Source organism: Rissa tridactyla, chromosome 2, assembly GCF_028500815.1.
Source record: "Rissa tridactyla isolate bRisTri1 chromosome 2, bRisTri1.patW.cur.20221130, whole genome shotgun sequence".
In the NCBI taxonomy this organism is placed as follows: Eukaryota; Metazoa; Chordata; class Aves; order Charadriiformes; family Laridae; genus Rissa; species Rissa tridactyla.
In genome coordinates, this window is record NC_071467.1 from 129,299,440 (window position 1) to 129,763,855 (window position 464,416).

Sequence of the window (464,416 nt, forward strand, 5' to 3'; positions counted from 1 at the left end):
TGAACTTCTTTGTGTCCCCTCAGCTTGGCCTCCCTGATTGTAAGCTGGAAGAAGGCTCCATCCGAGCAGGCTGAAAACATCTGCTGCACAATAGAAGCTTTTCCCTGCACATCCACCCACCTCCGTTTTCCCGATTGCTGGGCTTATATGAACAAGCTGTCAGTGCAGCTCCTTTTCAGGCAGTCTCTGCCCATCAATACTTTATTGACAAAGCATCTGCATGTCCTACATGCCCAGACATTTGGGTGAATGTCACGTGGCAGGTATGACTCTAAGTCACCGAGTCTTTTGCCCATAGTACATCCTTCACACTCAAAAGCATTCTGCAAGTCAAAATAGGCAGTCCCAGAGACATGTCCCTTTTCATAATCTAAAAGTTCTGTAACATGCTTTTTTAATTAGACAGTAAAGAAAACTAAATGATTCCTTCCTTCCCACTCATATGGTTCTCCTTAGAGCCACCTTCTTCCCACCATTCCCCCTCCTCCTCCTCTTCCTCCAAAACAAAGAAATATTCCTTGTTTTGCTCATGACGCCATTTCCAGGAGTGCTGCCTGCTTCCAGAAAGCAGCACTGCCCCTCTATTCCCATATTTCAGACTCAAGAGATGGACTAGCTGTGTGAGACCTTTCAAACAGATTTTTTTTTCCAGGACAAAGAGCAGGATTTGCATTGTTCCTCATACTTTCTGCTGCCAGTGGGCTTTGCAGGGTCTCCAGGAGGTGCGATGGCAGGCCAGGGCACCTCAAAGAGCTTGTGGTTTCGTTTGCATCTTGCTACAAATGTGACGGTACCAATTCTGGGTCGCTTCCTATGCCCACCCTGCCATCTCAGCTGTGCTTCATAGAGATGTTATCATGGATTTTTCTGTCAACTACACAAAGAGTTTCCATAATTTGCTTTTCTTAGGGCAAAAGTACAGCTGAAGATCCTAGCTCAGAAATAAAATGTTTCTTGGTTACCTTAGGTGGGCCCAGTGGTTCAGAGTTGGTTCCCCAGTTGATGGTTTTTCTCAGTTAGATTTGTTTAAAAATGAATGGTGTAAGATCAGTTACCATCTGGCAACTAAAGCCCTTGGGGAAGTCCGCTCCTGTAATCAATGAGAAAGCAGAGCCCGAATTAAAAAATGGGAGTGGAACTGTACATGTAAATGTAAGAAAAGGGACAGGTAGATAAACAGAAAAGAAATACCACTTGTGAAAAGAGAAAAATTTTACTTCCTCCGAGAAAACCTTGAGAGGTGGGATAGATGTGCTTGGGCTCAGCCTCACACAGATGGATACGTGGCCTTTGGCACAGCTGGGAGCGGGGCAGGATGGCAGTGCCGTCCTTGCACCTCTGCAAGGATGCTGCTCTGCGCAACCTGGTAGGAGGAACCTCTTGCCAAATGATGAGTTATGGGCCTCTGTCTGGCCAGAGGTGTCACTCCTGACTTGGAGCACTTAGATCTGGAGGCATATGGTCCAAAAGCAGGCTGAAAGATGTTTAGATCTGTGAGTGGGTGGTTCAAAGCTTCCTGTGAGTAAGAAATTAGACTTTGAATATGTTTTATATAGAGTGAGTTACTCTGATGATGTCTCATTCCACCTCCAGTTCTCCTTCTGGCTGGAATAGACAAAATCCTGAATTTCAGTTGGTCAGATCAAAAGGGATAACTCCAGTCAGAGCACTGCAGCTGAGGACTGAGTCATGTGAAGACAGGAGGAAACATCAGAGCAAGAGCTGTGCCATGCCACGTTCTTTTCTTCATCTTGAAACACATTATTAGAGACTTGGATGATGATGTGGTCTCCATCTATAACTTCAGAAACTGCTATCATCTGCTATATACTGCTATAACCTCTTCTCCCCCAAAATCTGCACACCTTGTCAGGTGCAGCCATTCATCTTTAAACAGAAATGTTCCTCTGCTGCAGGATCTTTTGACCAGTTTTTGCTGCTAATGGGTCAGAAGTTAAGAAAACTTAGTTAAATGCTTGTATTTCACATATAAGGCCTGTTCCTACTAAAAAAATACCTGATTTGTACATAATAAAATATATGGAAATAAATGGTGATGGTGGTGGTGCAGGGAAATTCTTTGAGTCAGGAAAATAAATCATCCATTCAATTTTCAAGGGATCTATATGAAGATATGGTCTTTCCTGGAGACAAAGTGGTAATACAGAGCATTCATTCAAAATGAAAACGTCTAACTTGCCAAAAGATTTTGATTAGCCAAAATTTTATGCTTGGAAATTTACATCATTTCTTAATCCTGTTCCATAAAAATATACTGCCATACGTAAGTGTTTAACATCACATTTGTAGGAATTTGATCCAGTTTAACACATAGTAAATTAGTTACATAAAGGTTGCTTGCTTTATGCTACTCTGTCTGTTCCTAATACTCCGCCTGTCTGACATTCCACTCTGCCCATATGTTCCATCACTGACATATAAAAATATAAATTCAAGATGAGAAGATTAGGACCACCCTTGAATATTCTGCCTTTACTCTTTTTTTTTTTTAAACAAGAATCCTGTGTTTTGACTTCCAAATAAATCAAGAAAAAAGGAAGATGATAAGAATTCATTTGCAGATGATATGGAATATGTACCTGCATGGATTTACAACACGAGTCTATTCATTTGTGTGGAGTTACAAGGCTCATGTCATGTTTTCAGGGTCAGGTCAAAGAGAAGAGCAATGAGTTTGTTTTTAACACAGCAATCCTATCAGTCAGAAGTAGAGACAAGTTTCCCAGGTGATCAAAGTACATTTGAAACCAGCTGACTTAGGGAACTAATATTAATTTTGGGGGGATTTGGGTCAGATATGAAAGGATTTAATCCCCACATAGCTAATCCTCCCAGGAGCTAATTTAAATGCAGACTGATCTGTCAATTACAGTTCTACACAGTAGAACTTCTGAATTACTGAGGCTTAATTTAGCTTGAAAATTTGTTAAAGTACTCCGTTACTAGTTCAAATAAAATGGAAGCAAATGACTGAATTGAGAAAGGTGAAGTCTAGGTCTTTTCTCCCATCATTGAGGACGGATCCCTTTGACTTAAATTCTGTTTCGGGAGCTTTCTCAAGGGTGGGTCGTGGTGATGTTTTTGTATTTTTTGGTCAAATGTGACCAAAAATGCAGATTCAAGGCAAAGAAAATTTATCTTTGAATTTGTCAATTTATACAACCAGCTTTTTAAGCTGGTTGAGAAAGAAATCTAGATGTTTAGTGTCAGTATTTTCTCCTAATATCCATTTGTTATTTTGAAACAAAATTTAGTTTTTGTACCTGAAGAACATTTTGAAGAGCCTAACACCTCCTGCCCTTCCAAAACGAAACATCTCAGGTCAGGTCGATCAAAACAATCTGTTTGACCAAAGGCTAAGCAGTATGGCTATTAGTTTCTGTGTCAAAGCTTAACATGTTTCATTTCAGGTTACTCTAGAACAACACCTTTGATTTGAGGGTTCACCCATCAGCCCCAGGTGCCTCTTATTTGTGCAGCTCTTCTCCGGGAGTCTGACAAGTCAAACAGTGAGAACAGACCTTGGTAAGAGCTGAGCTATGGAACTGGCCCGACAGATCACAGAGAACATTCTAATTCAATCATTGAAAAAACGTTCTCCTTACGTCCAAATTTGGTTAAAATTAATGACTTTTGAGTCCTGTTCCACACAATAAATGTTTTGTCAGACTCCATAGTGATAACGTAGCAGTGTTTTAATAGCATTAGAGAAGACAATGACATAAGCAGCCTCCTTAAATTGCCAGAAGTTTTGCACTCACTAATAAATACAGCTCAGTCTTGGCTGATTAAATGTGGAAGTAATTTATGCAATTGAAATGCTCAGTCTTTTGCCAAGATTTCGTGTGTGTGTGTGTGTGCTGGATTGATCAAGAGTATAAGGCATGCTAAGATGGGAATCTCTCCTAGGTTTGGGATAATGTTTCTCTTTTCTGACCCCTACTTGCTCCCCTACTTAGCTGCCACTCAGCATAAGGACATTTTCAACAGAGAAGGGTAGGGTGCGGGGTTGCTTTTGCAACTTGTTGGTGTATTCGGCCTTATGGGTCCTTATTGTCTTCTGTTTCTGCATCACACTTTGTAGCATTCATTTTCTCTGAAAAAAACTGGCTGCCACACTTCATTTCTCCTTGGTCAGCTCCACCTTGGGCATTCATCAAATTCTCCTTCGAAGTGGTGTTAAGGTTCGTGTTGTTTTCAGTAAGTGCTGGAGCAGATCTTTGTGCTATACTACCCCCTTTGTTTTATGTTGGCAGGTTACTCACATTTGCTGCGTGCGTCCCTCAGCTGAATACACCCTTCCAGCCAGGTACTTGCTATTTGTGTGCAAGAACATAAAATTTGCTGTGTCAGTCCTTTTTTTCCCTCTTGCCCCTCCATATTTATTTGTCTTTTCTGAGGTTTAATGCACTGCAGCCAGTTTAATAAAATATGACAGTAAAGATCTAGGCTTGCCTATGTTATAATTCATTGCTTTTACTTAGCACTAGAAACTTCCTGTGGCTGCTAGACAGATAAATGATAGAGTGGCTCCGGAGCCAAAGGTGTCGTTCTGTATTATCCAGTTATTTTTTAAACTTTTTTGCTAGATATAATTGCCAAAAATAGCACTACTGGTAAAAGCAACCTTAACGTTTATACCAATGTAAAACACCGCTAATAAGGGACTTTGTTATACAGAAATAAACAAAGTTGATTTTCTTTATTTTGTTCCACTTCCTCCAAGAGCCTTTAGATGATTTGGGGACAGAGGTTAAGAAAAGCTTGGAACGTTACTTTCCCTTTAATCCTTAGATCCCTCAGCTGACTCTACACTTTGTTTTCATGCTGAAGGGGAAAAAATATTTTCCTGGCAGGTTGAGAATGATTTTTCCATTAATCTTTTCTTTTGGAGCCAAGATACATTTTTTCACAGAGATCTGATGTGACATAATACTGTACCTGGAATTTCACACTAAGGAGAGTGGAAAAACATTCTCACCGCAGCAAGCACTCACAACGGGGCTACAAACCCTCCAGCAAAACCGAGAAGCCAAAAAAGCAATTTAAAAAGGGGACAGGAAGGGACTATAGGGCATAGTCATCTCCCATAGGGAGGAAAGCTCTGAAATGTCATGCTATTTATTAAAGCCTTTCGTAGATAAACTGATGAATATGGTATGTAGTGGCACAGGCCAACAATTATTTTGCTTGAAAGTTATCTCAGCTGTTTGAAATCCTATTAATTAAAAAAAAAAGCACATCAGGGCAGAATCTCAAAGTGTAAATCCGAGGAGCAATAAAAATGTTTCAGATTAATGCAATTCAAAGCAGAACAGAAACTGCTTCTGCAATTAAATACATATGTACATGATCTTGGATTTATGAAAGTTGATAGAATCCACCCATCTCCCTATTTTTGGCTTATCAGTGTTTTCTTTCAACATTTAAAGTGTTTTCTTCAAAGCCCCGAGCTGGAGCATCTCCAGGCAGTTTAATTGTCCATATGTGGGGTGGATTTCCTAAACACTTGCAGCATGGGGAAGACATGATGGTTTTTGCTTGGAAGCCAATGAAAAGAAGAAAAATATTTTCAAATTCGGAGTTGGTTTTCAAAAGGACTTGCTGGAATGTGTCTTGAAAAATTCCCAGGCCTCAACAGACAAATACATCTGTCTCGATATATGTCTAATCATGGTTCTGTGCTGAATTTGTCTGTGGCTGCCTGTGCATTCACAAGACACAGCCATTCCTGAGTTGTTTTTGTACCCATGGTAAAACACAGTAAACTAACTACTCAAAGGACTTTCATTAGAGCAGTAGATGGCTGCATTTCTCCTTAAGCCTGATAGAGGTCTACATTGTATTGCTTGGTACTAGAAATCCCGAACCAATACTGGAACAGGAGATAGATTCAACAAAAAAGGTCCTTCTGTCAAATATTTTTCCACCACGAGGAAATTTCTTGGTTGCAATACGCCACAGCTAGTGCTTGCCTGAAGTGCAGTTACCCAAACTCTGCTTGTCCTCCGTGGCAGTCAAATTTGTTGTCTCCCAAGGGGAAGCAAGAGTGCTCCCAAGAGCACTTCATGCTCTTGTGCCACATTGCTATTGCAGTCTCCTTGCAGTATCACACCCCTGTAGGAGGGGACCAGAAAAGACAGGCATTTCTTATTTTTTTGGCAGTTCTCTGGTGGCATCCGTTCTACTAGCAAGACTTATTTTGTGGAGAGCAATATTGACTGAAATGACATTCCAGCAATCCTCTAATCACAGGATCTGATTTTTTTTAGATTGGTTTGAATTTTCAACTTTACATTAGTTCAGCTCCCAAAGAAAAACTAGACAGGTCTAGAAGCCGATTCCCTCCATTTAGCCCTGATACACGCATAGTATTTGCTCAATCCACTATCACACATTGCTTCAGTTAATGCTTTCAGGCCACAGGGCAAAACCAGCCTTGGTGTAAGCGAATACCACCCTCTGAAACTCTATTTCTGCCCGCATATAGCATACCTGAGCTTGGCATTTCTAGTGATTGTAGCTCATTTCCAGACGTTTAGTCCATCGAAGCAGTCAGGAGGGTGCTGGTGACTTCCCGGTGGGATGGCACTTAATGTACTGGAGATACTTGCTTACGTAGGGTGAAGCTGGAAGACTGGTTATATGGTAGACTCTTTCTATCATAACTAAATTTTTTGAGCTAGTCAGCCTTGACTATACCGTGGAAATAGAGAAATTATTGGTTTGTGCTCTGTTTTCACCTATACAGGCAGCATTTTATAGCGATGGCCTAGAGGAAAAGCTACCAGCCGTAACAGCTGCTCCTGTTTCAAAATTCCCACTGCTGGGTGAGATGTTTCAGACGTTGAAGGGCTGTGAGCTGTGTAACTGCAAGCAACCATTGCTGTTGTATGCAGCACCTTTGCATGAAGCTAGCCTACAGAGGATAGGCATTGAGTCATGCTCTTCATCTTACGCTGGTGTCCTACACGCTGCTTCCCTCTCCTGAGAAACTCATGCCCACCGTGGGGATGCTGCTGGAAATGCTCCATCCGTCTCACCCAACGCAGGGCCCAACTAAGCTCCCCTGTCCGCCCCAGCTGAGGGAAGCAGCCACTTCCTACATATGAGTAATGAAAATGTTTTTCTTACATTAAAAATGCTAATAAATCTCACCCCCTCTGCTGTACGCCCTGGGCTCCATGCAGGCTTACTGCGCTTTATCTGTATGACTCTCTGCTGAAGTATTTCTGCGAATTTTAAGCGTGAAATCAAATAGAAAAGTTATATGTGAGGGGAAACCTACTGCCTGTGTTTGAAATCAGTTCCCAAATCTGTGGCTGGCTAAACCTCACCCTGATGTTATTGTGTGGTTATGGATTTTGGATGTTCTTTTTGCTGGAAGCAGAGAAGCCAACATGCACCCGCTCTGCTAAGGGAAAAAACAACTGTGTACCAACGCTGAATGCAAAAGTCAAAACAGAGGTGGGAGCCTCTTTTGGCAAAATCCATCAGGCTCTCAGTGTTGTAGTGGGTAGGAAAAGGCTGGGAAACTTGTGTAAGAGTGCAGGCTGGGGAACTTGTGTAACAGTGAAGCCCAAAATAGGGCCATAACACACCAAAATAGTAGGAAGTGAGACAAATATTCCTCAGCAGTCATTTTCCTCTCTCCCCGTCCGTCTGTCCTCTCACCTTAAATCTTCAATTTTCCTTTCCCTTTTAGCTTTCTGTCTCTTTCACGTTAATTTTATTTTCCGTCTGGGGAGAAAGCAAGCTATTTTGCTTTGTGCACTGAAAGAGCTGGTGCTCTGCTGGGAGTGACTGGGGAGCAGCCTGAGCAACGTGCTTGCATTGCTAGGTATTGTTATAAAGTTAATTATAGGCTCTTCGGCTTCATAAGGATCTTTTAGCTAAGCTATAAAACAGAGGTTGTGTCTACTTACGATCGTTAAAAATCCTTCACCGTGACCCAGTATCCTGATCAAATGTCAATGCTTATTTTCCAGGATCTTGTTGTAAATCATTGCATACAGCTAATATGAGAGTGTTACAAGGTACATTTGACTTCAGGAATGCCAACATTGCAGTGGCAGGTGACAAAATGCCCAGTGCGTAAAATTGTTCTGTTAAGAAAATAGTGCTATGCCATCCTTGTCTGCATTAGCAGCCCTCCAGCAAAGGTACTCCTGTGGCTAGCAACAGGCACTCATGAAGTCAAGGCCTTTTTCTCCGATTTGCATTTCCCCTTCAACTCAGCTTCATAAAGGAGTTTTGATGTCATTCACTGCCTTCTCCAGCTACCTTCCTTTCAGTGTTTGGTCTACTTCCAGATTCTCTTTTTATTCATCCATCTTGGCTGGCACCTGAGGACCTGGGCCCTGCCCTACAAGCCTGTAACTTCACTGTGACCACAGCTGGATTTATCCAGCTGTAACAAACTGGTTTTTGTCCTCGGGAGCTGGGCAACATCTCCTCACTCCCCTGAAAGACCTCCATGCAGGCATTGGGTGTTGCAGGCCTGGCCCATCTTCCCTCACCCTCTGCAGGTCCAAGAGGCTGAAAAACCTCTTGCAGGTTTGTGCCTGACTTTCCCTGGGCTGAGGGACACCCATCAGAGTCCTGGACAGGGCACATGGATTCAGTATTTTCTCAACTTTCTCAGGCAGCAGAGACAGATGTCTCAGGACCGTTTCCACACCCGAATCCCTCCCTGTGTCATAGTTGTTGTAAGAGCCTTTGAAATAACATCTTTCTGCCCAGCGTGCATGCCCACCACACTTCGGCCATGAGCATATCCTCTTCCTTCTTCTTAGTTCTGACCATGTCCCTTGGCAGCCTCTATACATTTATCCTTCTGAGGTAAATTAATATAGATAATTACTATGGGGAAAATAGACAGTGAGCTATTAATTTAGTGGGTCATTTCTTTGTTCTATTGAATTTGTCTAGTTGATGGAATCTACTTTGGCACTCCCTTTCCACAACAAAAGCAACAGCCTTAATGCTCAGGCAGTTTGCACTGCCCTTGTTTCATAGCTACTGCTGCCAGAAGGTCTGGTGCTTTTAATATTTACTGACATGACACTTCACTGTGGCAAGAAGCATTTGTTTCTTCCAAAGTTCACAAGTGTATCTTGAAATCATGTATGCAGAGTTTTTAGACGACATTAATATTATCATTGCCCAGGAAGCCAGGCCAGCAAGACTGCAGGGGAAATATGGGAAGTCTGAATGAATGAAATCAGACCATGAAATAATACGGGATTATCTCACAATTTGGTGAGAAAACGTTGCCCACAATAGCAAGGCCAATGCAGTTTCTCTGATTGCTTTTCTTTTAAACTACTTTTTTATTTTAAATAAAATTTTGTGCTATTGTTTCCAGAATAGTATGTTTGAAGGGGTTGAAATACTAAAGGGTAATTTCAGGTAGGATGACCCGTCAGGTAACTTCTGCATTTTAATTCAGAAAATCACCGCAGAGATGAGAACTTCTCCAGCTTCTTACCCCAAAGACTTCTCAAACTTTGGGGCTGGGTTCCTCAACTTCAATTTAACACGTGCTGTTGGGTGAAGTCTCCAATCTGCCCTCTAATTCTACATTTCCCCCAAGTATTAATTGCACATTTATTGCAGCTAAGGCTGTTTCTCTGTTGTTGCTGAAGTGCTGTTGTTGCTCTCTGTTTTTACAGGTTTGTAGTATTTTTATACCCTTCTAATGGATGGGAATTTTTTTGCTTTAGTCTTTGTTGCTTAGGCTCAGTGTTTCCTTTCTTTACTAAAATGTGAATTTGTTTACTCTAGTAGACATGGTCGACATCTCAGCTACTAGTTGAGCTAGATACACAAACACGTACACATGTGTGCAGATGCGCACACACATGCCCATGTGCACACGTAATCTAGAATATGTGATCCAATGCCTGACTTTTGCCCCTCACATCTCACTGCCTATCCCTGCCCGCAGTTTGTGCCTGTTCCGCCAGTGGATTGTGCTCTGCTGGGAGAGTCGGAACAGCCTTTCCAACTACTGTCGTCCAACAAGTGCCCTAGTAGGACTTCCAAATTTGCTGTATCTTCGGTAACATGGCTTAACTCCAGGAGAACAGCTCTAAGACCCTCAGTTTCTTTGCTGTTACAGGGAATGCCATTCACTGTAGACCCTTTTCTTTCTGTATTCAGCTCTGTCTGTTTAAAATTAGACTTTTGGTTTAGAGTCTTCTACAAATGCATATCTGCTCCGTAGAGCACTTAACATCTGCAGGCTCTTTCCTGGCTCCCCAAAAAAACTTCAGTGCAGGGATGCCTTTCCTTAGGCACATGCCACCTCTACCCTTGCTCAGTATTTGCTTCTGAAGGAGCCCACCCCAAAGAAGTGCCATTCTGGGATAGTGCAGGCACCATGTCCTCTCTGGTCATGACTCCCCAAACTTTTTGACATGTGCTGTATCGCAAAGCTGGGTGCACCACGGTGCGCAGTGGATGTGATCTCGTGGCTAACCCTGCACTGGCTATAAGGAGCCTCACTTTTGGACAGCCTGCAAGGCTATTACGCTTTCTAGACTATCTGCTTACAAATCATACGTAGCTTGGTATCATGCCAAGGCTATTCAGCGGGCAGCTGAGAGATCTATGTGCTGGTCCATATGAAGACCAGGTGATTTTCAAGGAAAACTCTTTTCCAGGCTTTGCACATCACCTGGGAGGTAGCTGGTATTTGCAGTCTCCAGCCTTCTTAAAATGTCTCCCCATCCTTTGTTTCATGAATTTAAGACTTCCCATGAGCTTTTTCCAGGCTGAGTGCTTCCTAATACCTCTCATGCCTGGCTCACAACTCCAATCAGAAGCATTTCCAATGGCCTCTGCTCTCTTTTAGTGGGTCAGTGCCCACATCTCTCCTGGCATCAGCTCTGTGAAATATATAGGTGCTGCAGACGCAGCAAAGTGTGAATGTTCAAGTAATGATACTATGTAATTTCCTCAGTCTGAACTTATTTCTAGGGTCTCTTACATTCTGGCTTGGATTTGATTGAATATAATTGGCTGTGCCGTTCAGTCATACAGATTTGTCCAAGGGAAATACCAGCTGCTACACGTTCAAAGGGCTGTGGAGACCACTCCAGACCAGCGGGAGCTAGGGACTCGACGTCTCTGCGGATCTGGACCATAAAGGGTGTAATACAGACTTAATAGAAGGCAATCATGTAGCACCATTTTGAAGGCACGTGGTCTGTTGCCAAGGAGTTTCATTCACCTCACAGCCATTGAGGAAATATATTTAATGCTACATTTCAGCTCATGAGAGGACTGAGGGCCTCCCCAGTGTTGGGGAGCCAGCGCTGGGGGTTTCTCCGGTGGCTGGACTGCGCAGCCCTTGCGCAGCCGGACAGACTCCGTTCTGCTGCCCCCCTCTGCTGTTCAGCGCAGAAAACAGCACACTCCGAGCCGGGCATCCTCTCCCAATTTCCAGAATATTTTCTCTTTAGCAGTTTTTCTTCTTTCTTTGTCCAGGTCTGGGAGGGAGGTGGGAGGGGAAGGGAGCCTAGCTGCCACTGGATGTGTTTATTGTGCTTGGCAGCCGGCTGCAAATGCAAAAGGAAATAACACTGATTTCCTATGCACGGTAGTTCTCCTTTTTGACCTTTTTTTCATAGATAGGGAAGAAAAAAAGGTAATTTGCTGGAAGAGCAAAATAAATGGGACACAAAACCAGAATTGTGGCAGGAGAGATACTGGCTAAATATGCGGCGCGTGGAGATGGGCTGAGGCAAAGAAGCTTTGAAGGTTTAGAGTCAAGGTCAAATGAAGGCTGTGGTTCAAGTTCAGATTTTAAAATATTAACACATCTTGCTTTTTCAGGATGTCAGTTCCTTTTCAATGGGAATCTCAGAGTACGGCCTTTGTGGGTTTGGATTGGACTGCAAATAAAACAAATTCAGGTGCAACTCTTTTCCCCCCTCCTCCTAAAAATGCCTTTCAAATGGCTTAGCTTTGAAATTTTGGATTCCAGTTTAATTCAAACAGCAAGCAGAGTAAAGGAAAAGGCATTGCAACATTAGATAATTATAAATGATAAAGTGACACCCTCAGAATTTTTAAGCCTGCCAGTTTAAGCGACGGTTGCTTGTATAGAATTAATCAGCTAGATTGTATTGAATTGCATTTCTTTCTTCAACTCAAACCCTGTTGCCAAGACATTCTTTATGTGTAGAAAACAAACAAAATTTCCACCCATTTTGGTCAGTGGTCCTGATATGAATAGACAAAACACACAGCTTGGAGAGAAGACAGACTTTGCTTGCTATCTTCATCTTTTTCTCTCTTTTTGCTGGATCAGCCATAACTTACTGCATTTTTCTGAAGCCTGACTAGCATTTGCAAGTTCTGCACAATGGGCCAGTATTTCTGCAATTCCTGGCTTCCCCCGCTCCTCCTTTCCCTTTGTCCTGCTTTGTCAGGAATTATGCCAATAAGCTCAGGGGGGGCTCAAATGTGAAAAGTTGGTACATCCTCTGGATTAAACCCCTTCAGAAGGGCTGGAAATGGTGTGATGGCATTTGGACTCTGCCCACCCGTAAATGTCCAAGACCGTGCGGGTTGCAAAAGGTCTGTGCAGTCGGATGTTCCTGCATGACAAGCAGTGCATCCCTGTCTTGGGCAAATAAATACAGTGAACTGAAAGGTCTCCTTCTCCAGCTGCTGACTCAGCTGGTGAGGTGCAGGCAAGCGAGATGTTCATTTTATGTGTTCAAGTGCCATGTCTTTTGTGGCTACCTGGTTCACTTACTATTTTTCCCAGGACAGAGGGAAAAAAGGGGCCCTGAGATTGCAGGAGGAGCTGTGGAAGAACACAGATTTCCATGTGGATTGTCACACTGAGGGCCATTCTTCATAGAGAGAAAGAAGCAGATTTGAGCCTGCTCTAATCCCTGTGTTAGATTCCTATTCTCAACTAAAGTGGCTGCACCATGACTTACTTTAACTCTTCCAGAGACAAAGTGAACTTGGTCAAATTGAACCGGTTTAACTCCAGATAGGAGCATCCCTATGGGAGCTTAATGTTAAACGGATTCTCTGCATCTTCAAATCTTTGATAAATTTGGATGGATTTTCCCATATATATCCTGACATCCATAAACCCCAACTAACTATGGCAGATCTAGGGAAAATTTTGCTTCTTGAGGGCCCAGAAGGCCTTTCCAACACATTTAGTAGACCAAAAGTTTAATGTGAACAATCAGTAAAGCAAAAAATTAATAACAATATGACCTTACAGCTGTAAGAAGTGGGCTCATGTATTTCGTATTCCCAGGTTTCAGGTATCCTGTGATTCATGACTCAGAGCAAAGATCAGATTCGGATTTGTTCTTTGAAAATACAGATTGCTGGAAGCCATGTAAGTAGAGATTGCCAGGCCTCTATTAATTAATGTAGGCTGCATCATGTCTTTGTGACATGTATTGAAAATGGAGGGCGCAGCGTCCCCTTCCTTCTCAAATCATAACACTGCCTTAAAGTCAATATAGCAGGGGTTGTTTTCATTTGTTTCGAGCCTCTGAGTTTCCTGTGTTCCAGTTTTTCCAAATTGCAGATCAAAAGAGAGATATTTCCAGTATAAACTTTGTAATCCCATGATGTCAAGAGCAGAAGCTTTAAGGAAATCCTCAAATTTTCATGCGAAAATTGCAATTCTGTAGCTGCCTGCATTCCAAAAAAGCCTGCCCAAAGTATTTCATTTAGATAGGTTATCATTCCATATTATCTACACGGCCGGACAAATGGCTGTAAAACCCCTAGAAATAGTGGCATTTCAATTTATTTCCATGTACAGCTTGTAGAACATACTCATGACATGAAAATACCATAGAAATGCAAGGTAATTATTATCATTATATAACTCCTTAGCATCCAGGAGCAGAATTAACAATTTGAGTGGTGCCTGTAAGAAAACCAGAATATATTTCAGTAAGCCTGTCATTTTTGATCTCTTAAGTAATATTAAATTAAATTGCACTGGCTTAGTCAGTGTGAAAAAAAAAAAAGGCAACTTATAATCTTCACTGTGATGATAATACATGTATTCCTTCATTTAAATAAAATCTCTGAACAGCACCTGGAATTTTACAGAGAAATCCTGCACTAGGGATTTGTATGCAGCACGCCTGCATATGAAATGTCAGAATTGCATGGACAAGGACAGCAGTGAAATTTAAAAGGTGATGGATAAGACAGATGGCTGAGCAGAAGTGGTCTGCATTGCCATGGAGAAAAGCCTGATGCCATGCTCAGCGATCAGTGCTCGAGCTTGCAAGAGTCTGGCTGCTATGGAAGCATCTGAGCCAACCCTGGGTGTTGCAATATGCCAGTTTTCCAAGAAACAGATTGATGTACAGTGTGTACTATTTTTTATTTTCTTGAGGGAGGAGGGGAGAACTATCTATGGATTTGGGGGGATTTGGCTTTGCATTTTGTCTTATCAATGCATTTATTGACACCTAAGAAGGTTTCTTTGAAATAGAAACGATATTGTGAATACTGGCATATCCTCCTTGGAAATTACTTCTTTTTTCCCTCCACATTTGAGAGCAGGAAACAACTATTTGTACAGCATCTTCTAATTTCTACTCGCTGTTCTGTATTTAATCTGTGAGAAAAGTCTTGTGTTCCTCCCTTGAGACTGGTAACCGCTGGACTCTCTGCTTTTCCGGGGGTTTCGCTACCCTTTACGGGCTTGCCTTTGTGAGGGGACTGCACTCCCAAGCGTCCCACGCAACAGCCACTTAGAGCTGATACCCACGCGGTGAAGAGGTTCCCGTGGGGTCAGGCTTGAGGCTGCGTCTGATTATTACTGGCTTTGGGAAGGAAGCGGTCTGGGAGCCCAGACTCCAGGATTTGGAGTAATTGCTGAGCCATACAGGGAACTGTGATTGAAAGAAAGTGAGACTGTTCCCTGAAAGGAAGCATGAAAGCTTTCCGCCTTCCAGGGCTGAAATTCTCCAGAAATATAAAGACCTACCAGAGGCAGTTTAAACAGGGACTCAGTCAGTAACTAGAAGCAAGGGGTGCCAAAAGAAAGATAGTTAAGCTGAACTAGTCTAATTTCTGACTATTGCTTTTTCTAAAGCATTTGTCGATTGTGAAAGTTTCCATTTAATTTGTGAGAATGCATTTAATTTGTGTGAAACTGTATCACAGGAGTTTGAGTGGTACAGGCAGCTCATGAAATGTGAGCAATATGTTTTTAAGTGGCAAACCAAAAGCACGGCAAAAGCACAGAGAAGTACATGATTGGCCTGATGAGCCAACGCTGTAATTTTGGGAAAATGTTAAACTCTTGGTAGGAGAGTAGGCCGAGTCTAGAGTAGAGCAAAACACACAGTAAAGGCTAAACCCTTGACAAGATAATTAAAAAGTAGCCGGAGAGGAAAGTCCCCAGCTGCGGTGAAGCTCTCAGAGAGTGGGCAGTTGTCTGAGACCTCATGCCCGGTAGCAGACCTGAGGCAGAAAGTGGTGTGAACCTCCAACAGACAATATATGAAAAATGTGAGCTGCACAGACTGTGCAAACTTCCACCCCCAGCCAACACCATGCATTCGGGGACTGGTACTGCCATGGGTTGTGCTCTCTTGTGGCTTAAGAGACGGCAAGCCCGAGGGGGTGACAGCAGTGCCATCAGTGACAAAGGGGACCCAGCAGAGCAGCGCGTGGAGCAGATGCCAGCAGATGGGATGTGGATTCATTTTCAGTTTGGTGGGAGCATGCAAGCTAGCATGGTTTCAGAAGCAAGGATCTTACAGTACGGGATGAGCAGCTATTGGAGGGAAAACCCAACATTTACAATGGTAGGAAAAGCCCCTCTGAGAGTCTGATATAGCCAGTATCAGCCCTGATGACAGATAGAAGAGGGAAAGGCCATATGCTAGAGAGATGGGGGTGGAAATGACATAAACAGCAGCTCAGCAGTACTCCCTTATGTTGCTTGGGTCTAGACCATTATAGCTGAGGTCACTCCAGTCCAATTTCTGGACTGCAGGACATTGAATCTCTCCCCGACCCCAAATCTTAACCCATCTCCAGGAAGTAGATCCTGCAAAGGGAAGGTGCTGGGTTGGGGGATGTTTCTTTTCCCTTGTTTTAACAGAGGAGAGAAGATTTTGCCTAAGCGCAGTCCCCAGTCTTGGTTGTGGAGCCTGTTTTTAGGAGATCCTTATCGCAAAGAGAGATGAGGTGAAGGGTGTTCTTTCCTTTTCAGCCTCCTCTTTCCTGCACTAGAACCCCAGATAAATCCAGTGCAGGAGAAAGACAGAAGAGACTGGAGGAGGTGACGTCTCCTTTGCAGGAGAGGGGGATGCTGGCACAGAGAGACCTTCGGGGCCCAGATCTGGCCAGCGCCTGCGATTCTCCCATTGGGACTTCTAGAAAACATGCAGCTTCAACAGGGAAATTAATGCTCCGGATGAGGGTGTGGAAAAGAGAGCAGAGAGAAAAATTAATTACGAACAGAACATAATCATGCAATAGTACAACTTCAGTGTGTGCTTAAATTCTGTGTAAACAGAGCATGGTTTTGTGCTCATGGTTAGCAAGGGATGGACTCAGGAAGCTGTGTTAAATTCTTGGCGCTCTGTCTGATTCACTCCATGGCCTTCAGGAAATGACTTAATTGTGGGGTTCTGCGAGGTGCTGAGCTCATGCTGAGGAGCATTTCGTTCCTCTGAAGCAAAGGGGGGTTTCTGGAGCAGAACGAGAGCTCAGCACCTCAGAGGATCAGGATGGGCTCACTGAAAAAATAGGGTGCCCTTGCCTTTGTAGCTTGCATAAAAATTGAGTTCAGGAATCCGGGGGTGCTGGTATCCTTATCATCCGCAAAACAAAGAGAATGGTTGGCTGGGATCTGTGAGGACGCCAGCTAAAAGGGCTGTAATTGAATTAAAGGATGGACTGGCTTTATTGAAAGAGAGGGGAACAGAACTACTCAGGCATACGGGCTCACATCGTGAAACAAATTACAGGCTGACACATCGGCTAATAATCTGCACTTTGGTGCAATAGGCAGGAATAACTCAAAAACCTCTGTGTCTGGCAAAGGGGAACTGAGAGTAATGGGGGAAGCTTGTTTCCGATGAAGCCCATCCCACAACCCCTGACCGGGTCATCTCAACGCCAGCCCGGCTCGGGTGGAGGGGGACCTGCCAGCGGCACTTCCCCCGAGGGGAACCACCTTTTTTTCCTTAGAGACGAATGGAGGGACAAAGGGTTTTCTGGCTGGAGGCGAGGCAGATGCTGATAGCGCTGGCAGGATTGAATAAAGATACCTGCGTGTGGCTGGTAAATTGTGTGTGCAATCCAGCGCACACTGCATATTGCCTGAGCAGGAGTGTATTCTCCCCAGAAAAAAACAGTTTGTCCTAATAGATTCACTCAGATGAAAACGGAGAAGGCTTCTTCTGTGCGTGATGGTTACTTCTTCCCACCGCGCTGCAGGGAGACGCAGTTCCCACCGGCACTGCCCTGACACGGTCCTGTGAACATCCACGCTGCTGCTCCCAGTATGAGCGGCCCAGGGCAGTGCTCATCAGTGGAGGGGAGAGATGGTGCCGGCCATCGTGCAAAATGTGAGAGCTTTCCACAGTGTAAGATTAAAGTCTGCTCCTGTGGAGATCATGGGACTTTTCCTGTATTTTCACTGCAACTGGCTGCTTTATTTTTAGTGGTTTTCTTTTGCACCCTGGGAAGCCACCTGCCATACGTGCCCAGATAAAGCCCTGCTGGGCAGTATGGCTCCGAGTTACACATGCTGAGAGTCCTGTCAGGCAGAGCTGTGCTGCACTGCACCTCGCCATGTACGTGCGGGCTTGGTAATACGTGTTTTTTTCAGGCCAGAACAGTAGATATCCTCAATCCAGCAGATTTCCCTGGCTTTCCTGTGCCAAGCCTCTAAAATCCTTTGTGTTCTTCCTCTAACCCTGTGCCTTCGCTTTCCCCAGGTATCCTGTCCTTAGATACGGATAAGCCTGAAACATCCAACAGCCAAGAAGAACATCAAGAAAATACGTATATTCAGCTGTCTGTAAGTCATGCGTTCAGAAGATCAGCCACATAAACATTGCTATAATAAATGGATTTGTTTCATGACATTTAGCCATCAAGCAATATTTATGTTAAAACCCTAGTTATATTTTTAAGATGTGGTGCTAATTTCACATATGTATGTATATGTATATAGATACATACAAACACACACACACACATGTATGTTGGTAGAAATTCTGTGTTCATATTAAAGAGGCATAAGAAACTGCTTGCTATTTAAAACAAGGGAGTACATTCCAGCTGAACAAGAAGTATTCCTTGTCTGCGTGAGCTCTGTCGCTCTGTGATATTTCTGCTTCAGTTTGGTTGGTCTCTGTGGCTTCTTTCCTTGTTCACAGGGCTCGTCTTTGCACTACCCTCTGACTTATTTACTGTATTTGCCTGTTTTTTTACATTATCTATACCATCTTCATAGCGTGCTCGTGAGGACATGTTTTGTGAAAGTGACACCACCATATGCTGCCTAAATTGTTTCATTTTACTGGATGTTTAACCAAGGAGGTTTGAAAGCATTCATTTGCCTTTTTTGCTATTGAGCTGTGATGTTCCAGGAGCTCCAGAAAGAAACATCTATTATAACTCTGCTAGGAACTGCTGTCATTGAATTAAATTGAGTTAGGCTGATGCAAATGAGAGCAAAATTTGGGCCCATCTTTTCTACATAATCTAGTTCCTAAATCAGGAAAAACAGTCACTAAGAAATGACGCTCAGTTTTTTATTTTTGTGGGAATTTGATTTTTTTCACTTCTAAAAAAATACTCAAGCTAATTATGCAGACTAGCATGGTAAACAAGTTGTTTTCATCCTGGATGATATTTGAGTCTTTTTTTGTTACTTTTTTAGATAAGAATGATTCTAAGTATTAAAACGGTCATTAGTTTTATTTATTGGAAAAAAGAGACTGAGGGTAAGTATTCCTCAACACTCTGTTTTTTAGAGAGGATAATTAAAGATGAGCAAAAAAGATGTAGTGCTTAAGCACTAAAGAACACCTCACTGTCTTAAAGAAAGGAAGAGTGATGTATTTTACTGAAGAGCTGCAAATCTACTGGCCTTGAGGAGGCCACTTCCTACCTGTGGGTGGCTGTCCCTTCCCAGCGCCTGAATGGGCTCCTTGTTGGGGTCTGCTCTGGACGATAGGACAGAAATGTCCGTACATGTGAAATTGCTCTAGGAAGCAAAGGACATGTTAGTGGATTTATCAATAATCTGGTTTACAGCAGTGGACAATCAAGTGCTGTTACAGGCTGTGTTTCAAACACTGTTGCCTGGGAAGAAGGAACTCTCTTAAAAAATCACAGTCCATCTGTAGTTTAAAAAAACCCACAGATGGTATTAAAATGGCTTGCTGAGAGTGGTGGAATCCAGGTGTTTCCTCCTGTGGTTGTTCTTGCACAAACGTGTGCGGCTTGTGCAGTTGCACTCCTCCCTTATGGCACAGTCTTGCTGGTTGCATGAGATCAGGTACAGGTGAATAAAACGAAGTAAAGCACTCTGGCCAAAATTTTCAGGCCTACACATACGCATCGTATATGAGCAGACTGATTTTTCAGAAGATGCTCAGTATTTCCAACTCCCCTTGAAGTAAAGGGAGCTGCTGCAGTTTTCTGTGGCTGCTGCAGAACGAGCTCAGCCCTTGTGCAGACAAGGCCGTGCATTCGGGCCCTTCGTTCTGACCAAGGTGCCTGCTTACAGAAGACCAAGCATGGACCTCTCTGGTCTTACCATTTATCAAATGCCACGAACAAGATGGCAACCAGCACATCAAAGTTAGGAGGTTTTTTGGGGAGTGAAGATTTGAAATAGTTAGATTATTATCCGTCCCTGAATGTCCGCAGGCAGAGGAAGAGCTCTATTAACTTTAAAAAGGGGCTTATAAATTGGGCTTTAAATTATTTGCTATGCAAGCGATATATTCCTTATACTTTTGAAGCACAGGGCAAATTTAGGACCACTGCATTTGGATTTCAGATGACTCTACTCTAATGAAAGTCTCAGTTTCATGATATCAACATACGACTATTTACACTTCTCTTCAAAGAGAAGATCCTCTCAAAGTGCTCATCTTACTGGAAATTAGACTTTATGAAGTATCAAACCTGTAAGTGAAATTATTTATGAATAATTTATGTTTATAATACAAGAATGTGTTAAACTTCACAGATTCTGGAGGATATTTTCATATAAAAGGTACACGCTGTATCTTAATAAATCCATCACATCCCAGCACCTCTGTGGTTTACTTTTGATAATATTATTGGAATACATTTATTTCAATGCAAAATTAAAATGGAAGGACTGGCTCATTTCCTGATATTATGTGATGATATCCCCTGATGCATTTAGATGACAATAATCTGACTTTGGATTTATTTGCTAAGTTCCTGTGCATTTAGGAACTCAATTGTTGAAAAAATGTAAAATTTATCACCTTGTAAAATGTAAAAAGGGCCACAGAAATATTCTGGGTTATACGTCTTTGGGGAACAAGGGTTGGTTTATCTTAAAACAGTCTTTAATAAATTGTTGTTAGGTCACAACAACCCCATGCAATGTTACAAGCTTGGGAAGAGTGGCTGAAAAGTTGCCTAGAGGAAAAGGACCTGGGGATGATGGTCAACAGACAGCTGAATATGAGCCAGCTGTGTGCCCAGGTGGCCAAGAAGGCCAATAGTATCCTGGCTTGTGTCAGAAATTGTGCGTCTGGCAGGACTAGGGAACAGATAGTCCCCCTGTCCTCAGCACTGGTGAGGCCGTATCTTGAGTACTGTGTCCAGTTGTGGGCCCCTCACTACAAGAAAGACATTGAGGTGCTGGAGCGTGTCCAAAGAAGGGGAACAAAGCTGGTGAAGGGTCTAGAGAACAAGTCCTATGAAGAGGGGCTGAGGGCACTGGGATTGTTTAGCCTGGAGAAAAGGAAGCTGAGGGGAGACCTTACCGCTCTCTACAACTACCCGGAAGGAGGTTGTAGCGAGGTGGGGGTCGGTCTCTTCTTCCAAGTAACAAACAGTAGGACAAGAGGAAATAGCCTCAAGTTGTGCCAGGGGAGGTTTAGATTGGATATTAGGAAAAATTTCTTCAGTGAAATGCATTCTTCAGTTGTCAAGCATTGGAACAGGCTGCCCAGGGAAGTGGTGGAGTCACCGTCCCTGGAGGTATTTAAAAGACGTGTAGATGTGTCACTGAGGGACATGGTTTAGTGGTGGACTCAGCAGTGTTAGCTTTACGGTTGGACCCAATGATGTTAAAGGTCTTTTCCAGCCTAAATGATTCTATGGTTCTAAACAACACCCATCTGGAGTAGGAAGATCATTTTGCCCTTGATCTTGGAAAACTTCCACGCTCCCGCTTAATTTACCAGCATGACCAAGGGTGCACTATACAATAGGACTGAATCAGGGACCTGTGTATATCACAGAAAGAGCACAGAGGCGATTAAAAAAAACAGAAAGGAAGGGTTTTTATTAGAGGGTTGACAGTCGGTATAGAAAGCGTTGCTTAAAAAAAAGATTGACTCTCTGTTGGTGTTGAGAGGTGAAGAGAAAGAAACTGAGGCTCTGAAAGCAGAAACAAAGAATTTGGGTAGTGCCACAACAGAGGTGCAGTCGCTTGTTGACCCTGACTAGGCCAGAGCTCCTGTGTGGACTGAGATATTTCTTATTAGAGCATCCATAAGGCCCCTCATGCAAGCAAAATTTATTTGCAAGCACTCAGGATATATGCAGAATATACGCCTTATTTTGTTCCTCTGTCTTTGAACAGAAAGTAATCATTAAAAACCTTTCTGTTATAATTAGTACTCGATCAAATTTTCCAGGAGCTCTCATTGCTCTTAAGCACCCCAAGTAATTACTGTGCTGGGGACTTGCCATGCCCATGAGCTCACCTTGAAAGCAAATTATTAATAGTGGGACTGACGCTCATTCGAGGCAGTCTTTAGAAAACTGTGACTGATCACTTCAAAAGCTACCGATAAAAGAAAACCCACCCGCATCGGCCTGCCTTCTTACAGTAACCAGATTATCGGTTACAAAAAAAGATGTGTTGTTGCTGATTGTGTGTGAGAAGGAAGTGTATAGAAACTGCAGTACCTGTGTGGAACCCAGGGGAGCCTCCAGACACAAAGATTATGGAGATACTGGGAAAATAGTTAACATTACAGCTGGGTGCCTTCCTCTGACTAAGCCCTCTCAGTTGTGCCGTGTAACAAGTGCAGTCTTAAGTTGCCACCACCTCTTACCACCTAAATTACCTTAAAGGGCAGTTTCAGCTTCTCATCCAGGCAGTATGGGAATGCAGCCCTTTTCCTGGGAAAACCACTGCAGCTAGGGAAGTGTCCAAGTAGCAGTGTGTAAGATTTCCAGCCAGACATCAAGACTTGGTCATGCTGGGCAGTGCCACAAGTGGAGCAGAGGGTGGTCACTAACCCCAGATGCTAAAGGTCCAAATATTTGGATACTTAATAAGAGTGAGGAGAAAACATTTGGCTAAAAGCCATGGGACAAGCCTCTACATCTGTAAGCAATTCTGTAGGGTCTTTAGTGAGCTCAGATGGAAGATGGAAGGCAGAAACAGTCTTGTGGAAAACCTCAGATACCTCTAGGATCAAACCCATCTGGAGGCAGAAGGCTGATACAAACCTGCATCAGTGTGAAGCAGATGCCTCCGGCTGATTTGCCAAAAGCACAGACCTGCTTTAGTGCTCATCTTAGCAGTTAGTTTCTTAACCGAATCTATAGAGACTTAAGACACTTTGCTTTCTGGTTCATCAGTGCATGATACCTACTTTATCAAGCAAAATATTAGCTACAAACTAATGGGCCTTTTTTACCTCATTTGAGAATGAGACACACTTGGGGACATATGAAGGGTTACGTGCATATCCCTTGAGTCCTATTAAAAGCGATTTCACAGTTTAAGTACTGAATAGATCCAGGCAAATGATCAGGGCAGATTTTCTACAGAATTAATAAAACAAACAGCCTCTGGTGACTGGATCACCGAATAAGAAGCATTAATTGGACACCTACTATTAAACATGATTGTTAAAACGCTGTCTGACCAAAGTCAGAGAAGCAAAGACAACTTCTGGGGAACCCTCTAAATCCTGGGGGGGTAAAATGAGTGTGAAAAAGAGCAGGCCAAAACTATGGACAAAACCATACAGGCCACCTGCCAACCAAGTTTTCGGATCACCCAGCGTACTGAAGCTGGACATGTCCTGGCAGTCAGGGAGAAAAGTGGAGCCGACGCCAATTTTCCTCAGTATTTATCAACACCATTATAGCACGGTAGCAAGAAAAAACACAGTCAGATGAGTGACAGCTTTTTTTTACATCTTTCTTCCCCTGAAATATATGCCAGGGAAGTGTCAGCTGAGACATCTGGGAACTTCTGAAGGACAAACTGTGCAAAAGGTTTAGCCACAATCCATGAAAGCTAGAAAAATCCTCGTTTGAGTGATATCAAAACCCCAGCAAATGAAGCTGTACCTGAAGGAACAGGGTCCAGCTAGCTGGACCTTTTTTTTCAGGCTTGCGTGACCAAAACAAACCACTCTGAGAGGGAGAGAGAGGGAAGTATTTTCATAAAATGCTGTTTCCTTGGCATCAAAAATGCCTTTGGAGGGGCTGGGAGGTCCTGCACAGCCAGACAACAGCCGGCACTGTTGGTAAGAGCGAAAACAGCCTTCTGTGACCTGACATGTGTTTTATTTCTGGTGAGGGGATGAAAGCACTCGCGATGTGCTATGACATTTCTGTCAGTCCTCATAATGCACTTGACGTTTCCACGGAGAATATCGTGTTTGTGGCTTGCGGGGGGGCAGAGGCGGGTCTGTCCCCTCCTCTCTGTGCTACCCTTGCAGCAGAGCTGCAGCAGCATCGCATCCTTCGGGGATACCCGCGGGTGCCAGCGGGCTGGGGTGCCACAGGATAGCCAATTCCGCTGCTGTTGTTCCTCAGCGTCAGGTCCCCTCCACCTGAAGAGAGGAGGAATGGGATACAGCCTTCCGTGGGATAGAAATTCAGCACGCTTGCGAGTCTTTTGCAGCATTTTCTAATCTCAGTGAGAAAGCCTCATTACAGCAGTCATTTTGCAATCCCACGAGAGCCAAAAATGCATTCACAGAGGCCAGACCTGCCCAGTATCGGCGCTGCAGCAGAGACGATGGGAAACAGCGCAAGTGGTGAAAAGTGGGCAAAAAAGCTTATGCTCCTTTTGATTCCAGTAATCCCTTCTCCAGCATTGTTCAAACCCCAGATACACACTGTTTTTCCTAGATAGCCGGGGTCAGATCCTCGGCTCCTATCAGCTGGCGCCGCTCCACCAGCCGCAGTGCAGCTGACGCAGCCCTGCTAATTTGCTCTCACCAAGGATTTGACCCGCCGTTTTCTTCTTGACAGCATCCCTTAAAACATACATGATGTTCTGCAGGGGCCAGGCTAATCTGCTTGTGGAGGAGCATCCATTGTTCAGCCTGCCGGCCTTATCGCCCGGTCTCGCCAGAAAAGAAGCCTGGGCTGGATGCTGGTGACAGCCCTCTTCAGGCATGGGTCTTGCTGAGGCTGTGGGAAGCCTCATGCTGCAGAAAGCCCCCAGGAAGACGGGAAGCAGCCGTGGCTATGAATCACCCCAGAAACAAATGATTCGCTATGGGTAAATTCGTGGAAACGGCATGGTACTGTAAAGTGTGACTAAGGCTATTATCCCAGAGCAATGGAAAGTCTCCCAGCCCCCCGTGCTTTCTTGAGAGTATGTTAATTATTGCTCTGGGTGTGAATGCTCCACGTCTGGAATAAGTCACTTTAACCAAGCAAGTCCGTTGTCCTTTCCATGCGAAACAATGCTGGATTTTCTAGAAAAGACTGTTGAAAACATCCGACAAAACATCATTTTCGTGTTCAAACAGCAGTGATTTGGTAACAACTGATGGACTTGAAGGCGAGTGCTTATTTGATTAAAGGTGTTTCCCTGTTGTGTTTGCTGCAGCAGGGATCAATATGATGAAGACAGGGAGTCCTGCAGAGCTCTTCGGCTCTCCTAGCAATGAGTTAGGACAGGAGACATGTGAACTCTGCTGCTCTAAAAATCCTTGCTCCATCAACTGTGAAAAACGATTTCTTGGCTCCTTGTCAAAAAAAAATTGCAAGATTAGTACGCACTCCATCCCTACCATCATCCAGTATCTGTGTGGGCACCCAGGCCCTAGGAGTTAGCATAGTAACTTAATGCAAACCATTTAGGACCGACTGATAGCAATGCTGCTGATGGAAGTCCCACCTTGTGATGATCCAGTAATGCTTGGTAGCCTTCCCAGATCCTTCTGTATCCCCTCATGTTTCCCGTGGAAAAAAATTCTCTTCCTGAAGTTGATAGCTAGCAACATGATGGGAGTTTCACTGCTTGTTTCTGGGTGGTGCCATAGGTTTCCCAAACTTTAGTTAATACCGGCTCATCTTGCAGTTTGGGGTCCAAAGCATGAAAAAGTCTGACATAAGTAAATGAGTCCAGAACTGGACGGCTTCTGATCATGCTGGTTTTACTGTTCCCATTTTATGGCCCTGCACTTTCAAGGGCACCTTTGAATCAATCTTTTCATTTGTTTTAAGGCCTGAATTGTCCTAATGGGCTGAAAATTTATATAGAGAAGCCAAGATGATAACTTCAGAGGGAAAGGCAATGCATCACGTTATTGTGCAGGAAGCACAGAGGCACGCGCAGTTTTTTCTTTACAGAGACTAGATACCTTTTTATATAAATAACCTTGAAGCAAGAGCATTATCATAGCAAGACCTTCACCAATAGCTCCTTAAATGCCTATTAGCAGACTGTATATACGATATGAACTACAATAACATTGCTACAATTCTGCTCAGCTATTCCAAAATAGAATTCAGGCCAGAACTAACAATTACCCTAATGCACTGTGTTGGTTAATTGAAGGAATTTATGACATAAGGTAAATGTCAGAGTTCAAAGCCAAGTGTGTGCGTGTGAGAGAGAGAGAGAATGTATGCAGGTAGGGTTGTCGTCAGCTGGAGCACTAAATATAAGCCTCTGTGATTTTACAACTGGGAAAATATCCAGAAATCCTTTCTAAGCAATAAATTATATGCTTGTGGGACAGCAATGATATACAAGCAAAGTAGCACCTGTAATGAGCCTGCAACCATCACTGAGACCTGGGAACATTAATGCTAATTAATCTGGGAGGGAAGAGTAAGAATGTGGTGATAATGCTAGAAAGTCTCCCAGCGTACCCACCTTGTCTTCCACCTGAATAAGAGCACAGACTATTAATGAGAAGACTATTTTTTTCCCCACTAGCTTCCTGGGAAGTATGTGCTTGTCAAAAGTAGTTCACAGGGTCATGGTACAATAATTTTCACTAGTCATTACTGCTTCTGTCAGCTCGGTGACAACAACTACACTGTGAACTTGGAAGTGCGTTTAAAAAAAATAACGATGAAAGCGTGCCTTGATCAATGTTGACTCATCAGTTGCTTAGTATATGCAAAAAATATTATCATCCTTAATTGTCTCTGTGATACTGCACTCTGAGAGGAATATCCCTCAAAGGAAACCCTTGGGAGAAAATGCTGCTCTCAGCTTTTATGAGACTAATGTGGCTTGGACTGAATTGATCAAACTCACATTCCACAGAGCAGCTTAAAGTGCCCATTTAGCATTATTCCCAGTTGGCGGTTTGCTCTGTCTGGTTTATAGATATAGTATATAGTAAAATGTTTTCCTTGTTTTTTGTTTATCCTACATTTTAGCCTATATTAATATTTAAATGGACTTGGAAAAACCAACTTCCCTTTGATGACAACGGGGAAGTTTTATGGATCTAAAGTGAGGTAAAGGCAAACTTTGGGATTTATTCTTCCATCTTCTACCTGATACGTATTGGCTTTCTCATTATAGCTCCTGGCTATGCACAGGTTGGTGTAAAGTGCCACATGAGACAATGGCATTGTACGATTTGGTGAAGAACTCTCTAGTCCAAGGGCTTTAATCCAGCAAAGCACTTCAGTAAGTGCCTAACTTTCAACAGCAAAAGCAGTCTGCACGTCCTTTAGTGCTCTGTGCCTGCTCTGCACTTTAAGGTCCCAGGGTGGCTGGGTGGATGAGAAGAGCACAGAACCTTGCTCATGGTCAACAAGGTATGTCTTCATGGCAGAGATTGCCTGGCAAACCCCCCTCTCCTAGGTCACCTAGAAGATGCTCTCTGCCCAGCCTCTTCACAAGAGGCCTCTGTGCTCTCAGTGCATGCAGAGCTCAGTTTACAAGCCTCTGGCACATGAATTTCATGCCTTGGATTGCTTGGACAAGCGAGGCGATTGATGCAGGCTCTTCGGCTCATGTGGCGAATGGCTGTCCATGAGGTCAATCTGCTGGCTGGTCCCTCTATGCGCTCCTTGCATGCCATAGGAGTGGCACAAGGAATACGTCTGGTAGTAAAGCCCTGTTGGTATGGAGCAGGGGGCCAGTCTTGGCAACAGTTCCTCACTGAAAGGCTTCTCCAACAGTGAGACAGCTCAGGCAGGGCCAGCCCAGAGAGCAGCAAGAGCTGCAGTCCTGCACTCCAAAAATGCGAGGTCCTGGCACCTCCATGGAGCCTGGGGTGCAGGCAGACGGGAGCTCTGCTTGAGGGATTTCATGAGTATGGACAGCAGAGACTGTGATCTCAAAATATGGAAAAGAAGCTATACTAGCCTATATTAGGGTCTGTGTATAAACCTTTTCATAGCACGTATTGTTTTCACTCCTACACTAGATAAGTCCATTAGACGCTACATCTGCTACTGGAGGGTATATAATTTAAAGGGCTCCAATGCATATCCAATACCTAGGATGCTATTTTATACAGACTATAGCCAGGGAAATAGCTTTTACTATAAAAGGGTTTTGCTAGAAACTGGGGCATATGCAGTTAGCTTTCAGTTCACAAATTTCTTCTTATCGAGGGCAGGAGAGTTTGCTGTAGGGTAATCAACAGCTTAGGCCAGAAGGGACTAGTCTGGTCTCATGCGTAACACAAACCATAGAACGCCCCTCTCTTAATTCCTGTGCAAAATTCATTAGCAGTGTTTGGCGCTAGAAAAACAACCAGTTATAATGTTAAATTTTCCAATAGTGGAAAATCCACTACAGCCCTCGTTAATGTTTACTTACCTTCACTGATAAGCAAAAATGCCTTAGCCAATTTGTAGCCTGAACTCGTCTGGTTTCAACCTGCATCTACGGAGTCTTATTATACCTTTCTGTTCCAGAAGTGCGCTTATATATGAAACTGCAACATTAGCTAGAAAGAAAGAAAAAAGCGCAGGGGTCATATTCCATGGGAAATTAAGGTTCAGGCAGATAATGATGATGCTCCTTCGGTGAATACATGCAGCAATGCATGTCACCTTGCAGAACATAGCCAAGAGCTTTATTTTGGGGGGTAATATATGTCAATCTTCTGGGACAGGAATTACATCTCTACCCAGAGTCTAACGTCAATTATAGTCACTGTCTTTTAAGATGTTGAGACTACAAAAAGGGTCAACATATGAAATATTCATGCTGACATTTCCTTATAGCACATCCTTTCCTGGCTCAGCCTTTTCCTTAGCAATACACTCTGTATCGTACTGTGCTCCCCCGCTGCCCCTCTTCCCCTAAGCCCTGTCAATTCACCCGGCCTTGAGGCTCCTTTGGTCTCTTTCCAGGAGAAACTCTATGACATTTTTTATGCTACTGCTCTGCCTGGATTGCTCTCAGCCCGCGCGATCTGTAACCTCTCCGTGTTTCTAAGCCAGTGTGATTCTCTCTATCAGCCGCCGCCGCCCAGCACTATCCTGCCCCCCCGTTCTTCATATGGTTTCATACCTCACTGCATCCCATTATTAAAAAAAATTTAGCAATAAGCACTTTACAGAACATGTTGTACTCCAAAGTGGGGTGAAAAACAAAGATCCTTACAGTTTACAGTAAGAGAAGTTATCACAAAGCTTACTCGTGATCACTCCGCAACCTTTCATTGACTCTCTGTTAAAACTGATGCCGTGTTTTTAACATACATCAACTTACATGTAAGAGCAAAAGGTTAATTTCACATGCAAATGTTTTCATTTAGAGATGTCTAAAACATTTCCTTGTATGAACGTTTTCTTTCAACAAAGTTGCATGGGAAATTAATTTATGTAAATCTTTCTCTGCAAAATCTTTCCCTTTTAATAAATTGGCATTTTCCAACAAATATAACACAGCACATTACAACAAAAATAATTGACAAAGTATCTTCCAATCTGATTATGCCTAATTATGATTAACAAACTCATGCTGCAGGGTTTTTATTTTTTCCTTTGTCTGCTAAACACCATGTGTGCTTCTGGTGATAGATAAATAACAGCATGCTGAAAGAGATGTGATTGCCAGTTCAAATGGCAGTTCCTCATTTTAAAGTAGTTCATTTCCTAATGTAACCTTGGGTGTCTTATAATGCTGTCCGTCACTACGGTATTTTGAGCGCTTCCTTTAAAATCACAATATAAGGAGCATTTTCTGAGTGTCTCGCACTTCTCCGTTTTTGAGGTCGAAACTTTGCGGAAGAGGGTGGCAAAGACGTTGCTAGTGATAGTTGTTTCCTGCACCACACATTTCCTCTTCTCTCCCACTGGATTTTTCATAGAAGGAAATTACCCCAAATTCTTCTGAAGATAGAACTGTCATCTTTTTAGTTGCATTCACTCAAGCCCGGGATTTGGAGGGGTTGTAAATCAGGGCGTGTTTATCTGGGGAGGGTTATGGAGTCAGACCTGGCTTTAAAAGTTGCTCCTTCTCTTTGACGGTTGCTCTGGACTAGCTCTTACATGAGTATTTGCGAGGTGATATCCTGATAGCGAGAAGGGCTGATTTGATGTGTTTAAAAAAGCAGTACTTGGGCAGCCTGCCCAGCCTCAAAGGTCTGCCCTTCCTACACGCCGTGGGTGAGAGGACAAATTCCACGTTAATCACCAAAAGTGCAGATGTAATAATTGGGGTGACTGGAAAAGTGGGTGCGTGCCACAGAGCCAGGAAAACCCGGCTTCCAGTCTCCGCTCAGCCATTACACTGATGGATGCCTGTGAGCAAGAGCCTCGCTGCGTCGCACCTTTGCTTCCTCGCATCCTCCCTAAGCCTCCAAGACACACTGAGATCATCCCCTCCTCAGGGAAGGCGCTGCTTTACGTTCTCTATTGCTAGGAAGATGGTGCCCTGGTTGCGGTAGGGTCTTTGAGGTGCTGCTGAAATAAAAATAATTAAAAACAAAACAACAGCCTCGAGCACACCGAAGCGATAAAGCAAGTTTGTTCAGAACAAGTTGTCTCACAGAGGGATATAGGGATTGTTTGCATTACCCCCAGGTAAAGCACCAAGCGCTTGCATCCTCTGTGCAGAAAAACAAACTGACCCAAATTCTATAAAATTCCTTTCCTTCAAGTGGCCCCAGCTGACAGCAGAGCCATGTGCCACCACTGAAGGCAGCGGCATCAGCAGTCCCTTCTTCCCCAGCTTATGGGGCAGCCCCAGACCTGTCGCTCGCTCCCTTCCCAGCGCCATGGGGCTCTTGGCAGGAGAGCTGATGTGCAGCGGTGGGGCAGAAGGAGCCGGCCAGGCTCTCTGGCCAGCGGGCACTGCTGCTCTGCCCTCTGCCAGGAGCCCTGCCCCAGCTCAGGCACGTGCCACTGCTCTGATCTCGGCTCCGGCAATGCTGATTTACAGTTTTCCTCCTGAGCTGCTATGCCTCAGACAAACTTCGACGTGAACTTGGGACCTGAACACATCCTCGTTGAGCTTACTTCTTCTAGTTAGCTGTAGCAACGCCCCATGAGTCACCTGCGCTAGCTGTGTTTGCTCTCGCACACATCTGTGCCAGAGCAAAGCCAAATCACATATGTATACCGGGTATTTTGCATACAAGAGGTACACTGGAAGACGCAGCCAAATGGCCTATCACCGACAGGGCAAGGGGAACCCAAACAGCCTGCGTGAGTCATTCTTTATCAGGAAGCAGATTTGCTTTCCCTTCCAAGGTACTCACCGTAGTAAAAAGGGAAAGCTGCAGCCTGTGATGCTAGCTAGCCCTCTGGTAAAGCCTCTGAGCTGGTGGCACTTCAGTGGCTTTAGAAACAGTTGTAGGGCTCTTCCCATCACTGCAGAGGCTGCCTCCTGCCCAGGAGCAGAAGTGTGTTAATTAAGCCAGCAAAGCTGTGCAAGCCGGGCTGTCAGACTCTTATAAACTGCCTCGTCTGATCCTCTCAACAAAGGGATCGTCTCAGCACCGTCGGGCTTCAGTCGGTTCATGACGAAAAAAGTGCTCCTTCGCATTCAGAAGGCGCTCGACTCCACAGCTTTGCTGGTTCTGCAGACAGGTTTCTAACATTTCCGACTGAATTTGTCTCAGGATTACAAACAAGCAAGGGGCAGTTGCAAAGTCCGTAAATTCCCTTGCAATTTCTGGGGTTTATCTGTGTATTAGCTCCGGTTTTTAACTAGTGGCAATTCTCAAAATTGTCAGATCTCAATATCAGAAACCAGAAACGGAAAACCAGATAAACTACCTCTAGCAAATGACCTTAAGTGACCTTTCTTCTTATGACCAAAAATGAACAGTTTTTTCTTTCAAAATCTTCTCCAGTCCTTTCTGTTTTGTCACTATTGATGTGTAATCAACAGCTCTGTCACTCAAGCTTTTCACTTAGAGACACCTTTGAATCTTCATTTTTGCTTTCTCGGTACATCCAAGAACTACCTGAAAGTATTTAACGCTTGTAAGTACCCTCTTATAACAGAAAATTAAAATGCTATAAGGTGATCAGGCAGAGATCCAGCTGGCTCAGTGTCTCATTTCTGACTGTTGGCAATAATGCAAGCCAAGGGAGGAGCATAATAGGGCAACCATATAGCAGTGCTTCCCCAAAACACTCACATAGGTGCCAGCGATGCGCTGTGCAGGGACTTCTTGACCCACACACAGCGCCTTTGCAAAGACTAGCTCTTTATGGCTATTCTTCTGCATTTATTAAATTACTTGGGAACTCAGTGAACAAACGTTAGTGTCCTATTGTCCTGTGACAGAGAATTTTTTCTGGTTTGTGGCACACATCTGTGAAAGTAATTCTAATACAATTTTTATTTTTAAAGAGGACTCTTTTAACAGTTTATTAACATTGGTACCCAGACTAGAAGGTACTGCATTAGAGACCCGAATCCTTGAAAGGTAGCCACCTGATTCCCTTGCCATCCCCAGGCAGCGTGTGACCAGGAGTCGGGTAAAAAGTACGTGAATATGGGACTTTGGGTTCAGGAAGGCAGTAGTGCATGAACAGCTGCCAGCAACCAGATGTCAAAAGTTGTAAGGAAATTGTTGAAAGCCAGTCAAGAAGGAGAACTCAGGAGACATTTGAGTTGACTTTTAATGAAGATTGGGTCTTTGGAACACAAGGGTGGGAAAAGCAGATGGGCACAAGGCGAAATCTTGGGACTCACTAGCCTGACAGGGTGAGAGATTTGTCAATCTGCAGAAAACGGATCCTGCATAATATGAACCAACTTTGCTTTATTGAAACTGTTGAACTGTTGATATACTGAAACATTGAACTATCAGAGGCCACCATATTTGAATAATACACTGCTGCTTGCAAGGAAGACCTCCAGACAGTGATATTACAGTTGGCCTTCCCAACTGCACTTGCTTCCAAAGAAAAGTGCACGGAGAAATAAGTGGTATTACAGAAAAGGCAGGAGAAAATACAGCAGAGAAGCTGTGGTGGCAAATGTTTGGCCTGCACATAGAGTAACAGTGACCATGGTAGGGATTTCCAGGGGGCGGAGATACCAAGGAATAAAATGGCAGCAGAGTGAAGTGGCCTAGAAGCACTCACTGATGTGTTTGAAAGGACTGCCTCGCATCAAGGACAAGAAAGGTCTTGGTTAAAGTGACGCAGGTGGCACCCAGTATCCTAGATAGCTGTATGTGTTTGGACTACTCTGGTTGGAAGAGACAATATCAAAGATATTTGGAGGGAGCAGGAGGACAGGCTAGGTGGAAAACCAGCAGTACTGTCCAAGAAGTTGTGAAACTGAGAAATGGCTAATGTTAGATAAAGCCTTTGGGATGAGGAGGTACTTGAACCCCATGGATCAGGAGTGACTGAGAGAGAAGGAAAGGGACAGGGCAGCCAAATCCTGGACCCAGAGACCTCTGTGATATGAAAGCATTCACGCTTGAGAATCAGAGATGCTGTGTCAAAATAATGGACACCAACTTTGGGAAAGAGGTATAAACTGAGGGGACAGAGTTCACTATGAGGTGCCTCCTTGGAGGCTCAGCAATAGATCCTCAAATGAGGATAAAGGCAGAAGCAAAGGAGCAGGCATGAGGAGTCAGATTAAGTGCGCTGCTGTGCTTGCTGTTGCCCAGCTCCCTCCACAAGAGGAGGGAACAACCCTAGAAGGACATGCCCTTTCCCAGAAATAACCATTTCTCAGGAATTAGAGAATGGGGAAACTGGAAGGACCACAGCCCAGGTGGGAGGAGAAGCGTGGGGCCTCCAGGTGCAGGGAGAGCAGGGGGAGAGAGCCCACCCCAGCCCAAGCAGGAGGTAGGCTCCAGCCTCTGGCAACTGCCCTGTATAGAAGAATCAAAGTAAAGCATAAGCCCAGATCAGAGGTTGGCAGGGGAGTACCTCCGTGTGGTAAACAGTCATATGATGCAGCACAGAATCACACAGAATCACAGCACGTTTGAGTCGAGCAAATTCCTGATAGAAAAACTTGCCCTATACCTTACAGAAATCGGTTTAGACGGGGGACAAAATAATCAGATCTAAACCAGCCTGCTTTAGGGTACAGATAAAATCAACAGTTCTTGTTTCTTTGAGAAGCAGTTTTGCTAGTGGCTCTCCCAAAACGAGTTCATTATCTCGTACCTTCGTTGGTGTCGTAATCAGGTTGTGAAGCTGTTTGCTTTACCTCCATTTCAATTTCTTAGAATTAGTCTCTCAAATGTTTTATATACAAGTTCAAAGACTAGACGATGCTAGCAGCACACAGTTCACATCAAGTACAGTCTTGCTTGTTTTATTGCAACTGATAACAATCTCATTCCAAAGAGTGGAAACACTATTTCTGACTAATCAGGTCACACGAGATAACTTGCATGCTTCATTCAATATACAATGATTACAGTTAAGCATTACCCCATACAGAGAATATATCCAGCAAACTCATTCAATCCTTTTAATTGTGCCTATAAAAGTGTGTAATGTCCTCATATAGTTGACGCATTGTCATGACCATGGGGCTCTGAAGGAGAGAGATTCTATTCTTGCAAACTGCTAATTGCCACAATATACCATAGCTGTTGCCATAAGTGATAAATTCCTGAAACTACCTCCCTGGGATTTGCTCTTCTGTATGTTGCACTGTAAAAATCAACTGAATGGCACTGTATATATTTGGGGAAGGGGGCACGCTAAATGAGTCACATTTTACTTTTCTCCTCCAAAAAGAATTGCAGACAATACTACATAAGACTGCAATACTGTGTCAATACTGTCGCTGCCACTTGAGTAATGTATTTTTGCAGATAAAAGGAGTCTGTTTAGCAGGGTTTCAACATTTCTGGATGTGCGCTACAAGGACAAATCAAAAGGGCTGAGTCCTTCCAAAGTTCCTAGGTCATTTCCACTATGCTCTGCTTCTATGATTGCTTTAGCTCTTTGATGCCAAAAAATTTCACAATTCTTCCAAAACTTTCTGCCAGTCATGTTGTTTGTTCTTCTAACTCCAAGTTGATATAATAAATACTTTTCTTCATTTCTGCATAGAAAGAAAAAAAATGTATAAGACCTTGTTTATACCCAAGAATGGTAATTAGTCGCACTCTGCCAGACGTGTAAACCCATTGACTGGAAAGAGAAAAATACAGTCAGAAATAACTGACATATGAAGCAACAGCTTTGTCTTTGTGGAGGCGCATACAACCACCCCTCACAATTTTAAAGCTCACTTTTACATAGTTGACTGTTCAAAGCAGCTTGCACAGAATATTTTGGTTTTGCTCGTCTACTGAGCGGACTTGTGAAAACCGGTCCTGATTCTGGCATGGTGAAAACTCTTTATTGACCCAATAGAAATGCAGTTTATTGCTGATAAGACACCACGAAGTTGGACATATAAAAGAGTTTGTTGACTAGGACGGTCTCGTAATACTTGGCAGAAATGTAATTTCTTACCTGGCTATGGTAGTAATAAGCTTCACACTTCATAGCAACGCTAAATTATCTCTTTTTGTTAAAAGGAAATATTGTTAGAGGGAATACAGTCATTTTTGATAGATTTCATTTTTACGTGCTCCCTTCTCCTCACCTGATTTTCCCATTTTGCAGGTAAACACACACGCACAAAACCAAAATAGGAAGAAAGTATGACAAATTGATTGCACGATGACAGATTTATCTCTGGTGGGTTGCTTGTAATCATGTGAAAGTCATCTTAATGAGAAAACACACACATCCAGCCACACCTTGCATTTTGCATAATCACATGTTGGCGTTTTTATAAATTTGTGTGCTCATGCTTTTTTTTCCCTCTTCATATTGCTTTCCTCAGCATTCGAGCCCTGGTGAGGAAATACATGACACTGGCTGCTGGACTCCAGAGGCCCTTTCGGAACATGGTAAGTAGGTCCAAGCCGATGTGCAGCAGCCCCACACATCAACAGCACTGTCGTATAGCTGATTCCTCCATAGCATCTGTCAGTTCTACACATGCGTTGGCATCTTTGCTGCCAAAAACCTTTCAAGCGTGGATCACCCCCATTCCTTAATCACGGTTATGGTTTGCAGTTCAGGAGCTATGGATGGACAGTGAAACTCCACTAGGATGCCACAACATTCAGAGAAGGATATTGTGAGGATACTGTAAGAGGATAATTGTACTCTGCTTTGTCTCCCAGTTGAAGCCCTCTAGTCCTCTTATGTTGCAGAGAAGTGGCATAAAGAAGAATAGATGAGGTTGGTAAATGGCCTGGGACAATGCTTAAAAATGCCAGTCAAGGTGTGGGAGAAAAGGGTTTACCACCTTAGTGCTGTGCCTCTAATTTTCTTTAGGATTTCTACACACTAGATCTGCCGAGGAAAGGAGACACCTTCTCCAAGCAGGAACTGCCTGTGAGCCTTTTCTGCCCATTCTGGTTCAAGGAGACAGGATCAATGTGAATTTTTCAGGAAGAAAATACCCGAGTGTGCATCCCCAGTTGCTGGATTTTATTGCTTCTGCTGTGCTAAACATCCAATTCTCCACCAAAAAGGCGCGTCTTTTCTCATGAGAGGAATAAGCTTTAAACTACACTTCAGTATGGAAGCAAACAGTAGATTGGTAAAATAAAGCTACTGAAGACTTTTCCCAGTCCCTAAAACTGTATCATCAAACCCTACGGTGCTGGTCCTGCTTAATTTGACTCTACGTGTCAGTCTTAAGCACTAACAAGTTATTCTAATACTGCTATGGACCAAATATGAATGAGGCACCCTTGTACAAACAAGAAGTCATAGGCAGTCTCTGAACTGCACAGCTTGAAATAGAGGTAGATCAGACATAAATGGGGTAGGGAAAGTGGTATAATACTTAAGCAAAGAGGTTCACTGGAGTGATGGCAAAAAATGAGGATGTTTGCTCCACAGGTGTTCTTCCCCTCTCTTTTGTGATGGGTTGAATTAGGAGAAAATCAGATAAACAGCAAGAAAATTGTGAAATGAGGATGAGTCTAAACGGAAAGGGTGAAAGAAGGGAAAAGAACAGATCGATGAACGAGTGATATAGAGATGAAGCAATCACGAGAGAGGCAGCAACAGAAGGAGCCAGCACACAGCAGAGAAAGAGCGATACAAAAGTAAAATGTCTTCTGAGCACGCAGAAAGCATTGCTTTGGCTGCTCTCACTGGCTGGAGTCTCAGGCTGGCTTCTCCTGGCAGTTTTCCTCTAAGACTCAATGGTGCAGGGAGAAGAGGCACACCCAAGTCTCTCTGCCCTAGAAATTGTGTCCATACGTGCTGAGGAAAGGCAGAGGGTAGACTGAGGTGCCTCAGTTTTGGACCAGGGTATATAGATGTATAAAGCAAACAAAACTTTGAATCAGTTTCCTCTACGGAGTTGTGCTTAAAAGACAGCAAATTTAAAAATAAATAAAACCCTACTTCACACTACATAAAGGACAGATTTTTAAACTAAAAAAAAAAAAAAAGCATTGAATATTAATCAATTCACCAAAATTTGTGTGTTGGAAAGTAGGTAATAGACCCCTGGGGAGGTTAATAGTCTGACACAGAGGCTGGGACAACAGGCAGCCTGGAAAACTTTCTAGCTCTATTAGGTCCTCCGCCCCAGGCTACCCATGACTTTGAGCCCAGGGTATCCAGTTAAGCCAAAGAAATAACTTGACCAGTGAGCCAGAGAAAGGAACCAAGAAGCAACTGAGATGGCAAAAGCATATTTCTGCCTCTTCCTCCATTTTAATTTTTGTTTCCTGCTCCTTTTTTTTCCCCTCCTCATTTGGTACGTGCCTCTTGCTTGAAGAGTTTAGCCTTGCTGTCCAAGATTAAATCTTTTTCCAACAGAGATGGGAACCCATGAGAAGAAATGATAAACAAGAAAAAATAATCATTGCTTCAGCTGGATTAGTATATGTTATGCAATGGCTGATCTAACTATGTTATATCCTGGCCTTTCTTCAGCCCTGACACTGAAGGTAAATGCTAAATCTTTGAAAATCTGAAATGCTGAATCTTTGGAAATCTTTAAAATCTCTGGTACCAGATCAGTAAGGCTGTATGTACAGTCATGGTGCTCTCCAAAGCTGCTTGGTCTTCTTGAGAAAGGTTACACTGTGCAATGTCAACGTGGTTCAGAAGTTGTCAGCTCAAAGAAAAGATCCTTTTGCTACCTGCACTTTCCTTTTCTTTGCCTTTCTTCCAAGTGTTTTATCTCCTTTCCTTGTCAAGACTGAACATCAAAAATCTGAGTATTAAGAGCCACTTCCCACCTGCAAAATAATTCTTTTACCATCTCCATTACTATCTAAAAACTATTGCACATCCATTATTGAACGGAAAAAAATCCCATAAGGTTATAAGGAAAAGAGAGGTGTTGTTTAAGTGAAAGCTCAGTTCATAGTTCTTCCTTCAGAGACTTTAACACCTTTTTTTTTTCCCCTATATCTTCACTAAAAGTTTCAAAGGATTTGTAGTAGTGGTTGTTGACGATATGACTAAGCAGGTCTCTCCAGCCTGCCTGGAGAGCAACATGTCCAAAGCGTACAAAAGTCCTGCTGTCAAGCAGCCATCTGGACTGCGCTACCACCCTGACACCTGAGAAACACCCCAAAATCCAGACTATTTGCATCATATCCTGATGTCTGGCAAGTCTGCCCGCAAGACAGGGGAGCCTGCGAGTGTTTCAAACATTCACAACCATCCTCTTGTTGGATCAGGGCCTGGTGCCAAGATTTGTGCTATCTTCTGCTGGCATGGACCAACATTTGAATCCAACCCTTGATATTTAATTAAGAACGGTATTTGGAGCATCTGTTTGCAAAAGCAGTCAGAGTGTATTAGGATACCAAATAATGAGCACTTTGCAACATGTTGTGAGGCCATGCATTTTATTATTTAGAGCTTTCTTGTAACTAAATTCCTTGCAAATATGCACAGGATTGAATTAGAAGAGAGTCTAAATGTTCTTTCTTCTTCTGACCCCCAACACAGTAATGGCATTATGGAAACCACACTGAAGAATCACAGAAAGAAAATGTCTTGTAGGCCATATGATAAACCTAAAATTAGAGCACTAGTTTAGCTAAAGAATTGGCTTAGGAAGTCAAATCACTTAAGCTGAACAGAAAAGAGTAGAAGGAAGGATGCCAGGGTAGTAAGAAAGAAAAAGCGTAGCTTGAATTATCTTTCCTTATTCATTATTGTAGCTTTGATTTGGTGGGGTTTTTTTCTGAAAAGTGGATGATTCTGCTTTAAGCTACAAGAGTATAATTACTAATGCATCCAGTGAATATAATATGTTTTACATCTAGGCAAAGATATTAAAGCCCTATACAACTGAAATGAGAGTTATTTCAAAGTACAGAACATTAACCTTACACACTATAGAATAATAGAAATGGCCTAATCTAGATTTTGTTTGTGATTATAGCTTCTGGTGAGCAATAGGATCTGATGGACTTGTCATTTACCCAAGAATCAGAAAACGCTGATTAATTAAGTAACAGAATAAACCCTGCTTGCTCTCTTAAACAGCTGTAAGTGAATGCACTTTGACATCTAACTGATTCTTACGCTCCTTCTTTGGGAAATTGTGATGGGGACATTTTTCTTGTGCTGCAATGCATAACAGAATTGGATAGCTGGTGAATAAGGTAAAAAAAAATCTCAGAGATGAGCTGTAAAAACGCTAAATGCTTCCAGACAGGTCTTTCAAGAAGAGGGTGTGATGATAAACACGAGATGCAGAAACAACCTTATTAATGACAGAGGACAAACCACGATGGGAGTTTAATAGACTTCATAGTGCATTTTATCAGATGTTCTTATGTTCCCAGCTGATGTCTTCAACAAGGCTAGCAGCTCTTTCAACAAGCTGAGGGAAAAACAATCTGCAAATACCAACCATTTGCAGAAAAGAGTGCTGATGAGGCGCAGAATCAAAAAATGTAGAAAGACGGGATGTAATGGCTCCAGCCCCCTGGGTAGGTAGGAGCAGGGAGCGGCAGACAGTATCTAAACACAGTCCACGCCAAGGGACAGAATGGAAATGGTGGGCCAGACCTCTTGGGAAGGACAACCCAGGAAGGTACCCTCAGGCATGGGGTTATGGGCATGGGGGGGGGGGGGGGGGAGTTTTTGGGAACATTGAGAAGGGCTCTTTGTGCCCCGGTGTTTGAGCACCAAACTGTCCTCTACTGGGATTTCATACCGGGATTGCAGGGGACTGCCCAGGTGGCTGTATTGCATCCTCAGCCTCTCCTGTGAGCAGGGGGGAGGCTGATAAACTAGGTCAGTAGGAAGGAAGATGAGAAAACTTTATTTTCGATTATATGGAAATGCACACAGCTGTTTTCTTATTTAAAATGGGATATATGCAGGAAGGTGGAGGCACCTTGATGGTTCACACTTTGATGCTGGGGAAACATTCCCTTGCACACCATTTTCCAAAGTAACATAGATGTTTGGGAATATAACTGCATGCTCTTATCTCCTCTGGCTGGCATGAAAGTTGTATTCACTGTCCAGGTTAAACTGCTTTTTTTAAGTAAATCATCATCTGTGTTTCTAAAAATTAGCTTCATTATGATGCAATGTCAGTGTTAGACCTATTTATTACTATTAAAGTTATTTGCTTGCCATTTGTATTTTACTTACATGGACTATTAAAATATATCAGTTATTTAAGTTGTTTCTAATCAGTTTAATTTTATGATGTGACTAGCATAATGGCATGTTATTTATGAGGTACACATTGCAAAATAATGGAGGAAAGTTCCTTCATTATTTAAAGATTTATAAAAATTGTTCTCTTCATGTTATCTGAAGAAAAAATAATAAACCCTATTATTTTTTTTGGCATAAGGTACCCTCTCAGTCACCCTTTAGGCCACAGAAATGAAGCTACTGCTGAGCATCTAGCTTCTAACCTTCAAAACATTGAAATAAAACAGGGGTTTTCCAGTAACAAGACTCTTGATAACTCACAAATTTCTTGAGTTAGACCACAGCACTGTGTTATAACTCAGAAGCAAGTGATAATTAAATGATGGATGCAATGCTCAACTCCTCAGAGAACTTCTATCCACGTGTGCTCATGTATCCCATGAATAAAATGGCTTTGATATGGGAACTAATGTTGCTGGTTGACATAATTACAGAAAGGCTTTCCAGCATGATGAATCTCAGAATCACGGCAATGAGGGCTGGAAGGGAGTCCAAGAGCTCATCTAGTCCATCCTTTTGCCTTATGGCGGAGCCAGCCAGACCTTTCCCACATTTGGCAGACGTCATGAAGGCCGGTGTCTGGTGGCAAGTGCACAGCCCCTCCAGGCCTTCTAGCCCTGTCTTCAACTAGCCCTTACGGTTAAATATTTTGTCTCCTAATATCTAACCTAAATCTTCCTTGCTGCATTTGAAGCCCTTTAGTTCACATCCACTCCACAGGGGATATTCCAATAAATAGTAGTTCATTCCACTTTTCTAACCATTTACATATTTCAAGAGGTATCACATCCCACCATAGTTCTTCTCCTTGCTTGACAAGATAACTCCAGTTCTTTTAACCTGTGCTCATAAAACACAGTGTCTGGTAACACGGCATTAATTGTTGCTCTCGACCTGGCTTTCTCCACCAGATCCACGCTCTTCTCAGTCTGTGCTCACAGCACTCAAAAGTAATGTTTGACTTTTCACAGCTTTTGACGTTGTTGATATTTATTCAACTTGTGATATATTTTAATTGGAAATGGTGCGTGTTAATGAGTTTGACTGCAATTAGTAGCATGAAATTGGGACGGGTAAACTATGGAATAGAAGTTATTGTACACAACAGACGTCTATTTTTGGTTGACTTTCTAGTAGAATTCTCTGTCCAGTTTTTACTATTTACACTGAAAGAATTTGTTGTTACTTCAATACTTGAATTCCTGCAGCTTCTAATGCCTGCAAATTTTTGTTTTCTGTCTTCTATTATCAGGGTAGATAGTGCCATCATCTTCTGAGTGCAATATCCCAATGAGGGTCTGCTGTAACAGATCTGAAGATTCAAAGCCTATTCAAATTTGTATTTCTTACAATATCAAGAAGTATTTTCTCTCATTCATAAAAAATGAGATGAGAAAACAGATATTCGAGGTAAACCAGCCTGTAATATACTTGCTTTAAAGAGGTTCCCCATGCGTATTTTGCTGTATTGCATCTCACTGCAAGTGTTCAGGGTAAGAGAAAAGGGGCCAATTTGTTTCAGTAGATGTCTAAAAATAAAATGCATTTGGGTTCTTCCGGTAAAAGAATCTGAATCTTTGTACAACTGCTTAAATATCTCAAAGACTCTGGACCCTACTGGGATTTTCCAAATGCTGAACTGCCTAATTTCATGACAATCAAGAGGAGTTTGGTAGCTAAATACTTAGGCATTTTGGAAAGCCTTTTTAGCACCTGTCAGTAGTCAGAGCAGATGTCTAAGGCTATTCTTTGAGCAGTTAGACTGTTTTGGTTCTGCTCAGTGAGAGGAAGGGGCAAAGCATTGAAAGACTTTTCTTATTCATTTCTTATGCCTCGAAGGAGTGTTTGGCCCGGTGCTGCCTTTTTTCCAGAACTCAGCAATACACTGTACCGTACTTGGCAGATTCCAGAGAATTACTAAAAAATTCATAACCTAGAAACATAAAAACATAAACAGTAATGCTGGATGCTGCAGTATGTATGAAAATAATTGATGCCAATTCTAAATGTATAACGCTAATTACCATAACTAGATTTGTAGACGCTAAAATGACATTTGCGTCTTACTTTCAACATGGGAAAATGAAACAACGAGAGGCAAAACCATCTCACAGCAGAAAACAAACTCAGTGTTGAAATCGGTCAGTAGTGCTTTCAACAGTCGCTTGCTTAATTATTTCTTGCTTTCCTTGTGCTGCTGCCAAGAACAAAGGTCATATTTAATGACTGCCTAAATCATTTGCAATATTTTTTAGACTTGCCCTAGAGGTAGCTGATGTAGATCCTTTTGTACTTGGTAGGAAAGTCTCATATGGATTACCCTGTTAAAGAAACATTGCCTTTATTTATCCTTTTAAACTGATTTGAATCCCTTCACATCCTCCAAAATACACAATTTTTTTTCCCTTTCTGTTTTCCATCAAATGCTGTAGTGACAGCTCCAACAAGGCAACACTGGTTGTTTCAGGATTATAGAGCACCCAGGACACCCACATCAGCTTTGAAATAAATTAGTGGAGCTACAAGCACTTTCCTCTGCCAAACACAGAAGGATATATGGCATCATAGCTTCATAGTAATGACATACATACAACCTTAACCAAGGGTCAGAGACAACAGCACAAAACTGAGGAACTAATTCTCCTCTGTCTTGTGCCTCAGGTAGAAAATGTCATGACTCCCTAAGTTGGAAGTACTGGTTTACCATCACTGTTCTAGAACGTGAAATCAAATACAATCTCATTTTTTTTAATGACAGGACGCTCCTGGTGTTTGCATTCACTTCTCTTCTTGCTTCACTAAGGGCCAGTAGCTGGGCAGTAAGCAACAGGAAAGTATGTTATAATGAAACACTTCATGATGATGTGCTGGAAGTGGAAGAAAGAATGGAGGAAAATGCAATATTGATTATGTAATATTGGAGACAGTCTGAGACAGGCTGTTAGGTGTCTGCCATCAGGCCCCAAACTGGGGTACGTATGAAGAGTATGCCATGTCAAGGGGGGTTGGCAGTGGAAAGTATTGGGGCTCAAAATAATGTAATTCATTCCACCTGAAGGACCTAGGTCCTATTACAGGAGTGACCTTGTACTTTCTATATTTTTGAAAACACCTTGATAGGACACAAGGTGATCACAGAGGTGATGCCTACACTAGCTGACACCAAATCAAGTCAGAGTTTCCTTCCATTCTCTTCTCCCATTAATAAAGGTGCTCCTGCCCCACAGAATGAAATGTGGATCCCACATTTTTTAATGTTTCTTTGAAAACTGACCCTTGAAAACACAGACTAACTACTTTAATCTGTCCTGTTTATTAAAACATAGGCTTTAATGTTGGTTACTTTTCAACACTGCTGAAGACTGCTCTTGCTGGCATTTAAGCCCATAGTGTAACAGTGTCATGGAGTAACCCAAGTGGGAAGGGACCTCAGGAGGGCTCCTGTCCAGCCTCCTCACAAAGCAGGGTCAACTATGAGAGCAGACCAGAGTGCTCAGGGCTTTATCCAGTCAGGTCTTGAAAACCTCCAAGGACACAGACTGCACAACCTCTCTGGGTAGTGTCTTCCCATGCTCAACTGCTCTCACGATGTTTCCTTATATCCAGTCAGAGCACCTCCTCTTTCAAGATACAGCTTTTTTTCTCATGTGCCCTTGCAATGCATCACTGTGAAGAATCTGCTTCTCTTTTCTCAAAAAATGCTTTATAGGCACTGGAATTAAAAGTCCGGACAAAAGCAGGATTAGTTCCCAAATAGGCTACATTTTATGCAAAGCAAGATCAGACTCTCATATCTGTGTCTTTCCCATTTCCTCTTCTCTTCACCAAGTCCTGACCAAGCATTATCTCCCTATTGTTTCCCAGCCTGCTGGTCCAGCGAGGTCTATAAGCACAGGTTCAGCTGGAAGCACGTATGTGTAGAGGACCACTGACTTTAGACAAACTTTCAGCAGCGTCATATGCATAAGCAGTCTCTCAACATCACATGATTTAATACAAATCTTCAGCATCACTCTTGCTTTGGAGCCGGAATTACCCATCCATTCTCTCTCAGTCACAAAAGCTGGAAACTAAACTTGCTTTTGTGTTTTAAAGGAAAGCTGATATTCTGAAATCATTCCTTGGCCCAGGAGTATGTGCTGGTAACACATTAACCAACGTGAGAACTGGTAACACTGCATTTATACCTAGGCATGTGCTTTCAGACCTTGCGAGACAGAGGGAAGAGCTAAGCTGTGCATATGCTCCCTGTTTCCCAAAACAGGACCATCAACCAGCAAATTGTTACACAAACCTTAACTCTCATATTGAGATATTCCATTGAAATGATATGCGGTAAGCTTGTGATTAGCTATCAACAGATTGTCGCTTAAATGTCATCCTTTAAGAGTCATTTAGAATGAAATAAATATAGCAGAGAATCAAGCTGCACTGGGGGAAATTTAGATTGTAGGAATTTGCAGTCCTACCAGGTCTGAGCCTCATTCGTTTTTAATACAGTGTGTAATGACATAGGTAAAACTTACCCACATTTTGTACCGTGGAGACACAGCAAATGTCAAAAACCTTTTAATTAGTCATTTGTACTGATAGCAAAAATATCCACAATTACTCTTAATAAGCCCAAACTGTAATACTGGCTTTCATTCCTTAGGAAACAGGCACACTACCAGATCATGGGAATTAGGAAGAAACTGCTTTCCTGAGCACAGTCCACATTCATTCGTGCCTAACGCATTTGTCATTCCCAAAATGTGTGACAAAAGATCCAAGTGCAAGAGGAAGGCATGGGAGAGAGAGAGACTGTCAGTGTATGTCCTTGCAGTAGCCTGGCATTTCCTAACACACATCCATAAACTCCACTGGTATTAAATGGCATGAACCCCCAATTCAGAATTCGATGCTTTTGCTTATATGGGACCCTTCTGAAGTTTGTTATATGGTTCCCAGCACTGCCCCGTCTTCCAAGGAATGGCTAGCCCATTTCACATCTTTTCTCTTGAGTAGTGTCTTACCAATGTTCAGGTCCTTCTCGCCCACAGCAGTATACACGTTTCTATTTCAAGGGGCATTATTATTTCAGGAAAAAAAAATCGTGGTAACACGTGGTGGCAGCAGCGAGTAAGAAGCAAGGAATGATGAAATCGATACTCAAGCTTCGAATAGCTTAAGGTATGGGCAAATTCCATAAAATTGTTTGAGTTTTCCACATACCTTTATTCCCTCCTTCCATCTGTATATTTCTGCATTCTTTGTACGTGCCTTTGCAACTCTGGGTATGATGTATGACGTTCTTCTGAAGGCATTTTATCCAGTGTGCGTATCTCAACATTTCTAATGAGCAGTTCAGATCATACCCGGAAACATCATGACCCTCAGAAACACATGAGCAATGTAACGCTTCTTGGCTGCTTGCTGTTCAGCAAACTCCTCAAGCCCAGGTTGCACGAATATCTAGTGCCAGGTCAGGGCTGAGGGTGGGAAGCTGAAGCCTCCAGTGGAATGCAGAGGGAAGGGTCTGCCTTGCTAAAATGGGATGTCATTCCTTGCTCCTCTTCTTCAAACGAAGATGTTTCCTTCTGAGGATTCCTTTGGATACTGACAGCTGTTCGCCCCTTTGCTCTGGAGTCAAAGGCAAAGCTACCTGTGGTAGAGGAGGTAGTTCTATTCTTCTAAGCAAATCCTTTTATAGAGCACTGAGCAGATGGCAAACATAAATAAGTTAAAATAGAGCTGTATCTAAGACAGAAATAATAATATAGAACCAGGTACACAAATAATGTTTAATATTTTCAAAATGGATTTTTTTGGGAGATAAATAAATATTAGTTTTCTGAATTTTGTCAGCACTATGTGTTAATGTCAGTGCCTGGAAACTTAATTTTGAAAATTACTTTGTGTTTGGGGCATTTGAGCAGCCTCATGATCAAATATCATAGCACATCTCTGGGCTCTGTCTCAAGAAAAGGCATAGTAAATGTCACCTGACACCTGGGTGACACCTGACAAGATTAGTATTTCTACCTCATTTTGAAACTTGTGAAGATACATTTTTCAAATGACAGGCTGTAAATAACAAGGATTTAGGAACTGCTTCATGAACAGCTCTGCAGTCTGTGGAGTGGGGACAGAGCGGGTGACTTGGGGACTCAAGGACCCCCCACACACCGTAGGCTGCCTTTGGTCTTCAACCAACAGCCTGTGAAGTAAGGGAGGAACATCAGCCTTTGCAGGCATGACAGAGAATGAAGCCTATCCCTAAAAGGCTGCCAGCCTTTAACCGCAGTGGTAATTCCAAGCATCCCTTGCCCATCATGGAATCAGCATGATTAGTGAGATGTCCCTTCAAAGCTGAGAGAATGGGAAAACGTGACAACACATCTGTATGTTTCCATTGACTTTTACAAAAAGATTGTGGACTGCAATTTTCATGGTCTACAAAGCGATGACAGAATTGAAGGCAGATGCATTTGCAGCAATCTATAGAATCATAGATTCATAGAATGTGTTGGGTTGGAAGGGACCTTTAAAGGTCATCTAGTCCAACCCCCCCGCAGTAAGCAGGGACATCTTTAAGTAAGTCAGATTGCTCAGAGCCTCATCAGGCCTGGCCTTGAATGTCTCCAGACACGGGGCCTCCACCACCTCTCTGGGCAACCTGTTCCAGTGTCTCACCACCCTCATTGTAAAGAACTTCTTCCTAATGTCTAATCTAAACCTACCCTGCTCTAGTTTAAAACCATTGCCCCTCGTCCTATCGCTACATGCCCTTGCAAACAGCCCCTCCCCAGCTTTCTTATAGGCCCCCTTCAGGTACTGGAAGGCCGCTATAAGGTCTCCCTGGAGCCTTCTCTTCTCCAGGCTGAACAACCCCAACTCTCTCAGCCTGTCTTCATAGCAGAGGTGCTCCAGCCCTCTGATCATCTTTGTGGCCCTCCTGTGGACCTGCTCCAACAGGTCCAGGTCCTTCTTGCTGAGGGTTCCAGAGCTGGACACAGTATACTCCAGGTGGGGTCTCATGAGAGCAGAGTAGAGGGGCAGAATCACCTCTCTGGATCTGCTGGCCAAGGTTCTTTTGATGCAGCCGAGGATGCAATTGGCCTTCTGGGCTGCAAGTGCACATTGTTGGCTCATGTCCAGCTTTTCATCCACCAGTACCCCCAAGTCCTTTTCCGCAGGGCTGCTCTCTATCACATCATCTCCTGGCCTGTATTGATAATGAGGATTGTCCCAACCCAAGTGTAGGACCTTGCACTTGGCCTTGTTGAACTTCATAATGTTTGCTCAGGCCCATCTTTCTAGCTCGTCCAGGTCCCTCTGGGTGACATCCCGTCCCCCTGGCATGTCGACCGCACCACTCAGCTTAGTGTCATGCACATTTATTACTGATACTACAGTCTCATGGAAACTGTTTTGAGAGCAATGGTGATTTCAAAGCTATTTCTGTGAGACTGTAGCATCGGTAATAAGTGTGCATGAAGAATGGATGAAGGGCTGGTGAAACCATAATGATGTTGATAGGATTTAATGTGGAAAAAAAACTAGTGAGGAAGGACTTTCCACCCATGCAAGAAATAATAGCCAAATAATGTAAAGACCTGTCAGTCTTGCATTGCCATTTTCTCTTTTCCTGACTAATCATGTGTGAAAGCTTTTATTCGTGATGAGTCCATATTCCTGTCTGCGTCTTCTCATGATCCGTATTAATTACTCCCACCACACCCTAAAAGTGTCCTCAGTAGGATTTTATAGTAGCTTTAATAGTGTTGTTCACATAAGCTGATTTGTACCTTGACCCATGGTGTACTGCAGAGATGATTATAGCATTTCCAGGCTGTAAAGACATTTCTATAGGGTTGACAGAGAAACTAAATCCTAAGTATGCATAGGTGCGAGTGTCATTTATGCAAAAATGTTCATCTAATATGCAAATCTGAATTGAAATTACAGCCTGAGTTGATGCACTGAGATCATATACTACTACTCTGTCGAAATTTAAACCTTTAGATTAAGTTCCTTGGCCTCCTGATTGAGGCATTTGTTTTGGAGCAACGCCTGCAGAAAGTAGTGTAGCTTCTACTCAAAGGGTATTTTAAGGGCAGGGGGGGAACACATGTATTTTAATATGTAGTCTTTGAACCCATCACTTTTCACCTGGGAAGAAGAGTTATCCTTGCCACAGGAACTGCTGTGTGAGAGGATGTAAGAGCAGAAAAGAGAAACTGCACGTGACTGGTCCTGCCTGAGCCTAAAGCACTGCCTGGCCAAGGCATGAATGCCGCATTTCTGAAAGAGATCTTACCAGCCCAAAAGAGGAAATGGAGAGAAGATGTTAAAGATGTGCCTTTATTTTTCTCAGGGGCATCCTGATCTTTTGCTAGCCCACTATCGTTTGCCGGTGTCTCCTCCTCAGGATGGAGCATTGCCTTGGAGGGAAACACGGAGCAAGAAAGGAGAGTGATATAGATATTGTTTGCATGAGCCTTGCATCTTCTGGAGATGTGAAAGTAGGAAAAGTGGAAAGGTGAATATAGGAAAAAAAAACCCCCACATTTTCTACAGTTACCTGTTGCTTTCTTGGTCCTTTTTTCTTGGTCTTAGGTTTCAGGAACATCTGGCATCACCCCCACCATACAGTAAGTTTCAGTACTCTATATGGTCGTATGCTACACAAATTTAGTTGCTGAGTGTGACAATAGTTTTACAGCTCCGTTAGAGGATGGCTAGAAACGTGGTCCCATTGCAGTTTCATTAGCATAATTGGCATCCACACTTATATGGATTCAGCATTACTGAAGCTGTTTCAAAGAGACTGATTATGCGCTGCATCCCTTGGAGCAGTATTTCAGGCGGGGATCCCACTGGGATGGAGCAGACATGAAAAGAAGCCCTAAATTTTATAGTGCTGTGTTAGTATTACTACAAGAGAAGTGTAGTATCTAAAATGAGGTTATCACACATAGACAATTACCAGCTTAATGGATTTACACTGCTCTTTTAGATTTATCCCGATCAGTTCTCTGTTATAGCTTCCCTTGATCATCTAATAGGTTTGTTCTTTCACGAGAAACCGAACCTCAGCGTTTTCTGTTACTTGCACACAAAATGCAGTCACTTACTATGTGATCTTGGAAATAAGGCGTAGTAACACCCTAACAATATTGAACTACATGGATCTGTTAGTAGCAGCTTTCTTAGTTTATTTATTTCCCTTTTTGAAGCAAATGCCCGAATGCCACTGAGCAGCCAGCAGGGCAAAACCAGCAAGCAGGGTACCAGGTTTCGGTTGTCCCCAAGTCTGGGAATATAGACTAGAACAGACAAATAGTTTCTGACAATGGCAACAGCTTCTGAGAGCCCCAACCTGTACTTGGAGGTTGCTGGAGTTTCAAAGATGTCCTAACTGCCTCCTTACTCCAGCCAGCCTCTGCTCTGCAATGTAAACCCCTCAGGACTCCACACTTTTTTCTTTTACTTTTTTTTTTTTTGACCTGGGTACACCAAGGAGTAGGTGTACTGCTTTAGGATAATTTTGCACTGGAAGGGTAGTGCAAGGATGCTGAAGAGGGTGTCAGAACCTGACTTGTACTTTTTTTCTTTTTAGGAGCTATTTCAGTTGTTAGATAAATATAACAACTTTACATATATAGATATAGATATAGATTAATAGATATAGATATAGATATAGATATATAGTTGTTAGATAAATATAACAACTTTATAAATATATATATGTACACACTCACATATACACATTATATATATTTATACATGTGCTATGCAGATTTACCATCATATGGATATTTGTATATTATGCAATGAGGAACAGCGAAATTATGAAAAGTGGCATTTTTGCCAGCATCAGAGTATGTGTACCTGCAGCTGTGTACAACCTGTGAGACCTGACGGCTGCCAAGTTCCCCTGTCCGGGGGGGGACAATGACTACCTACTGACAATTTATGAGGACAAAAGCTAATCCAACACTGGCTTTTGCGTTCACAGGTAGAAACCCAGGTGCACATTCTGGAGGACAGCTGTGATTTCTTTCTGGAGAAAGGTCACCAACACTAGGTCCCTGCCATTCAGTTACCCAGAATTGTAGGGATCCACCCTCAGGTCACGGGGCTTAGCAGCTACAGCATTATACCCAGATTTCTCACATGCCACAAATTATGAGAGACATGATAGTAATGGAGAGCTAGTAGTTTTTCAGCTAGTCCTTTTTCCCTTGCCATCCCCAAGTTAATTTATCCCTTCCCAGACCTTGACCATGCAATTAAATGATTTGAATATATTCCGTGTTTTCAAATTAAGGGCTTTTGTTTTTTAACCCAAAGGGGACTAGAACACTGAGTGTAAATATAAAATATAATCTCAGAAAAGACCACAGGGTCCCTTAAACTGTCTTTGGGACACATACTGGAGGAGAAAATTGGTTTATTTGTTTTCTTTATTAGACTGCACGTCTAATAAAGTGTCCCGTATTTCGTTTGATATATCACAGAGAGTAAGCTACGGGGTACTGTAAAACACTGTTAAATGCAAATATATTTTTGGGAGGATGATTAGACCTAATAAGTGTATTTAAAAACAGCACTAAATATGTCAGTGTGAAAGCAAATAGAATACTTCTATTATTTCTAAATTAAACTGATATAAGAATAGGGATTTAAACTTCTCTTTTTTTTTTTTTTAGAAGAAAGGAAAGAAAATCTAAGTTTATGTTACAAAAGGGATAGTGGGGATTTCCTTGTTTGCTCTCCAGAGTTTTCTTAAGCCTGATGTTTTGAATCAATGAGTCGAAAAGAAGCGGGATAGCTCCAGATCAAAAATAAGGAACCAGATACACATGGAATTGGTGAGGTAATTAATATCACTTTCCTGTATGTTTCAGAGGAAATGTATTGTGTCCTGCACAAAAGTGTTTGTTTTGACACGAACAATCACCAGCTATCTCCCAGCTTCTTTATGTTGTTTCAGTAGGAAGAAAAATCGCAAAGTCTCTGCCTACCGTACTCATAAAAAAGCAAATTTAACAAGGACCGAAGGGCTCCAGTTCAAGCAGTGACCAACACGAGACACCCCAGCCTCGCTAACGGGATGTGCTTCCACGCACGTGCGTTTTGGCAGCAGTCAGCGGAAGCAGCCCCATGGCTCCCACCCCACTCTCCCAGCCCCGTCCTCTCCTTGACCGTTGCCAGTAGGATTATTTCTGTGGCTGCGCACCAAGCTGGCTCAGCGGACGGATCTGAGTTAAAGATCACTCAGGAAAAAGGAAAAAAAAAAAAAAAAAAAGAAAGAAACCAAGCAGAAGGAAAAAAGGTATTTTTCAGCCTGGCTGACCAGGTAGCAGAAGTGGGCCCTTGGCGGTAGCTCTGGGGATGCTCACATCCCCAGCAGTGGGGGGGGGGCAGCTTACGCCAGGTGATGTGAAACCACAGCCTCACCACAAGAATCCTCTGCTGAGGAATGGGAAAGAGTGAGGGGAGAGCTGGTAGCTCACTTCTCCCACCCTGGCATTTCTCGACGAGGAAGAGCACATCGCTGGCTCGGGGGAGCTGGACAAAGGGGCTGTGTGAGAATGGAAAGGAGGGTAGGGCCAACACCAAGCGTTCAGAAATACTGAGTCAGGCCTGCCAAAGTCATGAGGTCCTTACAAATAAGAAATGTGGTATTCTCTTTATCTCCTAGCTGCATTCTCAGACTTTAGGATACATGAAATACTGAATGTACACGTTCTTAGAATTTTTAAACACAGGGACTACACTCTTTCTTTGATACATCCATAAACTGAGATTTTCGTGCTGTTCAGAAAACATACCCAGCCTTATCTTGCTGACCGTTCATCTACCTATCATACCTACCTAGCACATCTGATACTTGTGTATCGGAAAAACGAAGCTGGAAGATAAACACTTTCCAGGCTGCTGTTGTGGGTGCCCGCTGCCCAAGGCTGGCCATGATTCCTCGCTGCCAGCCCTGGGTGAGCAGCGTGGTCCCCAGGCTGGAGGCACCTGCAGGCACACGATGCCAGTGGGTCCGCTGGTGTGCCCCCCCCCCACACACACACACGCACACACTGGTTTGGGTCATGTCCTGCTCTGGAGCCTGCCAACAGTCAGTCATCCTCGGGAAATACTGCTTCCCCCCACCCTGCTGATTTAATTTCACAAACCCTCTGAAGATCAAAACCTTCCATGAACTAGTGAAAGTTTTTGATTATGTATATCTCCTCTTGGCTTTATGGTTGATCAGAGTACGCCAATATGTATTATTTATTATGCCGTTGAAGCCTCTTGACAGAGTTGGAAAATTGGCTATGGGGAGGCAGTTCCAGCTCCACATAGCTGACGGTCCAAGAGAAATCACAAGAATAATTGCATAGGGGAAAATCTGCAGCTCAGCACACACAGACCTGCCAATATATACAGGCAGATCTATATCCTGCATTGAGATATGCAGCTTTTTACTACTGTAACTGAAGTGCCAACTTTCTTCTTCCCTCCTCTCCTCTCCTGTGTGTCCTCATACGGCTCAGCCTCATGTAAGCAGGTCCAAAAGCCTACTAAAAGAAAACAAACACTGATTTCAGGTGGACGAATACTTGATTCCCAGCCAAAATCACTTTGCCTTGCACAGTACTTCTGCTTTGCCTTGTGAGTTAATAACAGACTAAGCAGCTACGGCCTCTTTTACACAGGATCTGGCCACGTCAGTGCAGAGGGCATCGCTGGGCTCCCATGCTGAGAGGGCGGTGGTACAGTGTTTTCAGCCCTGAAAACGTAAATGTCAGTACCAGATGTCAGGTGAAGGGTTGTGTTGGGGTTTTTTGTGGGGGAGGAGCAAAGGTATTAGCCAGTAAAAGGACTTGGCAGCTATGTTTTATTTTGATTTGTTCAGCACAAGGAGAGGCTCACTTCTAGCTGGTCTCTGCAAGTGAAGTTGTTAATAATCTCTAACACCAGACGCGATCCTGCAGTACAGCTGGTCCATTTTCCAAGCAGCCGCAGTGCAAGAAGAACGTCTGGCTGTTCTGGGCGGCCAGGGAAGGTGCACCACAGGCTGAGGCACCGTGCAGCAAAACAGCTTGCTTTCCTCTGCCAAAAAGCTGCCAGGGAGCTGTGGATTCAGGGCTCTTTATGCCCTGTGATGCTCTGATGGACATATTTATTTTCTGGAGGTGTTGAAAGCATGGCCAGATTCACTCAGCCTGACCTCACTGGTTTATCGCTGTCATGAACGTTTCAGACTTTCGAAATCACCCCGAGCAGGTCAGCAGCCCTGACCTTCAGCTGGGCAGTGCTGTAGCCATCACCTCCTTGGTACAAACCTCCAGAAGAAGGGACCCCTATAAGCCTCATCTGCCACCATTCAGGCACTCCTGCCCCTTCGCCGCAGGCATCAACAGCCCGCAGCCGTGCCCGTGGTGGGGAGCCCACCGAAAGCTAATCCAGCCACAACCCCGACCAACCATCACACCCGTGAACACCAACACCGCTCAGGTTACCCGTTAGCTGACACCAGCCACCACTGCCACCTCATCTCCACGTCCTGCACCACTGCCTCTTGCCTCAGGCTTGCAGGGCATGATCTCTGGGAGGGAAACTGCCTTTTTGTTCTGTGCTCGTACAGTGCCCGGCACTGAAACGGGTTCTCTTCAGCTGGAAATTAGTTGCTCTGGTATTTATAGAAAGTTGCAAAAGAAACTCATGGTGGGAAACCTTAGCTATAGCACTAATGCAAATAATAGCAATAGAATGAAACCTTCCACGTATAGTCAAATGCCTGCTCTTAAACGACAGCAATAAGGAAATATATATATTTATATGGGTACAACATATATTTATGTGTGGGTGGGTGTGTCTGAGCCATATTTCAAATGCAAGGAGGAAGCTACTTAATATTGTACCTATGGCAGGTCTAATGGCAAGTGTCTTCCAAGATTCATATTTTGGAGGATGTTTAGCTTAAAACCTACTGTGGTAACACAGGGTGTTTTAAATTCCGCAGTATGATCGCATGACATAATTCTCAAAAACCTAATAAATTCATTTTAGAATATTTTATATACTTGGAAAACCTGTGGTTTAGAAACAAAAAGCCATTCTGCGTGCAGCGTTTTCAATACATGTTCACATTCTGCTTCACTTACTAATGGGCATATGTGCAAACGCAAAGACTTTCCCTAAATCAACACTGTATTGGACAGACCAGTAGCCGGTATAGAACCATTGCCAAATATGTTTCATGGAACTTTTCCAGTATTTCAATTTAATTATTCTATTTCTGTGTATATAAATTTAAATTTAGCAAATTCACCTCATGGCAATGTAGAACTCTACAGTCAGTACTTTAGGGAATATTTGGTGTTAATGTCTTCAGTAAAAGAGCTTTAATTACCTTCATTCCAGTGCTGGCTGATCTGGATGTTACTCTCTCCACTTCTCCAAGGAAAGCATGATACTTTGCTATTTAAAAAATGAAAATACAGGCTATGCAGCATGCCCTATGAGTTAAGAAACACAGGCTGTGGCAGAGACGGAGGGAGAGCGTGTTCATCAGTGCAGATCCTGAACAGAAAACACACCGCCTGCAGCTTGATCGCGTTCAGGGCTCAATCTTTGCACCTTCTACAAGAAAACAAACACCGATTTCAGCGCTGAAGTAGCAGACCCAGCTATCAAAGAGCTGAAACGCCTTTCTGATTTCATTTGTCATGGCATATGTTCTAGGAGAGGGCGGGAGGAGCAAGTTATCAAATCGTAATTAATAATAAAGTTGTAGGTGTTTTAATGCATTCTCTCTGTGCATGTCAACTGTCAGGTCCAAAGCAGCTCTAGAATTGTGACTAATGAAAAACCCCAGACTAAAATAACCATATATTAGGTTCTCTAACTACTGCGACTGACAAGAGTACTAATCCTTACCTGTACGACTCCATTGCTTTTTAATATTTTATACAAATGGAAATCCTTTAGCATGAGAATGAAGACAACATCATGGAAACAGAAATAAGGTTGTCTATTAAGATGCAAAGATAAATGCAAACTGTTTGCTTCATTTTCTCTTCTTTGAGTTACAAATTTCTTGCTGTCATGAAAAACCTTTTCATCTTCCCTGAAATTCATCACTATGGCACTCGGTTGACAAATATATTCATCACAGTAGTGTATTTCCCAGAGATTCCTGTCTTCTGCCTCGAGCACTTTATTCCTTTAGATGATAAAAGTATTTATCTGAGAAGAGTTTACATACATATCTGTGTGGCTGTAGGCTCACGTACACCATCAAAGTATTCAAAAAAATCATACTTCAAGAAAAAAACAGCTTTAAAGATGGATATTCTTTATGGCAGAATCTTTATTCTACAATGGATGTACAGCGATCATCCTTCCACAATGTTTGGGCAATGAAATGCTCTCTGCTGTAGCAATTAAGGAGCCTGTAAGTGTATTTTATGAACTTAAAAGTTTTATCTGAGGTTCTCGACGTGGCAATGCAGTTGCATTACTACATTTGTATGTGTAATGACCATTTACATAAAATGGCACCAGGCAATAAATTATTCCTAGGTGAGAATACATGTGTCTGGTTGCTGCATTTTGGGTTATATTTCAGTCTTGAGGGGAAGAAGATCTGAGAAAGCTGACCATTACTGCAGCAACTGTGGTATTGGTAAAACAAGCTTTTCTTCATCTTCAGCCTTCTTTACAGGACACGCTGTCCCCATTTTCATGGCACCTACTCCTACAGTATTGAGTGTGAAAGGGAACATGTGCAAGCAGAATCCCAAACCGTCCTTCTTTCTGAGCCCACCTTGTGTTACATGTAGCTGATTTGCAGAGGTCTCATTTCAGCTGGAATCTGGCTGTTTGAAGAAATGCCTTGTGCTTCCCTCCCCTACCCCAGCGACCACTTAAGTCTTTATAACCAAATATGTGAACTATACGCTGGAATCACTTTGCCCACAATTGAAACCAAACCGCTCTGAAAGCAAAAACACAGGGTACAGTCAATAAGGCATCGGGAGCTCATCGGGAGAGGAGATTTATGTATGCAGAAATCCTCTTGTCTAAATGAGCAGCTGGCTGGGATATTAGAATTACATCATCTGTCCTCAGAAAGTATGGGGTTCAGATGCTCAGAAACTTCTCGTTCAGAAGTCAGAACCTTTATTTTGCTTCTCACATGAAAATCAGCATTTCCACTTTAATACTTCCACTACTTCCACTTATTCTATTTAATACTTTGCTAGACCACTGCTGAAACGTATCTTTAACAAAATATCCCTGTGTAGCAGGTCACGTAAAACCTCCCAAGACTTTTATGGTGCATTAAGCTTTTGGCTAGCCAAGATGACTGACCAAAACTCATTCCCTTTTGTGCTTCAGTTTGGGTGTTACTCTTTGAAGAACTGGCCAAGCCTGAAAAAGTAATTTGCAAGATCACATCCCACTGGAGTTTCCAGTTAGTCAATACTGTCCATTCTGAGGTATAATAAGCATGGCAAAAGGACATTTTGAGGCATGTGTTTATTTATATAAACAAACCAGAATATTTGGTTAAATAAATAAAATATTAATAAAACATTCTATTTTGTTTATATAAAGAAAGGTATAACAAAATATTCTATTCTATAAACACTAATTCACGTTGATGTGAGAATGTATAAGAGAATGTATAATGTATAATATTCACAGTGTTTTAAGAAGGAGTCATCGTGGGATGTGCAAATGCTAGAAAATATGTTATGTCTTTTCTTTCTCTTTCCTTGTCTCAGTTAAGTTTAAAGGTACAATTTATTTCTTTAATTTTTATTAGATTCATTTTGGCTTTACAGCTACTCAGAATTAACAGTCTTTTATGATCTCATTCCCAAAGGTGTACAACTTATTTTCACTAACGTTTGGACAGTTTTGAGACTCATTAAAAAAAGAAATCATAAGAAGATTTGGGATAAAATTCTCCTCTGTGTAAACGTCAGCTAGAGCCTAGGGTCCTTTACACCTTTCTTATGCCTCTTTTAGACTCTGCTTTATCCTGCTGAAGGAGATAATCTTATGGGGGGAAAAAAGTTGCACATTATTGAAACTAAAAGAAATGTGAAGTGAACAAGATTTCTAATATGCAAGCTCAAACCCAAAATTGCTACCTTTGTAAAAGCCACCTCTGTATCCCCTTGTTGAATATTTTCTTTATCGGTAATACTGGCAATTAAGCAGCACAAGGACACACCAAACATCTTGCAAACACCCCACAACATTTTTCCCATCAAAACGCAACTGATATAATTTCTTACCATTGTTGCCTCACTCTATATATTCTTAATTTTATGTTTTCTCTCCCTTCTACTTGAATTTTCCTTAGAACACATGACTGACAGGAACTTAGAGCTGTTTGGCAGGCCCCTGCCGCTTGCTGATTTGTACGAGGGACGCTCACATTTGCCCTACCCTCCTCCGGATATTAAATGTGTTCTTTGAATAAGGAGGGCACACGAGTTCTCTCTCCTCCTGTCTGCACCAAACAAGGACAAAATTGGTCAAATGAGCATCCACAAGCATAATGGTGCTTTAGAAATGCCAATCGATGATATTTGATTGATGATGCCATTATGATATTCAATATGTTTCCATTACAATCAGTAACTATGAACGGCCAATGATCCAAAACGTAATCTCTGGGACAGAATTACAAAACCTTGACTGTTTTAGAATTTGATGGATAAAATGTGTCACAGCATGTGTAAAAACCTTTATGATGATGTTCCCAGCATACCATTATAAAATGAGTGTGGTTTCCATCGGAAGACTAGCTCCCGAGTAATGCTGATTCAGCGTCATAAAGATAAATGCATCCCTCCGTAGGAAGTTACAACATTATATTGATTTCAGACACCTTGTATTCTGTAAAAATAAAATTAGCCCTGCCTCCATTTAGGAGTACGGGGCAGTGTTTGGAGGAGGGCAGTGGCAATCAGGTCTCCTGGATTCTATTCCTAGCCACGGCAGTGACTCGTGCCATGACCTTGTGCAAGTCTGTCGACCTCTGTGCCTGTTTACCCACGTTAGAAGAATGAAAAAAGAATAAATACCTACTTCCCTGGGGTTGAAATCCTCGGTTAGAAAGAGCTAAATATACAGGCCTTCCTAGCAAACTAAATAAATCATAAGCGTGTTTCAGATGAGTTCACAAAACATCTCCAGTGTGAGGTTTCTACGGTCTCTTCAATTCGATCCCATTATGTATTTCAGCGCAGCACATATGGTCCTATCTTTAAAACACTGGGTAGTGTTACACACTGTGGGATAAGTTACAGCGTGAAGATTTAACATTAACATTAATGGGAGCCGTGCAGTTAAAGCCTATTGCACTCTGACGAAAGTGTGCCCTCAGGAGAGCTATGCTGCTAATAATTGACAAACCACCTGATTTAAAAGGTGTTGTGGAAATTTCTAACTTCTGCGGATGTATATTCTGAACATTATCAGAATGTCGTGGCTTCCAGTATGTTTGTACGTCAATACTCACAGACTTCTGTGAAACATTCTGTTAATGTTCCTAAGGGACGCCCGTGCAGTTACCTACTTTGTAACATGGCATTTAAAAATAACATAGGTGAAACTACCCTGAAATATACGGTAATAAATGAACAAGAAGTGCTCATTTCCTTACTGCACTGTTACATTTAACTTTTGAGGCTTCATTTCAATTGTTTCTATTGCTCTGCAGTCAAATACTGTATTTTGTGGGACACTGGCAGATCAGATAATACTGTTGGTGATATTATCATACTTTTGTTCCAGTTGTAATAACCATTTGGACTGTTTTACACAGAATAAGAATAGGACACTAGCTTATATTGTGACTTGAGACAAAGTATCCATATGCAGCTGATTGGTATCAGGGAAATAACACTTGGAAAATCCCCCACTTCTGCGTTATCCACCTTCATGTAAGTCATCTCAACAACCACTTGTGCTTAAACTGAAACAGTCGGGTATCTCCAGGATCAGTTTTGTAACTTCCATGTTTTACCACTTAAACTTTTTCATACTGTATTATCTTATAACTCACAGGGGAAAAAAAAGCAATAATCTGGGGTCAGACTTCAGTTAGTTGATGACATACTCAAGCACATATGATAAAACCAGCAGGCCTGGTCCCTGGCTGTAGCCTGAGTATTTGAGAAAGGAGCCGGGGAAGCAATAAAATAAAGATGCACCTGCCCCTGCTGAAATAGTGCCTGGCTCCAAGCTGCAAGAGGTGCCAGTGATTCCAGGTGCGACAATTTTACGTATGATGACTTGTCTACATACAGAAATTACTCTAAATAGCGGCTGAGCTGAAAGTTGATGTTTTTCTGAATAACTCCATAAACTGATAAGCTTCACAGGAGGAAGCAGAACTTTATCAGCTCCCAGACATTCTTTTCACTTTGAAAAGGAGCAGTCTAATTTGGGGACAGACAAAGGCAACGTTTCCTGATGTCATTTTCTCCTTCACTGACTGCATTGATAAAATTATCTCTCATTTCCACAACCATCAGTCTCTTTACCACGTTGTTATCCCAGTCCTCAACCATTTTGCATAGTGTCAAAATCTACCTGTTTCGTATTTGCATACAATGCGCTTTTATTCACAAACAAAAAAAGTAGGTAGAATACACAAGTACTGAAGTATGGGGCTATACGAAATTAAGTAAAACACTTACTATAATCAGCATTTACTATAATCAGCACCAACAAAAGGTGCTATGCTGGACCTCGTTCTCACCAACAGGGAAGGGCTGGTGACCAACGTGAGGCTCAGGGATAACCTTGGCTGCAGTGACCACGAAGCGATAGAATTTAAGATCCTCAGGGCAACTAGGAGGATGTATTCCAAGCTTACGTCCCTGGACTTTAGGCACACAGACTTTGATCGCTTCAGGGATCTGCTGGCCAAAGTGCCGTGGGACAAAGCTCTAGAGGGAAGGAGGGCCCAGGACAGCTGGTCAGTATTCAAGGATCACCTTCTCTGTGTCCAGGAGCAAACTATATGGACAAAGAGGAAGGCAGGGAAGAATGTTAGGAGACCTGCCTGGATGAACAGCGAGCTCCTGGACACACTGTCACACAAACAGAAACTTTATGAGGAGTGGAAGAAAGGGCAGCTAGGATGGAGGGCATATAAGGAAGCTGTCTGAACAGCAAGAGACCTGGTGAGAAATGCTAAAGCTCAGTTAGAATTACATCTAGCCAAGGAGATTAAGGGAAACAGCAAAAATTTCTATAGGTACATTAATGGTAAGAACAAGACTAGGGAGGGTGTGGGCCCCCTCAGAAAGGAAACAGGGGAGCTGGTGACAAGTGATATGGAGAAGGCTGAGGTTCTCAACGACGCCTTTTCCTCAGTCTTCACTGGCAAGGGCTCCAGCCACACTCCCGGAGTCACAGAAGACAATGGCAGGGGTTGGACAGAACTGCGCATCGTAAGTGAAGACCAGGTTCGTGACCATCTGATGAACCTGAAACTGAACAAGTCCATGGGACCCGATGGGATATACCCACAGGTACTGAGAGAACTGGTGGATGAGGTTGCTAAACCGCGCTCTATTATATTCCAAAAGTCACGGCAGTCTGGTGAAGTCTCCGCTGACTGGAAAAGGGGAAACATAATCCCCATTTTCAAAAAGGGAAAGAAGGATGAACCTGGGAACTATAGGCCAGTCAGTCTCACCTCTGTGCCTGGTAAGATTATGGAGCAGATCCTCCTGGAGGCACTGCTGAGGCAGAAGAATAACAAAGAGGTGATTTGGTACAATCAACACGGCTTCACCAAGGGCAAATCATGCCTGACAAACCTGGTGGCCTTCTATGAGAAGGTCACATCAATAGACAAGGGGAGAGCAACTGACGTCATTTACCTGGACCTGAGCAAAGCCTTTGACGCTGTCCCGCACGGCCTCCTGGTCTCCAAGCTGATAAAATATGGGTTTGATGGACTGACAATTCAGTGGATAAAGAACTGGCTTGACAGCTGCACCCAAAGAGTAGCTGTCAATCGGTCCATGTCCAAGTGGAGGCCAGTGACGAGTGGAGTCCCTCAAGGATCAGTACTGGGACTGGTCTTGCGTAACATCTTTGTCAGTGACATGGACAGTGGCATTGAGTGCACCCTCAGCAAGCTTGCCAACGACACCAAGCTGTGTGGGGCGGCTGACACGCTGGAGGGAAGGGATGCCATCCACAGGGACCTTGACAGGCTGGAGAGGTGGGCCCATGCCAGCCTCATTAAGTTCAACGAGACCAAGTGCAAGGTCCTCCATCTGGGTCGGGGCAATCCCAAGCACCAATATAGGCTGGGCAGTGACTGGCTTGAGAGCAGCCCTGAAGAAAAGGACTTGGGGTACTGGTAGAGAAGAGGCTCAACATGAGCTGCTGGTGTGCACTAGCAGCCCAGAAAGCCAATCATATCCTGGGCTGCATCAGGAGAAGCATGGACAGCAGGTCGAGGGAGGTGATTCTCCCCCTCTACTCCACTCCCGTGAGACCCCATCTGGAGTACTGTGTCCAATTCTGGAGCCCCTACTACAAGAAAGATATGGATGTGCTGAAAGGTGTCCAGAGAAGGGCCATGAGGATGATCAGAGGGCTGGAGCACTTCTCCTGTGAGGACAGACTGAGAGAGTTGGGGTTGTTCAGTCTGGAGAAAAGCAGGCTCCGAGGAGACCTTATAGTGGCCTACCAGTATCTTAAGGGGACCTACAAGAAAGTTGGTGAGGGACTTTTTAGGGTGTCGGGTAATGGTAGGACTAGAGGGAATGGATTAAAACTAGACATGGGACGATTCAGACTGGACGTTAGGAAGAAGTTCTTCACCATGAGGGTGGTGAGACACTGGAACAGGTTGCCCAGAGAGGTGGTGGAAGCCCCATCCCTGGAAGTGTTCAAGGCCAGGCTGGACGGGGCCCTGAACAACCTGATCTAGTGGGAGGTGTCCCTGCCCACGGCAGGGAGGTTGGAACTAAATGATCTTTAAGGTCCCTTCCAACCCTAACAATTCTATGATTCTACGAAAATTGATTTAAAAATTGTGACAATGTTTTCTTCCTTTGCCTGGTAAAATAAGATTGCAATCTTAACTGGTTAAAATAAAATAACATAAACAAGTGCACCCCATCAGGCCACTAGTACTCAAAGTCAACAAAAGATCTGCCTCAGCTAGCACCTATAGAAAATCCTTCTGTTCTTCTCATGTTGCTAGTCATCATGTGCCAGGCTCCTACTGGAATCAACAAGCACATGTGCAGGGGCAAAACCACACAACTGTGTTCATACAGAATACACTTAGTTGCTTTATTAAACTTTCTTTCTTCTTACTAAAGTCTAAGTAGATTTAGCTATATGTGGAGTGTTAAGAAGTCACAGCCTATTTTTCAAGCTACAGGAAAGTCAAGAAACTTGAAACATTCCTATCAGCGTTGTCTGTAGCAGTACGCAATTCCAAAAAATGCATTCTCCTCAGTCTGTTATTTTTTTGGGGGTGGGGGGAATCAGATTTCAGGAGAAAATAACCCTTCCAAATCATAGTTATCATGCTGGGCTGTCTGGCTGCAGTGTTATTTTATGGGAGAGCAACACTTCATCCAATTTCACTGTTCCTTTCACAAGAGGTTTTTAAAGTCCTATCTATGAAGATGTTCTTTGTGTTTGATGGAGAGACCCACCACCAAGCCTGTAAATATATAAGAATAACTCAGATGACATCTCTACCAATCTTCTGCCAAAAAAACCCCGAACATTTAATACATAGTTAAATAGTCCTTCTCTTTTCAGAATTCTTCTGTACTCTATTTGTATATGGCTGCTCCCTCACACCATTTGATAATGCATCAAAGTGTCTCTTTGTGCCTGTCTTCGGCCTGTTCACACCACCCACGACGATGCCAGTTCCACCACCGCTCCTCCTTCCTCATGCCGCGATGAGCACTGGAAGCCAGGCTCTGGCCACAGACACCCCTGCCAGGAGCCACCAGAGGAGCACAGTGTGGCCCCACAGCCGTACCCGCCTTGGGCCTGGGTGTAAAGCGTCCCCCTCCCCGTTAGCAGAGGAGGCTGCAATTCTGTGACACATTTCTGACGTAGAAAGGCAGGAGAGGGGAAACACCTTCTCCCCTCGGCGGCGAAGGTGCTCAAAGCAGCTCTGGGGTGGCGGGTGACTGCACCCCGCAGGGCCGCGGGCAGGTGCCAGACCCTTCCCCCGCCGGAACCGGGACCGAGTGCTGCCTGGGGCCGAGGGCTGGCGGAGTAACTCGCCTCAGCCCGAGCCCCGGCCTCGGCTATGCCGTAAACCTCGTCCCGGGGCTTGTCTCGCCGGGTCGCCGAGACCAGGCCTGAGTAAACCACAGCCGCTCCTCACAGATCCGCTACACCCCCCCGAGCCGGACCCACCTCACGTTATCTCCCCCTGCCAGCCCGCCTCGCCCGCCCTGCCAATCAGCGCCGCCCTTACTCCGCCCCGCCTCCCGCCGGCCAATCAGCGCCGCCCTTGGTGGTGCGGGCCGGGACCGCGGCCGGCGGCGCGGGCGGGCGTCTTTGATGCTGGCGGGCGGTTAATTCAGGAAGCTCCTCGGGAGCGCGAGGAGAGCGGCGGGGCGGGGCCGGGGCTGGTGGGGGGCGGGACCGGGAGGAAGCCCCGCCCCTGGCGGGCCCGCCGCGCGCCGCCGCACGCGAATTCGGCGCGAGGCCCCGGCGCGGGGTGGCGCCGGCGGGCGAGGAGGGGGGGCGTGGCCGGCGCGCGAGCGGGGCGGGGAGCGGAGCGGAGCCGAGCCGATCCGAGTCGCTGGTGGCCGGAGGCGGCGGCCGGTCGGTGGGTCGGTGCGGCGGCCTCGCCATGGTGTTCCTCAAACTCCGCGAGCAGGTGGGTGCGCGGCGGCGGCCGTCGCCTGCTTCTCCCCCGCCTTCCTTTCCCCTCCCGGTGCCGCTGGGCGCGGCGGCTGCGCGCCCTTCCCTGCCCCCTCCCCGCTGTGGTGTGTGACAGGCGGCGGGCAGGGGGAGGCAGCATGGCCGCTGCCGGGGCCGGGGCTGGGTGGCGCCCGCCCGGCGGCGGGAGGCGCCATGTGCTCCCGGTGCGGGCGCGCCGGTGGCCCCGCTGGGGCGGGGGCCGCCGCCCCGCGCAGGTATCGGGCCTAACAGGTGGCGGTGGGAGGGACGGACGGAGCGCGCCCGGCCAACGCGGGGCTGCCCCGGCCGTGCCCCCCGCCCCGGCAGCGGCGGAGCGGGGCGACGAGGGGGTCTGCGGGCTCCCCCGGGCCCGCGTCTGTGGAAGGGAGAGGTCTGTGGGCGCCGGGGGTCCGCCCGCCCGCTGTGAGGGTATGGGACCGGTCGTGCTGGGGAGGCGCGGCGGCAGGCGGCGTGTCCGGGAGCTGGAGGTGGCCCCGCTCCTCCTTCCCCTCCCCTCCCGGAGCCCGACCCGGGCAGTGCCGCCGCCGGTCGCCGTTTCACGTGCCCTGGCGCTGCCCGCTCGCCCTTTCGGGCCTTTAAAAAAAGACAAACCATCACCCTTTTGTTCGGCTGCTGCATCTTTCTCCTCCGTGGTCCTGGCGTACCTTCCCCCGGTCCCCGCTCCCCTGCTGGGAAGCAGGAGCTGGGTTTGGTTTTTTTTCGTGCCTTCGGTGGCTTGTTGCTTTTCAGCACATCACACCCTTCTTTGTTCGCCCGGCTCTCCGGCTGCCAGCCCGGCTCCTGAAAAAATACTTGTCTTCCCTGCTCTGTCCCTTTTTTTCCTGGTGTCTTCCCCTGTCCTACCTATTGTCTCCCGTGCGGTGGCAAGATACAAAGGTGGGAGGGTCTGCGCTGCCAGTTTGCCGCGTGTGAAAAAAGATGCCTCCTAGAAAATGTGCTTTTTCATGTGTGTTAGACCAAATTCCCTGTAATTCCCATACAGCCTGCTGTTGGTCTCCTTGACGCTCTTCCTTAAGATAACTGACTGTAATGCATGGAGACACACCCCCCCCTACGCCCCCCCCGCCCCCCCCAAAAAAAAAAAAAAACCAACAAAGGAAAAAAAACCCCAAACACTTAGAAACTTCGCAGTGGCTGGGCAACTGGTATCCTGTGTCTCTTTATTATGCTGATCGGTATCAGCTCGTCTTTACCTGCTCGACATTTCAGCAGTCTGCCTGTACCTCTGTCTCTTTACGCTTAGGTTGGAAAGTCCCTTGGGATTTTGTAGTTAAAAAAACGTTTAGCAATATGGGGCTGGGATCTTTATGTCTTGCTGTATTTTATGTAAACTTAGTGTTGTATTTTTTTTTTTTTTTCATAGTCCTGTCTGTGAGTGAGGAATGATTGTGGACCGGAAATTCACTTAGCATCTTTGAGTTTGGTTTCTTTTTAGGCTTCATTACAGTTCTTCTATGGGAGGCTCTCCACAGAAATGAACACTTGTTCATCTCTTCTGTTGGGAACAGAAGGGAATAGGCCCTTCTGTTAAAACCAAGAAATACAACTCTTCTTCTGTTTCACAGTCATTGTGAAATAACTAGCAAAACCCCATCATCAATATGTTAACATGAAAGTACTGTATTTCAGAACTTTTCCTTCTGGGAAGGATCCTGCTATTGACTGGTGCTGAGGTGAAATACTGGACTGTGTGGGACCACTGGTCTGACAGAGTAAGGCATGTGAGGCTTTCGGCTTCTATTGTGGTGGAGGTTTTAATCCGGAAGCATGAGGTGGATTTTTTTAGAGGCTTCGTGGATCTGTAAAGGTGCCCTGATGCACTGGGAATTGCAGTATTCTTTCACTTGAAAGAGGGGTGGTAGGGGCAGGGAAAGGAGGGAGGGAGGGGAGCGCTGGTTTTGAAGAGGCTTTTATAGGGGGAGTGATTTTTGCAGCAGCTGTATTTCTGATGGATAAGTGTCAGTTGCTTGATAAATCCGTTATTCCAAACTAAATTCTGTTAAAATTGCTTTCTTGAGGAATGCCAAGAATCATGAGGAATCATATTAACATGAAATATCTTGGTTTTGCTACTGACAGAGAATTCTTCCAGGTCAGCGTTCTCGTGCAGTGTGCTGCAAGAGGTCTTGACTTTAGGACTTGATGCTATGCTAAGATTATCACACCACCTGCTCGTTATAAAAACCAGCCTGTGGTACTGTAGGAAATTAGAGGTGTTTATCTGCAGTATTTCATGAAACATGCTTCTAGTTTGCTTAAACCGTATACTCTCCTATATAGTGATGCGTTCATTTAGGATAAAGTAAATTGTCGTGTGTGTCTGTGGTGAGTCTGTCTGTCTTCAGTGGTGGCTGCGTTTCACGGGGGAGCGCAAAGGCTGCTCTGTTGTTTGTACTGTATGAAGGAGGGAAGTGATTTGCTAACGTCCTCCTACAACAGTCAGACAGATTAATAACTTTCTGGAACAACAATTCTACTAAATAAAGTATTACTTTCGTGTATTTCTTAAGATTATTTTCCCTCCCAAATCAACAGAAACCTGTTGATTTTGTTCTTTGATAACGTAGAAGGGCTCTGTGTTACTAATTTCAGTGTCAGAATTAGGCTGGGGAGAGGCAGAATTGGGGCATAAAGGCAGCTTGCTATTTTCTTACACTTGGTTTAGTTTAGTTCTTGAAGTTACTGCACGCTAGCATAAAAGCAGCGCTCGAGAATTTACGGTGAGGTGAGGAATTCTGCTCTGAGGCTCTGAGTTGAGCTCAGAGGGTGAAATCCCAGTTGTGCTTGCAGATGATTTAATTTACTTAGTACACTGATAAACAAAACTTTGATCCTACAGATGCTTAATGTGTTTGTGAAGCTCAAATATTTGGTTGTCTTTGGAGGCTAGTTTGATACATTTAACTTTCAGAATAAAGGTTTTCCATGCACTGAGAAGAGCGGGCCTTTCCTTGGGTTCAGAGAGCAGCCAGCAGGTACATACTCTGCAAATTTGTGTTAATGCTGCTTGAGCTGTATTGCTTTGCAATCCTAAGAGGTAGGAATATCTTTCAAAGTTTTGATATAATTCAGGGTGTATGTTCCACTTTCAGAAGTGATTCACTTTTGCTTTCAAAGTATATTAGGTATCAGAAAAACCCAATGAGCCATGTTTGTAAAAATTGCGTTTGAAGCTGAATTGAACTGTATTGAGCAAAGTTGATAGCTGTAATGCTCAACAGCAAACTTTAACTCCGGGACAGAAAGAGCAATCAGTCAAGTGTCAAGTTAGAAGCTGCAGGTTGTTCTCGTTGCTCTTGGTTTGTTGTGCAGCATTAGACACACATGTTTAAAAACAGAGGAAGCGAATCTGCAAATTCTGTCACTGAAAGTTAAGCCATTCAAGGTAGAGATGAAAAATATAGTAAGTGTACCTTATGATTAAGGTATTCGCTCTTCATATTGTTTGCCTTCATGCTGTCTTCGTATACCAGGCTCTTCTGGGTGAGAAGCTGCTTTAACTACTAAAATGCCAAGTGAAAGGGAGGCTATAGAAGTTTGTTTCTTCCTGAAACACTGTGGTACTCTCCTGTAAGAAACCGCATTGAAAGCAAAGTTCAGGTCAATGTTCGCTGGTGTTTTATCAGACCTTTTTTGGGGGGGAGTAATGTTCTTGTGAGTCTCCATAATGGTATGCCTTGGTCTCCTGTATAAAAGCCCTCTCAGCTCTGCATAGCTAACTGTGAAAGGCGAAGCGTCTTCTGGTTTTTTGCTATTCAGTGATAGTTTCTAGGTATATTAACTGTTGCCCAGAACAGGTAAATTCTCGCTTTAAGGGGTTGCGAGTTAGCCTCTCTTGCACATATGGAGTGATTGACAGCCCAGTTTTTCTTAGTGGGTAGCTGAAATTTGGATTGCCTAACAACTGAGTTGCTTTTCTGTTACAAGCCTTACCTGTGTATGCGCCTACAGGTTGTCTTTTAGGCTAGCATAAGCCTGCTTTTAAGTAGAGTTCTGTTGAAATACATGAAGCTCTGATCAAAACTGGCTGAATTTTTTCTTTAATTTTGCAGCTATATAACTATTTGTGGCAAAGCTCATTGGATGCAGCATCGTTGTAGCTGGTAAAGCCTTATTTTTTTCCTTTCAGTACGTGATAGTTTTAATGACACATTTCCTGTTTTCCCTGAATCTTAAATATGTAATGGCTCATAATGGGCATTTGAAGGGAATTTGTATGGGATCTTTCTGTATGACTACTAGACTGTGCTTGAGGCAATGCATTTATTCCCAGGAGTCAGATGTGAGTGGAAAGGATCGGAGTATGAACTGCATGAGGATATTAGAGTGACCACTTATCTTGAAAGTCCTTGAACAGCGAGAGCACTGACTTCTTTATTGCCCATTTATATCTTTCTCTTAGCTAAGATGGATCTTGTTCAACTGGCAGTTAAACAAATGTTTGCAGTGTCATAGTGAACGCTCTGAATGCCTCTATGGTTGCTATTTTCATTACTGCCAGCGTTAGGCTTCATTCTTTTAGAATTCATGCCAAGAATAAATGTCCCAACTAGTTCCTTGTTACACTAAGAGGAGGAATGGTCTCCTGTGGTGATGAAAAGGAGCTGCTGCTGTTTGATGAGGGAGGGATATGGTGGGAATGGAATTACGTGGTATTGCTCTACAAATTCTGTTCAGACATAGACTAATGAGATATGTGTTTTAATATTTTTTTGTTGTATAGAAGCTACCTTAAAGTTACTGTTCTCTTAAAAACAACGCAAAAGACACACACACAGAAAACCGCCCAAAAAACCAACAAACCAAAACAAACCCAAAACTTTGGGGAGTCTTGTTGAACTTGAGAACTACTCTTTGCACTCTATTCTCTATCGCACATTCTTCCTAGAATTTGCATCTAATCTGTTTTAACTGTATAAAAGATAACTAAATTAGGAAGCTGTAATATTTATTGTACCTTAAGTCTTACTGTTAATTCTCGTGTTCCCAGGCTAAGAACTCACATGTACTGAAAAGATAAGTTTCTTTAATTGATGGAAAACTTTGAGTAACTTGAACTCCATTTATCTTGTTATACGAAGTAATTACCAGCCCTTCCATTAGAACATGTTGAGAGAACCTGGTTCTACCACGTGTTTGGTTTGGGGGATCAGATTCCCTGATGGTAACTCAGGAACTTCTAACTTGTGAGCAAGTAGTTCTTCTCAGTGAAGAAAATAAACTTCTTTTTAAAAAAAAAAAAAGGTGGGGGAGAAACAAAGCAGGCCTTGATTCTGCAGTCAGATACTCATGGCAGATCCTGTTAACTCAGTGGCCTTCTGTGAGGGTATAAAGGTCTATTCATGTGGATAGCATCGAAGGTTTGTGACCATTACTTGAAGGCAAATATCAGGCGGAAAAAAATTGAGGCAAATGTGTGCTTGCCTCTGAAGAAGGGACTTCCATAGCACCCACAAAAAAGTCAATGATTCCTGTAGAAAGCTAGTTAGTAACTGTTGAGACTCTGAATTAGCAATCTGCTGTCTGATGTGGGTTGTTACATTCCCAAATTTCTGTCCTTGTTTCCATTCACTGAAATTAAATCTCTCTGGTATTATACACTTCATATCCTCCACTTTATCTTTTAGCAGCTAGTTTGTTTCTCAGTTGCTGTACCTTTTATTTTTCTCTAGTCAGCTGGACCTTCCTGAGGTCAAACTAATATTTGATCATTTGCTTTCTTGCTCCTGCCAACTTTTTATTTTGTTCTTACCTCTATTCCTCTATTCCTATTTCTGGAAATTGAGTGGGAGACTCGTTGCCTTAGTTACAGTGACTAACCGTTTCAAAGTTATTTATAATGTTTGTGTTTAAATAACCTGTATCACAATACGAATCATAAAACATTTCACATCAATAAAAAAAATAAACAAAGCAGTCCATCGCTAAGTGCTGGGAGCATCCTTATATTGCTGATTCTTGGGGGTTTTGTTTTCCTTCATTGTTGGGGGTGGAGGACAATTCCTAATCTGGCATTTGAAGATGAATCTGAAATAAGGTGTCTTGGTGTTATCTTTTGTGCAAATGAGGATAGAATCATAATATTTAAGCTCTGAACTATCAGGGAATGTTATTCTTCCTCTCCTTCATAATGACACTAGCACTCTTGCCAAGGGGTGGAAATATACCAGTTTAACCATGTTAATTCAGTTGTGATTGCTCAGGTGTTGATGAATTATACAGCACTGACCCATTTCAGCACAAAAGCAACAGCTAATGCAAGAATGGTGGGACTGAGTAGTTGGAAGGAAGATGAGACTTGTAGCCAGCTGGGTGGGTGCAAAGAGTTAAAGAGGAAGAACCAGCAGTGATATGCAAATGAAAGGGGGCAAAAGAGTTGGTCTGTAGCATCCTTGTAGATTGAGGAACTACTAGTTAGCTGAAGCACCTAGTGACTTCTCTCCTGTTATAATGAGATGCTCTTTGCTGTGAATTGAATATAATCTTAGATTTTCATTGCCTGTTTCTACGCTAATGTGTGTATGTGAATTGACTGAAGAATACCATGTAAGTGGATTATTTACATGATTAAAGCCTACCTATTTAGGGCAGCCTGAACACTTAAATTTATTTTTCCTCACTAAATTATTGAAAATATATTTGAATTTGAGATGTGTAAAGCAAAGATCTGCGTATTCTAAACGGGGGTTTTTGGGTAAAACAAAAAAACAAACCACTTTGCTTGAGCTTATGTTGTTAAACTTCATAACTATGTTTACAGGGGTGAGGTAGGGAAAACTTTCCTGCCTCAGAGTAGGAATGAATGGCTCTTAATAGTAAACTGACTTATAATAGGAGAACTTAGTGAATGTTCAGGTTTTGTACATAACTTTGCCTGTTTGCGTGGGTTAGTCTGTTTCTGGCCGTGTCCTGAACTGTCCTAAAGCTATCCTAAATGTTTAATGTTTCCATACTTTCAACCAATGAACTGTCATTTAATGGCCTTCCTAATTCCAGCTGATGAGCAGTTGCTTGTAAGTTATTCTTGGTGGTTCTGCAATCATGCGGTCATACTTGAGGTTCACTCTCACTTTGTGCTGAAATCCTGTACTTCACTCCCAGCTTCACTCCCATCCGGTGCTGAGAAGAAAGCATGGGTACATCTGAATTTTTATTTTTTTTTTTTTGGCAAAGTGAAGATAGAATAGTACCTTAATGAAGGAAGAGAAGGGGACACAAAGATTCTAGTCAGCATGACAGAATGAGAATGAAATTGCAGTAGTTAAAGCATTGAGGCTAAAAATGAGCCTTTTTAGACCTTACTGAATTTCTAGCAGCTGTGAAGAACTCTGTGTTTTGTTTAAAGATTTTGCCGTTTGTCATCTATGCTTTGATAGCTCCATCTATACTGGTACCTCTAACAGGGAGGAAGTTGAGCCTTCCATTCAGGAACCTGGTCATCTCGCAGCAGGCAGCACAGGAGACCAAGGGTCTACCTACCTCATAGCTGAGGGACCTACTTGAATTGTAAGACTGCTGAACTGCAGCAGGGCAACGCTTTCAGGAAGTTCTGTAGTTATTTATGTACTAACATAATCCGTAACTAATGCATAATGTAATCATTTAAATCCATCGCTGCAGACTCAGTTTTGTATAATGTATGGGATAATCGGTATTCTCTCCTTCCTTGTCCCATCTTTAGGTCATCTGTTTCTTCTCTCCGTTGCTCATGGTGGTGGGCACGCAGTCTGTGCAAAGTCTTTCTTTTCATCCTGAGCACTTGACGTCTCTTTCCTGCCTCAGATCTCTTGTGTGGTGTCTGCTGCTTTTTCTCTACCTCTGCTACACTTCATTCTCTCACCATGCTTCACCACACAAAGTATTTTTCATGGGTTAAAATGAAGGAAAAGCACACATAAAATAAGCAGATGAAGAAAAACGGAATGCTAACATTGTTTTTTCTAGTTACATTATTACTTCTTGTTTTGAATTACAGAAATGTCCCAAGTTGTGGTACAAGGACACTTCAGAAAAAATGCATTAATGGAATTCCCTACCTCTTGCCTCTGATCCTTTGTAACTGCAGAGTTCTGTTCAGTTCTTGCTGTGTTTGCTAAAACATGAGGATCAATAGAGAGAGATCTTACGCTTAATATTGTGTTGTTGTGCAGTCTCTTTGCCAAATTAGAACCCTGCATTGGTACTGCCTGATAGCTTTCATTTCCTTTGCTTCTGCCTCAGTTCCAGGAACGGTATTTTGTTTTACAGCGGAGCTGCATCTGTTGCTTTTTTAAATAGCATTCTTTCATTCTGAGGGATAATTTTCAGTATTAAGGAGGATTTGTGGAAGAGTACTTTCTCTTCTTACTTCTCTGCCACCTGCAAGGTCGCAAATGCCATTACTGTCCTGCATCATTCCTGATCCTATAGTAACAACCCAGCTCATAATTTATTTCTTCCACTCGTGCCCCATGAAGTTACGTTTTCTGTTTCTTTCCATTCATAAGCACAGAGCCATTTAAAGATTATTATCTAACACTTAGATCTCAGACTGAGAAGTCTATTAAAATAGAACTTTTCAAGTAAAAAATAAGTAAGATTTTATGACTTGTCCGTAGAAATTCATCTATTCTTTTACCGTAAGTTTAACAAGTTATAATTACTGCAATCAGGGATGTAAATAGTCAATTTAATCTACTCCCAAAGAAATGGAGCTCAAGAGAGGAAAAGGTCTTCATAATGAGAGTAAAAGAAAGGTGAAGAAGGGATTTGTAAAGAGTGAGAACAGGAAGGACAAAAATGGTTAGGATGCCACAGATTGTCAGTATCAGTAATCAGCAAAGCTCTTCTTCTGATGAACTGCAGAGCTTCATAGTTAAGGGTCATCCAAAACCCAACAGGTATCCAGCTACTCTGTGGAGCTCTGTTTGCAATGACTTTCCTACCTTGCTGCACCTTTCTACGGCATGGGAAGGAGACTCTCCCAGCATCTACAGTCTTGAACTAACACTGTGAATAATATAGGGAAGAGAGCTTTCTACTGTTTTCCTAGACCCAGAGGTCTAGGACCCAAATGACTTTGGGTCAAGTATATCAAATTTGTCATCTTGGAAGGGCAAATATAGCTGCATGCAGCCACATCTTTTATTTTTGAAAGGGCTTTGACTTTGCATGTTGTGAATTGGCTCCTTTATTGTTTTTTTTAAGACTCAAAACATTTAACAAGCCATAAGTGCTTAAATAAAAAGTGCGATATTTTTCATAGTTAGCATTTGAACACATTAGTTGTGAGGTTTCCTCACCTGAAGGTTGGTAAAATTCCTGCTGCGTATGTGTTAAAACTGCTTTAGTAATCATTAAAGTATTAAGCTTATTGCATACATAATTAAAGGACAACTACTAGCATCCAAGCAGAAGTACCATGGTTTGTGACTCTGTGCCCACAAGTAGTAGAAGAATTTTGCTGAAAAATTAGCATGATTTGTTAAAAAGCTGTTGATTAAGGTTTTGCTTTTCAACCTAAGCTTTATCTGGAGGGCTCTCTTTTGCTGTTGCAATGGCTGTAGAAAATACCGTAAACATTTAGGGTGTTGCACTGGTTTCCTGTCTCGACATCCAACCCCTTACGTGGGGGAGCAGCGAGATACGTTTCCTTCTATAAAGTTGTTCACTGGAACTTACATAAGCCAAAGAAATAGTATCTGTTTGAATGACAGGAGGAATAGCAATGCCAGCGGTGTCTGTGGAGGCTGTCAGAGGAGAAGTTCAGCTCCCCTTCCCTGGAAGCTTGCCATACCAGTATTAGCAGCGCTCTCCTCCATGCTGGTTGGAGATGTTGCAAAGTCAGTTTGGAACTGTCGTTACGGAGTAAGTTCTTCAGAAAATTGTCTCTGCCTCCTGAATGACCACAGGCAGAAATGAATCTTCTAGGCCTGAAGCTCAGTCTTGTGGCAGCAGTCAGCCGCAGGTAACTGAACCCAAGGACAGAACGAATATATCTGCAGAAAAGATCTCAGAAATAACCTGCTGGAGTTCAGCCATCTGTGCTGTAGGAGCTTTTATTGCCTCTTCTGAAATACATGTGTGTTAGATGTGCACAAAAGGCCTCCCCCCCACTTTTTTTTTTTTTAAATGTATCATGACTACAGTGCCTACTAGTGCTTCCCTTACGTTGCCTGACACCACTTATTTTTGGGAAAAGTATCTTGTGAAAGTAAGATGGTTAATGGAAGAAAAGAGGAGGAATTGTTGGAATGATGTAATTTGACCTCAAGATTTCATGACCTGCTCTTGCGTGGAGTGAGTGCAGTGACACGTGGTGTGGCTGTGAAGCAAGGCATCATCACAGGATTTCTGTTTGGAATACTGTGTTTTTACTTTGTATAGTGCGTGGTGTGGCTGCAGAAGTGAGGTGGCAACTACTTTGGTTGGTGTGTATTTGCACTGTCTTGTTGGTTTTTTTTCCACTAGATAAGAAACAATGAAAACGACCCGTAACAAGCAAGGTTCAGAACAGGCAGAAGCATTACATGTTTTTCTTGTTACTCTGTTCTTCTTTTAACAGGTTAATTAACAGCCCAAACTGTGCTAATTATGTGACTTGGAAGTTATCTACCACAGTGAAGGCCAATGTTTTCATCTGGCAGATACGAGAAGGAAAAACAGATATAAGAACTACAGATAATATATTTCTGGTGTGGGGTTGGACTCTGTGTGTGTGTCCCCATGTGAGAGATGGGAGTACATTGCCTGAATGAACCCCATCTTTAAAGTCATGTGGATAGGTACATTTTCATGAAAGGGTAGGAGTTTCATAATTTTAGGATGGAGTTTAATGACATGCTTCTCCTCGGGTTGTTTTTTTCATTTGCAAAGTTTCTAACAATAATGATTGAAGCTCACTGGCTTCTAATCTCCTGCCTAAGGCCATGGTTTGATATTTGGTTGCAGCTGAGCTTAAGCAGTCACTTATTCCTTTTTTTTCTGCAAAGTGGTGAAAAGGGTAGGGAGAGACAAATTATTTTGGTTAGCATATGACTGTGAAGTTGTTCCTTGAAAGTTTTCCTAAATAGGAACTAGAAAGGAGTTTTTTGGCTCAGATAAACTTACTCTAATGTCCTCCTTGGTGACAAAACTCCTGTACTCACAGAAGAGGTGTCCTCTGTGGGTGTCCTTTGGTTTGAGGGCTGGGGAATCAGTGGAGGAACTTGAGTGTGGTCTGCCTTGGACCTCTCTCTCTCTGGGAAACTAAAGTTGTTGGCCTGAAACTTCTTAGAGTGTGTTTTGAAACTCAGAAACATGCTTAATTTTCTTGTCTGGTTCGTGATTGTTTTGGGGTTTGAGTGTGGTTGTGAATTCCTCTTTAATTGTGAGAGAACCTAGGGTCTTAAGGATGTATGCTTCTATTTGTAACATGCTGTGTTGACTTACACTGACTATGAAAACACTGAAACAAGAAAAGTACTTCTGTAACATACTTGTTTACCGCATGCACTGCCTTTCAGGACCCTCAGCTTTTTCCCATCTACCATATGACAACTGCGTGCCAATTTTCTTGCAGCATTTCTCGGGGTTCCGCCTCCTTTCGTGCCAATCACGTGCACTGTTACTCATGGTTCTCCAACTGGAGCTCTGAAAATGACATCAAAAAGATTTTCTCTTGCCTTCCATCTCTTCCCAGGAGGTTACAGTGAAAGTGTAAGATCATGTTCAGGTAGTCCTGTTACCTGAGAACTGTGATGCCAAAAGCAGTCTGAACTTGCTGCAGCCTTTTCCCTGATGGAAACGTGTATGGACAGAAAGCCCTTCAACTTCTCGACTCCCTCGTATGCTTCTGTGTGTGCAGCTCTAATTCTTGGACACCATCCAGTGACTGCTTGGAGTTGTGCCTGTTGTGACTACTGATCCCTCTATCTCCCTGCGCAGAGAGATACGCTTTGGCTAGGGAAATATCTAATAAGAAAATACGTTCATAGAAAAATGACCAAGTTAAAATAAACTAAAATAGTAACTGGTCACTTCTCTACAAATATAAAACTTAAATCTTCAGTAATGGAAGAAAATTTTTCATCTCAGCTCTGTAGGAAACTGCAATAGAAAATAATAGTTAAACTTGTTGGTTTATATTCCATATATCACCTAGTATAGTTGTATGGATACCACAACATAAGCGCATCGGTTGTGCAAATGTTTTTATCAGGCACTAGAAAAGATAGCATTTTGAATTGTCAGCACAGAAAACCTTATCAAGATGGACTATTCCTCACTTCATTCTGTTTCCCAGTTTGATCCTGCTGCAAAGCTGTTTAATTCAGTGGGTTATGGATGAGGCTTTTCATGTGTTTGACTCTGGTTTAATTTTCTGAAATAAACAATGATAAAACTACAAACCTTGTTTTTTTTTTTAAAAAAAAAAAGGGGGCATGTCTTTGGACTGTAAGAATGCCCTAGGAATAATTGCCTGGGAAAATAAGAGTATAATAAAATTGCACTTAACAGTCTCCAAACAAATAGTTGTTTACATATCACCTGTATGTGTGTTACACGATATCTTTGTTATAAGTATTTTGAGCTAAAAAGCAAAGAATATGGAAGATTTTGTCCCTCATCTTTGCTTTTGTTTTGGTTTTTTTTAGAAGCAATAGGGAAGACTCAGCGAAGGTCAGGTTACAGCTTTTTTTCATGCTTGTTCTTGAAACTGCTCATCAGTACCATTATTTTTTTTGGTTTTTTGGGTGTTTTTTTTTTTTTTTTTTACATTTGCCTAAAAATCTTAGGCAGTCTTCAGGGGCTGCTTCATGAGTAGGTCAGCTGTCTGCTGTGGGCTCTAGAGCAGGTGACTGGAGGAGACTGGAGGAATAGTATCAGTGCTGCAGTTATTAGGTGTCAAAACCCACATGGGTGACATATAAAAGTGTAAAATATAAACATATGAGCACTGGGATGCGGGGGGGGGGGGGGGGAACCCAGACTGATAAACACTTAATAAATAACTACTCTACAAAGTGTTAATAAGAAGAGTAGTTTGATATTTAAGAAAGCTTACCTAAGTATCTGATTCTGTGTTTTCTTTGGAAGAGGAGGGAACGTGAGAGGACAGCAGAATCCTATTTGCTATGCTGAAATAAATGAAAGTTATTAAAAGTATGCCAAGTTTTGAGAACACCTGTATTATGTGGCTATTAGTGTTTAAAAATCAGGTTCAAGGTTGTGAATTAAATGACACTTATGGTAATTTTTTTGCTATTCTGTACTTAATGTTCCCTATCTTACAAGAGATACGGAGTACTTTCTGTTGTGCTTTTTGGTATTATGTTGTACAAAGGTTCTCTGTGATAAGACTAGACAAAAGGTTAATCTATTTTCAGTGTGGTTTATTGGCGTGGAGTGTGGGAACTTTGAAGGAATGTTCAGCTTGAGGATGCAGAGAACAGGACAGGGAAATTTTTAATTTAAAAATTACATTAGGGAAAATATATGAATGTAACTTGTTAAGATCTAAGTATAACATCTACTTGCATTCAAAGAATTAAAAAAAAAATAAATGCTTAAGTAGTATATATTGGTTGCCAAAGGATTGAATTCAAACTGCTTCACGGGCGGAACTCATGAGCTAAGCACTTGGAACGAGTTTGTGAAAGTTCTCTGTGTGAAAGAGGCATTAGACAACAGTAGTCTCTTCTGGAACAAATGCTATTTTCTTTACAATTACTCCTCTTAACTTGGTTTGTTCAGTGTTGAAAACCAGAAGAAGCTGAGGAAAAGGAAAGCTTCTCTTATGAAGTGAAGTCTGACAGATTTGTACTAATCCTAAAATTTTGACAGGCTTTGACCAACTCCAAGTGGTTGATTCAGCTCAATAACTGTCCACAGTATTTCCTTCATACAACGCCTGCTTAACTTGAGACATTTTTGGAAGCTTTTTAATTAGTGACACATGCAATTAAAACAACTTAAAATATTTTTTTTATTTTCTGTTTTTATTAAATGTCCTGATAAAATCATAGATTACAAAGTATAGCAAAAGTAATAAAAGTGAAGTAATCAGCGCATCGTAAAGGTTATCGCATGCTATTTAAATGCATCTAAAAAGCAAAAGTACAAACCAAGATAATTGATTTGTCTGCATCTGCCCTTCATCTAAACACCGGTAGAAATTAGTTGAAAAAGTGTCAGTAAAGCAACCGAATGTCTATTCTGAAGAGCAGTAGGCCTGGTGAGGCGGTGTATTCTTCATGGGGATTTGGTGGTAGCTTGCTTGTCTTCTCTCTGTGGGGGGTTTTAAGCAGTTTAGGACTGAGGTCAGAGAAATTGCTGCAGCACTGATTTGGTGCTGTAGAGAGAGGTGGTGTGTTTGCTGGAATATTCATTTTATAGGGTGGTTCTTCTGCCTCCTCTGATTTTGGTTTGGAATCACACCTTGTTTAGTGCACATGACTTCTAGGTTCCATGTTCAGAGCTTCATCTTCTCCCAACCTTTTCCCATCTGACCCCTGTCCTTCTCGCCCCTGAAGAAATGAAAAACATTAAATTTTCATGTGGCACAATTCTCCTTGGGTTCCTCTTTGTCAAGGGAAGGTCTGACACTTTCTTTTTTTTCTCTTTTAGGGCACTGCAGCTAGGTATTTGGAGGTAACAATGTAATTTGGATGTGAATTCTGTTTAGTCAGTGTAAGGCTGCTTTAATTATAAATGAGTAAGGTCTTTGTTTGGTTCGAGTGATCTGCTTTAGAATGATGGCATTACTTAGTTTGGATTAGTTTTCCTGTGAATGTCTTGTGTCTACTATGCAGGCGGGTTTAGTTGTAACAGTTAGCCCATCTTTTTCACATCCCTTTCAGTATTCCATTGTCTGTGAAATGTAATAATATTTTTTTAAATAGTTTTTTACTCCTTAATTTGCCTTGCAAAAATCCTTCCCCCCCGCCCCGTAATGACCACATCATGCTGAACTTAAAAAATTGTGGTCTTATGCACGGCAGTCCTCTGACCAGATAGAGAAGATGAGCAGCTTCTGGCAGTCAGAGGAATCTGACTTTACTCCCTTTGCAGGCTGTATTGACGTAGCGGAATCAGCTCGGGCACTTGTGTGTGGCCGGTAACAACACCAGTTTTCCTCTCATGTTCACGTGGAAGTGACAGTCATGACCTAATCTTCAAGCAATTGGCAGGGTGCAGGTAAAGCAGTCGGACTGTGCATCCTGTCCAAGCAACTGGGTTCTACCCTGGAGGAAGAAAGTCCTGAAGTGTGTGGAAGTATCCTCTGCATTTCCCATGGAACCACACTGAAATGGAAAATGCAAATGTTGCTTTTTACTCAGATACCTGACCTGTCATTGACTGATGTGGGCCTCCTCTAAGGTGAGGTCCTGCTATATCCATATGCTGAAAATGTGCCTCTGAGTCTGCTGGCTATTCCTCTTCTACAGCGTGCATTTTGGGAAAATAAAAGCTATAGATAATTGAGCTGTGTCAAAAGCTAGTGTGGATACAATTAACACCTCTGTTCCAAGTGAAATAGTTGATTCTGACTCTTCTGGTGCCCCACCTTAACAATAGTCTCAAGGCTCTTAAGACACAAAAACGCATGTGCATTAGTAGTGCTGGAATTGTTTATATGAAATTGCAGACTCTTAAGTCTACTCAAAGAGCGGCATATTCCATGTATTTTGCTCTGTTTTTCTGCCTCTTTTTTAAAATGGCCTTTTGAAGACATAGTCAATATGATTAAGAAACATAGAATAGAATCATAGAATAGTTTAGGTTGGAAGGGACCTTCAAAGGTTATCTAGTCCAACCCCTGTGCAATAATCAGGGATGTTTTCAACTAGATCAGATTTCTCAGAGCCCTGTCCAACCTGACCTTGAATGTTTCCAGGGATGGGGCATCTACCACCTCTCTGGGCAACCCGTTCCAGTGTCTCACCACCCTCATTGTAAAAAAAAAAAAAAAATAATTCTTCCTTGTATCTAGTCTACATCTACCCTTTTTTAGTTTAAAACCATTACCTCTTGCCCTATTGCAGTGGGCCCTACTAAAGAGTTTGTCCCCATCTCTCTTATAAGCTCCCTTTAAGTTTTGAGAGGCTTCAAGAAGGACACCCCGGAGCCTTCTCTTCTTCAGGATGAACAACACCAACTCTCTCAGCCTTTCCTCATAGGAGAGGTGTTTGATCCCTCTGATTGTTTTTGTGGCCCTCCTCTGGACCTGCTCCAGCAAGTCCATCCACGTCTTTCCTGTGCTGAGGACTCCAGAACTGGATACAGTACTCCAGGTGAAGTCTCACGAGAGTGGAGTAGAAGGGCAGAATCGCCTTCCTTGACCTGCCGGTCACACTTCTTTTGGTGCAACCCAGGATACAGTTGGCTTTCTGGGCTGCAAGCACACATTGTTGGCTCATGTCCAGCTTTTCATCCACCAGTACCCCCAAGTCCTTCTCCGTGGAGCTGCTCTCATTCCCTTCATCCCCCAGCCTGTATTGATACTGAGGGTTGCCCTGACCCAAGTGCAGGACCCTGCCCTTGGCCTTGTTGAACCTCATGAGGTTCACATGGACCCACTTCTCGAGCCTGGCCAGGTCCCTCTGGATGGCATCCCATCCCTCAGGTGTGTCAACCACACCACTCAGCTTGGTGTCATCTGCAAACTTGCTGAGGGTGCACTGCGTCCAGCTCTGGAGTCCTTACCACAAGAAGGACATGGACCAGTTGGAATGGGTCCAGCAGAGGGCCATGAAGATGATCAGAGGGCTGGAGCACCTCTGCTATGAGGACATGCTGAGAGAGTTGGGGTTGTTCAGCCTGGAGAAGAGAAGACTCTGAGGAGACCTTACAGCAGCTTTCCAGTACCTAAACGGGGCCTAGAGGAAGGATGGGGAGGGACTCTTTATCAGGGAGTATAGTGATAGGACAAGGGGTAACGGTTTCAAACTGAAAGAGGGTAAATTTAGGTTGGATATTAAGAAGAAATTCTTTACTGTGAGGGTGGTGAGGCACTGGAACAGGTTGCCTAGGGAAGTTGTGGATGCGCCATCCCTGGAAGTGTTCAGGACTAGGCTGGATGAGGCTTTGAGCAGCCTGGTCTAGTGGGAGGTGTCCCAGCCCGTGGCAGGGGGGTTGTAATTAGATGGTCTTTAAAGTTCCTTCCAACACGAACCATTCTATGATTGATCCCCCTGTCTAAGTCATTGAGGAAGATATTGAACAGTAGTGGTCCCAGTACAGACACCTGAGGGACACCACTTGTCACTGATCTCCATCTGGACATTGAGCCGTTGACCACTACCCTCTGGATATGATCATCCAGTCAATTCCTCATCCACCGAATAGTCTACCCATCAAATCCATATTTCCAATTTAGAGTGAAGGATGTTGTGGGTAACTGTGTCAAAGGCCTTACAGAAGTCTAGATAGATGACATCCTTTCTCTTGTTCACTGCTCTTCCCTTGTTCACTGTTGTAGTCACTCTATCATAGAAGGCCACTAGTTTGCTCAGGCAGGAGTTGCCTTGGGTGAAGCCATGCTGGCTGTCCTGAATTACATCTCTGTCCTCCATGTGCCTTAGCATTGCTTCAAGGAGGATCTGTTCCACGATCTTACCAGGCACAGAGGTGAGGCTGACAGGTTGGTAGTTGCCGTGGTCCTCCTTTCTACCCTTTTTAAAAATGGGTGCAATGTTTCCTATTTTCCAGTCACCAGGGACTTCAGCTGACTGCCATGATTTTTCAAATATCGTGGACAGTGGCTTGGCAACTACATCAACCAATTCCCTCAGGACTCTCGTATGAATCTTATGAGGTCCCATAGACTTATGGGTATTCAGGTTCCTCAGGTGGTTACAAACCTGATACTCTCAGTGGGAGGGACTTTGCTCCCTCAGTCCCGTTCTCGCAATCCATCCACTCAAGAGGTGTGGGAAGAGAGGTTGCCAGTGAAGATTGAAGCAAAAAACTTGTTGAGTACCTCAGCCTTCTCCTCATCCATTGTTAACAGTTTGCCGGTCTTGTTCATCAGAGGAGGATACGCTTTCTTTGTCCGTTCTTTTCTGGTAGACATAGCTATAGAAGCCCTTCTTATTATTCTTTGTATCCTTGCAAAGTTCAGTTCTAGCTGCACCTTGGCCTTCCTGGCCCCGTCCCTAGACAAACAAGCAGTGTCCCTGTACTCTTCCCAGGATACCTGTCTCTGCTTTCATTGCCTGGGCATTTAAACTGAAAGAGGGGAGATTTAGATTAGATACCAGGAAGAAATTCTTCACTCTGAGGGTGGTGAGGCACTGGAACAGGCTGCCGAAGGAAGCTGTGGATGCCCCATCCCTGGAAGTGTTCAAGGCCAGGCTGGATGGGGCTTTGAGCAGCCTGGTCTAGTGGGTTGCTGGGCAGGGGGGTTGGAACTAGGTGATCTTTAAGGTCCCTTCCAACTTTAACCATTCTATGATTCTGTGGACAAAAGTGGACTTAAATAGCTCTGAACTTGTATTCTTTGATTTTAATATGTATGAACATCACTTCTTGAATTGTAATTTCTTCTTTGAATGTGACAAGCATCTGTTCAGATTGGAAAGCATTACTCTCTTCTAGTCTTATTAAAGTAGAGTGGTTTTGAAAAGTAGCTGTAGGTTCTAAAAAATATGTCCTGGTTGTGAACTTTCTTGATGGGTTGATTTATGTAGGAACTGCTGTGACTCATAGCACTCTACCTTATTTTTATCCAGATAATTACCTTGCTAAAAGATGTGCGAAATAGTATTCAAAGATTTGTTCCCTCAATTTAAGGAGCAATGCTATTGTATTCCTTCTTATCTGTCCTCTTAATGTTAATGTAGGATCAGAATTTATCTTCTGCTTGTTTTGTTTTCTTTCCAAATTTTTTGAATTGAAATTCATTCTGAAGTACTTAACAAAAAGAATTGTAAAAGTGAAATTGAGGACCAGAAAAATGGTATCTGAGCTGCAGTAGTTTGTTGGTTTTTTTAAAAAAAAAAAAAAAAAGCTGTGTTAATCCCAGGTATATTATAAGATATTTTATTGTTGATATGGTTTTTTGTATATGCAGTTATTGTTTGAAGAGATACATGGACACACACTTAAATAACATGTAGGTACAGGTTTCAGTTTCATAGATTCACGATTCTCCAGGCTGTTCAAGCTCAAAGCTTTTTTTTCTGAATAGGAAATCATTAAGTGGGATTCAGCAGCAGGAATGCTCTTAAATCTATTTCTTGAATCTACTTTTATTTTAAAATGGTGTAATACTTTTGCCGTGATCTCTGACGGTTCTGCTGGTTCGTAATGAAACAGCTTGAGTTACTGCTTCATTTGCCTGTGAAGCTCCTCCGAGCTGTGCTCCTTGGTAAATAGGTAGTCGCTGAGGAAATGGTATGGCATAGCATCCTCCTACCCTCTCATGTCCTCTGCTCCCCCCAGATCAGCTCGGCTCACAGCTGGACGTATATATTAATTATATTAGTTTTATGTTAATGTACCTACTTGTGAACTGTGATTAGTGGGGGCAGACATCCTTGTGAATATCTGCTGCTGTTAAACCTGCTGGGAATTGTCAATGCTATTAATATAACCTACAGAATGCTCTGAAATAACATGCCTGATTTTAACCAACGAAGGAGTCAGAGGATCAAGTAAATAAACCAGCATAAGTGGATCAGATACTACTTTTTTTTTTTAAGATAGTGAATGATTTTCTCATCTCTTAGTTATATGAAGGCATGAAAACTAGAAGGAGAAAGTGAGATATGATTTTAAATGAATTGTACGTTTAACGTTCCTCAAAGCTTGGTATAAATATAAACAATTTATCACAAAGATTTTGGAACAGCAGATGGATATCTCTTCTCCCCCTACCAGCCCCCGAGATATCCAGGAATATCTTTGGGAGAACTTGGTGTCCTTCCTGTGAGTACTCAAAATGTAACCATCGTAAATAAGCTATGTCTTGTGCTACGTTAAAATAATCTTTAGCATCACTTAGTACTACAAACTCTCATCTGATGTAAAAGATGGAGCATTAGGTGCCAAATATGTTGACTTGCACATCCTGAGATCCAAAGTAAAGCTTAGGTTTTTTTATTTTAAAATACATTTGTTTTATTACAACAAAAATAAGGATGGTAACTTCAGCCTTCCATGTACTTTAAGTTTCCAGGACTTTTTTAAAAGAAAAACAAAGAACCCTGAACTTTGCATGTTTTTCCAGTATTTGTAATTTGTTTCATGGTAAGCGTTTACCCCTTAGTTATGACTTCCCTGAATTTGTGTCCCCCTACCCACACAGCTGTGTTGGGAATAGCAGCCTTCTGTGGTACGTTGCTCCAGACGCTGCCACGAGTCATTGTTTTGGATGAGACTTCCACCCCCTTTGCTGGGATTACTGTCTCTCACTGCATCTTTGCGAGGTCCTTATTGTTTCTTCAGATGTGGTTATTGCATTTGCTCTGCTCAGCACAACTTGGTTTGGAAGGCTGCTCGCCAGCGTGCGTTCTGTTGCTTGGGTTTTTTTTCCTTTGTCAATGCATTTTGTCTTGTCTTTGTAACAAATGCTTATCTTAAATAGCTTCTCTCTGAATTATTGATGTTCTGGAATGACTTCTCGCTCCAGTGTATTTACTTTCTACTTTGATCATCTCTTGCATTATTCTGTGGGATAAATATATTCATATGAAATACAGCATTAATCAGCCTCTGCAATGTCTTTGTACATGAGTCTATAGGTATCTCTGTAGTACTATAGATTACTGGGTAGAATCCTACAGATAATTATAAATTCAGAAAGTAAGTCATTCAGTGTCTGTTACTGTAGGTAGTTTTTAATTTAACTGATGAGTCTTCCTCTACTCCCCAACTTAACTGCTTCCATAACATTAAGAGCAGAGCGTCATATTGCTTTGTGTTCTCCCTGCTATCTTGCCAGACTATCCTTTGAATGCCAGTACAGATGGTATGACTCATTTACACTTGTCCTAAGCAGGCGAAGTACTTAACACCAAGTATGTGCCTCCAGCTTTTGATTCCTGTGAAAAAGATAGTCGTCTCCCCTGCCCCCCCCCCCAAAAAAAAAAAAAAAAAAGAATTATTTTGCTACAATTCAAACAGATTTTAGTTGACCTTCCTTTTAAAATTGGGCATGCAGTTGTTTGGGTTGGGGTTTTTTGTTCGGTTTGTTGGGGTTTTTTGTTTGTTGGGTTTTTTTGGTTTTTTTTTCTCCCGAACTAAAATGCGATTGACTTAATTTTTGAAAGATGCCAGACTTCTGCTGATTTTGCTGAGGCCACTTTTAAATACGAAAAATGAAGATGACCTAAGAAAATTGCTGTACCAGTTGGATCTAGAAAATATCCTGAGGTACTGTAACCCTACTCTGCTACTTCTTCAGTGCCTCTGAAATATAGGTAACTATTTTTTTCCTAGTGTATTAGGAAGCTATTGTATTCTGCAACTTGGGACACGAGTAAATCAGCATTTTCCCTTCTCAAACAGGCTGAGCCTAATAGAGCATCAGTGTTGACTAGACCTTATCCAGTAGGTCTTAAATATGCTGAAAAATGGCTTCTCTTCCCTCTTTATCAGCAGGAATAGAAAAGGAGACTTAAGAACTTGTGTGTTTGGTTTGGGGTGGGTAGGTGTTATTTTCTTTTCAACAGGATCATTCTGCCCTCTTTTATCCACGCCTCAGCTGAGGATCTGCTGTTACAGGTAATGCTGAGGAGCGTCCAGTAGGTTGAAGTCACACTTGGCACTGAACAGCAGTAAAGGGGGGAAGTGAGAGCATGGGATAAAGTACAGGTTGGTGTATCGTCAAGTGCCTTATTTGTTCAGCTTCTCCCTTTTCACTTCAGTCAGACCCAAAATCAAGCTCCATGTTGTGATACAGTACCCTTTTTTTCCTTTTAAAAGCAGTAAGTTTACTGAAAAAAAGGATAAGGAGCACCTTTTTTCTAACCTTTATTTCTAATTTCTGTGGGCAGAACTTGGAAGTTTTTGTTCATTGTCCCATGGCCATGTCTGTCTATAAATAAAAAATGTATAGTAGCTGTGTTTTTTCAACAACAACTTTCTTTGTTTTCTTTCAGCTCTCTCCCTTATACGGTGTTTATCAACAAAAATTTGGGGGACCAGCCCTCCCTTAAACCTGTGTAGGTGTTTATAATCGCCCCAGAGCTGCAGGTCTGCTCTCACCTGGAAGCTGAACACTTTTGCTTAAGGCTTGTACTCCCTCTGATGGCGAACTGCTGCATTTCACTTGCTTTCTGTGTTTGCTTTCATCTCTCCCTCTTGGTCTCCATTTTATCTTTTTGCTGTTATGCTGGATTAGGCTAAGTCGTTTTTTGTGTGTGTGTGTGTCCCAGTGAAAACGTATTTTTAAAAAGCTGATCAAACTGAAGGGCCATACCGTACTGCTTATATACTAGACAACAATAAGCTATTTGGTCAGGTAGAGGGAAAGGAGGGAAAGCTTATTTTCTCTGCTTGAATTTATTTTGTATTTTTAAGTCCCACAGTCGCTCTTCTGTGATTCATGTGGAGTGTATTTCCTAATGTTTGGCTTAAAGCAATGACTCAGTCTCCATAAAGCTTGAATAAGAATAGTTTGTTCTCTTAAATTCTTTGTTCCAGAGGTCAAGCATTTGAATAATATCAACTTATGTACGGTACAAAAAAAAGCACTATAAAGACTTTTAGTTGCTTTTGCATGGGATCATTAAGAAATGACTGATTAAAATCTTGAAATTATACTAATCAAGATTTAATATGTAGAAAATAAATCTAGAAGAACTCTCATTGCAACTTGTGTGTTACTGATGTGATAGCATATGGTAACTTTTTATTACCCGTAGGTAAGTTTGGCATGTAGAGTACAGGTAGTGCAAAATAGAGCTGTTTATCATGGGGTTAGAGAAATAAAGCATGATAGTTTGTATGTCTTTATACACGCCTGCGTACAAGATCCGTTTGAGAGAAAAGATAGCTATTCTGTGTTACCCATGAGCAAATGAGCCTTTGCTACAACATTAATAAGAGGAGAAGGAAACCAGCAGATCTTTGTGTTCTTGTTACATCTCCTTCTCACTTCAGTAGTTTCAAACATTTCTTGGATGTGTTTGTTAAATTATTTAATCTGATACCTAACCTTTGCTTAATGTCAGTTATTTAAATGAGTGAAGACTCGGTTCTGGTTCTTTGTCACTGATTATAGTAGCACTGGTAGGTATTTGCTGCATGTCGTGCTGCCTTTCACGTGTAACACTGGCATCAGTTCCGGGTGGTGGAAGAGATGCTGGTAGGAGAAGTTTAAATTACTGTAATGAGTTTTCTGGTGTGTCAATAGGCCTTTTCTGAGAGCATGGGGAGAAGGTAAAATCCAAATTGATGAATCCGAATCAGAGTCCCCTATTTAGTTCTCTTTGAATGAAAAGTTAGCACCGTTGGGATGTCAGACTCTCAAGTGTTGATTCTGTTTGCTTGCCCATGCTTGCAACTGCTTGGGAATCCTATTTAGCACACATTTGGCAATTTTAGTGGAGGTAGGTGAACCTGTAAACATCAGTCAGAGAGGATGAAGTGTAGAGCACTTCTAGTTTTGAGCTTTTAATGTCTACTTGAATGTGAAGTCAGTAGCCTTAAAAATTTAGGTGCCTGTCTTAAATTTGTGAAGTTACTAGAGCCTTCCAGGAATTCTGGCACTTGTATGAGAGATATAAAGGAATATGTGCTAAGAATTTTTGTGGTCTTGCTCAAGCATTTTGGTTTTCTTTGGTGTGCTGCCACCGAGTGTCCAAACTTGATATTGCCGCTGCTCTTCAGAGTGATTTCCACCAATCATGCTCTTTCTTTTCATTCTTTCAAACTGAAAAAGTTAGAATGTTACTTTCCACTCTTTGTACATTTGCATATAGTATTCCAAATTATTATTCGGAGTAACATGGCTGCTTTGACAATCTGCAATTTCTAGGATAGAAGAATCATCAAAACAAAGCTTTTTTTCATCATTCTGCTGTTCAGTTTAGAGATTCTAGATTTCTGTCAGTTACTGGAAATAATCGTTTGAGAAAGTTGTAGGGTGAAGTGGAGAATTTCAAAACAATATAATATAAACAAATCCGAACATAAAGATCAAGTACAAAAATGCTGGGTTAGAAAACAGTATTTGTCAGATCAGAAGATGTGCAATGTATTATAGAAACCAAGTTTGAATCCTGTTAGATATTTCAGGGTATCTTGTGATGAACAATCTTATAAAAATAATCAGTATATTTAATACTCTGACCAGTACTCAAAGTGCTCGAAATACTTTGTGTGAATCTAGGCAAAAATTGCTTGGTAAGATGAAGGATATCGATGTGGGTAAAGGGAGAGTGTTGCAGGTGGAGTGGGGGTGGTCATGGGATGCTGAGGGTGACATCACGTCTGTGCAGCTCCGTATCCAACATGTGCCATCTACTGCACCTTCTGCTGAGCACTGTGTGTGGACAGTAGTGATGGGGGTGTGTATGTGCAGAAATTGCAGAAAAGATGATGCATTTCCCCTGGTTAAGTACCATTGATTACGGTACAGCATTTATCGTCTGGTCCTTACAGACTTGAGCTCTATAAAAGTTGCTGAGCAGTGAAATGATACTTTATTTCTAAGAACATAAAGTAAGACTTTAATCGTATTCACAAATAACGCTGTAACTAAAGTTCTGAATTGTAGACGAGATTAGCAGCCAAGATGCATCTGTATGGATTAGCAAAGTTACTTTAAATGCTGTTTAAAAACATAGTAACTTCAAGTCCCTGTTAGAAAAGGTAATCTCCCATTCATATCCCTCCCTTGGGAGTTTCCTAGCTGTATTCTTGCACTGCTGATCTTACAGTAGGCCAGTTTGGAGGCGGAATTAGCAAAAAAAAGTTTTAGCTTTCTGCCACTTGGTCTCTCTAGGTCAGCTTATGGGACAGCAAGATAACTGCGGTGTCAGCATAAAGAAAACTCTGGGGATATGTAACTACAGTGGTGGTCCCTCTTTGTCCTTGGCTATTTTGAGACTGAATACATCGCTGAATACATCGGTATTTAAAGGTTGACTACAAAGAAGATGGAGAATCCATTTTACAAGGAGTCACATGGAAAAGACAAAGAGTAATGGGTACAAGTTACTCCAGGAGAGATTCCAATTGGACACAAGAGGAAAAACTTTCACAATGAGAACAATCAGCCATTGGAATAATCTCCCCAGGGAAGCGGCGGCTTCACCAACATTGGATACTTCTAAGATTCAGCTGGACAGGGTGCTGGGCCACTTTGTCTAGACTGTGCTTTTGGCAAGAAAGGTTGGATCCTTGAGGTCCCTTCCAACCTGGTGTTCTATGATCGTATGCTACTCTGCCCAGTTTGGAAAGGTGCCCCAGGATTGTTTTTTGACCTGAGTAATTAATTTATCATTAAGATTCGTCTAAACAATGTTGTGATGATACAGTTATTATGAAAGATTCTGTATTTACTTACCACAACCGTTACCTTTCCATTTGCCTTAATTCTGTTTTGCCCTCTTAACTATGAAAGCTGAATTTTTGAGGTTTGTCCCTGTCCCCCACCCGCGCTCCTGGTGGAAATGAGGTATCCATGAAGGCTAGGCTTTCTTTGTAAACATAGCAGGTAAGAGGAAGAGGGAAAATTACCGATTCCTCTGTTCTGGTCCACAAAAAAGAAATCCATCAGTAAAACCCACTAGCAGTGAAGATTACAACTGTTTATATGAATACATCAAAATTTGCAGAGAGCTCCTCTCTGTCACAGGGAATCTCCCATGTTGTTGACCACACTGCCAGTTCTGTCTCAAGAAGTACTGGCATATCAATATGCCAGTTGTGCTGCTTATTTTGCAAAGAAAAAAATTAATAATAACCCAAGGTATGGTTTTGTTTGCCTCGGTAATCAATAGCAACAGTTTTAACATACTTAAAATCTTTACTTCTGAGGTCACAGTAGTCGTTCCTGTAAAATATATCCAGTTTGTGATCTATTGGGTTATATTTAATCCTAGTGAAAGAGAATTTAAGTTCTGAATTTTTTTCATGTAAACTGGGAGTTAATTTTTTCTATAGCCGTTTCAGCTCTGTTGTTAATCTTTCTCTCTCACGCCGCATAAATGCTAATGCACATAGTCACACAGCATTTTTCATGGTAAGAACTTTGTGTATAATTTCACTAAGTGCTGCGTGGCATTTCTGTTTTGTTTTTCCTTGTTCTCCTGATGTTCTTCAAGTGCTTGTGTTATTTATTGAAATAATACGATAACTAAATTTAATGAAATCCAGTGTGGGTTGTATGACATAAGTTTCGCTGGTCCCCCTTACAGAACTGATCTATAAAGGAAATATCCGAATTGTTGAGAGATCTTTGGGAACTGGAATCATAGATAGACTTCTTAATTGAAAAATACTTATTTTATGTCCCTGACTCACAAAGTAGTAGGGACATATAATTTAGCAGCGTCTTTATTCTGATTAATGTAAATGCATCAAGGTTGCACGTTACCTAAATTCTGCCATTTTCTAGCTTTAACCCAGGCATGCAGCTCAAGCTCACGCAACCGCTCGCTCAGCCCCCCACAGCGGGATGGGGGAGAGAATTGCATGGGTAAAAATGAGAAAACTTGTGGGTTGAGATAAAGACAGTTTAATAGGTAAACGAAAGGCTGTGCGCACAAGCAAAGCAAAATAAGGAATTCATTCACCACTTCCCGTTGGCTGGCAGGTGTTCAGCCATCTCCAGGACAGCAGGGCGTCATCATGTGTAACGATTCCTTGGGAAGATAAATGCCATCACTCCGAATATTCCCCCTTCCTTCTTCTTCCCCCTTAGCTTTTATCGCTAAGTGTGATGTCATGTGCTCTGGGGTATCCCTTTGCCCAGTGGGTTCAGCTGTCCCAGCTCTGTCCGCTCCAACTTCTTTTGTACCACCAGCCTACTTGCTGGTGGGGCAGTGTGAGAAGCAGAAAAGGCCTTGATGCCGTGCAAGTGCTGTTCAGCAATAACTAAAATATCTCTGTGTTATCAACACTGTTTTCATCACAAATCCAAAACATAGCCCTATCCAAGCTACTGTGAAGAAAATTAACTTTATCCTGGCCAAAACCAGTCCACTCAGTAACTTGAACTAGTGTTCTATATGCAGTATTTCTGTCTTGTGCGTGTTTGAAAAAAGATAACTACAATAACTAAGTATTTTGGCATGTAAATAAAATGGATAAACAAAACACAGAAAACTTACCAGGAAGCCATGTCTGTAATTTAAGTTTTATAGCATGAAAACAAGCAAACTATATGAGATCATCTAGTTTGTGGTGGCGCTTTTTTGTCAGCTGTATTTATTTTGATAGTTTCTGAATTGTATAAGGCCAGGAGAAAAATTGGTTTAGGCCCTGAGTTGATATAGCATGTGATTAGTGTTGGAAGTCCTTAGAGTACATAGGTAGACTTTCATTACTGCTTTAGTACCCTGTGTGTGGTTTAGCTTTCTACCTAAAGTTGCATATACTGTGATTTCTTTTTTTTTTTCCTTCAAATTCCTAACTCTGTTTTATATGTTCTAGTTTCAAGACTGAACATCGTTGTTTCATTGAAATGACAGGGTTTGTTTGGTTTTTTTTTAATTTTTTTTTCTTTATTTGGGATTTGTTTTCTTGTTTAATCGTGGCAGTGACTCCTGAATGGGCCGTTGCCTTCCAGTTTAGGCTCTGGTTCAGCTAGTTCCTTTTTCATTCTATCATGGGAAAATAGATCAAGACTGTTTATTTGTTTGCACTTAAAAGTAGTTCTGAAATTACAAACAGAGCATTAGTGGCAAGCCCTCCCCTAGGGGAGATTATCCATTGCTACTATGGTATCTAGTGATCCTCTGAACAAAGTAGACCGTGTTGACAAAAGTCTACATTAGAGTTTGCCTGCATAACTATTTCAGTCGTATAAATTCACAGTCCAACTTGCATAGGTCTGCTAGAAAGCTTTTTAGTATAGATCTTGGCTGAAGAACCAGCTTCTTGCTGTTGAGGAGTGCAAAACACTTCTAAGGTGTTACACTGGGTTTTGTTGATTCCTCTTAGTAGGCTGAAGCCCTTATGGAGGGAAGGATATATAGAACTGGCATAGTGGGGGAAAAAAAAATCATAAGAGCTTAAAGGAGATGTAAATGTCATCTTTTTTCATATCTATTTATTGAGGAAGAACAGGTTAGATGCAGACTATTCTTGATTTTTGGAAAAGTGATAATTGTTTTGATACTTGACTTCACTAGTAGATTTACCTGAGAAGCTAGTGTACATCACTTCAGACTCTTAATTTTCACTGAATGAAAGCTGAAGAAGCCAGTTTTAAAGACCAAGCTGCATGTTCATCAGTTCTCATTTTATTTTTTTTTAAATTGTACTGCTTCTGTACTGAAGGAGACCCCTACCCTGAAAGAAGCAGCACCTGCATGGTTATTTCTGTGTTGCTACCACCAGGTTAGAAAATTGGAGTCTGTTCTCGCTCAGCATAGTCTTACCCTGTTCCTCATACCTCCATAGTGCAGACTATTACAAATAAACCAACAGCAGTAATATGTATTACCAATAACAAAAAGATGCATTGTTTATACTACTTCTGGTTGAAAGCACTTGGTTTGGGGAGCAGTAACAATGGTATAGGACAATTTTGGTAGAACTTTCATTCTAGAAGTTCATGGTAGTCTGATAGATTTATTTTTTTTTTTTTTTTTTTTTTTTCTAAGCAGAGGAACTGTTGCTGTAGTTTTAGGACTTTCTGCCCAGTCAACAGTTTTCTCTTACTGCAAGAGGAAGGGGGGAAAGATTGTCATGAACAATAGTTACAGCTGCTGGAAGTTTTTGCTTTAAAGGTGTGGAGTATGAACTTTGGTTCACCAAGACATTTCTTGCTTGTAATCTAATCTTCCTTTTTCTATGCATTTCCACCTCCTAACCATGTGGCTTTCAAAATAAACAATTAAAAAAGCGACCTCAGAGCTCCATACGGGCAGGTCTGTTAATAAAATTGAAGTAATTTGTTTTTCGTAGCCCACCCAGAGCTGATCTAGCCCTGTTTGGGCTTCGTGCAGCCCCGCAGCCCGTGCCCCCCGCAGCTGGGATGCTCCTGGTGAAGTACCATGGACAGGGCCTGGGTCAGGCTGCTGGGGGCGTCTCCAGCTGGGATCTCCAGAGACCCTTTAATCGCAGAGCCTAACAGTGTCTTTGGTTGCTAAGTGTTGCTTGTGGGCGTTCCTGACTATATACTTGCAGCATTTGCAGCAAAATTGTAAAAAATGGTACTATTTGACTGAAGACCTCTTTTGCAAGACAGGCATTCCCGTCAAGACTAGTAGGGGCGTAAAATGGTTCCACTACAATCCTTTTGTTTTTTCCAAATGTTTCTGTAGCTGCTATGATTTGCACAGAGGTGTTTGGTTTATAGTAATTGTCATATGGTTAGTATGATTATATCTTTTTCAGGGTTTCAAGGTAAATTATATTCAGGATTTCAACTAAATAGATAGCTGAACTCATGCTCAGCGTCAGGAGAGAAATGGCACACAGGACTCTTTCAGATCTCTATTAGAACAACCTCCCCAAACTGTTCAGTTTGTGTATGTATTTATTATTGGCTGTGGCTGATATATTCAAAAACCTCCTCTACAAGGTATTCTTTGTTATATCTTTGTCTGCTACCAATGAGGAGATGTACCTTGCTGTTAAAACTTCTTGCATTTACTTGCCCCAAAAACGTGCTAATTTTAGACACAGTTAGGCCTAGTAACCTAAGGATTAAGTGTCAGGGTTTGTTGGTGGGGGTTTTTTTGTGTTGTTGTTTCTCCCCTCCTCAGCAAACCTTAATTTTCACTGAGAAGCTGTGCAACTGCTTTTTACTGCTGAAGCTCAAGGTGAACTGCTTACCAAGTATGGATAAGATCTGTATTGATATATACTTGAATATAGGTGGGATTCCTAAAATGCAGTTGAGTCAGTTTCCAGGTGAAAGCTAGCCTGAGTGATTTGGGTTTGTTTTTTTCTTGAATTGGAACCATTTTGTTGATATTTAAACAGTGTTGGTTTCCCTGAACTATTCCTTGTGTCTTTCTTGGTGATGGAATGGGAGTGGCTGTAAACGTAATGGTTTAATACTGGTTTAGTTAGGAAACCGAAAGTCATGGTTGTTGAAATACCTTGTCTTGCTTTTGTGCAAATACAAATGTGATGGACATCCTTATTTAAAGATACAATGCCAGCTAAAATATGTCCAGAAACTGCACTTGCTGAAGGATACGTAATTAGTTTCTGGACACAGTTTGCTAGTCTGCTTTTTACAGATTATGGGAATGGTTTATGATTGGAAATTGTTCTTTTTGGGTGAATTATTCTGAAAACTGGGTGGCCAGACAGCTACAAGCTAGCAGAAAACATTTGTAGGATACTGATAAGAGACTTTAGCTCAAGAAATTCGGGCTGATTTTGACAGCCCAATAATGATAAAAAAAAAAACTCCATAAATCCATTATTTGTATGTAATGGGTAATAGAATGATGCATGTTTCTTTGACCTTCCAAAATTTCATGTACTGGATACAAAACAGTGTGGTGCTGTAACTTGAATTGCTATAAGCAAGCATGGATTGAACTGATGAAGATAAAACTTATTTTTCTCCCAGTCCTGGTAATAGCTTTTTTTTATTTATTTATTTTTAAATTTTTAAATTTTTTTAAGCTAAGAATGTGTCTGTGGTCTTTAACTGATTCTGGCACCTGATGCAGAAAACCTGAGTCTGCAGTTGGCTGAGTTACAAAGCCAGATGCTTGTGGCAGTTAGTATTTCAGGTCTACCATTTCTGCAGATGTTGCTAGCCCCTCTTTTAATATTTATGTGTGGAGCAAAGTAAACTTATTTAAGTGCATTAAATGGGATTCTTTCTCAAGTACGTACTTGAAGGTGACCTAACTTTAATCTTTTATAAACGAGAATAGGTGTGACATTTCCTTTCTTGTTGACCAGATGGTGATAGTAATGACTGAAAACTATACTCTCTTCAAGGATGAATGGAATTTACCAGCTGCTGCTTTTTGGCCCGGGTGGGAAGGAATGTGTTGGGAAAATATGCTGACTGGCAGTTTACTTGTTCCATCTCTGTTAAAGCCAGGAGCCTTGTGGGACAAGGATTTGATGGGATGTTTCTCTGGGATGGAAAGTGAATCTTTTTGTCCTTCTTGGTTTGCTTTAAATGCTACAGGAATTCCCCTTCAAAAGAAATGTAAAACAAAGCTTATATTAAGTAAGGTGTAGATACGATTATGTTTTCCTCTTCCCTTAGGCATGGGAAAGGGATTTGGTTTTAATATTTTTATTTAAAAAACCCACAAAGCCTCACAGATTTTGCCCAAATATTTAAATATTGTGTTCAGGAATGCTATAAATACTTTCAAAAACAAAATTCAAGTGTTATTTTTTATAAGATTAAGAAATTTGCAGTAGCACCTCTAAAGAAATGACATAATGGAGCTTCTTTTCATTTGTAAGAGCTAACAATATCCTTTAAGTGGCTTTGTCTTCCATATTTAGGTAAAGATAAGTATTTCAAAAGAATTAGTCTTCCCTACCCCCCCGCATATTAGTATTTATATTGTTAATTAAATTAGATCTGCAGTATTTTAGAAGACTCTGCTAATACCTCTAGCAAATAAGCATTATAGACCTATTACATTTATATTACTCCCATATTTTTCACTGTTGAGGACTTTATAATTTTATTTTGCAGGGATTAATTTGTCAGTTTATCAGTCTTCAGATGTATGATGTATGACTTGGCTATTTACAGAGTGCTACAGACTTTCCTTGGTGTATGGGTTTTGTTTTTTTGGGGTGATTTTTTGTTCTCCTGCCTTAGTCAAGAAAGAAGAAATGTCAGAGGGTTTTTTTCATACATGTTAGACAGCCCGCTGGAAAAAGTGACAGGTAACACACTTCTACTCCAGAATGGGAATCTGGAAGGAACCTTGTCTTTTACCTTTGTTTTCTGTGGTACAACAGTGCTAAATAAAGCTTATTGCTACTTTGCCATAAATTGAAGTGGAAATTGTGACTTTTGGTAATACTCTTAAGTAATCATGTGTGTAACTATGAAGGCTTTCGTAGGCTTCAAAGAGTGAAGGGCTTCTACGTAGTCCCAGAAATTTGTTCAGTTTCTTGTATGGGGAAGAACACTTCCAGTCTCATTCTCCTCCAATATAACAAATTATTGTTATATTTTTCTTCCTGGTCTCTCTGTTCTGCAAGGAGTTACAGGCTCTGTGGTTGCTTCTCTGCAGTTTGGAGGGGCTGAAGCTGGAGAGAGGTACCTTGCCTTTCTCTGTTCCATGGTTCAGTGTTTGAGGGGGGATCCCCCACTGCTCATTCAAAACGAGTGATAAGTAATTTTTTATTAAAAGAAAATGACCAAGTAATGTCCTGTACATTTCTAAAGAGGACAACGTGACATTTACCAAAAAAAAGAAAAAAAAAAGTGATTGGAGTTTTAAAAACAAAGAGAAAAACAGAACTGAGAAAGAATAGACCTTAAAAATTTCTGAAATGTCCATGAGGTGTCAGTGTACATCCAAGAAGAAACCAGGGAGACGAACACTTCCTTCTGGAAAAAATAGTCAGTTGCCTTTATTTCCTAGGACCTGAAAGCATTTGCAGGAGAGAAAGACAACAGCTGAGTCAAGACTCCAAAAATTTATATCTGCATGACTTAAAGGTTGCATTTTCATAATAATGCGTGTGGCATTTTTTAAACAAGATGTGTAAGTTTATTGATGGGTTCCTTGATTTTGGTTTAGTTTACAAAACAATTTATGCGTTCAGTGGTGTTCTGTCTTGCTTGTCACACATTTTGAGTGGGCTGATTGCATTAGTAGAGTTTTCTGGGGAAGACTTTGCACAGCTTGGTATGTAAGATATAAACAAATAGGAATATTCTAAACAATTTTCTTGGCTTTTTATTACTAAATGATAAAGTATTCCTAACGTATTTATATGTCAGTATGTTTATATTTTATAGAAACCTGCTTTCTGTTTTTCATAATGATTTCATAAGAGAAAAGTTACCCTGCCAAAAAGAGGTAGAAAATCTGCATACTAGATATTTTGTGACCTCATTTCTGCAAAAACTTGAGCAGATACTTCCCCTTTTCATACCTGCATGTTTGCGGAATGGAATTTGGTTGTTTATAGATTCTAAGATACCTAAGCCTATGGATTTTTAGAGGCAAGGGTATACAGAAGTTAATTTTCTTAATGTTTTAAATAAATGATGTACTGCTCACATGTATTGTGTATTCTGTTTTTATATAATCTTGCTGATTCTGTATTATACATACTCTTTTATAAAGCATTTTGTTAGCTTTTAGGAATGCCAAAATTTACTTTGCAAGTTTTCCTCAAGGTGTCATCTTAATTAAATAAATCACTGATTAAAGCATGTGTTAGGAAGATTTTGGAAGAAATGAATCCCAAAATAATCCTGATGGTTGGAAAACAAATATGTGACGAGTTTAACTAACTTTTAAATCGTGTATGGATGACTGTATAAAGTTTTAACTATGCTGTTGTGCTTTTCTGATAATACATAAGTTGCTCACATGTGGATTCTGCATTCATAATTAGTTTTGTGTGCATTTTTGAAAACTGGGCCCTAAAATTCTCTAGCCTGTTCTTATTGCCATATGCTTTATAAATACTGTTAGTACTGTAGAGACAGTTTGAGTAACATAATCTGTGAAATTTCTGTCTTGTGAAATATTTTCCTTTTTTTTAAAGAAACTTACTAGGAGCGATTCATGTACTGAATCATGGGGGAAAAACTTGAGTTCTTTGCATAAGTAAGTTTTTGTGTAGTTGGAAAGAATTTCATGAGTAATACACTTGATTGTAGTAGTGTCCAAGTTTGGAAAAGTTCAGGCGTCAAGAAGGCTCTTTTGGGATATTTTAAGGAAAATATAAGGAATGAAGTAGTTCTGAGATATTGCTGATGAAGGGAGCTCAGCTTATGGGTGCGATTTTGCAAAGCAATTGAATTGCTTTCTGTCACAGTGAGCAGTTTGAATGGTCTCACTGCTTCTGTGTCAGCTGTCAGCCCCTGATGAGTTGGCTCAAATAATTCAGCAGCAAAAAAACAGGGGCAGTTGGATCACTGGGCTGGCACAGGAAGGGGATGTGAATGTGCAAGGATCGTGTGGGGAAGGGAGGAGTGAAGAGTCTCTCCCATGGCCAGCAGTTAAAATCGGACTCATCTACTTCCTCTGATGTCACTTTAAAAAAAAAAAAAAACAAAACAAAAAAAGACAACCAACCACCCAAAACCCCAAACAAACAAAGCCCAAACAAACAAATTTCTAGGCTGGTAAAACCTTAATTAATGTTCTAAATTAATACTTTGTTATGTTTTGTGAAATTTAATTCAGTAATGGACTGTTCAGCTTTTTAAGGAAAGCGCTTATTAATCTTCTAAATGACAGAATTGAAAAATTGATAGCAAAAGTAACTTCTAAGAATAAAAGTTGTTTACATGCTCCTATCCTAAAGTGATGGGGAAAAGCCCTCCTGGGAGCAATTTTCCTGCTGGGCACTGTGGGGAGGACCCTTGGCAAGGTTTGAAGCAGCTGGGTAAGATTCTTGGCTGTTGCTGTATTTCTGCCTGCTCAGTTTTGGGAAAAGCCACCCATGTTGGCAGCTGCCGAAGACTCAGATGAGCGCTCTCATCTTGTAGTAGTGTGCGTATGTGTGTGTGAATATGTGGATTTTATCCAGCTGTGTTTTCCAGAGTGTTTCCAGTTGCCAGAAAGGAGCTCTTTCTTGGACATGAAGGAGGTGTAAGGGATTCCTAAATACTTCCAGGAAACTTAACCTCCCACAAACAGCAAATGCTGGTACATGAGGCCACTATTGACCTGCACTATTTAAAGGGAATCTGAAGAATTAATGTACAGGGATGCTGAGTGTTTACATACTGAAAAGAGATAAAAGACATAAAAGCAGTGGTATCCATAGCAACTAGAATTTGTTTTGCTTGCTTGCGTATATATAGTATTTTGAGACCCTGGTATGTATGGAAAAAAAAAAACAACCACATGTGAGCAAGTCAGCTGAACTGTGGCTTCTGTGGTCGCAGTCTATTCATATCTACCCAAAACTGTATTAGAAGTATTGCACTGGTAGGAATGTTATATGTATTTTAGTATTACACTAGTTAAATATCATTTTGTTTCAACTCTTATAACTCTTCTGCAAGAGAATCTGATTTCAACTGAATTAGAGGAATTCTTTTAAATAAAACCAATCAATGTAAGCAGTACCCTTCCCTCCCAAGCCCCATCCTGGGGAAAAAAAAAGCCCTTCCCGCCCAACAGCACTCTTCCCTGGGTGGGACAGGGAGGGGGAGCCTGGACTGTTGGCAGATTGACTGTCACAAGGCTAATGAGTAGGAAAATCGGAACAGAAACTTTTAAAGGCAATAATTTTTATTTTTTCTTTCTTAAGGTTGAGAAATTTTGAGTCATTTAGTATTTCATCCTCTTCTTTCTACCCCCGGTATTACTGACTTCCAAAACTTTCTACTAGGAGAATTTCAGTAATGACAAAAATGGAGAACAGGTCTTTTGAAGGAGTAGATGTTGTTGTCTTTTTGTTGTTGATGAAGAAAATCAGAGCGCTATGCTTTGAATGGTAGAAATTGAGTGGTCTTCTGAGAAAATGTTTGCTGCTATCGCTCTGTCATTCTAAATATAGCATTTCCTCTTGATAATGCTTCTCGCTGCTTTTATTTATCAGAATGTTATGCTTATGCGTGAATAGCAGACAGACATTCAAAGCTAATTTCTCTTTCCTTCCCCAAGATGGCCAGACTTGAGAAGTGTTAGACAGGAATTACTTCCATGCAAAATGTCCTCTTCCCACTGCCCTTCTGGTAGAGGAAAAGCAGCCTGTCTTACGAAGCTGCTCCTACTCAGTTTTGTTTTTTTTTTTTTCCCTTCCTCAGTCCAACCCTTGTTAGTTCCCCTCATGGCCATTGAATTAACGGAGGCTGGTGAGGGCCATATAACACTTCTTTGGATGCATTGCTGTGCTCTGTTCTTAGCTTTTCACAGGCTGTTCGTTATTCCTCACTCTTAATTGGTTATGTCTTGTTGCCCCTGGGACTGGATTAATGTTTTGTTAGTACTGGCTGCTGAAATCACACAACTGTGTGAGTCCAAGCAAAACATAAGCTAAGCTAAAACCCTACTAATGTGGCTGAAACAAGACAGATAACAGACTTGCTGTAGCAAAATTTCCAAACTGATTTTTGCAAATACAGCTAAAATGAAACTTAGATAGGCATAATCATCAGTTGGGAGTCGGTGGGCTTTGTGACCTTGGCCTACAGAGATATGATCCACTGAGCTTCTTGGGTTTTGTGTCCTGTTTGGGGAGGGCAAGAAACCCCCCACCCTTCCCCTTTTATTTTTTTTTTTTCTTTGATAGTTGAATAGTTCTGTTAAAAGTGGGTCGATCTCATTTTTAATTTCTTGAATAGTCAACAACTTATTTTCTTCAATAATCAAAAGCAATTTTTTACTTCAGAAAAGCAGCCGATTCTGGAAATGTCCAAAGCTGATGTGAGTCATCGCTGAAGGTTTTAAATAGTTGAATGTGATGTTTGTTTCCTCCCTTCCATGGCTCAAAATGGTATGAATCACTTTTTTAGTGTTTCCCAGATAATAGTCTGAGCGGAAACAGTGTGTATTTCTGACTCAAGTTCTTAAATGTTGGTGGAGGACTCCCTGCCACTGCTGGTTTTGGCTGTGTGGGAATTCCATAGGAATTTCAGACAAACGTATGAAAACAAACATTTTGTCACTATGGCAACATACCCACAAGGATTCATGTGGTTGGTGACATAAAACTGTGAAATCCCTCTACTGACCGGCGTAACTGACTTGACTTTTCTGCCTAGATTCTGTAAATAGTACGGGATAAAAATTCAGTCATGAGAATCACTTTTCAAGTTTGTAGAAGGTCTTGTAGAACACTAGGATTTGTGTTATATCTCTATATGCCACTGTTCTTATCTGCTGAAATGAAAGTGTCTTTTATGAACTCTAATGTCTTCCATAGTTTCATATGCTCTTAGTCAAATCCGTGTCTCTCTGTTCTTTCTACATAACTTGGAGCACAACTCAAGACCAATACAAACTCCAGTGTAATCGAAGCGGTGCTGAAAAAAATCAGTTAATGAATTTTATAGGGAGAAGAGAAGGGGAAAAGGAGGAGAATGGCACATCTGTATTCAAGAGTGATATTGGGAGGAATAACCTTGATGTGACTTGGAAAGGAGTAGCTGATTTGTCTGTCATCCCAAGATCATCCAACATGCTGTAATGACAGCTTTTATACGTTACCACTTAGAGCGGAGTTAGTGGTAGAATCAGATTGGTCACTTGTCATAGGCGGCAGAGCAACTCTCATTTCTAGAAATCTGCCTGACTAGCATTTGCTTCTTCAGAAGCTCAGCGTTACGGTAATTCAGCAGAGTTTTAATGAGGAAATGATAAATTTTATTCCAGGTTTCTTGGCTCCAGCTAGAATGTCCTAATTTTCAATCTCAACACCAGCACTGTCCAGTGCTGAATCTGGGCACATTGCGTTGTGCTGCTTTTCCTTTAAGGGGGTTTCCAGCCTTCAGCAAAATAACCAAAGTTAAGAAAAAAGCAAAGTGAAGATACAGGTTATTGTCTCGTAGCGCATGCATCTAACTGAGCCTCAGTGGGGAAGCTGACTGGCCCTACAGACCAAATGTAATGCATTCCTAATCATCTGCTGGAGAGAAACGTGCAGGATTAAAAAACAAACCAAAAAAGCATCCAAATCCAGGGAAGGTGGAACTTGTTCTTTTCCCATGTAACAATGAAAGATCACACTCAGGGTTTTTTTTGATTAAGCAGCTGGTAGGTGAGAATTGTGCTGCTTTTTTTTTTTTTTTTTTTCCTTGTGAGACAGGCATAAGGAATTGGTCAGAAGAGGCTGTCAAGCCCACTGTGCCATACTTTAGAAAACCCCAAGGAGATCTACTGGTATTCAAGGATGCAGCCTCTGAGAGGCCTGTGGTGATTGTGCATTATAGTATCTGTCTCTGAAGCCCAGACCAAGCACTGTATTTGCAAGCCCCAGAACACCTACTGAAGAGGGGAAAGCAAGCCTGTTGTATGGTGAAAATGAGACAATGTTATGTTGACCTTTTGTGATGTGGGTTAGTCTTTTTTTGTAATAAATGATGAGCTTGATTCTGATTTCTCTGCAAAAGCAGTATTGCAGGAAGAAATTTTTTAGGGGGAAATAGATAAAATCAGCACTTCCTGTGCTCATCTTTAGAGCATGACTATAGATCAGTAGGAAAGTAGATCAAAGGAGATGTACTAATTCTTCTTGGTGTATGCGTGCGCCTGTGTGCCCAAAGGGAATTCTCTTTGTTTTACCAGGTGCCCGAATACAATTTAGTAGGATCATGTTTTAGTTAATTTATAAGATTGTGTGCAGTATTGGTATAAACACTTGCAAGGCAATGTGATAGATGATACGAAACTTAAGATTAGGAATTCTGCAGTCAGTCATTCATTTGCTCCAGCCAAGCTATCTTTATCTATTCCTTCTCCTTGGGAAGATGTAAGAGCATTGCTCTGAAGCATCAGGCTGTCAATGCCAGCTGTGACACTGGGTTGATGTCTTCTAATGTCTCTGGGTTGTTTGTTTTGTTTTTTGTTTTTTTTTTTGCTCGGCTGTTGTTGCGTTCCTGCCCAGTCTCACCTCCCAGCAACTGGCTGGGTAGTGGTGGGAGAGGGCAGTTGATGTGTGAAAGAGCAAACAGGGGCTGCTGAGACTGAGCTTTTGGGTTTTGTTTTGTTTGTCTCCTTCAACTCTCCTTTTTGAACTGGTGTGCACAGCTGAAATCGCTGCCTTCGGTAATTATTCCTGGAAGGATACTGTGGTTATTATTGTAATTGATGCCTTTTTCAGTGCCAGAAAACAGATTTGGCTGTGGGCATGGTCTGAGCTGGAAGGAACTAAGGAGGCCAGAAGTATTCTTGCTATCAGTGGCTCTTCTGCCTTTGCTCTGGCAACAGGTGTAAATAGCTGTAACTGATCTGTGGGCCTCGCTTTTCACGTTATGAAAATGTTTTTTTAAAACTGTCGTACTTGCAATACGAATGTAAGTGTACAGCTAATAGTTGTGGGTTTGTGTGGGTTTAACAAATGCTGAAGTGTTTTGCCTGCTTCTCTCTTTGACTGAACTGATATTTTGAGATAATATCTTCTCCATTTTCCAATAGAAGTTGTCTTCTGTCACTTATCTTCTCCACAAAAGAAAAGTTGCTTTAAAACCAACCCGTCTCCTGTCAAAAACCCACACCACACGATCTGAAGTAGTTTGTCTACATCTGTTTTTCTGTCTTCATGGATGCAGACTTATCTTAACTATCCATAAGAACATGTGTGGATAGATGCATCTTTTTGTGGACTCTTTTCCCTGAAACAGGAGTTGTTTTAACTTCTAGTTAATTTCATAAGGCTGACAACTCTGACTTGTCTGACTTGTATGGTTGTTATTTTGGAAGGCTGTTGGGTGTAATAGCTGCCTCCCATTTCTGTCAAAAGATGGAGAGGTGGGTGCTGTTAAATACAGCTGATGAATCAATAGGAGCCCCCAGCCAGAGCACATGCAGTCTTTTATAAAGTACCTTGAGAATCTGAAGTCAGACAGACAGGAGGACTTCTTTTACGTACTGTTTGTTAACGTAAGAATGGAGTATTGATTTTGATTACAGCGTTGTACACTAAAAGAGCACAAAAAGAAAGCTCCTGCCAGTGAAGTTAAATCTGGCCTAAATAAAAAGGGAAGTGTTGTGGGTGATATCCTAGCTAGCAAATCATGAGGGAAGATGCTGTTTCCTCAGATTTCCACTTTCTTTAAAGAGAAGTAGGACTTGTATTTGCTTTTCTGGTTTTTAGGAATGTCTGTGCTCGCTTCTCTTTTTTTTTTGTTTTTGTTTTTTTTGTTTTTTCTGATTGCTAGACTCCATATTTTGGATGTCAGAGATAATTTTTAAGGTTTGATTTATCTTGTAGTATGGTGATTGTAAGATGCTTCAGCTGAGAGTTTCTCTACCAGTGTGTTGTTCAGTTGTACAAAATACGCAAGAAGTCTCAAAAAGAAAATTGCCTAATAAGACTTTTAACACTTTTAAGATATTTTGTTGTTCTTTGATCAGATAATATTTCTGAAGTATTTTTAAAAGGTTACAGTTTGATTAAGTATATAATTTAAGTTTACATCTCAATCTCAAACAGGCATTTTGCATCATTAAGTTTTCTTATGCTGGTCCAATAGAGAACAGTTAGAGTGAATGCTGGATTGTTTTCCTTCTTTGTCATATTTGTGTGTCAATTTTTATTGAGATGACTTTTCTGTTACTGGTTTTTATTAATTGCAAAGTCTTAATTCAAAGAAAATGCATGACTACATAAAATAGTTCTGTAGATTAATAGAGGCTATATACTTGCTTGAGAGAAAGAATTTAAGAACTGCCTGTGATATCTGTCAGGTGCAAGTGAAGCTATTTTGCTTGTCCTTGGAAGCAGAAATGTGGAGTCCTGAGGTTTAACCTAGTCTCCTTTTTCTGCATCCCAGCTGTGCATATACTCTGGAATAAACAGAGCAAAACTGGGAAGAAAGGTATTAATTTCTTATTGCCTTAGACTGTTCTTTTTCCTGACTCCACCTCATTCCCTCAGGAGTGGGGAGGAAACAGCAGAGGAGTTCAGCTGAGTGACTCACAAGGCTTCTAGAAGTATTGCAGCTTATATTCATGGTGATGCTGAACACTCATCTCTGTCTGTATGTGGGCAAAACTTTAGTAAATATTCTAGCTAAATTATATAAAGATCTGCTTATACTGGGACATGCCTGTGTACTTAACAGCTGTAGCTATTATGAGCAATCTTTGTCTTCTGCAGAAATGCATAGTTTAGGTCTTTGTTTTGCAGAACTGAGACAGATTGTTTAAAAAATAATTCATAAGCCTTACTTGATTTTAATTTTTTACATTTTTTCTGGAACCTGACAGAAAAATTTCCTTCCTTTCCTAGATTCTTAATTATACATAATATTAAATGAAACTAGTTGAATTAATCTCAGCCCAAAAAAAAAGACTTGGTAGATGCTGATTGGCAAGAGAGAAATCTTTATTTCTCTCTTGGTAAGAGAGAACTGATATTTCATTGATATTGATTAATTGAATTGATACTGAATGTGCTTCAGTGAGGTTTCTGGTGTCGTCAGCAGTGCTGCTCATCCATTCCCAGAGAAAAGGGTAGATCTGTAGAAAAGGCTGCTATTTTTAGTTGATTCAGAGTTCAGGTTTTTTCTGTCTGGTGTGGACATGGCTGCTGTCATCCATGTTTTAGCCTTGCAGGTTGCATTCTTGTAATATATTCTCTTTATATGCACCCATGAAAGGCTCTTGGAATTTGATTTACTTAAGGGCAAGTGTAGTTTGAAAATGACAACATTTTGTTGGTTTTTGTTTTGTTTTTTTTAATTTGTAAAAAGCATTGTGTCAACGGTATGGAGATCTTACTTTGCTAACAATTAGATATCGTGGAGGCTATTGGGTAGATCACCCCTCAAGCCCTAGTAGACGCAGCATTCTTTTTTAAAGTTAGGCTATTTTTGACTCTTCTTTGCTACTACTCGTTTAATAAGGTTTCTTATAGGAAATGTGTGACATGTGGAGAAGATGGATGCTGATGACCTGCTGTCTTCAGTTATTTTGTGTTTTATTAGGTTTCTTATAGGAAATATGTGACATGTGGAGAAGATGGATGCTGATGACCTGCTGTCTTCAGTTATTTTGTGTTTTATTAAGATAAATTGAAAAGGATTTTTTTTGAGAGACGCAGTAGTCTTTCTTCATACCTTTGCAAAGATCCATTATAATTCCTAAATTAGTTTGGGGAGAGGAGGCTTAAATTAATCTCCTTGAATTTACTCTGACTTCATTCTCTGTTACTATTATCTCTTCTCCCTCACTGAAATTTATTAGTCTAGATAATCTGCTGAAAAACAAACCTCAGTTTGGTTTCTTTCAGTAGAATTGTGAACTTCAGCTTTTAGCTTTCAGAATAGCTGTTAGGCAGCATTGGAAACTTGTATTTTGCAAACCTGAGGATACCTTGAATTATTTTTTTTTTTTTTAAGTTGAAAAAAGAGATGGTTAGAGGCGGTTGCATAGAGCTGAAGGCAGTACTTTCAATTGAAGGGGAAGAGAGAAGGCAGGGGGGAAGATTTTTCTGTTCGGTAACTTCCGAGCCCTAGTTCACTGTGACCAAAAGTTAAATGTTGCTAGAATTGGGTTGTTCTTTGGTTATGGAAGTAATTTTGCACACACACATTCCTAGCATGAGTAAGTAGTAGGGTTGGTTTTTTTATCTGCTTACTTACACGGTTTAGATTGCTAACAAGATCAATATAATATTGACTCAGTTGTGTTGGTTCTCTTTCTAATGCAGACTGTGATGTATTACCTTTTAACTCTTTGACCATAGTAATGTCACCCTTCAAATATATGTAATGTTATGCAAGATGTAATATGTTAACTCACTTTTGGAAATAGTTTATATTAATTTTATTTTAATTATAGCGAAGATTTCTAGAATCTATCCGAGTAGATTCAAATATTTTTAATTTTCTGAATTTTAACCACAAAGTGTGAAGTCCTATATTTTTATTGTAACTGTTGAATTTCTAGCTGAATTTTTTAAGTGTACTTTGGAGCATTAACTGCAAAGATCAAAAAAACGGACCACTTCCAGATAATTTGAATTAAGCTGGACATTATCTGTATCTAGCAATTCCAAAGAAAATGTATGGAACTGTTAGCATTTGCTTACTATATAAACTTAGTGGCTCTCAAAAAATGTTCATTTACACTGAACATACGGTATTAGCTAGAATATCAGGTGTGCGTGTAGTATGAAACCCAAGTATATGTTTTTTCAGTGTACTTTGCTTGTAGACTGAAAATGTGATTTTTAATGATTTTTTTCCAAATGCATGTTTAGTTATGCAAGTGAACTACGGTGCCTATACCTTAGGGTATTTTTCACAAATAACACCCAAAGTATTTTCTAGGTTGTGGTTGCTGTGTTTCTTGGCAGACAGTAGGGTGTTGCAGTAGATGAGGCTTGAGGACATCCTTGATTTTATTTAATCTGGTTTTGCTGTGGCCAAGAAGAACATGAGTTTTCATATATATTCATATGAATCTGTGTTATTTCTTTTTAATAAATGGTTGAAATGCTAGAACAAAGCAGTGTAGTGTACAAACCATTGCTTTTTCATAATTAAGACCAAAAGCATGACATTCCAATACAACTGGACTCCATATAATGAACAGAATATTTTTATAAAGATGTTTGTTAGTCACATGCTGTAAATGAGAACACTTGGGAAATCTGAATCGTAGCTGAAATTTCACGGTGAATCAGAAAGTGGTGCAATATTCTGCCAAGCCAGCAGTCCCGCGCTCAGGGAGCCCTACCATAAGGTATTCTGTCGCGCTTATAAAAACCTTCACTTGCAGGAAGTGTCACTGGATGTGTGGTAAGCAGTTTATTACGTTGCAGTGAAGCTATCATAGACATTATTTCAAGAGCGCTGATGTGAGCTTTTCCTGCCTGTAGCCCCCAAAGGTGGGAATTCAATATGTCTATTAATATCCAGATCATTTAATTATACCACTTAAACCTGCCTGTCTTTCTGCCTGGATTCATGTGTGAAACCTGAGTGCAAATGTTTTATCAAAGAGCTAGAAACTCGTTTGCCATTGACAAATTCTGATCTTAACCAGCCAAGGGAGGACGTTAGAAGTGCCTTCATGCTGCACAGCAGGAGCAAAAACCCTCCCTCTGTTCCTGTAACACTGAAGCTTATCCAGCAACTTTGACAGAAGCCATTTACATAATACACCCACAAACCAGCACCATTTAGGCAGATTCAAGCTGAAATATTTATTCAGCAAGTTGTAGGGCTTTATACTATATTTTTATTATTACATGAATGTTGTTATAATATTAATATTATATTTAAATGATAGTGCAATTTTTTTTCAAGCTGAGGATATCTCTGTCAATACTAGCTGCAAAAAACCCCATACGTTTGGCCATTAATAGCTGGCTTTTTAACAGTCAACTGATGACTTCAAGAGAGATTTTATTTCCATTTCATTTTCAGAGTATTCATGTGGGGACTTTCTTGTCTTCGACGAGTTAAGGAAGGACTGTTTTGCTGCTCCGACTGGTGCCATATGAAAGCAGTTAAAATGCTGGAATTGTTTACTGCCTAAATTGTTGTTAGTCAGCAGAGCCAGTACACCAGATTTCTTTGCGGCTTTTAGTGGAAAATATTAAAACAGTCGCTCTTTTCTTCAGTTATAGGATTTTTACGTTTTTCAGCCACGTTAGTCACAGAACTGGCACAGAGGTAACTGCAAAGACTGCCCCCAAAAAAAGGAAGGGGGGAAAAAAAAAGAAAAAGGCGCTTTTTTTTTTTTTTTTTTTTTTTTTGGTGCCAGAGGAAGTTGCATTGGGAGCAGCGGCTGGGTTCTCTGGTAAGTGTGACATGTGAGCATTACTAGGCATTTCATCCTGCCAGGCTGCAGTCGCTGCTCGCCAGGCTGCTGCTCAGTGGGAACGCTGCCGTGGCGCTGGAGGCTTCTGCTCGGCTCCTACCGGCTTCTAATGACCCGCTCGGACAGCTAGGCTTTTTCATGCTTCGCAAGGCTAGCTGCTGATTGTATAATTTAACTCGCCAAAGGGGAAAAAAAAAAAGACAAACCCGATAAGCAGAAGCTCTAACTGAAGAGGAGAATCAGGTTGGCACAGTGACAGATGTTCGGATAAAGAAGTTGGCTCAGAGAAGATGTACGGAGTCTGATTTTTTTTTTTTTTTTTTTTTTTTTCCTCCCCCTCAATCTGAGTGAAGACTATCATGGGAACTGCATTCACACGGTGATCAAAAGAAACACTTGAGTGATGAACTGCTTTTGCAGAAGAAGTCTAGGGCAGTAATTTGAGCTTTTGTGTGCAGTAGCTAGCTTGTTTTGCTGAAGCATTCTTTTTTTCAACGGTATTTCTGCCTGACGCGTTCCCTGATGAAGAAGCCGGAGCTACGGCCCGGCGAAGGAAAAATGAATGGCTCCGCATTGCTTGTGTCCCTGACGGAGTAACGCCGTCTGCCTTGCTGCCGTTTTGGGGGGGAGGCTGGATTCAACCGGCAATATTATTCAAGGAGTTCATTGTCCCTGTGGTCTGACTCATCGCATGTAAATGTACTGCAGCCGCGCTGTACGTTGCAGATATTTTCCTTGCATGGGAAAGAATTATTCTCCTCTAAGCAGGTCCTGAATAACTGCTGGAAACGAGATGCTTTTTTCAGGCCGGACTGCTTTTTGACATTGGGAAAGGAAGCTGTAGGATGACGGGATGATCGGAAGGCGCGTTTATTTTCAGGCAGCAGAAAGGCTGCGCCGGCTGATTTAAAACTGACCTTGCAGGAGTTTGGGTATAGCTGCGGCCGTCGCTCTCGGGGTGATTGTTCCTTGTTCCGTCCTCGGCAGGACGGTGCCGTGTCTTCTGCAACAATGATTTCACTGTGGGGGTAGGAGGACACTGGTGGAAGTTGTGACATTAACAAAGACAAATTTGCTTCTGAAAGGACAGCTGTGTGGGACAGTGAGTGCTCTTCGGATGGAATTGGATCTTGGGATATTTTTATCAGCTGTTCCACAGTTTCACTATTGTTGTTTCGATGCCTATAGGGGGATTTTATTTTAAAAAAGAACAACTTTTTTTTTTTTTTTTTGTTCTTCAGCATTGTCCTGAACATCTCAGGGTATTTAAATCTGAAAAATGAAGTGTAAGGGGGGACTAAAATGTCCTTTTTCAAATGCTAATACACCAGCGGCAGCACTCACAAGTTTGTGAGGGTGTGTGAAACAGGTGAAAGTACTTCCTCTGCAGTTCCCGTTGCAATACCTGTGGTCTAGTTCCAAAAATACCGTTGCTGGCATTTTTTTGTTTGCTTTTGCTTCCGCAAACGGATCGAATGAGTCGAGTCTGTATTGTTGTTTTGGAGGAGGTGGAAGATGATTCTCCCACATTTATTTCCAAATTACCTCAGGAAAATGTATCTTTATGTCCGTCGCCCTCTGGAAATGTGCTGGTAAGGCATGTTGTTTGTTGGCGTATTTCCTGCTTATAATACTTTCACAAATACCAATAGTAATTTTCCTGAGATTAACATGAATATGCGTGGTGTTGAAACAAGACAAGGTGGTAAACGGTGCTTATACTTGAGAAGGGGAAAAAGCTGAAACTTTGTTGTACTATTAGTATTTGCAAGGGCTCATTCTTTTTCATGTAACTTTATTTATAGTGCAGCAATAACAGATCTCAACTCTTGCATGATAGCAGAGGATCTTTAGAGGGCTCAGTAAACTCTATTTGAAGTAAATGGGTTTTCCCTGCTCTACTTCTCATTCCTCAATGGTACATTTATGCAGTACCACTTTAGAGACTGATGTAATCGTCCTATTGCAATAATATGCTGTGTTTATTTTGAGAACAGACAGAGTATATAGTGTACATCAAGCAAGAGCAGTTCTAAGCTAAAATAAAAAAATAGCATAATTCATAATCTTGATGTAACTGTTAGATTCAAGTTACCACTTTCTGGAAATGATCAACACTGGGGACTGTGCTTTTACTGGTTTAAATTATTTTATTTTGTCAAGTGACTAACTAAAATCTTGCTAGCATACCTCAGCAGCTTTTCTTACTTACTAAGAAATCCTGCTATATTTAGTAATAGATGTGTGTGAGTGTGGATTTGTTACCATACTTATCTAATGCACTTTGCCTTCCCACTCTGTCTAAACAGGTGAAAAAGCGTCTAGTAACTTTAGTCACTTGCTAATGTAAAAGGGATTTATTTGCTTACACTGTGTAGAATTTGCAGTATGTAACAACAGCCCTAATTTTATTATGAGGAGTTCTCTTTTCAGCTGTTATAAGCTAGTCTTCTGGGCCTTTTTTTTTTTTTTTTCCAATATGTCATTGACTTAGAGTATGTTCCTGTGTTTGAGGTCTAAAAGTCTTGGAGTTTCTGCAATTCTAAATACCGTTGCGGATTTCTTTATTTCACTGCCTGGGGTGGTTTATTGTGTGTCATCATCTTGTGTTTGTGTTATTTATCAAAAAAAGTATGTGAATCACTAAAAGCTAAAGTGGGGTTATATGCTAAGATGTGTCTTTTCTTCATTTCAGCCACCATTGGTTCAAGCTATATTTAATGGAGATCCTGATGAAGTTCGAGCACTGATATTTAAGAAAGAAGATGTTAATTTTCAGGTAAAAACAAACATTATTAGCTTTGAATACATCTTAATTTTGTTTTGATATAGCTTTCTGCTGTACTAATCACTATAAAACGTAACTGATTCGTGAGCTATACATCTTACTGCTTTTATGTAACAGGAAAAGTAAAGCCTATACATACACTTAATACTGGGAAGAAGGAGGGTAGATTTGTAGATTTGTGTTGATAGTAAAGACCTACTTCAGTATTCCTTTTTAACGTTAGTTCTGCAGTGCTTGGGTAACAAAAGTTTGTTTGTACAATTGCATCAGAGTTTTTAGGAAGTTAGACTGGTTAAGTGTGGTGCTACGTAGACTTTCATTCTCTTTAAATACAGCATATAGTATACATAAGACAATTATAAGAAAATAGTCTGAGGTTTCAGAAGGTAGGTAAAATAGTGGCTTTTTAAAAGGGAAACCTAATGATTATATTAATAAGTAAAAATGAGAAATTATGTTTATATGTCCTGTTTGCGGTGCTGTGAACCCAGACACTGCAGACTTAAAAAATGTACTGAAATTAAACTGAGTTTGTTCTATTGGGTGAAATTCAGGTTGTGGACAGCAAGCAGTTACTGTATTTACTTTCTGTTAAAATTCTAATACGCATGTTTGGCACTAATCCAGGTAATATATCATACGCTCTTTACATTGATTAGAAATTGTTTTGATTATTAAAGCAGACAGACAAACTATTTAGGCTTAACGCTGTGGGAATGTATGTAGCTGTTTCTCCTACAAATGCACCAGAACAAGAGTGATGCTAAAAAGCAAAGGCTAACGTCTGGATGCTACATAGTGCCTAGTGTATGACCATGATAATTGCTTACACTTTCTTCTCGAAAGATGTAAACCAAAAGCAAGTATTTAGTTTGGTATGTGTAATTTGACATTTAAAAGAATTCTGCAGAATTTATATCTGACCAGTAACAGCTGAAGTATAAGGGAGCCCTCCTGTTGTCTTGAAGAGCTTGAGTAGGACCTTGTATAAGTAAACTTGCTGTCAAATCTAAAGTTTTGTTTGGTAAGGTTGGACTTCTTTTCCTCTTCTTTTTCAGTAGTTTTACATGTTCTTAAACAAGATGGTATGATGGATTATATAGTATCAAAAGGCTTAATCTGCTGTTTAGTTATGAGACCATTAGCTGTGTATCCTTCCAGTCTTTGCATGTGTACGCTCTGGTCGCGTTGCCATTTTTATTTTTAAAAGCTGATTAGTCTGTTTTGTTTCATTTATATTCCTCCATGTGTAAGTCAGGTTTAGCATTCCCAGCTACGGTGCCTGTAAACGAAGTTAGGTTAGTATCTTTCTGCTTTTTTGGTTATCTATTACAAAAGCCTCTGATAGGTTTCAGTACGTGGTAGTGGTTTGGTTTTGTTTTTTGTTCTATCTCAAATTTGTCAAAGAGTTGCCCATAAATATGAAGTCATCAGATGTGCTTAAAGAGGAAAACATCTAACTGTTTGATGTCTTCGAAGAGGGTTACTTCAAACTGGCCGGTAGTTACAGTGAAGAAAAACATTGTAGGCAGAATATTCAAAATCTGGGGTTTTTTACATTTTACATCTTAAATTTTTACTCCATTCTGTAGACATCTCCCTTTAACTGAACGTTTGTGCATTATAGGCTGGTAACACCCAAGGTGTATTTAGAATCCATCCAGAACAAATATAATGTTTTTTCACAGCCACCTTCTTCAGCATAGGCAGATGCTTATCACACATGGCCACTCCTTCCTCCCATGGCAGTCCTAGTCTTACTACAGTATTTATTATTACATTGGCATATATCCCTTAAAACACTGTTTGTTGAGACTAAGCAAGGATGTAAATTCTCCCATTGTTTGGCAGAAATGAATTAAACTGCCTAGTTGATTTTTCTTTGTGTGTGTGTGTGTTGTTCTTTTCCTTGGGTTTTTCATTTGCTCTATGTACTTGGCTGGAGATAATATATTCCTACATAGTCTAGATCCAAAGTTGTCCTCTTAGTTATGTGTTATAAATTGGTGTGGACAGGAGGGGGAAAAGTAAAGAAAATGAAATGGTTATGTATATTTCCTAATAAAGAGAAGGCTTGTGATAAACTGTTTTGACCGTTGTGGATTGTTTTAGACCAGTGTATGCGTTGGATTTTTTTTCCACTTCGCTATCCAAGTGCTTCAGTACAGTTGTTTGAATTCCGGAGTCATTCCCTCCAATGCCTCTGCAGAGTCCTTTCCCCCTCTCAAGAGCAACTAATTATTTTGCAGTTTGTGTTCTAATAGTTGAGATTCCTTCCTTCCTCCCTTCCCCAGAGCATGGGTTGGACTCTGTAATTGGAGACCTCGCAGGGTTCTGCAAGTAGTTTTGCCCAGAAGTGAACTGAAGATAGAGCTATTGTAAGTCTTTGTTGTGACAGTGACATTCATCTAGGAAAGCTGTTAGCGTCTTGATGAAATGTGGTTTGTGGGTTGGTTTTTTTTTTCCTTCTGTTATCATCCAGCTTTATTTACCTTTTTACTTTCAGGGTATGTTATCTTTAACATTAATCACAATTGGCTTAATACTCTTTTAAAGCTGAACGAGTTGAGTCTGCGTATTTGGCTTCCCAAAGCTAGGCTGTGATAACTGTTTGATGTTATGGTAACATCTAAAGATTGCACCCAGTTTGGGCTGTATTAGAGCATTATTCCTAAAACAGATGATGTCTTCTACCATAGTGTTATATTAAGAAAGATTCTGAGATGGCTGGCCTTTCATAACATGAGTTGCTGTGTGTGACTGTAAGATGATGTACTAATAGCAAAAGGGCTTTTTCAAGAAGAAGATTGTTCTCTGTTCATGCCATGCCAGCCTCCTTGAGTCACAGGCTCAGTCTAGATTTAGAAAGTATGTATTGTATTCTATTCTGCAGTTGTAATCTTTTGTGAAGAAAGAGCAAATTGAGTGTGTCCCTAGCTGCTTAAACTGTGGAAGGTGCACTCTCTTGAGGCTCTGACTAATGGAAAAAATGAAGGGGAAGGGGTTGCATCTCCCTCCCCTTCTCAAGCTTTCCTGGAGAAGCTGTAGCAGCTTGTTTCATCAATCAGGCTTAAATCACACATATCACATACATCAAGCCTGATGTAGTTTCTATTATATGATTGCTCTTGCTGTGTTCTCTGTGTGTGTGTATATATATATATATGTTTAAAAAAAATATTCTTTCTTGGTACCATCTTGAGCTTTTGAGACTTGGCAGCAAGGAAAGTCTTCTGTTATAAGTGACACATTTAATATCTCTTTATTAGTTAATGGGGATCCTCAACATTTCTTGCTCTTGCCGATTAGATTGGTATGGCTGGATTGAATTTTATATACTTTTCAGCCCTTAGTTTTAGCCAACATTCAGCGTTGCCTTTTCTAAATCAGGATTTGTTTGGTTTTTTTAAGATTTGGAGGCCTGTTACTGTTGCAAACTATGCTGTTGTTGTTTGTAACCAAAACTTTTATGATGTACGTTCAGTTTAAAAGATCATGAAAGTGGAATATTTAATTTCAGCTATTTGTTAAGAATATAATTTTGTGAAGGGAATACCAGCTCACTGTCAAAAATGATTGAAAAGTTGCAGATCTGACTATTGAAACAATTGTTCAAAATCAGAACAATTTTTCCTCCTCCTAGACTTATTGGGATAACATTTCTTGCCATGAAAAGTGATACTTCAGGTAACCCAATATGCAGTTTTTATAACCCGATTGCACTTGATCTTAGCCAAGGGGATAACATCTGATCCTCTCTGGAACTGGTGTCAGTGTGCCCCTTGCTCTTCTCACCCTAAAGCCAAACAAGCGCTCTTTTTGGAGGAATCCCAAAATCATACAGGTCTTTCCCAATGTTACAAAATGCTTACTGCTCCTATTTAAAATAGTGGTATTCACATATGTGATAAGTGACTTATACATGAAACGCCTGTATCTTGCTGCTCATTGTGCTTTGTGAGATTAAAATAGGTTTAAACTATGAAGCATATTTTAAAGCTTCTTTCTGTGTGAGTTGGTGGCGTTTTTTCCAATATATAAAAATGTAAGATGGGAAAATTGCACATACTGTACTGAGGACTGGAGCAGTTAGGGTTGTCTGTATGATTTCTATTCTGGACTGTTGGCCATCCAGCACAGCTCTTAATTAAGTGAACTTTTCTGTAGTAAGTAACCAAAATAAAATAAAAGCTCACCTGTGCTACTGTTTTGGGCAAAAGGGAAAACAAACCAAAACAAAACCATAGAACCAAACAATCTTGTCTGCCCTCTCTAGTCCCCACCTGTATTAGATAGCAATGAAGTGTTGCCCATAAATCCCAAGTTTTTTTCCTGGGACTGACGAGGGGTATGATCTGGTAGCACCAAAGTTCTAGATACAAATAGGAGAGCTGAGTGTATGTATTGAACTTCGTTATTTCGAGCAGTTGGGTTGCTGCGTGGATGACTACTGCAGTAAAGATGTGGGCTTCCTTCCCAGTCCTGCCAAGTGTGGGTTTGCATAACTTCTTTTTTGTGTTATTTGCGTATTAGGAGAATGTTGCTGGATGTCGTTATAGGGTAATATATGACATCTTATTTGATTTCCTGCTAATCTTTTTATTTATCTTACTTTGCAGGTCATTGCATATATTGAAAGAGAAGCAAAATTGGTTTGTTAGTCTAGTGACAAGTCTAGGACTTCTCATAGATCATGGCATCTGTGTACCAGGAGAATTAGATTATCAAGGGTCTCAAATACCCTAGTAATTTAGGAATTAATAATGGAAATTAAAACACAGTTCAAAAACCAGGAAAGATTCTTTGTAATGCTGGTCTTGGTCAGCAGTGTCCTTAAAGAGGTTAAATAGAAGAAATAGATAATGGTTGTATGGTTTCCTGCCTTTCATCTTTATACTTAACCCTGTGGGTTGAACTGTGGGGTAACTTTTTTCCTGCAGACTTGAGAGTGCAGCGTAGAACAGAAAAGCCTGAATTACTTGCCTGAAATATGGAACACTCTACAAAATTTAGTAGAGTTCAGTGTTCTGATACTACAAATAAATTCTGTGCCTATTTCATACAAGAATTTTTATATATGTCGTTATGTGGAAAACTGTAATTGCTCTAATTCAGCTGTTACATTGAAATATCTCTCAGTGTAAAGAAATTTACATAAGTGAATATCGTGGCCTTGCTTAAAAACAAATAAACAAAAAGCCATAATGTGTAATGAGGTAAAAATAGTCTTTAGGAATTTTTTTTACCTTTACGTTCATTATCTTTCTGGATATTTTACCAGTGACTAATGTGGATAAACTTTTTGTTTGTTTTTGATTAAAAAGTGTGCATGCATGCGACTACAGTAAATTCACTTTAGCTTGACGTATCTATGCCTCTAAAAGCCTCTTTCTACGTTAATTGCTACTCATCAAGTGTTTGAGTTATAGCTTTGGTTATGAGTACCTTTTCTAACTTGAGTCACATTAGTGTAAGAATTTGCTGGTTGGGACAGCTGGAAGAAGTTGCCCAGAGCAGGTTAATCCATGGTGCTTTTCAAATAGAGGTAGCTGATCTGCAATACCATGTTTTTATGCTTTTGTTGGGGTTTGGGGAGGCTCCTTCCCTGTCCCAGGAAATGGTTTTGAAAACAGTGGGGAAAACTTTGACAGCTTTACGCGGAAATTTGCATGGGCTTGATAAAAGCAATGGGAAGGCAGGCGTGTCCAAACTATGCTCCTTTCCACTTCAGGAGTACTGGGACCATTGGTCAGAGAAAAGGTTTGCGATGTTTTATAATGGTTTGTGATTTGCTCCACCCGAAGTATTCTTGCAGGGAAATAATTTTTCAGGCCAATTCATTTACAGCCCCTCTTGTTACTAGATGAAGTTGCTGTTACTAGATGAAGCTGCAGGCAATGAGAGCAAAGCTACCGTGTGGCTTTTGCATCTAAACTGGTGAGAATAAATAGTGTTTAAAAGCTAGCATCATGCAGCAAAGGCTTAGGCAGGAGTTGTGCACAGTTTTTAAGTCTTCAAGCTGTGTTTCTGTTTTCTGTGTGTCCCAGGCATGCATCAGAACCAGGGTCGGTAACTGTTTTGTCAGGTTCGTGCAGGCAACGTAGACTATTTGCATGAAGGACTTGTTTTGTTGGCAGCTGGAGTTGGCAACAAAAACTTGCACTAACTTATTTGGTGCTGTGGAGCAACATCTTATTGTATTCCCTGGCAGGACAGACTGTGCAGGGCTCTTAACTTTTGGTTTGATTTGAACGCGAGGGAGGAATTTAAAAAAAAAAATATCCAGAAAATGGTAAAATATTCTGAAGAGCAAAATTTATTTGTGTTTTAGTTCCTATCTTAATAGGTCAGGGTATGAACTTTTCCTTTCTTAGTTGCAGTCATCTGGCATATGTTTTCCTTTTTTTTTGAAAGTGTCAGTCACTTTTTTTAAATAGGGTCTTTTGCTAATTTCCAATTGCAGACGAGCATTTAATAAAGAGACGCTGTAATTATTGTAACTTGCACTATCTAGACTGACAATGTGAATGAGTAGCTGTAATAATCTCTTGGAGGAGCACACAATTTAGACGTATTAAAAACAATCTTAAGATTTTCTCTCAAAAAATGTACTATCTTGAGTTGCTAATCATAGCAAAGAAGTACTTAGTAAAAAAGTGTGACTTCTGGTGTATTAGTAAAATACATAGAAATATTTGCATGTTATCTTTTATGAAGAACACTTTTATTCTCAGAGTGATTTAGAATGAGGACAAATTGTAGTTTCCCATCTTTTATAATGTGCTAATTATAGCTAGTGTGATTCTCAAGCTTTATAGCTTCAGGTTTTATTCATCAGATCTATAGGAAAAAATGTTTAAAACTTCTTGCTAATTTTCCATATGATTTACCTATTTCAAATCCTTGGTTTGTTGTTTTTTTTTTTTCCCCACTAGGCAGGTTTCTGCTTGGTTGAACATTATTTGTAAACTGCTTTTATTTCCAATTTAGAGTGTAGCAAATTGGGGGGATAAAATTACAAGTATTTGAAAGTATGAAAGACTTTTCAGTATGATGAGAACATAGAATGAGTTACAACTTCGAGTTTCATACTAGTTACTTTAATTCAGTTTCATCGTTTGGATTATTAAGCATAGTGACTTGCTGTGAATTTTCCTGCAAATAAAAACTGTATATTGAAAAGACATATATGTACGTGTGTGTGCCTATATATATACACATGCAAGTTATATGTCGACTGTGAGTGTCTGTGTGTGTGTGTATATATATATTTAAAAATGTTAGCTTATCTAATGCTAATGACAGTAAGCATATAATGAATAGACAGTGAGAACAGTCCTTTGAAATCACTGTAGGAGGTCGGAGAGGAAATAAAAAGTTCCTGTATAAACAAATACTAACAATGAGGATCCCTCCAGTTAATAACCAATGCTGAGAAACACAGACCTTGACTCAGCGCAGCAGGACCTGCTGGGCAGCCTCTGCCTGGAACTTTTGGGTGCTGCAGCAGAGTCTGAGAAATCCTGTATTGGGCAAAAGGGAGACAGTTGGACCTCACAGAGAGCAGGTGAGGTCAGGATGGGCATAAATCATAAAACAAGTTGAGTACACCTTCAGATGCTCCCACTGCTAACTGTTTATTGAGGAATTTAGGTTGCCATCTAATAAGAATTGAGAGAGCTTTTGTCATTAGATGGAGGCATTTTAAATACTTAATGGCTTTATTTAATTTGGTAAGTTTTCATTTTGCATGAAGTATATGTAAATATATTTTTTGTACATATGGGAGACAAGAAAACATATATTTTATATATAATATGTGTTATCTCAGAGACTAATGGTAGAATTCATGTTCTCCATGCTGTTTGCCCTTGGACTTCTAATAAAATACGTCCGTAGAACGAGAGCAAGAGGTTTGCTTCAACTTAAGCATTTGCTTGGACTTTTGTCCAACGTGCGTGTCAATGTACTGGATTGCTTTCTGCTTCTAGATAGTCTCGATACTAAACTTTCTTAATGTTTCCACTGCAAACAGGAACCCCCGTTTCCTGTGTGACCAGCCTGATGAAATGATGAGTCGTGAGACTATCCTGCTTTATAAAATGTTCACTTCATTGAAATTTCCTTACATCTGAAGAACAGCAGGGAAATTCTGTGAAGAACCCTATTTATTGGGAGAGTGTTTGTGGTCCTGTGCAGACAGGAGCAGGTTCGGCCTGCTCAGAATTTACAGCCATGCAACGGGCTTAACGTGGTCCTGAAGTAGCTCATATGTGAGAAGATAACAGGAGCTGGGTTTTAGAAGGGCATTGTGTGAATAGCACATCTAAGTTTTTTTGTTTGTTTGTTTTTTTATTAACAAGGTAAAAAGTTAGCTTATAAAACATCTCACTAAACATGCTTGAGTTTAGTGAGGGTTTTTTAAGCGAGTAGATACAGTTCATCATTACCATATGGGAATGTCCAGAGGTTATTTTGGTAAAGAATTAAGTCAGTTCTTAAAAACATTAATATTAATGTTACGTTTCTGAAGGGATAAGAAGAAATTTTGCTGCAGGGAATGTAGGGAAGCTTTTCCTATAGGAAAGCTTCTTCCACTTCTAAAGGATCTGATATGAGATAGTTTGCTCCGTGGATCTGAAGTGTGATTGATTCCAGAACCTGGGAACTTTGGAGACCTAATTCTTCAGAGTGTTGTGGAAACTTGCAGCAAATTGTATACTGTAAAGTCTCTGCCAGCTACTAAAGACTTTAATTCATAATATAGCAGTTATTTACTATTACTTAACTTTAACAAAGTTGTTGATTTCCTGTTCGTTACTGTGGAATATTTTCCAAGCATGTCATCTGTAATGAATAATCAGATATCTTATTTCCTTTTTAGTGGTTAAGAAAGTGAATCATATTTTTCAGCCTCAATATAAAGTGCATCCAAATGGTGTTGAGTTCCTCTTCTGGTGTAGAAACAGATTCAGAATGTTTTAAGTACAAATCTGTATAATTAGGCATTTCTCTTCAGAATTTAAACTCTTAATGAGAGAAACTTGCCAGTCCAAAGAGGAATAATTCCTTGCTTCATATTGATAAGACTGTATTTGGCCTGTGCAAGTGAGATTTTTCAGATGTGTTGAGTTGTGGCTCTTATTAGAGTGATACAAGCAAACCTTCATCAGAGTTACGGGATAATCTGACAAACATCAGCAAATTGCTGCTTGGCACAGTGGATTCTGTGGATGGTAGCTCTCAAAAACTTACCATTGCAAAGGGTAGGACTCTCTGAGAAGAAGAATAGGCTTACATGGCATGGTGCTGCCTTGTACAGGTAATGAGAAATATTCTTTAGAGACATAATATTAGTGTGGTGTGTTACTCAGGCTAACATATGCTCCTTCTCATCATGTCTAGTAAGCTTGCCTAGTACTATGCTAATACGGTTATACTATTTGCTAAACTGGGCAAACAAGCTTGGATGTCTGCATGGCTGTGTTTTTACCATATGGGCTGTACACTGAATTTGTTTTACAGTAATTGGGGTTTTGACAGACAGGTTTTGTTTCAGTCATTGTTATTTCTTTAACATTGAAAAATTGGCATTGATGTAGAGAACCGTGAATAATTAGATCAAACTGAAATGTGTTTCAAGAACTTTGTGTTTGAGTCTCCAGCGCGATTCTTAGTGATAATGATTTTGTAGATCATGTCTGCTTTGCCGCCTTACTTTTAGTGATTATTACTTAAGATTTATAACCTTCAAAGCATAATTGAAGTTCTACATTTCCTGCTGCTTTTACAGGACAAGCTAGAGGCAAGGCCTTGAATACTTAGAGCTTACTGGGGTTACTCCTGGCAGTTGCTGTGCCTGTCACGCAAAGGGTTGGTATTTGAGAACAGAAGATCCCCTCTGAAAGAGCAGAGAGAAGATAAAAGCTCTGGAGACTTAATGTGCATTAAGCTCCAACATTGACACAGTCCTTAAAGAATGCATAGCTGGTAATAGCAAGATAGGGTTTGAATTTACTGAGTGTTTGCAATAACTTCTTGGGTGAAAACTCTTTGTGCATATGCAACATACCTTTGAACAAGACAATTTTCTCCACTTTCCAAGTGGTTAAAGCTGTCTTACATATCTACTGTGGAATATCTAATGCAATATCAGTAAACACCATCATTTCCTTCATATCATTTGGTCCTTGTACACAGGCTCTAGTCAAGGTAGATACACCTTTAAGTTCCTTTAATCTACTCTAATGTAGGATGGATGTATATTCAAAACTGGGAAAGCGTTTCTCATTTGTTTGCTACATATTGTAGGGAAGGCTATCCCATAAATGCCCAAGAAGCCAAGGAGAAGGGCTCTTGTGGACTTTTGGTAGGTAGCTGTGGGGTCTGGAAAGGCACATGTTGATGTCCCGTCTGAGGACAAATGAACTGGAAGTTCCTTTTGCAGTGAGGGATCTCTGTGTCCTTTCTCAAGAGTAGGTCCCAGAAGTTCAGGTACAGTGTCTGTCTGGAATATTAAGTTTGACATGAATTTTCTCAGGCCTGTTATATCAACCTATACCTTTCCGTCTCCAAAACCAGTGGAATTCTGTTCTCTCTTCAGTCTTTATTAAAGCCCTACTTTATTATCATCCTTCCTAATCATTAATTTCATTTCAGTTTTTATTTGCATGAAATAGTGGTTATATGCATATGGGTATATGTAATTATGGTAACTTATAAATAAATTACATGATGCTGACTTACTGTCTCAAAGGAGCGCAAATGTCTTGCTTTAGTCACTGCTAGCTCTTTCTATAATGACAGTTATCTTCTAAGCTTAGCCCCTATCCACTTAGCCTAAGGAATAGTGCAGATAAAATACTTTGATCCTAAGGTTACCAGCACTTGTGGAGGAGTTTTGATTCTTGCTAGCAGAGTCTTTCTGTTGGGTTTATTTTATGATAGATTTGGGGAGTTTTTTTTCCTGTTGCAGACACATATTGTTGGGTGGAAGGGTTTTTGACTCTCATCTTCCTTCTTCAGAATAGATATATTCTGCAGGATTTTTCTTGCCTAACAGTTTGTCTGTATTAGCGTGAATTGTGTTGTATGCTGCTTTGATTCAGGTGTTCAGAATAGTACAAGGGTCTCTTAACAGACGGACTTTGTGTATTGCAGCTAGATGAACTCACTTTATGAAACTATTTAACTTAATACGCACAAGCAAAATGTTTTCACTTGCTCCAAGAAAAGGTGCTAACATTAAACACACAACCTGAAAACCACATCTTTTCCTGTCACCAAGACAATGCAGTTAGTGAGACAAATACCTGATCTACAGCAGACGTGTATAGGGTTGTCATTCTAGCATGAGTCTTTGCAATGAAAAAGGCAGAAACCCCAGCTTTTCTCAACAAAAGTGTCATTGGCCCGAAAGTAATGTGGTGGATTTAAACTGGGATGGAGATGTGCATACCTTACCTAGTGTGGTGTGATCTTTCACTGGAGCATAAACAGAGCCTGTATTGTACTGTTTTCTCTCTTGGCATGTTTTCTTATTTGTGTCCTCAAATACTAGAGATAGATGACGGCATAGGATGAGGCAGTCACTGTCCCTCCTTCGTCGTGCTCTGCAGGCGCAGGCCAGGTTACGTAATGTGCTCCACATCCCTGTACTCCCATCATGGAAAATCCATCGTTTTTGCATCCTGATGTATTTTTTTTAAAAAATAGTTTCAGAATTATTTATCACTTTTCATATCAGCAACTGCATTGCAATTAAAAGCTGGGGTGTTTTCCTGCCATACGTGCCAGGTAAATGTTTACAAACCATATACTTGGCATTTGGGAAGGGTAAAACCAATGCAAAGTATTTTTTAATGCTATATTATTGTATGGGTTTTTTTAAATATAGCATAGTTTTGAATGCTACAGAGGTTTGCGGGGGGGAGTATTTTTTAATTTTAGTAATGGGATTTTTTAGTGTCTTTCCCCCTCCCCTCAATGATCTAGTATATTAACAAATAGTCTTGGCCCTAAAAGTTTTAATTCCTGAGTTAAAGGAAGGAAAATACATCCAAAATGTCTCAGCTGTACTGTGAGATCAAGTTGCTCTTATCAAAGGGGAAAGAATAGCTCTTTATTTGTTTCATGGATTAGGCAAGAATTCAGTAGCCTTTATTAGTGGTAAATGGGACCAAATTCTTGGTGTTGGAACACCAAGAATGGGAAAGGGAGCAGCTCAGAAAACCTGCTCAGTCATTCAGGTCTGTATCCGATACCCAGATGGATGCTTGAGTTCACTCAAGGAATTCTAGCCTTTATAATTTGGGCAAAAGAAGTTATGTAGACATTTTTATAGAATAGAGACCTAGATTCAGCTTTTCTTACAAGCTGTACTTGTTCTGTACATGAGTTTGATAAACCAACTAGCAAGAATTATTACAGTGACAGCAACATTACAAAACTTGCATGGAACATAAAGGTTAAAGGGTATGAGCTGTGTATTTCCAAAAAGCACCCTGGCTTAGTACTTTCAAAAAACAATAATTGAAGAGAGATGTTTTTGAGATTAATTACTTTGAAGTGGAAAAATACACAAATGTCTGGTTGTTTCAAAATAAGTCTCTTGAAATACTTGACTACAAGTCAAAAAGTCTTCTTGCTATGTGCCTCTTTAGTTGTGAGAAATAAGGATGCAACGTCTACCAGAATACCTCAAGCCCTCGTCTTTTTGTTACTGATAATTTTTGGCCTTTAGGAGTAACATAACTTCTAACAAGAGTAGGAAATTTAACTTCATTCTCTGTTGTCATTGACAGACAAAATGAAACCAATGAAAAAAGAAATACTCTGTATTCTACAAAGTTTTGTCTGTTTTCTTAGTAAAACAGCATATTTTTGAAGATTTTGTCCTTCAAAAAGGCCTTCTTGAAATCAAGCCATGCTCATGATCAGAATCTCAGTTTAAACATCGTAACTACATCAAATTAACTTGTTGTGGGTGTTTTTTTGAGTGTACATCTTTAAATAAGAAATTTTTACTCTTGTTCCCTGATTCAGAGTTTAGCTGACTGTGGGGTCCGGCCATCATAATCATAGATGGGGCTGAACCTCAATAGCTGTTCCTTGCACTAAATGTGACTCACTCACTTTTATTTTTGCATGTCTGTCTTTTGGTGTCACTGTTTTAAGGGGACAGGGTTTCACACCGTTACGCTTGAGTAGTGTTTTGTACCTAGTGCTTGTGACCCAAGACAGCCAGCATTTGAAGAGTTAAATTTATGAAAAAATGTCCAGAATAGTGTTATTTAACAGTATGAATTGTTCTGAACTTCAGTTTCCTTTTTTGCTAGTCTTTTTTGTAGCGTAGTACTAACTTGCATTCAAAATTACACTGCCCTAAATTCCTATGGACATTGAAGTTTGGGATTCAATAAAAGTTAAACCAGCAGATTTTCTCCCATCCCCTTCCTGTCAAGTTGTTCTATTGAGTGCCAGTATTAAAGACCAGGCAGCCTTTTGGACAAGGGCACTTTGGCATCTGATGTTTGCTCATGTAACTTGAATTCTTGATGTTACTTGTGCAATTTTTGTTAAAGATATTTCCAGCTGTTACTTAAAAAGAGAAATACTGGAAAGATACAACTGAGCTATGTTATTTGTTTTTTAAAATGAGGTTTTAGTAAGAGGTGATTGAATATAAGTGAATATTCCAATATAATATGTTGCTATAACATATATGAATGCTTGATGTTTTTTCTGTGCCAACTTAATGATTCCCACCAGATTGCTCCTACTCTTCAGGCATTTTAGAAAGGAACCAAACTTTCAATGTGCTTTTTATTTATACGATTTCATTTTGTGTATGAATTGTGTATGATGGTTCAGTAAGGATAGAGTTTTTTATCAGTTTTAGTTTTGTTATTTGAGTAGAATCAAATAATCATTAGCTGAATGGGAAGTAAACGATTTTCCATGGATTTTAGTACTGTTCTGTGAACTTGAACTTCAAATTCAATTGCAGAAATTCCATTTTAAAAATGCCTGGAGGCATCAGGTCAAATGAGGATGCTTTGGGGATAGCAAAGTATGTCCGGACAGCAAAGCCAGGCAATGTCAACTCTTCCCTGCCTCCTCCTTCGTGGGGATTCCTGTTTATCTTTGTGTCCCTGTAATGTGTATGCTACGGGCAGCGTCATTCTGCTCTCCTCTAGGTAAAGATAAAACTCAAATGACTGACCTGCTATTTTTCTGTAAGACCTAAATTACATTCCAGGTTTCATGTTAGGGAAGAAATATGATTGCCTGGGATGTTCCAACAGCCAGAAAAGGAAGGGACAGCTGCTCGATTATGAAGTGCATTACAGTTGGTCACCGTTGTTACAGACTCTAAAACTGCAATTTAGAATGTGTCTGCGATACTTCCCTATGCCTCCACGCCCCCCACCCCCCCCCCCCCAAAAAAAAAAAAACCAACCCCAAAACTCTCATCATGGCAGACACCATATTGTCCCAGGGAAGGAGGTTTCCTGACCAATGTTCATTCAGTTTTTCCTATTCATTCATTTCTCATGGTGGAAAAGTGGATATAGCTCAAAAGTTTTTGTGGCCAGATTTCTTAGCCTTTTATCACTGCTGTTAATGATGAAATCAGAATAGATCGCATTGCCCGTTTTTGTAGTTTTTAATGCCACTCAGTTACCGTGGGTTCCTCCCTCTTTTGCCCATTCACCCAGACCCAAGGTAAACTTCTGTCCAGTTTCTGAAATGCGCAAAACCTGAACAGCTCTGTGCATTGTCCGTTTGCAGTTGCTGAGCGTTTGATTTGGAAAATCAAATTTTGGAGAGGAGAGTTAGTGTCTCTTTTGCAATTGTATAGCTAATAGTCTTCTAATATTCTAAAAGTAACTGTGCTTGCCAGTTGCTTTGTGTGTCAGTGTAGATCCACTAAAAATTGCCTGGTTATGGGATTTATTAATTTTTTTTTTTTTTTGGTGGTAATTCAGAAAATTGTGAGGTTTTACTTTTGAGGAACATGCATGCTTAGAGTGACATTTATATGTTTATATAAACTCTTGGTCTTTCCTAAAATGGTGTTCTTGGGACCTTTTTCCAGGTCACTTTGTAGTTCTCTTCTGACTTACCTTTTATTTTCTTCTGTATACATATCTACTACTGCCATCTAATTTTTTTAGGGTCTCTGCAAGGTACAGTGGCACTCACAAGTAAATGATTTAGTGGTTTAATTCACAGTGTGACAGTTTTTATTATTGTTATCTAGAATCAAGTCAAAGAGCATGCACTATTAAATTGGTACTGAAGATCTTAACTAGAAACAACAGGGGGGGTTGGCAGATTACGTCTAAAATGACCCTCGTTGCTAAACCCACTTCTTGTCTCCTCCAAGGCAAGGTCTCTGGAGTCATTGGTTACTGCTGTCATAATGAGCAAGAGGGCAAAGATTCTTCTTCGGCCTTTTGTGATTGCTTGGAAGTCTAGATTTGCTCAGTCCTAATAGATGGCATGAAGAGGATATGTCCTGAAATGTAGTGTGTAGTGATAAAGTCTTATTAGTGAAGGGTCAGTACTGGGCTTTCAAAAAATGTTTCTTTCAAATGCAGTACAAGTGTTTATGCAAATAGTAGCATGAGCATTTGTTCAAGAAATTAATGAGTCAGCATGACAAATCTAGTCATTTCAACTATGATGTACCTATCATCTGGCTTCAAAGGGTACTTTGTGTTTAGCTATGAGGTATGTATTATTTTTGTGGTTAATGGCATGCTTTCCTCCTGTTCTTAAGCATGCAGAAGACCATTATTGTAGCTTGTTGGGCTTGCTCACTATATTGGAGCTGCATTTTAAATTTGAAATATGGTAAGAGAATAGAGGCCCGCTTCTAAAAATTACGTTAGCCAAAATTAGTTAGGAATATCTTAATTTTTTGACAATGAAGTTCTGAGAATTAAGTTGAGGAATACTGGGGAAAAAATCAAAAGAAATAGCAGATAATTGCACTTAAGATAGGGATATGAAAATAATTTGTCACAGATTTAGAGGTTTTGAAAGCCTAATAGTTGTTTTTTTTCTTCTACTTTCAGTTGACAATAATACAACTAATTTTAAAGTTCTGGTTAAGTTATATGTTTTTAAGAAGAATTATGTACCCAAACTAAAGTTTTATGAAGTTTGAAGCTGGAAAATAAAAGCCACATATTTAAATGTGTTCTTTTTTGTGTGGAGGAACAACAAAAAAAAATTGTTTAGAGTAGACAGTCATTCTGCCTTATAAAATGATAATTCTAAAAACTATAGCAAAGTCTGCAAATAAAACTCAGTGTTTTAGTGACTCTCAAGTGTAGCACTGGGACTTCGTACTGGGGAGAGACCTCGGTGGTATTGGACACTATAAAAGAATTCCAAGTATTTTGTTGCTGTGTTCTTATGCATTATCCATGAACCCAGGAGTTAGAAATCACACTGGTTGAATGGTCCACTCTCTCTAACCTAACTGGAAAATACAAGAAGTGTTATATTTAAAAATAGTTTCACTTACGAGAACTGTTTATTAAAGGTATTACAGGGTACATTGGAATTGAAACACTTTCAAGATTTATGATTGTGTGTTTAGGGTTGATTTCTGCCAGGAACAGATGGTATCGAAGCAGACAGCTGTCGAGTGATACAGCAGAAAACACCTATTAAATGATTTTGTAAGTGTGATCACAAAATAATGAGAGTATTTTAAAGTGTTATTGCAAAATTTGGTTTTGAAGAGCAGATAGGACAAAGAGGAGTTTATATGAAGGGGGAAGTTGCATTCATGCTTTTCCAAAAAATACTTTAATTCAAAGATTTCAGGTCAGTAGATGTTGAACTATTGGAAGGGCAAATTGAAGTTATATTGTAATATACTCTTGGGGAAGCCATAGTCAGGTTACGGCAGTCTTACTGGATATGTACGGGATAACAGAGATCTACCTTTAGGGCATCTAGCTTCTTGAAACTCTCTCTAGTTGTACGTAGTTATTCTAAATCAATTGCTGAGATAAAACCCAATCCAGGAATAAATTGTTATATCTCAAGGATACTTACTGCTTTAAAAAGAGGTAGATTTGAATGCTGCGTGTTTAAATTGGCCATAGATTTGTCCCTTGTAGAAGTTTTGATCCATGAAATAACCAGCAAAACAGTTAAAGCCCATATTTCAGGTAAAATGAAAAAAGTTGGCATTACCCTTGCTCTAGGTTAGAGGGGTTATGAAGGAGCCCGTAACACCACTGTCCCTGTCACTTTATTCCAAATTTGGTTTTAATGGGGTCATAAGGCTTTCTCCTATGCATTTCTCATGCCATAATCCTTATAGAAACTCCTGTGTAGACAAAATGTTTGGGAAACTTGAGAAATTAAAGTACTGTGAATGGAAGGATTGTATGTTTTTCATGCAATGCAATCCAAAGGTATGTATAAATATGATGTTTGGGGTTTCGTGACACAGACCCGTCATTCTGAAAACTTATTCTCTAAGGACTGAGCCCTTCTATTGCTTTTTAGTTTGTGGACAACATTGACCAATATCTGGAATTAAACTTTGGAGTTTCTTATTAGGAATATAAATTTGTTGTTCCTACTAGAATACCAACATTCTCTTTCAACTATGTAAAACCTGCCTAATGCAATTAGTGTGATGTGTTTCTTTACTAACATTACAGCTGATTTAGAGTTGTAATAGTCCCATTTGCCTGGCAGATTTTTGAATTGGAAAATGAAGATGGCACAAGACCTTGCTTTTCTGTGTGTCAAATACTGCAGTAATACTCTGATGTTTGAAATTAAGTAGTACCCACAGTGTTAGGTTTTCCATTCTGTGTAACAGTGATTTTTATGTACAAAGCCCCTCCTCTCTTGAAATGTTTCTTTTAGTGTCATTTAAGTTTATGAAACTAAAGGAGCAACACTAGGGGCAGGATTTATATTAGTATGATATATCTGTGCTGCAAGATGTCTGCTTCGAAAGTTGCTTGTTAAAACTGAAAGCTTGATTAGTGTTATTTACAGTAATGCTTTATATGCAGTAGTTTGTATTTGCAGATAAAATTTGTTCATCAAATGATTACTGTTTTTAATAAAAAGTAATTGATCTGTATAGCAATACTTTAGTAGAATTTAAAATACAGAATTTTCTTTAATCTTACTCAGATTTCATTTGTTAAAATTCACTAATAAAATGTATGACATCAGATGGAACAAAATTAGAATTTTCTTTTAATGGAAGCAAAGACTTCTGCATACTGATGAGAGCTTACTGAATACAGCATTTATGCTTTTGTAAGAAGTTCTGAAAAACAGGTTTTTTAATACGAAGCCAAAAACTTTCTCACAGAGAAGTTAAATAAAAAAAAAAAAATGTTTGGAAGCATCAAAAAGTGCTAGCTGTGAAACTGGGGGTGGGGTGGGGTGGGGGTGAAGGCAGGGCTTCTGCCAAAGCACCCTCAGCGTGCAGAATATTTGTGGTCGATAGAGACCCTGGGGCTTGGGATTGTTGAAATACCAAACTCTGGAGTTGACCCAGCAGATGAGAAGCCATGAGCATCCCAGCGGGGCTGTGCCCTGGTGCTGTAGAGCAGGGAAGTCTCCACCAGCCTCCTGCACATGTACCCTCCCAGTTTGTACTCCCTGCTGCAGAACTGGGCGTTGGGCTTTGAGTATTTTCAAGCTGCCAGCTTAAGAGCAGCAAAACTGAAATATTTGCATGACTGGAAACACACAGCTTGGAAACAGAGGAGTGCTGGAGTGGAAACGCTGCTTGTGGTCGAGATGCTTTCATGTGTCTGTCTTGGTGGTTTCAGGATGCTCAACAGTTTCTATTAGCAGAGGTTGCCTTTTTGGAGAAGCATGGCTTGAATTTATTGGAAATTTGTACCATGGATTTTTCAGGAAAATATGTTTGGGGTTCAGGGATGAGCATTTTTTTACACAAACAGCTTCTTTCTCTCCACCATTTTATTGGAAGATTTCTGATTGGCTGTATCAGATTGGTTACTTGCATGATTTTTGTTGTTGAGATATTAAAAAGAAAAAAATGGAACAAAAAAACCCACCCCGACCAAAACCATATGTGATGAAACTTTTGATAATGATGTGTTGCCCTTTAAATGGTGAATGCAGTTTTTACTCGTGTTCCTGAGTGAATACTGTCTCTACAGAAGGACATACTCATGACCCATCTTATTTTCTCTAATTCTACAATGAAATTGCAGACAGTACAATATCGTACTCATTTTTCTGTGTTGCTAAAGGGCCTATAACCTATTTAAGCATTATCAAAAGGCTTAAATGGGGTTGCAAAATGTTAGCTAGGTGTAGTACCTCTGCTCTCCGGACTGGAGGAATGAAAACTGATTTTCATTGCTGGCTGGTCTGCACTGCATTTGGGCTGGGGAAGCAAGTTTAAAATGTGTGTTACTTTTCCTCCTGTGCTTCCTGTCTATCTTTTTTTATATATATATTTTTTTTTTTCCCCCCCTAGATGGCAAGCCCTCAGTGGCAGGGGCTGTCTTTTTTGTCATCAATGCGTAATCCGCAATTGGTACATATTGGCAAGTAATTGGTACTGTGGTGTTAGTGATAGTATTAGTTAGTAGTATTGATTCCTTGTTCAAGGTGCGTCGATGTCAGGTTTGCACTGCTCAATTTTGAATTACTTGTTTGTAATTCAAAAAGTGATGTTAGGAAACACTGACAAGATGGCCCACGTGTAATTTTGATTTCTTTTGAGCAGGGACTAAACAAGGGAGTAGGTTGCTTGGAGCCAGAGGTTGTATGTGTGTGGTGGTGTCTGCGGGGAGGGCGTTGAATGTCCTACATTCTGAAATTGTCTTTTATATTTTAGAAGGGACTTCTTGGATCTCTGTTCTGGTCTTGCTATCAGATCTCTCCTGACATGAACTTTAATTTTCTTCTTGTGTGCTGTGAGCGCTCAAGTAGGGATTCACTAAGGTCATTTTGGCAAGGGAGAGGAATACTTTTCACAATAAATTATCAATTAAAATGTGCATTAATTTTACTGTAGTTGTGACACAACGGTTGAATTAATAGAAATGTCTTACCACTTAAAATTCCTTGCTGATTATTATCTTGATCCCCCACCCCTGGTGTATTTAAAACTGCTAAAAAGATCTAGACATCGAAGCAGAGCTTAGGCCAGAACCATGATGCCGGCTGATGATCCGTCTCTTCTTATTTCTCAGCAGCCTTCCCTCAGAGACCAAACTGTTTGATTCTTTTTCATTTCTGTCACTCACTATGATGTGAAAGTCATCTTATTTTTCCCCATTAAAAATTGGGAAGTAGGTACTGATCCTGAAAGTGCTAAAATTGTGCTAGTCTTACAAAACTGAGTCTTCACCTGTATATGTTGTGTATGGTTAAGTTCTCTTACTTCTACCTTCAAAAGGACACTGGATCGGCCTGAACTAATTGGAAGTGCTGAGTCTTACTTGCATCCTCCAGAACATTCTCTGCGAAATAAATTGCAGCTCTACCTTCTCTTTGCTTATCTACAGTAAACAAAACAGTGGAAATTTGGATTTCAGTTTTTTTGCCCCTACTCACTCCAGCTTATTTTCTACTTAAAAAATAACTGCTGAAAATAAACTTTCTAAAGAAAATGTTTCTCACTAATGGTTGCATGTGAAGGTGACACACCATTTTTAGCTATGTAGGACAGCCTCTAGTTCCTGTCGCTGGAGACAAGTGAATGCTGATTTCCAACTGATGGGTTAATCTTCAGAGATGATGAGCATCAGTCAGTCTGTGTATGTCAGGGATACACTAGTTGACTATGGAGGTATTAAGAGCTCCTTAGGGAGAAGCATGTTTGTCTTAGTAAATGTGGCTAACGTCTTTAGAGTAATTATATTTTTTTTTAAAATATAAAATGTACAGTATTTAGAAGATGCACTTTATGCAGTGTTTTTTTTCATAACTCATACAAAATGCTAAACCATACTTTTTTATTTTAAATAAAACCTTTTTTCCCCCCTCTTACCACAGGATAATGAGAAAAGGACCCCTTTACATGCTGCTGCCTATCTGGGAGATGCAGAAATTATTGAACTACTTATTTTATCTGGTATGTTCTGTTCCTGTTAATGGAAAAAAAATAACTCTATGCACATCCAAAGAACTATTCATGTACATCTTAGTTTGTGTAAATTTTATTGAGATATTTTATGTACTAGGAATTAAAGATGTTTGTACTGAAGTTTTGGTTTCCAGACTTATCAGTGTTACAATACTGTGTAGTTCTGCTCCAAAATATTTTTTGTAGAAAGCTTGCTCAGTTATAGCTATTTTTACTTGCAGCTTGATCAGCTTTGGGTAGTTTAGTGTAAAGAAGTAATAGTGTATATGTTATAGGTAGATGTTAGCAGCATTGCTTTGGTTCTGAAATGGCCTTCAGAAAAACAATTATAGTTGACATAGAAGACAGCATCCAGAGTTGGTTATATTATTTTTAAATATCCTTTCCTGCTGGCTTAAGTGTACAGAATATAATTAGGATCAGCTGAAAATTTTAAAATCTTATCTTTTTTTTCTATTTATTTGTACTAAGACAAAGTGCAAGTTCTGTATAACAGTGCACTTCAGTCTTTAAAAAGAAAAAAAAAATTACGTAGAAAGCCAAGAAACTAAACCAAAAACCCAAAAGCAAAACTTCATGACTGAGATACCGAACTGATTGTCTTTGATCTTGGATAAATCTACCCATCAGCTTGAGGCTGAATTGATGATATGGAACTGCTAAGGTTAAGTAGAAAGAGTAAAACTTGTAACAGTCCCATAGAACCACTTTAATTTTCAGTCTGCTTAATGGCACACCTTACCTATGCAAAGCTGGCTATTTCCACCTTCCCACCCCCCATCCAACCTTCATTAACAAATTTGGCTCTAAGGAAATGTCACTTTTAAGATTGTAGGAGTCACTACCAGACTTTCAGTTGAAATTGCCAGGCATGACTTAATTTGTTTATAATTTAGCAAGATAGAATCTTCTTGTTTTATATATATTATATGTACTCTGTCTATATAATTATATACATTTACAATTAATTAATTTCACATTGTTTGTTGGTTTTTTTTTCCTCATGGAAATACTTTATAGTGATAATTTGTCCAGAGAAGTTCACCTGATAAGGTGCTATTTTTCCCTGTCAAGAAAAATAACAAGTTGTGGTGACTTGAAAAATGGAATCATCCCTTTCTTCTGAAAAGCAGTCTTGGGTTTGGCAAGGATATTTCTTTCTGTTTGGGTTTTGACAGTGATTAAAACAAAACCAATCAAAAAACCCAAAGCAATTAAACATGCAATAAACTTTGCAAAGTTGTAGTCAGCTGCTTGTGGGAGTGAAGCTTCTGACTGTTCTGGTTACCAGAACTGTGATTGAAGAAAATCGCTCTCTCCGGTTAAGGGTTTAGGGAAAGAGTGAGATTCTAGTTCAGATATCAGTGAAACAAGATTCTGATTGGGGGATGGCAGTAGGGGAAGAAAGGTTAGCCATGCTGTTTGGGCACATAGCCTGGGGATAAGTGTAAAAAAAAAAAATAATTAGAAAAATAAAAAATAAAAAAAAAAATTGGAGAACGGAGGAGGGAAGTGAAGAACTAAGAATTAGGGCTGTACGAGTAGTCCCAAAGCGTCAGCTGTTGGGTGGAAGAGAGGTTGTGGGATGCTGCTGTGTCTGCAGATGGTTCAGGAAGACTGGGAGGCATTGATATGTCTCAGATGAAATTTATTTAATGAAAATCAGGGTTTACTTTATATGAAACAACTTATTAAATAGTTGTGAAATCAAAAGCTTTGTAAGCTGTGGAATGTGTAGGCGCTGTCAGCCTAACCTGGCTGTGCTGATGTGCTCTGGACTTCAATCCCATGTTTGTGCCTGGCTGTGGAAGCTCAGCCTCATCAATTCACAGGGAAGGGCTGCGCTGGGAATGAATCAGACTGGTACAGTGTAGGAGGCACAGATGACAGTTGTTAATGCATTTGTAAGTGAATGAAGAGGGGCATTAATTGCAGGATGAGAAACTGCTGTCTGCATGTTAATGCTGTTCTGTACTTGGGCACTGATCTGTGGATTACCTGCTTGCAAGCTGCGGTTTTAGGCAAGCAGCTTAAACCAGACTTTTTAAAAAGTAGTCGCCCGTTTAGTCTTCCTCATTTCTGAATACTGGATTTGAAATCTTTATGGTTTGGAAAGCGTGAGCGCTCACAGTTCTATCTGAACTGCTGCACCAGCTAATTCTCCGAGAAATTAGGTCTAGGTGTCTCAAAATGCAAAAGCCAAGATTTTTCTCTTAACTCTCTGAATTGGAAGATGGGGAGCAGAGGTTAAGTGTATTTATCCTCTCCGTTTCATAAAGATAGGGAAAACTCATCTATTGTGTTTCAGCTGGAGATTAAATCTCTCCTTTGAGACAGATGTATAATGTTACATTTTTGTCATAATAGATGAGCGTTAGGGAGCAAATAAAGAACATCTGTTACCACAGCAAGGTTTGAAGAACGCTTGCTGTGTTGCAAGACCCCTTTTTGAACAATGAGAAAATAGTTCGTTGTTCAGAAGTGGTACTTATTCAGCAATATCCTCTGTGCAGTAAATTTGCGTGTAAAAAATTTTGCATGTGGCTTTAATTGGCCTCTTGTAATGTATTTGCACAAGGGATTGAATTAAGTAGACTACTTTCATCCTAGCATTTCTCACCTTTTGAGAGCTTGACTTCGCAACATGCGTGTAATGTCCTCTAATGTAGTTTTGCTGTAATGTTACTAGGAACCACTTTACAGTTTTCCCACTGTGCAAACTATCCTACAAAGACTGTTTGCTTTGACTTTTTTATTCTTTCTTCAAACTGGACCTCAAAATTACTGAAGTTAGTATGAATCTTTCCACTACTCAGTGATTCTTACCCAACTCTTTCTCATTATTCTCTATTCTTAGTTAAAGGGTGTATCATTTGTTATCTAGACATGGTTTTGTTTGGTTTTTTTTTTTTAATTTGATTGGAACATCTTTTGCAACCCCCTCCAGGGGATCCATGCGTTGCTTTCAGGTGTGTCTTTTGGATCATATGTTGCTGTTGCAGTATCTTTATATTAATTTGCTGTAGGCCTAAGCAACCCATATTGCACATTCTGAAGATAGAACCAATTCAGCCTCTTTGCAGACTTTTGTGGAAGAAGTTTTCAGTCTTACAAGCATACTTATTTAGTTTTTGACTTCTTGAGATATTTTCCCACCAAACCTCAAGGTTTCTCTGTGACCTCTCCTGTTGTAGTCTTTCACTTGCGCAAGGGCCCTGAAGGTGATAGTTTGGATACAGACTCCGAACAGCAAAGAAAATTGCTTCAGTGACTCCAGTTTGGGGCTGGACATTTAGATTGCCTCTTGTTTTTTTTATCTTGAGACAGTGCTTCACTGAGCTTACTAATAAACTTGTCCCTTGGGGTTGTGAACATCTTGCCAGCAAATTCTCATACCACTATGTTCTATGGAAGTCTAAATATTCAAATCATCTCTCCCTGTTAGATGGTAGCTTGATAAGCAAATAGCGTTGCTAAATTTGTTAGGTAAGGAGGTGAACGATAAATGAGAGAGTCATAAAGATGGTTGTCTATAGTATAAAAAAATTATGGAACAAAAGATTATATTTTAGGCACTTGTCACTTGATAATTTTAGAAGCATTTTCTTTTTTATATTACTCTGTGAAGAGTCGTAACAGCCATTACAGTTGTATTTTTATTATGTATGTATAACTCTTCCTTCTGGTACACAAATACATCTGCCTACTTTGCATAATTGCATTGACTTTAATTGTGTAAATACTTGATGTCAAACTACTGAGAAAAGTAAAATAATTAAGTCTTAATTAATGGAATGTCCAGCTTTTTGTGTTCTTTCCAAGAAGTCCTGGCTAAAAAAATTAAACCCTTTCAGTTAAGTCCTGCATGTGAACTGTTCTGGGGAGGCTTCTTGCTTTATAAAAATCATTCTTTCCGTTTATCTGACACTTTCTTTAATGCCATCAGAGTCGATTCTGCAGGCAAGTGACATGGGAGGAGCAGGACAGATTAGTGTGATCCCAGAATGTGTTCTTTTGATTAGTAACTTTTTTCATGTGTTTTCTTTAAAATACCATGCTTTTCACTGAAATCAGTGTAATTCATGAAAATAAACATATGAATTATCTGTTGTTTTCTTTTGAATAGATTTAGTTATTATATTGCATTGATACTTAAATACTATCACAACACATTTCTGTTTGTTTAACCCAAAATTTTCACTGCATGGACCTCAGCGTACATGAGTGTGTGGTCAAACGCAATCTCATTAAGTTTTGGCAGCCTGTGAGTTTTTATTGTGCTTTCCTCTGGGTCAGCTGGAAAATGTAAGAATCACGTTGACACTGGAAAACTATCATTACAGTAACAACATAGATTTTGGAGGATAGAAAAGACCCTCCACTGTTACTCCACTCGAGCTGTGTTACTTTCATCTAATTCTGAAGTCATGCAAGTATTGGAAGTCCGTGCAATGACAGTCACACAGCTCAGCTGTTGAAAGGCTATCACTGCAAAAAATATCAGACGTATGATGCTCTCTGCTTGGGTTGCAGATGTACCCTCACTCCGAGGGCCGTTCACAGGGGCTCCTTTTACATTGGCTCTGTCTTTTGGCTCCTTCCTCTTCTTTTGGCAGTGATGTTGGACACCATTTTCTTTTTAGAGCTGTCTGAACTTCCCTCTGGCAGCGGTTAACAGTCAGTTGCTGTGAAGAAAGTAGCTCTAACGCTCTCTGAGACAGAAAATGAAGCTGAGTTCTGAAAAGATAGAAATGTTCAGTAGCTCGAAGAGTCTGAGAACCTCGTGTTGCTCTCCGAAGCTCAAGGAGGTGGTGGCTGAGGTGCGGCAAAACCTATAGAGTTCTGAACGGAAATGGACCTCTTATGTGACAAGGCAGTGAAGGTCTGGAAGATAACTTTGACTTGATTGTGGTTTTCTTCCCTTTTGTGGCCGGTGTATCTCCATGTGGGACTTTTAATGTTGTTTTCTTTTGGTTTTGTTTTTTAAACAATAAAAATAAAAACTGTTATTAAATCATCATTGTGGCTGGTTGAAAAGATATTCCAGTCCTGTACGTCTCAGATTTTCTTCACTAGTCTGTAGAACCTCTACTATGCATTTAGATTATAGATAGGAAGAAGCTTTCTCTTAATAAGGTACTATTTTTGTAGCAATAATTTTCCAACTATCCCATTTTTCTATAGGAAATTACCCTAGATTTTTATTACTGATTGCTCCAATTCATATCTCAGATTCTTCTTTTACTTTACAGACTTTTTCTGCATCTCCTCCTAAATGGTCTCATATTTTTCTATCTAGGGAGAAGTTTTCTTCTCCATCTGTTCGTTCCCCAGTATAGTCTCAGAATTTCTGCTTGCTACTTTAAGTACTTCCACGGTTGTCTTCTCTAAATAAAAGTGGCTCATCTAAAAAGGAAATACGTCTGAAGCTAATACTAGCTCTTAGGAAAACAATTAAATAGAATCTAATGAGAGTAGGACTGCTGGTTATTCTCAGTGATTTATACCTGGGATCTTCCTAATTTCTGCAAAGATCATTCCTAAAATTATTTCAGTATGCTCATTGGTAAGACAGAGTTTGTTAGCTTCTTTAAAAATGCAATCTAAAGACCTTATTTACATCTTTTAAATAAACATTTTAGAGCTTCAAATACTGAACATCAGGTCTCTGTATTGCATTTGTGAGTGAAAACACTTTTGCTTTATTTGCTTATATTATGATATTGTTCAATCGCTAGCACATCTTGTACAATAACAAAGGAAAATACCATCCTTGACAGACCAAAAATACAGACTACAAACAGAACAGTGGAGGGCAATTCAGGACTAAAGTTAGTACTGTGAGCGGAGATGAAGACGTCGTGTCAGTTCTGTTGTATTTCTTTTCTGAATTTATTTCCAAGTAGTGACACATAAGTAATGCAGCCACTGCATTCATTAGTCTTCTGAGGACACTTAGAAAGGGGAAGATTTCTGGTGCGGAGTAGCTCGGGAGGAGAGTCATGGCAAAAGCTCTTATGAGCGGAACACAGAGGTGATGTGCTGAGACACAGCTGTATGTAGTTATATGGCATTTTATGGGTAAAGGAGGTGGTGTGTGGCTGTTCCTTGCAGCATTTCTTGCCCAGTCATTTGTTGTCATTTGTCTCTGAGAGATGGTTGAGATGTTAACTCTTATTCCAACGTAAGGTTATTGACACCAATGAAGTATCAACTGGATTGAAGAAGCATATGTCCAGGTATTGGTGGCTAACAGCACATTTAAATGTGCAGTTGCCGGATATGGATTGATATTAAAGCTTCCAGGATCCCTCTGTAAATCAGTGCATGTATGGAATTGGAAAACATATTTCCTAGAACATAAATTTGCTAAAAGTAAACATAATTGAGTTTTTTCAGTAGCTTCTGTACTAGATTTATTAAATAAAGCATGTCTTTCTAATTGTCAGCCATGTGAATGCAACTTCGCAAAATGAAATGTAAGATTCAAGGAGGAGGGAAGAAAAACTTGTAATACTTTTCTCTCCCCGCCTCTCCCCCCCCCAGCCTTATCAGAGCAAAAGTCCTGCTTTCATATTTGCTTACGTGTGCAAACTTACTAGGCTGTACTAGCAAAGTTGATGATGAAAGGGAAGATCTTGTTTAATATTTCAGTTTTGAGCACCAACGTGGCAGAATAAGTTGGTTTGTTTGGAAGGTGCAGTTTTAGTGGAGTGTCATTTCTATAATCAGTTCTTAAGTTCAAGCAAAGATGGTGGGTATTTGGGTGCAGTATTGTATTTAACATCTCTGGTGAGCCACCAAATCCTTTTCCTGCAAGCTCTGTGGCATTAAAAGAATTGAAATAAAAGAAATTTTGCATTAACCAATTGAAGCATTTGAGCAGTTTTAATAAACATGTTAAGACCAGGCCCCTGAAGTCTGGAAGATCCAGTGTGGTAGGGGTGGTTTTGGTTTGGGTTTTTTGGTTGTTTTTTTTTTCTTTAATTATTATTATTTTTACAAACTGAGGATTGAGGTACGCCGCACTGTGTTTTGAAAGAGCAAACTGCTGCATAGCTGCCATCTGAAATGTGAGAAATGCCCTGGTTAACACATCAGCAGGTTGAGCTTCACAGAGATAAGGTTGCATCAGTGCTGTTGTACAGTAAATTGTATACCTATATGCGTTCAAAATGTGCAATAATAAGCAAACGGTGAAGCAAATAATCTTTAAGCAAAAGATGTTCAGTAAAGGTGTAATATATTTTCTAACATTCATTTGCAATGATCTGGAGTAGAGCTTTACTCCAGAGGGTGAAGATGGTAACCTTCCTCACCGTTGCATGGTAGGGGTATGGTGGGTTTGAGGGAGCTTTATGTCTCATGGAGAGCACCTGAAGGGGGTGGGAGAAACGGTAACATTTTCCCCAAGTCATGTGCTAGGGAGTAAAGAACAGCCTAGAGGGGGGTGATGTCCTCAGATACAAGGCTGTTTGGAGAGGCTGTTTTATGAAATTTATTCTTGGCAGCATGTCTTCTTGGAGCAATTTAAGGGGGAAGTATTTCTAGGTTAATTTAAAATATTATTTTGGTTTAACGTATCTAGAGCGATAAATCTCCCGATTTCCACATTAATAGTGCATATGCGTTTTTTGATAGTACGCTTATTCTGATTATCACTTTAAAAACTTTGTCTTTCAATCTAACAATTTTGGAACTCCTTTAAGAGTTGTTTGTTGTGGTGGGGAATAAAAGCTTGGTCGTCCTTTTTTTAAGTAAGTCCATCAGAGATTTAGATCTTTTGACAAAAGTCAGCTTTGTTTTTTCCTTTGTCAGAGAATCTACAAAGTTTTTGTGCATTTGAAAAGTTAATTTATTTTAATGCCTACATATTACACTAACTATGGGATGTCCTAGACCTAGGCTTTCTTGCTTCTTTGGGTGAGGATCATTTATGGGGGCAGGGGGCAGATATTGTAGTGTTGGTCTTGTTCTTTTGAGAGGACCATGTTGCTTTTAGGTATCACTTCAGATATCCTTAGGCTTTTCTTTGGTTAGTGCTGATTTTCTGCCTTACCAGAAACAACAAGCACTTTCAGATATTCTTCTCCTTTAGTCCTAGCAGTTTTGATGAACTTAACCACTGGGAAGACCTTTTGTACAGTATCTTTTTGTATTTATTCCTGCACTCTTCTGATGTGATTTTTAGGCCGTATGTTAAAGTACGAGAAATGTCAGTGAATGATTCAACTGAACCCATAAACAAGGCTTGGACTCTAAGCACGTTTTCACTAGCGCTCAGGTAACTGATGCCTCCTTGGAGTGGAAACGTGCATTTCTCCCCTTCTGCTGGGCATGGGGCTTCTCCTACCTCAGGCTTCATGACCTGAGGAAAATCAGGATGGTGCTTAGTGACCTAGGCACCCCCTTTAGTCCTTTAAAACACTTCAAAGGTACTTATATCCTAAAATTAGAAATAGAAATCAGTGAGGCTTTGAAAGTCATCATTCCACAGTTGTTGGCTGTAGATGTGAAGTCGGGTGGAGCTTGAAGTACAGTTTTGGCTATTATTTTAGTCTCATCTGCTAAAAACAAGGTGTGGTTAGCAATAACCTGGAAGATAATCAAGCTTTACAGATACATTTGAAATACAAGACACTTCTGGTGGTGTTTAGAATCCTCAAATTCTTTTTTTACTCAACTTCTGTACAGAATTTGATAGAATACATCGTTATGGTACATGATATGGTGCAATACACTTATGTCCTTATGATGGTTCACAAAGGCAGATAATTTATGATAAGATTAAGTCTCTTAAACTTTTGTTGGATTGTGGGGGTTTTCTTCAAATGGATTTGGACTTTCTTCCCATTCCTTCAAACTTATTTTTCAAAAACTTTTGAACTTGGAAAATGGGATGAAACAGCTTCTGAAATTTAGATAAGGAAAGAGTGAAATCCCTGAAATTGTAGCCAGCAATTAGACCTCAGGCTCTCTGTCTGGCACTTGGAAGACCTAGGGTCAAAGTGGGAGTTTGGATACAGCATCAGCTTCCATGTTGTGTTCTTAAGCCTGCAAGGGATGGATTAATTAGCAACTGATTAATTTCCGAGAACTGGCTTCAAATCTTTGATCTTTGGTTTGCTTAGTATAGACAACCATGTTTTTGTACAGACTGCTAAGCTTCTTGGCCAAATTGTTCAGCTGGACTGGGAGAGACTTTGCTGGTGCAGGGCTGGGAGACTTGAATCAAAATACCCTGTCTCTCAGATGAGTATCCTGACCAGCAGCCTGTTTCACATTTTATGTCTTACTGGCCTTCCATCCTTTTCTGTTCTTTGCATGGAAAAAATTGAAGTTGGTTCTGACGTAACAATATTATTTCTAACCTGAGAAGTTAATAAGCTCTGACTGTGTAGCATTAATGGTACCGTGTGATATCGTATATTGTTCTATGAACTCTTTCCAAAGGTGTTTCCAAACTATTTTTTTGAAAAACATAACATCTCGTCTAAGCTATCACATCTTTGTAAAAGCTCAGCAGTTTATTTTCAAATAGAGATGGCTAAATTTCCACTCAAGGTATAAAAGAACCTATAAGGTTATATGTGTGTGTATATATGCATACATGTATACGTGTCTGTATAAGTAAGAAATGAAATCATGAAGTTTAATCATTAAGTTTTCTCATTTGTTGAAGTTCACTAGAAGTTAGAAAGTAGTTCAGTTGCTTCCTTCAGGAAAAATTCCCCAAATTCTTCTTTCCTTTTGTTATTAAGAAAAAAATTAAGTTCCAGACCCAGGCTGTGTCCCTTACAGATGTTTGTGTCACCTTTTTTCCTGGGGGTGAGGACAGCTGTTTCTCAGGTGTGCTTTTGGAAGCAGAGAGGTGTGGTTGTTACAGTCTAGATCATGAAGGGGAGGTCCAGGAGGTCCTGAAGTGGGCTGGGTGACCTGGTGGAATAGAGAAGACTCATTCCCAAATTCCCAGTAGAAGAAGCATTATTCCATACATCTAGGCGTCAGACTCACCAACTACAAGGAAACTGGAGGCGTGGGGAATAAATGTAGCCTCTTTCTCTACTTTAATGGAGAATTTCAACTGTAGCGGGGACGTATGAGATTTTTGTTGCTGAGTGAAGGCAAGGAGTCAGTCTTTTGTATCCAGCAGTCTTTTGTGTACCTCTGGAAATGCAAAAGGTTGTAGAGGACTATCTAGTGTAAAAAGATCAGTACGCTTTGACGGAAGGGTATTTGGGTGCAATGTTAAAAGAATTTTCTCCAAGGGTAGGCTTCGGCTGGAGAAAAGACTCCCATTTTTGGCATCTTGCTGTGTTAATGAGCCTAGAATAAGTATCTTCCAATAGTTCTGTCTCTGTACTGGAAAATATTTAAGTCTTCCTGTAAATGCATTGTAAATTTCTGTTTTTCTTATTTTTTGTTACAGGAGCTAGAGTTAATGCCAAAGACAGCAAATGGTTGACTCCTTTACACAGAGCTGTGGCATCTTGTAGTGAGGTATGCTTTCTTTTTTTTTTTTTTTTTTTAAATTGCTTTGTGTTAAAATAAGGCATCTCAAATTACCTTCTGTTCTTGGTTCTGTTTTATAAAATGAAACGACTCCAAATGTTTGGAATTGCAGAACACTTGCAACAACGTGCGGAGAGTATATATATCATATGCCTGAGTAGGAAGAAAGGGGAAAACGATAAACTTCCAGTTCTCAGGTTTGCTCTCTGCTCAGATGCCGTTACCTTGGTAGAGAGGATTCTGCATGCAGTGTTTCAAGTCCAGGTTGCTTCTCTTAAGGTGACCAGAGCGGTTCAACATGAGGGAAGCAGAGATGAAATAAGATTCAGTACAGCATTTACAGCATAATCTTTGCATTTCTTCATTTCTTACACATTCATCCGTTCAGGCATTGAAGCAATAAATGGTTCTATAGGCTTGCAAACATATTTTTTTAAAAAAGCAATTAATGAGTAATGATAGTATTGAAAATCACTTTAAAAGGCATAAATGAAATATGTAGAAAGTTTTTTGAAGTCTACCAGTGACACAATTGTGAGAATATAGTAATGGAAGAAATGAATTTGTTATTGTTCCTCTATTGTTGATGTCCTAATAAAAATTTTAAATGCCTGTAGAAGATCAAAACAAACAGAGAAATGCCGAGCTTGTTAGTTTTGCATAAATTCGTCCATATATCTCCTTTGGGATACTGAGTCAAATCAACGTTCATTTCATGTCTCTAAAAGAAAGGGTTTTTAAAGATTCTGTGTAAATTTTTGTTTGAGAAGATTGCCAAAACCAAAATATTCAATTCAAGCATTGAGCTTCAAGTATTTGATCCACAAACTATCTAAACAAGCCTTGTTTCAGTTTTTGCTTTTGTATTCCCTGGATAAGTTGCATTATTTTGTCACTAGCATTAATACTGAAGTTATGTGGAGGTTGTGGTATTCAAAACAGCGTTTGAAAATTAATCTCCAAGGGCGCCTTTTTCCCAAATGCAATTTGTTCTTCTTGAGGTATTTTTAGGCTGCTCCTTTGGGAGCTGACCGAAGCACCAAACACTGCATTCTTCGGAGCTGAGGGACAATAAAAGCTCCTTAATCAGTAACACTTTTAGAGAGAATTGCTGCACTCAAACTGGACCTAAACGATAACGTCAAGAAATGCATTCATGGTAATTTTTTTTTTTCAAATGTGAAATATTTTAAACAAAATGCTAACCAAAGGCAAATGAAACACGTAAACCAATCAGTCTACCCTAAAAGCAATGATAGGTGCCTGTCCGAATTTTCTATTTATAAACACGGTAAGTCATATGAGCCCACATACGTTAGGTGGAGAGGTGGTTGGTACGTGTAGGCACTGTTTTCTAGCTGACAGACTTACATGGTTTCTTAGGTGTTAGGTCAAAAAAAGCTGTAATGAAAAAAAAATAACAAAACTCTTGCTAATAATTTCAGTAGAACATTTGGACTTACTCTTGAAGCAAGGACAGCTGCAATTAAATAAGGACACTGAAACATGCAAAATAGCTGGAATTACAGATCCGGCTGTTAATTGCACAAGTTCAAGCAACTTCATGTCAAGACTATCAGGCTCCAGACCTTTATATTGGTGTGCCTGGTGTACATATGTGCAGAAATTATATATAGGAAATTATCTTTATGCTAGAATTACAGTGCTTCCTTCTGCAAAAGGAGTAACAACTGTTCTAAAATTTCCTTGTTCTGATTATGGTTTTTCTTAATACTTCGTTCAAATAAGACGAAAGTTCAAAATATTGATTAGATTTTTAAATCACTAATTGTTTCTTAGAGAAGAGAAGCTGTTCCGTTTCTCATTAAAATTAGAAGCCTGTGATGCAGTGTTTTCACTTTTATGTTTGTTCCTATTTATTTTGTATTGACAGTAGAAGAAATTCGAGCATTGTAAATATAATTTATTGTAATAAATAGAATCAAGTGTTACTTAGCATTCTGCTTGTGACCGAGAATAATACCTAGCTGTTGTACCACGATGTAATTTGAAATTTCCAGTAACTAGTTGTAACATGTTTTAAGTTCAAAGTACCAGTGATTTATTTGTGTGCTCAGTGTTTGCGTCGGCAGTCACCGAAAGCAATTAGTGAATTGTGGGAAGGTCATGGAGTTGACATAAAATGCGGTATTCATTGTCATGTTCATATCACCAAGAGATTTTTTTTTTAATGCATTCCAATTGTGTGCACATATTTTAATGGGATTTGTTTATCTTGCTGTAAGAATTACAGTCTTATTTGTCAAATTTGCACAGCTTGTATGTTTAACAAAAGGAAATGAATAATCTTTTTGTGAGATGGAATTCAGTGCAACATTTTGAAACGGTTTTCAGGAGTTTTGCAACAGTGTATGTTGAAACTTTTTGTGATCGTGCTCTGTTTTATCTGCGCTAAACGTACCTTTGATAAGCTGCTCTTCTCTTTGCCGTTTCTTGACTTTAACAGTTGAAAACTTTTGCTTGGCAAATGCATGAAAATGCATTATAAGTTCACAGTAATCACACTAATCCTTAGCAATGGAAGAATTCCTAAGGAGGTTTACTGGGCTGTGGAAATTAGTTGTGTTGGCAGTTTGCCAGCCAGCTTAAGGAACTGGATAAAAGACCTGGAAATGGTTGATTCAGTTGAATCCTGTAGGGAGTATATTGCTCATGTTCATGAGAACATCCCCAGATCTGCATTTATGATAAAGTACAAATACCAAAGCATAAGATGATTTTTTATAAAAGAAAAAATTGTATATAGTTCTATTCCATTTTACTGACCTTGGATATAGGGCTGGCATTTCAAATCTTTACTAAGTGTGTTGGGTTTTTTTGTAAATGCTTTCAGGATGCTGTTCAGGTGTTGTTAAAGCACTCAGCGGATGTCAATGCTCGTGATAAAAACTGGCAGACACCCCTACATATAGCAGCTGCAAACAAAGCTGTGAAATGTGCTGAAGCTTTGGTGCCTCTCCTAAGCAACGTAAATGTGTCTGACCGAGCAGGCAGAACCGCATTGCATCATGCAGCCTTCAGTGGACACGTTGAGGTAAGAGTTATTATGCTTAGCTTGTTTCCTGCTTGTCCTTCTGTCCCTCACATTGCTGATGTTTAGTTTCTCAGTTTAAAATCTTGTTTCCCCCGTCCCCTCAGAAAAAAACCAACCCCTATTTTGTATTTGAATTTGTCGTTTGTATGCGTCTGTGTACAGAACAGTTGTGGAAAATATACGTTACATCATTTAGTTGGAAGGTTATTACAGTATTCACCTTTCTTAAGATAGAAGCAAATTTGCCTGAGTTAAGTAACAAATTTAAAATGGAAAAAAGAAGATATTTTTCTGTTTAGTAGATAGTGAACATATGGAATGTGTTGTCACTGAAATGTGGAGGAAATACATGTAATCAGCTCTAACTTGCTAGTTTTCGAGCCCAGAAAAATGACCACTGAGCAATTCGCATTGTAATTTTGCATAGGTAATTGAAGACAAAATGGCCATAGGCTTGCTTGTAATGATTACCTTTAGTGAATCCTGTAGTAATAACCTGTAGATTTCAAAGATTCCACATATTTCCATATGTCCACATTCCAGCCATATTTAACTGGGAAATCTTTTTGTTGGCATTGAGTTTTGTGTCCCTTACAGTCACTTCATTATTGCTGCCAAGGCAGGCAGCCAGATTTTTCAAGCTTATGGACTATTTAAAAAACAACACATTTACATCCTTTGAAAACACATATATTTTTGTTTTCTCCTATGATTTTCTTTGCCTAACTTTAAGCAGAGTTTTCCATTACGAACAGAGGATTTCTTTTCTTTCTGTTTATCTCAGATGGTCAGCTTACTGTTGTCTAGAGGGGCCAATATTAATGCATTTGACAAGAAAGACAGACGAGCTATACATTGGGCAGCATATATGGGTATGTACATATTTCACTTGATTACTGTTGTGGTAGTAAAAAAAAAAAAATCACCTTATGTTTAGTGGTTTTATATATTTCTAGGAAAAAATTTACATTGTAAGCATTGAGGTTATCTGTGTGTCTGCCAGAAAACCATTAATAACGTTGTTCGATTTGCCTTGTAACTATGTTTTTGTGTTGAGAAAAATCAATTTGTTGGAAAAAGAAAAATAAGGTAAGTACTTCTGTTCTTTAAAAAGGAACGATGTTCCTCAATCAGCAGGAGTCTAATTACAAGTGAAAACTTTTGCAATAATGCTAAATAGTAAGCAAGCAATTAATACAAGGGGCACCTGAAACATTACACCAACCTTGGGGATTGTATTTTAAAAGACGACTGTTTCATCTCTAAAACTCCAAATTCTTGCCTTGCCATTCTCATTCCAGGAATGGATAATTATTATTCTTACAGTATTGATCAACACACTGGCAGTACTGTCAAGAGTCATGTACTTCATTGCCTTCTATCACTTTACCCTGAGTTTTGCGGGTTGATAATAAGTTGTTTATTGTATGGAATGTGCTTTGGTCCAAGGACTGAGAATTCTGGTCTTTACAAAGGCAAGCCCACATATTTACAAAATTGGGCTTGTTTATAAGTTCTCAACAGGTTTTAAAAGTGATCTTCTCACAGACACCTGGATTCACACAAAAGTGGAATTATTAACTGTTGTCTTTGCACAACTCTGTGTTTCAGGCCAATTTCACGTTAGTTTCCCGTCCCTGACAATAGAGGTCTGAAATAATCTGATAGCAATGTAAAATAAGGCTGTGAAATCCACATGTGAAATGCTAAAAAGAGCAATGGGACCCTGTTGAGCTTCTCTGCAGAGGAAAAGGCTTGAACGTGCCGGTGAATTATGAAATGATCATTAGAGCATTAATGCTCTAACTTATAATTTGAATCTGTATGATATTGCACTTCTAAGGAGCATCAGTGAGAGGACAGAGATGTCTTCTGGCCTGTTCTCACCTAGATGGGAGAAAAGCCTTCTATTGTTCAGATAAGCTACATGTACTCCAATTGTAGTCAGTGCTATTTCATAGGCTATTAACAGGAGACTCTGTTAATGAACAGTGTTTGGGTGGGAAAAATGTAATTTATCCGATGCTGATCAACTTAAATATCCTTGCAGACAATCGAGTATAGAAAAAGCTTTTGAAAGTCTTCAAACAAGGAAAAAAACCTGTGATGTTCTCTCTCACATTTTAGAGCCATTTTATGTTGCTCCAATTGTTTGAAGAAAGCCTTAAAGCTTTTCCACTGTATAAAACTGACCACAGAATAGAAGTTATGCGTTTCGTCACTCTACTATAAATAATTTCTAGGGTTATATCCATTGTTTCCCTTCCTTCCTGCTTTTCACTCGGCTCCATTGCTGTCCAGCTGCAATGCTGCGACTAAAATGGACTTTCATTCGTGCACGTCTGCATCGCCCTTGTTAGTGTATCGGGATGTCTCCTCAGCGCTTCCCACTTCAAGTACCTTGCTCTTCTGTTTGAGTGTCTTCCACTGATTGCTGCTTGCGTTTTCAATGCAGGTCAGGGATTTTTTGTTTGGTTTTTTCCATCTCTTTAAAGTTTTTCTGCCACTGTTCTGTGCAGTGTCTTCCTTTCACTGCTTTCAGTATCTTCTGTGCTTCTTTCTCTTGTATAGGGCCTGTTTTCGTTCTTTTCCCCATTATATTTGGATCAGAAGATGAATATAATGTTTACATTTCTCTTTCTCTTCTTTCCTACAATACTGAAGTAATTCAGAAGTGAAATTGCACTGGTAAATTGTATGTTTCTGGTTGGTGTAGGTAGGTGAAGGATCATTTTGTATGTTGCTGGGCATGCAGCATAAAATACATATCATGGTGACTGAATGTTTATCGAAATAGCTTTGTCTGTATTCCTTTGTGAGACGCTTCCTATTCAAAGTTCTGCAAATCTTTTAGTCATTGAAAAAGCAAAGACCCTCACTTTTTATGAAGCACTTTTGATACTTTTTCTTACACGTCTGGTGGGATAAGCGTAAGTATTCAGTGTGCCCCTCGCCACTTTTTAAACTAAGGTAAGGGTGTCACTTGAAAGGTAAAATGAAGAATCCCACATCTGTGTATACGGGTCAGTTACAAAAGTAAAGCCCTACATACATTGTGGTCTGTTTAACTCAAATGTGCTCCTTTATTGTGCAGACTTTGTCATGATTATCCGTGTGTTTTCAGCGATTGACTTGTTTTGCGATTAAATTAACAACGCAGCAAGAAGAACAAATTTTTTTGTTACCCCATTTTCATCGCTTTTCTCTTAATGGGCAGTGTCATGACTGCGTGTTAAGTTCGTAGGGGAGCATGAGGGCACGGAGAAGGGAAAGCTGGTTGCCCTTCAGAGCAGTGGTGTGGTGTTGGGGCCCCTGTCCCAGCCACAAAGCTGGTGGTGCAGGCGGCTGCCCCCTGCTTCAGGGTGGGCTCCCCACCCTCCCCCTTACCTGGAGCTTTCCCCAGCTCATCCCTTCCCCACGATCGCGCTCAGACTTGTACTCTCCTCCCCATGTCTCAGGAGAATAGTTAATGCTTTCAAAAGGCTACCTTTCCCCAAAGGCCTGAGTCAGTTTTGAAAACAGAACTTTCCTAAATCCTGGATGATTTAGGTCAATGTCTTAAAGGCTTTGCAAGTAAAGGGAGTTAAATTTGGGGGAAGGATATATTTTTATTTAAAAATACAGTATTTTTGTTTTTTCATGTTTGTGTAATTTTTTTCTAAGTTTATGCTGAAGGCCTTAAAAAACCTTAACGGGCACGTTGGCAGTTGAGATGAAGGTGGAAGACTGACAGTCACGTTCTCTTTCAAGTTGTTCACAGAAATTTGCTGTAAATGTTTAATAATTACAAAGTTATGTCACCTCTCTAGTTCTCAAATCTTCCCAAGAAATCCTTCTATATAAGCAGAAGACAAGAATTTTTTTTTAACGTACAAGATTATTTTTGCAGTATAAATATTGTGATTATTGGAGGGGGTATGTGGAAATACTGTTTTCTGGATATGAACATTTAATGTTGCTTTTATAGTTCATGATACAATTAGAATACAAGAACAATTTTTTATTTTCCAGATGAGGTCCAAATGAATAATGTCTTGTTCATGTTATAACAATTATAAAGTTATTAAGCTTGTAAACTTGGGGTGGTTAATATAAAATGCACCTTCATTCTTTTTGTCTTTATTCTTTTAGGTCATATTGAAGTTGTGAAATTACTCGTGGCCCATGGAGCTGAAGTGACATGCAAAGATAAGAAATCGTATACACCCTTACATGCTGCAGCATCTAGTGGGATGATCAGCGTAGTCAAATATCTTCTAGATCTTGGAGTTGATGTAAGGAAGAATAAAACAAAGCGATACATTTTTTGTTGTTGTTTGAAATGCTCTTGTTAGTATTGTAGCACACTGTTCATTTAGGTGGGTTACGATATAGTGAAAATAGTATTTCCAAAGCTCTTCATTCACACGCCTTTTGTGTCATGAAGCCTTGTTCCCCCAAGTAATTTAAAAGCCTTGCAGATTTTGCAGAATTATTTGGAAATAAATTTGTATTTAGTAGGGTTTTTTTGTTCTTTTGGTATTTCTTAGTCTTAATTCATTGGGCTGGAACTCAGGAAATAGGAATTCCGTTCCTAGCTTTGCTAGACAACCCTCTTTGAACTGCAGGAAATTCAACTCTTATACTTCAGTTCTTTGTAAAATATAGATGTTGCTGACTTACAGCACGTAAGTTCTGGAAAATATTAAAAATTGTGAGAAACTTCAATACTACAGTAAGGAAGGCTATGTTAATATTAAAATGCAAAATAAATTAAAAGGCTGTACAGTACCTGCATGTAGAAAGTTTGTTAACAACAAACTGTGAAACTGTAAGAAATCTGTGGTTTGCGTCACATTTTAGTCTTACAAGGCTGGGGAATGCTGCCAAAGTTCTACTCCTTGCCCGCCTCCCCGTCACTTATATGTACTTTAGAGTCTTGTTTGGTTTAGAGATCGTCTGACGTTTTCTAACTTGAATATCTAAACAGCGGCACTCTTACAATTCATTAGCAAAGTGTAAGTGATTGTATTTTAGAAGTAGTTCATAACTAAAATTCTCGTTGCACTCCGAACCTACAGATCCTCAATATCACTGAAAAATCTGCCTGTGTGTGTATACACGCACTACATCTAGGAGTTCTAAATTTAAAAGCCCAAAACTTATTTTGGGGAAGCTCAGTCCCTTTGACCTCCGTTTTTAACGGAAACCCACAAATGCTGTTGAGAAATGATAGAGGTCCATGCTGTTCTTGGTCTGTAGTGTCTGTGCAAATTGCCACTGTTGACATTTTTTCCGTATGTGTGTTCTGTCAAGTCGCGTACCGCGCACAGGAAACTGGTGTGGAGACAATTGGAGGAGGTTGGCTCACTTGTAAAGCAATCGTACTCTTCCTCGGTACATGCTTCTTGATCAAAGTACTACATCCAGAACTTGCTTTTAATTTCTGCTTTTGAAGAGTTCCAAAACATAAGAAGTTGTCTCATGACAGGAGATTTTTCTTTGTGATAATTAAGTGCTGCGGTAATACAGGTTTTTGCCAATTAACTAATTTTGTTGGGTTTTTTTTTTTTTTTCTCTGACAGATGAACGAACCAAATGCCTATGGAAATACTCCTCTCCATGTAGCTTGCTACAATGGGCAAGATGTTGTAGTGAACGAACTCATAGACTGCGGTGCTAATGTAAATCAAATGAATGAGAAGGGTTTTACACCTTTGCACTTCGCTGCTGCGTCAACACATGGAGCATTGTGTTTAGAGCTTTTGGTCTGTAATGGAGCAGATGTAAATATGAAGGTAGGTGAATCCTACCATGCCATCTGTGCACTCTTAAAGATGCAGTACATCTTTATCAGAGGTAATTTTCCAAAATGATTGTTACAGTAATGTTCTGAAGTTCCCACTGATTGGTGAAGTACTTCTGTGAATAGTACCACAGAAAAAATGAAACAGTGCGTTGCTGCAAGGAATTTGAGCTGAATCTGAAGACCTCAATGGGATGTAGTAAATAGCTGAAAAGGATAAAGAAGAAAGATGACAACACTGTCTGGTCAATCTTAATTATGTTTAAATGTCAGAATTGCAGGTAATTTGTCTATCCGTATGAGTAAGAGCAAATAATGGAAAAATGCAAAAGAACATGGTGGGTTTTTTTTTTACAAATAAGCAGCATTAACAAAATCAAATATATTTCAGAGAAACGTGCATGAACAGGCTAATGCTGGAGCAGTTGAAGAGCTGATAGTGTTAAGATCCTAAAATCTAATTAACAAGGGAGAGTTGCAAAGGGTGTATTAAAAATACAAAAGTAAGCAGATTAGGCCAATGGAAAGTCTTAAATAGCTGGGTTTTTAATTACTCCAGCAAAACTTCACAAGCAGAGTCAGTATGCTTTTTACATCTCTACTTGGTCATAAGTCTTTGGCTGCAGAATATTCCTTAGAATCCAGTCTTATGTAGAATTTCTAATCCACGCAAACATAAAAGCAAACTGTAACCTGTATCTTTTATTAATTTATCGTGTGCGTAGGGTAAGGTCTTGACCTGTGAAAGAGAGTTGTGGAACCCTCTGTTTTGTATTAAGTTGATTTTTACTCTAGTAATGAAAACTTAATTGTTTTCAGAAATATTCAGTGGCAGCGTCTGGTGCCTTGACAGGTTTCAGGCTGGGGGAAGTGGGAAACTGGTATGTGGCATGAAGAGTACAAACATTCCTCTTACAAAACATCTAATTGCCTGTACGGTTACACACATGCGGCGGGAAGAGAATTATCCTTCTGTTTCTTAAAAAAAAAAAAAAAAAAAAAAAATTAAAATATCTGTTTAATCGAGTTATGCCTTAATTTCAGCACAATCTGGGTAAAAGGTAAATATTAGAATAGCTAACATTTCTGTTAAAAATCATGGGATTTGTGGCTTGCTTCATGTAAGATATTCACATTGATTTTCAGATGACTAATTCTAAAATAAATTTTATATCTACTGCTGGTACAAAATCCGTAGCCCACTGAAAATTTGGGAGTAGTTTAAAAATAAGCTATTTGATGTGGAAGAATCTTAGGTGTATGTTACTGCTCACTTTTACATATATGTAAACATGCAGCTCTTTTAATGGAAATGTATTTAAACTCAGTTCTGGAAAAATTCGTCACCAAACTGCCCTGGAGAAGTAAGGAGCTGTGCTACAGGGTTTATTGACAAATTGTCCTAAAATACACAGGTCACAGTCCATTTAATATTGTTGCCAGCTTTCTGCTCCGCATAATGTCCTGGACTGGATAGGACTGAGGGTTTAGCCTTACAGGGCTGACTTCTGTCCCACATTCTTGAAACAGCCTTTCTCAGTAACATGTTCTGTCACGAAAATAATCCCCCAATGTTAAATATACTGATTACGTAAATATGTTACTTACACAAATAAGAGCAAAAGAGCAAAAGAGAAACATAAATATTATTACCAAGCAAAGAATTACTGTTTCACTATATGCTGGCTTGCAAGGGTTCATGACTGTGTACGTCTTTTTGATGTAGAAGAAAGAAGTGGGAAGGGCTTAATTTCAGAAAGATGTGCAGCAAGTAACAGGGGTTGGGGTTTTTTGGCTATTCGTTTTCAATTCCACCCAATTTTAAGTTGGAAATGAAAATGAAAAACTTTCAACATTCTATGGTGATAATTAAACACTGTTGAAGATTATAGTAATCTTTATGTTTGAACTTAAAATAAGAATCTTTGTTTTACATATGGTATACACTTGTAGGTGCTGACTACATTTAGTCAGTTATAACACTAAGTAATCTTAGAAATTGTGCAAAGAACAGCTAATATCTTAAAGTGACTGGCAAAGTTCTTGAGTTCTTTGAAGTTTATAATGTGGATCAACTTTTGTTTGGAGGTGACAGAAGATGTTTTAACATAAGATGTATTGTTGCCTTCTTTCACATTCAATTTTAAGGTACAGCATCCAAAGTATGGATTTGTTGGTTTCTATAACTTTAAAAAAAAATCCTCAGAAGATTTAGTATGGGTAAACCCAAGTTTTCTCTTAAGCTTACTCTGAGATGACAGAATCATTTTTTCTGAACCATGATTGTGTTGGGGCTGGGAAATGCAGCCTGAAGCATATCAGAGAGCTGAGAATTTCAGCTGAAGTCTAAGAGCTTAGTAGAGATTTGGCTACTGAAGTTAGCCAGCTTCAGAAGAAAATGCCTTTACAGTGGAAAGGGTTAGTGGCTTTAGCTATAGGTTGGCTGTAATTAAAATGTGTTGATGTAGGACATACCAAAACTGTTAAGTGCAAAATTAAGCAAGTAGGGTTGTGTAAGGATTTTAAGCAATTATAGCTTGAGAACAGCATTTATCCCCTGTTTCTGCACCAACATGTCTCCATTGTAATTCTGTTAATAGCATTTCTGTGGATTTGTACCAGCATAACTGAATTTGGCCTGTGAATTTCCACCTGAAGCTGTGAACAGGCTGACTTTGTATTTGAAAACTTACCACTTGCACTGTTGAAAAGTGCAAGAACTGAGGGAAGAGAAAATTGTTTCCACGTCAGCTTCTGCTTCCCTGGAAAAGCTATAAGGTTAAATCTTCAATTTAATCAGAAGAACAATCCTGAAAATACAGCAAATGTAAATTGAATTAGAGTATGTTGTGTAGCTAAGAATAATTTGTAGAGTTAAAATGGGATGCTTTTAGAGCATTCTTACTAAGTATTTATTGAAACCAAGCCTGTTCAGTTTCCAAATAGTGAGGCTGAAGTTCAAAATAGTTGTTAAAATTGTCATAAGATTTCTTTTTCATCATAATTGTATTGCATGTGTAATCTGATCCGATTGTTCCCTCCCATGTGCAACTGCTGCTGTGTTTATGGAGGGAACAGAGCCGGTCTGGATGGTAATCCAGGTGCAGAGTAGACAGTAGTATTAGAGCACTTTCTGCTGTGCGTGACCTAGTGGGGAAAGCTAAAGGGAAACGCTCTTATTCTTGATGGCAGGTGGTGGGTAAGTGCTTGTGCGTATCTCTGGATGCTGGCCTCATCTCAAGAAGGGAAGATGTAGCAGAGGATAATGGAACAGTAAAAATTTTAAACCTCTAATATGCTTTTTATCACCTCTGTAGGTGGAGGACATAATTTCATGCTATTTTTGTAGTCTTGTCAGTGTCCATATAGTACTGTAGGACACTGAATCCTGGTAAGTGTTGCTCATTACTGCAGCACTCTCTCGCTATTCAGGATTTCCATGCATGAAAGAGCACGTTGAAATGAGTATGTAATGGAACAGTATTAATTGTTTTATGGGCCCCCTTGCTGCTTGAAAATTCAATGACCTAAATAGAAGTATTTTATTTCCGTTGGTGATACTAGAACATAGGAACTGTTGCTAGGGGGAAATTTCACTTGGAGGAGTGCTTGGCGGCATGGTAGCCCCACATTTCCCCCGACCCTCAGTAAAGCTCAGCGGTCTGAGAACGGTTAATGTCTGAGTAATCACTTGATAGAACACCTTGTGCTGTCTGTTAATTCTTTCTGCCTAACAGCAATTAGTGCTCGTAGCAAATTTCATATGATCTTAAGTATTTTGTGGTATGTTTTCTCTAGTGATAGAGGAGGTTTGGGTGATTCCTTTCCTATTACCACACTTAATTGAATTTCAGTGCAGACAGCAGAATTTATCATTAGCCCGTAGCTATGCCATCATGTGCTCTGATCCTGTCTGATCTCAAAAAATCAGACAGCTGTAGTTAATATTTAGATAAAAGACCTTAAAGGCATTTAAAAAAAAGGGAAAATGAAGCAAAAGTTTTGAAGATACCTCCTTGCTTATGCAGTCCAACCTCCTGGCATCTCAGGGAACACTGTTACAAAGACTTTGCTCAATAAATCGAGCCTCACTGTGTCATTGCTTAAAGAACTCTTTGGCTACTAGTTCTGATTGTGTATATCCTTCCCTCGTGGCAATGTCTAAGAAGGGAATTCTGAATGCAGTCCTATACCCAGCAGTTCAGCTTCAACACAGCAATTATCACCTTTGTTTAATTTTATACCTGTTCTGTGTTTGTATGTTGATAGATAGTTGTGTGTTATGTTATTTCTGGGTTTCAAAGGAACCCAGAGAGACTTTCAGACTGGAGAGAGGCATTGTGGATAATCAAATCCATTGTCTTAGAAATCTACATTATATATCTTTTTAGGTAAATTTTAGCAGGGTAAATTTAAAAATCCGTTATTGATTGTATTGTCATTTTTCATTTGCAACTGGAAAATGGTTTTGTAGCTTATTTTGCTGTCCTTTGCAAGATTTTACTTAAGCTGTCTTGTGAGGCTTCTTGCTTGACCATTGTGCCCCTTAGTTTCTAATACTGTCACCTTAGGTTATTCTTATGTCCTGGTAAAGTACTTTATTAATGTGCTGAGTGAGACTTGAACTACTTTTTTTTCCCTGCTCCATCTTCTTACTCTTCATTAACCTTCCTTTGAGATACAGATACAGCATACCTGACCCACTGATATTGGAGGCTTCTTTATTTGAACCCTTAAATTCTTCTGTCTGTTGACTTCATAAATTTCTTTCCTTACTTTCTCAAAGTTTTCCCTTCTAAAGTTTAGAACGTTAGTTACCAAAGCAGTTTTTGGTCACTCACTCCATCTAAGCTTGTTTTATATGATCATTTTTCTTTAAATTAATTGATTCTTTAGCTTAAATAAGAAGAAGAGTGAGGGAAAGAGACAGCAGGTGTGTACCGATTGTTTTAAAGGAGGAAAATAATTGGACACAGAGAATATTAATGGTTGGATAAAGAGAGTAGACTTAAACTGCAGGGAGGAAGGTGAAAGGTAGACATTAGGAGAAGATTCTTTAAGAAAATCAGAGCATAGAGATTGCTTGGGGAAGTTGTCACTCATGGTGTGTTCGTGTGGCATTTTCTTAAGGCCTCCAGTGACAGAAGTAAAATCGATTGTCCAATTCCAAAGTGGATTTCAACCTAATTTTCTGTGTTTCTTTGCATCTGCTATGGGTATGTGGATGTGTCTTTTGGATTATTTACAATCAAAGAAATCTGCTAGCTGAAACATCTGGAGATAACTTGGCTGTCATTATCAAGTGGTTTATCTCTTTCAATCTAGGTCTGAGAAGACAACGTTTCCCACAGTTGCATTGTTCTAGGTGGTGCGTGCTGTTCTGTGCAGTGACACAATGTAAAATTCCACATCCAACTCTGTCTACAAGGCTCTCCAGCAGACTTTCAGTAGCGCGTCATAGAATCATAGAATCATTTAGGTTGGAAAAGACCCTTGGGATCATTGAGTCCAACCATCAACTCCACTCTACAAAGTTCTCCCCTACACCATATCCCCTAACACCACATCTAAATGACTCTTAAACACATTTAGGGATGGTGACTCCACCACCTCCCTGGGCAGCCTATTCCAGTGTCTAACCACTCTTTCCGTGAAGAATTTTTTCCTAATGTCCAGTGTAAACCTACCCTGTTGCAGCTTGAAGCCATTCCCTCTTGTTCTATCACTAATTACCTGTGAGAAGAGACCAGCACCAACCTCTCTACAGTGTCCTTTCAAGTAGTTGTAGAGAGTGTTGAGGTCTCCCCTCAGCCTCCTCTTCCTCAAACTAAACAGTCCCAGCTCCTTCAATCGCTCCTCATAAGATTTATTCTCCAGGCCCTTCACCAGCTTCGTTGCCCTCCTCTGCCCTCGCTCCAGCACCTCGATATCTCTCTCATATTGAGGTGCCCAGAACTGGACACAATACTCAAGGTGTGGCCTCACCGGTGCTGAGTACAGGGGGACAATCACCTCCCTCCTTCTGCTGGTCACGCTATTTCTAATACAAGCCAGGATGCCATTGGCTTTCTTGGCCACCTGGGCACACTGCTGGCTCGTGTTCAGCCGCTTGTCAATTAGAACAGTTGCCAGGCAGCTCTCCAGCCACACTTCCCCAAGCCTGTAGCGATGCATGGGGTTGTTGTGGCCCAAGTGCAGGACCCGGCACTTGGCCTTGTTGAACCTCATTCCATTAGCATTGGCCCATCAATCCAATCTATCCAAGTCTCTCTGTAGAGCCTCCCTATCCTCATGTAGATCAACACTCCCACTTACCTTCGTGTCATCTGCAAACTTACTGATGATACACTCTCTGTCCTTATCAAGGTCATCAATAAAGATGTTAAACAGAAATGGTCCCAACACAGCCCTGAGGGACACCACTTGTGACCAGCCGCCAGCTGGATTTAGCTCCATTGACCATCACTCTTTGTGAGCGCCCATCCAGCCAGTGCTTGATCCAGCAGATCGTATGCTCATCCAGGCCATGAGCCGCCACTTTTTCCATGAGAATTCTATGGGAGACAGTGTCAAATGCTTTTCGAAAGTCTAGGTAGACAATGTCCACAGCCTTTCCCTCATCCAATAATCGGGTCATCTTGTCAGAGAAGGAGATCAGGTTCGTCAGGCAGGACCTGCCTTTCATAAACCCATGCTGACTAGGCCTGATCCCCTGCTTGTCCATTATATGACTTGTAGTGGCACTCAAGATGATCTGCTCCATGACCTTCCCTGCTACCGAGGTCAGACTGACAGGCCTATAGTTTCCTGGATCCTCGCTTTGCCATTTGTTTCCAAAGGAAGAGTAAAGATGGGAAGACACTTTTGTGCGTGACAGCAATTCATATTTCAATACATATGTTCATATCATATATTCCCCCTACCATCTTTGTCTTTTTTAACTTCATATTTTGTGAACATTTCATACTCTTCAAAGCCAACGTTTAAAATTTACAGATGTGGCACGTGCATCCAAGAGTGCTTTTATTTTCTGAGTGTCATGTTTGCAATTTTTTGTGTGCTTTTGTAGGATTGTTTTTCTGCAGTAGTGCTTTGCCATTCCCTATAAAAAAGTACAGGGGGAAAAAGACCATCCTAAAATAACAATAACAGAAAAAAACTGGTTTTGTAAGTGCATTGAGATTGTTCTGTTAAACACTGAAGTTCCCTTATGCATTACCATTGGCCTACATGAAGGACATCTTCGCAGGGTGAATGACTAAGTGCACATTTGATATGTGTGTCAAATATATAGTACCTATTATGGTTGATTAGTTCTACCCTAGGATTACTTGTGGTTTATGATAAATTGCTTAAAATATTTCTTTATGGAAATTTCCATGAAACGCACGAGCTTTTTAGTGTGTTGTCTTCTAATATAATGTGTAAACCTCTATAGTAAATATGGCTATTTTCTTTCAAGAAGCAACTTAATTTAAAGAAGCATTGTTCTGTTTTAGACTTGGGCAGGGGGAGAGTTGTTGCTAAAGTTGTGTGCTGTCATCATCCTCTTGAGTGATTATCCTAAAGGCATAATTGTGAGTGAGTGGGCGTCATTGAGTTGTCACTCACAGCTGGAAGAGTGATTAAGAGCAGTTCTTTTGAAAAGCTTGCCATGTCATGCTGACTTGTCACTGCCAGCATCCGTCTTGCAGAGATGCATAGAAACAATTTAAAGGAGGCAGTAGAGAGGAGAGAAGACAGTAAAAGAATGTCCTTTTTCTTTTTCTTTTTTTTTGTCAGTTCTGGTGCATTACTATTACTGTCCATACATAAACACTGGTTTTCTTTTTTTCTTTTCCAGAGTAAAGACGGGAAAACACCTTTGCACATGACAGCGATCCATGGTAGATTTTCAAGATCTCAAACCATCATTCAAAATGGTAAAAAGCAGGAGGGAGTAGTTTTGTCATCAGATTTCCAGTATTACGAACATTTTCCTCCTCTTGTATTGATAACAGTGTACTGAACTTTTTTTCATATCCAGTGTCCAGTAATAGTTCATTTAATGGTGGAGTCTGGCATATCTGTTTATACTGTTAGATAAGTTATGTTGAAAAACGGTTTATTTTTCACAATGCAGGAAAATACATTAATTTTTCTTCCATAACCCAGGTTGCAGAAAGTTTGTCCCATACGGTTACATAACAAAATGCTTCTCTCTATTTTGCTTATTATTAATACTAAATACCACTGAAAGCGGTATAGATTTTAAATCCAAAGGGAGTCATTCATAGGCAATTATTAATGTTGCTTAAATTATCATTAGTGCTGTTTTTCTAACAGAAGTATTTGTATGCCTACATATAGTCTTACTTAGTGTAATTACTTTTTATTATAGGAGCTGAAATAGACTGTGAAGACAAGAATGGAAATACTCCTTTGCACATAGCAGCTAGATACGGCCATGAGCTCTTAATCAACACTCTGATTACGAGTGGTGCTGACACTGCAAAGTAGGTAACTTTACTGACATGAATGCAAGCTGAGAAAATTTAGAAATGTATTTATTAGATTAACAAGACTAGTATGATTTCTTTTTTTAAATATCATCTTCAACTTGAAATAGGAAATACTTTGTGTATTATCCTGTACTGTTTATTAGCTACTCAGTACATCGCAATTTGTACAAAAAGAAAGAGAAATAGATTTTCCTCTATTGTATTTGGAATAAAAGCTCTGAAAGTTCTAATAGGCTGTTGCGCTGACTTAATGCATCCTGCTAGCTTGTAAGAAAGTGTTTAATGTGTGAAGTTTTCTAAGGCTCAGTATTCTAATTAGGTGGTTTGCTGAACCCACCATGAGTGTGCGCTTTGGCACACAATCATGTTTGTTTTATTGTAATTGTAATGAAACTGTGATACCTGATTATGATGTATCTTAGGCGGGGTATACATGGGATGTTTCCTCTCCATTTGGCAGCATTAAGTGGATTTTCAGACTGCTGCAGAAAGCTCCTCTCGTCAGGTAGGATACTCTTTAAAAATTTTATGTCTGCTTTGTATTTAGTTTTTTATTCCATAGAATAGTTTTTAATTAAGTCTTAATTTAGCAATACATAAAAAGCTTTATAGTTTACTGGTAGCTTGGAGGTAGTGCTTGTTTTTTTAATGGACAGTCCATAGTTAAAGTGAATGCAAACCTTTACAGAAGTAATTTTTTCCAGAAAAAAAAATTATCCAAATTGAAATAATGGGTCTATAACTTCTTAAATGTTGTGTTTATGCATTTGAAGTTGGCCATAGAGGTGGAGTGACTGCTTCAGACCATAATGCAACTTCAAGGACAAAGACTAATGTTGTCTTAAATCATTTCATCAAGCATCCTCCATTTCTCTTCCGTGTCTTTAGCTTAATAGAGATCAGTCTATTCCTGTAGTGCGCACCTAATAGCTCTGAAGATTCTGTGGAATGCTACATTAAGAAACTGTTGGTGGTTTATTGTTAATTAAATGCAACCCGAACCATGCTTTGCTTTGACTGTTTGATTCCTTCCTGAAGTTGGGGAGGGTCACAAGGTTATTACTTCCCTTGTTGTCCAGAGTCTGTTCTGGTGTGAATTCTGAGCTCTTTGAACCATTGCAATTCTGAGAAAGTAGATTTGTCTGAAGGATTGTGGAAGCTTCAGGAACAGAAGAAGAAGAAACTAAATGGTTCTACATTAATCTGAAGGCACTTCATGTTTTTTGAAAAAAGAAAATTAGGGGGCAGAGGGTTGGGGAAAGGGAGAGTAAGAAGTTGCTTCCCCAGCTTTATATTGTCTGTCTGGGAGAACAATTAAAGGATTATAACTAAAACTACCACTAGTAAGGCTTTTTATTTCACTGTCCTGTCGTGGACAAGCTTGCAAGGATTCGCTCCAGGAAAGAACTGCCCTGTAGTTGACTATATTTCAATTGGATGTGTTCGAAATGAGGAATACTCTGGCTCTTTCTCCTTTCTGCGCATGGTGCTGTGCTGGCTGTGCTCTTACTGGAGATTTAGTATGGCAAAAGAATCCCTGTGGAAGACTTGCAAGTCTTGCAAGACTTGTACATGAGTTGAGCAAACTTGGATGTAAATCTAGCCTGGAGCACATAAGGACTTGAAGAACGTTCAGCCTTCAGACTGGAAAGGCTATAGATGCTAATAAGCTAACAGCTTATTAGTACATGCTCTTGGTGTGGGGATTGGTATCTGCAGACTATGTGCCCTTTTGGTTTTGGGAAGAGTCTAATTTATGTAGATTAAGAATCTCTGATTTTTAAATTCATTAATATTCGTGTGTAGACCTCAAAAAAATTTAAAAAATCATCAATCTGCCTCATCCCAGTACTGAATGACGTATAAGTTGTCAGTGGTACTAGACAAGCAACCCAGGGATGTGGAAAGGCATTAAAGACTACGTTTCAAATCAGATTGGTAAACTATCTTAAATTGTTTGCTGTATTTCACTGCCTGTTGAAACAGGAGAACATAGTGGTGCTTACAAAACCTATCTTTTGGGGGATATGGAGCAGGAAAGCACTCCTGAATAGCAGTACTCCTGAATAACAAACACATCCTGTGTTGTTCACTATTTATCGTTCCTGAACAATTCATTAAAAAGGGAGGAGGGGATTGCATTCCCAGGCAAAAGTACCAAAAACTGGAAATTTAATGAATAAGTTTTGTTACATGAGAGCATGGCTCTTTGGAGAATATAGGAGTTTTCTCAAACCAAAACATGTAGCTTTGAAACCTGATCTAAATAGTAATTTTCATGTCGAAGGATATGGTTAGGTATGGAATTGCACAGTTCAAGTTTGTCATCTCAAATTTGAAGTTCCATAGTTAACACATTTTGGGAGAACTACAGTGTTGTCTAAAGGGCTCCTCTCTAAGTAACTGCTATTTAAAGCCTTCACTCCAGCTTAAAAAAGTTCTTTTTCTGGGACTAAGGAGCTAAACTCAAGGATGAAATTTAAGTAGCTTCTGGATTTAGCAATGCTGACATCCCCCTTTTTGTTAAAAACCCCATATATATATGTATATTTGCATAACACTGTTAAATTCTAGCATATTCTTAAATTTTCCTGCTACCTTCCTATATTTTATATTTGATACTAAACTACACAGATATATTAGCAGGCAAATAGGGTGGGAAAGAATATAGCCTCTTGCCTCAGTGCAGCTAATTGTCTTTTACCTTATCGCTTTCAGTTTTACTTGAACGCCTGTTTTTCAAAATGTTACAAATAGCAAGGATGTGTTTCAAATGAAGTAAATTTTCAGTGCTTAAGTGCCATTTTGCAAATATCTGTTAAGTTTGCTTAGCAAGCATTTCTCTTAAGAGTAGATGAGAGCAGTTTTGTGAGAGATGATGTTACATAATGACTTTACAAAATACTTGATTTGTAGGTTTTGATATTGACACACCAGATGACTTTGGCAGGACTTGTCTTCATGCAGCTGCAGCTGGAGGGTATGTAAAATTTATGCTTTCAAATTTACTCTTCTCAATTGCTGATCATTCCTCTTCTTTTTTATTATTTCCTCTCTGTGCTTTTCCTGCCCTCTCCCCTTGGAATTTATGTAAACACAAAAATAATTTCAAGATGGATTCTATCTACAAACAATAAAAATAAAATATTCAGCCTAATAAGTAATTATTGGAGTACAGTGTCCAGGTATTATCAGCCTTACTTTAGGTATATGCTTGGGGATGAACTGAATTTTATTTTTAATTCCCATGGATGATGATATAATTTTCAGAATTTACAGCATTCAAAGATGGCATGCCCAGCTAAGATCACTGTAGGACATGAGGTGGAGAACAGCAACTTTGGGAAATACATTTTTACCATATCCATAAACAAAAGAGCAATCTAACTAAATTATTTACTATAAGCCATAATTAAATTCCAGAGTTTAGGTGGATGAAGTAGTCAGAACTACTTGCTCATGATCCGTATTGATTATTGTTATTGTATTGTAGGTTTTCTATAGCAGCTACTCAAAATTGCCTGGAAGAATTGGGTAATAAATTTCATGATACACTTTGTGGGACACAAGAACTCCATGATATTGATATTTTCATTTTTCTGTTTCAATGTTGTTTAAGTAATACTGTTAAGTAATCATTCTAAGTCAAAAGATACTTGATAGATACATCCTTGTTGCAAATGATTATGCTTAAAATGCTATCTTTTCATATAAAACCACATAATTTGTGACACATTCCCTCATTCATCTCCAGTTTAGGAAAGTTACTAAGACGGTGTTTAAACTATAAGCGGTAGTGTACATCTATTATAATGATCATATCGTTTTGAAAATTAATTACGCTAAAAAGTAAAATATTTATGTTGCAACTTGTATTTGGCCTTAAAAAATATACATTAAAACTTGCCTCTGTGCTGGAATCCTGGTAGCAAAAAGCATGTGACATGCAGGTGTTATTGTTTGTTTGTTTTAAAAAATTTAAATTTCTATTAAATTAGGTTAAAGTTTATGTGCTTTTATGCATGCCATTTGATGTCAATAAAATTTCTATATATGGACTTGAAATAATTTGTATTCTTTCCTGGTCTTGGTCCTGCAATTATGAAATCTGTTTTACATATAAAAATATATTTATCAAAATTTTCATATGATAGTTCAGTTCAATTAAAAATAATGTATGAGATGTATATGTGTAGCAGTTCTGATATTTGCAGAGGCCGATATTAAGGAAGTAAAATTTGCAATCACAAATAATATTGCATTAATTTAATAGGAATTTGGAGTGCCTAAATCTTCTGCTAAATACCGGTGCAGACTTCAACAAAAAGGACAGATTTGGGAGGTAAGACATTCTAGATTTTTATATTGTAAAGGGCTGTTAAAAGTATTGCAGAAGTAGCATATTGCTCTGTGGGCAAATCTGTGTGTTCCAGCTTAAATGCTTTTTAAGATACAATGTCTCTAATAAACTATGCTTCAGCATATGTTATCAAAAGTTACAAACATATTTTGTTTATTGTGTTTTGTTAAGTAGGTGTTGAGTCTTGTTTTTAAAGACTGATTTCCATATTCAACTGTAATTTTTATGAGCCTCTTTTGCTTATAACATGGATCTAATGAGCTTAAATTGCTCTCATCCAAGGACATTAGTGATGCTCTTCAAATAATGTATTAGTCAAACCTATCAATCTGTTGCTATTTTTAAGCTTTTTTATTAAAAAAAATGTTATTTTATTTATAACTGCTTCACCTCTTTCCTTTCATTATATCCATCCTTTTCTGTTTCCTTGTTCGTGCTGTGAACTATTTTGGAATGACATTAATTTCTATTTTTAGTATAGAATTATTTAAATTTAGATGGCTTGGTCAGTACTTGTGTAAAATCTCACATTGCATCATGGAAAATATGGCTTTCCAGGATGTGAATGGCAGGAGCAGGGCTTGAGGAGAATGTTACGGATCCAAAGTTGTATTTTACTTTAAATTCCACTTCCACTCTTTCCTGAGAAAGGAATAACTAATTGTCACAACTTTTGTTATTGAAAGTTGTTTTTTTGTTGGGTTGGTTTGGTTTTTGGTTTAACGTGCATGTTATGTAGAGTGATTATTTCAGGAGAGGTAAAAGATTAAAATAGTTAAAAATAGGGAGAAATGGGGAAAAAAGAAATCTTAAGGGAGAGAGAAAAGATAGGAGACTTTAAAGTGCCTGACTGTCTCCTCAAAATTGAGATATTTATAGTAGCCATCTCTTTTTAAAAATAGAACATGGAATTCTGAGTCATCTCTATGCTTTTGAAATTTTATCCAAACTGGTTTATTTAGAGAATTGTTGATGTATTTGAAGTTGGAATAAGTTGCCTTGGAGATTACATGTTAGTACTAATATTTCACTGTTTTGTTGTAAGAAGACAAGATATATTTTTAAAAGTTTTCTTTAATAATACCTCTGCTATGTTAGTATAGTTAAAAATAAATAATTAAAGCTTGCCTCTCTTGGAAATTCTGATCTGTTTGTTGAAAACATCTACTTGTTAATTGTTGTATTTTATTTTGACCTTGTTTAGTTGTTCTGGGGTTCTTAGATTTGTCCATATTTTTCCATGTGTCTTGAAATTACTTAACTAAAAATAATATTTCTAAGGTAAACTTGATTTTCCTCTATATGTTTACACAAGAAAATTCATATAAAGCTTTGCTTAATACAAAGTCTGTGCATATTCTGGCTGGCAAATAGATCCCCTAGGTATTGTTCTGCGTTATTAAATAGCCCCTAGAAAATGGCCCCATTTTTAAATATTATAATGATGTATTCTTCACCACAAATACTTGTTAAAATTGTAAGGAGGATTTAAGTTTCATTTTATTTTGCTTTTTCTGTCTCTAGAATATTATTTTGCTGTTATTTACCATTGTACTTTTTATTTAAATGTGTACTAAAGAACTCCACTCCATTATGCTGCTGCCAATTGTAATTATCAGTGCCTGTTTGCCCTTGTGGGATCTGGAGCTAGTGTGAATGACCTTGATGAGAGGGGTTGTACACCTCTGCACTATGCAGCTGCATCAGACACAGACGGAAAGTAAGTGCCGTGCTTTCTACTAAAGCCTTTCTCCTTAGAAACACTTGAACTGTGAATTTGTGTCTGTTCTGCCTTCAGATTTGCCAAATGCTTTTTTTTTACATATATAGTTTTTTAATGATTAAACCTGACAGTGGATCGTTCATGGTATATAAAATATTTTATGTAACAAATATTTCTGAGAAGAATGAACAATAGTATAACATATTGTCATTTTTTGGTTATGTCCTATAGTGCAGATGTCCTAATTCAGGAATTCATTGGGAATAGAGTTTTTAATCCCACCTGCAGTGTAGGGGTTGCATAAATATCGTTTCTGGGGGTTATAATGACAGTTGTGAGCAGTGGTGTCATTTTGCTTTAAAATCAAATTCTGATGAAGGATGGTGTGTTTTAGGGAGGATTCTTAATGTTGCCCTAAAATCTGTGTAATTAGTCAGAAATACACGGTAAAACTAGACTGCAGGTTATGTACAGTAGGCCTGGAAATTAACTGCCTAGAAATTAACTTGACATTTCAATATAAGATGCTTTATCCATTTGGTGTTTGATTAATCTATTTTTGTTTGGCATTAGAACTCTATCTCGTTAGTGTAATTTTTTGTGAAGTAGTTCCACTTTTATTAATGAAACACATCCAGAAACTTTCATACATCCATCAATGTCTCTTGAGCATGTTTGTTTTGTAACTAATGGTTATATTTAACGTAGTTATTAATGACTTAAATGCAAAGCTTATGTCGATAGCACAAACCTGATGAGGTTACTTAAGCTCCAGGCATTGTCTGTATTGAGGAGACTCGAGACGCATGCCGCTTGCGTGTGCGCACACTCACAGACACAGGTCGAAAGAAGCTGGTGTGCAGCATCGCGTTTCGAATGCGTACAGTGACACTTTCACTGGAAAAGAGTGCTGCTCAGTGCCACATCATCTTGTTTTAATATAGCAGCTTTTAAAGGGTCAGGTAGCAATAGGAACGAGGTGGCACAGAACTTACAGGTTGGGTTTTGAAGGATAAATAAAGAATACTTTCACGGCCATTTAACTAGTAAAGTACACGCCTTTCTTATGTACAGCCAAATCGCGAACCAAAATTGTCTGCTGCTTTTTAGATACGCTTTCAATTCCTGCTGGAGTTTGCTGAGAGAATTTTCCTTTAATTGCCCTCTTACAAGTTGAGCTGGGGTTAATTTTAGCTTCACAGTTGCTCTGAAAACCTCCGAATTATAATGGTTCTTCAGATGACAACGTTTTGCCATCTGTCTTATAAAAGGCACGAGCAAGAATGATGATGGCAATGCTGCAGAGCTTTGGGAGGTAACTCAAAGAATCGTCTCTGGAACCCACGCGATATTGCCCTTCCGATTACAGTTGGCTCTCGGGCAGACAGGCTGCAAAGCCGAATGGCCCGAGGAGAAGCTTCTTACATTGATGCAGCAAGATGATTAACATCTCGGGTAACAGCTGGAAACCCAGTACTGCTCAGCTCGTATTCAAAATAGGAATGAAGCTAAAAATGATTACTGAGTTGGAATATAAAGCCTGGGGAAAAAAAGTCAGGAAACTATCTATATAGAAATTCCAAAGATATTTTTATGCATTTTTATAGTCTTTGTTCAGACATCTTTAAAGACAGGTTTTAGGGACAAGGATGTTTTTGTTGAAAATTATTTTCTGGTTTGTTCATGTTTGGAAGCGTTTCTTTTGCATCTTTAATAAATGCTTCTGATCTGGAACAAACACCAGTAAGCTTCATTGGGACAACACTAGAGAAAGAAGCATGATCACAGAATGAGATAAATTAAGCAGCGTCTTAGAGGAGAAATAAACCACGCGCTTTCAATGTTGTAATTATTTAATAGACAGTACCCCAATAAATAAATTGGAAATAAATTTAACTTAGCTGGCCTTTCAGAAAGTCTGATTATTCTCCTTTTAAAGAGGCCTGCTGAGGACAGTGAAGTATGCAAAAGATGCAAAGTTAATCTCTTTCCTGGATGAGAAGAAAAAGCAAAAATAATTATCTGGTTTGCATTGGAAAGGATGGGTATGCAAGGATTTTTAGCAGACTTTGCTTCCTGCAGAGTATTTAGTGTGTTGTGGTTTTTGCGAGCACATAAATATAGAAAGTACGCAAGTACAGAAATTAAGATAGCCAAGGCCAGTGATGTTTAACATTTATTAATGAGCCATGAATGTCAGTACAACATCATTGATTAAAATGAACAAAGAAAGTTAGATGATTGGACAAATAAAATGTAGGGACAGTAATTCTCACTCAATGGGACAAATTGACTTGTCTTTTGATTCTCAGAAATCTCATCCTGTTTCAATTCAAATAAAAATATACAAGCATGGTTGCCACTAATGAAATCCAGGCATTTGTTTACTGGACAAATAAAATTCAAATTAGTGGGTTAGGAAACATAGATATGCTTTACAGATAGCTTTTTATTAGATATATTGAACTTGTAACATAAATTATTCTTTAAAACTGGAGAAATTTTACCTTTTTCACTGCTTACCTGAGTTCTTTTCTCCTTTATGCTGGGCACAAAAAGATGAAAGTGAGAGTGCACCTTGGTATCGCTACTCTGCTTCTTGACTTTGTAATGAGACAAAGTACTTTGTAATTAGACAGTTCCTTGTTTATAGTTTTTCCTGCAGCTTTTTGACCCATTCATCTTCACTCATCTGGTTTTGTTACTTTCAACCTTTGTCTGGAAAAGCAAGTGTCAGGCCTTCTCTTCAGCAAAGGGCTGTTGTTGCACAGGAGGTTATTGGGCCCTTGACCCAGTAGAGCTGTCTCACTCCTGTTGAGATGTGCTCCTGTTTCCATCACAGCTGGTAGTGGATCATCATTTAGATGATGAACTTGCTGTGTTCCATCTGCTGGCTTGTTCCGTGTTCCTTGAAACAACTTAGGAAGAGTTCTGATGTTGCAGGGTCATGCCGTCTTCCCTCAGGAGACGGCTGCTTTTGTAGGATTTCTGCCCACATTTCTCCAAGGTTTGAATGTTCTCCGGGGTTTTGAATGGTAAAGTTTCTACTCTTAATGGCCTTCATCAGAGGTCGTGTTAGCATTCCTGCCTCTCAAATCTAAAACTGCCATATCCTGCTGCAAGTTTATCACAGCATAGTCATATCATACAACTACAAACACTGAAATTTCCTTTAACAATTTTCCATGAGATAAATGGGAACTAAAACCCTCACATTATCAGTGTATCTGTGAGATTACATTATCTGTGAGACCTTCAGATAAAGTGTTCTAAGGAAGAAAGATTCCAGGCTGGATTTAACAATATACTTTTCAGCTTCACATGCGTTTTATTTAACGGGTAAAGGAGAAGTATTTTGTAATCCCAGAGAGAGGAAGGGATGGTGAACTGTTGCACACTTCAGAAAACCAAATGGCTTCACCAGCAAGTTCAAGGTCATGCTAGTGACTTTGCAAAATGTTGCTGAAATGATAGACAACAGAAAATTATGAATAAGTAGGGTTATTGGAATGGTTCTGTGTGCATGCATGGAGTATCTCGGAAACAGAAAAATAAGGAGAGGGAGCTGACTTTAATACCCTGTTTTTCATCCTCTTGGCTCAATGTCTGTGGTTGAAACTACGCTGATCATGTTAGGCCTTATAACTTTGCGTAATGAAAGTTAGGAATGGTGGGATATAAGTATGCCAACAACTAAGTGTGTTTACTATATAAATAAATCAATAAATTAGTGTCTGGTAGTGGAAGTGTATGTGTGTGTGACTCTTGGATACATACCATGAAGAACTCAGCTGTTGGTTCTCTTCCTTTTGTATTTAGATTTAGGTAGGGTAGATTTAGATTGGATATTAAGAAGAAATTCTTTCCTGTGAGGGTGGTGAGGCACTGGAACAGGTTGCCCAGGGAAGCTGTGGATGCCCCATCCCTGGAAGTGTTCAAGGCCAGGCTGGATGGGGCTTTGAGCAGCCTGGTCTAGTGGGAGGTGTCCCTGCCCATGGCAGGGGGGTTGGAACTAGATGATCTTTAAGGTCCCTTCCAACCCGAACCATTCTATGATTAAGTACAGAAGAGTGTACTGATATAGAAAAACATACAAAAGTAGTAATCATTTATATTAACAAAGGTAACTGCAATTGTATTAGAGAGGAGGAAAATAGCTGTGAAATACTAGTTTAAACCAAGTCAGATAATTCAGAGGATGTGGGATGTCTGCAGAGAAGGATTCTTTCAAATTTTAGAAGCTTTGTGATTGACCTTAACACTTGATATTATGAGTTAGGTGTTCTCTAGTCCTAGCCAATATTGTATGTGTGCTGTATTCTATTTTCCAATTGAATTGGAACAATTTATCATTTAGCGTAAAGTTGAAATTCAACATTTAGATACATGGTTGCATATGTCAATTTGAATAGGTGCCTGGAATACTTGCTAAGAAACGATGCCAATCCGGGGATCCGAGACAAACAAGGATACAATGCAGTTCATTATTCAGCTGCTTACGGTCATCGCTTGTGTCTTGAATTGGTAAGAAAACATAACGCAGATGAAAGCTGTAACAGCTGCTCTTACGGAGTATGATGCAGAGGCCAGGGGAATCCTCCACCTTGGAATACACTGCTAAATTTTTTCCTGATGGCTGAAATGAAATAACCACAGGTTATCCCACTGTTTAAAAAATTTCACAAACGTCATTTGAAGGAGCAAATTAAAATGCAGGGAAAACATGTAAAGTAAGGGTGCCTTTTAAAGTAATTTCTGTAGTTGCAGTAACTAACAGCCACATAACAGAATTGTAGACAATAAAGCCTCAGGTAGTTTTTTATTAATCCCTTTGCAGCAATGTGTATGTTATTTGATATGCTAATTTTATCTTCTCTGTGTTTTACAACTTAGTATTTTTATACAAATTATACTTTTATATTCAAATGTATTCAAACATGAATTCTGAATGTTTTTAATTGCAGATTGCAAGCGAAACGCCTTTAGATGTTGTAAGTGTGTATTATTTCTCACTGTTAAAGTACTACTGTACAGCAAAAGGGAACATGTAATTTAAAATATACTGCTTATTTTTAGACTTATTCAAGCATTTCTTCAATGCATAGATGTATTATTTAATTTCAATTACAATTTAGATTTAATTGCAATTCAGAATTTTAAAATAGAAGATAATTTTTTAAACCTTTTGTTTTACTTAAACATTGGTATGACCAGGTCAAAAAAGTGTGATTATGAAGACTTAGTGATCTGAATGTATTTGGTGTTCTTCAAACACTTGAATGTTTTAATTCTACTAGTGTACTTAATTAATTATGGTCTTGAAAAAGACCCAGAATTAAAACTTTAGAACACATCTGAAAGTAACAAATAGAAATGTATACACATAGATATTTTAATGCTGTTTTAAAACATTTGTGCCTCTTTGGGTCTGTTTATTCTCTTTGGGAAATGCTTTTCTGTTCTGAAAAATCAATCCTGTCTTCTGGCTTTTCATATTGTTTTTTTGCTGACTTTTCACCTCATTTTATGCTTGCTTCTTCGGTTTGGCGGGGGCTCTTCCCTACTACAGCTGTTCTCACCTGCCCTTGTCTTCCCTTTGTATGCATTTCATCTATATTATTTTATATGGCTGCTTCAGGAAAAATAATAATTAGCTGCTGATTTAAATATTGCATTGTCATGCGGAATTAGACAACTCTGCCTGGGAGATGATTATGGGGGAGGGGCTGCAGTCATTGCAAGGAGATCTAGAATCCCTAAGGAAACTGTAATCCTATATTATTATTCCTGTTTTTCTTCCTTTATTTTTTGAACTCTGTATACCGAAAACTGTAGCAATTACTGATGAATGTTTTTTGAAGGTGATGAGGGGGTTTTGCACTCATGCTGACTTTCTTTCTCTGCTAAGCTAATGGAAACATCAGGTACTGACATGCTGAATGATTCAGACAACAGAGCACCTATAAGTCCACTGCATTTAGCTGTGAGTATTTCATTCTTTAGTGATGATAGCTCATCTAATTGCAAACAGTTGTTGACATAGGTTTATTCATTCTTGATTTTTTTAAAATAGATCAATAACAATAAATGAAACGCAAAAATACATACTAATATTTCTGAATGAGATATACGGGGTGACTTTTTCACTTGAAACTTGCTTCATGGAACAGCTTTCATTTGGAATCTTCTAATTAAGACTGGTGTTATGATATATACTAATGAAGCTTTTAGAAGACTTGTTTTATAAGGAACGATAACCTTTTTTTTTTATCACATCATTGTTTAGTATGAGAAATGCTTGTCCTTAATACTTCAAAAGAGAGTAGCAAAGTAGCACAGGAGAGGATCTGATGAAACTGTCTGTACAAATAGACTCAAAATACAGAGTAACCAGCTCAATATGTAGCCTTCATCTTTTCACTGGACTTCGAGCAATTGAAAAACCACAATGTACTTTCTGAAAATAGCCTAAGTCTCATGCAGTGTGTGTGTATATATGTATGGCCAAAGTAAAAAGTAATCTTTAATACTGGTAAATAAAAGCAGTTAGAAGAGACTGTTCCTGTAAATGAGTTTTTTCTGGGGGCAGAGGTTATGTATTCATGACTATACACTTAAAATTTATTATTGAAATTATAAAACCATAGTTACAGATGTTTCTTTTCTTTACCAACTTTGACACTTTGACTTGACACATACCTACAGAGTATTCTCCATGCTGGTTTTTTGTCCTTTTATATCCATTCTGATCTCTTAACTGTTTCATCCCCTAAGTCCCTTCTGTTTTACCAGTTATGTTAACTGTAGCTATTCGCAGTGTATTCTTTTTACTTATAAATTTTACTGGCTTTTTCTTTTTAAAATATTTTATTTAAGAAAACTAATAGGAATTAGTTAAGTTTGCATATATTCCTCACTTGAAATAATCTGAGGGTGATGTAACTATAACATAAAGCAATGAAACATGCAGTATTCAAAATACTGATAGTTATACAAACTGGGGAGGGAGGATTTTCCGAAAGTAGTTTCAGCTGCTGACTGAAAGGATAAAATGGAAAAAACCCACCAGCCTTCTTGCTGAAATTAGTTTTTTAAATTAGGGGGGTTTTAAATTAGTCATAAATATTGTAGCTACTTACATGTTGCATCAGGAGGTCTTCCACATGTTAAAACAAAAATACTACCTTCACAGTTTCATTTGTGTAATCCTGGTAAGAAAGGAAATGTGAAGGACGGGAAAACTGAAGAATTTTTTTATTCTTGTAGGCCTATCATGGCCACCATCAAGCTCTGGAAGTGCTGGTACAGTCGCTGCTGGACCTTGATGTGAGGAATAATAACGGAAGGACACCACTGGATCTTGCTGCCTTTAAGGGACATGTGGAATGTGTAGATGTGCTCATTAATCAGGGAGCATCAATCTTGGTGAAAGATTATGTTGTAAAGAGGACCCCAATCCATGCTGCAGGTATGTGTTGAGCACTAACCTCCTCTAAAACTTTGGCTTTTGACCTGGATCATCTTTGTGTTTAGAAGCCTCTATCATTAATGTTCTATGAAATGGTGTTTAGGAATAGACGATGACTCTTAAGGTATGTGCTGTGCTGAGAAAGGTGTAACAAAGTGGTTCCGGGTAGAAATCGATATTAACGAAATACTAAATTATTGTGGCTGGAGGGGTGTTGTTCCACAGTGCTCTGTAGGTGGGTGTGTTGTCCTTGTCCATTCAGCTGGTGAGGCTCCCTGTGCCGACAGCTGTCAGTGACATGTTCCTCTTCCTCTCCTCATCTTTCACACAGCCCAAACTATAGGCCCAAATTTAGATATGTGAATTGTGTTGCCTGTCTTGGCAGTAAAATACTTCTAAAAATGGCTGGAGTCTTGGAGAATTTTGTCAGTTGGAGAAGAGACATAAAAACTGTACTTTAGGTTTTTTTCCAAGGATTTAAACGACTCCCAAGTGTTTTCAAAATAACAGCAACTTCACTGCATTTCCTAGAAAACTTCTATCAACCTACCTTTCTCAAAGTCTAGCATTCATACTATATTCTTTTTTTTTCTCTCTTTGAAAATAGGCTTATTTAAATTGACATTTATAGTTAATGGTGTTACAGAAACGTTGCAGTAAAAAGAGCATTATGTACAAAACATCGTCATTCTAACCACTTAATTTGTTGTCCATGAGCACAAGCTGTATTCTTCTGTTTGATTTAGCTTCTCCTAACTTCTGTTAGCGCTTCTGTCGGCTGGAGAAGCATGAATCTTCACTGTTCTTATGTGGACTGAATGCAGCAGCTGTATGTCAGAAATAACTTCCCCTCCAACAAGCAATCATTTATCTTTCATGAGTTGCATTTAAATGCGATTTCTCAAATTTTTTTTTGTTTCTTTTCGTTTTTTTTTCAACTGCTTGGTTAATTACTTTGGTGCATTACATTCCTTCCTCTCTTTCTAAATGTGATTTTGGTTATTATTTCACAGCTATGCACATGCTACACTTGCTAACAAAATCTGTATGTGATTGGCTAGGTGTGAGTTTACCTGTGCCTTAAACAAGCAAAAGTTATGCTAATTACTATATTTAGTTATTCCTTCTTGTGGATGTTGTATAAGCATATATTCTAATTATGGTTAATGTGTGCAACCTCATTTATATGTAAAAAATTGATACCTGTTGGCAATTGACAGTTGGAATCAATTACTTCTAATACTATACAGTTGAGAATGCCTGATTTCTGAAATACTTTCTAGTGTTTATATTTTTGGTTTTTCATTTAAGTTATAACACTGGTAAAGCTGTACTGTGGGTTCTTAAGCTAACGGGCTTTAGTCTGAGCAGGTCACTGTTCTGTTTGAGATGTATACTCAAAGGCAATTCATGTAAAACTCATATTTTTATATGATGTTTTACAGCTACGAATGGTCACTCAGAATGTTTGCGGCTATTGATAGGAAATGCAGAACCGCAGAATGCAGTGGACATTCAAGATGGAAATGGACAGTGAGTTTAAACGATACATATTCTGTTCTTCACAAGTTATTGCATTTTATAAAAAGAAAAATAAGTTTTTACATGGGTGATTTTTAATTTATTACTTTAAAGGGAGATGATATTTGAACTAGGACAAATAGGACTGTATATTTTGCAATAAACGTAATGTTGGCAGTGAAAAATGTTCAGTTGGGAGGAAACTAAAATGTGTCTTATTGCCCAGGTGCTGAAAAAAATGGATTCTAGTAACTTAATCAGGACTTATGAATTGGGGGATATTATTTTATTTTATTGATCTAAAAAGCAAATACAAGTTATATTTCAGCTGAGTGCCAGTCTGTTAAATTTCCATGTAGATTACACTTTATTTCACTCTCTGCTTAGGACTCCTTTGATGTTGTCAGTTCTCAATGGGCACACCGACTGCGTTTATTCACTCCTTAACAAAGGAGCAAATGTAGATGCCAAAGATAAGTGGGGAAGGACAGCATTACATAGAGGGGTAAGAGAATATTCCTCTTCTGTTCTTTCCAGTTTTATACATATTAATTTCCAATACAGACTTAATATGTAGCGTTACTGAATTTCTCATTATTCTCATCTTGCCATTCTTAGTTTTTGTCATTTTAGTTCTTTCAATAAGCCAGCTTTTGCCTGTTTGCTATATGCTCTCAGAATTCTTTTGGACTTCCAGAGTCGCTTAATCTTGCTGTGAAGTGTTGACTGGAGACATCCCAGAGTACAACTTTTTGTTATGGGGTGGGGGTAGTGTTAATGGGAGGAAGAAAAGCATGATGCGTGCCATATACCAAATATTTTCTTACAGTCTCTGCCAGCAAAGACAATTGAACGAGCCCTAGAGATCAGCAGTTCATTCAGTGTTGTTCCAAGAAATTATTCTGTCATCAATATTATAACGTATTGCTATTTTTCCAACAGAATGGTTGTTTCCAGGAATAAAAATAATAACTGTGCTTATTTTGTTATCGCTTAAAAATGTACGAAATTGCTTGAAGTGTGCTTGCTTTAGTTATACACCTTGGCTTACATACATGAATATTTGCAAACGTACTCTTTCCTGTCTTTCTCTCCCAGGCAGTTACAGGGCACGAGGAATGTGTGGAAGCATTGCTTCAACATGGTGCTAAGTCCTTATTACGAGACTGTAGGGGAAGAACCCCTATACACTTGTCAGCTGCATGTGGACATATAGGTGTTCTAGGAGCTCTCCTGCAGTCAGCTACATCTGTGGATGCAGTACCTGCAATAGCAGACAATCACGGCTATACATCACTGCATTGGGCCTGCTATAATGGTAAAATACATTAAAGTTAAAATACAGGTCTAAATGTATTTGTTGATATCGAGGTAGAAGTTATTACTACTTATAAAAGCAACGTATAAAGTCTGTCCAGTTTCAATTCGTATTATTCAATGTGACAATACGGCTGATATCTTGAGGGGAAATGTGTTAACATCTAATACATAATATGAGGTGTTTATTTTTTGGTATTACATTTTTGTTATAAAGTGCCTTCTTAGTTTTATGCCTCAAGGAGCCTTTCAAGAAATTCAGCATAGTACCTGTGAATAGAAATGTGCCACACACAAAACTCACAGGGAGTTTTGGGAGGAATAGTTTCAGATTAAATCTTTTTTTAAACTTGCTTCAAATCAACCTTGATAGGCATAAGAAGCTAAAGTATATAAAAGTGATTCAATAAGAATTTTTTTTTTTCTTCACTGATACTTCTCTTGGGTTTGGGGGTGAGAGAGACCTTAAAAGGTAGGAAATTCATTCAGCTCCTTTGCTCAAGATTTTGTTCTGTGTGTTCATTTCCGACAGTGGAGGTTCTCAATTTCACCTTTGAGTCACATGACAGAGATCAAAAAGTAAGGGTTTAGAGCTTCATTTTCCCAATTTTTTTTAAGTAAAAAGCTAACTAGACTGTCTTCACAGCTGAAGCAACTGAGTAATACACTGATAATTTGAACTGGAATAACATCTCTTTATCACATTCATAAAATTAAACTCTTCCAGCTTGGTCCATTTTCAGAGTGACCACAGAGTTCGAATAAAACAGAACTGAAATATGTTTGATTTGTAGAATGAAAATTTGACAGGACTTGTGGAAATACAAATCTTCAGAGATTGGTAAATGTTGAACTAAGGTTCTCTGCATATACGCATCGAAGATGAAACAGATGCAGTCGTTAGCTACCTGTACAGCAGCAGCCTATAGAACTTTGAAAAGAATAATACCATAGGTTGAGCCTGTTCTTTTTAAGCTTTTGTTCTGACAGTCAACTTGGTTTTTTCTTTGGGTTTAGCAAGACGGTGGAATAAAAATAACCCTCAAATGGTGGAGACGTTTTCGTGTAGACTAAATGGTGAATGTACAGAAGAATTTGAAATGTGGAGGTGTAAAGAACTAAATTAAGTGTTCTGGATATTCTGCAGACAGCATGAGATCCCTTCGAGATTTCACAAAGTTTACAGTGTGAAATGTTAGTTTGATTTTCAGGATTCTAAAATTGTCTTAGTTCCTAAATGGAGCCCTATTAAATATAACCAGCGTGTCTTTGAAACGTTCAAATAAAATATTGCTTAATCTAGTTTAGATACATATTTTTGTTATAATCCATAAATAGACTTTTTCCATTTTTTTAATACCCAACTCTTACATTTGCCTTAGGTCATGACAGTTGTGTAGAGCTCCTCCTGGAACAGGAAGTTTTCCAGAAAATGGAAGGAAATTCTTTCAGTCCGTTGCATTGTGCAGTGTAAGGAAGTGCAAAATTATTCTTCATACATTTCATTGCTGTATTTAACAAAAGATTTATCATTCTGTAAATAACAGCCTGTTTAATTCGTTATAGGATAAATGACAATGAAGGTGCTGCAGAAATGTTAATTGACACACTAGGTGCTGGTATTGTAAATTCAACAGATTCAAAAGGAAGGTAAGTGTAAATGCACAGTGGAAGAATGTTGCTAATGTAATAGAGTGGCTCTGCTAAATTCTATGATCATTTGGGGTTTTTGTATTTGCTACTTATGTTAATTCCCCCTTCCCCTGCTTTTATTCTTTGAAAAAAAAAATTTTATTCTGTTCTAGAAATAAATTTTAGATTTCAAAAAATCCTGGTCTGATTCATTAAACTCGAATTGGCTTTTTATTCTGTAGGAAAGTTTGAGCATGTTTTAATTTGTATCACCTTGTGGGTAGTATTTTATGCATATTTTATTCTTTCTGAATCAAATTGTGTCTCTATTATACACTACATAGAGGGAATTCTTTGAAACTTGAAGGTGACTTTCTAAAGGCAGTGGCACAACTCCAGGCATACTGATTTCAAAGGATTCAGTGGGAGGGATTGCCCAGTCTTTTGTATCTGCAGGCTGACGGTCAGGATGCCCTTCTTGAATAAAGTAGAAGGCATGGCTGAATGTGGCCGTATTGTCTTTTGATCTGTTGCAGAACTCCTCTTCATGCAGCAGCTTTTACAGATCACATTGAGTGTCTACAGCTTCTGCTCAGTCACAATGCTCAAGTAAATGCTGTAGATTCTTCTGGGAAAACACCTTTAATGATGGCTGCAGAGAATGGACAGACAAATACAGTTGGTAAAGAGAAAGCTTTATATATTTCTGCTCTTAGGAGCTCATTATGGGTAAAGTTGTCTTGTAGTTAACGTTCCTGTGGATATATTTTCTCAAAATTATGTTTTCATTTTGCACAAACGTAAGCCATTAAGTCTTTAAGGAATATGCTTTTAGTTAATACAAATCTTTATTTCCCCAGAGGTGCTGGTTAGCAGTGCTAAAGCTGATCTGACTTTGCAAGACAGTTCTAAGAACACAGCACTCCATTTGGCTTGCAGCAAGGTGTGTGCGTAGTCGGATTTACCAGTGCGGAGCTTTGTGTTACCACGCACTGTTTGCAGATATTAACTTGTTATTTTGAAATGGCATTGAAAGCAATTTTTGAAGAGTTTGTTATATGACAGATGTTTGTTCTGTATTAAGGGTCATGAAACTAGTGCCTTGTTAATACTGGAGAAGATTACGGATAGAAACCTCATCAATGCCACCAACGCAGCCTTGCAAACGTACGTATCAGCAGTGAGTGTGCTTTATGAGTGAGTTTTTGGTGTGTATCTTGCTCATAAAGAGGAATATTTTTCTGAATTTTTTTACCAAATTGGTTGAATTTTAATTGCTTGATAGGAACCGAGACTTGAACCGACTTGAAGTGAAATGGTGTTTTGCTCATACTTAAAGTTCTGGTTTTAGATGGGTGAAAGGCATGATAAATAAATCTTCCGGTATTGTGGTTCAGGGAATCCTGTGTGGAATTACTGCAATCCACTGAGATTACCTGTAAACCAATATTCTTCTGTTTTGTAAATTATCTAATTTTTCAATTATAATTCACTTCAGTTAACAACTCATTCAAGGCAAACTAAGACTTGCTCTTCAAAGCTAGCTAATAAAAAAAAAAAACCCACCACCACAACCCTTGCTGAAGTATGCTTGCATTCTTCAGCATGCTTTCTGTTAGCGAAAGATACCTATTACTACCAGGATGAAAGACTGTCTTCTATTAAATATTATGGGGCATACAGTATTCTTAATGCTTCCTGAAGATCTTCTCTCAAGTAGAATTAAGCCTATTTTGTTGGCCCAGTTCTAAGGAAAACTTAAAAATGTAGTGGTATGTCATACTGGGGAATATATATCAGCATGGGCTACTAAAATGACTTGTGCATTTTTTTGCTTCTTAAAGAATATATTTGTGTTATGGGCAATATTTGACACCTGATATGTAGCTGAGTTATGTACGTGATTTGTTAGGCTGCTTTAATAACAGACCATTTAGCAAAAAACACCGGAACTTGTAACTAACTCGCCTATTTCTCTGGCCTTACATCCCTTCTGGAATCTGTCACGTTCAGACTCCGCCAGTTCTTCCAGCCATTCCAGAGATCTGCTTGAACCCAGGAGTTACGATAATAAAACTTCTTGCTCTGCTCTTGCTGCTCACCATGGTGCACCTTGGGCAGCACGAAGTAACCAGAAAGCAGGAGAGGGACTGATGGCCTCGTTTCTGGCTTGAAGTAGGGATGTCTTGAGAGAAGGAAAAGCAAAAATGAGATGGGAACAGAAGTAGGAAAGGATGCTACCACAGGCTCATGTAATTCCACCCACATGCCTTGGCTCATATAGTCTGATCAAGTTATGTCATGGGGGAAAATAGGTACATATTCGCACCTCCATGAAATGTTTATATAAATGGCGAGATTTTAAAAGTTGTTTAAAATATTACTGGTTTCGCAAATGTTTTTCAATAACTAAACTGACTTTCTAAACGGCTTAAACAATGTTCTCCTTTGTGGATAAAATCGTTGGCCTCTGTATTAAAATTATTTTAATTACAGTACACTTTTCAGTGTATCTGTGGTGTGCAGTAGTTCTTTAATACTTTAATATAAGGACCATATATACAGCTGCTTCTGTTTGTTCTGTTTTGCACTTCTGGTCTCTAAGGCAGGCACTTGTTCCCAAATCAAAATACAGTTCACAGTTAATTCAAACAATTTCAAGAATCTCAAAATAACTGAAGAGCAATATAAAGCACAAGGGAAGTAAGCTGATTATTCTGTTTCCCGCTGAGTGATGCTAGGGTTTTATTTAACTCAGTGGGAACCAATTTTGAAAAACTGTTGCATTTGAAAGAGATGTAATTAGAATATTTGATGTAAAGCTACACTTTCCTTCATAGATCAAGTCATCACAAAACGGAGATAGTTAATAGTTTGAGGTTTTGAAAAGTAACCTGCTTTTCTTGCTGCATGCGTTATAGTGTAAAATAATTTTTTTGAATCTCTAGTCACGATGGAATATAGTGATTTCTAAAAGGCAGATTGATTAAATGCTTCTGCATCTCTTAGAAGCCTTTACAAGCAATAAAATGTGACTACCATTCTGATGTTAGTATCCTAATGATTATTGCCAGTGATATATAGTAACTCAGATGCGATGATATCTGTTACAACAGTTCAGTGAAGGAGTTACCAACAGTAGGATACCAGGTGTTTCTAACTTTTTAACATGATAAAGTTCATAAGCAGCAGGTCTTTTCTGGTAGCTACTGCCTCACTGTGTGGTGCTGTAAAAGAAGAAGGTGCACAATGGTTATTGTACAGTTTCTTTGCAATAAGAAAAGAAATCCGCTGTTTTTCTCATCTTAGTTATTATATCTACAATATTTATACAATGTGTAAATAACATACAAGTACTTCAATAATCGTTTAACTAGATGCAGGCTACCTGTCTTACTTAGTATCTTGTCGTAAGGTTTATAAATGAGTTTGCGTCTCTTCACAGACCTCTGCATGTTGCTGCTCGGAATGGACTAACGGTTGTAGTTCAAGAGCTTTTAGGGAAAGGAGCAAGTGTACTTGCTGTAGATGAAAATGGTAAGAAAAATTTAACTTTGTTTCCCCATAAGGAACTGTGGTTTTAAACTCTGCTCACTGAAAAGTAATAAACCTTCGGAAATTTCATATGAGCCTTGCAGTAGGTTCCCCCTAGGAAAAAAAAAAGTGTTGGTGATGGGTCATTTTAGCAAAGCAGAAGTGTAAGGAGAGTGAAAACTTTCAGAACAGTGCAGGTCACGCCATAGAAGTGTTTGGTTTGCATTTGTAGGTTTATAACGTATACCCTATAAATATACTAGCTTTGGCATACTGAAAAGGGTCAGAAAAACATAATGCTGAAAGTAAAATATGACTTTCAGCTGTTAAGAAGCTGGATTGAATTGCTATTCATTTTGTCACCGTAGGTATATTGGTGTTAGCTTTTAAAAGCAAGTATAAATTACAGATCTCAGTTACTGGTCTCAAGCTTTTGGCTCTTCAGAGTATTTTGCACATAGAAATAAGAAAACGTAACTGCTTTATCATAGAGAATAAATCCTATAGCTTGTAAGAACAAAAGAAAATTAGATCTACTGACTTCTTACATGCATATTTTCATGTGAGACATCTGTGGTCCTCTGAAGCTGTGCTTTTAAAAGCGTAAGAGCTCCTGCTCTTATGCCGTATCCCACTGTGTCTTAAATGAAAGCAGTAGCCCGGGGGGTGTGGGGATGTGTGTTGTTCCGTCTCCACCCCACCCGAAGGGATGTGCCTAATTAATAGTTCTAATTATATTTCCAGTTTGGAAAGTTCTTCCTCTCTCAATGTTTGTGTGACTTCCTCTGGGTGTTTCTCAAATTACATTGGATAGAGTGACATGGGTGATTTGAAGATCATTCCTTGCCTAAAATAGGGGACAGGGGTAACTACTAAATGAAACTCCCTAAAACGAAAAGACTGGAAAACGTATCTTTTTGATTTCTGTTTCTCATCACAAGTATGCTAACTGGAGATGTTTGTATTTTTGTGGGCTTTCTGTGTGCAGCCAGCCAGTCCCTTGTTAGGGTGGATCTTTGGCTTAACAGAGGAAAACATTGTTTGTATAGAAGTCGCAGTTCTCTGGCAGCCTGGGGATCCAACTGCAACATGTTAAAACTTCTTTTTAATTCTGCGCGTGTTTTAAATTTTAAAGTAACTCTGAATTGCCACCTAGCCTTGTTCCTCACTGTGGATCTTTTCTTTCTAATAGCAATTGCTTTGTGTATAAAATTTTGAGCAGCCTTGAGAATACTTGAGTTCTTTTTCTGTTGGATGAAATGTGCCGGCTTAAGGTACAGCGTGTGCAAAGCAATGAATACCTCGAGCTGTGAAGAGAGCAAGGGAGACTTTCATGGGATTTATCAATTTGTTTCACCTGCCACTGTAATTTTTTCTTAATTCTTGGAATTATTAGTATGTCAGCAGGCTTGCTAAACCTGTTCAAAAGTCATCTTGATTTCCACAGTGTACCTTTTATATTAAATGGAAAAGCTAACAGTAGTGATAGCCAGGTTCTGCTTTAGGTCTGCTTGTCTTTGATTTTAGCATCGACTGCTAGAGTGAAGTGTTTCTAAAGGAAAAAAAATTACATATATTTATTTAATTCTAATAAAGTAAAAATATAGGAGAAACTTCAACTAATTTAATTTATTTTTTTATTAGAAAGGCTTAAAAGTATGATTCTTTTCAGGGGGTGAAAGCTATCTGTTTAGCAAAGCAGGCTGAAGAAACAGACAGTGGAATATTTTGCATCGCAACACTGACAGTCTCTTACTTTATCATCGTTCAGATATGATCTGCCACGCAAGCTTGGCATTTCAGATAGTCTTTGGAAAAAATGTAATTCACTTGGTTCTTAGAAGATTAAATGTAACTGAAACAGCAAATTAACTGTCTGGTATACTTTCCAAAAGGAGTCTTGTTGAGGGTTCTTTCTTAGTTCTGTATCAGTTCTCACTCAGATCTTTCAGTTTTTTACCCATGTTTCCACACCTGTCATGATGAAACTTTGCCATCACCCACATCTACAAGAACTATGTTGAATTTGACGTTAATTATGCAAGTTTACCTGTCTTAAAAGAAATTACTAGCTTTTTCTTTGATTTGACACCATCTGAAGTTTTATTTTTGGTCATTCAACCAGATTTTCAAACTTTTTTTTTGTTTTGGGTTTTTTTCCCCTCACTATTTAACTTACTAGGGTAAGACAAATTTCCTGGTACAGTCTGTCTTCTATTTGTCGTACTAATGTGCACCACAGTAGTCAGAGGAGGCATTTTCTAACTCTGGAGACTGACATAGCATGGAGATTTCTGTTATTTTCTAGATTCATCGTTACAGTGATCGTTGACCTTCCAAGTTTTTTTTAAAATTTATTTATTTATTTTGTCTAGTTCTTTTCCAAGCCTTCCTTTACTCGTATTCTAGTTTATATTGGAGATTCTGGACGGAATTTTTCTTGTAAATGCTTACAAGATGACTCATCCCTCAGATGACTTTCTTCTCTTTCCCAAGTGTAAGACTTCATTCAGTTTATCTTGAGAACCGTCTTTGCGCTGACCGCATTAATAAGCCTCTGATTTTCCTGTAGGCGCCTTCATGGAAACTTTAAAGCCCCAGAGGAGGGAGCAGCTCTGCATTTTGGTGGGGGGAGCCCTGGTCTTAAGTCAGTGTCCATTATGCAGCCTCTGTTTTCTGTTGTGCGAGGAAGTTGCTCCTATTTCCCCATCTACAAATGAAGATAGTAATTTTTTTGTTGTTGTTGTGTTAAGGCATATGCAGATACGAGTACAGATGATGGGGAACATTATAAAAGAACTGAGTAAGAGTATTTCAGTAGAGTCAGTACATTTACCAACATCTTAAAAGAAAATTTGAAGTATTTATGTCTATGAATGATCACTTTGCAGTTAAGGGACATAAAAATATAATTTGTTCTTATAGTTTTAAAATAACATGGACAAAAATAATATAGACAAATGCAGTTGCCAGTCGTTCATGGTGCAAGCAGTTACTTTATCTTGCTGTGTCTAAGGCAAGAATAAAACCGTGGTATTCCATTCCTACTTGTGAAAGTCAGGAGCTTAAGACCTATAATCGAATATTAGTTAATATAAAAACTATTTTTAGAGAACTTTTAACAGAAGAAAGTAATCTGTTTAATCTTTACGTTGGCCTTTAATTTTTTTATGATGCACTGGGATGCTCTGTTCCAGGAAGAGCATAAGTATGAGTATTCAAGATTTTTAGCAAGAAGCAGCCTTTTAAAAAAGGAGGGCGGGAGGGGGACAAAACCCAAACAACCTAAAAAGGATAGCGAGTTGACTGCTCATTTTCCTTTGAACTTTTATCAAGTCATGTTAATGAAAGAAATGTTGTTGAACGTGGCCAGCTTGCATAAACTTATTTCGTGTGTCATCTTACCGTCGTACAGTCCCCAGCAACTGTAGATATTAAGTTGTGTGCGTTTGAGTATCGATGTGGAGCCTTCTGTTCTGCCTTACGTGCCTGAAATGCCGTCTTCATCCCAGTGCCGCAAGCTCTGGCCTTTGCTTCTGAATCCTCTCAAAACGCATCTCTTCCGCAGACTGTCACCGTTAACTCTGAGCTCTTTTATGTGCTGTGATTCCTTACTAACAATGAAAACATCTGCTGCGCTGCACTTCTGTCCGGCCCTATCGCATGGTCAGCTGCTGCGTTTTGTGCTTGAATTCTCTGTGTGTTTCCTTGGATTGTGTGCTCCTTTGGGCAGGGCCTGTTGTCTTACTCTCTTCCAAGCATCAAGCACAAGGTCTGTCCTGAGCAAATAGTAGTTCAACTGCAAGATTGTCCCCTGCTTGCTGTTTTCTTAATTTCTAGCTACACTTATTTTCCATAACGTGCCTACTTGTTTAAAACCTCTGTGCAATTGTACAACGCAGAAACTAATCCTGAGCTCTACCCTAAGACTTGACCTGGATCTACTTCTACAGTAAAGGTGATTCCTTAGCAGTTGAAACAGTTGCTGGCTTTGTCTCATTTTCCATGCCTTCCTAAGGTCTGGATAGAAATCCACCGTGTGGTTTGCTTTAAAGCCATCTGTCATTTAAAATCATTTGCGTGCTTCTTACCTGGATGTTGTACACCTTTAAGTTGTGGACTGGGGGTAGTGCAGGACTTCGGACTCCCAAACATACCTGAACATGAGTCTTCCCCTTCAGCTCACTGTGGGCATATCTGTCACATGCGGTGAGATACCGCAAGGGTGTGACAAGGTGACGTGGCCACCCGCTTCTCTGTGGACCTGAGTACGAGGGAACTTACTTTGGTCTCGACAGCAGAATTAGCTGTTTTCTGTGGTTGTACTTATACGACTGCCATGCTTGGAGAGCTGCTATTGTCACCACCGATTGCAGTGCCTTGGTGATGTAGAGACCTGTGCCAAAACTCGTCCTCAGGTGCCTCGCTGAATGATTAAGCCGAAAGCCTGAGACAGGAGCAATATGCGGATCTCCACTCAGGAGAATTTGAAGTGTTTTTCTTGACATTTAATGAGTAGAGGCAAGTACGTAGGGAAGGGGGAAGCTGCCAGAGGAGAAATGTTGGAGGATTACTAGAGGCACAGTTACCCAGAGATTTCACAGCTACGCGACCTGACTGCAAATCATGCCACAGCCCGAGACCTCCTGCATTTTGGAGGTTGTCAGGGTAGCATTGCCTGGCAAGAGGAGTTTAGCCAGGCCAGTTGGGCAACCAAGCGGTGTAGTTTCTCTCTCCAAGTCCTACCCTGCTAATCCAGCTGGCATTTCCTCAAGCTTCTGTGGATTTCTTAATTGATATCCCTCAAATAGAAGTTAGACGTTGGCTTGATAGTTTATATTACTGTGTATTGTAATAAAGTATAGGTTGGTTGAAATTGTATACTCTGCCTTTCCAATTAACTGCCTCTGATGTTTTAGCCAGGCTGTCACTGAGATAGGACAGTCTTATTAAAATAACTGTCTGTGATGAACAGCTCTATGGAAGCTTCTGGATGCAGTTCTGCAGTGGCTCTCTAGTGAATGCCTTCACCCTTCACTGTTGGCTGCCATTAGTTGTCTCTCCTCGGCCAGGTGACTTCCTCACCATTTTCAAATCCAAGTTTTTCTCACTGGCCCAGAGAGTCTGACTGTGCCTAACAAAACAATTACATCTCTATTCCAAAGCCTAAAAACTTTTGGGTTGATTTTGTAACTGAAAGTTAAAAAAAACTCTAATTGGTAATGCATTTCATGTTATGTTGTTTGTTTGGGTTTTTGTAACAGTGCAGAACTAAGCAATATAAAATACTTTTGGAGCTGAAAGATGACGCGGTCTTGGATAAACTTTTACATTGTCTTTAATTTTAAATTAAAGTTTTGTGTTTTCCTGACTTTCTAGGTTACACGCCAGCTTTGGCCTGTGCGCCCAATAAGGATGTGGCTGACTGCCTAGCTCTCATTCTGGCCACGATGATGCCTGTTTCATCGAGCAGCACGTTACCTTCCCTTACGTTCAATGCCATTAATCATTACACCAACACCTCAAAAACTGTCACCTTCGATTCCTTGCCAATCATGAGGAGTGACCATAGCTCTTATTGTACTTTCAACAACATTGGCAGGGAAGGTGGCTACCCGTACACAGAAGAAGACGAACTCAACGACTCAGATTCTGAGACGTATTAGAAGCTACATTTTGTAGGTCTGAAGAGAGAACCCTCGCACTGGAAGGTCAGACTCGTGCTTTTGAAAAAAAGCTATCAGTGTTTGAATACAAAAAGAGGACAGACCTTTGAGAAGATGTTTTTTATTGTGGTTGCATATATAAAAAAAAAAATCTGTGAGACTCTAGGAGGATTTTTAAGAGCATATTTTGCAGAAGAAGCATAAATTCTTGAATAAGTACTTGGAATCCATGGCAAAAAAAGAAATAAAAAAAAGAATGTCAAAACTGTTTTATTTAACTGTATTATTCTACCATTCTGTTTCTGGTGCCGGGAGTAATTTCTGCAGACGGAGCACCCTACTTGATGTAAATGAACAACACTATTGTACAACACAAAGGATGCTAGATTTAAATATTATCAATAAAACTAAAACCATTTTGAAGGCAATAAATGAGTTTGGTACAGTAGGCATTGTTTGTGCTGCAAATTGCCAAAGGACCAAATAACTTAAAGATTTTTTTTTTTTTTTTAATTAAATACGTTTTTGTGAAAACTGGAATAGGTTATTTGAGAAGTTGTTTCAACCAAACCTTAATTACTTCTGGAAAAGAAGCTTAGATTTGGTTTTAAATGTTGATTTTTATTTTTTTTTAATCATCTGAAAGCCTTCCGACACTATTAAATGTACCGTGAAAGAAAGCAGACGTACTTTTAAGTTTTGTTTTCTTTTTCTTTTAGGTGAAATGCAAATGAACTTGTCATACTTTTATAATACTAAGATTAAACCAGCTAACAAGGTGAAGTCAGGGTGAAAAATGTACAGTGTAATAAACAAGGGAAGGGGTGGGAGATGTGGGAGGGAAGCAGTAATTGTTGCACAGGTTTAGATTATTTTTTTTTTAACTTTTGGGTTTGGGATTGAGATTTTTTTTAATTTAAAAATGCAGGAGAAACTATGAAACTGCATAAAAAATTGAAATGAAGAGTCATGATAACCCTGTTGTGACTGAGAGTTCTTTTCAATAATTTGTCCACTTCCTCACATCATAAATTTGTATGTAAGTTTAAAATTGTATATCCCCATCACTTTTTTTTTTTTTTTTTTTAAAATCCTGGAGTTAAAAGCGGGGGGGAGGTCAATTTAAAAGTCTATTTCCCTATTAGAGAAAACAGTACAGTGTCTGGTCTGTGGGAAGAGCTGTGTATCTTTGTTGTGCTCCATTTAGAAAATAAATGGCAGAAACAGGTCCCTGTAACGTAGTGCAAACTTGCCCGAATTATTATTATTTTTTTTTAATTTATAACAGACTACTGTGGTTTTCTAATTGCCTGAAGAATGAAAAACTGACATAAGTAAGCTGAAGTTTTGTCTGTTAAATATGAATATTTACTTCATTTGGCTCTGCTCTAACTATAACTGTTACTTTTCAAGTGAATTTGTTTATGTACATGCAAGGAATCCTTGCATGTCCTGGTAAAGTACAAATAAATTACTACAAACTGATTCCAATTTCCTTTTTATCCTTTTTGTATTGTGAAACTGGAAATCTTTATGATATTGTAAATTATCAGCTGGTTTTCTGAACATAGTGTGGAAACACGGGACAATATTTTGATCTATTTGATAATTTTGTGGGTTTTTTGAAGAATTAATGAGCATGTACATAGAAATAGTGACTGCTTGAATACTGTATTTACCTGCACTCTTTCAGTACTTCAACAAGATTCCTGTATATTTTACAGAGTATAATAAAACCCAAATGTGAGTTCTACTAATGAATAATTTATTTGTATCTACTAAGCATTAATGACGAAGTCTCTTTTGTTGAACTGTTAGAATTTGTAAAATCTACTCCACAAAGGCTTTGCCACCATTTTAATTCTAAAGTAAAGAGTGAAAGGGAGCTATTTAGATTAATTTTAAATGTTAAACTACTACGTTATTTCTTTAGGCTTCCTTTTAAGTATTACTTTCTTAACCATTTGTGCCTGCGTTCGTTGTTTATATATGCAACGTGTTTGTCTGTGAGCGGAGTTAGATGACTTCAGGGAGATCGTGATTTCTGTATTTTCTTCCATCTGAGTCTTTCAAGTGCGGGGCTGTGTGGGAGTGATGTACGGGCCTCGGCTGAGCACGCAGGCGGCGCTCAAAAGATCCATGTTGGCCTGTCTCGAGATTCACTGCAGCTATTTAAATACAAAGGTTGAACCAGCACAGACCTATTTTAAATCATACGCCCGTGGAAAACGTGAATCAGAACGCCAAGTAGCATGCCCGTTATTTAAAAGGTAACAATTGCCTATTTCCGTTGATAAAACTGATTTTTTTTTTTTTTTTTTTTCGTTGCTTCAGATGAACTGTGAGAAGATGGTATTAATAGGCCTTTATTATCTGTGCTAACTTACATTTGACTTCAGGGTGACCTCTTAGATCAGAGTGTGGTGTCTGTAGCCACAGGGCAGTTCATAGGAGGGGACGCTCCTGTCGTCTTTGACAAAGCAGCAGGGCAGTAGAGACCAGGAACTGCTCGTGTCCACTGTGTGCCTGGATGATGGAGGAGAAGAAGCTCAGAAGGTGGTGGTTTAAAAGTTAAAGATTTGGGTACGGAATACAGGCAAATGCAGAAAGCAGAGCTGTTGAACACCTTTGTTTCCTTCTGTCAATCAGAAATTGTGCCTCTCTTCCATTTCATTACTGCTCGCCTCTTGAGGAAGAAAGCTTTTTTGCTGCATTGAATTGGATTCATTATTTTTAAGTTTTGCAAACTTTTTGGAGCTAAATATCTGTCTTTTTTTTTTTATTACAAAAACAACCAAAAAACTCCATTACTACCTGGCAGTATGGGTAGGACAGTAATTGTGCCCTGTTAAGTGATAATTGGGACTATTATTAGAATATGGTCTTCCTCCAGAAACGGAACATGATTTGTTTAAAGAACATGCTGCTGTGGTCAGAGACCACTTTCTTAATGAGAGGTCAAGAAACTGAAGGTTCCTTGTTTCTGTAAAACAAATAATGCTGTCCGTGGCTGGTGGTTTTCTTTTTTTAATTTAAAAAACAAAACCAAAATGCGGTCATACCTCAGTGGAGGCCTGTTCGTTTCCAGAAAACGATACTGGAACCTCCATCTTTCTAAACGAAATCCTCCTCTCTCTGTACGGATGAATAGAGCAAGGTTACTGTTACAACCTTCATCTCCTGGATTTTCACTGAGAGCAGTGAGCCTCGGCTGGACCACTGAAGCAGTATGTTAGAATAAAAGAAACCCTTTTTATCCTGAAAAAAAAAAAAATCGAATGGACTTCAGGAACGAGGATAACCAGCTCTGCTTAGCTTTCTGTGTACTCTGACTTCTGGGATGTCTTACGGGTTTTTAAGTCCCCAGGATAAATATTCTACAGAAGAAAATGCCAAGTTAGTGTTAACCTTCTAGGTGGAGCTGTTACTTTTCGAGTGTAGTGTGGTACCATAAATGCTGGATGCTGTTAAAATGAAGAATCGGTCTGTCTCCACCCCTCAAGAGTGACCCTACTGTGATCAAAAAGATTTTTCTCATAATTTCTTACAAAATCTTGACCTCTCTGTGTCTCCTGCTTTGTATTTCCTCCTGTTACTCTCTGTTGCTTCCCCACGCTTAGATTATCTCCAAAGTAATCATATAAATTTATATTTGGAACATTCAGATGTAGAAATACGCACGTTTTAAACTTGGACCTTGGTTGCGGTTGGTTGTTGTGGGTTGGTTTTTTTCTGGTTGTATGTTGTTTAAAACTGACTTGTCTAGCAGGCTAAAGAATTAATAAATGTTTGGTTAAAAAAAGTTAGTATTTAAAAATTAATTACTTAAAAGTTTTTGTCCTTTTAACATCTACACAAAGGGCACTAAAGCTGTTACCTAAGCTATATGGAAGATGACTAAAAGGGAGCATGAGACAATATTTACAGATTCTTCAACCCAGTAATTCTGGTTTTGAAAGGAAGTAGCCTTCCTATCTTGCCCAGAGATTACGTCTATTTTAAAGGCAACAACTAGGTGAAGACGGAACTAGATGATCTTTAAGGCCCCTTCCAACCCAAACCATTCTGTGATTCTATGAACTACTGTAGTAATGCAGAATAACATATTCCAGTTTACAAAAAAACCCAGAATGTTCATTAAATCCAGTTAGTTTGAGATAATGGCAGTGTTGTTCTGGTAGTTCAGATTCTTTATTGGGGGGAAAAAAAGAAAAAAAGTTTGTGGTGACCTTTCTGTTAATCACGCAATAACTGGGTGAGAGGATAAGCCTGTAGAAAGGTTGTAAGCAAGTGTGAATACTGTACAAAGGACCGTTGTCTAGCATATACTTGTGAGAAGCTTTTTCATGTGCGTAATCATGGAACATTTCTAACAGGGAGCCCATCCTACTTAATTCCATGTTTGGATCAGTGAGGTTCACATCTTAAAAACTGAAACCTAACTGAAAAGGATAAGTGTTTATGGAAACAGCAGTTCTGCAGAACTGGAGCTCTTTGGCTCAGTGTACCGCGGGGCGGGTGAGGGAGCTCCGGGGGCTTCCCCGGCTGCAGCTGCGGGAGCAATGGGAGGAGCTGGCAGGAATACCCTCCTCACCTCCGACCACTTTGCTGGTGGGACCTACCCATGTCCCAGAAGAAATGCCATTGTGCTTTTGGTTAAAAAGCATTGATTCCTGCTAACAATACTTCCTGATAATCCAGTCCTGGTTGGATCAGACTAATAACCTTGGAGAGAAGGGCCTTTATAATCTCTTACTAAGCAGTTTAAACTTTTACCACCCACTTCCATAGGTCTAGATTTAAACTCGGCAAAATCCATTCTAATATCAGGAAAAAGTAAGTATTTAAGTTCTTGAAGTTGATCCATCAAATTAATATAAATCCTTAAATCCAAGATTGGTAGTTATTGCCTCTTGTAGTCATCTCTCAATGATTTGTGATGACTTCCTTGTAATCCTTTTCTATGCTGCAGAAGCTGATGGGACAGCTGGAGAAGAATTCTTTCAGGTTAGGATTACAACCCTTTTATAATAAACGTGTAGCTATGACTCTAAATTGGACAAGATAAGAATTTATAAAACAGAAGTCTCCTTTACAGACTGAAACCTGAGATGTTAAATGTGAAGAGACGCAATACAGGCCTCGTAGCTGATAGCATTGGCTTTTTCCTTTTTCGGGAGTCCTTTTCTCCAGAATAATAGCCGTATGTTTTGAAGAATGTTTAAGGGCAAAGGAACCACCGCACGTTAATTTGAAACAGCAAAACAACTGGTTATTCTTATGAAAATATCCTATTATTAGATTTATAATGATCTATAAGCCTTATCAAAAAAATCCCTTAATTTTACTGCTTAACAGGAGAAGCAAACGCCTGGCTGGACATTGTAAATGTCACCCAGGAGCCACTGATCACTGTGTCCTCACATACCTACCAAAACTGTCTGAAATGGCAGCCTTGGGAAAAGTGTTTCTTTCAGTTGTTCAGTCATGTGGAGCCCAAGAAAATTGCAGGAGTGTTTTGGTTTTCCTTTGCTTGGGGGAAAAATAGTTACAGGTGTGACTAAAATTTTCAAGCTGTGGACTTTTTCCTCTCTCTACAACTCATCTCGCAACTGAGTGTTCCTGACGGGGGAAGATGAGTGTCCCTACTCGCAGGCCTTGCAGATTTCTCGGAACTCTTTCCAACCCGGCATCCCAGTCTCTTTAGCACTGTTATTTGTCTTCAAATAAAGCAGTATCTAAATTATCTCTAAATTATCCATGCTTCCCTGCTGCTGTGTATTATCTTACCTTAGGATAAACTGAGCTCCCTCCCTTCCTTGCTATGTTTTAGCAATTTTCAATTTGAGGTTGGGAAGGGAATCTTGCAGTATTTCACCATGTAACTGTAAACACAGCTGAATAATATGGAACCCAAAGAGCCTTTCGAGCTGGCTTAATATTGTTCGTGTCACTAAATATTTAAAGAGGAGAAAAACACCTTACATTATCTTCTTTTTTTTTCATTAAAATTGCAATAGAAGCAACGCTATTCCGATTCCCAACAGAGTAAAACAAACCCCCGCTTCCAAGCCTTGTCAAATGACAGACGTGCGGGTTCTCTCCTCATTGTACCTGGGGGTTCGACTTAGTTCACAAAGCTTAAGACACTGAGGTCTCAAATTTTCTTTTACATTAAAAGAATATATTAGATACCTTAAACAGCTTTAAAGCAAAATCTGAAGATTCGTGTCCTATCCTGTCATATATTTCCTATCCCTTGCCAAACTTTGTTACTCAAGCTGTCTGCGTAGTTTTCTTAAAAATCTTTCTTAGAGTCTATTAACATCTGACTGAATTCAGCCTTTCTCATGTCTTCTACCGAGAGTCTGTCTGCTCTGCTGTGGGTACCACTAACTCCTGTCGCCGACCTCTGACCTGCGCTGCCTACGCCTGCTCTCCCAGCGGAGGGAGGAAGGGGAGCACAGTGAATCTCTGAAGCACCGCCATTCCCCTTGACAATTAAAAACTTGATTGAGTGATAACTCCCACTTCAATTTGGGAATATCTGGGGTTTTCAGGAATGGCATTCATCACCACTTTGGGGTTTTTTTACCCCGCATAAATGAAGGAGGGGGTAGTTCCTTCTAGCCACTGAATCTGGGTGCGCGCCATAGTGGTGGTTAGGTATTGTTCAGGCCCTCTTTCTGTAACAGTTCTGAAAATGTAATTTTCTTCAGTTGGCTCTTTTACTGGCTTTAGATGCTGTCTGAAGCAGCCAAAGAGGGTCGTCAGTTTTTTGTGTTGGTCCTCTTGGTTTTTCTGTGAACGCTGAGGGCGTTCGTTAAATACCTGATGCTGCAAGACAGGTCACAGCCCGGGTAAGACCTGCTGTGCCTCACCCTGGTGGCTTCCTTACCTCCGTGTTGTCTGCAGGAGGCTCTTGAAGCTCGGTCACTTCAGTTGGGGGGTTCATTTCACCTGTAAAGATCTGCCTAAATGAGCTTATGCCCACTTGTGCACTGTGGAGGTCTTTGTTCTGTGCAGATTGTTGCAGGCTGTTACCGGCTCCTCAGCCTGTTCACGTGCCTCTCGATAACTGAACTCCAATGTCCTGTTTGCCAGATGTTCCTTTGGTGTGCTTTCTGGTGGCTTCTCTTGCTGTAATCAGAATTATCCCCACATCCACCTGGAAAACTCCCTGGTCACTTGAATCCCAAAGCAGCAGATACCTTAACGAAGAAACCCCCAACAGCTCTGGCTCGCGTGCTGTTACCCCTACCCAGACAGACAGTTTCTGTGGTTGGCGTCCCATTCCCAGGGGCAGCGTCAAGGCCCTTCAAAGACATCATCCCCTGCTGTCTGCCTCAGACAGGGACGTTGGGTCTCGCTACAAATTTCCAAATCCTAATTTCATTTAAGTCAACAGACCGAGTGATTTAAAACTGTACTTCCCGGATGTCAAAAGATCCTTGTGTTCTGGTTTGGTTTTGTTGTACTCGCAGACAGAAACAGTTCAGGAAGCTTTAGTAAAACTGTTTGTATCTGCTGAAGAGATACAAGATGATGGGCTACGTTCCAGTATGTTACGAGTCTGCCTGTGTGAACATCAGCCTTGCTGAAGGCTTATCAGTAAGCGGCAGGTAGCTGCGCTCACGTGAACACGGGTCGTTTGGGAGCCGTGCTGCGTTCCACAGGGCAATGCCGGGATTGCTGTTCCATGCAGATGCCCAAAACCCACCGACTGGTGGTGGTGAGTGTCATAGGTTATTGCCTGGTCACCCTGTTTCAGAACAGATACATCTGCTGTCCCTCAAAAATCAGGATGGTGGTCAGGGGAAGCTACTTATTGGTAATTCTCCATCGTGCCTAGTACTGTCCTACTTTTTCCAGTGTCTCTTTGCTAAAGGCTGCAGTTTTGGGTGAAAGAAACAAGGTATGAGAACACGTTCTAATACTTCTGCCTGCACTTCTCAGGGAGGAGACACAGCAACATGTCCTGTGCAAATCGTAAGGCCAGAAGGTCTTTGTTTTTTTAATAGTTTTGACGTACCCAAAGTTAGGATGCTCTATGGAACTCACTTTGCAAGTATCTCACAGATAAATGCATTTTTTTTCTGAAGCATAACAAATATGTCTATTTACTTGTTTAGCCTAATTTGTGATTATGAAATATTGTGATAGTAAGTCTGCTTTGGAACTAAAGCTGAAGGATTTCGTTTCTGTGAAAGAGGATGCATGTTTTTCAGCCTACGAAGTGAGGTGGGGAGGCTTGTCCTGAGAGCTGATATTCTGCAGCTGTTCATTGTTCCTTTCTTTCAGACTTGGCCGCTTGGCACTAGAACCAGAAGCATAAATAAGCACCACACATTTTCTGTTCTACCCTGTATGTTCTGGAATTTGGGCAGTGTTCAGCAAGAACACCGCTATGGGTGCCAAAGAATTAATGATTTTTAATAACCCTGCGGTGGGATGGCCTACTTCTACATCAACAAGTTTATGTCTAACGAGATACAGACATTCCCCTCTCCGTATTTCTGCCCAATATATGCTGCAGGATAAACAAACCTGTTGTGTTGCTGTATCAAAGCTGAGTGTGACTGGGTCCTGGCTCACAGTAATACAGCTTGGAGAAGGAAGGTCTGACCGAGCACAAGTATTTACATACTTATTTTGTGTAAATATTTATAAAACCTTGAGGTAGAAATTCAGCAATTTCTCAGTTGTTTTGCTTTCCAAAAGCAGAAAGTGAGTTCACTGAAAGCAGGAGCTTATTGAGCACCTTTCAGTACACATACTTGGAGCTGCTGTAGTGGTTTGAGTTTAAACACATCTCGGAATTGACTCAGACAACCGAAGGGGAGACTTCAGCTCTCCCGTTAGCGCTCTGCTCCCCACTGCTCCTCCCGGCAGTTGGAATGCAACTAACATACTGAGCAACTGGAACACAAGGACTCACCAAAGTATCAGTTGTGTTTATTCCATTACTCAACAGCTATTATGCAGATGAAGTCATAACAGCCAATAAGAACACACAAAATTATAACGCTTAAGAAGAAACTATCTATCTTCTCTGAATTTAACCCCCAATTAATACCTTTGAATATTCTCTTCCTAAATTCTTCGTTGCAGTAGAACAGTTTGTCACTGCAGTACAATATTTATAGCCCTTAATCTAGTTAGTCTCTGGAAAGAATGGTGTGTTTTACTCATTTAGCAGCAGGAACCTGCCATCTGGCACACAAAGTATTTATGTAAAAACCTTGCTGTCCCACAATTCATTAGGTGCTTTTCATAGCTCTTGTTGAATGAATTTATGAACAATGTGTAAGATGTCTTAAAGTCAAAACAGTCTTGAAATGACCTCTCTTTTAAACAGAGAAAGTTAAAGTAACTGAGCAGTACATAACCTAGTCGTTGATATTCATTGCTGACATTTTCTTTAAACACAATTCTTTGCACAGAAGGCTGGAAATTATGTCTTAATGCAGTCTATTTTTTCACAATCATTTGATATCCTCTTCCCCAGACTAGCTGTTCTGTAGATGTTCACAACTGCAACATTCAGTTACTGTTAAAAGTGTATGAGAAAACCCACCAAGATTTTTAATGGGATTACAGACAACTGAGTGGCCAGTAAATGGTAAGGATTTCAGATGGGGGTTTTTGACTCTAAAAAAAATAATCATGGCACCCTGGCCACAAATCAGAACCTCACCATATAAAAGCTGTATGTATGTATACATACATATTTTCATGCATGTCACGCACAGTGTTTCTGTCTTCGTTCCCTTTCTTTTTTTTTCTTCCTTTTGCAATGGTTTTTCATTCCGTTCATTTCCATATTCCGAGCCAGGACCCCAGAAAACCAAAGGATTAAATTAAAAGGAACAAATTCAGTTGAAATGAGAAATGTTATTTTCCAAATATAAAACATCTCAACGCATTACAAACCTTTATCTCAGCGAGGCAGTTCTTTTACTTCTGGTAGGCCATAAACTACGAAGGTACAGACTGTACTTACAGCCTCTTAGGTTAAATGCTTCGCTTATTTCAAATGTGGAATCCAATCAGTCACGTAACAAAACCACCTGAAGCTCTAGGGTACAGATGTTATGTTAAGGTATATACTCTGAAAATAAGGGCAGTTTTTTTCTGATTCAGTCAAGTAATTGTGCTAATCCTTTTCATACCATCGTCCATATAGAGCAGCTGTCAGTAGGCCAGATGATGTTCTATTTTTGCTTATGAAATAGTGGTTGTTTTTCCAGCCCATGTGATCAGCATAGTCCAAAGTAATACCAGATGTCAGCAGTAAAGGAAAGATGTAAGACGTACTCATATTTCCCCATAGCTGGAAATCTATCAGAGCAGTGGCATCTGTAACCTCCTGTCCACAAGTGCTAAAGCTGAGACCACCACACTTTACTAAGGCACAGGCCTGAACATAGTATGTGCCGTGCACTGTATGGAGCCCATCAAAAACTCCCAAAGCATATAATTCATCGGTTACAACAGCTCTCTGGTAAGTTAAGTAACAACAAAGGGTATTGGCACAAACCTGGAGCTCTCCTTTTTCCCCCCATACAGGAACAAAGGTAAAGTTGTCGTACATCATTTCTGCATAAAACGTGGGAGGTAACTGTTCATTTCCTATTTCTGATACCCTGTCAGGGGTCTCTTGTCCCTCCTTAAAGCAAACTTGATCATTCATTGAGGCGCTTGTAAAACTCTCGCATGAGTGATGTAAATTCTTTATGAATCGTTCATTACTCTCCAAATTGGTTTTGTAATCTGTGGTAATCACAGGAATTTCTGCTACTATGAGCTTGCCACCGTAACCTTCCATGTCGTGGTAGATGAACGATTTGACTGGAGTGTATATGCCGCTCCCTGTCATGCCCAAGGTAGGGTAGTGGATATTAGCTGCTAAAATATTGACGTTGAAAGCTGTTGCAAAAGCTTGTTGAAATTCCACAGCAGACAGGAGCGGGAGCTGGTTCATCCAGGCAGTTGGATATACAATTTGTTTCAAACTGTATTGTCTGACGAGGTTCACTGCAGGCTCAAAAAAGAGTATATCAAAGCAAGTAAACATACCAAATTTGCCAGCAAAAGGGGTATCAAAGAGTTTATAGTCAGGCTCTGGAGGGGTATCAAAAGCGTATTCAAAATACAGATTGTGTTTGCGATATGTGGCTACCAGCATACCGTCATCATTGAATGCCACATTGGTATTGAACTGGTACCTTCCATCAGATGGACAGTGAGGATCGGTGTGCTCACAGGGTTGCTTAGTCCCTAAGTTTGCCACAAGGAATATTTTGTTCTTCAATGCCATGCAGCTCAGACGCTGAAGAACCTGGAGATGGTATGGCGAAACATAAGCACTTCAGAATATGGAGGGATAGGTTTTACTTAAGCAGCTATGATTTAATACTTTTCAAATTATTATTTTCAACTGGAAATTGAACACATTTGACCGTATCTGTAAAATTTAAAAGTACTGATGATTTTGTGATGAAAGCTACTGGTAGCCAGTAGCTTTCCAGACTGAAAAATATTTCAGAAATTATTTTCAAAATAGCATTGAAAAAATTATCTGGATTTTTCTTTCCTGAGAAGTAAGTGAATAAATAATCTCTATTTCAAGGGTGTTAATGGTCAGAAACTTGTGACTTGCAGGAGTGCCAATGGCTTTAAAACACCACAGGTCAACTGAAAGCTTTGACAAGGCAGCATAACTGGTCTGTGTGTGCCGTTAGAACAGCAAACTTCTAATAGTGATCATTTGCACTTGCAATTGCTTGTTCCTGCAACTAGATGCTTTTACTCTAAATTTTTAAAAAAGCGATTACTAGCTACAGCTTAGAGAAGCAGACATGTAAATGGATAAACTTTGCATAGTTATAGAAAAGAAATACAAAAAGTTACAGACTACAGTATTACTGGGATGTTTCTTCCATGCTATAGAGAGCTGCACCAAAGACCGCCAGTACTGCAGTCTCCAAATAGGATCTGAGTAACAAACTAAGTTCTTGCTTGTTCATCATCATTGGTAGTAAAGATTCACAGGCCAAAGTAGGTCACCATTTACAATGGTGGTTCATGCTGGCACACACATTCTGCTTAGTAGGCACATGCATGATTACTTACTTTCGTTATAGCGACTACTGTAACCTCAACAGTCTGTAGTACTAAGCATGGTTATTTTTACTTCAGGTTCAGAACAGTCAATAAAAATACTCTTTTTGTAACTTGCAGGTCACATCTGTAATCACACTTGGTATGTGCTAAGCTGTGACTTCTATTACATTATAACAGGTCAGGTCCTGTTACTTGTGTTAATTGTTTCACACACAATCACTGAGTCAGAATGTTCTGATGTCACTAAGTCATTAAAACTGAGTAACAAGAATGCATCAAAAGTGAAGATACCGCTATGGTTTTTTATATAAAACAATGTTGTTCAATATAACACTACTAACAATGTATCTTATTAGAGAATGATTAGCATTCCATAGGTTGGGGAGGGGGAGACGACAAATCCAGATGGCTCATATACAAGCTAATCTTGCTTGTATCTAAAACCCTCCTCTGCTAAGAACGAAACCAGCGTCAACTGAGAGTTCATGAAAACAGAATCTGGTACTATGAGTTGTTAAACTTCTTGCTTACTTCACCAAGCAAAACTACTAGAGCTAGTTTCCCACTTGGAGCACAAATCTAGCATTTAGTTATTCTACCTCTCTGCAAAAATCACTCCGACATTCACCTCTGTGTCATTGAACAAATACGGCTCTCTGCATGGATTCCACTTCACAGAATGTGAATGCACAATGAAATCTAAGTAAGGATAGATGGAGCTTCTGGTAAAGTTGAAGCCATGGATTCCATCTTCAGGAAAAACAATGATCTGTGCTCCCTGTATGTAAAACAAAGACATGTTTTGTAGGCAAAGCAAAACCAACCTACATACAAAAGGGAAAAAAAGGGGATCTCATAGGTAAAAAGACCTAAGGAAAGTTAAGGATAACCCAAGTACCTTTTGACAAGAATGTAGTTTGAAAATATCTTTTCTTTAACTTAATAGTAGGTGTAACGACATGTATTAAAAAAAAGCTTATTTAACCTGACACATACCTTTAGCCTGAAAAATAACCTATATGACATTATATTCAGGGCATGCAAGTAAGAGCAGACTTCATCCAAATTCTTACCAAAAATATTCTCCATTCACATGAGTCATGAGAATGACATTATTCAGGTTAAAGACTGATAATGTTAAAATTTGTCGTAAATTTTTTTCAGAACAATGCTATTTGCAGATGAACTTTGTCAAAGATGCTGTACCCGTGTCAAAGATGCTGTACCCGTGTCAAAGGTGCTGTACCCGTGTCAAAGGTGCAGTAACTGTGTCAAAGGTGCAGTAACTGTGTCAAAGGTGCAGCATCATTTAGTCTGGGCTATATACCTTGATTAGGTATGTAGGGTTGGATAGGGTCAGAAACAGCTTGACTGTGGAAGCAATGCAGATTCCAGCAGAAATGTAGCCATGCCAGAGCTAGCCTGGCTCTACCTGAAGTTTGGGGAGATCTGTTCCTAAAAATGTAGTGTATTCCTCTTAAATCAGACACAGCAGCAGTCACTCAAATTCCTGTGACTGTTCAAAAGTCTGCTCAAAAGTGTTATCTGTGCTATGACTTTGGGATAATTTATGTCTTGGCTGCAGTACTGCATAAAAATAGCTATTATGCTTCTGGACTGTGATGCCCTATCATTCTCAAAAAAAAAAACCCCAAAACCACCAAAACCAACCACTTTTTCAAATTATACAGAAATTGTAATTCTTCTGTTCCAAAACAATAAATTTGTGAAAGTTGCAAGTAATTTCTTCTCTGCATAGGGACAGTAATGCCTGCTTCCTCTGACTAGAACCAGCTTTGGGTTTTCTTGGTAAGGGAAGGAAAGGAGGCTGAGCCAGAAATACTAGTCTCCCTCCTCTAAATATATTTAGACTGAGAGCCATTCCATGGAGGGTAGGAGAAAGGAATGGAAAACTTTACTTCCACAAAGTTGTTAATGGTGGAACATTCATTTCCAAAGCATTTAACTTCCTTAGTTTTTAGAAACATTCAGGAATTTCCATTGAGAAAACTGGAATAAAATCAAACCCAAAGACAGCTGCCTGTAAGACAATCTTTCAATAAAAACATTCAATTTAAGAAAACAGAAAGGAGCTAGGTATTCAGACCAAAATAGAAAATTAATTTCCCTATACTAAGTAACTATAGGCGTGCTTTTCCAAGCTTGGAATAACTCAAGTCAGGCGAGCTGCTAATTGGCCTGATTTTTTTCAGAGCTGCTGGCAGGTCAGAATGTCTGAAAACCCAGACCACATTTATGTATATAAATACGGCTTTAGTTGCCTGGGAACACAAATGTGAAAGATTATCCTCAAATAGCACTTACTCTATATATACATGGGATACAGGCAACTGCTACTAAGCTGCGCCATACCTGTCTTGCAGCAGCCACTACTTGCTGTTCATAGATGTCTAAGTTTCTGCCCATGAGTTCCAGCGCAGACCGTCGATCAACTAGGGCTGTCGGGTCAGGGCTCAATATGGACTCGTGTTCATACACGGCGGCAACATAATGCCCCTCCTTCTGAACTCTTCCTGAGACTACTTGATAACAAAAAAAGCAGATGGACAGCTTCCAGCACGGATCCACCATGGTGTACACCATAAAGCTAGAGGGGAAAAAAAGAAAAAAACCAAAACAACGGGCGGGGGAGCTTGAGCAACAAACAGTGCCAGGAATTTAAATTTACAATTAAATATGGACTGTAACTGAGACTCTTAGCAGTGTTTGCACGGTGTTGTTTTTAAATTCCTGAATGACCACGTGCATATTGTTTCCAAACCTTACATCTATCTACGTTGGTGCTTTAAATAACCATGTCCTAGTTAAAAGCATTTTTGCTTTGTGTATAGTTCTACTGATCTCCTTGCTTTGTCTCCCTTTCCAATTAACTTGTTCATTCATTTATAGATCTTTCACACCATATATCAAAACGTCTTTGGGAAAAGTTAAAAGCAGCTTGTACATTTGCAGCTTCTCCCCCATTTGGTAGTGGGGGATGTATTTAGAAGTAGCATTTCATCAAATTATTTGGAAACAATATTTAGTAGTCAAGTAGTGATATAACTTATCAATACCAAAACAGAGAATTGACAAAAGAATTACACTAGACACTACTTCCGCATTTATCTCTCTCTCTATCATGAAAATACCTCTCCTGATGGATTCTGGATTCACTCTATTCCAACTCCACATATGTAAAAAATAGACTAATTTGTCTCATACAGTGTGGCTTTTTTCAACATTTATAAAAATATTTTGAGTGCATTTCAGATCTGCATTCCTCCTATAAAATCCCGATAGGTAAGGTTAAAAACGCTTTCATAGTAATAACAATAAAGCAAAAATCCATACAAAATGTGGAAAATTTGCATGACTGAGCTTTTCTTAGAAAGACATTAAATACTAGTCAGTCCAGAAGGCTGGGGCACTCTCTCCCACATGGGCTCCCCATGTAGCCTTATGACTTCCCAAGTTAGGAAAATACTTATACAGAACAAGGACTGACTGATACAGCTACTGGCTGTGCAATGCGTAAGAAATACTATAGAAATACCATGTTATTCTCACAATATGAGACTTCTGTATTTGTCACCACAGTGTTACTAGTATTGTTAACAAATTAAACCTTGAATATCAGTAAAGTTGAAAGAGCATGCAAGAGAGATGCACTGATGCTATATATTGATGGTCCACAGTCTTCAAGTTCAGTTACTGACTTTGTATTTGTTCTTTGGTAACTCTTATCCAAGAAAAAAAAATGTTCCAAAACACTCTTAGTGCCTTTCAGTCTTTGTGATCCATAATTCCTCGAAATTTTCCAAAGCAAATAGAGACTCTGAAAGACACATGCATGAAGAGCCTTCTCTAGTTCCCATTAGTTCAGCAGGAAGAGATGAATTTTAAACTAATCCCATTTTTTTTATTCATGTTATATTAACTGTAGTTTTCTACTGAAAAAAGAAAGTCTGTGACAAGTTAACTTAAACTTAAATTCCAGAATGAAAAGCAACTAATAAGCAATCTTCAATACTGTTGGTTTGTGGGTTTTTTTGTCTGATTACCAACTGGTTTAGTATCTAACAATGAACAAATTGAAGCATTTAGTAAGTAACAGCCTAATTTAAGCCACTTCATTGCTTCCATGAGCTCTACACACTATTTGCAATGGGTTTGATAGCAACACAATCCCGTGTAGGACAGGAAAATCATAACCTTATTGCCTATGGTAGGCAGAAGACTTGTTTTCTCAACCAAAAATTTTTAATATGTAATAACACTTGTAAGGGTCCAGGAGTAACTTAGCTATTAGATGCTGCTAAGCTCAACTACATATTCATATTTTCTTGAGGCTTATTTTGCCAATGTGTCCAAATATACATGCCTTCAACAGTAAATTTAAGTTACCTAAAGCACAATAAAAACAGAATAAAGCCTTGGTATTTCTGTAAACACTTGGATTAAGGAGACTCCATTTACATAAACAGTTTTGAGAAGTGATGAGGATCCTACTTAGTCCTGTGGAGCTCAGCTTTGCAAATGAAATACCGAGATACACGTGAAGACATAAAACAGTAGCAGGGGGAGGGGAGAAGAGAGGTGGGAAGCCTCTCATCAGTTAAAGAAGCCACTGAAAAGAAACACACAGTGTTGCACTTCACTGACAAAACTATCTTTTCTATTTCTGTCATCCCTTCAGAGCCAAAACGCCTACTTAGGACAGGAATGGGTTCTAGTCAGCCGTTCCTCAACAAAGTTGTCAACTAAGATGCAATTAGAATTCATCATTACTAGTGAAGGAAAAAGTTGGAGAGTTTCAGATCACAGGATGGAATTGCTATGCATTAAAAAAATAGCCTTTTTGCCTTCTAAGACAAACACACTAACATAAAAAATTAACAAGTAAAGGGCTTCTACAAAATTTTTTATTTTACAGACATGCTTGAGGAATTCTCATTTTTCTGCCATGGTTTGTTTTCTGGTGGTCAGAAATACTCTAACTACTAACCTGAATCCCCTCCTCGTTTAGATGCACAAGAGGTTTAGCACTGAACATCCAACTACACAATCTCATCTGTCTGAACCTGGGCCAACTAAAATAATAACTAAAGTAACTCCTCAGATTCCTTATCCTTGGTTGTGATTATTGGTAGTCCCACAGACAATGGCTGAGCACTTATGTGAGTGCTCACTTATGCCTTTCCCCTATTTGAGAGCTTAAACAACAGAACCCTGCCTGTGGGAATGGATTGCCTCTAACAAGGAGAGCTGTGACAAGCTCCAAGGCTGGGCCTGGGGATAGTAACCTTTCCAGACAAAACAAGGACACCACCAGGGTTTACGCAGCTCTTAGGCTGTGAGACTCCAAGTAAGTCCCAGCCATATTCCATTTTGGGTTTTTTTTTTTCCAGAAAGATTTTTTTTCCAGAAAGTGCTACACTATCTAATAACTCCTTTCCTTGAAGAGAAGTTAATTTGTTTAGGGTCTTCAGAACTGTCACCTCACCTAAACTACGGCTTTAAAAGAAATTTTCAGGAACTGAGATGCTTTATAAGTTAATCTCTTTTTCTGTCCCTTTCCTGTGATTTACGTGGTCTCTTGCCTGGCAGATACGCTTCGGTAGGCTCATCTCACCCAAATATAAGCATCTCATAGCAGTATTACTGTCATGCAGTCACAGTATTCTAGTTATAGTTCTATACAAAACGTAAAGAGACTGGTGTTTAAGTCTGGATGCCAATTCAGACAAGTTTTTTCCCCAGTCACAGTTTTTCTCCAGTCACTGATTTCCTATTCACTTTTTCAGAACTATCTAATCTTGGTACACTGTGAAGTAAAGCACCCAGTCACTCACATTTCAACAACTTTGGAAACCTCACCATATATAGATGTTTACACAGAGAAAGGCCATACATACCCTGCTTCTTAGAACTTTTACTCAGAAGAATTCACCAGACCGTAAAAAACAGCAGCAGCACAGCACTCGTCTGGGTCCTTGTAAGTGACTAATAACAAATGCCTGTTAAGATGTAGTAACATAAACACTACTAATTACTATGCAAAACATTAAATTTGCTATGAAAAAATATGTAAAAGTCTTTCTCACATTGACTGATATCCATGAATTGTGATGTTGCTGCCATTCTAATATATAGAATATATAACACAGAAGCCCCTACAGAGATGTAAAAATACAAATAAATTCAAGTTTTTCCCACTGATCCCTCCTGTCTACTGCTTTTACATGCTGCACTATATTTAATACAGTATTTTACTATATAGGTTTTAGGAAGACTTTTTTTAGCAATGCAATCATAGCTCATTTGAAACACATATCTTGCATTTCATTTTCTGAAAACTGTTTATTCTGTGTGCAATGCATTATATAACCTTCCTCTAGTTTCCTGGCTTTTATCCAGAAGCACAATCTATTTTTAAAGAATGCTGTCCATTGTAATATAATGGTTTACAAAAATGTTGTACGTATTTCACAGGATTCCTGAAACATGCTTTGTCTCGTAATTAGAAGATCTATGTTATCTAAGTTATCGACAGAGTGAGGATGAACTGAACGCGGCTGTTACTAGCGGTTCAGCTCGGACAACTCAAAACACCTGCACAACCGACAAGTCAAAAGAGAGTGAGGCAGAGCCTACTGTCAACTGTGTCACTTCTCAGACACATGCAGGCTTGGCGTGGCCAGGATGGGCAGAGCCAGGTAAAACGGTGGCGCACCATCCTTCCCCTTGGTGAGGATTTTGGAGAAGCATGTCACACTACGCTCCCGCTCCTCTTCGTGAATGCTGGCATCAGGCATCTTCATCTAAAACTACCCCGTACTTTGCCCTGCTCTGTGGCAGCAACCTCTGACCGACTCCACAAAGCGGGTTACACCGCCGAGGCGGCCGCCCTAGTTACAAACTCGGTTCGCCCTGCGGATCACACAGGCCTTCGAAGCCGAGCTGCCACAGGCCAAGCGCGGCCTTAGGGGAGCCTGGGCCGGGCGGGGAACCCGACCGCCCTCTCTCGCCTCCCCCAGCTGGAGACCGATGGCTCGGCTCCCGACAGGAGCCGGGCAGGCCCCAACGCCTCCCTGCCCTCTCCCCCGCCGCACCAACCCCTCACAGACGCGCCACCGCCGTTCAACTGCCGCCTCCCGCGCGCCGCCGCGCCGCGAGCCTCACGCTGCGCCGCTTCACGCTCGCGCCCCCTGGCGGCTGCGCGGCGCTCGGCACGGCCTGGGGGCGGAGGGCAGGCAGGCGCCCCTCCCCGGCCTCTGATTGGGCTCCCGCTCTAGCCAATAGGAGGCTCCTCTAAGCCTGCCAACGGGGGTCAGAGGTGGCCACCTTCGGACCCGCCCCCTCCGCTGTCTCATTGGCCGGGCGGTGTGCCATTCAGCCGCACCCGACCTTCGGCCGGGGGTCCTCTTCGCTCCGCTTCCCTGGTGGGCGGCTGGGGCCGGGCGGAGCGGGGATGGCCTCCGGGAGCGGTGCGGAGGCTGTCAGCGGGGCCCAGCTCATCGCTGAGTCCCTCAAGGCTCAAGTAAGAGGGCGGGGGGACCGGCAAGCGGCTTCCCTACGGCTAGCGGGGACAGTTCGGCCCTGCGGCGCAGGGGGGGACCGGGTCGGGCCATAGGTGCCCGCGGGGCTGGACTCACCCTAGGCGCCGCTGCCGTTGTCCCGGGGGCGGGCACAGCGGGCGAGAAGGGCTTGCCCCGTCGCCCTGTGGGAAGGAGGGAGGTGCCGCTGCAGCAGCACAGGGAGCGGGCCCCGGCCTGGCCTCGCCGGGTCCCGGTACCGCCGTGGGCAGGTGGTGACCCTTCTGCGGCTTTCCCGAGTCCTGCACTTAATTTCCTCCTTCGTATGAGCTCGCACCTTCCTGATACCTCCGTTACCGTCAGGTGCCGCTGGCCGCCATCTGCGGCTCTGGCTGTGGCAGCTCCACCTTTACAGCTGCCAAAAGTCTGTGCTGTCTCTGAACGGGAGATGGTGGTGAACTGACACCAGTCATAATGAAGGACTTTCTTTTTTGGTCTGTGATACATGAAAAGGTAGTCCAGTTGTAATAAAAATAAGCATAGTCTTTTCACGTCTAAGCTTCTTGGGCATGGTACCATCCCACTTGTTTCTTGGGGCCTTTTTTCTGTTAATTTTCTGTGAAAGCATAAGAACATGTAATGCTACAAGGAATTTTCAGAAGAGACAAAGTTGAGGTACTGAGAAAAAGGAAGAGGCATCCCAAGTAAGAAGTGGTCAGTTAAAAAAGCTAAACGTACACTGACAGAGAAGCTGAGCTGAACAGTTGCGGAAGCACTGCATTTTGGAGGCCTACGAGCAGTGGAACAACTACAGAGGACTGAGTTGCAAACACCATTGTATACATTCCTACAGTGGCCTGTGAACTTTTATGTGAATGTGTATGTTGTTATGATTTACTTCTAAATTGCCTGTATAGTTAGTGTGACTGTGTTTCACATGTTTATTAAAGCTGTCTTTTGTAAACAATTCTAACTTCTTCTAACATTTTTCTTTTTAGAATATTGAATACATGTTTGGCATTGTTGGTATTCCAGTCATGGAAATTGCAATTGCAGCTCAAGCAGTTGGAATCAAATATGTAGGAATGAGAAATGAACAAGCCGTAAGTGTACATCTACAGTAGCACCAAGTCTTTCTTTTAACTGTTTTACAACGGAATGAAATCTAATTTACCTTTGCTTACCAGGAAGAATGTGGTCTCTGAATGGTCCTTTAAAGAACCTGTAGAGAAGCAGTTACTGTCATTATAGAGTAAGGGAGAGCATTGATGGATTGGGTTGGGTGTTTCTTTTCCCCTTCCATTTTGAAGTGCTCCCTCATCTTCTCATAAGGGAATTGCAGCTTTCTTTTTTTTTCATTTTTTACATGCCTTTCTCCAATAAGGGAGAGAAGATAGGATAGAAATAGGGAGAACAAGAATTTGAACAAAGCATTCTACTGCAGAAAGAAAAAATTATCAATTCATTTTTCAATTTGTCATCATTCAAGTAATGTATTGTCAGATTGTGTCCACCACTTTTTGGGGAGGCTCATCCAGGTTTTTTATTTTTCTGTAGACTTACCAAGATCGTTCTCCCTTAAATTTTTGTACTGTCATTTTCTTTTGCTGATGTCTTCCCTTCCAAATTAGGACAATATTATCATTGTCTCTTTAATTGATAATATTTTAATTAATTTTTTAGAGCTTTCTTAGCTACTTCTTTATGTTTAGTTTTTCTTAGGAGTTATTACATACAGGCCTAAAAAGGTAGATTTTTCCTTGTCCCTGTTCTGTTATTGCAGTGCTCAAAGAGGAAGGTTTTCCTGGTGATAAACTTGTCCTGACTATTTTCAGTAATTGTAGTATCTTTTTTTTCCTTAGCTGTCTTTTAAGAGCTCACCAAACAGCAAACCATATAAAGTTACAATGCTTCTGAATGCTCAAAACTAAGGACAAACATACACTTAGTCTTAATTGCATATACTTAAGCTTCATTGTCTAGGTATCAGAAATTAGACTCAAGCTCATTAGCATTTTGATGTTATGCCGCTAGTTCTCAATTTGTTTGGTTTTTCCCCATTAGTAACTCTTCAAGCATGCAGTAGTTTCTTAGGTGGTGTGAGGCTGAATATAATAACCTCAGGCTTATACCTCGTTTTCAAGGATTACTATACAAGCTGCCTCTGTATTGGACTGCTAGCAAATGGACCATCAGCTTTCTATACTGAGTTGCTCTACCATACTTGTAAATTTTCCATAGCTGATGTCAACAAATAAATTAATTGTTTGATTATTATCTTATCAGGAGATTTTTTTCTTGTATTTTAACTTGTTTATGAATTCTGTCTCTCTATGAATGCTATTAATTAGAATTTTACCACGTTTACAAGGAACTCCTTTTAATATTCTGGACCTGCACGGTATTTTGGTGCCCATATTTTGCAGCAGTGTTCTTTTTCCACCATGTAGTTCATAAGCTTTGTGGATTGTCCCATATGTAAAGTATTAAAATAGTATTTCTCCTAAATCAGGTGGTCACAAGCTGTATGTTTTTGCTGTCTGATCCTTACATCCTTATATTGGAATGTGAGAACTTGGAGAGGACTGCATGTCTCTATGGAAAATCTGTAACATATGAGAGAGGCAAACATACGCAAATATGTTTAAAAGGTGTATTTGATTCCTTTGAAGGACTGGGAATTCAAAACAGTCTTTATATTCCTGTAGGCCATTTAGCAAGTATTCTAGTTTTAGCTTTGGTTATTAACATGATTAAAATTAATTTCCTCATGCGTCTGTAGTCAACAGAGAAGATTGCTTTGCACTGCCAAATGAGATGCTGTCCTATTTTTCAGTCTTTACTAAAAGACTCTTTTCTGTTAGTGAAGAAGGCAAGAAGCATTCTTCTCTGTAAATGATATTTTTGCTTAGGGGAATAACAATAACATGAAGACTTGTTTCAACATCAAAATATCAGGGTTTCTCTTCTTTGGGGAGTGGAAAAGGATAAACAAAGGTATATCTTGTAGTGGGTTTTGTTTTGTTCTTTGTCCTCAATGAAGACATAAGCTAACTGCTTGGTAGAGGAGAAGGTAAAAGGTTATATACAATATATTCAGAAACACTTAATATTTACGCATGTCATAGTTTTAATTGTTTAAGTTTATTAGTTGTGTGGTCTGGCTGTGGAAGATGTGTATACAACTGCTTCCATTTTGGTGAAAGCAGCCATATATGATCTGAGATATATGGAAAACAAAGTTGTTTTGTTTTTTTTTTTTTTCCAGGGGTTGAGTTTCCGCCTCATTTCTAGGCCAGATGTAGCAAAAGCCCACACTTAAGTTGTATGTCATAACAAAAGACACCAAGTACCAAGCTCAGGTTCATACAGCAAGTTCTCCTAACAAGTTGATCACAAGCCCTGTGGGAACGTTTAGCATTAGGTACAATTAACATAAGGGCTTCCAGCCTGGTCCTAGGCATGGAAATACTATTTTAACTGGGCCACTCAGTACAAAAATGCTTAACTATTGTTTACCAACTATGTTGTGTTAGTTTGCTTGAGTTGAAGACAAACTAATTTGATTAAATCCTATTTATTGTGCTTCTGCTTGTATGGGAGCAACATGCCTCTGCTTTGGCCACAGTTCTAGCCCATCACTCATGGGTGGTTGCAAACTTTGAGTTCAGTGCCTGCAGCTGGACCTCCTACGTTTTTTCCTAATTTTGATTGTTTGGTGGTTATTGGCATTTTATATGCCTACATGCTTCTTGCCTGTCTGAGCAAAATAAGGATCTAGTTTCAGCTGATCAACTGTGTTGTGACCTTAACAGATAATGAGTGCCATAACTTATATTTTAGTGGTTGGAATGCAAGATTCATAAGTAAAATGGGGTTTCTTTCTTACTGTTCACACATGCAAAGGCATCTTTTAAGTATACCTTCAAAATTATTTATGATGTCCTTTCCTCTAAATACAGATAGATTAGTCATGTTGCTTTCTTGCAGAATGAAGCAGTAAAAGTTTTAATGGCAATGACTGTACATGAACTCAAATTCTATGTGCGGCTTTGTTTTGCCACTCAGTTCTAAAAAAGCGATTGTCATGGAAACTCAACACCATGCTTTGAGCTCCATTAACAAGATTTTTAGTAACACCTACTCCAAATATTTCTAAGCTTTTGCACACAGATATGTCATCAAATTGTTATCTAATTCTTGAACATCAGCGATATTTTTCTTCTCCATGTCAGAGGCTTATGAAAAATAGAAAGAGATTTTTCTTGTCAATATACTTTTTTGTCAACAATTCCCTATCCTAATGCTGCAAAGAAAATAAGGGCTGCTTATATTCCTCTACTAAGCCCCATGTTTCTCTCAGGCATGTGGTCTGTATCTGTATGAGCATGGGGTATTAAACACAGTTTCTCCTTCTGTGTAAAAGCTTATAATAAGTCTGTGTTTTCACTCATTTAAACTGACATTGCTAACATGCTGTGTCACCTAGAATTATTCATAGGTTTGAGGAAAATGTTTAGTAGCTTTGTAAACTTACAGAAGGAGCTTTTGTGTTACTTATTCTCCTTACCACAATAGTACTCAAAACTAAAAAAAACCCCAAAATTCCAACTCTCTTTCAAAATGAAAGAGGCAGGTTATTATAAGGCCAGGAGCTTACTTTACTTTTTTTTTTTTTTTCAAAATTACTTTTTCCGTTAAGTGCTAGAACTTGCTGACTGCAAGACAAAAGCATGAGAATATGAGCGAGGGAGTTGGCAATGTCACATGTGTGAATCCTTTGGAGTTCTCAGGTTGCCCCTAAGTTCCTGTTTCTACTTGATCTCTTGTTGTCTTGTTACCAGGTGAACTTTATATCTGAATATTTAATATTACTACAGGAATAGCATAAAAACATACTGTGTAATAATACAACTGCTAAGCTATGTTAACACATGTTGTAGGCATTACTTCTGTGAAAATTACTCAAAATGCAGTTTTTCTTTAAAATGTCAAAATACCTAAAGCTAAGTGTGATATCAGAAGTGGAATGAGAAGTACTTCACCAGCTCATCTTGTAAAAGACAATCCCTGATCTGCTAATGAATCTCTCCAGACTGTGATTTCAACCTTTTTGCTTAATTTCTGAAAATGATGAGTCATTCCAGTAACGGCTGGATTTCTGTTTATTGCCTTTCTCTTGTAAATCCCTCTTCCATGTTAGTCTAGAAGGCAGAAATTTATTATGCTGTTCTGTTCATTTTGCTTCCCTGGTTACGGGGGTTTTCTTTTATGTTGTTGTTTTGTTTGCTTTTTTAAATCCTGAATATTCCTAATGTAATATCCTGGAACAACAGAAGCCTGAAATGTGGAGACAAGTTTTGAAATTTTTCACATAGGCCTTCATGAACGTGCTTTATAATGGAGAAGGTGAAGGGGTGCTTCTCTGTATATTTAAGCTCTAATGATGAGGGCAAAATCTGTACCTGCTTATTTTCAGTGTTTTTGTTGAAAGTATTGTACAAGATATCATAAATGTATATACAATAATAACTGTATCATTAACTTTGATATTTTCAATAGGCCTGTTATGCTGCATCTGCTGTTGGATATTTGACTGGCAGGTACATTCCATACTTATTTATAATAATATTAACTCTGTTAGACTCAACAGTTAGAAGCTAGGAATGTTTTTCTGTTTTGGAGCTGGATGTTTTTAGTGCGTGCAGATGTGGGCAGTTAAAATAGAGCATGAATTCTAAAATAACTGTTAATAATAGTTATCAATATTTCTATTGCTATGATTCAGGGCAGGAAGAAGGAGCTGCTTAAGCTCATAGAATATAGTCCATCTTATAACTTTATTTTTTCTCTTTTAATTTCTGCATAGTAGCTTAACACCATTGGTACGAAGGGCAGAAATCGGGCCACCATAATTTGTTGCAACTTGGTGGACCTTCTATACCTTAATGTCATCATCCGGGTGTATTATTCAACAAATACCCTGTCAATACAGAGACTGATCATATGCCTTCCAGTCTCCCATGTGCTGCTTCTGACACAAAATACTGGCTTTTCCTCTTTTCTACTGCATTTTGCTCTTAATGTTATTGGCAACTATTCTGTGTCGTATGTCTTGTGAGGTGTCCGTCTTGGGTATCCCATGGATCCTTTTCTGAATTAAACACCTGGTGTCTGCCTGCTCACAAGGGCAGACCTGATGATGCAGGTGATCATTCCTTATTCTGTTTGCAAGCATGACACCTGTGTTACACAGTTTTGTAGTTTTTCTTCCTTTGAATAATTCTCTAGAAGTAAGCTGACTTTTTTTTTGTGATATGTAAAGAGTCTGTAAAGCTACTAAAGAATGTTCAGTAGTTAAGAATTGTCATTTTCTCATCACCTGGAATAACAAATGCCTATGCCTGAATTGAACTATAATAAAATTTGTCTTGAATCAGATGCACTTCTTCCTTTGTGAGCTTTCTTCATTGATATCTAGTGCCAAAGGGAGTTGAGAAAACTGCAAACATAAGTGACTTACCAAATTCCATATAAATGCTAGATGATGGAGTAAATGCAATAGAAGAAGTAAGGAAGCCGTGTTATGATGAGCCTGCATATGTTGCAGACCTCTGTGTGGGTGGCATTTAACAACTGTTCACTTGCTTATTCAATTGGGTTGATACAGCTAAATGATTTCTGATTCACATGTCTATCTTTAGTTCTTCATACAAACCCCTTGCTGTTAATGCATTTTGATGACATGAGTAGAACTTTAATATTTTATATTTCAGCATCTTACTATTTTTTGTCGGTCATCTATTCAGTATTCCCTGTGCTCACTTTCCTTTTCTCTCTCCTTTTTTTTTTTTTTTTGTTTGTCTGTTTTGCTCTAGACCTGGAGTATGTCTTGTAGTGTCCGGTCCAGGATTTTTACATGCACTTGGTGGGATGGCAAATGCAACCATAAACTGCTGGTAATTTAACTATGTTTTTCCCTTCAAAATTCTAATAATTGTTTGCTGTTATTTGTTGCAGATGTTGACCTCTGCAGTATTTAATACAGGATTATGTTTTTCTATCTTGTGGATAATGAGAAGGGTATTCTTCATTTATCAACCCTAAAAGTAATTTAGTTCCATTTTTTCTATTCTCATGGATAAAATTCTCCTTTTTGTCCTACCCCATTATGCATATGTTGGAAAATCTATCAGTATATCTGATTGTATGGATACATTTGAAAATGAAGTTGCTGTTCAGCCTGTAATGCTTTATTGATTGTGGAGAGTCTTAGAGTTTTTTTCTGAATTTAAATACACGTTGCCTTTGAATTACTGTATTTCATATGTGAACAAATTGACAACTGCATTGTTAAAATCCATATTTGCTCCCCACGCAGACATTTAGAGCAGTAATTAAGTATTGAATTAAATAATGTACAGAGTGATAGCATTTACTCCCACAAGCCTTCACTGAGGCATGGCAACTTTAGCTGGTCTGCCAGTGAAAGCTGTTCAGAAAGCTGTATGAGGTATTTTGGGTAGAAGCTCTGGTAATGCCGAGCACACGTGATCTGGAGCACATGGCTGATAGACAAGGGAACTTTTCTTGATAATGGGAATGCTAACAAATCAAGTCTCTGACACTTTGAAGATCAAAGACCTCTAGCGTTCAAATACTTTTTTAAAAAAAGTTATTGACTAAAGTTTTGCTGTCCCTATCTAAAACTTTGCTTTTGAACAGTCGTGGATTTGGTTATAAGAAAAGAACTGCTTCTTGCCCTCTTGACAACTCTGGCACTTGTCTGCCCCAACAACCACATTCAGTTCATTATTCTAGCAAAAAGCCAACCCAGCAAAAAATAAGTAAATAATGTCATGTTAGGTAAGTGATCTAAATCAGCTCACTGCAGTCAGGCAAGCATCAAGCACCTAGGCAAGGGAAGGAATGGATTATGTAGCTGGGAGCAGAAGTTAGAGAGGTCTTCCCCTTTTTGCGGCAGCAAGGTGTTAAGTTTCCTGCTCTATACTGTCCCCTGCAAGAAAGTGGCCTGAGGAGACCAATTTGTAGGGCAAGGTTAGCCCTCATCAGTATCTCCCAGATGTCATGAGATTCCATGGCATTACACCTGGCACTGCTAACATGCTACAGTGGCTGAGCTTTGGCTCATCTCTCACAGAAGTAAGCTAATAGTTGAACTGTCCCTGCTGGTTCTGACATTGAATAACTCAGGGTAAGTGATAGTCCTTAAAGCTCAGTCTGATTTGTCCTCCTTGAGCCTGGAGACGCATTCTTCTGATTCTGCTCTATTTCAGTCTCTTCCAGGTAAAAGAAACCTCTTCAGTACCCACTTGAAAGAAATTCAAGCAGTCTGAAAGCACAATTTGGTACCAATTGTGCTTTTAGATTGTATTGCCTGAGCACAGGTTGGCTGAGTAGAAGAGCCTTTGGTTTACCGTGGAAGCTTGTCACAGTGAGCTCTTGGACACGTATATCTAGCCAGCTAGGTAGCTAATTAGGTCTTGGTAAACTGCGTTGTGTTTATTGAAACACTTAAATAAATTTGAAAAGGATAAGTGAAAGGAACACAGGGTTTGTCACTGTGAAACAGACTGGTTATATATGGATAGTCATAATCATTTCGCTGAGGGGAGAGAATCAGCAGAATAAAATATCTAGAGTGTACACCAAATGGGTTTTCGATAAGGATTTTTTTATAGTGGGTAAGATATAGCCTGAAGTTCTCATCTCACTGTGTCAGGGGATTAGAACTGAGATTTTTGATTTGTGGCAGAGAAGTGGCCTGGTTATGAAGCTTAGATCTAGATACACATACCCCCAAATTTTATGGGTGGTTAAATTTAGCACTATGCATTGAGCATGCTGTAAATGTGTCAGCTTAACACCTTCTATAGATAAAGGCAGTTGAAGGAAAGATGGTATCTGAAGAGAAATTGTTTAGGAAAAAAAGCCTAGAAAGCTATTGACCCAATATTTCAATTTAGTGTGGATGAATGAGCAGATTAATAAGCCAGCTTTATCTTCAGTCAGCATTTAGCATTTTAAGGAGTTTGAGTGTGACTTACAAACTGAATAAAAGGCCAGTTTTCATTCACTGTAGGACAATAATTTATTGTATTTTGTGGAAATTATAATAAAAATGTTCCTGTGGAGCATATAGCTCATATTGTAAATTAATGCTGCCCTTCTCACATAGCTATGAACTAATTTAAGAACGGGACCACTTGTAGGTGTGTTAAATTTTTGTTCATCTCTTTGGTCTTTGTTTTTTGGGTTTTGTTTTGGTGGGGTTTTTTTTAGTAAAAACTGAATGCAGGGAGAAAGAGAGAAGTGCTGTCAGATACTCAGCTAATTTCTGCTGTGTTCCAAATTATATACGAAGAAAATCTAATCTTGCTGAAAAAATTGTTTCCTATTGTGTTTCTTAGTTCTAGTGTTTGTGCACGTTACAGTGCCTCTTATGAAGAAACATCTTAATGCTTTCTAGATCAATCAATGCATTTTAGATTGGCTGTTGCCAGTCCTCTCAAACCATCTTGTCACCCGTGTTATCAAACTTTAATGACAGTTGTGAGCAGTATGACTTGGTTCTAGAATTTTTATGCTAGATGTGGATCGCATAATACAGCCAGACTGTCCTAAAACTAGTGGCTCAAAAGCTGCTAGGAAGTCTGACAGCTGACACATTGATATTTAGAATCCCCTCCTGTATTGTGCCGGTCACTTTCTATTCCTGTTGAGATCTGTGCATGCTGAAGGTGCACAATATCCCAAGAGCAGTAGGATTTGACCATCAGGAGAGTTTACTGATGTGATTGCAATTATAAAATATATATGTATGCTTAAGGCTGGGGTTTTTGTTGTTTGGTTTCTTTTTTATACACTTTTCTAGGCCTTTGATTGTTATTGGAGGCTCTTCTGACAGAAATCAGGAAACCATGGGAGCATTCCAAGAATTCCCACAGGTACACAGACGTAAACTTTGTACAAAAAGATGTCAGTTAAATAATTGGTGTTGTTTCTTCATTAGTGTAAGAATAACAATCCCAAACGCTAACACTTTCTAACAAATCTTATAATGCAGTCGATTTACTCCATCTACTGGTTTAAAACTGATACTGCGTAAGTACAGCAGATTATTTAGTATGTCTTTGTCTACAGTCATATTAGAATTCATGCTCTACTTCAGGTTCTCTGCTGGTATAAACTGCCTTTGTCTGTCTGTTCTGAGATGGAAGAAAGAAAAACAAGCTTTCCAATAAAAGAGGCACCATTTTGGTGGAAAAGAAACCCTAAGTACTCAGTGGAATGAGTATGGCTTTGACAGTTTCTACCAGCTGAGGAACTGCAATTTTTTGTGGGAGTTTTCAACTTGTTGCTTTCCATTTGCCTTTTTTTCCTGGTTATTCATGTTGAAATGAGATAGAAATGAAGAAATCACTTTGATAAATCAATATGATGGTTATATGCATTTATTCAGGTTGAAGCTGGCAGGCTGTACAACAAACTGTCTGTCCGCCCAAGCAGCCTAGAAGTTATTCCTGCTGTTATTGAAAAGGTATGAAAAAATACTAAGTTAGCAACAGAACATCAAGTAACCGTCTCCTACTGTATAAGCTTTGAGGGTTTATTTTTTGTGTAGCTGTTACTGTAAGTAGTTTGATCCTGCAGATGTTGGATGATGGTTTATTGCATAAAGTAACAACCAGGGAGGTTTTTCCTTTGAACTGTGCTATGGAACAGGTTAGAAATAAATTCTGGTCCAATCTAATGTGTACTGATCTCTGCAGCATTTTATGTTAGCTTCAGTTAGAGATGGAAAGAGTTTATGAAAGAAATGCCTTTAGGGAGAGGTGCAAGAACTAGAAATGCAATACCACCAACTTCAGCACTTTTACCATTCCTATTATAGTGAAGATTTGGAGGGGTGAGGGTGGAGATGGTTGGGTTTGGGGGTTGGTTGTTGGTTTGATGCGTTTTTTGAGAGAGCAGGAGAAAACAGCCTTATCTCAACACTCCAGAAAGGATTACAAAAGTCTCTTACTACTGCTGTGGCAATGCTTTAGCCACATCAGCCTAAGTTCTGCATACAACGATACTATCTCCAGAAGTGCAAATGCATCAGAGCATCTACCTGTAATAGCATTGGAATCAAAAGTAATAGAAAATGGAAGCATTGGTTGTCTTGGTTTTCTTCTGTTTGTGCTACTTGAAATAGAATTTAGCATGAAAGTTTAGTATTTCCAAATACAATAGCTGATAATGCAGTTGTCTCATTGTAAATTAAAGAAAGAATTTACAGTCCCATACTATGTGTCTACCGAAAGGCTTCAGAAGGTATATAGTGGAAAATGTAAATAGCTGTCAAAACTTGAATTTATTGACATAAATCAGTCCATGGGAGATTTTCTTGGGTTTTATGTATAAAGTTTTTCAAAATACTTTCAAAAAGTGGTTAAAACTGTGATCATCTGTTTTCTAGGCTGTAAGAACCAGCATATATGGTCGTCCAGGTTCCTGCTATATTGACATACCTGGGGATTTTGTGAATCTTCAGGTGAATAAGAGCTCTGTCAAGTGCGTAAAGATTATATTCATTGTTTTTCAAGGCACTGAATAAAAGAAATGTTAGTTTTAAGTTACTTTTATATTTTCTCAAACCAGTACAAACAAGAAGATGATAAACAAGAGCAAGAGATTAATTTGCCACAAGGCTGAAGCGATACTAAAAATCCAGCCTTTAAATGTAACATTGCATTATAACATGTCATATAGATTATAGTTTGTAATGAAATGTGCAAAAAGGAATTAATTAATATGATGGCAGTACAGCGATGTCACTTTGTAAATCTCTGGAACAGCACTACCTGTAAGACTAAAGAAACATTCTAGAAAAATTTCAAAGCACGTTTTAAAAAAATGTATCCTGTTCTGATAAATGCGCTCAGTAACATGGTGTGCAGCAACTGCAGTTTTATGCTTAACAATAGGTTTTGTCTTTCAACATTTCTTGTTTTGAAATTTTTTAAGAGCCTCTTTTGTTTTGCTTGACTTGCAGGTACGTGGAATGCTGCCTGCCACCTCCCATTAGCACGGCTGAACACTCTGCTGTATCTGAAGCAGTGTCTGTCATCGCTCGTTCCAAGCAGCCTCTGCTAATCGTTGGCAAAGGTACCATGCTTTGAACTGCACAAGTTTGGGACAAGAGCAGCGATCAAAGTGATTTCTTTTCCCCATAAGTATTAGCCATCTCTCTTTCACACTTTATTAAAACAAACAAACAAAAAACAACAAAAAACCCAAACAAACTGCTTCAAAATTTGAAGTTAAAATCTACTCTGTTTTTAGAATATCTTTATTCTGTTGTGTAACGGTTGTCTCTTTCATCTAGGTTAAGAGAAAAGTCAATTGTTAAAATACAGGTTTAAGTAGGAAAAAAAAATTCAGATAACCATTGTTTTAAGCGTAGAGCCAATACCAAGGGATCACTTCCAAAATCCCAAACAAATTCTGTCAGAATACAGAAGTTATATTCTCTCTCTGATGCTCTGCCATATATGGCAAGAATCAGAGTAACCGAAGATCATTTTTCCATATGGACTTACTGAAGGTGCCAGCCTACCTGTGTGCAGACATGAAGCAACGCAGCAAGTGTTGCTGTTATTGATGTTTTACAGACTTTCCATTGTCCTCTGCCAGTGTATTTCATTCCTGAAAGAGGGGTCCCTAAAGATAGAGGATAATTAATTATTCTCTGTGCTGGTTCACTTATTTTGTTCCACCTTGTGGAGTGTCACCCACTGCAGTGGCATTTCTGTTGAAGATACCAGTTTGCTAGGTACAGAATTGAAATAACCAACTTGTTTCACCCAGACAGTTCTCCTGTGGACCTGGGAATGCTCTGTGTCATGGAGAGAGGTTCTATTTTTAACCAGGGAGTGAGATGATTGATACAAGATGGATCTTACCACTGATTAGGTAGTGAAATAGTAGACAGAAAGTAGATCAGGAGAGGTTTTTCCCCTCTCTCTATCTTGATACACATGAACAAAAGGGTATTCTTTGAATGTGAAAGGTAAAAAACCTCAAAAATATGTAGATACTTAGTTTGTTGATGTCAACAATTGAGAAATATTGTGCTTTCTTCAAATCTACTTAAGAAATATATCTGGACTTTCTGCTTTCTGTTGTTTTTAGCAGAATTTTTGGAGGAAATATAGAAGTTTATTCTTCAGGATTTAAGACTCATGGACTTAAGTCACTGCACAGGGACCAGTCTTTTATTCTAGACTGCCTAGGCAACTTTGAGCAGCCTTGTACCGAAGGTAGTACCACAGTAAATGTATGCACAAATACATACCTTCACAAAGTCTTCCTTGAGCTTCTTTTTTTTCATTAAAGACCTGTGTGGGCAGGTTTTATGGAGCATGTAATACAACGGCATGCAGGGGGCAAGCAAAAAATGACATGACATGACACTAAGGTCATCTCCTGTTGCTGCTGCTGAAGTCTTTGCCCCGCAATACAGAACTTCACCCACCCAAAACTGTCATTTCAGATAAACAAAATCTCCTATTTTTCCCTGCCCTGCTTCACAGAAATAGCTAAATACTTCAGCTGAAGTCTTAGAAAAAAAAAAAAAAGAAAAAAAAAAGAAAAAAAAACTTTTGTCAAAAATATGGGAAACTTGAACCCGAATACCTGTAGTTTGGCACTTCATGTTTTGTGTTCTCCAGAATACAAAATGACAGGCAGCTTTCATAATGGGAAATAGCACTCTTTCTGCCAATAATGTAATCAGGTTAACTGAAATTCAAGCAAATACAGTAGGTTTCTGTAGTATTAAGCAGTCTCTTTTATTTCATTCAGGTGCTGCTTATTCACATGCTGAGAACAACATCAGAAAGTTGGTGGACCTTTGTGGACTGCCTTTTTTGCCTACACCAATGGCAAAAGGAGTAGTTCCTGATAACCATCCAAATTGTGTAGCTGCAGCAAGATCAACGTAAATATAAAGACGGCTTCTAATCCTAACATCTGAGAAACAACTAGGAATAGTGGTGGTTTACAGATGTCAGGGAAGACAAAATGCATACAACAAAAATTTTTCAACTACATTTTGCACCTCATTTTCAAGCGCTGAAGATCTTGCTTGGAAAGAGACAGCAGACATAGGTGGATCACTTCTGACAGTGCTTAGAATTCTGGCCAGGAAGATAATTTGTCTGAGAGCTAATATTCTGTAATTGTGATTCTATGGCAAGTAGATTTGTCAGTGTTTTTAGTATGTATTATATAACATAAAGTGAAACTGGTAAACAGTTTATGTTAAATATTTAACTTAGTGCACTAGACAAACCACTAGCCTTTTATTTTAACACCATAAACAGAAGCTTAAGATGCACACATTGCAGTTGAAGTTTTGCTATGTGCTGTCTCCGCATGGTGTTTGCGATACACTGTCACTAAATTGCACTTTATTTAAAAAGCAAACTAAGGTATTTCAAACTACACTGAAGGACTATGTCTAAAGCAACTTATAAGAGCTCTTTTTGGCAAAAATTAATGTGAATGAACTATAAGAACCCTACTAGGCGTGAATATGCACCGAGTCAGCTTGCAGATGGAGCATTTATATTTTGAGATTAAAATATTGTCGGCTGTTGAGCATCTTAGCTTTACCACTGTTAAGCATGCTGTTATGAAAAGTGGAGAAGAAAAGAATATACCAAATATTGTCTACCCAGCTGAAAGGTAAATTAACAGGAGTCTAAACTGAGAGATCCACAACCATCTTAATTTTGGCACCCACAGTAGTGAGCCTTTTGCTTTAACCTCAGCATCATTATAGCATCTTGTTAGTCTCTTACAGAGAGTATTAGGAAAATAGTAATTAATTTTCTTCTTGAGTTCCTAAACTCACGAGTGGCTTGATGACTGGCTATGTAAAAGGATATGGGATTTTGGGGCTAAGCAAGCAGCTTAGAGGACGGAAGGATTACATGTATATTCTGGGAGTTGCTGTGGTGGTTAAGATTACTTCTAATTTTGAAAACACTATTAAATTTAATAATGATTCTTCCTTATCTGGTTCTCTTATTTCCCTTTATTAGGGCATTACAGCATGCTGACGTAATCATCTTGCTTGGTGCAAGGTTGAATTGGATTTTGCATTTTGGTCTTCCACCAAGGTTTCGGCAAGATGTAAAGGTTATTCAGGTAAGCAGGAAATTGATTGTCACTTGAAGGAAGTCCTCTGAGCTCTAGCATTGCTTAGAGCAGTTGTTGTAAATTATTTTGGTAGTGTACTTCATGTGGCAAATACTGCCCTATGGACAGTGCAGTACAGTGCATATAGTTGTGGTGGTTCTCCAGAAATTCTTCTATATTCTTTAATTTTATTTCTTTTACCTCCTTATTTTTTCTAAAAATAGGTACAGCGTTGTTCCAGCCATCAAGGACTTGGTGCTGCTGTAATGAGGAGGGCAGACACTTCTACGTAGTTGACTAATACAGGATTAGACTCATGATACTTGTGTGATCTCTGGAGCACTGCAATTTCTGTGATTGAAAGCAAATTGTCTTGACACTGTGAAACCTTTCATACTGTTTGACTGCTCTCTCAGATGGATTTTTTTTTTTTTGGAATAGAATTACTTTCAGCTCCAGAGTCAGTCCTTATAAGAGCTCAGTCACTCAGAAATGTTCATAGGAAAAGAGAAAGAAAGGCTATTTACCTAATTAATGTATTTGGCAATCTGCCAGCTCTTAGAAAGGCAAGTCGTTCAATTGTTTATGTCCTTAAAATCTCCTCCCTTAGAGTCTGTGATCAAACAGTAGTAGTTGGTTCAGTGTGCTGACTGGCCTGCCTTCAGTGATCTGGAACATAATCTCAGCTTCCAAACTTTGCATCGTTTCCAGAGGGATAACATACATTTTTTAAGCTAGAATTCCTTTTGACTTATGAAATAATACCTCTTTTCTGTTCGTTTTATCTAGGGAATGTAAAGAAAAATATTTTTTCATCTCACTTAAAGTAATTTTTTTCACCATCAAGGGTTAGTATTAAAATACTGATTCAGTTCATAGTCTGTGTCACGTGGTCATAAGTTAGTGTTTCGTGTAACCTTAGCGGTCTCGTACATCACTGATAAAGAAAGGGGGGAAGTTTCTTCAGTGCTCGCAATTTACTCTTCAGTTTCTTCATAGTAGCCAAATTCTTACAGCCAAGTAATATACACAAACTTTTCTCAGTATGAAAATTACTGCTTTGTGTAGACGTAAGGGTATGACTAGGCCTAGATTTTTAAGTTCTCATATAATCGTCACTAAAATCACCACTACCTTCTCCTTAAAATTCTAATAAAATTCTATACTGTCTGTAAGAGCTTGAAAGAAGCAAGCAGTAAATTTTAAGGATATATACTTTTATTTAAATGGGTACATACCAGAGGATTTTACTTCGAATAAAGCACTTCCTGATGTCATTTCAATGAAAGGCAGAAGTTATCTGTACAGCCAGAACAAGGCATGAAGACATTGTTAGACAGTGCTCCTCACTTGAACTGAAAAAAATTCTCTTTAATATCCTTGAGTTAATGGTGGTCTGTCTTTTTGAAATATAGATCGATATTTGTGCAGAAGAGCTGGGGAATAATGTGAGGCCAACTGCGATTTTATTAGGTGACATAAGCGCCGTGACTAAGCAGGTAACATAATGTCAGGTGTCCTTTTATTTTGACCTTAATTTCCTCTGATTTATATAAAGTAAGTTACCAGTTAAAAAAAAAAAAGAAAGAAAAAAAACTGTTCAAGGAAAACTATTTTTCAGTCAGCATATTTATGCTGTGCACCCAGTCTATTCCCAAACTAAATGTTAAAGATTCTGATTAGCGTTACTGTGATTGTGCTGGGGTCTTTCTTGATAACATTATTCTTGATGCTCATGATGGTTTTTTTAAGTATGTTGAAAGAAATGTCTGCAACATTTCAATGTTGTTCCAGCTCTTAGAAGAATTCAGCAAAAGACCATGGAAATATCCTTCTAATTCAGAGTGGTGGAAGAGACTAAGAGAGAAAATAAGGAACAACGAGAAAAGATCAAAGGTAGTGTTATATTAAAGAAAAGAGGAGGTTTCTTGCCTTAACAGGAACTGATGCATAGTCAGTTTTGTCACTGGTCTGTATTCAAGCTCCTAAATTACTTACTGATAGTCACGTTACCCTGCCTTTGAAAATTTATACCATTCTGGTACAGGCTTACTCTTGTCAGGCTTATGAACTGTAAGTTAAGTCTTAATACTAAACTGTAAGTTAAGTATTCTAGGTTTTGTATAAATTCAAACTGTGTGGAAGTCATTGAACTTTGGGATGGGGTTCATAAAGCCAGTAGTAGAAGGCCACAGCCAGAGCTGCTGTATTATGGGCAGTGACTTCTAAGCAATGGGCAGGTACTCCAAGTACCTCCAACTACTCCCAAAGGAAGCTTGCTTACGTGAAGATACCTTCTTAGTTTTCTTCTGTGACTGTGCTGTTTAGTAATGCTAGTGGAAGTATAATCTTAAATTAAAAGCAAGCAGCTATTAAGGCCAAAAGACCACAGGTGCTTGGCGTATGCCTAACTTTCTGCAACTCATATTCTGCAAGTTCAAATATATGTTTCGAGATTGGGATCTAAAGTAAATTCATTCTAGCAGATGACAAAAACTGCCTCCCAGCACACAGCTTACCCAAGTCACTTAGTGTTATCAGTAGTCAAACCTACGTGCAGAAAAATTTCACATGCCTCTCAGGTTAAACTGAATTTTAATAGCTTCCTGTTAATGGTAGGCCATCCAAGAGTTGCTGAGCTGAGCGAGCCTCTGATAAATGCATCATGTCACCAGGATTAGATACAGAAGGAATGACCCTGATATAGTGCATGGAAGACCAAATACTTCAGCCTTATCTAGCAGACTGCATTTTTATTTCCATCATGTCTCAGTTCTGCACCTTATTATGAATTCTATGCATAAGACTTACTAACATCTCTTATTTTTAAGGGATTAGCGTTACAGAAATCCCTGCCTATGAATTACTACACAGTCTTTCATCACATCAGAGAACTGATACCCGAGGACTGCATCTTAGTAAGTGAGGGAGCAAACACCATGGACATTGGACGAACTATGCTTCCAAATTATTATCCCCGTCAAAGGTGTGGTATTTTCTTTGTTGGGCTGACTCAACAGGCTACATCTATGTATAAATGTTTTCATTTACCTGAGAAGTATGATGATCCAGAATTTTTGTAATCCTTTTTAAAGGTTCTAATTAAAAAATTTAGTATGTTGTGAGAGGGGTTAAGGGAAACTTTCCACTCATGTCCTGTCATAGATTTTAACAGTTCTCTGCAACAGAATGGTGATAGTTTCTCACTCTCTTGTGGAAGCTGTGTGAGGAGCATCATGTTGAATTCCCTGATCTAGATGTTTATTTCTGTGCTCAGAGTCTGTGGTAAATACTGATTTAAAATAAAAACAATCGCTGGAATTCTCATGTTGAAAAGAATTCATACAAAGAATTTTTCTTTGAAACACTCTTAAAAACAGGGAAAACATAAGAAGAATCAACTTGTTTTGAAAATTGGTTTCTATATTGGGCACACTTTCGTATAAACCTGCATGCCCAAAATGTAGTTTGGAAGTGTTGATATTTCAGTTTAATCATTATGATTAGTCTAGTTTTAATGTAAGTAGGAATTAAATGCTCCTTATTGAATTAGGGGAAAAAGTGAGTTCTGTTTGTGAAAAAATGAGTTCTGTGAGGTGAAACTTCTGATTTGACTGTGAAGCTTGCTTGTAAAAGTAGCACTAAAGTGCTAAATGAACCTAAATACTTCTTTGTAAATGAAAAGCAACCAACCAAACAAAAAAACCCCTATTTCTAGTAAAGTTGGGGGAATTTTTTTTCACCCTTATTTAAAATAAGGGCACAGTAATGTTAATGGTTGTCTTTTCAGATTACATTGCACATATCTAAAGGCAGATTTAAAAGTTAAACCTAGAATAATCTAGTTCTTTATGTACTTTTGTATCCATTATGTGCTTCTGACTGAAATGATCTAACTTAATTACAGCTTTCAATTTGATTTCAAAAGTTGAACGGAAGACTAAAATTTGAACAGCAGTATTTAACCAATGGCTTTCAGACTTCTAGTTATGTTTTCAAGGAATTAAATATAGAAAGATTTCATGTAGTCTGCCTATCTCTACAGTAATTGAATGTTTTTGAAATATTGTTACTATGCAAGCTAAAAGCGTACAAGAATAGTTCTTTATTGTAGTACAACTAGTGTATAAGAGCTCTTAATTTTAATTAGAGTTCCAGTATGTTTATATCATTTAAAACATTTTCAGTCTTATCAAATGTTTGGCTGAATATAATAATTTATACATCTGGTATCTATACCAATTGTTTATGAAACAATGTTTGAATAGTATATGGCAAATTATTAAAAGTGAAGATAAGTCACTATGGATCAACTTAGAATTTTGAGTAGAAATAAAAGGATAGTAATTCTGTATTCTCTCTTTTAGGCTTGATGCAGGTACTTTTGGCACAATGGGAGTCGGACTGGGTTTTGCTATAGCAGCTGCAATGGTAGCTAAAGACCGAACGCCCGAAAAGCGAGTCATCTGCATAGAGGGAGATAGCGCTTTCGGATTTTCTGGGATGGAGGTGGAGACTATTTGCAGGTAACTGTTTTTTGCTCAAGAAGATCCTCTTCATATATTGCCAGGATCAATTTAACTAGAAGGCCAAGGATGCTGCTGTTAGATGAAGTACTCTTAAAAGCACATGAAAACAAACCAAAAAATATGCGTGGTTGTTTTTATGCTGTTCTGATATAATGTGTTACCAGTGGTGAGTAGATCACACTTCAGGTGAAAGTGATTTATTTTTATTTTTAATTTATTATCCTTTTAATTAAAAGTAACACTTCTTACACCTTATAGAAAGGTGCAAGTGTTTCAGAAATCTTCTTAATGCATCTTTTTGTAGATACAATTTGCCAATCCTGATTATCGTGGTAAACAACAATGGGATTTACACAGGTTTGGATGCAGATGCCTGGACGGAGATGTTAAAGTTTGGAGATCCTACTACATGGTGAGCATCTTCAAAGTGTGTCCTGTTAATTAAGGAAGAAGTGACCAAAACGGTCATTCTCTTCACGTTTAATGCTTTGTGATCCAGATTGAAATTTTATGTAAGGCAAACTTAGTCCTAGGTTAAATTCATGTAAGTAAGAACCAGTCACCAAAAGCAAGCAACCAACCTAATTCCAGACTATTGTTTACACAGAGCACATCAGAGAGATGACTCTCTATTAGTTGTCCTCCGTTCCTGCAACAGTTGAGGCATAGTACAGATTTCATAGTGGGGTAACCTCCAAAATCATGATAATCTCCAAAATTACCTGTGTTCTGAGTTTACAATGGGCTTCTGCTCTGGAACAGAGATCTCTGTACCCAGAGAACTAGGCTAAATCTTTGCTCCAGAATGTCTTCAGAAGATGAAAATGAGTATGCCACTCTATAAACATAGCTTAAGTGGTATAGGAAACATAGCTCTTCCAGCCCAGAAGAATTCATCAGGCCAGCACAATAATCAGCTTACACTTCAAAATCAGAGCTGAAGTAATTAAATTGGTCAGTTTGGCAATTCTTCCCTGACATTAATCAAAGGTTTTCCATTTCATTACAGCGTACCTCCTGTTTCTCTCCTGCCAAATTCACACTATGAGGAAATTATGTCTGCCTTTGGAGGTAAAGGATACTTTGTTAAAACTCCAGAAGAATTGCAAGGTGCTCTGAAAGCAAGCTTGACTGACAAGCAAACACCTTGTCTGATAAATGTAATGATTGATCCACAGTCGGAGAGAAAGCAACAGGTATATATATGTTCCTTTCTTTTTCTGCAAGCTTCATGTGGGCAAGCCTCTGAAGTCCTCAGGAATTACCACTTAAACTGCAGAGAAGGCAGAGGTAGTTCCAAGGCAGAAAAATTTTCTTTAAATTTGGGAGATAGGAGAATGGGTGCTTTTACACTGTGCCATCTGCTTTCCTTGTTTTTTGGTTTAATTTTTTTTACGCTCACTAGTATTAATGCATAGTGTATTTAGTGAATGTTTCCAGAATTTATGGTTGTTCCTTTCCATTCCTGACAAAAAGAGATAAAACGTTTTTGAGCAGTCTCTATTTCCTGTGGATTCCATCTGGTAGTTAATACATATTTAGGTCGTGTTCCTCTTACTGTTTGTCCATTCTGATATGGTTTTTATTCGGTGTTTTTGTTGGTTTTTTTTGCTTCCAGGAATTTCCCTGGCTGACTCGTTCTAACCTGTAGTAGAAGATGAAGATAATGGCAGTGTGTTAAGCAAAACTAAATTGGCTTCCAGGAGTGCAACTGGTACAACTCTCTTCTATGTAAGCATTGGAATAAAGTGGGATTTTAGAACTGCTATTAGAGGAATCTTTAAATGCTGAAACCAAGTAATTGTTAAATGAACAAGACACATATGAATGTGTATCAGGCCTTCTAACAGATCGTACAGAAACACTGATGACAAAATTACGTACTACTTCTTTTACTTAGAGTCATATCTGTCAAGATTTATGAATTAAAATCTTGGATGTTCTGGATGAAGGGAGTAAGCTTTGAGGATTTTATGCTGACAGAAACGTAGAAGTCTTTGGCAGTCTGCAGTTACAGTAACTTCATTTTTAACCAACCACCAGAATGCTACTTGTTAGAGACTTTGTCCTATAAGGACCGAAACAAAGCATCTTCTTGTGGAAAAGTGCTGATGGGCCTCACTGTGCGTTGAAGCCTATTGGGTTGATAGTCACTTCATAATTTTACAGGTTGCTTTTTCAGCTTCTACTGCAGGTAAAAGTAGTGTATTAAAAATGCAGGCTTACTCAAGGTCTGAGTTTCTGTCTACTGCATTTGGTTTTGTTAACTGCGACTTACAGTGCTTGCAGGAAAAAAAATCATAGATTTTTATTTGAAGCTTTGCTCTTTGCAAAGGCAATACCATACCCTTAGGCTGAAGAGAGGACTGGATTTACTAGTGAGATTTCCAGGATTAATAAATCATAAATCTTCCTAATCAGAAACATTTTTTAAAAATCAGCACAAACAACAACAAAAGAACAAAAAAAAGACCAAAACCAAAAAACCGCTCACTGAAACAAACAAACAAAAAAGAGCTGGAGCTTAATGTTCAGTTTGGCTGGCATCTCGAAGCAACCACCAGCATTCATGTGGCTGGCTAATTGTGCAACAAAGGTTCTTCATATAATGTATTTACTGGATAGAAACTCAGTGCCCAACGTGCATTGACTATGATGCAGAGCGAACATTTACAGCGGGTAATTGGCCTGTCTGAGGTTCTGTCCACTGGTTTTTCATCTGTTGCTGCATCTGACGATCTGACTTAAAGCTCAGACTTTGAAAGTGAAGCAGTTCTTTATGCTCCTGTCATGGCCTACAGCAAATACTATGCAGTACTCTTTACATCTCTTCTTATACACACTGGGAAGTTCTTTATTGTTCCATACGTAAAAGGGAAAATCCTGGCTCTGATTTGGGTTTTGATTGCTTTATTGTCTGTTTTTCCACTGACATTAAGTTAGTTAACTAGTGAAAGGCACTTGCATGACCCAAAGAGGAGGAGGACTGGGCTGGCAGGGAATCCTGGCCTTCAGTTAGGTTTGTTGCAAAAACCTTGGCTTATTAGTTCTTGCACTTTAGTCCGCATCTGGTACGAGGCCACGGCTTACTGTTAGGCAGAGGGATGTCTCTGCACAATCCTGCAGAAAGATAGTATCTGACGTGAGCAAGAGTACTGCAGTCTGACTAGAGGTACCACTACTTGCTATGTGTGTGGGAGTAGCCACCTGGCACTATGAATGCTTGAGTGAAGAAAGGTAGTATCCTTAGGAGGGCTAAGAAGTGCAAAAAGATAAAATCCATGGAATGGATACAACTCGTGAATGAGTCTACGGCTGCTGAGAAGACAACTTGGTATGTTCTCTGGGGTACAACATTGGCTCTTGTAACTGATACTGTTTCATTCTTCTTTTTAACTCTCAAAAATTGATTTTAATATGTTGGAGTGATTAAACACAATCCATTACGATGATGTAAAATATCTGTAAGAGTTAATGCTGGGACTGACCACAGGGGAGACTGTTTGCATTAGATAAGCAAATGCAGAAATTCTTGGTTTATATTCAAAAAAGTAATAAAAAGTGATTTTTTCATACTGTTTCTCCTTTAATTGAGAGTATTTGAATTATGTCAGCATTTTGTGTCAGCTGTTGGAAATCAGCTTATGTTGTATTTTTAGAAAAGTTGTTGAATAACCACAATAACATGCACAATTCATTTTAATGAGTCAAGACACTTGGAAGATGGAAAGCAAGGAATTTCAAACTGTGGGGAGGTGATAACATAATTGATAACATCAGTTTGGATTTCACTGAGGTTTTAAAAGGCTCAAAAAAGAATTGACACTGCGTTTCCTATAGCTTTTAAATAGACTAATACCATGATATAGCAGAAATTCTCAGATTGTAATTATTAGCGTTTTGAGTGGCAGAGTACACAATTTCCATATTAAACCCAGGAGAGTGAAATCTGTACTACTTCGTTTATATAGCATTGTTGTTTATATAGCTTGTTACTATGTTTTACACCACGGAGTTGCATTGAAGAGCCGTGTTAGGCGGATGAAACTATCTGAAAGAAAACAGTTTCAGAGATGAGACTCAAGACACCAAACTCAAGAGGAAGAAAATGCCTGGGCCTCAGCTGAGGGAAGATGCTGTGGAAGAGGTACTGAGTAAAATTTACTGAGACATACCAGGAGAAGTTAGTGTTTAAATAAGGCCCAGTTCCGAGTCTCTTTTTTTGACATGGCTTTCAGGTAAATAGAGAATACTTGAAATTTTGCTACTCCTGTTATGGATGACCTGCATCAATCATTACTCTAGTTCCTGTGGAAACTTTTCTTACGCAGGGGCCTGCTCAGTTCATGTGGTTGGGAAACGCCTCTTCAAAGAGAGGACACTGGCATGCATGGAAGGGGTTGGAACCTGGGACCAACAAGTGGTAAAGAAAAGTATAACAGAGATGTCCAAAACCCGGCAGGTAATTTAACTGTGGGACCACAGGTGAAACAATCAGCAGCCACAACAAAATGGCCAGGTATAAGGAATAAGAAGTAAGGTTTGTTACTGTGTCAGCACCTCACAATATAGTTTAAGGTGCAGAGTATGGGTTCCTGCAGACTCTTGGTATGCCCAGCTTGCTAACAGGTTTAGTTTGCAGTAATTACTGACTTTTTAATGATTATGTTTCACCTTTAGTCTGCAGTGAATTTTGTAGACTGTCAGCCCTGACATACGTCAGACATGACATACGTTTGGTGTGCTTGCCTTCAGTTGTAATGGCCATATAGCATATAGCCATTTTGGTGAGAATTCAGATGTATACATGGTCTGGCTAGATTTGTTTTTAAGCATGCATGCAAAATCCCAAGTTAAGCAGTAATGCATCTTCAGGCCTGCCACTCTCTACCCAAGAAACCAGCAGACGCTAGCTGTAAGCTATAGTAAGAGTCTTGTTAAGAAATGTGAGTGACTCCTGCCCTGACTACATCATTCCTTTATATGTAGGAATCAAAATCCCCATTGCAGCTCTTTTTATGCTATTTAAAGAGCTTGGTGGCTGTGCTTAGAGGAGGAAAGAGTACTTGGCACTCCCCTACTTAGTGATGTGCTGAAATCAGACCAGGTATCAGAACTGATGGTCTTTATGACATACAGGCAATGTGACTCCTGCCAATTTATTTACTTATAACTGAATATTGTAATGAGCAAGAAACGGCTATTTTGAAGGACACGTTTGCTGTTTCTTTTGATGGTTTGACTAAAACCAGATGGACAAGGTTTAAAGAGGCCCTCAGTAAAGCAGACCCTTACAGCTAATTATGGAACACACTAAAATAAATGAGAATTATTTCAGTGTCTGTTCTTTCCAGGAATCTCAAGGTTGCCTGAAATAGCACAGAAATAAGTAAGAGAAATTAACAGAATGACAATTTGCTTGCTTGAGTCAATACTCTAAGGCATTTTTGGTTTTCATCTGTTGTTTTGAGGGGTGACAGAGAATGTAAGGAAGCACGCTGATGAAAATGTTGCATAGAATAGTCAAATCTGGATTATTTTTTTTAATGTTTTGTCAGCTACAGGATATCTGAGCAATCCAACTAGTAATTAGTTGTGTAATACCTTGGGTCAACAAATTCGTTGGGCAGAGAGGCCCTTTGCTCTCCTCGTGGTGGCTACAGTGGGTTTGCATACCTCTGCATCACCTTGCAGCTGCAGCGGTGACCGCAGTGTCAACAGACGCTCAGGCACTCATCCAAGCTAGAGCTCCACGGTGGCCAGATACAAGTCCCACTCTCTAATGAAATTATCCCATTAAAAATAGAAAAAAAAAAAATGGTTGGCACTTTTTTTGAAGTGCTTGAAGAACTTGTCGTCTGTCTCCTTGGCACCATCATTAAGATATAATGTACACGTATGGCATTTTATAGACCTTGGTTGATATCAATACTGGTGGACTTGCAGGCGCACCCCAAGTTCCAGCCAAGGCAGTGCATCCTTGTTAGAGCACAGAGACATGGGTGCTGGGGTTTCGGTATGAAAGCCTCATCAGCCAGGCCATAAACCACCTGCTTGCCCTGCAAAAACAGGGGTATTGTTCAAGTGCTCAGAAAATAAATAAAAATTATGTTAAGGAAAAAATAATATTTCAGCCCTACCAGGGATTTTAAGGTGCCCCAGATAAGCAGCAAATACTGGGCCTCGTGCTATGCGTTGAAAACAGGGGGAACCTTTATTACTGCATTTAGTGTAACAGCTGGTTTTTCTCAAAGTTTTCATCCCTGTGTGCCAAATTGCCACTTGGTAAGGATGTCTTAAATACAAATGAGTGAAGCTTCAAAAGTAGGACTTTACAACAGAAATGCTAATGCAGCCTTAATTGTAGCTCCCTAATTCTGTGAAGGGAGCTGGGAAAATGCATTTGTCTAGTTTGATTAGGCTCAGCTGTTACCCTGTGTTTGGAAGACGACAACCCTGGCATACTGGAATGACTGGGCAACGTGCAGTGCCCAACATTTGGTATGCTGCTGCAGTAGAAGTGCTGCCTGGGCTTCAAAACTCAAAAGCACTGTAAAAAGGGCAAAGCTCCTTTGCCCATAGTCTGACCCAGCAACCCTTGAAGTCAGCGTGAAATTTGCCATCAGCTTACGAAAACACGGCAGCTTTAAAAGGTAGGTGTGGGTTGCCCAACAGATGTGGTACCAGAGAAGTCTCATTGAGTTCTGTAGTGTCGTGGCCAGCGCTTGTGGCCATCTGTTTTGGCGGGGGGCAGGGGGGAAGGGCAAGCAAATTTGTCACTACTTCCTCCTACTCTACTGTGACCTATTTCTGTACTCATCCCCAGCTTTATACCGTTGGTTCTTTGGATAAACAGGTGAGTGTTGTCCTCTCCTACTGCTCCCCAGGTGGATTCATCAGCTCTGCTCCTGGTTTTGCATTCTGCCCAGAAGTATCCGTGAGAGGAAAGGAAAACCATCCATGGGAAAGTGAGGCAATATGTTATTTTAAAGACAAGGCATGTAAAGCTTTTTCAGGCCCTGGTTTGGCATGGCACCTATGCACAGGCTTAATTTCAGGAGCAGCTTCATTGGTTTCACTTGCATGCCTGAGGTTACACTCATGATTACGTCTCCTCCCGAATTCTCTGGGTTACGTCTTCTGAGCAGCGGTGTTCTGGCCACTCATCTGGTGGGAAACCTCTATAGAAGGCTACAGTGCTTATGTTAGCAGGCATTCAAGGTGTGTATGCACTCGTGTTCGGATCCGTGTTTGCTTCCATCTTAATGATGGGCTGTAGTGCAGTACAAAAATTGGGCGCTGCATTGCCAGCATCCGTGAAGCTCCCTGGAATGTACGGTTCTGAGACCAGAGTGAGCGTTAAAACAATAATGTTAATATTTATTCCAGCAAGAATCTTCACAGAATAAAAAAAAAAAAAAAAAGAAAATTGTGCTTTGTGGTGTTTAATTGATTGGGCTTTTTGGCAAACTAGATGATAAATCACTTAAATTAGGAGTCATGAGAGCAGATTACTGCCAGATATTCTTCTGTTCTGTGCCTCCGCAGCACTGCAGTGATACTAGTGCAGGCGGTGAGTTCTGCAGGCCTTTACTAATAGAAGTAAATAACAGCAATGGACAATCCAGATGAAAATAAGATGAAAGAATTACCCTGAACACCATTTCCATCCCCTCTAGATGTAAATGTCAAGAGCAGACCAGATTATAGCTGTAAGTTGTTTGTCGTTCACCACCCTGGGATGCTAAAGGCTATTCATTCACTTATATACTAGTCACTGTAGGTATCGGCTGGCCTGGAGTTCCATTCTCAGGGCTATTATATGCATGGATTTCCACGGGCATCCTCTTTTTTTCTAGTGGAACACATTTCTATGGATAATTCTAGGATTTTGCATGTTTGTCCAGGATTTCTAAATACCTGGCCGTGTCTAAAATCCTGGATGTCTCTCTTGATTCTGCGTGGACTTGGGAGCGTGTGTGGTGAGTACATCTCATCCAAGAAGCATCAAGTATTGTACGTGTGTCCTGCATGGCAGTCTGCTGCTACGCAGTAGTTACAACAAAATTGGAACATATTGGACGCACTATATATCCACCAAATAACCATCTAGTACTTGAACATCTTGAGGAGCCATCAGACTTTCTGCACATTTGATCAGCACATTCAGCAAGTCCAAGGGATTCCTGCCTATACAGACTTTTTACAGCACGTGCAGGCATCTGCATGTCTGCCATGTTATTACGGGCATATTTCTGCCATTCGTGCCCTGCCATTGTGCAAAATTCTATACAATCCCACAGTGAATGCTAAATGATTTTCAGTTTGAAAGGCAAGGTCTAAAAGGTAAACAGGAAAGGGGAAGAAGAGTAATGTTATAAAAGCCAGAGGCTGAATTATTGTTTTAAAATTGTTCTACTTCGTGCCTTCCAACGTTATAAGGGCACAGTGGGGTGGTTCTGATAGCTTTGATGGAAGTCACTTGGCATTTTCACATAATATTTAATCATGTTCATAACTCTTCTAGGCTGCAGTTTGTTCTGTTATCATCAATAGAAAAAGAAATGTATGCATGGGAATTACTCATAGGAGGAAAAAAGTGAAGGACTGAGCCTTTGAAATAGGTCTAGAGGTACAAAGTTAGAGTTTGGAGCTCAACTTTCTAAAAATGGGGTGAGAGCTGGGCAGCTCTGGAAACAAATAACCTCTGAAAGGTGTAAAAAGAAATCGGGTTGCCTAGCCAGTTTTGCATTTCTGCAAATACGGAATATAGACAAAAGAGGAGGTCAGAATGCCACTACTTGTGCAATTTGTAACATCCATTAAGTGGCCAATTTGCAAAAAGGGTTGCTTTTGAACATTGCCAGGCATCAATGTCCTGCCTTTACCAGGACATCAGTGTTGTGCCATCAATGTCCTGCCTTCGCCCTGTTCATCCAGGGGGTAACCTGAAGACTTATGAGCACTGGCTTGCCTTTGGCTGGCCGACTGCCCTGTGACCTGACACCCTGCTGGGTGACTGGCGCGAGTGGAGCTGTCGATTAAGTCAGAACTTCCTCGTGTGGTTGAATTTTTACTTCGTTGTGCAGTTAGTGGGTCTCTTCCTATAGGGGCTTCTGAATTAGATCTAAATAAGTCATCAAGGAAATGGTGAAGCCATTCATTATTTTTCTGCCCTTACTATCTCTTTTACTTCAGCAGCTGCCTTTGTGCTTTTAGAAAATACCGTCTTCCAAAGTAACGTTAGCTATCTTGTCAAAGTATTAAATCTAAGTGTCAGGCCTAACTGTTTGAGATGTGCAAACTTGAACAGGTATTTTTTATTGTGAAAAACAATTGTTGCTAAATATCTATCTAATGAGGAAAATATAATTACGAAGAATCTTGTCCATCTCCTGTACTAATTGAATGAACAGAATTCTTCTGTGCTACTTTGCAGACGTAATCTGTTACTGGATTATTGCATTAACACTGGGTTGCTGTTTTACCTTTGCCCCACTCAGCGGAAGAGCTTTCAGGCATTTGAACTGGAAAGTCTCGATTATCTTTGTCCTCCTAACTAGAACTGTGTTCATACAGGACCTTGAGATTGATAATATTTTAACTACATTAATTTTCCCTTGGCTTGTTGATGAAGGACCTGCCAACCAAAAGTGGATAGGAGTGGGAAGAAACCTTCTTTTTAACAAGTATTCATTAATTCTTGCACAGAGAAGATAGGTTCATAAATTCTCTTTACACATAGGATCATCAGCAGATTCTTTCACCCACTTCTAAGAGTTCAGGTCTGGGTTGAAAAGGTCAAGCAACAGCTACTTGAGCTGGTAAACTGTGCAAACTTATATTTTTTTCATTGTGTGTTGGTTGGCCTTTGACATTTTTAGTTGCTGTGACATCTACTCAAAATAGGATTTTTAAAACTGCAGTTGATTCCCTGTGGTAAAACTGTGGGGATCTTCGTCTTTGAACAATAAACTGCAGGTGACATTTGGGCTTCTGGGGTTCTCACTGTGGAATAATTTTTTAAAGTCAAGTCCTCAAAACCCTTTGATCTTACTTAGGGCATTGGGGTATCTTATAAGACTCAGAAGCTGCAGAGGGTGAATACTTTGCTGTGTTTCTTTCTTAAGATGATGCCATCTTGAAACAGAAATGCTGCCGAAGCCATCGTTATTTCCATTCGATGAACACTGCTCCTGGTATCACAGTAGCAATTCTAGGTCAGACGTGAGTATGAATTATGCGGAAAGAAACACTTCCTCTGTTTCTAGCAAATCTGTAATTTCATAGCAAAACTTTAACATTTTAAAAAAAATATTTTTATTCCCAAATTTTTATGGGATCTTCTTTAGTGGTTGCACCATGAAGTCATATTAATGTGAGTTTTTGCCACGCCAGCAACAGCAGCTGCAGTGAAAGGAGAAGGAAGAAAAAACATCCTGTGTTATTAATTGCTATTTGGATGACAGAGACAAGGATTTATCTTTAATCTCAGAGCACTGGCCTTAACTGCCTGGCGCAGAGCTCGCTGAAGGGAGCAGAGGCTTTCTGTTGGCTTCATGGGCGCATGGGAGTAGCTGGAGGAATGAACTGCTTGACTGAGCAAGTTCACGGATGATAGACAGCTCGGGGGCCTGGAAAGCACACGTCTGTCAGGCTTCTCGCACTGTGTAAGACTCACTCTGCTACGTGACACTTCCCCTTCTCACGTGTGCCGATGCCTCAGAGGTCAGAAACAAGCCGTGTAACCAGGTGTACATCCCTGTCATCTAGTGCGGAGCAGTTGGCAGGGAGTGTCAGTCTTGTACACTGTCACCTGGCTAAGTGACTAAATGGACTTCATTCTTCTCCCACAGAAACCTTTAGCAGCCTTGACAGCAGATTTAGCCTGGCTGATGCCTTAAAATTAGAGGAAACAAAAGTGAGTGTTTGCACCTTGACGTGGCCTGGCTTGCTGCCTGGTCATGAGAGCTCTCCTTTTTGTCAACCTAATGGTGATCCCACTAAAAACTAACGAGTTGATGAACCACCACTATGTTGTGACGATGAGGTCCCTTCAAATATAAGTCCAAGCGTGCCTTTTGAGTCCTTTGTGGAAGATGGCATGTTTTCCACAGCAGAATGTTTGCCTGCAGAGCTCTTGCAGTGGCTGGGAGCCAGTTCAGGTCAAACAGGCTCAGACTTCAGAGTGATGGAGATGCTAAGTCAAAAGAAAGGAGAATGTTGACAAAACATCCATTTTTAGTCAGGGTCTCCACTGAAAAAGTGGATTAAAAATCGCTACTTAAGAATTGACTGCAAAGCTAACCTTTTTCTTTTTTTTTGTTTTTAATTTTAAGCAGCCCTGTCTTTCTGTGTCACTTCAATATAGCGCTCGCACTTGTGAGGGAAAGGTATATTCTTTGTTCCTATCTTTTTTTAGAGCAGGTCAGAAGGGTGGTTGTGGTTTGTGATAAAATTCCTTGCAGTATTCTTCAAGCAAGATGTCGCGTTTTTGCTTGAACGTGCATTTCTGTTCTAGGCTGAAGAAGCAAGAACTGAAATTGGTAAGGGGGTGAGGGAGGAGGGGAAAGACACAGGTCCTACTACGTGATCCTGGTTCTTTGCAGTATTACTTGATCAATTAATTTCCTTATCAAACAGAACATGTTTTGTACTACAAATTTCTACCAAATGTTCTGTTGCTAAAAGACTACAGGAGGATTTGAAATTACTCACTTGTTGCTTTGACTAGCTATTGAGTTGATCAAATATTTCCAGAGGTGAATCTTTTGATAAAATCTTGACATTTTAACTTTTGAACGCTTTTTTTTCCAGCATCCATGTAGGCTTCTAGTGTGGGGATTGCCCACTGCTTACCTTTATAATCAGGCAGCTGAAGATTTGTCTTACATACTTAGGGCTTGTCATCATAAACATCGCAGGAACTGTGCCTTTCCCTCTGAGATGCAGCATATGGAGAGAACTAATGGCACTTACTTAATCCATGGTCATCTTGGTCAAAGAAGAAAGAGGCCAAACTACTATCTTCACTAAAAATAGCCAAATACTAAAAAGTAACAGACAGTGGAATAAAGTAGATTAAATTAAAAAATAAATTCAGTTATCCAAAGTGTTGCAGTACTGGAAAGAGATTTTAGAAAGCATTATGGTTATATTAAGCATGCTCTTTAAGGATAGAAATATATAAGGCAGATGTGATTGTTCCTATCAAACCATTACATTTAGAAAGTTTTTGTTAATGTATTTGCAATGAAAAGAACAGCTAAGGCTGTTTAACCAGAATTGCAGAAATACATCCCTTTGCCCTTTAGTGGTGTACTCAGTAGGAGTTAACGCCCAGGGGGACTTGTCATCCCATCTGTCAATAGGTACTTTTCTCAAGTGAAAAAAAAAATAAATCAATTCTGTAATTAATCCAAAAGATTTCCCTGTTTGTCTTGGGAGCAACAATAAACAGTGGGCAAAGAAAATCATCTCCATCTGGAAGGGAGGAAGTCATGATGGTTTTCATGCTGAAGGAGCACCTCTGCTTTTCATGGAAACCACTGTCGGATCCCAGGCAGAAAGGAGGATCTCTGTGCTAGTTATTCACAGGACAGAAATCTATTTGCAAAGCGCTGCCAGCTGGAATAAGGCAGAGAAACACCGAGCTTTTGAAGAGGTAACAAGGGCACATGCTGTTTTTCAGGGAGGTTTGTTTTTTTTCCCACAGTGCTGTGTAGTGTGTTGACCATCGCCACCCCCGGAGCTGATAACGTTTCACTCACCCCATCACGGCACATGTATTGTTTCTTCCACCTGTTCCACCCTGTCAGTAAAGTCTTTGCGGTCCTACAGTGTCTGGCACTATCAGTGATACTGTGATTTTAACTTAATTCCTAAATAATAATAACCTGTTCTGCGGTTTGTGAAGCCTTTGTGGCATCCCTCAGCCTGAGCTGCACTACAAGCTGCAACACTCATAACTACCAGTGATAAGCAGATGTTAGGTCACTGCTCATCTCTCTCATTAAGGCAATTAGTGACCTGTAGGAGATGATCAATCAGGGATTTTATCCATCTCGACGTCGGTGTCTGGTTGCCTGCACTGAAGGATGCTGTTTATAGTCCAGTTCGTAATTTCTCCCTTTCCTGCTCATCATTATTATTATCCAAAGTGCCTTTTTGCTTCTGTTAGCAAAACCAGAATCCCCCATGCCCCAGCTTTAGCAGCTAATGTCCACAATAGGGGCAACTGATCCAGCACAGGAGTTAAATATAACTGTGTCTAGTGTAAGGAGAAGATTTAATGGGAAATGGTTGGCATTCTTTCTTCCTAAAGGCACGGGGAGGGGTTGGGGGGGGGAGAGAGAGAGAGAGAGACGTACACACACAGACACACACACGCATCCCACAGCCAGGGAAGAGGCAGAGAGCAGGCAAGGCAGAGAGGGAGCGAGGGTAGAGAGAGAGAGATCCCCAAAGCAGCCCTGCGCCTCTCAGCTGGAGTCTGCCAGGGCGCTGCCAGCATGTTGGTCCTCAGCCCGCTTGTCTGGGGATCTTACCTGCAGCTTCTCTTCTGCTTTGCTTTCTCTCAGACTGCGTACGTTGACAATGTCTTCTCAGTTTCAGCAGGTAAATTGCTTTAAGTCTTGTTACTTTTCCTTGCTCGGAGCTCTTCTCTGCACCTCTGATTCCTGTACTTTCCAGTGATTGGGAACACAGGAGGAAAAAAAAATAAATACTTCAATTGCAGATCTCGGTGGAGGAATTTTGCATTGCTGACCTGTTCTGCCACACGCCAGGACATTTTTGTTGCTTGGTTCTTTTTGCTTTATTATTTCTGGTTTTAAACCCCTCCCTTCCCTTCCCCGGGAGAAATAATAGACAAGATCATCAGCTGCTCTAAAATGCTTTTTTTCCATTGGCTTCTATGGTGCTGTGCTAATTCGTGGATCTGGCCCAATTAGTATATTACTTGCATGTCTGCATGTTTCTTTCTATTTTGGATGAGCTTAGGTAGATTACAGCAAGGGAAAGAAAATGAATCTCAATGTATATCTGCTTCTATAAATAAAGCCCTGACCTCAATGAGCGCTGCCGGACTCCGACTGGATGTTAGCAGAATAAACATCATCTGGCTCTGGCTATGACACTAACAAATACTCGGATGACTTACATAGCAAACAAGAGTCCACTGCATGGAAAATCCCTGCTAGGCAAAGGCAAAACAAATTAGTTGTCAGCTGAGCCAGGGCACTGGAAATCCCACTTAATAGATTTTACAGTATCATCAGAGGGACTTTCCTTTAGCCACGTTCTGTGCAAAGGGAGGGGAAAGTTGGCGAGAGCTCTGACTCCATCTCGCCTTTGAGGAGCTTTCACCAACTTGTGGCAAATTGCTGTTTCCCACCTTCTGTCTGTTATTCTGTATCTGTCAATAGAGGTGCTTCTAACTAACATCCTAGATTCCTGCGGTGGCGAATTTGAGATGGTTCAGCTGAGATGTGTAGGTTAAGGTCAGCTGTACCTACAGATCCTCCCCGTGTCTTTTAGATGAAGACAGTGACCAAAAGGGTGTATGTTTTAAGACTGTACATAAAATCAACCTTAGACACGAATCTAAAGACATGCGGCCTTTCTCTCTCTCTAATGTCTCTGGTGTGAGCACAGAGCCAGATGGTTTATATTCAAGGCATTTAAGAGAGAAGGATGATCAGGAGGGTAGCTTGTATGAGATGTTAGATTTCTGCACTAGATAGATAACAGTATGCATGATTTCTTCTAAAAGGTTTTTTTTAAATCTTTTAAAATGTGCAGAGCTAGTACACTGTATTTCACTCCCAATAGGTTGAACAGTCCATTCATTTAAAGATATTCTTATTCAAGTCGTAAGATTCTGAGGATCACAAGAGTAATGCAGATATCCTTTGGGGAAAGGCCCTAGAGCATTTAATAACATAGCCATTAGCGTTCTGTAGTCATTTCAGATAGCTTTTAAGATAATATCTAGACAAGCTTAATGTTCAAAGAAGTACATCCTTGGAAAAACAATTTAATCCATTCTTTTGAACCTTTAGGAACTAATAATTTTTTCTGATAAGCTCTATAGGATGCTAAAAAGCATTTACATTTGTTATCTTTTCTGTTAAACTGGGTATGCTTTTTCCATTATGTTGAGATTAGCTAATGCTGAGGTACAGAAATCATCAAGATTTATTTTCTGTGATATACTGCAAATTGCTTTGTGATAACATGTAAGTTATTAGATCTCAAAAATTGTTTTGAAGAGCTTTACATTTACTTGATGCTTGTAGCTGCCACCCAGGCAAACAAGAATTTTACGTTTCCGTTGCCTGCATGGCCTGGCCTTTCTCCTATGGCAAACACTTGTGTGTCTAGAGAAGCCATTTAGAATGTTCTCTTGAAAAATAACAGTACAACAAACAAGTCCTTTCTCTTCTGAGGGGAAAGTTCCCATATCTGCTGAAAATGTAGTAGAAGAGGGAAATATGAAGGAAAACACATAGCCTCTTATTGTCCATATGGGTGCTTTGGGGCAGGAGGATATTTTAGTATTTCATCAGTAATTCAGCTATGTTAACAAGGAGCTATGAACACCATTTGAATCCCTAAATCTGCACCAGTGAGAAAGCTGAGATAGAATAACAATAATTGCACAGCAATAAAAATACTTTACAGCAGTAGTGCCACACGTCCAGATTTAATGTTAAGGATGGTAAAGTGTCAAAGTCAAAAGAGCATTTAGGGGTGCAGACTAATTTTCCACCCAAATATCACATCATGAAACAGTAACCTGTGCCTACAGCCCTTGAAACTGGCTGTTAGTAGCAGCAAATGCTGCCTGGTTGCTCTTAGGGCCAGACTCCACTCTTCGCAGTAGAATATTTTCCACGGTGCAGCCCCTGGGGCTTGTCCACGAGGGACCCCAGGGCTCCCCAGGCAGCGTCTGATGACATAATAAAAAAATTCCTTTAGTCCTTTGATTGTATCTGTATTTTAAGAAACATTTAAGAAAAAAAGCAAAACGTTCTCTATTTTCTGATAGAAATCTCACAGTAGGTACAGAAGGTGAATTAATTCCATCTAAATTCCCAGTTACTTTAATGGTTTCTCAAATGTTCTGTGGCTTTCAACTGAGCCAATTATTTTTATCTGGCACCAAGATGTAATTTCACATTTAAAGAATGGATTTCAGCTCTGTACTTGCAAATTCTAAAACTAATCCCATTTAATAGTGAGGATGTTCTTAAGCAACAACCTGTCTTTCCTATAGTTGGGAGAATATGTTTGGGTATTTTCCAGGTATGTCTGAAAACTTTTGGGCTAAAAGTACTTTTATTTCTGTCCTCATGCATCTTTGCACAGCAACAGGTCACAAATAAAGATGTTTACGAGTCACAAAGCAGTGACTAGAAAGCAGAGATGAACAACCCGTAGCGGGGAAAAGTGTTTGTAGAATAATTGGGGAAAGAGGAATAATCTGGATCTTGGTCTGTTTTGCTGCCAACTCCACCTTATAGTCCCGTCAGCCTCAAGCAACAGTGCGTCCTTGTTTCTGCAAGTATTTTGAATGTCATGTGAGCTCCAAAGTCTAGGGGCTCCTGGTGCTGATGCATCATTTCTGGAGGAAATGCTTCAGGGAGTAATATTACAACATGCTCAAGTTTGTGGCTGGGGTTCCACGGGACACTGAAGACCCCCAGGGGTGGGCAGATCAACCCTCCTGGAGACAGCAAGTTTCTCTTCAGGGTAACCTGTTGTATCCCACCCTTAAGCCACTGTGTGGATGGCGCCCTTTATAACTATTTTTCAGAGCTCTGCTCTACTGAGGTTCCTGCACTTGAGTGGGACATCCATGGGTGAGTGCCTTCACTGTTGCACTCACGTAATGAAAACTAGGCATGAATTTTGTACTCATTTTCAGTAGGGTTATGTGGACCAGTAAGAGCCAACCTGGAGAAAACCACCTTCCAAATTCAGGTAGTAGAAAGACTCTCTTCCATTCCCCCTCCTTGCTTGTCCTCCCCTCTTCTACTCCTCCAGGCTGAAGGTTTCTAAGGTTTTATGAAGAGATGGGAAAGTATTTAAAATACCAGCAATAGCTGGAGAGAAGAGCGGTATCTCAATGCTTCTTCTGGCCCAAACTGCCTTTTACACATGCCACAAATTTATCCCTTGATTGAATTTTCTCCTACGATCAATATTGATACAAAGCCTTGTGAAAAGAATATGGTTAATTGATTTAAAGGAACAAAATGGGATGGTAACATCTGAGCATTATTGGCAGTATGCCTCATGCTTTCTTTGCCATATTCCCATTATTTTCCCAAAGAAAAGGAACACTACATCTCACTGGCCAGGTGGCACAGCCTTTTTGAATCAGGAAGGCGTAATATTAACCAGCAGCTAGACCTTGTACGGGATGGCTGCAGAAAACAGCTCAGCTTTCTTGCGGACCAACACTGTCGGGGCAGTAAGAGCTGAGGTGATGGGCAAGGCGGGTTGGCAACGTGCAGGGTGACAGCTTTGGCTGGGCAGCGCAGGGAGGGGACCTTGGTACCCCCTGTGTCTCTGCGCTGTGGGGAGAGGGATTTGTGTGCATTTGTGAGAGAAACAGTGGGAGAAAGAAAACACAGAACCAAGTGGTGACTCCTGACGTTGAGGGAGTTGGGATCCTGGCTGGGTTTCTGTAAAAGGAATATCTGACACCATCATCAGTTGTGGGGTTTTTTCCTCTAACAAAACAACCTGCAGGAACCCTAAATATTGTCAAAACAGAGATGTCAGGCAGATATTTTTCATTTCTAAGGAGAGTAAATGTAAACACTTATTTATGTAAAATCACAAGGGAAAAAATGATCAGCCTGCTTGCAGGAGTAGGAAAGATGCAGAAGGAATTTAAAATAAGACCAACAGTAAAAGCTGGAAGACTCTCAAAGGCAGCAGCCAGAGACTACAGGGAAAACAGCCCAAAGGGTGACCAGCAAGCAGAGGTGAATCTTTGAGGGGTAAAACCATCAGTCCAGGGAAGGAAGCTGGGCTCTGCCCTCGAAAGTCAGCATGGGCCCAGGCGGTGCCCAGCATCCTGATGCTGTTGGTCAAGGGGTTTCTCATGGAACACACACGAGCAGGAAAGCTTTGGTTGGATTAAAATGCCTGATGGAAATGAGCCACTGGTAAAGGCTACAGCTTCATTAGGAGAAGGAAAGCGAAGTATCATTGGCCATAAGAGAAGGCAGTCACCAGGCTGGGCAAAGGTCTTGGGGCTGGACTCAGCTGGGCATTTAAAAGCCTTTGATCATGTAGGTGGCTGACAGAAGCACAGAAGGGAGAAAACAGATTCTTTCAGTAGAATATCTCTTCAGCTTGAGAAAAAAAAATAACCTTGGAATTGGCTGTTTGCATTTGACAGCCCAAATGAGTGGCCAGAAAGTTAAACCAAGAGAGCGGTTGTGTAGTGGTTAAACTTCTACGCTGGTAAAGAAGGCGGTTCTTGAACAGCCCCTGGGGAAAGGCTTTGACAGGTAGCAAAGTAACGGTCTAGTATTGGAGTGGTTACTGTTTCTTTAAGTAAAAGGGTCTTTAAAATAAACACAGTTAAAATAAAGAAGCACCTGATTTGACTTTATCTGTACTTTCTCCCCTGGTAGTTACAACCTGCGAGAATGCAAAATTGGGTTTCCAGCTCAGGTCAATATGGATAATACTCAGGAATTAAACTACCTTAAGATTCATAGACCCTTGTCCGGTGGCATACGGTGCAACGCCTCGGCTGAGTCAGGTGAGAGCTGAGCAGCCGCCCTGGTGAAGAGCCCGCCCGCGACTTCGTGCTTGCACCCAGCTCCGCGTCGGGAAGGGCAAGGGGAAGATGGATGCCAGCTGAAACAGCAAAGGACCCCCAGGAGGTCCTGTGAAATTGGCAGTAGACCAGTGAGTAGTAGCTCACTTGATTCTGTGGGTGAGGGACAAGGAAAGGACATGAGAGGCAATTCAGGAGGTTGTGGCATTTGCCTTGCAGCAGTGAAAAAAATCAGAAGAGGACGCAGCCACTAATGAGGAAGGTGGAAGCTGGTTGTGGCAAGGCTCCTCAAGTACAGCTCTGGGTCTCGCATGCAGGAGGGGAAAGGAGCTTCTGACCTGCTTGTGTCATTACTGCGTGACAAGGTGCTCGGCTTGTCAAAAAAGTTTCAGTGACTATAAAGCAAATGTGGGGAAAGGGTTCAGTGAAATGCTGCTTCAGGTGAGTATCATGAACTCTCATTCGCTCAAGAAAATGCATGTCAGAGGTCCATGTGGTCCCCCCTGGGTTCCCCTGTTTTCCTCTGGTTTAATAGGAAGGTTGACTCATTTGTCTTCATGTGGTGAGCTGATGGGGGTAGAGGCGTCATGAAATACAGAAGCCAGGTTTGATACCTGGACTCCTGAAGTGCTCCTAAAGCTGGGACTACATTGGTGGCCAGTTCTGATTTTCTTTCTGGGACAATGTTCGTGTTACAAGTAAGGCAGGTGTCCAACTTCAGGCTGTAGAAGCTCCTTTGGAGATGCAACCCAAGCAAAGCCAGTATTTTTCAGTCACTGTTTTGTGGTGAACAAGTGCTCCTGCTGCCAGAGACAAAGGTCAGTCCAGGAGCTGAGGTGGTGCTTGCTTGGCTTTCCAACGAAGGAAGCAGTAACCTATACGAAGGTTTTTCTATAACCTGTGAATGTTTCTGACAGGCAGCAACCAGTCCAAAAGGGAACCTCATCTGAAAGCGATGCTGCAGCTGACATGCAGAGCCCAACTGGTTTGAGCAAGCTTATCCACGCTGTTTCGTTGATGTGACTGAGCATAGCACTATCTGTAGTCCACAGGTATTGAACGTGGTGGTGAATACTAGGTTTTTATTGTGACCAGACTGGGAAGTGGAGGCCTAAATTCCAGCACAGCAATGCAAGCTGCCTAAAAACCAGGTGTTTCCAGCGAAAGTGTGGGAACTTGACCAACAAGCAATCCAAAGTGCTGTATAATCAGTTTATTCCCTATGTACCTGTAGGCAGTGCTTGTAGGCCTCTGCTCCTATTACAGACAGTTTATTTATCAGTTCGTCAATATTCTCAAACCCCTCCACAGGGAGGAAACAGCCTGTGACTTTGCATTTTTAGCCTCCTTGGGTTTTAAAGCCTGTGCATATGGGACACAGAGGCTTCCCATAGATGAGCTCTATTGGCACAGGAGCACCTGCAGCGTGATTGCAGCAAAGGAAACTGCTAGTCCTGGTTAAAACTACAGAAAAATACCATTTGTGATTATACAGAAGGAAGTTTTTTGTCAGGATAGGCCATGCATCCCTGCAGTCTGTAACTCTTGGTGCTAGGATGCTGTGTGATTGCAAAACCAGGGGGCACATTCAGCTTCAATGCAAAACGCAAAATAGGACACGTCCAGGTGCCCTATTTCGTGTTGCAGCTTAGTAGGTAGAAGAGAACTGGGAAAGCCCATCGGTTACAGAGGGAATTCTTTGAGGGAGACCAGAAATAGGAGGGAGAGGAAAAAAACCCACAGGAATTAACAGACCACAAACTAGATGTTCTGTTTCTTCCTTTCTCCTCTCCAAGGAATCACTGCTTTAATGAAAAGGAAACTGGGGGTATGCTTTCTGTAATCACACAACTGTAATGGTGAAAGGGCATTTGGGATGAGAAGATGGATATAGGAAGAATGCAGAAGAGGGCTGAGACAGTGGGTGAAAGAGAAAAGAAGCTGTTAACCGTTTTTCCCAGGAACGGGCAAGTGTGTATGCGTAAATGCATGCACTCGGGGAATGCACACAAGTAAAGGGAGATGCTTTGTCTAAATAAGGCAGTACTACTATCTCAGTTTTCTTCTACCCAGGGAAAAGTGTCAATGGATTATTTTTTTTTAGCTTCTTGAAACTACAAAGGTAATGGCTTTTTACAATACCAAGTCAATACAGAGTTATTTTTTGTGAAAGGCAGGAGAACAAAGTCAGCCGGGCTGTGAATCTGCTGCAGCGAGGGAGTCATGAGGAATTGATTTAATCCACAGTAGCAAAGTTTCAAAGAGGAATTTGAAGGCATTTCTCTGAAGTCTTTGTGAGTGTACGGCAACATCCACAGTCTCATAGGGATTGTCTGGGACTGTCTGAGCATATGGTGGAGCAACATCAAAGACAAGTACACTTTTGATCCCCGCCAGCACTGACAGATTACGATCTTGCAGTTGTGGAAGGATGGCACTGGTGTCTCTCTGCTTTGTTGCTACTGATCTCACGGGTAAAGTGGGAGAGGACTGTGTATCAATGACTGATATGCAGAAATCTTTCTGCATAGGGCTGGCGCAGATGCCGTCTTACATTAACCTTCAGGGTTTCAGGCTCTTTTATGGGTTGTAGCAGGTTCTTAGGCTTTAACACTTAGAGCACTTCTGATATTGTTGTGTAACAAGCAGTTGAGTTTTATAATCCGGTTCATGAAACAACTGAGACGAGATACTGTGATTTACCAGACTGGAACTCTGATTCTCGTATTGAGAAATTGAGTCATCCTTGGCTCTGGGGGACTTGCTTAACTTCTATGTGCCTCAGTTTCTCATGCACTGAAGGGGGGCACAGAGTTGTCAACATCATTTAGCAGAGCTCTGGACCTCTGCAAATGGAAAGCAATAGAAGGAAAATGGCACAAAACAGCCCTGCTGTGGTTGTTGGGATTTATAAGCCATGGGTTTATTTTGTAAATCCATATTATAACCCATTTAAGTGTTCCACACTTCAAATTTCATTGGGATTTTTGTGTTCTTGTGAAACTGGAGCACAGAGCCAACCCAAGCAAATGCTCCTCTCTCTTTCTGATCGAATTTTCCTTCTGCACTCAATCTGAGAGAACAGTATATGATCTTTTGGCATAGGCGTTGCCCTCACACATACACACAGATTAAGTGTCTGAAATATTTGCGTATAGGGAGCAAAAGGCCTTTCCCTCACTTAGAAATCTCACATGCCCCTTTGCTTTCCTGCGTCTTGCCATTTCTGCAGTGTTTTCTAAGGCTGACCTGCAAGGATGTAGCTGCCTACTGCTGGCCAGCCGGGCTGCGAAGGGCTTGCCTGGGGCCCCAGTGCCGTCTGTGAGTGTTTGGGAGGTACCAGGGGATCCTGGGGGATGCGGGATGAGTCTTAGGTGGGGATGGGAGACAAAGCGTCCTTGCTCCTTCGGCCGGGTGAACACCGAGATCCGCCGTCCAGGCAGCGTGCCAGGGTTCGTGCGATTGTCAAGCTTTTTGAGCGTCGACTGATTTTTCAATACCTTTATTTATTTATTTATTTATTTATTTATTTGTTATGACATCTCTGAGTGTGCGCCAGCTGGTAATGCTCACGGTACTGCTGCCACAGCCCGTAGCCACTTTGGGGATTAGAAACAGGGTATTTTCAAATTTTTATTGGTTTTTTTTTTCTTAGCTGAAAAGAAACTTGCAAGGTTTCAGCTGGACTTTTTCATTTTCTGTCAGAAGGATGGGGAATTAATTTCTGATCAGCTTTGCTCTGTTCCTTAAAGACTCTGAAGCCCCATTTCAGGAGGAAAGCAGAAGCTGGGGAGAGCTGCAGTCCTGCGTCTCATCCCAAAACTCCCACGGGAGCTTCCTGGGTCAAGGCCTCCTCCACACAGGCAACAGTACCTAAGCTGTAGGGCTTGATATATTTCTTTGGCATATTTATATTAGCTATTAGATATAGTTAGGCCGTCAACTATAAGGTCTAAGTTCAAAGGGGTACTGAGAGATGCAGACCATTCACCAACCTGACTGTCCAAACCAGCTCCAGGCCTAGGCCGTATTATATGTGCTTATAGCATATTTTTGTGTCACAAAGCTTTGTCAAACACGTTTTAAAGAAGTATTTGTTGTCAGTGCTGACAAATGTCTTTGGGGCTTTAAAGGAGAGAGTATTGCTTGTATCTGCTCTGTAAGTAAAGGATTTTGACCTGTATGGCTGTCAAAAGGCACCTTTGACAAGCTCTTAAACTTTCCTAACTTAAAAGGAAAAAGCACCTTAGTCACCTTGCAATAGATGTACAGAACGGTACCAGGTGGCTGCTGCCCCTGGCACGCTGCTGTCTCCTCGCAAGGAGGGTGAGAGGAGCCTGAATGAACCACAACAAAGCAGATGAAAGTCTCAGTTTCAGCTGGACAAGCCCACATCATTAACTGACTCGGCTGCCCAGCTCGTTTATTATTAATGGCGAGTGCCATCCAAGTGGGAGAAGCACCTGTGTTGGGGTGTCAGCCATCAGAGGTCTCTGTCTAGCAGAGTCCTGCCCGGTGCAAGCTGGGCAGGCCACCAGCGCTGCTGTCGGGGTGACAAGCGTCTGGATAGCAGCTTGGCTTCCCGTCAGGGCTTGCTGGATGAATGTGGTCACAAATAGGAAGGGAAACACATGTTAAGTATCTTTTTCCTTTTTTGTCCTTCCCTCCTGACAGTTGGCCTATAGCTTTTAGATTTTAGGGTAAAAGTCATGTTTGTGGTTTACTTACATTTTTTTTCCAATGAAATCCTGTAAATCTAACCTGAACCCAGGACAGCACGTCTCCAGTATCTCTGTTGCAGCCCAGGGAGTTTGTAGGGTTGAAGGTCAGCTCTAGGATCAGCTCTAGGGCTCAGAGACCTCATACGAGCCCTGCTCTGGAGGACTCAGCCTGGGTAAAGGCTCCTCTCTGCCTCTGCGTGGGACCATCCCGGATAAGAGTTCCCAACTTCCAGCTGTGGTCAGAAGCAAGCAGGAACAAAATGAACCATTGCAACAGTTTATCTAAAATCTGCTATTTTCTGACGCAACCATCACCAATATACTCATAGATTTATACAGTCACTTCCTTGAATTAGATTAACATATTTTTACAGTCCAGACTATAATTTGAGTTTGAAAATGATAAAGACTTTCTATTTTAAAGCTATTACAAATTTTATGTTCTCTGAAATCATTTGCCACTCAGACAAGTCCTATAAGGAGGTTTTCATTTTGTCTTCCTCCTTCTATTGAATATGTTCTTTGATAATGAAGCTGTTGAAAGAGCAGTTTCCATATGAGATATGTAAACACACGCTCTGTGTAGGCAGGGTCTTCACATTTCACAGAAAACTATGACAGTCCTATTCTTGGGCTGAGATTTTTTCCACTGAAGGGGACTGGAGCATTCTGAAGCTGTGCTTAGCAAACAAAACTAACCTGGAACCTAAAAATATACACTGTGTTTGCAGAGAGCCTGTAAGCCTGTCAAGGTAACCCTTTTGTGATACGCAAACCAAGCCAAATACGGTAATGGTGGTACATCTTGGATCTATTGCAGTTATAAAATCCACACCAATGAGATGCAGTGCTTATTGGAAGATCAAATTATAGCAGTCATGCATATATATACGTAGGTCTCACTCTGTGACTCACTCATTTTTTTTTGCTCCCTCTTCTGTCAAATCCACCTGCCATACCTGAGTGTAGGAGAGAGTGACTGAATTCAGGATAAGCCAATACAGAACTTAACTACATATCTTTGTATTTATTGCTTGTGAGAACTGGAGACAGGCGAACTCAAACCTTTGCCACTTTTTAAAGGGCATTGGCATTTGCAGTATGTATTTAAAGCTTTAAACGAAACAATATATCTCTATTTTTCTCTATTATAAATCTTCCACCTTTCTCTTAAATTGAAGTTTTAAGTTGAGTTTCGAACTTGTGAGGAAAAGTTGAGAAAGTGTCTTCGTTATGGACCATTTCAAACTTTAATTGGCTCATCTCTCAAAGGTATCATCGCAAATAGTGTTCCGATAGAGAAAAAAATCTGGATAATATAAACTACCCCTGAATGCTGCTGAATCACACTCCTCTGGGCAGCTCTTTTCTGCTCATCAGGCCTGAGAAAATGCTATCCCCATTAACGAGGCATAGTGGAACTGATGCGATACATTTTCTGAGACATTTGAGAAACTAGAAGTATCTCTGTCCCTTAGAAAGCTTGCCTTACCTTGAGACGTGACTAATATCCAGCCTGCGATTGATTTGCCCACAAATCTAGCAATTTTGTCGGGTTTGTCTTCCTAGAAACTTAATTTAGAGATTTTCTATTAATACCAGATACTTCACCATAGGCTTTTCTTCCTACTGTATTTGGCTCCCTGCCACCTTTCAGTTCACAGACACCCATTCCAGCTGCCACCAGCCAGAGGAAGAAACCAACAGGCATAAATAAATGTTTGCTGTCCTTGGCAAAACCTTTGCAGAAGGCCCCCGCCCTGATTAGAGATGTATTTCCCAGGGAATGAATAGATTTAGAAACAAAATCCCACAGTATAAATTCATCTTCTTCACATCCTTTCTCTGTGAATCTTTGGTTATGGCTTCTTACATTGTTGATGGAAGTTTATCTCTTAGAAAAGGTTAAATACATTGCCGAACACAACCGAGATCCCATCTTACCAGTCAGTTGGTGGCAAAACTGTCAGCTAAATGTGTGCGGCAGAACATTTATTCTTAGGGATGATGCATGAATCAGAAATAAGGCAACTTGGTTTCAGTACCAAGGGAAATAGAAGCAAATGTGCTGTGGAACAACTTGCCACTCTGCTATCACACGAGTGCCTGAAGCCATTAGGTCCACGGGGAAGGTTAGTGGCAATAGCATGGAGTGCTTCCTGGTGGCATGTGGGCAGTAATGAGAACCAGAAGATGCTTTTTCTAATACACTTTTGGAACATGGAGGGGAGAGAGAGAGAAATATTTCCATTTATTTTCTAATGTTGCCTATCTGAACTTTTCCAAAACCAACCTGTGTCATAGCCACGTTAAGAGCTTAGAACTCTACATAGCCTTCAGCACAAGAAGGATCTTACAGACTTTAGGGACCACCCAGTTTCTTAAATCCCTGCTTGGATTACAGTGTTACAGTCAATGCACAGGATGTAGAAAAATCCTGTGGAATGAAAACTCCTCCTATTCTGTAAGAAATGTTTGTGGTGTTCAAGACAACGGATGAGTGTTTGTATTGAACAGATCTCCCTTGTTTGGAACAGAAGAAACAGCTCAACCGCAGAGCGTGCTGCCTCCTTGGCCCTCCTCCACCACCCTTGTTTCCACCACCGCACTTCAGGCACGGCTGGAGCACTGTAAGTGTGGCCTGGGAACCTTTCTCTTCTTTTTACATGACTTTTTGTGTTTCACAAAGACTGAAGTATCCTCTCGAGCACTGCTTCATGGTGTCCCTCGGCAAATCTGTCTGGCTGTGTTGCTGTGGCTCTGTTAGGACAATCATTCAACATCCCAGATTGGGGCTTGAAATAAATCTCAGATAGATCAAAGAATGAAACAGGGCCGGGTTTGTTCAAGCAGCTAGTTCAGGTAACTTAAAATATTCTCCTTACTCTGTTTTGGGACCTTCCTAGGAATAAGGCAATCCTGAGCTAAAGGAAATAGAAATGCAATAAAACAAGTAAGGATGGAAAGGCCATTTCCCATCCTACGCAATGATTTCAGAGTATGCATTATACATGTGTCCTGCTTTGCATCGCTTTTCCCTTTCCCAGTAGATGAAATGAAGGTCCCGAAATCCTCCTATGGAATCTATTTCCATCATTTCATTTTGCAGCAAGAAAGACATGTTTGGGTTGCTAGTATGGAGTTTTCACTCACCCACCTAGGCATGTACCTGCTCTATATGATATGTATACATACACATATGTTAACATATGAAACATACGGGATCCAATGATATAGCACTTATTACCAGGGTCTATTAACTCCAATATATTTTCCATCCCAACACAAAGAATTTTACTACCTACTGAGTAATTCCTATTTCTTTATTCTACTATGGCAAAGACTATATGCAAATTCTACTACGTGTAAATGCTGTGATTATAGCTAGTGTTACGTAAATAGTGATTAGAAAGATCTCTGACAGGAACTAACCTAAGAAAAAACACAGTGTAAAACCGTCCATTGTCTTCAGAGAGATCAGGGTGCTATACCCTCCAAACCAAAATCTAGCTGCCTCCCCTTTTCTCATCCCCTCCCCTCCTTATGCCTTGATTTCCACAGAAAGGAGACCCAGGAGGACAAGATCTCCCTAGGAATGTGATGTACTCCTTCAGTGAGGAGGAGGTTGGGACCAAGGTCCCAAGCAGCTCAGAGAGTAATCTGAGCATAAAATCACCCTTCAAACCACCTTCCCCATAAAAACATGAAATAAAACTAAGTAGTTACTAGGAGGATGGGACCCATGTGAATTCACTACAAGCAGTTTGTGTTTGGAGTCTCTAGTTGGAGTTTTTCTGGAAAATGGCTTTTCACTTGGAAGCTGAAGATTAGTTCTGTCAACCCAGTGCCTCTGGCTCTGTGTTCGTCTGCATTTCCAGAGGAGATCGCTTTTGTCACAGGACATAAATAAGCCAGCTTACTCACGCAAGCCTATATTTGAAGTCAAAAGATTAGCCGTTCATTGATCATTAAAGGTCTGCAGTGAATGAATGCCTGTGGGTCAGTATCTTCTGGAGCGAAGTTCATGCTGCCTATACCCCCACTGAGCGTAGTCTCTATTATTAGAGCAAAGACGCTATTTTTGGAGAGGAGCTGCTACTTGTAAAGTGGGATGGAGAGAGCAGGGTCAAGTCCAAGAATAGGCCAGGGTCCCACGCTGGCTTGGAGGGGCGTGTGACAGCCTGGCTGCGACGCGCCTCTGGGACAGGAGGAGAAGGAGGAAACGTGGGGAAGGACACTGTACCGATGTGCTAATGTTCAAGCATCCGTGAAGATAACCTTGGGACAAACCCTAGGCTTCTCCCTGAGGGAGCAAATAAATTCTCTTGAGGCTGTAGCGTTTGATGGCTGTTTATTTATGCATTTTTCCAACATGCTACGTGTGGCTGCACATTCACTCGTATGCTTTATGTTACGTAGAAGCTGCTTGCCCTGGATATGAAAGAGTTGTGTCTGGAGCTCCAGATAATGCAGGCTTCCTCCCTGCCCGGATCGTATTGCCCCACAGGGCCTCCTGGCCCCCAGGTGAGTGCTGCGTTTGTGATAAAACCACATCGTTCTCTCACTTGCTCCAAGGTCCTTACAAAGATGTGAAACATCTTCTGCAAATGCTTTTTACCGCTTAACAAGCATACCAAGCTCTGGCTTAATTTCATTTTGATATGACTGTGCACAAATCATGTAGGCTTTTTACCCCATGTTCTCATCCCTGCCTGGCATAATCCAGTCAGTTTCAAGTTCACCCTCAATTTTTGTGGAGTTTTACAGTGGGTAGCACCCATCAAAAATCTGGGAGGTGCAATCACTTCCATCAGAGGCTCTTCACTAGTTTTTTCTTTGCGTTAGACTCTTTTGTCCTTTCTGTGAGGGAAAGAGCCCGTGGAGTGGATGCACAACAGGTGCCATGAACTTGAATGTTAGTGGAGTGCATCCCTGAGAGGGCAAACACCTACAGTAAACTTCAGAGACAAGGAGGGGAAGTGGGATGGGATTCAGGAGATGTGGGATCTCCTAGCTTGACCTGTGATATCTCTGCCTCTGACTTTACAGGTAGCTTGGGCCAGTCCTTTTGATCTCCCATTTCATTTTCTACTATTTGTACATTCTAAAATCTTCTGAGGAACTAGTCCACCTCTAGGGGGAAGGTTTTTGCGAACACCTGTGTAGTGCAGAGAAGATCACCCATCTGCCTTTCCTTTTCAGTTAATTCCCTCCGAAGGAAAATACAGCCTTTCAGGGAGAGGTACTTCCAGTCTCTCCTGGGGCACCGGCGGTCCCTATCTATGTGCCGTGCCTGGTGCTTTGGGACAGTGATCTTCCTCGAGCCACCTGGGTGCCAGTTTTATTACCGTACAGCTAATAGCAGGCACGGCATGGGACCTTTGCTGCAGCAAAGCTGTGACTAAAGGCTTTGGCAGCCTGAGTAGTTGTTAAAAAGCACCCAAATACTACTTAAAAAGTAAGGACAGTGCATCATAGTAAAGGGCTTAGCTTTAATTATTTAGAAGTCGATACTGCAGAAGATATTTGTAAATGACCTAGAAGATGCAACATGAAAGCCACAAAGTCTTGTTTTATGAACCTTGGATTTTCTGTTCTGCCGTTTTGTCTTTGCTGAGACGCAGGAGGAGGCCTGTCCCACCTGCATTACAAGAAAAGTCTTCTCTGCATTATGAGACAGCCCCGCAGTGTGGTTGGCCACGATCCAGAGTTGCACTACATGTGAAAGAAGCAGTTGTTATTTCAGTCTTTGCTAGACTGCCTTTTTTAAAAAGAAATCGCCTTAGTACTCTCTCTGACTTAAATTGGAAGAGCAGTAATATCAATTCTATTGTTCTGCAAAGTCCATTGCTATAAATAATATTAATCTTGCAACTAAATAACCTGTGATCCCTCCAAGAATATTTTTAAATGGAGTAGGCTGGCAGATTTTATCACAATGGCAGACAGTAGGGTAGGTGTAACACGGCTTTGGAATTTTTAATTATAAATTGCAGGACTGTGTCTTATAATGGGACAATGTTAGAGCCAGCAGTCCTCTGGGAAATATTTTTATACCATTACAAAAAAAAATCTAGGAAGTATTTTTGAATTCTTTTCTGCTGTAGCTTGCGTGACTTTCAAAGGAGTTGTAAAAGCTCATCCTGTTGACTCAGAGCTGAATTTTAACACTTTTTCATAAGAAGGAGAATTAGATTTGTAATGATGTAACTCAGAGTATAATTCCTCCCATGTGTAATCTAAAGGAAAATGAAAGAAATAAAATAAAATTTAGCTCTGACTCTAATAGGGTGCATTCTCATTTACATTATTGAAAATCCAAGTAAGTCTACTGACTAAAATATCTGGAATAATTTGCATTTGAGGGTACACTTTGCTCCCATTCATGTACAATCTGATCATGTTTCGACAGTATAAGACAGCCAGGATCCAAACCTGGAGTGATTAGTACGGTGATTCTAATGCTCCTATGCTGCAGGCTCATGGGACTTTTTTCCTTAGTCATTCAAAAATAAAAAGTGGTCTGTGAACTAAGCTATTTAGAAACAAAACTGTTTTTCAGATTTTTTTTTCCGAGATGGGGTTCAAGGTTTACCTGGATTAAGGAGTCTCCTGAAAGGAGAATCAGCCTCATTTGAGAGAGAGAAATATCTTCGGGATTCAAAAGTGGTGTCAATCCTCCATGTCCATACCACCCTGCAGAGCCCGTCCCACTTGTCTTGTGCAACTTCTCCTACCACCCCTTTGGCTGACCTCCTTTGCCAGCTGACACGGTGTCTCCATGTCCTCATTGTCGCTAATTCTTCAGGACTCCGATAACTTCTCATCTTTCATTTGCCCCAGACCTTTTTTATCTTGCTGGTCTTTTTCATCTAGATGTCCCTGCACTTTTCATGTCAGTCCAACTCTCCGGCCTGCTGTTCAGCGGTGGCACAGACCTGGCATTTAGGGGCCGTGTTCAAACACCACATCAACACTTCAACCTTGTGGGTTCATACTGTTCCCAGGAGACACCCACAGGGCCAGTGGTTGGAGGGAAGGCAACAAGTGCTTATTACTAATGTATTCACGTTTCTCCCTAGGGTCCACGAGGAATTCCTGGTATAATGGGACCAAAAGGGGAGAAAGTAAGTGTCTGTGTTAAGGAGTTTGATATCTTGTTGACGGGGCAAAGGAAAGAGATGGGGGGCTTGTGTTCATTTTTTTCCTTGTCTGTTTAGTCACTGGTCGGCCTTTTGGACGTGGGGCTCTGCTTTAATTTGAATGAAAGCTGTGAATTGGTTTGAAGCTGCAATTTAAATCTTCGTCTTTCAGTGTTTATTTTCAATCTTGAAATATTTTCGATGGCTTCTCATGATAGCTACCTAGGTCTACAGCATGCGTTAAGAAAGCAGCTCAGGTGCACAAGCCAGTGATCTTACTGATCCAGCAGCCTTTGACCACCTTTTGCCACCTTGTCCCTCTGCGAGGACATGAGAAGCGGAGCTCTCGTATGCAGTGTTAATTGTGTGGGTCAGCTCAGATACTAAAAATGGCTTATATGTTGAGTTATGGCTTCAGATCTGCAAAGCATTTGCTCCATGATGATGTTTAAAGAACCTTAATTACATGCTTTGCCATACAAGGGCGTGAAGGTAGATTTAGGGCTGAAAACACAGCAAAGACCAAGGAGCTGTGTTAAAGTAATTCTTCTCATTTTACCTCTGGAAGCAAAGTCTTGAACATAAAGTTATTTCCAATATGTGTGGTGCCTATGAGACTAATGTGTTCCTTTCTCTGGCAGGGGGAGATTGGCAGGCCAGGAAGAAAGGTATGAACAAGTCTCAGACACGGGTCTAGTACTTGACACATAGCAGCTGTCAGATAGTGCTGCAGATAATAGTTAAATAAAATTAGCTAATGTTGAAATTTAACCTGTTTGTGCTGCTTCCCCTGGTACCAGGATGGATGGCAGGGTGCTCCAGGTGCAGGGCTGGAGAGCTGGGCTCTCTGCCTTGGAGACCTGTCCCAGCTGGTTTGGATTCAACGGATTCCCTCAGTAAAAACATGTGGCTCTGGCCAGACAATTATAACAGAGTGGGAAATTACCTGAACCATGTCTCTGTAGACAGAGGCAGAAGAGTGTAGGAGCTATTATAAAAGGTGTATTAAAAAAAACAGAGCAAAATCGAACTTTTCCCTGCTCCAAAATCAAAACAAGGCTCGACCAAATAGCCCAGAAGGAAAAATATTCATTAATGATTACGCTCACAGAGTTTTGGCATCAACGCAGTATGCTGACTACAATCCTAAGCTTGGTGACATATGAGCCATGATATATTGTCAAAAATATGTGCCCCTACATGTGATGAAACAGAATACGTTATCTCAGTCGCTAAGTGCCTCCATTTAATGTAATTAACTTTAAAAGAAGACAGAAATGCAGGATGAAATCAGAGATATGCAGGGAGTAGTCACTAACCAGGAAAAGAAGTACCCTTCTAATAATACACCAAGGATTTTAACACCCTTCTAATAATATACAAAAGATTTTAACACCAGCTACCAATTAGTAATTCAAATAAATACGAAGCACATAAGGAAAAGAGGTATTTTTATTTAATCTAAATTGCAAATGCCCTACGGTAAAAAAAAATAAAAATTACTTGTACAAATTGAAGTGTTCAAAACAGTAACGTCTCAGAGAGAGTCACCCACCAACCTAAAAGAAAGTGCAAACCTTAAACGCAGTGCATCAGTACTTACTCTTCTGACAAAAGATAGTATCTCCCAAAAGAGAAGTTGCACAGGTTGGAAATAAAACAGTACAACTCCTGCTAAAAGCTGTCTGGCTTGTGGGAGGTCACTCTTAGCCTCAGATGTCATGACGACATTTATCAGATTATTTTGTCAAGTGGCGTAAGGCGGTGGGTAGCAGTATTCTGCAGCATTTTAGGAGATACTCAAAGAGTGATTTACAGGCAGTAATTAAAATAGATAAATAACTGTATGTATGTAGTTATTGCTAGTCATATAGCAGCTAATAAAGAGGAATTATAGCTAGTAATGTGAGAACGTTCAGAATAAGAATAATAGTAAATAAAAATAGGAATATCTTAGTTAAATATTTCGTTCTGTTCTTAATGTAAATTGGATTCATACTCATGTAATTACACGCAAGTCTTTTTTATTTACTTCCTCTTATTAAATGAAAAGAGGATTTAAGTTATTGATATTGGGTTTTAAGGATTATTATTTTGACTGCATGTAGATTTACCCTGTAGCTAATCTACTTGTTTGAATCAGTATAACCTGGTATTTCTGCAAGCCCACACCTCTTCCAGTAGCATCAACACAGACTATATTATGAATATGAGATAGCAATTTTTGTATTAAAAACAAGGTAAAGAAGAATTTGCAGGTCTTTTCCTCAAAAACCTATATTCCTCCATGACTTCTGTCTGCAGTGGAGGCCTGTGTATAGGAACGATGTTAAATGAATGGTTGTAATCGGTGTTTTCCGTTCAAGGGTAGACCAGGTCCCCCGGGTGTCCCTGGGATGCCAGGACCAGTGGGATGGCCTGGACCTGTGGGACCGAAGGTAAGACTGAAATTCACATGGGATAACCCGTTAAACCTCATGATCTGAACATAACAGATGTCTTGGGACGTCTCTAAACCGCAATCTGCTGGAGGCTGGGAAGTTGCAGCAGTGCAAGGACACCTGTGCTTGTGCCATTTGACCTGCCCAGAATAAGGTTAGGTTACTCCACCTTCAGCCTAGCCCCTATAGCACTTGTTGTGTTGATTAAAATATGTCAAAGGAAAATTGAAAATCAATCTAAAGAAGACTCATTGATAACCACTGGTGTCTCACCAGCACATGAATCAGTGTTTCAAAACTCACCATCATTTTTGTGTCTGCTCTTTATGACGATCTCTTTGCCTGAGTTTGGACTTCTTGGCAGCGTAACTGGGTGTCCATGTGATCACAAGGAAAATACCGGGCTGGTATCAGGGGAAAGAGATTACAAACCACATGGACTGCTGATCAGATATTTGAAGTTCTTTCCCATACAAACAAACATTCGTTCCTACGATTTTTATAGCCAACAGCAGAAATGCCAGGACACACTTTGCAGAGTGAACGCTTCATCTGCATTTATTATAAAAAAGCTGCAGGACAGTCCTTTACTGAGTATTACCTTATGCAAAAGGTATACAGCTCTTCATAGGAGCCACACTATACAAAGTTTCTACTGGGACTTTTGAGACAACTTTTTTGCAATCTAGTATGTATCAGGCAAAAGGACTGCACGCAATGTTTAGTTCAAAGCTGCATTTTCCATTAAATCTTTGACTCTTCATTTGCTCCATGAAGGCTGGTGCCCCCAGCTCAGAGGACATGATGCGGTAGCTCTTGCTACTGCAAAAATAATAGTAGATGACTTCTGAATTCAAGCCACGCTGGGAAGTAGACCCTTAAGGTCTTCACAGCTACATTAGATGAGGAACATAATACTACAGTATGTAGGAATGTAGGCAAGCAACAAGAGACTATGTACTAAAAAGAAGTCAATGTTTGCTTTGAACTGCGAGATGAGAAACGGTGTCCTCCCAAATACATTGTAGGAGCAGTGAGGGGAGAAGGAACTTCCAACTACCTTGTTCCATCAGTCTGAATACTGAGAACAGAGCAGTCAGAAAACTCATTCACTTGGCCTTTTCCTTATATAAGCTCTAGTTTTATTTATGAAGTCTTCCTAATTTTGATTTTATCTCCTCTTTGTCTATTGTAACGCTTTTTCATGACACTCCTAGAAGCATCCCTCACATTGGGTAGTAGGACTGCAAGTCCTACTTGCTCTTTAATTCCCATTCTTCTGCTTTTATTGTCTCCTCTGATACCTGTCTCTGTTCTTTAGAGGGGTTCCCACTTTCACTTCTGGTCTTCATAAATTTCTGTTTCCTGCCTGTCAATGAAGGCTCCAGTTGAATAGACGCCAGCAGATCTCTGTGCTCACTTCCATTGGTTGTGTCTCTCTTTCCTTTCTAGTCTTCTGAGCTCTATCTTCCCAAACTCCTGATATTCATCTTCACTATTGACATTCACTGCATTATCTTCTTGCTGTAAATCTCCAGTAAGCTGTTGGGTTTTTTCATTATTCCCATCTCTGCGCCTTCTATTTCTTCAGCTGGGTCTCATTACATGTCTTCTCTTTCTTAGACACAGCCTTGATCCAATTCTTATTCCTCCTACTTTGTTTCTTCAAGTCTTTTCTGAACTTCTGCCATAGCAGCAGCCAATGTGAAAATCCGCTCCGCTACTAGAACAGTGAAAGCCAAAGGAGAATGAGAGCCAACTGTATTTGCCGGTAGGGCTGCTGCCGGTCTGCAGAGACCACTCCGTAATTCACCCTAGATATAATTATCTGACAGCAGCCAGAGAAGTTGTTGTAAAGCCTTTTCATGATTTACTGTCTCCAAACCACTGTAAAGCACATGATGTCTCAGAACTATGATAAAAGTAGTCACTGTGCCTCCCCAAGCCATCAAGGCTTGCAGCAAAGTACCTTTCTTTTCTGCAACTAGGTGGAAGTGAGGCTGGGTAGAGACAATGCACCTTTATGCAATAAAAGGATGCACTGCTGCCGCTAATTCGCTTTTGTGTCCTTTAATAGCATCTGGCAAAACTGAAGCACAAGTTACACAGCCAAGAAAATGCAAATAGAAGAATAAGATAACATATGAGGGCTCAGGCAGAATACCATTGCAATATAGACCTCTGACTACAATGCTACACCAAGGTCAGGCTTTCTCAAGTACGTTCAAATATGGCCTCATCAGAGAGCCACAAACAATAACTGTCTTTATTGACCCCTTTAGGGTGAAAAGGGAGAGTTGGGTGTGATGGGATTGCCAGGTACAAGAGGACCAATGGGCTCCAAGGTTTGTCAACCAAACGGTGCATTTTCAGACATTGGTTTCTAATGCTCTGCTCACAGCTGCTTCCCTCATGAGTGTGCTGGAAGGCACTTATCAAGATATATCTTTTCTAATACAGATAAAAAGATATGTTCTCCTTCAAGCAAGGTTATGTTGTCTGGTTGGGCTTGGCTGTGTTTTTGGCTTTTCATAAAAATGCTTTTGTGCAGATTCCTGTAATGCAAAAATTTATTTTAAAAGCAAACCATATATAATTGTATCCCACTAGAAAACTGGAGTTCTTAAGTGCATCCTGCAGCATTAACTTGTGTCTGCAATGTTTTCCACCCACCCCATGAGACATCCGTAGAGATCATTTTGGTCCTCTACTAAAACTCTGCATATGTATTTCTCAGGTTGCCCAGGGAGGTGGTATATGCCCCCATCCCTGGAAACATTCAAGATCAGGTTGGACGGGGCTCTGAGAATCCTAATCTTCTTGAAGATGTCCCTGCTCATTGCAGGGGGGTTGGACTAGATGACCTTTAAAGGCCTCTTCCAACCCAAACTGTTCTATGATTCTATGGTTCTATTGACAGTTGGATAGTAAGCACAATTTGGTCTGGATGTTCTAGTATCTATACATAATTGTCTATAGCATAGCCTCTGCCTTGACAAATTTAGGCCACAACATTTCAAGGTACTTGAAAAAAAGTATGTAATTGGTTTACTCAAACAAAGGACTGGATAGAAGAGCTGAACACCATTGTTTATTATGTTTCTTAAAGAGAAACTCAGTTTTATAGTAATCCAGAGGAATTCATATTAGGTTACTTAAAAATAATTTAGGGATGTTTCACAGGAGAAAAAAAAGACACAGAAGAGGAAGATTATTGCTAAAATTATTTTAGATTATTAATTGTGGCATCTAAGGCTTCAATCTAAGGCTTCAGTTACATTTTATTTCCCTTGTTTCAATTTTAAAAGCAATATCAAACCTGCTGGCTTTACCTGGCTTTTTCACATTGGCTTTTGGGCTGAGTTGTCTTGCCTTTAACTCATATTTTGCAGTTCTGTTTTGATGCAGTCTTAGGAGCTATAAATATTCATTTGCATTTACAAGTTGATGCAATTAATTTTTTGTGTTTCGTTCTTTTTCTTCACTTTAAAGTTTGAAAGTCCTGCTTCTTGGGTAATCTTGAAAGCGAGAAGCATTAAAATATCTATTATTCCCTTTAGGGTTTTCCTGGAACTAGAGGAGAAAAGGTCAGTGTGACAATAGAATAATGTATAATTTAACAATTGTAAACAGTCAGGTAAAAAAATTTAACTGTAGAAATGAGATTGAATTTTGATGGAGTGAAATCGAAGGGTCCAATTGAGAAATGAAAACAAGCATCAAGAAGGAGCACAGTCTTGTGGCTTGGGCTGGGATGCTAAAGAAATGAGTTTTACACCCTGTCTTCTTATGAACAAGTTACTACAGCACACCTCACTTCAGTTTCCCCATCTGTAGAATGGGTATAATCATCCTTAATTGTTGGTCTGTTTATTTAGACTATATATACTTTGGAACAGAGAGAGTTTTTACTGTAAGACCATACTAGTGGGACCTGAACTTGTATGAAGCCAACTGGGGGAAAAAATCAAGTTTGGAAGTATTACATCCAGGAAAGCATGTGTTTAAAGTAATTATCTAGGGAGAATGAGTTCCTTTTTCTACAAGCCTTACTCTTAATTCTGTTATAATATCAATGAAGTAATAAGAAAACATTTCAGGGTATCTAACATACACCTCACTCTGGAGATATTACTGTATTCTGTGTGACTCCAAATAATGCCTCAAGTAGGGAAAATATTTTTTGCTTTCTTGTGAAATGGTAGTAATTAAGCTACTATCACCCTGTTATCTCTCTCCCCAGGGATCCAGAGGTGACAGGGGTGACAAAGGAGTCAAAGGAGACCAGGTAATTTTCTTTTCCGAATGGCTGTGAGCTTTATCTGAATTGTGCACATGAGGTCTAACGTACTTCTCATAGCAAAAAACAGGAGCAGGAGCGGTATGGAGGAAGGGAGGCATCTTCCTGGGAGGGCAAGAATGGTGAGAGCAGGCAGTGATGCTACCTGATGGGAGGGCGGTGGGGCAACCTGCATGTCCATGTGCCCCCCAGCCCCAGTGCACTGGGGGGTGATGGGGCAGGGGGGGATTTCCCTGGAGGTAGCCTCAGTCTCTCCTGGCCTGTGCAGTCCAGGACCACGACAGCTTGCCAAAATGTTTTTGGCTAGTGATATGATAATTCTGTGAGGAGGAAAAAACAAACAAACAAACAAACAAAAACCAGAAAAGACCCCAAGTGAGATTCTTGACTTGTGGGTTCTTTTAACTAAGGAAGGAAAAGTAAAATGCTTTTGATGTAAACGGAGAAATGCCATTCCCAAATGCAGGCTTTGGGAGTTGTCCAGATAGCAAGGTTGCCTGTAGATAAAACGCAACCGGGATGTTTTTGCTGGAGGAGAGGAAGCAGGGAGCAGAGGAACTGTGCAAGTGGATTAAGTGGATTTACTGTAAAATTTTGCTTATAATTCTCCACCCACAGCGCTGAATCACAGTGCGGGTATTTTAACGGGTATCAATACAGTACATGGCACTTGATTTTCTTCCTTCCACGGAAGGTGCTGCTTTGTCAAAGATCACTCCACATTTTTTGATGCTTTTTCTCCTTTTACTTTGTAGGGAGAAATAGGCTTTCCTGGAATGCTGGGACAAAAGGTAAATGGGTGTGATGTATTGGGGAGTTGTGTTAAGTGCTGGCATAGAGCCAATGAATAGCTTCAGGGACATCCTGGAAAGTATTAAGCATTGAAGGTCTTGCTTGACTCCATGGCCAACCCTTCTTGGACTTGACCAAATTCTTTAGGCTTTTTATCTTAGGAGAAAACTCTGAGATGTAGCTGTTTGTTCTTGTTTCTTTTTTTTTCCCCAGAACACTGTTTTAGTCATAATTTTCCACCCGTTTAACATGCTTAGACTCTTGATTACAGATTCATAACTGGCCTAATTGTTTGGGTGTTATTCACTTGAATACAGTAAATATTTCCTCCTTGATATCTGAATCAAAATGGCACTACTATAAATAGCAGTAGTAATCCTGACCAGTTTTGATATCATCATGATTCCATACTTAAAAACCAATCACAATTCAGATGTTGTTTTACAGATAGAAATCCTAAATGAGGATTATTTTATGACAAAATCACATCTTGTCTCTGAAATTAGGATAAGGAAATAATGTTTGCTTCAAAGGAGGCTAAAAGATGAGTCAATTCACTTTCGTTTCCCTGAGTGACTTTATTACATGCGCATCTTAACCGCAAAGCAAGATATTGCTAAAAGAGACAGGATTTTGATAGCCTTGACCTCCCCAAGTCTCCCCAAGCACATTTCAGATCTCTCCATTTGGCTTCCTCTTTAGGAAAGGATTTTTCAGGGAAATTTGGGTAAATTGTGAGAGATATTTTTCACTTTATGCTTCTTTTAAAATGTTTTATTATAATTTTGATGTTCTGAGAAACAAGTGGTGCCAGCATTATCTAGAGGAATCGTGAATTAGAGCACCATCCACCTGCTGTCTAGCACAAGGAAGGTATAACCACAGTAACGTGTATTTCTGTACTTACGTCCTGCTTCCTTCCCTCCACACCCACCAAGGGAGAGATGGGCCCAAAGGGACAATCTGGAGTACCAGGACACAGAGGACCTATAGGAAGACCTGGAAAACGAGGCAAACAGGTAGGATCACGGTGTTTCCCCTTCCTGTGATTACTGGTGTCTGTGTGGTCACGGTGTACGATCATACGGCCTGTGCTCTCATGGTGCCGTGCACTTTGTCACAGTGGGACTGGGCAGAAGCCCTGGAACACCTCACGCTCCTGCACGGGCAGTGCAGGAGTTAAAGCCCCAGCTTTAGGGCTGGAACCTTATCTGCAGCATTCAGCTCCCCGGCTGCACAGCATGGGGAAAGTTGTATTTTCCCTGGCTTGGTAATGAACTCATTGAATATAACTTGAGCAGACCTCCAATGCCCCCTTTGAATCCTAAACAACACAGAGCTACAGTCCCAACCCCACCTGCCGGATGGCTAGGGAGTTGGAGCAAGGTCCAGGTCTCAGACAGCGCGGGATGTAACACTGTGGGGCCCAACACTTTGTAGATCCCTAGCTCTGAGGCTGACTTAGGGAGCAGGGCCACTGGATTTACAGGCAGCTTGGTAGGCTGCAATGGCAAATGGGATGTATCCAAAATTCAACACTTTTCAGCCTGTCCAGGTGCCATCCTCTGCACCCCTAGTTAAATCAAGTTCTTGAGATGAGTGAAGGAAGGTTTGTAGGAAAACACTGGATTTCTGGGGCTCTGAATGAGGGAAAGATTGCTGTGGGTGCTACAAAAATCAGCCCCCTTCTCTGAGCTCCGCGCAGAGATCAGCATCTTGCAAGGGACATCCCATTGACTGTCCATGAATTTTTCTCCCTGGCTCACCAGTGCAAAGAGCTACACTACTTCTGATGGCAAAAACACTGCTTGTGTGCACTGGCAGTAGGCGCCTGTACACTAAGAATGGTATGCTGTAGTGGGTTAAACTGGTGTGTGGTCCGTGGCTATGAAAACCTCAGTCCTGTATTACACTGTAATACACTCCTGGTTTCTAGCACACACACTTAGTGTGTATCCAGTGTCTGTTCAGGCCCGCCTGGAGGATGCTTTCTGTCCACATCATCCAATTTTGTTGAGTCAGGCTTTGCCCAGGCCCAAGTGCTGGTCGACACAGATCAGCTTGCGGAGCCACAAAGCCTTGGAGATATCCCACACACAGTGCAAAGAACCAAAGCACCAAAACACTCTCTCCGTTTCTCACGTTTTCTCTGTTAACACTAAACGAAGATTGATTTTTTTTTAGACTGGATATTTATATGACAGTTCTCACCACAGTACTGCATGCCAGGGACAGATTCTTCTGCTCTGAGAAAGGTCAGGAAGACACATAGTAACTTTAAGGAATGGTAATCTCATATGGAAGCTGTTCGGGAATGGGATGGTTGACAAACGGTCCTTACTTAGAGCTTAAAATAATTAAGCTGGCAGAACTATTTTTTCAGACTTTCGGATGAGTTATAAGGACCAGGAATTGCATGTAAATTTGATGCTGCCTCCTCCACTATAGCGTTTTCCAAGGAGGAGGTAGCAATATTGGTATAGTTACCTGTTCGAGTCACCAAATAGGCCTGTCTGAGTGCACCTTTCCTTGTGTATTTATTTTAAGCAATGATATTGGGGGTACAAAGGAGACCAGCTCCCGGTGCTCTGAATTGCCACCTGCAGAGCCTGTTTCTTTCCACTAACTGACAGGGAAGGCAGCCGGTTCTCGCTACACCGACTTTGGTGCTAATGGGCATCTGCTCAGATACAGGAGCTTGTAGATGTGCTGGTTAATGGGCTCAGCCAAAAGCATTTTATGCTCAGCCTAAAGCATTTTATTTGCAGTCTGGTTATGCCCAGCATTGCAAACAGAGGCACATGCCTGCTTCACTGTTGCTCTGACGCCATCAGCTAATATCTGAAGGGAAAGAACAGCCAGCGTGGGGAAAAATTAAAAGTTGGGTGCTAGGGAGGGAGTAATAGCTCACCATAGCTCACCATGTAAGGAAGGTATGTGCAATGTAATTCTGCTAGATGACCCAGAAGAAATATTTTTTTTTTGTCCTCGATATGTCAGATTTTAAAAGATGATGTGTGCTCTTTGCCGTTTTGTTGGGTTTGGGTTTTTTTTTTTTGTAAACTGTGCTCGTCTATCCTGCCGAAAGTAATGTGCACGGAATATCTTTCTGTCGTGTAAGGCAAAGAGGACATAGCGCCTGCAGATCAACCTGAACACAGCGCACTTCTTACTTGACCTTAGATGTTTTGTTAGATTACGTAGTGTCTTAATCAAAAAGTGGTGACGTAAGGCGTGTCATAATTTAAGGCAACAATCAGTGTGACTAAAAGAATTATAGTCTGGCCCTAAATTATGATCTCCAGGCCCAAGGCTTAGTACACAACCCCTTCCTGCTGCCCTGAAAGCAATTTCAGCATTGATCTTCTGCAGGAAAGCTGTGTTTCCCTCTGTAATTGGTAAACTAGCTATTTCCTTTCTTCTTTTCCAATCCTTTGAAAAAACTTGAGAGTGGCATTTTAAGGCTCTGTGGGTCTGGCTGCTGCCTGTAAGTGCTGTAGTTATCGTCTGGCTGTTTGTTCAGCTGAGAGGATAGTTTCCATCAACATGGGGCCATTTCCTGTCCCTTGATCCAGTTAACATCCCTAGATAAAAGCGGCTAAATTAGGAAGGTGTCACTTCCATTTCCATTTTGAGATACGTCTTGATTATCTCACTGACTTCTTCAGTTCTCCTCTGCCTCTGCTCTTCCTAAAAGGTGGCCAGGAGGTGGAAGTCACCAGTCATAGCCCCACTGTCCCCAAACTGAGATATAACACCCAAAGCTTTGTAACTTGGGAATTGACCCAAGGAGCAAGTTTAGGCTTTCAGCCTTGATGAGGAGGAATGACTTAGAGCTTTAGATAATGTTTCTTTGAAAGAAGGGAGAGGAATAGAAATATTGTCCATGGGAAAAGCTTTTCTGAATGCCATGGGTGCATGTGAAAAGAAACAAGGCAAAACTATTTAATAGAAATCTCTGCCCTTGTTATTTAATGTCTCTGTGCTAAACAAGAGAGCATTAAGCAATCATTCTTCCAAAGCAGGAGACACAGCAGACGGCTCGTTTTCAGGCAGTACACGTCTGACTGGCGCTGGCTTGCCTCTGCCAGATCGCTGTTGTGTGAGGGAGAGATTTCCCATAGACTTCTCTGGGGCTACAAAATCCTGGTCTGCTGGTTCCGTGTCACGTAATGTAAGAAGTAATGAGGGATCAGCGTCGTTGATGTTCACATAAATCCTGGAATATTTTGATGGCACAGAGCTTACCTAATAGGATTAAACAAAGCATATATTCAATTAGTTCTTTATGGGCCATGTCAAAATCAAACTTCTTCTGTTGAAGTGGTGCAAGTGACATTCAGACATACCCATGGGATACGATATATTGCACAACAAGAAATTATTTTAGCGTATATTACTATATATGCTTCATTACTCTGAAATTAGACATGCAACCACTCATCATGCACCCATGAATGCACATTAACTTGGGATTCCCCCACCCTCAAATAATTAATCTCCTTTGTCATTAAAAGGAAGGTTACATAGCATTTGTTATGCTAAATAATGTATGCTGTTACCTAAAAATCAAATCAGATATTTAAACTTTAAGCTATGTAATACATTTCGGAAATATAAAGCTGAGAAATCTAAGCCTTGGAGAGTATATGAGCAGGAAGATAAATACAGTTATTTTTAATAAGTGTCACCATATTAAATTCAGGAGCAAAAATAAGAATGTGCTCAACAGTTCTGGGGTGAAAATTCCAAATGCCTAAGGGTATGGCTGCACAAACAAGATCCCATGAGGAAAATTAGGGCTTATTTTACAGAATGTTAGCTATTGTATGGAAACTGTGTGTAAGTTCATCTCCCCTAAGTAATTTTACAGCATTTTGACTGAGTGATAAGATACCAGAGGGACACCATTTGTCAGCACGGTGTTGCCACACACTAGCTTGCACTTTGTAATGCCAAGCCTATGCTTGCCTTGCGATGATTTGTTAGCAGAGCTGTACCCATGGTGAAAGTCAAGGAGATACAGGAGTCCAGGCACCTAAAGTACTTCTGAAAACAGTGTGGGCCTCAAAGACATTAGTGTGCTTCTGAAAGACTGCACCCTAAGGCTGGGAAATGTCACTGTGGGAAGCCCCTGCCAACTCCTTATTGAATTTACTCCTCCCCTCTCCACCTCCCCCAATGTGTGTTAGTGCAGTAACTAAAGATTTCCAGGGTCACCTATTTCAGCTCCATCGGACCTTTCTTTCTGAACTGCACTGACTCCTGGAGAGCTATGAGGAGGCCTCCTTAAAGAAAGGCCACCGAATGATTGAAGTCAGAGCAGGAAGATTCCTGACTCCACACACAGCAGATCTGCTGGGACCATTCACTTTTAGGAGCAGAAGTCCTGCCTGTACATGCTTTTCTGTCTCCATGTAGAAGAGGACAGCACCTCTTCCCTGGGGTGGTGTCTATGAAGTTCATGCTGCATGCTCCTAGTGGCAAATGTCTTGGGTCTCTTGAAAGGGAAGCCAGTGCTGGTTGGAAGAGTTTGTATGTTATTAATAGTTGAGCAAATAAATAGATGTCTCCTCTCTCCTAGGGGCTAAAGGGAGACATTGGACCTGCGGGTATCATGGGTCCACCTGGAAGGCCTGGTCCTTCTGGCCAGCCGGGCCCCCCTGGACCTTCAGGATCAGGTAAGCAGGAGATCAAGTGATTTCCTAAACAGTGTCCCTGCTCCCCAGCCCTTCCTGACTCATCACATATGCCAACATATTTCCCTTTACAAGAAGCGCAGCAGGGCTTCAGTTGCTTCTCCACTGACAGCAAGGAGAGAATTTCTCCTGAAGGCAGATCATGCCATCCTTGTCCATTATAAGGACTATATACATTACTTTATAGCTCCTGATGTTTCAAATAAAACCAAAAACATGACGTTTGGGACTTTGGTTAGATGGGGATGATGAAAAGCCATATGGCAGCCTTGGAGGGACTAGTTAATTTCCATCATCAAAGGTCTGCTGCTTCTCCAGATATCCTGACTTACAGTGAAAGATCGTGATTTCTAATCAGCCAGGGCATACTCACCCTGTGCAAATCTGTAAAAGAAAAACAGATGACACTCAAGACACAATGGCAGTCAGGAAAGAAGGGAAGAGAAGGAAAGGGATAGAAGTCAGAGGAAAAAAAAAGAATGGTGAAAAAAAACCTCTCTCTTTTTAATTAAGTACTGTAGATCTATGCTTACTGCAATTGTGCATGTTGTAGAAATCACGAGAAAAATCTTCTAACTGATAATTGTACAGCTTCAAAGCTATGCATGCAGATGGCATCTTGTGAGACCAAGTGTAGACATGAAGGACAATACACAACCCACAATGTTCAGTGACAGTGAATCCCTAGGTAGGGTTTTCTCAACATGGATATATACTAAAGTACCTGAAAAGGAAAACAAAACCAGGTGGAAACTGCTGTTGCCTCAAAGGGACAACAGCTACTTTCACTACAGCCAATTTGTTCAATGTCCTCTTCCATATTGCTTTGCCTTTTTCTTCCCTGGCTTACGTCAGTGGGCAGGAGGTCTCTTCTTCTGGTGGTGTAGCAATGGTACACCTGTGAAGCTGGGGGCTGCTTCAAAATCTTCACATACTTCATGTCTCCCGTTATGAAACATCTTTGTCTTGAGTAAATTAGCTGGAAGTTTTCAGAGGGCAGAATTTTCACCATGCCTATTGGAAGGCAGCCAGCATCTTGAGATCACTTTCTAAAGGCCTTATTCCATCCACAGAAAGTTTATGTGTCAGGCTTGTTAATCTTTTCCCACTAGAATATAAATTCTGATCCTAAAAGACCTTTTTGTAATGATGTCACTGCTTGCAGTATGAACATGTTGGCTCATAGTTTAATTCTGCAGAGCAACACATCCTTGCCAAAGTTTGAAAGTCAAAAAGCAGTATTTTTTTTCTTTTTATTTGTAGCCCTCCTGTATTTCTAGTTGGGTTTTCCTATGCAGAAATGTCTGGAACAGCATTGCTCAAGTGGTTGTACGGACGCACAAGTGCAATGCAGAGTCTGACTCTACTAAACTTGGTGCATAGGTGCTGTGGAGTGATCTGTGTGTTCATCATGTCCTGAATCTCCATAGCTTCAATCAGGCTGGCATTTATTCTAAGTAAATGATCTCTCACTTTCTCTGTAAAGTTGGTAGAAAAATTTTAAAAGTGATCTGAAATAATATGACTGTTGTACAAACTCAAGTCTTTCTCCTGGTGTGCTGGAATTGGTGGTTCTGGTAATGCCTCCCTCAGTTCCCAGTGGGTTTGGTGGGAGATGTGCGTACCTGAAAACTTAGGTAAATGCATATATCCACCTGACCTGTCATTTTTCCAATAAAGCTGCATTTGTGTTTTGTGTATTAACATCACAACAAGGCAACCTGGTATTTTGCTTCATAGGGCAATTTGCAATAGGACCAAAAGGGGAAAGAGGACTTCCAGGGCCTCCAGGGAGATGTCTCTGCAGATCCCCACAACATATGAATAACCCGACATATGAGGAATCTGTGTTTGGACACAGTTATCCAAAAGTTCCTGCGGTAAGCAGATTTTCTGGGAGAGGGTGTGAGCAATTCTTAAATAGTTTTGTTATTAGAGGTGTTGTATTCACTAATGGTTTGGATTTAACAGGGAAGATATCTGTATGTGGTCAATGTGTTACTTCTAGTATGCACAACCTCTGACATCCAGTCAATGGAAAAAAGCCTGGTCTCATAACTAGTCTGAGGGCTGTGCAATCGAGGGGCTAAAATGCAGCTGTTTCAAACCACCAGTAATGTAGCATGTGTTTAGAAAGCATTTTACAAGCCTGAGGATGCTCTCTTCTATCTGCTACTGTAATTATATAATCTGTTCTTGTTATTTCAGTCAATTTGAAATATATTTCAGATTGGTCAGTGAAGTAAGCATCTTTTTCTTGCTTATTTTTGATATTGTTCTGCAAGGACAGTGATTTCGGAATTGAATATTGGGGTCAAGCATTCCACATACAAGATAGAACTTTCTCCCAAAGCACCGACACTCTACCTTGAACCAAAAGGAGTCTCCACGAACCACGGGACTCAGGCTTCTGAGCTCCTGTCTGTAGACATACACTTTATACAGCTAATTTCAATCTCTAGCCTTCTGGAAAGCATTTTTATGAGCAAATTGGACAAAGTACTTTAAAGGACAAATCATTGCTGGAAAGTGACCTAGCAGTCTTTCATCTCTGATTTCTTTGGGCTTTGTAAATACTATTTCCGTACTTTTCCTGCTGCTGGGCCCTGCCTTATTATTCTGTGCATTGTAGCATTTAATCAGCAATGAAAACGCTACCTTGCTGCTGTGCACCAGCGCAGCCCAGCCACTCCACTCCTGCACGTGAATATTGCGCGGTGTCTGATCGCCTCTGAATAACAATAAGCAGCAATTAGGTTTGTTAACTTTCCCATGTGTCACGTTGTCAGAAAGCTGGTAAAGTATGTGAAAGGGACATAGAACACTGTCCATTAAACCGTGTCATCGAACACAATCTTTTGCATGAGCGTGCTGCAAGTCCTGACAGCTGCTCGCTCATCCCTGGCTGTGTTGCATTACAAAAAAGCCCCATTATTTTTAAAACTTTAGGGTGAGAGAAGAAACTATATGAAATAAAAGCGCATACCACATCATGCTGCACACTGTTGCAGAAAACCGTCATGTACTTCATGGCACGGAGAGCTCATAGGACAAGGTATAAGGCTTGCAATATTCTGTGTGGGTGTTATGACCCTCCTTCTGCATCTGGCACAGTTTCATATTAGCTTTTAAAAGACAGTAATGAAAGTGTAAATACGTAAAATATAAGTACTCTACACTATCTCTACAAACTCTCATTTGCTGATGATTGTCATTTCTGTTCTCAGGAATGAGGGACAGCAAAGAGGCCAGCCTCAGCTGTGAAAGCGGACTGCTGGCAGAGCAGCGCTCCCCCTTTGCCTGCCCCATTTGATTTACTCCCTCGAGTGTCAAGGGCAGGAGCTTAAACATTGCTATTATTTATTCTGTTCGGATCCCCATGTAGCAGCTTAGAAGCCTGCCTTCTACCGCTTGAAAACTATGGTCAGGTTTTCTATAGCTGCACATGGAAAAGACCCAGAGATGGTGCTCTGTGCCCCCAGTCCCCATGTCGCGTGGTTCTCCAGAGCTGTGTCCTACTGCAGCACATCCCCACCGCAATCACCCACTCGCCTGTCACCTCCTCCGGTGCCAGCACTGCCAGAGGAGGGGAAAGGCTAGGAGACAAAGTGCTGGTTTTCTGTCACTGGCTGAGGTCCGTTCCAGTTTTTCAATCTTCTGCAACTTCAAAGGCCAGTATCTGTAACAGAGGGTTTCAGAGAGCAGAGATCTGCTATTGATTTCAAGAGAAATTAGAGCTCTGGGGCTGGGACTTGAGCTCCTGAACACAATTACAGAATCAGTTCTTTGCTGGCTTCCTTTGCTTTCTTTCATTCAAGCTGAAAGCATTTTTATTCAATGCTCCTTTAATGAAATTGGCCTTTGTCAGGGTCTGTGGGAATATTCCGCGATGTAAAAATTTCAGGGTATTTCAGGGTTCTAAAGAGAGCCAATTCTGTTTATGCTGGTGGAAATCAGGCTCAGACCTAAATCCATTTTGTGCAGGCACATTCCGTTTGCTTTTTCTTAATTTAAAAACTGTTTGAATCTTGCTAAAATTAAATTGATTAAGCTGCTGAAGGAAGAGATTATTTCCTAATGCCCCTTACAGCCAATTTCAGTGACTGAGACATTAAAAAAAATTGGTAAGAGAACAGCTTGTCCTAATTTTTCCATTTTGAACTATTTTTTTTCTGTTTAATTGAAGACTCGGCTTTAGACTAAAGTATATGCATGTAAAGAAACATGCATTTCAGTGACAAATATGAACAAAGTACAAAGTACTAAAATATAAGTGAGGGTTGCATTGAGCAATGCATTATTTATTTTGTAGCCATGAGCATGCCTAAAAAATTATAGACAAACCCACAGAAAGCTCTTATGCCCATATGGGTTTAGCATTTGGGCACCTGATTTTTTTCCTCAGCAATGATTGTGCACAAGTATTTGATCGTTACCTGTGCATTTTGAAATAGGGGCCCTTGGAGCCATAGCAAGTGCTCGGGAAAGACCATTCTCCTTTGGAAACTCATGTCTTCTTACCAGTTGCAAAGGAGCCTCTTATGGTCTGGCAGTCTGTGGGTGTAAGTTCTCGCACCATTCTGTTTCTGAAAACAACTGAACCATTTTTTTCTGTGCAATTATTTACTTATTTGCAGAGACATTTGCCAGTTTACAATTCCATGACAATCCAAAATACTTCTTGAGAGGGTTACCCATCACCTCTTTTTCTGTGCCTCAGATTTTTGTGGTGAATAATCAAGAAGAATTGGACCGGTTAAACACTGAAAATGCCTTAGCTTTTAGAAGAGACCAGAGATCTTTGTATTTCAAGGATACCTTTGGATGGCTCCCAATCCAGGTGAAAATATGACTGTGGTCTCAGAAAACTCGTGAGTGTATGTTTCATTTTTAAATACGCCACATACTTCTGTACTTAAGGTGTCATATAGAATCAATGAAACAAACGGAGAAAAAGCTCTTTTTTGAGCAGTGCCACAACTCTACCTAATTCTTAATTACTGAGGTGTTAACTCATCCGTGTAGCAGGATTTGCTAAACTCCCTGTGAACCAGGAGCCACTGGTGAACTGGGGCTGAGTTTGGGGAATTACAACAGTAAAGAGCATTTTTTACTTAGGTAAAACTCACCAGTGTACAAAGTTGTGGGAAAATACATGCTCGGCAAAGCAAACCATGTGTTTCCTTATTGCTTCAAGGAGCTAAGCTAATTCCTGCTGAAATCAGCAGCGGGATCCTTCTTGTGTCCACTGGACTTTGAATCAGATCCTGTATAAACCCTGTGAACCACCAAATAGTGGGATATGAAAACTCAGTTGCAGGATGTGCCCCTCACAGCCCCTCACCTCAGCTTGCTAGCCAGGCTGCTCGTGGTCGGCTCAGTAACCGCTGTGTGGTTTTTTTTGGCCAGCTCACCCCTTTCTATCCCGTGGATTACCGCTTCGAGGCTGACGGTACCTGCGGCGATGGGATCGTGCAGGATGGGGAAGAGTGCGACGACGGCAATGCGGTTGTGACTGATGACTGTATAAGTAAGTTGCGGCACATCAAGAGCAGCCTCTTTCTACCAGGGACATGCATTGGTTGTTCCCACGGGGGACACCGCTGCATAAATCACACAAGTGTTTTGCTCAGGGGAGCTTGCCTGGATTGTGGATGGAGCGCAGGCACCAGGAGAGGGAGGCACAATGGCCATAGTGTGAAAACGGAGGTCCTTTGGGCATGTAGATGCCACACACCAGCACAAGACAGAGGTGATGCCAAGTACTTCTCGAGGACTCTGTACCCCACTGAGCAGAGGTGTCTGCAGACAGAGCAAAACCACTGCATTTCAGGGTCCAAACCCAGCAGCTGGTTTACGTACACACCTTCCCCGGGGGCTGCCGGCTTTCTGGCCAAAAGGTGTGGCATACCCTTGCAGTGCACCACAAAACCCCTTAGGATAGACACTGAAGCTGGCTCTTTCTAATAGTAAACTAGAAACTGGGTCCAGTAAAACCACTTTGGATTTAGTTTTTCACTTGACTAGGGATGGTGTCAGCCCACAACCTTCACTATTAAGTTTGCACAGCATTTGATTCCTATCTAGTCAAGCTTCCTTTCCATTTTGCTGGTTGCAGGTAGCAAAGAGCATATAAGCATGCAAAGAGCATATAAGCATGCAAAGAGCATATAAGCATACAAGCAGCTGTGGCAACCTTCACTTCTATCTTTCTGTTGCTTTTACCGCTTGATTCCTTCCCCAGAGCACAGCACTCTACACCATCTACAGCTGACACACAGCAGGTTTGGTACTCTGTTGGTTCTAGCAAAGGGATGTCTCTTCACATTTCAGAACAGGTATCAGACAACACCGAAAGATGCAATTTTTCTTTTTCATTTATATAGCCCTCCATTTTTAAGCCTGACTTTGAAAATGAGGTGTGTGCAACCACGTTTTATGTGAGTTTGATCATCCACCTGTCCATCACCACCCCCTTCCCCTTACAACCTAGGAATCCTAGCCAACTTCTCAATGATAACAGGAAAGAGATTTCAAAGACAGTTCAGTTACAACAGGTATAGGGAGACATATAAATAAATGCCCCTCTAAACTTGCCTGGCTGCAGAGCAGTCCAGTGAAAGAGCATGAGCTCTCCAGGCTCCAAGCATGAGAAAATGATTCAATTAGAATTTGCAATCAACCATGAGGAACAAGCATACAGGAAAATAGTGTTCATTAGTTCTAGTGCCTGCAAAATTTTACATTGTGTGTCTGGAGGCACATCGTGTTACTTTGTGCTATACACTGGGTGAAGCTTCAGGTTGATCGAGACCTTGCAGTACATAGACTTCTGACACTGACTGACCTGAAGAGTTACCATTGAGTTACTTGGAAATAAGCACATTGTCATCATTCTGCTCCTGTGACTGAACCAAAACAAACCAAATATTAAGTGGATTTAATTGTAAAATAGGCTTGTTGTTCTGAGAAGCATCAATTTCTAACAAACAGATCCTCGGTGCAATTAATTAATCATTTCTATTTGTAAATAACTCACTTTAATTCTTATAAACTTCCTCTTCTTGAGTGTCCTTTTAATCAGTTGCTTAATAGTGTCTCCAAGAAGAAGCCAAAAGGATTTTAGCTAAATGAATTTCTTCAAGTTATGAAGTCATGCTCAAAAAGTTGAAGACATCAAAAGCAAAGTCCAGTTGATAAAATAGCAAACAAACCCACAAATTGCTGCAAACTACATGCCAGTCACCATGAAAAAATGTCTCAAGGCGCACTCACTCTCAAGTCAGTAGGAGTCAGCAGTGGGAAAAACACCTTTTTGGCAAGCAGTACATACTTTTTTTGTTTGGATAGGCAATAGGTCTGTGCAATATGTGGGAATTCATTTGCAGTAGGCACACATAGATACTGTGCAATATTGGGTGAATGTCTAGGTTGGGATTTTCAAACAACTTAATGACCTCAGAGTGTTTTTGTGAAATTGTTACCTCCCCAAATCATTTATGTTAACTGTATTTCATGCTTCCTTTAATTTGTTTTGATACAAGTTATCTATGGTAATAATAATTATTAGAATAAATGCCGTTGTAATTAGTGTTTCTGTAGTAATTATTTTTATTAGTTATCCATTCTTTCCCTTGGGTCATTGAAATTAGGCTTTAAAAGGCATATTCTTTGTAGTGAAAAACATTGCTCCTCCTAAAACAGTCCTTCATCCTGTGAGGATGCCCTCCCCAAAATGCCTTCTTTTACACGTTACCCTTAAATTCTGGTTCCACTTACCTCACCTTCCTCTTTTACATATGGAGTGCCTTGAAGGTATTTCTTTCTGTATTTTTCACTAGGATGCCGCCGTGCTTACTGCGGAGATGGCTACAGACATGAGGGGGTTGAAGACTGTGATGGGAAAGATTTTGGATATTTGACATGTAAAACATATCTCCCTGGGTATGTACGAGCTCTTTTCACTTTGGTTCAGGGTTTTTGGTTTTGGTTTTGTTTGTTGTTTGTTTTTTTTTTTCTCTTTGACAGCTTTAAAACAGAAGTACACTACCCACTTAATCCTTGTTCCGTAGGGACCACTGCAGGTATGGGGGAGAAAGAGATTATTTCTGCATATCATTGACTTTAAGGGCTAAATCTCATTTCTCTGTAATAATCACATGCCTCTTTCCTGTACAAAAATAAGAAAGGTCATATAGACATATGTTTGCCCATTGCTTGCAAACATTTCCACATTTGGTGATATTATCATTGCATGAATGTTCACCCATAACATACCAAGAGTAGGAAAGACAATGAGGAGGAGGTTATCGCACTGAAGGGAGAAAAAACCCCAAACCCCAACCGACCTCCCGTTGCTCTTACCGTTAATGGGTACTCTAGGGGTATCTTTGTTTCTGAATCAACCCGTCATCTATCAGCCTTTCCAAAGACCAGGAAATTCACTCAGCAGATGCAAAGCCATGCATCTGCTTAGCAATGTCCTTCATTTAAAACATCTGCTTATTGTTGACTTGCCTTCTCTGCCTTTATTTGAGCAGCTTCCTCTGGTCAGCATTTTGCCTCCAGCAGCAGTACCTCTATTTAACTGTCAGGTATTGTTACTGGCTAACAGGAAACATTTAATTTGCAAATGAAATTATGCGCAGAGCCCTCATCATTCATGGAAGAATAATGTGCTAATTGACAAGAATAAGAAACCACAGGATGCCTTTGTAAGTCAAGTGCTGTGCTAATCCTTCCACTGCAACTGTCGGAGCACTCCTGGCGTAAGAGATTACTAAAATCGAGACCAGCAAACCTGACAACCTGAAACATTTTCCACAGATCTCATTTTAAGACAACACGGAGCTGTTTCTCTTGTGAAAACTATTCCCTTTTGAGAGTCTGAAGTTTGGTGCCAAAAAAAAGCAACACAAAAGCTTGAGAAATTTTTATAAATTTCATTTTCCGTGTATAATCAAGTCGTGGAGAGCAACCAAGATCCTTTATTTTTGTGTGTGCAGTCTGAAAATTATCTGCTAAATTTAAGAAAAAGCTGTGACTCATCATTAAATGGGATAAGTATGTGAGTTTGGCACTCCCATGGGAGTTTCATCCCAAAGCACTTTCTCCTCCAAGAGCTCTGCTGCAACAGATTTTCTCATTTTATGCTTTTTCCAGACCCCAAATCCCTCCTCATATATTACACACCTTCAGTTCAGATTTTATGTTGGTTTTCTGCGAATGTGGGTTATCTAAGGACATAGTTTTAAGGACCTGCTTAACGGCTGCTTGTGGATTATCTAATAGATGGGTTATTCAAATATGCTAGCAATAAAAACTCACCAAAATGCTTGTTTTATTCATATCTCTTGTCAGGACTCCAGTAGGTGAAGTCACTGCAGTTCGGTTTAAGTCAGTAGAAAGAAAAAAACACTGTTTTTCTTTATTTTTCAAGGACCCTTCCATTTACCTTTTTTTATTTCAAAGGTGGGTATGTGTCACTACCATTACTTGAAGTACATGAAAAATAAGTTAAAGGAAAGGCACAGTCACGCCTGCTGGAGCTATTGGAAGTAACTGGAAAAACACTTACCTCAGAGCCTCAGATATTTCCTTACACAGTTCCTGTGGGTGAGCGCCAAGGCGTCCTGCACCCACCCCCGCGTAGCACTCAAGTCCCGCTGCCAATTGGGATTTGATTTTTTTTTTTTTAATTGATGTTACTGGGAATTTAATCTTCACTCATAGTTTCTCCTGGAGTCTATTTTTGATGACAAGGGGGAGCACTGTTGGAAATTACCCTCCTATTTTTGTTCCCGTATGTCGCTGCATTTTCTGGTGTTCTTCACTCCTACAGAGACTTACATCCAGAAACCATATCGTGTGAACTTTAGCGTACTTTGAAACTGAGATATTCTCTTTTCTTTCAGGTCTTACGGCAAATTGCGATGCACTTCTTACTGCTACATTGACTCTACACAGTGTCGATACTTCACATGAGGGGAGCGGAGGTGGGTAGCATCCCACACGTAGCCGGGTGCTAGGTGCTACACTATCATCTATCCAAGAAGGACTGGGACAAAAAAAACCTCCTACCCACATCTGTGTGAAAACAAACGAAAGGACATCATGCTGCTGATGGCCATTTAGAGATGTTTTTCTTGTTTTTTTTTTTTAAATTAAGTCAGATTGGGAAAGAATAGGACCACTGCATCCTGTCTTAATAGAGAAATGTCAAACAGTGTTTGCCAGTAAGACTTTCATGTGGCTGTGGACAGCAACTTGCTCTCCATCACAAATGCAACATTAAGCTACTGGAAACTGAATTTCGTGAACCAGGAATATCATGTAACTATTACCTCGACTTAGCACTGTTATTCCTACATGTAAGCTCTTCAGGGTTTTTGTCTTTAAACCTTCTCAGCATAAACACGAAGCATATCTGGGATGCGGTGTTTATAGAGACTTACTCTTTTATTACAATGTGAACTTTGCAAGTGTGGAATCCACATGAGTGATGACTTCTGCGATATTAAGGTTAACTGTACACCTTTGTGGGTCGAAGGAGCAGAGGCCTTTCAGTAAGTGCTTTAAAGATCAGCAAATCATCCAAAAAAGCTGGTTAACTTCACCTTCGGGCTAAGACATTTGGCTGTGCAAGCCCGTGTGCGTGTACGGAAGTGCAAGCAGTCACAGGAGGCCTGAAACTTCAGACCACAAAGGCCAAACTGGACAAATAAAGTGTGAAATAGCCAAGGAGTTCCCTCCAAGGAGAAAATCAGACAAGGAGGGAAGAAAAAGATGGAACATATGTCAGTATTTTTCACCTCTCAGTATTTTTCACCTCTGCGTGACCCCGAAGGGGCTGGGACAGCATCAGTTACCTGCCTGAACCCACAGCCTGACCATGTTCCACATCACCTTCACTCTGGTTTCCACACTGGAAGGTCTTTTCATTTTCAACCCCTTGTCCACCCAACCTTCATCATTCAGTTACTGGTTCTACCCTGTCCTCTCTCCCCCTCACTGTTTTCGCTGTCGTGTCTGGGGTACCCCCCCCCCAGTGTATGTTCTCACTTTTGTATCGCTGTAAATCAGATCTTAGAGTAGGGCGTTTATGGATGCTCATTCATGCTGTGTAATGTACATAGATTTTTGTTTTTCAGAAAGTTTGTTCAACTATATTAGCTCTGATAGGAGCCAGGGTAATTATGTACTTATTTATTAGCAGGCATTAAAGAGCATATTTCACGTGGGAAGCATATTAAATGTTATGCGAAAAAAAGTCTGTAACAGAAGAAAATGAAACAAAGGATGTGCAGAATTCAGGACTAAGAGCCTCAAATCAAGGTGTTATTTTGCTACAAGCCACTCTTTTCTGCTTTGCGATAAATGCTGTACACGACTGTTTGAAACGTGCGTGTTATCTGTACCAGTGACAGCGCTGCAACGGCTGCACTGCTGCTTTGGTAGAAGTTAAATAAAGGTGGATGTTGCGTTATAATGATAATGCATTACAGTAATCAAGAAATGCATACAACTTTTATCACCTGTATAGAAGAATTTAATTCTGCATGTCCAAAGTGATACTGGAAATCACCAATTAAAAAAAAAAAAAAACAACGAAAATTAATATGACCTTTGTGGCTATCACTTACCTGGGCTCTTTATGTTGCTGTAAAGTCAAGCCACCAGCATTCGTAGCCCAGTTCAGTAGTTCAAAATTTTTCTTCTTGCCTTTTTTTTTAAAAAAAAAATCAGAGGTCTTAATAAAATGTCAAGGAACTATTGCGCTGAGGAACTTGCCCATCATAAGCTCTGGAAATCTTGGCATTAGCACAGCTGCCTTTTAATTTCCTGCGCTTGTGCAAACAGCAGGTTCCAGCAGCGTCACATCATGCAGGAGAGCGTGTCCCAGCAGGAGGCTCCCAAGGACAGCCATTCCCAGCATCAAGTCCTGATGGCCAGCCCTCCCGCTGAACCTCTGGCAGCATCTGCTGAGTGTTGCCATCCTGGGCTTGGAGAGACTTCATCTGAACCCCTCACCTTCTCCAAGGAGTTCATCTCTACACCTGCCCCCCAAAAAAGGCTGGAGTCTTTGAGAAATGTGGTAATCCCAGTGGCCTGTCACCTTCAGTTTTAAGTCACATCCTTTTTAAAAGCTCCTACCTCTGAAGGACATTGAAGTTGCAAAGCCAAGCGCACGGAGGGTAGGAAATGTAAACAGGAGTTGTGGTCGCGTAGGGAAAATTGTCCCGTGTTCAGGAAGGGGCGCATCGCTCTGGTCAGGAAGCATTCACAAAGCATGGATTTTAAATGGACTTTACTAATACAGCACAAACAATCCAGCATTTTAACAGAAGGGGGTGTAAGATATATGGAAAAAAAAAAGGAACAAGTTTCTTACTACCATTACCGTCTTGTTCCCCTCAGATGACAAAGCAAGAGAAAGACACCTGGAAAGGTGTTAAGTATATATGATTTTAAAAATGGCAAAAAACTCCAACCCTTCCTCCTTATTTCCAACATACCTGCTTTATTATTAATTGGTGATTCTTCAGCTGGATGCTGCCTGGTCTGCTGTGAATTATCCTCCCTCCTTCTCTGAGTTTCTTAACACATTGTGCCAAGTCTGGTTCAAAAGTTAATTGAAGCATTTCAGTTCCTTGGCCTTTTCGCAGCAGCAAATGCTTGCCGGAAAGTTTTCTAATGATTAGTATGCAACTCTAGAGGAATACAAAAATAGTATGAGCTTACACCATGCACTGTATTAAATGTATACTAAAAATCCAGCTTGCACTTAATATGTGATTAAATATATGTAGTTACCTACTGCGTGTATTAGCAGCTCATGTCAATAAATCATGCTACCTTAGTTCTGCTATGTCCTTACTTTTGCTTATTTCATTTGGGGTTTAACAACACATTTTTAAAGTATAATTACATCATATAAGATGCTGGAGAGGGGAAAAAAAAAAAGTGTCTCCTCTCCCATGCCTGCTGCCTTCCCCATCTGCCGCTGGAACTGATGCACTGGCGTGTACAGCCTGGGAGTGTGACCCTGCATCCCTGTGCCCCGGTCCAACCACTGCCTCAGCCCAAAATAGACCTGTGCAACACGCCATGTGCAGAACTGCTCTGCTTTCATCGATTTCTGGCTGTAATCAGTGTCACATGGACTACTTTTAACAAGGCTTTGGGCTGCGGTTTGGGGATTATCTCCTCCTGCTGCTTCATAACGTACTGGCTGGTTTGTAACTCCTGCCAGAGGCTGAGCTGACGGCTGCAAACCAGAAAGCAACGGCGCCAAGTGCTGATGGATGATGGGAGCAGCGATGTTGGCACCTAGGGTTCCGTCACTCCCAGCAGCCGGCACACAGGCTTTGGGAAGAGGGTCCTGCCTTGAAGTGGCAGCCAGCAAGTCTGTCCTCCCAAGGCTTTTATGTAGGACAGAGCATCCCAGAGAAGGGCACTGCCTTCTGCCCCCAGGGAAGTGGAAGCGTATTGATGACCAGGGAATGAATGTGTATTTGGAGCAGTGTATTATCTGCCTGTCCTTTCTTGAAGCTCAGCTTCTGTGACACTTGCCTTTCTGGCTTCCCAAATGCCTACGTCATGGCTCTCAACTTCAAATAATTCAAAATTGTAGCTTCCAGACCTGCCCTTGCCTCTAAATCTGGTCACACAGCTCATCTCCTCCTTTCTTTGTTCTCACAATTTCTGTTAACAGCACCAAAGTTCGTATCCTTTGCAGCCCCTCCAAAACCCTGCAACGCCCTCGCTGCTCTGCAGGCACTGGGTTTCATCCTCTTCTTTTTCAGCCTCTCATGCCTTCCCTTTTCTAATGTCCTCCACATGTTGCAGCCCTGCTAATTTCACAGCAAAGCCCCTGGGCCACAGTTCTTACTTTTTTAAAGGACAGCTTCTTGGAGATGACAACCCAAATGCCTCTAAAAATCCCATGGTACAATTCCCATTTCCTTCCCGCTGATTTGGACAAGGTGAGAAGGGATTAGCTGTTATCCTTAAACTGTGAGTCCCCCAGAACAGGCATCGTCCTTGAGCACCAGCTGTTTTGGAGTAACACCAGTAATAAGTCCCCAGTTAGCTGCTTTTGGGGTTGATTCAATAGCTTTGGCACTCTGCTGCCACATACAATCAGGGCATGTATTAAAAAAAAAGACCAAAATAAACCCAAAAGAAGTAAACCAGTACTGTGCTGTGATTCTTTGGTGATACTCCAGTGTGTCTTGCAGGCAAGGCAATGCTGCAAGAAGATCTTTAAAGAGATGTTGGAAAAATCATGTTTTAATTCACAAAGGGTGAGGCGACATAGAGCATTTTGTGGTAAGACTTTCAAGTTCTTCCTCTGTTAGCTTTTGCCTAGGGAGATGGATATGGCAAAGCAAGTGCCCCTTCCCTGGAAACCATTCTCTTGCATGGCAAGCACCCACTAATGGGCTATTGAACCCTGCTATAGGAAAAATAAGGTGCTGGCAGAAAGACAGACTGAAGCAGACAAATAGGGAATGTAAAATTAAGATCAGGAATATACTTCAGAGTAACTGATGCTTATTGATCTGGTAAGGGACTATGCGACTTGCAGACTGTCTGAGCACTGCCAAACCTCAATCAAAAAGAAAGCAGGAACAAAGCCTAAGCAAGTGAGGCAATTTATACCTTTATTGAACATGGTCGGTGAAAAAAACCCAACCCACTGTATTCATTTCCGTGCTGGGCAATGTGCTCTTTGCTGCAAACTGGGGCTTTCTGCGGTAAAGGCTGGTGTCACTCCAGGTCTGAAGAGGCCAGAGCAAAGCCTGGGCACATGCTTTCATTGCATTGGTAATTACTGGGGCATTTAGGAAGATGGCCCTGAACCAGCCCAGCCGAGGAAAGGCTGCCTTTGAAAGGGTAGCCAGGGCAAATTATATTAGAGGAGTGTACTCCTGCTGGAAATTACATTAGTGGCTACTTCCCTTCCTCTGCCCCCAACAAAATCTTGGCACTTAAATAGCACTGAGTTATAGCCCTGGCCTTTCAGTGTTTTTAATTCACTCTGACAGTTTCATGTGCATCTGATGGAGGGTCTGTTTTGGATGCACAATCTTCTCAAGTGAGAGAGAATAGGGTTGAAACAGCCATGTTTTGCTGCAGCTTTTCCACCCACTAGTGAACGAGTAGCCCTCTCTGCCCGGGGTGCTGCTCAGCATTTCCTTTGGGAAAGGAGGGGGAAGGAGAACCATGGAGCTGAACCCATCAAAGCCTCATGCAGCAAAGCCAAGCGGTGCTGGAGGGCACTGTGGGGAGCTGGAGCCTCTCTGGACACCGTGCCCATGGTTGGGAAGGGGCCTCATGCCATACATAGAATCATAGAATCGTAGAATGGTTCGGGTTGGAAGGGACCTTAAAGGTCATCTAGTTCCAGCCCCTCTGCCATGGTCAGGGACACCTCCCACTAGACCAGGCTGCTCAAAGCCCCATCCAGCCTGGCCTTGAACACTTCCAGGGATGGGGCATCCACAGTCCCCGTGGGCAACCTGTTCCAGTGCCTCACCACTTTCACAGTAAAAAATTTCTTCCTGATACCTCATCTAAATCTCCCCTCTTTCAGTTTAAAACCATTACCCCTCATCCTATTGCTACACTCCCTGATAAAGAGTCCCTCCCCACTTTTCCTTTAGGCCCCCTTTAGGTACTGGAAGGCTGCTCTGGACCCCAACCAAGATGCATTGGAGCATCTCATGCCCTTCAGGAAAAGCTGTCTGCTGGGCTGTCCCCAGGGCCAAGGCTACTGGTGGCATCTCCTGCAGGACACAGGGAAGGACAAAGCGGTCCCCCAGCAGTTTTGCAGGGGTGGACGGGAGGCTGGTGTGCGACAACCCAGCCGCAGAAGCCTCGGCAGAGCAGGAATCCGAGGTAACGGCACGATAAATCATCCAGGAGGAAGAGGAGGTAACCTTAACCTCCTCATAGAGCAGTGCCTTCAGTATATTTAGAAACTTGGCAACTGATGACCCTCTCTCAGCCGGTCTAAAGTGTCACGGCTTAATAAGCGAACAAACTGACATCAGCGTTAAATTCAAGCCCGTGGCAAGATGTATGTGCTTGACCCTGGTGCCAGGCGTGGCAGGAAGCTTTCAGGATTCATCTTGGAGAGGAGACAGAGACCTGTCAGGGCCCTCAGCATCCCCCATGCAGGGGGAGAACAGTTCTTCATCTTCACCCTCCCTTGAAGAAGAGGCACCCGACAGCGTTTCTCACTGCACCACTACTGAGTGTGACTTAAGACATGGAAATGCAGGCATATAAGGCTTATCTTCCATTACACTTTTAACCAGCGCATCTCCAATTTGGGCAAGCAAGGAGGGAATAGTGTGGGGACCCTACACTGTTTCCCAGCCCCATCGCACAGGCCCAGAAACTTTTTAGTGATTAATTTTGTTTGGAAGAGAAGAGCTCCACTGCCCCTTGCCCTTCTCATTTCCATTGGCCATGTTCCCCTATGAAAGTCACCATGCAGGAGCTGGGGGACTTTGCACTGAGGCAGTCACCCATTTGGGGCAGGACATCCGTTTGGTGCTTCCCATGCCTTCCTCTCAGAGATTATTTGATGGACAAACATAGGGGAACCTGGCAACCCTGACACTTCATAGCAATATAATTTCTTTTACACATTTTCATTGGGCTCATCCTCTTAACTACCTGGCGCTACTGCCCTGAGGATGGGATGTGCCATGCAAGATGATACCGAGGTATTACTAAACTTAGATTTTGAGTTGTTACCAGATTTAAAGGGGAGGATGAATGATTAGAGGTAATAAACAGACAATAGGCAACTGAACTGTCCCAAAGTGTCCTGTGGAAATGTGTATATTTTGGGCCAAAAACCACAAGGAGGCTGGTCATGAAGTACAATAAAAAGCCAGATTTAAGCTGTGATGCTCCAGTGCATTCAGATAAACCACCATAAACCATCTGGTGGCCGTAGTGGCAAGTTACAGTTTCACTGTCGTTTGACCAGAGATTAGTTTTCAAAGCCAGCAACAACCCGAGAGCAGCAGCGTGGGACCAGTGGGGTGAAGCTGGTAATCCCACTGGTCTTGGTGGGCGCAGCGAAGGGCAGAGAGGCTTGCCCTGCACCAGGACTTTTTGAGCAAGACAACATCTGGTGTGAAATGCTGCAGGATTACAGCTTCTAAATAAAGCCAGGGAGCTGTACCTGTTGCTGCCTGGGGTCAGCAGGCTCTGCTTTAAGCTGTCTGACACCGAGCTGCTATGCTCATCTACCTAAACATATTCAGTATTTGTTCTCTGCTTCACACTATCCCATTATTTGATGAGAAATAATGTCCTGTGGGTTTGCCAGGGAGTGACCACATGGCAGGGAGGATTGAATTGCTGTGACTGGCCCTTGGGGCAAACACGTTGACATAAGAGAGTTTGGACCGAGTATAGACAAGGAAGAACCAAGCCCTAAGGACATAGAAATAATGTGATTATTCTTCCTGCACCCAGCAGTTGAGTATCTGTTAGGTCATTTGTAAGGTGAAACCCATTCTCTCTTTAGCTGTATTGCCCCTGTATTTTGCAGCCCTGAGGATGGCGGGATTCCAGCTGCAGGGTAAAGAGAGGCAAAGCTTCCCTCCAAACCCAAAACCACCGTAAAGACCATTAGCAATGTCTCAGCAGTGGGGTTTCTGCAGTGCCACACAGCACATCTGCGGGCAATGCCGGGTGGGTCAGGTTCCTCTCCTTACCTGTAACACCCATGCTCAGGTTTCACGGCGGGGTCATCTGGTTTTGCTCAATGCATTCGTATGTGAAGATTGAAGACCTCTTAATTTCTATTGTATCAATGGCAGATGCATTGCATTGGGAATTTGGGAGTGGAAGGAATTCCGCTCCACACCCTCAGCACCTATGGATCAACTGAAGGTTGTTGCTGAGGCTGAGGGACACACGCTTGACAGCTCTGATTTACGGGGATGATCATATCTGTCTGACATTTACTTAGGGATATAAACCACAGCAGTTTTCCAGACCCTCTCTTGGTTTCATCAAACTTTGAAGCTCATGAGAAAAGTCCTTTAAGGCAGGACTCCATCAGCAGAGCGCGGATTATTTCTTTGCTTCTTTCTTTTTTAATAAAAAGGGTAATAACAAATAGTTATTTTTGAAAAGTTACATTTGTGAAGGCATAGCCTGCTTTTGTATGTTTTTAAGCATCTTTATCAATAGCTGAAAGCAGAGCTCCATTTGAGATTGTCTGTGGACAAAAAAAATATGAACACAGACGGATGAATCCTCTCCCTGTACTGATAACGGCTACAAACTCACAGGCTGTTCACATTGCCCAATGATACAGGCTTAAGAAAACGTACATTAATATTTAATTACTTTATCCAAAGCGTAAAAGCTTCAACAGAGGAGAGTCCTATTTCAGAAGGAGCATAGCCTGGATGTATGAACTCTCCACACAAGTAATGGGCCAAGATAAGAAAACAAAATGCCACATGAAGAAACTTTTGGGCTGGCTGACAAGAAGTATGCCCAAGTTCTTTGAAACGGTCCGAGGTCTTCCCCAGCTTCCACCCAGGGGCTGGTTCGAGCCCCTGGGGAGAGCAGCCTGCTCAAAGTGAGTGACGAAGCGTGAGGTGGGTGAAAGTAGCGGTGACTACTTATACACTGACAGTGTGCTGTACATTAAAGGTGAGAGAAAAGAATCCTTAAAAGACTGGGGAAAGGGAGGAGGGGAAAGCGGAATTTAATAAACCGGACTGAAGAAAATAAACTGTGAAATGTCCTAGCAGGATCCAACATGCGGCTGGGACATTCAGCATGTCCCTGACAAGGGGACGACTCCTTACAGACAAGCGCCTGCAAGAAGGTCCCTGCGCCTGGCACATCTGGTGAGGCGGGACTGGTGGTCCCTCAACACGAGGGCCGGGGGTGGCAGAACGAAGCTCCGCGTGGGAGAGCGTGCCTCTTGCTCTCGACGAGGGTCTTCCGCCATGTTTTTGTCAAGAAAGCTCTCCCAGCTGCCACAGTGCCTGGAGGGGTGCAGCTTTCACAGAGACACCCGCAGCACCCCGCTCCACGCGCAGGAGCATCCTGCCGCTGCAGCACAGTTGCTTGTTTTGCTGGTTTTGGGGAAAGCCAGTTTGCAGCTCGATGGCATGGGACGTGGAGCGTCGGGCTCGGCGAATGTCGAAGACCTGAGACCACGGCTCAAATGTCGCTTTCGGGAGAAAGCCGGGCAGGCGGAGCAGCGGCTGCAGCCCACACGGCTTCCTCTCGCCTGCAGGAAGGAGGCTGGGTACCAGCTGCTAAGCAAGAAAGCAAGTGGAAAACTGTGACCTATAGGAAACTATGTGAGGCACGTCTGGTCTCTGAAGACTACAGATGAGCTGGCGATACGAACACTGCAAACAGATGCTAAATTGATTGGAAATTATTTTGGCGGAAAGCCATAGCTGGAGAAGGAGCCCTGGTAGGAAGACAAATTGATGCAAAACGCGTTTTGAAGTCTCAGATCTCTCTGGTTTTGAGAAAACAGTGACCTGTTCTCTCTTCGACATTGCTGCAGGGCTTTGCACAGGCCACACACCAGCGCATCTTGCCAAAAGCAGCGAGGTACACACTCAGAAAACGGCTGAATGCTGCTGGCTGGCACCAGGACCCGCTGGGGGCCCTGACAGGGAAGCAGCATCTCAGGGACTCCTTGATTGACAGCTCCGGAAGGACATGAGTATCACCAATTTCAGCTCCTCCTGCTGCAGGTGAAAATCCAGCACTAATGATGATGCCTTGCTAAAGCAGTGGGTAAACAGCAAAACATCCTGGGGAAATTTTAACGGATCTTGCAAGTTGAAACACCAGCCAAGTAGTACAGGCTGGTAAAAGGAGAAGGTTGGGGGAATGTAAGAACACAATGAAACTTAGGAAAGCCTTTTTCCCTAATCCCCAAAGTCGGGCGTTGAGCCTGCACTGCCGTCACTGCAGCTTCTCTGGGAACCATCCCCTCACAGGGCAGGGAAGGGAAGCCGGAAGCTAAGGCTGATGTGGGGTTTTTTTTAATGATAACACACAAGAAGAAACAAATCTAAAATCTGTTAAGACACAGAAGAGGAGCAATAAATATCTGCTAATTTAGAAATACACTTTGGTCAATGTACTGAAATATTTGGAAAAAATACATGGTAACATCTTGGACTAAATTGTCCACGAGGACAGACAGACATGCAGCTTGGTTGCACTAATGTGTGGAAGTTTCTGGTGTACTGCAACATCTCCTGCACTTCCTTTTGTCAGTTCTAACACTCATGCTTGACTCTTAGTCTACTAGTCCCACAATGATAAAGAAAACTTTTCTCCTCATGGCTCCAATTTGGGGAACAGTTTTGTGCAAACGCATTAAACTTCTGTTCGAAACCTGTGCTCCGTCCAGGCTGTAGCACTGAATTATGGCCCCATATTCTGCATTTCAATAGCTTCGTATTTCCCACAGGGCAGCAAAACTGCATGCCAGCCCCACGCTGCCCTCAGCGTAGCAGGGTTCCCAGCTGGGCTAAGAGTAACCAAGCCGGTAAAGGCTTCACTCTGCCTGGTTCCATTAGTCAAAGCTTCGGTGCTGTGACCTTGCGTTGCCTTTCCTGCTCAACTTCAGAAAACAGTCTTTTTCCATATAGGAGAATCCTAAGAAAAAATTATTTATAGATAATTTGGTCATTGTTGAATCTTTAACGTGTCCTCTTTGAGCTTCCCATTTTAACAGCAGCATCTGTATGTTCCTATAAACCCCACACGTTCAGCACACCATTTTTTATTTTGAACCATGGATCTAGATTCCTTTAGGGACAGGGGTGGGGACAGGAATTTAGCAGCCGCTATCACAGCCCATGACCTTTACCAACAAACATCACAAACTCCGTCAAAGCTTTAGCTGGGCCTCTTTCTGCAATTCATCTGGGATCCCGTAATGGCAACAGATTTGCTTTTTTTAAACCAGTGGAGGTTACGATGAGGAGACACTTGCCCAGTAGATCTCTTTTTGTGCACGGGGTTTCTATTAGCGTACGTCTGTGCAGTGCTGCTGAGAGCAGAGTATTTTATGGAGGTGACTCCAAGGACTCACGCTGGCAGACAGTCCCTCCGCACAGCCACAGACCTCCTCGTCACAGCCACCACATTCTGCTTCTCCTTTTAACGCCCATCTCTGTGTACATCCTCTTGGTTTCGGTGTGAAGAGCGGCAGGTGTCTGGTACAGCACACCACAGTGGAGATACCAACACCAGAAGCGCCCACCCTGCGTGGGACCGAGCTCTGCCCCAGCAGCAGCCCCATCCAACCGCCACATGTAACAGCACGGCTTCGGAGGAGCTGCCAGGCAATGGAGTGAACTGGGCTCACTGGTTCATTGCGGCACAGCTGACACTTCAGGAGAGCCACCAAAGGAGAAAAAAGAGAGATGTTACACCCACATTAAGTAAGGAACATTAGTCTTCATCTGCACCTCAAGATGACCACACAGATTTCAAAGACTTCAGAAACTCCGACAGAAGAGACTGAAGTCCAGGCAAAAGGGCATATAATATACCAAATCTTTAAAAATGAATTCTTCTCACACTGCCAGGCTGGCTTTTGTAACTACAGACTTCACACATTTAGACTGGCCAAGGACCCACAACCACATGCCAGACACAGCTTTTATTCTTGTAATCAAAACAGGCTCCATGTGTGTTAACATTCTTCTTACAAAGATACATACAGGTAGTTTCTATGAACCAGAAACATACTGTTTTCGACTGTTCACACAGTACCTAGAACAGATGCAGTCCTGAAGAGCACTTTAGGCCCCCTACTGTAATAAATGAAACAAAATCCATGCGAGGAGAAAGTGAGATTTTAAAACATGCTTATTTAAAATAAGTTTATTATAATGAAATAATATAAAAGTCTGACAAAGGTCTTAACAATGCTCCAAAAAGAAAAAGAGACAGATGCTGTATGATTTGAGAGATGATGCTGACCGGAAACTTCGAAGTATTTCAAGCCCGAACTGCTTATGCCAGCACAATTTGTGCAATGCTTACACTGGAAGGGGTGATTCTGGGGGCACAAACAAGCCCTTAGAAAGAAGTAAATTTAAAGTGTGAGGCAATATACCTTCCCTTCATTTTACACATATGCATGTAATATATTTCAGCATGTATAAGTAAGGCTTGGAGTAAGCCCTACTTGACATTGACAAAATGTATGCCCAAAATTGTCTTGAAAAAAAGAAAGAGAATAAAAAAGGAAACCACAAAAGCAAGTTGCTTTGGTTTTCAGTTTAGTCACCATATTTTGGAATGCAATTTACTTGTTAAGTTTAGTTTCAAGTAGACATAAATCTCAAACTTTCAAGATGGCTTTAAATAAAGGAATTAGAGAGTAAGTTTTGGACCGCCTGAATGCTGCAATGCAAAATAAACAGTGTTAAGCAAAAATCAGGATATGACAACAATGAAATTTCATATATTATAAAAAACCCCAACCAACCTTTAGCACATCTGGAGTATCTGGGGGGAGAAATAATATACCAAGAAAGGGATATTAAAAATGATCTTCAAAATGTGATCTTTGACTAAGTGCATGCTAGCGGAAGGGTAAGCATGTGTTTAAGCGAAGCACATACACACCTACGTCCTAACTTCAAAGCAAGTGCTTAAATCCTTGTGTGAACTGTGAGCAGGATCAGCTACTGCCTGGGCTTGCTCAGGGCCAGTAACTCTGCTATGATACCCCTTCTCCACAGGGGTGATTTCACATTGCTCGGAGCATGCAGTAGTTTGCAGCGTTTGTTCACCAAGGGGCTACAGAAGGTAGAAGGCATGAATTCAGTTATCCCTGCCCACCCCCACCCCGTTGGTTTTTTCTTTTTTTTTTTTTTTTTTTTTTTTTTAAATCAGTACTATGCAGGCAAGAGAACAGAAATAAGTCAATTAAAAAAAATAAATCCGTGTGTTTTCACTCAAAAGAGGTAGAATTGCCAATTTTGAAGTGTCCTGATTTAAATTCCATCAGTGAAATTAAAAGTTCAAAGCGGCGTGGTTTTCCTGCAAAATATGTCAAACCAAGGACAAACTTCAGAGAAAAGCAGCAGCACATTCTCCATCTGACTGTATGTTTGGTTGCCTGCCAAACTAGTCAGGTCTGATCGTCCAAGTTTACATTTTTATCACTTACAAAACTTCCTGCTTTGTGCTCTTATAGAGAGATGCTTCAATTTGACTGCAACAGCTCTGGCAGCAAGGAAGCTGAGGATGGAAGGAAAGGAAGGGGTGGTGACCAGGTGAGGGAAGCTGGGAAGTTAGCCACATAGGAACACGCTAATGATCTTTTCTGGTGTCTAAAAGGCATTTTAGGGTTCCCTAAAGCTTTTCACAAAAGCTGAATTGATAATGAAAAGAAAGGGTTAGGAGGTCCAGCATATGGACATACGTAACACTGTTTTCTATAATGGTCCACATCCCTTTGCCAAAGTACGCTGCAAATAACTGGAGCACGTTTTGGGCATACTTTTTACATGTCCAGCCAACGACGTGACACTTTTCAAACTATGAAACATTTTTAAAGCAAACAGCTGTAACCTAAGTCCTGATGATGCTTTACAAAAAGCTTGCAAGTGAAGGTATATGGCCCTTAACTTTAAGTGCATCTGTTAAAGGGGGAGACCCACATTACAAGAGTGTCCAGATGGGATGTTTCAATGACTCCTTAAGTTTACGCTAAAGCACTTGAGTATCCAGTTCATATTATACAATTTTCATGTCACAAAACTTCAATATGCAACTGAGTGTGATGTCTTAAAATAGCAGAGGGGGCTCCAGAACATAGTTTGTTTTAAAAAAAACCCAACAAAATAAATAAAATAAATAAAAGCCTCCCATTGCTAAGCAGAACTCGACTGAAATTATTTGAGAGCTCTGCTCTAATGCCAACAGCACTATATTACAAAGGTGAGTTTATGATCTCTATTCAAATATGCTGACAGCCATTATTCAGTACTAGATAGCACTTCTATCAGATTGCTTTGGGATTTACCATGTCTCAGCAAGGATGTGCACTGGATAGATGCCGTCAGTGTCATATGCTGTTTCAGAGCTCTACGCTCAGCTATACTAATTTCACAAAAAGCAGCCTTGTTCCCCTAGAGTAAGGCTGTGATTACTCTTATTTTGCCATGGCTAAGTAAAATCCCTGAGAATATGCAACTGTTAGACATTGAAGGAAATGGCCGAAAGCATTTCTCAAGAAAAGGGACGCAAAACTTTAGACTAGTGCGGTTTAAGAAACCAAACCAGTTCATGTAAAGTATACAGAGCAAGGGTGCTGTTATCTAAGAGTCATATGGACCTCTATCAGCATCCAGGTCAGTTGTTCATAAATGTCAGCCATTAAAAAAAACCCAGAACAACACTAACCAATCAACGAACCAAACAAATCAAACAGAAAGCACCAACCTTCTCTCCAATTCTAAATTTGAAGGCCAAAAGTTAATTGCTTGTTCTCTACAATTATTAAAATCAAAAGCAATCCTCTCTGCTTGCCAAACTGACATCCCAAGAAAAGAAGGAAGTGAATTGTCTAGCAGCGTATTTGTTTCCACTTGGTCATCTAGTCTACCGCATCCTTGGAGGTGTAACTCGGCAGTTTGGCTCTGCAACATGCTGCATGGGTTTCCTTCTCAGTGGTGGTTTGACTGGAGAGGCAGCTTTTGTTAGTCTTAGAAGTGCTCAACACCCTGCAACAGCAGTGCATGGTGAAGTACAAGTTTTGAAGGCAAGGAGACCTTGCTCAATTCCTTTACAAGTCCCCTATTCAACAACAAGCACACAGGGGTCTCCTAAGAACATTCTCAGAAAGACCAACTTTACAGAGAAGAGCAAGACAAGAAAGCCTGCTCTGAGGCAGGATGCCATGCTGATCAGAGGATATGCAACGTGGACCGCTCTCTATTTGGTAGAAGAAAGAACAATGGTAGAAGTTAGTAATTGCTGAAGCTAATGGCCCAATGAAGCTGTTAAGTTCTCTGCTTACAAAATAAAGCCTCCTTACTTTTTGCGTCAAACGTTGGGTCTGATGCACTACTAACAAACCACTGTTTCTCCTGCTAGTTAAAAAAAACAAACCAAACCAAAGAAACAGAAAAGTCAAAAATAAATCTAAGACTAAGTGCTGAATACACTTTCCTGCTACTGTAAAAGCTTAGAGCAAAAAGGGAAGCCAATTTTCTTCATAATCTTCACAGGTAATTTCTAGAGAAGAGGGATCTCTTCCTGCTCTTTCCATACCCCCAGCTGATATTTTGTGGAAACGTGGTCTCCATTACCTTTCCAGAGCACACAGCTAGGAACTGTTACAGTGGAGTTTCCCACATAATAGCCAAAAACCTCCAGGAAACCACGCAGGGTGGAGTTGGTTGCCCTGCTGCAGGGGTGGTTTCTTTCCATTCGTGCTTAGAAGAAGCAGACAGCCAAATCCCAAGGGCTCTCTGCTTCATTTTTAGCGCTGCAAGTAGTGAAATAATTGAATGGAGCTTTGGTCAAAAGTTTTGACTTTGTACTCCAACATAAATATATAGTGCTTAAATTAAGAAAACCCCAAAACCTAAAACTCCCACATCCTTCTGATTCCATTTGGTGTATGTGGGAGCTACAGGTAGGCACAGGTCAGAGAAGGTGAAAGGAACAAGAAAGACACACTGTTTAAATGCCTAATTACAGTTCTGGTATCTTGCTTTATACCCAGGTGTGACGTTTGGTCTTTTCTTCAAGTATCATATGCTTTTCTTAAAGCTCACAATGCTAGGCTCTTTAGAATCAAGTATTCGGTGTGCAGAGAGGTGACGATGCAGGGCAGCAGACCTGCAGTACATACATTTCACTGACAATGTGGCTTTTAGCCTAGCAAAAGACAGTACTTCTCCCGTGAGTATGGTGACACTGAAATTTCTCCTGTATTTATGAAGGTTTACTAATTTTAAGTATCTCATTAGCACAGTCTTCTCTCTTCCTGCACGAGTTAAACTCAACTCTTTGCACAAAGCCATCTGAAGCCCCAGGTCACCACTGAGAGACCCACTTACGCCTTCAATGGGCAGCCAATAATTCACAGACAGCCTTCTAGTCAAAAACACAACTGGGAATTTTGTCCTTAACCATATAGCTAGCTAAAAGGACTGCTTTGTTATTTTTAATAGCAGCAGTGCCAAGGAGCACACTTTTATCTGTATCAGCAAAATGGGAAAAAGGGGAAAATCTTACTTTCTTGATTTCCAGTTGCTTCTACATCATTTCAGACTTTCAAGTTTGTAATTGGCCCAATGTGTATTGGCTCCACGACAAATTCTAGCTTCTCCTACGCTTTACTCATTTCATATCCACTTTCATGAAGTCTCTGCCCATAATGGCAGCCTAGGAAGGACTTCAATAAAATCTGCTTTTTAAACTGCTAGCTGTATTCAATTGAAAAGCAAATATTATGTTTTTGTGTGGATTTGATTTAACAAAACCCTAAACCCAAAATAGAAAAACCCACCAAGACCTTACTAAACCAGGATGATGGACATGATCTTCAGTTACCATCGTGTGTGTGTGTGATTCGATTGCTCGTGTAAAGCACTGTTGCAATCAGCTGGGCTCTGCCAGTCTGCGCCAGCAAACTTCTTGTGGCCCGCCGGCAGGAACTGACAGGGAGAACGTGGCACATACTCAGAGCTGGTCAGGGAACACGACCCCCAGTTTCAAAGGCTAGCTCCTGGGGATGCTCAGACCACCAACCCACGTGTGCTTCGTGGTGAAGGTCTCTGTAATATTTGGGGAGGTGCTGCATTAAAAAGCTTCAACCCAAATTAAGGGAAAAATACACCGCGTACCTTATAAGGTGGCATTTAACCGACCTTCTCTTGCGCTACCGAAGTAACAATATCTGTCACTACCTCTGCCCTCCTACACCGTCGCAGGGAGTGGGCACAGGGCATGGGAGAGCTAGAGGCAGCTTGTCCGTCTTCACATCCTGACCGCTCTGCTGCACGCACAGCTCTCTCCTAAGGTACGGGAGCAAAGGCCAAATTCTGCTCTGTTATTTTTATGAGGTGAAGAGAAGAGGGAGTGCATGGGTAGGAGAGAAACAGTCAAAAACATTCATCACGGACATCATTATGACCCAAAGAGAAACAGTACCTCTGCATTTAAACACAAAACAAGTGTTAACGAAAAAAATAAAAGTCATACATACCCTTCCCCAAAAACACTCACAACACCCTTCCCACCTGAAAAGCTACAACGAACAGAAATGATGTCCAAAAAAACCCAAAACAAAAGAAATCTTTGTTAACAGACACAGTCCCTGAAGTTTTAAGACACGGTCTTGCTGTAGTCATACCACCTCATCTGACTCCAAACCATGTACTTCATAGAGAGTGTCCAAGATATTTAGCTGCTTTTCCATGGCTGGTAAGTAAATGTTGAGGTCCCTCTGCATTCCTTTGTAAAATGTTTCTTCCTGAGGATCACACTCCTCTACAGACAGAGCTGCCACAAAGTCTTCGTATGTTGGAGCTGCCCTTAAAGCTAACTGGGAGAGGAACCAAAGCTTTTAGATTTGCAAAACAGAACTGGAAAAAAAATGTAACTAAAGCCACAAAAAACTTCTAAGACATCCCTCTTTGCACTTAAGATTGCATAGCTTTAATGTATTTACGTGTACAGGCATATGCCTAAGATTTTTTACTGACAAGGAGGCATATATATATACACACATATTTATTATCATCTCTCTGTAGATCCCCAGTTTAACACATCTTCAGAGAGGTCTGATGTTTAGGAAGTGACTCAAATACAAACCCTAAATAAAGCAGAGTTTGTTAGGGGGGCTCCCAAGCCAGTGTCACCCCATTTCAACAGTGAAGTCCCATTCCCAAAACAGTCTTTAGAAAGCTTTCCCCAACATTTCTGCTTCTCCCAGTCAAAGGCTCTGTCATGACTGCCTGGATGAGGCTCTTTTTAATTTTATAATTTCAGTGATAATTTCCAGTGACAGACACGAGGGGGAGCTGCCAGACTGGACAAAAATAGACCATTTCCTCTAGCCAATATATTCTGCTTCAACTCCCTGACACGTTCTGCACTAACTCTTCTTGAATGCTCATATCCAAAGACAGATCAATCCTCAAAAAAGCAACCTAAACCCCTCGTTCTTCATTTAATAGCCCTGTGAGACTGCTGAAAAACACATAATGGAAAAAAATGTGCCTGCAAGCATGATCTGTCTGGTTTGGCTCCAGAAAACAGGTTCCACCCTGAAAGCCCAATACTGAACACAGTGATACCCACAGTTCTCACCCAGAAAATACGGTCTGACAAGGGAATCTATTCGTTTTAATGCTTATAATTTTTAAATGGTATTTAATTACACATAAGATCACATTAACAACGCCCCCAGCTCTGTCAGCTACCAAGATAATTACTTACCGCAAAGACCCCACGGACAACCCAACCATGGTGCTGCCGTAACGTCTTTCCATAAGCATTGTCTTAAAGGAAGGGGGGGAAAAAAAAAAAAAAAGTCATTCAAGAGATAAATGTATGGCAATTTTAAGTTTGCATCACAAAGAGGACTTAGAGCTTAGAAACGACCATTTAAGGACATATTCTTGCCACTGGATGGAACTAATGGCTGTTTCTGAGCACCAAAGTTACGACTGAAAGGAGATGACAGATTTGGGATTTATGCATCGGGGTCTCAGCTCTGCTGTCAAATCTCCTTCAACTCATCTATGGCAAGTAAGTATTCTAACAGACAGGAAGGCAAATGTAATTTTTATTTGACTAGCTATGCTTCAAGATTAACACTTCTACTATCTAGTTCTCAGTTCAGTGCAAGTCTGAGAAAATAATATATGGGGTGAAACAATCCTGCAACTTGATGATTAGCTGGCCTCAATCAAGATCGTTAGCTCAGGCATTAACTTTCTCTTTACATCTGAGGGTCAAGTCTCGAGGGCCATTGGAAGAGAAAGCACCGGGCCCGTATTAAAATAATCCTTAGGATTTCTATTGTGAGCGCCCCTGAGTGTAGCCTCTGAGGAAGGCCCTTGCTATGTTCCTAGAAGGCTCCACCTTCATATACAAAGTCAAACATTTTCGAGCCATATTTTCCCAGTCTTAGCTTCTCACTGTCGTCATTTCATAACCCTTCAGTTGAATTTTTAAGTATTTGACATTGTATTATACTTTCCCCGAGCTGTTCACTTTGAAGAAAGAGAACCTCTACATTTTACTCCTTAGGAAATTTTCTCGAAAGACTGAAGACAGTTATTATTGGAAGAGTGTAAAAAGTTAGTGAAAAACAGCTACAAGTTTTGCTGTACTCCTCATCTATCAGTTTAATGACTGGGGAATGTGGCTTTTCAGGAGTGAGAATCTATGCGAAAAGCACACAGTAATAAGAGCAACAAAACAAGGAGAAAAAGACTATTGTGCAGCAAACAGGACTGACAAGACTATTCTCTGCCTTATCAGCAAATACAGGGGAATTAAAACCACCAAAAGTTGAAAAGTTTGCTTAGATTTAAATCCCGACTAAAGACAAATCCCGTTAAAAAGCTGTTTGTTCCTCAGAAAATCATAAGAACTAGTGGATATTCCACTTTTTATTTTCATTAGCTTGACATTTGAGGTTGTAGAAAGAGAACATACACCCCAACTTTACTTGAATTCAAATAGCACAGTAACTCCTAAATACGAAACTGTAACAGTAAACCAAAGCTGCACTGTTGACACAGATATGGAAGAGCTTTTCAGGGGGAGAAAGGGAAGGAAGAAGTGAGAAAAAGTCAGCAGCATGGCTCTGCTGCAGACACAGAGCAATTCAAGAAGCAGTTCAGTGCTGAAGCCTTCAGACTCAGAAGGTCAAATAAGTGCCTTGACTTTCTGTGGTTTTAACATCCACATCTGGCAGCAGTGTATTTACAGTCCCACTTCCAAGAGCTGCTTACATACTTTGCTGTAGTAGTTCTTTTTACTAATCCTATAGGACGACTGCTTAGCTGTTTAAAAGAAGCTAAAAAAAAAAAAACCCAAACTTTTAAAAACCCCTGTTTTAAAGCTGTTTTAAAGGATTATCATCATAACATTAGACTGCATTCATATAGAGGGTCTTACTCAGGAATAACCAAGTCAAGTCTAAGCGGGGTTTGTATTTTGTTTTATACTTGCTGTGGGCACTAGCCTGACTTGGTAAGCATCAGAAATTGTGAACTTGGAAAAAATTCCTTCTTTTCTGTTACAAACTCCCTTCTAACTGATACAGGCAATTCACAGCCATACTGGCAAAGAGGTGATTTCAAAGAGTGATGGCCAATCTCACAAGGAATAAAAAAAATAAATAAAATAACACAACAGCAACTATAAATTTGGAAGCACTCTTGCTGCAAACCAGTAGAGAAAACGGAATGAGACAAAGCACTTTTTTCCCTAAGATACGATTATCTCCACTGCCAAAAGTATGCCAATTAAAGGAATCTTTCCTACTATTAAATCAACATTGACCAGTTATCTAGTAATCTGCCCGAATTGGCCATTTTAAAAAACTGCAGTTTTCAAAAAAGTTATGTCTTGGAGATTACTTGCATCATTAGTCACTGAAGAAAAGAAAACACAGATTCTAAACGAGGAGGAAACTAGCCAAGTATGTAAATTCAGAAGCACACAAAGAATAAAGCAACTGGCACTTACTCAGAGCTGTTTGGATATTCTTTTCCCCATTCTTCACTTCCGTCAAAAACCCTTTCAAGAACTTCAAGCCTCTGTCAGGATGAACCCACAAAATAAAAAGAAACCAAGTTTATAACAAAGTAACCCAAAGTATAACAAAGCCCCCAAAGTTGCAATACAACTCAGAAGTGCAATAAAACTCAGAATTAAGATGGCATTTTCAATGTGAATAAAAAAATGCAGCCACCTCATCCACCCTTTCTCCTAGCCCAAGGAGAAACACCTTGCTAAAACATTTCTGCTGCAGCCTGAAATCACCTGCCTAATGTTCTGGCCCAGCAGGAGCAGTCACTCACTGTTAACTTCACTTTTATGGGAAAAAAGGTCGCCTGTGATTGCTTTTTCAGGCCTTTTGGCAAAGTTGTGGTGATATAACCACAGATAATACATTAATCTTGATCCTAGCCAGTTTGGATTGATGGAGCCTGGGGAAAGTAACCAGTTTGCTCCGTGTACATAAGCTTGCACTGGCGAAAGGCCCCTCATTCCACTTTAGCGGTTCATAGTGTAAGTAGATAAAAGGCTGTTACCTTTTCAGCCACAGGAGAGCCTCTGTAGCAGAGTTTCTAACTTGTGCTACGCCGGCATTCACTTCGTGGAGCACAATCTTCTGAAGGGTATCAAACTCTTCTTTGTTGGTTATAAATTTCTGGTTTATTTTCTGGAAGGAAAACAAGAGGCAAAGTTTTAGGCTTTTATGACCAGTGGCCTGTTCTATAAATACCACCTATTTACCAGGACTCTTCCCTGCAAAGGGATATCACAGATCCCCAACCACATCACACGCTCCCACGGCACGGCTGTCCTGCCACACTGGGCACACCTTCCCAGGGCACAACCCCAGACACATCTGGCTAGCCAGCTGGCTAAGGCAACCAAAAAAAGAGCATCTTGGTCAAAGACTTGCATGAAACCTACCATTTCTGTCTGACAAAATGCTTTAGGTTCACATGACATCCTCTACACTGGTGGAAAGGCGTTAACTCAACCTGCTCTCTGAAAAAAGTCCCATTTGCCCCAAGCTTCAAGTAGAAGCAAGATTACCTTCTGACAACTGCTAAGCTGCACATTCTCAATTACACTTAGCAGTTGTTGGCATACTTAAGCTTTTATTTTATGCCAAAGTTTGTTATACACAACTCCTTACAAAAATAGGAGGGGAAAATACACAAGGCAGTTAAACAGAGTCATCTTCCGCATTAAAGGAGCAGCTGCCTATCACTTGACAATAAATATTAAATTTTTTTTTAAATAGCACTCTTCCCTCTTGCTATTTTCAGTCTTTCAGTGGCTACCTTCAGCAAGATAAGTGCATATCTGCCTTACTTTGCACCAAACAAGTCTGAATGCATGCAATCTTCCTTATCATACACGCAAGAGATATATTTTGCTTTGCTTTTTTTTTTTCTTGAAAGAAGAGCAATGAAAAGGTCACTATGAATACATCTTGTCTCACAAGTAGCACTTCAAGCCTTTTCAGACTCTGAGATAGAAGGACTGTCAGAACGAGAACTGAAGCTGCAGGGTCTGCCCCAACCTGCTGCGAAGCTCCTTCTTTACGCACTAATTTGCTCCTACTTTTTTGAGGTAAGGTGTTTTTTTCCCCCCCGGTTTGTTTTACAGTCTAAAGTCAATATTGCTACCGTCACATCATGACTTACAACCTATTCAGCTCAGAATCAAAGTCACGTTTATGAGGTGTAACAGATGTTTTACTTGGCAGTCACTCAGGTATTTTATAAGTTTGTGCATAACAGTTGGATTTATTGGATTTATGTACTGTAAGAACAGAATTACAGACATTTCAGCATTCCAATCTGACAGATGGTAACATTATCAAATATTAAGTAGCCTTACAGTATTGACCCCTACAACAAAGACTCTTGAGCTTTAGCACCTAAAATAGGTATTTTGGTTAAAAAAACAAACCAAAACTATTAGAAATGAGCTGTTACCTTGATGTTACCCACAAAATCCATTTTAACAGGAGCAAAAACAGTTGGTCCCAGCTTGTCTAGAAAAAAAAAAAAAAAGCAGCCATATTTTAAAATTGTGTCTTTTTCCAGTCCTCATGTCTTAGTAACGATTAATTTCATTTACTCTCTTAGCGATCCTTCTACATGGCAGGAGTATACCAAATGAATGACATAAACCAAAGTCTGTCTTTGGTGTAGAACCAATCTACCCCAGTACAAGTGTTAAAATACATCGACCTACAATTTGGAAGTCTTCAAAAGGGCGCGTGCTTACAGGGTCCTCACATCTACTGTTAGATTCAGGGGCCAAGCAAGTGGGGGGGGGTTTGCACTGTCTGGAGATAGAAGTCTTTGGAAAAATCAAAGAGCAGCAATAGCTAGTACAGCAGAATGGTGTACCGTCAGCAGTACTAGACATGCAAGGCATTTCACGCCGTTCTTTTGAAGGCAAGAAATTGCTGCTCCAGATATACCCATAGATTTCCAGACAGCTTATACATGGCTCCCACCTAAATGAGAGTGGATCCTCTAAAAAGCAAGAAAGTAAGAAACATCTGGTACCAGTCAAACTGATTCTGCTGACAGCAACTATTTCTACTATATCAATTTAGTGAAGAAACAAATTCTCCAAACTGACTGCTCCACCTTTTCTCACAGCTGGCAGCTGTCAAAAGCAGTCAGATGCATGCCCAGCATGAAAAGAAAGAGCTCCTTACCCAGAACGGGCACAATTGCATAACATGACTCCAAAAACTCTTCTGTTGGTATGCCCTCCTCCTCCCGAAGTTCAATATCACTGAACCTGGTGTCCAGGACAAGCAGAAAAGATTGTTACCTTAACAACTCCTTCTGTGCAACTTCTAAAGGCAAAGTGACATTTCACGCCCACTTCACTTGCATAGAGGTAAAATTTACAGACATGATCCACCATGATGGCTTTTGTTCCACTAGGTTAAAGTAAACAGCTGCAGAAAATACACTTTTGCTGGCATGCAAGCAAGGCCTGTAATTATAACCAAGGAAAAAACCTCCCACTCCACTCTGTACAGACAATTCTACAAAGGGTATCTTCCTCATATACTGTGCTGTACGCAGTCTCGTTAAATAATCTCAGCAAATACAGCTTTACAGACAGAAACGACTTAAAAATGAGTCAATTAAGGGCTTAGAGTTTCAATAATCCTTGTAATTTACATCTGCAACATGTACTACCTATTGCTCATGACACTGAAGAAGGTAGGAGAATCGTTTTCATTTCTGTCTTCCTCACACAGGGTCAATCCACTTAAAGAATTCATTTCCGACTGCAGCAACTTGTGGGCACCAAAGCTTTCTACAGCTTGCAGCTTGTTCTCTCCATCTTCTTCAATGCCTTACATTCATAGGAAACAGAAGAAAAACAAAAATAGAAAAAGAAAACAGCCACACACCCATACTGTTATTCCTTTTCCTTAAGACGTTCTATTTGAAGGAAGGCACTTGGATATCTGTATCATGAAAGTTTAAAAGCTTTCCCTGCTGGCACCATGACCACCACCACAGTTCCCCTGCTGCCGGGTGCTCAGACTGCCTTTCACCCAGTCCCCTCCCCATTTCTTTTAGCCATACAGACCAAGCACCAGGCTCCAGTGCAGGTGAGCCCACGCATCCTCAGCGAGGACAGTCTTAGTAGAGGAGAGCATTGAAGAAGCGATTGGGTGCAGCAGGGAGTTAGACTCATTTCCTTGAAAGAAAGATTACTTCTGAGATGACTGTAACTTCCCCAGGGCTGATAAAGTGGCACAGTGCGTTTTCAAAAGCAAAATAACAACAGTGACTCGTTTGCTCCTTCTGATAAGTAAGTAAACTGGCCGCTAAACTGGCTATTGCTATGATATCAAAGGCTGCTATGTTCTCCCCGATTTTTATGGATGTCTTTAAAGTTTCCCAGAGGAACCACTTGCCTCTTCACTACTGTGGTCTATTTTATTTCTTCTTTGGTGTCAAGTGCATCTGTTTCATATAAACAGAGCATTACATGAGCACCTCCAAAGGAAGCCGAAGTCTTAGACGCCCAAAGAAAGGTCCCATCCCATGCATGGCAAGACCTTCTGACCCCATGGACAACTGCAGAGAACAAGTCAAGAAGCAAAAATTGTATATTTGCAGCATCTGCAGTGTACAAGCCATGGCAACAGCACGTCTTGCTGCCACACTGTCAAACTAGCATCCAAGATTTCCCAGGGAACCTTTCTCCCAGGAAGAGAATACTTTCAAATGCCAGTGAGGATTTATAGACCTGAAGCAGAACTGAGCTTCTGGCTGAAGGGATCAAGCTGCAAGGAACTCACTTCCTCCAGGTGAAGCCTGAAAACAAACTTGCAGCTTTCCCTATTACTTGCAGAAGAACCGAATAAGCTGGGTGAAAAAAGAACCACTCACACCCAGTAACAGCAACGAGACTTCAGCCATTCTCCTCAGGGCAGAAAAAAATGGCCTCAGCCACCATTGACTGTGCCTCATTCACAAGCAGAGTGACTCTGCTGAGGAAGTAGAGTTTGAGGGATGTCGTTGATCTGTCCTTCACCAAGACACATGGGCTGGTGAGTAGAGAAACAGTGACTCCAAGTCCACAGTGAATCCAACAGGAGTACCACGCATAAAGCCTGGAGTCCTCTGAAACTTCAAACTCAAACACCGTAAGCCCTAAATGACAAACACCAATTTCTTATGGGACTCGAAATGCTTGAGCGTTTTTAAAGACTGACTGGTCTTAATAAAGGGGAGAGGGAAGGAAGAGTGTCTGCCCAGGGTAGAGCTCCTGGGCTCACAGGGAGCACCCAAATACAGCCATCGGCAAGACGGAGTCCCAGGCTGGCTGGTTGAGTCCATCCCATACGGATAGCACTGCACATCCTACTCCACCCTGTACTGCCAGCACAGCTCTGCAACTCAGATGTGCGTACCCAAGAGGGGGTAGGCTGTACTCTTTCTTGCACAGGAACAACCTCAGTAGCTAAACGATACCAACAACCTGACTTGAGTTAGTTTGGCTTTAGCACTGTATCCTTGAGGTGTGATGCTAAATGGTGACACATGTGTGTTATTTCTGCAGGGACTTACCACACTACACAACACCAGTTACAGACATGGGAAAAACTGCAAAGAGAACCCATGTAGGAGCAAAATAACCGTGTTCATTAACTTGGGCTTAAAAACTTCAACCGATTCACTGACTGCATATGTATGTTTTGGAATAATAGCCAGGCAGAGAAGGTTACTGTTCAAGAATGATACAGTCCATTCAAGAGGATGAGCAGAAATCATACGTTACTTGTATAGACTTATCCAAATTAAGTTCATCAGCCCTTAACAAGATAGCTATGTTGGATGGAATTTTATACTGAATTAGTTCAACAGTGTTTTACTGAAGTCATGCACAAATTTAAGTTTCATGGTATTGCTAAAGTAATGGAAGAAATAAGGTGCTTTCTAGTATACTCTTAGTTGCAGGAAAAGGGTTAATTTTCCATAAAGATTTGTCAGAGCAATCAAGAGTGACTACAAGGTCAAGCCCTCCACAAGACACGCACACAAAGCTTTAATGCCCCCCTTCTGACAGTGCAGCCCTACATACTAGCAGAGGTGCCGGCATTCCCAGCGGAGGGCCTCTGGGAATAATGTGTCTGTCCACAGCTCAAGCAGTGCCCAAGCTCTGCCAGGCTCTATTGTTACGCACGTCAATCAGCATCTAGAGGAGCCTCCACTCATCCCAAAAAGAATTTTTAATTTTCTTCCCCATTCAGACCCAAGTTCGCTATCAACAAGGGCAGGAGCTATGCTGAGAAGACTTGCAAAGGGCAGATATCAGACTAAAATACACTGATATTCCCTCTCATGGGAGCAAGGTATCAGCACTCTCACAGGCAGCCTACACTTCCCTCCATTTACACTTAAAGAGTAAAAATTCTGTATAAAAGACAGTGTGTATATTTACCTGCCAAATCCTCTGCTATGTGATCTTCAACAGAAACATCCCTGCTCCCCTCATTTGTTCCCAGGTTTAAGCATTCCAGACTTTTAATAAGGGTTTGCTCTTGATGGTTAATTTCTGCTTTTACAGAGCCATTTTCACAGGGGTTCAATTCCACCTGCCTGAAGAAAGGGAAAGAATACTGGTTAGTGTATAAAACATTGCTTGGTAAGCTTCTTCCTGTGAAAACACACAAATAACAGCAACAGAAAAATAATTGACCGAAATTATAGGCTGTCACAGGCTGATCTGAGCAAAAGAACTTGTCTAAAATAATAAAAGGAATAAGGCAGCTCTTTGCAGCAAGTAGGATTAATGATTCAACCTCAGTTTGCAGAGTTTAAATATATTTACAATGACCTTTATTAAAAAGAGACATAATCAAAAAAATACAATTGATTACAAAAAAGGAAATCACAGGCAGATATTGTAGCTAAAAGAATACCCTCTCATTAGTACTTTAAAATATATACCCTTGCCACCTACCCCATAAATCATAGCCTGCTCTACATCAACGATCTTATGAGCTCATGGAGTGGAACCCAAAATGTGGGAAAGAGCACTGAAGTGGGTGAGAGCTGGCTGGTGACTGACCGGTAAGTCACCAAGTGGAAGGCTGAGAAAAATAAAAGGGAAAGGGCTGATAAAGAAGAAACATGAAGTGGGGTGAGCCAGCTCCCTTTCGTTGCGTGTAATTCCAAATACGCAGCTGAGAGCAATACAATTCTGCCTGCATCCAGTACTAGTAATAGCAGAGTGAAAACACGGGAAGAACAGACACTACCAAAAACAGATTAGAAAGAGACTGACAGTAAAAGACTTCTGTTATACCTTTCCGTTGAGGTGTGACTGGACAAGACAGAGTGCTTTATCTGTAAGATAAATGGGGAGAGGGAATATTCTTTAAAGCAAGAAGACTGTATCATGCTTCTCAAACTTCATATTTTATTAAACCCAGGCTGGAGTCAGCAAAAAAGCTGAAAAGCTAAGCATACGTTCACTTAATTCTCTGACCTGGAGACAGTATACAGACAAACACAAAAAATGTGCTGCGTTATTGCACCATTAAAATATTGGCGGGGGGTAGGGGGGGAAGAAAACCAAGAGACTTCTTTCAGAAGCTAGCAAGTGCCAAGTGAGACACCATATGGTATGTGGAAAAGAAGAAACAAAGCAGTGAGTTTCCTTTGCAATAATGTTTTCTTTACTTAAGAAAACTGATGCAAAAAAAAAAAACAAAACAGAAGAAACGTGAGGCCAGACACCATGAATGGTATGGTGAAGTAATCTCACTTCCCAGATGGCAGTGAAGCATCTACATCCCTACATACACCTTAATCTGCTGTTTGCTAGAGAAGCTCCAGTTTTGCATACGCAGTTGTGGATCCAGGATTCAAGAAAGTGCCCTTGTCATTAAAAAGATAAGCTCATCAGCTCCTGTTGGCATACTACCACAGATCCGATGCTGCAGTAGCTTAGAAGACTAGTAATTGCTGTGAGATCCCACAATGGACCAACTTGCCATACAGCCAGGGTATTTTGAAACACCACTGTCTGCAGCTGGATCAGGTCCTGAAAGTTAATGCTTAGTAACTTTCACCTACCATTAAAAGCTAAGAAATTGGTTACTGCTTAGTAAAAAATGGCCCTACCTCACTTGCAAACCACAAGAAATAGCAGGGTACACCCAGTGGAGGACTACTAGCTATAATATGGGTAGAAAATGCATTCCCTACTTTTACAAATGCTACTTTACAAAAGGGCACCTTACCATCCATGCCAAGACTGAGAGGAAAGGATACAGGCCATTACCTTGTTTGTTCTGAGAACTGCTAAATGTGGGGATCCAGGTGGGGTCTGATGCAACAACTCAGAAGTGAAGGCAGTATTTGCAATCTGCATACATTCTTCAAGAGTCTTCAGGAAGGTGTCACAGGTTGATTTTAATAGAGCTCCCATATCAATCCCACTCTGTGGGAAGAAATCAATTGGAAGACGTGGACTCAACCACAGAAGATCAGCTTGGAGCTACAACTCCTGTCTACAAATCCCACAGCTGCTACAGTCATAATTTCTGTTTAACGTGAATTAAAGTGCAATGTGTCAGCTGCTCCGAGAACTGGCATCGCATATTACTGGGGCTATGCCCCCTCACAGCATTACCACTCATCAGCCTCTCACTACAAGCTCAGTATGCTTGTGTTTTAAAAGCAACGCCCCTTAGTTGCTTATCTCTGGTGTTAAATGTGTATTAAATACTAAGCCTTGATGTATGGCATTCCGGAAGACACCACTGACAGGAGACATGAAAAGTAAACAAATTAAATAGATACAGAATGATCTGCAGATAATAATTTCAAAAATCCCATGAAAAAAAATTACTGCAATTGAAAAACAGGCAGAATGAAGTATCACATTGCCACAATACTCTTCATTTCTGCAAAGTGCATTTATTGATGCTGAAATGCTTTTAGCAATAAATCTTTTCAGTTAAATTGTGGTAAGATCAGCGAAAGCAATTTTTCACCCAGAACCAGGAACTACGGGTTGGATAAACATCCCATTACTTGTTTGTTGTCAAAACCTGTGAGCTGCAAGTTCTAACAGTGTCTTTTAGTCATTTATATACTACATAATTCTTCTGCACTGTCTGTTAATCCACCATAAACAGTTTATCAGGTATCTTCACGAAGATGGTTTGGACAAATGATTAACCTTCAGGTGTTCTGCCTGCCTGTGCTGCACTTGACGACCCAGCTCTCCCATGGGAGGCATCCTGGAACACCACACCAGCTTCTCTAGCAAGTGATGTGCATCCCTCGTTTCTCTCTCAAAGCAAGGGGTAGATCACTGTCATTAGGAGACCCCTCTTAAATCAGGCTTCTTTGGTCAGGAAGATTTGCAAGGTTTGAAACTTTAACTTAAATGAAGCTAACCAGGCAGTTTTTTATAGCAATTTGGGGGTTTTTTGTGGTCTGCATTGTCTCTTGACCCTTTAAGGGTTTTGGTTGAGAACAGAAGGGAGCAGGATATTAATGATTCAGAGGCAGACAAATGCGCGCTTCTTGCAAGTTATCTTTTTATAAAAAAATCTTTTGCTTTTTTGATCCACTATATACACACGATCACCTCCAGGGATGTTATTATCTAGATCACAGATATCATATCTCATCTCATGACTTGCTACCCCAACACAGGGAGAGTTATTTGCAACAATACAATATTACTCCATTTAAATAAGAACTGTTGCGTGGGTACATTATTTCCATTATTTCCCGTAAGTTCTCTGCAGAAAGAGGATGCATTATCAAGTAACTGTGAGTGAATACTACACTGGCTAACCATAAGAGTTCACAATGCTCAAGGCTTTACAGACATGGTCCACACCAAAAAACAGCGCTGTACCTCTGGTTCTGATACACCAGAAATGCTGGCTTCCTTCGTTTTATGCACTTGTTGAACAAGGAGGTTACAGTACAGTCTAAGTTCAGACATTTTAGTCTTCAAGGCTTCTGTGTTTTCAGTGAACTCTAAAAGTGAAACAAAAGAAGAGTTAAACTTACTGTATCCGCCTTGCAGTATACGATTTTGGAAAGCTGCTGAAATAGTATTATCCAATTCAATCAATACTTCCTTATTTCAAAACATTTTCTATCAACTCAAAAAGATGAGCTGGGCTGGCCATAAATTACGCTCCTGACAGGTAAAATACTGTTTCATTATTTGCCATCATAGACAGGAACAGCACATTCCTAGACAGAATAATGCAGAGAAAAAGCAAGTATACAACACTTGACCTTAACGGGCCTTTTAAATAGGGCAAAACCCCTACATACCATATTTTTTGTTTTCACTAAGTAATTTAAAGTGCAAAGAGTTACACTACGCTGTGAATTAAAAGACTGGGGTTCTGTGTAGAGGTTGGGGTTCTGTGGAGGGAAAAGACACATCCTGTCCAACATAGAGGGATTAATTTAATACATATCCTTGAATTATAGAATCGTAGAGGTTGTAAGGGACCTCTGGAGATCAGCTAGTCCTACTCTCCTGTTCAAAGCAGGCTCAGCCAGAGCACGCTGCTCAGGGGCATGTCTGGTCAGGTTTTGAACACTGCCAAGGATGGAGACTCCACAGACTCTCTGTGCAACCTGCTTCAGTGCATCCTCATCCTCACAATATAAACATTTTTGCTTATTTTGCAATGGAGTTGCTTGTATTTAAATTTATGCCCATTTCCTCTTGTCCATTCACTGAGAAGAGTCTGGCTCCATCTTTTTAATGCTGTCCCATCAGATATTTCCTTTAATCATCTTAGTGGCCCTTTGCTGGACTCACTCCAGTATGTCCATATGTTTCTTGTACTGGAGAGTGCAGAACTGAGCAGACTAATCCAGATACGACTAACAGCCAATCTGAGATTTTTCAGAAGTAATTTTTTGACATTAGAGTCACAGAATTACAAAATAAATTTGTCTGTTAATAAGACTAACATAGTTTAGTTCTGCAAATATATCAGTAGCTTTTCACCCTGTGCTACTGTATGTCAGTTTATAGATATAATTTTGTTTTGCTTCATGGCACTGTGCATCAGATCCCCATGTTGTGTAGGACCCTACAGTAGCGTCTTCTGCTCAGTTCTGACTCAGTTTGCAGCTGGCAGCTGCAAAGCCTGGTGAAGATGCACATAGGGGTAAGAGAAGTGATTCCTCACCTCAGGGAAAGGAAGTGCATACCCCTGCATTTGCTCGGGATCACTGATACAGTAACAATAATTTGCTGTTTTCCCATCTTCTGCATAGTCATCGTTTTGAAATTATGCAAGGTAAAGGCATGAGGTCTCACACTGACTCATAAATAACACCACGCTTGTAAGCAAGAAGGGTTTTCACTGGGGTAAAAATTAGATTGTTGGTGAAAGCAAAGAGGTAAATGAATTTATTTTCATAGCTTGACCATGATCGGATTTCAGTTTCCAAATACTACTATACACATTTAAAACCAGTTGCAAGCCTTTATTTTAACTGCCAAGGCAATCTTGAAGTGCACGAGACCACCCAGTTAGAAGATGGAAGGAAAGGGTCTGAGGAACTCCAAAGCTCAAGAGCCACTGATATGAGAGGCTGGGTCACCATACTAAGACGGCTGCACCAGGTGGGGGTCTTACCTTCATACACAGTCTGCATCCCAGTGGCCTGTTGCCAGGAGCTACCCACTCCATGTACTTACAGAACACATCAGCACACAGTTTTCAAATTATTTATACACAGTATATTTTAAGGAAAAGCCCAAGTTTTCAAATCCCTGCACCAAGAGTTAACACGAGATTTTTAGCTGGAGTTCCCACATGGTTTGGCTTTTAGTGGCACCAAAGACCTGAAGCACAGGTTGGACACAAAGTCCAAGTATGGATTTTGTCATCTTTGTGCGCACATCTACTAGGGTAAGGATAGAGAAATAAAAAGCAAACAGCATGTGCCAGCAAAAGGGTGTTCTTGCCTTTTTCCTTCTGTGTCCTGCTGTCAGTCAGACAGGCTTTGGCAGTTCCCAGCGCAACCAGCCACTTTTGCCTTTCAACTGCATTTCTTGCTTTCAGATAGAAGTATTGTTCCCCTGGGATGATCAGGTCCATTCGTGTGTTATCTGCAGGATGAACTGGAAGCAACATAGATTTCAGATCAGTCCCTCAGCCCTTCTCAGCCCAAGCGAATATCCCAAAAGATAACGTCGGGTGGCAGGTCAAGCAGTAATGAAAAAAAGAGGAATCTACAGCCCCACACTTCCCCAGCTGCCATTTTATGACTTCTCTTCTGAGTTAGGGAACGGCCAGCACACCCATGTGTACAGCTGTGGGACAAAAGGCTATGAAAGGCAGTTTTGTGATTAGTACAGTATCATCTGGGAGTCTTCGTGGACAGAGTCTTCTGACAACCCTCTCTTTCAGGTTTCCTGCCCATAACTGAACCTCAAAGATGTGGCAAGTAATCCAATACGAGTGAGCAGACCTAGTACTGAAGTTTATTATTCATATTTCTAGCTTCAGCTTTGTGCCTATGAAGAGTCATTTGAAGCTGTGTGATCTTCCACCATGGCTCATGAAAAACAGTGGCCCACCAGCATGTAGGATACCCATTATATTTGAGGCTTGCAGCTCTCTTAACATTTTAAAAATACTATAGAATAAAAACTGGCATATAGATCAAGTTACTGAGTTACTACAGCAACTTACCAAAGAAATCAAGACACCAAATAACTCTTGTGACCTGAAATCTCATCTTAAATGCAACATTATTGGACAAACTTTGTGCACCTGAATGTTACTGTAGCTTAGTTACCTTGAATTTCACACACGGCCATTTGGATGCTTCCCTTACAACCCTTCCAGGCATCTTCCTGAGAGTCATAGTAGGACAGGATGCCACCACAGAGAAGAAACCATCGAGGCTGCCAGCCTGAAAAACAAAACTGCATTTCTCAGTTACTTCTCTCCTAGCAATTCCACCAGCTCTCTCATTCAGAGCTCACTGCAAATAAGATCCCAAAGATTCTCAGTCTCCCCCGGGAAAATTAAACCCTTTGAAGGTTTAGTAAGATTTGTGGACAGGCCTGGATGTTGTCGACCACAACCCCTGCTTGCTGGCAGCTACATGTGCTTTCTGCAGGTAGCTGGACCACAGCAGTACGTTCCTGATGTGCCATATGTCATCTTCAGTAGTTTTGCTAACGTGGCATCACTGACTCACTCTCTCTTCCAAAGCCACCTTTTCAGTCCATCATTCCTCAACACACCTTTTCACTCTTTCCAAAAGCCACCCCAGATGTCTTTTGCCTTACATGTCTTCCTCCCTTGCAGAAAGGGCTAGCCAAATTGTCTGAAAAGCAATGGGCAAGAAAGTCATCAAAATCAAGGGAAGGAGGGGACAGAGGCAGATGTATTGATTTCTGAACACCATCCAAAGAAGCAGTTCTCAGTAGCTCTTGAAACTCCTGTGCTGCCCACATAAAAAGTACTTTCGAATTAATGACTTGCACTTCTGGATACCTTCCCAGAGAATAACCAAAACACCAAGCTAGACCAAACCCAATAGTTCTGGGCATACTTTTGCCCACCCTGCTGCCCAACTTCAGAAGTAAATTACCGCTTTTGTTTTCTTCTTTTGGGAGTAATACAGCAGTATGAAAAGATATAAACAAACAAGACACGACAGCCATCATTTAGGTCTAATTAAAAACTACAAGCTCATTAACTTAAGAAGAAATGAGGCAGCAACGTCACTGGAGGAAAGCCGCTTTCATTACTGAGCTGCAACAAGCTTGCCTGGCCAGGACCAACGGAGCAAGATATCAAAGCTCCCACACTGTGACAGCAAACCATCTCTGGGAAAAAAAAACAAAACACTTTGACAAGACCATGTGGGCCACGTAGATCCTATGCATTTTTGCAGAGGGGCCTCACTTCTGCTGCCCCCTCCAAGAGGGCTCTGCCAACCAGCATGGCACTGCAGGAGCCCAGGCTGGGCTTGGACCCACACCACGTTGGAGGAGGAATGGCTGCTCCTTACCAGCTAGGGACTAATTTCTTACGCTCCTGCTGAAAGCCAATCCCAACTCAGTTAAAGGTTAGAAAGCCCTAAAGCCACAGGCTAATAGTAGGAGTATGGTTTAGGGTTTTTTGTTCAGGTGTTTTTTCCAACAACCAATACCACGGCATACGGGCCAACCCAGTCTATAGACTGCTGAACCCTGGGGGTGGCTAAAAAACAAATTAAACATAAATCCTTTTTCACACTCTCCCAGAGCTCTTCCATTATTTCCTAGAAGAATATAAAAGCATTATAAATGCCAAAGTATTCTCAATACTTCTTTATTTTATACGAAGGGAAAAAAATCAGAAGAATGAGAATTAAAAAAAAAAGAAAACAGCAAGACTGATTTTTATTTGTCTTGCCACCAAAATAAAGAAACTATCCTAAAAAGTCACTATTGATATGGAGAAACTCACAAAAAGAGGTGATTGTTCAGCAGAGAGAAGCAGTTAATTGCTTCAGACACTCAACGCACAGAACCAAGCCTTTAAATAATGCACAGCGCCACAGTCAATACAAGCCTCTAATTCAGTCTGGAGATCCTGCTGCTGCGCATGAATCATTTCAGCCATGGTCCTACAGCTTACAACTGCAGCTGATGCTCAAGCAAATTGCATCCCATCAATCAAAGGCTGTGCAATCAATTAGCCAACATACAAAGCACTCTGCCTCGATCACTTTGGAGGCTGGTTAAAAATATGTTACGAGTCAATATAGTTTGTTGAGGTTTTTGTTTGGTTGGGTTTTTTGGTTCTGGGTCTTTTTTTTTTTTTTGAGGGGGAAGCAGCAATTATATGTTTTCCTCTGCAGTACCTAACTCTTCCTTATTAGATATGTATTAAAAAGACTACGATAGGCAATTGTTAACAGCATATATTTTCAGAACGGAATTGTTACACTAATAAAAATACATTTTTGTAAAAGGAAACCAATTAAAAAAAAAAATAAATCACAGCAAGGTTCTGTCAGGAGATGCACTAAGCACCTGGTACTCGCTGACACTGAGTCAGCAGCCATGGGAAGGTTATCCTGGACAACCGGCTAAAAATAGCGTGTGGCTGACAAATCATTGCAACAAGCATACAATCTTCAATTACAGGAGCGTCACATTTGCAGACAAGCAAAGAGCAGAGGAAAAAAAAAAAACCACACAACAAAAAAAAAAAGTAGCAAAAAGACACTTAAGACACTTGCATGAACAACAAGTCTTGGGTTATTCAGTTTTATTCTCTCCCCATAAACTGTCCTAGGAATATTGCAATTTTTGGAACTGAGCAGTCAGACTTCACCTGATATAGAAAGTTAAAGCTGAACCTTTCGAGGTCTTACTGGTGCCAGCTCTAACACAACTTTGAAGAAGAATTTACTAAGCCCATTTATACTGGTGGTGCACAGGCCGGACAAAATATAGCTCATACTTCCACAGTTCATTTTAGAGGCACAGAGCCATGAACAGTAAAAACTGACCCTGCTGGGGAAAGATATATATATATAGATACATATATATATATAAGAAGACAATAAAATGCAAAGTGTAACAGAAGCGAGCAGTAGCTTAAGGTCTCAGCCACACGTATATTGCATACACATATATATTGCACTCCTGTGTGAAACCTAAAGTTAGTACCGGCAGTACGTGAAAGACCTGATATTGTCTACTACAGAAACAGATATTTAAGGAGTCTGTGCCTGCTAAGGATTCAGCATTTTTCCAGAAGTTTCCACATGAAAGATCTGCCTGCTTCCCTTGTTACACTCCAGGAAGTCTGGATGCAGCTATCACTGAGCAAACTTGACATTTCTTGATAACACAGTTGAAATTTGGACATAATTCAAACTTTAATGTTACACAACTCAGACTCCAGACAGCATTCGTTCCAAAGTGCCAAGCCTGAAGAAAAAAACTCCAAACATTTGAAGACATGTAGATCATGTCAGATGTCCACAAAGCTGAACCATCTGGGAGAATTACATACTCAAGAAGTCAAACTGATGACCTGGAAAACAAGCTGCAATTAAGAGATGCCAGTTCCAGTTGCATTTCTAAAACGCACAAAGGCCAGACACCCAGGTTTTTACTATTGCGTGCTTTCCACTAGAATTATGTAAAGCTTTGTGCTTATTAATTTCTTGAGCTTCAATGTAAGTCTTTCTAAAAACTTATGCAATAGATAGTCCTTGGACTTCTTTAACCTTAATTCAGATTTTAAGTGTGGATAGGAGATTAATTCTGAAATTTCCACATTAGAGCAACATTCGCCTAATAGGAGGAATTAAAGCCTTCATCACATCCCTACTGCTAATAGCACAGGGAAGACCCAAGACTTGGCTGCAGCCCACAGCCCAGTGGCAAAGCAGGGGCAGAGCCCTGCTTTTCTGTGCAGGGTCGCAAGAGAGTCCCAGAGGGGCTGCTCCAACAGTCAGAGACATCTCAAAGCAAGAACAAGCAATACCCATCTTTCCATCCCACCCTGAGCAAAGTAAGTTGTGGGGTGTGTTCACCGTACCACCACCTACCTCTTTTTCTGCCAGCACCCAAGGGCAGAAGAACCACAGCCTCTGCCCAGCACTGTGTCAACGACTGATCGCTGGACGAGAGCTGTTGAAAACTCAGCTCAAATAGGACCAAGACAGTGCCGGTGTCTTGCAAAAAGCATAAGAAAATCCAACATACGCCTTTCCCCAGCTGCCAGTGCTGCTGTAAGTCTGTGAATGCCATCAGGTTCACACCTTTGCTAGAACCCAGCCTGCTCCGGGTTGTCCACGTAGCAGCAGCTGTTGGCCAGAAGATAGCACCTTCCCCTCGTACAACTGTGATGGCAGAACACCCGCCTTCCAGTTACGAGGAAAGTCATATTTTCCAGCTAGAGGACACATCTAACAGCCAAAACACAGGACCAAGTCAAGAGATCTTATTTCCAGTTTAGAAAGAAGATTGCCGAGCTGCCGTGCACCATGCTGAGAAAACCCCGACTTCTGCACTGAGCTGCCTGTGTCTCCTCACCTATACAACACGAATGTTCCACACTGGCCCAAAAGGACCACGGCTGGTCTTAATGCACTAATGCCTGAGGATTTCCCTGGGGAATTAAGGCTATGGAAATCTCAATATCACAAATGGACAAAACGTTCGCTTTCAAGATCCCAAAGCACTTGCAATCTCAACTGCTGGACACCCACACTAAATCTTACAATCCCATTCTTAACAACCGATTGCGTGACAAAGTTCAGTTCACGTGGCCGCCTGTTTCATGCTGTCAGTCACCACCAGGAAAAGCATTTAGCAAAAGAGCACCTTACGCAGACCAAACTTGAAACTTTCCCCCCTTTTTTCTCATACAACAAACAGAATACAGTTAAAGGGTTATCTTGGCATAAGAAATTTGCACCCAAAACTGCTGCCTGCTTTTTCCATACAGCCTCCAAAGGCTACACAGTATTTTGGGAAGGGCAGTCCCAGGCACTGGAACACATTTTGCAGCCTTAACTCTGTAGCGAAACAATTTGACAGGATAAAAACCCAGACTGTATCCAGGAGGGACAGCAGAAAGGCAGAGAAGAGTGTGTGACAATTCATGTCTCTTCTCTGGGCTATTATCCTCTCATCACCTAGAGAGCAGCTTCTAGAAATGCCCATATTGCAATTTTACTCTGATTATACTCATATTAACAGCAGGAATCAATACCAAAAGCCCCTAAAGGTAATGGAGTTAACAGATTCAGCACTTCAACTATGGCATCACTTTTTAAAGCACTTGTTTGAGGGACGCTAGAGGTTCAAGTGAAGCAAGCAACAGCTGGAACCAGCTTTAACACAGTGACCTTCTCCCAAGTGATTTTTCTTGCGGGGGGTCCCATAAAATCCACCCTCATTTCAACAACAACTGTTAGGGCAGTGCTAGCAGCATTGAAAAAGCATCCTGCTGCCACAGGGCAGCTGGGTTTGTTTGCAAACGATTTTATGCCAGTGGCCACCCAAGGCAGGGAGAGCGCAATGTTCCAGCAGCCAGGCATTTTTGAAGGGAACACGGTGAAAGGATGAAGGGCAGACAGAGGATCATGGCGAGTGATGGAGGCAAAAGTTCAGTAATCCAGGCCACTGCTCAGACACACTAATTCAAGTCATTCAAAGCACCAGGGAGTTTTCCTCCTCTGTTGACACTTCCCAGCCCCGGCAAACTGTCAGCTCCTCTCTCTGACCCCTGGGGTGGTTATCACACCAGACTGAGCCCAGGCAATGAACTTACGTAAACACAGGAGGTGGTATCTCTTCACCACCATTCTGCCACACCTTTCGCTTCTGTCCTAACCCAGACATTCCCTGAGATCACTTATTTATTTGGGTGCAGAGGGACTGAATGCAGAGGCACCGGTACTGCAGCATACCTGGCAGGGAACGCTGCACCACGTAGGCTCTGCAGCATTGCTCTAACACCTACAGAGGAGAGAGGGGACACCCATTTCCTTTCCTGCAGCCTCATCAAACTTTTCGAGCACATTACTCGATTCCAAAAAGGTACGACAAAAGCAAGATTGCTGTGTGAAGAAAAGGAGGGGGAAGGGAGGAGAGAGATGAGAAAGAAGGTCAAGCCACACAAACGTAATTATGCAAAATCTAAGGAGAATGAAGTAACCAGTCCCTGAAGCGTTATGGGTCAGAAGCGTAGTCAGGACCAGGTAAGACTCGGTCAGCCATCTAAACAAACTCACAGCCTCTGAGAGCAGCTATGGTCGGGGTAATACTGGGCAGACCATTGCCCTGAAGGCAACAGAAACCTCTGCTGCCTGGGTCCACCTCCACAAAAGGCAGACTTCTCATTTTATACAATCAGAACTTGGACTATACCCAGAGGCTAAGAAGAAGGGAAAAAATGATAAACGAAAGCTTCTTAGAACCAAATGTTTATCTAAGTGCGAAGTTTTCAATTACTTCCTTCATCTCTAGAAACAGAGGACCTTATTTCCAGAGCTTGATATCAACTGGAAGTGTACGTGTCTCCCATCCTAAAAGGTCAGTTTTCTTTCATTAAACTCCCAAAACAAAGACTCACTCTAAGCAGTATCATGTGCATCCCAATTCAAGCTATAAAAACCTAATGCTCTTTCACCTTTTCTCGAGCTCTCCCCCCAAGTTTGTTAAGGAATTCTGAACCATTAGAGACATGAGTAATTTAAAGTTTTAAGTGAAAGCTGAAATTTACTGCTTGGTTTTGGCTCTTGGCATCTCGGGGATAAACTGAAAAGAATGCAGAGCACCACAATAAGAGAGTGGATGATTACAGACAGGAAGGTGGGGAGAGTGAACTATGGTTCGAGGTACGATGCAGCGTCACCAGTGACGGTACGAATGTGAGGGTGTTGTGCCTTGAGGAAGATGAATTAGTTAGGGTTAGAGTTACTCAGCACAATTAAGGAAGTGAATATTTAAATACCAGGAAAAGATTAGCTTTGTGAGGAAAGGCTATCAAAGCCATTTCACAGAGTGTACAGAGAATACTAGGCAAGCCAGAGGAGGCAGTCAGCATTTTTCTTTCTAATGACGAAGCTGCCTTTAATCCCCAAGCCAAGAGCTGATACATACCACCTCTTCCAGAGTCAGCGGCAATCCTGCCTGTGGCCAGTGATCCCAGATAAGACATGCCTTATGGTGAAGATCTGAACTGAAATGAATTTCAGCAGAAAAATCAACTGAAAGTGCCAAGCTTTTACACACACGCCACTGAAGGAAGGTGTTCCCCAACTCCACGCTCTGTTTCCCTGTGAGTGAGCGATAGCTTCTTCATTCTATAAGGCTGGTGAGAAATCAAAATCACAGATCATTTTTAGAAGGTAATCTCCAAAGACTAGAGGAATTTCTTAGGCTTAAATAAAGAGCGTGAATTGCAGCTCGAGTTCAGTTGGGAGAGTCTCCTGTGGGAGACAGTTTCCGAACAGCAAAGAGCAGCCTTCAAGTGCGGTTCACCTCCTCTCTCCATCCTGCAAGCAGCATCCCCCGGGTTGAGATCGGTCCTGCCACACCACCACAGCCAGGATCCTGCTCCGATGCTGTCCACGCCAGAAGGCTTCACGCTTAGCCAGGACCGCAGGCAGCAGCAGCAGCACAACAGACTGATGAGCTACAGGGCAGGCATAGGGTGATGCTTTTATCGCCCCAACTGCTTACTACAATAAGCAGTATTGAAATGAAAGTTATATGCCCTTTATCCATGCTATAAGCCCATCCCTAGCCTCCACAACCATTACCAAGCAATGCTGACATTAGATAGAGAGTTTTGGCAAAGGATGAAATCTAGGAATTTTTTAAGATCAAGTTACACGCTTCAACTGTAGGCTCTGCTGAGGCCAACTTACACGCCTGCATGATTTAAGTCACCCAGCTCTGGGTTTTGAGGATTAGTAGTTTGAAGTTTGCAGAGGCATCATATATTTGCCCAAGCGAAAATGTGCTATCACACTTTATATGCCAGTGATGATTCTCCTTGCAAAATTCCCTGTTCCCTTAAGGTTTTAACCAACTTAGTCGGGGAAGCACAGACAAGAGCTATCTCAGGACATGCTTATTGCAAACACAAGATCCCAAGTGGATTTTCATAGGCTAGATCTGTATGCATGCATATCTAATCAAAAGTTGCCACACTTCCCTTGAGCTTAAACAAAACTATCGCATTGAGAAATCACTATCTGGTGGCCATTGCATTAGGGAAGAGAAAAACTCTAAAATCTCTGCTCTCTAAACTCAGAGATTTCAGAAGCAGCGCTGGAATTCCTGCATGTAGAAACCAAAACGTCAGCGCAGGATTAATACCAGAGGAAAAAACCCTATCTCCAAGGAGAAACCAAGTAACGCTAATTTAATTTATCGTAATCTATATAAAGCAAACAAGTGCATATATTTTTTAAAAAAGATAACTTGTTTGAGCAGTAAGGCAAGCTAATCTGTCTCTCAGTCACTGGCAAACATGCTGTGCTTTCTGACCTTTGCCTGCAGAAAGCCAAACTTGTTTCCTACTTCTGAAATGTTCTTCCTGTCACTAACTATGTAATTTGCAACACAGATCTAGCTCCCTGTCCAAGGGCCAGGGGGAAAAAGGTTGATGCAGACTTGATCTCTCATGATGGCAATGACAGATGATGTTATAAAACCAAAGTCACCAGAAAAGACTCGATTACCAAGAAACACCATCAGCTCCTCTCTCACAGCGAGGAGGGAAAGCAGTTCTCCTTTTCTACAGTTTTAAGCTTGTTCTTTGGAGAATGTCTTATCTCCTTTCTGACTGTGTGAAACAAAGGTGTGTTCCTCACAATGAGGAGGAAAGGGCGTAAGACACCTCCTGTGTATGTTTACATCAGCATCGTGTTAGTAACACAGGCATATAAACACACAAAAGATGACACACATTTTCCCTGACTTTTTGTGTACCTCATTTACACCACGAAGCACCAGAGCAGTTAACCTTGAGCAAGAGGAAAAGCAGAATACTGACAGAAATACTGTTCTGGATGACCTGTTGAACCCTCTTGCTTCCTTTAATCCCCGAAAGATGGCTTTCCCGTCTCTCACTCCCCAGCTCCGTGCTACTGCTGCGATAAACGCCACATTCCAGCACGATATTTTTTTTTGCATCATCGCATAAACTTATAACTTAATGGCTGCAGGGCAGGAAGTCATTTTATGCCAAAAGAGAACACATGTAAGCCTAGTTAGCTTGTGGAACACCAAATTTACTGTTCTCAAACAGACACCAGACAGGCCTTCTACAACCTAAGAAACGCCATGGAGTCACCTTGACCACCACACTTAGTAGCAGAGTCAAGTTTCAGCAAAGAAATCAGAAAGATGCTTCAATCCTCCATCACAGATTTTCTCTCTGTTGAGAGCAAGAAAATCATCTAGTTTGCAGCTGGGGCAAATCTCACATGCTCAAGGAAGAGATTCCTAGGCAAAAAAAAATATTTAATTTTGATGGAACTGGAATATTTCTGGTTCTTAGTCTTCATCTTACCATCAAAAACAGAAGACAGATCCAGCTGATCCTACCCCAGGCACACTCGGGCACAAATGCTACAATGCCAAATGCCAGTCAGTCATCTACACACACGCAGTGATGCTCACTCCACAGATCTCACGGCACAAAAGCAAGCACAAGAGTTCCAAACACGCCCCAGCATCTAAGCAATGCAAAGAAAAACAAGCACATAAAACTTTTGATTGACTGAACCACTGACATTTTTATTCCGGGGAAAGGATTAATAATGCTGCCTAAGTTCTGCAATCCAAATGGGAAAGCCAAGCATGGCTGCTCCTTCTGCCACACGCTCCGTAATTCAAGAGCATTCACAAATAGTTAAAAATAAATAATAAAATAAATCCATGCCTATTCACTGAGACCTGACAATTTTTGATCCCCTTCTCAGAACGCCTATTGCCTAAAAAGGAAAAGCAATCTTCCAGCACACCGATAAATCCAGCCTCATGCACTGCTCCCCCCCACCATCCCCCTGCCACATAAATTCATCACTTGCTCGCGCTTCAGCTTCTTCTTTGTTAAATTTTGATTTCCTACACTTCCCCAACTAACCAGAGAGGAGCAGCTGTTCCAGCCTCTCTGAACAAAATCCCTGCAAGAAGGCAGCCCTCGTACACGCGCTATGGAGCAAAACTCGCACCTGGCAATGTCAAGGTCGTGGTTATTTTTCTCCGACCATGAGGTTTCCAAACTGTTTCAACAAACCACAGAGAGGTTTGCACCAGGCAAGACTCCATCCTCGCACCCCGAATTACAAGCCACCACCAACTCCAACGTGCCTGGCGGTGGACACCCCACAGGACACGGTTGGCAGCAGACCCTGCCCGCCTCCGCGGCGTTCCTGACCCCACCACCTTTAACCTCGGCTGAGGAAACCCCGGCCACCCACGGCTGCTTCCAGTCTGCTACGAAAAGTCAAGCACGGGAACACCCAAAAAATTAAAATTCTGGGCCTAACGCTAGGAGAAGAGTCCCTTTATTCCATTTTTTAATAATTTTTTTGCATGTGTTTTCATCCAAGTCAAACAGACCTTTTCCTCCCAGGTCCGGGATTCCCCCAAACTCCCCGAAGCGACTCAAATACAAGCAATCAAAGTTTCACGGGGATGTACAGAAGGGGGAAGCCCGCTGGCCGGTGGGTACGACCCAACGCATCCGAAATAACCCCCAACCAACCCCCGGACCCGGGGGGGGGAGGGCAAGGGACGCCCCAGACCAACGCTGGCACCCACGAGTGGGCGAGACGATGCCCCCCCCCCCCCAACTGCCGGCCGGTGACAATGTGGCAGCATGTCTGGAAAAGCGGGGTGCACGGCGGGGCCAGCGCTGACCCGGACTCAGCACACACATATACTTGCATAAACATATATCTATAAAAGAAGATGACGGTCTCGCTCGGGAGGCCCGCCCGGCGCCGAGGCTGAGAACTGACAGCAACTCACCACTCAGGTAGTTGGTCCACTTGTACAGCACCCCCTCCATGGCGGCCGGCCCCCGCCCCCATGCAGCGCGGCCGCCCCCCGGCGGAGTCACGCTGCCGCCCGCCGCCGCCGCCGCCGCCCCCCGCGCCCCGCCGCGCCGCCGGCTCCCAGGGCCATCGCGGGGCACCGCCCGCCCGCCCGGCCCGGCCCGGCCCGGCCCCGCCCCCGCCGCCGCCGCCGAGCCTGCCCCCTCCCCGCCCCCGCCGCCACGCTACTAGCGCAGAACGCGCCACAAAACACGGCTCCGCGGCGCTACGGAAGCGCAAAGAGTTCTAGGAATCGCAACGCACGTGACCGACGGGAGCAAGGAAGGGGGGCGGCCGGAGAACGCCCGAAGCAGGTGGCCTCCCGCAGCCAATCGAAACGCGCCGTCGGTGAGAGCGCCGCCCAATGGGCGGCCGGCAGGAGCCGGCTCTATTGTGCGCGCGCTCCGCCGGGCTCCCCCGCTCGTTAACGTTCGCTTCCTACAGCGCCGGGGCCCGCCCACCCCCCTCACTCAGCGCCCCGCCTATAGACCGCTGCTGCCGATTGGACAAACCTATCGACGGACAGGTGCGTGCCCCAATGGGCGGCTGCTTCTTCTGGGATGGCTCTGAGGCTGGCCAATCAGAGGGCGTGCACCCAGTCCAGGACCATCGGAAGCGGGGGGCCGCCGGCTGTGAGGGCCGCTGCCACGTCTGCGGGGTCGCTGCTGTGGGGAGACTCGTAGGCGCGGGATGGCGGCCCGGCGGCGGTGAGGGGGGTGCCGGGGGGACCCTGGCTGTGGGGCGGCGATGGCGGCGGCGCTGCGGGCCGCCCTGCTGGTCGCGGCGCTGGGCTGCGCGGCCGCGGCGCTGATCCCTGCGGCTGACGTGAAGGTGGAGGTGCTGCAGAAGCCGTTCCTCTGCCACAGGAGGACCAAGTGGGGGGATATGATGCTGGTTCACTACGAGGGGTACTTGGAGAGGGACGGCTCCATGTTTCACTCCACGTAAGTAGCTCGCCCCGGCCGGCTCGCCTTCCAGCGGGCTGGAGGGTGAGCTTGTGCCAGGGAAAATATATATAGGTCTATGTATATGTACCTTTATACGTATTTTAACGTAGGTGATCTCTTCTGGCAGTGTTTTCTCCTCACAGTGGCCCGCAGTGACTCCTGTGAGGAGTGTTTTGTTGAGGGCGGGTGACTTTCTATTTTATTTGAAAAATTACCCTTCTCCCTCCTAAAACGCCCCAAACTTGCATTTTCCTGTGTGCAAGGAAACAAAAGAAATGCGTGCGTGTTCATAGCATGTCCTAGATTTTATTTGTTATTGAATTAAAATAGCTTAAGTAACGCTGCACAAACTTGTCAGCGGGACCCTTTCCACCGCCACTTATTTTCGGAAAGTTTGGTTTGCTTTTATACTTTGATAGTTTAGGAAGCAGTGACTCACAATGCTGCTTAAGGTGAACACCAACACGTCAAGTTTCTTTCCCTTTGCCAGATCGAGGCTATAAAATAAAACTTATTTAGCTTTTTTTTTCTTGCTAGTCTGTGGGAAGCAGAGCCATGTGGCATTTGTTAATAGATGGGAATGTTAGGCATCCTCTTCTGCAATGTAGACAGGGGTTTTGGTATATAATCTTAGCGTTTTAATAAGTCTTCTGCTATGCACGAATTTCTGTCTGGTTTCTAAAGCAAACTTCTATTGGAGAAGTCTGCCTCTAATTTAAAAAAACTCTGAAGTTATATATAACCTTCCACTACCGGCAGCATAATGTCAGCTTTTCATTACTGAAACGGCATATTCTTCACCTGCCCCCGACCAGACAAATCAACATGCCAGAGTAATGCAAGTAGGAGGAAGAGCCAGAAATTCGAGGGAGTCTGCTTAGAGCCTGCAACGACTTGCTAATGTTGCCTTTCCTGTAAAACATCAACGAAGTGCTAATAGTGAGAGACAGCAAAATGCTCAAGTATATGTATGCTATGTCTGAAGTCTACTTTTGTGGAACGTGTTTAAAAAAAAAAAAAAAAAACACCAAGAAAAACAACAAACCAAACAACAACGTTTTGCATGTTTATACTCTTGCAGACGATTTAAACTAAAATCTCACTAATTTTCTCTTGTAGTTAACCTGCCTCTTTAAAAGGAGTTCTAGTGACACACTAAGTTTTTGCTGCTGACTAACTTCTGTAAGTGCTCTGTTTTCTTCTTACCTGCATGTACCTCTCCTGCGTGACTAGTTAATCGAGCTTTTAAAATTCTGTGTCTGTCAGTAGAGTGAAAGTATTCCTGGAGTACCACCTGGTTAAGTTATAAAAGAGGCTTGTCTGCCTGTTTTAAACTTGAATGTTTTGCATGCATTTGCTTCTGGTTTTTTTGACTATCTGTTGTGTAGCTGTTTTTTTCTTAATGGCGTTTTTAGAAGAGATGTGGCTGATTCTTCTAAGCATGTTATAAGGTATATTGTAATCATGGCCAAGCTGGTTTTTGACTTGCAGTTTACCAAAGAATATGCATGCCCTTGAATGTAGATTTTTAAATAGAAATGCCTTTCTAGTCTGATCAGTTTCAAAGTGGAAATCGGGGATCCAGGCTGCTCAGTGTTGTAATAAATACACCATGTAGATATTTTATTTCTTTACATTTTTTAAGGAACCTTGTCATGCAAGGCATAAGTTTTAAAGACTCTAAAAGCTTAGGTCTTTCATTTAAGAAATGCCAAGGTGCCAAATAGTGGTGTGTTTTTAATTATATATCTATGCTGTGAGCATATTCCATCTGCTCCACTTGCCTTTTGTGGAACTTGCTGTCTAAAGACTAAGCGTTTTATTCCATTCTTTTACAGTCACAAGCATAACAATGGTCAACCTATGTGGTTTACACTTGGCATAAGGGAAGCTATCAAAGGCTGGGACAAAGGTTTGAAGGACATGTGTGTGGGAGAGAAGCGGAAGCTAACTATTCCACCAGCCCTTGCTTATGGAAAAGAAGGGAAAGGTAAACCACCTGAAGTCCTTCCCTTACTTTAATTGTTTCTAATCTTTGTATTTTTCTATTACTCTTGGCTAAGAGGTTATCAAGCTTTCAAGCTTTCCAGGCTGATTCCATTAAATAAGAAAAATTGATGGAGTCAAGTGCTCTTTCTCATAAACTTGTTTTCTGCAGAAATAACCATTAAGTGGTTACATGGTGAATGCAGGAAAAAACAGGAATTGATGGTAGCTGCTGTGTGGTATGTCCTGAGCGTCTCTTCTGTTAGTGCTACACTTAACAGTGCCCTGCTTTTTTTTTTTTTTTTTTTTTTTGCTTTTTTTTCCCCACTTTCTTTTTACAGTCAAGCTGGAAGTGGTTGCTTAGGTAACAGTTAGCTTTTTGGCCGTTGCATCTGTGTTTGTAGTGATACTTCACGAATGTGCATGTGCAAGCCTTGTTCTTGCTTGCAGGTTTCTTTTAGAACCCTAAGAAACTCCCTGTACTGCTGCCCAACCAATTTTTAGCTGATACGGTCACCATTTATTTCTCTATATAAGGACACTTAATTATTTCTTTTAGCTATTTTCAGTTTGGCCAGTAGTCCCTGTTATCCACAGGAAGATAGGCAGGTACATGGGCAGTCATGTTGGCATCTACTGAAAATGTATTGAATGGCATACGGACAGATAAAATCATCGTTTGTAGTGTTTTCTCAACCTGTCTATTACTGAGAGTTTTGGGTTTTTTTCCTTTCAAACATTTCCAGATTCCTGTTTTAATGGGAGGGCCAGATTGGGAATTTGCATTTTTAAGTGACAGTTTGAATGATACAAGAAGGTTACTTTTCCGTTTCATGGGGTTTGGTTTAGTTAACTGTTGTCGTGACAAAATATTCCTAATAATTGCTCCAAAAAGGTTATCACAAATGACCTAAGGTAATGCAAGAATCCAAAGCAGAAAGGATAAATGTCTTGGGAACATATAATCTTTCCTGCTACAGTCCTCTGCCATTGATCTGAGACTGTTTTAGGAATGAGGAGTGCTTGCATATCTGTATCTTCTGGCAAGTAGGGCTGAATGCAGGCTAAGTAGTACTCCATAAACAGCATACTCCATACCCTCCTTTCTTGAAAGTATCCTTTTAAAACATATTTTTCTAGAAGCCTTAGTTTGTGATTCAAGAGATAGTATTAGAAATAATCATTTTTCTAGTAGAAAACAGGAAACTTGTGGTGATCAGTTAGTTGACTGTATGCAGGGCACAACTGTATATTTTTCCACAAAAAGATATTAAATGCTGCAGTGCTCACGTAGTCATCACAGGCCTAATTGCCTTGATTAATATGTAAAGCAGTACAGTTGTTCTTCAAAGACTTGCAAGCCTCACCTCTGTGTGTAGTGCAAGAAGGTTGAACAAGTAAACACTACTAACTGCTGTAAGAAATTACTTGCTTTAGGAAAACTTTGAAGTATTTGAATGTAATTATGTTGCTATTTTCAAATTATGCCCTTAAAGACAGAATTATTCCATCTGCATGCTTTCCTCTGAATGCATGTAATTTCACTAGCCTCCCACCTTGCTTGTTGTCTGACTTGAATGATGAGTCAGGTGCCTTTCTCAGAAAAATTACCTGTGCTCTGAACTCTAAGCAGGCCACTGTGCCCTGTACTTCCAGAACTTTCTGTGCATTTACTCATCCCAGAAATCTACAAGCCTGTTTGTTGCTGCAGCTCAGGGTGTATTTAACACCATAGCTCCAAAATAGTAGACATGGATTAGTTTTTCCCCTGTCTTCTCAAGACATGGTGATTATTTTATTTTTATGGATGCTGCTAGTATATATAGAAATATATTCATCCTCCCTGTATAAGGAGCAAAGTGGTGTGTTAAAAGGTTTTTGACAGTAGCTTTAGCCATCAGTATGAAGGCATATCACATCACTGTAAAAGCCAGTGCCTGATAAACTGAAAATCTTGGAGGGTAGTGGTCTTTGGCACTATTAGGAAATTATCCGACCGTTCACCTGCATCAAAAATAGCATGATGCCAATACATGTGCTTTGAGCAGGTTTATGTACTTAGTTTCTGCTATGTGTTTGGAAACAGCTCAGCGCTTTTTGCTGCAGTCCAGAGACAGCTATGGGATGCTGACAGCACTGCTGCCTTTCTGCCTTCCTCTGACAGAAGAGTTTTTCCAGTGGCAGAATAGCAGGTACAAGGTGTCGGTTGGCAGTGGAGGGGAATTTGGAGACTGGCAGGGTTATGGTGTGTCAGGAGGACTGAGCTCTCCCTTCTTGCTACCCTGTCCATTAGTCTTGGCTCTATGTTGCAGTAGTGGCCACCTGTTCACTGTTTTCCACTTTATCTGTCTCTGGCCATGAAAAAAAAGATTAAAAAACGTTGTCTGATAAACCTGTGATGATGACTGCTGAGTATGAGCTCACATCAATGCATACTAGTCTGCAACGAAACTGGTTGCATTCAAAGTTGCGTGTGTGCTGTAAGGGCTGCTCAGGATCTAGGCTACAGTCTGAAATAGTTACAGTTATCACGGTTACAAATACTTACCCTTGTCAGTTCAAATTGCAGGATGCTTTGAAAGTAGTAGTATTACTGGAACACTGCTCTGACACATATGGCTTTTGTATGGTACTCAATATGTAATTGTTTTTAACTCTTCTCCATGTTTACCATTTTGCACAGGAAAAATTCCACCTGAGAGCACACTGATTTTCAACATTGACCTTCTAGAAATTAGGAATGGACCAAGGTCTCATGAATCATTCCAAGAGATGGATCTTAATGATGACTGGAAATTGTCCAAGCAGGAGGTGAGTGGGTTACCATTCTCGTCAGCAAACCTAACAGAATGGGATAGTGGAAAGTGAAAGATAAGCTTAACTTGATCCTCTTAGGGACATATCAAAACACAAGTTAGATTTTAGTTATTATTGTGCACAGAGCATCTCTGCAAGCAGAATGCACACTAGTATAGTCATGTGGGGAAGGGTCTGTTCTTCCCAGGAGATGACTTTCAATGTTGCTGCTTTCCAGTTCTCTACTTTTTTTGCCTTTGGAGTTTTATGCCTTTTCACGTTGGTATCTTTCCTGCTGAATGCTCTTGAACTACTGTTCCTGGCCTGACAATTAAACTCTTGTCTGTGCTTTGCCTTTCTTGCATGGCTTCAGCTCACGTGCTTTCTTACACCTTAACAATATATTTTTTTTTCAGTAACGTTAAGCCAAGGATGCACATCTATGCTGCATCACACTGTGCCTTGGATCCCAGTGGAACTGTTGGACTTGGGCTTCAAAAGTGGCCTCAGTAAGCTGAGGCATAGGCATGTGACCCATGCTTATGGGAGACTTGGATGAAGTAAAACATCTTAGAAATATAACCAGACTTCAGGACTTCTTAGAGTTAGCTGCTGATTTACAAAAAAGCTGGAATTAGAAATTTTTCTGCTGTAGGGCAGTCCTGCTTCATAGCATTCCCTGTCTGAAGGACATGTATTCAGCAATATTTATCTTCCATTTGCCTCTTATTTTCAGTTGCCGTCTTTTCTGATGTGCAAAAGTCATCCATGAGAAGTTAAGATAAACCACTGAGTTTGTTTTGATTTGGGGCTGGTACAGCTTGCTAGATCCAAAAGACTAATCTTTTGTACTGTGCATCAGACAGTGTCAGTGTGTGCAGTGTCTGTGTATTAGAAATGTAAGCAATGACCCTAACAAATACCAGAATGTGACACAAATAAAAGAGACCTGAAACATAGCACATTCATCTTGCTATTACCAGTCTACTCTACAGCTCTTGTTACACAAGTGGTGTCTGTTTAACAGGTGGGTATGTTGGTATTGATATTCTTGTAGAAGGCTCTGCAATTTAGAACACTTGGGATCTCAGTAGCTAAACTTTAAACTCAGTAAAATAATCTGATGTTCAAAACACTGCTCACCATTAGTAACTAGCTTAGTGTAAATAACTGTTCCACTAGCCTTTTTAAAAGCTACCTTAAAACTTTGTCCTTCAAAACTTTGAGATGTCTAAAATAAATCTTTATTAATGTAGTACCCATTAAAGCATCAAACGCTGAGATTGTGGATGGATTTGTCTATATGTTTGAGGTGGCTGTTTATATCTACTGGGTTGTCAAAGTGCTAGGATGTATGTGAAAACGCTGATTGGCTTTCTGACCAATTGGTAGCTAATAACTTCTGCCTAGCTATTTATTCTTTACTGTATAGACATCAGATGACAGGTTTTCCTGGCTCATTCTTCAGTCAGATACCATAAAGGTATGGCAACTGATTCACTAGTTTTACTGTCTCTTACATTACTAAAGAGTCTTTCATCACTGAATGGGGCTGCAGAATCAGTTAGACAAGTAGTATTTTGGCAGTGGCATAGGAAGGAAGGTATCTATTTTCTAATACTGCCATGCTGAACATAGTGGCCCTCTTCTATACTACAGTAATCAATTCTTTCATAAGGCTAAAAACATCAGCTCTCACCTTTTTGTCTAATAGGTGAAAATCTACTTGAAGAAAGAATTTGAAAAGCATGGAGCCGTGGTAAATGAAACCCAGCATGATGCTTTGGTTGAAGACATATTTGATAAAGAAGATGAAGACAATGATGGGTTTATATCTGCAAGGGAATTTACGTACAAGCATGATGAGCTGTAGAAAAGGGTGGCATAATTTTTTTGACGCAAATGGCAGTGACTTAGACTGTCTGGTTCTCTTGTCATCTTAATTCTGTGTTTTGGAGTTGACAGCTGCTGTTGGCAAAGAAACACTCTTTATATAAAGAGAATTTCTGTTCATTATGTACAAATGTTTTAAACTATTTTAAAGTATGAAAATGTACCTCCTTTCATGCAGCAAAGACTTGCACATCAGTGTTTTTTAAATTTTGTATTAACTTATTTTTCAGAAATGAAACAAACTTTCCAGTTATCAAACATTGTGAAAATCAAAATCCAGTTCAGTGCCTTTCTGTGATCTGTTTTTAAGAACACTTTCAGTGACTGTTTTATGTATAACTTCTAGTCTGTGGCTTAATTACTCGACCTTCCTTCTTGTGTGTCACTACTTGAAAGGCAGTGTGCTGACCTTGCTTTTTGGTGCAGATTTTTAAAAGATGTGCTAGAAGGTATAAGCATATCTTTATACAGCTGAGAAACTGATACAAAGCTGAATGACAAGAATGATTATCCTGTGCTGATTGTGCCCTTCTAAAGGGAGAGTGTCACTAACCATGCCAATAATTGTCTGCATTTTTATTTAAATTATGTGAGCGAAGTAGGAGTTAAATGTTTCACTTCTAATGTCAGCAACGTTCTAGGAAATGTTTGTAACTTGGAAAATGGCAAGTTGTGCTGCAGTGCAGAGGTAGCGTTCTTTACATAAACACACATACTTGTTTTGAAACTTGCAACTTGCATTCATGAAGAAAGATTATACCTTTCTCCTCTCAAGTTTTGAGGGAGATGTTGCAAGTCTGAAGCTTTTCCAATTTGCAGAAGGGGAAGAGCATACTGACGTGAGGATCGGTGTGGCCTGAAGAACAATTTGCATTGGCTTGCCAGCTGTGCAACTGCCTGAGTTGCAGAACTTGTTTCATCATTGCCCCTTTGCCATATTTGCACAAGTAGCACGAGTGATGTGAATTTTGGATAATAAAGTGACTTTTTAGAAAAATAGAGGCATGAGGTAAATGTTACAGTGGTGTGTAACAGAGGTGGAGACCATGAAGATTTCAACTCCTTTTTTTTGTTTTGTTTTGTTTTGTTTGAGCTGAGAGAAAGAAACATTTTACAATTGTCCATGGTTTCTTAAATAAGAGGGCAAGGTATTGCAGGGAAAGAATTAGCCTGTATCCTGGTACCACTAACATATGGATCTCTGAACACAGTATTTTACTTGGAAAATATTGCTCAAGGCTGTGTGTGGACACAAAGCAAATCCAGTTGTTTGAAACAGTTTGCTGCATTGCACTAATCCTTAACTATTCCCAAGTGAGACTCAACATTCAAGGTTCTCAATGCTGTAGATGAGCTAGATGTTTTCCTTGCCACCTAGTGGTGCAAGTAAGTATTAGAAGACTACTTCATTAAACAGAGTTCAGCTACATAGGGACATTACAGATTGCTGTTAATAGTATCTGTTTTGGAGGGGGAAAAGTGTAAGTGAAGGTATGCTGTGGTGGGGTGGTTTGTTCTGGTTTTTTTTTTGTTTTTTTTTTTTTTTTCTTCTAGCATCTGGCATTTTGTGGCTGATGGGCTATGTGATCTAGAGTTCTGGCCACATACTCTGTTTTCAGTAACCTTTAGGTCTTTTTCCTCAATGGTGCTATCTAGTTTTCTTGAACCCGTTTATGCTTTTGCTTCCATAATGTTCTATGGCAGTGAGTTTCACAGTAGAATAGTGAGGAAAATATTTCCCTTTGTTTTAGGCTTGTTGCCTGTCCTGATTCTTGTATTGTGAAGAAATAATGAATAATCATTACATATTTAGCTCTTCTTGCTGGTCATAAGTTTGCATATTGTTTTTTGTTGTTTTTTTTCCCCCTCATCACTTAGGAAAATTGAGGTTGCCTGACTTCAGCTCTCACAAGGTTATGCATGTTCTGTGCTGCGTGTCTTTATTTCCCCTACATGCCAGAGCACTGCGCATTTTGGGGCAACTCATCGCATTTATATTGCTCATGTTGTATTGGGAGAGATGCCTTATCAAATAGTTTCCTGTCTTTCCCCATTGACTACATGGGGAGCCTAGGCAATTAGCATAGCCTAGGCTGAGGAGGGCTAATGGGATATGAAGTTGACCCTTAAGACAATCTTACCTGGGATGTGGGAACTGGCAGGTACTGTGTGTGCGCACTGCTGGGAAGAGCAGAACTGAGACTTGCATTGGGTCTGACGGGGTTTTGGATGATTGTTCACAGTGTTTAGCATGTTCCCCAAAAAATGTGGCTCAGGAATGAAAGTATAAAAGCATGAAATAAAACTTGGCCCAGATTAATGACCAAATATATAAAAAATTAACTTGAATAATGGGGTGTGAGTGTATGCCTTCAGTAAGGGACAACTTGTTTCCTTTATGTTAAATAGGGGAGGGAGTCACTGGGAGTCAGTGAATTCTGTGAAATGTACATATGCATTATCTTCTACTGGGATTTTTAAAGCATTTCATAAAAATAACTTTCAGTCAACATGTACTGTAGTTAATTTGTTCATGCCAGCACAGAATTAAAGCTGCAGGACCAAGATGCTTTATTTGGTGGTATGTGTAGGTTTATGCCAGATGAGTGGATGGGTTTTGTTCTTGGTGCTTTTCTTGGTAGCTGTGTTAAATTTCTGAAAGTGAACTGAAAAAAAACATTTTCAAAAGTGCAGAATCAGCAGCAGATTTGAGAATTCACTTCAACTTTATTACCGTTTGCTATCATTAAAGTCTTTCTGTGAAGATGAAGGGATTTCTTAGGTAGAAATAGTACTACCTGTCTTAACCTCAGTTGCATCTGCTTGTTAATCCACAGGGCGTACTGCTGCAGTGCCAGCAGGAGCCAGCTGGCTACCGGCAGGAGAGCAGAGGCAGGTAGCTGCCTGTCCTCCAAGGGGAGAAGGAATATTGGAATTTCAGTGGCACTCGGAAACGTTTTGACTGGTTTATCTGTGAAGTGCAAGGTATATTTCCCTTGAAGAAACAAATCCTTGCTGCTTGTCTGTAAAATGCAGCACTAAAGTGGAGGGGGTGCAAAATGGTGTTGTGAGCACATACCGGATTGTTCCTCTTGCATCTTATAGCCTTCATCACACATTTCTTGTTATTTTGTGGTTATATAGGAAAATATGTACTGATGGTTTTTAGAACTGCAGCCTGTCATTCAGAGCCACTACTCAGCAATTACAGTGGGAGTTGGTGCCTTCTGTAGGTACAGAAGCAGCCTTCAGAGATCATTTTATTTGAAAATTCTTGATATGCAGTGCAGTGACACAAGAAATCTTTTGGCAAAGCTTCAGGAATGCTGTTTGTAGTCTGAAATGTTTTTTAAAGCATTCTTCTTTGAGATCAACTGACAAGGCCAACAGTGTTGAAAACGAAGGAATCACTTTATTGGGTCTTAAATCTTTGCTTTTCAGTACCTTATGTCCTTGTGCTGCCAGCAACATCCCCAGTGTAGAGGTGTTTTGGTGAGCGCTGTATGTGACAGAGTCATAAAACTGCAGTGTTAAGTACATATTGAACAAACTGCTACCGTAGTTTCTTCTTCATGACATTTAGAATGAAAATGATCCACAGTGTGTTTCCTGAGTACTTCAGTGTAAAAATAGGTGGTATAGGTCAGCCTTTAAATTACAATTGGCTTCGTGGTACATGTTCCCCACACCCCGTCGTTTCTGCTGTATCCCTTGACCCAGAAATCCCAGTTTCAGATGGCAAGTGAGTATCAGCAGGATGGAGAGAGCTTGCTGCTTTGGGGGATTCTGGGGAAAAAGAGCAAAGCTAGGGGAAATGTGGTGAGAGTGGAAGCACGCAGAGCAATGTCAGAAATGCAAAAAGATTTTGTTTCCTAGATTGTTTGGTATCTGCTTGCTTGGCAGAAAGAACATTGGCAGCCATTGATGTAGGTATTGCAAATTATAAGGCTGGTTCCTGATCTGACTTTGACTAGAAATCACTGCTTCAGCTAGTTTCTATATTGATTTTTTACTCTTATGACAAAGTTTAAATTCATGCTTCTGAGGTCCATTAAAGAATATTCAAACTAGGTATATTGCATTTGACTGCTTCTTAAAAATACATCAGCCACGTTATAGAGCTTTTGCAAAAAAAAAACAACCCGCAAAAAAAAACAACCCGCAAAAAAACCAAAACCCACCACCCCAAAACCCTTCATGTATCTTCAACACTGAATTGTTTTTGGTAACAGGAAATAAAACAAACAAAAACTGCTTATATTTGTATAATCCTGGATAATTTTAGCCTCTCTTGAAAGTTAATCATAATGCTTACGTTCTGTGCCCTAGTTTTCTCTTGGTACACAGGAAAAACAACTGACAAAATACGGATCTTTCTTTAGCTATCCTGTTTCTGTTTTCATGCTCGTGCTTGATCATGTCAACAGTTTCACACAAGAAATGTAATTGAAAAGCTCAGTAGGAAGCTGTGTATCTGTTACAGGGACAAGGACCTTCGTTATCAGCTTTCCCAGCCTGGAGGGGATTCGGATGGAGCCTCCTCCTGCATCATGTTTCTTCCTTCTGGGAGGTTCTTTTCCAAAAGCAGGTTGGTTTTGATAGAGGTTGCACCCAGTTAGGAGCTGTGTGGTACTTTTGTCCTCTTGAGTGATGTAAAAAAAAAAAAAAAAAAAAGTAGGAGCTTGGTTTAGCTGAGAAATTTGCCATAAAGATAGAGGATAGTTTGAAACATGTCAAGTCATTTTGCTCAAGGTTTATGAGGGGCATGTTCCTGATGGAGGGCTGGAGTTTGTCCATGGGGATAGTATTTTTTATATATATACTTTTTTTTACTTCTAACTGCTCTGCATCTCCATTAGATAAACAAGGAGCAAAGCCACTTTTAAAATATTAGGATCTGACTGCAGAAATCTAGCGCAGCCAACTCTTCAGAGCTCCCCAAATCACAGTTAGATTTTTTTAGAGGAAAAACATGAGGCTGATGCTAACTACCATTAAGAGCTGCTCTTCATACTAGATACAATGCTTCTAATTTCTAGTTTGTGTCACGACCTGCTTAAGGAGATTAAATGACGCAGGATAATTGATTTCTCATCTGGGAGTCAGACTGAAAGCATTAAATCAATCCTCTCCTCTTACATTTTATTGCCATTGAAATTTCTTTAAAGCAGCTGATGTTTCCTCTTCTGCCTCTTTCCCTGGATAGCGAACTAAGTAATACCCATTTCTTTTGCATGCTTGGCCTGCTGTCTGTCTGGGAGTAAATAGTACAGCTTAGCTCTGGTCTCTCTAATCTGCTGGGATGTGTCTTTAGAGAACGGGTTTTCATTCCATAAATACAAAGCAAAATGTTCTTAGTGACCCCGTGTCCATCTCTGGGTATGGAATCTATACGGCTATAGCTAGCAGACTAATTGTAGCTTAAAGAAAATTATGTCCTGCTGGATTTTACTCTTAGCAATGCTGACCACAATACTTAGAGAGTTAAGACTCGCGATGTTCCTTCCTTTTAACAGAAGGTAAAAATTTGCATTTGTGTCCAGTATTTCAGCCCTTACGTGCTGTCATGTCCTCATGGCTATTGTCACTATTACTAGTTGGGTCAAAACCTGGGCATAACACGGTGACATGGACATCGTGATGTAGGCTTGCACTCTGAAATAATTCAGCCCTCTGCCTCTACAAAACCTGGTCTGAAGCAAGGCTCTCAGGCACATGGTGCTCATCTTCCAGCTGACAAATGAGGACAAACTGCAGTGGGAGCATGTACAGAGCAGAAATGGCCAACACTCCTGTTCATTTGGTACCAGATCCTGCTACTGCAAACCTGAGCCAACTTCAGCTCATGGTGGCACCCTTCCACAGCCACAACCAGCCATTCACGCTGTGGTGGGGCTGTGTGAAGGCAGGCTGGTGACGTGGGCTCTAGGACATCAATTAATCTTGCTTCTTAAGCAGGCAGCTGCAGGAGGGGAGCACAGGGATGTGTCAGTGCCTCTGGACAGACCAGAGCAGCACCAGCCAGGCTTGCGCTGTCACACCACTGCCTGGTGTGGGCAGGTTCTCCAAGGGCAGGCTTGGAGAAAACAGCAAGGGCCCTTGCACTGGGGGGAAATAGCAGAGAAAATAGAATCATAGAATATCTCAAGTTGGAAGGGACCCATAAGGATCATGGAGTCCTCATAGCTCCTTACAGGGCTACCTAAAACTAGCCAACATGACTCAGAGCATCGTCCAGATGCTCCTTGAACTCTGACAGGCTTGGTGCCGTGGCCGTTTCCCTGGGGAGCCTGTTCCAGTGCCCGACTACCCTCTCAGTGAAGAACCTTTTCCTAATGTCCAATCTGAACTTCCCCTGATGCAGCTTCATTCCATTTCCTCACGTCTTATTGCTGGTCACCAGAGGAGATCAGCTGTCCCCCCCTGCTGTCCCTTGTGAGGAAGTTGTAGACTGCAATGAGGTCACCCCTTGGCCTTCTCTTCTCCAAGCTGAACAAAAAAAATAGGCAGGGGAACAGCTCTTGGTACCATCCAGTTTTTCTTGGCTGATATCCACAGCCAATATAAGGCAGTTTAAAAACTCATGGGTAATATATTGTTGATATTTCTTTATTAAAATATGTACATAAGGAATAACACACAACCAGTATGACATGAGCAATGCAGTTTGAGCTTTTTTTATTTTTCCAGTCTCCTATTAACTACTATTTTCCAGTTGTACATTGTGGACAACGCCATTTATGTAAACTTGGGCTGTTCTATGAGAAAGATTGTGGTTGTTTAACCCTAGCCAGCAACTAAGCACCACACAGCCGCTTGCTCACTTCTGCCCCGTATCCCCCCACCCCAGTAGGATTGGGGAGAAAATCAGAGGAGTAAAAGTGAGTTGCAGATATTCTTAAATATATATTTTTCCCATCCTTTTGGAAGTACAGGAGCCAAAAGGACTTCTTTGTTTTATCTAAGTTTGAAGTATTTCTGTTATCAGAGGTCCCTTCCCACCTGCAGCTATCTACCACTTCCATGAATAAGCAAAATTACTTAATCAAGGGGTTTTTTTTGGAGTCAGGACAGCTTAAAGGCATATTAAAAAAAAAATTAAAAAAAAGACTGTCCAAGTTTTAAGTCTCCTGAAAAGTGGAATAATGAGAAATGCTGCAGCAAAAACATCCCTAGCCTAGGAAGGACATGCCACTACTCACACCCTGCGGTGTACGGGAGGAGAAAAAAAGGTTGCTGACACATGCAGAACTTTTTCAGCGTACTCAGCAGACCTGTTGCTGTGGTAACTAACCAGAAGACTGTACCTCCTCTGAAGAGCTGCTATTTGCACTGCACCAGATGGCTGATAAATCACATAGTGGCACTTTCTGTCCCTTGTATTACTGTCCCATCTTTTCTCTTAAGTGCTGTGATTTAATTTGCAGCAATTTACACATAGATTATTCAGAGATGACACACTAAAATAGCACATAAAGCTGCTTCAGGTATGCAGTCATTTTAATGAACTCCTGTATCACCTGCATAACACCAGAACTGTTTTCTTATATTACTGATTTATGTTCAAGCTGTTGCAATTTTATGAATAATGCTAAGCTGAGAAAAACTCTATGCTTGCATTTTAATATAATTTTAATAAGAGTAACTACATAGTACCGAGTTACTATAGCGCGTTTCTTGCAGAGGGAAGTGAGACACTTTTCCAGTTCATCGGTCTGCTTACAAGCATTTCTGCACAGGCAGCATCATAACAATGGAAGCATACATGAAGCTTAAACAGGATCACTGCGTAAGAAAGTAATGCTGTTGTCTCTGTATTTTCTGCTTCTTTGTTGTCATTACTGGCTTATCTTCTCAGGATGACATATTTCCTTCTTCCACCCGCCTTGACTATTTATTATTTTGAGTCTTAAGCTATTGTCAAGTGGTTTAGCCTCATTGTTACAGGTGATGTTCTAACACACTAAAAAAGCTCCAGGCTAATGGACTTGAAAAGCCAATAATAATAAATGTGTCTTGTGATACCTTTTAGAGTTATGAAAGTAAGTATGGTGTCACAAGTTATTATAAATTAAAACAAGGAAAACTATAAAATTTATGAAAACAAAGCAACAGACTGATGCTTTTTTGATAAATCCAACCATTACTCCAGAAGAAGGCAACCTTTTTGAATGTGCAATGGAGCAGCTTAGTGCGGTTCTGTGCTGTGCCTGATAGATTTCTAGACAGAGGGTAACTGCAGCGTGCCCAGAGTCCCTGTAGCATGCCGTCTTCTGTCCCTGTGACACTGGCTAAGCAGTTGTGTTCTGTTATGTCACTTGTGCAATGGAGAAATGAATCGCCTTCTGTGGTGCACGAGTAAGAGCTCAGCAACTAAGCTTGCCACTGTGCTTACAATGATATCTTACGTACAGCTGCAGCCATTTACACAGATTAATCTTCAATGGTATAATGGCATAAAGGGGCTGCAGCCAGGATTTCTTGTATCTTTTGCATTTTGAACATTTCGTGAGCCCAGCAGGTGACATCTTTACTTCACATCACAATATTGCACCTGCTACCCTTTTTCTTTCTTTTCTTTCTTATGGGCGAAGCCACCTTTAGTGCGGGAGAAGTACTCTCAACTCTCTGCTCCAGTCCCCTGAGTATATAAAAAACCCAAAACGCCCAAGTACCATTGATACTTTTTATTCTTCAGATTTGTTTTACGACATCAGTTGAATTTATGGGACTATGGTGAAACTATTATCTGTTATGTAAGAAGTTTTGTGTTCCTGTAACTTGCTGTAAGAGGAATCATTTAAGTTTAGAGGGATACCTTTATGGCTAAAGGCTTAGAATTCTGACTTAGCAGCAACCAGGTACATTTGTTGTGTGCAAGCCCAGTTCATCTGCTTTTTAGGTACAGTGTTCCACCGGAGAACACCAGAATACGGTGGCTTGTAATAACAAAAACTAATACCAACAAAAGGGCTTTCTTGGCTGCACTACCCTTTCACCAAAATCTATCGTAGTACATTTTTTTTATATAATTTCAACACTTAGGTGGTCTTTTTTTACCATCTGCATTAAGCCAGCTTCTCTCCTAAATACTGTTTGCTGAGAGAACTAGTTCCATTGGTTGTATGCCTGCATGGCTGTTGTCTTGAGCTTGCAGAGAGAAGTATTTTGGAAATGATGAATCAAAGATTAGTGCTAAGGTGTCTTGAGGATTTTGGGTACTAGTTCTGCTGAGTCGGCTTTGATCTCTAACTAAGGAGGTGTTTAAAGAAGAAAAAAAATAAACTGTAACTTAAGCTATGTGTTGCTGTGTTTGCCTTTTGGTCTATTCCTTTCACAGATAAAACATGGAACAAAGGTTCTTTGAAATTCTCTTTTCTGAAGATGTGTCCTTCCTGCTCTCCTTCTTTGATGTTGCATCCCATTGGAAATTCATCTTTTACAGGAGAAAAAAAAAATTAATATCCATAAATTCTGCTGTTATGTTATTAAAGACAAAGAGCAAATAATCAATAGGTAAGCATTGTGGCTTTGTCCTAATGATTATAATTTTGTACTTTCTGTTTATGCAGCAATCTCCATTCAAAGATTTCAAAGATGCAGCTGTGAGTAAATGCTCTCCCCACTTCATGTATGAGGTAATTTAATTGCTGTGAGGTTACAAGCTTATGGCAGAACAACATACACCCCAGGCTCTCTTGATTCCCAGGACCATGCTCTAACCGCTCATCCTTGCTGCTTTACACAGTTCATGACAGCTTACACAGAAAGGAAGCATGCAAGATTTCTGTGTCTCCGGTATGTAATCATTTTGCAGACAGTCTAATAATTCTTAGGTAGATTATACTCATCCATAATCATCTCCAGTGTAATTAGAGAATAGACTTAGTCAGCTAAGTGAGCATAATATGGGCAATGTAAGTGGTGTGTTATAGGATATAATTTAAACCCCCTTTTAAATTGCACCTGCTCTTTTCATCGGCTATCTTTCTGATTCTAAGAAGCAAGCTGCCTGTGACGCAGTTCATCCTTGATGTAACTCCAGAGCAAGGAATTTGGGTTGTTATATTCAACTGAAGTTGTTACAATTAAATAGATATAAACTCCTCAGCTTTTCAGTGGTTCAAATCACCTTTCAGTTAGATATTTTAAGCAGGAGATATCCAGCCTTTTTTCTACTGCAAAACACATTGAACTGTAATTCTGATGACAGCAAACTGATAGTAGAGGAAAAAAAAGGTCTTGCTTAAAATACATAATGGAAGGTCTCAGAGTATGAAAGGCTCCATGTTGCTAATGATCAGCCCTGCATTTTAAGCAAAGGCACTGAGGCTAAGTGATGACTTCTAAATTAGTCCCTATTTAGGTTGCTGATATACCCTTAAAAGGTGCAGATGCCACAATATTTCACATTCACTAAGATTTAGAGTGGGAACAACAAATTACTTTCTCTTTTGGTTATGTAATGAAGTTGCAACTTCTGGTCTGCAAGGAAGTTTGGCAGCAATGGTGTCCAAAGCTTATCTATCATTTCCAAACACACGCAACCCCATGGATCCTTCTGCTACCTGTGCTGATGACAGGAAATTCTTTTTGCCACGCATCGTTCCAGGATTTTTCCTTCTAAATTTTCTTTTCATGTAGGGTCCTATATGCAGATTCTGTCTGGCTTTCTGTTTTTCTTTCAGCAGGTTACTAAACTAGATCTACTGATCTAATAAGCAGTGTGATATTTAAATGTCTAGATTCCTACCTTGTAGGAGTGCATGACGTGTAGTACTAACTGAAATGTGGAGTGGCTATCAGTCTTGTGCTTCTTGTGGCAATTGATTCTGCAGACATGTTAGGCTGGCTTGGCCCATGTTAATGAGTTCGTCTCCTGAAAAGAAACAGGAAGAAAAGCAAATATCCTGAGGAACTCAAGTTCAGCCACCACGTTGTACAGCATTATGGAGAACATGCTGACACGACACTTTCAGATAACTAGTTCTGCTGGCAAAAAGCATTAAAACCTGTGAAATGAGGCAAAAGCTAAGAATAAACCTCTTAGACTATAGGCACAAAGCTCTTTTACAGATTTCTATATTTTCTGTGCCTTCCCCAGGTTTCACACTGCTGCACCAACCGTACTTGCTTCCTCCTCCTCTTATGCTGAAACGCTCTAATTTTTAATGCTTTGTTCTGCCTGCTGGCTCATCTGTGCCTTTCCAACCTCCTCCCCAGCTTCCTTTTAACCTTGCCATTAAACTTAGTTGGCAGTCCCTTCTCCACACCAAGCGTCTGGTCTGGGGCAGGCATTGGTGGAGCGTGCAGCAAGGTTCCTTGAAGAAGGAGACAGAAACGTAAAGGTGCTGCCTCACACCAGCAAACCATGTTTGTTTTCCTAAACCAGAGCCATTTAACCAGGTAGCGGTGGACCTGCACGACTACAGTTTGCAGTGAAACTATTTTCACCTCTGTATGGAGGTGCAGGTTGTATGCTGAAGAGGGAGCACAGGGGACAGACCCATCTGTGTTGGTTTGGCCAAGAGAGCCAGCCACCTGCTCCGTGCGCCATGGCATGCTGTGCTCTGCGCGGGGCCTCGGAGGGAGGGACAGTCACTGCCCTCTTGCTCCAGGCCTGGTGGCGCTGGTGCTCTTGTACCCGAAGAGCTGAGAGGCCCCCAGGGGTTCGGCTGTGGGAAGGGCAGGAGCCCGCCGCGACACTTCGCACGCAGCCACCAAAGTCCCCGATCGTGAGGTCACCCCATCAGATTTGCAAAGGTTGGTGGGCTCCTTATCTGGCGGTTTGACCTGTTAATGAGGTGGCAACCACATTTTAAATGAGCTGTGTTACTTTCTAGACTGATCCTGCCTGTGTGGCAGAGAAGCGCAAGTTACCCATCCAATTATATGACTAAAACTGAATAAACGAGCCCCTTATTTTCATAGGCCTAACCTGAAGGCAGTATTGGTGCCCTCTCTCGGTCCCTGAGGCAGACTGAGGGAGGACGCCTGCCCCACTCTCCACCCACGCACGCCAAATGTGGAAGCTTCTCCTTGGCACCATCTTCATGTCCTCGTGCTTTGGTGGTCCCTGCCCTGGTGTGGCCTTTGAGGGTACCCCCACCCACCCACGCGAGCCACCGGCGGCCACCACCCCTCGCCCTGAGGGCAGCTGGCAGCCGCCAGGAGCCAGCACCCGTGCACCTCACGGGGGAGAGGGGGTCGGGAAGACCCCGGGCGAGGGCATGAATGGCTCTGAAGGAAGGGCCGGTGCCAACCGGCCAGCTCCGCGGTGAAACGCAAGGAACGGAAGGCCCCCGAGGCCCGCGGTGGGGCAACCCCCAACAGCGCAGGGGGGCGCGGCGGACCTGCCGAGCGGCGATGCCCCAGGCGCGGACGGGACCCGCCACCGCCGCCGTCGCCGCCCCGGCCGGGCCTCACCGCGCGGAGCGGTTCGGCAGCGGCTGCGCGCGCAGGGGGGAGGGGGCTGCGCGCCGCGCCTGCTCCCACCGGCAGGGGCCGCCGCCGCGAGGCTGAGGGGAGCGGAGCGTCGGACGTGCTGAGGTACGGTAGCGGTGCCAGTAACGCTACAGGGCAGGGCGTCGCATCTTCCCTCTCCCCTTCTCCCGCTGAGCGGCGGGGCCGGGCCGGTGCCGTCCCGCTCGGCGAAGGGGGGCTGCGGGCAGCGACCTGCCCGGCGGGGCTCGCCCCGTCAGCGCCGGGCGGTGAGGGAAGGAGGGAGGGGATGGCGGGATGAGGATGGCGCAGAACCGGTTTCCCGGAGTCGGTGCGGGTGATGTCCCCCGGCGGCGATGTTCCCGGGCGCCTCCGCGCACCTGCTCCCGCGGCGGCGGGAGGCACCGCGCCGCCCTGGGCGGGGGCTGCGGGCACCGCGTAACATGGCTGCCCCGCAGGCCTCCCCCGGCCGCCGGGAGTGAGCTCCGGGGGTGTGGGTGGGGGGCCCCCGGCGAGGGGCCACTTGGTCTTTGGTTTACCGACAGCGTCGGTAAACGCTGTCCCCGGCTGTCGCAAGGCTTTCCGGTCGCTGCCTTCCTTTAAGGACCCGGCGTGAGTTGTGTACCCTTTCTTTTTTGTGAAGGTGTCTTTTCATATAGTCACCTTGAAATCTACGTGCCTTTATGGGCATTTCTAAGCATGCTGTTACGCCCAGGTAGGTATGTGATGGTTTCGTTCACTTGAGCAGGCTGATGAGCAGACATACCTTCCTGCAGGAGTCTGCAAACCCGAGATCTTTATTTGTGCTACTAGAGGCTACGGTTAACCGGCCCTTTTTTGCCCTTTTTTTTGTTTTTGGTTTTTTTTTTTGTTTTTGAAAAGACATTTTCTCCAGTACTGATAATTAAAGGGGGGGAAGTTGTATTAAACTAGTATCTCAAGCAGAAGACAGCTTTGTTAGGGCCCTGTTCCTGTGTGTGCACATACATATATATATATATATATAGATGCCTGTGAAAAATCTCCCCAGAACTGAGTAAACCCATCCATACCTGTAGGAAATGAAGCTTTAATAATCCCAGAGAACTGGTTGTGATGCAATGCACTTTGTAAATTCTGTGATGTGAACTATCTGTGTATGCTAAATTTACTCAGTAGTTTAGAAGATAATAAATACAGGAACTTGTGGGAAGCGGAGTCACTGACTCATTTGGTTACAGACTATTACCACTTCGGCTATTGGTCTAAAAGCTGTTTTAGAGTCAGGGATTTAAAGCATCTCTAAACGTACTTGGTTTTTTTGTAACATGCGCCCCAAACCCTCCAGCCAAACAAAAAGAAACCTCAAAACAAACCCTTAAGCATATATATTTAGGAGGTTGATCTCTGTCAACACAGGACTTCCACTGATTTGAGATGAATCAAGACTGAAGTTAACTTAACCGTCCATAGTGCTGTGAGCTTTTGCAAGCAGTTTAGACCCTAGAGCTTACATGGACAGTCTAAAAAGACAGGTGTTATATTGAGGCAAATGTGGTGGATGGAAGTTCTTTATTGATATGAGTAGGTTTTGTCTTCCCCAAAAAGTATTTCTGTTGCTTAGAATTTGAGATTTTTATGGTAACTTCCATTTTTGGAAGACATTTGGTAAAGCAGGGCATAGCTTAAGCTCCATTTGTTTACTCTTTCTGAGTTTGGTATTTTTGGTAAAGGCTACTGAATTTGGCTCTACACCTTCCCCTTCCAAAGTCATCAACCATGAATGCTTTACACAGTTTGCAGGTGGGAAGGTGTGCTGGTTTGTGCTAGAAGCTTCCAGTAAGAATTTCTTTCTTTATTATGAACTTGAAGAGTTGTGAAGCTGGACATTATCCCTCTAGTCTGTTGGCCTTCTCTTTCTGTAAATTCAGCAGATCGAGAAGTTGCACAGGATTGCTGTCTATACCTGCCTCTCTGTGAGGTACCCAAATGGCTGCTTTCTGCCACAGTGTGTTACATTACATCCTAACATTTACAAACTCTTTTTTAGTAGTACTGTAACACTTGCTGTTGTTCGGGGTTATATTTTAAACTAAACTGAGACTTCCAACAAGATACTTTGATGCTTTTTATTTTACCCTTTGCTAACATAATGATGTTGCTAATTTGAAATGACTACCAGTCAGTATGCATTAGCCAGTTCTGTGTGGAGGTGGACAATCTTTTCTGTGCAGTGATCAAGACCTAACTGAACCGCAAAACTGGATTGTGCCGGCTCTACAAAGAGGAAAAGCTACATGGCTAAGTATTATGCAGCAGTTAGCGACTTCTCATTACGAAGTTGTGTGTTGTACAAAGATGCTTCAGATACTAGCAGATCCTAACAGGGGTCTCTGCCCCAGTGACAGAAGCACGAAAAAACAGGTGCTTCTCTACGAAATGGAGAGTGTTACAAATACGACCTCAGACTGCAGGCTGTAATAGCCGCTACAAAAGGAATACAGTTCTATGACTGCTTGGAGACTTAATTAAGTGCATTGACATCCACTCAGTGAAAAGTCTGTATATATAATGAATTTTCCCTGTATGCACAGCCTGTGATGGAAATGAGACGGAAATCTGTTGTCTTCTGGATGACTGACCCTGATTTGTTTTTAAATAGAACTACGTTTTCATTAACATAATTCAGATTACTTGAGGCAAAAAATAAGATTGAAAGATGCCTGCTTTGAAAGGTTGGATGAGAGTGTATTAGACAATTAAAATAGAACTGGTTGGTCAAGGGACTGTGAAGTTCTGGAACAGCTGAAATCTTACCATTTGTTAGGACTTTAAATGCTGAAGAGCTTTACCATGCTGATTTGATGGCCAGTATCTAATTTGTTAGACAGTCTTAAGAAACCTGGCAGCTGTGGCCAGGAATATTCCAAATTTTCCCACATAAAGCAAGAGAAATATTTTCAGTTTTTTCCAGACCTATTATGTCTCTGCTCAGATAAATGACTGAGTAGGGTGTACTGCTTAGGAAAGCTTTGAAATGCAACTTGATTTTATGCTTGTGTAGGGAATTGCTACTTCTTGTAATTCAAAAATAAAAGCATGGCTTGCTAAGTTTCAGCTGCTGATAACTCCTCTTAGATATCTTTTTAGACACAGCTTAGAGGAATGGAGACAATCGAAGTTGAGTGTGGCACCTTCGAGTGGTAAATTGCTATCGTCATCCATTGGTGGTATGGAAAAAGTCAAACAGTTTGGCTAAGGTCTAATAATGAAATGTCCAAACTATAGGGACACACAGATCTGGCATGGTTTTGTGCTTTATATTCAGGAACAGTCTCTGCTTTCTAATTTCTTAATAAATGCAACCTTCCTCTCTCCTGATAAGTCATGCATTAAAACTGTCCAAATTGTCAATGAAAAAAAAATAACCTTTCAGTGTTTCCTAAGATGGGAACAATATTATTATTGTGCCTTTCAGTTTGCTGTCTTTGTTCTGTGCCTGCAGCTGAATGAATTTTGCTTTTCATTTCTGTTTTTGGAAACATTGCTTTTCTGCAGAATGCACAGATCACATGTCTCTGTGTGCATAAGACACTAGGCTTGATTTGTAAATGGAAATACAAGCTTGTCCCAGACACAGGAAACATCTTAATTTGAAGGTTAAAGTAGAGGTTGAAAACCAACAACTAAACCCTGAACAAAGTTTTTACAGTTTTAACTGACCTTTCTTCTGCCACCCCGTTAAAAATATGGAAGAGTTGAGAATAAATAATGTGTGGCCTATTTGATGTATTCTTCCTTCTCTAATGAGAGAGCATTGATCGAAATCCGAGGACCCTTGTTCAGGTGCTGCCTCTCAGTTTTTCATTGTAAATGTTTCTTGCAGGTTAGGTCACTTACCCTTTTTCTCAGCAATGAAAACAGATTTATTGAAATCTGTAAATGTTACTGAAATAGTTCAGAAGTATTAGCACAGCTGGCGTTCTGTTTTATAAAAGCCAAAAATATAGTGAGAAGAAGTCATCCTTTAATACACAGAAACAAGTTGTACGTCTTCGTAAAATGCTTAATGTGATCTCTGGACTTTCGAAGCAGCTCAAATCTCTTTTGCAATACAAACGTTAAAGAAAAGACTGTCATCACCAGAATGCACTCAGAATTTACCAGCAAGGAATTTGTCAGCCTCTGTGTTTCTGATACCTAAAGCACCCGTTCCAGACCAGCTTTAATACGAAGAAACTACAGAAGTGAGGGTGGAAGAAATGAGGCTGTACGATCAGTAAAACTGGTGTTCAGACCAAACTGCTATGGAAGTCTGAGGTGAAACCTTAGTGTTAACCCTCCCACCCTTGTTTTTGTGGACACCCACACTGTCTTGAAAACATGATGTTGATTATCACCAGCATTAACAATGGGTTATCTAGGACAACCACAGGCATGCTTGAAAAACTGGGCATTAGGAGAGGTTTAGACTTAACCCTCTACGACACTTTTGTTAACGTCTGTGCTTCAGAAAGCTGGACAGTCATGCCAACAAAACTCTTGAAGACAAACTTACAAAATGTTTGAAAGACGAGTTTGTATGATGGATCTGTGCAACCTCACTAAGCCGAATGAAAGCGAAGTGTGGTATTTGTGGTTCCATCCATGCTGTAAGACTTGCTATTGTAGCTATGCTGAGTAATGAATGCAGCAATTATGCTCCTAGGTGAAGGTTTGGCTTGATCAAGCTGAAGCTTTGCGAGTTTGTAAGTCAAATCATATCAATGCAAGGCAAATTTTACAGTTAAATTCTACTCATAGTAACATGAGGTGAATGCTTTTCTAGTGTCCGTGCTGACTGCTTGGTCTCACTGGACGACTTTAATATCTACTTGAGCATTGTTTTGAGCTCTTGTGAAGAGGAGCTGTAATGGTGGTAGCTGGCTTTTCATGTAATATCTTTTACTGATCTTGTCTTGCTCTACATGATGGTGACCACGTATTATTATTATAGAGACTATATTGGTGTAGAAATCAAAAATTTTGCGTAGTGTATTAAGGGCAGAACTGTTTGTACATGTGCATCACTTAACATGTCCTAAATGGTGCCTTGTCAGGAAAGAAGTAGGAATAGCTGCTTCAGAAGTTTTTTTTATTTGGTGTAAATCTTAATTAACATTAACAATCGATCTTAATTAACATTTCAGAAGCCCCAGCTAACTTAACTTATATTAAAAACAAAGGGTTCTTATATGTGACTTTAGGGACGTCTTTAACTTTTCTTGAGATAAAGTTGCAGGGCATTAAGTTATCAGCAATTAAAATGTGAAGAGCAAATATTGGTTCAGTTCAATAAGCATGAGTTAAATTTCAAGACAGACCCTTTTTTTTGTCCCTGTTTTCTCACACTAATCCTTTTTATTACCCATTGCTTCCTAGTGAGTGCTGCACTTTCATTATAAACCTATTGTTTTGTTTTCCAATTGAAAGAAAAGACAGAGAAAAGAATTTACTGTTGGCAAAAGCAGTTTTACTGCTTTAGAAATAAGCTATGGAATTGCTTGAACAATAAGTTATTATTAGCTTCAAAACCTAATAGTTAATAATATTGAATTTTTATTTTTGGTATTTTTTTTTTTAATAAATAAGACATAGCAATTATGAAAGCTACTGTTGGCAAGCTGGTTTTCACATAGCTTGTGACTTTGTAAAACTAGTAATTACATTATGCTTAATGTCTTCAGGGTATTTTGGCAAACAAGGAAAATTAGTTGGCTTGAAAAGAGTTGATATCTATTTAATATGGGAGGATAAAGTTATTTTTCTGAGAAGTAATTTTATTGTAGCAGTCAATTTTTTGAACTTTATAAAAGATTATTTCAGTACCAAATTGCAGCTTTCAGAGAAGCAGTACACGGTGTTGTTATGGAAAAAAAAAACCTCAAAAAAGTCTTGAGCAAGTTAGTATGAAAATCTTCTTTTCTCCATTTTGGACTCTGACTTGCTAAGCTCAGAGTGCTTTGTTGTGGATACATAGTTATTTCAGTTATCCTGGGTCAGGGGAAAGGTTCCAAAATGCACTGAATAATATTCTCCTAGGAGTGTGGCTTCAGTCTCTGATAGTCATGTGTCCATGAGGGGAGGATGGGATACTGCAATCTGTCTTCCGTGTCTGTTGCTATAACAGCATTATTTGTCTGTTCCTTTTTTAATAAGTGAAAAATGACATCTAGATGAAGCTTTCATTAGATTATGTTACAACCTTTATGTACGGACTTAAAGAATAACAATTTTATTCCTCATTGGCCACTCTAAAAGCCTGATTGTAGACAAATTTTGACACTAATGGTGCAAGTTGTTCTAATGAGAATTTGTGACCCTTCTTTATACATGGTAGCATTTGTAAGATCCTCATACTGTGAAATGGAAAATATGTGAGAGTGAAATGTTCCAGATCTTGATATTTTCAACCTGAAGACTAGTATTTTATGTCTATCAAGATTTATGGGTTAGGTTTCTTGAGGTGATGCTAGGCAATAGCGCTTCCATGTTCCCCGTATTTCAGGAGTATAGTGATGTTCAGACTTGTTTATAGAGCCCTGATTATTGTCATACTTGTTGTTTTACTTTGTGATGTTTGGAGCCAGACATTGCCCGGTGGATGTTACTCCTTTCTTTCTGCATCAAAGTACTTAGGAGCTTGTCTGTTTTACCATTAACAGTAGTGGTGATTTGTTCATAGAATTAATTTGGCTTGGCAGTCTCTAAATGAGATTTATCACAATGAGAGAAGATCTTAATAAAGGAACTTGTTAAACAAAACTTCTTCATAGTGTCAGAACTAAGCTAAGTGCCATAGTGACCAGGAGACTCTGGAAAAAATAAGACCATGTGCAGCATTGCATCCCTGCTGTAGTTCGTTACATTTTTGTCAAATAAAAAGAAAGCAAGTAGAGTATATTACCTTGTGGGTGTCACTCAGAACTGGTTTTCCAACCTTTGTACCCACTGTGATTCTAGGTCACCCAAGTGTGATGCCTGTTAACTACCTGAAACTGCAGCAGTTATTACGTAGTGGCATAGCATAATGTACAGCTCTTTGTCTGTTTCTAGTGCTTTCATATGCAGAATGGTTTTGGATATAGCTTGTAATAGACTGTGGTGTCCCTGTTCCTCTTAACTTGCAGTGGCCCATCCATGAGTGTAATGGTCTGCAATCAAACCTGTTGACATACAGTGTAGGTTTACCTCTGTCTACACCAAAGTATAGGTCTGAGCTACGATCTGTTGAGAAAATCAGGCCTGTGGTAAACAGGCTAACGTGCTCTGTGGTAAAGAACTATGGCAGTGAATAGGCAACAAGGTGTTCATTGAGATCTATTTGCAGTCATTCCCAGTGTCTTCTAAGGTTTTCAGGATTGCCTTTTGTTTGAGGAGCAAATAATCTGTGAAACAAGAGTAGGTGGTTTTGTACGTTAGCCTGATTTACCAGAGGTACTATGAAGGAGGAGTATTCTGTTCCTCCAGTAGATAAAAGGTAGAATCACAGAATATTTTGGGTTGGAAGGGATCTTTAAAGGTCACCTAGTCCAAACCCCCTTCAATAAGCAGGGACGTCTTCAACTAGATCAGGTTGCTCAGAGCCCCGTCCAACCTGACCTTGAATGTTTCCAGGGATGGGGCATCTACTGCCTCTCTGGGAAACCCATTCCAGTGTCTCACCGCCCTCATTGTAAAAAAAAAAAAATAAAATCTTCCTTATATCTAGTCTAAATCTACCCTCTTTTAGTATAAAACCATTACCCCTTGTCCTATCATGACAGGCCCTTCTAAAAGGTTTGTCCCCAACATTCTTATAAGCCCCCTTTAAGTACTGAAAGACTGCAATAAAGTCTTCCCGGAGCCTTCTCTTCTCCAGACTCAACAACCCCAACTTTCTCAGCCTGTCCTCACGGGAGATGTGTTCCATCCCTCTGATCATCTCTGTGGCCCTCCTCTGCAGCTGCTCCAACAGGTCCATGTCTTTCCTGTGCTCAGGGTTCCAGAGCTGGATGCAGTACTCCAGGTGGGGTCTCATGAGAGTGGAGTAGAGGGGTAGAATCACCTCCCTCCACCTGTTGGCCGTGGTTCTTTTGATGCAGCCCAGGATATGGTTGGCTTTCTGGGCTGTGGGCGCACACTGCTGGCTCATTTCCAGCTTGTCTTCCTCAGGGCTTTTCTGAATCCCTTCATCCCCCAGCCTATATTGATACTGGGGATTGCCCCAACTCCGGTGTAGAACCCTGCACTTGGCCTTGTTGAACCTCATGATGTTCACATGGGCCCACTTCTCAAGCTTGTCCAGGTCCCTCTGGATGGCATCCCATCCCTCGGGCGTGTCAACCACACCACTCAGCTTGGTGTCCTCTGCAAACTTGCTGAGGGTGCACTCGATCTCACTGTCTATGTCATTGATGGAAGATGTTTGTTTGGTACTGAGTCAGGATGGTATCTTGTGAGAGGGCAAAGAGGTGGCAAATGTGTGAAAAGGAGAATGAGGACAACCTGAAGTTAAACTATGAAAAAAGGAAAATGAAGTAGGCAAGTAAAAATGTCCTGCTTGGATAGTTAGCTGCTGACAGACTGCTTTAGTTACATGATGGAGGAAGATGAAGTTCAGTAGTGTTCTGCACAAACACAGGCTGTGGGTGTATCTGAGAAACTGCCATCCTTGCCATATTTAAAATGAACCAAATGAGGTTCTAGGAAAAACTGCTACCTAGCAAACTGAGTGGATTTAAGCCGTAGTATACTGCTAGCTAACTTCCTTCTCTAGAAACCTAATTTCACATCCCAGTGCCAACCCTTATGACAATCATGTTTTCAGTACAAGGTTGTACCATTCAGCTTGCAGCGTTCAACTGTTACATACTCCCCTGTATGGAATAGAGGTGTGGTGAGGTGAACTCTAGTTACAGAGTATCTTACTCGTACTTCCATACTTAAAAAGCCTTACCAAAATGGCAATTTGGTTTTAGTTCAGTAACTGTTGGTATATTTCAAGGAAAAAAAAAAAATCAAAAACCTTACAAATACAAATGAGCCTGCTTTATTCCAAGGAGGACTTCAGGAGTCTGCAGAATAGAAGACAGATAAAAATACTACAGATTTTTAATTCTTTTCCCTGCCTACTCAGTCTGTAGGTATGTAAAAGTCTGCCTTGCATACCTTCCAATTCATTCAGTAAAGCAGTGCTGAAGCATTCTTTCCCGTCTTTTTAAGCCTACCTGGCAATGTGTTTGGTATGTAAGTTGAAGAACTTCATGCAGTAAAAATTAGTACTGTGTATCGCTTTAACCTTTCTGTCTAGGCTGTTGGATGTCTAATGTCTTTCTACTGCCTTATTTATTTCAAATCAATCCACTTAGTTTGTGTTTAGAATAAAGAAAGTATTTATTTTGAATAATAAGATACGCTGTAAGCCTGCAAGTTATTCAAGATTTTGGCTGGTCTGGCAAGGCATCAGGAGACAAATTTAGAACGTTAAATAGTGACTTATCAGAAGGTAGATGTGAATTCTTAAGGTTCTGGAAAGCGGTTACATTGACATCACCAACATGGCAAAATAAATGTACATACTCAGAATAGTTCCTAGAAAAATACTAAATGGTTTCATTAGTGATGAAGCTTGGGCAACGCTTTACGTGTTGCATTTTAGTTTAATCACAAATGATAAGAAGTGATAATAGTGGCAATTGAAGTCAGGCTTTGTCATCATATGTGTCTGCAAGACACTCGTCTAGAACCAATAACATACTGAGACTTAGTGGCACAACATGCAGGTAGGTGTTCTCTGCCGGATGTCTTTTATCAGCTGAAGTCATTCCTTCCAGCTTATAGTAGCTTGTTCCTTCACACTGGTCAAAACTCCCCATGTAAAAAGGGGTTTGTTTGTTTCCTAAAACATGTTCGACTCAACTGGCTGATTATTCTAGTATATAATTTTACCTAAATTAAAAGGTGGTGTGAGTTCCCTTGACAATTCATCACCCCACATTGTGTTGGTAGAGGATGCCTTTAACACGTCTTCTCTTGAAATTTTTTTGCAAGGTTGAGTGTCATTGTGACTTGTTCATAGTCTACAGGCAAACTCTTAAGTGTTTTCTTCACAATTACCACTTTATAGCCTTTATTCAAAAGGCATTCTTTCTTTGGTTTAATACTGGAAGCCTGCTATTCTGTGAGAAGTGTGTGCTGAAATGGTACTGCTTTAAATAACAAAAAGTCACATTTGAACAGTTTGAAAGATGTTCAAGTTAATAATCAAAACCAACTTTGCACGCACACACCCCCTCAAAATTATCTTTCAAATAAATTAGCACCTTTTGAGGGGGAAACTTTTGATTGTATTCTAAGGAGTCCAAATGTGTGCAGATATTTTTACTTGTTTAGGGTATCATGGAGGGAGAAGAGGAACATATTTTTTCATTTTGGGGTTGGAATTTCTGATGCATGATAAGATCTATGAAGAAAACTCAGACATCTGTGTTGAATGCTATTTCAACAAGCAACAAACATCCCACCTTTTTCTTTTGTAAGCATCTGTGCCAGAAGTTGCCCCAAATGGTGGAAAAAATGTAACATATGGCCATGTACACAAGACCAGCTACAGTAGTGTTACAGTCCTGAAACAGTTTACATTTTTTATTAATATAATGTCATTGCAAACACTTAAAATCTTAAAATGTTTGTGCTATCCTGTAAGCATTTTAAAGAATATTCACATTAGCCTACACAAACAAATAAACTGCAATCAATTAACTTTAGGCAAGAGCAGCAATGCAGACAAACCACAGAGGAAATAAAGTGCAGTTAGTGCTTCAGTATCTCTCTGATCTGAGTAGTTAAATTGATGGACAGTTTTTGATATAATTATGCTATATCATTGTTCTGTTTCTAGTTACACCATTATCCTCCCTCAGAAATACCTCAAACATGTTTTCTCTTTCCTTTCTTAAAGTTTTAAACTGCATGGGAACAGAGAGAGTAAATTATTTAAAATTATTCTGTGTCTCTGCGCTTGTCTGAGTCAGCAGAATACATCTGGGTCATGTGTTGCCAAACAGCTCTGGTGCAGAATATCTTTTTTCTTTCTATGGGGACTAAGTAGACTCATTAAGGTGCAGTCATCTTGCCTTTATTCCTTTTCTTTATGCCTCACAAAGGTGAAAAATGTCTGAAAATAACTATAATTCTTTTTATTAAATCCAGATAAGCTTCCTCTGAGCTGACCTGTTCTTCTGTTGTCATTGCTGACAAATAGACTGACAGATAGAGGGAATGCATTGTCTCTTAGCTACAAGTAGTGGTAGACTGAATGAGTCTCTAATGCATGCAACTGAATTGAGCAAACACTGCTTCTGTTCGTTTACTCCTTTCCTGTCTAGGATGGCTGCAGCTCCCCCAAGTTACTGTTTTGTAGCCTTTCCCCCATGTTCTAAAGACGGACTGGTGGTGTTTGGAAAGAACTCTGCACGGCCTAGGGATGAAGTCCAGGAGGTGGTCTACTTTGCTGCCGCAGATCATGATCCAGGAAGCAAAGTTGAGGTAAGGATGAGTTGTTACATTAAAACTGTGAGAAATTACTATTATTGGAAGAAATGAATTCTGGTTTGTTTTATTGACATATTTTGGAGTCCTTGTTCCCTTCACTCAAACCTCTCTCAAGACAAGATTTTTGAAAGTCCTGAGGGTGAAACTCAGAATGTGACTTTTTTGTTTAATTGAGGAATAATACATGATCTGTACTTTCTTCAGCAGACAGGCTGAACACATCTCAGATTCCTGCCCTGTGTAGCTTATTGCTTGCCTTTTCCTTTTGAGGGAAAAATATCCTGGCTAACTGGAACTAGAAGGAAATTTTCAAAGTTTGTCACTTGCCATATGAATTGTTTTCATTTGTGGTTGTTGTTTGACAGTTGTAATGGGGCCTGACTACCCTAGGCATGTTGCAAAACAGGTAGCCATAAATCTCTGCCTTAAAGAACTTGTGCTTTAATAAGGGAGTGTGAGAGGAAGAATATGAGAGCATAAACTTTGTAAGCCAAACATAACTTTTGTACATACAGTTGGCTTTGATGACATGTTCTGCAGCTGAGGCACCTGCATCATGGTCAGTTTTCAGTGCTGTGGCTTCTCTCTGAATCCAGTCTGGGTTTGGGGTCCTGAAGCTGGACGCCGCTGCCATGAATGCAGGTTGAAAGGGACCCTGCTGAAAGTAATTTTAAGTATAATCTGTTACTGCAGCTTCACTTTAATGACAGGAAAAATGAAAGGATAAGCAGATATGGAAGAGTGAAGCAAAGGAACAAATGAAACAAGACCAGGAAGAGGGGAAAGTGTGCAGTAGAGGTGGAAAGAAGAGACTGAGACAGCAGAAGGAAAGACAAGGATTGGTGGGGGTAGCCATTTTTAGCAGAGGACACAGAGCCTGATCTGCACTGTAAGGATGCCACAGGTTCTTGGTCTGGCTGGCGACTGGGAAAGCAGAAGCTGTGAGATTCCCTGCATTCAGCTTCCTCCTGTCCCTATGGCTGTGCAGAAGGCTGAGGACACTATGCGGTCTGCACCAGGCTGGTGTCTCATCCCTGCAGATCCTTTAGGTAATTGTTGCTTCCCCAGGAGAGATCCTAAGGCCAGTGCCAGTTTTAATTCTGTCTTTCAAGGGGGACGACTTCCAAATTTCAGACGATTTGGTGCTGTTCTTTCTAACGGTTAATGTTCTCTTGATTCCTGTTGCTACCAGCATCTAGTAAAACTCATGCATTATTAAGTGTTTTAATCTTGGATGTAAAGAAATCCTCTCCCCCTGTCCAAAAGCACTAACTGCTGTTAATTGCAGTGTTGTATTGGTAGCACTCTTGTAGACCTGTGCTAACATGCAGAACACAAGTGTGACCATAAGACAAGAAGAAAACTTCAGAGACGTTTTTTTAAAGCTTCTTTTCATAGAACTGGAAATGAAAAAAAAGTTCTGCTATTGTGAAAGAACCTCCAAAAGCTGCTCTGGAGTGTTTGTGTCCTTAAAGGAGAATACCTTATAAGAATGTAATATTAGAGTGCTTGATTCTTTTGTTCTCTTTGCCCCATATCTTAATCTTTGATGATATTGTCATAATTTTCTAAAAAAAGGTATAATTAAGCCATATATAATCTATTATGATCCCTTTTCCGCCCCATGATTAAACAGTTTAATGCCTTTTATAGAATTCAGTCATAAACAGGACTTTCTTGTCAGCCCTTTTGGAAGTGGGGAGCACAGTCCCTTTGCCTAGCACACTGCAGTTTGTAGATTGGTTCTGCAAACCAGTATCTGCAAGCCTTCCCTTTAAATGTTGAGGACTTGTTTTGGGTTTTTTGGTTGGTTTGTTTTTGTTGTGTTTGTTTTTTTTTTTTTTTTTTTCAAATGAGGGTAAAGTTTGTTGCGGTGTGGTGGAGATGTGCTTTTAGACAAGGGACTGGAGTGGGATAATAACTATTTTTTGAAGTAGGGGCTTAAGCCCTAATTAGATGGGTACTTTGGCCTCTGCTAGTCTATGCTACTGCATCGTTCTTCATTAGCTAGTCTGAGCTTTTGCAAGCACAGTGGTGTACAGAAACATCCAGGCTCTAAATGTTTACTGAAATTCTTCCTGTTTCCTCCCAGCAGAGAATAAAAACATCTTCAGTTGCTCTGGGAGTAGTGCAAGCAATCACTTACCACTGCATCTTTGGCACACTAAGTATTGTTAATGTCCTTTTTTAAATTTTTTTTTTCTCATAGGTATTTTGAGTAGAGTAAGCTGGTTAAAACAAGATACTGATTTTAATTCTTTTATTGGGTCTAACCGCTGTCTGGTAGCTTTGCACAGTCCTTAAAATGTTCTCCTTTAGACAGACCTAAGCATAGATTTGGTTGTTAGTTTTTTCTTTAATGTTCAAGGTTTTTTTCCAGCCTCAGAGTGAGTAAGTGTATTCAATCAAACAAGTCTAGCAAATATCAATGTTGTAGAGTAATTCTCTTTAGAAATAACCCTGTCTTTTTTAAAATTTTCTGGTCAGTTCAAAAGTCTTTAAAGAAGTATCCTTAGTAATCCCCTTTGCTGTAGGAATAGTGAAAGATTGACTGATATCAATAAAAGCTCCGATCCAAGTTTTAAGATGCTAGATTTGCTTCTAGATTTTGCTGTTTTAAGAACTTAAGGGAACTAGTGAATAAGAAAATTGCAATTTCAAACATGCGAACTCTTTGTGATAGCAGAACAGAAGTAAGGTCTTCAGTTTCTGCTAATTAGCTGTAATGTATGTATTTCTCCTATTGTAGGGATGTGTCTAAGACTACTCATGACAAAAACATACTTATGGAGCTTGTGCAAAGCCTTTTAATTCCTTGAGTTCTGTTAGTGGTACTTCTAAAAGTTAAGAAAAGCTTTAGGGAAGGGCTTGAATTCAGCTGCTTCACGTAAGTAACAGGCGTGCAGCACTATATCCACCTTTTAAGCAATCTTACTGAGTTGTCAGAAGTAATTAGCCAATAGGGGGAGTGGAGAGGAATGTTAAAGCTTCTAGTTGTAGTCTTTGACATATTCAGAATTATTATGTTTTTCTTTAAAACCCATGAAAACTGCCAACGGTTCAGTTATTGTTGGGTGGGACTTTTTTGCTACGGCTTTCCTTCCCTTGCATTTTATAAAACTAACTGAACAGGTCTGAGAAAATTAAATATATGATATTTTGCAAATGGAAAAATGTTTTTGACCAATTTCCTGCTACTGTTTTTCTAAGTCAGTAGTCCTTTGTGCCTCTGACTAAGTTTTCCATCTCATCCATCCTAGCATTGTTTTTGGGTTTGGTTTTGTTTTGTTTTGTTTTTTTCTCCAAATGAACAGCTTTTCTCTCCATCCCATTTGTACATTTGCATTGGTCTCTTATGTTAGATACATGATCCTTTACCTTCACTGGGCAATGATGGTGGACTTGGTTTTCGTTATATACTATTCTTTGCAGGTAATGTAATACAAATTTTGATTTCTTTGTGAATGTCACCAACATTCTGAACTTGTGTTAAGAGGTGGCTTTCTACACACTAACAACTTGGGTTGTTTTATAAGACTTTCAGGAGGTCTGTATCCTATTTATGTTCTGTGCTGCTCATGTTTGCAAATGTGGTAACACGCAGTGTAACCAAAAATGGCACAGTAGTTCAGCTAGATTATTGCCATAAAGGAATGAGGCAGGCTGTGCTATATAGCTATCAGCTAGTTTGTGGCAGGGCCTTGAGCAAGGGAATTCAGTGAATACTGCAAGTCATTCTAAGCTTGATCTTTGTGGCTCAGTCTACCAGACAAGTAACTCTGCAGCTAACTCATCAACATAATTCCCTCCCTCCATGTCAGCCAGTTCCCAAGACCCTGAACAATGGGGCTTTTCATAAAGCTCTGCTCTGTGTGTGCGTGACAACTTTCTCAAAAGCTTGTTCTTGTCTTGCGTTGTAATTTTGCAGTGGCAGATGCTGATCAGCACTCTTCCTTGTTGTAGTAGTCAGTCCAGTAAACTTATGTGTGCAGGTGAAATATTACTCCCTTAAGCATAAATAGGGTCCTTTTTTGAATTCTCTACTAAAAGTAAGCGCGTTCTTTTTTCCCCAGATGTGGATTTTAAGAATTTTTCGTGTGTTAGTGAAAATCTGTGTTGTATGCGTTTTAAGATGCAAGCCCCTCTCTTTTATTTTTAAGGTAGATTTTACTGACTAGATTGCTCTTGTTCTCTAGTAACCTGCTGCTTGTTGTGAGTTTCTTTCTCCTGAAGAAGTCTTCAGTGGGTGACTTTTTCTTAATTGAATTTTCCAGTTGGATTTTTTTTTCTTTTTGATCAACCTTCCTTTCTGCTAATTTGACCTTTTATCCATGACTTGAAAATGGTCATGGTTGCTTGCTTCAGTTTAGAGCTCTAGAAGATCTTTTATCTTAATAGCATGCAACTTCCTGTGCAGGAGTGGAAGGGGGAAAACAGAAAGGGTGATCTACACAAAGTCCATCAAATTGTGGAATACCCAAAATTTTTCTAATACGTTGGTATTAAACACTCTTCTGGGCTTAAAGCCAGCTGTCTGTGGAGTAGGAGGAATTTTGTGTTCTCTCAAACTTTATGGCACAGTTATGCCTTAGTTGTGTTTTTGTCTTCTCTCTTTAAACTATACATTTTTTTAAAAGGATACCATCCTATCTCCCTTTGCTCTGAGTTTTCAGAGGAGCAGTAAGATTTTCTTGCTGTGCGTTCGTCTGAGCACTACAGACATAACTCACCTGAAGCTAACTGAGGGGTTTCTGTCTGGTGTTGCAAGATAGGTATGAAGCTTAGAAAGTATATTTGACTGTATTAAACTTGGCTTTGTATTACCTGGAGGTGTCTTAATTCTGGTATTTGTAACATGATTACCAGGCACTGTGCCAGTGCCGCAGTTTAGTTCTGGTATATTTTGATTCTCTGTTATGCCAGCTGTTTGGCTTATCTGCATTGTATCCGGGGGTAAGATGTTCAGAATCTGGTAACAGAAGCCAAGCAGCAGTCCAATCTACTGAGAATTTGCTCTTTGGGAAGCCTCCAGATCAGATTGACAGTGCCACACTTATGGTCATGTTACTGCAACTGTGAGCTTGAACCTGGGCATTCCCACTATGATACCTCCATAGGTAAGCGCTAGTAGGAAACTTTGATGAAACACAGCGGTGTTTGTGCCCATGATGAAACTTTTCGTTTACTCTATGTAGATAAAAAAGGTTGTAGTCTAAAGGCTTACAATTCAGTGATAGTTCAGGAAGCTGCTGCTTCTTGCCTCTCAGCTGAGACCTGGTAACTGGCTGTGTAAGCAGCCTATCTCATGACACATGCAGTCAGATGGCTTACCTCAAGCCACCTTGTTTAAGCTTACCTTTAGACTTTGCACAGAGATAGAGGAGAGGCACCATGCAGGCAGAGAGCAACTAATTAAAGAGAGAAGCTGGTTGCTGCCTTCAGCGGAGCCTATTGCTTGGCTAATGTGAGCTTTTTCTCTCTTCTGCTCCATTGCAGGCCAGTGGCCTTTAAACTAATGTGTTTGCCTTTGCTTTGTAACATGATGCATGAACCAGCAGCAGCGCAGAGGTAGAAGCCATAATCTCTTGTATGTTTCTGCCCTCAAAGCCTCTGTTTTTACTGTAGGAGCACTGCTTCTTTGCTCCCTTCTGTTACCAAAGCAAAATTCGTTAGTTTGAATTATTTTTTTTTCTTAATCTCTTTAATTTTTTTTTTTTAATTGGAGCAGAGAGGAAGAGGAGTGGGAGTGCTGGAATTGTGTGGGGCAAAAACTGCCAACTATCTGGTCTTGACCCCAAACTGTTTGCTTGTGGCAAAACAGATGTGTTAGCAGGTATTTCAAAGTGGCCAAGCAAAGAAATCAGTCCTAGGATGTCTGTGACTTCAAAGGATATCTCTGTGACGGGCTTTTTGTGACTTCTTTGAAGTCTGTTTCTTACTGTTTAAGAAAATTAAATGAATAAGCTTCATCTATATTTCAGTTTCACTTTTGCTCATCACCTGGGAGACTGCTAGATTTGTAACTTAAAAAACAAGAGGTGAGTTCTTGACTGCAAAATCAACTCTGACATATAGTGTATCCACAGAGTGTTCTCAGCCTTGGGTACCTTGCTGCACTTTGTGATGTTTCGTTTGTTTAAAGATTTTTGTATTTCATTTTGTTGAGCACATCTCCATACTGTGTCTCACATGCCTGAGGCTCCTTGGCGGCTTGATAGAGTAGGTCAGGGGGGGTGTAGTTCTGCTTTTTGACAGAGGAACTGTTTGGCTTTTTCTAGCTTCTCTAATTCTCTTCTAGAATAAAATCGATCATCCTTAGTCTTCAAGATATATTACACTGATAGAGATCAGAGGCATACAGTTTCAAATTAATTTTACAGTTACTGGTTGAAATGAATAGAAACAGCAAGGGGCAATGTATGTATGGCTGTCCCCTCCACTGCAGCACAATGGTTTTGCTGCTAGTAAAAGATGTCATGGCTGTGCTTAATGGGTGTTGTAAAGTCATCCAGGTGTCTTCCACTGTATGCTTAGTGCTGCTTAGTGCATAAGTAAGCAGTGGTAACTGCATCAGCTAGCCACATCTTCTGTATGGTGTGCTGCTGCTTGCATGTATCTCTTTCCAGAGATTGGTTATTCCCACTACTTTGAGCATTTGTTCCTGTAAATACACAGCAAAAGAATTTTCGGTAAAAACACATTCTGTTAGGCACATCTACAGCAGGTGGGTCTGAGGGGCTTTCTTGAACAGCTATGCATCTAGCTTTCCAGTCCTCTACTTCACCATGATGGGAGGACCCAGGTAGCCCATGTCACCTGTGGAATCACCTCTCTAGACAGTTCCAACCAGGCTGTCAATCTTGATGGCTGTGGAGGCAGCAGGCTGCGAGACTGCCTCATCGCATTTTTGCCATTCCTTTTTTTGGGAGGGTTCAAAAGCAGCCATGGTGCAACTTCTTGAGTTACTGCAATAGTACAGATATTTTGCCTACTTTCAAATATGTGCTATGGTACAGCAGTGCTTGAAGTGATTAAGCAAAGAGTTAATGCCAAGTTAGAGCCTGGATCTGATGAGGGGGTGGTGTTGGGGAATCTCTTCTGTAATCTAGAATCTTGTGGCCTTTCTTCAGAGATATTTTTTTTTTCTAAAGCATTCCCTGACTATTGCCTTTGTTTTCCAGGGCTGAAGCCCATGTGATTTCATTGATGTTTCATAATGACCTGACTGACAGTGCTAGGAATCAGGCTTCTGCAGCCTGAGTACAGTAGAGGCTGCACAATAGTTTCTTTTCATTAATGAAAGAAGAAATCTCTTGTGCTTATGACTGTTGTGTCTGGTTTTGGAATACATCCAACATATCTGCATGCCCTAGCTAGCGTAGGAGGTACATTTGTGCCTTGTACTATACTTAGAACTGCCTTGATAAGATTCTTTTCTTGATACTGTAAGTGAAATAAAAGAAACGTCATTAGTTTCCAGCCTGCTTAATTCTCTTTAAAGTTGTTGGCTGCATCTCTTGTATGTGAAGTCTCTGTTCTTTACTTTTATATTTCCTGATGGGAATTTACTGTCACAGGGCATGGTGCCAGTTATGCTGCTTGCAGGGCTGGAGTTCTGGCAAATCAATGGAGCCTGACACCACTCACTCGCAGCCTTTGCCACCAAATGTGTCAGTATTGTTCTGTTTTTAGCATTCATACTCAAAGAAAAATGTTAGTGTTAGAAAACTCTGAGGCTGGATGCTTCAGGAATTTTAAAGACAGGGTTGGAAACAAGCAGAATCTCAGTAGTACCTTATATCTATTTTGTTTGGCATGGCTCTCAGTAGAGCAAGATGCTATGCTGTTGTGCTGGAGGGATTTGCCAGATCGATGGGGTGCAGGAGAGAGGACAGGGAGGTTGTGGTTTGTGCCAGCTTTTGAAATCTTGTCATTATCTGAGCTCCCATTTCTAGAGATCTCGTGGCCAGTGAGGTTTTTTTGGTGGATAGTGTTGTCTTTCCCCCACTATTTCCTTCTGAGTCTGAGCTGTTACAAGCATATGTTCTGATTTGTGTGGATGTCGTGGTTTGGGCTGGACTGGCCACTGAAAGGTAGCAAGGGTTTGCTGTGCTGCAAATCCAGTGTTGGCTTTAGTTGACCTACCTTTACGATTGATGTGTCATGGCTACAGGTAGATAGCCCGGTTCCTCTGTTTTCTGTGTGAAAACATTCTTTGATCTGGAAAAGATTTGTCTGATGTTACTTTAAGGGTGTTGGTGGTAAGAGTTATGAAGAGCGAGAGGTTTATGTTTACAATTAATAATCTATTGTCATATCTGGAGCCTATTTTTTTGAGAAGCTCATACCTATTATTAATAAATATGAACCAAATGCTTGCCTTAATACACTAGTCCTATTGAGTGCCTACTTTTCTGCTTACTGGAGTAAATAATTCTAATGGGAAGGTAAAATCTCATGAAGGCTTTTCATCACTGTCAATAACCATGGCAGAGGATTGTTGAACAAGAATCAAGTCGACGGTAGTTTTACAAGGCCAGTCAGCTACTGTCAGATTGGAATAGTTTTCTATTATTTAGGTCTTCTAAAGAAATTTATATAAAGAAGGCTTGAACGTTGTCTACGTACGTGAGTTATCATATGGGAGCTGAAAATAATGTGAAAATATGGTCCATGTTCATTTGTCATTTGACTGGGGATCATAAAGCAGCAATATAGGAGGGGATGGCTGTATTCTAAGGTGTGTAGAGACGCCTCTGGATGTTTTTTGTCCCCTGATTACATAGTTACAAAGCAAAAGCACTTTTTTTCAGAATGGTCTGGATCCTTGAAGCAGGAGCTAAAAACTTCCTCTTTCCCCTTTCTTGACTGCTACCATTGTCAATAAAATCTTCATAACGAATAGCAGCTTTGGAAATGCTTGGTTTTGGAATGAGGCCCCAAGTAATAAGCATTTGGTAGCAAGGATAGCCAGAATATGTTTTGCAGAGAAAATCATCAGAGTGTTTTCATCATTTTTCCTTCTAGAAAATCAAAGCGTCAGTGTAAGCAAACTTGTATAATAGGGCTATTCAGCTAGAGAACGCTTATGCAAGTGGGGGTTTATGGAATACTGAAGTCTTTCTGCTGCAGAATTGAGAAGGTTCATGTCCTGGATGGCTCTGCAGGATGAGTCCAGCTAGCTGACCACCTATGAGACTGTAGGGAGCCAAGACTTGTGCTGTGCAGGGCTTGGTGTCTGCCTGACTTCAGACCTGTCTCCTGATAGCTGCTCTGGTCTTCACATGATGTGTGGGAAGGTGCTTGACCCAACCCCTTTTCCTGCTGCTGCATCTCCTCCTTTGCGTATTCAGGAAATATAGTTATTCTCTGTTCGCTCACACACACGCATTAAGTGCTTATCCAAACAGCACTGACCTAAACCTCTAAAAAAACAAGCTGCACGGAATGTCAAAAATGAGATTTCCTTGCTGACAGCTCATATGGAGAAGGGGGAGTCTTGATAAGAAATGTCTGCTCTGGCATGGCTTGGTTAGAAAATGAAACAAAGGGTGAACTGTATAAAGTGGTTTTATTAGTTGGATATTAGCTCCTGGCAGTGACAATTGTTGTTGCACCTCAATAGGTGGGGAATCTGCCTCTACGAAATCATAGTGTATTACTACATAAGCAATTTGGTCAAACAGCTTCATCAAATATTAGGGATTTTTTCCAACAAATACAGTAGATAAGTTCCTACTGGGAACTTATTGCCTAAGCCAAAAATCAAAACGAAGCATGCAGCAGAAAGGAAAAGGGAAGCATGTCTCTACTCTATCCTGTCGTCCGTCCCCCCCCCCCCCCTTGTTTTTTTAAAATCATATGTTCTCTGTGAGAAATCATCCTCTTATTTTACCTATAATTTTCCTGGTTTTATAGAAAGGTGACAGTTTGACCTGTTCAGACCCAGTTCTTAATGAAGGTTACAAGCTCATTTCTGGTGTCCTCTGCGCATGGTCAGAGTGAAGAACTCTAAAAATGCCATTTCTGATCAAAGATGGTCTGTAATATATTTTAATTGCATGCCAGACTAACTTTTACTGTAAAAACATTGCTCAAGACTGGAGGCTGAAGATGATCACACTGTATAATTCTTAGAGAGGGGGAAAGACAGTTTAGGAAAAAAGTGGCTTCTCACTGCTACTAATCTTGGACTGATTCCTTTGGCTTTAGGTTTTAATTTAGACAGAGCATTTATTTTAATGGCAAACAGTTTTCAGTCCACAAGTCCATTCTGCTCATCCTGCGCACTTTGACATGTCTGACCAAATGTTCCTTCAGAAAAATGTTGCAGATTACGATCTACAAGGAAGATGTTACGACAGGAATGCTGTACACTAAGAGCTGTCTCTTAAATACCACAGACAGCTTCAGTCTCCTCAAAAGATAATTCTGTGGAGTTTGGTCCTTGAAAAACTTCATGTGACCTCAGTAGTAAAATGTAAAGCCCATTCCTTTGGCTTGGTCAAGCCAATAATCTAATGTTGGATCAAACTCTCTTCTGTGCTGTCTGGGAAAACCGTACTTGTTTTTATGTCCTAGAACAAGGGAAAAGTAAATATATTTGAAAGATAACATATAATTTCTTTCTTCCTTGCAGTCTCAATAACTTCTCCGCAACGTTACTCTGTATTTCTGACTTATCAGAGTACATCTACAGACCTCTGATTACAGCAGACCATTTAAAATAGAAGAAACATCAGTTTTAAGCAAAAATAATGCCTCTGTTTTGTTTCCTGTGACTGTTTATCAAAGAATTCCACTGAATCTTTTCAAGTCTTGATTTTTTTCTTTCTTCTTTCTACCAGCAGTCTCAGTCCTAGGGGCAGCTGCAGGGGAGGCAGCAAGGAAGAGGGGAAAGCCTTTTAATGTACTTTGTCCAGTTAGCATTGTTACACTATGTACTTAAGTACTGGAGATTGTGCTCAGCTGAGATGGTAGAATGGTTTGATGTTGTTACTATGTACAAAAATGATCTGTGGTTCTTCACCGTAACAGTACTGTCTGTCTAGTGCTGCTTTCCACCGATTCTAGCACTAGGGTTCTGCTTGACTCTTTGAAGCAATGACCAAGAGAGATGTATTTTCCCAGACTTTTGCAATATAAGGATATACAGGTTCAAACATGACAGTTAAATGTTGTTTACAAAACAAAATCCCCACTTATACAAAGGACATGTTGGGTTTTTTTTTAAATAACCTGTATCCTGTCCGTACATTGAATCATAGGATGGTTTGGGTTGGAAGGGACCTTAAAAATCATCTAGTTCCAACGCCCCTGCCATGGGCAGGGACACCTCCCACTAGACCAGGCTGCTCAAAGCCCCATCCAACCTGGCCTTGAACGCTTCCAGGGATGGGGCATCCACAGCTTCCCTGGGCAGCCTGTTCCAGTGTCTCACCACCCTCACAGTAAAGAATTTCTTCCTTATAAAGTCTTGTGTTAATTGTGTTAATTAATTAATCGTCCTAATTGAAATCTTGTGTTACTTCAGTCACAGCATTAGATAAAGTGCTTGCAATTGCTTTGCTTTTTCTCTTCCTGCTCTCTCTGCAGTGCACATATATTGAGATTGAGCAGGTGCCGAAGACTCATGCTGTTGTGTTGAGCAGGCCCTCTTGGCTTTGGGGGGCAGAAATGGGAGCTAACGAGCATGGAGTCTGTGTAGCTAATGAAGCCGTCGTGACCAGAGAACCAGCTTCTGAATCTGAAGCCTTGCTTGGAATGGATCTTGTCAGGTGGGTGGCTTGCCGAGCGGTGACCAGCCTTTCAAACAGCAAAGGTTTAGATGATGATGCAGGCTAACAGCTTTGTCTATTGGCATTAAGAGAATTTAAAACAATATAAGTAGGAGATCTGTCTAGCCGGAACTCCAGACACAGCTGAGTTAACACTTAAAACGCTTGGAATTTGAATATGGCTAGCAAATATGTACCAGCCTAATGTGAGTTCATTAAACCTACCTTGTCTACCTATGCTACAGTCTGGCAGTGGGTCTTCTGACAGGAGGAGAAAAGATTACATTGTTAGTAAGGAACTGCTAACTAATTTGTAAGATCAGATGGCTGGTGTGTCCTTCCTTCTCCCCCGCTTTACAACAGCCTACTCTGACCTAAAAAGCTTATCCTGGGCTTACAGCCAATTGTAGGCATAAACAAACTACTATGTCTCACTTCAGCCCATGCATACCAGTGCAAACCATCGCACTTATTTAAATGCTGGCAAACAAACTCCTGTAAGTCTGTTCATTTAAGGCTATCTGCCGAAAAGGCTTGTGCTGCACTGTAAGTCTCAACCTGCATGCTGATGTTGTAGTAAGAAGAATTTAAAGGAGAGCTGGATGGGGAAAGAAAGCTGAAAATAAAAGAATACGAGAACATGGTGCAAACGTGTTACAAAGAAAAAGGGAGCAAATGGACTCATTTTAGTTATGGAACAGGATAGCAACTGCTTACTTAAGCAAATCAATGTTAGACCCAGTGATCCTACTGGAATTTGCCATAGGGTACTTAATGAGCAGGCTGAACCAGTTTCAGGTGAATTTTCATTTTTCTTGAGAACTAGTGACAGATGGGAGAAGTTCTGGATGACTGGAAAAGGTTAAATTTTGTGGCAATACTTCATAGAGTTAAAAAGAGTTGTTGTTATAAACCACCTAACCTCAATTCCTGAAGGGGAGAAAACTCGCTTAAATATCAAGGAGTTGATAAATGTGCAATAGTAACTGTTAGTCAAGAAAAATCCTTTCACCATTCTACTACTTTACTCCTGTAATGAGTTAACAAATATTATGGATAGAGGCTAGGAAATGGATACCTTGACTTTTAAAAGGGTATTAAAACCTTAGAAGGTATTCTCATAAGCAATCCGGGAAGCACGAGTTAGATGAAATTGTTGTTAGGTGTATAGCTGCCTGAAACTGTAATTGTAAATGTTCTCTAACAATGTCTCTGCAGAAATACAGTATCTGTTTCCAGCTACCAAAAATCAAGAGGAATGTAAGCCAGTTGGAAAGAATGCAGTGGAAATGGGAAATATCATCAGAGATTTATAGGATCTGACCAATGAGAAAATCAGGAGGGAATTGGTGTTACGTTTTTCTTTGGTATTTTCTCTAAGCTCTGTATTACTGAAGGAATCTGTGGAGAAGCTATACCTAGGAGGACTAGTGAGTTTAATTGCGTCAAGGGAGACTGAATAGACTCGGGGGCTCTTCTAAGAAAATGTAGCTTCTTAAAAGCTGGGGGAAGAAGAACGAAGGGGGGAATGTTTGGAGTGATGGCGTTTTGTCTTCCTGAGTAACCATTACATGTGGTGGAGCCTCGCTTTCCTGGAGATGGCTGAACACCTACCTGACAATACAAATTAGTGAATTAATTCCTAGTTTTGCTTTGCTTGCGTGCCTAGGTTTTGCTTTACTTATTAAATTGTCTTTATCTCAACCCATGAGTTTTCTCACTTTTACTCTTCCGATTCTTTCCCCCATCCCACTGGGTGGGGGCAGTGTGTGTGTGGTGTGAGTGAGCGGCTGCGTGGAGCTTAATTGTTGGCTAGGGTTAAACCACAACAGTCCTTTTTGTCAATAAAAGGGATATGTTAGGTGACTTTCCAAGCTTCACCTTTATTTTTTCCCTCCTACTGCCATCCTTTTGAAACTTTAACAAACCATTGGTTTAGATGCAGAGCTCTGCTTATTTTGGTCTCAGTTATTGCAGGGTCAAAGTAACTGTTGAGCATTCAAATATGTATGTCATCCAGCAGCTCTAGATTTACCCACACTAGTGAATCAGGAGGTATCAAAATAAAGAAAAACTGGTCGTAAACTAGGAGTGATCATCACCTGTAGATATTACCCACCCTCTCTTCCTTCTTCTCTTTGTAAGAAATTGACTGTAGCTCAAATGCAGAGAGTGCTTCAGGCAAGAACTAGAGATGTGTTGCAGACTACCATCTGCCTCTTGTTCCAGCCCAGAATGATTCCTTCTCTTATTGTGAAGACTTGGCCAGTTGCATTATGCTTGTCTGTTTTGGATCACCTCATAGAATAGAGAGCCACCAAGCACAAAATCACTCATATAGGCTGCAGTGAAGCAGCTGGCACCAGCTCTGCCTCTTTTTACCCATCTGCAGAACAGACTAATTCTATTGCTCAGGATTTATTGGAATAAAAATAAACTGAGGCGTTTTAAGCCTGATTAAGAAATGCACATTTCTGCTGGCCAAATTCTTCTCACACCTATGTATATGTTGGACTTCTGCATCTGTGTCAGATCTTAGCTGAAGGATGGAGACAGACATTCTGTGTGTGCATGTATGACTAGCTGCTTGCAAAAGAAGCTAAAAGGTTTATGAAAACATGTTCTTCAGAGCAGGCATAAGAGTTATCAACCTGGGAATGTCATAGGTAGTAGAATTAAATTTTGCCTGAATGCTTGGGCTCCCTTAAGAGTTTGCTTCTACATTCTCTTAAAGTGATTACTCTTTTTCCATAGAGGAGGCTTCCACTTTCTTTGAACTCATCTGGAATTGTCACTCTTCAGTTAGGATTTAAAAGTCAGCTAACATGGGCAAAGGCTGTAGATGGGTGTTGTGAGAGCACATTGCATTAAACAGGCCAGAGGCATCTTTCAGCAGGGTAGTATAATTCTGAAGTCAGCATGTTTTGTTGTTGAAATAGGAAACTGAAAATTCATCCCTTAACCTCATAGACAAAGTGGGTTTTTTTCAATAAAGATCACAATGGATATCAGTAAAGATGTCTTTCACAAAGTTTTTAGCTTGTTTAGTAACTGGCTGCTGGCTTAATGGCTGAAAACTGTGTTACCTGGTATACTGTAGTATAGTTACCTAGTATACTGTGTATATATACCTAGTATACTGCTGTATCTGAGGATTAAGGCAGACATCTACAGATTTGTGTAGCTTGATAGTGTATTGCAGCATGTCAGAACACATGAATGATTCTTAAGAAATGAATAAAATTTGTGTGATTGACTTGAGGGGTAGAAGTTGGTCCTAATCCGCACATGCTTGTCCCCATCCGAGTTTATTTAAATGGATAACGTGAACCTAGTCACAACAGATAGAAAAAAATGTGAAAAAACAGGTTCCAGCATAAATTCCTAAGAAATGCTTCTTTTCTGTTCTAGGGATTTATTCAAAAGCTGGTCTGTGAAAGCTGCACCAGTATTGCCGCATTGATTAGCTTATCAGATATTCCTCAGTGTATGGCGAAGTTGTGTTTGTTTTTGAGGCACAGTTGCCTCTATAAAGCACTTGTATACTTAGGGAAGTACATTCATATGAAGAGGTGGCGTACTGTTTTGCTTATGCTGATACAGTTAGAACAGGGCAACGTTATCATACAAAAGGTATATATGAAGAAACTTGTAAAATACAACCTTATTTTTGCATTGTTGTCTTAATTTTTAATCCTTGTGTGTTTGTATTATTTCTTTGTTCTTTTAATTTGCTGGTGCAGTCGCTTTTTCAGAGCCACACAGAGATGCCAGTCTTGGCAGGGAATCAAGAATGCTCTTTAAAAGGGTATTAATTTGTTTACTGATTTCTTTCCTTAGAGACACCAAAACTGAATAAAGTAGAACGTCATCATTATGTATGTTAGTTAGTTCATTTGGAAAGTCTGCAACTGTAACTGATATGTCATGTTGAAAAGCTTAAGATAATGTTGTTTTGACAAGGCTATAGTATGCTGTGATAGCACATTGGAGGTGCTGAGGCAGTGGATTGTACTAAGTCACTGAAATTTTCTTAATGAATAATTCAAGCTCTCATCTGTGGGTGAAGTGACTTAGAACTTTTCTTTCAGCTTGTCTTGAAGGGTACTCCAAAATGTGTTAGTGGGAGGGTTATGCTGCGGTTACCCACGACACTGATGCTCCACTATAGTTTTGTGGAGATGAGCTGTAGGGTGGGTTTTTTGTTTTCTTTGTTTTTTGCTGTCCCTTGTGACTGACAGATAGGAGCACCCAAACAGGAGCAGAGCCTAGGCCTTTGTTAAATGAAAATAAATGTAACACTGGAACCATTTACAAAAAAATGATCTAAAAGATACTACTTCAGCCTGAATCTCTGCTGTAGTTTTGATAGAGAAATCTAGACTACAGCCATCTCAGAAGGAAACTTTCAGGGAGGCATTATTAAAAGTTTTAACATGACGTTATGTCTCTTGCTAGATTTTGATCTAAGTATAACCTTTTGCTCATAAATTGGGGAGAAGGGAGTAGATTAACATTGGATCTAGTGACTATATGTTCATCAAGGTAGTTCTCAGCCCTTTCATTTACCCGTGGCAGTGACAGCTCTTGGAGTTGTTCTTAGGGAATAAATAAGACATGCTTTTGGACTGGTTTTTGAATGATGTCTGTGGTATGTGCTAAGACCGGCATCTCTGTATTGCTCTGAAAAAGCGATTGCACCACTGATGAAAAGAATGAAGGAATAACATAAAATGCATAGGGACTAAAAGCAGAGAAAACAATGCAAAACAAGTTTCAGCTAATAAGATAAACAAGACGAGAGGGAAAGACTTTGTCACTATAAGTTAGAATCTAAAATTCTTGTTGGCTCTCTTTTGCCACTAAGTGATAAATAGATGCTTCTCAGAGAGATGAAAACACTGCTTTCACTAATTCAGCCTAAAACAAGGCTAATAGTGGCCAACTATTTAACAAAGCAGGCCCAGTGTGGAGATCAGGTTGCAAAGTATTTAGATCAACGAATTTATATTCAAGTTATCAGGACTTGATATGTGTACTCTAGTTTTTAAGAAAGAGAAAGTAGTGTTTTCTTGTCATATGATTTCTAGGGAAATGAAAAAGGGCTAGCATAGTACTTAAATTTAAAAGGTGAATTTCTTGGAACTAGCCATCAGTCAAAATAACTTTGTCCATAGAGCTAGTAGAGAAAGTCAGAATATTAAGGTGACATAACCAACAGAAGGAAATTTTGGACTGATCCAGGTAACTCTCCAAAAGGATGGAGGCATGGATATGCCGCTGTTTAAAATAATTTCCTTGTTTCCAGTAATTGCATTTTGGAACCAGTGGAATCGTTTACGGGTCTGATTTGGACTCTTCTGGTTACTGCTTTCGTTGTTGACTGGATTAGGGCTGTAAATTATCTCAAGGGATTATTTAATCCCAGATTATTTAATCCCATTTATTCAAGGCAGGATGCCATCATTCCTTACAATTTTGTAACACGCCTCAGTTTACTTTTCCCTAAAATAACCCTTGCTTTGCTCAAACTTCCTTTAAAAATCATATTGGTTTAGACATATGGTTACTCTCAATTCAGACAAAAGCTGTGTCTGGTGTTTAATTGTTAAATGTTTTTTTTTGGAGGGAAGCCTCTGCAGGAACACTGAAGTGTGACTGTGCACAAATGCTTCTGTCTATAGTGTGCAGTATGCATCAAGGGATAACATACATCTAGTTTCTGTGGCCAATTAGATATCGGAGCACTGGGAAAGAGAGTTTGTAGAGATATTGAAATACTGAATACTCCTACCATTTTTTGATCTCTGGTAATATTAATTTGCAATTTCCCACTCTTCTGTACAGAAAAGTAAACTTGCATACAACTGTTACTTTAAAAAGACCTTTGCAAATTGTCCTTCAAATTCATTCCGCTTGGCGGGGAAGAAGATAGAACGTTGCATGTTTACAGTGCAATTGAGGCCATTGGTTGGTAATTGGACTCTTTTTAAAAAAAAAAAACCAAACTAAAACCCAACTATGATAGGCTTGAGAATAAAGAACCAATGTAGAAAGACTTCAAACAAATAACTTAATATCTCATCTGGTAATTCTAGTAACTCATTAAAGCAAGGATTCTTACACTGGGCATACCTCGCACTTCGGTAAATCAGCGCTAATGTTTAAAATTAATAACTTCTGGACACCTCACTGTTACATGTTTGTCTGAATCCCTGTGTTACCCTTTTCTTTTAGGCTTGGCCTAGAAAGAGGTGCAACAGCTAAAGAAGCATTGGATGTAATAGTTGCTCTGTTGGAAGAGCATGGACAAGGTGGAAATTATTATGAAGATGGGAGTTCATGCCATACTTTCCAAAGTGCATTTTTGATTGTGGATAGAAATGAAGCCTGGATACTGGAGACTTCTGGAAAGTACTGGGCAGCAGAAAAAATCACAGGTCAGTTTATCACTCACAGGAAACCTCTCTTACTATAAATAGCTGCAAAGAATTGTCTTGGAAGAATTGGTCTTAAAGTCACTGAGTTTAAATAAGTGACTAATTTATGCAAGTGTTTGATTAAATCATCAATTTTAACCTTCTGTATTTTTACTACTCTTATTTTTTTAAATGTTGATTTGCATTGGCTGGTGTAACTTAGCATTTTCTGTGAAGCTGGAGATTGTTACCTGTATACTTAAGCTATGTAATAATCATAATGTTTAATTTTTTATCTTTGGTAAGTGTTGTATGTTGCCAGATTTATTTACTGTTTGAAATGTGTCAACTGTTTTTTTTTTTTTTTGATGGAGTTAAAGCCCAAAGTTTTACTTACAAATCTAAAATATTAAGAGGGAAGGATAAGCATCAATAGCTTTGAGAAAAGAGCCTGTGTTAGGTGGTAGATTGAATGGGCTGCTGCTCATTGCTTTACTGCAACAGATACAGTCCCCTCATATCCCCTTTTCTTATCTGATACTGCAAAACAATACTTTTCTGCTCTTTAAACTTGCAGGTGGTTTCTTTTTCTGTATGTGTGAAGCTGGAGCTGCCAAACTAACTTATAGATTTCGCTGGCTTGGTGGCGGAACTTTTAATAAAACTTTGCCAGCAAATATGTGCTGCCTTAATACAATACTATTGTCTAAGGCGTATATTTAATTTATTCTCAGTTGTTGTTTTTAGTTTTGAAGGGATTTTTATTTTCATACGAGTAGAGCTTTTTAAAATCTTCTCACATTTGAATGAATTAAAAATTAAGGTAATTTAAGAGGATTTTTATCATCTGTGCTTTGAGATATGACAGATCTGTTCAATTCTCTTTTTGTTTCCCCTTCACTGAAAGGTAGGAGATAGCAGGTACGGGGAGGAGGGAGGTTTGTTGAAAATACAAAGAAATAACACCAGGCTGTGTAATGTTGTGTGATGGCCTATTGTCAGTTCATGCCATCCAATGTGAATCAGCTTACCTTAGCAGAGATGTTGTTTTACCAAGCAAAGCTTGCATTTTAAAGATACCTGCAAGATGGAGGAAGTTTTCTAGCACAACAGATACCAAACATAGAGAAGGGAAGATTGATGATGTTGTCCTGATAAAATCTAAATCCTGGGAAACAGCTGGCTCCTGGGGTTCCTAGGATTATGCGGTGACAACCTGCCTTCTTCTGTTGACCTACCTGGCCGACATCTGAAGAACAGTGCTTTTTACTTATCCTTTTTAGCTGCATCAGCAATACATAACCTTTGTGTCCTTCTTCCCAGCAAATAGCGTTGCCTTCATCTGCTGCTTGCAGCTTTTTGAAATGATACTGCAGCTCTGTTCTGATTTCTACCAGCGCATTTCTCTTCGGGAGGTCCCTGTGAGCTGCAGATAGAGTAGTTTCCATCTCCTGCAGCCTGCTGAGGCTGCCAGGAGGAAAGGCTGCTGGCTATGTAAGAACTCTATATTTCATACTTCGTTCAGGGGGTTCTTTTTTGCAACCATAAGGATGCCTCTTAAGCTTTCAAATGAATGCACAAATGCTGCTAAAACAGGGAAAGTGGGTCATCCCCCAGTGTGAAGGCATTTTTTTTCCTGACACCGTCCTCAGAGTTGTTCTGTTTCTAATATTACTGCTGCAGTTCTGTAAAGGTTATAGTGAATGTTTATCAAGCAACACTCTGACAGTAATTTAAGGATAAACACTTTAAAATCCTTCCTATTACTGTTCTTCAGTATGAGTGGAAAAATTTATTTGCTTGATAAATTTTCATTTTTTGAGGGGGATCAAAACAATGAAATATTATTTTACGTGAGTTACTAAATGCACTATTTAAAGAGCTCTTAAGGAGTGGCTTGCCTAGCTTGATACGAACACAAATATTCTTGTCACTCAAGAAAAAATTCCCTGACAGATATGCTGTTTGAAAGTGTGAATCAGAACAAACTGGCAGTGACCTACTATAAGTCAGAACTGAATGACAGTGACTTTTTTGCACAACGATGCACAGAACTTCCTACTGTTGTTACTCATTTAATTTGCATACATGAAACATTACAAAAGCAAGCTTACTTTTGTGGAAGGCAGTATTAATAACTTTCACAAATACTACTTTGGTTTCTGTTTAAGAAAAAGTTTGTGCCAAATTCCAGAGTCTGTTTTTATTTTAGTTTGCGGATCTACTTTATAAGCTCTTTCCCTGGCTTCCAACACATTTGCTTTATTCTCTCTGAGGAGTATCTGCAGCAGCCACTGTTAGTCATGCTGTAGATATATGGATATAAGCACTGCGGTATTTTTGAGAAAAGCAAATTAAAAAAACCTTTCATATTCTCTGAAGGTTACTTACAATTTCTTTTTACTTCATGCCATCTTAAAATTTTAGATTTAAAATTAAGTTTAATATGAACTTATCTTCCTGCGTGCAATAAAATTATTTTTCAACTGCAAAGCTTACAGCAACTGGTAAGCTTTTAAAAACATTTTCCAAATTAAATTTTCAGTTTTGAGGGGCAGAGAAGGGTCATGAAACTAAATGCAGCTTTGCTGAAATATACTTTGAAATCAAGGCAGACCTCAAGCCTTGTTGTGGCAGTGGAATACACCATTGGAGAAAAGATCAGACAGGTGGCATTTGGAGACCACTCTTACTTCATGGTCAGAATGTATGAAATACAGATTGTGAAACTGGTATTACTGACTAAATAGCACTATTAATCCCAAGGCAGTGTAAATACTTAAGCAGGGCACAGAAACTTCTGCAACCTGCAGTGGCTGGTAATTCTGTGTATGTGTAGTTACGCAGTCATGCCAAATATACATCCTAACCAATGGTTTAATTTATTTCCTAATAGAAATTATCTTGTCCTTCCAGCTTCTCCCAGAAAAAAATGTATTATTGCTTTCTTTTAATATGTGGCCCTTTCTACAGAGGGGGTGAAATGCATTTGCAATCAGCTTTCATTAACTACAAAAATTGATGCTGAGCATCCTGAACTAAGGAATTACGTGAGAAGTCAAGGCTGGTGGAACGGAGACTCAGACTTCAATTTTTCTGAAGTGTTCTCTCTTGCTGATGACCATTTAGTCTGCTGTTCTGGCAAGGAGAGCCTAGAAAAGCAAGGTGGTAAGTGTCAAATTGTGTGCGGTGGGATTTTTAGTCGCTACTGCCTCCTGTCAGGCATTCTGTCCAGAACTACATGTGACTGAGGAGAACACCTCTACACGTAAACCGTGTGGAAGGGAAGACCAGAACTGAAGACTGTCCCTAAACTTGCCACAATTAAGGATGAAGCCCTTAATGTTCCCCTCAAGTTTAAGGTTTTGAAACAGGATTACAATTATAAAATAACGTCCTTCATTGTTGTTCTGATGTGCATGATGTGCCACTACATTTGTGCTTCGGTGTAATTACAGTGGCCCTACCTACTACTAAAATAATAGTATTTAAAAAAACAAATTAAAATGGCCGGAAATTGTATGTATGAAAGTTGGCCTGATGTATGAAAGTTTAAGCTCAATGGATTCTGCATTTTGGGAGGTTTGCTTAGGCTTTTGGGGAAGGAATTAAGGTCATAGTTTAAAGAAGAGCTATGGTAGTCAGTTGCAAACTGAAGTCCCTTTTTCATTGTTGAGCAGAACAAAGTTACTGTAACAGACAATGTGCCAGTTGCCTTCAGTCCAAGGAAGGGTTTATTTCCAGACCAAAACTTAAGTTCACTGGAGCTAGCCAAAAGAGCTCTGAAATGATCAGCCTGCAGCAGTGCATGGCAGACTTGTATCTGCTCTGTCATGTGTGAAAAATGGTACAAATTAATCTTTTTATAAAAAGCCCTTTACTGCAGATGTGAATTTAATAGATTGTTAGTTTTTTCACACATCGGCAAATGTCAAGAGGAGCGTAGAGGTGAAATATTTATTGCAATGCAGAGTTCCCGCTAAGGCTGTAGAGTTACATGGAACATGGTTTGTGTCTGAGAGGCAGATACAGTAATTCTGAAGGACCATAGGTGAAAGGTCTTAATAAAATCGGATTATTGCACTAAAAAGCCTCAGGGCCCCTAGAGACAGATGGCTATGGATGCAAATGTTGCAGGCTGTGGGGATGTTCCATGTCTCCTGGTCTATTGACGCACCCGGACATGGAAGGGTGAGTCAGTGCAGAGTTTGAGAAGCTGCTGGGGAAGAAGCCCTACCTGCCAAAGGGCTAATGCAAGAAAATACAGAGGTGCCATGGGGAGAAAGCTGGGGTAAGACACAGGCAGGAAACAGAATGAGAACAGGGGATTCCTGTAGATACTGGTTTGGAGAAAAATCTCGGTGTCTAGGTCTGCTGCTGTAACACCTGTGAATGCGAGATGACATTCAAAATTTTGACTTGAGAGCTAATGGAAGTAGATGAGAAGTGGGAGATCACGGTGCTCCCATTCTGCCCGGGCTTGGGTAGAGGTAGCCTCTCAGAGGAAAATGGTTGTTTTACCTAAGTAGTCTGTTCATAGTGATTGCTAAAGCGATGTTACAGACATGATGGCCTTCTTCCTGCAAAATACCTTTTTAATGACATTTCTCCCTCCTTAGCAATTGTAATGCCTAATTAATGCTTCTTACTCTTCTCTTTTACTAGCTAGGCAAGTTCATTCTGGGTTTATATTGTTTAAATAGAAACTATTAACTGGGATTTATGACATGTCTATGTCGAGTGTCACTGGTCATATTAGGCCAAAGCCTGTTCAGGCTAAAATCCTTACCTGTGGTCCAAGCCATTAAACACCCAGGAATTTTTTTTTTTTTTTCCCCTTCATACAGGTGACATTTCTGCACAAGCTATGATTGATGTCCTGCGTGACAAGGATAGCGGTGTCTGTGTAGACTCTGAATCTTTCCTTACTACAGCTAGCATAGTGTCTGTTCTGCCTCAGGACCCTAGTTTTCCCTGTGTTCATTACTTCACTGGCACGCCAGACCCTTCAAGGTAAGGCACAGCACTGGGGTTCCCTGGGTGCAGAGCAGGTGATGGGTTGAAAGGTATTAAACAAACCCTGCTACCCAAATTGGAACATGCTTCAAAAGCACGTTCTAACCAGAAACACAATCAGTAGTTGTTGGTGTGCAATCTGTCAGTCCCGTGTTACTGAACTGCATCTTGCTGCATTCTAAGTGGACACCACTAGGCTGAAAGGCCGCATCTGGAACTTTTCCCAAATTCAGAGCTTTTAGAGTAAATGCAGTTTAGGGAGGACCCAGGAGCTATTATTCCAGCATAGTTGCTTTCCAGTGGGCTCTTGTTGAGATGAGGTGGTTGTGGAGCTTTTTAGTCACTTCTCTTGAACAGATGAGTGCAAAACTGAAACAAATAGTGTCTAAATAGTGTCAAAATGTTAACCAAGTAAACCATCTGCAACTCCTAGGTATCCCAAGTGTGTTTTTTATTGGAGGGACAATTTCCAGTTGGTTTAAATCAGGTCTTCTGGTCTTCTCTGTTTGAAAGCACCAGAAGAGATAAGGGAAGTCATGGGCCACATCATCAAAGAACTAATGAATTATCTTGTGTTTTAAACAGAATCCACCTGGGATTCACAGAAATTTATAGTTTAGTTTAAACTAAACCACTTGCAGTTATTCAGGAGATCTACCACTTGCATTGAGCTAAAGAGGTTATGGGGAGGAAAAAATGGTGTCCTTGAACAGCTGACAGTCACTCCTATAAGAAGAGTGGTAGTAAGTGTTAGGTTCTACCAAGGGCTATAGAGGTCATCCATGCCAAAGGGACTTTCCACCCACCTTGCATTATGCAACTCAGACTTTCAGGATTAAGTATGAAGTTTGAGCTTGCTTACTAAAACTTTTATTTGATTTCATGCAAATCCTTTGAGATAAAAAGGAGCAAGGCTTCAAATTGTTTTGGTGGGATTTCTGTCCTTTTTAAAGGTGGAGAGTCTAGCTGCAAAAAAACTTTAGAGGCCTTTCTTGCATTATTTTACACTCAATGCGTTAAAAAAAGCATTATTTTAAGTGCAGCTAGTGAGTCACATAAACTCTTAGTCAGCAAGGCTTTGTGACGGTGACGAAGAGGGTTGCAGCAATGAGCTTGCTGACTGTATGCAGGCAGTGATTACTAATCATGTTTTGCAGAAGTCTTGCACTTCTAGTAGCTCTTTACTGCAGAATGCAGGGTGCTGTTTTTCTGTGTATCTAAAGGGGAGGAAGGCAGTTTCTCCATGCACTTGCCAATACCTACTCACAGATTCTCAGGAATGACAATCCTGGATTGCTGGGGTTTTGTTGTCTGTCTGTCTCTTTCTGGAGTTTAGATCCAAACTCAGCGTTGAAGTTGTTTGAGCAGTGTCACAATATTGGTAGCTATGTCTTCCCCCCCTCCCCTTCCTTGATATAAGATTCTAAATTGCTGCTGGTTATATGCCAAATCCTCTGATATTGACCAAGGTATGTAATCTTCCCTGCTCCACAAGAAGTGTGTATTTGTGATTTTAATGAAAACTAAACCTGGAGGAGAAGGAGAGATGGCACCAACCAGTACCAACTCTCTAACCTAGTCCATGCCTAGTGTAGATGAATTACCTATGCTGTTCTGTATGTTGTTTTAAAATAGCCTGGTGAACATTTCAATAACATATACAAAAATCTCTCTTATTACTGCAAGCAGTAATTCTCATTTCTTTCAGGTCCATATTTAAACCCTTTATTTTTGTTGATGATGTAAAATTAGTACCAAAAGTACAGTCTCCTTCTTTTGGCAATGATGATCCTGCTAAAAAGATACCTCGATTCCAGGAGAAACCTGATCGCAGGCATGAATTGTACAAGGCACATGAATGGGCCCGATCTCTCCTTGAGAATGATCAGGTAAGAGCTGTGGGACCTGGAATTAAAGACGTAAATGTAGATTCCGAACTCCACGATTTACTTCAAAGTCACTCACTGAAAAAATTTCTCTGAACACTCTTAGAATCCTTCCGAGTTTAGCTTGAATAACGACTCCCTCTGAAGGACAAACTATTCTGCATAGGTTTTTTTGGTTATCTTGAGTGTTGTTCTCCTCCATTACTTTTACAAGGTGAAAAGTCAAACTGAGAAGCTGATTAGTTTGTTCTGTACCCATTGTGTATGTAGTCTTTTTAAGTGATCATGGAACACTGGATGCCAGTGTAACATGGTATCAGAATTATATGGTAGGATGATGGCTGGAATGCTGTAATTTAAATTATATGCTGGATTAAGAACTACATAGTTTGAGGGGTTTTTTCTTGAGGCAAAAATTTGGATGTGACAGTTTTGCAAGTCTCAGTTTAATGCATTTCTGTTAATTTGTAAAAATTAACTGAAAATGCCATGCAAGAAGAAAGGATGCTTTCCAGTGCTACACAACAGATACTGTAAGGCTGAAAACCTTCCAGTGTAAAAACCTAAAGTGTTGAAAACCTCTTATGGGAATAAATTTCAGAATAAGTAAAGGCAGGAAGGGGAACATTCTGTACAGCTTTTCCAACTGATTGAGACACAACTTTTGCTGTCATGGCGCAAGTAGTTCAGCAACTGTTCTTTGACATTTGCAATTACAACTACAGCAGTAAACTGGATAACTGGTTTTAAGAAAGTAAAACGGAGGGAGAGATCATCAGGGCATGCCAGTCATGCTGGTGTTGGTATGTTGGGCAATTTGCGGAAGACCCACATAGTCATGTTGAACTTCCACAGAGGACTTGCTTTTCTCCAGTTTTCCTCTGTGTGTATTTGGGTAGGTCAGAGTCTTGCTGAGATTGTAACAGCATTCAGACTTATCCATTAGTGATTAAGGAAACCATGGTAACCTTTGCTAATACAAACTTTATTTAAACATAGTTTTGGCTAGATGTGGTCTTTAATCCCTTGGAATGGTTTAATTTAAAATCCGTGGCCTCTGTGGTAACATTGAGTCAATGTGCAGCTGGCTCCCATAGCATTGTGCGAGATGCTGATTTAGGGAAGACTTCGAAGAGCTATTTTAGCATCTTGTGAACTCTTGCCTGTTAAAGTCCCACAGCGTGACACTGAAAGTTGTGGTAGAAAAGGAAATGTAGCTTTTAATCAGGGTTCATGCTATAAAAACTCGTCATCTGAGAGCCTAAAGCCTAGCTTAGGTGCTCTACTCTTTCTGCACAAATGCTGGTATAAATCCTGGAAAGCTCAGAACCGTCACTCATTCTGAATGCCTCTTTTTTCTGGAATTCAATTTTGAAAGCTGCAAGCAAAACAAACAGTGCTTCTCCATTAAAAAAAATAATTAAAAAAATAGGAGACTTTAAATAACATCTGGATAAAACAAAGTGACACCTTCAGGAGTGAATTTCCTGCCCAGAAACATGAAGAGAAGTCAGAATGACACACAGAGCCTTCTCTGGGATCTGGAGTCTTAACTGCTGTTACATCACACAGCAGTTCAGATCTAATCATCATGTTGCAGATGATGATCTGAGGGATACAGATGTACATACCATGATCTGTACAATCCTTAGGGCTTCTAGTCTTTGCATATAGTTCTGTTTGCAGGTTTACAGGCTTAAGAAGCTCTTTACATCTTCATCATGTGTGCAAGCCTTGTACCATTTTCCTCTCTACATCTTTCACTCCATCTTCCTTCCCTGCTTTAAATTTAGCAACTCCTTTTTGGTTATTTTTCTTAATGCATAAAGTGTCCATCACTGTTCCTTTTAGCCATCCAAAAAACCATTAACAGAAACAGTTTGTACTTCAAAAGTCTTTCTCGTTTTTAATAATACTTGAAAAGTTCTCCATAACAGAAGAGAACAGTAAAATGCTTTAATGCGCCTTTTTGCTGGTTAATTGAGTTTGGTTGTCTCATGCCTTTAGGACAAAGGCCAGAAACTGATGAGGATTATGTTAGAGCTTGAAAAACAAGGCTTAGAAGCAATGGAAGATATCCTTACTCGTACAGAGGTTCTGGATCCTGCTGAAGTAGTGGATCTTTTCTATGACTGTGTTGACACAGAACTGAAGTTCTTCAAATAAAGTAAGCAAACACTTCAATTCTTTAGATACCGATTTTCTGGTACCAGGTTTCAGTGAATGTGAAATGCTGGATCAGATTCTGATTCTACTCCTCTTTTACACTAAGCTAAGGGTGTTCAGAATCGGGTCCAAAGCCACCTTTCTACCTCAGTGCACCTGCTCCGATTTGTCTCCAAAGTTCCTTTTCCTTAGGCTACATTGCAGGCAATTTTTTTTTTTTCAATTTCACTCTTGCTCAGAATGGATTTTAAATGAATTTTATCTCATTTCAGCTACGGTGGCTATTGTTAGCCTTTTCTCTGGAAGACTGCAAAGTTCTTCGAGCCTTGAAAGAAAGTCTTCACACTTGTGAATTTCCAGGAAAAACATTTCTAGAGGAAAAAATGTTACTTGCTAGCTGTATCCGGTTAACAAATTGCTTTCCTTTGTCCAATCTTGTGGTGTTCCTGTTTGTGTATGTATATAGTGAAAGGAGAAAGTCACTGACTGGTCCAATTACTGTGTGCATGCTGGCTAATTTAGTACAGAATGTTTAAATATGTATGTTGGGCAACCAATTAAAGCAAAGATTAACTTCATAAGGCTAACTGCCATATCGTCATTGAAAGCAATCTGTTTTGTCCTCTATTCCTCAGGACTAGGCTTGCAGCAAAGCTGACTTGCATTTTTCTCTTCTTGCTAATTCATACAAAGAATGGTAGAGTTGAAATCCCAGTTATGAGGGGGACAGGAAGGTAAGTCCTGGCTCTTCACCTTGCTGTACCAGCCTCATATGGGCATATCTGGTTACAGTAACTCAGCATCTGACATTATGCCTGTACAAATTATCACAATTGGGTCCCCCAGGTTAAGTTTTGCCTTCACCTGCACCCAACTTAGGGAAGCTTGTGTTGGTAATGCACCTGGCTGCCGTTCTAGTACTGAGTACTAAAATGCAGAGCCAGCCTGGATGCTTAAGACATCTCTACATAACCTATTGGCTCTTAGGATGCAATTATTAAAGTGTCATATTTATACACAAGCTACAAATTTGGAATTTTTTTAGGGAATAGATGCTGGACATTGATCAATACCTGACTATTCTCCATCTTTCTGCCTTTTTACTGCTGAACAGTTCCTAGTAATCTCTGTGGTGAGCATCACCACACGAAGCACCACCAGTCATGAAGTACCAGTGAGTTACTGGTGGGTATGGCAATCCAACCGGTTAGGCTTAGAAATGGCTGTATTATGCTTCCTTATATTAAGTGCAGTTCCGCAGCATGCTTCCCTTCCTTGACAGTCTTACAGACAGACCTGCTTTTCGTGTATTTTCTTCTTGTAGAAGTGAGATTGGGCAAATGCATTAAGAATTAAAACCAGTGAACACTGCTTCCTATGTCATGCGAAGATGGTTGGGTTTTTTTTAACAGGAGGTTCAGATAAGACGTCCATGCCTTTAATAAGGGAAGTTAGCATATGGAGTTAAAATGCTTCACTGTCCAGGGAAGGGGATGGTGAAGAACCACAGACTTTTTTTATTGGGGAAATAAAAGCTCCTTAGAAGGCAGCAACACCTCAACTTGAAACTGTAAGAGCTGTGCATTAGGGAAATAGTCATTGCCGTACTGGCACTCTGCATTCCCAGAATTATTTTATTAAATTGTTCCATTCAGACCCATTACTTTGGTATTGCCTTGTATGACAACTGGCAATTGGACAAGAAAACATTGGGCCTTTTCACTTACAGAAAACCAGCATGAAGATATTTTCTTTTATGGCCTACGTAATAATCTTCCTGCTCACAATACACTCCTCCTGTGCTCTCTATTACAGGAACAGCTCCTGTGCCTAGCTATTCTGGAAATGGAGATAAGGGAAGGAGAAAATAGGCAAGTAAACCCTAAAACTTCTCTCTGCCTAGCCAGAATAGGGGCTGCAAGGAACACACTTCATTTCAGAGGGTTTTGTGCTGGATGAAGCCAGCTGGAAGAGCAGTGTGCTTTTGCCAACTGCCCACAACTGAAGTAAATAGGTTTTCCATGAAATCCACTTTTGGAATGGAAAATACTCTTCATCAGAGTATACTTAACTAACACACATCATGTTGAACTTCAAAGCTGTTGCTTGCTGAGTACTTTGAATTCTGACATGAGTATCTGGATATTTGTGAACAAGGGGAGAACAGGGATAAAATGATTGCCCCATCCAGAGGGCAAAAATTAGGATATACCACTTCACACAGCTCTTTTGCACAACTCAGATCTCTAACCTTTGAGAGTTGGGAGGGAGGCAAGATGAAAGAAGAGGGTGTTCCTCCTAAAAACATATTATATTGTATTTGTCTGTTTCTTAAGAAAGAAGCAACCAACACTTGCAGTTATTGTGTGGGAGTTTATGTCCTTATTTGGAACTGCTTATATGACAGAACTAATAAATTGTTTTCAGCACAGTGATCCAGGTAGTAATTTTCTAATAGTATGTTGCTTTTACTTCACCTGCATAGTACACGTAAAAAAACAATCCACAAAACTGTGCTACAGCAATACGCTTGAGTGCAATCTCTAGTCCTATGAGTTTGAGAAACCGGACACCCCCATGGTCTTAAACCTTCCAGTGGTCTTGAGCACAGCTGTGGCTCAGTGCAAGGACATAGTGGGACTAGTTGGGACCAGCTGCTGCTGGGTGACAGCCAGTGTGATTCTCTCTATCTCCAGCTAATAGCAACTTCAGAAGCTTCAATGGATCTTGAACAATTCAGTATATATGGAAATAACGCTTCACCAACGCTTGCAAATATTCACAGGGTTTCTAATGTAATCCCTGAAAAATGCTGTTTACTTCTAAAGTACCCCTAATCGTAATAAAAACAGGAGTAAATTTTTTTCTCCTTTAGGTATCTTCAGGCACGTAGTCTAGCATTAAGTAGTTTTAAAATCCTTATGAAGGTACTTATTACATAGTAGTACACAAGTTCCAGAACAAATGAGAACTAACAATAAGTCACCTTTAATAGTACTATAACAAAATATTCTTCAAAGCAGTATTAAACTCTCCCAGTTGTTTGAAAAGCAATGTATATGCTGACCTCTGCTTATTAATATATTCATGCATATTTATCAAGTAACTATAATAATGACAGTGATAGTAAGCGTTGGTCAAAGCATCAGTGTGTTTTTTTCTTTTCACATGATGTACAGCAAGGTGGTATAATAGGCTAGAAAAAGACTAATGATGCGTTCTTAGAGTCCTACAGGTAAAGAGATTCTCACCCTTACACCATCTCCACACCATGAGCGTTCATGTGTGTGGGAGCAGGAGCTGTAGCACAACTGAGCTGTTGCAAGAACTAAGAGAAAAGCAGAGATATGTAAAGATGCAGTTACCTGTCTTTTCCAAATAGTTTTGTTCAAAGGTATGGCCGTGGGGAAAGATCTTCACCTGTGATCTATAATGTTATTACAGCTGCAGCTGAGGGGAATTTACGGCAATTATATAAATTAATGTCATAACTGTAAATAGCCTGGCTGTTAGCACCAGGCTCATCGTGGAACAGCAGTGCCCTTTTGCAAGCTGGTGAATTACAGAATCATTTAGGTTGGAAAAGACCTTTAAAATCATCAAGTCCAACTGTTAACCTAATACTGCCAAGTCCACCACTAAACCACGTCCCTCAGTGCCACGTCTACCTGTCTTTTAAATACCTTCAGGGATGGTGACTCAACCACTTTCCTGGGCAGCCTGTTCAATGGTTGATAAGTGAAGAAAATTCTCCCACTATTGAATCTAAACCTCCCCTTGGCAAATTGAGGCAGTTTCCTCTTGTCCTATTGCTTGTTACTTGGGAGAAGAGACTGACCCCCACCTGGCTACAACCTCCTTTCAGGTAGTTGTAGACAGTGACAAGGTCTCCCCTCAGCCTCCTTGTCTCCAGGATAAACAACCCCAGTTCCCTCAGCCACTCCTCACAGGACTTGTGCTCTAGACCCCTCACCAGCTTTTGTGCCCTTCTCTGGACACGCTCCAGCACCTCAATGTCTTTCTTGTAGTGAGGGTCCCAAAACTGAACACAGTATTCAAGGTGCGGCCTCACCAGTGCTGAGTACAGGGGGAAAATCACTTCCCTAGTCCTGCTGGCCACACTATTTCTGACAGAAGTCAGGATGCTACTGGCTGCCTTGGCTACCTGGACACACTGCTGGCTCATTCAGCTGGCTGTCAACCATCTGCCATGCAGCTTTTCAACCACTCTTCCCCAAGCCTGTAGTGTTGCGTGGCATTGTTGTGACCCAAGTGCAGGAACCCAGGAAAGCTACAAGATGGGGGAAGCAAAGATGGCTGCAGGTCGTGTGGTCCAACATCCCCTGCTCAAGCAGGGCCACCTGCAGCCTGTTGCCCAGGACCCACATCCAGACAGCTTCTGACCATCTCTAAGGGGTGAGACTCCACAGCGTACCTGGGCAACCTGTGCCAGTGCTCAGTCACGCCCACAGTGAAAAAGTATTTCCTCATGTTCAGATGGAGCCTCCTGTGTTTCAGTTAGTGTCCATTGTCTCTGGTCCTGCCACTGGGTGCCACTGAGAAGAGCCTGGCTCCATCTTTATACCTTCCCTTCAGATATTTATACACATTGATGAGAGTCCCTCTGAGTCTTCTCTTCTGCAGGCTGAATAGTCCCAGTTCTCTCAGCCTTTCCTCATAGGAGAGATGCTCCAGTCCCTTCATCATCTTAGTGGGCCTTTGTCTGACTCTGTCCAGTATGTCCATGTCTCTTTTGTACTGGGGAGCCCAGAACTGGACACAGTACTCCCAAGTGTGGCCTCACCGGTGCACAGCAGAGGGGAAGGATCACCTCCCTCAACCTGCTAGCAACACTCCTCTTAATGCAGTGAAATGCACAAAAATAAGGGTAATTCTTGCCGGAAATAGACATCTTATGATCAGATCCGAACAGCTGTGATCCAAAGACCTTACTCCAGGCTGCATTTTAAAAGCAGAAGCTCAAGTCTTGTCCACTGCTAGGCTGTTACTTTTTTTAACCAACTCTATTAAAGGGAACAACAACTTCGGGGACTGCTTGTTCCGTGTGGTGTATTTTGGACAATGAATCCTCACTGCTGCGCTGGCTGAACGACAGTAGCTCTAGTTGCCTGTTCAAAATTTAGGTGTTGGACTCCTCATCCAAAGGCCTCCTAATTGCTGGGTAAAGACAGTCTGTCACACAAACGTAAATACCCACTTTGCCAGCAGGAAAAGACAAGACACGTGCCCCTTACATACATACTTCATGGCATGTATATTCACATACACCATTTTTTTTTTCCTTCTAGTAGAACAACTTTCTTTTCCTTCAGTTTGGAAAAGTTCTGTCGTCTTTGTCAAGTCCATGACCACCCTACCCAGCTGGGCTTCTTCAGAGACTATCCTATAAGGATGTGTAACCAATAGGAGGGAGGCTCAACAGCAGCCACAGCTCCTTGTCATCTCTTTCCTCTTCGTGCTTGATGAGAAAAGGATTGTGGGCCCATCTGTTCATCAAAGTGACATTCTGATGCAATCTGAGGACAGGCAGAATAGAAGAAGTGAAGAAACATACAAAGGGACTAATGGTAGCACGTTAGTTTCTGATAATTCATTGAAAAATGTCTCAATAATAACTGGAGAATTTCCAAAAAAATTAAAAATGATGGTTGAAGAGGGAAAAAATGAACTACAGGCACGTAATGCAAAAAGTATTCTGAGGTAACATCTGTCAGCATGATAAGAATAAGTATCGTTTCAACACTACAAAGAATTTAACTTTTATGCTGCTTTGCTTAAAAAATATCCACCTATATACAATAATTTAAAAGCCTGTAGTAGCATTCCTGTAGTATGTAGCCCAGTTCAAAAAGCGTCATTTAGATTGCTTTTCCAGTTTATAGAAATGTTAACATTGCAGCACTTGCAATTCAAATATAATCTCTATCACTGTATTGGGGACCCCTTCTGTTTTATATGTTATCTTCATGTTGTTCTTTTTTAATATTAATCCAGAGAGGATCAGAAGACTCTTCTCATCTCACATGTGTTCTTAATGGAGGATTTTTAGAGGGATCTGTAAACAGATAGGACAGGTTTAATCAGAGGAGACAGATGTATTTTTTTGGATATGTATTTCGGATGCAGTTCTACATCAGGGATGCTACATTTATCTCCTGCCCTTACATATACCTATATATATAGCTCATGCTCTGTAGCCCTTCAGCAAAACCATCTTTTGTAAGATCATACAGCAGACAATTTAGACTGACTGAGGCTGCTGTGAAAAGTCATGCAAAGTACCTTGGCATGGAAACCAAAAAAGACTTAATGAAAAGCTGGAGATAAATAGTTGATCTAATAATACAGAAAAGGCTGGGTTTTATAAAAAGCAGAATACGGGCATGAGAACTTTTGGTACCTTCAACTACCAGTTTTCAAAGCTGGATAGATGAACTTCTGCTCCTGCAACAAACACCTGATGCCAAATTTCTAAGCTGGGGGGGGAAAGCAAGGTTTGTTCATTCATTACTTTCCTGACAAGGTTCAGCTACTAAGTCCCTTTGTTATTCAGGTGTGTAAAACGCCATGCACAGGATTTAAATCAAAACACGCAATTGAAGACATGGATTGAGTCACCTTTCTGTTGTGATTTCACAAGTCCATGAGCAAAAACCCCAACTCGGTAGCTGCCTAAGTCCGTTTATGTGACATCACTGCTTTTAATAGGGCTCTGCAAATTCAACAATCTAAAGAACACAGGCTGTGTGTCAAGCCACATCATTTTATTTTTAGCTACTAAGACTTTGAAGTAATTAATTAAGTGCTTTTAAGTATCTTTGGTCCCTGTTACCACTGTAACAAATCCCATTCCTCTCTGTGCCTATGCTAGCAACCCAGTTCTTCACGTTAATGCTGGTTTCTGTTCCTTATTTTAATTCCGTGTTTTTAATCCTATTGGATAATTATCAGACCATCTCATGTTTACACACTTACCTCTAGCTATCTTGCTGGGGTATATTTTCTGAAATGGCTTGAATTCATCAGGTGGGGGAAAGTCTTCCACAGAATGGAAAGTGAATTTAGATTCGAAGTCATCTGAGAAATTTCAGGGAAATAAACATTAGTCACTGTTAGAGAGATATGTAAAAATAAAAAAAAACATAAACATTGCCACAGGTAATTTCAATTAAAAATACTGACTTGTTTTCCCCCAGAATTGATAGTGGCTCATTCCATATAAGCAATCTTGATGAGTACTTCTGTGGCCCATCTGAGTGTCTGGCTTAATTGCAAACACTGCCTGCTACTAACTAAAGAGTTAAGCTTCTGGCCGTCATTTGTTTTCTGCATTGATAATATTGTGGTAATAGAGGTATTCCTAGGTGGTTTTTCAAGCCATTTAGCTATAAGCAAGAATGAAAGGCCAATTCATCAGACCACAAAAATAATTCTTAGCAGTCTTTGCTCTATAGGATTGAAGCTACTAAATGTCCATGGACTGGTTTTAAGAATAGTAATAGAAGCACGCTACAACAACTTTTCACAACCTGAAATAATTTTGCAGATAGCACATGCGTTTCTTGTCTACTGGATGATTCAAAACGTTTGCAAAAAAGCCTTTATTTTCTCTCATTATATAAGGTTGTACAAAAATGTTTCTAACGGGTTTAGTTATACTAACTACCCTGTTATTGCCATGAGAAAGTCTCAAATGAGTTTTTGAGGTCCAAGACATGCACGGGCTTTTGTACTAAAATTATGAACTAAGGCTGAGATCTAATTTAGATTATATTACCAATGATGTGCATATTTCCGTTTTTAAGTGGTGGGTAGGGGTCATGAGCTGTAGCCCAGGCTGAGACTCCAGACTTGCTCGTAAGTTCAGTTGTTGGCGATCTTGCTGGTGGCTGTGGAGGTGTGACTAGCTTCCCAGCACCGGTTCCTTAAAAAGAAGCAGCAGACCGGCACATAAACATCATCGTGACTTAAAAAACCTGAGAGTTAGCTTTGCACAAATGCAGAGGCAGTGTAGAAGGAATGCAATATTTGGGCCAAACTTACCCAGCTTCAGAACTGCTGTTTGTCAAGCCTGACCATGAATTTATAGCATTAAGTATTAAATTTAAGTCACTATTGGAGCTGGCTTGCTAGTTCTAGTTCTAGGCAAAGTCTGACATTCTGAAGTATGGTTTCGTCCCAGTCTGGAGGGGAAGACTATCTTTTCACTTTCACAAGAACAAGCAGTTTCTTTAAGAAAAAAAAAAAAACACCAAAAAAATCAACCACACTAGATGGTATCTCTAAAAGAAAATCATTTCCTGACACTTTGGCAGATACGCAGTAGAATTACCATTATTCCTGTGCATTTCACTGAGAAGTTGCAAGAGCCGTCAAATTTTATATCTTCTGGGCAGACCTACCACAGTAACTGTGTAAGGGGGAGGAAGCCCAAGGCCTCCAAGTTAGCAGCCTCTCAAAACTGCTTCTCCCCCTAGATAACCAAGAGAAACGCAGGCTAATTATATAGAAACCTCAAAAGTTGAACCACCATGAGAAACAGACATCTTGATAAAATAACAGTTCATCCGGCAGTTTTTGAGCAGCATTAATCACCATCACGAAGCACCTGATCTGCTGTACTTACATGGCCTTTCCCCCATGGCTGTCAAAGGGAACCAGTAATTTTTTCTCTTGACATCTGGCTGCTAAAACACAGGGTACAGAACATTCTCTTCAGATGTTCCTTGTTAAGTAGCTGTCTCCATTTCTCAAACCCACACAGATTTAGGCTCTTTTTTTATTTTATTGTTGTCATTATATCAGAGAAGTCTGATAGAAGTTCCTTCTACCATCTGCTCAAGGAAACACTAGCTAATATCCCCGCTGCCCAAGTAGTCAGCGAAACCTTTGGCCCAGCCACCTTGGGCACAGGAGGCACTGGCTGCTCCTCTTTGTTGAAGAGCAGAGGGCTGCATCCATACTTGCTTTTGCTCACCTACGGCTGTAGCTGCCCCGTCTGTGTTTTATTCTCTCCTCTAACATTTCCCAGCCATTGCCAATATTGCTCCAGACTGCATGGGTACAGCAGGAGAGGGATGTCATGGGTAGGCTGGCACTCGAGCAGCTGCAGATCCAGCAGACATGGTGGTGTACACTCTGCTGTCCTACCTGAGACTGTTAGGAGACCACTCCTGAGCTCAGTCATTGCACTGCTGGAGACACATCAACACCAACACAAAAGCAAAAAGCAGCCCAGCGGTCCTAAAATGTTGCTTTCACCGATCACCATGTTGCTTCCAAGAATCATTGAACTATACGGCATGTGTGCCCAGCAGTAAGAAGAGCCTGGTGTCTTGCACACTTGTTAGACGCCATGTGACCTGCAGGTATTCCTCCCACCTGATGGACTTCACCCTCCTGCTACACGTGCTCTTCATCCTCACCCCTCCAAGTTCTCCAGCCACCAGTGCGATTTCCCCCGCTGGCCAAAGAGAGAAAAAAGCCTCCCTTCTCCGAACGTCCTGCTCTCACCTGCGCCTCGGCCAGGTCTCTTCTTCCTGGTCTCCACCACCCCTGGGGGCTGGGGGAGGCCGGGGGGGGGAGGAAGCGGCATGGACTGGATACTGCTTGGCTTATGGAACTGTGACAGCAGGTGGGGAGACTTGGGGGGCAGTGGAGGGGGCATGTCAGCAGTGCTAAGAGCTGTGCTAAAGGCTGGGGAGGGTGGAAAGGAGAGCCTGTTTGAGGTCAAGGAGTGCGTGTGGGGTGGAGGAGGAGGTGGTGGTGGTGGTGTGGGAGGTGGACAGTCCCTTCCTTCAGGTGGAGAGGAAGCAGCAGCGGAGAAATCGGTTGTCCTGCTGGGAAACCCGCAGGGGGGCACGAGGGGCAGCGGAGGAGGAGGAGGAGGAGCGGGGAGCGAGTGTGCAGCACCCCCTTGAAACTTGGTGGGTTTGTCAGCCTGAGGAGGTGGGAGTGGGGGCGGAGGAGCAGCGTTGGGGGAGACCCCCTTGGGAGGGCGCTCGGCCGGAGGTGGGAGAGGGGGAGGAGGGGGGAAAGTGAGGGAAGGTTTGCTGGAAGCAGGAGGCGGTGGAGGGGGAGCGGGCAGGCTGGGCCGCCCGGGGCTGGCTGCGGCTCTGGAGGTGCTGGGAGGCTCCGGTAGGATGGCTGCCCTTGGGCCTTCAGCTGGGTGTGAGGGGATGCTGCTCGCCTTCGCAGCGCTGCTGCTCGGTGGGTTGGAGGTCCTGGGAGCCGCTGCTCGGACTCCAGGAAGCTGCCCAGGCCTCCCAGCTGAAAAACATGTATCACATAGATGACATCAGGATTTTGATCTCACAGAACAGCGCAAAGAGCAAGCTCTTCATCTTCCCCTCCCCAGAGGTTACCCTGAGCGATTAATTCACCCAAAACATCTCATATCCAACAGGTTGCCCTTGCTGTAACAGGGCTTAGGAGGTGATGTATGCCAGTGGGAACCAGGGACTCTGCCTAAAGATGACCTGCTGAGAGACCCTGCTCCACTCCCTGTTCCTCAGTTTCTGCAACATGAAACGGTTTAAGGAGAGGGAGCTTTTCTGCGGGGGCCTGGGATCCTTCATGTCAGCCTCATCTGCCTAGCACAGCCCGCTGAACAGGGATGAACCGTCTGCTTGGAGAAATCAAGTCCTAGTGAAAAGGCCTCAAAGAACACAAGCAGGTTGACACAGACCACCTTGCATCCTTGAAGTTAAGTACTTGCTTAAGATTAAAAAATTCATACAAATGTTACATAAATATCAATCCCATGGATAAAAGCCAAGTTCTTAAAAGTAGCGCCTCAAAGGCTTTCCAGAAGGCACAGGTTCAAACGTCTTTTGTTCAACAGCAAATGCCTAAAGACTCGGCCTTAAAAAAAAATGTATTTTCCTGAGTAAATGTCAAGGATTTTTCACAAAGCAAGATGTCAAAAAAGGCATCTTGTTCTATATTCATATAGGCTGACAGACACGGTCACAGTTACAAGAGCAACTCAAAGTAGCTACTGCAGCTGAAGCTACGTGAGGAAGCCCGGTCACAAGCCGTGCTGTGCATCTCGGGCTTGCCTTCCAGGAAAAAACGGCCCAGGCAGAGCCAAGTTCTGTCTTTTCCCGCAAATGCCCACTTTGCTCCGTGCTGCCTGAGCAGGCACCAGCTGCCCAACAGCGCCAGAGGCCATCGCTGTGACTCTAAAAGTCACCCCTCATTGATGCTGGCGCTTCCCCAGGCAAAAGCAGCAGCAGGGCTCCCACACATGCCTTCCTCCTGTCCTTGTGAAGTGACAGGCACCTTATTTTTCAGGTCAGTAAATTACCTTGCTGGATCAAAGCTATACTTTATAAAATCCAGAGGGCAGAAATCTTAAATATAAATCCTTAAAGTTAACACGCAAACCTGTAATACCATAGAAACACACGCTAATGAAGGGAAGGAAATAATGACTTTGCATTTGTGCGGAAGTTGGTGAGCTCAGATTTCAATTGTGCCTATTCAAGGCACAATCAAAAGTTTTCATTAATGTAAAAAATCTCCATTAAAACTCTGTACAATCTATTCAATCTCTCTCTTACCCTATGTAGAGAGAGCTTATTATTGACATTTTAAGGAATAAAGCACCCGAGATCTAGAAAGATGATTTCAAGCATGTTATTAATTGAGCCTTCCATGGTCACAAGATGAATTAAGGGTTCATAATAAAAATCAGTCACTAAAGCTAACCCCGAAGTACTTTCATACCAAATCGCCGTTCCCCCCAGCTATTCTTTCATAGAAATTAAGCCCTTACCCGGCACGTCCCTCTGGCCTGCTGGTCTGAGAACAGGAAAGCCACCAGCAAACAAGCCTCCCAGAGGCTGCTGAGAGCCACCTTTATTAATGGCTGAATTAACTCCATCTCTGTTTGCTCCTTTGGGTTCTGTTTTTTTAAAAAAAAAAAAAAAAAAAAAAAAAGTCACGAAAACCCCAGGATCTATCAGAAAGTCATTTCATCCTTGCCCTCAGACTGCTAAGACTTAGCACCAACAAACATAGTCAAGACCAGAGTTTTCCCTCTTTGGGCAGGCTCAGGGAGGAAAGTTACTATTCATAAAGTAAACTGCCATTACTCTCTGACCCGTGCCTTGGAGCACAGCACCCTCTGGTGCTTTTTAATTTCACACCAATGGTGACACCAGCAAGAAGTGTTAGACTGCACTGAGTTTATGATTCCAGAATTCTTTGGCATTTTTTGTTCTTTTTATCTAGTAAAAAACCAACTCTTTTGCCTGAGCCAACTATTCCAGCTTAAAAACATATTTTACTGAGAAACTCTCAAGGATTTCATCATTCAGGATTGTTTTTTGGACAAGGTATGCCTGTTAAGGTGACACCCAGTTATAGACTTATTATGAAGTGTTAATAGTTCCTGATCTTGGAGCAGGATGCGAGTTTAGAAAGTGTCCCCTCGGCATCCTAAAGCCATGTGAAGATGCAGACCTTTGCTGGACTTCAAACCTGCCCTTCAGCTTGAAAACTGTCCAGCCGACCTCCACAAGTGAGGCTTCAGCAACGCTCACCCAGGGACCTTACGCAGGAACACAAACTTACTTTCAATCTGTGGTGCGCTGCGGTCATTGATTTGAGTCACTTTTCTTAAGCGAGTTCCCTGCTGGATATCAGCTAAGAGCGCGTTTCGTGCTTTTTGGTCTTCCTTTCGCAATTTTGGTATCTCTGAACTTGCCTGTTGACAATAAGAGCAATAGACAAAAATACATGCTTAGAAAGGCCACGTCAGCAAACATGGGACAGAAGCTTTGAAATAAACCATCCTCGGCAGCTGTCATTTCAAAGCCTTTTGAGTCGAATGAACAAGAGCAGCATGCAGTTGTGTGGGAGGTAGGAAACCTGAAAGTTTTAATATAACATGAATCCAATACTAGCTGTGCTAATACAGTTGAAAGGAAATTAGGGGACACGCTTAAATGAAACGTGACCTCTTGCTTGGCCACTTACGGTGTCTGCCCCCACAACTCCAGCTCTGACTGCCTCTCTCTTTAGCTCTTTTCATTCTATTTGCAATTCTTTACAACAAAGGTTTTCTATGTCCCCTTAGAATAAACATCCTTCTGCTTTACCCACTTTGCCTTAGGAAAAAGGACAGGTAATTGCACACTGCACTTATATTTGAATTAAATCATTAATTAATTTAAACTACCTCTGTATTGGAGATATACACCAGTTTGAGTAGACTGTCTTTAGAAGAATACCATTATATTTTAGTAACTTTTCTAGCCTAATCAAGGTCCGTAAATGTAAAGTCAGGTTGTAGTTTGAAGTTTTGTAATAAACCCCCAAAATATTTTTATTCTTATTTCACCTAAGTTTCCTGTTATTTAAAAAAAAAGAAATCTTTAAAAAGTTTGGATGTTTTGCTTTCCTGAAGCAGATATAAACCAGCAAAGCTGTTACTTCTAAACCTATCCCGTGGTTAACAGAGTGCTCTAACAGAGGGGAATCTTCACGACAGAAGAGCTGAATGTGCCGCATGTGTCCATGCTTACTGCAAATTCCCGTAGGTTAGCTAACTTCACAAAGGGAACGAATACCAGAAATGTTTCCATAACCCTTAATTTGAGCATCATAGTCATAATAAAGCAGAACAATACCGTCACGCTTTAAAACAAACAAAAAACACAACTTGGAAATAGCATTCTGAAAGCAAAAGAGAAACGTGAAAATACTTAACCAGCTGCTGAATTAATAAAATGTCCAACTTGCTAATCCTAAACAAAGAATTATACCGGTACGATATTAATTGTTACTTTTGTGTTTGCTAAAAAAAAAAAATAATAAAAGGCACGCTAGATTTGCAGAGCCCCACTAGATGGCACTCCAGATCGCTGCATTCCTGACACCTGATGTAAAAACGCGTAATTATAATCTTGTGACCAGTACTGTAACCATATATTGTTTAAAAAAATTAGGAAAAAACCCTATTTTGTTACATGGTTTCCTAATTCGAAGCAGCGCTGCCTGCCCTTGTGCTTTCAGGACAGCGAGTTCCACAGCCCATTAAGACAACCCAGAAAAGCTGCCCGTGTAAGCAGCATTAGACCATGTACCAGCCAGAAGCTATTTTCACTCATGTTTTCTGTAAGTTGACAATACTTACTGTGAAAAATGGAAACACCATAACTGGAACAAGGGTGACTCCCCTTCTCACAAAAGCTTTTTACCAGTATCTTGAACTCCGCTCCTCTCTACGCCCACTATTGACTTTGTTGTAGCAGGACAACCAGGATCTAGAGGGATCCGATCAAGACCTATGTTTAAAATTAGATCCAGCAGCTGTGTTTTCGTTTCCCGGTTCAAGTGTCCGTATAGTATGCCAGCTGTCCACTTCATTGCCTCGATCCACTTCTCTGAGCATAAAGTCTTGATATCCAAATAGCTATTAGGCTAAAATACCCTACTTGTGGCACCTTATGTTTGCAGGGGACTCATGACTTGATATGACTTTAACATGGCTAAGATACTAATTTGTTCACAAGCTGTAGCATAAAAAAAAAGCAGGAACACTATTCTGCAGGCCCATAATGCAGCGTAACAAGCTGCCTTTCTCTCGCGATAGATGCCCTTAGTTCAAGCAAAACTCCATCCTATGCCCCAGCTGCTTCTTCCACCTCCTCCTGTAGGTAAGCGATACAATCTTCCATGCCCAGCCTGGTGGACTCGGGTGATTAATCAGCTGCTGAGTAGCTTAATACGGATTCTCTTTTTCCATTACAAAGTCAAGATGGTCTGGGGTGTAGTGTTGCCTGGTTGCACAGCAGTCAGAGCTCATTCGGATTTCTTGTTTGCCGCCTGCGCTCCCAAGGCCAGTGACAATTCTTGTCAAGAATCATTTCACCAGGTAAGTGTGTCACCCACTCGCCTACCGGTGTCCTGCGTTTGCAAATTCTTGTTTTTACCATACTGCTTTTGGATAGACAATCAGAAAGGAACCTTCCTTCCTTCCTTTGATTAAGAAATTAATGTGGGATTCACACTCATGCCATGCCTGCAGTCCATAGCACAAGGACAGATACTAAACATATTAAAGTCGTGTATCAAGAGAAAAATAAAAAGAGGAACTCATGGGTGTCAAATCTTCAATCCCAATCACATGCAGAAGAGTTTCAGCAGAAAGACAAATATATTTTGAGTCACAGAGGAAAAACAGCTGCAAAACAAAAGACGTAATTTGTAGGCTACTTTCTACCACCCCACCTCCCCCCTCAATCTGCAGGGCAGCCTCATTTATTTCCAAAAAGAGAAACATCTCAATCTTTCAATGAAAATCAGAAAGGAAGCTGGAGAAGAATGTGAAGATCATTTGTTTTATCAGATGCCAGAGCTGCCTCAGGTAACACAGAGTGAAATTAAATTCCATACTTTATTTACATGAATTGGTAAGGGAACGGTGGGTTCTCATTACCTTAGTAACCATTAGGTTATTCTGCTGCTATTTCAGGCACAAAGCATAGCACATTCAATACCTACTTGGGAACAGAACGGAACAAACCAGACACGTAAACATTGAACATAAAAGAACTATTCCCTTCTCATCTCACCAAACTCCACTACTTTTGTCTTCTGTAATTTAGTGTCCTAAATTACACCCTCAGCTACGCCACTCGCTAAGGTGTAGGATCAATGTTTGGGGTGCCTGACAGGTCTCCAAAGTACCTGTAAACAGGAAAATACCATTAAATCACAATATTTAGAGTGATGTTCCAGACTGTAGATCATCCATGATGGAAACCAACATTTCAAAACTTGCAGGTGGTAACTTAGACTGGCAGAGAAATGCAGGAGGACAGCACGGTTACACAGAGCGCGCCAAATCACTGCAACTTGAGGCCATTTGAAAAGAACAACACATGCAAAACGTGCCCCCCCGCTGCTGGGCAGGGGGGAAGGAAAAAAGGAAAATGCACAATATACAAGTGTAAAACTGAAAATGACTGGGTGAAAAGTTCTGGCCATACCTCTGAATGGAAGCCTGCATCCAGAGTGCCACGAGCCTGAACCTGGCAGTGGGCTCCAGCAAGTGCGCAAGAGTGCCAGACCCCTAGCACAATGCCACAGCAAGAGGGGACAGCACACTCCTCGGATGTATTTTATCCATTCAGGAAACATAATGTGAGCAAAAATGGGATTACAAGTTCACTTCTGGTCTCCGGATCTTTAAAATGACATTGAAAAACTGGAGATGTACAGGGAAGAGCTAACGTGGTATTCAAAAAGCTGGAGGAAAACAGATTTCGGCAGCTCAGTCTGGTCCGTCAGCCCTGAGGTCTATCCGAGGGCTGGTCTGCCTGCACGACACACAAACCTTTACAGGGATATGATGATGAGGACTCCAGGTCTGTTAATCCAGAGCCAGGCATCTGGTGAATTAACGTAAGACACAGCCAGACAAGCTCCGATTAGAAACCGGCAAGCATGGAAGCAGCCGGAGTGACCGTTCCCCGCAGCAAAGGGCTGCAGACGGCAGCAGATGATCCATTTCTTGGTTTTCAGATGAAGGCTTGATCCTCTCTGGCAGAAGCGCTCTTTGTGAAGCACAAGCCATCGGGCCCCACGCAGAGCCACTTGCCGACACGCAATAACACCCCGCAGTGCAGCGGGGAGGCAGCCAGTGGTTCCTGACAGTTTCTTCCAGTTTTGAGTTCTGTGAAAGTGAATCATTTTGTTTAACAGAACAACTCCCTTTACACTGCATATATGGACCATGCAAAGTTTGTCCCTGAATAATCACAACTGTAACACCCTAAACTGGGTTGTATCAGACAAATGAAGACCGGAGAGACTTCTTTAAAGACAACGGACTGAAATCCATGGCAATGAGCTCCACTTTTGGGTGCGTTACTGCTGCAGTACTTGCATTGCCTTGGGAAAATCACTTTATGTCTTGCAAGATGGATGGGAGCATCAACTTACCCTCTGGGCTCCTATGATACTTAAAATATTTAAGAGGTATACATGTTCAGATACTAAAATGGTGTAAATGCAGAGGTCACCAGGCATTTGAAAAAAAACAATATAGTAGTACAATTATAGGGAAGTACTAATTATAATTTCAGATTTTAAAGAGCACCCCTGCACACAGAAAAGGGGAAATCTTCTGGATTCCAGGCAGGTAGTTCAGGTCACAGTGGATGCATACACTGTTCCATAAATGAGTTGTATTCACTCTGATTTTTAAATACGCTCGTTACTGAATTTGCAAAATACTTCAGGGTATTCGGTAGATCTTCACAAACGTGACAGTTGCATCAGAAATGTACCTCCAGCCGTCTGGGCAATCCAGTAGCCAGGCAGTCACGGACCTTTGTTTCAGATTGTTTCCCAATCAGCTAATTGGGAAAAGAGGATCCAGTATTCCAGCTCTATAATAGGTAGGAGCCATATGTAAGATAAAATAAAGCACAATTCCATCCAAAGGCACTCCATTCTCTTTTATTTTAGAGAACTTATAGTATTGAGTATTTATATGCCTAACATGTAATGAATTGTATCATCACAGTAGATTCCCTTTCCCGGTCACTTTTTATAGGAAATATTGGAAATACAGCTGTGCAGAAAATTTATTTATCCATCTGAACTAGATTAAAAAAACTAAAACAAAAAAGAAGTCAAAATACATTTAGCTTATCCCCAACTATCTATTTAGTGAGACATATACCAATAAAATTAAAAATCAATCAATCAGTCAATTTGATGTGCAGTATTTTATTATGGGCAGAAAGAAAACTCTCTCTTTTGCTGACAATTTCATTTATTTCTGTGAATCTGGCGTCCATCACCCATCCTCTCCCTCCCATGCCCAATCTTTTCCCCCTAGATAAAAAAAAAAAAAAAAGGATTCAATGCAGAGATCAAGCACACACACTGGCAGAGGGCATACACAGTGTATATTTTAGTAGAAGAAGAGTCTGAGGACATCCCTTAACAAACCTTTGCTTTCTTACTATTTTTTCTCTGCCGTGCTCGGCCAAACCTGCACAGGCAAGGGCTGAGGCAAGGGATCTCCACCGGTGCAGCACGCAACACCTCCGGTTTGGCTTTTGAGGAAGGGGAAAGATGTTGCAGCAAGATAAAGAAAGATGAACAGAAAGCACTAAGATAAGGGATGCTTGATCCCAGAGACACTCATTTATGAAAATAAGAGCTCCTGGGCCAGTCCTGGCCTTCTCCAGCATCCAATCTGACATGATTCAGAGACTTAAACTAAGAAATGAAAAAGATAAAGTCTACAAACATGGCAATGGACAATTAAAACCAGCATGCAGAACAGCAGACAGGGCAAAATCAGGATTAGCCGCGTAGGCAACGCAGTCAGTGACGTGACGGTGACAGTGCCAAGTCTGGCTGAAGAAACCGTGCATCAACAGTGAGAGACAACTGAAACACCTAAACCTTAATTGAAGGGCCTGCAAAGCATCAAGGAAGAGCCTGAACAACTGGAAATATAATAAAAACCCGCAAATATTATTCCTATATTAACAATAACTGGAATTCTCACGTAATAGGGATTGTTCAGGAATGAGGACAATAAAGGTGAAGCTAGCTGTGTAACGCTGTGTGTGCGTCATGTGAGAGATGGCTAAGACTATCGAGAGGAAAACACAGCTTGTTTGGGGTTGGTAACTCATCTGAGGAAGGACGGTGAGTGCTCTCACCGCCCATATGGCACAACAAGGCTCTCCAAGTAGGAGAGCATGGAGGGAGAGATGATGGCTGGGTCCCCATCTGGCCATAAAGCTCCTGCTCCTTTGAAGGAACGCCAGGCATGGGGTTGGTGCTCACAACAGTCTTGAAGGACACAGACATAGAGTAAGGGGCTGTTAAGGGCAAACATGCAGCTAAAATACCCATCTGGGAACACAGATGATGGAAAAGAATGGACTAAGAATAGGAGAGACCTGCTTGCGAGCAACTTACTCCATAACTTCCTTACACTTAACCACAAGCTGCTGACCACAAGTGTTCCATAAGGAGATCCCTGTAAGGATCAGGACTAATGCATTCAAATGAATTCAACTCTTAAAAGACTGCATCCTTTTCAAAAACAGAATTGACAGAAAAAAAAATAATATTGACAGTAAAATGCCAGAACATTCAAAGAAACTGCAATGTCATAATTTGTTATTAAAAGAATGAGGTTGTTTTGGAACAAGGTAGAATATGGAAGATGACAAGAAATCTCAGTGTAAGCTAGCCAGTATGTCTTCCTTGACATAGCATAGGATTACAGAAGTCATCTATGCATCTGTAGCCCAACATGAAATCTGAAATGCCAGAGGAACTTGTTTTCCCAAGATCAATCCCCCTTTACTAGATTAGAATTATGCCAAGAATTCACGATATTGTATCAGCAGCAGAAGCAGTTTGGCCAGCAGGCAAGAGTATTACTTCTACAAAGAATTCTCAAACGGGCAGCTAAAGTCTCCCCTGGGAATGTGCCGAGGAATGCAACTGCAACAAAGACCAGGAGCTTATTAAAATAATAAAATAAGCCTAGTTTCCCGCAAGTCACAAACAGAAGTACAATAGAGAAAAACATTGCCATCCTTCTTGCATTTACTTTAAATATGTATCAGGTGTGGTTTCACTCAGGCATAGTCAAATGCAAAATAAAAAAATCAAAACAATCCCCCCTTCCAGCTTAAGGAAAAATTCAGCAAGTCTCAACAACAAAGCACATGACTTTTTTTTTTTTTTTTTTAAGCATTTTAAACTGTTCGTTTACAAAGAAACTTGCGAGATCTGGTACGTGTGAGATTTGGTTCATCTGTTCACAATGGAGCCCCGACCTCTGATTTAAAGCTTTTTAATTATGGGAAACCTCGCCACGGTGCAAGACTCCACCTGCACAGTCAATCGCAAGATCAGAGCCGCTTCTTGTGTTTCTGCTGTGTAGCATAGGATGAAACTAATTAATTCTTGGCACTTGGTCTACCTGGGTAAACACGGCAATCTCTCAGCCTTCTAGCAAGCTGAGCTACAAGCGCTTCCCATGCGAGGGGTCACTCTCCAGCCAACATTATTTTTTTTTTTTTTGAGGGAACTCACATGAAGGGACCTGCCAAATAGCTTCCTGGCAGCTACCGAAGCCATTGTTTCAAGAGAATGACAGGACCAGCGTTTCCACGATTCCATCTACGCCCAGCTCAATAATGATTAACCGTGATCTCAGTCTCCATCGCACACAGTTCGTCAGTCTGAACCTGCCGGGTTGAAAAGGTCACGGAGCAATGTGTGTACCTAGATAGGCTGTGTCTGCGCCAGCCCCGTTCCTCAACTTCTAGCAAGGGAAGGACCCTGCAAAAGTTGTTATAAATCTCTTCCTGGCGTTCCAGCCGCCGCCTAGTCCTGGCATTAGTCCCGAAGAGTGAGGCGTTTTCAGGCTTAGCAGAGACGGCGCCTGCTCTGCGCTAGCATCTACCTGCTCAAAGTGTACCAGCAGACACAGCGGCAGGGAACAAAAGATTAAAAAAAAAAAAAAAGCATAGCAGGAGTTATTCTCTTCTACGTCTATATCCCCCTGCGCATTTCAAACACCACCAGCAATCACTGCCACCGCGCCCAATAAAACCCTCTTCATTCTCCCTTAGCACCACTCCGTCAGACAAAGTAAAATCTTCTCTGCTCAAAGGGTCAATTGCTGCTGATACAAGTGGAGCAGGGGGGTTATTATCAAGGGTGTACTTCACACTTTTCCAGTGTGTGTTGCTAAACTTCTGCACCTGAATGCAAAAATGCAACGGAATCAATATGATGATTTATACCCGCTGAGCCATTTAGCTTTTCTGTGGGAATTTAACTTACTGACACCCACATTTGAAACATAAATTCTGGCTGTTCTTTCACTAACAGAAAACATGCAGTAACAGAAGCCACCAAAATGGAGACAGTATAAAAATCAAAACGACTCTAGAAGTGTTTCCCTGCAGTTCAGAAAGATCGCAAGTCAGATACCAAAAATACCCCGAGACTGGCTTCAAAAAAATAATTTTGAACTTCACCTTCTGATTTCTAAACTTTTGGGATTAAAAATCCCAAGACTTCCTCGGCATCAATTAAAACAGAAGTGAAAATTCTTATATAAAGAAGAAAACCTGAGGCCCTGGCATTGCAACGAACACGTCAAACAGCACAAGGCTGAAAATACTGCCGTGGGGGCTGGTGCCGCTACCTCTGCTTATTCTCTCTGTCTGCCCCAGCAGGGTCCCCACAATGACAAGGGCTATTATGAGGAGTGATAACGAAATATTCAACATGTGACAACCTACACGTATCACACTTTTATCTCACTCTGTTCTGAGAAGGCTAAGCCATTTGTCCTACCCAGTTACCTGGGTAGAAGCTACTGATCGTTCTGAAATGCCTTTTAGCAGCCGGGCAAAATTATGGTCAGCCCAAAATAGGAAAATAGTGAGAAACCAATCTCTCTTGCAATGTCACCTTCCAGCCTCACAGAGAAGCCCAACTCAAGTATCGCTGTAATTCTGGGTTCTCTTTTAATTAAAAGCCTGCAAGTGTAATATTAATTGACAGATGGAATTTAATATGTAGCCAGTGCGTGCACTACAGATGGGGTACTGATTATTCAGGGCAGTATTACCTTGTGATTAGAATGATAAATTTACCTATTCGCTCTCTGCAGCCAGGCTGCTTCGAATACCTGGGCTTGCTCATTTACAGCTGGTACCTCTGCAACACGCTGCCATTTCCATACTCTTATATGGAAAATTATACAGATAAAAAACAGAGAGTAAGAATAAGAAAAATAAATTTAAATGCTTTCCATTCAAACAACTTGTACAACACACGACATTACGGAGAAACCTGCAAAACAGAACTCACCACCTACATACATTAAAGTTGGTGACCTAAGAGATCTCAAGTGAAGCATTCCGGAAGATCAGCACGTATGAATGTATGCAGTACGTACCTGTCCAGGTGAAACACGGGGAGCCGACCTAGTTCTTATGTTTTCCTTACATCTTCCCCACCTTTCAGAGCTCACGCTTACCCTTTCTGTATTTGTTGGCTACAAGAGCAGAAGGCTACGGCAGCCGCACTTCGAGATGCCATCGCTACGCAATCACACATTTTCCAGTGTCGGAAAATTAAGTCAAATGAACCACACACAGACACAGATTTTTTTTCCTCATAATTGCCCCTCACTTCTTTATGAAAGCAGACTGGTGTGAGACTTGCTGCGTGATTAAAACACTATAAATCACTTTCCTTTATTTTGGCTGGAACAAAGCATTCTCAAAAACTTCAGCTGCACTTTGCCCAGCCCTTAGCACAGTCTGTACGATGGCCTGTCATCAAGATTACCAAGCCTCCACTCTCCCTCGCTCCAGTATGTTTTACCTAGCAGCAATAAATATTATGATTTAGTATCTCCTGACCTAGGGACTTTGTGACAAAGTACTAAATATCATCTTACTCACAGCTCGCATAAAATTTTAATAAACACATTCCTACATATTTTGTAATTGGCGCTATGCATGATTCTGTTCTTTCCGTGTTACGCTTGCAGGTCTAGGCGTCTCAATGAAAACTTGAGAAACTACCTTAATTTTTACAATAAATAATTAGCAAGCATGTGCACACATTTATGCATACGCACACTTACATGCGCACACGCTCTTTCTCATGTTATATTTGGTAAGACCAAATCAAAATACCATAAATCACCATTATCTTCAGCCAAGCTGTTTTACATACGTTGTTTTTTCTCTTTCCAAAGAACAGTAGCGCTAAATGTCATAGGAGCAAACCCAGCTCCCACACAACTTCAGATAAGCGCTGTAGCACGCTTGGTTTCTTGGGAAGGTTGAAGGAAACAGCTCGACGAGGTTTACGCTCTGACAACTGCATGAAGGAGGGAAGAAAAACATCTCCCCAAGGACGACTATCAGCTGATGTTTTTCATAACCTTGGAAATCCTACCTCTGTGTAGATTATGTATTTATCAGTGTTATACCATGAGGAATTGCTTTTCTGAGTTTTTTTATTACAAGAGTAGAAAATAAGGTCAGAATAATAAACTTGGTAAACACTGATATATCTTTATCTACAACAGAAATTCTATTTATTTTCTTCTTTTTTTTTTTTTTGAAACTAAGAGTGAGGTAATCATTAAGATCAATCTACATGCCAGTCTGGCACTATTTCAACAAAGTAAGCATATTCCTAGTTTTCAGTATGCCAATAAGGCAAATAAACTCCTGATGCTACCTTACTGGCTTTAATCATCTGATCCATTGTGATTTTGGGGGTTAATTTCTATGCTAAGTCTTTAATAATAACAATTCTAAAGAGAATAGAAGTATTTTCTTAAGCTCCAGAAACATATGAATCATTAAACAAACATCTTCTCTGAATAAGGCACAACCCAGCAGGGCTGCCACACATACACACTTCCTTCAATATTAACATTTTAATAGGTGATGACTGATCATAACGCTAGGAATTCAGACGTACAAAGGCAGCACAGCAGTGACCAGCCTCCACTGCATGTAAAAAGTGAACATGGTTTATCAAAGCAGAATTCTCTCTTGATCCTCTCCTGGGAGATAAGGCAGAGAAAAATCTTAACCAGTCTCAGTGGTGGTATCTACTTCTGGAAATACAACAACCCAAACTAACCAGAATGCCTCATATGCCAAAGTAAAAGGCAAAAAGGGATAAAAGAAATGGGGGGGGGGGGGGGCGGACGACAGAAAAATAAGTTCTTCAGGAGCAGAAAGCTTTAAAGAAAAAAAAAATAACCCAAAAAATTATGAAAACCCCACCTTATGTGACGCACATATGCCTATAAAATTGAAAGAGCTTTAGGACAGACATCCTAATGCCTTATTTCTAAGTTTCCTTTATTAGGGTGGAGGGGAAAAGGGAAAGAGAAAAGATCTGAATTCCGTAAGCCAGTGCCAGAAAATGTGTTTGGGCACAGTTTTATTCTGCCTACTCATCCCTCTCATCTTTATCTATGACCCCCAGAAGGCAGGCATTTGAAGACACGCTCAATTAATCCAATTAGCTGTATTTACATTTTGACTCAGCCACCTACATCTGCTATTGCAGATACCCTACCATTCCCTCCTGAAAAATCCACTTCGTTTTCTTTTAAGTAGCTCTAACAGCCAGTAGCTTTTCGGCTGTTGGGCACAGGCGGCTCCTACCATGTCTTAAATTCCTCCTCCAAATCACTTTAGTTGTGCCTTGCAACAACTTTTGTGAGCAGAATTCAGTATGAGTACTTACAGACTATCTGCAAGTCCAAAATCTTGGAAAACAGTAGGAAAGAACCTAACTTTCTTCTGCCTTAAGAGGGAGTTAACAGTACAAAAAAGGCAAGTGCCAACAGTGCTTAGGATTTCAACGAAGTAAGGACTGCAAAATCATTTGGGACCGCGGCTCACAATATTCACTAAGAAAATGTGCAGAAAAAAAGACAATGTGGTGATTAGTTCTGCTACAAATCTCTTAATAATGAAAGCAAGAGGAAAGTACAGCTATTATCCATATAATTAGAAAAACAAGGCAAGTCGATGGTACCCATGCAACGGTATTGTGCAAACTGATAGGATTCTAAAACCTCAACCTATGCACAGACATTTCTCTTTTAACATAAATCGAGTAAATTAAACTAGTGGCTCGCCTGCATATCAACAGGGAAATTAAAACCTGACTTTTAATTGCTAACATGTAAATGTTACTGGTTACTCCGTTTTAATTGTATCAGTATAATAAAAATCACAGTGCTGTTTGCTTTGGCACATTTCCAGGTGCTGGCCAAATAAAACTTAGGTATTTTGAAGGTTTTCCTTAAAGCTACGTGCCTGTTGGAATTTATTTCTTCTTCCATCTTCCAACTGTAGATTTAGCAGCTGTAACAACAGCTGGGCAGTTCAGCAGCTGTAAGAGACAGATGCCAAGTTCTAGAAAATAGCTTCCCAGTAAAAGAAAATAGGGTCCGCAGCAAGTTTTTATGGATTCCCCCATCAGAAAATTTTAGTCTGAAACTTGGCACCAACTGGAGAGTTGACTCTCTCTCGTACCGCGCTTTTGCTGAACTCACCGGGGAGACCACAGGCCCTCTCAGAGTTTGCCCTCTCTCATTCAGATTTGACAGAGAAAAATCCTTTTGCTGTTACAGAAAAAACAATTCTTTGTGTTGGTTCACGTGCTCTTTTTAGTGTCAACACTTCTTAAAAGGAAGGCTTTAATATCAAACATTAATTAGAAATACGTTTAATTTGTATCGTATCACCATGATAAAACTGACCCTAAATTCTGTATGTCTTACCCGCAGAAGATCATATTAGTAATAGAATGATCTGACTAAAATATGGCAATACCATATAAGCCTTCTTGTACCAAAACCCTATCACAGCAGTGGGTTTAGCAATCAGAAAAGGAGGGGAAACAAACAAACAAACTTGTTTATACTGGTCCTTAGGGGTCTTCTCAGCTTTCTCAAGCTTTTTACAACTGGCATATGTTAGAGGGGGCCAAAAATGTCTCTTGATACTTACTGAGCTAAATTTATTAGGATAAGAAGCAGCTTCTGTTGACTTTAATTGCAGTTGTGGGCATTAAGTTGCTCACAGAATTCAGCCCATTTATTTCAGTATCTAACTATAGGTTGTGTACCAACCCAGAAAAGCTGCTAATTGAAAACACTGCTCATAGGGCCCAAGGTTCAAATGGAACAATAAAAGGAATCAAGCACTGCTGATTTCATGTACTTTCTTTGTCTTCCTCCTCTTCATCTCCACAATTCATGGAGAGTTTTACAAACCAACAGATGTTCATAGGAACAAAACAGGCGGGGATGCCAGAGAATGCAAGGGAGAAATGAAGTTCATAAAAGAAAAATAAATAAACAAACAAACAAATAAATAAATAGAAGTACACTTGAAGTACCACGTACTGTTTTGCTACAGGGACTAACATACACTGCAAATAATTACAGCAGTGACAAAAAAAATCATGAAAAGGTCAGGAGAGATTTTAAGTCTTGAACACAACCATGCCAGGTTTCACTATTTTAAAAACGGTCTAAGAATTCCAATGCAGAAACAGGCTATGAACAAATGATCGCAGAATACAAGGAATGACTTACACAGGTTTTACCGTAGGTCCAGTAATTGATTGTGAAGGTATGAAAATGTAATACCCTGAAACTCCACTCAGAGCATCCTCCTCTTAGCACAAACGTGCTGGCAGGGCGCATGCTCTACTTCATGACACACAGAGTAATGATCTGTTACAAGCGGTAATTGTTCCTGCACATGTATAAAAGCATATTGTGCTCCATCCCCAGGAAGACGGCATACGCTAGAAAGAGCAACACCTACAGCAGAACACTGTGAGTCTTAACAGAAGCTGTGAGAAAGAGGATGAAGAAAATAACACTTACCAGCTGCACATTACCAATAGAAAAAGAGAGTTCCCTGTCGCTGGAGATGCATTCACAAATGTTAAATTCTCACCACATGCACTCTAACGCAATCATCCCAAACTTTTTGATCCCATACACCTAGCAGTAAAAAAATATTTCAAGCGTGCACCCCAATATGTGTATATTTATTTATTTATAAATTATACAGATATATGACAGAAGTTCTAATATTTTCTTCCCGCACCCCAGTGGACCACCTCATGCACCCTACTTCGGAGACCACACCTCTAATAAGCAGAAGAACAAAAGCCAGCAAAACAAGCATCTGCCCCAGATATTTGCTATGAATATCCGCACCAAAATTCTGGGGGCTCTGGGATAGTTACTACAACTAAGCTTTTGCTAACAGAGATGAAAAGTCAATCTTACCAGAGGCGGTGGCGGAGGGGGCCCTCCAGAAGGCGGTGGAGGAGGAGGTGGTGGTGGCGGCGGTGGCACAGGCATCCGTTAAGATTTCTAGCTTCACGCAGTTATGAAAAATATAGCCGAAGTCTATGTCCTTGAGGGGAAGGAAGGGAGGATAAAGACAAGTGACAAAAATAAAAAGAAAAAAAAAGAAAAAAGAAGAGGAACGTGTTTATACACTGTAAGCTGAAGATCAGCCAAATTTCTAGCTCTCAGCAGACTGAAGACTTTTATACTGCACTGCTTCCAAAACTACAGTACGAACTGCCTCATTATAGTTCTCTGATGACAACATTCATCTAAAGAGCAAGCTCACAGATCTGGACAAGTGCCACGGACACCAAATGCATAGATGCCAGTCTGTCCAGCTTTAACTGTTACGCCTTGCCTTAATCTAGCCCATAGCCCTGAAATGCAATTCTGCAGAGAACAAATCACAGTCAACCGCATGTGGACACTCCTGCTGGGACAAAAATCTCCATTGACTTTAAGCCAGAGTTTTGCCGCTCTAAGGATAAAGTAAGGAACTTGGTAAGGTTCACTGGACTTCCTCCAATGTTACAAAAAAAAAGAAAAAAAGAAACAAGGGAAAAAAGACAGGATTGAATAATAACTGAAGAAATAATTCTACAAGTTAAAGTTTCATTAAATATAGTTCTATTACCAAGTGACAGCATGTAAGGACCAAGCATTTCAAGTATTAAAGTCGCGTGTGTTTTCCTGCCATTTTTAAATGTTAACTTTTCACAATTCTTTAGTAATATCCTGACTAAAAAGACAACAAAAGCTGTATGTTGTTGGGTTGGTTTGTTTTTTAGATCCCCTGCAGAATGACAGGGCATCACTCACTGATTTTCATCTCTAATCCAGACCCCAACATGATTGCATCCCCTCTTGGTCTGAAGTCATCTTGACAGTCGTAACTGTAAAGTTAACAAGCAAACCCTGTATTTCATCAGTAAAATTGCAAATGAAAGTACTAGGCAGTGCTAAACAGAGCCCTCTCCAAGCCATACTTGATAACTCCTTTTATGTTGATAGTGACTTGGATAAATGCTCCAAACATGGTTTTACATCTAGTTTTATGTCCATTGTGTCATAACTGTCTTCTGAGACTCTTCACAGCGTCATGCGAAACAGTGTCAAAAGCCCTACAAGAACACAAAATATGACATCTGCTATTTCTTTCATTTCTGTAAGGCTTTATCTTAGTGGGAAATTACATTGATTTGACACATTTGTTCTTTATACCTCTCCGTAGATCATAATTTGTTTTCCTGTCTCCTCTAAGCATTTAGAAACATTTTACTCCTTTTGATGTTTTTCTAGAAATTTAAGGTGAAAGGACCACAGTTCCCAGGCCCTGCGCCCCTCATCTTTCCCTTCTTTTTTTTAAAAGCAGGCACTCTGTTTATGCTTCTCCAGCTGCCTGAAACCTTTTGGTCAAGTCATTTAAGAATCCTCTGTGTAAGTAGGAGAAATGAGACAGCTCAATCTGGAGAGCTTCAGGAGAGAGGCCGAGACAGAAATGAGGCAAGTTACAATCTTTCGGGGAATACTTAGCTGTTTTGCTAGAGAGGGATAGATTAGAAGAGGCAATGAAGTTAAAAGGCACATGCAGCCTTGTACACTTCCTAGCAAGTGTACGCGAACAATATCCAGGTGATATCTGAGTATTTTCCTTCTGCTGTATCTTGTAAAACACTTTATGGGAGATCGATCAAAAATTAACTACACAGAGTCTCTGCAACATTTGCTTTCTCCCTTGAGAGACTGCTCTGCAAAGGACTAGCCTATCAAAGCACCCTGGATCTGTAACAGAATTGGTGGCAATCACTTCAATAACAATCACTGCCAGAAAGCTGTCATCGCAGAGTCTCCACCACTCCACCCTCATTGTTGCCCTGTGCAAAATGCTATTATCAGAAGATACCTCTTTTCCTCAATTAAGTCATTCAAAAACAGGGACATAAGGAGAATGAGTCTTCCCTGCTAATAATATGTTTCAGGTTAGTATCTTCCTGCCCTGCAATACAGGCCTTTTGTCTTCATTAATGATTTAGATTGGGAAATATGCTCTTAGTCAAATTAGAAAAAAAAAATACAACCCACGCTTCTGTGGCAGACCATGTGCATGGCAGCAGGAGGTAAAGCACACTGGAGGCGAGCAGCAGTGGGAGAAAGGAAATGGGAATCAGCTCTTGGTATTTAGAAGTCAGTCTTGCATCTGAAATGCAATCAGTTGACTTTTCTATCTGCCTCTCTCACCAGCCCCAGCCCCAGCCCCCGTTCCTCTAAGCGATGCAGACTAAGCTCCTGGACCAGAAGCTGCGTGGCCATCTACAGCCCAAAGGTCAGTGCACGGGGAACATTCACACCCCTAGCCTGAATCCTCTTGTCCAGTGCCACGGGAGAAGAATCCATTTTGGGGGCTATAACCCACCACCCTTGAACGAAATACTGGAGACGCGCCGTGGCTTTCCTCCCATACTGTTTCAAGTCCTTTACAAACAAACTGTTTTTCAGAAAACTCTGCATATGTGCCTTCCTTTGTCTCCTATCACAAATTCAGAGGCTAAGTGTCCTGACCTGGGTGTGCTTTTGTGCACACAGACAAATTAATATGTTTTTATACCAGTACTATTACAGTCTGAAGGTAAACCCATCTAATACCTATACAATGAAGAAACCTTTTCCATGTAAGGGTTCTATTTGTCCAAGCGATCTTTGGACGGAGTGCTGTCATACACACAAGCAGACACTGATAGCAAAGAAAGACTGTATGTAGATAAAGGTAGGCATCTTCAAACTAACTTACAATGAAAAAAAAAGGCTCTTAATATTTAGTCATAACTGCATGATCTACACATTTTAATATGTAGGACTGGATATGAGAACCTCTTTTGTATCACTGCACCTGCCTCACTTAAGTGGTTTGTATTTAAATAAAATTATGGAGAAGACTGCAACATTCTCAATATATCAAAACACATTACTTGGAGGCCTCTATTCCTTGGTTAAAGGCTGTATTTCACTTGCTTCCCCCCCCCCATCAAGTTGCTAGTTAAAATATGGTTGGCAATTTCACATAATGGCTTCAGAACATGCCGGGGTTATGGATTTGCAAAATATAAGCTAAATAAATTCCAAATTAAAAACAAAAAACTGGTACCACATGGATCAGTTCTTCTGTCTCTGAAGAGCCAGACAAGAGGGAAATGCCACGAAGGGTCCTTAAGGCACATGCGCCCTTTCTCCTCTCCTCTAAATACACGTACTTATAATTGGAAGAGAGGGGTCTGAACTATCCCTGAGGGACAGAAATAAAAAAGATATGGTTTACAAAGTTGGCAATAGGTGGAGGGGAGAAGCCTGCATGTTTAGCCTCAGTTTTCTCAGGCAAAAAATAACGTAAATCTTCCCTTGGCTTCCACATCACAAAACAGAATCAGGCCCAACAACTGCAGAATTTATTGGGGGAAAAAAAAAAAAAAAAAAAGGAAAATCCCAAACCCTGCCTTTTCTAGTCCACCTCCCTGCCAAAGCAAGGTTGTACTTTTTTTTTTTTTTTGTGCTTTCTGAAATCTAATTTTAGGTGTCCCAAATAATGTGCTTCTGTTATTTCCCTTGGGAAGCTCTTTCTCAGTCAAATAACTCTCATAGTTCAGACTGGCCTGACACTCAGCCTAATTTCTTGTTTTCTTAACTTGATCCCATTTGCACTCCACTGCAGATGACTGTACCTTGTAGCAAGCAAAATAGTTTCTCCTACTCCTCAGCATCAGCTTTTTGAAATATAAGAATTATAGTTCAGAAGTACATTTACAAGGACTTATTATTCTTTTTGAGCTGTTTTACTTCTTACAAATGGTCCCATCAGTCAGTGAACATTATTACTGTTCTCCGGTTCCAAAACAATTGGTCTTTTTTTGTCCTCCTGGTAAGGGTAATTCTAAGACCGGTAATTTCAGGTGTCACAGACTGTTCCCTGCCTCTCACAGAGCTTGCCTGAATAGCAGCTGGGTTTAAGTAAGAACAGCAAGCGCAGACCTCAATATAGAATTCACGCTCCAAATTTCTGAAGGCCCAAACGAAGTCTTCACCCAGACTTTCATTTTGAAGTGTCAGACAAGACAGAGTACATGCAGATGTCTCCTCTCCATGAACTGCTCTCAGCCCCGTGCTGGTTTCACCTGTGGTAGACTCAATACGTCTGCCCAAGATTTTATGTAGATTTGGTCTCACCTTGCCCAGCCACCAGACGTACAGAAGCTCTGATCTGAAAGCTTTCCAAAGGTCTCCTTCTAAAGTGTCACTGCCACAGTGACTCTGCCACTGGGCTCACCCTAAGACAAAGTCCTTCTGGGAGCACAGAGCCACGCTAAGGAACAACGTGGTTTCTGGAGAGCAGCTGACAACGTCTCCTGCCACCCTGATGCCCAGCAGAACCACCACAGGTCTGTCTGCAAAGTACCTTCACCCACCACGGAAAGGCAAGGCATGGAACAGCTATGCCTTCAATTTGGAATGATGTCTAGAAGGGGGAAGGACAGAGGAAAAAAATCACAGCTATTTAAATGCATATAATATGCATTTATACACAAAATTATTTCTTAACTAGTAGCATCTATTCCGTTGGGGCTTTGTGTTTTTTCTTTTATACGGCTAGAGTCCTTAGGTGGTATACTCATTAATACATAACAACACAGCTGGAACTGAAAATGCAACCCTTTTAATCCATTTAGAGAAAGGACTGCAAAATAACTGATTCATTATTACTGGATTTGCAATCATTGCAACCATGCTCTCTGAGGTGGGTAATTCAGCTTTGGGGAAACTTACAGATTTAGATGGGTATTTCACAGGTGTGCAGGAAGGCTTATCTGAAATATAGGTCTTATTTTCTTGACTGAAAACCGAAGAAAAAAATAGACCACAAACTCCGTTTTTAACTTTTAATCAGCTTTTATATAATCAAATGTGATTTCCCCATTAACTACACTGTTCTAACTTTTAAGTCCTGATATTTTAACAGAAAAGTAAAACAATTTCAGAATTACACAGAAGAGAGAGCATCAAGAAGCATCTGCTCAACTTTCATGATTTGGAAAGTAGACAATGAGCCTAATTGTGCCCCCATTTGCTCCTGTCAAACATTGCTGAAGAACAGCTGAAATCACTGGTACAAGCACACCACAGCCTTTTAAATTAAAACAGTACAACACATGTAGGGGCAGAGAAGAAAAAAACCCCAGACAGTAGTAGACGTGTGTTACACAGATCCATTTTTCTTCTGTCACTATCACACAACTGGAAATGACTTGGAAAAAGCTTCTGTTTGGAATGAACCAGTTTAGATTTTAAGTATGACAGAATCAAACTATGTGATTTTTAATGACCAGAAGCTACATTTCTTTCTACCATTTTCAGTGTGAATGACATTTTATGTTCAGAGAACAGAACACAGAATAATCACGGTAGAGCCTCCAAGTATCCTCACAGTCTCTCCCCCCTCTGCAAAAATAACCCTGTCAAAAATACTTGACAGTCTGCTGTATTTGAGAGACTTAAGAGCAGTGCAGAAGCATGAAACTCATACCTTCTTTTACAGCTCATGAGAAGTGCAAACACTCACACACGTACCTATCTTGCTAGATAAATTTTAAGACATTCACAGGTATATTCCTACAGCTGACTAAGAAAACTCTAGCCTTTCACTATTTCCTAACAGACAGTACCAGGATTGCATACCATTTATGAAACAAACTTCTGCTCTCAGTCGCCATTTACATCACTGCAACTAAAGGCAGAATCTGGCTTTTTCATTTCCTTTGAAACTTACAAACTTTGGGGGCTCCTCCTCCATTTAATAATCCGATGAAACACGCTTAAGCAGCACTTGTCTACACAGGGTCTGTGGGATTGTCTCACAGCACGAAACAGTATCCTGCATTTAAGCCAAGGAACATAAGTTCTCCCCACTTTGGACTGTTTCCACCAGGCTTGATCCAGCTGAGGGCAGCATCCCCTTTCTGCCTGAAAACAACAGTATGACTCTCCTTCTGTCAGGAGCCTGCTAACACTGCAACAAACCGGCCAGGGCTGACCTAGCACAGATTACAGGAACTTGGAGGCGCCTTGCATCCATGTGTGCCATGGGTAGACCTCTCTGCTAGGTTCCCTATGGTGCCGAGGCCAGAAATTAAAGTGTTATGTCTTGACAAACCTCCCTTCTGAGGCAAAGCTGCGCAGATGACTTCATGTCCCTATACATGACTATTTCAGGGTGTAGCTTCCTCTGCTCCATGAGGATCAGCCATAGAAGACTTAATTGCTGTAAGGGAGCAGAATAAGAGAATTTGTCATCCTCTTTTAAATAAAGAGAAAAGAATGACACCTAAGAAAAAGAAATACATTATGCTGACAGTAGCACTATCCTGAAGTTAAAGAGTCCAAAGACAAATGAGGTAAGTTAGAAGCAATTAGGAATTGCACAAAGACATAATTTTGCAAAGAAAACAATTTATACAAAGAATTTCCTTTAAATACATTGTATCATCCACACAAAGACAGACATGGCTTATTTTGCTGCCAGATACATAAACAATAGTGAATTCGATATACAGTCATTAGCAAAGTTAATCATTGGCCTAAGCTAAATAAAATGCAGCTCAGTGGAAGCTCAAGGTCACTGCCACATTCTGAAGATGACTGCTTTATACTCCTCAAGAGTTTCCACTGTGAACAGCACTTGAGCTCTCTGAGTAGAAGCATCTGATGTTTCAGGTTAACACTCGCAAGTTTTGTGGACTCTCCAGAGAAGTAAATTGTATGTTTTCACATCATTCTTAATAATGTATTTCTTTATAATTATTAATATATTAATTATCATTCATATAATACAAAGAGAGATATTTGAAAATTATACCTGTACACAAAATGGTTTCCACCAAAGAAATTCCTGAAGTGGTTTAATCAATTCCCCTAAGAGAAGAAAGATTTGCTTTCCAATGAAGAAGCTAGCATCAAAATAGAAAACCCAAATAAGGTAGTATTCAGCATCTTGCTTTTTATATTTGCTATACTCAGCTCAACAAATGTCTGTTTTCAAACGCCAACCAAGTGAAAAGAATTTGCAAACGTGGGTACCAGAAGACTACAGGACTTTCAAAATCCATGTCTCAAATCATTCTAAAATTTTTACTTTCAACCACATGATGTTTCATCAGAGATCCTATTTTAAACATTCGCAGCTTTCCATCTTGAAAATATAAATTTATAGAAACCTGTATGCATGCCACGTCAGACTGTTATTTACCAGCTTAAGAAACACAGTTCTAATACTGGCAATGCAAGAAAAATAAGTCTGGCGATCTAACGTGAGCCATTCTTCCCTACGATACAGTATCGGTATCATGCCCAAGAACAGGCTGTGGTCACTGTATGCTGTAAGGAGAATTGGCTTTCATAAGGGATGTAAAATGTGATGGTCTGGTCACCTGTAGGAATAAGTTGCCTTTGATCATGGCTTTCAGTGAAGTTGCGATTACTTAATATTCCTTCCAAATCTATTTCCAGTGGTAAAAATGCTAGCCCTTGATGTCCTGAGAAATTAAACTACAACTTCTGAACATGCTTACATGTTCATACTTTCATGCTCTTACCTGTCAATCCTGTTAAAATTGTAGCTCCATTTCAATGACATAGTGGGTAACCTCATCTTAGATGTTCTTTACAGCAGAGTAAGGCTTCCATACTTAATAAGTTATATAAAACTCTATGTTATTAAGGAAGCCTCGCTACAGTACCATAATGTTGCATTTTTAGTATTTTAACTAATTCAGTGTTCTGAAATAAATACAGTGCAAAGTGCTTTTATTGCCCCTTAAGTGTCATAGCCGATATATTTATAAAAGTTCCTATGTGCATAAAAGTGCAAATAGGTTTTCTTGTACAGAAAATGGTTAGCTGTTTTTAAAGGCAATGGACAAAATATCAACATGCATTTACTTAGGACAACGATTTCACTTTGTACAAAGAACAACAAATCACAAAGTCATTTACAGCTGTTAATTCCCTAAAAAAAAACCCTGACAAAAGATGTTTTGATTTATAGGCCTAGGCCTAAATTGCTAGTAAAACAAAGTTCTCTGAAGAAACAAAATGAGTTTTATTAAACTGAGGGTTCAGCCCTCTGCCATATTAAAGGACTTCAATTGCAATTCTCTGTGAAAGCCATTATATTCAGAGACAATGTGATTGATACCTACCCGTACACACAGAATAAGCCACAAACACTAGGAATCCAGAAATAGTCAACTTTGTTGCCTGCTGAAGAAGGAAGGTAATTCTGGGGATTAACTGGCAACAGGTTTTTTTGAAGTTGTGTCTGTCATAGACACAAAGGAGCAAAGTGGTTTTCTGCAATTTTCCTTCTTTAAACAAGTAGATCAGAAGTTGTTGCCAGAATCAGCTCCCAAGAATACTTCCAGTTCAGTCAGTATCTGCTACCATCAGACCATGCAGGGGACAGATGAGGACTCGCTTGTTTCCACCAACTCTGGTGTCAAGTTTTATGCTGGTTTTGGACTCCACCTTCCACTTTTACCAGTCCTTCTTCTACTTTTACCATTTGGCCCTTCTCTTTCTTTACTTCCCTCCGTGAAAACTTCTCTGCTTTTCTAGAGGTTTACCAGTCTCTCCATTCCCCCTCTCCACTTTCTTCTTTGTTTTTGCTCTTTTCACCATTCACCTCACCTGTTGCTGCTGCTGACGCAAGGCAAGACAAACGGAGACAATTCATTTAAAAGGTCGAGTGGTGTGCCCTGGGGAAAGAAACACTGCACGTGGTACAAAAGTAAGTAACTCTGCATGATGATACCAGAGGTTCGTCACAGGCTGCTAGTACTGAGAAATAGAAAAGAAATGCAGAACTAGGCTGATTTGGCTTGGAAAACAGGAAATGTGATTCTAGGAGGTACCGGGAGATATGTCCTGACTAGAGCTTGTAAGTATTAGCGACAACGTACGAAGCCTCACATGATGGAGTGGCTACAAGACTGAAAATTTGGAGAAAAACAACAAGGTGAAACAATGTGGGCAGAGGAAAGCAGTGAAGCAACCACAGTATACGCATTCTGCAGCCATATTGGCCCTTGCAGCTCCTGGTACAGCTTGTTCAGAGCAAGCTCAGGTATCCCCACATGGCAGCGCAGCATTTATCCTACTGCTAAGCCAGTGTAAACTCATGATCACTTGATCCAAGAATATTTTGTACAATCCACTTTTGCATAGTTTCCTTGGTACTTAGTCATTTCAAGGCTAAAAAAGGCTTTCATTCTGCATTAAACGCGCTGTTGGGCCCCGCATCTGTCACTCACACAGTACACTACAGAGATAGTCTCCCCCCCCCTCCTCAATTTACATCTCTTATTATTTTTTATGCTAAATTTTCCTTTGTTTTCAGTAGAAGTGAGGTCAGTTCTTTAGGGTTTAATTCTGGAAATACTCAAGCAACTACAAGCTGCGTGCTGCAACATCACTAATGTGTGTTAAGCTGTTTGCGCTCACACAACTGATCAACTGAAGCAACAACTTTCTGTCCAAATCCTAGGCAGAATTTGACAGATATTTTTGCAGTGATTCACGCATCCCCAAGAGGAGCAAACATCTCCTCTGAAAATAAGTTGCTAAAATACCAGTCTGTTTTCCTGATGTGCAAGTGTGGCTTGCCTTTTCTGTGCCTCATGATTTTCTTTATGCGTCTACACAACTAACACAGCAGATCTATAGATTTAATACAGATACAGCGTTATTCCTTTTCTTCTTTAGCATACAACGAAAGCGTAACTGACTTGGACAAAAGCCCAAAACCTGACGGGACTATTTTATGTGCAGTCAGTAGCATGGGTGCATGTACATTTTTCACTGCACGAAACTATGCCAGTTAGGAAAGCAATAACATAATACCTTTCAAACAAGAGAATATGAAGGAGGAACAAAAGATCCCAAGGCCTCCCTTGTGATCCAGTACCATATTCCACTCTCCTCTTTTTTCCTTTTTTGTTTGTTATAACGAAGAGAGTAAAACACGATATAGGAACTAGAAAAAGTTAAACGGTACAGCAGTCATTTACAGACCGGTGTGTAGTTTGTGAAAGGGTCTGACACAAAGGGGTTACTATCTCTAAACCCATTCATTCACTTTGTTCATCTAGAAGGAAGCATTTTACCCGTATCTTATGAACCAAGCAGAAGCACTGTAATTTCTAGCCAACGCTTTAATTACCAAGGCAGGCACTGCAGTTGCCAACAGTGTAAACGAAGGATATAGCATATCCATTACATAGAAGCTGCAGAGCAGACATGGGAGGTAGTTTTCTTAGACATTTGTAAGAGCAGTGTCAAGACTGAGCAAGAGCTTTCATGCTGAATTTTCTGGTCTCATGTTTAGCGAACTTTACCTTGTCGGGACCTTTCATCCAGTTTTCCTCTGCTTTTCACTTGGTATTATCGCTTACACTGGAGCTGCAGTAGAGCTGGTTTGTTGCTCTCCCCTGCCTGGGCTGGCTACAAAATCATACCATTCTCATCACAGAGGGTTATATACCTATTCATAACAGTGGTGAAAGATGACACAGGGTGAATGCAAAGAAGAATCCGAACTCCCATGCGTGATCTTATTTGAGAGAGAGGTATTTCTGGTAGTCTACAGGAAAACCATCTCAGCTGTTGTCTGAATTACCAAGGCATGAAAACACACTTTTCACACCTTATGAAAATTCTTCAGTTGTTTCACATACTTTCAAAGCAATGTAAAGACAGCTTTCAGCTGTCATGTATGTAAGACTGAATGAGTCCATTTGACAATACTCCGAAGTCAAATTAAAGTGGGTATATTCAAAAGAATACAAATTTGCTAAAAATACACTCATTTTCTCTCCGATTTGGAAGTCCCAAGACATTTTTTCTGTTTGCAAATACAGCAGTGTTTACACTACTGTTCATCCCAGCTGAAGCCACTGGGCAACCCCGATGCAGAATGACCACAGGTGAACAAGCAACTATGAAGTCCCATTAAGGTTTTGCTACTATAAGCCAATTTTCAGAAAGCTTCGGTCCTTCAAAGGGAGAAACTACTTTGTGTAAGAGCACGCACTAATTGAGGAAGATCTCCAAGAATAGCAGTAAAGGTATTCCAGAAAGCTACACCTCAAAACTGCATAGCGGTCACTAGTAATTCAGTGTGAGTGCTGAAGACTTTTAGATAAAAGAATTTATTGCATATTGTAGTTGTTTGTTATGTTTATTTAGATATTAATTTTACGTATACTCTGAAGGAGACGGGAATCTTTATTTTGGCACAAGAGAGCCTAGTATCATTTTCCCAAAGCAATCATCTGCTTCAACATTTTATCTGTGATCACATTTATTATATCTTAAAATAAATAGCATAAAATACCCACATAATAATGCAGCAGATGGTCACACACATCCAGGATCAATAACTTACAGAAGTCAAGGGTAAGAGAGCTGAACTGAGCTAGTCCAGTCTCACCTACTTTTGATAACTAAACAGAACTAGTGCCAGTCGCGGAGCACGGAGGTGAGTTATGACTAACAAACATACAAAGAAATTTGAGGCCAATCCTTTTATTGCTCTGCTTCTCTTTGGAGCTAGAATATTTTAAAAATATTAATATTAAACTCTTTAACATTTAATAGCAGTTAATATTTTTAGATGTAATATAAAATTGTAAATCATGTTATTCAACTTTGAAGCTTTTAACATCTACCTCTTAAAATGTGCAAATATTTTTCTATTTGTTATGACTAAGATACTGTTCTCAGTTCAAGGTCTTCTTTTCAGAGGACAATGAATATCCCAAAATACTGACCTCAACAACCAAAAACATTATTCTTTTTCATTATAAAGAGCAAATATTAGCATCTATGGCATCTATGCTATGTCCTGTTAAGACATTCAACAAACACTGCTGACTCTTATGGTACAATTACTGAGATGTGACACTGCTATGTTTTGATTTACTGTTTTTTAAAAGAATATCTAAATACTTCCTGCAAATTCAAATGTAGCAGTCATTATGTACACAATCCTACCATGGCCCTTCCTGATGTACTGCAGTAACAGAAATTGAGATGCTACAAGATCTTTATTTATATTTTCTTTTGGGGGGGGTGATGGAGAGAGGGGGGGGGGGGAAAAAAAAGGAGGGAGCTGCTTTATGTTATACTATATGATTTGATAAATACAGCCATATGTTGCTCTTTCCAGTGCAGTACAATCACAGAAACAGAATCTCAAGTGCATCTCAATCATATTCAGGAATAGATCCAAACTAGCAATGACTTGAACATTGCACCTAATGAATTAAGCTTTGCATCTGCCCCTAAGCAACCGAAGTCTGTACACAAAGTTGATTGAAGTATTTATATGCTCCTGTCTTCACAGAATGAATATCTTTGATTCTTTAAAAAAAATCAAGTTTCATACTTCTATGCAAGCTGGTACAGGTACCTGCACTTTTGTATGCCACTTAGCCTCCTGGAGCCTCAATCTTAATACGAAGCTGTAGATAATACTTAAAAATGTTTAATAGCAAGGTCACTGTTAACATCAAGAGGGGTTGCATGCTGGTTGCTAAGCCCCACTCCTTTCCAGGACCTTCTACACGAGAGGAATAAACTCCCACAGCATTTCTTTCTGGTTCTGAGTCTAACCCATATTTTGTCATCATCACCTACAGCAAAACATCCAAAGCATTCTATCAGTGAAATAAAACGCACTTATGCAAATCCTCTTTAAGGGTCCCACACTGAGCTTCTTGTATGCTACCTTGTATGTGGAAGCTGGTAACTGAGGCTCACGTCGGGCAGTGTCCCTTACGAGCCGTGGGTGGCAGCAGCGCCTGCACCGCCTGCACATTCCAGCCGGGACACTGTTTAGGGTCACAGATCCAGGCAGTGACCAGGAACCATCCTCACCCACACACGCCTAACAAGTGTCCCAGCTCGGTCTCCCATCACACAGTGAAGTTGTATTCATTTCCTTCATCATCTTCCCCGTGGCTTGTCTATCAGTGCAACGGATGCGAACGGATGACTTTAAACACTGATTACACAAACACACATTGTCAAATAAACAAGAGTTTGTGCTGGATATGCGGATGGAGAAAGTGAAAATACTGATTGTTATCAGGAAGTAGTTCAACAATTCTATTCACGCAGCATGCACGACTACATGTATCACTGGTATCGCAATTTCACCAATATTTCACTGTCTGAATCAGCAGAAGCACTTGCAAATTTCAGCCCATAAATCCCAACCGTCCCAACACTGTTCTGTGTTGAAACCGTCAACCTTTATCTTATATCTCAGTGCCTTCTCTCCTAAATCAGATTTATTTTGCCACCTTTGAGAAATCTCGCTTAGTAATATTCCACTTTCGGTAGCAAACAAACAAACAAAAAGGCATGTTGGCTTAATGTGTCTTTCCTATTCCTAGAACTCCTGAACTTCTTGAAGCAGGCAAACACACCTTTCCTCCAACTCCAAGCATACCCTAAGAGTAGTAACAGAAAACCCTCTTGCTACCCCCTGCCAAACGCGACCCATTGCTCTGCATTAGCGCAAACAGGCTGATGCAGAAGTGATTTTAGTCATGCTTTTACCCGCGTTAATTAGCATTAAATAATAAACCTTTAAAGCATCTAACGCCTCTCCAGCACACTCCCCCCCCCTGCAACAGATACATCAGCATTTAATACACGGCAGCTTTGACTGTTACTCAACCCCCCCCCCCCCCCCCCCCCCGCTTTTCCCAGCTGACCTATTCCAGCACATCTACTTCAAGGGCAAAAACTAGGGAAAAACAAAAGTTCTTCCCATCCACCGCTGCCTGCAAACAGCCCGTTTTCCTCCACTCGGCAAAACAGAGGAGCAAAACCCCGTACGCAACATGCAGCCGCGCTTCCTCCACCGCATCCCAAAGCCTCGGCCACCCCCGCCGCCCCTCGGCCCTCCGGCCGGACGGAAGCTGACCAGGGCCGGGCCAGGGGCTCCGGAGCCCCCCGCGGGGGAGCGGCGGTGACCGGCCGCCGTCACAAGTTTCCCCGCCGAGTTGTCTCGGCCCCCCACGGTGTCAGGGGACCCCCGGCCTTCGGGCCGCCTCTCCCACCGGCACCCTCAGCCCCGGCGGGCCAGGGGAGGCGGCCGCCTCAGCTCCCACCCCGGCGCCTCCCGCTGACTGGGGCTGCGAGGCGGGACGGAGGCACCGGGGACCCCCCTCTCCCGACCCCTCCGCGCCCACCTGCTCGGCGGCCGGTGCCGGTGTCGGTGCGGCGGGGGCCGGGGCGGCGCGGCGCGCTCCTCCCCGAGCAGAGGGCGCCAGGTAGGGGGGGCGGGTGGCCGCCTCCCCTCAGGGGAGGTGGGAGTTGGCCGGGAGGCGGGGGGAAGGAGCAGGGCGGGGGGGAATCTTAACATCATGAGGAGGGGAGAAAAGTCTTCCTGGTCCTCAGGGAGGGGAAAATGTTTTAATTTTTTTTTTTCTTTTTTAAAAGTAGTAATTTAACACACGCCGCCCCGAGGGGGGAGAGGAACGGGAGGCGGGGAGCGCAGGTGAGAGCCGGCCGGATCCGGCCGGTTCTGGCGCCCACAGCGCTGGGTGCCCCCGCCACCGCCACCGCCACCGCCGTCCCCGGGCCTGGCGGCGGCCTCCGCCGGGCTGTACCTCAGGGAGGAGGGAGGCCCTGGGCGGGCGTTCACCCGCGGGCCCGGCTTTCCCTCCCCACCCTTAGAAGGGTGCGAGGGTGAAGTCCAGCCGCCGCCTGGCGCAGCACCCCAGCCAGCGGACGCCTTGGCAGAACTTGGTTATTTTTTAAAAGCCCACGTGGAAGCCAAAAATGTTGCCCCACGGAGAGAGAAGATGCCACGGCCCTGTCCCCCTGCCAAAAGATGTCCACCGCTTCTGCCCAGCAGCCTCCTGAGGGCCTGCCCTTGAGGAGTTGGCTGGGCGCCCTCGGTTTTTGTGCCCCAGATCATGCGCGAGAAGTATCTGCCAAAAAAACCCCAACATAAATCTTGTTTTCTTCTGCATTTTTATCAAGGCGCCTTGCAGATGGGAACATCACCGCCTCGCCCGTGTTTCTGTCAGGGTGAGGGAGTTGCTGCCTCCTGGCCTGCTGGAGGAACGAGGCACCCCCATTTTGTCATGCAGCGAATGCCACAGGAATGAGGATGCCGCTGGATAACTTATTGTGCAGGTTGTGGGCTTCGGATGGTGCTTTCAGGTGGCTGAGGGGCGGGCCCATCTTCTCTGTATTTCTCTCGGCAAACCTGTTTTGTTGTAGAAATGTCAAATCGGGGTTTTCATTGCCCTGCATGATTATAAAGCAGTCCAGGGAAATCAGTGTCACTTGGCTCCGGATGATGGCAATATCACCTTTTGAGATGGGCGGAAAGTCACCGACGGGCCGTGGCACCTCTGCTTGTCAGGGCAGGGGCACCAAAATCCGTGCTCTGCCCTGTCTGTCTTGGGGTGTGGGTTTGATTTATTATTCTAGAAGTACCTTCCTGATTGCTTGTCAGACTAAATAATTCTCAGTCCTAAGTATCTGCCCCAGTTTTTTCCACAGTGGTCAGGGAGCTTTAAACCCATTTTCAGCTGGTCACTAGTTTGAACTTCAAAGCACAAAACAAAGCCAAGAGTGCCATAGGTAGTGCCCCATAAAAATAAAAATGTAAGCACTTACTTTAAAAAATATATATAATGCCACACTTGCAAATAGCTTTCATTAGTCATGCAAACTAATCTCAGCTGAGATTTATATTTAGCTTTCCAATGCTGAAATGGACTTTGTCCACCTTTTGGTTTAGATCAAAAAGGAGCTTCAGAGGAACAAGGTGCAAGAGTGCAGGAAAAAATCAGTTTTGTCCTGTTCCTATGACTTTTCTTTCACTTTCTTTCTTTCATTTCCCAATAATGACAGCAGAATTTGTACAGTGCAAAAGTGACCATTTCCACCTGTGCAGCTGGACTGACCTGTTACGAAGTTTATGCACTGGTCTAGTCTGAAACAACATTGCCCGCGGTACGTAGTTCACATACATTTAATACACTGAAGTACGTAATACTTGCCTCTTGGCTAGTGGTAGCTGGTTACAGAAACCTGTTGCACATTAGGTTTTATTAAAAGAGTCCTATGGGTCTGCATTCCTAGGAATTATAAAAGTCTCCATTTTCTGTTTTGTCTTTGAGAGGTGTAGGTGAAAAGGAAAGAAGTGCTCCCTTTCCAGCGCTGAATCAGAACAACGGCGCTGCTGGAGCGCATGGTGGTAGTGGAAGAGGCCAAAGACTTCTGTACAAACTGCAAGGAATTTTGTGAAGGCTAGTGCACTGAAACCCCCATTTTTCTGGTTCCCATTAAATCCTTGTCCTCACAGCTGCATCCAAGGTCACAGAAAGGGCAATGCAGCAGGGACAAAACTGTCCCCAAATTATTGTATAGGATGTGCCTTTCCTGGATTTTATTACCTATCAATTTAAGATTATTTGAAGTGTTTCAAATACAGAAAACTTGCCTCAAATATATTTGTAGCTAACCTGATATGTTTTACAAAACATAGCCATAAATAGAAGTTTATTTTCCATACATTCCGCCTGCATAACTATTTAAAAATTATGTTGTATACTGAAATTACATTTTTACTATCGACAAGTACATTTGAACCTGGATCAAACAATATAGGCATTTCTCCAGAAAAGGAGGACCTCTGCATCTGTCCTAGACTCGGGCTACTGGTGCAACATTCTCTGTGGTTCCTTGGTACCATGTTGCAAGCAACTGCAAGGCTTATTTTGGGTTTGGTCACAGGTTGGGAACATGTCTTTCAGGTCGATCTGGGGAGTACTTCCTGAGTGGCTGTGCTGAGCAACATAAATGCAGCCCCTGTCTGTCGTCTTTTTATTCCAGCACAGACAGCTGCTATACCTGGTATTTTTCTCCTACATCTTCTTCCCTTGCTCTGTCTTGTACAGCTGGACCCCAGCTCGTACCTTCAGCCTTGACAGCCTAAATGAGAAATTTTGCATCCTTCCATTTCTGGCCCTATCTCTTCTGCAGAAAGGCAAATTTCATTATGAGCCTATCATTTCTAAGATATTACAAATGTGTAGTCTAACAAGAGTACAAATGCATGGCAGGATAAACTTAACCTAAACCAGGAGGAAGCAGAATCTCTGTCCTCTACACCTACAAGCCATGACCATTAAAGACAGGAGAGATGTGAATGGCCTCTGGTGACCTGCCATAGGATCTGGTGGCTGAGTGATGTTTTGCAGTGAGAGAAAATTCATTTTGATACAGCTGTTTTTACTACAAACAGAAGAAAATTAAAACAAATTTTAAAAATGCATATTACTTAATAAGAGATTCCTCCCATTCATAACTTGTTCAATACTAGATGATAATTATTCTTAGCAAATATATCATTGACCATTTCTTCTTTAAAAATATCTTTCTACACTAGCACTGTCATCTCCAAGACTCCTCAAATTCCCACACAAGAAAATTTAAAATACCTAAAATAAATGAAACAATTGAAGAGGAGGTAAAGAGTGTCCCAAACAGAGGAAGAAGAACCAAATCTCCTATTTGGCACATTGTTACTGATTCTCAGTAGAACAGTCTGGGATGCTTCACTGGCATGTGTCAACATAAATACTTGCCAAAGAAAGTACTTATCGTAAGTACTTACACTTTTTGCCCCTACAGACAATATAAGAAAAAGATTAAAATCTTCAGTCCCTTACAGCATTTGTACCTTCGTATTTTGAATAAGAAGCACATGTAAATCTTTCCAGTCACCACTGAACATAAGCAAAAAATATTTAAGTAAAAAAAATTACTTTAAACTTTAGTGAAGGCTAAATACATCTGTCAGTAAATATGAATTGGTTTGTATTTATCATTATTTGTGCATGCATTTTTAAGACCTAACAAAAATACCTGTAGGTCGAAGCATTTGTGCATAATGTAAGAAATAGTTTTTGCATCAAAATGCGTGAAACTTAAAAGCTTAAGAGCAGAAATATAAAAAATGTTTCTTGCTTTTAGCATGCTGTTTGATTACACTTCTGAATAATTTTCAACACTTGAAAATTCTGTTACAATAGTAGTCTCAGCCATTGAGTTTGATGACTTTGTTAGCTCTGAATTCCACAATTAACAGACATTCCCGCATATGAAGAGATATTCCCATATATTTGTCTCCAAATATCCATCTTTTCTGTGTTATCTGTACAAGTTCTGTCCTTTCTGTAGAGAGTTAATAATAACTCAAAACTTTAATTTTGCTCTAATATATTTTAGTAAGAAATTCCTAAACGCGACTGAGTTGTTTGTTATTGAACAATGGAATGATGTTTACAAATGCAGTTTAGACTGCAATACTGAGGAAAGCTGTAGACAAATAATTAGTAGAGATGATTTCCCTAGAGGGGAATATTAGTGTTTACTTTTTTTCTGTGTTTTTAATCCAAATCCTAAACCCTTACTCCTGATCTCGTTGAGCAAGCTGTTTGCCGAGTTATTGGAAATGATGTCTAAGTACGTTCAGGCCCATAGTAAATAATTAATACCTAATGTCAATTCTTTCCACTAATTGTATTTCTTCTGCTTATTTCTGTTTGTGCTGTGGGATATCTTAAAAAAGTATCTCTTAGTAAAAAAGCTTTGGATTTTCTTCAGTGCTTGGTTCTGCCATTCATTTTCTGCATGACCTCTGTGAAAGTACTTAATCGCTCTTAATAGCATGAGTGGAACAAGAATGCATTCATTAATATTTGTGAGGCTGCCAGATACTATGCTGTTGCAAGCATTTACAGTACCTTAAAAAAATCATAATTGCACTATCCAGCTGGTTAATGTTTATCCAGTTACTGAACAGCTAAACAAAAAGCAGAGAGGCAGACCTACTGTTTGCTCTCCATCGGTATTGAATTTGAAAGGAATTTTTCCATGCTAAAGCTGTAGAATTAGTCAGTAGATGAAATACCATTACCAGGCCTCTGTAGAGAATAATAAGCTGAAAGCATGCCCAGTGCTAGTCTGCAATTAGGGTGAAAAGTGAAATATGGCAAGAATCAGAATACCATTTTCGAATCTCGCTTTCCAGAGTATAACCTTTTCATCCCCACCAGGGGGAGTGTACTTGAACATAGTAATTAGTGGGCACAAATAGTGTGCGTGAAGAGGATGGTTTCCTTTGCCACTTTCTTGAAATAGAAAGGGACTTTGTGATCTTTGCGAGCAATTTATTTTCCCCCTGAAATTCCTTTTGCTTCAGCTATCGCATTATGGCAAAGAAGCAGCACGAATGTTTTTCTACATCCTGGGCTTTGAACATATTTTGAACATTCCTTTTTTTAAGCACTGATGTCAAGTACAAGATCTAGCTCAGAGTTTACCTAGAACAGGACACTAAACAGCAAATTAAAGTCTCCTACATCATGTCATATATATTTATTAACATTGCACGTGCAGCTTTGGCATTAGCGTAGTCAGAGAGGTCCAAGTCTATATCTGTTCATCTTGGGTACAAGTGCCCAGGTCGTCCCTACTGCTCCTGATGGTAATTGAGGCATAACTGACTATTCTCAGCAAATTACTGTACTCTGCCTCTGGACTGCCCCTCTTCTCTTTTTTTCACCACCCATCAAACCTGAAATACTGTTCAACTCCGTAGTCCATGAAATCAAGCTTATATAGAGGGATCAGGTTAGACAGAGACTGGATTGAGAGCAGCCCTGAGGAGAAGGACTTGGGGGTGTTGGTGGATGAGGAGCTCAACATAAGCTGGCAATGTGTGCTCACACACCAGAAAGCCAACTGTATCCTGGGCTGCATCAAAAGAACCATGGCCAACAGGTCAAGGGAAGTGATTCTGCCCCTCTACTCCGCTCTCTTGAGACCCCACCTGGAGTACTGTGTCCAGCTTTGGAGCCCTCAGCACAGAAAGGACATGGCCCTGTTGGAACCGGTCTGGAGGAGGGCCACAAAGATGATCAGAGAGCTGGAGCACCTCTGCTATGAGGACAGGCTGAGAGAGTTGGGGTTGTTCAGCCGGGAGAAGAGAAGGCTCCAGGGAGACCTTATAGCAGCCTTCCAGTACCTAAAGGGGCCCTACAGGAAGGATCGGTAGGGCCCTCTTTATCAGGGAGTGTAGCGATAGGATGAGGGGTAATGGTTTTAAACTGAAAGAGGGGAGATTTAGTTTAGATACTAGGAAGATATTCTTTACTGTGAGGGTGGTGAGACACTGGAACAGGCTGGCCAGGGAGACTGTGGATGCCCCATCCCTGGAAGTGTTCAAGGCCAGGCTGGATGAGGCTTTGAGCAGCCTGGTCTAGTGGGAGGTGTCCCTGACCATGGCAGCAGCGTTGGAACTAGATGATCTTTAAGGTCCCTTCCAACCCAAACCATTCTATGTGATTCTATGATCAGTCTATGTTGTTGGATAGTAGGAGATGGGCAGGCAGCAGGTCTCATGATTTGTTTGCGTAAGCAAATTTGCAGCTTTAGCTAGTGGATATATTATTGTAAATTCTTCAGATTTTCTTTGAAATAATAATTTGTCCCTTTGTGTCTAAAGAAAGATATAGCCTCATTTGAAACCAAGATTTAAACATACTGTTATTAAGTGCCTATTCGGCTTTTCAGCACTTGAGAGCAAAACCTGAAATATTTTATGGTCTGCTGCATATAAAAAATATTCATGTAAGTCCTGTTGGAACAAATGGGCTCACACATATTCTTTACAAGTGGTGGTATCAACATTTTTACAGATGTTTAAAGGCATTTTCCTCTTTGAAATATGGTTGGTATCTCTCCCAGCCGATGAGAGCACTTAGAGTACTTCAGACTCATTGTAGGGATCTGAAGAAGGGAGTGCCCTCTGCTACACTGTATGCAGATGGGAGTTTCAATCAAATTGTTAAAGGGGAGAGATTACACTTGGAGGACTACCATCAAATTCACTGTCAGTATTCTCAGCAGCAGTTACTGATACTATCACTGGCTGGTTTTGTCCAAAGCACCGCTATTACTTTCAGTCATTCAATGAGATAAAATTCAATAATAATTTATTATCATGGACTACTTCGAAGTGGATAATTTCTTCTCAGTACATGTGAAGCAAACGGTACAGGTTATGGTGTGACACTCGGGTACTATTACTAGCCACAATAGGGCAGGGACGAAAAAGATTACACTGGATAACTTCAGGAGGAATGGCTGGTGAGGGGGAAATAAATGAGAATCATTGAGAGCACAACACACATCTTGTAAGGGGAAAAATAGTAGTCACAAACCAAGAGCAAGAATTTCCCAGCTGGGAATACAGCACCGGGAAGCTATTGCCACTGGCCCGGGCAGTTCATCGGAAAGGCACTGCCTCCGCGGAAGGGAGTGCGTCGCGGTGGTGAGGAGAGCAGGAGAAACAAGCCCGTTGAGTGCCAGAGTGCAGAAATGCTGTTGGACTGGAGTCTCAAAGGGATAGGACATCTCTAGGTAGCCTTGGGAGGAACTCGAGTGGTTTCCCTTGTGTTTATGTGGTTGGTGAAGGCACCAGGCTGGAGGCAGCTATTGGGAAGAAGATTGTTGGGAAAGGGAGGCAATCAGATAAGCAGATGGAGGGAAATAATACCTTCTGTTTGTGATATGTATTGTTTAGCTTCCTTACTCTGTAGTTGTATCCCTTTCAGACAGTACTTTCAAAGTACAGAGCTAGCAGAAAAATGGAAATGAGGAAATACAGCAAATATCTATGACCAAAAGTATTTCTGTCTCCCAATCTTGTGCTCACTCATGCCATAGAAAATGCAGGACGCAGGGACATCAGCATAGAAAAGTGCACTGCATGAGGTTTTTTTCCAAAAAACTCTTTAGAAAAGTCTTCAGAAAAGGTGTTCAAGGCCTCAAATGTGTGGCAGAAGCAGTGTAAATTTTACTGGAATTTTTATCTCGCTACATTTTTTTGCAGAATAAAACTTGACAACATATTGGCAATAAGCATCAAAAGGAGAGGACTGGATTCTCCTCACCATTCTCTATCTCCTGTAATCTTTTCTTTTATTTCCTTTCTCTTTTTTCTCTTTTTTTTTTTAATCTTTTTTTTTTCTATTTATGGCAAACTGACACGATAATTTCTGGGAGTTGGTGGTGTTCCCATAGAAACAGCCTTGATTTGATGATATCACTGCAGGTTGCTGCTGTTATTCTGCTATGTTCTAATTAAAATAAAATCTTCCTAGATAAATTGCATTTAAATCTTAAGAAATTTTTCTAGGTAATTGGGCTGGTATAATCTTCATTTTTCTTTTGACCATGTCTGTGTGGGGGCTAAAAGACTTACAATGATCAAGACACCATTCTTTTCAAAGCAATCTTTTTGTCTCAGTTCTCCAGTGTTCATAAAACCCAAGTGGGCTTTTATAGCTAATAATAGTAGTTATAAGTGGCTTTAAGTGATTTGTGGAATAAGAGCTGTAACTATTACATGCCACTGAGGAGCTGCTTCTTTTACTCAACGTTTAATACTTTGCAATAACAACTGTTGTTGTTTCAGCATCTCAATGCACTTTGTGTTATTATGACTTAAAGTGCTAATGAATTCTGCATCAAAAGCCAGATGTTTTAGTATCTGGGATAAAAGTCCCCAGAGAAGGAGTTCAATTGCCTTGCAGTAACTGTCCTGGAAGTGCTGCCAAAGGCATGGTGTGTCAAAACCACTCTTTTTCACCTTCGTGTTTGCATCCACCTTCCCTGCAGAGCCTAGAAAAGGCTTAATTGCCAACTCATCTTTTCTAAACACTGAGATGAAAACAACATTGTGGGGTTTTTTTAGTTGTGAAGTGAATGATGTTAGGGGATGGAAGGGCAGGCAGAATGGGGTTACTGAAGCAGCAGGACTGAGTTTGTGTGAGTTTGAGAGAGACCCAATGCAATTATTGGTGCAGACAAAGATGCCTCACCTTTGGCAAGTGAAAACTGCTGCTGTGGGGTTTGCTGCCATCCTGTTTGAGGAGGCAAAACACAAAGAATATCATCCAGCCCTCATTCTCTGATTTCTCCACCTCTGGCAATCGAACCCATGTGATCACAAGCATTAGTACTTCTTAGTAAAAGGCAACATGATTAACACCACAACTGTCATCTCTCCCTAGGAAAAATAAGATTATTAAGTCTTTTGCAGAGGAGATGGTAATTTATAAAAATGTAGAAGTCCCACAGGTGGAAAATCTAGGAACAGAATTTGGGGCAAGATCTTTTTTTCCACTTTCTCTATGGTAAACTTGCCATCAAATTCCCTTTCATTTAGTGCTGCTATTGTGCTTTGTCATTTGTTTTTGATCATATATTTATCAAGTCACTATGTTCATCCTCAGATAAACTCTCATAAATAAAGAAAATTTACCTGAACATCAGGTAAAATGGGCCAAAGCGGAACACATTCTTAGAAACTACTGGGAGATGGAATGCATCAAGGCAGAGATCACCTTTTTATTCTGAGGCTGGAATATGCTGTTTATCAGAGGGTCAGCGAAGGCTGATCCTAGATATTGCAACGGTAAAAAAAAAAAAAAAGAATATTTGTTCCCTTAGAAAGTATTGCACTACCCAGACCTGCCCAATCAGCTCATCTTGTAGGCATGGCATGCACTCCAGCTCAGAAGCTAAATGAATAAATAAACAGAACAAGCCCAGATGAAATAATTTCTAATTGAGTTTCCGAGGTTAGCAAAGCCACACTGTGCAGAAGAGCAGCCCAGCCCTAATCAGGCTGATTATTCTGGCGTTTAGCACGGGAGGGCTGCAGAACGGGAAAATCTTCCCCTGAAGCCGCCCAGGTTGCCCACAGCTCCCTTTCCCTCTAGAAATCCCTGCGACAGGGTGGGTGCCAAACTCCGCAGGTGCTCTGCAGCAATGAACCTCGTGCAGCACATTTCACCGGCCGAATCAGTCTCTGTACAAAGGGCAGAATGACCTTGCGGAAAACGAGCCACCATCACGTCGCTAGCAATCAGCCAACACCTCTGGGTTCTACTGGGCTGCCAAGTCTACCCCAGGCAACTACAGTCCCTAACAGTCCCTACCCCAGTCACTAACAAAACACGCTTTAAATGTTTCCAGGCAACAAAGTCACCATGTCTTCACTGGTTATGCCATTTGCTTTTTTACCCAGCAGGCAGATACTTGTCTGAACAGCTAATTTCTGCCTTTTCTTTGCCTTCTAGTACTCCCCGGCATATTGAATACCACCACCTTCTCCAGTTGGGGGACAGTTTTGGAGTCCCCATGAAAAAAGGAGGGATTTTGATGTAGAATTTGATGAAATCAGAGGTTTCACACCAAGTGGCTTTTACCACAGCTATTGCTTTTAATGTAGTTAGTGATCTGTCTTTGACATATCCTTTTCTCTACTCATTGTTGAGGCCATCTATGTTACAACAGATTGACCCTTTATTTCACTTCTTTCTAAGATTTCCAAGTTTTTAGTTTGTTATTTGAAGCAAAGACAGAAAAAAATCCTTTTGGTTTGACTAGAAAACTGTACTTTTTTAATTTACAGTTCATAAATATCCTGTGAATGAAACAAAACTCTTTTCCTTTTTGGAGGGTGGTACATTTCTTTGTGAGTTTTGATAAAAGTATATACAGTTTGGAATAAAATCAAATTTATTAGGCAAAAGTGTTGTGCTTACACCAGATTCAGCTTAAGGCATCTTAGCAGCATCAGCAAAAATGAATTTTGCCGCCTGGAGAAGAGGTCTGTGTTCTTCCTACCACAGGAAGAGGAAGGGAGGGAGGGGAAGGACAGAGCTATGATGAAGAGCAGCGAGGACAGTTCAGGAGAGCCAGACTTGCTGCTGCCAGAGGAATGGATGAGGATGACAACTGCTTATTCTGAAATGGTGCATTTGTGTCCTGAGCAACAGCCCTGACTGTGTTTTCAGGCTCCGGCTTTGACAATGCTGCCCGGGTAGCTGTCACTGTCTCTGCCGCTTGTAGTTGACCTGTGTACATAACCAGCTTTCACTTGGGGTACAGGAAGATGATGTTCAGATCCTTTCCTTGCCTGATTTGGAGCAAGGAATTATATTTATGTGGGATATTTTAGGAGAGTACCTTGGTCATTGACTCAGGGAGTGTTTGAACATCTGCTCTTGAAACTGTCCACTTTGGTTAACTCCAGTCATTAGAGCTGGCCCTGGCAGTCACAGACAAATGCCCTGCAGAGCACCACTGCTCGTTCTCTGGCCCGAAGAACATTTGAAGTCTATGAACAACTCCTGCACTAAAGACTGTGGGAAAACAGTCCTGTTGCCATGTCTGTGGCACTAAACCTAGTTCTTGGTTCCCAAAGCATGGAATCATTCTTGATTGTCACCAAAATTGCCATTTTTCCATTCTGTTTTTCAGCACATTCAGCACACAACTGAAATCTTCATTTAGTTTTACATTGTTTTAACTATAATATACTTTCACATCATCAACTCCCACTCTGATTGTAGCGTTTCCTTTTTATAAGTGACAGTACTGCAAGGTTCGGGTGTTCTAGAAATTTGAACTGAACTACAAAAGACAGAAGAAATGGATTTTCTTTATTTTTCTGAATCAAATTTTGTTTTCCTAGTTTTTAAAGTTCTACATGTTTTTATGGAACTGTGCCAATCTGATCCAATGTGTTTCTGCAACCTTGGGGCTCACACAGATGACTGAGGTATGAGGGCTTAAGAAGTTATTGCACATCAGCTAAGCCATAGCAACTGTCCTGTGTTCAGGCTTAGCCCACAGCAAATGCTATGTAATGTGAGTTATCTTAAGCCTCTTTCATGATGGACTTATCTCTCCTCTGTACTTTCCTGGGAGGCTGCTGGGTGTCGTTATTCCAGTTGCACTGATTTGTCTGTTTGGGGGCTCTATCCCCCTATTCTGTAAGTAATTAAATCACCTCCTCCTATACATTTAACCTTTAAAATCTTTCCTTTTTTACTTCACTTCATGTGGCTGCTGCTGCAGATATACCTTATCATGCTTTGCTCTTACATGGAAGTCTGTACTAAACATTACAGACTGGGTAGAGGAAGGTTTTCAGCACAGAAGAAGGAAAGAAGGGGAGTGAATGCAAACAAGCCTGTACACAAAAGCAGCGAATCCCTCTCTAGAGGAACGCCTGCTGTATAACAGGCCTCTCATCTTACCTGGCAGCTGCTGCACAAGACTCCGAAGGTGTGACCAAAAGTGATGGACAAAGAGGGAAATATAACGGGTGCAACCAAGAGCGCCCAACAGATGCAAGACCGAGGTGTGCAGCTACTGCTGGGGGGTGACCTCGGTGCAGTCCTTCTTTGGTTGTGGGGCAACTCTCAGAGACACTGCCAGGGCTGCAGGCCATGCATCAGGTGCATTTGTATTGCAAATGCTGGAGATGCAGACTCTGCAGCCAGGCATAGGTTAATGCCTGGAAAAAGGGCCTGGAAAACAGCAAGTCTAATTATGACGGTCTTGCAACTGAAGTAAAGAGGAGAGTGTGACTGCTAAAGGCTCAGATACCAGACAAATGAGCAGAATGTCTGTAGTCTATCCAGGGAATAAGAATGGTCTACAAAAATACCTGAGGTGCTACGTCTGCAGACCGGGACAAGTCCATTGAAAGAAACACAGCCTGACCTGAGCACCCATCATTGCTGAGCCCTGGAGCTTGTGTGCCTCCTCGGATTGGGTTAAGTATGTAACCATTTAGAAAGGGCATGATAAAAGATAATACCCAACAATATAGAATCATAGCATGGTTTAGGTTGGAAGGGACCTTAAAGATCATCTAGTTCCAACCCCCCTGCCATGAGCAGGGACACCTCCCACTAGACCAGGCTGCTCAAAGCCCCATCCAGCCTGGCCTTGAACACTTCCAGGGATGGGGCATCCACAACTTCTCTGGGCAACCTGTTCCAGTGTCTCACCACCCTCATAGTGAAAAATTTCTTCCTAATATCTAATCTAAATCTGCCCTCTTCTAGTTTGAAGCCATATGCTACGAGATGTTAGGAACTAAATAAACAGACACAAAAGAGAGTTGCAGCTTGAGGGCTATGGGATTCAGTTAGCTGGACAACTGACCACTGCTTGATTGACAGTAAGCCATTGCTGTTTGTTATCCTGTCTTAACAAAGTACGGCTAGTGATAAATCTGGTGTCAAGTTGAGCTCTGTGGCGGAGCAAGGCTGTGAGTGAATTTGGTTCCTGGAAAAAAATAGGATTTGAAATCAATTTAGGAGCAGCCAATTTTGGCTTAGCAGCTGCACCCTGGAGAGCCAGGAGCAGGAGCGAGGCATACCTTGGGGGAGCAGCCAGTGCAGGGGGGGCCTGGGGGAGGAATTCATTTGAGAGTGCTTTGTTCTTATGGCATGAAACACAACAGGTCTGAAACAAATAAACAGAACAGTTTTAGAACAAATGTCTTCTTGTCCACCTTTTTAGCCTTTGGGGCCTTGGCTTACTCTCCTAACACATAGAGGTGGAACTAATGCAATCCTGACGTCCACGCCTCACTGGAGTCCAAACTCAATCTTTTTTCCAAAAATGAGCTAAATATGGATCAAATGTGGATCGGATTTTTGCATCTCAGGCTCTTCCATGCAGTTAATAATTCTAGGAATATTCTTCCCTCATCGTTTGTGTAATGAAATGCAGCAGTTATTTAGTGGCCTACTGTGAAATGAAGAACGGGACCACCTGTCAATGGCTGGTGGAGCTGGGTGCTGCAAAATCGTCCTGCCAAGTCACCAGGAGGCTGCCACAATTTCAGAAGAGATTAGTGCAGTCACGGGACACCTACAAAATCTGCCTCAAATATCTGCAGTCAGGTGATTACTTTCTATATGAGGTTTTATCTCTCTGACAGATTGTTCATTGCAGCATTGGGTCCGTGAAGAGAAGACAGTTGGCCTATTTCACTATTTCATTACTTTAACATTAATGACATTTTATAAACACATTATAATGAAGAGAGTTGCACAGATTAAATGGAAACAACCAAACATTGCCTTAGACCCATAAGCAGATCTTTAAATTCTGAGACAGTTGCCAAAGTTGTGACTATTTTCATCATACTCTCCTACACAGAGAAATAAAATCTGTGCTAAACACGTTAAATATCTATTAATGTATATGAACATGTAAGAAGAAAAAGGGTTTGGTTTGACATAAATGTGGTTGTCATTACTGTAATAAAGTATACACACACCCAAACACAGGAGGATGCTGGTAGAGAAAGCTGATCCTCGTCTTCTGCTTCAGTCTCTCAACGTGGCTTAAGCTGACAAAAGGATTAATGACCTTGTCACATCACAGAGGTTAGAAGTCACAAACTGACACTGCTCCTATTGCAATAACTGTAGAAATAACAATAAAGGCAAGAGACTAAGAGGCCATTTTGATAGTGGTGTTCACAGCTATTCATTCATTAAACCAGTAGAAGTTTAAACACACCAGTTCATTGTTCAACCCCCCCGGCCAAATTTCATCTGCTTGAGGTAACCAGACTTGGCTGAACCGGAGTGCAAGCCCCTTGTGGGATGTGATACAGATCCCGTCTGTGCTGATTCACAGAGGCGTTTCGCAGCTCACAGCTACGATGCCGTAACTCTTCATCTCACGCTGCAGCAGCACATAGATTCTCGAGGTTTGTTTCCCCCAAGGTCCCTGGTTCGTTCCTCAATGTATCAGTCAAGGCAGCAGCCTGCACATGAGCTTCCACTGCAAAAAAGAAACTGCATGTAGGACCCTGATAAGATTGAGAAGATAGCCTAGTAAATACGATTAGACAACACCGTATCCTAGGCAGCCAACATCAGCAACTTTTGATGTATAAGTTGTCCATGTAGTGGACTGGGGCATTAACTTTGAAAAGTACCTTCACCAAGTAAAACCTTACAAGGAATTGCATTTGTGTGATCTGTTTGGAGGCATAATTATTACAAGCTGCACAAATCAGGCAGTTTAGTCCAGCAACAGCTACGTGAGGAGAGGACAGATAATACATTGCTATTGAGGTGCTTTGCATCTTTATTCCCTACTGCTGCCCAATTTACCTCTAGTTTTTGTACCGTTTAAGCTATATCATCTTAAAACCAAATGCAATTAACATGATAACCATCATGCTGCTAAAATAAGGTTGACCTAGTCCCTTGAGTTTAGAATATATTCCCAACCAGTGTTCATATTCCCTAAAGCCACTGTCATAATCCAATATAATCCTCATGGGTTTGTATGCACGCGTGAGCGGTGGAGCCTTTCATCTCCCACACTCCTTAGGACTGCATCTTGCCCACCACACGACAGATTTCAACTGCACCCTGTTCCTTTGAGCGACAGGAAGCAGGAAAATACAGGTCTGGCATTCCTCCCGGGCCTTAAACAAACACATACCTAGCTACGTGGCTTTATGAACATATTCCAGCTATGAGTAACGTTTGTATAATTGCATGCATGGTAAAGCATCGGGTATTTTATCACAGTATCTTCGGGACATGAATTGTACATTCCGTAACAGTGTGACTGTGACACCAATAGTGGCCACATCCTGAGCACAGTCTACTCTGATACCCATGGAGTGACTGACAGGAGCTGGAGCTTGCTTTCAGGTTTAACTTCCAATGCAATTGCCAGAAGTTGGACTTAAGCGTGCAATCTGTCTTGAAAGATAAAGTTATTTTACAAAGCAGCAGTCTTTATGCAAAATTTCCTTTGGGTCGGCTCCTGAGAGGCACTCGGTCCGTGCTGCTCACGAGGAAGCCTGTTGGTATCAGCAGTTTGGAGAACGGTCTTTTCTGAAACACAAGCCAAGGTTCCCCAACCAAGGTTGTCTGTGTTGAATCACTGGCTCAAAACAGGGTGCAGTATAGTTGCAGGAGGCTCTTTATCCCAGAGAATGAGAGGAAAATCATCTTGTGTATGTATGTGTTTTTCCGTCTTTGGAGCTGATTGCATTAGGTGATGTATGTGGTTGGTCACATCACAATGAATTACCAACTCGAACATTTCATGATGATAAGGTTCATGGATCACTGGAGACAGACTTTCTTTGTTTAAGTGCCCAGAAAGAAGTTGCTCTTTGGCATTTTTATTTTTCATTAAATAAATCATGTGAAACTAGAGACTTGTTCCCCACCTCGTGCGTGACATTTAAAAAAACCTGGGATAAACAGGAGAGGATTAATGATTATGTAAGCACTGAATTTTACAAAGGGGAGGATCCCAAATGCCCTCGCTTTTGTTAAGTGGCAGATCGCAGCCTGCAGAAGTTTTGGATGAAATTACTTCTCATGAAGTCCGGAAAAGTCCAGGGACACACCACAGTCCAGGAGCTGGCCACCACTGATGCTGGATTCTGTAGCTACACCTAAACCCAAATTTCCTGAACACCATGCTTTCCTTCTGCATCGTTGGCTTTTATGAGCAGTAAATAACATGAGACCAGAGAACACTCTCTGATTGCAGAGCCTTCCAATGATACTGTGGAACACAGTCAAACTGGTCTGAAAATACTGTTTAAAGATGACTTTGCTTTAAAGAAATTGCTAGTTGTAATCCCAAGCATTAAGATAATCTAAAAGTGATACAAAGGTAAGTCAGTTTTGCAGAAGAATCAATGATGCTGTGACTTCTGTCATAGAATATTGAAATTTTAATTTAATTGAAATTTTAAAATGGAAAGCAAATAAGAATGGATAATGTAATTGCAGAGTCATATTCAGTGGATTAAACACTTTGACCACTATGTAGATGTAGCATATGAAGTTCCTTTTCAAGGACTTTCAAATTGACAGTTTTCTTTTGTGAATCAAGAACTTTTAAGCGATAGCTTTTGGTAAGCTTGGTGTGGTAAATGGAAACAAAAAAGATGATTGCCCTACCACAGAATCACAGAATGGCTGAGGTTGGAAGGCACTTCTGGAAGTCATTGGGTCCAACTCACCCTGCTCAAGCAGGGTCACCTACAGCCAGTTGCTCAGGACCATGTCCAGGCAGCTTTTGAATGTCTCCAAGGAGGGAGACTCCACAACCGCTCTGGCCAACCTGTGCCCATGCTCAGTCACCCTCACAGTGAAGGCTGCGCTTGCTGGTTTTAAAGGTCCCTTCCAATCCAAACCATTTTTTGATTCTGTGGGAGTGTTCAGTCAGGTTCAGCAGGGCTTTGAGCAACCTGATCGAGTGAAAGCTTTCCCTGCCTATGGCAGGTGGGTTGGACTACATGGTCTTTCAAGGTCCCTTCCAACCCAAACCATTCTATGATATTATGCAAACTGTTTCCTGATGTTCAGATGGAGTCTCCTGTGTTTCAGTTTGTGACCATTGCTTCTGGTCCTGTCACTGGGCACCACTGAAAAGAGCTCCACCTTCTTTAAAGCCTCCATTCAGATACTTGTACACGTCAATGAGAAGTTCCGCCGAGCCTTCACTTCTCCAGGCTGAACAGTCTCGGCTCTCTCAGCCCTTCCTCACAGGAGAGGTGCTCCAGCCCAGGATACTGTTGGATTTGCTGCAAGGGCACACTGCTGGCTCATGTCCAACTTGTTGTCCAGGACCCCCTATGAGTAATCCTGGTTCCACTGCAATCATGCAGCTTACAAGTAACATTTGTTAGTCCAGAAAATTTGCGACTAAATAATAGTATGCTAATTTTTAAGAGACTTAGCTACTTGAATCCCAGCCAGCTAAAGAAGTAGATGTGCTAATGCAATCATTTCTATTGAGTTTTCTGAATGGTGGTAAGTCAGAGTTGTACAGCCTGGGTGGTTCTTGCCCTCATAATAACCAATGTCTATAGTCCAAATAAGTTACCTACTTAGGGCTGTTTCTTTTACAGCAAAGCATGGTAGTGACAGCTATGTCATCTATATTTCAAATGCTTTACCTCCTTGATTAAGGAGGTACCCCCAAAAATAAAAAAATAATTTGATTGCATGATCCTTAATATTTGCTTTGCATGTGTTATTATGGCGATATTTTGATCTGCAGCGTCATTTCCAAGCACTTCTATACATGCTGCTTCTGCTACAGGAGCTGAAAAATGGCATTAATCCTCTTTTACCACTGGGTGGCGATCTCTTAAAAATTATGAACGCTAAAAACCTCTTGCCCGATCTTTTAATTTCGGTATAACTAAAGGAAAACTCAGAGATAAGACTTTAATACTTCTGAATAGCAGTGGTAAAGTCAGTCTAAAGGAAAAAAATATCCAAAAGTCTGCTTTCTAAGCATAAGACATCCCAGCACATCTGGCTACGTTGAAAACAATACCATCATTTTATAATGTCACCTGTGCCGAAGTATTCAAGTGCCGCAGAGTTTCTTATGACTTCTCAGAAGCAGCAAAGGGCTTTCTACACATCCAGATGTAACTCACAGCTTTAAAAAAATGTTTTAGGTGTAAATCCTCTCTGACTGACAGGCATTTTGAAGTGAATCGTGTTTTCAATCACTGACTGGGATTTTACTGATCTGGACACATTTACACATAAGTAAAACTTTTCTGCTTGCAGCCTGAAGGGACTTTGTCATGTCAGCAAGTCCCAAATATATACCTATTTAGTATAAGAATTTATAAAGATTTAGAAACACCTAAATGAAATCAAGCTCTCTAGGAGTGCAATGCCACATTAGCTAATCTGCCTTTGAATTCGCCCATCCTTTTATAGAGTTTTTCAAATTTTATAATACTGAGAGTGGTCTGTGACCATCCTTTTACAAAACAGTGCTGCTTCCTAAAGCCAAAACCTTTCCAATTTTTACCGTACGTTCAGTACATGTAATGCTTCTTATTTACCATCCTTCTCTACATTGAACAGTCACAGTGGAGTAGCTGGTTAAAATACATGTTTCTTCTCATTCTTTGATTATTGACCAGATTAGGAAGCCACCAGGAAGCCTTTCCCTCCAAAAATGGCATATCGAGTGCAGTTCTGCAGATACACTCATTCCTTTATCATGCCCTCAGATATGAAAGTGGAGGAGGCAATATGTGAGCAACAAGACAGACAAAAATAGAGAAACTTTTTTGAGAAACCTAGCAATTAGTGTTTTCAATATACCGAGTGTATCTATTGTCCCCAGGCAGAATTTCTAAATGGATTTATCACGTAGCCTTAAAATGCCACTGTCTGTATACAAGCATTGCTGAATACTCCAAGTTCTTTTAACTGGTTGAACTAGCAGGTTTGTCAAATAAGAGTTAGGTATAGGTTAGATACAAAACTAGCAGCCAGTCTTGCATCCCTAGAGAAGAAATCTCCCAGGTTTGAGGAGCTTTACAAAAGCGATACCTTACAGATGCGTGCATTATTGCGCTGCCTCTATTTGAAAAGGTACTTGTAGTTTAAGGATAATTTGATTAATGTTGAGATATGATTGAAAATGTCTTTTATATATAGCTATACTTCTGTTAAAGTTTTTAACAGCTGTTTAAAAACTCCAGCGATAATGAGCTCCACATTTGGCCCAGATGGCACCGCAGTCCTGCAGCAAAAAATTTAGATTTAGTATAAGGTGATCACTACTTTTTCCCAATCCAATCAGGAGCCACGAGGCATGCTTATTTCCTTTGGACGACAATTAAATATAGAGATGTTGTTTTCAGTGAATGAGATAAATAGGTTGAGCCTGGACTCTGGCAACTGCAAACAAAAGCACATGAGCAAAGGTTGGCACCACACCCGGCTACCCTTAGCTCCTTTATTTTCATTTACTCAGTTTAGCTACAGCTGAACAGCTTGTGATAGGCCTTCTCGCAGTCGCAGCACATGCTGGAGAGGTTAACAGGATCAAAGGGTCTTTGGATCTCCCCAGTCTTTCATCTGTTGCTTATCCTAACGAGATAAGAAAATAAGTGCCATAATTTTTGGAGTTCATAAGACAGTGTTCAAAGTATGAAACCATAAAAAAGCAGTATCGTGGAAGGGAATAAAAAGTTCTTCGCTTAGCTACAAGACTTGAGGAGTGCAGTGTCTCTACTGGAGCACAGTTTCCAAAATGTTTGTCCATATGTAACATGTTATTACGGTAGCAGTCACTCCTGCCCTGCATCTCACGGACTGACTGACTTCTTCGTTGCTGGCTTTTGGATTTCAGCAGGAAACTTAACCCTCTGGATGCCGTGGAAACACATAATCGCCCTTCTGAGCAATCGCTTGGCTTGCAGCCAAGACATTCTTGCCTTGGCTGAGTAAAATGGAAAGGAATTATGGCCACAATAAAGCATTCGGCTTACTAATTGCTATTTAATTGCTGTTCAGCATTTCCAATGCATTAACTAGCAATGACGGTGTTACATAAACACTCGAAAGCACAAGCCGACTCTTTAGGACGCAGGGAAAAGCACAGCATGTCTGAGTGTGCATTTGTGTGTGTGTGTGTGTGTTCATGTGCGTGTTTGGAGGCGCTGGACATGAAAAGGCTTCTCTTCCCTGCTCTGCATGACACACAGCCATGAAGCGTATGGATGTCCCCACCAAAGGAATAGCCACTGAGTCTGGGGGATTCTTACCTACAGACTTAATGTCCCCAGAGGATGTATACACTTTCAAATACCAGAGCTCTCAGGCCCAAAAAATGGGCCTCCATTTTTTTAAGTGAAACTCCTGTGTTTTTGCTTCCTCCCCCACCCAGGAACACCCCTCTCAAAATGTTGTGCTTCATTAGAAATGCAGTCTGAAAATGCAGGATGAAAAAATAAAACTAAAACAAAAGCAGAGAAGAATCATTGCCTCTTCTGTACATGGGGAGAAGAAGAAAGGCAGGGAATAAATTCAAACCTAAAGAGATTCGATATTTTTAGGAATAGCTGTCAACAAAAACCAGTTCCCTTCAGCTCTGGAAGAATGCTCAATTTTTCATGAAAAATCCTTCGTGTCACTGCATGGCTGCTGTGTGCCAGCCTGTCTACTTGCACAGGACAGACCCGGAGCAGTTATAATCTCAGGCTGGGTTAAAGACAGTAGTAATGCCCTGGGAATGTGTGGGATGTGCTGGGCTGGGGGCAAGCTGGTGCGAGGCCTCCCTGTGCCCCCGGCCCCTCTGTCCCCATCCCCTTGCACAGGGAGAGCTGGGGGAGGTGATGGGACTACGACCATAAGGCACCCTGCAGCATATATCCAAAGCCTGGATACAGTCAGCGTGATGCGACGAGCGAAGTGCGGTTGTGGTTACAGAGAGCTGAGCCGTCGTTGATGTGTTGCATTTCAAATACTTTCAGAGTGCTGCAAATCCTGAAAGCATTCTCAGCTTTGTGCGCAGCAGGAGCATGGACCTGCATTTCCCATGCACCCCACTCTGTATCTGTATATATCTGTATTAACCTGCATTGGCAGGGTAATAGCTAATTCACATATGTGAATCTTATTTTATTGTCCTCTGCAGGCTCTTATAGAATGAGGGAACACCGATCCAGAAATCCCATCAGTATTGTCCCACCAGCAGCTGTCGAGATGCCTTCCCTATGAAGTGTGCGCTCGTGCCGGTATTCCTCACCCCTTTCCTGCGGCACTCCTCCATCAGCATCTTGCGGCGCAAGGGCTGAGCCACCAGCATGGATGGGCGCTGCGAAGATCTGAAGAAGTGCGCTCCCTCTGTAGGCGCATAACGTGGGCAGATGTCTCCGACATTTTGGTTAAGATATCTCTAAGGATTATATAATTTCAAATCCATTTTCTGCCACAAGCTTCCTGTCTGACTTTGGTCAAATTACTTAATCTGCAAAAATAGGGCGTAAAATAATTTCTTTTAGAAGCCCTTTGGGGCAGAGACTTTCTCTCTGAGACATACCTGTGTAGCATTGACTACAAAGAACTGTGGATTTTATTGAGAGTCTCTTGACATTCTTGTAACATATAATGAAATAATTACATAGTAGTCATGGGAAATTTTCTCAGTAACCCATAGATTATCTGGTTTGAGGGATTATTTTGGTTATTGAATCTGACTTCGCATATACGATGAATTAGGAGGTTTTCATGAACAATTTCTTGCTTGAACTGGAGCCTCTTTTCTATAAATAATTCTATTACCAGCTTAAAATTGCAACAATTTCATAAAAAATTACATCTTGTTTATAATCTGAGTTTGCTGCCATCCTGTCCCAGATCTTGTTATATCTTCGTCTGCTAGATCAAGGAGCCCGAGATCAAAGTTTTGTCATGCTGTGGCTCCTTTGTTAAGCTAAATAGATTGAACTCCTCTTGTCTTACACTGTGAGGTATGTTTTCCAGTGCTTTAATCATTCTTGTATGATCTTGTATGATCAGTCTTCTCTCTAATCATTCCCAGATAAATGAACTAGACGTTCTTTTAGAAGTGGCTACACCAGTGGAATGATGGAGGCGATGTGCCTTCCCCACTCATTCTCACCAGTCTCCTGCTCACACATCAAGGTTTACAGCAGATGTTTTGGCCGCGGGAAGCTTGCAAAGAGGGCTCGCCCTTCATGCTCTGGTTGCCCTGTGATCTCTCTAAGAATTCGTTTTTGTTTGTACACATTGTTTGATGCGACCAGAAGACCCAGATTGGACTCTATCCAGGACCTGTCTTCGATTTTTACCCACTAACTCCAGTCTTTGCGTTAGCTCAAGCTTTCAGTGATCATTAAGACTGGGAATTATATTTTCTTCATGTCACTGATAAAAAGAAGTTAAATGACATGAAAATAAGAGCCAATTCATGTGAGATTTTACTGGCAACACAACCACGCTAATTTCCCACTGACAGTGAGATTTTGGACCTGTCAAGTTGTAGCTATTAAAAATATGTACAATATTATTTTGTGTTCTTTTGACTCAATTAAAACATAGTGTCTTTCCATTAATATTTCTCTGCCTAAGGTTTCTGTACCTTATAGGTTGTACTTTATAGTCAAGGTATTAAAGTATAAAAGATATTTTTTTTCCCTGCAGTTTCTCCATCCAGTGTTCAAAACTGAAAGCCATCTCCACATCAGCAACAGCAAGGGCGGCTGCGAGTGGGCGCTTCTTGTAGATGTTGTGCTCCCAAAAGAGCACCCACCTGCACCTAGATCTCCCTGCTTCAGGGACACACTCTTCTGCAGGCTCCCACCCACTTGACAGTTTTGGCTTGCTCTTGGACTGTCACTAGTACTGCAACCAACTCCTCTCCATCATTTTTTGAAGTCTTATTTGAAGATACTGGTATTTTGGTATTTGGACAGCACACAGGTTTACCCAGACAATTTTTAACCTGCTCTCTTTTTCCCACAAAAAAAGTGAGAAGTCTTGAAGTTTACAAGTAAGCAGTGAGAGCCTCTCCTCCTCTCGCTGCCAGGACACCCAGCCACATTAGGTGAACAGATGAACCTCCTGCTGAACCCAACGAGTGGCCAGGAAATGCCAGTTCTTCCTCCATGCTCTAAAACTTCTCAGCCAAAGCCTTTCACTGCTATTTAATCATTTAATTCTTATTGCTAATCCCTAACCTGAGTTGGCAGATTTACTGCTCCAAGGCTGTGCTTGCTGCTGACAGATGTGAATGTGGATATATGCTGTCTCCTCGAATTTGAGCAGCCCCAGGGTGGGCACTGTGTCGCCCACTGTGTAAAGGTAACGTCCAGGGACTGCTGCAAGGGGCTGAGCTGAGGCATTTCCTTGTGTTGGTTCATGCCTGCTTTAGGGTTCTCTAGCTGCACACCAAACTATCTGAACAACATTTTTGCTTGGTTAAGAAATGATTGGCTTCAGCTCAGGCTGGAAAAGGTCAGTGTTTGTGGGCACACTGTGAGAAGTGCTGGGAGAGTAAGGCACACGCGCTGATGTGAAATTTAGAGTCCTTCCGTGATGGTTTGCTCCGGACCCTGGAAACACCTGCACTCGCCGGTTCTTACGGGGCTTTTATCTACTGCTTCTTTATCAGAGCTAGTCATTCCTTTTAACATGCACTTTGCAGAAGCCATTTATGGCTTCAGCTTCCCCGAGGCCAGATGGCTGCACTCCTCAGAGTCATTCTAGAAAGGGCTGAGTTTTGGCATCTATGCCCCCTTACAAATTTTATTGCTGAGAAAGATCCTAGATCATCCCCAGTAAGAGGCTGTTCTTTATATTACTCTACCTTCCCGTAGTACATGCCAGGTATTGTGAAAGCGGTGACGGTCTTTGCTGGTGTCAAAAGTATCCTAGGTCCATACAGGGACTGCAATCCTTCAGCATGTTTCCCACGACCAAACTAATGTTTTCAGCTAGATCAGCTTAGTATAAATTTCTTTCCTCGGTGGAACTGCTCCTCCTGTGTCCATAAAACAGCCAACAGAGACAGCCGGCCATTATTTCTCCCTTTACGACCAACTGCTTGGAAAGCTGGAAGGAACCAAAAGAGATCCCTGGCTCCAGCCTCCTGCCCTAAGGCAGTGTCAGCTATATTTCAGAAAGGCCCTTATCTTAAAGCTGTGTACGGCAAAGGCAAGCCTTCCAAGCTTTACTTTTCTAATGTCAAATCTAAGCTCCCTTTTTGTAGTGGAGACCTAACTCCTTGTGTTAGCTACCAAGGACACAGCAAGCAGATTATTCTTTCTTGCAGCAATTTTATAGGTGTTTCGAAACCATTATGTTTCCTGCTCTTTCTTTTCCTATCTAGATTAAAAAACTCTAATTTCTTCAGACTGTCCTCATATATCATGCTTTCGAGGCTTTTGATCATGCATATTAAGTACCTCCTATAGACTCTATTTACTGTCCCTCTTTCTTAATGCCTGAAGGATTCAAACCTGGACTCATGCAGCAATTGCAATCTCATCAGTGCAGAACAAACTTCCCAGGCCACGCTACTCTTGATTCTATGCCTTTTCTGCAAGAGTTTAACGGCATTGTTGGTGGGTAAAAAATGAGCCAGAGTGTCTAAAGGGCTCCAAGTATCAACATGACATTCCTGGTCACAGGGGTCAGAACGCAACTTCAGGAAGAAAAGGACTCAGAGGCCTGGACACATAAGACATAATCATCAATTTTCTACAGTTTTTTTCGTTGTTGTTGTTTTGCTTTCAAAAAGACTTCCTGCTGCTTCTGCAATAAACTAGAGAACAGTACATCAAATGCATTGTCAGTAAAATTATAGGGATCTTATGCTCATTAAGGATATAGACTCTTTGGTAAATTACTGTCATTCTTCACTTTCATTGAGTTACTTGTGTGATGCAGTTCATCCAGACTGCAGCAATTCTCGCTGCCCTACTTGTTCTGCTACCACAGCCTCTCATTTGTATGCAGTCCTTGCACTACTTTCCTGGTAAATTCCATACTAAAGCAAAGTTCTTCCTAGCAGCCATATTCCCGTGGTTCTGAATGGTGATTTCCAATGTGATAAACCAAGGAATATCCTTCCTGTCTTCCTTCAGTTCCTTAAAATCAGCAGGATGCTTCGTCTGAGGTCAGCTGGAGGGGTTAGGAATCCAGAAAGGAAACTTCAAGAAGGGCCACAGGAATTTCATGCTCCTTTTCTCACAGAAGGCAGCAGAAATTGTGTGTCTAAAGCGTATTAAAAATTTCAAAAAATGATGTAAGAATTCTGTAAAGCTCAATTGTGAAGCACCCCTTGGCCTCAGGATTATATGAAAGGTTTTAAGCCAAGTGGTCACTTGCTATTTATGAAAGATTTTTAATCCTAAAGGGTGCTATTTGTAACTCCCTGAAAATAATGTGATTAATTTCTGAATGTTTTGCCTACTTGCATGAGTACTTCCACGTTTCATTTTTCTTGCAGAGAGTACAAAGCAGCCACACCATGAAAGGAAAAGGATTTTAAAGAGAGATAGGTTCACACTTTTTTCCGCCTCACTCAGAGAGATATTTTTCTTCTGTTGCTTTTCTTCATTGAAATGTTCTTCATTTGAAATAGAAGAAACTGAAACATATCTTGGTACTGTGTGGTAAATATACCACAGAAAACACCGAGGCATTTAAACAGATATACGAACATGAGCTGATCACTAGCTGATGCAAGAAGCAGTGATTCATGAATTGGGTACTCAACTTGAAAAGTAATTTAAAGGAACTGAATTTTCAAGGAGGATCTCAGCTTTTCCTGAAAACCAGAACTGCCAAAAGAGAAGCAGTATTTAGCATTTTAGCCAGCCTTGCCAGCTCCGTGCCTGGCAATGTTAAGTTCCAGAATTGTTTTCATTTGCCTTTTAATTTCCGTTGGAAATATCCCATCCATTTACGAGGAACCCACCTTCCCCACCCACTTGGCGGATCGCAAGTGAAATTATCTGGCTGACCAGGAGCAGCCTTACCTCCGCGTTCTCCTCCAGCTTTCCCTCCTCGCCCATCTTTTACGTTCACTATTTACATTTGCAAGCCATTTCACCAGGGCACAGGCTGCTTCCACTGAAAGCTTGGTCATGGGTTTTTTTGTAGTTTTTGTGTTTGTTTTTTTTTTTTTAAATGGAGTGATTCATTGTGTCCAACCCCAAAGCCTGTTTGCTAAAACATCTCCAGTTACTGATCCTCTAGGTGAACCCAAACATCCATTTTCAGTAGCTCATAGCAAAGGGCAGCCGCAGCCACCAGCTTTGCCAGCCTCCAGCTTGCCCCAAGTGCCGTACTCTCTCTCTCCTTTCAAAAAGGGAATGTAAGCTGATCAGTGAATAATGGCTTTGCTATTGCAAGTATGTGAACTTAACCCACAGGGAATATTCTGGAGAAAGGAGTGAATTCTGAACTAGTGCTTAAGATTTCAAAAGGTGGCACTGCCGTGAGTCACGAGTTCATTGGAAATTCAATGGCAGAAGTGGAGTTTGCCAACAGGAATAGGATTGTAAAGACTGAAGTGCGGTTGAATTCAACCACAGCTGCAAAAAGGTGTCTTTTCCAACAATAGACAGCATTATATCAGATTGTCAGATATTTGGTCTACATTTGAAGCGCAACATATGAAAATAATGTGAAAATACAACACAGCAGAGACAGGGATATAAGAGAAAACTGTCTTCACAAAATTCACTTTCCTGGTGCCTTTTGCCAGAGGAAATGTCTTAAACCATGTGAATTTTCTGCATTGAAGTCTTCTCATTCTAAAAAAGAGGTTACCTTGGTGCCCGCCTAGTTCATAGCCCTTAGCTAATTCATGTTTGTAAAGCACTTTGAGCTCCTCAGATAATGAATGGTACTACATGAATGGGAAAATGTAGTTGATCTCTATTAAAGATAAACCACTGTTTAGTCTGGATCTCTCTATAGTCATGGGAAAAAAACCTCTTCTCTCAGCCCTCTCTAACACATGGGTTCAGAATATTAATTCATTCAGGTTTGCAATATTTCGTAAATTCTTAGTTCTTTGAAGTTACGTTTTATTTTCAGAGATTGACCTAAAACTACGAACTCTAATGCATCTCAGGCCTGCAGTTTAGGCACATCCTAATTTTTAAGATGGTATACATTAATTTATTATTAAACCAGACTGATTGGTAGCAAGACCTTGATCTCAAAGCAACCATTTGACTTTAACAGAGGAATAACCTTTCAAACTATCATAAGTTCTGGCGCCAAGATTCTGCCATGACCTGTGTTATGAAAATAATATAATCTGTGGCAATATAACAGTACTGAGTTACTACCGATAGCCTCATAGACCATAGATAACGAGCACATCATGCCATTTTATAATAGCTCCCTGCAATGTATTTGCAAGAGAATGATAGATTGCTTGTATACTTTTTATGGGACTCTCATAAGATAGCGCGTATCTTCCAGCACTATCTGATGCATAAACTTCATTTTAGTATATTTGCCTGTCAAAACATCAGATTTATGGTGCCCAAGTGCAGTCATACTGGATCTGAGCAAAGGTCCATCCAGGCCAGTAGCTGGGCTGTGCCGGCAGTCAGTAGCAGATGTTTAGGGAGAGAGTATAAGAATAAAGCGTGTGCACAATTATGCTTCCTGCAGTATATCCTCACAGAACCCAACAGTCTAGATGGGGACTACCTGAGACAGAGGTTTAAGCCATGTCTTTGTACTTAATAGGTTTTGATAGATTTTTTTTTTCCTTCTGCAAATTTATTCATTTCACTTCTCTCAACCTACCTGTACTTTTTGTCTTGACAAAAATGTATGGCAAGGAATTACACAGCTTAACTAATTGTGAAGAATACTTCCCAATTGCTTTAAACCAGCTTCCTCGAGCTTTTGCGTAGAGGGAGAGAATTATGGTGTCCTGCTCGCTCTTCTTCGCTGTTTGTGATTTTGTATAGCTGTGCTGTCTTTTCCCTACTGTGCTTTTTCCAAGCAAATCTGTCTAAACTCATCTTGAACAAAAACCTTTCTGAAACTGTGATCATCGTTTTACTTTTCTCTATACCTTTTCTAGCCCTACCACATTTTCCCTGAAATAAAGACCAGAACTGCCTTCAACAGTCACACAGGTCAAACCATGAGCTTGCACTTTTCAGTTTTGCTCTGTTCCTTTACCGATAAATCTTAACATTTTATTTTACCTTTCTGGACTACCACAGAGTACTGAGCTGGCATTTTTGCTGAAAGAGCCAGCACAAGTTTCAAGGTCTCTTTACCAAATAGTAATAACTCCTGGAGAGTTTACGATTGTACGTGTATAGTAAGGATTGTTTGCCCTGGACCCATTATTGTACTGACTTTGACTTTCATCTGCCATTTTATTTGCCAAATCTTGAGATTGTAGTTTAAACTCTGACTCTTCTGAATAATCAATAGTCTTGTCACCTCGCCCTCCGCTGCCTTTTCACCTCAAGCCACTTTCTGCACTCTGAAAATCGACTGTTTATTACCCTTTGGATTTTTTTTTTCTTTTAAGCTATTATTGATTCATGAGAGGACTGTTTCTTTTATCCAATTTAGTATTTTATTTCCCGAGTAACAAGGGAATCGTTCCGTTCAGATCTGAATGGAAGACAAAACTTTTTAATCCCATGCCCTTTATACTTTCACAGCCTGTCTTCACACTCAGAATGAAAAGGAAATGTCTTTCCTTAAACATGACAGCTCTGGATCCTACAATCAAATATGTATCATGTTAATCATATGTATCATATTAATATCATCATATATACAATGGTTGCTGCACGCTCAGAGCATTCGTTTGGCCGTATAGTCTTATAGTGATGCCATAGCCTGAAAAACACAATAAAGCTCACAGCATATATATGAAAAATCATTTCTTTTACAGAAGTAGCAGGAAATCTAGATTTTTCTGCATATAAAACTTGGAGAATAAAAGCAGACTTGTTCTGCTATGGTTGAGGCCAGCAGGAACTGTTGATATGCTCCACTAAATATCAGATATCAACAGTACAAGAAGAAAGCTTTTCTTTGCTTTACAGCTTTTCTCAATTGGGAAATTAAATGTCCTTTCATCTACCAGCCATGGATCAGGATAAACTTTAGTACGTTACTACTTAAAATGCCAATATAGGATTTGTTGTTAGGCATTCAGTCATGCTCATAAGGCAAATAACAATAAAACAGAATAAGTGTCAACCCTGCTCCCAGTTTGTTATTGGGCTGTTTCTTCTGACCGTACCAAATTAGACTGCTTGCCCATCAAAGAACATACAACATGCATCAGGATTTACCTCCAAACCTCTTTTATAATGGATGTCACTTCTGAAGACACACCATCATGTCTTGTTCCTTTCTGGCAGGTTACCCTGCTGCATCTGCAACCAGCACAGAGCACATCGTGTCCTGCTCCTCAGCTGCTGGTCTTCCTACTCCTTCAACCTTCCAGCCCTGGCACAATTTACAGCTCAAAGCCGGCAGCATTTGCAGCACTCATGGCAAGCGCACAAAGAATGAACCGTATTCCTCATGCTCTGGGCAGGGGATAGAAGGACTTTTCCCTGCAGATTTCTGGCTCCCCCCTCCAGGTCCCTTCTGGGACGTTTTCAGAAGCAGACTGTCGAGCAGGTATTGGTCCTGTGCTGTTTGCCATCACTTTCTGTGGAGCTGCCAGTGTGGGACACATCCATTTCTCGGGTTTTCTAAGCCAGCAATAAGCAGAGCTACTTGGCACGTGAGAGTCAACGCCTCTCACATATGGAGATGGGAAATTAAGAAGCCTTACGCTGAAAATTCAGAATTTGGAGAGCAAGAGAGTGAAGGACCTTTCACCTAGGCCTTAGCAGCTCCATACGGCCGGGCAGAGGACAGCAGCAACCATGCGATGGGAGTGAAGTTATTAGGGAAGGCGACAGAGCAGAGATTAAAAACTGTTTTGGTGCCCACTGAGATTGCTCCGGGCCCAAGACAAAACAAGGTTGATAGATTGAGCTGGAGCCTATGTGCTATTTCTTAAAGCTCTCCCTTCACCACTTTTAGCAGAGTGAACTGTGCGTCCCCTGTAATGCCTTGAGCACCCAGACATACTCTTACACAAGTGTTAAGAACAGCAGATTAAATCTCCTCCTCTCCAGGGAATCTGATAAAATCATAGGCCCGGATTACTCCTGATTTAGTTTACACAGTACTCTTAAATTTAAGCTAAATTAAGCTATTCCTACGGTGTGTTATTAGTTATGGATAGGAGACAGCATTATAAAACCTGTGAAAGCTGTGTCCTTAGCCAGGTCATCGGTGTCAAGAGGAAGGCCTGCAAACACAAAAATTAACTTTTATACCCCTGTTCCTAATGAATAAAGCTTATGGGTATTTATGTTGAATGTAATTAAAAGCCTAATTAAAACCTTGCAATCCCATAGTTGTATTTTCCTTTGAAGTACCAATCTGCAACTTCAGCATGCCTCTCAGGACGGCGTCGGGCAAAGCGAGTGTTAAGACTGACGCATCAAAGAGCAAAAGCTTTAAGTGTTATGGAGAGCTTAAATCCTCCAAACAGGATCACTCCTGACAGAGAATCAGAATCAATAACAGCAGCTATTGTCAGCGCCCAACAAATAAAGCCTGTAAACTCCATATTTTCAAACTGGTCAGAGGGTGAGAAAAAATTTGCATGAGCAATAGGCTGAGCCTGGGATACACAATTCATATAGGTTAAAATCTCAGTAGTTTCTAGAAGCTGTTTCTCTGACCTCCTTGCCTTAAGTTGGTCATGCAACTTGCAATAGCTCCTGCTCCAGAGGAACTTGTAGCTCCCTTTAAAAAAAACCAACAAAACAGTTGGATTTTTTTTTTCTTTTTTTTTTTCTGAAGTACCTATGACAAAAGAAGTATTTTTAGTGATTTTTTTTTTCCTGGAGCTTATTACAGTGGTATAAAAAGACAGACAGTCTCTATGAGACTGAGGTTCTTGCTGGAGAAAATAAATTTTAAGGACCTACTATGTGCCATCTCAAGAAATGATCAATGTTAAGCAATTTTACGTATACAAAAGGGACTATGCAATGGTCAGCCTGACACAGCTGGAATTGCACAGGTAAAATTCTCACTCTTCTTGCAGATTAAACTTACCAGGGCACTCTAGATCATCTTAAGGTTACACCATAACTGATATAAAAAATAATTCCCCTGGAGGTGAGTTTAAAATCTGGAGAGTCACTAGAAAGAGTACAGGAGCGTAAAAGTTGTCATTTACCGCAAAAGAAAAGTTCCTGGAGCTGACAGACTTGGGTGTCTCCGTGAGGAAGGAGGCTGAGGATGCCAGTTTGTCCCAAAGGATGTGGGTGAAAAGCTTTTCGCATCAGCCCCTCCCTACGGTAGGAAGGACGTTGTCTATTGCTGTGTAATTGTGAATATTTTATTGTTTGAACATGAGACAGTTTAACTGCTATAAAACCCAGTGTGTCATGTCACCCTGCATGTGCCTGGAGCTGTCTTCCATGGTTTGTTTTTTTTTTTTTAATGCTGAATATGACAAGGCATTTTAAAGATACTTCATGTTCTAGTGCAGGCACAGGAACTCCTGCCAAGTACTTGTTCACCCCTAGGAGCAGAAAGCCATCCCTTCTGCTCACGCAGCTCCCATGCAGACGAATTCAAAAGCATTTAGCAAATATTATCTGCCTAGAAATTGGTACATGGTGTTCAAAAGCACAGCCATATTTAGATAAAATATAGCAAAGATATAGCTCGTCGTAGCAGTTGCAAAAGGTGCGTGCTAGGCCTGAACCATTGAGAAATCATCAGGGACAAATGCAGACCTTACCGTACTTTTGTGTAAAGGGTCCTTGCTCTGGCGCAAATAAAATGCATGACTTTTGGCCTGCTAGCACAGTCAAGGTTCACTGAGGACTTGGGTTTTGGACTGTGTTCCAGTCTGGGAGTCCTCAAAACTGGGCTCAGGTGAAAGTCCTGGGAACAGGCAGGAGATTTTTGTGTCTTCTCTTTCTTCTGGGACATGCTTTCATCAAGGCATGCTCCAGAGCCCAGGATCCCCTCTTGAGCTCAAATGCCAGCACGATTTCTTCCACAGAAGTGCGTAGGGCTTATTTTTTCATAACAAGAGAGGCAGATTTTTACCAGGTCAAACCAAACGTCCATCTAGTCCTGTACCCTCTGACGGTAATTGATAGCATATATTCCCTTTCCTCATATTCTGAACAGGATGAACATGGGCTAATCCCTTTGCTATGCTCTCCCACTTCTGACAACAGATCAAGGCTTTCTGTTCGAGAAATTCCCATCGGGGGGTTATAACCCCATCTTTGTGTTAATAGCTCTCCACGGACTTTTCTCACTAGAATTTGCCTAATAGTTTTTGAGCCCCATCAACCACACTGAGATACCTAGCCTGACGTTTAAAGCTCTTACTAAGGAAGGTGGCCACTTCAGTTGTGTTTCCCTCATGCCTGAGGGGACTCAAACCTACCTCTGTCAGCAGAGTCACCTGAGGCTGCAAATCTTCCCAGTCTGTTGAACAGGCAGGTTTCTCTAACTACTTGATAGGGCAAGGCATCTTCATCCTCAGGCATATTTTTAATAGCCTCGGGGCAGATTCAGAGTGAAGATTAACAGCAGAGTAACAGAGCAGCTGCTCAAAGCAGAGAGCAATTAGCTGGCCTAATGAGAGAGCAAACCCCACCAGTAAGACTGATCAAAATGGCACAGTGATGATAGATTGCCATCAGCACGAAAGAGAACTGTCAATGTGCCTCTCTTAAACCAATTATTTTAGTGAAAAGTCTGCATGCTACCTACATGTTTGGATCTGATCCATTAGCAAGGATAACGAGTGTCAGGCTTAAGGTCCTTCAGATCATGCGCCGCTTCCTACGGGAGTGGACAGGCACCTAGGTCAGTCACCCATAGTCAGCTCCATCTTCAGATGAGATCCCGCAACTCTCATTCGCAAGAATTGCACGGGTGTGTTTGTGAACAGATACGGACCTTAGACAGAGGGATCCCTCCCCATAAATTCAGCTTTATTTTATCATGTAAAAATGGCTTCTCTCCAAGTTCTTTAGTCAAGCCTTCGATGAACCACACCCCTTCTCAGGCCTGGCAAACATATCCAAATGGTATTACCGCACTACTCAAAGGCAGATGAAAGCAGGTGGGGAGCTGTCACAGCAACAGGCAGCAGCAGCACAGCTCCCACAAGCCAAAGCACAAGTAGCTTTGATTTGGCAAAGAAGGGTAATTAAAAACGTGCTCCTCCAGGATCCCTGTGGCATTAACTCCTCCGGGATCCCTGTGGCATTAACTCCTCCAGCAGTAGCTTTTACTTTCCATTTTGCTGGTTGAGCAAGCCCTGTTTTCTCTCGAGGTGCTCTAGGGGATGTGTGGTAGACTCAGAGCCCTTCTCAGGTACAGTGCCACCGAGGAGTGACGCGGGGCGTGCAGGGACGCTCCGGCCAATGCTACAATCCCCAGGCAAGACAGGAAGGACAACATTTTCAAAATGCTTCCTGCGTGTAATAGCCTATGCTGATTTGCACAGGTCCACGCCTAAATGCAAATCCTTCACACATACTGGCAGGTGGCATCTTACATGCAGATACCCAAGTCCGGGTGTCACACACGTCCTGAGAATACCCCGTTTGTCAGTGCACACCGAGCATTCGCATGCATAAGTACCCAATCTCAAGAAGCCCAGTTTCTACTGCCATATTTTCCTCTCCCCAAAGAGCAGACACTTCTTGGTATCACTTCTAGAAGCCTTTATAGAGCATGCAAGTGCCAGAAAGGACCAGCAAAGCTTTGGCAAGTGGCCTTTCCCCAGCCTTGTGAACGAGCTGAGGATCTTTGCGGTGACAGTTCAGGCCCGAAAGCGAGTTAAAATTGTATTGCTGGTTACTGCTCTGGATTGCAGGGTTTGGAAAGGTGTCGTATGACTGCTGCTTGACACGGGCATTTGTTGAAGCAAACATTTAAAAAAAGAGCTTGAATAGCTCTTAATTAAATGGGTTTGCATTGTGCTGGGTGAGGGTGTGCCCCATCCTGGCTGGCAGAGCGAAACAGGTAAAGGCCAAAGCAGTAACTAACATCAAAAGGAGGGGAGGGAGTCAGGGGGGCTCCGCACACCTCAGGATTTAAAACTATCTTCAACCTTTGGTCTTGTTCTCAACGGGGACAAAAAGGGCCAGAGAAGATTTCATTGGGGTTTCTAAAGAAGCTGTTTAGCCGCAAAAAGCTGATCTAGAGGCGGAGGACAAAGGAACAATGGCTCTGCCGAAATGCTACACGGGGCTGAGCTGAAACCATCTCGCTGAGAGGTTCTGTAAGGAATAATTTCAAGTCAAGGCTGGAAAAGATCAAATAGCAGCTGGAAAGCAAGAATATACCAGGGAGGAGGGGAGAAAGGAGCTATACTGCTTCGGCACAAACGGCTGAAAATACAGGATAAAAATTACATGTGTTATTAGGCAGTTCTTTTGCATTGTTAACTCTATTTGCCTTGGTAAATAAACCAGAAATGTACCTCTTTAACATCCTCATCTTAGCACGGTTTTGATTGTTTCTAAGAGGTTATGCTGAAGCTTAGATCCACAAAGGTACTGAGACACCATTGAAGCAAGTGGAATCAGACACCTCAATGCTTTTGTCAATGCGCCCATTTAACCACACTGGAAATCTGCAGCTGCACGAGGGGAGATACATACTCACACAACCACACCAGTTTAAATACACATTGTAGGTTATAACTAAATTGTTTTTCCAATATGTACAAGTGTGATGCCAATGCTACAAATACAACTACAATTCCATTTCTGCCTGTTCTCGTTAAAGTCCCGGCCATAGTTTACAATGCACAGCATCAGTAGCCGTCCTGGAGAAGGCTGTGCAATGACCCGTACGTTTAAGTGATGTTCAAACTCCCACGTATCCAAAGGTTCCTCTCAGGGATCGAAAACTTTAGAAAGCCCATTTGAACCTCTTGCTACCACTGACTACAGCTCAGTTTTCTTAGGCAGTTTCCGCACAGCCTGATTTCTGGTCTCAGACCAGATGCGTCGTTCCACTCAGGTACTTACTGATGAGCTTTACTGTAGCCCTTTAGCTTGAATGTCCTTTCTTTAAAGTAAGGAGGATGCATGGGTTTTTTTCAGGAAGATGAAAGAATCAGTCTTCAGTGGTGAGCTCACTTCTCCAGAGCACTCCACAACTGCAAGGTATTGGTATTAATTTGAGTTTAGGTTTAAGCATAGGTCATAGGAATATCTTCAGACTTTGTGGAAATGTTTTGCAGGAGACAAGCCCAGCCAAACTTCTGTTCCGGTACAAAAAGAGAAAATCAATAAATAAAGCCAGAGAGGTAATATGGGGTAAATTACTAATTTAAAAGGTGACTGTATGGTAAATTATTATAGCAGAAAAATAAAAATGTATGAATTAAGGAAGAATAGCTGTCTATAACAATAACAGATAATATTTTAAGTGCTTCAACTGATCATTTCAAATGGGGCCTCAGCTTTTGAAAGCTGCTTTCAATCATGGTCAGCAACGTTTGCTGTTCTGTGATTCCTCACCTTCTCACCATTTTCCGTTTCACATGCAGTTCAGCAGATGTTAATTAACACCTGCGATAGCTAATTACCTGGAGGCATTTTCATATCTACTGTTAGCCAGTTGAGAACTGAGCCAGAAACAAACCGTAGCTTCCCAGCCTTGCAGGAAGAATTAAACTAGCTTTCAAGGCCCCGTGTAACGTGTAGTCATTGGTTTGTCTCTTCCTCAAGAGAATGCCAGTGCAAAATGGTGTCCTTGTGTGTTCTGTACCTCTGTTCATTTCATAACTACTACTTCTCTAGCTACTTAAGGGTCCAGCAAGGAGGTTTCTATAGCATTGGCATGCCAAGAAAAGAACCCCAAAATAGAGAAGCCAGAAAACATGTCTTTTCTCCTCTTCCTCCTCCTCGCAGAGGTCTGAGCTACAGCATTTCTAGGAAGTACTGTTGGCAGGATTTCTCTTTGAAGTTTACACCACGTGCCTTGTCCTGAACCCAATGATGTTAAACAGGACAGGTAAACCAACCCTGATTTTTGTAAACTTCTGTCGCTGAAAGCGCATGCCAAGATAAACACAAGCAAGGACGAGCAGACTACGAGGCTCCTTCTGTTTCTCAGGTAGTCGGATTTCCAGAACCAAGACCAAGGCTCAGTTCTGCTCCTTTTCATAAAATTGAGAGGGAATGCGCCCAGAAGCACATGAAGAAATGAATCTATTATAACTTTCCCTTTTCCCTTGGACACTGAAGTGTTGCCCACTCTCCTGTCACTGAACAGTCCTAGCGAGATGAGTTCATCTGCTCAAACACTTACAGGCTGAGGATAAGACAAAGATCTGGAAAGCAAAATGGACTGAGGTCAGCAGTGAAAACAAAAAAAAGAAGTGAGCCACTAAAGCTCAAGGATACACAGTACCTCTAATTTTTCATTTCAACGGACATAACATAGGTATGGTTCTTATTTTCAGGAACGCAGAAGATCGTGCTTTTTATCTCTTTAGCGTAAAAGGAACTTCGGATCAGGGGAACGACCTGAGGCGTTGCGAACAGGCAGCAGAAGATTCATGGCACATAAAGGCTTGCATCTGAGAATCAAGCCTCCTTCACACATCCCAGAGCAACTGATAGCCTGGTAACTAATAATACCCCGAAAAAACATTCTAACTCATTTTTACTCACATGGAACATGACATCTTGATCTGATGAGGATTACTCGCCAGAGTAAATTTTTCATTTAAAATCATGCCTTACAGCTATCACGGCAAGCTGTTTGCTATCCCCCAAACACGTATTATCTGATGTTATATTGCTTTACCTAGATAAAATGGGCAGCAAATCAAATTCGTAAGCTGCAGTTGCTAATCAATATGCTTTAGTTGAGGACTACATCCAAATATTGTTTCTTAGAGCTACTTGTGAATTTCAGATGTGTCATTAAGGATGAAACAGATAAAGAGAAACTAGTTTACTACTTCTGGTGTCTATAAAATTGAGCAACTTTATCCCATTTGTTTTATTCTGAAACGAAAAATCACAGCCAGCAGGTCTGCCATCTTATTTACAATACATTAGTGATGAAGGGGAAAGGTTTGTTTTTCAAAATGGTGTAATTATATGGTCTCAAGTATCATTCTATAACTAACTCTCCCTCACCCCAGCTTTTAAAAGACATCTTATAAAATACTAGGTTTGGGTTTCTTTCTTTTGCCCTACCAGATAGGATCCCAAAAGGCAGCAAAACGAACTTCCAGTTTGTACGTGCTTTTCTTCCAATTAGCTCCCAGATGTTTGAATGAGCTAAATTAAATATGGGCTTTAACGTGAAGCATCCAGCTGCACCGGCCAGGCCAAGGCTGGGAGTTCCGTCCTTCAGATTTTAGCCCTTGTATGAGGTTATCTTGTTAATGGGCGAGAGGCTTGATATTTCAAATATTAAATTATCAGTGCTTGCACTACAGTGAAAACAGAACTTAAAAAAAACCACCCCAAAACCAGTGAAGGTTCCTCATCCTGCTGAAACTGTAAAGGCCCCCTCTCCATTTTTTCAGTTCAGTTTAAGTCATACCCTGACATAGCATCTGAGGTTAAAACTCTTGAGGCTTTCAAGACATTTATTCCAGTGTTTCCAATTTAGGATCATTTTCTGCAGGTGCTCCCTATAATCTTTGTTGAGGTCCAGACTGACCAGCCTACAATAGCAGGGAATGATTCACCGGACAGCTACTCACAGATTTATTTTTAGTTTTGGCGAGAGCAGGAATAAGCAGGCATATATTTTGCAAGTTCATTTGAAAAGTTCACTCTATTTACTAAATATTTATTTTTGCCTCAAAACTGCAATCCTAAGCAGTATGTGGAATAATATTAAGAAAATTGCACTACAACTGACATAGCTGAGGTGGAACCTCATCTGCTTATTTCCATTTATTTTGTCAGTAAGTCACTGCTTGCTTTTAAAAACAAACAGCAACTACTTTCTCAGCTGCCCCACTTCCTAAACCTACTTTCTGATACATGGTCTTTATAAAGATGAGGAAAATACCTATATTAAGAATGCCGACAAGCCTTTTAATAATTCAATGCACAGAAATGCACCATTGTTATAAATGGAAAACTATTCTCCAATACAAAAGAAAGGTCCGATTTTCTCCACTTCAAGGGTTAAAAAAAATAATAATTCAGGTGCTCCATAAAATGTGGTCTTTTTCTGTATCAGCTTAATTTATTTACATGTGCATGGATGACTTAAAGCTTTACCTGATGCTCAGGTGACAAACAAAAGGACTATTTCTGCCCCACAAGTTGGTTATGGCCAACAGGGCTTCTCCCCCCTGGCTGTGGTGCACGAGTCAGCACGAACCTAGAGATATTTCTGCGCGGCCCTTGCAGGGAGGGCGGGGAAAGTGAGACGAGGCAGGCAGCCCGTTTTCTCATGGATCTAGTTTTTCAGCGGCTGCTATCAAATTCATTGAAGCAAGGATTTGGCTGAGCAGGAAGATAGAATTACGTCTCCTTCCCACAGCTCAAGGTCAGGATAAAGATGGAGGATGGCTGCGAGCGAGTCATTTTATCTGCATTTATTGACTTTATATTTCAACTGAATTTCCAAGCTGAAAGTACCGTACACAAGGATTAAGACACAGCTAATATT

General features: G+C 40.9%; 8 protein-coding genes across 22 annotated transcripts; 5 read left to right on the forward strand and 3 right to left on the reverse strand.

Moving 5' to 3' along the window:
* Window positions 1–64,403: 64,403 nt before the first annotated feature.
* ANKRD28 (ankyrin repeat domain 28) lies at window positions 64,404–189,772 on the forward strand. 4 transcript variants are annotated; one of them, XM_054193169.1, is made up of 29 exons: window positions 109,638–110,887; window positions 111,991–112,074; window positions 133,123–133,201; window positions 143,643–143,713; window positions 146,580–146,780; window positions 147,565–147,652; window positions 150,912–151,054; window positions 152,345–152,557; window positions 159,409–159,417; window positions 160,418–160,487; window positions 160,946–161,060; window positions 161,489–161,571; window positions 163,983–164,046; window positions 165,340–165,408; window positions 167,006–167,146; window positions 171,562–171,673; window positions 172,114–172,140; window positions 173,058–173,132; window positions 174,416–174,617; window positions 176,063–176,150; window positions 176,526–176,643; window positions 177,237–177,456; window positions 178,838–178,925; window positions 179,022–179,105; window positions 179,624–179,769; window positions 179,948–180,030; window positions 180,172–180,254; window positions 182,533–182,624; window positions 188,001–189,772. In XM_054193169.1, the coding sequence occupies exons 1-29, from the start codon at window positions 110,771–110,773 to the stop codon at window positions 188,285–188,287; spliced, it is 3,252 nt and encodes a 1,083-aa protein (XP_054049144.1). In that variant the 5' UTR covers window positions 109,638–110,770; the 3' UTR covers window positions 188,288–189,772. The 4 variants fall into 4 exon arrangements, with proteins under 4 accessions (XP_054049145.1, XP_054049144.1, XP_054049146.1 ...); XM_054193170.1 differs by lacking the exons at window positions 109,638–110,887; window positions 159,409–159,417 and adding an exon at window positions 64,404–64,534 and having other exon boundaries at window positions 160,409–160,487; XM_054193168.1 differs by lacking the exon at window positions 159,409–159,417 and having other exon boundaries at window positions 109,639–110,887; window positions 160,409–160,487.
* Window positions 189,773–197,221: 7,449 nt separating this feature from the next.
* On the reverse strand, window positions 197,222–208,098 carry BTD (biotinidase). 7 transcript variants are annotated; one of them, XM_054191161.1, is made up of 6 exons: window positions 207,533–207,618; window positions 206,521–206,589; window positions 206,332–206,419; window positions 202,787–203,021; window positions 201,042–201,191; window positions 197,222–199,628 (listed from the first exon to the last, which is right to left on the reverse strand). In XM_054191161.1, exons 4-6 carry the CDS (start codon window positions 203,015–203,017, stop codon window positions 198,444–198,446), a joined length of 1,566 nt encoding a protein of 521 aa, XP_054047136.1. In that variant the 5' UTR covers window positions 203,018–203,021; window positions 206,332–206,419; window positions 206,521–206,589; window positions 207,533–207,618; the 3' UTR covers window positions 197,222–198,443. The 7 variants fall into 7 exon arrangements, with proteins under 7 accessions (XP_054047136.1, XP_054047130.1, XP_054047133.1 ...); XM_054191155.1 differs by having other exon boundaries at window positions 206,332–206,433; XM_054191158.1 differs by lacking the exon at window positions 207,533–207,618 and adding an exon at window positions 207,071–207,477 and having other exon boundaries at window positions 206,332–206,433.
* Window positions 207,808–231,283, forward strand: HACL1 (2-hydroxyacyl-CoA lyase 1). The gene is made up of 17 exons (XM_054191154.1): window positions 207,808–207,956; window positions 208,950–209,054; window positions 213,514–213,554; window positions 214,830–214,910; window positions 217,847–217,919; window positions 218,435–218,512; window positions 219,437–219,531; window positions 220,013–220,125; window positions 221,824–221,959; window positions 223,068–223,173; window positions 224,580–224,663; window positions 224,959–225,060; window positions 225,996–226,150; window positions 227,532–227,690; window positions 227,998–228,105; window positions 228,703–228,889; window positions 229,312–231,283. The coding sequence occupies exons 1-17, from the start codon at window positions 207,888–207,890 to the stop codon at window positions 229,342–229,344; spliced, it is 1,725 nt and encodes a 574-aa protein (XP_054047129.1). The 5' UTR covers window positions 207,808–207,887; the 3' UTR covers window positions 229,345–231,283.
* Window positions 231,284–241,126: 9,843 nt separating this feature from the next.
* On the forward strand, window positions 241,127–284,410 carry COLQ (collagen like tail subunit of asymmetric acetylcholinesterase). The gene is made up of 17 exons (XM_054193260.1): window positions 241,127–241,310; window positions 253,737–253,849; window positions 255,639–255,743; window positions 258,302–258,346; window positions 259,003–259,029; window positions 260,728–260,799; window positions 263,085–263,147; window positions 264,363–264,389; window positions 265,046–265,090; window positions 265,858–265,893; window positions 266,833–266,913; window positions 271,479–271,575; window positions 273,334–273,473; window positions 276,314–276,433; window positions 277,003–277,123; window positions 279,435–279,537; window positions 281,508–284,410. The coding sequence occupies exons 1-17, from the start codon at window positions 241,205–241,207 to the stop codon at window positions 281,575–281,577; spliced, it is 1,371 nt and encodes a 456-aa protein (XP_054049235.1). The 5' UTR covers window positions 241,127–241,204; the 3' UTR covers window positions 281,578–284,410.
* A 7,976-nt stretch (window positions 284,411–292,386) lies between these two features.
* On the reverse strand, window positions 292,387–325,516 carry PLEKHA8 (pleckstrin homology domain containing A8). 3 transcript variants are annotated; one of them, XM_054190196.1, is made up of 14 exons: window positions 325,441–325,516; window positions 314,721–314,850; window positions 313,885–314,040; window positions 311,794–311,918; window positions 310,201–310,359; window positions 309,220–309,260; window positions 308,353–308,510; window positions 305,589–305,748; window positions 305,093–305,178; window positions 304,356–304,414; window positions 302,931–303,061; window positions 302,362–302,432; window positions 300,097–300,158; window positions 292,387–299,200 (listed from the first exon to the last, which is right to left on the reverse strand). In XM_054190196.1, exons 2-14 carry the CDS (start codon window positions 314,740–314,742, stop codon window positions 299,003–299,005), a joined length of 1,428 nt encoding a protein of 475 aa, XP_054046171.1. In that variant the 5' UTR covers window positions 314,743–314,850; window positions 325,441–325,516; the 3' UTR covers window positions 292,387–299,002. The 3 variants fall into 3 exon arrangements, with proteins under 3 accessions (XP_054046171.1, XP_054046169.1, XP_054046172.1); XM_054190194.1 differs by having other exon boundaries at window positions 314,721–314,837; window positions 325,441–325,514; XM_054190197.1 differs by having other exon boundaries at window positions 299,100–299,196; window positions 314,721–314,837; window positions 325,441–325,514.
* A 580-nt stretch (window positions 325,517–326,096) lies between these two features.
* FKBP14 (FKBP prolyl isomerase 14) lies at window positions 326,097–335,637 on the forward strand. Its single transcript, XM_054190198.1, has 4 exons — window positions 326,097–326,449; window positions 328,291–328,442; window positions 331,122–331,249; window positions 332,949–335,637. The coding sequence occupies exons 1-4, from the start codon at window positions 326,253–326,255 to the stop codon at window positions 333,105–333,107; spliced, it is 636 nt and encodes a 211-aa protein (XP_054046173.1). The 5' UTR covers window positions 326,097–326,252; the 3' UTR covers window positions 333,108–335,637.
* A 9,992-nt stretch (window positions 335,638–345,629) lies between these two features.
* On the forward strand, window positions 345,630–387,262 carry SCRN1 (secernin 1). 2 transcript variants are annotated; one of them, XM_054192727.1, is made up of 9 exons: window positions 345,630–345,676; window positions 356,956–357,115; window positions 368,717–368,898; window positions 375,136–375,338; window positions 378,291–378,485; window positions 380,165–380,330; window positions 382,042–382,222; window positions 384,227–384,386; window positions 384,658–387,262. In XM_054192727.1, the coding sequence occupies exons 2-8, from the start codon at window positions 356,957–356,959 to the stop codon at window positions 384,383–384,385; spliced, it is 1,245 nt and encodes a 414-aa protein (XP_054048702.1). In that variant the 5' UTR covers window positions 345,630–345,676; window position 356,956; the 3' UTR covers window position 384,386; window positions 384,658–387,262. The 2 variants fall into 2 exon arrangements, with proteins under 2 accessions (XP_054048702.1, XP_054048701.1); XM_054192726.1 differs by lacking the exon at window positions 345,630–345,676 and adding an exon at window positions 346,103–346,283.
* Window positions 387,263–387,357: 95 nt separating this feature from the next.
* Window positions 387,358–425,752, reverse strand: WIPF3 (WAS/WASL interacting protein family member 3). Of its 3 annotated transcripts, none has more exons than XM_054192724.1 (8): window positions 425,645–425,752; window positions 411,279–411,408; window positions 396,986–397,118; window positions 396,186–396,314; window positions 393,920–394,675; window positions 392,184–392,330; window positions 391,382–391,483; window positions 387,358–389,922 (listed from the first exon to the last, which is right to left on the reverse strand). In XM_054192724.1, the coding sequence occupies exons 2-8, from the start codon at window positions 411,351–411,353 to the stop codon at window positions 389,900–389,902; spliced, it is 1,365 nt and encodes a 454-aa protein (XP_054048699.1). In that variant the 5' UTR covers window positions 411,354–411,408; window positions 425,645–425,752; the 3' UTR covers window positions 387,358–389,899. The 3 variants fall into 3 exon arrangements, with proteins under 3 accessions (XP_054048699.1, XP_054048697.1, XP_054048700.1); XM_054192722.1 differs by having other exon boundaries at window positions 387,358–390,461; XM_054192725.1 differs by lacking the exon at window positions 387,358–389,922 and adding an exon at window positions 390,807–390,882.
* Window positions 425,753–464,416: the final 38,664 nt, after the last annotated feature.

Bases quoted from the DNA above. Each gene is read 5' to 3' on its own strand.
- ANKRD28 (XM_054193169.1), top strand. From the start codon at position 110,771: ATGAGTCGAGTCTGTATTGTTGTTTTGGAGGAGGTGGAAGATGATTCT. The intron at 143,714-146,579 runs GTATGCTTTCTT...AAATGCTTTCAG, and splicing joins CTGTGGCATCTTGTAGTGAG to GATGCTGTTCAGGTGTTGTT. The intron at 177,457-178,837 runs GTAAAATACATT...CATTTGCCTTAG, and splicing joins GCATTGGGCCTGCTATAATG to GTCATGACAGTTGTGTAGAG.
- BTD (XM_054191159.1), bottom strand. From the start codon at position 203,017: ATGGTGTACACCATGGTGGATCCGTGCTGGAAGCTGTCCATCTGCTTT. The intron at 201,192-202,786 runs GTATGGCGCAGC...TTTTACATACAG, and splicing joins TAGTGGCTGCTGCAAGACAG to GGAGCACAGATCATTGTTTT. The intron at 199,629-201,041 runs GTGAATGTCGGA...TACCATCTCCAG, and splicing joins ATTTGTTCAATGACACAGAG to GTTCTTCAGCGTCTGAGCTG.
- PLEKHA8 (XM_054190194.1), bottom strand. From the start codon at position 325,480: ATGGAGGGGGTGCTGTACAAGTGGACCAACTACCTGAGTG. The intron at 314,041-314,720 runs GTAACTAAGCTA...TGTTGCTTCCAG, and splicing joins GGCCGTGTGTGAAATTCAAG to TTCATCCTGCAGATAACACA. The intron at 308,511-309,219 runs GTATAACAGAAG...CCCTTTCTTCAG, and splicing joins AGTCACACCTCAACGGAAAG to GCAGGTGGAATTGAACCCCT.
- SCRN1 (XM_054192726.1), top strand. From the start codon at position 346,252: ATGGGCATTTCTAAGCATGCTGTTACGCCCAG. The intron at 375,339-378,290 runs GTCAGTTTATCA...CCCTTTCTACAG, and splicing joins GGCAGCAGAAAAAATCACAG to AGGGGGTGAAATGCATTTGC. The intron at 378,486-380,164 runs GTAAGTGTCAAA...CCCTTCATACAG, and splicing joins GAGCCTAGAAAAGCAAGGTG to GTGACATTTCTGCACAAGCT.
- COLQ (XM_054193260.1), top strand. From the start codon at position 241,205: ATGTTGGTCCTCAGCCCGCTTGTCTGGGGATCTTACCTGCAGCTTCTC. The intron at 259,030-260,727 runs GTATGAACAAGT...TTTCCGTTCAAG, and splicing joins TTGGCAGGCCAGGAAGAAAG to GGTAGACCAGGTCCCCCGGG. The intron at 279,538-281,507 runs GTATGTACGAGC...CTTTTCTTTCAG, and splicing joins TGTAAAACATATCTCCCTGG to GTCTTACGGCAAATTGCGAT.
- WIPF3 (XM_054192722.1), bottom strand. From the start codon at position 411,353: ATGCCTGTGCCACCGCCGCCACCACCACCTCCTCCTCCACCGCCTTCT. The intron at 391,484-392,183 runs GTAATATAATCT...GAAATTTCTCAG, and splicing joins CGGAAATATGCACATCATTG to ATGACTTCGAATCTAAATTC. The intron at 390,462-391,381 runs GTAAGTGTGTAA...ATCTGTTTACAG, and splicing joins CCCCAGCAAGATAGCTAGAG to ATCCCTCTAAAAATCCTCCA.
- HACL1 (XM_054191154.1), top strand. From the start codon at position 207,888: ATGGCCTCCGGGAGCGGTGCGGAGGCTGTCAGCGGGGCCCAGCTCATC. The intron at 224,664-224,958 runs GTAACATAATGT...ATGTTGTTCCAG, and splicing joins TAAGCGCCGTGACTAAGCAG to CTCTTAGAAGAATTCAGCAA. The intron at 226,151-227,531 runs GTGTGGTATTTT...TCTCTCTTTTAG, and splicing joins AATTATTATCCCCGTCAAAG to GCTTGATGCAGGTACTTTTG.
- FKBP14 (XM_054190198.1), top strand. From the start codon at position 326,253: ATGGCGGCGGCGCTGCGGGCCGCCCTGCTGGTCGCGGCGCTGGGCTGC. The intron at 328,443-331,121 runs GTAAACCACCTG...CATTTTGCACAG, and splicing joins TTATGGAAAAGAAGGGAAAG to GAAAAATTCCACCTGAGAGC. The intron at 331,250-332,948 runs GTGAGTGGGTTA...TTTGTCTAATAG, and splicing joins GGAAATTGTCCAAGCAGGAG to GTGAAAATCTACTTGAAGAA.